This window comes from Jaculus jaculus, chromosome 11 (genome assembly GCF_020740685.1).
Source record: "Jaculus jaculus isolate mJacJac1 chromosome 11, mJacJac1.mat.Y.cur, whole genome shotgun sequence".
NCBI lineage: Eukaryota > Metazoa > Chordata > Mammalia > Rodentia > Dipodidae > Jaculus > Jaculus jaculus.
In genome coordinates this window covers 89,388,669-89,958,017 of record NC_059112.1, presented here as the reverse complement: position 1 = coordinate 89,958,017, position 569,349 = coordinate 89,388,669, and the positions used below count along the sequence as shown (strand labels likewise).

The 569,349-nt window shown below is 42.4% G+C and overlaps 2 protein-coding genes, 1 non-coding gene and 1 pseudogene across 4 annotated transcripts; all 4 read right to left on the bottom strand.

The window, feature by feature from the left end:
- Positions 1-115,372: 115,372 nt before the first annotated feature.
- Positions 115,373-117,139, bottom strand: LOC101611830 (protein DBF4 homolog A-like). The gene is given in 3 exon segments (XM_045161281.1): positions 115,373-116,306; positions 116,308-116,783; positions 116,786-117,139. Coding segments are annotated over 3 exon segments (1,764 nt in total).
- Positions 117,140-145,147: 28,008 nt separating this feature from the next.
- Kcnmb2 (potassium calcium-activated channel subfamily M regulatory beta subunit 2) lies at positions 145,148-436,628 on the bottom strand. Of its 2 annotated transcripts, XM_045130068.1 has the most exons (6): positions 436,228-436,628; positions 389,367-389,469; positions 182,186-182,308; positions 165,915-166,085; positions 163,283-163,478; positions 145,148-146,620 (listed from the first exon to the last, which is right to left on the bottom strand). In XM_045130068.1, exons 2-6 carry the CDS (start codon positions 389,384-389,386, stop codon positions 146,336-146,338), a joined length of 795 nt encoding a protein of 264 aa, XP_044986003.1. In that variant the 5' UTR covers positions 389,387-389,469; positions 436,228-436,628; the 3' UTR covers positions 145,148-146,335. The 2 variants fall into 2 exon arrangements, with proteins under 2 accessions (XP_044986003.1, XP_004652386.1); XM_004652329.3 differs by lacking the exon at positions 389,367-389,469.
- Positions 339,147-339,277, bottom strand: LOC123453463. Its single transcript, XR_006632844.1, has one exon. It is a non-coding gene; the product is annotated as a small nucleolar RNA SNORA33 (small nucleolar RNA).
- A 22,577-nt stretch (positions 436,629-459,205) lies between the features above and the next one.
- LOC123453427 lies at positions 459,206-459,319 on the bottom strand (annotated as a pseudogene).
- Between the last annotated feature and the right edge of the window lie 110,030 nt (positions 459,320-569,349).

Genomic DNA, 569,349 nt, shown 5'->3' with positions numbered 1-569,349 from the left:
AATACGGTAACATAAAAATTACTACTCTAAACATTTTCAGTGGTGGCTAGATGCCCCTTGTGTGCAGTCATGGTCTTCTAACTCTAGAACGTGTTCACCTTCCCAAACTGCCACTCCCATTGCCTTCCCCAGTTCCTGGCAGATACACAACCAGCATCCAATTTCTTGTCTTCGCAAGTTTGAATAATCCAGGATAATAACTGGAGCCATGTGACTTTTTATTTTTATTTTTATTTGCATCTGTCTTATTTCACTTAGCAAAATGTCCACAAGGATCAACAGTATTGTGCTGTGTTGAAAGCTCCTTCTAAAAAGTCTGAATAATATTCCACATACAGCTTAGCCACTCGGCCATCAGTAGACATTTGGGTGACTCCTACCTTTTGGCTATTATGAAATGATGCTGGTATGAATATGGGGGTACTGGGTGTACATAAATTAAGAAAAAGCATGTTGTTTAATGTGCGCACATTTCTGAGAATAACCAGTAGACACACATGCACTCACTGCTGAGCTTATTAGCATTGTCAAATCCTATGAACTTGCTGTATTTTGTTCTATTTTAAAAAATAATTTCAAATTTATTTTTATTTATTTGTCTGCAAACAGAGAAAGAGAGACGAGAGACAAGACAGAGAGGGAATGGGCATGCCAGGGCCTCTAGCCACTGCAAACTAACTCCAGACACATGTGCCCCCTGTGCCTCTGGCTCATGTGGGTCCTGGGGAATCAAACATGGGTCCTTTGGCTTCGCAGGCAAATACCTTAACCATTAAGCCATCTCTCCAGCCCTTTTGTTCTATTTTTTAAAAATTGCTTGTTACTTATTTGCAAAGGGGGGGGGGAGAGAGAGCGAGAGAGAGAGAATGGTTATGCCAGGTTTCACGTATCAGGAGGTAGATAGAGGAAGTGGGTAGTGGAGCTTCTAATTCAGCAAATTATCTCACCACTTGAACAAATACTTGGTCCAATTTTAAGTATAATCAGTTCTTAGTTGATGATAGTTTAATTTATTTACTAAACACTTCTAGGCACTAAGTACATATTAAGTATTAAGTGATCATCTAAGATGTACTTTATTAATGCTATCTCACTTGGTATTTATTGGAAAATTTCCTTTTCACTTGTGATGACGTTGAAATCTTTTTTTTTTTTTTTTTTTGAGGCAGAGTCTCACTCTAGCCCATGCGGACCTGGAATTCACTTTGAAGTCTTAGGGTGGCCTTGACCTCACAGCAATGCTCCTGCTTCTGTCTCCCAAGTGTTGGGATTAAAGGTGTGCACCACCATGCCTGGTCCATTTTCACTGTCAAATATTCACTTTTTCTCAAATTCCCTGTCACCTCCATCCCAATCTTTCCTTCTCAGGCATAACTTGTATTATCAGCATAGTGTGTGATCCTCCAGTTCTTTTCCTCTGCATGTCTAAATGTTTCACGTTTTACTGTAAGAGAGTTGCTGAGTCATGCCCTCTTGACATCTATGATAGCATTTCTTATGTAACTATGTTTTCTCACTTCCTGTCTAGATTTGTGGGACTCTTCCATGTGTTACACTCACAGTGGATTTATTCATCCGGGATATAGTTTAAAATTACACCCCAGAGGCTGGAGAGACGGCTTAGTGGCTAAGACGTTTATCTGTGAAACCTAAGCATTCATGTTTGACCCTCCAGGTTTCACATAAGCCAGATGCACAGGGCGATGCAAGCACAAGTTTGCACATGTGCACTAGGTGGCACACGTGACTGGAGTTTGATTGCAGTGGCTAGAGGCCCTGGCATGCCAATTCTCTCTCTCTTGCTCCCTCTCTCATAAAAAAATACAAAAAAATTCACACCAGAGGATTGGAACAAAGTACCAAATTTGAAAAGTTCACTGTGGTACCAGAGTTTTTTTTTTTTAATTTGTTTGGTTACTTTTATTTATTTATTTGAGAGTGACAGGCAGAGAGAGAAAGAGGCAGAGAGAGAGAGAGAGAGAGAGAGAATATGGGCGCACCAGGGCTTCCAGCCACTGCAAATGAACTCCAGTCGCGTGCGCCCCTTTGTGCATCTGGCTAACGTGGGTCCTGGGGAATCAAGCCTTGAACCAGAGTCCTTAGGCTTCACAGGCAAGTGCTTAACTGCTAAGCCATCTCTCCAGCCCCAGAGTTGTTTTTTAAATTTATTTATTTATGAGAGAGAGAATGGGAACACCAGGGCCTCTAGCCACTGCAAATGAACTCCAGATGCATGTGCCACCTTGTGCATCTGGCTTACATGGGATCTGGAGAATTGAACCTGGATCCTTAGGCTTCTCAGGCAAGCATCTTAACCACTAAGGCATCTCTCCAGCCCCAGAGTTGTTTTTTAAATTTATTTATTTATGAGAGAGAGAATGGGAGCACCAGGGCCTCTAGCCACTGCAAATGAACTCCAGATGCATGTGCCACCTTGTGCATCTGGCTTACATGGGATCTGGAGAATTGAACCTGGATCCTTAGGCTTCTCAGGCAAGCATCTTAGCCACTAAGGCATCTCTCCAGCCCCAGAGTAATATTTTTTTATGATATTTTATTTATTTATTTGAGAGAGGTAGAGAGAAAGAGAGAATGGCCATGCCAAGGCCTCTAGCCACTGCAAACGAACTCCAGATGTGTGTGCCACCTTGTGCATCTGGCTTACGTGAATCCTGGGTAATCGAACCTGGGTCCTTTGGCTTTGCAGGCAAATGGCTTAACCACCAAGCCATTTTCTCCAGCCCTCACAGCTGTATTTTAAAAGACACTTGTTTGAGATACTGCCGTGTTCATGTTCCCTGTGACATTATTTGTAATAGCTCGTATGAAATCAGCCTAGATATTTGTCATGTGAACTGTTTTCTTGGGGAAAGCTGATGAGCACTTACTCCTCGCTAGGCAGGGCATTCCTGATAGACTGAAGGCTGATTCCACCAGAGTTCACCATGAGGAGCTAAAGAATGTATTGGGTTCCTTTACGGAGTGTGGGTGAGGGGTGACTTAAAAGAGCATGGAGACCCATAGCATCAGAAGGGCTCGTCACACCCCACGGCTGGCTATTGGGAGCTTCCACCTTCTACCCTCCCCTCCAGCCCCTGCTAGAACTTGGACATCATTCACTAAGGCTGGCACAGGGCATGCCTGAGATCACCAGTGAGGGTCTGATGACCCCCATCTCTCTTTTTTTTTTTTTTAATTTTTATTTATTTATTTGAGAGTGACAGGCAGAGAGAGAAAGAGGCAGATAGAGAGAGGGAGAGAATGGGCGCGCCAGGGCCTCCAGCCACTGCAAACGAACTCCAGATGCGTGCGCCCCCTTGTGCATCTGGTTAACTTGGGTCCTGGGGAATCGAGCCTCGAACCAGGGTCCTTAGGTTTCACAGGCAAGCACTTAACCGCTAAGTCATCTCTCCAGCCCGACTCCCATCTCTTGTGCAGGCAGACATCACCAGGCCCAATCTCAAGAGTTTTTATGAGTGACCCCAGCTGCTTCTGATAAAGATGGCAACAGTTGTTTTGCTTGGAGGACAGCGCCACACAACAATGCCCATCAACAGTTGAATGGATAAAGAAAATGTGATGGACACACTTAGTGGGGTTTTGTGTAGCCAAAAAGAAGATGAAATTATGTCAGTTGTAGGAACATGGATGGGACTGGAACTCCTTACTTTCAGCTAAGTAAGCCGGACTTACTAGATTCACATATGACATGCAAGTCAAATGTAAATGAGGGGGACTCTTTGGGAAGAGGAAAGGGACAAGCATGGGGAGGGGAGAAGGGACAAGGGAGGGAATGGTGGGTGAATCTGAGTAGCTTACATGACACACATGCATGAAAATATCGTAGCTTGGTGCTGGGAATGTAGCTCCGTGGGTGGAGCTGCTGCTTAGTGTGTATGAAGTCTTGAGATTGACCTCCAGTGTCCCATAAACCGGCTGTGGTGTGGCAGGCCTGTAATCCCAGCACTTGGAAGGTAAGGTCAAGAGGGTAAGAAGTTCAAGGTTGGGCTAAGGCTAGCTCCAGTCAGTTCAGTGCTTGCCTTAGGACCACGAGGACTTGAGTTCTATGCCCAGAATCTACGTGACTGCTGGGTGTGGCGTGCATGAGCCTGCAACCCCAGTGCGGGGGAGGCTGAGAGGTGGCTCCCTAGGGCTTTGCTGGCTAGCCAGTCTAGCCTACTTGTTGTGCTCTGTGACAATGAGGCACCCAGTCTCCAAAAAGGTAGATAGCTCTCCTGAGGATGGTTCCTTATTCTCTGGCTTCCACGTTTATGTGCACACATGACCACACACATGACCATGCATATACACATGTAAATACCACGCCAAAAGAAAAAAAAAAAAGCTCGATGTCATTCTCAGTTACATAGCTCAAGGCTGTCCTGGGCTATGTGAGACCTTGTCTCAAAAAACAAAACTTTACGGCTGGAGAGATGGCTTAGCAGTTAAGGCTCTTGCCAGCAAAGCCAGCTCGATTTCCCAGAACCCCCATAAAGCTGATTTGCAGTGCCTAGAGATCCTGGCGTGCCCATTCTCTCTCCGTCTCTCTCAAATAAATAAATAAAATAATAAAAACTCTCTCTCTCTCTCTCTCTCTACACACACACACACACACACACACACACACACACACACACTCCAAACTCATCATTTCAAACTATGAGCATACATTTATAAAAGAGCCATCGAAGAGGACAGTTGTTTTCCGTGGACAGCGCAGTAAGGATCAGACCTTGCCTGGGGATTAAGAATGTACCTTCTTTTGCCTTGAGACTTTCTTTCCTCTAGCTCCCTTGCTCCTGTAGGGTGGGGTGGGATTTTCTTTGCAGAGCGAGATGCTCTTCCTCCAGCGCCCCCTTCCCGCCCTGCGCAGGAGGACTGTGGGTGACAGTACCCAGAAGGGCTTGGAAGCACCCACAGTCCTGCTCAAAATGCGGGCTGATGCGGGCCGTTGATCTCCTCCACGTGCCTGGCAGCCAGGCCCCTCCTACTGGACCCAGCAGAGAGACTGGGCAGCATAATGCTTCTTTGCATGTGGTCACCATTTTTTTTTTTTTTTTCATTTGGTAGCTAGGGAGGAAAACAGGGAATTCATCTTTGAGCTCAAGGTCACTTGCAAAGTCACTGCCACTCAGGAGAACTCTGGCTCCTGCTGGACTGCACTACCCAAGAAATTTTCTAACAGTACCTCTTCACTGTCCTTCTGTGGCTGGGTGCCACCTTGGGAACTCCTGGACAAACGAGCTGAGGCATTTAAAGGCTTCCACACGTGACAAAGAGGAGTGGTTCCAAGTAAATAGTCTATTGCTTAAAAAAAAAAAGCTTTCCCTGATTCCCCATTGTTTGAAACTTAGATTTTATTTATTTTTGCAGTACTGGGAATTGAATCCAGGACCTCACACATGTTAGGCAAATGCTCTACTGAACTATATGCCCATCATATTTTCCTTTTTTTTGTTGTTGTTGTTTTGAGGTAGGGTCTCACTCTAGCTCAGGCTGACCTGGAATTCATTATGTAGTCTCAGGGTGGCCTCGAACTCACAGTGATCCTCCTATCTCTGCCTCCGGAGTGCTGGGATTAAAGGTGTACGCCACCAGGCCTGGCATATTTTACTTTTATTTTTATTTATTTATTTATTTATTTATTTATTTATTTATTTATTTAAGAGAGAAAGAGGGAGAGAGAGAGAAAGAGAGAGAGAGAATGAGCACACCAGGGCATCCAGCCACTGCAAACAAACTCTAGATGCATGAACCACCTTGTGCATTTGACTTATGTGGGTTTTGGGGAATCGAGCCTCAAACCAGGGTCCTTGGGTTTACAGGCAAGCGCTTAACTGCTAAGACATCTCTACAGCCCCATATTTTAATTTTTAATTAACTTACAGAATACCACTTTTCCTTTCATTCATAGTTTTAAATTTTCTTTTGAGGCAGGGTCTCATGTACCCCGGCCTGGTGTCCAATGCCAACATGTAGTCACAGATGACCTTGGACTTCTGCGTCCACCTCTCAGAAGTGGTGGAGTTACAGTTGTGTGTCACCACGCCTGGTGTAGGAGGCTCTGGGATCAATCCCAGCACTTCATGCTAGGCAGGTCCTCTCCTGAGCTTCTTTTCTAGCCCTGAGACTTAAAGCATCGTTACAGAATTAAAGCCAAATATTCACAATGGGGATGCCACAAACCAGTTGTCTGGGGCTGAATTAGGCTGGCAGTTGTGTTCTTTCTGGGCCCGCGGTGTTTTTTTTAAAAAATATTTTTACTTTTATTTATTTATGTGAGGGAGAGGGAGAAAGGGGCAGATAGAGAGACAGAGAGAGAGAGAGAGGAAGACAGAGAGAGGGAGCTGGAGTGATGGCTTAGCAGTTAAGATGCTTGCCTGCAAAGCCAGAGGACACAGGTTTGATTCCCCAGGACCCACGTAAGCCAGATGCACAAGGTGGCTCATGCGTTTAGACTTCATTAATAGTAACTGGAGGCCCTGGTGTGTCCATTCTCTCTCTCGCTCTCTTTTTTTTTTTTCTTTTTTGAGGTAGGGTCTCACTCTAGTCCAGGCTGACTGGAATTCACTAGTCTTGGGGTGGCCTCAAACTCATGGTGATCCTCTTATCTCTGACTCCTGAGTGCTGGGATTAAAGGCGTGTGTCACCATGCCCAGATGCGTCCATTCTCTCTACGTGCCTCTTTCTTTTCCTGTCTCTCAAATAAATAAATAAAAATAAAAAAAATATTGAGAGAGTGAGAGGGAGAATATGGGCATGCCAGGGCCTCTAGCTACTGCAAACAAACCATGCATGTGCCACCTTGTGCATCTGGCTTCCATAGGTTTTGGGGAATTGAACCTGGGTCCTTTGGTTTTGCAGGTAAGTGCCTTAATCACTAAGCCATCTCGCCAGCCCCCATGGTGTTTTAAGAAAATCAGAATTAGTTGCCGAGAGTCAGACCAAGGGATTTAACATGAAACTTAGAATTTTTGGTACAACTGGCCAACATCTCTGTGTGGGTCAGAGGAGAGGAGTTTTGGGGCACACTCTGCATGGCCCTGGGCTCTCCTCCTCTTTGTCCTTCCCCATGTGGGCCACCTTCTGCATTGAGCTGGAGCCCTTCTGTGGGAACCTCGTTTTCTACCCCAGGGGGGCTCTGTGGCTGCAGGGGGGGATGCTTGGAGAAACCCATGGGCCTTTCTGATGCGGGAGTAAACCCGTGAGCAGGAGGCTTATGCTTTAATATATTAAGACTGTATAGGGCATCCCTTGAGTAAGGAGGACTGACAGCTGGAGGACAGACACACCCCACTTCCAGGTCTCAGGTGGAGAGTTCTGAAGTGTACACTATGCAGGTGTGAGTCACAGTGAAAAACAGCGAATTTCTCACAGTAGAAACTATTTCCATGCTCCATACACTGGCTTTCTCTCTCTTTTTTCCCTCTTTAGTCGCGTTCTTTGGGAATAGCTCCTAAAATAAACCACTTACACTCAATCCCCATCCCAGGCTCTGTTTCAGGTGGGAATCACATATTTTCTTCTTCTTCTTTTTTAATCAAGGTAGAGTCTCACTCTAGCCCAGCCCATCCTGGAATTCACCCTGTAGTCTCAGGCTGGCCTCGAACTCACAGCGATCCTCCTACCTCTGCCTCTCAAGTGCTGGAATTAAAGGTGTGTACCACCACACCCAGATACATATCTTCTTTTAAAAAATATTTTATTTTTATTTATTTGTTTGAGGGGGGGAAAGAGGAAAGAGGGAGCGAGAGTGAGGGTGAGAGAGAATGGGAGTGCTGGGGCTTCCGGCCACTGCAAATGAAATCCAGACACATAATGCCCCTTTGTGCATCTGGCTTCCGTGGGTCCTGAGGAATCAAACCGAGGTCCTTTGTCTTTGTAGGTAAGCGCCTTAATTGCTAAGCCATCTCACCAGCCCAGGAATCACATATTTTCTTAACCAGCTTACTTTCATGGCCCCAAAGGCATTTGAGGTTCTGAGCATCTTAGAGACTCGCCCATAGGAACTCACTGTGGGTACTGGGTTCCATTACGGCCTGAGCAGCTCCATGTCCACCCGTGGTATGTCAAAGTGATGTGCTTTTCCTGTTTGTTGTGATTGGAACCCTCTGTGATCACCCACTCTGTCATGGGGAAACTTTTGCCCTAGAAAGCTGCAGACAGATGTCTTCACTCCAAATAGAGCTCAGATGGCAGACCAAAACACTTTAGCACGGGTACCAGTGTGGTGAACTGTTGGTGTAACTTACAAAGAAGGGTGAGGGCTATTCACAGGAATATGAGGGCTCACAAGCAGTCGTACCACCCAGCAGTCTCATCCCGTCCTGGATGATGACCTCCCCATGGCTGTTTCAAGGAGTTCCCTGTGTCAAGGTTACTGGTTGGGAGGGGTGGAGAGATGGCTCAGCGGTTAAGGCATCTGCCGGTAAAGCCAAAGGACTCAGGTTCGATTCCCCAGTACCCACATATATCCAGATGCACAAGGTGACACATGCATCTGGAATTTGTTTGCAGTGTATAGAGGCCCTGGTGGGCCCATTCTCTCTCTCTCTAAAGTAAATAAGTAAATAAATAAAATATTTAAAATATTTGAAGACATTATTGGTTGGATGTTCCTCCCTTAGCGTGAGGGCTTACTTACAGAACGTGGGACCCTGGAGCGGCCACACCACTGACAGGCCCCATCCCATCCTAGATAATGATCCAAAGCCATTTAGGTAGAGCTCTCTGTGTTGGGATTACCCCATGGAATGCTCTTCCCTCAGCCTCACAGTGAGGGTTTATTTACAGAGCATGAGACCGCAAAGCACCACTCAGTGGGGTTCCTTCTCGCTGGATCTTTTACTCTCTGTAAAGTCTATTTCTCCCTGAGGTCACAAGATCTCATGAGTCATTGCATGCAGCTGGCACCAGGGGTGCCTGATTTTAGGTGAGGCTCTGTTGCTGCTCCCCAGGCCCTTCTCTTGTGAGTAATTCCAGCTGCTTTTGGTAAAGCTGGCAGTAACTGCTCACTTTTTTCAATGGAGAGGAATTCACCATACAGCTTTCTGTTGTGCAAATTCCTGCTCAGTCTTTAAGAAGAAAGTTACTGGAGGTTGGAGAGATGGCTTAGCAGTTAAGGCGCTTACCTGCGAAGCCTAAGGACCCATGTTCAATCTCTCTTCAGATCCCTTGAAAGCCAGATGCACAAAGGTGAGGCAAGCGCAAGGTTGTGTGTGCCCACTAGGTGGCGGAAGCACCTGGAGTTTATAGAGGCTGAGGCCCTGGCACACCAATTCTCTCTCTCTTCCTCTCGCTCTCTCTAAAAAAAAAAATATTTACTGGGCTTGAGAGATGGCTCATTGGTTAAGGTGCTTGCCTGCAAAGCCAAAGGACCCATGTTGGTTTCCCAGTACCCACGTAAAGCCAAATGCACAAGGTGGCGTACAGAGTTAGTTTGCAGTGGCTGAAAGCCCTGGCATGTCCATTCTTCCCCTCCCTCCCTCTATTTATTTAATAGAGAGGGAAGGGGAGAGAGACAGAGAGAGAGAGAGAGAGAGAGAGAGAGAGAGAGAGAGAGAGAGAGAGAGAGAATGAGAATGGGCACACCAGGGCCTCTAGCCACTGCATATGAACTCTGCACACATACCACCTTGTACATCTGGTTTACCTGGGTAATGGGGAATCGAACCTGGGTCCTTAGGCTTTGCAGGCAAGTGCTTTAATTGCTAAGCCATCTCTCTAGCCCAGATGTTATTTAGAAATCTTTGGAGGGAGAGATGTCTTAGTGGTTAAGCGCTTGCCTGTGAAGCCTAAGGACCCTGGTTCAAGGCTCGATTTCCCAGGACCTATGTTAGCCAGGTGCAGAAGGGGGCACACACATCTGGAGTTCGTTTGCAGTGGCTAGAGGCCCTGGTGCACCCATTCTCTCTCTCTCTATCTCTCTCTGCCTCTTTCTCTCTTTGTCTGTCGCTCTCAAATAAATAAATAAAAATAACCACAAAACACCCCATCATACCTCAAAAGGGACCCGGCTAAAACTAAGGAAAATTGGCTAAACAAGCCAGTGTGTTTTTTTCCTGATGAACCAGATACCAGCACAAGAGGGAAGGAGACCAATACAGAGAAAAATCAACTCCTACCAAATCAGAGAGCCAGAGCCTCAGAGGCCCCCAACACCTCATTACTGAAGCAGACCAAAAATGAACCCAACATGGCTCAAGGAAATTTTGCGGAAGAGGGGTCAGAAAGAATGTTAGAGCCACATGTTGGGTCATGATATGCAGAGACATTTATCGTACCAATAACTGTGGGCTAACTCCACAGTGCACGACCCATTTACATCAACAAGGAGGGGCCAATGGGGAGGGGGTAGGTCACGGATGAGGCTAATAATGGTACCAAACTGCCTGTATTTGCTGAATACAAAACTAATTAAAAAAAAAAATAAAGGTGTGTGCCACCAAAAAAACCCCACAAAATTAAAAAAAAGAAATCTTTGCTGACTTACAAGAATTAATTTTAAAATAGAATTTATTTGAATAATAGTCAAGTTGAATTTCACTACACTGCTCATCAGTAAATTTATCAGCAGTATGGATGATGAAAACTAAATCACTATAGTCATAAGACTTAAAGCTATGTAATACACATACATCTACATCTATTATAAAATTTCACAGAACAAAATATAGCACACATCAACAGAAATGTACAAAGAAGTGCATTCAAGGTCAGTGGAATTTGAATAAGATTCGTGGATAGCACCAATATACTTTTTTAAATTTTGATATTTTTTCTTACTGTTTGGTATCAATTGTCAATGTGGGAAACTGGTGGACGGGTACTGGGACCTCTTTGCATCCTTGTGTAGCTCTGTGACGTGCTTTTAAAATATAACTTAAGGGCTGGAGGGACAGCTTAGTGGTTAAGACATTTGCCTGCAAAGCCAAAGGACCCAGGTATGATTCTCCAGAACCCATGTAAACCAAATGCACAAGGTGGCGCGTGTGTCTGGAGTTCGTTTGCAGTGGGTGGAGGCCCTGGTGTGCCCATTCTCTCTCTCAAATCAATTTAAATAAATAAATACTTCCCAGACACCAGGTTTAAAAAACTTAAAAGAAAACAAGCACTGATAATATATTGTGATTTATTTTCATAAATATTCCTTTATGTTGTGTCTGTACCCATCTGACCCTTGAAGCAGTTGCCTTCAAACTCCAAAATGCCTGAGATGTGTCCACTGGCGCAGTAATGACATGACTCTTGTGGGCTAACCAACTGATCTCTGGTTTGATTTCAGGCCTGATCCATGGGAAGGAATTCATGCCTGGTACTGAAAACCTAGTCAGAAGCCTATGGCGGGACCGGTCATGGCCCTTGAGGGAGAAGTTACTACTATTATTTGGCTAAATAGGCATGCTGCGCTCGTCAATCTGTCCCATAAATACTTTTGTTTATGCTCATAGTGCAATGCTGCTCTTACCTTTGGTCAGAGAGACTTCTTTTTTGTGATGGTGGTGGCTATCAGGAGACTCACAGCTCATCCAAGTGCTGAGAATAAGTGGCTGTTGAGTGCTTATCATTACATGAGACATCTCTATCCCATCCTCCAAGGCCCAGGGAAACACTGTGGAAGAGCAGGTGGAAAGAACGTAAAAGCCTCAAGATGGGGAAGAGCGGGGTTTGGAATGCTCTCTTCTGGACACAAAAGTTGCATTCATGACCTGACAGTAATTATCATTTCCCTGTACAAGGTCTGCACAATACTGGCCCCAGCAACTTTTTATCATAGCTTATGATAAAAGTGGGGGGGAGGAAAAAAAAAAGGCATCAAAGTACAGGAGGGAGTATTGGAAAGGGGGTTCTATGGAAGCGGCAGGAGCATTGAAAGAAGCTATTGGAGGATGTTACGATCAAAACACCCTATATACATGCAGAAAATTGTCAATAAAAGTTAGAAGAATAATTCTTTCTCTGGAACAGGGACAAGTGCAGTCTGCTATACAGGCTTGTCCCTGCTCATGTTGGGGTGGGGGTGCTCAGCGCCATCCGCGTGTCAGATTACCTGGCCAGGACAGTGACGATCGGTACCTTAGGCAGCCTCACCCAGCTTCATGCCTCAATCCTGACTCATCGCTGCGCCGGGACTTTCCAAGTGTCAGGTTCATCGTCGTGGGGGCAGGATGCTCCGTCTGGCCATTTTACTGTAGCTGAAACCTCAATCTTCTCTGGCTCGGCTCTTTTCCAGGTGTGGACCTTGTCTACAGAACTTGTGACTTGGGCCTAATGAAGAATATTGACAGGCTGGATTGTGACCAAAACCACAAACTTACAGGGCTGGGGACACAGCTTGGTGGCTGAGTGCTCATCTCGGATACAAGAGGCCCTCTGGTCAATCCCCAGGACTGAAAGCAAAGTAAGACCACGCATGTAAAATGAGGAAGTTTCGAAGTCGTGTTCTTCAAAGGACCATAGTAATGGTAGCAACACGTTTCAGCTAACAAGAAACCAGATTTACGAATATTCCTGGGTTGAACACAACCAACCTAGATGTTCACCAGTAGCTGAATGCATAAAGGTAATGTGGCACATAAACACAGTGGGATTTTATGCAGCCATAACGAAGAATGAAATCATGACATTTGCAGGAAAATGGATACAACTAGAGATCACTTTGCTAAGGGAAAAATAAGCCAGACTCAGAAAGACAAAGACCACGTTTTCTCTCATCTGCGGGAACCTAAGTTTAAAATTATAAATATGTGTGTATTTTTGTATGTGTGTTTGTAGGTCATGAAACTAGAAGGAGGGTCATAAGCAGGGAGGAAGAGATCTTACAAGGAGGTGAGTAATAGAGAGGTGATAGGGTACATGTGACAGGCAAACAAGGGGAAGTTAACTAGGGAAGGAAGGGAACCAGTTGGAGGGCAGCAGGAGCCTTGGAGGAGGCCAGTGGGGGAGGGGAAAGTTTGGGAGCAAAGTACAATGACACATGTGAATAAAGATGCATTGATGAAACCTATTACTTTGTATGCTAATCTAAGACATTAATGATAATGATAATAAGCGTATTCCTGGGGCAGAAGGGCTTTTCCCATGTAGAGCCAGAGTCAGGACCTACAAGGCTGTTTATGTTTTGGTTATATTTCCTTCCATCACAAGAACAACTCAAATTCAGCTTGTGCGATTCTGCTCTGTGTTATATAGAAAACGTACTTAGACATCAAAGTTAATGTGCCTTTTAGTTATATCCCCAGAGAACAGAATTGACAGAATGTTTTATCTGGTTGTTTCAAATGCATTAAAATTTAGTCTCACCTCGAGAGCCACAGAGTGGGAATACCCTTAGGCCTGGGCCCTCTCCTACCTCACAGAGACTGACTGAGGCCTTTGTGATCCCTACTGAGAAGGGCCTGGGGTAATGGGATCAGGGGTGAGGGGATAAAGGAGTATATATAGCCTGCTATAATACATATAAAATAAAAAAATTAAAAGTGAAAGGAAAAAATATTAGCTTCGGTTTGTTCTTGTTTACCCAGGTTCTTTATTTTTTTAATTTTTAAAATTTTATTTACTTATTTGAGAGAGAGAGAGAGAGAGGGGGGGGGGGGAGGGGAGAGAATGGGTGTACCAGGGGCCTCCAGTCACTGCAAAGGAACTCCAGACACATGTGCTTCCTTATGCATCTAGCTTACATGGGTCGTGGGGGTTGAACCTGGGTCCTGTGGCTTTGCAGGCAAGTGCCCTAACTGCTAAGCCATCCCTCCTGCCCTACCCAGGTTCTTTTCTACCTGGAAAGAGGCAGGAATATGCGCATGAAAGCACAAGAAAGGAGAGTCCCACAAGCAGACAGTATCGGACTTCATATCTAAGAGTATGCGTTACAAATGTAATGTATTGAGATTCCCATAGCACATTTTTCCTTAAGTGGTGCAGACTTTAATTATGAAATAAAAACCTTGTGTGTATGTGTTTATGGTGTAACACTGTGTGGCACCCCATATGATCTCCTAGGGGTTTGTGGGGGACACTTGCCTACTCTGGCTGAAGTGGAACATGACATGACCCTCTCCATTGTTCTTCTGTGTCTTTTTTTTCCTCAATTTTTTTTAAAAATATTTTTTTATAATTTTTTTTATTTATTTTATTTGAGAGTGACAGACACAGAGAGAAAGACAGATAGAGGGAGAGAGAGAGAATGGGCGTGCCAGGGCTTCCAGCCTCTGCAAACGAACTCCAGACGCGTGCGCCCCCTTGTGCATCTGGCTAACGTGGGACCTGGGGAACCGAGCCTCGAACCGGGGTCCTTAGGCTTTACAGGCAAGCGCTTAACCACTAAGCCATCTCTCCAGCCCTTTTTCTCAATTTTTATTAACATTTTCCATAATTATAAAAAAATAACCCATGGTAATACCCTCCCTCCCCCCACTTTTGCCTTTGAAATTCCATTCTCCATCATATCCCCTCCCCATCTCAATCAGTCTCTCTTTTATTTTGATGTCATGATCTTTTCCTCCTCTTATGATGGTCTTGTGTAGGTAGTGTCAGGCACTGTGAGGGCATGAATATCCAGGCCATTTTGTCTGGAGGCGCACGTTGTAAGGAGTCCTATCCTTCCTTTGGCTCTTACATTCTTTCTGCAACCTCTTCCGCATTAGACCCTGAGCCTTGGGAGGTGTGATTGAGATGTTACTCAGTACTCCAGTCACTTCTTTCCAGCATTATGATACCTTCTGAGTCATCTCAAGGTCACTGCCATCTGAAAAGAGAAGATTCTCTACCCAAAGTGAGAGTAGCGTTAATATAAGGGTATAAATATTAAGAGAAGTGCTTACTGGGCAGTTTGATAAGCATAGTATATACACTTATCCAGACATCAGCATATGTTACACCCCTAGGGCTCATGATACCCCTGTTTTAAGTTTTCAGTATCAGGGATGTGTTCCCCTTCCATGGATTGGGCCTCCAGTTCAAGTGGAGGGCCATTGGTTTCTACCATGACAGATGTGCCACTATTGCACCCGTTGGCTCATTTGGCCTGGCTGGCCAAGTATACGGCTTGCAGTATCCACTGTTGAGTATCTTCACTGGTGGTGTTTCTCCCAATGAACTGCATGCATAATGGCTTCTTCCAGCTTTCTATCAGCTGGTCTGCATGGAGGAGGTTATCAGCTCAGTTTCAGCAGGATTTTTCAGTGGCCTTGCAGCCCAAGTATAAGGAGTCTTCAGCAATAGGCTCTTACCATCTATTCCTGGTGGGAAACCAAGGGCCTCGGCAATGGCCTATACTGTTTTGGGGGCATCAAGGACCTCCCTGGCCAATAACTCACTGGAGGTGTCCCATTCCTGGCACTGAAAAGTTTCTAACAATGATCTATGGCTCCTGAGTGTTCCATTGTCCCAAACTGGAGGATTCCATATTGTGTCTTTGTTTTGAGCCAGAACTTCTTTTACTGATTCTGGAACTCTTGGGCTCTGTTCTCGGCAGGACTGGGGTTACCGGCACTCGTGACCATGCCTAACTGTTTACACGAGATCTGGAGGCTTGCACTCTGGAGGTCCCAGGGTCCCTCAGGCATCTCTCCAGCCCCAGAGGCCCATTTTTGCATTAGAAACTAAACCTGAAGCCTTCAGGGTACATTTCAGATTCAAACAATAACCCTTGATTTTTTTTCCTAAAGTTTTTGTTAGCATATATTAATTTATACATAATAAAGGTTTATTATTATATTTTAATGACTCTCTTGTCTCCTTCTACTTTCATATCTTAGTTATGGCTGCTTCCAGGAGCATAATAAGCTCCTGGATGATTCTTGGGCCCAGTAAAGTTTTATTCCCGAACATAAGCTCTTGGATTTTAATTATCTAGAAGCTATGTTATCAACTATAAATACTTAGTTTGTAGAACAGGCATGGGAAGGGAATGATAATTGTCTCTCCAGCCCACCTTTCATTCATTTTTGAAGCAGAGCTTCTCTCTCATTCTTGCTGCTTCTTCTTTGCCACACCTGTCATGTAGTTCTGGAAAGTTCTTCTTTCTCTGCCTCCCATCTTACTGTCAGTCTGTCAGTGTACTGGGATTACAGAAGCTGGTCACAGCTTTAGCTTTTTAAAAAAGATCTACTTATTAGAGAGAGGGGGAAAATGGGTACACCAGGGCTTCCTACCACTGCAAACAAACTCCAGTTGCATTCACTACTCTGTGCATCTGGCTTTACATGGTGATAGGGAATTGAACCCAGGTCATCAGGCTATAAAGCAAGCACCTTTAACTGCTGACTCATCTCTCCAGTGCCAAGTTCCAGCTTTAAAAAAAAATTGTATTCGTTTATTAGAGACAGAGAGAAGGACAGAGAGAATGGGTGTACAAGGTCCTCTAGCCACTGCAAACAAACTCCAGGTGCATGCGCCACCATATGCATCTGTCTTATGTGGGACCTGGAGAATCAAACCTGGGTCCTTAGGCTTTGCAAGCAAGCTCCTTAACCACTAAGCCATCTCTCCAGCTCAACTTCCAGCTTTTTTACATGGGGTTTATGGATCAAAATGAGGCATCTTCTTAGCCCCTAAAAATGTTTTAAAAGAAATTCAATTAGCTTTGATTTCTGTAAAGGATATGGGCTTATGTAAGGTCGAAATCACTTTCTATAGTGGAATGAGATGAAAAGAGGTTGTAGGAAGTGACAAGCATGGGAAATGCAGAAATAATGAGCCCCTATCTAAACACCTCCGTGATTCGGGTGAGAGAAGCATGTTAGAGTAACCGAGGAAGAGGAATCAATCAATCCAATTTAAAACAGAATAAGATCTCTTTATTCTTTAGTGTTAGCACTGAGTGTCTGCTGAAAATTCGCTTTGTTCTAAAATGGCCCAATTTTTTCCCTTTGAGTTTGCATTTCCTTCCTGCCCAGATGCGACTGGCAACAGCCCAGTGGTAGCTGTAGGGAAGCCAGTAGTTCCAGCACCTCAGCTGGGAGCTGGGACCGGGCCGGTCCTCATTTGTTTCTTTGCAGAATTTGTCAGACTTTGCAAGTTACACACCACGATCTGCCAGCAAACAAGAGGTGGTGTCGATGATCATTCTGGGCTTCTATTATATTGTTGGTGAAAGTGTTAACACGTTATAAATTTGGAATGATTCTCAAAGCTTCTGGGCAAGAATACAAAAAGAAAAAGATAAAAAAAAAAAAAAAAAAAAACAACTGAGCAGCAAGCCGAGCCGTATTATTTGTTCATTGGGTGAGCTCCCTCCCTTGTCCTGGGAAATCAGGCTTGCAGCCACCGGCCCAAGGTTAATTTTGTTTTCTTCTCAGCCGGGAACAGAGTGTGCTCTGATGGAGAAGGCTGAGGACTTGTTAATTTGCAAAGAGAAACCTCACCCCCTAAGGAGATATTCCAATGCTGGGGTGGGGGGGTCAATAGGAATGTTTTGGATTTTTAGCACCCTGTGGTGTTCATAGTTTAAAGTGAAATCCTTCAATGGGCTTTGTACTCATGCACCCTGCACTGTCTGCTTAGAGACGAAAGAGGGCAGCGTGGATGCCTTAGGTTGGACTTCCTTCATTAGAATGAAAAGGAGCCTGGCCTTGAATGGAAATGGGTGTATTTGCTCTCTGAATGAATGCATGAAATGATTCTGTTACTTTTCTTAAAAGTTTAAATATGGTTAAAAAATACTATATTGCTTTCTAGCTTCGAGAGACTTCTGGATTCTAAATATTTTTATTTATTTTTAAGGGAGAGAGAGATATGGAGAGAGAAAGAAAGGGAGAATGAATGCACTTTTCCAGGGCCTCCTGCTACAGCAAACCAACTCCAGACTGGTTTTATGTGGGTACTGGGGAACTGAACCAGGAACACCAGGTTTTATAAGTAAGTGCCTTTAACCACTGAGCCAGACTTTTGGATTCTAGTTGGGCACCAGCTAGAATAAACCTGGCTATGGCCTGCAGTGACCACACTGCATTTAGACTGAAGCTCAGTGCTGCCTGGATGCCCTCCTCCACCAGCGTTGCATGGCAAATGTCCTCTACATTGAAAGGTGAAAACAACCATTGCCAGCTTATCAAAAGAAACTGGGAGAAGGCTCCTGAGAGAAGACATGGGGAGTCATCAGACCTCACCTGAGATGTAGGTGGCCCCTATACAGCAGTGTACAAAAATTCACATGGTGACTCACGCCTTTAATCCCAGCACTTGGGAGGCAGAGGTAGGAGGTTGGCTGTGAGTTTGAGGCCAGCCTGAGACTACATAGTGAATTTCAGGTCAGCCTGGGCTAGGGCAAGACCCTACCTTGAAAAACCAGAAAAAAAAAAAAAGCCTGTGATCTCCTGAACTCAGGGGGAGATAGAGTATATATAGAGTAAAAGATCAAGGAATAATGAGTTTCACTGAGCTGGGGTCTCTGGAGTCTCCTTGCACTGTAAGTAAGATCTCACCAGGAGGCTGAGGGAGGAGCCTCCACTGGGGTAATCCTGATATAGTGAGTCCCGCAGAAGCGCTGCGTGGGGGTCTCATGCTCTGTCTCTACTGAAGGAGGAGCATCTGCTTGGGTAATCCCCATATAGTGACTCCCACTGAAGCACTGCTTTGGGGTCTGTAAATAAACCCTCACCCCAAGGCTGAGGGAGGAGCATCCAAGGAGTAATCTTGATGTAGAAATCCCATCAAAGTGGCTTCTTTGGGGGCTGTGTGTTCCTATAAATGACCCCTCTCCATGCTCTGTAAGTGACCCCAGTAAGCTCAATGGTTCACCAAACTGGTGTTGGTGTAATTGTACTTCAGTTCTGCCATCTTTGCCTAATTTGGGGTGAAGATGTGTGTTTTTGTCTTCCCAGGGGAAAACTTTCCCACAATAACCAACCAGGGGGCTACCTCGTTAGAAAACACCTCCACGTTTCTTCTTATATCTGTCTATATCATAATTTTTTTTTCAAATCTAATCTTTCTGGGCCTGTGAATTTTCTAAAAATTCATGTGAGTTGTGCTTGCACACTTTTTTCTTGAGAAGGCTGAAACATTTTAATGACATTAAAATTTCCATGTGGAACCTTACAGCAATTGCACGCTCTCTCTCTCTCTCTCTGTCTCTCTCTCTGTGTGTGTGTGTGTTTGATGAGGGTCTATACCTGAAGTTGTCCTCTGATGAAATTTTCTCATATGCTCACACACAAACCCAAAATACAAAAATACAAAATCAAACACCCAAGCAATTAAAAAAACAATAAAAAGAAGGAAGGAAAGGAGGGGAGAATGGGGAAGGATGGAAAAGAAGGAAGGGAAGAAAGAAGAAAGTATTGGACAGCTGAGGGGTGGAGGGAGGGAGGCAGAAGGACTATTCAGTATAATCTAATCTGATCCCAGGCAGTGATTATTGGAGTTCAAGGTGATAGACCAGGCTTTTCTCTTCCAGCCCATATTCTTTTCCTTTTGAGTCTTACTTGGTCTAAAGTTTATATTGGTCCCAAAATACACAAAAGCCTACATAGCTGTGCTCACCCATAGGTGTTGATATTTTGTAGATTTGTGGGTAGTTTGATATTTGAAATGAACACTTTATAAATAGAAAAAAAATTTTTCTCTTTTTTAAGTCCTATTAAGTCATTTTACCCAGTAGTGTTTAATTTAGTTATGAAAGAATAAATTTAATAAGGGGAAAATGAGTCTGGAAGCAGCCAGGGGAATTTGATGGGGTGAGAAAGATTGGCTTCCAACTGACCTCTGAGCTTTGCACAGTATTTACTCTATAATAAGAAATTCGTGTCTATTGTTTTATCAAAGTTTTCTTTAGTGGTCCCACTTAAAACTTGCAGCCAGTCCTTTGTGATATGTCTCTGTTTCTATGACAGCATTCAGAGCATTTAAGCTGGTAACTTTCTAAAAATCAGTAGCCTTTCAGGAAAAAAAAAAAAAAAAATCCTTGTTTTAGGAGAAACCTCATTCCTGAAGTTTACCTTTTCCCCTGAACGAACAGTATTGGGGTGAAGATGAGGGAAACATAGAATATATTTTTTGGTACTTAAAAAAAACAGAAGGGGATGCCGGGTGTGGTGGCGCACGCCTTTAATCCTAGCACTCGGGAGGCAGAGGTAGGAGGATCGCCGTGAGTTCGAGGCCACCCTGAGACTACATGGTGAATTCCAGGTCAGCCTGGACTAGAGTGAGACCCTACCTCAACCCCCACCCCCTCAAAAAAGGAAAGATGGCTTAGCAGTTATGGTGCTTGCCTGCAAAGCCAAAGAACCCAGGTTCGATTTCCCAGTACCCATGTTAAGCCAGATGCACAAGGCACACACACATCTGGAGTTCATTTGCATTGGCTTGAAACCTTGATGCACCCATTCTGCAACCTACTTCCTTCCTTCCTTCCTTCCTTCCTTCCTTCCTTCCTTCCTTCCTTCCTTCCTTCCTTCATTCCTTCCTTCTTTCCCTTCCTTCCTCCCTCCCTTCCTCCCTCCCTCCTCCCTCCCTCCCTCCCTCCCTCCCTTCCTTCCTTCCTTCCTTCCTTCCTTCCTTCCTTCTTTCTGTCTTTCTTTTTCTCTCTCTCAAATAAATAAAATTTATTATAAATAATAAATAAATCAAAATTAAAAAAAGAAAACTTGCACATTTCCAAGTAGTTAGATTCACTTGTCCTATGAAATCACTGAACTTGATGTCTTTCTTTGTGCTATGAGTCTCCAGAGGATATCATTAGTTAATTTCTCTGGAGTACAGAGTTGACCCTTTAGAAACCAGAATGACCGAGGTCAGTCTTTCTGTGGGTACAGATTTATTCTTGTTGGGGCTGAAGTACGAAGATCTGTGTCCTATTGGGTAATGTTTAGTGTGCTTCCAAGGCAAATAACCAAGACTCACTGTCCTTTGACATTCATGCCTATGTATTTTCTCTGTAGTGTATTTATGGAATATATATGTAAAATTTATTAATTACCCATCTTTTCTTATTTGCAAAATTATGACTTCTGTCTGTATATTCCTTTGTATTAGATACTTCTTTCCTGTCCTTTTGTCTTTCCCTTCCCCCTTTCTTTCACTTCCCTTGCTGTCCTTTCTCTTGCATTGAACTGAGCTTTCATATTTGTACAACAGGGAGCTTTTTGCTGAAGAGCTTAACTATTACTGTTTTCAAGCAAGGAAAAAAAATAAGATTATGTAGTCAAAGTGTGCAATACAGAGAGTTGGTGAAGATATTTAGGTTTCAGAACTCAAGCATATTAATCACATTGCATAGTCAAAAAATTGCAGCCAGGGGTGGTGGCGCACGCCTTTAATCCCAGCACTGGGGAGGCAGAGGTAGGAGGATCTTGTGAGTTTGAGGCCACCCTGAGATTACATAGTGAATTCCAAGTCAGCCTGGGCTAAAGTGAGACCCTATGTTGAGAAACCAAAAAAATATAATAATAATTAGGACCAGAATTATCCACACAAATTAACTATACTAATTCATTAGATGATATTAATTTATTAGGTGACTTGTTCTCTATTTAATTTTAATTGCATTGTCACAATTTCATGGGTGTTTATGTGTATTCTGAGGTTATACCACTATTTTAGTTACCTCCTCATTCCTGAGACAAAGCACCCAGCCAAAAGCAGACGATGGGAGGAAAGTTTTTTGTTTTGGCTTATGATCTTGAGGGAAGCTTTATGATGGCAGGGGACAGCATGGCATGAGCAGAAGCTGGGCGTCAGCTCTGTCACAGCCAGTGGAAAACAACAGCAGGAGAGTGAGCCAAACTCTAGCAAAAATTACCTGGATATAACTCCCCAAAGCTTGCTCCCAACAACACACCACCTGCAGCAAATTACCAGCCGTTGGGGACTAAGCATTCCAAATACATGAGTTTATGGGGGACACCTGACTCAAACCACTACAACTATTTTGTTTTGGTTTTTCAAGGTAGGGTCTCACTCTAGCTCAGGCTGACCTGGAATTCACTAGATAGTCTCAGGGTGGCCTCGAACTCATGGTGCCCCTCCTACCTCTGCCTCTGGAGTGCTGGGATCAAAGGTGTGTGCCACCATGCCCAGCTTACAACCATTTTTTATAACTGATAGTTGTCAGTTTCACCAACATTGCTCAGGGCAGTGGCTTTCCTATAATAACATCAACTGTGTAGACAGCATTTGCTATATCAGACTGGGAAAAACAAACTCTCAGATTCTTTTGCCTACTATTCTCTCCACAAAGAACAGTTTTATGACTAGATATGTGGGCTTTTTATCAACATATTTCAAGCAATTCTGTGGCAGGCATCAATTGGGTGTCACCCAATTTAAATCTTTTCAGACATTATGTACACAATTCACACATGCTAAAGGTCCAACCCCAGTACCATGTTCCCATGTTGGATGCCAGCTTCAAGCCTAACCATGTCATACTTCCGACTGACCACGTATAAGTCAGATTTCCATGACCTGTTCCTCAGGTTCAAGAATTTGCTAGGTTGTCTTACAAAATTTAGGGATTACTTGACTTATATGTCTCAATCTTTTTTTTTTTTTTTTTTTTGTCATAGCCATCTGTTCCCTTACCACTTAAGAGGCAGTATTTGGGAGACAGAGTTGGTGGGAAGGAAATCAGGTTTGTTTAAGGGCAGTTTCTGGGAGGCAGGCTCCTGCTCCCCAAACAATAGCCATCCTAAGGAACTCGGGAACATGGGCTTTCATGGAGAGTAAAGGAGGCGCGGGGGGCGGGGGGCAGGAAGGTTACATGTTTAGTGGGATCTTCGTTATTCAGTGCCTGTGTTTTCTTTTCTCTTTGACAGAATATCCTTGAGGCAACAATCGACTTTTGTCTCCTGGGCCATTCCCTATAATTCTTTAGATAAAACACATTATTTTCTTGTCAGTTAACCATTATCTCACTTTTAATTAAAGACTAGGACTAGCAAGTCCTTGACCTACACTTTAATGTTATCTGAAGATCATTAGCTATCCTAGGCTTTGAAAAACGGAAGAAAGATCACTGACTCAGGGTCCTGGGACATGTTTACATAGTTGCTTTTCCTACAATAGTTGATTCTAGCAGCTAGTGTCTCTTGTCAGTGACGATGTTCTTTAGAATTCATAGCCTTGAGTAAAGCGAACTTTGAAAAGTAGAACTAATCTAAGGTTGGGTGGCATAAGACACCCTGGCACTGCTGTTGCTGCTTTTATGGTCTATTGTTAAGATAGCTCTGGAAAGGCTTCATGGAAGAGATTCACGGGCACACAATGGGGTGCGGGGGGGCTCTCCACTCTCAGAGCACCTCTATCTGTCTAGCATCCCCGTAAACCTGTCAAAGCTGGGATTCACTGCATTTGTTGTATGTATATGTGGTGTGCATTCATGCATGTATATTTGCGTGTGTGGAAGCCAGAGGTCAATATCAGGTATCTTCCTCCATTGTTCTCTACCTTATTTATTGAGACAGGGTCTCATCCTGGGTATTGACCTGTTTCTGCACTAAGATCCAGGTAAGTACCATCAGGCCCAGCCTTTATGTACGAGTTTGGAATCTGAACTCAGGCCCTCATGCTTGTTTAGCAAGTGCTTTACAATTGAGCCATCTCCACACTGCAATTCAAGATGTTTTATAGAGTTTAGTTATCCTCCTCCACTCCATTTCTAGGAATTTGTTGGATAGGAACGAAGCCTTTAAGCCTCTAATCTTCTTATTTTATTTAATTTAATTTACTTATTTGAGAGAGGGAAATAGGGAGGGGGGGGGGAAAGAGAGAGAGAATGGGCATGCCAGGGTTTCCAGCCTTTGCAAATGAACTCCAGTTGCATGTGCCACTTTGTGCATCTGGCTAACATGGGTCCTGGGGAATCAAACCAAGGTCCTTTGGCTTTGTAGGCAAGAAAACTGCTATGCCATTCTCTAGCCCCAAGCCTCTGATCTTCTGATCCTTTGGTCTTTCTGCTGACCCACTTCCATTCCAAAGCTGTTTAGGAGACCCAACCTAAGTGAGTTCACTAGCATAAACCCAAGTGTTACTAGTTATTGAAAGGGGCTTATTGTGAATAACAAAAGCTGTTCCTATCACTCAGGAGATCCCAAGAATTTCAGGATCTCTGTTCCAGGAACAAAGCCCAGATATATAATTAGACAACACAAATACTACTCTAAGCAGTTAATCTCACACTCAAGTGACCCTATAATTAGATGTTGTTATAATCCTTATCTTATAGAGAGAATACTAGAATCTCAGAGGTTCTAAGTACTTCATGCATGAACAGGATCTACAGTAGCAAAACTAAGATTTGAATTCAATCCATCTGGAGGCAGAGGGGATGGGTTGGAGGTTGAAAGTTCTTGGTGTGCAAGCCTGATAACTGGAGTTCAGTCTGCAGAACCCACGGAAGAATGGCTACAAGTAGGGCACACTTGGTACTAAAAGTGCCTGTGTAAATGGGAGGCAGAGTCAAGAGAATCCAAAAATTAGTGGGCCAGCTCGATTGGCCTTCCCAGTGGCAAACAATAAAGCACTCTGGCTTAAACAAGGTGGAAGACTAAAATACTTCCAGACTGTCCTTTGACTTCCACATGCACGCAGTGACATATGTGCGCTTCCCTGACACACATATACATACACACAAAGAAAGAAAAAACAAGAAAAAATGAATCCAGACACTTTGCCATTATACTATGTAATCATTGGGTTATGGGCTGCTTCTCTATTGCTTTTGGCCTGGGCTGTGTTGTCTTGAATGAAATGTGCCTCATAGGGTCATGGGTTTTGAATGCTTGGTGTCCAGTTGGTGTCAACTTGGGAAAGCGCTGGGGTCTTTAAAAGGTGGAGCCTTGCTGGAAGAGGTGTGTTGCTGGAGGTAGGTTTTGAGGTAATAAAACCCAGTTCCAAACCCACTACTTAGCTTGCTTCCTTCCTGCTCATGTGGATACGTGTCCCAGACTTCTTGCTCATACTTGTCATGATGCTTCCCTTGCTATGAAGAACCGACCCCTCAGAACTATAAGACAAAACAAACCCTTTGCTCCCGTAAACTGCTTCTGATTGGATGTTTTGTCCCGGCAATGAGAAGGTAACTGCTATATAGATCAACATGATAGTCGCGACTCCCAAAGTGTTTCATTTCATAAGATTATTTGGAGCTGGATGAATATCACACACCTGTACTTCCAGCACTCAGGAAGCAAAATTGGTTGTTGTTGGTGGTGGGGGGGTCATTGCAAGTTCAAGGCCAGCTTTGGCTTTATAATGAGACCTTGTCACTCACAAAAAGATTTTGATTCTAATCTAGCTACAATAGCAGACACAAATTCAAATAACAAGGCGGTGGTAGAGTGACAGGAACATCATCTCTTCTGATTAAACAGTGAACTTTGCTGAAATAAACTGACAATAGGCAGATGAATAGGGAAAAAGGTATACAAGTTTACCACGCGCAGGGGCTGGGGAATCTCAGGCAAGGGACACTTAGAAATAACGTAGTAATCCTTACAAGTAATGTGCCATTTCATAGGACAGAGGGAAATGGGGGATGTAAAGTAATTTAGGGTGATCTTATAGGCTTTTAGGAGTGATGAGTGAGCCCGAAGTATAGACAAGTGCCAAGGAGGCAATTTAGGGTGACTGGGTCCCTGAAAGTGAAAGCAGGGAATATCCTTGACTGTGCCCTTATAGTCTTCCCTGTGCTAGAGGTGAGAGAAGGATCTGGCTTCTCCATATTTCTTTCCTGAAGGAGTTCTCTGCATCTGCTTTCCCATAAACAGCCCGGGTCCCTCCCAAGATAGTTGCTCCTCTTTATTAGAATTAAGATTTCTGAAAGGATTAAATCTGATTCTGGCATTGTGGTTGGTTAGCACCCCCACCCCCCTTGGTTCTGAACTTATAAATGATCCTAATTTGGGTCTTTAGGTGGGCTTTTGCCCAGTCCTGCCTACTCATGGGCAGAAACTCTTTATACGCTCTCCTTTTTCCTTCTCTTAATCTAATAAAATCTCTATAATCTTACCCTCTGGTTTGTGGATTTTATTTTATTTTTGAATTAATAACACAAGAATCCAGATGCACTCTGAATCCTGTATTATATTGGTGGATTGGAGTATATTGGTACATTGGTGAGGAATGCCCAAATTCCAGTTTCATACTGGTACATTGGAGTATGTTGGTACATGGGCAAGGAACCCTAAAATTCCAGTTTCCCTGGGGACTAAGTTTCTCTGGCTTCTGGCTGTGGCCTCAATTTTAGTGTTCTTTCCTTTGAGACAATCTACCTTGTCTCATGAGAATATGGGGGCAAGCTATGACAATCACACTCTGTAAAAAGTCACCCGAGTCACGTAGGGGAAAATACATGGGAACAGGAAGCAAAGATTTGCACAAGATAATACAAGCAAAGAAACTTATTCACTCTCCTTAGACAGAAAGGGTCCAAGACCCTGAGGAAGGTGTCCAGTTTCCTTTGCCATGTTTATACAGGGCTGAGGAAAACAAGTAGCTGGCTCCCAGAAGTCATCTACAGGGAAGTTCCAAGGAAAGGTCTGTGGGGTACTTTAATGTCCCTCCTTTTGTCCCTTAGCTGGCTCAGCAGACAGATGCTTCAGGGTGGACGCAGTACTTTTGCTCTCAGCTAGGCACAAAGAGAGACAGGGACAAGGTAAAGGCGAAGCTGGTTTTGATTTAACTAACAGTGGCACTGGGGTTGGTCCCTTTATAAGGGCCTTCAGAGGGTCCTCTTCTTGTGCTTTCAGAGGCACAGAGGGGAGAAGATGGGAGGTGGGAGCAGCTCGCAGCACAGAGATATGGTTTCCGCTTTCTTTAAAGTGCTCACAGCAGGCTGAAGGGCCATATTTTTTCAGTGGTGTTTCCTTGTATTTTTTTTTTTACTTTTTATTATTTATTTATTTGAGAAAGGGGGGGGGGGACAGAGAGAGTGAAAGAGAGAGAGAGAGAGAGAGAGAGAAGAGAGAGAATGGCCACTGCAAAAGAACTCCAGATGCATGCGCCCCCTTGTGCATCTGGCTTACGTGGATCTGGGGAATCGAACAAGGATCCTGGAGGACAACTTTTGGGTTAGTTCTTTGCCTTCGGTCTTGTTTGACACAAGGTTTCTTATTGTCCACCATTACATTTGCCATCTGCATTCTTTTGTCTCCCCCTCCTTTCTCATGGCAGGGGTACCAGGCTTACACAAATATGTATAGCTTGTATGTGGGATTTGGGGTTCTGAACTCAGGTACTCAGAGTTGCGTGGAGAGTGCTTTAGTCATTGAGCTGTCTCCCAAAGTCTGTGGCTTTCTTTTCTTTTCTTTCTTTCTTTTTTTTGTTTTCAGCCAGAGGTTGCTGGTTTTTAGCCTTTGAAAGAAAGGATATATAATAGCCGTGTGTGAGGGCATGTGCAGGTGAAAGAACAGATGGGAAAACAGATTGAGCTATTTCGTACCTTAAGAATGCGGAAGTCAATAATGAATGATCACACTAGAGTCATTTTGCTGGGCTGTATTATAAATAGGAGCAGTTTCCAATGATTTTGCTTCCTAGTCAGAGAAAGAAAAGCTATGAAAACCTTTCATAATAATAGGTTTATGGATTTATGAAATAAGGCATCATAAATATTTAAAGACAATCAATGTGATCTATGGACAATAATAATAAGTGAGTCTCTGCGCATACAGAAAAATCTTCAATTGCTACGGCAATTTATGATGGATGGATTGTTTAATGTTTACTTTTGAACTTTTGCTTTTATTCTGTACAAATATAGATTTAGCAACAGTGCTCTTCTCTTTTATTATTGAGATATTGAGCAACAGCAATACGCTTGAAGGGTAGAAGGAATTAATGTAAACCTTCTCCCTTTCATCTCATCCAGCAGTTCCCCCTCTCCTTTCATGGGTGGCTACCGGAGTTGAGGTCTGGGCTGCCTGCCACTCAATGGACAATATTCAGGAGACAGGAATTGATGGGATATAATCAGGTTGATAGAATGGTTGGGAGTCTTGAAAAGAGTGCATAAGCTCCACATTGAGGGAGCTCTTAGGGGAACCTAGGGCTTTTTAAAAAATATATTATATTTACTTATTTATTTGAGAGGGAAAGGGAGAGGGAGAGAGAGAGAGAGAGAGAGAGAGAGAGAGAGAGAGAGAGAGAGAGAGAGAATGGGTACACCAAGATTTCTTGCCACTGCAAATGAACCTTAGACACATGTACCACTTTGTGCTCCTGGCTTTATGTGGATACCGGGAAATCAAACCCAGGCCATCAGGCTTTACAAACAAGTGCCTTAAACCACTCAGCCATCTCCCCAGCTCCCAAATGACTCATTTTTAAGGGAATATTTTGAAATTGGGGAGTGAGGCTTTTGTGATAGATAGTGTTGCAGAGAGAATAGAAAACTCTGTCTTGAGAGAGCAATGATAGACCTGGACAACAGTATTAGCATTTCAGACAACTAGAAGTTGGTGAAGGGCATACAACAGATGGCTAATTATTTATTTTAAGAAAAACTGCTGAATTTTGGGTTCAAACAGAGGGAGTCTGCGCGTTCTCACCCTGAGCTGCTCCCATCCTGCCTCCCAGCTTCACCATGGATTTAATCTGGCCAGACTTGATCAAGGAGCTCAGGGGCCCCTTAAAGGAGAGCAAAATTTCCACACCCCACATCTCGGGTCATAAATCCTTTGGTCAACAAACAGGGAAAGCCAGTGTAGTTAGCTTACTATTCTTATTTTGGGGAGCAAGAAATCAGCAGACTAGTGAGAAATTTAAGAGGGAGACAGTGGAAAGAGCCATGGTGAGTCTTGGTAAGCCCTCAATTATCCCTGGTGGTCTGGAAGGCTGCCTGGTGCCCAAGGCTGCACACATTCTCAGCTTCCACAGGTCCGTGGCTCACTTTGAGATATTCATACAAAAAGACCCAGTTGAAAGTGAAAACTGGACTGGACTGAAAGTCTCCTCATGCTCCCCAAAATGAGTCTGAGTCATAGCTCCTGGCACCTTGGAACTAGAGTACTTACAGATGCAATATTAAGGTCCCTGAATTGAAGTCATACTATTTATCCTAAGCTTAATGGCTATTGTCTTCTGAACAGAAAGGAGAGGGAGATTTAAGGCAGGGACAGAGGAAAAATCAGAGGGAGAAAGCTGTGTGAAGATGGAAGCTGAGAGTGGAGTGTTGTGTCTACCAGCGGGCACACACACACACACACACACACACACACACACAAAAAAAAAAAAATCACTGACACCCACTAGGATCTGGGAAAGGCCCCAGGGTAGGTTTTCCTTCTGTGCCACAGGATAGAACTAACTCTGCCAATAGCTTGGTTTCAGACTTCTGGTCTTCAGAACTGGGAGGGAATTAATTTGTATTTATACAAGCTATCAAGTTTCTGGTCATTTGTTCTGGCGTCCCTAGGAAGTTCTTATGGTTGGTGTTGGGAATGAACAGACACAGAGGTTAATTTCCCATGACGTGAAGAGTGCAGGAATGTTGGGTTCAGAGAGATTACTATCTGACTTCTGGCTCCATTGCTTACTATCTAACCTATCGAATCTCAGCTTCCTTGTCTGCACAGTGAACCTCCTTGAGGAACCCTTTCCCCAAATCCAGCCTGTCATAAACTCTCATAGACTGAAAACCCTCTAAGGGTAGATAGAGATGATGTCATATCTATCATTGTCATAGTATCTGCTGTATTCCAGGCATGCTCAGTGCAGCTTACAGGGTTGGTATGAGTACCAAGTCCAGTACTTAGTATAAATGATGCCTATGATGGTTTCGCATGCCTGTATTTAAGGTTTGTATCCCTGTATTCAACATTTGCCATGCGTTTGCACATCCCCCAGAAAATGAAGCAGTGCGTGTCTTAAGGAATGTGTGAGCTTCAGCTCTGGAGAGGTCCAAGCTTTAAGCGCTGGGTGAAAGAAGCAGCAAGAAATGGTCGTGAGGTGCTCACAGGAGCCTATGTACAAAGGGCGTGGTTTAGAATCGCCTAGGAGACACACCTCTAGGCATGCCTACGAGGACACTTGCAGAGAGGTTTAACTAAGGTGGGAAGACCCACCCTGAATGTATGTGGCACCATTTCCTGGGCTGAAGTCCTGAACTGAAAAAAAATGGGAAAAAAGAAAAAAAAAAAAAGGAACTGAACACCAACATTCATCTCTCTCTGCTTCCTATCTGAGGATGCAATGTGACCAGCTGCCTCAGTCACTTTCCCTTCACTTTCCCTTCCCCATGATGATGATCATATCCATCCTTAAGCCACAAGCCTTTCCTCCCTTAAGTTGCTCCTGTCAGGTCTTCTCTCAGTGATAAGAAAAGTTACACAAAGGGAAAGCTTCATCCCTGCATGAAAATATGCCAAGGGCACTGTTAGCTGTACTAGAAATTGTCTCTCCCATGAAGCATGACAGACAAATTGTAGTACTGAACCAGCATGTGGTTAACATCTGTCGGGCACTGCCAGGCACAGGCTAGAGCCTTCAGGAGATGGGCCTGAGCTGCCAGGCATGGCTAAGGAAGGAGGACAGTCCCTCTTCAAGCCCAGGACACCTGAACTTAGGCTTTTCCTTGTGACCTTTGGCCAGTTGCCTAGGAAACTCCTTATATGGTATCAGCCAGCAACCTTCATACAGCCCATCCCCCTGCACCCCATACTTTCTCCTGTCATTGCTAATGTGCTGGAATGTATGTCCCCATATGCTGATTAGGCATCATCAAGCAACCTTGTACATCCAATCCCCTTAGGTCCCTCTTCCCACCCTCAACCACTTATAAACCCATTCCCCCATTCATTAAACAGAGCTGTTCACAGAGACTGTCTCCTGAAAATGATGCTTCCTTTCATGTACTCACCACAGTTGCCTGGACACGTTAGAGGAGAGGATACAGGGACCCACAAACATCCACAGTGAGCTGTTGATCAGAAAGACCTACAAGGTTTCCCAAAAGAAGACAGATTTCTGTCAGAGTACTTGATGACCCACCAAAGGTTAGTGGTAAGACCCTACTGCTGAAGACACCATATGCTGTTGGTATAGAACATGGAGAGACCTGGCTGGAGTCTGGAAGAGAGTCAGTCCCCAGCAAATTAGCTTGACTAGTGACAGAAGATGCTACATGAGCACCTGGGGGAAAATGACCAACATCTGTCCAAGCAACGTGTGGTCTAAGATCCTCAGCAGCAAATAACCTGACATGATGCTCATACAAGTGCAATAGTGGCACACAGTCATGTTGGGTCACCATCTGCTCTTAATTTGGCTAATGTATCCCACTCAGTGGAACAGAACCCATAGGTGGAACTGGGAAACAAGTCAGAACCATATCCAAAAAAACAAGCCTGCTCTCCAATATCAAGCTTCCACCAATTGTGGGCTATAAGAGAGCCTACACCTATTAAATTCTCTCTAAACTAACAATGGTTACCCCATTTGTCTGAGGATGACTTCACCCTCCATTGGAGAATTTGCTTCTCTTTTTCAGATGGACACAGAACCCAAGGAGAGAATCAGCACATCACACCTCATCAGGGCCCTTGCTGAAACCATAGAGTAACTGGGGAAATGAGCAAGAGTGCTAATTTCTTGGCCAACCTGGTACCAGCACAAGGGTGAAGGAGATAGTCACAGAGAACACTCAGCTTCTACCAAACCAGATATCCAGAGACACAGAGGCTCCCAAGACCTCATTACTGAAGTAGACCACAAATGAATCCAACATGGCTCAGGGAAATTCACGGAAGAGGTGGGGGAAAGATTGTTAGAGCCACACGTTGGGACATTATGCACAGAGACATTGCCTCTTCTCCATAAGTGATGGCTACCCCACAGTGCGTGACCCATATTCCCCAATGAGGAGGGTCCATTCGGGGTGGTGGGGAGGACAGGAAGGAGACTAACAATGGTACCAACATGGCTGTATACACACTGTGTACATAACTAATAAAAAAAACTATAGCACTGAATCCACATCTGTGCATATGATTCCTCTTCGTTAAACTTATTTGTTCATGCACACACCCTCAATATGCTATGTGGTTAAATCAAATGGGATCCTCAGACACCTCAGAGTTCTAGAGCAGATCATCTATCCAGACCTGATATTATGTGTAGTTGTAAACAACAGTTGGGCACAAAGTCAGCTTACAAAATTGACAGTTACAGGGCTTGGGTATTTGTGGGGGAAAGGAAGAAAAGCATGCCAAGAAATCCAAGTGTTATGAATTAACACAGCATGAGAAAGAGCAGTGAGAAGCTATAGGAGATTGCAGTTAACAAGCATCAAGCACACCAGGGAAGGAAATATATGAATTGGAGAGAAGAAAAAGAAGGTATTTTGGGATGCTACTGTCCCTTAATATTAGAGCTGTGCTATTTCCTACTAAAAATAACTTAGAGGCTAGAGAGATGTCTCAGTAGTTAAAAGCACTTGATTGCAAAGACTGATAGCCTGGGTTTGGTTCCCTAGTACTCACATAAAGCCAGATGCACAAAGTGGCACATGCATGTTGTCTGCAGTGGCAAGAGGTCCTGGCTCTTGCTCACATTCTCTCTCTCCTTAGAAATCAATAATTAAAAATATTCAAAAAACCCAATATATTTCACTTGTTAAAATCCTGTATGTAAAAAGCAGAAATCTTTGTATTTATGGAACAAATGCATAAGTCAAATCAGCACTTAAAAATTTTATTTTGGTGACTCTGATGAAAAACCACATGTGCTTTCTTAAAAGCCATCATATGTTGCTTTTGTGAAATCTTGTGAAGTCACAGGTAGGATTGCAAAGCTCCTCATTTCATTATTACTCTGATAAAAATTATTTCAAACACCCCTGGGCATAGTGGCACCACATTGTAGTCGTGGAGCTGGGAGATAGTTCAGTGAGTAAAGTGCTTGCCATGCAAGCATGGGGACCCAAGTTCAGACCCTCAGTACCCACATAAAATGCCTGGTGTGGTGGTCTGCACCTGTAATCCCAGCACTGGGGCCGTAGAAACAATCCCTGGGACCTATTGTCTAGTCTAGCCCAAGTAGTGAGCTATAGGTTCACAGAAAGGATGCGTGAATCCAAATGCATCAAGGGCTGTCATGTAAACCTGAAACCCTGAGATGACTAGAGAAAAACCAGGAAGAACACTTCAAGATATTGACATAGGGGAGGACTTTCTGAATAGGATGCCATTAGGCCAGGAAATAAGGCAAATCATCAACACACTGGACCTCATGAAACTAAAAAGCTATTGTCCTGCTAAAGAACCCATCAAGTGAGTCAAGAGACAATTTACAGAATGGGAGGAAATCTTACTAGCTATCTATATGATAGAAGATTAATATCTAGAATATATAGAGAACTCAAAACACAATAACAAAACCAATCAATTCAATGAAAAAAAAAAAAGGACTCTGTAACTGAACAGAGAATTATCAAGAGAAGATGTACAAATGGCCACATATATATTTGGTTTTTCAAGGTAGGGTCTCACTCTAGCCCAAGCTGACCTGGAATTCACAGGCAAGCGCTTAACTGCTAAGCCATCTCTCCAGCCCAAAAGGTTTAATTTTTGCAGACAAAATATTTCCAAAATATATTCATTCTTTGGAAAAATATGTATATATATGTATCTATTTATCTATAATCTATCTATCTTGTCTTTTATCATCTAATATACCCATCCATTTATTATATTATGTGGCTATCTATTTGTATATACACATATCTTTTTCTGTGTCTCTACCTGTATCTTCCCTTCCCTTCCCTTTACCCTCCTAAGCTTTTTTTTTTTTTTCTCTTAAGCTATTTGTCTGACTTTCCTGGATTTGGACCCTTTCCCACATGTGGAGAAGTCCCATGGCAGACTTCACTTTCCATGGAGAAAGCTGAAGAGGTCAGGGACGTGTCCCCTCCTGGCTTACAGCTGTGTCCAGGTCCAGAGTACAGTGGCTGCAGTGGAGGAGACACCCTCATCCCCTCTGCGACCTGATTTCTGTCTTGTTTCTGACTACCACCTAGATTCCTTTATTTCTGGCAATTCCCTTTGCCTACATCTCCGTATTTTCTGCTGATTCTGGAAGCTACTAAGTAATCATTTAAAGCATATGTTTCCTTTTTAAAAGTTGCCAGGGTCTTTTTGTTACTTGTGCCTAAGAATTTCATAAGATAGAAAGCTCTTCTCAATTTCACATGCAAAATGCAGGACCTAATTATTTTCAGTGGGATAATGAGCCATCTGGATGTTTTCACTTCCAAGGAGCCTAGACATTTGGAGCAGAATTTTGGAGGTGACTTTGTCATGTGTGTTTGTGGAGGGCATCACAAGCTGGAGTAGAAAGATGACAGCGTTCAGAGCTGGAAGCCCTCGCTGTTCTGTGTTAGTTGTGGGATATTGGGAAAAGCAGTGAATGCCTTTAGGTGTGTGTGTGCATGTGTGTGTGTATGAATGTATAGATGTAGCAGTTACCTTCTTGCTGCTGGGATAAAACACCCAACCAGAAACAATCTACGGGGGAAAGGGTTATTCCAGCTTACAATTTCAAAGGGGAAGTTTCATTGTGGCAGGGAAAGAAAGCCCAGCATGGGCAGGAAGTTGGCTCACAGCATCACATATCAGCAGGAAGGAGGTAGAGAGAATGAGCTGAGCTAGCAATGACCAGGGGGGCTGGATTTTAAAATCCCAAGGCCCATTTCCAATGTCACATCCCTTCTAGCAAGGATCTGCCTCCCAAAGCTGCAGCTGGGCATTGAGAATGAAACTCAATCACACACATGTGAGGCTGTGAGGAACATCTCACCTTCAAACTACTATAATAGATGACCTGTAAGGTGAGGACTTAGACTTGGAATTCCTCCAGATTTGCACAGGCTGAAGCAGGTTCAAAAGCTTCAGTCTTCTAACCCTAACCCTCCTATATCCAAGTTCTCAGTTCCAGTAGTTACATAATGCTGAGTAAGTATAAACAATTAAAACATCAAAGAGGTATAGAGTGAACATATATTCTTCTGAAAGCTTAAACTCACGTGACCTTTGATGAACCCATCTATATGAGTGAAAGGGCATTTGTGTGCTTAGATTTATTACCAAAGTCATCGATTAGGTTTTTGCTCCCTCAACTAATGACATTCATTTCCCCTACTGTAGCTTTTAATTTGAAAAAAAAAAAAGTTCTTCAACATTATTCACAGTATAAATGTGATACCTCTTAAAATACTATTTCAGGTGAAACTGACAATTGAAATTGGATAGAGTTGGCCTGCACATGTTGGTAACTTCAGATACTTGGATAACGAGCCCTTCATTTTCTTTTCTTGATGTGAGACCTAGAAGTGATGGCATCATAGACATCTTCAATATTTTAGTACTGGAGGGAATCTATTCAAACCTCTATGCTTTATCAAAGAGAAGGAAGAGGGCTGGAGAGATGGCTTAGCGGTTAAGCGCTTGCCTGTGAAGCCTAAGGACCCTGGTTCAAGGTTCGGTTCCCCAGGACCCACGTTAGCAAGATGCACAAGTGGGCGCACACATCTGCAGTTCGTTTGCAGTGGCACACTGATTCTCTTTTTCTCTCTCTCTACCTGCCTCTTTCTCTCTCTGTCTGTTGCTCTCAAATAAATAAATAAAAATGAACAAAAAAATTTTTTAAAAAAAAGAAGAAAGAGACCCTGTAACTAACTTTAAGCTCAGTGATAGTTCTGAGACTAGAACTCAGGGCTTTATACCTTCAGCAACATGAGGCTGCAGATAAGGTGACCCTCAACCACTGTTGAGAACCACAGCCTTATTTGTTGTTAGTGTTTGGTGATGAAGACTCTCAATCAATTCTATCACAAGGCAATTGCTGTTCTGATGATGTTCTGAGATCCAAGAAAACATTCAAAAAGATGATTTTTTTAAGGCATGAATGAAGAGGCTGGAGTGATAGCTTAACTGGTAAAGTGCTTGCTTCACAAGTATGAAGACCTGAGTTTAATTCTCAGAACCATGTAAAAAATGCTAGGCATTAGTCAAAAAACTAGGTTGGGCCAGGCATGGTGGTGCACGCCTTTAATCCCAGCACTTGGGAGGCAGAGGTAGGAGGATTGTTGTGAGTTTGAGGCCAGCCTGAGATTACAGAGTGAGTTCTAGGTCAGCTTGGGCTAGAGTGAACCCTACCTTGAAAAAATCAAACAGACAACAAAGCCTATGGCTGTGAAGGTCATTAACCCTTAGGGGGAAGCTATTACTCTTGTTCCACATGTATTATGTCCATCAAGTTACCATATAAATATTTATATTTATGCATATATATTAGTGCTGTTATCTCTTTTGGTTAGAGAATGTGATAGTTTGAATGTATGCCCTCCAACACACTCAGATATTTTATTGAAGTTATAACTTGGATTTCCTGCCACCTGGCTGGAAGAGGTGTCACTAGGGGTGGATCCTGGGGTCCAGCCCTAAGGTGTTACTGGGGGTGGACCTGATTTTCAGTCTAAGATATGCAGAGTGAGCTCAGGGGGTCCAGCTACTGTAGGTTCCCATGTGCTTGCTGGCTGGTTATGGCTCTTTGCTGGGATCTGCGTAAGGGGGCCACCATTATGGAGCTTTCCTGGATCTTTAAGCTTCAAATAAATTCTGTTCCTCCCATAAACTGTACCTGCATAGCAGCATAGGGCTGTCTGTGACAAGAAGCTTCTGTTTTTTAGTTTTTTTTTTTTTTTTTTTGTTTTTAGATGGCAGTGATGACTTGGGAGACTCATAACTCCTCAAAGTGCTGAGAAGTGACAGCGGTGTGTTTAGCACTAAATGAGACTCAGTATTATACCTGTCCAAGGCTTAGGATCATTGTGGAAGAGGTCGTGGAAAGAATGGAAGAGCCAAAAGGTGTGCTTCCAGACACCAGTGCCGGTGCACTCAAGACCGCACAGCGGCCGTCATTACCTGCACAAGATCCACATACTGCTGGTTCCGCCAACATTTTGTCATGGATGATGGAGGAGGGCAAAAGTGACATCAAACTAGAAGAGGGACTGATTGGGAAAAAGAGAGGATTCAGTGGAGGGAGGACGAGGACAAAGGGTGATGGTGGGAGACGATTGTGATCACGATACATGATGTGGAGGTTGCCAGTAAAAGAGCACAATGAAATGCTAAGCACGGTGGCATGCTCTCTGATACCAGCACTTAAGAGGCAGAGACAGGAGGCTCACGAGGCTCACAGACCAGTCAGTCCAGCCTGATTTGTGAGTTCCAGGCTAATAAGAGATTCTGTCTTGGAAAAGGTGGATGCCATTCCAGAGGATGACGCATGGGGTTATCCTTTGGCCTCTACACACACACACACACACACACACACACACACACACACACACACATACCACACCCACTCACACGTACAATCACACACTCACACACACACACACACACACATATACCACACCCACTCACACGTACATACACACACTCACACACACAACACACACACACACACACACACACATGCACACACATAAAAATAAGTCAGAACTCAGTATATATATATATATATATTTGGTTTTTTGAGGTAGGGTCTCACTCTAGCTCAGGCTGACCTGGAATTCATCTGTAGTCTCAGGGTGGCCTCGAACTCACAGCAATCCTCCCACTTCTGCCTCCTGAGTGCTGGGATTAAAGGCGTGCGCCACCATGGCCAGCTAGAACTCAGTATCTTAAATATTTATTTATTTGCACAGAGAGAGAGAGGAGAGAGGGGAGAGAGAGAGAGAGAGAGAGAGAGAGAGAGAGAGAGAGAGAGAGAGACAGAGAATGGATGTGCCAGGGCCTCTAGGCACTACAAACAAACTCCAGACACATATGTCACTTAGTGCATCTGGCTTTACCTGGGTACTGGGGAATTGAACCTGGGTCTTTAGGCTTTGCAGTGAAGTGCCTTAACCATTTAGTTATTTATCCACACCAGAACTCAGTGTTTTAAAGCTGGGAGCTAGAACTTTATTCTCATATGTAGGTTTAGATCCAGGCTACGTGTTTCAAGTCTGTGACTTAATATTTCTTGTGGAGAGTTGATAACTGACCTAAAGTCTGTTCTAAAAGCTCTGACTGGTGTAGGATCATCAGAGCACGAATGTGGCTATAAAGCAAGACGTGGGCCCTTTCCCCAGTGCTCCAAATCACAGTGTTTTTTTTTTTTTTTTTTTTTTGTCAAGGGGTATGATGTAGGCACAGTGCAGCTTGAGGGTGGCCTGGCTGGGAAAGGTTTACTTGCTTCAGTTTGGATCAGAAAAATCTATAGTGTATTAAAGAGCCTTGGTGCTTATTTAAATGTGGTGAAAGAAGAGCCCCTCCTTAATACTGTGTGATGGCTTAGTTAAGATGTCATTTATCAGACGAGCCTGGTGTGTTCTGACAATAACCCCCAATAGGGTTGAAGTAAGGCAGGGCAGGGATAACACCCACTGGGAGTGAGTTCAGAAGCCTCGGTGTGAAGAGAATTGGCATATGAGATGCAGCTGATGTGATTTCTTAGCCCTGGTCTGCCTACTCCCATATTTCACTGTCATTTCCTCCCAACTGTAGGCTTCTCTTTCATTTTCTGCTCTGATAATGCTGACATTTTCTTCCTTTCCAGTGGGAAGCTGTTGGGTCTCTTTTCATATATTAAAAAAAAGTAGCTTTACTTTTTTTCCCCCTCCTTCTTAAGGTACACAGTTCTCTAGAGTTAGAGGGTTTATCTGACTAACGTAAAAAGGCAAAAGTACTGTTGTCTAAAGATGCTGGGTTTCCAAAGTGTTGACGGGTGTACTGGTTGCTTTCTGCATTGCTGTGATCAAATACCTGACAACAAGCAAGTCAAGGGAGGAAGGCCTATTGCGTATTACCCTGTGAAGGGACAGCGCATCACAGTGGCAGAAGCATGGAGCAAGCGCAGTCGGGGATGAACTCAGAGATGAATTCTGGTGCTCAGCTTGCTTTCTCCTTTTAAAAAAAAGTTTAAAAACTTTTTGTTGACAAGCACCATACTTATAGACAATGTAACATGATCATAATCCCATCCTATCACCCTTCCTTTTTTCCTTCCCCTATTCCTACCTCCACTGAATCCCTCCCTCTTTCCAACTATTCTTTCTCTCCCATTTTGATACCTTCACTATTCCCCTTATACTATGCAGGTCTTGCATTGATAGTGTTAGCCACCGTGAGGGCATGAATGCACCACGCACGTTGTGTCTGGGACACAGTATTGTGAGCTCTCCTCTCTGCCCTTCGGCTCTTACATTTTTCCTCCTACCTCTTGTGCAATGGCCCCTGAGCCTTGGAGGGTGTGATAGAGACGTCTCAGTGCTGAACACTCCACTGTCACTTCTCAACACTTTGATGGGTTTTGAGTCTCTCTGGTGGTCACCACCATTGGAAAAGAGAAGCTTCTCTAACCAGAAGTGAAAACACCTTTAGTATCTGGGCATAAACCCAAGTATTTATAGGGTAGTTTGGTGAGCATAATAAATGCATTTAGCTGGAAAACAGAAGTAGTCTCCCCCCAACAGGGTTTATGACTGCCCCAGTTTTTTGTTTTTTGTTTTTTTTTCAAGGTAGGTTCTCACAGTCCAGCTACAGCCCAAGCTGACCTGGAATTCACTATGGAGTCTCAGGGTGGCCTCGAACTCATGGCAATCCTCCTACCTCTGCCTCCCGAGTGTTGGGATTAAAGGTGTGAGCCACGACTCCCGGCTCCAGTGTTATTTATTTATTTATTAGCTTTTCAGTACCAGCCATTAATGGGCAGGCCTCATGTCTAATCAGCTAGGAGTTGGCTTCCTGCATAGCAGACATTCCACCATTGTACCACGTTTGACCTGGCTGGCCAGCTGTAAAGCCTGCAGGAGCCACTGCTGGTTAGGACAGTGATGACGTTTGTCTCCCAGCAGGCTTCATGGCTTTTTCTAGCACCATGACTTCTTGTCGCAGGGAAGGAGGCTTCCAGCTCAGCTCCAGCTTGATTTCTGGGTCCTATAACCCAAGTGTGTGGTGTCTTCAGCAATAAGATCTTGCCCTCTAGTTCTGGTGGGCAACCAAGAGCCTTGGCAATGGCTTGTAATGCTTTTGGGTGTTAGGGGCTTTCCTATTTTTGTTCATCTGGGAGCCCAGATAAATGAAGGGGGAGGGTAAGATAAATGAAGCTGTGTTGCTTTATTACCTGGTTTTTCTGTGTAGTCACTGGGCAGTAATTTACAATAATGATGCCTCAAGACACTGTGGGATTCCTAACTCTTAGACATTTTTTTTTTTTTTTTTTGAGGTAGGGTCTCGTTCTAGTCCAGGCTGACCTGGAATTCACTGTGTAGTCTCAGGGTCTTCAACTCATGGTGATCCTCCTACCATGCCTCCCCAATGCTGGGACTAAAGGCATACACCACCATACCTGACTCAGGCAAATGTTTTTAAACTTAAAAATTAATAATAAACAAATTAGTGGAAACTTTTTTTTTTTTGAGGTAGGGTCTCACTCTAGTCCAGGCTGACCTGGACTTCAGTATGTCGTCTCAGGGTGGCCTTGAACTCACGGCGATCCTCCTACCTCTGCCTCCCAAGTGCTGGGATTAAAGGCGTGCGCCACCACGCCTGGCTTAGGGGAGACTTTTTAAAGATGAAATCAACCATCATATTAAGCAGGAAAAGGCAAAGCAGTGGTGTCTGTGATCTGTGGGGGTTGCAGGAGAGGAGGCGCTGAGCCTGGCTTGCTTCACCTACCTGCACAGCTGTCCCCTCCCCCAGGTTTTCTGGTTTCATGTTAGTGTAACATATTTTTGATGTATATTGTGTGTGTGCATGTGTGCACTTGGATGTCGTTTGTGTGTGTGTGTGTGAAAGTTAAAGGGCAACCTCAGGTGTTCCTCAGGCACTGTCCACCTTCTTTTATATTGAGAACTTTACTGTATGAACATATTGCATATTGGTCATATTCCCATTGTGTCATACTCTTGGTATGAGAGGTAGGGTCTCACTCAAGCTCAGGCTGACCTGGAATTCACTATGCAGTCTCAGGGTGGCCTTGTCCTACCTCTGCCTCTGGAGTGCTGGGATTAAAGGCATGTGCTACCACGCCCGTTTTTTGTTTTTGTTTGTGTGTGTGTGTGTGTGTGTGTGTGTGTGTGTGTGTCACACTCTTATATCTCCTGCTTCTCTTCTCTGATGCCACTGAAAACCTTCCTCAGTTGGGTTATTGCTGTTCACATTGACATCATGAATGTACCGGTCAGTTCCTGGTGGGAGAATGGACAATACCTCCCGGTACAGCTTCCTACCCTGTGGCTCTTAATGGTCTATTGGCTCCTTTTGCCACAACGTTTTCTGAGCTTTGGAGGACATGTTACGTAAATCGCCTGTAGTGGTGAGCTCTCAATGCCCTCATTTTCTTCTCTGATGGGCTTTGTGTCTTCTCAGTGTTTACCGCCATCTGCCATCTCTGCGGAGGAAGTTCTGGGGCCAGCAGGGAGGGCGGCGCTCACTTTTCATCTGCCCCTTCCTTCGCAATGCTTCCTGGCGGTCCTCCTCTACTTGGGAGCAGGGTCTTTCACCGGCCTGGGGCTCACCAGTTAGGTTAGACTTGATGGCCAGTGAGCTTCAGGGATCTGCCTCTATGCACAGGAGTGTGCTGCTGTATCCAGCATTTTCACGTGCATTCTGTGATCCAAGTCAGGTTCTCTTACTTGCAAGGCAAGGCCTTTACTGAGTTAACTTCCCAGCCCCCAATGTGATGCATTTTAAAAAAAAAATCAAACTTAATTTTGGAAAATGTCAATTTATATTGGATATGTTCTGAGATCGCCTATGCATTAGAATAGAAAACTCATCTTGTAGACTTTGCTAGAGCACAGCACAGTACGTGAGTAGGGAAGATTGTATAAGAAGGCTGAGTAAATGGCTTCACTTATGACTACGTTTGAGGGGAGTCACAAGACCCCTGGGCAAAAATATCTCCATTACAAGTTTAGAGGTTAGAACTGAAAGAGAACTCTGAAGGTCATTCAATTTAAGTGGCTGAAATAATGACTTTATCCAGGCAGGGTAATATAGTAGCAGGGAATTCAATCCAATTCGACATGAATGTGTTGAATATCTGATGTGTTAGGACTGTGCTTCCTTTCAGGAATACAAAGGTGAATAAAGCTGCAAGAGCACTCAGAAAGTTTTTGGTTTCAGAGTGAAATTCAACTTAACAAAACGTGTCTTCGTCAAGAGGAGGGACTGTAATAGCCTGGCACACCTACTCAGCTCACCCAGCTGGCTGTGGAAGGCTGTTTTTCATCAACCTTTCCTATTTATGAAAGAAAAAAATAATCTAGTTCTTAGTCTCTCTCTTTTTTTTTTACTCTGCATATGAAATATAAAAAATACACTTTTTTCCTCCCTGCAGTATTAGGTATTCAACTCAGGTTTCTATACATGCTGGGAAAGTTCTCTGCCACTGAGGTACATCCCCAAAATGACTTTTGATTCTGAAAAAAAAAATTAAGTATTCTTATCAAAGTAGGTAGAATTCTTTACCAAACATTGCCCATGTATAATCCTCCATTAACCTATGGCTACTTATGTCTTATTCTCTACTTCTCAAGACATATAATTTTGAAGTAAATCCCAGATATGATTTTGCCAAAAGTCAAGGACTCTTTAAAAAAATCATGTTCACCCCCCAACCATCTACCAAGTTCTTAACACATACACAATGGTGACAGCATTAAAATTTCCAAATGAACGTCATGGATTTATGCCACCTCCTTTAAAATTGGTTCTCTCACTTAAACAATCTTTAATCCCATAGGTTCTCCATCTGATTTTTTTTTGACTTTTTTTGTTTTAAAGTTTTCACTTAGCACACACAGTATTTGATTTCACTATGGCATTTTCAAACAAAATTTGTTTTGTTTTTGTTGATTCTCCTCCTCCCCCTCCTCCTCACCCTAAATTCCTTTGTACTCTTCCAGCGTTCATGTCATAGTTATCTTATTGGCCTCCCTTGGCTTCCTCAACATCTCTTTTCTCCCTCTTATGGTCTCCTGTCTGCTTTTATAGTCTGTACTCATGATAACTCCTATGTGATGTGTGTGTGTGTGTGTGTGTGTGTGTGTGTGTGTGTGTATGTGTGTGTGTAATCATAAGCTAGGATCTGCATGAGAGAACGTTATGTTTTTCCCTCATTCTGAGTTACCTTGCTTAATATACCACCTTCCAGACCCATACAATTTTTTGTAAATTTCATGATTTCATTTTTATGTACAGTTGAATAAAATTCCATTGTGTGCATGTGCCACATTTTCATTATCCATTCTTTTGTTGATGGGCATCTGGGCTGGTTCTATTTCCTTGTTATTGCGAATAATGCAGCAAAAAACATGAATGTGCCACTTGAGTGGTATAGGTGGGAAATATGGTAGTTCTATTTTTTTAAGATTTATTTTATTTATTTATTAGAGAGAGAGAGAGAGAGAGAGTGAGAATGGGTGTGCCAGGGCTTCTAGACATTGCAAACAGACTCCAGATACAAGTACCACCATGTGCATCTGGCTTATGTGGGACTGGAAAATCGAACCTGGGTCCTTAGGCTTTGCAGGTATGTGCCTTAACCGCTAAGCTATCTCTCCAGACTGGTAGTTCTGTTTTTAACACTTTAAGAAACTGCCATGCTGATTTCATAATGGCTGCACTAGTTCATACTCCTACCCGTAGTGGACAGGACTCTCTGCTTTTCCTCACCAGCATTTGTTCTCGTTAATTCTCTTGATTGTCATTCTCACTGGGTTGAGATGGAATTTCAAAGTAGTTTTAATTTGGATTTCCCTAGTGGCTAAGGTTGTTGGTCACTTTTTTTTTTTGAGTTAGGGTCTTCTCACTGTAGCCCAGACTGACCTGGAATTCAGTAGGTAACCTCAGGGTGATGGCGAACTCACAGCAATCTTCCTACCTCTGCCTACCTAGTGCTGTGATTAAAGGTGTTCCTACCATGCCCCGCTTTGCACATTTTTAAAAATATTGGCCACTTGTGTTTCTTCCTTTAAGAACCATTTGTTCATTTCATTAGCTCATGTGTTGATTGACAGTTGTTTTTTAGTGTTTAAATTTTGCAGTTCTTTATCTTCAATATCAAGCTCCTGTCTAAAGTGTGGCTGGCAAAATTTTCCTCCTATACTGCAGACTGTTTGCCCACCCTGCTGATTATTGCATTTGCTGTGCAAAATTTTTAAAATTTTACATAGTCTCATTTGTTAATTTTGGGCTTATTTCCTATGTTATTGGAGTCCTGCTCAGAAAGTTCATGCTGGTGCCTGCATCTTGAAGTGTGTCTTCTCTATGCTTTCCCCCAACAGTTTCAACATTTCAGGCTTTAACTTAAGGTCTTTGATACAGTTTGAATCGATTTTTGTGTAGGGTGAGAGATAGGGGTAATTTTCATTCTTCTGAAGGTGGATATTCAGTTTTGCCAGTACCATTTGATGACTATCTTTTTCTCTAGTATGGCCTTGGCATCTTTGTCAAAAATTAAGTGCCCATAGCTGTGTGAGTTTTGTTCCTTTATTCTGTCAAATTGTTCATGCATTTTTTTCTTTGCATTTTTGTTTTTCCTATAGATTTTTTTTGAGACAAAGTCTTTCATCAAACCTGGAACTCACTAATTTGGCTGGACTAGCTAGTCAGCAAGATCTAATCATCCGTCTGACTCTGCCAACCCAGCCACCACCTGACTTTAAAAAAATATTTTATTTTTTTCTCAATTTTTATTAACATTTTCCATGATTATAAAAAATATCCCATGGTAATACCCTTCCCCCCCACTTTCCCCTTTGAAATTCCATTCTCCATCATCCCCTCCCCATCTCAATCAGTTTCTCTTTTATTTTGATGTCATGATCTTTTCCTCCTCTTATGATGGTCTTGTGTAGGTAGTGTCAGGCATGGTGAGGTCATGGATATCCAGGCCATTTTGTGAATGGAGGAGCATGTTGTAACGAGTCCTACCCTTCCTTTGGCTCTTACATTCTTTCTGCCACCTCTTCCGCATTAGACCCTGAGCCTTGGAAGGTGTGATAGAGATGTTACTCAGTACTCCAGTCACTTCTTTCCAGCACCATGATACTTTCTGAGTTATCCCAAGGTCACTGCCATCTGAAAACAGAAGATTCTCTACCCAAAGTGAGAGTAGCATTAATATAAGGGTATAAATATTAAGAGAAGTGCTTACTGGGCAGTTTGATAAGCATAGTATATATACTTGTCCAGACATCAGCATATGTTACACCCCTAGGGCCCATGGCTACTCCGTTTTAAGTTTTCAGTATTAGGGATGTATTCCCTCATATGGAGCGGGCCTCCAGTCCAACTGGAGGGCAGTTGGTTTCCACCATGACAGATGTGCCACTATTGCACTTGTTGGCTCATTTGGCCTTGCTGGTCAATTATAAGGCTTGTAGTGTCCACTGTTGAGTATCTTCACTAGTGGAATCTCTTTCTCCCATTGAACTGCATGCAGAATGGCTTCTTCCAGCTTTCTGTCAGCTGGTCTACATGGGGGAGGTTATCAGCTCAGTTCCAGCAGGATTTCTCAGTGGCCTTGCAGCCCAAGTATGTGAAGTCTTCAGCAAGAGGGTCTTAATATCGATTCCTGGTGGGAAACCAAGGGCCTCAGCGATGGCCTATAATGTTTTGGGGGCATCAGGGACCTACCTGGCCAACAACTCACTGGAGGTATCCCATCCCTTGCACTGAAAATTTTCTAACAATGATCTATGGCTCCTGAGTGTTCCATTGTCCGAAACCAGAGGATTCCATATGATTTATTTGCATCCTCTTAGATTTTGATTTGCCCTCCCGCCACTTTTCCTTTACTCAATCTCTTCCCCTGACCTCACTTTGGGCCTTTTCACTCCCATTAATCTATTCTTCTACTTACATACTTATATACAGCCTACTTAGTACCCTCCTCCTTTCATATCTCCTTTTTAACTTACTGGCCTCTGCTACTGAGTTTTTTCCTTCTCACACAGAAGCCCCATCATCTATAGCTAGAATCCACATACGAGGGAGAACATGTGGCACTTGGCTTTCTGGGCCTGGGTTACCTCACTTAGTATAATCCTTTCCAGATCCATCCATTTTCCTGCAAATTTCATAACTTCATTTTTCTTTACCGCTGAGTAGAACTCCATTGTATAAATGTGCCACATCTTCCTTATCCACTCATCTGTTGAGGGACATCTAGGCTGGTTCCATTTCCCAGCTATTATGAATTGAGTGGCAATAAACATGGTTGCTCATGTACTTCTAGGGAAATGGGATGAGTCCTTAGGATATATATCTAGGAGTGCTATATCTGGGTCATATGGTAGATCAATTTTTAGCTGTCTTAGGAACCTCCACATTGATTTCCACAATGGCTGGGCCAGATTGCATTCCCACCAGCATTGTAGAAGGGTTCCTCTTATTCCACATCCCCGCCAACATTTATGATCGATCATTTGTTTTCATGATGGTGGCCAATCTGACAGGAATAAGATGGAATCTCAATGTAGTTTTAATTTCCCTGATGACTGTGGACATAGAACATTTTTTTAGATGCTTATACGCCATCTGTATTTCTTCTTTTGAGAAAAATTTTTTGTTCATTTTTATTTATTTAGTGGAGAGCGACAGACAGACAAAGAAGCTGATAGAGAGAGAAAGAATGGGCACGCCAGTGCCTCCAGCCACTGCAAACAAACTCCAGATGCGTGCGCCCCCTTGTGCATCTGGCAAATGTGGGTCCTGGGAAACTGAGCCTTGAACCAGGGTCCTTAGGCTTCATAGGCAAGCACTTAACCGCTAAGCCATCTCTTCATCTCACCACTTGCCCTTTTATGTTGATGCAAGGGATCTGATCTCAGGTATTGATGTTTATACCACAAGCACTTTACTGACTGAGCCACCTCCCAGACTCATAATTAGTTATTTATTTTAACATATTTACTTATTTATTTGTTTGAGAGAGAGAGGATGAGAGAACAGGTGCACTAGGGTCTCTAAAAATAAACTCCAGCCTCATGTATCACCTTGTGCATCTGGCATACATGGGTACTGAGGAATTGAACATGGGTCCTTAAGCTTCACAGGCAAGTACCTAACTGCTAAGAAATATCTCCAGACCTCCTATTTGCTTTGAAACAGTGTCTTTCTATGTGGCTCAGGCTCATATAAAACCCTCGTTTCTCTTGTCTCTGCTTCCACAGTTCTGGGATTACAGGAATGGCCACCATGCCTGGTCCGGTTCTCATTTTAAAATGTTCAAATTTTCATGAATATTTATTTTTATTATTACCACTGTTTTGAGTTATGTCCCTTCAGCACTAACTCCTGTCCCTCAGAGTGCGTGCTTCTTTGGAAACTGGATCATCATACTAGAGAGAGGGTGTACCAGGGCCTTCAGTCACTGCAAACGAACTCCAGATGTGTGCATCTGCTTGTGCACAAATGTGGCATTTCATGCTTGTATCACTGCATCTGGCTTATGTGGGACCTGGAGATTTGAACATGAGTTCTTAGGCTTCACAGGCAAGCGCCTTAACTGCTAAGCCATCTCTCCAGCCCACAAAGTATACTCTTAATGAAAAAAAAAAAAAAAGGAGGCTGGAGAGATGGTTTAATGGTTTAGGCACTTGCCTGCAAAGCCACAGGGCCCAGGTTTGATTCCCTAGGCTCCACATAAGCCAGATGCACAAGGTGGTGCATGCGTCTGGAGTTCATTTGAAGATGCCCAAGACCCTGGCTCACTCATTCTTTCTCTCTCAACCTCTCTCTTTCTCTCAAATAGCTATCTTTTCAACACACACACACGCACACACACACACACACACACACACACACACACACACACACACGTGCACACTGCACTGATGGCTTAGCAAAGCCAGATGTACAAGGTGACAAAAGAGCACAAGGTCGCATGTACCCAAGATAATGCACACGTCTGGAGTTTGATTGCAGCAGGTAGAGGCCCTGACATGCCCATTTTCTCTCTCTGTGTCACTCCTGCTCTCTCTGTCTCATAAATAAAATAGATAAAAAAAGAGTTCATAGTGGAGTTGGGCTGGGCGCCTATCCAACATGAATGGCATCCTTACAGGAAGAGGACGATGAGGTGCACATGCACACAAGGAAAATGTTGTGGGGTGAGACAAAACCAGAGTGACACAACTGAGAATCAAAAGAGGCTCAAACCAATGGCCACCACGAGTGCGAAGGAAGCCAGGGAAGTCCGTGGGAGCAGAACTCTGTTGATAATGGTCTTTGACTTTTGTCCCCCAGAACTATGGTGCATGGGTCCAGCCTTCTTAAGAAACGGATGCAGCTGTCTTTATCAGTGAGGTACCACATGGACTGTGTAAATGTTGAGTCTGTAAAATAGGATTAAAAAAGAAAAGAAGGACTGGTTTTTGATTAAAAAAAAAAAACTTGTTAGAATTTCTTTAGTTTGTCTTCAGCACAGAGCATCTGAGAATTCAGGCCAAACTCTCATCTAACTGACGGGGAGAGTGAAGCCTTGGTTTGCACAATGTTTCTAGGGGCCATGTAGAAGAAAGAGGATCGCATGTATCTGCATGAGTGTGTGTGTATGTATGTGTACATATGTATATTGCATGTATGTGGAAACCAGAAGTCAACACAGACTGCCTTCCTCTATCGCTCTCCACCCCCCCTTTTTTTAAATAGAGTGTCACACTGAACCCAGGGCTTATAATTCATATAGGCTAGTTAGCCAGGAAGTCTCAGGGGTCATCCTGTCTCCGTCTCTCCAGGATTGGGATTGTAGGTTCATGCCATCACTCCCGGCTTTTTCTTGGGTGCTGGGGATCCGAAACAAAGGCCCTTATGTTTGCATGACAAGTACTTCACCAATAGAGCCTTCTCTGCAGCCTCCCTTCCCTTTTTTCTTATTTTAGAAAGAGGGAGAGAAAGAGAGGGGGAGAAAGAGAATTGGCACATCAGGGCCTCAACCACTGCAATGGAACTCCAGATGCTTGCACCACCTAGTGGGCATATGCAACCTTGTGGTTGCCTTACTTTTGTGTGTCTGGTTTATGTGGGATTTGGAGAGTTGAACATAGGTCCTTAGGCTTTACAGGCAAATGCCTTAACTGTTGAGCCATCTCTCCAGCCCTCCCTACCCTTTTAAAGCAGTATCTTACTCTGTAGCTCAGGCTGGTCTTGAACTCATATAATCCTCCTGCCTCAGCCTCCTATGTGCTAGGGTGATTTGCATGAGTCATGATGCCTGGCTCTGGACACATAGTTCTGCGCCTTCTCCTTTGCATCCATTTGAGTCTTTTGATTGTTGCAAAGCTCATTTTTGCTCCATGTTCTTTCTCTTTGCCTTTTTCCCTTTTTATCTTTGTAATGACATAAAAGTAACATTCAATACAGTGTGCCCAGTCAATGGAGTCTAGCACAGAGCTCAGACAGCATTTCTGTAGTCCTTCTGTCTCTAGAGGTCAGTGTAGCTTCAAGAAATGTTGTTCTGTTTTGTTTCCAATGATATTCAGCTAATATTTAATTCAAGGGACTTTAATCAAGGGTGACAATAAAATGGTGGCCCAACAGAACAGAAATTAATTTAAAATTGCAAGCAGTATAAACAGAAACATATATAGTAATATTGTTGGGTGTGGTGGCGCACACCTTTAATCCCACTTCTTGGGAGGCAGAGGTAGGAGGATTGCCATAAATTCGAGGCCACTCTGAGACTTGCAAGTGAATTTCAGGTCAGCCTGGACTAGAGAGAGACCCTAACTCGAAAAAAAAAAAAAAAAAAGAAGAAGAAACATGTATAGTAATATTGATTTTGGCACATTGAACTTTTTAGAGTCCATTGACTTGAAAATTCTTAGAAAAAATTGAGCTAATTCTTATCCATTTTAGCATGTGAAATGTTACCAGTTTTTGTTTAAGATATCTGGGTACCATTCTAGATTCATTTTTAAAAGAGACAGTTAAACCTCTATTCAAGAATGTTTGAAAATCACTTATTATTAGTCATCTTAATTCTCCATGAATATACTTTGATACAGTTATAGATCTGTCTTCCTATCATCTATCAATCAATCTTCATAATAGTGTGGTTACTTAATGTGGAAGAGACTATTTTAACTACTTGAGAGGGAGAATTATCACAGGAAAGATGGAACATAACTGAAGAGTTTGATAAATCCCTGGTACAGCTAACAAGTTCATTATCTGCCACAGCTTGCTTGCCTGCTTTCTTTCTTTTTTTAATTTATTTATTTGATTGTTTTTCTTTTCTTTTAAATTTTTTTGTTTATTTTTATTTATTTATTTGAGAGTGACAGAGAGAGGGAGGGAGGGAGGAGGGAGAGAGAGAGACAGAGAGAGAGAATGGGCGTGCCAGGGCTTCCAGCCACTGCAAATGAACTCCAGTTGCGGGCTCCCCCTTGTGCATCTGGCTTACATGGGTACTGGGCAATCGAGCTTCGAACCGGGCTCCTTCACAGGCAAGCGCTTAACCGCCCACCTTTCTTTCTTTCTTTCTTTCTTTCTTTCTTTCTTTCTTTCTTTCTTTCTTTCTTTCTTTCTTCCTTCCTTCCTTCCTTCCTTCCTTCCTTCCTTCCTTCCTTCCTTCTTTCTTTCTTTCTTTCTTTCTATCTTATTGCCTTTTCCTGTGTGTGTTGGGATAGTATAAGGGTGAATTACTGACAGAAGTAATGGGTTTTGGCCTGTGAATGAGACATCTTGGGTGAGTTCGTCTCCTGAAGGGCTCTTCAGTGCATACACTGTGGGGCCGGGGAGGAGGAGGAGCTCAGCTCCTGAGCTCCATGCACACAGGCAGCAGCTGGAGGAAGGAGCGTCCCCACCCACCACAGCTTGAATAGCTCTGGGGTCATGGTTCTTCGTATCCGGGTTCCATTCATGATTTTACTGGAAGGAATGTTCTTTTAAATCTACTGTATAGCAGATTGCATGTGTCGAGAAAGGGGCCAGACCAGAAGCGTCAGTTATGCAGGAGGTAGTAAAAGGCCTTGAGTGTGACTGTAAGGCCGGACTGGTGAGTTGCAGTGTGGAGACACGTTGCGTACAGGGGAAATGTCTTTACATGCGCTGCCAGCTCCTACGGATGTGATTTTGCATTATTTGCTCACCAGTCCGTGTCGAATGAGGTCTTTCAGTGTGTTGGGCAGTGTTACACTTTTATTGATGTAGAAAGGAAATATATCAAAAGAAAAGAATACAAGCTAACAAAGCTGGTATCCCACCAGAAAGTACGAGAAAAGGACCAAAGAGAAAGAGCTGGGTTTGTCAGGAAAAGAGTCACAAGCAAGTACAACAGCACTGGAGGCTGTTTCTTCTTCTTCTGCTTTTTATTGCATGTGTGTGAGTTTGTGGCGGCGGGGCACGTACATGTGTGGGTGTGTATGAATATGCATGTGCAGGTGGAGACTAGAGGTCGACATCAGGTGTGTTTCTTAATTGCCCTCCACCTCGTATTTCCAGGCGCGAGGTCTTGCGTTGAACTTAGAGCTCACCAATTCAGCTAGTCTAGCTAAGAGTGAACCCTAGTGATCCCACCATTGGCATTAGAGGTATGTGCCACTGTGCCTGGATTTGGTGTAGATCCTGAGGATTTCAACTCAGGTCCTCATGCTTACATGGCAAGCACGTTATGGGATGACGATTCTCTCCAGCCCCCTGAAAGCGGCTTCTCAAACCCATCTGCTGCCTGAGCTAACCGTCTCTTTCCACTGAGGCATGGCCATGTAGAGTGCTAGCCATTGAAACAATCACAGCCACAATGTGGGCCATTTCTAGGTTCATAAAATCCCTCTACCCGTGTACTTCTTTTTTCTTTATTTCCTTTTAAAAATATTTTATTTATTTATTTGAGAGAGAGAGAGAGAGAGAGAGAGAAAGAGAGAGAATGGGTGCACCAGGGCCTCTAGCCACTGCAAATGAACTCCAGACACCTGCACCATGTGCATCTGGCTTACATAGATACTGGGGAATTGAGCCCGGGTCCTTAGGCTTTGAAGACATGTGCCTTAACCACTAAGCAATCTCTCCAGCCCTGTTTCCTGTTTTTTAAAAAGTAGCTTCCTGTCTAGGGCTTAGGACCCTTGCAGTCAGAAGCTTTTGATAGGTTTTTAGTACCAGGCATAAATTCCCTCTTGTGGAACAGGCCTCAAATCCAACTAGAGACCAGTTGATTACCCTCATAACAAGAGAGGCCTATTATTATTGCACCAGTAGGTACAGCTTGCTTAGCTGGCCAGTTGTGTACTTTGCAGGATCCACTGATGGTTAAGACCATTGAGGACTTTTCTTTTCCCAGCTAGGATAGTCCATAGGCAGGAGGCTTTCAGCTCCATCCTAGCTTGATTTCTCAGTGTCCTGCAACTGACCATCTGCACTTCCTTTTGGTGCAGCAGTGACACTGGAGGCAAGCATTCAAGGGCACACGGAGGAACCCTGGATGTCTAGATTCCTATGTCAGGGGGAGAGCCGCCTGATGACCAGAAACAACCGACTTGGCTGGCAGGAGAGCAAGAAACAAATTTCTGTTCCGTTAAACTATTGATATGTTGATGTTTTTCCTGTCACGCAGCTTATGTAATCTCACGGATAGGGAAGGTGAGACTGATTGGAATGGTCCAAGTTGATGCAGGATACAGATAATTTCAGAAGATGTTGACGGCATCTCAGCCAGAAGGACGTCATCGACAGTGCTGGGGAGGAGACATGTTAATGAAGAGGATCAGAGAGATAGGGAGTCCAGGTTCCCAGAGGCTAAAGAGGTGCATCCTGGGGCTGAGGACGTAGCTCAGTTGATACACTGTTTTCCTGACATGCACAAAGCTCAGACTTACACCCCCCAACCACGCATAAGCTGGACATGCAGGTCATATACACTTGTCATCCCAGCCCTGGGAGATGGAGGCAGTAGGATCAGGAATCAAGACCATCCTCAGTTACATAGTGAGTTTGAGGCTAGCCTGGGCTATATGAGCCCTTTCTCTAAACAAACAAACAAACAAACAAACAAACAAACAAACAAACAAACCCCAAAATGTTTCATTTTGAGGGATGGAGAGATGGCTTAGCAGGTAAGGCATTTACCTACAAAGTCAAAGGACCCAGGTTCCATTCTCCATGACCCATGCAAGCCAGATACATAAGGTGGAGTACGTGTCTGGAGTTTGTTTGCAGTGATTTAGAGGCCCTAGTGTGCTCATTCTCTCTCTATCTGCCTCTTCCTTTCTCTGCCTCTCAAAAAAATAAATAAAGTTAAAAAAGAATAAAATTGTTAAAAAGTTTCATTTTGAATTTATTGCTTAGGTGGCTGTGGTGGTTTGATTCAAGTGTCCCCCATAAACTTAGGTGTTCTGAATGCTAGGTTCCCAGCTGATGGAGATTTGGGAATTCATACCTCCTGGAGGGAGTGTATTATTTGGGGGCGGGCTTATGGGTGTTATAGCCAGTTTCTCCTTGCTAGTGTTTGTCACACTCTCCTGTTCCTGTGGTCTACCTGATGTTGGCCAGGGGGGTGATGTCCACCCTCTGCTCATGCCATCATTTTCCCTGCCATCACGGAGCTTCCCCTCGAGGCTATAAGCCAAAAAAAAACCTCTTGCTTTTTTTTTTTTTTCCCCCCACAAGCTGCTCTTGGTTGGGTGATTTCTACCAGCAATATGAACCTGACTGCAACACTGGCAATCAGAAAGATAATGGGAAGAAACTTATAATTTAAGCTAAGTAAGGTTTGCTATGGGTTTAGTGCCTGGTGGAGGCTTATTCTAGGAAGAGCCATCTGGTGTCAGTGTATGTATGTATGTATAGATCTAAGAGTTCTTAGCAAGGCTAAATGGAGGCAGAGGTTCTTCCAGGAGATGGTAGCTGAGCACCCAGGCTGGGCAATGGCTCTGTGGCTAAAGCTGGTTGCTTTCAAAGCCTAGAGATCAAGATTCTATTCCATAGTGCCCAGATAAGGCCAGATGCACAAAGTGGCACATGCATCAGGTGCTTGTTTGCAACGGCAGGAGGCCCTGATGTGCCCATTCTCTCCCTCCCTCTCTCTCTCTCTCTCTCTTTTTAGAGAAACAAAGCAAGGTAGGTATATATGTTGTAGAAGGATAAACCACACAAGGTTGCATGAAAGCATGAATACCTGACTTGTAAAATCCACATCGGCATCCTGGGCACACAGAAACCTTTCATTTCCCAGCCTTCCTTGCAGCAAGATGGAAATATGCGGTCAACTTTTAGGCAGAAGCCTATGGCTTGGAACAGTATACACCATTTGTTGAGTTGCCCATAAAAGTTTGTGTTTCAATGGCCAGCTTCTCTTGTTTTGGCAGTCTTGGAGCCACATGCTCCAGAGTTGAGCCAGAAGAGGGAAGAGCCCTGAATCTATGAGTCACCATTTGGGTGGGAGTTCTTCAGAACATGTTCCCAAACACTGAACTGTTTCTTGAGGGGCAGGTTAATTTCACTGTCTGCACTACTGAGGTTGTACAGTGTAGCAGTATAGGTGATCTTTGTCTGCGTAACACAAGTGCTTAGTCATTTGGCAAACTATGACTGGACATCTACTATGTTTAAGGGACTAGTTAGTTAGCCCTAAATCAAACCACTCAAAATCTTTTCTAGTGGAATATCCTTATGTCAGCACCATCCCAATGGATTTTTATTTTATTTTATTTTTTTTGAGACAAGCCCAACAGACTAGCCTTTTTTTTTTATGTGAGAGAGTGAGAGAGACCATTGGACTTTTATTTATTTATTGGAGAAGGAGAGACAAAGAGGGAGAGAGATAGAGAGAGATAGAGAGAGGGACTAGTGGATTTTTAAAACAACTATCTCCTGTTTGTTCTTATCTTCCCATCTTTTTAGGTTTTAGTTGTTAGATTCGGGACTGAATCTCCCTGACCCTGGAAGTCACTCTGTAGCCCCAGGCTGGTCTTGGTCTCATGGCTATCCTCTTGCTTAAGCCTCCGGAGTGCTGGTTCTAAAGGCATGTGTCACCATGCCTGGCTTGTGTTTGTTTGTTTGTTTGTTTATTTATTTGTTTATTTTTCTGGTGCTGAGGACTGAACCCAGGACCTTGAACTTGATAGACAAGTACTGTACCACTGGACTAAATGCCCAACCCAATTGTGTTGATTTTTTTTTTTAATAGGTGAGTTGGCTTTATTTTGACTCTGCCTTTTATTAATCCACCCCCCTTCCCCGCTTTTTGACAATATGTCTACTTAACAGGTGAGAGTCCTAAAATAATGAGAAGTTCTCTTACAATGTTTTATCTGAGATGGTGTCGGAGGTGTTGACAGACACACTTTAGAGGAGCTTTTCTGTTTCTTTTCTTTGACAGCCAGCAACTTAGTGGCTCTGTAACAGCTGCCCACATACACTGGGGAGCTGAGCAGGAACAGAACACTCCCATCACTTTAAGAGCTCCGGTTCTGGGCTGGAGAGATGGCTTATCGGTTAGGCGCTTGCCTGCGAAGCCTGAGGACCCCGGTTCGAGGCTCGATTCCCCAGGACCCACGTTAGCCAGGTGCACAAGGGGACGCACACGTCTGGAGTTTGTTTGCAGTGGCTGGAGGCCCTGGTGGGCCATTCTGTCTCTCTGCCTCTTTCTCTTTCAAATTAAAAAAAAAAAAAAAAAAAAAAAAGAGTTCCGGTTTTGCAACAAGAAATGACCTGGTTTTTACTGAAGCACTCTCTATCTCTTCTGTCAGACCTACTTTCACACTTGCATGTTGGAACTGGAGGTGAATACTTGTCCAGGAATAAATTAGCTTCTAATGTGCTTTCAAATCCTCATCACTATCTTCACTGTTCTATGTGGGGAAGCTGTAGGTGTAGCTCATACAGGAAACCAGTGGGGTCTCAATCTATGTCACTGTGTGTTCATTGTAACAAAGTTGGAAGTGTGTTGGCAGGTAATAGCTAAAATAGAGTATAAATATTTTTCTCTAAGTTTTGTTACTTTTATGATGGTAAGTATATTCATGGGTGTTTTCTAAAAATTTTATTTACTTATTTGAGAGAGACAGCAAAAGAGGCAGAGAGAGAGAGAGAGAGAGAGAGAGAGAGAGAGAGGGAGAGAGAGAGAGAGAATGGGCATGCCAGGGTCTCCAGCCACTGCAAATGAACTCTAGATGTGTGTGCCCCCTTGTGCATCTGGCTTACGTGGGTCCTGGGTGTTTTAAAATGGAAGCAGTAGGGCTGGAGGGATGGCTTAGTGGTTAAGGCGCTTGTCTGCAAAGCCAAATGACCCAGATTCAATTTCCCAGGACCCACGTAAGCCAGATGCACAATGTCTGAAGTGTATTGACAGTGGCTGGAGGCCCTGGCACGCCAATTTTCTCTCTCTTTTTCTTTCTGTCAAATAAATAAATAAAATATTTAAAATGGAAGCAGTACAGGAGAGCATTAGAAAGAAGTGTGAAAGCTGGATGCACACCTGTAATTCCAACACATGGGAGGTAAAGGCAGTGATATCAGAAGTTCAAGGTCATCCTTAGCTACACAGCAAGTTCAAGGCCAGTCTAGGCTGCATGAGACTCCATCTCAAACCCTGCTCTTCAAGAAAGAAGTATGTCCTAAAATCCACCAAGAAGAAAACTTGTATCAGCTACTTTCTTGTTACTGAGACAACCAGAAGCAGCTTAAAGAAGGAAAGTGCTTATTTTTGGTTTCAGCTCCATCGTGGCGGGGAAAGCATGGCAGGAGCAGGAAGCTGGCATCACGTTATACCAGCAGGGAAGAAGTAGAAAGGGTGCTGGGGGCTGACAATGAAACTCACTTTCTCCAGCAAAGCTCCACCTCTTATTGGTTCCACAACCTTCCCCATCAGTGCCAACGCCTGGGGATTAAGAATTCAAATATGGGGCTGGAGAGATTGCTCGGCCGTTAAGGTGCTTACCTGCTAGGCCTAACCACCTGGGTTCAATTCCCCAGTACCTACATAAAACCAGATGCACAAGGTGGCACATTTGTTTGGAGTTTGGAGCCCTGGTATGCTCATTCTCTTTATCTGTCCCCCCTTTTCTCTCTCAAATAAATAACAAAAAGAATTCAAACACTTTGGGGACATTTTACATTCAAACCACCACAAGAACTTTTTTTCATATATTGGGACCTAAAAAAATATTTTATTTATTTATTTATTTATGAGAGAGATAAAGAGAAAGAGAGAGAGAGAGAGAGAGAGAGAGAGAGAGAGAGAGAGAGAGAGAGAGAGAGAGAATGGGCACACTAGGGCCTCCAACCACTGCAAACGAACTCCAGATGCATGCATCCCTTTGTGCCTCTGGCTTACGTGGGTCCTGGGGAATCAAATGAGGATCCTCAGCCTTCACAGGCAAATGCCTTCTCCAGCCCTCTTGGGATATTTTTAACTATCTGTAAAGAATATATTTTTCAATATTTTTATTTGTTTTAAAAAGGCTGTACTCTTTTACCCCTTCCCCACTCCAATTCCACCCAGGGCCCTCCTCAGTGGGGTTATTGGTATTCACTGTGGGGTCCTGAAGGCCTCAGTCAGTCTCTGCGAAGGGATGGTGCCTCAGATATTCCTACCCATCCTGTGGCTCTTTCCAAGCCGATCCCCCTTCAGCAATGAGGAACTTTATTTTGTTTGTTTGTTTGAATTTTTGGAGGTGGGGTCTCACTCTAGTCTAGGTTGACCTGGAACTCATTCTGTCGTCTCAGGGTGGCCTCAAGATCACAGCAATCCTACTTCTGCCTCAAGTGCTGGGATTAAAGGCATGCACCACAACACTCAGCTGGAACATAGTTTTAAAGCCTTCTCTCTTTACATAGAAAAAATAATCCCCATGTATGTACAAACATAGTGTTCATAAATAGAATATCACAGATATTTTATAATTAACATTTTTTCAAATTTTTATTAACAACTTCCATGATTATAAAACATATCCCATGGTAATACCCTCTCTCCCCAACTTTCCCTTTTGAAACTCCTTTCTCCATCATATCTCCTCCCCATCTCAATCAGTCTCTCTTTTATTTTGTTGTCATGATCTTTTCCTCCTCTTATGATGGTCTTGTGTAGGTAGTGTCAGGCACTATGAGGTCAGGCCATTTTGTGTCTGGGGGGAGGACGTTGTAAGGAGTCCTACTCTTCCTTTGGCTCTTACATTCTTTCCGCCACCTCTTCCACATTAGACCCTGAGCCTTGGAAGGTGTGATAGAGATATTGCAGTACTGAGCACTCCGGTCACTTCTTTCCAGCACCATGATACCTTCTGAGTCGTCCCAAGGTCACTGCCATCTGAAAAGAGAAGATTCTCTACCAAAAGTGAGAGTAGCATTAATATAAGGGTATGAACATTAAGAGAAGTGATTACTGGGTAGTTTGATAAGCATAGTATATACATTTATCCAGACGTCAGCAGACATTACACCCCTAGGACTCATGACTACCCCTGTTTTAAGTTTTCAGTATCAGGGATGTATTCCCTCTCATGGAGCAGGCCTCCAGTCCAATTAGAGGGCAGTTGGTTTCCACCATGATAGGCATGCCACTATTGCACCTGTTGTCTCTTTTGGCCTGGCTGGCCGATTATAAGGCTTGCAGTGTCCACTGTTGAATATCTTCGCTGGTGATTTTTCTTTCTCCCATTGAACTGCATGCAGAATGGCTTCTTCCAGCTTTCTGTCAGCTGGTCTACATGGAGAGGTTATCAGCTCAGTTCCAGCAGGATTTTTTCAGTGGCCTTGCAGCCCAAGTATGTGGAGTCTTCAGCAATAGGGTCTTACCATTGGTTCCTGGTGGGAAACCAAGGGTCTCAGCAATGGCCTATAATGTTTTGGGGCATCAGGGACCTCCCTGGCCAACAACTCACTGGATGGGATCCCATCCTTGGCACTGAAAATTTTCTAGCAACAATCTAAGGCTTCTGAGTGTTCCATTGTTCCATTAGATTTTGATTAGCCCTCCATCCACCTTTCCTTTACTTGATCTCTTCCCCTGACCTCACTTTGGGCCTTTTCACCCACATTAATCTATTCTTCTACTTACATATATACAATACCATCCATTCAGTACCCCCTCCCTTCCTTTCTCTTCCCTTTATATCTCTTTTCCAGCTTACTGGCCTCTGCTACTTAGTTTTCTTCCTACTCCCACAGAAGCCCAATAATCTGTAGCTAGGATCCACATATGAGAGAGAACATGCAATGTTTGGCTTTCTGGGCCTGGGTTACCTCACTTAGTATAATCCTTTCCAGATCCATTCATTTTCCTGCAAATTTCATAACTTCATTTTTCTTTACTGCTGAGTAGAATGTGCCATATCGTCATTATCCACTCATCAGTTGAGGGACATCTAGGCTGGTTCCATTTCCCAGCTATTGTGAATTGAGTGGCAATAAACATGGTTGAGCAAATATTTCTAAGGTAATGAGATGAGTCCTTAGGATATATACCTAGGAGTGCTATAGCTGGGTCATATGTTAGATCGATTCTTAGCTGTCTTAGGACCCTCCACACTGATTTCCACAATGGCTGGACCAGATTGCATTCCCACAAACAGTGTAGAAGGGGTCCTCTTTTTCCACATTCTTGCCAGCATTTATGGTCATTTGTTTTCATGATGGTAGCCAATCTGATAGGAGTGAGATGGAATCTCAACATAGTTTTAATCTGCATTTCCCTGATGATTTTTTTCGATGCTTATATGCCATCTGTATTTCTTCTTTTGAGAACTCTCTACTTAGTCCCATAATTAACATTTTTACTCACAAGCATAGCATGGATGTGTTTTATGCCAATTGACCTAGAGCTAGAAAATTATTTTAAAGTCTATAAATATGACCACTAATAATTGATGATGGACACTTAAGTTCCTTCCAGTTTTTCACTGTTGTAAGTAATTCTACCTTGAAGTTATGTGTATGTATGTTTGGTTTTTCTTGTGAGAAATGTAAATTACTAGGGGACAAATTGTTGGAGGAGGGTAAACACACTCATTATTTCCAATTCTAATAATACTGGAAGGAGAGTATATTGGTAATTATGGTGAAAGATTGGAAAGATAGTGGAGAAGAAGGTGCCTAAATTTAAAGACATTGAGAAAAAGAAATCAACTTACACCAAGAATAAGTGAAAACTACCTGAAATTTGTGAAAGAATTTGCACTTTATTTTTTGTTTGATTTATTTTTGTTATTGACAACTTCCATAATTATAGACAATAAGCCATGATAATTCCTTCTCCCTTCACTTTCCCCTTCACAACTCCACTCTCCTTTATATCCCCTCCTCCTCTCAACCAGTCTGTCTTTCAGTTTGATGTCATGATCTTTTCCTCTTATTATAATGGTCTTGTGTAGGTGGTGTCAAGCATTGCAAGGTCATGGATATCCAGGCCATTTTGTGTCTGTAAGAGTGCAATTGTAAAAAGCCCTACCCTTCCTTTGTCTCTTACATTCTTTTTTAAATTTATATATCTGAGAGCGAGAGCAAGAGCAAGAACGAGAGCGAGAGCGAGAGTGAGAGAGAGAGAGAGAGAGAGCGAGAGAGAGCGAGAGAGAGCGAGAATGGGCACGCCAGGGTCTCCAGCCACTGCATACAAACTCCAGATGCATGAGCCATCTTGTGCATCTGGCTCACATGGGTCTTAGTGAATTGAGCCTCGAACCAGGGTCCTTAGGCTTCACAGGCAAGTGCTTAACTGCTAAGCCATTTCTCCAGCCCAAGGCTCTTACATTCTTTCTGCCTCCTCTTCTGCAATGGACCCTGAGTCTTGGAAAATGTGATAGAGATATTTCAGTGCCGAACACTCCTCTGTCATTTCTTCTCAACACTATGGTGCCTTCTGAGTCATCCCAGAGGTCACTGCCATCTGAAAAGAGAAGAAATTGATGGTAAAACCCTACTGATGAAGACTCCACATGCTTGGGCTGCAAGGTCACTAAGAACTCTTGCTGGAACTGAGCTGAAAACCTCTTCTGTGTAGACTAGACCTGCTAACAGAAAGCTGGAAAAAAACTATGCTGCACTGTTTCTTAAAGTGTTGTGTAGGCCTTTAAAAAGTCTTTGTTCATCATGGATTCTTGTGTCCCAGTGTAAGACAACCATTGATGCACCAGGAAATGTATTCAAATTAAATCCAATAGGTAAACTCAGCGTGGGAGGCAAGAAAGGACAGAGATTTTTCGTTGGTGTAGAATAGTTTTCCACAGTTCACTTCCCTTGCTCCAAGCCAGCCTGTGGAATGAATGTGTCATGAGGCTGGCCCTCTTGTGATGCCAACTTACCCATGCATTCCTCATGGTTCCCATCTGACCACTCACAGGTCCTTTATGCCCCTGCTGAAAATAGGTAGTATTTAATGTATCATTCCTTACCTCTTTCCTCTGTCTCACATTAGATAATGCCTCTGCAAAAGCAGGTTGGAAAGTTACGGTTGAGGGCACAGGCTCTGAAGTCTTTACAGCAAAGAGAATGCTAAAATACGTACAGGGAGCAGCAGTAACAGCAAAACCCCCAAACATCTCTGTCGTCTTAGGGGGGGAATCAACACATCAAAGATCTGCCTCTTGCTTTCAGAAGGTGTGAGTCACTTCCCATGATCCCTCACAGCACCTCTCCTCCACATGGTGTCTCATGAATATAGACTCGCTCTATTTTGAGACCATGTCATTTCAACTCAAAGCTTACAGGTTGCCACTATTAAATGTCACAGCTCGGGAGAGACACATGTAATTGTCACTTGCTTTTTTATTTGTGCTCCTTATGAGCTGTGACCACATGACTCATCCTATCAGCGTGAAGGCTGGGACACGGAAAGTTGCCACACAGGATATTTGGTCAGCATCCTTGTTTACTGCAGTCAGACCTGGTATCAGTTCATAATTGTGTTTCCTACTGCTATGTAAACGTGGCAAGTGTATTTGTACTTTGCTTGATGTGGGGACAAAATGCAGCTTGAAGAAGGAGGGGCTTGGGCTGGAGAGATGGCTTCATGGTTAAGGTGCTTGCCTGCTAAGCCTAAGGACCTACGCACATGCAAGGTTGAACATGGCCACGAGGTGGCGCAAAGGTTGGGCATTCAATTGCAGTGGCTGAAGCCCTGGTGCGCCAATTCTCTCTCTCTAAAATAATAATAATAATGAAACTACAAAAAGAAGGAGGGGCTTATTTTTGCCTGTAGTTCCAGGGGATACAAGTTCATCATGGTCGAGAAGGAATGGTGGCACAAGCTGGCTGGTCACACTGCATGTACGGTCAGGAAGAGAGAGGACAGACAGAAAGCTGGCCCATTCCCAGAGGCCCAGCCAGGCTCCACTGCTAAAAGTTTCACAACCTTCTCAGACCGCACCACTAGGGGGGAGCAAGTGACCAACACAGTGAGCCTGTGAGGGACCTTTTACATTCAAATCACAATGGCAAGTTTGTGAACAATTCTGTGGGTAGATTTTTCTGACTTGTCAAATGGGGAACTGAACAGGGCTTTCATGAGGCATTGAATAAATTAATATGTGTAAGGACCCATAGGAAGTTCTCAAGAAACATTGTGATTTTGCTCATGCTCGTGGGAGCTTCTCTGGGAAAGGCAAATAATTGCCAAGTAGGACAATTGTTAGGAGGAATTCAAAGAATGCTTTGAATTGGCACAAAAGCACGTGTGCCTCAGTTCAGAGGCGAGAGCTGACTGTCAGCAAAGTTGATGATGCATTTAAGCCGACTTCTGAAAAAAATTGCTGTTTCTCCTTTGAATGGAGAAAAATTCAACTTGGCAGAGACTGGGCCATCAGAGGGAAGAAAAATAGTGAGTTTGGGCCTGAAGTGAACAACCAATTAGGAACCAAATGCCAAGTGAGCTGACAAAAGAGACAGAGGAGTAGCCCATGCTTCCTACGCAAGACTGATCAGCCTGCTTTCATTACTTTGGGAGTATGTTAAGTAGCTGGTGGGCAACATGTCCATCTGAGGTAGGACACCCCGAGGTTTCTTTTTCTTTTGTTGCATGTGTCTGTGTGTGCAGCGTGCACATATATGTATGCATCTTCTTTATTCTTTTTAAAAAAATATTTATTTATTGGAGAGAGAAAGAGGCAGGTAGAGAGAGAATGGGCACGCCACAGCCTCCAGCCACTGCAAACTCCAGACGCATGTGCCGCCTTGTGCATCTGGCTTATGTGGGTCCTGGGGAATGGAACCTGGGTCCTTTGACTTTGCAGGCAAGTCCTTAACTACTAAGCAATCTTTCCAGCCCCTCCCCCCACTTTTTTTTGAGGTGGGGTCTCACTTTAGCCTTGCCTGATCTGGAACTCACTCTGTAATATTCACAAGCTGGCCTGAAACTCACAGTGATCCTTCTACCTCTGCCTCCTGAGTGCTGGGAGTAAAGGTGTGTGCCACCACTCCTGGCCTGCCTCTGTGTGTGTGTGTGTACATGTACATGTGTGTATTCACTTGTGAAGATCAGAGGTTGACACAAGGCATCATCTTCAGTTGCTCTCTAGCTTTTGTTTTACAACAGGGCCTCTCACTGGACCCAAGCTCACTGAATTAGGTAGGCTAGCAAGCCAGTGAACCCCAGGTTCCCTTCCGACTTCTCCCCAGTGCTGGGATTACAGGCTCATGTGTCCATGCTCAGCTTTCTTTTTTTTTTTTTTTCAAAGATATTTATTTGGAGAGAGAGGAGAGAGACAGACAAAGAAAATGGGCACACGGAACTCCAGATGCATGCGCCACCTTGTGCATCTGGCTTATGTGGGTCCTGGGGAGTAGAACAGAGGTCCTTTGGCTTTGCAGTCAAATGCCTTAACGGCTAAGCCATCTGGTCAGCCCCTTGCTCAGCTTTTATGTGGGTGCCCAAGAATCTAAACTCACACCCTCATTCTTGTGCAGTAGGAACTTTGCCAACTGAGCCGTCTCACTAGCACCCCTTCAGTCTGGAGGAAGAGGGCAGAAGCGCTCTGGAAGGGAGCAGTCTGGTTCTCTGGCAGGAACTCTGCAGCACACCAGTCAGTAGAGTTTCATATTTCTTCAAAGAAAGACCCTTCCCAAGCTCAGCTGTAGGGATACAGGCTGAGTAAGTTCCTCAGCCTTTGGAATCAGCCTGCTCCCTGGCTGTCTTATCTTTTATTTCAGAGCCAGCATCTGATATCTGTACTTGCCTTTTTTTAAAAAATAAAATATTTTATTTATTTATTTGAGAGAGTAAAAGGGATGGAGGGAGAGAGATAGAGAAAGATAGATAGGGTGAGAGAGGGAGGGAGGGAGGAAGGGAGAGAGAGAGAGGAAGAAGAAAACAGAGAGAAAGAATGGGCATGCCAGGGCCTCCAGCCACTGCAAATGAACTCCAGACACATGTGCCACCTTGTGCATCTGGCTTATGTGGGTACTAGGGTATCAAACCTGGGTCCTCAGGTTTTGTAGGCAAGTGCCTTAACCGCTAAGCCATTTCTCCAGCTGCATTTTTGGTCTTTTGACGTGGGGGATTTGTGAAGTCTTACCTCATTGGCTTGCTTGACTTCTCTTCAGTTCATGGGTCTGCTTATTTTCCCCACGTCGGGGGCTCGCCGACTGTTACCTTCAGAGAATCTCTTGGCTGCCCCCACCTTGTTCTCCCTTCGCAGACAGTTCTTCTGGCTGACTCGGAAGCAGACTGATGCGGGGCTGTGTGGGGTGGTCCTCGGAGCGGGCGAGCGCCTCGGGGCCTGACCCCTTATTTGCGGCTGACTGCTGGAATGAATTGTGCAAGACGCTCGCTCAGCCTTGGTTTCTCACTTGAAAAAAACAAAGGGAATAATAATGAAAGTGCCAGCCATGTGAGGTTCTTATGAGAAGTAAGTTAAATGATTAAAAATGCTTAGAACACGGGCTGGTGACATGGCCCAGTGAGTCAAGTGCTTGGTAGCACATGCCTGTCATTTCAGCACTGGGGAGGTAGAGAGAGGAGGGTCCCCGAGGCTCACTGGTTAGCCAGAACAGCTGAATGGGTGAGCTGTAGGTGCACCCAGAGACCCTGTCTCAACAACAAAAAAAGGTGGAGACAGACTGAGGAGGGTACCCAACATCAATCTCTGGCCTCTACATGCATGCACACACACGTGCCAGCACACATGAGCACTCATACATACATATGGACATACACACACACACACCACACAGAACAAAAAGACGCTTAGAACTATTCCAGGCAAGTAGTACATGATTAATAATTTTCATTTATTATTTAGAGTGTCAGTGCCCGGGGGACGCAAGGAAGGAAACCGTTTAGTCTGGAAGGACCAAGAAAGTCTCCATGGAAACAATGACACCCGAACAGAGTTTTGAGCATGAGTAATTTTCTAGAGGTTGGGTTGAAGGGAGGGCAATCTGAGAAGAGAGGAAGGATGAGAAAGAACTCACAGGCACGGGTACCAGGCACTTTCCAGAAAGCGGACTATGCATGGGGCCGTGGATGAATGTGGGGGCAGGAGGCGCGGGGAGGTATCCCTCACGGCCGAGCTGGGGGGCTGGGAACAGAGTGAGGTGGAAAGGACTTCCCTGCTAAGCCGGAAAGTTGAACTTTACTCCTGGGCAGCAGGAAGCTGATGAGGGTCTTTAGACAGGGTCGTGACTATACTCAGGTTGGTGAGATCTCACTGGCTGCGGCTTCAGGCAAGGAGTCCCACTGGAGAGGCCATTTCACTAATCCACTGTAAGGAATGCTGCAGGGTTTTGTACAATGGGCCTTTAATACCAGTCCCTTCCCTTCTTACTGGGTTTTTGCATAATACAACAGGGATTTTTTTCTTTTTTGGTTTGCTTGGCATACTTTTTTTTTTTGAGGTAGGGTCTCGCTGTAGCCCAAGCTGACCTGGAATTCACTATGTAGTCTCAGGGTGGCCTTGAACTCAACATGATCCTCCTACCTCTGCCTCTCGAGTGCTGGGATTAAAGGCATGCACCACCACGCTTGGCTTTTTTTTTTAAAAAACATATATTTTATTCCAAAAGCACAATTCAAAATACCTGTCTTAAGCCGGGGCATGATGGTGCACACCTTCAATCCCAGCACTTGGGAGGCAGAGGTAGGAGGATTGGCATGAGTTCAAGGCCAACCTGAGACTCCATAGTGCATTGCAGGTCAGCCTGGATTAGAGGGAGACCCTACTTCAAAACACACACACACACACACACACACACACACACACACACAGAAAAAGCCAGTCTTTCTTATGAAGATGGTCTTCACATAAATCTCACACATTACTTTCTCTCCGCCCACCCACTTACTGTGTTAGTGAACTTGAAAACCTTTATGGGCCCTTGCATTTTCATGGGTAGAAATGTATGGGCAGTGTGGCAGCTTTGTGTGTGCCTGAGCCCTGGGTCACCCCACACATTGGTCCTTTTTTTGCTTCGCTTGTCACCCCATTAGCAATATCCCTGGGTGAGTGACCTGGGGTTACGGATTGAGTGTAAAATCCATCTTGGCATTTTTCTGCTGGCATTGGTGGCATGTAGACTAGATTTCATTAAATATTTAATTTTATTTGGTTTCTTGCAGAGTAAAGCCTAAAAGAGCTTCACTTAGTGTTTCTTTTTTTTTTTTTTTCCACACTACCTCTAATCCTTCTTGTTTTCATGGAAAGATCCTTTCTTCACAAGCATCATTATTTTAACAACTTGGGATGGAGAGATGGCTTGGTGGTTGAAGTGCTTGCCTGAAAAGCCTAAGGATCCATACTTGACTCCCCATATCCCACGTAAGCCAGACTCACAAGGTGACCCATGCACAATGATGCACATGTCTGGAGTTCAATGACAGTGGCTGGAGGCCCTGGTGTGCCAATCCTCTCTCTCTCTTTCAGTTGCTCTTTCTCATTAAAAAAAGGCCGGTGTCTTTTGGGCATTTGACAATCATAACACCCTGAGAACAGTGGTTGGTATTTTGTCACTCATGGAACTAACCATACAAAAACAAATGCCATGTAAGCTTACAGAGTGCATTCAGCTGACACTTGAAGCTTCATTCAGCTAGCATAGAGATTCCCTTCTAACTGGACTCATGCATGAAGCTCATGCTGTATTCCCTTGCTCTGTACCCCCTAGCAAGGAGTAGGCTACCTAAGGAGTTAGAAATGTTGTTCTCAGAGCCTGTAGGACAAACATCTATAATGATTGAAGACAACCTTCCAAGGCATTTCCCCCGCCATGAATACTGTTCTGTTGAGTTGAGAAAAACACTGTGTGCGTGACATGCAATTCAGCATTTCTTCTCATTAATACTGAATAAGAGGATTTTTTTTTTGGTGCCTGTGTGTGTGTCCAAGGATGTGCCCTTGCAGCCCCCCATGCACTCACCTGATCTGTGGTGGCTACAGTGGGATGTCCGTTGTCTGGCTCCATGGATTTTGAACTGGAGTCTCTTACTGAGCCTAGATCTTGCTCTTTTTGTTTTGTTTTTGTGAACTCCAGTCTAAGTCTGTGCTCCACTATGAGACTGGGATTACAGATGTGCCTGGCCACACCCAGCTATTTTTTTCCCGAGTTTTATTTTACATATATTGTGTCAGATTATATTCTTTTATCCCCTTACCATTGCTTCTGTTTCCCTTGGGGCCTCCTCAGTGGAGTTATGGTATTCACTGTGGGGTCATGAAGGCCTCAGTCAGTCCCTGTGGGGTAGCAAGAGGACCGTGCCTCAGGGTATTTTTTTTCTTTGAAGACTATGCCTTTCCTGACCATGAGATTCTGACTTGGTTTCCAGTACCAAATATGAGTCCTCTCCCACTGAGCAGGCCTCATGTTTAGTCAGAGAACAGTTGGTTACCCACAGAGGCTGCGTGCCACTATTGCACAAGTGTGAGCTTCCTGTCTGGCTGCTTCATTTTGTAGCTTGTAGGGTCTCCTGCTTATTCATGCTGGTGGTGACTGCTGTCCTTCAACGGCTCCCACAGGGCTCTCCAGCACTATGAGGGCAGAGCCAGTTTCCCTTTTGTTCTAGCATGAAATTCTGATGTCCTGTGACTGCAGCCTGTGGATTACGTAAACTTCTTAATGAAGCTTTCTCTTTCATAAAATATAGCAAAATAAAATTATTATAATCAGTACACACACATACACACACACACACAAACACACACACACACACAAATATATATATTCCTTTTTTTGAGGTAGGGTCTCACTCTAGCCCAGGCTGACCTGGAACTCACTAGGTAGTCTCAGGGTGGCCTTGAACTCATGGTGCGATCCTTCTACCTCTGCCTCCCGAGTGCTGGGATTAAAGGTGTGTGCCACAATGCTTGGCTAGTATTAAAAAATTTTAATCATTATGTTAATGTGGAAATGCCAAAGTAATGAGCCTTAGTTTATCAGTGCTACTTAGGGAAGATATGGTTTCAATTTACCAACATTGAAAAGGTATGCTGTAATTTGCAGCTACTGATAACTTTTTTATTTCTCCTTTCAAAAATAATTATGGTGTTTCTCATTCTTACATTAAGAAATGGCCTTGCCACTTAGTTCACATTTGTTGATATTTGTCCTTGGAATATGCCCTTAAAAATCAATCTAATGAGAGTAATAGGTATCTAAAAGGAATTCAACCACAGAATGTTTTTCTCTATGATCAGGTCAAAGGGTGGGGGCTCCTAACAGCACTAAAAAAGTACTTCACTGCCTAACATGGAATTATGTTTTACTATTATGTTAGAGACTTAGGTGTGACTTCCAGCTACAGGCAAATGCAGGGCACGATGCATAAATGTTAACATCCTTGGGATCTAGTTTATTTGTAGGAAAACAAATAGAAATGAATATTCATGAGGTCTTTTACTAGCTTTGACCTTGAATGAGTGGCTTCTGGATAGACTGACCCACCTGTGGAGGAGTTCACCTTGGAACTCGGCCTCATTGTCCATCCACATTGCACAAGTCACACACGCTGTTTGGTAAGCCTTTGCCAGTAGACACTTGTAGAGTCTTACCAAAAAATGTCTATCAGACATACCTCTTCTGGAGTTGGACATGGCATTCATGATCCCTACTATTCTTGCCATTTGCACAATGAAGTTAATAACAATGCCAATATAGCTGATCGGTATTTGGGGTTTATTTCATTTACTAGGTGACAAAGCATTCAATTCAAATATATTGTATTAGGTGTTTATTTGTTGCTGTGATCAAATATCTGACAAGAAACAGCTTAAGGAAGGAAGGGCTTACTTTGGCTTACAGTTTGAGGGGATATGTACCATCACATCGAGGAAGGCAAAGGGGCAAGGGTATGAGGTAGCTGATAGTCAGGAAGTTGACAGGAGACAGTAAGACAGGAAATGGGACTGAGCTATAAAACTCATGTCCTGGGCTATAGAGATGGCTAAGAGGTTAAGGCACTTGCCCACAAAGCCTAATGACCCAGGTTTGGTTCCCCATTACCCATGTAAAGCCAGATGGACCAAGTGGCACATGTATCTGGTGTTTTTTTTGCAGCTGCTAGAGGTCCTGGCATGCCCATTCTTTCACTCTTTTTTTTTTTCTCTCTCTCTCCCTTCCTTGCAAATAAATAAATAAATATTTATTTTTAAGAAAAGCTAACTTGGTGGTGATACTGTAACTCATTTTAGGTTGAAGTTTCAAATTATAGAATTTGTGTCATTAACATCCAAAGGATTGTGATATATTTAACTAGGTTCTTTCTAGGCATATGCAATGGACTCTCAGAGAGGAGAAAGAGGGCTAGAGGGCTAGAGAGATGGCTTAGTAGTTAAGGTGCTTGTCCATAGAGCCTAATGACCCAAGTTCAATTCCCCAGTACCCATGTAAAACCAGATGAACAAAGTGGCATGTGCATTTGGAGTTTGTTTGTAGTGGCTAGAGGCCCTGCTGCACCCATATTCTCTCCCTCTAAATGGGGTGGCACATGCCTTTAATCCTAGAACTTGGGAGGCTAAAGTAGGAGGTTTGAGGCCTGCCTGAGACTACATAGTGAATTCCAGGTTAGCCTGGGCTGTAACAAGACCCTACCAAGAGAAATAGAAAATAAAAATAAAAACTACACACACACACACACACACACACACACACACACACTGACAGAGAGAGAGAGAGAGAGAGAGAGAGAGAGAGAGAGAGAGAGAGATATGGAGGGAGAAAGAGGGAGAAGAATGTGGGACATGGTTGTTTTATAACACAGGCATTTTCTCTCTTCATGTAAGTCCAATGCAAAGTGCTTCTTGGGTGACTGTTTTCTTGGTAATAGGTATAACACAGAGAACTAGAACATTTTAGACAACTGAGTGTGGCCTGATAGAAGTCTGAAGAGTCTAGAATGACTATGTATTATACAGGTAAATAGCAAGTTCTCTGGCTAACAAAATGTTTTGAGCCAGGTGTGGTGGTGCATGACTTTAATCCCAGCACTTGGGAGACAGAGGTAGGAAGATCACTGTGAGTTTGAGGCCACCCTGAGACTACATAGTGAAGTCCATGTCAGCCTGGGCTATCATGAGACCCTACCTCAAAAGGCCCCCCCGCTCAAAAAAATCTTTTGAGGTGTATGCAAAGGGAAATCTTAACTCTACATCACCAGATGTGAGGAAATAATGTTGGTGGGTGGCCACCAAGAACTATAAATGTCTTGTGGTTACCAGGAGGGCAAATGTATAGGTCAGTTGAAATGGGAGGCTGATAGTTGGGTAGAGTGTGATAGGTGCTTAGAGTCGACAATCGGGTTCAACCCAGCATCAAGCCCTTTGCCCTGTCTCTTGCCTGCTGTGTATTAAGTGTTAAATCCTCTGAGCTCATTCAGAGGAAAGAAGTCAAGATGATGAAGAGAGTTCTAGTACTATAAGGAGCTGAGGTTTTAGAAGTTGTTGGAAGTAGAAAGAAAACCATTATGGGGCATGATGCCTGCTTTCAGATACCTGAAAGGTCATAGGATGTATGACTGGATACACTCTTAGGGCCTTATGGGGTGAAATCTGGCCAGCATGTATAAGCTTCCAAGGAATAAGTTACAACTCTTTAAAAAATGTCTGATAGCCAGAGAGTATCAGGAACCGAAGAAGCCATCACTATAAGGCTGAACTCCTTGTCACTAGAGGCACCTCAACATAAAGTATGGCATTGGAAAGTAAAAGGTTCCAGATACTGAATAAATCTTCTGATTCTGACATTATGGGTTTTTAAGCCTTGCTTAGGTATATTAATCAATCCTTTCTAGTGCATGACAAAAGAAAGGGACTTGGAAAAAAATACCGAATGAAAAACAGAAATTCCACCACAGTCAGGTCTCAAAGCCTGTTCTGGGCATGGTCTTCCCTTACTGTGATCTTTCCCAGAGGGCTATTTTCCAGTTTTATTATGGGTGTTTCCCTAACCTGGAGCTTTGGGTGAGCTTTAGGGTGGATGTGCTTAAATCCTCTAGTGCATGTGAGCCAGAGCCTGGAAGTGCCAAATAGAAGACCCCGCTTTCATCTAACCATAGGTCTGAGCATCCTGCTTTTTTTTTTTTTAACATATGATGCTATAGTATTATAACATTGGAATAACTGAACGGTACCTTCATCTATTTATTTTTTTGGTGATTTTTTTTAAAATTAATTTTTTATTGACAATTTCCATAATTATAGACAACAAACCATGGTAATTCTTCCCCCCCCCATCCACTTTTTCCTTTGCAAGGCCATTCTTCATCATATCCCCTTCCCCTCTCAATTAGTCTGTCTTTAATTTATTCTTTTAGTATTTTATTTTTATTTATTTATTTGAGAGACAGAGTCATACAGAGGGAGAGAGAAGGAGGGGGGGGGAGAGGGAGAGAGAGAGAATGGGCTTGCAAATGAACTCCAGACACATACAACATCTTGTGCATCTGGCTTATGTGGGTCCTGGGGAATCAAACCCAGGTCCTTTGGCTTTGCAGGAAAGTACCTTAACTGCTAAGCCATCTCTCCAGGCCCTCTGTCTTTTATTGTGATGTCATCATCTTTTCCTCCTATTATAATGGTCTTGTGTAGGTAGTGCCATCATTGTGAGGTCATGCACATTCAGGCCATTTTGTGTCTGGAAGAGTGCAATATAAGGAGTCCTACCCCTCCTTTGGCTCTTACATTCTTTCCACTTTCCCCTTTTAAACTCCACTCTCCATCATCTCCCCTCCCCCTCTCAATCAGTCTCTCTTTTATTTTGATGTCATGATCTTTTCCTCCTATTATGATGGTGTTGTGTAGGTAGTGTCAGGCACTGTGAGGTCATGGATATCCAGGCCATTTTGTGTCTAGGGGAGCAAGTTGTAAGGAGTTCTGCCCTTCCTTTGGCTTTTACATTCTTTCTGCCACCTCTTCCACAATGGACCCTGAGCCTTGGAAGGTGTGATAGAGATATTGCAGTACTGAGCACTCCTGTCACTTCTTTTCAGCACCATGTTGCTTTCTGAGTCATCCCAAGGTCACTGCCATCTGAAAAGAGAAGCTTCTATAACCAAAAGTGAGGGTAGCATTAATATATGGTGATATCTTTTTTTTTCTTTTCTTTTCACAATTTTTATTAACATTTTCCATGATTATAAAAAATATCCCATGGTAATACCCTCCCTCCCCGTCCCCCACTTTCCCCTTTGAAATTCCATTCTCCAGGTGATATCATTTTTTAAAATTTAATTGAAAACTTAAAAGGTTGTACTCTTAAATTCTCTCTCCCCTACCTTCTTTCTATCGAGTGCCCTCCTCAGTGGAGTTATTGCTATTCAAAGTGGTGTCACTTTCATTTATCAATCAATTAATTTACGAATATGTATGTGTGGATGTACATAGGTGAGTGGAAGTGTGTGTGTGTGTGTGTTTGTATGTGTTTATGTAGATATTAGAGGATAATCTCAGGGTATTTGTCCTTTCCTTCCACTTTCTTTCTGGGACAAGGATTCTCATTTTGCCACTGCATGTGTGCCAGTCCAGCTAGCTTTCAAGTTTCTAGATTTTCCTCATTCTGCCTCCCATTGCTGTAGGCATGTTGGGATCACAGATGCATGCACCACTTTGTGTCTGGAATTCATGTGGGTGCTGGGGAGTTGAACTTGGGTAAACAGGCTTGCAAGCAGTGCCTTTTGTCAGGTATTGGCAGGCCCCCAAAAATGGAGTCACTGAGGACAGCAGGATGGTGACAGAGACTTATCCACATTCCTCAAGAAACTGCCCAGCCACTATCCCTTCCTTGCCTAACAATGCCCCCGCCCAGACCATGGTTTCCTCCCCTTTATCTTGTGAGTCACCTGGTCACTGTTCTGGTGTCACACCCTGGCTATCTTAGATCTCCTTAAAGAAACCTTTCTTTTTTTAAAATTTTTTATTTATTTATTTGAGAGCGACAGACACAGAGAGAAAGACAGACAGAGGGAGAGAGAGAGAATTGGCGTGCCAGGGCCTCCAGCCTCTGCAAACAAACTCCAGACGCGTGCGCCCCCTTGTGCATCTGGCTAACGTGGGACCTGGGGAGCCGAGCCTCGAACCGGGTTCTTTAGGCATCACAGGCAAGCGCTTAACCACTAAGCCATCTCTCCAGCCCAAGAAACCTTTTTTTAAAATTCAACTTTTCCCTTACTCACCTTCCCCCAACTAAAGAGCCCTGTAAAGACCACTATCAGGAACCTACTCTGCTCCTGAGAGTCAGTCCTGGCCACTCATGTTTTTCCCAAACAAAAGCTTTCATCTTTGGCTCTGAGTGGTTTGTGTGGTCTTGGTCACTCCTGAACCTTATACCTTTAACTATTGAGCCTCTCCCAATCCTGCACCTTCATCTTTAAAAGCATGTATGTATCTATCCATTGTAATTCTATCCTTTCATTCTTCTATTGTTCTTCCTGATAGCATCATCTTCTACACATCAGACAGTTAGTGCAAGGATCAGCATAGCTGGTGTTCCATTCTTGCTTTGAAAATGTGAGGATGGCACCGTGTTTTATTTATTGGTTATTCTGAGTATTACTGATACAACTATTTTTGTATGTGTCTTAGTTACTCTTTTTTTTCTTTTCACAATTTTTATTAACATTTTCTATGATTATAAAAATTATCCCATGGTAATACTCTCCCCCCCCCCCGCACGTCTTAGTTACTCTTGTACCATTGTGACAAAACACGTGGTAGAAACGATTTATGGGAGGAAAGATTTGTTTTGGCTCATGGTTTCTTGGAATCTGAGTCCACCAGGGTGGGGAAGGCATAGAAGAATTAATGGTCACGAGAATATGGTAGGTTTTCCATACTGTGGTGAACTAGGAATGAGGTAGTCGGACCAGGACTAGGGTCAGGCTACACCTTCCAATGACATGCCCTGAGTGATCTAATTCTGCCATTGAGGACCTACTTTCTGAAGGTTCTACATCTTTCCAGAATAATAATAATACCCACTGGAGAGCAAAATACGAACCAGTGGGGGACATTTTTGATTTAAACCATAACTTTCTACTCCAGACACACAAAGGCTCATGGCCATGTCATAATACAAAATTCATTTAGTACAATTTCAAAAGTCCCTGGAGTCTTAGTTTTTCCAACACTTTTCAATAGCTATGAGCCCCTGTAAAATCAAAATGGAAGTTACACACTTCCAACATACAATGCACAACATTAATGCTCGCATTTCAAAATGGAGAAACAGGAGGATAATTCCTCTGCTAGCTCAAGAAGCAGCTAGGCCTGCTTGGAGAATTGCTGCCGAAGCCTAAGTGTCCACCTAGCTGAACCTTGGTAAACACTTCTTTAGGTTGGGCCTGTTCAAGCAGAGTGTCCTAGTCTTTCCAGTGAATTTTTAGTTTTATATTCTAGAGCCTTTGATAGGTAGAGTCTCACCATCAAGACACCTTTCCTAATGTTCTGGGTGTGGGGGGGGGAATGCATGGCCTCTTTTTAATGTCAGTAGTCTCTTTAAACATTTCAGTCACTTTAGCTGCTCTTGCTCTCTTTTCAACTTTATTGTTTTTGTTTGCTTGTTTTAGTTTATTTATTTATTTTCTGAGGCAGGGTCTCACTCCAGTCCAGGCTAACATAGAAATCAGTCTGTAGTCTCAGGCTGGTCTGAAACGCACAGCTATCCTCCTACCTCTGTCTCCTGAGTGCTGGTATTAAAGGTGTATACCACCATATCTTCTTCCTTCCTTCCTTCCTTCTGTAGGAAAAAACCCCCGCAGGGGGTCCCCCACGCTCTGCCCGGATAAGGCGACACCCCAAATCACTCATGAGAAGCGGTCTTGATGCAAACTGTAAGAGGATTTTATTCCAAGCGCGCTGGGGCCCACAGTCGTACACCTCACAGGGGTAGAGGACTGCAGAGCCCCGAATGCAGGAATGGGGCAGTTTTTATAGGGTTTCTAACAAAGCCTGTGTATTAGACCAATCATTATTTAATATCAGGAGCCCCTGCAGGGTGTTAGCCAGTCAGTTTGTGCCACCCCACAGTTTCTAAGCCAATTAGTTTACTTTGCTCAAGCCCCTCATGGACCAATCACTCTCTTATGACCTTGGTGGTCAGCGTTTGCGCAGGTCCTTGGGTGGGAGTAGCAGAGTGTGGTATCAGTCTCCTGTGACCTTGGAGGTCAGCACTTGTGCAATTGCTTAGGTGGGGGTAACAGAGTATGGTATCAGCCTCCTATGACCTTGGTGGTCTGAGGCAGGCTGCTACAGCTTATGGTGCAAGTTACTAAGGCTTACAGTGTGGGCTATTAAGGCTACTAAGGCTTACAGTGTGGGCTATTAAGGCTTATGGTGCAGGCTATTTACAGAAACTAAATAAGTGGTTTACTTTATTACTCATTTCCCATCCTTGAGGGCTATCTCATGCCCTTTTTACCTAGTTTTATATTAGGAGTGGGCTCTGATATAATGAGAAGAGGGATTCTTTACTTGCTTCTAACAGAGAGTAAAGCCTGGAGTTTGAGATATGCAGGGGGCCCGCTTAAGCTCCCTTTGGAGCGTGATAGTATTTCTGAGCTTCTGAATTCTTGGGCCTTTCACTTCCTTTCTTTCAGAGCGACAGACACAGAGAGAAAGACAGAGGGAGAGAGAGAGAATGGGCGCACCAGGGCTTCCAGCCTCTGCAAACGAACTCCAGACGCATGCGCCCCCTTGTGCATCTGGCTAACGTGGGACCTGGGGAACCGAGCCTCGAACTGGGGTCCTTAGGCTTCACAGGCAAGCGCTTAACCGCTAAGCCATCTCTCCAGCCCACCACCATATCTTCTTTTTAACTTTAAATGTGTTCCTCTTCTGGCCAAATTACATGATTTTAAAATCTTTCTGCTCTGCTCTTTGTTTCCAATTCTCAGTAAAAACATGGCTAAAAGCAGTCAGCCATGATGCTGATGTAGCCCTCTGGGTATTAGCTGACTTACTAAGTCCTCTGTTCTATTAATTAGTTCAACAGTTTTAAATTCAGCTTCAAATTTTCAGGACATGATTGGGGTGTAGACAAACTCTTTGTCAGACTGAAACACAAATTTATTTTATTCCCATTTCCCTGTGGACTCCTTGAACCCGTCAGGAAACTTCATGAGCAGAATCTTTACTGTCTGTATTTCTCTTGGTACTCTGCTCTTCTAAACTCTGGCCAGAATAAACAAGCTCATCTCTGCTGATAACATTCTAGTGCTTTCTAGCCTGAAGCTCCAAGTGTTCCTCTAATAAAGCAACCCTGATTCTCCTAAGAACCAGTTGGCTAGGTTTTTCATAGTACTTAGTACCCTTGAATCAGGTTTTTTTTTTTTTTTTTTGTATCAGTTACATTCTCATTGCTGTGACCACAATACCTGGCAGAGCAAACTTAGGGAGAAAATATTTATTTTGGATCAGGTTTAAGGGAACCTCAGTCCTACACAGTAGGGAAGGCACACAGAGAGCAGCTTTGCTGGAGGTGGTAAGAAATATTAGGCAGCAGCTATTTACATGCAGGTGGAACAGGAAGCTGAAAGTGAGACCAGAGCCAATGGCTCAAAACTTCCAAAGGCAGCCGGGCGTGGTGGCTCACGCCTTTAATCCCAGCACTCAGGAGGCAGAGATAGGAGGATCACCATGAGTTTGAGGCCACCCTGAGACTCCATAGTGAATTCCAGGTCAGCCTGGCTAGAGTGAGACCCTACCTTGCAAAATCACCAAAAAAAAACCAAAAAACAAAAAACAAAACACAAAACCTCCAAAGGCTCTCCTCTACTAACCTACATCTTCCAGCTAAGTTTGTATCTTCTAGAAGTTCCTCCAAAACATGAACCTATGGGAGATGTTTTGGATTCGAACCACAACAATATGTACAGTAGAGAGATGACTAAGTATAGTTAGTATCAAAAGAGGTAAGTTAGACCAAAACCAAAACAAACAAAAAAAGCTGGGTGTGGCGGTGCACGCCTTTAATCCCAGCACTCAGGAGGCTGAGGTAGGAGGATCACTGTGGGTTCGAGGCCCCCCTGAGACTACATAGTGAATTTCAGGTCAGCCTGGACCAGAGTGAAACCCTACCTTGAAAAAAAAAAAAACAAAACAAATAAAAGGAGGTAAGTTAGGAATAAGGTGGAAAGGATTGGTTGAATGCTGACATTTCTAGGTTTTATGCAGAGATTTGGGATTTGTGGCATAAACGGAAGAATAATTCATGCGTTTGAATATTGTTTTCGTGTACTTCAGTTCCTACTTATCATGTTTCGTTGTCAGCTTCAGGCACCCTGTGGCACTCAGATCACTGCCTGTTCTTTGAAGGGTGCTGTGAGGATAATGTGTTATCTTTGCAACATCACTCCTTTGTACTTTTAGGTTATGCTGAAGAGTTTTGTGTGTCTATGCGGATGTCTGTGTACATGTGTGCGTGTGTATTTATATGTGTCTGGACACATCTGTGGAAGCCAGAGCTCAAAGTTGATGTCCTCTATTGCTCTTCACCTTAGTCTTTTTAAGTTTTTATTAATATTTTATGTTTATTTTTGATATATTTAAGAGATAAAGAGGTACATATATATGTGTCTGTCTGTCTATCTATCTATCTATCTATCTATCTATCTATCTATCTATCTATCTATCTATGGAGAGAGAGAGAGAGAGAATGGGTAATCCAGGGCCTCTAGTCAAATGAACTCCAGATGCCCGCACTACCTTGTGCATCTGGCTTATGTGGGTACTGGGGAATCAACCTGGATCTTTAGGCTTCCCAGGCAAGTGCCTTAACTGCTAAGCCATCTTTCCAGCCCCACCTTATCATTTAAAAATTTTTTTTTCTATTGGTTTTTCACAGTAGGGCCTCACACTAGCTCAGGCTGACCTGAAATGCACTACATTCTCTCAGGGTGGCCTCCAACTCACAGTGATTCTCCTACCTCTGCCTTCGAAGTGCTGGGATTAAAGGCGTGCACCACCACGCCCAGAAGGCAGAGGTACGAGGATCGCTGTGAGTTCTAGGCCACCCGGAGACTATGGAGTGAATTCCAGGTCAGCTTGGGCTAGAGCGAGACCTTACCTTGAAAAACAAGCAAACAAACAAAAAAAATCTTTTATTTTGTTATTTATTCCACAGAGAGGAGGAGGGTAGAGAGAGAGAGAAGGTATGAAGGTATTTCAGGGTCTCTAGTTGCTGCAAACAAAATCAAGATGTATATACTATTTTGTGCATCTGGCTGTATGTAGCGCTGCATTCTCATTGCTGGATAAAGCACCCAACCAAGAGCAGCTGATAGGAAGAAAGTTCTTTATTGTGGGTTGCAGTCTTCAAGGGAAGCTTCATGATGCAGAGCAAAGATGATAGAGTAGAGGCTGCCCATCACCTCCTGACCAACATCAGGTAGACAATAGCAGCAAGAGGGTGAGCTGGATTCTTGGAAGGGAAAGTGGGCGATAACACCATGAGCCCCTCACAATAATATAGCTCCTCCAGCAATGCTCCACTTTCCACATTACCACTAGCTGTGAACCAAGCATTCAAAATACATGAGTTTATGGGGAACATATAACCCAAACCACCACATACAAGTACTGGGAAATGAAACCCAGGCCAGCAGGTTTTGCAAATAAGTGCCTTTAACCATCTCCAGAGCCCTTCACCTTGTTCTTTGAGACAAGGTCTAGTGCTGAATCTAGAACGCATTGACTCAGCTAGCCTAGTGAGCCTGTGAGCCCCAGTGATTCTCTGTTTCCATTTTCCTAGTGCTGTGGTTCAAGGTATTCATTGCCATGCCCTGTATTTTTATATGGGTTTTGGGAACCCAAATTCAGGCCCACATTTTTTGGGTGGCAAGTGCTTTATCCACTAAGCCATCTCTACAGTCCTTATGTTGTAGAGTTTTAAGGCTATCATTAAGATTAAGTATTTGAAGAAGATTGTCTTTTATATATATGCACTTTACATAGGAGGGCATTTAACAAAAAATTAAAATGCTCCTTGAGAGAATGATCCTAGAGTAGAGAGGCTTCCTACATCTTGCCATTTAGTCTAAAACAATACGTATGTACTTATGCATATATGTACATTGGATAACTAAATAGCTTGGAACTCAGTTGATCCATTAATGAAGTTCTCACTTATCTCCCTTTTTCCTGTCATGAATCCTACACAATGATAGTGTGGATAAAATAAATCATTAATCTTTTAAAAATATTTTTATGTATTTATTTACAAGGAGAGAGAGAGAGAGAGATGAAGAAGAAGAAGAAGAGGAGGAGGAGGAGGATGAGGATGAGGAGGAAGATGAGGAGGAGGAGGAGAAAGAAAAGAGAAGAGAAAAAGAATGGGCACTCCAGGACCACTGCAAATAAATTTCAGATGCACGTGCCACTTTGTGTATCTGGCTTTCCATGGGTACTGGGGAATTGAACTCAGGTCATTAGTCTTTGTAGGCAAGTACCTTACCTGCCGAGCCATCTCTCCAGCCCCCACTATTCCTTAAAGCTTTATTTAGTCTGTAGTCATATACTAAAAGAGCAGCACATTGTCTAAATCATACTCTAAGTTGTTGTCTTAGTCCAAAAGGCATTTTAAGTGGAAGTAGTGAGTCTGAAAACAGCGTCGGTTCATACTTTCCCATCAGCCAAAGCTTCCCTTGGTCTTTCACTCTAGCAGTGTCCACTTATGGTGATAAACACCAGTGTCCTTTGATGCACAGTGACCATGTGTGTGTAGAAACCCCCTTCCAAGCAAATGATGAGAGGAGCAAGGTGGGCGTGTCATTTTCTTTTTTTTTTTTTTTCCCCTGATTCATTCTTCTGGATGGTGCAGTCGCTGGAAGGGTGATGGTCACAGTGAGATAGTCTTAAAAAGAGTATGGATGTACTAGCTGTTTGTTGTGTGTGTATATGTGTGTTCATGTACACACGTGTGCACATGTACATGGGAGTCCTCATGCTTTAAACATTTGATAAAGCATAGGCACAGCAGGCACTCAGATGTCAAATTATGTGACCCCTGGAACGCGAAATCCTTCTCTGTTCATCTACATTGTAATTATAGCCTGTCAAATGTCCTTCTTGCATTTGTTTTAAAAATAAATACTCAGCTGGGAGGGTTTAACTCCTTCCATGTTTTCTAGCTGTTCCATATGCATCATTGACCCAAATGTCACCCAGAGCTGTTGAAACCTGCCTATGTGGTGTTACATTCTCTACCTGTCATTCCCCATCGGTCCACGCTTGTTTTTTTTTTTCTTTAATAATTTTTTAAAAATTTATTTATTTGAGAGCGACAGACACAGAGAGAAAGACAGATAGAGGGAGAGAGAGAGAATGGGCGCGCCAGGGCTTCCAGCCTCTGCCAACGAACTCCAGACGCGTGCGCCCCCTTGTGCATCTGGCTAACGTGGGACCCGGGGAACCGAGCCTCGAACCGGGGTCCTTAGGCTTCACAGGCGAGCGCTTAACCGCTAAGCCATCTCTCCAGCCCCACGCTTGGTTTTTAAGTGGTGGTGCGTTTCAGGCACTACCGGTTCAGTCTGAGCGGCTGGAGGTGCTGGGCTCTCCCTCTCTGATATCCGTGTGAGGCACACTCACCAAGCAATTCTGAATCTTTCACACAAAGCTGAGATGTGAATGCTGTGACCCAAGTGACAGGAGGGGATCTGCTTCACAAAAGCAGTAGCTTTTCCATTTTATTTATAAGATGGGGCCTACTCTTAGTTTGTGCCTCTGTTCTGTGGTCTTTGGGAATTGTTGCTTCAATATGTTATTGAATATTATCATTACTGAATTTTGTTTTCAGTTGGTGTTGGATGGGCCATACGCTGTGCTGTTCATCACGTTTACCTTCCCCTAGCAATGCTCCAGGATTGTCACTATCTCAAATCTGCTCTTCAGCATTGACCCTACATCCCTTCACATACTGATGATCACACACATATGACCATCTCCACTTTGCAGCCTCTCCCATCTGACTCAGAATGGCTTAGACAGGCAAGGCTACTGGCTGTGGAGAAGTCTAAAGTTATCCTTTGAATTATACCAGGAAGTTTATTTCACCTCAGTTTTTAAGTTGTTGCAGCCCTTTATGATCTCATTTCCTGGTTTGAAATATTTACCACCTCTTGCAGAGAAAGGTGGTGGTTAGAAATGAGCCCAGACTTTATGGAAGTGAAGAGCCTGGCAAAGCAGAAAGTCGAAGCTATCTGCCTGATGTTTGTTTTTGTACAAGAATGTGTGTGTGTGTGTGTGTGTGTGTATGTGTGTGCAGTGTGCATATGTTCTTACGTGTGTGGGTGTGCATGCATGTGGAGGCCAGAAGACAACATCAGTTGTGATTCTTCAAGTCTACCACACACCTCTTTTTGAGACAGTGTCTCTCATTGGCCTGGACTGACTGTATGCCAAGGAGTTGTATAGCTCAGTCACATGATAGCTCTACTTGTAGTTTTTACAAAAAATATTTTATTTATTTATTTATTGGAGAGAGAGAGAGAGAGAGAGAGAGAGAGAGAGAGAGAGAGAGAGGGAGAAAATGGGCATGCCAGGGCCTCAAGCCACTGCAAATGAATTCCAGATGCATGTTCCACCTTATGCATCTGGCTTACATGAGTACTAGTGAATCAAACCCGGGTCCTTAGGCTTCACAGGCAAGTGCCTTAACCGCAAAGCCATTTCCCCAACCCTGCTTGTAGTTTTCTGAGGAACTGTCACACTGAGTTCCAAAATGGCTGCACCAGTTTACAGTTCCACCATTTTTCTTCTGACTGGGCTGAGATGGAAACTCAGTGCAGTTTAATTTGCATTTTCCTGGTAGCTGAGGGTGTTGAAGACTTTTTTTTGAGAAAGTATTGGTCACTTATATTTCTTTTCTTGAGAACTGTTTATTCAGTTCACCAGTCTATTTGTTGATTGGAAGATTTATTTTTTAGTGTTTATCAGTACTTTATATACTAAAACTGTTACCCCCCCTCATCTTATGTATAGTTGACAAAAATTTTCTTCAGTTTTTTTTTAGGCCATCTCTTTATTCTGGTGACTGCTTTCTTTGCTGTGTAGGTGTATGTGTGTGAGAGTTTGTGTGTGTTCATATGTGTATGTGTGTGTGTGTGTTTGTACATATACATCTATGTGTGAGGGTCCAAAGCTATCCCCCAGGCGCTCCGCTTCCCACTTTTTTTTTCTTAAGTTTTTTTGTTTATTTTACTTATTTACTTGAGAGCTACAGACAGAGAGAGAAAGAGAGAGTGAATGGGCACACCAGGGCCTCCAGCCATTGCAAACGAACTTGACGCATGATCCCCCTTGTGCATCTGGCTAACGTGGGTCCTGGGGAAATCGAGCCTCGAACCGGGGTCCTTAGGCTTCACAGGCAAGTGCTTAACTGCTAAGCCATCTCTCCAGCCCCACTTCCCACTTTTTTGAAACCTAGTCTCTTAGTGGCAAGAAGCTTTCCAAGTAGACTAGACTAGCTGGTCAGTGAGCTTCAGGCCTGTGCCTCTCACTTTGTAGCCCTGGGATTGTAAATGCTTGCTTCTTTTCCTGGCCTTTTCCATGAGGGCTCTAGGGATCAAACTCAAGTCTCATACTTGCAAGGCAAGCACTTTACCAACTCAGCTATCTTCTTAGCCCACTATGTGGAAACATTTTAATTTCATAAAATCCCATTTGCCAGGTCTTATGATTATTTCTTATGCTATTGGAATGTTTTCCAGAATTTACTTGTCTATGCATATATCTCTAAGTGTTTTACCTCTACTTTTCAGTTTCAAAGTTTCAGGTCTTACACTGATGTGTTTGATGTATTTTGAATTGATTTTTATGCAGGGTGAGAGATATGGGTCCAGTTTCATTCTTTTGCAAGTGGATATCCAGATTTTCCAACACCAATTCTTGAAGAAGCTGTCTTTATTTCAGTATATGTCTCTGAAAACCATTGTTGACTTTATTTATGAGTACTCTGTTCTCTTCCATTGATCTTCAAGTCTGTTTTATGATGGCAACCCAGTCATGTAGTTTGAGGTCAGGTACTATAACACCTCCAGTATTATTCTTTCGGCTGAAAATTGCTTTGGTTCCCATGAGTCTTTTGTGCTTCCATATGAATTTTAGGATTGGTTTATTTAGTTATGTGAAGAATGTAACTAGAATTTTCATGGGGATTGCTGCTGTGGTTTGAATGTAAATGTCCCCATCGCTCACGTGTTTGAAGACCTAGTCCCCAGCTGGTGGCACTGTTTAGGTAGATTGTAGAACCCTTAAGTGGTGGAGGCTTGCTGAAGGAAGTGGGTCACCGTGAGTGGATTTCAGGATTTGTAGTCCGGCCAGGTTCCTGTAACTCTCTACCTCCTGCCTCTGGTTGAAATGGATAAGCTGGCCTGTGATGACTTCCTCAGCACACGCAGACCATAAGCTGAAATAAATTCTTTCCTTCCTTAAGTGACTTTTGACCAATAATTTATTTTTTCCCAACAATGGAAAAGTAACTAACATAGAAAATTGGTACTGAGAGTGGGACTATTGTGATAAAGCTGGCCATGTGGTTCTTAAGCTTTTGGATTTGGTTTGTAGGAGAAATATGGAAAAGTTTGGAGTTGAGGGGTAGAGAAGCCTTACAATTCTGTAAGCAGAGCCTAAGGATCCAGCCTTGGGGAAAGTTGGAAGACCAGAGTGCTGAGTATAAAGAAAACACAGACAATACAGGCCCAGCTCATGAGGTTTCAGAGTGGAACAAGGACTCTATTGGAAACCAGGCTAGAAACAGTTTGTATTATATTCTGGCAAAGAATCTGGCTGCATCATGCCTGTGTCCTGAGAACTTGAATAAGGCTGCATTTAAAAGTAATGGGCTAATACATTTGGTAGAGAAAAATTCAAGGCAGAATAAAATCATGTTTGTGGTGTGGTTTTTGTTAACTGTACTTACTCAGATCTACAGTGAAAGGAGCAACAAGGAGAGAAAAAAAAGATTTGAAAAATGTGAAATTTGGCAAGGAAAAGAAATGTGAACAAGTTTGAGCTCAATATAAGGAAAAAGCATTGGTAACTGTTGAAGAGATTGGCACTATTAAACAAAGCCTATTACTCTGCACTGGGACAATAAAAAAAGATGCCCTCAGGACAAGACCACATCCATTGGAGGCTCTAGCTTATAAAAATACAAGTTCTTTTGAAAGTTCTTGAAGAAACTCCACAATGCATGACCCATTTTCATTAACAAGGAGGGTCTAATGGGAGGGGGTAGATCACAGATGAGCCTAAATAATGGTACCAAACTGCCTGTATTCACTGAAATGAAAACTAATAAATTAAATTTAAAAAAAAAAAAGAAAGTTCTTGAAGAAAGAATGCTGAAGGAGTTAAAGCTCTGTTCTGGAAAGCAACAGCCTAGGAGAGTAGCTCATCAAGATTAGCCTGGACAGCACAGAGAAGATATAAAAGCTGTGGTCCAAGGCAGCCAGACTCCATCTTGAGCTGGTGGCAGAACTAGACAGCATTGTCCACATGGTATTGGTTTGAGAAGCATGAAAAAGAGGATTTAGTGAGTCATGGGGTATTGCATCATGGTTCTAGAGAGCTTCTGAGGTTAGTCAATCTATGGAAGGATTGAACTTCTTACAAGGGGTCCCTGAGAGACCACTTTGGGAAGCTGTCTACTTTTGGGAATTTTTCTGCATATTTTATTGAATAGATTTGCTGTACATATAGTGTTTATTATACCTTTTCCTATCACATTGGTTTTAAGGTTTTATTTCTTAAAAATATCTCAGATTTCATGGATACTGTGGTCATGTTCCTTTCTTGCCCTCCTTATGAATGTCTCAGTGTAGGATTTACTCAGTCTTGTCCAACATCTTGTATATTCTTCAACGTCTGAACAGAACCTTGTCAGCTTATGATTCTCCTACTCTCCACAACTTCCTCTTAGCACTATCTCTCACCTTGGGCCTGTGACTAGTTAAGTTCAGGTTCCTTCTCTTGGGCTTGTTCCTTGTTCTCAGATCCTCAGAACAGCTCCGTTTTAAACAATGGATTCCCTATCAAGACAGCATCTGACCTCTGCCCTCTGAGTTATACAGAGTGACAAGATGGGATTCTTCTCTACTTCTGACCCGGCCACAGGAATCATTGTCTCATCAAAACCTTAACCTGGGTTGTGGTTTGATTCAGGTGTCCTCTATAAACTTAGGTGTCCTGAATGCTAGGTTCCCAGCTGGTGGAGATTTGCGAATTCATGCCTCCTGGAGACAGTGTATTGTTGGGGGCGGGCTTGTGGGTGTTATAGCCAGTTTCCCCTTGCCAGTGTTTGGCACATTCTCCAGTTTCTGTGGTCTACCTGATGTTGGCCAGGAGGTGATGTCTACCCTTTGCTCATGCCATCCTCGGCCATCATGGAGCTTCCCCTCAAGTCTATAATCCAAAATAAACTTTTTTTTTTTCCCCACAAGCTCCCCTTGATCAAGTGACTTATGCCAGCAATGTGAACATGACTGCAAAAATGTGGTATTGAGCATGTGAGGGCTACTGGATGGTTGTGGGGGTAGGACCACCAATCTCTTTTCACACCTTTTGGAGGAGAATCCTGTTTTTCCTCTTCCAACCAGGGAGCTGCATGTTTGGAGTTGGGCTTATCTTGGCTTCTTTTCTATACATCATTGTGGTGGTTTGAATATATAGCCTGAGGTATTTTTGATTAAGCTTGCAACTTGAGTCTCTAGTAGGCAAAGCCCTGCTGGAAGGAACTGTCATTGGGGTCAGATCTTGTAATCTAGCCTTAGCAGTATATAGAGAACTAGCCTGAGCTCTGCCTGTTTGCGTTTGCTGGCTGTTTGGTGGTGTTTCTCTGTATGCTTCTAGTGAAGTGAGTCAGCTTCTTCCACCATTGATGGTGGTTCCCCTGGATTCTGTAAGCCTGAAATAAACCCTTTCCTCTCATAAGCTGCTTCTGGTTGGGTGTCTGTCCAGCAGTGCAAAGGTAATTGCAATAATCATTCATCCTTTTATCCATACTGTTCAGATATTCTGTCAGGCTGATCTGGAATTCACTGTATTCTCAGGGTGGCTTCGAACTCACAGTGATCCTCTTACTTCTGCCTCTCAAGTGCTGGGATTAAAGGAATGTGCCACCATGCCTGGCTTTAAAAAAAAAAAAATATATATATATATATATATATATATATATATATATATATATATATTTATTTATTTATTTTTATTTATTTATTTGAAAGAGAGAGAAAGAGGCAGATCGAGAGAAAGAATGTACCAAGGCCTCTAGCCACTGCAAATGAAATGCAGATGCACGTGGCACCTTGTGCATCTGACTTACATGGGTACTGGGAAATTGAACCTGGGTCCTTTGGCAAGTGCCTTAACTGCTAAGCCATCTCTCCAGTCCTCTTTATCTTTTCCATTTTGGGGGTAGAGTTAATTTTTCTCTAGTCTGATTCTTCATCAGGTCACACAGAAACAGCTCTTGTTTTCAAAAATTATATTTTAATTTACTTTATTTGAGAGAGAGAGAGAGAGAGCGAGAAAGAATGGACATGTCAGGGCCTTCAGCCACTGCAAACAAACTCAAGGTGCATGCACCACTTTGTGCATCTGGCTTACATGGGAACCTGTGGCCTCTGGCTTTGCAGGCAAGCAACTTACCTGCTAAGCCATCTCTCCAGCCCACCCTGCTCTTTTCTTTCAGAGCATGTATTACAACTCAAAAATGTAAAACTATTTTCTATTCTGTGTTTTCCATACAAGGGTTGATAGCTCATGAGAACAGAAGTGACCTCATTTTGTTAATTGTCATAACTTTAACCCTTGGAAGAGGCTAAACAACAAAAAAGCAGCTTAAAATATATTTGTGAAACAAAGAGCACTCAATGACCCATATAGCTGTTATGTTATGTTTGTTAATTTGAAAAGTGTGGATGTTCCCTGAGCTCATTGAAGACTGTTAGGACAAGACAGCAGAAGTGTCAGGGTTGGTGACTTCTGCATGTAGGTGGTGTCTGGGCGGTCATCGTGCAAAGAAAGAAGGAGGAGCAACAAATCGCGACATGCCCAGAACGGAACCAAGAAGCCTGCAGAAAGCAGCACTAAGTAGCCAATGCTTCCTGTTTGACCTTCCTGACAGTCAGTTTTCAAGAACTTTTTTTTTGTTTAGAGTCAGTTATGGCTTCCTACATCTCTAATAAAACTGTATTTTTAGACCAATTGTCTTCATGTCTTATAAACTCAAACTACATTTTTCATATCTCTGTGAAGTTCAAGGAGAGATTCATTTTCCCTCTAATCTTGGCTGTCTGGTTAAAGTCATGGGAAATAACTTCAAATGTATTTTTAGTGGGTCTTTTTCAAACATACCAACTCTAGGGTTTTTTTTTTTTTTGATAGATCTTAGCCAATGATAATGTAATTTTATCTGAGCTGGATTTTGATTTATTAGGTTGATTTGTGGACTAAACTTTCATACTGTAGAGATATTAATAATGTCAAATTTGTTTTTTGGTTTTAAGGCCAACTAAAGTTACAAATGTATTGGTGTTTTCAATTAATTCTAGAAGATTGTGTCACTGGACAGTCAGTGTTATAACAGTAGGGTTATTTTTTTTTTAAACTAGGAAAATTTGACTTTGTTTCACCAAACCTATTTGATTTTATAAAATATTGACAGAAACTATATTTCAATAATAAAAAAATTATACTAAACAAGTAAGACTAACATAGTTAAACATAATAGTCATACCCATGGCTATTAAGTTAAGAGAGCTAGAAATGAAATCTAAAAAAAAAAAAATCAATGATACTCATTAAAAAAGAATTCAACAACTTATACAATTACCCAAAGTACAGTAAAATGAAAAATCAATACATTTATTTCTATTAATTTAATTTAGGACAAACATGCAGGGAAAAGGCATTATGTGGCAACAGTGTTTTAAATAGCACAGTAACACATATTTAAGTTTTGAGTAGAAGAACTCAATTTTATTTAGTGTGGGGGTTTGGATGTAAAATGTCCCCCATAGTAGCCTCCTGTGTTTGTGATGAAGCCTTATACTAACCCCTAGCTGAAGGAGCCTTTGGGATGGAGCCTTGCTGGAGGAGGCGTGTCACTGGGGAATGGGCCTGGTACTAACCCCTAGCTGAAGAAGCCTTTGGGAGGTGGAGTCTTGCTGGAGGAGGTGTGTTGCTGGGGAATAGAGAGTATGTGGATAGGGATAGAAAGGACCTTTTTTTTTGTTTATTTTATTTATTTTTTTGAGAGCTACAGGCAGAGAAAGAGGGAGGGAGAGAGAGGGAGGGAGGGAGAGTGCGCGCGCGCGCACGCGAGAGAGAGAGAGAGAGAGAGAGAGAGAGAGAGAGAGAGAGAGAGAGAGAGAGAGAGAACGGGGGAGGAGAATAGGTCCTTAGGCTTCATAGGCAAGCACTTAACCACTAAGCCATCTCTCCAGCCCAGAAAGGACCTTTTATTATGAAAGCAGGGTGATTGGATCTAGAAAGGACAGCCCGCTCTTTCTAAATCTTTCCTATATCTTCCCCACACCTCTCCCAGAATGGTTCCCAGTTTTGCTGATAGAACTGATGATGGGAAAGTAGTGAAGGCAGAGGAAAGATTTGTTCCTTGAAGAGTTTATACCTCTTTGCTTTGTTTCATTGTGTTTTATTTCTAAATTGATGGCTCTAGACACATTCAGAAAATCATGCATCTACTCTCCAAATCAGGATACAGAAGAATCCTTTTGTCTCCTATATTCTCTTCTGCTTCACCTTTCTCCATATCTGATTTGTTCTCATCTCTATAGTCTTATCTTTTCTGTGCTGTCAAATAGATGGATTCATATAGTATATAACCTTTTGTGTGTAGCCTTTTCTATTTAGGATAATGCTTTTAAGATTCATCCATGTTGTTTTATGTATACACAATTCATTCTTTTTCATTACTGAGCATTATTTACTTGTATATATTTTGTGTGGGTGTGTTTTTCAAGGTAGGGTCTCACTCTAGCTCAGACTGGCCTGGAATTCACTATGTAGTCTCAGGGTGGCCTCAAACTCATGGTGATTCTCCTACCTCTGCCTCCCAAGTGCTGGAATTAAAAGTGTGTGCCACCACACCCAGTTCATTGTGTATTTTTTAATTGATGGTGAACTTTACTGTAGGAACATATTGCATATTGGTCATATTCCCATTGGGTAATACCCTTATGTTCCCTCTCCATAGCTCAGAGATCATTGTGTGTTTTTCCCCTGTGTTTACCTCATTGACATTAACTAAGCTTCTTCAATTTGTAAATGTATATCTTTCATGAAATTTTGGAAAATTTTAGTTATGATTATACAATTATTTTTATTCACTAATCTTTACTTTTCCTTTTGTTACTCTAATAACCTGAAGGTTAATATTTTGAGAAATTTCACAAATCTTTGAAGTGATTTTAATTTTTCCCTCATCTCTGATGTGATATTGAAAAAATTTCAACTGATCTGTATTAAAGGTCACTTAGTATTAAGTTTGGCTTCTCTGTTTTTCCACTGGGATTACTTAATTCACATTTTATTTTAGCTATAATATTTTTAGTTCCAAACATTTCATTTCTTTTATTTTTATAGTTTCTTCCCCCCCCCAGTATTTATTTATTTATTTGAGAGAGAGACAAGAGAGGGAGGGAGAGAGAGGGAGAGAGAATGGGTGCACCAGAGCTTCCAGCTACTGCAAACAAGCTCCAGATGCATGTGCCACCTTGTGCATCTGGTTTACGTGGGTCCTGGGGAATTGAACCTAGTTCCTTTGGCTTTACTGGCAAGCACTTTAACTGCTAAGCTATCTCTCCAGTACCTATTTTTATAGTTTCTCTTGCTTTGGTAATCATGACTGACTATCTTTCCATTTGTTTTAAGAGGAGTTTCCCTTCCTTCATTGCTCAATTGTAGAAGTGTCCTGAAATTATAGATACTGACTCTTGGGTTTGTTTACTTAAGTGGCCAGCTGATTCTGAGTATGAAAGAAAGAATACTGACTTTTGAATTTGTTTATTCAAGAGTGAACCTATTACTTCCGATGTCCCCATACTTGCTGCTTCTGTGGACAGGCACTTGTTGGCATTTTATTGATCTGCCCAAAATAGTAATATGTGAGAAATAAGCATTACCTGAGCGAGGAACATGGTATTTTGACTAAAAAAAATTCTTTAAAAATGTGCTCAAAGGAAGGGATTTAGGGGTAGGACCAGTTAACTTTGCTGACCTATAAACACACACACACACACACCCCATTCACAGATGCAACCACTCTAAGCCTACCCAGTGCTTTCAAAATTTCGATGGGCAATTTGTTATTTTTAATGGTTGTTGCTTTCAATGGTTGTGAATATAACTCACACATGCACACATTGTTCTGGGTCCAAAGTACAACCAGGTCACTGAGGAAGTAGGGCAAAGAGCATGGCTTAAGTCACACTATCATCTCTTAACATTTCTTGTCCACATTGGTCATCTGTGCTGTTTGTGGCACAGACTCTCTAAGACATAGCAAATCTGGTTACATTGTTCAGGGCAAGTTACAAGACAAGAACTTAGCAAAAAAAAAAAAAAAAAAAAAAAAAAAAATCCCACAGAAATATTCTCAGAAAAGTTATTTGTAAAGTCTGTGAGAAGTATTCCCACAGTTCTTTCCCATGGTTCCTTCTCATAGTTCATTCCCACACTTTATGAGCATGGACATGACACCATTTTAAAGTTTTTGTTTGATAATCACATTTAATATAATGGAATTGAAGTTTCTTAATTATATCTTCATAAAAAGCCTTCATAGCTTTTAACATTTCCTTGCTTCCATTTCAGCATCATGGATTTCAGGAAACATCTAAATTCTAAATAACCATCATATGAAAATAACATTTGGAAAATTACTTACAATTTACTCCTATGGTGGCTTCTATACAGAAGGGCTTGGGCCTGGCACAAAAACGCTCTTTGTCAACAAGGAGTCCTCTGTGCTGTTCAGGCTCCGTCATGGTATCTGCCCATCCCTTCCTAGCGCTCATCTCTCCTTAAAGCATTGATAATTATAAAAGTTAACAAAGAGGGCTGGAGAGATGGCTTACCGGTTAAGGCGTTTGCCTGAAAAGCTAAAAGGACCTCAGATTGATTCCCCAGGACCCACATAAGCCAGATGCACAAGGGGGCACATGTGTCTGGAGTTTGTTTGTAGTGCCTGGAAGCCCTGGCATGTCCATTCTCTCTCTCTCTCTCAAAAAGATAAAAAAAGAAAAAAAGTTAAGAAAGAAACATGCCATTGAAGATGTCAGATAAATGCAGAGGTTATTTTTCAAGAAGATTCCATCTCTGGGTATGAAGGGTTGGGAGGCTCTTTTGATGAAGGACTTCCATCCCCTCAACTGCATTACTCTCATAGCTGAAGGTGGTGCTTCTAGAAAACCTGTAAGTGTTCTCTTTGCTCCTGACATGGGGCAAATTCTCCCTTCTGCTGGCAGAATATGGACTCTTCAGTGAGGCGTCTTAACAGTCATCTCTAGAGGCAGGTTGAAAGGGATGAGTTTCTACAGTGTTCTAGGCAACTGGAAGGCTTTTTTGGAATAAGCAAATTGACTCCTGAGATGATGATACGCACTTTCATGCAAATTTCCTGATGCGTTTTTATTTTCAGCCTTTTTACATCATAGTTATCCTGAATATAGCTAAGTTAGCTTAAGGAGGCCAATTGTCTCGATGCCTCTCACAACCTGTTATTTGTTCAGAAGCACCGAGGCAGTAATGCTTTGAGGGCCAGGCAAGTGACCTGAAAGAGTTAATGCATGCCCCCTTTCTGAACTTCTTCTATTGTACAACCACTTAGGCACTTAGGGAATTTGATTCAGTGAATACAAAGTAATCATGTGTCACCTAGGTACGGCAAGTACAGGCTTTTAAAACATGTTGACAGAGGGGTTGTCTACTGACCCGTGGCAGGCGTCAGAGTTAACTGTCAGTTTTATCACAGCTGTACTGGCCACCAGGGGATAAAGTCACGTCAGAAGCAGGGTAGGAGAATGGCAAGCAAGTGACTAGTGTCAAGGCAGGTTTGAACACAACACAGCACAACAAAACACTACTCACACAACAATTTAAGAAATGGAAATAAAACACTTTAAAAATGGAAACCAGGGGCTATCAAAATGGCTCAGTGGAAATAGTTCTTGCTGTGCAAGTGTGAAGACTTGATATTCAGTCTCCAGCATCCACCTAAGCCTTCAGGAAGTGGAGAGAGGGGATCCCCAGGGCCAGCAGACTAGCTAAATTAGCCGAATTGGTAATCTCTGGGTCAAGTGAGGGTACCTGTCCCAGAAAGCAATAGAAAATCGAGAGAGACACTCAATGTCAACCTTTGGCCTCCAATGTGCACATGTGCCTATACACCCACAGTCATGTGTGTCCACATGTATTTGAGTGTGCATAACTACATGCACACACGTACACATGCAAAAATGCAAATCAGGGGCTGGGACACAGATCAGACAGTAAAGCACTAGTTTTGTAAGCATGAGGAACTGTTAATCCCCAGTACTCACATCAGGTGCCAGGTGTGGAGGTGCATGCCTGTAATGCTAGTGCTGAGGAGGAAGAGACAGGCAGCTCCCTGGAGCTCACTAACCAGACAATATAGCCCAACCACTGGGTTCCAGACCAATGAGAGACTTTGTCTCACAAGAAGGGAGATGGCATGTCTGCAGATAGCACCTGAGGCTGTCCTCTGGCCTCCACACACAAACACATACATGTACACACACACACACACACACACACACACACACACACACACACAAAATGCAAGTCACATCTTGTTACTTCCTTGCTTAAGACCCTCCCAGAGTTTCAGAGGAGTCTTAAGTTCATCAGCATTACAGAAATCCCTCATAATCAGACTGTACCCTATCTAGGCTCATTTCTTTTCTTTCTTTCTTTCTTTCTTTTTTTTTTTTTAATTTTATTGACAGCCAGGCATGGTGGCACATGCCTTTAATCCCAGCACTCGGGAGGCAGAGGTAGGAGGATCACCGTGAGTTCAAGGCCACCCTGAGACTCCATAGTGAATTCCAGGTCAGCCTGGGCTAGAGTGAGACCCTACCTCAAAAAACCAAAAAAAAAAAAAAAAAAAAAAAAAAAAATTATTGACAACTTCTATACTTACAGACAATAAACCAAAGATACTTTCCTCCTCTCCCCCCTTTCCCCTTCACAACTCTGCTCTCCATCATATGCCCTCCCTCTCTCCATTAGTCTTTCTTTTATTATGATGTCATCATCTTTCTCTCCTATTATAAGGGTCTTGTGAAGGTATTGCTAGGCACTGTGAGGTCACAGATATAGAGGCCAATTTCTGTCTGGACAGTTGCATTGTAAGGAGTGGTACCCATCCTTTGGCTCTTACATTCTTTCCGTCACCTCTTCTGCAATGGACCCTGAGCCTTGGAGGATGCGATAGAGATGTTTCAGTGCTGGGCACTCCTCCGTCCCTTCTTCTCATCACTAAGTTGCCTTTTGGGTCATCCCAGTGGTCTTCGCCATCTGAAAAGAGAAGCTTCTCTAACCAGACGTGAGAGTAGCATTAACATATGAATATGACCATTAAGTGTAGTGCTTGATTGAAAATGGTAAAGCCAACAAGGAATTTGTAACCCATAATCTGCCCTGATATGGAAAGAGAGATTAGCACTTCCAATGCAGGCCTATGTACCCCTTTTTTTGGTCAGTTGGCCTCACTACCTTTTGGGGTGGCTTCCCATCTCACCAATGCTTAGTGCTCATGTCGATCACTCCGTGTTGTACTATGGAGCTGGAGTTCGGATCAGCTGTGCTGGATGCCCTGCCACTGGGGGTTGAATGCCGGAGCTTTGTGGTTCTGGTGGTTGGGAGACGGGAGAGTGCAGGAGGCCTGGAGTTTTACTGGAGCTGCTCACACGGTCCTGCCTGTGTCCCTTGCAGTGGGTTCTTAGCTGATCTCAGCTGTCTTTCCTTCAGATGTCTTGACCTTGCAAGGAGGCTGATGGGGTTGGAAAATCCCCTTGTTTGGTCTCTGCTGCTGCCACTTGGCGCAGGCGCCTGGCGGGCAGTGCTGCGTAGGGGCGTGGATCGCATAGATCAGGGCTACTTGTTCCTCAGGGGGACTCTGGCCATTTTCCTCCTTTCTGGTGGGTCTTGGTCTCTCCTGCTTCTCTGCTGTGTCTAAGAAGAATCGATACACCTTCACTTTTCAGAAAAGGAGTGTATTTTGCTGTAGTTTTGTAAATCCCTCCCTAGGCTGGTTTTGTGTGGCTCTTATGTCTCCATCTTACCCTGACGTCCCTCTAGGCTCATTTCTTACAAATAATACCTGTGTTAGTTGGCTCGGGCTTCCATGACAAAATGGCACATACTGAATGGCTTAAATTATAGACACTTATTTTCTCAGGAGTTAGAAACCTGAGATCAAAGTGCCAGAAGGTTCAGAAGGTTGGTCATGTTCTGCCTTCACATAATCTTCCTTTTGGGATCCTCCATGTCTACACATAAGGTGTGTGTGGCAGGGTTCTCTAGAGAAACAGAACTGGTAGACTGTGTATCTTCCATACAAGGGGATTTACTAGAATTACTTACAGGATGGAGCTGGGTAGTTGAATAATGGGCTTCTACGTGCTGGCAAAGCTGAGATCACAATGGCCTCCCTGTCCATAAAACTTAATGCCTCAAGTACCGATGTGCCACAGAAGGTCTGGAAGATCATCAAAGGGTCATCGGTCTTTGGTTCATGTCGGGAGGTTGACAAAGCTGTGGTTTGTTGTTAGTGAAGGATAATAGCAGTGATGAGCAGCAGGAGGAGGAAGAAGAGAAGGAGGAAAAGAAAGGAGGGGGAGGAGGAGGACAAGGAAGAAGATAAGAACCAGGGACAGATTCATACCAGTGAAAAGAGAAGACAGGCAGGCAAGCCGCTCTGCTGTTCCCTTGGACCTCTGTGTCAATGTACTCTGGGAGAACTGCCTTCTCCAGCAGAGAGAGCCTGGACACAACCTTGCAGACCCGCCCTGTTGATTCAGATCCTGTCTCAAGTTGGCCACGAAGGCTAACAATCGCATAAGGTCATACTGGATCATGGCTTATCTCAGCAACCTCGTTTTGATTTGTTTCCTTAGTGATGATCAGGTTCAAAGCCAATTCTAGTGTTTTAGTCAGTGCTCCACTCCATTCTAGTCTGCCAGATCTGCGCTTTCCATGACCACTCATCGTGCCCATTTTCAAGCCCCCACCCCAACACAGCCACTCTCTCTGCAAATTTTTGCAGTTACAGCTTATCACACCCACAAACATGTCTCCAGGAGTCATTTTAATCCTTCTATCTCAGTCTTTCTAAGGTGAGCCAAAGCCCAAATTGGGGCACCCATGGAAATTTCTCCTTTAACAATAGTTACTTCTCGGGCTGGAGAGATGGCTGAGTGGTTAAGTGTTTGCCTGTGAAGCCTAAGGACCCCTGTTCGAGGTTCAATTCCCCAGGACCCACGTTAGCCAGATGCACAAGGGGGCGCACGCGTCTGGAGTTCCTTTGCAGTGGCTGGAGGCCCTGGCGCGCCCATTCTTTCTCTCTCGCACTGCTTCTTTCTCTGTCTGTCTCTCTCAAATAAATAAATGAAAATAAACAAAATTAAAAAAAGTTATTTCTCTGGGCGTGTTTGGATGTGTGTGAGCATGCACGTGTGTGTATACAAACGAATGCCAACTTAGCTTTGTAAGGGGTGGGCGGGGAATTAAACCCGGGCTGGCAGGTTTTGGAAACAAGCATCTTTAACCTCTGAGCTCTCTCTCCGGTACCCAAGTTGCCTTATTTTCACCTCACCACACAACACTGGAGTAGGCAGATCAATGCCTGGTGATTCTTGGTGAAGATGATTTTGCACACCCTGCAAACATGGCTCTTTTTGAGTACCAGGATGTAGCGGCTTCTCTTGGGGATACCCGAAAGCACCTACAGAGACCCACGTGGGGAAGAGGGGGAACGAGTGCTTTCCAGATCAATAGCTCTCTTCAGGGGATGGAAACAACTGAAGGAGGGAAAGGAAGGTAGAGGAGAAGAAAAAGTTAAGTTTAAAGTTCATCCTGACATATGAGTATGTGCTGGGCTGGAATGACTCCATCCCTGAGAGCGTGCACTTGATGCCTGGGGAGTGACTTTGCCAGAAGAGTGCTAGGAACAGAAGAGAAGACTGAATGCTGAATCCAGTCTGTCCTGTGATCCTTCCCCAGGGAGGGAGAGCGACACCAGCCCACACAGACCCTAGCTGAATAGGCAGAGTAAAGAGTACGCTTAAATTTCTTTCGTGACTCTCAGCAAATGCCATCTTTGAAGGTCTGGGAGCCCCTGCTCCCTAACTCTGAAAGCAGAGAGGAAGCTTAGGCAAGGCCAGAGTCGAAACCTTTGTTCACCAGTTAGCTATACTCCTGTACTCCTTTATTCAGGCTTTGAAAAACCAGTTTCAATAAAAACTGGGACCAGAAATGGCTGGGGAGACACCTGGCATGAAGTCTTACCTCCGTTCCCTCTGGGCTCCCAGGCGCTCAGTCCTTCAGGCCCTGTCCTCTGTACCTAGTTTGTCCAGTTGGCCATCAAGCTGTTTCTTACACTCATGTCCTCAGCCTTAGCAAGAGTGAAAATGTCCCCCATCCCCTTTCCCCACTCTGGAGAAAGGGAGTTTACAAAAAACTTTCCTACATGCCTTTAGTGTTCCACATGGAAATGTCTCACTTTTTCCCTCCTTGTATTTATTCATTTTTTCTTTGGTGACGAGGACCCCTAACTAAATGACAAGAAGCTACTTAAGGGTAAAAGGGTTTCTTTTGGCTCCCAGTTTTCCCCAATACTCTCCAGTAAGGTGTGGGTCGCATGGTGGAAGGAGCTGAGGCAACTGATCAAATATGTCCATAGTCATAAAACAGGAAACAATGAGTGGTCCTTTTTTTTTTTAAATTTTTATTTATTTATTTGAGAGTGACAGACACAGAGAGAAAGACAGATAGAGGGAGAAAGAGAGAATGGGCGCGCCAGGGCTTCCAGCCTCTGCAAACGAACTCCAGATGCATGCGCCCCCTTGTGCATCTGGCTAACGTGGGACTTGGGGAACCGAGCCTCGAACCGGGGTCCTTAGGCTTCACAGGCAAGCGCTTAACCGCTAAGCCATCTCTCCAGCCCGAGTGGTCCTTTTTATTTAGTCCAGGACTCCAGCCCACAGAATGGCACCACCCACAGTTATGTTGGGTTTCTCCACCTCAATTAAACTAATCTAGAAATTCTCATTTGAGAATTTGCTCCAAGAATTTCAACAATGAACGGCCGAGATCTCTTCAGCAGCCCCAAGGGGGAAGGTCTTGCCTGGGAGATGGTGTCCCACCCACGAAAAATTTGATGTAGCTTTTCAGAAACACTTCCCTGAGCAGGTAGCCCATTCTCACTCTCAAGCCACAGATGCAAGGTCGAGGTACATTTCCATCAGAGCACAGATGCCAAAGGCTACCTCTCTGCTCTGGCTCTTTCTTATCTGAAGAGAAAGAATGCAGAAGACTGAAGAAGAAAGTTTGAAAAGGTAATAAAGCAAGAAGAATTGAAAAGACTTCAATAAGTTCCAGCCACCCAGGGCCAGGAAGCATGGGTCTGTGTTCGTGGTCTGGGATTGGAGCTGGTCACACGCCAGGGCAAAGCAGTGGGATCTACAAGGGGGAGATTGCCACTGCGAACATATGATGCTATCTCCACAACTGGTTCATACTTTGAAAATCAAACCAGTAGTCTAATTTGTAATTCCTAGGGGTATTGGTAAGCTTTCGGGACTTGTAGCCAGGTTTCTGGTCAACCAGGCTCACCTCTGGCAAATGTAACTATTTTTTTTTTTTTTTTTTAAAGTTAAAGGGCTAGGATATGGTTTGAAGAAATGTTTTTATGATAAAGCAATGCTGGTTGTGACTCAAAACTCAGAGCTCAAGTCCTGGTTTCTTGCTTCCCTACTACTGGGGATAACAGTCACATTGTCAACCTTCATAAACTTTTACTTTCACATCACAAAGGGGGATGATAAGGGTTTCCTACTTTAAAGAGTTGAACAAAAGACTGAAGAAAAATTTATGCTTCAGTTACCATACTGCCGAGCCCAAGGTAGGCTGTCTCAGATATTTCACATTTCCTTTCCCACTCTATTCTTCTGAGGGTCACTGTCTTTCCCCCACAGCCACCTATTAATGTTAAAAGACACATTCTTTTGGAAATACCCCATATTGGCCATTTTATTTTAACATGGAGTTGTCATATCACCTTCACCGCTTTATAGGACGGGATGTCGGAACTGACCTCTGTTAAGAGCCATGGCTTTCTCTCTCACCCAGCTATTGAGTCTGGAGACGTGTTCCACTCATTTCTTGTCTCTGTTTCTTCTGCTTCAACCAGAGGCAATAGTGTCTATGTTGTATTATTAAAGTTAGTCTTCTGTCATTAGTCTTCCTCTATGGAAGACATTTAATTATTGATAAGTCACCAAGAGAATATTTTTCAAGTTGTGGGGTGCAGCGTGGAAGGATGGAGCCTCGTTGACTTTGCCTGTAGTTGGGTTTGAACTGAGAGGAAGCATAAAAACATTCCTTGTTTCTCCTTCCCCAGTTGGTGTGCTTATGACAGATTGTCCTTTTATGGTTTTCCAGGGCTGTTTTTAAAAATCACAAACAGAAGTTTTTTTTTGTTGTGAAAAGAGGCTTCTTGACATTCAGAGAAAAAGCTCCAAGTGGCAGTTCATTATTTCTGGTAGCCAAGGTGAACAGAGGAGGTGGGTCCAGCCGAGGAGCAGATTGGATTTGCTGGGCATTGTTCTGCCCCATGGGAAATCCATCAACTGCTCTGGCCCATATAGCATTAGCCACTGCCCATACTGAGGGGACAACTGGGGACAACAGGATAAGGTGATTATTGACTATTGATGTCTAGTGAAGAGCTAAATACCAGAGGGACAAGTCTACAATTTTGTTTTGGTTTATTTTTATTTTTTGGTATTCTAGATTTTTTTTCTTTTATTAAGTAGAAACTTTGGGGCAAATCATGGTTTGGTTCCTTTCCCCTCCTCCCTGCCCTCATTTGACTGAGGATGACTGCTGGTGTTCACCATGGAGTTATGGGTTATGAATTGTGAGAGCAGCAGTCAGCCATTGTGTGTGTGTGTGTGTGTGTGGGGCAATGCCTCTGGATAGTCCTTCCCACCCTGTGGCTTTTACAGTCTTTCTGCTTCCTCTTCCACCAAAGTATACAGTTTAAAAAAATATATTTATTTATGTATTTGAGAGAGAAAGACAGAGGGAAAGAGGCAGACAGAATGAGAGTGAGATTGGATACACCAGGGCCTTCTGTCACAGAAAATGAATTCCAGATGCATGCACCACTTTGCACATCTGGCTTATGTGGGTATGGGGCAATCTAACCCTGGCCATCAGGTTTTCAGGATTTCCAAGCAAGCACCTTCAACCACTGAGCCATATCTCTAGACCCCTCAGTTTTTTTTTAAATTTATTTATTTGAGAGCGACAGACACAGAGAGAAAGACAGATAGAGGGAGAGAGAGAGAATGGGTGCGCCAGGGCTTCCAGCCTCTGCAAACGAACTCCAGATGCGTGCGCCCCCTTGTGCATCTGGCTAACGTGGGACCTGGGGAACCGAGCCTCGAACCGGGGTCCTTAGGCTTCACAGGCAAGCGCTTAACCGCTAAGCCATCTCTCCAACCCATGACCCCTCAGTTTTGTTTTGTTTCTGCAGTGCTAGGGACTAAACTCAGAGCCTCCTTCATGCTTGGCAAGTGCTCTACCATTGTGCTATGTCCCCTAGTCTTACTTTTTAAGCCTTTCCTTTCTCTTTTTTTTATATGCATGCATGTGTTATGCCTACGTACATACATGTATGTGCGCTCCTATGGGCATAGGCATCCTTGCACGTAGGTACATGTGTGCACATGTGTATGGAGGTCAGAGGTTGATATTGGGTATCTTTGTCAATTACTCAACACCTAATTTTGTGTGTGTGTGTTTTTGAGATATGGTCTCACTCTAGCCTAGACTGACCTGGAATTCACTATGTAGTCTCAGGGTGACCTTGAACTCACGGTGATCTTCCTACCTCTGCCTCCCGAGTACTGGGATTAAAGGCATACACCACCATGTCCAGGTGACACCTTACATTTTTCAATCAAGGTCTCTCTCCCTGCGCATAGTGTTCATTGATTTGGCCAGATAAGCTACTGAGCAACTCTTAGGGATGCTCCTGTGTCTGCCTCCTTGTAGCTGGGATTCCAGCTCAAACCATCACTCCTGGCTTTCATGTGTGTGCCAGGGATCACAACTTAGGTTCTTGTGCTTGTATGGCAAGTACTTTACCCACTGAGTTGTCCCCCCAGCTTCTAAGCTTTTCTTGATTCTTCTAACCACCAACAAGCATTAGAAGAAATGTAGTTGGAATATCAGCTTCCAGTCTCAGCATGAAGAAGCTGATTCTAAGACAGTAGCAGTTAAAGGAAAGCTTTAGTTTTTTTAACTCTTTATTGGAAACCTCCACACATATAGACAGTGTAGAACTATCATAATTGCCTCCCACAAACCTCCCTTTACCCTCCTCCCACCTCCCCTTTTACTGAATCCCTTCTTCATTTCAAGTACTCTCTCTTCTATTTTGATGTCATCAATTCCCCCCTCTTATCATGGAGGTCTTTTGTAGGTAGTGTCAGCCACTGTGAGGTTATAAATGCCATGACCACTTTGTGCCTGGAAGACAATATTGTAACTATTCCTTCACTTCCTTTGGCTCTTATATTTTTTCTGTCACTTTTTCCATAATGGTCCTTGCACCTTAAAAAGTGAGATAGAAATCTGGGTGTGGAGGCACATATATGCCTTTAATCCCAGCACTCAGGAGGCAGAGGTAGGAGGGTTGCTGTGAGTTTGAGGCCACCCTGAGACTACATAGTGAATTCCAGGTCAGCCTGAGCTTAATTCGAACCCCCCCCCAAAAAACAATAGAAATATCCCGGTGCTGAATACTTTGTTGTCATTTCTTCTCAGCAAAATGGTGAGCTTTGAGTAATTCCAGTTGTCACCACCATCTGAAAAGAGAAGCTTCACTAACTGAAAGTTAGGCTAGCATTAACATATGGGCATAAACATAACTATTTAGGGGGCTGTTTGGTGGGCATAATATATTTATATAGCCAGACAACAGTCATAGTTTCCTTCTAAGGCTTATGATCTCCCCAGCTATAGGCTTAAAAATCTATTGACAACTTCTGCGACTAAAACAATATACCATGATCATAATCCCCTCCCACACCTTCCCTTTCCTTTTCCAAATCTCCCATCAATTGAATCCCTTCATTCCAACTTCACTTCCCTCTCTTCTATTTTTTTTTTAATTTTTATTAACATTTTCCATGATTACAAAATATATCCCATGGTAATTCCCTCCCTCCCCACCCCCACACTTTCCCATTTGAAATTCCATTCTCCATCATATTACCTCCCCATTACAATCATTGTACTTACATATATACAATATCAACCTATTAAGTATCCTCCTCCCTTCCTTTCTCTTCCCTTTATGTCTCCTTTTCAACTTACTGGCCTCTGCTACTAAGTATTTTCATTCTCACACAGAAGCCCAATCATCTGTAGCTAGGATCCACATATGAGGGAGAACATGTGGCGCTTGGCTTTCTGGGCCTGGGTTACCTCACTCCTCTCTTCTATTTTGATGTAATCATTTTTTTCCTTCCTATTATGTAGTTCTTGTGTAGACAGCATCAAGCACTGTGAATTCATGAATATCGAAGTCATTTTGTGTCTGGAAGACAGTATTGTAAGCACTTTTCTCATTCCTTTGGCTCTTACATTTTTTTTCTTCTACCTCTTCTGCAATGTTCCCTAAGCCTTTGAGGGTGTGATATAGATGTCTCATTTAGTGCTGAACACTCCACTATCACTTCTCAGCACTTTGATAAGTTTTGAGTCACCCCAGTGGTCACTGTCATCTGAAAAGAGAAGTTTCTCTAACCAAAAGTGAGAGTAGCATTCATATATGGTCCTAAAAATAAGCATTTAGTGGGCAGTTCGATGGGCATGATATATCCACTTAGGCAGACAACAGTGATAGTTTCCCCCCTAGGGCTCATAAATTCCTTAGCCTTAGGCTTTTGACTAGGTTTTCAGTACCAGGAATGAATTCCATCCTGTGCATTGGGGCTCAGATGTAATCAGAGAGCAGTTGTTTCCCCCATAACAGACATGCCACCATTGTTCCACTTACCGTGTTTGGCCTGGCTATTCAGCCATCGAGCTTTTATGGTTCACTGCTGGTTAAGACCACTGATTTTTATTTTTATTTTTTTTACTTGAACAGGCTGCATAGCTCTTTCCAGCATCAGTGGGGAGGAAGCTTACAGCCCAGATCCAAAAAGGAAAGCTTTACTTTTTGAGGTGAATGTTCCACTTGTTGAAGAACAAAATTTACTTTTTTCAAACTTACCCTTGGTTTGATGGTCATCACTTAATCTCTAAGTGATAGGTAGAAGATTATAATGCTGAAAATAGGAGTGTTTCCTGGGATATGGAATGACAATTTTCTCCCCCAAACGAGTGGTGTGTACGTGATTCTACCAGACAATTACTTTACCTGTGTTTTTTCATAATGTAGCTTATTTTAATTTTTTTGAACAGGGTCTCATGCAACCAAGGCTGACCTTGAACTTCTGGTCATTTTTTTCTCAGCCTACGAAGTCCTAAAATTATAAGTAGCAAGTCCTAAGATAACAAGTATGAGCCACGTTGGCTGGCTGTATTTTAAAATTTTAAAAGCAGATGTCAAAGTCTACAGTTGAAAGAGATCGATGCACTATTGCCTTATTTGTCTCTTACTTTATAGCAACTCACTCTACAACTCAAGGAATTTTATGTCTGAGCTTTCAGGGACTGAGTAGTCTATAACTGCAGTAGAGTTAGTTCCTGAAGGGTTGAGGTGACATCATTTTGATGGACTACAGGTATTTACTGTATGGCTTCTCTCATTCACTGACTTCATAGTTCATTCTCACATCTTCTCCTTTCTTTTTTTTTTTTTTAATTTTTATTTATTTATTTATTTGAGAGCGACAGACACAGAAAGAAAGACAGATAGAGGGAGAGAGAGAGAATGGGCGCGCCAGGGCTTCCAGCCTCTGCAAATGAACTCCAGACGCGTGCGCCCCCTTGTGCATCTGGCTAATGTGGGACCTGGGGAACCGAGCCTGGAACCAGGGTGCTTAGGCTTCACAGGCAAGCGCTTAACCGCTAAGCCATCTCTCCAGCCCTCTTCTCCTTTCTTTCCTCCTCTCTCCCTTCATACTTTCCCTCTTTTCCTCCTTCTTTCTTCTCTTCCTTCCTTCCTTCATTCAGACCCTTCCTTTTTTTCTCCATAATGTTAAGGCTGATAGAATAAATTTCACAGTTTTCAGTGAACATCTATGGCGTTCTAGACATAATTCTAGCTACCAGAGAGACAGTGGATGGGAAAAATGTAGGTAACTCTATCCTTATGGAGCTTAGATTCTTGAAATAATTTCTAGATTGGTTGGGCCTTCTCTTGAAGCACTTAAACATTTGCCACAAGTTGTAAAGACGAATTCACTTTCTCTGGTTTTCAACACACATTAAAAAGCCATTTCCTCCTGCTTAATGAATTCCAGACAGCCCATTACTTAAAGCTTGGAAAGCCCTGACCTAAAGATCACTGTTCTGGGGAAGTGCCTTCAATGCCTTTGTCTTTAAATCCTCTCATCTTCAATGAAACTCATCTGAACACTTCTACGGTTATGCCATTAAAAAAGAAAGTAAACTAAAATTGTTTTTGTTTCTTGATGGATTGTCCTGTGTCACCATTTTCATCACAATGTTTACCGGAAGAATGTCACCCAGGTGCTGATTCATCTTGTTCATTTAGGTTCTGAAATGGGCATCCCTTTTTCCTCTGACAAACAATGGAGGATATGCTCTGCATCAAGATCATAGCCATTCTCAGTTTCTTATGCTTAATTCAGTTTTTGAGTTCCTAAGCACAAGCTGCTCAACTCTCAGCCCATATGCTAACAAATTAGGTGGCTGAACTCAAAGTGCAAGCAAGAGAGAGTGCGACCCATGGCATATAAATTTAGCATTTTGTGAGAGGACATAAACACTGGGAAGGTTTAACACAACTTGTTTGAAGAGATTACCTTGAGCTACCTGTTTTAAATTCTATCCATGGTTTTTCTTTTTTTTTTTTTTTTGTCATAGCTTGCTAAACTGTACCTAGCAATTCAGTCTCTGAATAAAGCTAATTACAAAAATACTCCCAGATGGGGACCCAACTGGTAGATAGGAACATTTTCATTTCTCTCTCTCTCTCTGTGTAGGTATGCATGAGCATTTGTAAAAATGTATGTGGCCAGATAACAACATTGGCATTGTTTGGGAATGCCACACAACTCCTCCACAACAGGATATTCAATGGCCTGGAGCTCACCCATTTGGCTGGACTAGCTAGCCAGCAGTCCCCAGTGACCCGCCTGCCTCTGCCTTCCCAGTGCTGCAGTGAGGACAAGTGAGCACCGCTATGTCTGTGGTTCGTTTTTAAACCTGGGTTCCGTGGATCAAACTCATCTCCTCATGCTTGCAACTCTTTATTCACTGAGGTATCTTCCAACCTGCTCTTTTGCTTCTTCAGTTTTTTTCTTTGTCCCTCGTAAAGATGGAAAACAGTCCTTTGAACTGCACACACTAGCTGGCATTCTGTTTTGTAGGTGTTCCTAAGTGTAACCATTCTCTCAGGTATGTTCCCTCGTGAGATCTGTTTTCTTGGAGGTAGCAGGGAGAAACTGAATTCAATGTTGGGGTCCACTTTCTTCTGCAGTTTCAGCACAGGAAGCTTTGGTGGTACTTGTTTACTATGCATGTCTAGGCTAAGAATCACATTTCTTCTCATTTTCTTCCTTTTTCAAACTTTTGTTCTCAATTTTTAAATGAATATTTGTTAGATATTTATAGAAACATATATTGAATATTGTTGAAGAGTATTTTAAAAATATTATATATTTATTTATTTGACAGGGAAAGAGAGAGAGAGAAAGAGAAAGAGAGAGAGAATGGACATGCCAGGGCCTCCAGCCACTGCAAACAAACTCTAGATGCATGCACCCCCTTGTGCATCTGGTTAACGTGGGTCCTGGGAAATCGAGCCTGGGTCCTTTGGCTTTGCAGGAAAATACCTTCACTGCTAAGCCATCCCTCCAGCCCTGTTGAAGAGTATTTTAAGCATATATAAATAATTACATATGCTCCAGGTGCTACCTGGGGATGGAAATTAATATACCCAATATTATCATGGTAATCATTAGTGTATATCAGTCATTGTCTACTAAGCATTTTTCATAGTATGTTAGTCATTTTCTTGTTGCAGGGACAAGATACCTGAAAAAATTATTTAAAGGGAAGAAGGAAGGAAGGTTACACTTCACATTATGGGGAGGAAAGCCTGGTAGTAGGAGCTTGAGACAGCTGGCCACCTTCAGCACAGTGAGGAAGGAGCGAGTAATGACTACTGTTACTCAGCCAGCTCTCTCCTTATGCAGGCCAGGATGTCAGCTCAAGGAATGGTGTTAACCACGGTGAAGGTGGATCTGCCCACCTTAATTATCAAGGCGATCCCTCCCAGATGTGCACATAGGCCAAACTAATCTACATAATCCCTCACTGGTGATTCTAGGTCCTGTTATATTGATAAGTAACATAAGCCACCGCACATAATGTGAAACGCTAACCCTACCATGATGGACTGTAACCCACAAATTGTAAGCTAAAATACACCCCTTCCTCCTGACGTTGCCTTTGTCAGGTATTCAGACCATAGCAGCATGAAGTTTATGTGCATAGTTTACTCATGTGCATGTCATGAACTCTGAGCTGTAACATCAGAATAATGTCCTGCTCACAAACAGTGGCTGCAAAGTCCATGAGAATTAAACAGACCTAACTTGTAGATATGGCTCAGGGAGTGTTCCTTCTACTTTCTTCCTTCAACCTGAGACTTCATTAGGGAAGAATAGATGAATCCAAGGGAGGGTGTGCAGGAGGACCATGCCAATTAATTTTAAGGCACTAGAAGACAGTAAGAAAGAGAGGGCCTATGTTCAAAGAGGAGATATGAATTAATTAAAGTAAAGGTCTTGGGCTGGAGAAGATGGCTTAGCAGTTAAGGCATTTGCCTGTAAAGCCAAAGACCCCAGGGGTTTGATTCCACAGGATCCATGTAAGTCAGATGCACAAGACAGTGCATACATCTGGAGATGCTTGCAGTTGCTGGAGGCCCTGGCATGCCATTCTCTCACTCTCTCTCTCTCTCTTTCTCTCTCAAATAAATAAAATATATTAAAAAAAACAAAGTAAAGGTATTGACTGAGGGGTGAAAAATGGAATGAGGTCCAGGGGAATTCACAGTGGCACTATTCCTGCAAAAATTTCTCTTTCTAGTGGAAACACAATCATATTCACAGGAGACTGCTGGACCAACCAGAATGACAATGAATTAATTGCCATGGAGGGTCATCCTTTCATGTGGATGGGAATGACTTTGGTGGCTCCTTCCAGGGCATTCTTATTTCCATGTATTTTGAGGTGGCTGGGAAATATAATTAACACTGAAGGCCCTGCTTCAGAAACAGGTGAATCGGTTTGTTCAAGAGTCCATGTCAGTTGGCTTCTGGTGGAATTGAAGATATTTCTCAAATTCTCTTTTTAAAGATTTTATTTTTATTTATTCATTCGTGTGTGTGTGTGTGTGTGTGTGTGTGTGTGTGTGTAAGAGAAAGAGAGAGAGAGAGAATGGGCATGCCAGGGCCTTTAGCCGTTGCAAACGAGTTCCAGATGCATGTGCCACCATGTGCACCTGGCTTACATGGGACCTGGAGAATTGAACCTGGGTCCTTAGGCTTCACAGGCATGTACCTTAACCACTAAGCAATCTCTCCAGCCCTCAAATTCTCTCTCTCTCTCTTTTTAAAAGATTTTATCTTTATTTATTTGAGACAGAGAAAGAGGGAGAGAGAGTGTGTGAGGATGGGCACGCCAGGGCCTCCAGCCACTGCAAACAAACTCCAGATGCATGTGCCACCTTGTGCATCTGGCTTACATGGAACCTGGAGAACCGAGCCTGGGTCCTTTGGCTTTGCAGGTGAGAGCCTTAACCACTAAGCCATCTCTCCAGACCCCACATTTCTCAAATTCTATGTGGAGAGCCAACATTTCTCTAAGTACAGAGCCCTGTTTGACCAGTTTTCCTTCTCTGAGTTAATGGTGCAGACCTTAGTTGCTCTTCTGGCCACAGCCCTTTCCTGTTTGCCACTGACTTGGTTTTTTCAATGCCAGGACTATTTGTGCATAGAGACAAGCCCCGCCTCCACTGAGAGATATCCCCAGCCCTTGTATTTTTTTTTAAACATTCTGCAAATGGGTGGTGGTGTTTTCTGACATAAGTCATGCTATTTATTTTATATTTTTTGTTTATTTGAAAAAAGCTGAGAGAGAGAGAAAGAGAGAGAGAGAATGGGCACACACACGAGAGAACGGGCATGCCAGAGCCTTCAGCCATTGCAAATGAACTCCAGACACATGAGTTACCTTGTGCATCTAGCTTACCTGGGTCCTAGGGAATTGAACTTGACTCCTTTGGCATTGCAGGCAAGTGCCTTAACCACTAAGCCATTTCTCCAGCCTGCCCTTGTATTACTTTTTTTTATGTATAATTTTATTATTGACAACTTCTATACTTACAGACAATAAACCGTGATAATTCCTTCCCCTCCCCCACTTTCCTTTTCATAACTCCACTCTCCATCATATCCCCTCACTCTCTCCATTAGTCTCTGCTTTATTTTGATGTCATCGTCTTTTTCTCCTATTATGAAAGTCTTGTGAAGGTATTGCTAATATATACATATATATATACATATATATATAATATGAATATATATTATATTATATATAAATTTATAATTTATAAATAAATATGTATATTTATATATATTTATTTTTTATTTTTGAGGTAGGGTCTTATTCTAGCCCAGGCTGACCTGGAATTCATTATGTAGTTTCAGGGTGGCCTCAAACTCATGGTGATCCACCTATCTCTGCCTCTCAAGTACTGGGATTAAAGGCATGTACCACCATGCCCGGCACCCTTATATTTCTTGAGAAAGCAAGCATTGTTATGTAGTCTAGGTTGGCTTTGAACTTGTAGTCCTCTTGTCTCAGCCTCCCACATGCTGGAATTATGTGCTTCTGTGCACTGGGACTATGGGCATGTGCTATCATACCTGGCTTGACTACTGGCTTTTTACTTTGGATGTATTCTTACTACTGAGAAATGTTTTGAAACAAACAAACAAATCTTTCTATAGAGACAAAGAAACTTTCTGTCCCTTCCCATGTGCTGATTTCATTAAATTTCGGAAGGCAATCTTTACTTTGTGACATGAAAATTTAGTGGCTATGTGTATATAAATTACCTAACTGTGAATTGCTCCATCCATGGTTCCTACAGGCATAGCGGAAACAAGATTGGAAGCCATGATGGCTTCTGTAGCTCTTTTTGTTAAAGTTATTAAATAAATAAGGGGAAAATTGATAGATATATTTCATTGATAATGGAGACACTGCCATTTGTTGGGAAGGGATGGGATCAATAAATCTTGGCTCTTCATATGTTTGGCCTTCGGTTCCCTTTCAGTGGCCAAAACTAGGACTTCATCTGTGAGAATCCATCAATGATAGCTGAAGGTTGCTATAGGCAACACAAGGAATGGACATTTTTGAAAATATTTTGGATAATGAGCAAAGGGTTCTGCTCCTGTCTGTGCCTTGGGAGGGTTTTGTTGTTGTTTTCCCTGAATCAGTAGAGGAGAATTAAGCCCTTTTGATCAAAACTGAGCAGACAGAACTGCTCACTAACTTCATAAATAACCATCACCTCATTACAGTTTGGCTGTGTGAAATGTATTGGAGTGAGTCCATGGGGTGTTATTTGATATGTTTGCCAGAAAGTAACTAACTGATTCAGGTAGGCTTACATTGGAAGAGCTCACAAAACATCTACCATATTCAGCATAAATACACATTAAAGCAGGCTCCAGATAGAAAATAACATAACATGCAAATGACTTTGGAAGTGACAAGGGGACCATTTTACTTGTTGCAATTATTTGCATATCTGCTGCTGGACTTCCTCTCAGTGGTTTCTGATTTACACGTTTATACATCATGCTGTAGACTCCCCTATGCAGCTGATGTGGGTTAATGGTCTTCTACTTTGCAGATGGGAAAGGAGGGTTCGAAGGGTGCCTTGCCCACGACCCATGGTAAATACCTACTGCTACCTTTCACATAGGACAGGCAATTTTGAAAGGTGCCTTTTGCCATGCCAAACACAAAATCCAGCAGCTTTCCAAGGGCCTGTGTTCTGTGTACTTCTCTTCAGTACCTTTAAGACTATCACGGTTCATTTGGCTAGCTGAGTTATACCAGGCTGTAGCTGGCACTGTGGAGTTGAGTCCTGGGAGAGAGAGCTACCATGCTTGTCAGAGTTAATATTTCCATTTCAGGACTAGAAGACAAAGGTTTCAAATATATTTATTTATTTAAAAGTAAAGAGAAACAGGGAGAAGAGAGACAAACATAGAAAATGGGTGCCCCAGGGCCTCCAGCCACTGCAAACAAACTCCATATGCATGCACTGCTTTGTACAACTGGCTTTATGTGGGTACTAGGGAATTGAACTCTGGTCATTAGGCTTTGCAGGCAAGTGTTGTAACTGCTGAGCCATCTCTCCAATGCCCCATATGTTGTTTGTAAATTCATAAAATGAGCTTTCTAAATAGGGCTGATTTTTAAAAATTATTTTTATTTTTTAAACTTTTTATTGACAACTTTCATAATTATAGACAATAAACCATAATAATTCCCTCCATTAGTCTTTCTTGTATTGTGATGTGCTCATCTCTTCCTCGTATGATGAGGGTTTTGTGTACATAGTACCAGGCACTGTGAGTTCATGGATATCAAGGCCATTTTCTGTCTGGAAGATTGCAGTATAAGCAGTCTTCCCTTTCCTTTGGCTCTTACATTCTTTCTGCCACCTCTTCTGCAGTAGATCCTGAGCTTTGAAAGGTGTGATAGAGATCTTTCAGTGCTGAACACTCCCCTGTCACTTCTCAGCACTATGGTTCCTTTTCAGTCATCTCAAAGTCCACTGCCATCTGAAAAGAGAAGCTTCTCTAACCAAAAGTGAGAGTAACATTAATATATGGGTATGAACATTAAGAAAAGTGCTTACACGGCAGTTTGGTGAACATAATATATGTATTTAGCCAGACAATTACAGGTGTTACACTCCTAGGGCTCATGACCTTCTCCATCATAGGCTTTTGACTAGGTTTTCAGTACTGAGCATGTATTCTCTCCCTTTGAGCAGGCCTCCAGTCCAATTAGAGAGCAGCTGGTTTCCCCCATAACAGACATGCCACTATTGCACCTGATGGCTCATTTGGCCTGGCTGGCGAACCTTAAGCCTTGCAGTGTCCACTGTTGTTTATCTCCACTGATGTCTTATTTCTCCCATAGGGCTGCATTCATCATAACTTTTTCCAGCTTTCTGTCAGCTGGTCTTAACAGGGAGGAGGTTTTCAGCTCAGCTCCAGCAAGATTCTCAGTAACCTTGCAGAATAGGGCTGATTTTTGTTACATCATCAGGAGAGGCTGTGAGCAAAAGGTAAGAGTATAAGGAATAAAGTAAAGGGCTGTGGAGATGGTTTAGTAGGCAATAACGCTTGATACAAGCATGCATGAGTGCCTGAGAGGGCCTGAGACTACCTGAGTTCAATTCCCCTTGACCTATATAAACAGCTGGGTGTGGTTATGGATACTTGTAACCCCAGTTCTGTGGGGGAGCAGAGACTGAAGAATCACTGTGGGTTACATAAAACCATAGCACCGTGTTCAGAAAGAAACTGTCTTAGGGAAATACCCATATGAGCAATAAAAGGAGGACACCAAACATTCTCCTATGGTCTCCATGCACCACTGAGCTCATCTGCACATACATGTACGTACACTGCATCCATGCACATACATGCTTACACACACACACACATACACACACACTCAAACATGAAATCAAGCCCAAACATGAGCAGGAAGGGGGTCCAGAAGAGGCAGGCATGATAAAAGTTAGGTAGAAGGGTGGAACTGTGGAGGTTGACATCTCTTGATGCAGGAGAAGGTTAAGTGACCACTTTGTTGAGTACTAGATGTCCAGATATCCAGTGGCCACTGGAATCATGCACCACAAATGGCCCCCAAGGAGCAGTTTCAGTAGAGAGAGCAGAGCAGGTTAGGCCATGAGAAGCAGTGAAGGGAAGAGACAGCATAGCTATGTGGTCAGCCCGTCATTTGCAGTTAGCCATCCTGGATCTAAGTGCACATTCTGCTACATACTAGCGTTGTGGTTCTGATGGGTTATTTTGATTTCCGTAAGTGCATAGATGAACTAATGGTAATGCCTACTTCAGGAAGAATGTAAGTACTTTAGAATAGCTTTGGACCCACAAGAAACATGCAATATGCATTTGATGTTGTAAAGGAGTAGGAGTAGAATGGAATATTTGTTACTTAGACACTTTGGAAGAGGGAAAAGGTGATTAAAAACCAGAAAGAATCACAGAAATTCATAGACTGAGATGCTGAGTGTAAAGGGACATGATGGCAGCGGTGGTCAGTGGAAGTCAGTGAGGGACAGCAGTGATGAAAAGCACTTGGCCAGGTAAATCTTCTTAGCTGGAATATGAGGAAGTCCAAAAGCTTGCTAGATTAGCCAGTCTTTGGAGTAAAAACTCAGGGACAAATTTATTTATTCATTCCTTCATTTTGTGTGTATGTGTATACATGTGGAAGTGAACGATGTGTGTGTGTGTGTGTGTGTGTATGTGCCAGTAGAGAATGTCAGGTGTCCTCCTTCATCGCTTATCTGTGTGATTCCTTGAAATATAGTCTCTCCCTCAATCTGGAGTTGCCATTATTTTTGGTTAGTGAGGCCCAGTGATTCTCTGGTCTCTGCCTGCCACAGGACTGTTGATACAGACACATATGGAAACTCCCAGTGGTTTAAGTGGGTGCTGTGATTGAACTTTTTTTCAGGTCCAGGCACTTATTCAACAAGCACTCTTGCCTGCTGAGCCATCTCCCCAACCCTGGTAAATTTATTTTCAAGGCAATATATGGCCTGTTGTGGTGGTGCACGCCTTTGATCCCAGAACTCTGCAAGGTGAGATAAGAGAATTGTCATGATGGTGAGGTTCTAGGTCATTCTGAGCTAGAGTGAGACCCTGCTTTGAAAACAGTAACAAGAAACAAACAAACAGAAAAAGAAAATGTGTGGAGTGAGACCTTAAGACTATAGTTGCCATGGCATCTGCTATGGAAAGTTAATAAAAGGCAAGCCCAGGACAAGACAAGAAGACCAGCTCTTATGATTGGTAATGGTCTGAATTTATGATCGACCATACATCCAAATGATAAGTTAAGGGGCTAACTATGGCCAGGCTTCCTGGTCAGAAGGTAAAGATGGTAGGCCAGGGTGTTTATGGAATAGATGTGACTGGGGAACCCAGGTGGGAAGTTAATCAAATGCCTCTAGAACTGAAAAGCTGATGGAGAAGGATGGCTGGGGAATAGGCAGAGAGCTTAGTGTTGCTTCTTCCTATAGTCCACACTAGCGTGAGTGGAGTTGGACAAATGTCAGCAAATTTTCTATAGAGAAAGAAGTGAGCTTGAGGCCTGTCTCTTTCTGATAAAAAGTGAAGGGTACCCAGAGGTCATTCCATTTTCTAGGCCAAATGCCCTTCTAGAATACAAACTCCAAGGTCAGAAAGTCAGAGTTAAGTAAAATGATTTTTAAGTGTAGCTAATCCTCTCAGGACATATGGAAAGTGAATATATCCTGTACATGCAGAATTACATGTATAGAAACAAACCCTGCATATAAGACTTTGTGAAAATCTGGATGATTGAATATTAGCCTTTTTTGGTTTATAAAGAAGCTTATGAATGTATAAATTAGATTTCAGAATAATCTAATGAAACATTTTTTAAAAATAATAAATACGGCCACCATTGAAAGAATCCTTTCACTCCTTGCAATCAATCATAAGTTTAGTGGTCTAAACAATAAAAATTTAGTGATTAATCTTAATGGTAAAAACAGCTTATATATTATACCCCCTTTCAGGAAATGATTTGTATTCACATAGGCCAATTCTCACAGCAACAAGGTGACAAAGATGAAAGAAACAAGTTATCCAAAACCATACACACCCGATTACCTGAAGGCTTTATAAAGATCTGAATGTTCTGGAGATCAGAGATTGACAAGCTACAGCTGTGAGCCAAATCTAAGCCTGTTGCCGTGTTTTGTCTAATGTTTCATTAGAACACAGCGATGCACATTTACTCACATATTGTCAATGGTTCCTTTCATGCTACAAGGGCAGATGTGAGCAGTTGTGATATAGACCATATGGCTGGGAAAGACTCAGATATGTATGTTCTGTCCCTTGGCAGAAAATGTTTGCCAAGTGCTGCTATGGAAACTAAGATGTAACTTAATGTGGGACTCTGACCTGGCCAAAGTGCTGCTTTATCCCCTAGGTTATTTTTTTAAATCTATTCTGCTTTATTGATTAAAAACTATCATGTAAATAACTGGCTTCATCATGGAATTTTCATACATGTATATCAGTGCACTTGCTCAGAGTTGTCCCAGTTCCCTCTCTCTTCCTCCCTCTACCTTCCATTCATCCCATTCCTCCCCTTAAATAAACTCACCACCATTTTCATGTCATATGTATGTATATGAATATATATATATATATATATATATATATATATATATGTACAAATATATATGCTTATCTAGACTTTTCATGAGAGGAAACAAACAATATGTGTTTCTCTAAGTCTGGCTTATTTAGCTTAACATGATGATCTCCAGTTTCACATATTTCCCTGAAAATGAGATAATTTTGTTTTTCTTTATGTCTGAATAAAACTCCACTATATAAGTGCCTCATTTCTTTAAATCCATTCATCGGTTGATTACATCTAGACTGATTCTCTCTCCTGGCTATTATGCATACTGCAATAACAAACATGGATGTGCAAGTATTACTATGTCATGGTGACTTAGAGTTTTCAAGAATATTTCTAGGGGGCTGGAGAGATGGCTTAGCGGTTAAGCGCTTGCCTGTGAAGCCTAAGGACCCCGGTTCGAGGCTCGGTTCCCCAGGTCCCACGTTAGCCAGATGCACAAGGGGGCGCACGCGTCTGGAGTTCGTTTGCAGAGGCTGGAAGCCCTGGTGCACCCATTCTCTCTCTCTCTCCCTCTATCTGTCTTTCTCTCTGTGTCTGTCCCTCTCAAATAAATAAATAAATAATTAAAAAAATATTAAAAAAAAAGAGTGACAGAGAGAGACAGAGAGAGAGAGAGAGAATGGGCGTGCCAGGGTCTCCAGCCTCTGCAAATGAACTCCAGACCCGTACGCTCCCTTGTGCATCTGGCTAACGTGGGTCCTGGGGAATCCAGCCTTGAACCAGGGTCCTTAGGCTTCACAGGCAAGCGCTTAACCGCTAAGCCATCTCTCCAGCCCATCTCTGTCACTCTTAAATTAAAAAATAAAACAAAAAAAATTAAAAAAAGAGAATATTTCCAGGACTAGCATGGTTGAACCACATGGTGGTTATTGTTTTAGTTTTTTCTTGAAAACTGCAATCACCTTTATTAATACTTACATATACTTCTGTAAACAATATTGGGAAAAATCACAATACATTTTATAACAATTTTAAGAATATGATACTTATCATTTTTGAAAAGGAGATTAAAGATTAAAATCCAACAAATGTAGAAGTTGAGGGGGAAGAGAAAAATGTGGACAAAAGATCATTTGAACTTTCTTCCTGCCAGATATCTAAAACATCACATATAGCACTGTTTTCAGTATAGCTTGTGAAACCCAAAAATTCAGATTTCTCTCCACTAGTCTGAAATAAGTCCAGTAGAGACTGTATTGGTGAACTACAAGTGCTGTCTTCTTGCACAGTAAGAAATTCAGTTATCTTCTTATCTAATTCAACATTTGGTTCTACATTTGTTTTATTTCGTCCTAATAACACTTGCGCTTTCCTATGGGTTTTACCAGAAGGCAATTTGTCCATGTTCTTGTCACATTCACTGGGTTCCTGAGCACTACAAGATGTAGTGTTTGCCTCTGTGGTTAGGTGTTCCTTTGAGGTTTTTATTGTCATCACAACATAATCATGACCACATATTGAATGAAGGTCCTGTTCCATCACATCTTTTGCTGAGAACTGTACAGGATTCAACTTGAATTTTGGTTGTGTTGTATTATTATCTATATTGAAGTAAGAAACTTTTACATATGTCTGCAGCATACTCTGACAGCCATCTACCCTTAGTTCTTCTAATCCATTTTCATTTGTATCTAATTTATGTTCAGAAATATCAAGACTACATTCCTGTTTATTGTTACGTGGAGGTAGCTGTGTAAAATTGTGCTTTATGTTGTGTTCAGCTGCATTTAACATTGAGCCTTCACTAATCGCCTTCTCATCAAGTCCTCTCAATCCCATTGAAGGGTAGGTAGGTTCTGAAAGAAACACGTGCGTCTGTTCAGGCTTGTGGGTTTCTTCATACAGGATATTCTGTCTGATCACCTGTTCACTGTTTTCCCTGATGCCTTTCTGGGAAATAGGATTCAAATCTAGCACTTCTTTGGATTTGTTCTTTTTCGGAACACTTTTTTCCAATACTGTATTTTATTCTTTTCTTTTTAGGTGTGTCTCTTTCATATTCTATGAAATCAAAAACTAACTTAGATATAATATCATCAACAATTTGATACTGGTTACTCTGTGCAAAATTTCGGTGTTGTTCACTAAGAAGGTGCATGTCCAGATCTTCATATTTCTGTAAGCAACATTCACAATATCCTTTCTTTTTCTTTTCTTTTAACTGGATATGAATGGGACCTCCACCACACTTATCACCATCTGTATGAATTCTTAATTTGGTCTGAGTTTGCTTTTGGATGCTGGATGGCTTATCTATATCAAATGGACCGCAGGGCTTCTGGGTTGAATAGTTTATAGAAGGCATATTGGTCAGCTGAAGGGAAAATGGCCTATAAAATTGACTCATATCTTCAACCTTTACAAAAGGCTTTTGGATTCTTCCTGTTCTTACTTTTTGTGTTCCAACACCAACTCCCCCCCCCCCCCCACATCTCTTACAGAAGTATTTGACTTCTTCAACACATACAACTCTTTTTTTCTTTTGTTCAGTGTAGTATTTAATGTATGATCCTTGATAGCTTTTTCAACTAACAATCTTCCTCGGCTTAAAAATACTGTTTCTGGAGACTTAAATGAACTTGCATCATGGCTGGGATGAGGTGAGGTAGCTTCTGCAGTATATGCAGATTCTGGACTTGGAACAGGAGAAATTCGACACAGTGTTTGTGCAAATTTAGCTTCATTTTTATTTGAAAAAAGATAGCTGATATCTTTGCTGAGAAATTCTTCCACCTGCCTGGAAACGTCTTTGCTGGGGATCCTCATGGCTTCCGAGCTCATGGCAACTGCCAGGCACCTACATTCTGGGTTCCAACCCGGTTCCGTCGTGGGCGAAAACCAGGCTTCACTGGTCCAATGGACCCTTTCCTGGGCCAGGAGCCTCTGGGTAAGAGAGGAACGGCGTCAGCAGACCGGGTTTCCTAGCCGGGCTACCGCTCTGGCTCCAGGGTGTGGAGGAGGAAGGTGAAAAGCACAAACGAGACTTAGTTTTAGTTTTTGAGGAACTTCTATATTGCTACAGTAATTTGTATTCCTATCAAAAGTGCATAAGGATTCTTCCCCCCACCTCCGAATCCTCAACAGCATTTTAAAAAATTAAAAAAAAAACTTTATATATTTGACAGAGAGGGAGAGAGAGGGAGAGAATGGTCATGCCAGGGCTTCCAGCCACTGCAAACGAACTTCAGACACATGCGCCCCCTTGTGCATCTGGCTAACATGGGTCCTGGGGAATAGAACCTGGGTACTTTGGCTTTTCAGACAAATGCCTTAACTGCTAAGCCATCCCTCCAGCCTCTCAACAGCATTTTTTAAAGTAACAGAAATTTATTATTTTACAGGTTTGAAGGTCTGAAGACTGAAATGGCTTTCACTGTTGGCAGAGATGACATACTACTTCTTTAGGCTGGAAGGAAGACTTGGAATGGCTCCTCTGAGTTTTCAGAAGATGCCTTTCTTCCCTGACTTATTGTCTCCCTCTTTCTGCATGATGCTGAGGATGAAACTCTCACAATGAGGGGCAAGTGCTCTGCCACTGAGCAGCATACCCTCAGCTCGCTTCCTCTTTCCTTTCCTCCCTTCCTTCCTTCCTTCCTTCCTTCCTTCCTTCCTTCCTTCCTTCCTTCCTTCCTTCCTTCCTTCCTTTCTTTCTTTCTTTCTTTCTTTCTTTCTTTCTTTCTTTCTTTCTTTCTTTCTTTCTTTCTTTCTTTCTTTTCTTTCTCTGAGTAAGGGACTCACTCTGTAATCCAAGGCTGTCCTCCAATTCAAGGTGATCCTCCTACCTCAGCTTCTGAGTGCTGAAGTGAGCCACTGCACCCAGCTTCTTCCATTATTAAAGCCAGCCACTGGCTATCTCTAAGCCTTGCTCTGACCTCTGCTTTCATTGTCACATCTTCTCTGACTCTGACCTTAAGATTACCTGATGACACTGGGAGAGTCCAGAATAATCTCTCTATTTCAAGGCACCTAGCTTAAACACAACTTCAAAGTCTTCTTTGGGCACAAGGCAACTGACAGGTTCTGGGGTTTGGAACATGGACATCTTTGTACCATTGTTTTATATGCCATGGAAGTTATCATTACCCATTTCATAGACAAAGATACAGAGAGTGGGTGATTTTCCTTGATATCATGTAGTGAGTGACCATCATACTCCAAGTATGAACCAGACCTCAGGTCTCTCTGAACCAACCCCCAGACCTTCCATTCTTTGATAAACACATGTCTATTTCCCTCAACATAAAAGCTTTTGATTGTCACAGAAACACTGTGACCATATGCATGTATATTAGATTTGTGTGGCCACTGTGACAAATCGGCAAAAATGTTGATGTAATAAAAGACCAGAGAAGTATATTCTCCCACTCTTTTGGAAGCCAGGGGTCCAAAATCATATTCTCTGGCAATGGGGCTGGCCTTCAATGGAAGCCTTAGGAAGAGTCTCTTTGGGCTCCTCCATGTTCTGAGGACTGATGGCTATGGCTGCATCACTTGAATTCCTGCCTCTGTCTTCTAGGTTGTCTTCTCTCAGTAGGCAATTGTCCTCTGCTGTTTGTCTTCTGGTCTATCTGTAAATTGTCTTATATGTTTGTCCAAAATCTGTAGGTCAGGCCAGCAGGCTGGAGATTATGTCAGAAGATTTTGTAGCTGTCTTAAGGGAGGATGCTTTCTCTCTGCAAGCCTTGCCTTTGCTCTTAAGACTTTCAGCTAATTGAATAAAAGCCTGTCCATAGTATTGAGGACAATAACTTAAAGTCAACTGTAGATGTTCACAGTGTTTGATGAAATAGCCATGGACAAAAACCCAGTCAGCTTTATATGTGGATGTCACAGCATGCATATCTTCAGAGAAATTATTATTGTTTTTAAAAGATATTTTTATTTATTTATATGAAAGAGAAACAGACAGAGACAGAGAGACAGAGAGAATGGGTGTGCCAGGGCCTCCAGTCACTGAAAATGAACTCCAGATGCATGCGTCCCCTTGTGCATCTGGCTTACATGGGTCCTGGGGAATCGAACCTGGTCCTTTGGCTTCGCAGGCAAGCGCCTTAACTGCTAAGCAATCCCTACTGCCCTGGAGAAATTATTTAGCCTGTTAAACCATCTTATAAAAATTAAGATTTACAAGCTGGAGCTGAGCTAGAAGTCTCCTCCCTGTTGACTAGCTTTTAGGATGCTGGAAAGAGCTATGCAGCCTGTTAGGGAAGAAAAGTCATCCATGGTTTTAACCAGCAATGGCTCCTGCAAGCTTTGCAGCTGGCTAGCCAGGCTAAATGCAACAACTGGTGCAATGGTGACATGTCTGTTATGGGGAAAACCAACGGCTCCCTGACTGGACTTGAAGCCTGCTCCACAGGAGGGAATTCATGCCTGGTACTGAAAACCTAATCAAAAGCCTATGGCTGGGTATGGTAGTTTAAATGTGTGTCCCCCATAGACTTAGGTGTTTTATTAACCCTCATAACTTTGGTCTCCAGTCTCCTGGCTAGAGGAGGTGTTAGCCGGGGGGTGGATCCTGGGATCCAGTCATAAGGTGTGTATTTGGGGGCTGATCTGAATTCTAACCCAGAGGCACACACAGAAGTTTTGAGCTCTGGGGGTCCTGCTTGCTGCACTTGCCTGCTGCTGCTTTTGGTGCTTGCTGGCTGTTTGGTTGTTTCTCTCTGCTTGGATATACGGAAGTAGCTTCTTCTGCCACCGATGGAGCCTCCCCCTGGATCTGTGAGCTTGAAATAAACCCCTCCCTCCCGTTAAACTGTGTCTGGTTTGAAGTTTATCCCAGCAATGTAAAGCTCTCTACAACAGCTGGGGATGTCATAAGCCCTAGGAGAGCAATTACTACTATTGTCTGGCTAAATGGATATATTATGTTCACTAAATTACCCACTAAGTACTTATGTTTATTCTCATATATTAATGCTACTTTCACTCTTTCACTTGGCTAAAGAAGCTTATTCTTTTTAAAAAAATTTTTTTTTGTTATTTTATTTATTTTAGAGCGACAGACGGAGAGAAAGAGACAGAGATAGAGAGAGAGAATGGGTGCGCCAGGGCCTCAAGCCACTGCAAACGAACTCCAGACGCGTGCACCCCCTTGTGCATCTGGCTAACATGGGTCCTGGGGAATCGAGCCTCGAACCGGGGTCCTTAGGCTTCACAGGCAAGCGCTTAATTGCTAAGCCATCTCTCCAGCCCCAAGAAGCTTATTCTTTTTATAGATGGCTGTGACCACTGGGGAGACTCAATACTCACCAAGGTGCTGAGAAGAAATGACAGTGATGTGTTTTGCACGGTGAGACATCTCTATCACACCCTCCAAGGATCATGGACCAACGGTGGAAGAGGTGGCAGAAAGAATGTAAGAGCCGAAGGAAGGGGAGGAGTGCTTTGCAATACACTTCCAGACCCAAAGTGGCCGTGTTATTCATGACTTCACAGTGGCTGATGCTACCTACACAAGACTGCATAATAGGAAGGACAAAACAATGATGCCATCAAAACAGAAGAGAGACTAGTTAGAAAGAAGAAGAGAATTCAGTGGAGGTAGGATTAGGGAGGAGGAAAAGGGAGGGTGGCGTGAGAGGATTACGATCATTGTATGTTGTTTAAATAAATGGAGGTGGTCAACACAAAGTTATTAAGATTTAGATAGCATCACATGACCAGTTGCAAACAAAAGCCTGGCCTTTACTTGTGGTCCACATCTGCTCTCCTTAGAGGAAACTGCTGGGTCCACAAACCCACAGCAGCTGTGTTCTCTGCACAAGACCTAGGCAAGATGGGGCTGGTTATCATTCCACCATGGGTGGGAGGGGCTTGTGAGGGTCACCCCTTCCCGAGGAGCTAATGTCAGTGAGTGGCTGCTGGAGGAAGGAGAGTCATCTCTTCCGTGGCGCATCCACCACTCATAAGGAATGGGAAGCAGAAGAGGAGGGTAAATTGGGTCTACGTGATCATGATGCACTACGTACCTATGAATTTACTAAAGAACAGATAAACATTTAAACAGAAGATGAAATCACCGTGAACTGTTTGGTGCTTATCGTTTCCAGACTTTGCATGTGTTTCTAGAGCTACCTAACATACAGAAGATCTGCACATATGTCCATTTTATATGTGTTATAGATTTGAGTTGCTCTGCAAGCCTTATGTCAAGATGTTTTTATATTTGTACTTGAGATCATCTGTTTCAGTTTTTAGCATCTGTGTAAATATTCAAGGCATGCATGCATCATACGTTACCACTCTCCTCTGTGAGGGACTGTTTTTTTCCAATATCATTACTGTGCATGGTACTTATCATATGCAAAAGTATATCTTTAAATGGCATTAAATGACATAGAATTGTTGCGTCAAGTGGAATTCACATGTTGACATACTCAGAAATGGTGGTCCATGAAGAAGATACTACTTTGTACTTACACACACAGAAAAAGAGTGCTCATTTCCTCCCTTCACCAATTGTGGGACTCATGGAGTTTTTTTTTTTTAATTAAAATTTATTGTATGTTTTATTTTTATTTTTTAAATTAAGAACATACTTTGCCAGAGTCTCAGGGGCCCCCAACACCTCAGCACTGAAGCAGACCAAAAATCAACCCAACATGGCTCAGGGAAATTTTGCGGAAGAGGGGGCGGAAAGAATGTCAGAGTCACATGTTGGGTCATGATATACAGAGGCATTTATGGTACCAATAACTGTGGGCTAACTCCACAATGCACGAGCCATTTACATCAACAAGGAGGGGCCATTGGGAGAGGGTAGATCATGGATGAGCCTATTCAATGTTAGAAAAGAAAACTAATAAATTAAATTAAAAAAAAAAGAATATACTTTGTATGGAAATACATCATGTATTTCCCTCCTGCCTGCCCCCTCCCTCCAGGGGCCCTCCTCAGCGGCACTGTGGTATTCCCCCTGGGGCTGTGGGCTATGCACTGTGAGAGCAGCAGTCAGTTATTGGGGGGAGGGAATGCCTCTGGGCATGATGTCCCTACCTGGGGCTTCTTACAATCTTTCTACCCCCTCTTCCACAAAATTCCCTGAGCCATGGTGAGTGAGTGTTAGGTCTACTTCAGGAATGAGCTCTTAGGAGCCTCTGGAGTTTTGCTTTGGTGTGTCAGCTAGGTGTCTTCTTCAGCCTGGCGCTGATGGTCAGCCTCACCATGGAAATAGCACGGTTGCTTCCTCTGTGGCTCCGCCTGGGCCTTGAATGAGATTCGAGGGATGGTTTACCTCCTCAAGTCTCGCTACCTTCTGAAGAAGAAAAACAGAGTCTCCAACGGAGAGTGAAGTCAGCATAGATCAAATCGGATAGTTATTAATTTAGGGAGAATTTGATGGATAGAGTCCCTCGTTTAGCCAAAGACTAGCGGGAGCTTGACATTGAAGAGCGTAATCTTTGTCTCCATAGGATTCAGACCTGGTTCCCAGTTCCACACATGGGTTCATTTCCACTGAGCGGATCTCTCAGCGAATTGGGAAGCCACTGGTTACCCCAAGGCTGTGTGCCGCTGTTGCACTGATGTGTGCTGTGTGCTGCTTGTCAGGCTGATTGCTTCCAAGTATCAAGACGGGCTGTTGGAGACTGGCTGTCTTCTGGATTCCATCCAGGTCCCTCCATGCTCTGTGTCGGCAGCATGTGGCGTCCTCAGCAACAGGGTCTTACCTTTTACCTCAGGCGAGTAATCACGTGCTTTGACAGAAGCCTGTCTTGTTTTGGGGACCTCATAGATCTCTCTGATGAGTAGCTCAATGTGGGTAACACCTACTTCAGGTACTGCGAGTTACAGGTCAGACTTACAGAGTTTTAACATATCGTGCCTTTCTGGGAAGGAGGAATCATCTGCCACTGATACTTCAGTTTATGCTGTCTTGCTTATCAATGTTATAAAGCATCTTCTCAAATATTTATTGACCAAGTTTACTTCCTTTCCAACATATTACAGGTGCCATTCCTTTATTGATACCTTTTTGTTTTTTCTTTTTAGGAATTCCCTGTTTACTATGCACGCACTTGATTTGCTTACTCTACAAATTACAAACTTCCTCTTTGGTTTTTTTTTTTTTTTTTCTTGCTGGTGAACTTTATTTTTGTCTCATGAATGTTTTTGAATCTGCCAATATTTTCATGTCGTCTAATCTGATAATGTTTTCTCCATGGCTTTTTGTTTTTGTGCCTCGCTCAAGGAATTCATTCCTATTTTCTGTTGGGCTGTGGATAGAAGTTATTGATTTTATATTTTTAGCAAGTAGCTTGCATTTGATCACCATGGTGCTGGCAAAGCCAGATAATGACCCAGCGGTATGATAGCTGGTCTTGGTTTTCATGGCTTCGTATGGAATATGTGGCTTTGACAAAGCTTAGGTCTAAATAGTTTTGAGATTTTTTAAAGAGTTTTTTTTTTTTTTAGTAGCTAGTTATTTATTTATTTGCATGCAGGGAGAGACACAGAGAAGAGGAGAGAGGGAGGGAGGGACGGAGGGGGAGAGAGAGAGAGAGAGAGAGAGAGAGAGAGGGAGGGAGGGAAGGAGAGAGGGAGAGAATGGGCACTCCAGGGCCTCCAGCTACTGCAAACGAACTCCAGATGCATGTACCACTTTGTGCAGCTGGCTTTATGTGGGCACTGGGGAAATTGAGCCTGGGTTGTTGGGGTTTATAGGCAAGTGCCTTAATTGCTCAGTCATCTCTTCAGCCCTAGTCTTGAGTTTTTAAAAACAAGCAGAGAGAGATAGAGATAGAGATAGAGAGAGAGAGAGAGAGACAGAAAGAATGGGTATGCCTAGGCCTCCAGCCGCTGCGAATGGACCCGGGCTCTGTATGGATACTGAGGAAGCAAACCTGGCTCATTAGATTTTGCAGGCAAGCGCATTAACCACTAATCCATCTCTCTAGCCTTAGTTTTGAGTTTTCTTTTTCTTTTTTTTTTTTCTTTTCATTTTTCAGAGGTAGGGTCTCACTCTAGCCCAAGCTGACCTGACACTCACTCTGTAGTCTCAGAGTGCCCTCTCTCACAGTTGATCCTCCTACCTCTGCCTCCCAAGTACTGGGATTACATCACCACACCCGGCCTTAGTTTTGAGTTTTGAAAGTAATTTGTTTTTGTTTATTCACCATGGGATTGTCATATTAATTTTTTTTTGGAAGCATCTAGTACTAGTGAATTCAGCTCCTTATCTCCCCTCCACCCCATCTCTCACTGATAACAGCATTTTGCTCGCAATAGAGTCAGTTCCAAAGGAGGCAGGCGTGCAATGAGTAAACTCAGTCTGGCCTCCACTGCACACGGTAATGGGGTGTGTCTCAGCTGCCCCCCTCACCGGCAGCATCTGTGTGTTGCCTTCACTTCCTGCAACTGATCAAGAATCAGCTCCTGCAAGCTTCATCTGTCATAGTAACGATCCAAGTTGAAGATGGTGTCTGACAGGAAAATTGAGTATTGTCTGAAACAAATACCTGCTGCTTTGCCTGCAGCAGCCTGTCCAGGCCATGCATCACCATCAAGTTGGATGGGTTCAGGTGGCATGCCAGAGTACTAGAAGCATTCGGTATGAGAGATTACACTGCCTCAGGGTGCACTGGGGTTTCCCACTGGACTGCAGTTTTATCTGTTTCAAAGGGAAGTTCAATAGCATTTCTTACATAACAGGCACTGAAAATTCATGCTTTTAATATTTCTTTCTTTTTTATTTTATTTTATTTTTCAAGGCAGGGTCTTACCCTAGCTCAGGCTGACCTGGAATTCACTGTGTAGTCTCAGGACAGCCTTGAACTCATGGCAATCCTCCTACTTCTGCCTCCCAAGGGCTGGGAGTAAAGGTGTGTGCCACCACACCCAGCTCTTAATATTTCTTTCTATGAATTTCTTTATACGATTCATGGATTGAGAGATTGACAGGGATAGACAGGTACTTCGTAACAATTTTTAAATCTTTTTCTTTTTCAAGGTAGAGTCTCACTCTAGCCCAGGCTGGCCTGGAATTCACTATGTAGTCTCAGGGTGGCCTCGAACTCACAGTGATCCTCCTACTTCTGTCTCCTGAGTGCTGGGATTAAAGGCATGAACCATCAGGCCCAGCTCTTGTGGCTTTTTTTTTTTTTTTTTTTTGAGGTAGGGCCTCACTCTAGCCCAGGCTGACCTGTAATTCACTATGTAGACTCAAGGTGGCCTTGAACTCATGGCAATCCTACCTCTGCCTCCCAAGTGCTGGGATTAAAGGCGTGTGTCATCACTCTGGGCTAATTTTGAAATATTTTAAGATTATGTTGCATGTTTAACTTTTCAAGGCATGAATGGTTTCTAAGCAGACACATTGTGAAAGGTTGTATCTAAGTAACCAGAGATAAGAACTGAATATATAGAAAGAGGAAAACTCCCACTGAAAACTAGAATCAAATTCCTTCAAAGGATTATGTGGTTTTTTTTTTTTTAAACAGGGGATGGTGGCTTACATCTGTAATTCTAGCGTTTGGGAGGCTGAGGCAAGAGGATTGCCATGAGTTTGAGGCCAACCTGAACTAGAGTGTGACCTTGTTTCAAAAAAGAAAAACAAGGGCTGGAGAGATGGCTTACCGGTTAAGTGCTTGCCTGTGAAGCCTAAGGACCCCGGTTCGAGGCTCGGTTCCCCAGGTCCCACGTTAGCCAGATGCACAAGGGGGCGCACGGGTCTGGAGTTCGTTTGCAGAGGCTGGAAGCCCTGGCGCGCCCATTCTCTCTCTCTCCCTCTATCTGTCTTTCTCTCTGTGTCTGTCGCTCTCAAATAAATAAATAAATTTTAAAAAAAAAGAAAAACAAATAAACAATAACAAAAACAAACTCAAGGGAAAACGAAACAGGAAAAAATGAATCACATCTTTAAAATGAAAAGTTTTTGTATATGTATATATATATATATATTTAAGTTAAATATTTGAATAGATAATATATTCAAATGTTCACAATTCCAAATCTCTAAAAGATGGACAGTGAGAAATCTTATCTCTAAGGTCCTACCAGAAGGCAATAATGCCAGTTTCTGTTGCATTTTGCCAAGATAATCACATGAAAGCAAATTATATTTCTAATTATCTGTCTATCTACCTCCCTATGTAACCATCCATTATTTATCAAACCTGGGCCATCAGGCTTCATAAGCACCTTTAACCACTGAGCAATCTCTCCAGCTCCCAATCATCTATTTTTATATCTGTCAGCAATCTGTCTGTCTATCTATCTATCTATCTATCTATCTATCTATCTATCTATCTATCTCATCACCATCATCTATCAATGACCTGATGTTATGTTTGTAAGGAAGACTGTCAGGGAAGGCAAGTCATAACTTGTGATCTCAGGGAGAATTTCTTCAGGGCAACTTCAGTTCTCAGAACCCCAGGTAACTGAGCCAGGTTATACAACTTAATGTTTGTTCTTACAGCCGCTTGATTACAGCTATCATCATATCTGTGAATGTACTATCATAGTAACACCCAGATCAGCACTTGATAGTATATAAGTTGGCTCATATTTTAGGCAAGTTAACAAAAGCCACCACAGTCTATTTCTTAACAACCTGGGACTCACTCACATTTTATTGAATACACTTATTCTCCCCAAAGCCAGTATCAACTCCATACTGCTACCTAATGAGGTAACTACCCTGCCCACAAAGAAAGCATGCTGACCCTTCCCTGGAAGAGGATGCAAAGTTCTCCGTCATATGCACTGTTATTCTTGACAACCTATAACTTAAGTATGTTGATATAAAGTTAGATGTCACTGAACCATTTTATGTTAGATGACAAGGGAGGAAACACATGTATTTGCTTAAACTTATACATAAACATTAAAAAAAAACTATGAAAGAACTACTTGTAGCTATGACAATCCTCATTTCAGCAAACGGTCTTATGGTTATGACTGTTGCTTTTTTTTTTTCCCTTTTTCTTCTTCTTTCCTTCCCTTTTGTCCTCCCTTTCCTTTTGCCTGTCCCTTCTCTTCTTTCCTTCTCTTACTTTTCCTTTGTTTCTCTCTCCCTCCCTCCCTCCTTCCCTCCCTCTCTCCCTCCCTTCTTTCCTTCCTTCCTTCCTTCCTTCCTTCCTTCCTTCCTTCCTTCCTTCCTTCCTTCCTTCCTTCCTCCCTCCCTCCCTCCCTCCCTCCCTCCCTCCCTCCCTCCCTCCCTCCCTCCCTCCCTCCTTCCTTCCTTCCTTCCTTCCTTCCTTCCTTCCTTCCTTCCTTCCTTCCATTCTCAGGGTTACAAGTAGCCCAGGCTGGCTCTGAATGTTTTATGTAGTTGAGGATAGCTTTCAACTTCTGATCCTCCTTCCTTCTCCTCCCAAGTGTTAGGATTACAGGTGGGTGCACTCCAATGTCCACCCATGACTCTTATTCTTTTTAATTTAATTAAAATCTATCTTATTTTATTTTTTAAGCTGGCACACAGAGATTTAGTTATAATTCATCCTGGCATTTTCAAAAACAATTTGTCTTAGCTGATTCTCATTTCTTTTCCTCTCCCCAACACCCCGTCCCCTATTTCCCCATCCTTCCCAACACCCCCCTTCTATATTTACATGTCATGTGAGTTTTTGCCCTTTCCTCACCCTTCTACCTACTCATCTCTTTCAAATTTGAGGAGACTGAGACATTCAAATACTCAGGTGGCAGGTATCTATAGCCACCCTCACCCCTATGGCTGCCCTTCAATAACACCCTTAACTAATGGCTGGAAGGAACTGGTGTTTCCATAACCCAGGAGCCTGTCTCTCAAGTGGGTGATCTGTAGGCAAGGTAACTTTGAAGCAAGAGTTCTTCACCTTTTCTTAGTTGCCCTGTGGATCAGATGTCACCATCCACAGAGGGAGCTGCCCTGGTAGTGTTTCATTGCTGGGAGTCATTTTTTTTTTCTCTTTCTCACTTCCCACTCTCCTACTGGGATCTTATCAACTTCTTAAGTAAAAGCCGCTGGCACTTACACCCCATCTCATGTTGTTTCTGGTGACCCAAGTGAAGACAAGTAACTCACCGGGGTAGATACAGGGTCCACATCTAGTCAGCTGGACTCCAGAGTCCACGTTCTTGTCTGTACTGACACCAGGGGCACACGGCAGTGAGCTGGGCAGTGACCCAAGCTTGAGAAAATGTAATGAGTCTGAAGGAGTCTGCGAGGGCAGAGTGTGGTGGGTAATGAGAGACAAGGCCAAAAGCACAACATGGGGTGAAAATACGGGTTCTTGTAGGTCAAGTGGAGCCTTATGAGCATCATCCCAAAAGCAATGAGAAGTGATTTCACAGTCCCGCTAACAGCATGATATGATCGGAGGCCCTCTTCTGAGAGTTAATTCTGGAGACACTGTGAAGGATGAATTAGGGTAAGAGGCTGGAGGGATGCATGTTGGAGCATCAGTTCTGAGGTTATAAGAACAAAAGCCACAGTGTGAACAGGAGAGACTAACTTGATAGGCACTTGCGCTACAGAATCAATGCAGTGTGGCATCTGGTTGTGGTTGGGTGCCTGTGTGGAGAACCAAGGGGTGTGTAGGATGAATTTAACAATGGGATGAGCCATCACCCTAGCTCCCCAAGGGGAAAAAAATTAACACATATTAAACATATCTTGTCTCTCCACATGTTATACAGGTCTTTGCCACATTGTAAAAAACATTGTTGTAGTTACCTTCTCCTTACTGGGATGAAACACCTGGTCAGAAGCAGCTTATGGGAAGGAAAGCGTTTTTATTCAGGCTTACAATTTCCAGGGAAAGCTTCATTATGGCTCATTTCATCATGCATCCAGAGCAGAGAGAGATCCAACAGCCAGAGTTCGAGCTGGCTCAGAACATATCCTAGGGGTAGAGTCAAGATTTCCCCTCCCTGCAGTGATACTTCTCCTCCAGCAGGGCTCTGCCGTCTGGAGACTTAAGTAGGAAGCTTAATCTTAAAAATTACCTGAGGCTATGGGGGCATTTACATTCAAAACCACCACACGAATGTATGCCAAAACATGATTGGCCTGGTGTTCTTGTCCGTAATTTATAGTTATGAGTGGACAGTCACCCACCGTAATTGTTGGTCTCAGATAGATTAGATGAACGTCACTCTTGAGGGCACTGCATGCTGTGAAGGTGAGCTCTTAGAGGCTCAGCAAGCACCAGGCTGTTCATCTTGATCTGTTCGTTTCTGTGTAACTTTTCACCATGGCTCTTTCCAATTTCCATTATTTTTGACCATGTGCTCAACATCCATTGTAATGTCACAAAATGAAGTGTTAGGTGCTCACACTTCACATTTGCTCAGTGCCATGAGGGTTTCCTCTTCCACCTTTTATGATCTGGGGAAAGTTCTCTTCCAATGAAGCTATAAGTCATGCCAGGAAAGGACTTACTGACAGTTAACTCTATTCAATGTGATGAAATTTGGAATCAACTAAGAAACACACCTACCTCTTGGGCAGGTAAGGGAGGGTATCTGCAGAAAGGATTAACTGAGGAAGGAATACCTTTCCACAGCAGGTTGTCCTATATATAAAGTGGCTCCAGGAAAAAAGCACTGTCTTTTGCCTGGCTGTTTTTGCTCTTTGATGGTAGTGCATTTTTTGCAGACATTGGGATCCAGCTTCTTTAGCCTTCCAGTGTGGACTGAAGACCAGACCAGCAGCTCTCCCTGAATCCTCCAGCCTTCAGCACCACATTGGAACTACTGACGCTGCCAGCTTCATTAACTGAGCAGCTACTAGGTTCTCAGCCTCTCCAGCCTGCAGGCAGCCATTGTTGCACTACCCAGCCTATATAATGCACTGCAATCTAAGGCATCCGTTTTGCAATTTGTGTTCATTCTATTGGTCCCTCTAGAGAACCCTGACTAAGACAGACCCCCCCACAGGCACCTTGGAGTATGGACAGAACAATCATTTATGGTGAATATTTAAAAAAAAAAATGTCTACCATGTTAGGAAATGACCCTGGCATTTGGAAGGTGCTGCAGAAGTAGTCTCCTGTGTGACAAATGGTGACATCTTATATTACATGACTTGTGGCATATTGTATTTATTTAAATGAGGACACCTTATGGTGAATGAATGAGTTGAGTCTTTGCCATATCCTTGGGGGCAGCCAGAGCCAGAAAAGGGCCAGACAAATGGGAGGAGCTTTCCAGCAGACAGAGCAGAAGGTGCTGGCCACGTTCCCCCACCTCTCTAAGCACGTGGTAGGTGGGATGAGAAAATGTCCCTGGATTATGGTTTCGTCACCCTCTGTGTTGTGCTTAAGCTAACTTTCTATCAATTGTCAGCATTACTTATGGCTGATTAATCAGCATATTTAATAAAATATATTTTTATTTGTTTATGAAGAGAGAGAGAGAGAGAGAGAGAGAGAGAGAGAGAGAGAGAGCGAGCTTGTGCATGCTGGGACATCTTACCACTGCAAATAAACTCCAGATACATGCCATTCTGTGCATCTGGCTTTTACATGGGTATGGGGAATTGAACCTGAGCTGGCAGGCTTTGCAAGTGTTGTAGTTAGCTTCATGTTGCTTGGATAAACATCCAAACCAGGCACAGTTTATGGAAGGAAGGGATTTATTTCAAGCTTACAGATCCAGGGTAAGTTCTTTCTATGGCAGAAGAAGTTGGTCCCCATTCAGAAATCCAAGCAGGGAGAAACAACCAAATAACCAGCAAAACCCAAAAGCAGCAATCACAAAACTGGCAAGCCAGCAGCAGGGACTCTACCAGAGCTCAGACTGCTCTACATACCTTTTGGCTGGAATTCAGATCCACCTCCCAACACAGCTTAGGGCTGGACCCCAGGATCCGCCTCCAGTGACACTTCTTCCAGCCAGGTGGATGGAGATCCAAATTATAATAAGCTTGAATAAAATACCTGAGTCTATGGGGGACATACATTCAAATGACTACAGCAAGCAAGCCCCTTTAACTTCTGAGCCATCTGGCCAGCCCAGAAGTTTTGTTTGAAGCAGACAAACATCACCATCCTGATCCTTTGCTTCACTCACCAGTTTGCAGCTGGGCATGGTGGCGCATGCCTTTAATCCCAGCCCTCAGGAGGCAGAGGTAGGAGGATCTCTGTGAGTATGAGGTCAGCCAGAGACTACATAGTGAATTGCAGTCAGCCTGGGCTAGAATGAGACCCTTACCTGGAAAAACAAAGCCAAGCAAAAATAAAAAACAAACCCTCACAAACCAATCCCCAGTTTGCTTATTCATGCTTAAATTGTGATGGAAATCAATGACTCATCTGTAAGAAAAGACAGCTTCAGAGCTTTCTCTTCCCCTTTACAGTGTCTAGACCAGAACAGCAACACACTGACTCAGTCAGGAAGCAGATGTGCCCTGTCTGGTGCGAAACTTGAATGAGCTATTTATTCCAAAGTGTGTGTGTGTGTGTGTGTACTTCTGAAGCATACCATATTCCTTTCTCCATCACATCAGACTTTCTCAATAGCTAGTTTTTTTTTTTTTTTTTCTGAGAGCAGGAGAAAATGATGGTTATCTGGGGCCATGTTCTCTTTCATGGGAAAGTGAAGATGTTTCCAGTGTGAAGGGATTTGCTTGCATTAGGTCATGTGCTTCCACATTTTCACCTGGCTGTGAATTAGGTACAGACAGCAAGGGGTAATCAGAGTTTTCATTTTCTGAAATATAGCTCCTCCCCATGTCCTTCATTTGAAGTTCACAGTTCACATACATGCTGGGAAGTCCCCGTGTCAAGTGTTGAACACATTTAGGTCAGGCATGTGGAGGATCAGAGTCCAGTTTCTGGACATTTTTCTAGGAAAAAGCAGAGGAACTCTTTTTAAAAAAAATTTATTTATGAGAGAGAGAGAGAGTGAGAGAGAGAGGGAGAGAGAATGCACACACCAGGCCGCCAGCTGCTGCAAACGAACTCAAATGCATGTACCATCTTGTGCATGTGGCTTACATGGGCCCTGAGGAATTGAACCTGGGTCCTTTGGTTTTGCAGGTAAGCGCCTTAACGGTTAAGCCATTTCTCAAGCCCCAGAGGAGCTCTTGATGGTAGCTTTCTTGTTAATGATTGCTGTTTTTTATGAACCCAGCCAATTACCTGGTCTCTTCTCCCTTTTGCTGGACTGGGTTTGCGGGTGTGCATGGTCTTGCCCGGTGGGTTATGCGGGTTTTGGAGACTTGAACACGGGTGGTTTCAGGCCTTGTACTTGCACAGAAAGTGTACTTAACCACTGAAGTATCCCTCTAGCCCTTAACTCATACTTTTAAAAAAATTAATAATTCAAGCCGGGTTTGGTGGTGCACGCCTTTAATGCCAGCACTCGGGAGGTAGAGGTAGGAGGATTGCCTTGAGTTCGAGGCCACCTTGAGACTCCATAGTGAATTCCAGGTCAGTCTGGGGTAGAGTGAGATCCTACCTCTAAAAACCAAAAAAAAAAAAAAAAAAAAAAAATTAATAATTCAATCACCTATGTACATTCCATTTCTTGATCCCTTCTTAGGTGCCTGGAATTGTGTTCGACTAGGGTATGGAAACATAAAAGCAAAACAAAATAAAGATGAGAAAGATAAATCCTTGCCCCTCAAGATTTTTGTAAGGGTCCCAGAGTAAGGTACTAAAATTGTAATGTGGTTTGATGTGATCCCTGATCCCTCCCTGCCTGTCTGCCTTCCTCTCCTCTTTTTCTTTTTTTCTTTTTTGTTACATGGGGCTGAAGCAAGGGACTCAGATATGCTAGACAAAAACTCTACTACTGATCTAGCAAAATATATATCTCTTCAAATATATGCATATCCAAATCATCTAATATGCTTGTCCGAATCATCCTATATATATTTGGATATGTAGCTTTTCTAATATACTCAATGCATTTCTCTAGAAATAGCCTGGGATATTTACCAAGCTAACTTCAGGTTTGCTAGTGCCCCAAGGATGACCCAGTCAGGTAGACAGACAGATTTCTTCAAAGGAAGGAGTTGGTATTAACACACAAACAGCTGCCGTAAGAAGCCTTGCATGGCTAAGCTATGTCTGGCCCCTGGTTTTTTTTTTTTAAATTTTAATTAGCATTTTCCATGATTATAAAAAAATATCCCATGGTAATTCCCTCCCTACCCCCCCCCCTTTCCCCTTTGAAATTCCATTCTCCATCATATTACCTCCCTATCACAATCATTGTACTTACATATATACAATATCAACCTATTAAGTACCCTCCTCCCTGAGTTTTTATGGCACATGATCCCTGGGCTGTACTTGGGGCTCTCGTTTTTTAGGACAGCTGAAAACCCTCCTGATGGTTCTAACTTTCTGGAGACGTATGTGAGGCAGCATCAACATGGAGCTCAGCATCCGTCAGAACTGTGGGTGAGGAAGGGGTGTATTTGACACATGCCGGAACCCCTGCCTTATTCTCAGTGCTTATGTCAGCTGTCACAGCTGGCTGCTCTTGCTCGGTGACACACAGTTGATTGCTCTGAAATGCTACTTTCGGCCATGCTCCGGAGCGGCCCAGGCACCGCCTGTTGTTTGCCCACCATGAGCAGGAGCTCCGTGCCAGCTTCGCAGCTGCTTGGTAGGAACTGCTGGAATTTCAATGCATTAAATGAAAGGGCTGAGATTTGATGACTGGGACAGGAGAAGGCTGATGAATGTGGACAGATCGGATTCAAGGGCCTCCTTATGGGTGTGTTTAGGTGGTGATTGTAGGCGAGGTGGCAGATGGTGAGTCACACTTCCTATTGATTTAAGTGTGACAGTAAATGCCACTGCACAGTGTCCAAAGAGAAATCATTTTGTTAAATGTTATGATGTGGGAAAGACCCGGGAGGAGGAGAAAGTCATCTTTTCACACTTCTTTACGTACTTCACTTCTTCATGTGTTTCTCATGATAATTCACTCCAAAATAAACCCACAGAATGTTGCCAGCCAAGTCTTTGGTATGCAAATAGATCTTCCACAATCTCAAAATATAAGACCTCTAAGGAAAGTTTAGGGCAGTTTCTTTGTATCAGATGGATGTCAATAGCTACTGAAATGAGGTTTTAAAAATTCCTCTTCTCTTTTCCTAAAAACAAGTTCTGTTTTCTGTCAACTCCTTGTTGCAGTATCAGTAGCCCGTGCACTTTTCTGTAAGCAAGTTTATTGTCTTCCACAAGAGCCAAAATATCCTGCATCCCCTATTTAGTGAAAACCAGAAATGCTTTTCTCCTTTTAAATTGCATGAGATAACTGAGGGAGACAGAAAAACGGCAAAGAAAATCAGGAGCACCATTTCCTTACGTTCTTTGCCTCTTAATTTGGGCTAGGAGCAAGATAACTATTTTTCTGGTAGGTAGTTAGCTAGGGACTGGCTTACAGAAGCATGTGTGCCCCCTTGACTGACCTGGGCAGGACTAGAACCCGCATCTGATCCAGTATCATCCAAGATGGCTGCAAGCAACACCTCAGCAGCAGCTGTTTTTTTTTTATTTTTATTTTTAATTTTTTGATCGTATAGCTTCTGTGGGTTGGCTCTTCCTGAGTCAGCCTCTTGAGCCCACTAACCAATCAGGTCCCTCCCTTAGACTCCTGAGTCTGATGATACGATTCATCTTAATTGGATGTTTAATTCATAGGCATGGGCCTGGCACACGTGTGTAAACTCTCTTGGCCTCTTGGCTCTTGGTTTCTTGTGTATGCTTTTGGCTCCAATTTTCTGGCTTGACTTTTCTAGGTCTCCTTTCTCCCTTCCCAGCCTGGCTGGGATTTCGTTTTATCTGTGTGCTTTGTTGCTTTGGGTGCGATCTCTCTTTGAGCTCTGAGCGCCTTAGTCTCTTTGAACCCCTAGGTGAGGGGTATCTTCTGGCTTGGGCTCTCTTGCTTTGCTTTCCACGGGTGTGTGTGCCCAGACCTTTCTGTGTGAGGGAGCTTTCCTCCATCTCTTCTGGCTTGAGCTTTCCTGCTTGTCTTTCCTTAGGAGCTTAACTATCCCAAAAATAAATCTCAAAATTCATAATTTACCCTTCTCTCAGTCCACATCTTCAATTTTTTTAAAATTTTGTTTCTTGAGGTAGGGTCTCGCTGTGGCCCAGGCTGACCTTCAATTCAATTCACTATGTAGTCTAAGGGTGGCCTTGAACTCATGGTGATCCTCCTACTTCTCTGCCTCCCGAGGGCTGGGATTAAAGGCATGCACCACCATGCCTGGTTACATACTTTCAATTCTTTAATAACTTGGGCAAGGACCCAGAGTTGGGATTCATGGACTCTCGTATTTTTTTAAAAATTTATTTTATTTATTTGAGATAGATAGAGAAGGAGGCAGATAGAGAGATAATGGGCAAACAAGGGCCTTCAGCCACTGCAAACAAACTCCAGGCACATGTACCACCTTGTGCATCTGGCTTATATGGGTCCTGGGGAATCAAACCTGGGTCTTTTGGCTTTGCAGGCAAGCACTTTAACTGCTAAGCCATCCCTCCAGCCCAGACTCTCATATTTTTATGAACATCTAACTCCCCAACTCCCACATCAATCTCCATGTAATCTTTTCCCTTTAGTAGACATCTGGCTGGACAGGAGTCTGGTAGGAGCTTGCTCCAGTTGCCTGCAGCAGGTATCTGCTATTTTTAGTTGTCCAGCATCTCCTTTCACACATACCAGTTTTTCTGTGTAAATTTAAGGTAGGCTTTCATGTATCCCAGATTGGCCTAAGTCCGAGAATGATTTTGAACTTACGATCTTCCTGCCTCCATCTTCCCAGTATTGGAATTGTAGACATGCACCACCGGTGCCAGGTTTATGTGGTGCTGGGAATCAAATTCCGGGCTTTGTGCTACATCTAGTGGAACTGAAATCATACGCTTTGCTTCCATGGTTACAGACGTGGGCATGGCATGCTGCTAGGCTATGCGGTCTTCACACCAGGTGTTCTCCATCCTTTGGACCACACTGGTGAGCCCAGCAGTGAGAAAAGGGATACAAGGAGAACAAATTTTTTTTTTTTTGAGTTCTACCTGAGGAAATTTCTGGTACTGCCAGTAGTTGGTGGGGTTGGGTAAATGATACTGAGAACTTCTCTATTGTCTTGTTGTCTTGTTGTGACTCTATTGATACTCCTGAGTTCACATTTCTTTAAATTTTAACTTACTGTGTGTGTGTGTGTGTGTATACCATGACCTCTTACCACTGCAAATGAACACCAGACACTTGTGCCACTTTTTGCATCTGGCATATTTGTGTGGTTGGGTGGATTGGGAATTGAACCTGGGGAATCCTGAGCTAGTAGGCTTTGCAAGTAAGCACTTTTAGCTGCCATCTTCCCAGCTTCCACATTATTATTTTTTCTTTGTGTGTGGTGGTGGGATATGCATGTGTGTACAGATGTGTGTGTCCCATGTGCACACATGTGGAGGCCAGAGAAAGATGTTGGCTGGCCTTCTTTGTCATTCTTCTACCTTATTTCTTCTGACACAGTCTCCCACTGAACCTGGAGCTCCCACTCTCCCTCCTTTTTCTTTAGTTAGTCTGGCTGACCAGGGAGCCCCAGAGATTTTCTTGTCTCCAGCCACCTTAGCGCTGGGGTTACAGGTACGTTCATCCATGCCAGACTTAAAAGAAAATTAGTTATTTATGAGAGGGAGCAAGAGAGAGAGAGAGAGAGAGAGAGAGAGAGAGAGCGCGAGAGAGAGAGAAGGAGAGAGGGAGAGAGGGAGAGAGAGAGAGAATGGGTGCACCAGGGCATCCGTGGGTGCATTTGGCTTATATGGGTCCTGGGGAATGGAACCTAAATCCTCTGGCTTTGCAGGCAAGTGTCTTAACCACTAAGCCGTCTCTCCAGGCCATGCCATGCCAGGCTTTTTGCATGGCTACTTCGGACCAAAGTCAGGTCCTCATACTTGCACAGCAAGCCTTCTAACCTGCTAAGCCATCTCCCCAGCCCCTGAATCATTTCTCTAACTCAGTTAAAGAATAGTTCTGAAAGCCCTAATTAAGTGAGTATATTGTTTGAGAGAATCATACACCTTTCCACCCTAGTGAAGCACTCATAGTTACAACTGGAATTCAGAGACTGACAATTTCCTTCAATTCCTTATCAGTGCCCTGACAAGTGACACTTCAGCCAAAGCAGATACATGGCAATGGTAGCAACATTTTTCTAGGAGTACAGCTACAGTTTTTTTTTAAATATTTTATTTATTTATGAGAGAGAGAGAGAGAGAGAGAGAGAGAGAGAGAGAGACAGAGACAGAGACAGAGACAGAGACTGAGAGAATGGGCATGCCAGGGCCTCCAGCTACTGCAAACAAAATCCAGATGTATGTGCCCCCTTGTGCATCTGGCTTATGTGGGTCCTGGGAAGATGAACATAGGTCCTTTAGCTTTGTAGACAAATGCCTTAACTGCTAAGTCATCTCTCCAGCCCCAGCTACAGTTTTGAGTAATCATCCTCTGTCAATGTTGAGTAAGAACACAGTGTAGAGTTTTAGACAGGGTTACCTTCCAGAAGGCCAAATCTATAGTAGAATTGGTACAGGATTAAAATTCATAAGGCATCTGATTTAGCCGGCTTTATCAATTCATCTCTCCCATGGACATTACCCATTTAAAATCAATGTCATTTCCTTTCCCTTTATAAATTTCCCTTTATGTCAATAATTCTGGCTACATGGGTTATTTTCCATTGTTTTGTATTCTAAACAAATGGACTTGCTCATTTCTTATCCCATCCTTCATTTTCCAATAAAGCAACAGGAGCAAACTAAGTCAGTGACAGGAAGATTAGCTATTTTGTACAGATTTGGCAGGTAGCTGGTAGAGTTTAGATGTGTTTCCCCAAAAGTCCATGTACTAAGGTAAGTCTCTGGGAGGGTGGTCCTGGGAGATGCTGTAGCCTTTAAAAGGCAAGACCCAATGGAAGGTCCTTAGTCATCTAGGAGCATGTGGGAAAGACCTGGGAGGAGGAGAAAGTCATCTTTTCACACTTCTTTCCGTACTTCACTTCTTCATGTGTTGGAAAGAAATGTGGGACTCCCATCGTGTTCTCTTTCTCTGAGTCCTGGCTTGGATGTGACCACTCACTCTCACGGGCTGTCCTGTCATTGTCTTCCACTGTTCTCATCTGCATCCCAAAGCAATGGAACCGTCGTTCTCGGACCTCCAAAACTCTGAAGTAAGGACATTTTCCCACAGGTAGTCAGTGTCAGGTATTTCACTGTAGTAGGTAATGTAGTGACCATCCTTCATGTATATGTGTGATGTCTGTGAAGGCCTGAGGGAAATATGAGGGGTGTTCCTCAATCCTCTCCACCTTATTCTTTGAGACAGGGTCTCTTGCTGAACCTGGGGCCTCACTGATTCAGCTAATCTAGGTAGCCAGTGAGCCTCAGAAATTCCTTTTTCCCACCTTCCTGGTATTAGAGGCATGTGTTGCTGTGACCAGTATTTCACATGGGTACTGGGAAACTGAACTCAATTCTTTACATTTTTATTTTTTTGTATGTGATACTTTCTTGTATATAATGTATTTAGATCTTATTCCTTGTAATAAACTTCTTTTACCTTGCTTCTTCTCCCATTAATATTTTTTTCTTTATTAGTCTGCAGATTACCTTCATGCTTTCTTTCAACTAGTGAGTTAAATTAGAGTTCCTTGAATGATCATGGGTGGAAGGTTATTTACTGTGCAATGAACAACTTGCCACTGGCTCTACCACTGATGAACCTGACTCTGCCTCTACCAGCAACAATTAGCTGCTATTAGCTACCTTGAGAGTGGGGGGGGGGGTGTCTCATGTATCCTTCCCTCTTAATGGTGAAGTATGAATAGGCTCAATCTTGTGCTGGAAACCACAAGTGCTGTGAGTTCATGAGTGCAGTGGCCATGTTTCATGTAGAGGACAGTGTTTTTCAACCCTTATCACCATCCTTACATTCTTTCCCTGAGCCTTGGAGGGGGTGGTTGAGATGTCCTGTTTGAAGGTGAGCAAACAGTAGCTACTTATTCATAGAAATTTTGCCATTTATGCATCTCTGCATTAATCACTGCCCGTTGTTGTAAGAAACTTCTGTGATCAAGGCTTCAAGCAATTAAAATCTATGAGAACAAACCAATATTTAAATCTTTTAAAAATTTATTTGGAGAGAGAAGGCAGGGCGATGGGTATGCCAAGGCCTTTAGCCACTGCAAAAGAACTGCAGACACATGCTACTTTGTGCATCTGGCTTTAGGTGGGTAGTAGGGAATCAAACCCAGGTCATTATGCTCTGCAGACAAGTGCCTTAACTGCTGATCCATCTCTCCAGCCCCAAACAGATATTTAGAAGGCAGTATAATATATGTCCATTAGCATAACCACAGTTGTAGGCTCCTGACTAGGGCCTATGTTCCTAGCCCTAGGCTTTTGGCCAGATTTATAGTTCTAGGCATACAATCCCTCCTGTGGAGTGGACCTCCTATAACATTTATGCCACTGTTGCCCCAGTGGGCATATCTTGCCTGGCAGGATGGTTATGGAGCACACAGGGTTCATATCTGAGTCGTACTGTTGATGGCTTTTCTCCCCCAGCAGCTTGCATATTACCTTTTGGTATGATGAAAGCTAGCTGGCTGGGAGGAAGCTTCCAGCTTATCCCCAGCGTAGTTTCTTTATCTCCTACAGTGGAAACATATGGTGTCTTCAGCATGAGGGACTTCACTGTCTAGTTATGGTGGGCAACCAAGGATAGTGGCAATAGTCAATATTGTTTGAGAGGCTTCTGGTACTTTCCTGACCAACAACGCATTGAAGAAAATCTTCATCCTGGCACTGGAATTTACAATAAATAATTGATGGCTTCTGGGAATAGCTTTCTCCACTCACATACAGGATTTTCATTCAAACATTAAGAAAATTATATTTTAATTGGCTTACCATGTAGTAGGTTTCCATATGGCTCATTCATGTATCTTTAGTTTTGATTCATCCTCCCCCAGTTCCCTTTCCCATCCCTATTTAAACCTTTCCCTCCAAATATATTATCCCCCTCTCTTTTTCTGCCCCATGTGTTCTACTATGCCCTCAGAAAATGTCACCTTCCACCCACATGGGCCCTTTCTAGCTTCTTGGCCTATATAGGTACTCCAATTTATAACCACTAATCTGGAAATTCAAAATTAGGAGGCCCATGTGAGACAAAACATGTGTTGTCAAAGAATGGGCGATGGAACTGAACAGAGAGTTCAGAAAACAAGAAGTAAAAATGGCTAATAAATATTCTTAAAAGTGCTCAACATCCTTAGCCACCAGGGAAATGCAGGCTAAAACTCCTTTGAGATTCTATCTCACTCTAGTCAGAATGGCTAGTATCAAAAACAAACAAACAAACAAACAAATACACACACAAACACCCAAATGGCAACAAATACTGGCGAGGGTTTGGGGAAAGAGAGTTCCTTTTTCAGCAACTATGGAAATCAGTGTGGAAATTTCTCTAAAAAGTCAAAATAGGGGCTGGATAGATGGCTTAGCAGTTAAGTGCTTGCCTGTGAAGCCTAAGGACCCTGGTTTGAGGCTGGATTCCCCAGGACCCACTTAAGCCAGATGCACAAGGGGGCGCATGCATCTGGAGTTCATTTGCAGTGGCTGGAGGCCCTGGTGCGCCCTCTCTCTCTCTCTGCCTATCACTCTCAAATAAACAAATAAATAAATAAAATAAACAAAAATTAAAAATCCAAACTAGAACTACCTTATGACGCAGCTATACCACTCCTAGGTATTTATCTTAAAGCCTCTATACTCCAGTGATAGTTGCTCAACCATGTTTATTGCTGCTTTATTCACAATCACTAGGAAATAGAATCAGCCTAGATGCTACTAATTGCTAAATGAATTATGAAGATTCAGTACATATACCACAATGGACTGCCATTCAGCTGTAAAGAAAAAAAAAATAAAATTATACAACTTGTAGAAAAATAGATGGAATTGGAAATGGTCATATTGAATGAGGTGACACAGGCTCTCTGAACTTAGGTTTTTATACTTGTGTGGCAAGCACTTTACCCACTGAGCCATTTCTCCAGTTCTATACTCTATGATCAATCATTCTATACATATATATGTAACACATATATGTAATATATATTAAGCTTCACCCCAGCTCCTTGTAGATATTATCCTACACATGTGGATTAGAGACCATGGTGCTCACTTCTTCATGTGTGTTGTCCAAACCCTCCAAGTACATTATAGACCATTCTTAGAGACACAAGGCAGTGTTTGGCACTTTGCATCATTCCATATTGTCATGTAGGTACAGTATGAAGAACAGATTCCAATTAGAATTTGAGCACTCAGTCCAGTTGTACAGGTTACACTGACAACATTTCCAGAAGAATCCCAAAGGGTTGCTCACTCATCTCGTCCTCATGTTATACATGCACCGATGTGGTTATCACTTAATAGTGGGATTGTTCTAACTGAATTTCCCTTATAAAGGGACAGGGAAAAAGCATATGAGAAGAAAGGAACAATGTCTGACCTTTAGTCATTCCTTCTTTCTCACCAGGACAGTGAATAGTGTCTTACATTCTTGAGTACTGTTTATTTCAGTGTTTTGGTGCAGAATGACAGCAATTTAATGAAACTCATAACAAATCACTCCTTTAAAATGTTTTTCTTACCTCACTTCAGTTTGTTACTCATCTCACTTTTCCATCCTACATGTCTCTCTGTTAATGTCAATAAAATGATAACAGTCAAGATGTTGTACCCACAGGAAAATGTTAAGATGCTTATGACTTGATATTAGCAAAACACTATTGTTTTTAGAAATGCTGTGTGCGAGTATTCTTTGGTTATTCCCAGCAATGGAGAAAGGTAGCGTGTTAGAACTCTAAATGTCATATGGTCTACGTAGGAGATGCTCTGTGATTGCTTATGCATTGCCATCAGCTCGTGTTTCCTCAGTAGCTTTCTGTAGAACACTATCTTTTTATTACAGCTGCTTGCAAGCAGTCATCGGGCACATTTATCACTTCTAGGTTTTAATACAATTGTAACTCAGGCAATCTGAAATCAATAAAGTTTTAGATAGGGTGTGCCAATAGGATAATGAAAGTGATTTGGACGTGTAGGCATTCATAACATTTGCAGAAATCATTCCTGTCCAGTCATGTGGAGACTCAGAGGTCTGCTGTTGGCAGATGTAAATAAGGTTTGGGGCTTTAAAGAGGCAAATGACTTATTGGGCATGCTACCAGGGAGGCTGTCTTATAAAATCCCTAGGTTAATGTGCACAAAAGAACTATTTAAGGATCAGACTGTGTTCTAAAGGAGGGAGAATGGTTTGATTTTTTTCCCCATATACCTGGAATGGAATGGTAGTTCTTAAAGGGACCTTGGTCATATGCTGGTCTTATTACATAAATGTTGAGCCAAAGACATACAGAGGGGCTGGAGAAATGCCTTAGGAGACAAGAGTACTTTCCACACATGCAAGAGGGCCTGAGGGAGCCTGAGACAGCCTGGATTCGATTGCACAGCGTCCCTTTAAATAGCTGGACTTGGCCATGCATGTTTGTAACCCTAGTCCTATGGGAAACAGAGACTGGAGAATTGCTGGGTGTCTGTAAACAACTTGCTCTGGAATCAATGAGAGACTCTGCGTGGTGGTTTGAATGTACGACTCCTACCTCCATTTCCTTGCGTGTTTGTGATTAAGCCTCCTACTTAGTGTCTACCGGATGGAGCCTTGTTGGAGACATGTGTCATCGGGTGCAGGCCTGGGGAATTTAAAGTTCAGCTTTGTTGCTAGTGCTGGAGTAGCTTCTGCAAGCTACTTTCTCCCCACCGACAGGGCGAGATATGACACCCCAGCTGTCTGCGCTGCCATCCTTTCTCTGCCATGATGAAACTTCTCACTGAAGCTGTGAGCTTAGACAAACCCTTTCCTTCTATAACCTGCCTTGGGTCAGGTGTTTTGTCCCAGCAATGAGAAGGTCATTGCAACACTCTATCTCAAAGAAACATGCATATCGGCATGGCCTCTGCGTGTATACTCATGCATACATACATGCATACACCACACCACAGTGATGCATACATACACATGAAAAAAGGAAGAAATAAAGAAGTTAATGAAAGTGCTTAGTAACCATCCCTTGAGTAAAGTCTGTGCTCTTTTTTTGTCCTTTCTGTCGTCCCTTCCAAACTTCAGAATTCTTCAGATTAATCTAAAAGGCCCCAAAGCCAAGGAAATGGCTCCCACATTGATAAAGCTACACTCTGAGTCTTTGCTCTCCACCATCTCTGTAACTTTGAGGGAGGTGATTTAACATTCCTGAGATCCAACATTTCCACCCATAGAGTGAAAACAACAGTGGTCTTCCAATGAAAATATTAAATTAGCTAACTAGGCATTTAAAACATTAGTACACAACAGGCGTGGTGGCGCACGCCTTTAATCCCAGCACTCAGGACCAGAGGTAGGAGGATGGCTGTGAGCTTGAGGCTATCTTGTGACTACATAGTGAATTCTAGGTCAGCCTGAACCAGAGTGAGACCCTACTTAAAAAAAAAAAAAAAAAAGAAAAAGAAAAGAAAAAGAAAACTAAACCAAAAAACACCCAAAATACTATTACTAGTCCCAAGACATTAACAACAATATCATTAGCTTCAAGTCTTTCTCTTTGATAATAATGAGTAATTGTGCATATACCTAAGTGACTTAAAAGGATTGTTGGCTGTAGCGGTACTAGAAGGTGCTAATTAATATCTTTTGATACTCTTATTTTCAGATTTACTATATTCTTATCTAAATCATAAATTGGAGATTTTTAACAAAGACTAAAGGAGAGGTTGGGTGTGGTGGCACATGCCTTTAATCCCAGTACACCGGAGGCAGAGGTAGGAGAATCACTCTGAGTCTGTGGCCACCCTGAGACTACAGAGTGAATTCCAGGTCAGTCTGGGCTTGAGTGAGACCCTACCTTGAACCACCCCCCCAAAAAAACCCCAAAAGTAAGGGAAAATAAAAATAACACATGTAATTATCTTACATATATTTCACCTTTGGATTATTTGAAAGAAGCCCAGGGAACATTTAAGATTACAAATTTTCAATCCTTTATTTCCCTATGTGATTATTTTTTAAGATTTATTTTTTTTTTTATTAGAGGGGAGGAGAGAATGGGCATGCTAGGGCCTCTATCCACTGCAAACAAACTCCAGATGCATGTGTCACCTTGTGCATCTGGCTTACATGGGACCTGGAGAATCGAACCTGGATCCTTAGGCTTCGTAGGCAAGTGCCTTAACCACTAAGTCATCTCTCTAGCCTGTGATTTTTTTAAAACTATCTTCAGAATTATATTTTTTTAAGGTAAGAAATAACTTTTCATTCATGCTTTATACAAGTGTCTCTGTTTAGGTGTTAGAAGGATTTTTTTTTTTAAATCTCTTAAAATATCTTTAGATAGTGAATGACAGGTATTTGGATGGCCAGGTATTGTCAGTTCAGAATGCAAGATGTATTCAAATCTGGTGAGTAAGTGGATTAAAAAAAACTTTTTAATTACACATTTAAAGTCCTGATTACACCCTAGGGATTTATTTGCTTATGAAAAGTCAAACTATGAATTACAATATTGCAGAATAATTTCCACTTCTTGAGATTAGTTTTACCATTCATTCCACAAATGATTTGTAAAATTTTGCAATTACCTAAAAAACGTCAAGACTACATTACAAAAAGGTACTTAAATATAGATGAGAAAGATAGATGTTTGTTTTCTCCTTTTGTTATTGATATTAAATAAAAGATGGAATGCTTTTTATTTAAAACAGACCCCTCATTTCCCCCCAAATATAATAAGTAAATAGCAATGTGAAGAAAGGCTTTCTTTAAATCTGTTATTCAGTTCAAATGTGTGCTAGGAAAAAGGTATATTGCATATAAAATATAACAACAAAAAAGGGCATTATAAATAGAAAAATAAAACATGTAGAAGAGTCAAATAGTCTGAATACATAGCTTTAAAATCCCAATAGGGAACTACTGTCAGAGGAGAGATCACACATTCGTTAATGTGAGTTGTCAAAGAGAGATATCTCAACACGTTCATCTACTGCTAGAGTTACCCATTGAAACCAGTTCACCAGTCTTCAACAGCAAGCAATAATATCTCAAGTTTTACTGTCTACCATTTAAGATGAGATGAGATAAAAAATTTTCACATAGACATTTTAGCAACATAGGCTCTCCTGACTGAGCGGGAACAGCTACCAACATCCAGTCAGTTCACAGGATAGAGCTCTTCACCAGCCTCACCTCTTCACACAGTAGCAGGGTCTTAAATGGAAAAAGGGCTCTAGTCATTTCCTATTTAAATCATAGGAAGAGATCCTAGAATTAGCTAATGAAAATATCTTTTTTTTTTAAAAAAAAACCATCTAAAATATGCAAAGTTGTGAATAAAAAGTAATGGAAGAAAACTAGCTGGCTAGATTTCCCCTCTTCATGACAGTGATATGGTAAAAATACAAGGAAAATGCTTACCACCCTTTAATTCAGAGACATGGACTCTTTACTTGCTACAGGGCTCAATGTAAAATGAAAAACAACAATAACAAAATCTTTTTGGCTGTAGCTTTAGTAAACAACAAATGAAGAAAAATCTCATGTTCAAGAGGTCTGAGAACCAGGAACACAGACCTTATCATGTGGATGTGGTTCACGTCTACACTCCTCCACAAACTTAGCAAATGAAGAGCTCAGCCTTGTTTTGGTGGAAGGAGGGCAGGGCATCTAGCTCTGGCATCAACACAAGAGTATGCAAACAACCAACACAGGATGGTCACCTCTTCTCCTGAATAACAAAGACGCCGTGTTTGCATATAGAACAGCTTTTGCATTATTGCTCTACATAGAATAATATATTAAGGAACTCAGACTGCACATTACAAACGTAAGGTTCTTTGGTGAAGAATGAAAGAAAACAGTATTTGAGCTTTAAAGAAAACTATCATATCCACGGTTTGTCTTTTATCTATTGATCCGTTGGATTCTCTCGCAGAGCAGGGAGAGGTACTGAGTGAGTTTCACCATGGCGATGATGGCCACTCCCCCCGCCATCATACACGTGGGCCAGAAGAGTGAATGGAACAACACGTTGGAGCTGTACAGTTTGGTCAGGATGACACTCTTCTGGTTTCCTTCCGGGTCAGCGTAGCAGGTGAAGTGTTGGTATTTCCTGAAGTTTTCCATGACGACGTTCACCAGGGACATGGATTCTTCCAAGTTTTTCCCACATTTAGGAATATAGGAGCACTGTGAAGAATGAGATATATTGTCAGCAAAAAATGTGTGTATGTGTGTGTGTGTTATCATAAAAAGGATTGGAATACAATGGAAAGCTTAATTTTATCTGTGAATCAGATGGATTATCTTTTATGTATTCAAACCAGTGCCTTCAGAAACCCTAAGACATCACAAGCTGATTACAATAATGTTTTGAGGTATGTAACCAAGGTGTTTATTTTATTTTAATTTATTCAATTGCTAGGAGAGAGAGAGAGAGAGAGAGAATGAATATGCCAGGGCCTCTTGCCACTGCAAATGAACTGCAGACCATGTGCCACTTTGTGCATCTGACTTTACATGGGCACTGGGGAGTCAAACCCAGAGGGAAGGCTTTGCAAGCAGCCACTTTTAACTTCTGAACCTTCCCCCAACCCCCATGATTTTTATAAATCATCTATATATTTTCTCACTGTCTATTAAAACTTAATTATTGATATGTTGGCTTGATTTAGCTATTTCATATTCCATACATTAAAAAAGTGTTGCCCACTGGATTCTTTTTGTCATAGCTAGTAGAGATGGGTTTTAATTATCCCCTATTGAGTATACTTTCCCATAGATTCAGAGTATAAAACTTTCTGGGTTTTGTCTGTCTATATAATATGAAAGGTTACCACAGCAGACTGATGGCTAATCTTACTTGTCAAGTTGGGATTTAGAGTCACCATGGAAACACCTCTGGTTGTGATTATGAGACTGTTTCCAGAAAGGATTAATTGAGGAGGTAAGACCCATCCTGAATGCGGGTGTGAGCATTCCATGGGCTGGGGTCACAGAACGAATAAGGGCAAAGTGAGCAGAGCACCTGAATCCATTGCCTTCTGCTTGTTGATTGGCAATGTTATGTGACCAGCTGCCTCATACTCCTTCCACCACGCCTTTCCCATAATGGAATTCATACCCTCAAACTGAATGACAAAACAAAGCCTTTCTTCTTTATTAAAATGATTTTACTTATTTATTTGAGATTTTACATATTTATTTATTTTTATACACACACACACACACACACACACACACACACACACATATATATATATATATATATATGGAGAGAGAGAGAGAGAGAGAGAGAGAGAAAGAGAGCAAGCATGGGTATGCCAGGGCCTCCTGCTACTACAAACAAACACCAGATGCATGCACCCACCACTTTGTGCATCTGGCTTTATGTGGGTACCGGGGAATCGAACCTGAGCCAGCAGCCTTTGCAAGCAAGTGCCTTTAATCACTGAACCATCTTCTCAGCCATCTTCCTTCTTAAAACTTGTATTTTTGTCACAGCAGCAGGAAAAGCAACTAATACACCTACCCATATCAAAAGTAATATGGGCCAGGTGTGGTGGCACATGCCTTTAATCACAGCACTCAGGAGGCAGAGGTAGGTGGATCACTGTGATTCGAGGCCACTTTGAGACTATGTAGTGAATTCCAGGTCAGCCTGGGCCAGAGTGAGATCCTACCTCAAAAAACAAAACCAAAAGACCAAAAAAAAAAAAAAAAAAAAGAAAGAAAGAAAGTAATGTGGGCTGAGCAGATGACTCAGTGGTTAAAAGCTCTAGGAGCTCAGATCATCAGATCCTAGCAAAGCATATTTCCTGTAATCCCAACACACCTGTGATGATGGGAGGCCATCAGGAGAATCTTGGTACTTGTGGGCCAGCTAATCTAGTGTTCACAGCAGCAGACAATAAGACACCCTGTCTCAAGTAAGATGGAAGGTGAGGTCCAATACTTTGAGGCTGTCCACTGACCTCATGTGTACCATGGCGTGTGCCTACCAACACACACACATACACACATACACACACACCACACAATAAAACCAAGCCTGGTCTATGCATATATATTTGGCTTGGCTTCATAGTTTTCAACCATACCACTTTGGGCTTCTTTTTTTTAAAATTTTTTTTGTTAATTTATTTATTTATATGAGAGAGATCAAGAGTGAAAGAGGGAGAGAGAGAGAGAGAGAGAGAGGGAGGGAGAGGGAGAGAGAGAAAGAGATTGGGCTTGCCAGGGCTATCCAGCCACTGTAAATGAACTCAAGATGTAGGTGCCACCTTGTGCATCTGGCTTACATGGGTCCTGCAGAACTGAACCTGGGTCCTTTGGCTTTGCAGGCAAATGCCTTAACCACTAAGCCATCTCTCCAGCCCACTTTGGGCTTCCTGTTACTATCATTAAGCAAAGGGCTGTACCTTTGGTGGGCCGTGGAAGGTTCAGGGCTACCGAGAAGAGGTCTGTAATGAGTGGGGGACTCCCACTCAGCATGTTGAAGTCATTTCCCCCATGAGCCAGGGAAAAGTAAACCAGATGCATACATTGCATCCTTCAACCACCATCCTGAAGAAAGACTTCTCATTCTTTTGATATTTTTACCTCCTGCATTTTTCATTTTTTAAAAGTATTTTAACTTGTTTATGAGAGAGAGTGAGCGAGTGCCAGGCCCTCTTGCCCCTGCACACAATTTCCAGACACATGCACCACTTCGTGAATCTGGCTTCACATGGGTACTAGGGAGTCAAGACCAGGCCTGCAGTTTTGTAACCAAGCTCCTTTAACCACTGAGTCATCTCCCCAGTCCCCATCACCTTCTGTGTTTCTTGCTGCCCCTTCCACACATTTTTTTTTTTTTTTTTTTTGAGGTAGGGTCTTGCTCTAGCTCAGGCTGACCTGGAATTCACTCTGTAACCCTAAATTGGCTTCAAACTCACTGCGCTCCTCCTATTTCTGCCTCCCAAGTGCTGGGATTAAAGGCGCGCACCATCACGTATGGGGTTTCTCTTTCTTGCTACACACTCAAATCCTGACCTTTTCCTCTTCATAGCTCTGATTTTTCCTTGCTCTTCCCTAAGCACTCCTCCTCTATTTTCTTTTCCTGCTTTCTTCCTGCCCAGCTGACCCCTTCTCATCTTTCTTCTCTGCATACAGATGGAATTAAATGCTCCTTTGGAATTGTTCTTCTTTGTGGTGCATTAGAAATATTTGGGCATTTTCTTAATTTATAAAGTATTTTTTTTTTCTTTTGACTCATTTTCCTTGGTCTATAAATGCCCAACAACAAGACTGATGTAACAAGGAGTCCCACTTATTACTAGCATTTTCAGTTGGGAATATAAGAGATTTCTGTCACTTCTCAGGGAGATGTGACTATCATCATTTGACTCCCCTCTCAACAGGAACAAAACATTCCCTTACTGTCACTATGTCATCAATGATTAGTTTAATGACTTCCCTGGGTTGTAGTGGTTTCTGATAGGTTCCCTGTGAATCAAACTAATGTTATCAGCATGAATTAGGAAACTATGGCCTCCTTTTCAAAACACTCTTACTTTAGTGGAAAAATTGTAACTTATTTTATGAAAACACCCGTTAACCACATGCTATTACCACTTGCCAATCTATAAATTATAACTCGGATGTTCACATCTATAACTTTCTGATGGGATTGACACCCCTAAGCCTGCACAGTGCACAGCTCACATCACTGCCTATGGAGAAACAGATGAGGTGGGCTATCGCTATTTTGAGGTACATTGATAGGAGGTTTGAGGCAGGATTCTGGAATTTGAGAAAAAAAAATTTAGACTTGTCTATTTTGCAGGATGAAGATATAAAATAAATAAAATGAGTTTCATCTAGTAAAGTCTATTTGGAATACTCCCCCCCCCACTTGACATTATTAGCAGGCACGGAGCACTTTCCTTTGTGGAGCTGTAACAAGGAGTAACTCCACTGTACGTAGCGGGAGCTTCTTGGAATAGTGGGGAGTGGAGGGGCCTGCTGGTGTTGTTCAGTCACGCTTGAGGAGACTCCCGGATGTGGATCCATCAGAATGATGGGGCTGGCTTCTTCAGGTGGATGTGGCTTAGTATGAGACTGAACCTGTGAACATCATAGAGAAATTTTCTCCTTCTTCTCTTCCTCCCTCCCACCCCCAAGTGTCTCACTCTAACCTGTGTTAACCTGGAACTCATTCTACAGTCCAGGCTGGCCTCAAACTCCCAGCAATCCTCCTGCCTCAGCTTCCTGAGTGCTGAGATTACAGATGTGAGCCCCTATTTCCAGCCTGGAACATTTTTAAAAAAAAATTTTTTTTTTGTTCATTTTTTATTTGTTTATTTGAGAGTGACAGACATAGAGAGAAAGACAGATAGAGGGAGAGAGAGAGAATGGGCGCGCCAGGGCCTCCAGCCACTGCAAACGAACTCCAGACGTGCGCCCCCTTGTGCATCTGGCTAACGTGGGACCTGGGGAACCGAGCCTCGAACCGGGGTCCTTAGGCTTCACAGGCAAGCGCTTAACCGCTAAGCCATCTCTCCAGCCCTTTTTTAAAAAAATTTTTTTTTTGTTCATTTTTTATTTGTTTATTTGAGAGTGACAGACATAGAGAGAAAGACAGATAGAGGGAGAGAGAGAGAGAATGGGTAGCCTGGAACATTTTTGACCAGTTGTATGCCTTTGCAACAAAACACTTTCTAGCTGTTATGGGTATAGCTTTGTGTGTGTGTGTGTGTGTGCATCTTTAAAGTTGTCCTGATCATGGCATTTTTTTAAATAACAAAGTTTTAAAAACCATTTTAAAAACAGTAAGACAAAACAAATACAGAGAAGCCAAATGGCTAAATTCAGATGGAACTAATATAGATTATAAATACATCAGATCTTGGTATATTTTTTTGTGCTGAGATAGTTTATAGTGGTAGCTTCGGTGGCTAACAGAAGTAAGTTATTGAAATGATCCCAATAAAAATGGAATTCCATTAAAAATAGAGTATTTCTTTCTCTTTTCTTGTGCTCTGGTGAATTGATTCAACTTAAATTTTTTTTTTGTACGAAATATTTGTCATCCAAATGGCCATAATTCTGCCACTAGGTAAGATGCTTCCAAATAACACAAGATATAAAGCACCCCAGAGACCATCTAGGAGCTGGTTATGAAACTCTAAAGCTGCTATGTACATTTGGGCGGGCTGGGCCGACTCCTGCGCATGCTGAGACTTGGGTCCACCCACAGAGGCGACAGACAGACGCTGGGTGTTCTGAGCTCTTCATGACCTTGCTGCCTGCCACATTAAACACACATACAAACAGCTTCTCCTAGACTGTCATTGTCCCTGAAAATCCCCCCAGATGCCATTCATTTTCCTTTATTACTGGCAGGTCCGTTTGTGATTCATGAATGCGTGAGGTAGGATAATAAGCTCTTGATGTGTTTAACAGGCCTGGTTACTGTGGGCATGTGGTCCCTCAGTACCAATTTCATCTGTGTAATGAGGTTAATAGGGACTTCCTGGCAGGTTTCTTTGAGAATTAAATGATGAATATGCAAAGAGGCTCAATAACTTTCTATTAACACATTTCCTACTGGAATTTCACATTTGTCCACAGGATCCTGTGAAGTTTTTAATCAAGTGTCACACACTAAATTATGAAGCCTCTATGGAAGGAAGGCACAGTTACCAGCTATGTAGTTTTTTCAGGAATGGCTCATCTCGTTCCTAGGCGATCTATGCCAAATTCTGTATTAGGTTCATAAATTTCTCTTCCCTTTGCTCAAGCTATCACCTTGTGTTTCTTCCTGAAGTAGCTATGAGTTTGGAGTGAAGATTTAGTTAACATATAGTTTCATCATGTGTTTGACATATATAAGATTTTATGATTGGTCTATAATATATAGAATATATTTCCATAAAGAATGTTGTACATCTTCTATATGTAGTTGGGAAAATGTAACATACATGGATAAAATAAAAAATATTATTCTTATGTCATTGTTTTAGTAGGATTGGAAAGATTTGGCTTTTAGACTGTGCATGGGAATGTATTATTGCATTATTACATGTATTATTATTTTATTAATACAATATATTTAGGTGCTGATCACAGTGTGCTCACATTATCATCATGGTTGGGGATCATTGCTTTCAGGTCTTACCATAAGGCTCTATGAACTTTCCAGATACACATTTGGTAGAAAACCGTGGCATCTCTTGTCTTAATGCTGAATTTTGTTAGCAAACCTTATCTTCTGTCCCCCAATTCCTTAGATCCTTGAGGGTCAGAAACTTCCAGTTAGTACTGAGAGCCACAGGGATGGCTGTGGGCTTGGCCCTTCCTCTCTCAGCTGTAGACACTGGGTTCTCACCATCTCCCCCGCGTTGCCCCCACTCCTCACTTTCAGTGACAGCGGGTCCTCAGTACGTCCTGACCCTGACCGTCCATTCCTTCCCTCACGCCTCAGCGAAGCTTCAGCCGTCGCACTTCCTTTCTAGTTCTTTGAAGGCTGCTGGCTGGTTTCCTCTCCTAGCCTCACTTCCAGGATCTTTTACGCTGACAGTTATTGTTATTCTCATGACAGGCAGGAAGTTTTGAGAAGCTACCTGTTGGGTTTTCTTAGACATGCTTCACTAGGCGTGTGTGAAGCGAGGAGTGACATGCTGTCATCCCGGAGATAAAAGATGGGGGAGTGCGACTTGGCTGAAACTCCTTACTGTCAGCCCCCTGTCCTTGTGCTGACAGGAAGGGAGCCTTTTTTTTTTTAGGGTTTTTTTTTTTTTTTTTAGGTTTTCTTCATGAGAGGGGTTTGTTTTCCATTTGCTTTTTTTCTAAAAAAATTAAATAAAAGGACATACTTTACTCCAACAATGGGCTAGATATTAAATGAAATCCAATAACTATGACTCAATAAAGTCATTGAGTTCCCACGAATATCATGTCACTGTAGTAGGCAGCAACATGTGGGTGTCAAAAGCAAACAGCACAAGACAGATAATTAGAGACATAAAGAAAAATGCAAGGGCAGGGCGATGGGCTGGGACTTCCGGTGAGGACTTTATCATCACAAGGCAGATCACAAGCTTGTTTCAAGCACTCATCAGTAGCCAGGACATGTTAGTTCACAGCATCCACCGTGAGTCAAACCAACACAACTGCTCATGTGAAACATGCATATTCTTGCTTCCCAAGTCTGAGAATCTTTGGTATTCCGGCCCGCATGCCTATCTTGAACTTCTGGGTTCTGTATATTTGTAAAGGACATAGGTTAAGTTGGGACCTCATTTTTCTTTCCCTTTTTAAGAATTCATCTCATCGTCACCCTTCTTTTATTTATTTATTTGAGAGAGGAAGAGGCAGGTAGAGAGAAAGAGACAATGGGCATACCAGGGCCTTTACCCATTGCAAACGAACTCCAGACTCATGCGCCTCTTGTGCATCTGGCTTATGTGAGTTCTGGGGAATCAAATCAGGGTCCTTAGGATTTGCAGTCAAATGACTTAACCACTAAGCCATTTCTGCAGCCATATTTATTTGTTTATTTATTTTGAGGTAGGGTCTCGTTCTAGCCCAGACTGATTGACCCGGAATTCACTATGTAGTCTCAGGGTGGCCTTCAACTCATGGTGATCATCCTTCCTCTGCCTCCTGAGTTTTGGGATTAAAGGCCTGCGCCACCATGCCTGGCTCTTTAAATATTTTTTAGTCTTTACCTTTAAAGCAGCAGATTTCCTCCACCCACTTCCACACACACACACACAATTTAAAGTCTGGGCCTATTTAAGTTTGAGCTTCTAGTATCTGCTTGAATTTGATGAGCAGGATTATTTGAAGTATTTGGTAGAAGAAATGAAAATAGAAATAAGCATCGTCTGAATATCATCATTTCTTGTAGTATTGAGACAGGCAGGAATTCTGTTTGCCCAGAGCTGTTGTATCTATCACAGTATTTATGCCTGAGGTGGGGGAGAGAAGAAACCTCAAAGATGCAGGAGATGCAGGAAGTCATCCAGAGCCTAGGGGTCAGTTGGTACCTGTGAAGCCCAAACCATGGAGCCCCATGTCCAGTGCGCTGACTAGACCCTGAGTGAGTCGGATATCTATCTAATCTCTCTTTTGTTGATACTGAGAAGGAAAGTTTCTTTTCGTTGCTCTTCTTCTTGGTGCTCAGCTGTTCCACACTTCATTTCTGGTGTGGACTGACTAAACTTCGCCAGGTACGACAGCATTTCTGAATCTATGGCCTAGAGGCAGCTTCTGCAAACATCTAAGAAATATTCCACAATTTAGGGCGCTCATCATGAGGTGCCATTTGTACTTTTTAGGGGCATGCTTCTCAATTCCCTGTCCAAAATCAGCTGCTGTCTGCTCTGCATCAGCTCTGTGACTGCTACTGTGACCTTCTCTGGGGACCCACAGAATTATCTACACGTAATTCTCTAATGTGTTTATGGTCTTCTGCTGGCTTGCAAGGACCTCTTGGAGTATGACAGAATTATGTGGATTCTCACCTTCTAGAATATGCCACCAGAAGGATAAAGATGTCACTGAATTTGGACTTTTCTGAACTCTTGTCCTTAGTTTTTCAGGAACATATTTTGGCATTTTTCTGTTAATTCAGACCTAAATACTTGGTGAAGGAATAACTTTGGGAAGATGTGTTTAGTTTCTGAACTCAGCTCCATAGTGTGAAGTAAGGATAGTAGGGCCCTCCAGCATGTGGGGTTACTCTTTCAATTAAATAAGCTAGCTTGTTTAATATTAATATTAGTATTAGTATTAAGCAGTGCCTGGCACAATGGGAGTTCTTGATAAGTTGAAAGTTACTGTGTCATTTTATTTGTTATTTTAGGAATATGAATGAGATGACTTTTAAAATTTAAAATTCTTTTAGCATATGTGTGCCTGTGGTATGCATGAATGTGTATGAATATTTGAATACATGTGGGCATACATGTATTCAGTAGCACATGCACATATGTGCATGAAGAGCCCAGAGGTTGACATCAGGTGTGACAGAAAGAGAGAGAGAGAGAGAGAGAGAGAGAGAGAGAGAGAGAGAGAGAGAGAGAGAGAGAGAGAGAGAGAGAGAGAATGTGCATGCCAGGGCCTAGCCTCTGCAAATGAACTCCAGACACACATGCCACCTTGTACGTCTGACTTTATGCAAGTACTGGGGAATCGAACCTGGGTCCTTTGGCTTTTCTGGTAAGTTGCTAATAATGATAATTGCTAAATTATCTCTCTCCAGCCCTCAGGTGTCTTTCTTGATTGCTCTCCACCTTATATACTGAAATGGAATCTCTCACATGAACCCAGAGGTCACCAGTTAGGCTAGTCTAGTTCACCAGCTTGCCACAGGGGTCCCCTATTGCCACTTCCTGAGTGCTGGGATTACAGGTGGGCACTATACCCAGCAGGCATTTATGTGAGTGCTGGCGATCTATACTCAGGTTCTCACACTGGCATGGCAAGTGCTCTGTCCATGGAACCACCCCCCACCCATCCCCAAGTGATATGACGGTTACAAGGTTTGAGGACAGTGCTGGGCACACTCTACACAGTGAGCATTTAGTAAGTGATATCTTCTATTTAGAGTCCCAATCTCAACTTCATTTCCTTCCTTTTTTTTTTTTCTCCTGTGCCCTGACCAGTGTGGTGTAGAGGAGGTTCTGAGCTTTGCACAGAATTCCGGGGGCTCTCAGTTGCGAAATGCGATGCTAAATGAGACTCAGCAGTGATTCTGCTGCTATCTGGAAACCTCAGTAGTTGTCACAACCGGGTTGGGGGGTGTGGCTCGGGCAGTGGTTAGAGCTTGGGGACGTTGCTGATTATCTCACAGTCAAGGTCAGAGCCCTGCTTCAGTAGCACAGGCCACAGAGAGTTCTGCTATCCCGAACGTCAACAATGGCCAGGTTGAGCAGCTCTGTCCTAGATGCTACGTGCTTTAAAGTTAGGTAACCCGTGACATTTTGGAAGGGGTAACAAAATGCAGGGTGCCGATGAAGCAGGAGATGTGACCACCTGGGTCACTTCATAAATGTGTTCTCCACAGGAAGTAGTTGTTTTTCCTGTTACAGTTACATATAAATATATAAATGGTATTATACTACATGCTGAAAAGGATAGTTTATTTAAAAAAATTGTTCCAAACTGTATTTTAAACTCACTCTTAAATGAGACAATTATGTTTTTAGAATTCCTGGTGGATTAAAAAAAAAAAAAAAAAGCTTAAACCCCTACAAGTTATCGGAGTCGAGGAGCTCACAAACATGAACATAGTGAATTCACATCCAGCTATTGTTTATGGTTCTAGTGACAGCCTTGTGGCCAGGGGAAGTGGAGGTCCCTGAGTCCCCTTGCAGCTCCCAGAGACTGCCAGCCAGCCCAAGGCCCCACTGAGCATGCCAGCTTATCAGCATTAGCAGCCACACTGGAGAGCTGACAAGAGGATGGGCAATGCATTTAAAGGCAAAGAAAACCAGAGTGTGAAAATTTAAAACTAAAAGCCATTTGAATGTCTGTGTACAGATTGCTGATAGCTCAATCAATACATCGGCCCACTGTTGGCTCAGGGTTGGCATTGTTGTTGCTGCTTTATGGATCTTAGTGCAATTATGCCCATTTCTTGGGAACTGGGTGGTGGTCATTATTTTTTGTGAGGCTGGGGCAGTGTAGCAGGAAGGGGAGGTTGAGATAGGGAATATTTTTTAGTTTTTTTCTCTGCCAGGAATTTGGTAAACATTCCTTGGGTTGAACAGAGAGGGTTAGATGTCCTCCCACCATGGAGAGGTAGTTTGAATGCAGACTCCAGTGTTTGAGCACTAAATCCTCAGTGATACTGCTCTGGAATGTTCTGGAGCCATTAGGAGGTGGAGCCTTGATGGGCTGGGTGTAGGCCTTGACATTTTGTAGTCCAGTCTTGCTTGCTGCTTTCTCTCTTTCTTGCTTCCTTTCTGCTAATATGATGTGACTTGGGATTCCTGCTTCTGCCATATTTTCTCTGACACAATGGACTCAACCTTCTGGAACTGTAAATTTAACTCTTTCCCTCCCTAAGCTGTTCTGGTCAGGTATTTTGTCCCAGCAATGAGAAAGTAACTGATAAAAGATGACTGCATTTTAAAATATTTTATTATTTATTTATTTGACAGAGAAAGAAGGAGAGAGAGAGCGAGGGAGTGAGCTCGTGTGAGCCAGGGCCTCCAGCCAATGGTCAAACAAACTCCAGATGTGTGCGCCCCCTTGTGCAACTGACTAACGTGGGTCCTGGGGAATCAAACCAGGGTCCTTTGGCTTTGTGGGCAAATGCCTTAGCCTCTAAGCCATTCCTCCAGCCCAGATGACTGCATTTTTAGAAATTTCTGATTAAAGGCAGAGGGTGGTTATGCAGAAGATAAAGAATGTTGTCCAGGGAAGTCCACCTCTCATGTTGGGAGTATTTGCTCATGGTGATGGGCAGGGTGGCAAGAGCCTTTGGGACCGGGTAGAAGTTTTGAGAGCCTTGTGTAGTGCTATGACCTGAAATATCATTGAATGGAGGCTCTGATGACCCTCTATTCTCTTTGGGTTGGCATTCCAAAGAGCCACATCCTGAGAGCAATGCCCAGCCCGAAGTAGGGACTCACAGGTGCTGCCGTTTAGATCTAAGTGTTTCAGTCTTACAGCCACACAAGAAGTGGTCTTGAATGTCTGGTATCTATAGGGGCCTGGCAGAAGTAGACAGAAATATTCTTTTTGCAAAAGATGAAATCACTGAAGGTTTAAAGATTTTCATAATTGACTTTGAAACTGATTTCTTTTTTTGAGAGCCAGCTCAAAAAGAGCATTATTTATTTGCTCATTTATTCATGACAAAGTCTCCTGGTATAGCCTTGAACTCAAGACACTCTTACCTCATGAAAGTAATATAAACATTCACATAGTAAAAGCTAACATAAAAGCTAAGAAGAGAAGAAAAAGTGGAAAAGGGCCATCGGGGCTTCAGATATTAATATCACCAAAACAGGCTTTAAAACAACTATAATTACTTTTTATCCAGAGGGATTTAAAGGATAAGAGTTAGACTATTGTTAGAATCTGGAAATGATAAATTGAAACCTAGATGAATATTCTAAAACTGAAAAAAAACACTAAGCAAAAATTGATGCTTAATGGATGACATTACCAATGGATTTGTTAGAATTGCGGAAAGAATTGCTGCAGTGGGTGAATCCACAGGATGAAGTAAGCGGAGAGGAAACAAGCACGACACAGGAGAGGCTACGCCTGGCTGTGACTGGAGTTCCGGAGGGGAAGAGGGAGAGTGAGGACAGACCATGTGCCATGAGGTTACAACTGAGCACTTTCTAAGGGGAAAAAGAACTCTGGGAATGTTAAGAAGACTAAATAAAAACTGCATGTTTTGGCACAGAAGAAAATGATCTTCAAAATAGGCCAAAATTCACAGATGCAGCAATGACAGTGATGGCAGATTTCTGACCAGTAACCAAGTGTGCCAGAAGGCAATGGAAACAGAACACCAGCCAACCCAGACGTGTGCTCCGTGAGCCCGTCACATCCTCCAAGAAGGAAAGAGAAACAAAAAAAAAAATTTTTTTTAGTTGAACAATAACTAAGAAATTTCTCTAGACCAGATGCTATACTAAAATAAATTCCAATTAGTATTTTTCAGGCCATGGAAAACTGATTCCACATGGAGAGCAGAGGCAAAAGACTATGCAATGAAAACAGAAAGCCACGGAGGCCCATGTGAGTTAGTATTTACTGCATATAACAATAACAGGGCTGGGGAGATGGCTTAGTGGTTAAGGAGCTTGCCTTGATTCCCAAGGACCCACATAAAGCAAGATGCACTAGGTGGCGCATGCAGCTGGAGTTCGGTTGCAGTGCCTGGAGGTTCTAGCGAACCCATTCTCTCTCTCTGTCTGCCTCTTTCTCTATCTCACACTCTCTCAAATAAATAAATAAAATAATAGTAATAATAACTTTTACGTGAGCTGAATTAAACAGAATAGCACTGATAACATGCATCTTGACAAAATGACAAGTGGAGTTAAATATTTTAATCTTCTCAGCTGATCAAAACTGCCATTATAACTTCTGGGCTAGCCACTAAAAGTGTAGTCACAGATATAGAGAACGTTAGAGAAAGAAGTGAAGGCAGTGGAATCATACAAGTCATCCATGAAAGACAAACAAAATAAAGAGACCTCTTGCATAAAAATCAGTTCCAGGCAAATTATATTGTGTATGGAAAAGGGGGAAAAAACAGTAGTGCTTAATTTAGGAGAATGCTTTTCTAACCTCAATGTAAGGTAAAAACTTAAAAAACAGGTAATGAAAGCACTGAAGTAAAGATTGACAAAATGTGGTTACAATGAGATTAGAAATGCCTTTTATTGCAAGACATTGTTTAGAGAGTTAAAAACCCATATAAAAAGAGAAGACCTGGGCCACGTGTATCGCCAACAGAGGTTTCTTTTTGTTTGAAACAGGTTTGCACTACGTTGCCCAGGTTAGTCTTGAACTTCTGGGCTCAAGAGATCCTCTCCTCTCAGCCTGCTAAGTAGCCACAACTACCAGACATGTAGCAATCACCTTGTTCATATGCAGACTTAAATAACTTCTAAGATGAATATGAAAAAGAATCAAATTAACAAGTGAGCAAGGGCTTTGAGTTGCTATTGCCTAAAAGAAGCTGGGTAAATGACTGAGAAGTAAAAAACCAGCTAACCCAGAAGAAAACACCACCATCTTAGTAATTAAAGTCGCAGGTGACATCAAGTGTCGGAACCCTCCAACCCACAATGTGGTGGGAAGCGCAACTGACAGAGGCAGTTTGGAAAAGCCTTGCCATGATCTACTACCAAGCTTTAAGGCATGCATAAGCTATGACCCAGATAGTTCACTCTAAGATTTATACCTGTCAGAAATGTGTGGGACTGTGGCACCAAAAATCATACACAAGACCATTCATGACAGAGCTATTTATGGGACTCCCAGCTGTAGATAACTCAAAATGTCTATCAATAGAGTGGAAAGCAAGCTGACATTCCATAAATACAATGGAATGAGGTAAAGTAATGAAAATCAATAAACTACAACCTAATGGAAGGATTCCAATAAAATATGCAGTGTGAAGGAGGTTAGACACAGATGAGAATATTTTGTGATTCCATTTATGGAAGTTTTTAAAAATCAGGTAAAGTAAAATATGACATAAGGATATGTGTGTAGATGGTAAGACTGCCAAGGGAAATAAGGAAACAGTTGTCATCAGAGCCTGGGTGGTGGTTATTAGTCAGAGGGCAGAGCCTATGGTTATTGGAAGGGACATGAAGGGCATTTTGGGGGGCTGGTAAATGGAATATTCTATTTTATTAGTCTTATGGTGGTTACATGGGAGAAGTTCTTTATAATACAGCTATACAGTTTGAGCCTTATTTTTTCTTTTCATGTATGTTTCTGCATGACATTATAATTTACATTAAAAACAGGGATTGGGGCACCCCCCCTAAAAACAAAACAAAACAAAACAAATGCTGACAAGGATCAAGCAGACAGCAGACAAGATCCTGATCCTAAATACAAAATGGATTTATAATGATAACCCCACTTCCTATTTATAGCCTAAGCAATATATTCACAGCCGTAGCGATAAGCTGTCAAAGGGAGGAAATGGAGAGATTCCCTACTATTGGATGCATTTCAACTTTTGTCACTTTCAGTTCCTTGGAGATTTGAGAGTTTTATATGCATTCATCACTGCAGGTCAGCTTTGATTTAAAAAAAAATGACTTGAGGGAAGATCTTAGAGAACAAACAGCTCATGAAGGATGTAAGGCATGGGTTTGCAACCCAGACTTTTAGCTGCTATTGTTTGTGGCTACTACAAATGAAAGAAAATTAGAACAAACATTTTCAAGTAACATTCTTTGAAATATTCATTACAAGGAGTCTTCAGAGATATAAGCAAAAATTCTTTCAAGTTATTTTAACAAAAAATGCAAGATGAGGGCTGGAGAGATGGTTTAGTGGTTATGGTTCTTGCCTGCAAAGCCCAAGGACCATGTTTGACTCTCTAGGTCCCACATAAGCCAGACACATAAGGTGATGCAAGCGTGTAAGGTCACCTATGCACACAAGGTGGTGCGTGCATCTGGAGTTCAACTGCAGTGGCTAGAGGCCCGGGCGCGCCAATTCTCCCTCTCTCTCACATAGAACAAAGGCCAGTCTGTTGGGCTTGCCTTAAAGACAACAACAACAAAAAAAAGTAAGGTGAGATTTCTTCCTTTCCACTTGCATATCAGAGACCAATTCCCTCTGCTGAGCTCTAGCACTGAACCTCTAAACTACTGCACTCCCCCAGGAACTGTGAGAGATAGCACATGAGGGGTGACAACTGGTGAGCAGGGCCAATTATGCTACTTTGGAAGTGGTACCCGATTGCCTTGGCTCATGAGAGTACCCTGGACTGTGGTGGTTTGAGTCAGATGGCCCCCATAAACTCATGTGGTATTGGTCCCTAGCTGGTGACAACCTGGGAGGTCAATGCTTGTTGGACAAAGTACGTCGTTGGAAGCGGGCTTTGAGATATTCTAGCCAGCTTTCTCCCGCCAGAGCCTAGCACCCTCTCTTGCTGCTTCCTTCCTGCTGCCGTGGCAAGGATTAATGTCCAGTCTCTGTTCTATCAGTTTTTTCTTGCTCTTATGAAGCTTCCCCTCAAGACTGTAAGCCAGAACAAACCATTTCCTCCTGTTAGCTGCTTTTGGTTCCATGTTCTTGTATCCGCAATGCCAAGGTAAGTACAACATAGGCAATAAATAGCCATAAACCCCAAAGCCAATGTACTTAGTTTTAAAAAAAAAAAAGATAGTAGCAGGTTTATGAAACAGAAACATTGCTGCTCATCCTTGACCTTTCTAGAGCTTAACAACAGAATAGGTTTTTTTTTTTTTTTTTTTTTTTGAGATAGGATCTTCCTATGTAGCTCCGGATAGGTTGTTATTCACTATGTAGGTCAGACTGACCTTGAATTTGTGGCAGTCTCCTAAATGGGGAGTTACAGGCATGCTCTACCATACCCAGCATGAATGTAAATTTTATGTATAGTTTTCAGGCAATCCATGATTGTGGCACATCTATCATATCGACTCTAATATAACAGTGGCAAATTCAGCTTCCATGAGCACAATATATATGTAGACAGGCCAAAAGTTGGAATAGGTGGACGCATACACACATACACACACCAACGGTTGGGGACACACACACACACACATACACACACAGACACACACACACAAACACACGAACAGTGTGGTCATGGGGCTAAAGTTCTTAGTACAGCTCTGTTTTAATCCTCACAATAATAGTCTTCCCAGGTGGGTATTGTCCTTTTGGAGAAAAAGACCCAAGAACCAGGGAGGCTGAGCTAAGTTCTTATGCTAACAGACCACAGGGAAAAGAAAAACCCAGTTTTACCTTAGGCCTCCCAAATCCATGACAAGTACTCAGTTTTTTGGTATGTACATCTTTGATTAAATTCTGTCCTTTGAAAGACTCAGCCTATTATTCATACAGAAGTGTTGCTTCAAGGGGAAGTCAAAGCTAAGTGCTTTGCCTTGAGGTAGAGGAACAACTGTCCATAGCTTGAATGGGAAACAGACATTTTCTAGGACAGAGTCAGACATGAGTTCTGTGAATGGAATAGGCAGGGCCTGTTGCTTCCTGGTACATTTTCTTTGAAATGCTGGCAGAGGGGAACTTCAGAGATATTGAGGGAGGAGTCCTCAGGCAAGTGGGTCAGGGGAAGAGGGGTGCCAGGCATGCGGTGCACCAAGCTCCTACCTTCTGATTGATCTTCATGGTCTCTTCAGTGTGGTAGAGGAGAAGCTTTTCCCCGGAGGAAGTCAGGTTCACGTACACCTGGAGGCAGGGGTACTGAGAGAGCTTCCAGCAGTCTGGACCACAGCTGAAGGAGCAATTGAATGTCTCAGTGATGGACACATTCAGCAGGGTGCACTGAGACTCTTCGGTCCACACACTGTAGAGAAGGGTCAAGAGAGAGGGCGAGAGAGAGAGAGAGAGAGAGAACACAGGGTAGGAAGGTGTGAGGTACTGAGCTGTAGGAGTCTTCCCCAAATCTATGACACATATACCCATAACATTTATGACTTTGAACAGCTGTATGTTCATTACAACACAGCACAGGACTTTCTCAGTGATGTCCACGGTATATCGCATTGTCTAATACTTTTATATATTTAGTTTTCCTTATTGGATTCACTGGAAAGCATGATGCATATTTTAGTTTTTAAATTTTTTTTTTTCACTGTGCTTTCCAGGCTGGTGTGAGCTCAAGCTAGGTTTCAAGTTGCAATCCTCTCATCTCAGCTGCTCAAGTGCCGTGATCTCAGGTGGGCACCACTGTGCCTGATAGAATGTATCCTTGAGGTAAATCCCTGTACACAGCCTGTCTTTTTGGCTTATACAGCACTTGCCATACCTCAGCCCTCTCTTCCGCTAAGCCTCACAGGGTGCTTTCTTCATTCCAGCCCTGGCCCAGCCCAGTTTGTAGGCAGAGGAGGTATATGGGAGAAGAAGATAGAGGAGGATGGCTTGATGTCCAACTTGACAGATGTAATGATAGTCCTAAGGTCATTCAACAAGGGAAGTGAAGCCAGGTAGGGTGGCTCTTGCCTTTAATCCTACCACTTGGGAGGCTGATGTAGGGGAATTGCCATAAGCTTGATGCCAGCCTTGGGCTATGTAGTGAGTTCCTGGTCAATCTGCACTAGAGTGAGATTCTGCCTCAAAAAAAAAAAAAAAAAAAAGAAAGTAAGGGAAATAAGATAACTCAATGCTTTGGTTATGCCAAGGGTGACCACTGATTATAGCCTCTTTCTCCCTAATCAGTACCTTATACAAATTACCTCCTTTGGTCCAGTCAACAGCTTGATAAAATCGAGTATTAATTCCATTTCAAGGAGAGTGTGTGGGTCACAAAAGCCAGATAACATCTGTAAAGATGTATAGCTGATAATGTGCTAGAAACTGTGGTTCTACCCAGTCTGGTATTTCTCTAAGGTGAAGGCACATTCCATTGTACTGAGCTATTTACCCATGAAAGCAATGGAAAAGAAACATTTCTATGCAGACTAATGGGTTAATCAGCATGCTGTAGGCCCTGGCACCTGGAGAGATTCCTGATCCCCTGTGGGTCAACTTTTACTTTAAAATACCTTTAATTTTGTGATCAAGGTGAGTATTTGCAATCAGGAAGTGACACACTGTAATCAATGTTTAGCTTCTGGATATAAGCTGATTACCATAGTGAGTGGGAAAACAACATGTTTTCATGCTGAGTAACAACCCTTTCCTCTGGCTGGACATGCATCAATAGCTCCCTGCACTTCGGAGTGGCAAGTTTTATCCCAGATGCAGCCTATTCATTGGTCTCCACTGATATGGCAAATTGTATTTTCCTTTACTTTAGCAATGAGGGAAAAAAAAATGTCTCAGATGAGGTCCAAGCAGATGAGAGGGTCTGATAGAGACATTGGAACTAGTGAATACTTAGGACCTGAGGCATCAGGGCTGTTGTGGACAAAAAGGGGATGCAGCTGAAGGCCATCAGAGAAACAGAGTGGAGCAGTCACAGATGTGAAAGATGAACGAATTGCTACATTTCAGCTGGGTTTTGCTTGTAGAGTCAAAGTATTAATTGAGACAGAGAAATGAATGCCCCAAAGTGCTTTGATTCTCATCTGGATTGAAACCTCGTGCTTTTATCTGAGAGGACCTTACTCCTTTGTTTGGACTACCAGAGGACCTTTCTCCACCAGTTCCAGCAATGCTGTGCCCACTTGCCTCAAGGGTCCAATTTGTGGCCGTCAGTGAGGGAGAGCTGCTGCTGGGATTTATCAGGCGGCTTACGGGGAGGGAACATGCTTGCCATGGCACTATTTACTTGGCTCTCTATCTGGTCAGTAAAGTCGGATAAATATGATAATGAAAAGGTCCCTCAATCTGTTACTTCAAAAGACCGCTGTGTATCAGCACAATCGTGACAATATGTTAGAATCACTGAGAAAAGATGCTGATGACTTGGCCTCACTTTAATCCAACCTTCTTGGGTGAGGATGTGGATCAGGGATAGCAAGAGTAGACACTTGGGCGTTTGTGTTCACATGTGGCTTTGTGTCTTACTACAGCCACATGTGAGAGCTGTGTGATGCCAAGCAGTGTTACTAACATCTTTTGAGTCTCAGTGTTGCCATTTTTATAATGAGCATATCCATACCTTATGGAGTATTTGGGAGAAGACACAATAATGTGTTTTGTCATAGGTAGTTTACACATAGGTCTATCTGTATCACTATATCAGATAACTTCTGAAAGTTGCTAGGAAAGATGAGCAAGAGGACCACAGGGTGGAGGAAACAATGACGGAGGAGGGATGGCTGCCCAGTCGTGTTACCTCTGCAGGTAAGAACGCAGGAGGGTGATCCCCAGCAGAAAGTACATCATGATGGAACACACCATCATGGCCAACCCCAGCAGAATGGCCCGGTCCTCGCCAGCCTTTAACGCTGTCACAGTTTTCCTTTTGTCCAGGAGGTCGTGGTCCCTGATTTTTTGGTAGATATTTCTGAATTGAAAACAATACATTATTACATGAGAGTCACAGTTTCTCAGCAAGCTCCAGGGGGAGGGGGGAGGGCGGTAAGTTTCTGTCCCTGCTTTCATAGGGTTGAGAGAGCTACAGGGACCTTCTGAGCATGTTTACGCGGAGTAGCATCTCTGTGTAACCCCTGGCTTCAAACACATAGGCACACCTATATTCATGCATTTACTCTCACACACATATACACACGTGCGCACAATATATGTGCACCTACCCAAAACAGAACTGAACCCTCATTCTTTTTTTTCTTTTTCAGAAAGAGAGAGAAAGACAGAGGGAGAGACAGAGAGGGAGAGAGAGTGAAAATGGGTGTACACCCACCAGGTTCTTCTGCCATGAAAAATGAACTCTGGACTCATGTACCACTTTTTGCATCTGGCTTTACATGGGTCCTGGGGAACTGAACCTGGGCCCATCAGGCTTTGCAAGCAAGTGCCTTTAACCACTGAGCATCTCCCCAGCCCCACCCTCGTTCTTTACCTTGGGACTTATGTGTTACTGTAAAATGAATTTTCCCTTGTCAATTCTATGTGTTGGATTTGTTGACTTAGCATTAATCAAGTTGATCACCATAGTATGTAATCTCTGGATCGACTTAAGCATTGACTCAAAGAAATGGGAACATGTACCAGAAGTCTATCAGCTTACTCCCTGTGTTTCCTCAGTAGGGACAGACAGAATTAATCCTGGATGACATTTTTTTTTCTTGAGCTTATACTAGCTCAGGGCCCTGGGAACCAAACTTTAGAGGCCATGTGTAGTAGTGCCCTAATCTTCTTTTATGTGTATGAGTTGAAAAAGTCAGGCAAGCTACAAACAAGTTAGTCAACTCAAGACCAGGCTCTATAAATCACAGCAGTTTTCTTCACTATTTCCTAGCTGTGTGGTCAGTAATAAGCACCCCGATGTTCTGATTTCCAGTTTACTATAGGCTCAAAGTCATGTTTAAATGCACTGTAATGACTAAGTGAGATGATGTAAGTCAATCATCTGAGACTGATTGACATGTTCTTAGTATGTGTTCCCATTGAAAATGGCAGTGGGATGTTTTATAGTGTTCATGCAAATGTCAGAGCGTCCCAACATTGCCACCATTCTCCAGAGAGTTGTTTTTTTTTTTTTTTTTAAGGACAGAAGTGTGAGTAAATGAATAGATGCAGAGCTGGGGATAGATGCTTGGAATTGAGACAAAGAGAAGTGAAAAAAATAGAGAAAATTCTGGGGTGTTGGATGCCTGGGGAGATATATGAAAAGGCATCTCCAAGAATTTCAATAGGGCTGGTCACAGGGTACAAGTTGGGCCCTTCCAGCTGTTATGTGACAAGGAGGATTTGATCTCCAGAGCAGGATGAATGGGGAGACAATAGCCCTTTGAGTCTGAAAAGAGAAAGACTAGCAGAATGCTACAAGTGGGGAAGGAAATGTTCATCACGTGTTTTTCAGCTTTAGATAAGAAGCCAGTATGTCCAAGAATTGCTTCAGATTTTCTTTTAGGAGTGTGTGTGTGTGTGTGTGTGTGTGTGTGTGTGTGTGTGCATGTGGAAGCCCGAGGGTAAGCTCAGGTACTGTTCCTCAGGAATGCCATCTTGGCACCTACCTACTTTGAGACAGGGTCTCACATTGGGCTGGAGCTCACCAATTAGGCTAGAATGGCTGGCCACTGAGCCCTAAGGGCCCTCCTGTCTCCACCTTTCCACGTCTGGAATTACAGGTGCTTGCAACCAGGCCTGGCTTATTTTACATAGGCTTTTAGGATTGAATTCTATTCCTCATGTTTGCAAGACAAACACCTTACCAACTCAGCTATCTCCCCAGCCCTTAATTGTTATTTACTTGTGTTCCTTGGGAAATAAGACAGAGTGGAATGTAATGGCCAACTTTGCAGGGGAGTCAGCGAGGCCCGTTGTTCATACAACCATGTGTACCACTCAGCACTTTTGTGCAACTCTGTGTTCCAGGGTGGCCTAAATGGTACTAGTGTCTGACATGTGTTCTGATTGGCTAGCCTCTTCTCAGCTGGTTCTTATGTATTTTGATCCCCCATGAAAACATGAGCATGGGCTGGAGAGATGGCTTAGTTGCTAAGGCGCTTGCCCGGGAAGCCTAAGGACCCAGGTTTGATTTCTTAGAACCCATGTAAGCCAGATGTGCAAGGTGGCTCATGTGTCTGGAATTCGTTTGCAGTGGCTGGAGGCCCTGGTGTGCCCATTCTCTCTCTCTGCGTCTTTCTCTTTCTCTCAAATAAGTAAACAATTAATTAATAAAACATTAAAAAAAACCGAGTGTGTATGTATTTAATATATTCCCAAAAGGCTGCAGGGTATTTATTAACCAAGTTATCAGTGCACAAATTAGCTTCTTGCATTCTTTGAAAGTTTTCCTTATGAGACAGTTTCTAAAAACCTTACTCTTTCTATGAGAAGTGAGCATGTTGTAGAAAAAGAACCGTAATAAAATGACACCCTTATTCGTCATCTTTTTTAGAGGTGTGTGTGGGTGTGGGTGTGGGTGTGTATGTGTGCATGCATGCATATATGTGCAGATGCACATGTGCCATGAGCAAGCGCGCAGAGGCCAGGGCTGAGTGTCAGGTGTCCTCCTCCTTGCCTCTTCTGCTTTGTTTCCAGGAGATGGAGTCTCTCCCTAAACCAGGAGATGCTGTTTTGGATCACACTGATTGAAGAGCAAGGCCCAGCAGTTCTTCGGTCTAGCCCACTCCGGACTGGGGTCGCTCACGTCGTGGTCGTGCGGGGTGTGGTGGTACTGGGGCTGGAACTCAGCTCCTCATCCTTGCATGACACCCGTTCTCGCTCACCGAGCCATCTCCTCAGCCTTTTTTATTCATCATCTCTGATGGGTATGTGCTTTCTAGACTTCTCCCAGGCTCATTCGCTTTTATCAGTTCATCACCTTGCCTCTTGGGTCTGAATGGACCACATTTCTCAGTATTTCCCAGTTCCCAAGCCTGGCTAGCGCCTTTGGATTAACTGGTTTGCCCTGCTTTTGCCTTCTGTAGGCTGGCAACCATCCACCCCTTCTAAGGTTCCTGATTTATTTTTGAGGTTTTCTTTGGAAATTGTAGGATGCACATCAAAGCTCTTTAAACTTGACCCTGTGTGAACCTGAGGAACAAATTGGTGCCCATTAGCAGCCAAAGCCAGTGGGCGGAACGAGTTCTGAGGCAGGGAAAGACAGGCGGGGGCTGAGCGGCTTTAAAGTCCTGCTGTAAAACAATAATCTGATGTCACTTGGCTAATATTATTTGTCAACATGTATTTAACTGATGGCTGCCAACGTGATGTGCATTTCTCTCAGCTGGAAGCCAGCAAGGAGTGAGCAATATGCTGGCACCATAGAGCAGAAGGCTGCACATGGCATTGCATGTGACAATCTATACCATAAAATAGATGAGTGTCACTTTCTAGGTCGCTACCAGAACAAGAGACACATGAAAATGATTCAAATGAGCAGTTTCAAAACAAATTACAACTTGGCAATACTTAACAAATGTTCTCATATCTTCTGTCATAGGTAGAAAGGAATGGGAATGATTGGTTTCCATATAGTCTAGACATCTGGGAAATCAGGATATTACCCAGCAAAATGAAAGAGGTGCATGAGTGAGATATATCCACAGAATTCATCAATAAGTGATTATTGAATTAATGGAGAAATGAAAGCATAAATAAAAGAATTTGAAAGAATAAGGAGTTTGTTAGTCTTCCAAATGTATCATGAGTGTTGGTAAACTTTTGTGTCTGGGGACATGGACACTGACTGCCAAATAGAAAGAATGACATGGAAATAAATATCAAAAGGGGTGGCGAGCCCACTGTGGAGTGTTGCATAGTCTTATGTGAGTATAAGAGGAATGTCACGAACAGAGCTTCCAAGGTTGGATCAGAGTAAACAAATGAGACATAGAGTTGAGGGAATCACATGACAAAGGAATCACATGAACAAAGAGATGGAGACGTGCAGCTGGATGGCGACTATCAGAAATGACAACTGTGCTAGTATTTCTGGGAGGAGAGGAGCACAGTTGGAAAGGGGCAGCCACACTGAGAAAGGTAGAAGGGCCAGGGGAAGTTTCTGAATTCATTCTAGAGAGTGGCTTTTCCACACTAGTTAATGGGTAACATGACTAGAATTGAGTCTCCGAGTGATGGCTCTGCCTGTTAGCAGAGATGAGAAGCAGGACAAGACTTAAATCAGGGTGGGGAGGGATGTGGAGATGGTTTCAGTAAAGGATGGCAAAGGACGACGAAGGCTGGATCTTGGATCCAGGAGTGATGGAGAGGAAGAGGCATGTGCAGAAATCACGAGGAGACGACATGTCAGGATTTGGTGATTCACGGACGCTAGATGACAGGCAGCAAGGAGCAAGTGGTTCACCATGTATGCTGCCGTGTTTGGCGAGGGTGACGGTGAACTCGTGGAGAGCGGGAAGGCCCTTGTCCTGCCATGCCTCTCCTCCCCCAGGAATGCAAGCTCAGCTGAGATTTCTGGTCATCGCCACACAGCTGCAAGTTTCCAGGCCTTTGCTCACTGATGCCTTTGTCTGAAAAGCCTTAACTCCTTGTCTCATTTGGTTAACTCTGAATCAACCTTGAAGGCTCTGCTCAAGACATTCCTCCAGGAGCCTTCCCTCACCTCACCGGTTGCTCCCTATCTTGTCCCCCAAAGCTGGGGAAATTCTTTATTTTCCCTGTACTTCAGGTTCCAAAGAGAGGATGTTTGTTGACCTTGCTAATAAAGGAGTGACCAGGCCAAGTGTGGTGGTGACTTATATCTGTAATCCCAGTACTCTGGAGGTTGAGGTAGGAGGGTCTCTGTGAGTTCAAGGCCAGCCTAAGCTACAGAGTGAATTTCAGATCAGTCTGGGCTAGAGTGAGAGCCCGCCTTAAAAAAAAAATATCTGAAATGGCCATTGCATTCATGAACTCACAAAGGCTGTTGTTACCTGCACAGTACAGGGCCCATCAACATTCCCTTATGGATGGTGGGGGCACACACACACACACACACACACACACACACACACACACACACGGTATTCCAGATGAAGTAGAACTAGTTGAAAATAATAAGGGCTCAGTAGAAGGGGATACGAAAAAAAGTAATGGGAGGGGATTATGGTCCAAACACATTATATACATGCATAAAAATGTCAATAAAAAGCTAAAGAAAAAAGGAGAAACAGGCTAATGAGCTTTTGCAGACTCTCTTTGCACAAATTTTCTGTTCTGAGATCAGGTGGAGTAGTAACTAACCTGGTTATGACATGGGATAGAGCCCAAGAATCAAGGGCCAAAGTCTAGCTTTTGGGTGAGTTTGAGTCACTATTCTATGAATAGAGGCACTGTTCATATGTGGCATACTTCAAAATAATTCTTTTGTATTTTGTTCCAGTCTGTTGCTCCCTGGGCTTTCAAAATACAAAAACAAACAAACAAACAGACAAAAGCAAAACTAAGAACAAATAAAAGCCCCAAATGGACATGGGAGCACCCACAGCCTGAAAATGAATGGGCTCATTAAGTGGTCCTTTCCATGCTCACTTGTCTTCAATGGTACTTGAAAGACCATGGATCTGGGACATCAGACCTATGCACCATCTTTCCTGTGAGGAGACGCTTTACTCTTGGTGTTTGCTGGGCTGCCACTCATGGACCTGACGTCTTCTCTCCCCCTGGCTCTTTGTGTCTGTCTGTGTATGAATCTCCAAGAAAGGGGTGAGGGCTTGGGGATGATGGTGATGAAAACAAGGGAGTCATGGCCAGTACAATCCAGCAAAGTAGAGAGTGCAAGGGAAGAGTGAGTCTGGGATATGACTATAAATACAGTTTGGTTCAGAGTGTCACCCAGCAGGAGACATAACATAGGAATTGGACTGTTTGACATAGACTTAGCCTTGGTGTGTCCCAGCAAGGTAGGAAGTTTAAGCCCTGGGGCTGGTTTGGATTCATGGTGAGTCATGAATGGATATGGTGGATAAAACCAATATTATAAATGCTGCAGTATCCACAGGGAACTTTTTGCCCAAACTGTTTTGGAGAACAGCAGTTACTATTGAATGTACAGTAGCAGTCTAAGCATAATAGAAGTCTTTGTAAACAAAATGTTTTCAATTTTCCAATAAAGCTTTATTTTTACCCTAAGTAGTAGTCAACACAGTGTCTTTTTTTTTTCTCCTAATCTCAATGTTTGGATAATTCAAAAAAATTGATATTATGACTCAGCAATTCATAAGCCAATTAGTTATGAATAATATGCATATGTAATGTAGATATAAAGTAAAAAGTGAAGGAAAGATTTTCTCTTTATCTGTCTCCATTTAAATTTAGATTTTCTTGCCACCTGTGCACAGGGAATGGGCAAAGACCATTTATAGGTTCATTTGTTGATATATGTTGACATTTGTAAATCTTCATAAGATGAACTACTATGTGCTCATTTGAGGGTGCAAAGGGAAGAATATAAGTCTCATGGTGATGATCTGATTGGACAGTACCAAAAGGTATTCAGTCAATCCCCAAGGGCCATTTGTCCAAGGGTCAACAGTGCCTGAGGACAAATTCACCAAATGCCAGTTTTCATATTAAAAGATCAGTTCGCTCAGCAGACTTTCCAAAGAGTGTTAGTTTACATATAGTAAGTGGATATGAATACATTTTTCTTCTCAATGTTTTAATGGTATGCTTCAACGTGTTTAATTATGGAGTAAGTTGGTGGGATTTTAAGATTGGTTTCACTTTATGCTCAGCTTCCCACTGTGGCTTAGTCTCTTTATAAATATACTCTCATAAATATACTCATAAATAGCTATTCCTTGAGTATGTGTGCAAGTATATTATTCTAAGAGATATAATAAAAATTTAACATTTCACATGACAGCCTTTCATTTTATACTGATGATTATTCCCCAAAATCATTTTTGGAGTCATTTGCTATTTTGGTAACATGTAAGCATCACTGAGATTTTCATGCTAATTTCCCTTTATGGCCACTTTCATGGATTTGTCAACAATATTAAATAACCACGATTTACTTTAAATAAATCTATTCACAATGTTTATAGTAATTGATTTTTGGATGGCGGCTTTTACAGCTCTTTGAAAATTCAGTGATTTATTTGGACAGTTTTTATTTTGTCCTTATGACACCATCTTACTAAATTTACTAAGTGCTAAATTTGTCTTTGCTCTGGCCCTGCTATTGTAAAGAGAGAGCTCTGGCTGAGAACAGTAGGGTCCTCCTTCCTGGTCTTACTAGTGTGACAAGAGGGCTCTGGTGGGTGGAGCTCCATTGGGCCCTTTGCTGGGAAGAGTGAGGGGGAGAACCAATGGCATGTTCAGCCTGGCCTGCTGATCTAGAGAGGGCACTCCTAGGGGCAGAGCAAGAGACACTAAATGGCAGAGGAGCACAGGGCATGGCCAAGGTAGAGGAGTGGTTGAAGGAAGCCTAGGACAGAGAGAAGATAAAAGATAGTGCCTGGGACCTAGAGGGAAAGGTAGAGAAATAGAGGGACAATGGCTATAGAACCTGAGAAACATGGGTGTAGGGAACTGAATGGAGACCCCAATTATGGGTCCCCTGTGACTCTAGTGGTCCCGCTAACCAATTTAATGTGAGAGAACTGTCTAGCTTTGCAGTAATTGTATAAAATATTAGGGTCAGAGCCACATTCAATAAATTCACCAAAATAATTAATTGGCAAATGGACACAAGTGTGATAAAGTCCGGGTGGCATCTGTAGGCATTAGGAGGGCATTACAGAAGGACCCTCAAGGGCTTCAAAAATTCTGATTGCCAACCAGAGAAACCTTTCTGCAGCTAGTTAGCAGGAGTTAATGCAGAGGTGCATATCTGGTCCACAGTGCTGAGAGTAAGTGACTGTTGTGTTCAGCTGTAAACAGGAAATTTACATGGCTCCCTCCAAGGCTCAGAGAACATTGGGGAAGAGTGGGGAAGAAAGAACGCTAAGAGCTGGAGGATGGGGAGGTGTGCCATGGAACACTGTCTTCTGCACAGACATGACTGGTGTGCTCACTCAGGAGCTCAAAGAAGGTGTGGTTCTCTGCACAAGACTGAGGCCATCAACATTCCATCACGGATGGGGGAGGGGTTCATGAGGCCTCACCCCTCTCCCAGAGGAGCTATTGGCAGTTAATGGTTACCAGGGAAAGGGAGTCATGAATATTAGTCATTTAACCCATGATAAGTTGCACATGCCCCTGTAAATACCAGCCCCTTCTGCTCATATGGGCAGCTTTAACTGATCTCAGTGGGAGACACACACACACACACACACACACACACACACACACACACACACACACACGCACGCAAGTAGGAAGGGCACTAATTGGAAGAAAAAGCAGTCTGTGAGCGTGGGAGGGTGATAAGCGAGGGTAATGGGGGCGAATATGACCAAAATCATTACATACCTGCATGAAATTGTCAAAAATAAAATAAAAATTAAGAAAAACTATTCAAACAGTGGAAAAATTCATTCTTTTCTTTTCTTTCTATTTCTTAAAAGATATATATATATACACTTATTTATTGACAACTTCTATACTTATAGACAACAAGCCATGGTATTTCCCTCCCTTCCCCTTCTCCACTTTCCCCTTCATAACTCTGCTCTCCATTATATCCCTTCCCTCTCTCCATTAGTCTCTCTTTTATTTCAATGTCATAGTCTTTTTTTCTTATTATGAGGGTCTTGTGTGGGTATTGCTAGGCACTGCGAGGTCTTGGATATCAAGGCCAAATTCTGTCCGGATAGTTTCATGTAAGGAGTGGTACCCTTCTTCTGGCTCTCCTATTTTTTCTGCCACCTCTTCTGCAATGGACCCTGAGCCTTGGAGGGTGTGAGATGTTTCAGTGTTGGACACTCCTCCGTCCCTTCTTCTCAGCACTAAGTTGCCTTTTGGGTCATCCCAGTGGTCACTTATTTTCTAAGCTAAATGATGAGTACTCGGATGTTTAGGATGCCATCCTTTTTTACATTAATATATGTGATGTTCCTTTTTATCAGTTCAGTGTTTATAATAAAAACAAGGGATATTTGGTACTTAGTTTGCAATGCTCTTCACTCAACATCTTCCTTCTTCAATTTCTAAAGTAGTTATTGCTGCTCTTCTGCCTTGCCACCTATAATTAAGGGATTGAAGTAAGCCCAACCAACAAGTCTGTTTAGAGATGAACTTATTCCCTCATATTGTTAGGCTTGTGTGATGGAGGCTGGGGATAGAAGCTAGTGTTCTACAGAGGGCAGGTGATCAGGAAAAAGCCAGGTTGGAATTAATGCAATGAAAGACAAAAAGAGTTAAGTTGATTTCAGTGTCTGTTGAGATTAATGCAACATTTGGTTTTGGGAATTTCCAGTGATCTTCTACCATTTACTTGCCCTTCATTTAGTCTGTTTTTCTGGGGACCCACAATTTTTGGGAGTCCTAGGGACTCTAATGTCCGGGCAGGTTCTGCTCTGGGTGGTGGAGTGGAGAAGAGACTTGGGTCTGCCCAGTCCATGAGATGACTGGAGGAGCAGAGCTGGACGGGACACACACTGTCTAGGTTTGCAGTTGGAGAAGAAACAGGGCAGAGTAATTGTAAGATTAGAGAATTCTGCCACATGAACCAGTCAATTGATTTCCAACTAATCAACTTGAAGACATTAATTATCTTAATTCATGATCATCTATCACCAACTTCATTATCACTACCATGACTCTCACCAAGAGTATCCTAAATCACAAGTTTCTCCTCAGTCAACCTTAAAATCTGAGTTGTATCTCCCAAGAGTTTTTCATTCAGGTGTTAAAGATGAAGAGGTGGTGATGGAGAGGCACAGACAGACGGACCACATTCAGCTGGGGATGCCGGATGTGGTGGTGGTGGGGGGGGCTACAGCTTGCAGTCTTTGGTTCACTGTCTTTGTTTGCTTCTATTAATTACAGAGGCCAAATTCAAGTAGTCTGATTGGGCAACATTTTAATTATTTAGAGTGCCATAGTTACAAAAGGAATCTAAACATCTAAAACACAGATCTGATCATTTAAAACGGTTTCCGCTGCTCAGAACAAAGGCCAACTTGGAAGCAAGAACAGCCCTCCAATGTCAGGGAAACCCAAGACCATCTGAGTTATGGCCTTGGGTCCCATCTAGTGCCTTCCCTAGCAACCCCCCAGCTCCCACCCCTGCTGCAGACAGGGAGACAGGACAGAAGAGCATTTCACCCTAGAGACCCTGAAGGACCAGAAGCCTTTTATTTCTCATTATCTCCCCCTTTGTTACTGTGACTTTTGGTTTTGTTTTGTTCTGTTTTGTTATTCAAGGTAGGGTCTCAGTCTAGCCCAGGCTGACCTAGAATTCACTATGGAGTCTCAGGTGGCCTCGAACTCACGGCGATCCTCCTATCTCTGCCTCCTGAGTGCTGGGATTAAAGGTGTAAGCCACCACGGCCAGCTAACTGTGACTTCCTTAGTGTAGACTGTGCCCAGACACTTCCCTTGTCTCCAGAAACTCATAAAGAGGGACTCATCCCTCTGGTTCCTTAGATCCCCAGAGTCTCTCTCTCTCTGACTTGAGGATGCCACCTTGACATGGTGCAAAAACTTTCCTAACAAATTTCTAATTCTAAAGAATTAGAATTCTAAAGGTAACCCCTCTCAGATATCTCTTGCCCAGCCAGCCAGCTCGCCCTCTCCTTATATATTACTAAAAAATCATGCTTGAAATTAAAAACCAAATAAAGCAGTAATTTAGGTGCTGCAGAACTGTGTTGATGTAGAATAATCAGCTAATTATTTGTTCATGTAAACTCCACAATATTGTCAATTTGTCAGTCCTATATTTACTTTCTTTACTCATATATAATTTTCAATTCTATTTTAAAAGTTTCCCCCTCTATTCCAAATATCTTAGCTTTGACAACAATATTGAAGACACCACTAGCTAGTTGTTGAAGCTTTAGAAGCTGGCCAAAATATCTCAGCCTTAGAAGCTAGCTAAAATTTCTTAGCCTTTACTTTCTAATGTACAAAATGGATAAAATAATTTCTATCTTATAAACTAAGATAGCTTTTAATATAAAACATGCACTATGTCATAGTTATTTCTTTAAAATTTTTTTTTTTTTACTTTATTTATTTGAGAGAAAGAGGGAGGGAGAGAAAGGGCATGCCAGGGCCTCTAGCCACTGTAAATCAACTCCAGACACATGCACCCCTTTGTGCATCTGGCTTACATGGGTCCTGGGGAATTGAACTGAGGTCCTTTGGCTTTGCAGGCAAATGCCTTAACCACTAAGCCATCATTCCAGCCCGTTATTTCTTTTTAAAAATATTTTATTTTTATTTATTTGTTTGAGAGAGGGAAAGGGAGGGAAGGAGAGAGAGAGAGAGAGAGAGAGAGAGAGAGGGAGAGAGACAGAGAGAGAAAGGGTGCACCAGGGCTTCCAGCCACTGCAAACAAACTCCAGTTGCATGCGCCACCATGTGCATTTGGCTTATGTGGGTCCTGGGGAATCAAACCAAGGTCCTTTGCCTTTGCAGGCAAATGCCTTAATCGCTAAGCCATCTCTCTAGCCCCATAGTTGTTTCTTAAATGTGAACTCTTTTGTAGAAGAATATTAAAATATATTTAACTTTTTGGTGAGAGAAAATAGATAGTTTTGGAGGTGTGAATGCAAAATGTCCTCCCTCGTCTCATACAGTTTGAATACTCGGTAACCAGCTGGCTGTGGTTTGGAAGGTTGTGGAGAGTTTGGGAAGTGAAGCATTGCTGGAGGACGTATGTCAGGTATGTCACTAAGGGCAGACACTGAGGTTTTTTGTTTTATTTTTGTCCAGCCCACTGGGTGTTCACAGCTAGCTCACCTTTTCTTCTTCCTCCCAGATGATGTGGTGAATTATAATGCTTAGTTGTCTGCTCTGCCATGCTCTCCCCACTGTGGTGAAACTTCCCCTCAAAACTGTAAGCTGAAGTGAGCCCTTTCCTTCCATAAGCTGTCTCTGGTTGACTGTTTGGTCCCAGAAATAGGACAGTAATTGCTACAGTGGTGAAAATGATACATCACATGTCCCTGTTTGGATAATGTCTTAGAACATGAGGAGGGTGAGCGTTGAAGATCACACTGGTCCCATGGGGCAACCCCGCCCTACTAACTGGACATTTGTTTTGACCTCTGAGTTGCAAGACTACATCTACATTTATAGCTGTCTACACCTTTAATGACAATGGCTTAAAACAAAACCAAAAACAAACAGAAAAAGAAATGATAAAATCACATATACAATGTGAGTTTTCTTTCTTTTTTTTTTTTAAATATTTTTTTAAAATATTTTTTGTTTATTTATTTATTTGAGAGCGACAGACACAGAGAGAGAGACAGATAGAGGGAGAGAGAGAGAATGGGCGCGCCAGGGCTTCCAGCCTCTGCAAACGAACTCCAGACGCGTGCGCCCCCTTGTGCATCTGGCTAACGTGGGACCTGGGGAACCGAGCCTCGAACCAGGGTCCTTAGGCTTCACAGGCAAGCGCTTAACCGCTAAGCCATCTCTCCAGCCTAATGTGAGTTTTCTTAAACTGACACATGAAACTTAACAGTGTAACAGTAAAGATGTGCTAATGATCTCTCAACTTGAGAACTAGTGGAAAACACTTTTTTTTTTTTAAATGCAAAAGTGTATAAAAACCTAGAGTTGAATAAAGCAAGCTAGTCTTCAGTGGATCTCTATGATAGCTGTGATGGTTTGATTCAGGTGTCTCCCATAAACTTAGGTGTTCTGAATGCTAGGTTCCCAGCCAATGGAGATTTGGGAATTAACAACTCCTGGAGGAGTGTATTGTTGGGGGCGGGCTTATGGGTGTTATAGCCAGTGTCCCCATGCCAGTGTTTGGCACACTTTCCTGTTGCTATTGTCCACCTTATGTTGGTCAGGAGGTGATGTCCGCCCTCTGCTCATGCCATCATTTTCTCCATCCATGATGGAGCTTCCCCTTGAGTCTGTAAGCCAAAATAAACCCCTGTTTTTTCCCCCACAAGCTGCTCTTGGTCAGGCGACTTCTACCAGCAATGTGAACCTGACTGCAACAGTAGCTATTCTTGATTATTCTTGGCCGAATGTAGAATCACCATGGAAAAACATTTCTAGGTGTGCCTGTCAGGGTGTTGCCTGAAAGGTTTAACCAAGGAGGGAAGATCCACCCTGAATGTGGATGGAAGTCCTCAACTCAATAAAAATAAGAAAGGGAGCTGCATTCTGTCTCCTGAGTGCAGAAGGACCATGGGCTGCTTCCCCATGCTTGTGCTGCCGTGAAAGACTGCACCCTTCCCTCTGTGAGCCAAAATAAACTAGTCCTCAAGTTGCTTTTGTCAGTTATGTTGCTACAGCAACAAGAACAGTTAAGTACAACAGCTTGCTTGGTGTTGTGATGAGCACTGAGGTCTGCTAAACGTGATTGCTGACTCCTTCGCCATAATCTTACTTAAATATTTTATGATTATTGGTGTTATGATGAACACTTGTGGTCTGCTCAAATGACAGCTGTCTCCACAGCTATAATGTTACTTAAATATTATATAATTATCTACCCCATAACTAAGCTAGTATTGTAAAGTATTTGGAAAATTGATAAGGAAAAATTTTCTAGATGTTTGGTTAGGTATTGTGTTGTGTGTGTGTGTGTGTGTGTGTTCATCATTTGTACACACATTTTTACCTTTCTGTTTTCAGTTCATATTATGTCAAAGTGTTTTCAAGTGCTAAGTGATATATTACACTCTTTTATTTCTTTAACTGATTATTGTGAATATTGAAGTGGCTTCCAAACTTTCACTATCATAGATTCTTGTTATAAAGAACAACTTTGCTTTTGAATTTTTTTAAAAGGAATTTTGTCTGTAGAGCAATTCAGGTTTTGTGAAGCAAATAAGCTTTCAAAATAATATTCAAGTAAACTTCCCTTGTGTCCCTCCTGTGCCTCAAACCAGTTATCAATCTGATTTCTATCAGACTCTGCTTGATGGGTGACTTAGGTGGCAATGTGTTGGTAAATGCAGTTTTTTTTTTTAAATTTAGCTTCATTTAAACCACATAATAATACAAGGTCAATGAGAAATCATATTCTGGAGACATGGCTCAGCACTTAAAGGTGCTTGCTTGCAAAGCCTGCTGACCTGTCTTCAATCCCCTAGCACCCAAATAAGATCACATACACATGCATGCATGCATTGTGCGCACGCGTGCGTGCGCGCGCGCGCACACACACACACACACACACACACACACACACACACACACACAGTAGTTCATGTGTCTGGGATTCATTTGCAGTGGCAAGAGACCCTGGTTCATCCTCCCCTGACACAAATAATTTAAAAAAATTAAAAATGGCTGTGGAATTTTATGAACAGTTATCTTCTAAACCCAACCAAGGTAGTTGAATGGAACTGTGTGTTCATCATCTAGTCTTTTTTTTTTTTCTGAGGTAGGGTTTCACTGTAGCCCCGGATGATGTGAAATTCACTATGTAGTCTCAGGCTGGCCTTGAACTCATGGTGATCCTCCTACCTCTGCCTCCCGAGTGCTGGGATTAAAGGCATGCACTACCACTCCTGGCTCATCTACTCTTTTAACAGTGTGACTTTGCTATCTTATCTTTCTTTTTTAAAATTAATTTATTTTTTATTAATTAGTTTTGCACACAGTGAATACAGTCAAGTTGGTACCATTGTTAGGCTCGTCCATGTCCTCCCCCCACCCCCGGCCCCTCCTTGTTGACTATATGGGTCATGCATTATGGAGTTAGCCCTCAGTTATGGGTAGGAGAAATAACTCTGTGTAGACCCAATGAGTGGCTCTGACGTTTTTTCCGCCCCCTCTTCTGCAAAATTTCCCTGAGCCATGTTGGGTTCATTTTGGGTCTGCTTCAGTGATGAGGTGATGGGATTTTGCTATCTTATCTTTCTTATTCCCAACTTGATCCCTCCCCCCATGTTGTCTTTGTTCCATGAATCTTTCCCCCCTCTTGGGAACTCTTACAGTTTCTTCTTTGTTTCCTGCCACTTAGGCCAGAAATCACTTAGTACCTGCTGTGTGGCAGGTATAAGGTTCTGGAAATTCCACAGAGAATAAAGCAGACGCTGATTGGGTAAAGAAGATGATGGGACTTTAGGGTGGCCTAGGAATTCTGATAGGATATCTGCAAGTGGAGTGGGAGTTGGCTGAGCAGTGAGTGGGTGGGAATATGGGTGCGAAAGGGCACTTCTGACAGAGATCAGCCTTTGCCAAGTCACCTGGTTCTAATGAGCAAGTAAGCAAGGACAGCAAAGGCCACAATGCCTGAAGTCCTGCGGCCAGCCAGAGCCCCTCCCACATTTCAGACCACAGTGATCAGTTCCTGTGATGATTGATCTGGAGGGATTTAGAAGCACCAGGGAAACACATCTGTTCTCGGCATGTCTCTGAGCATGTTTCCAAGTAGGTTGAAGTTAGAGGAGGGCAAGACGGCCACCCTGACTGTGGGTGTTACCGTCCCATGGGCTGAGCTGGGGTCCTGGTCTGAATACCGAAGAGAAAGGGAGCTGAGCACCAGTATCCATTGTCTTCTTTCCTTGACCGTGGACACAAGGGGACCAGCTGCCTCACACTCTTGCACCATGTCACCCCTGCCACAACGGACCGTTATCTCCTCAATCGCCTTGGGGATAACTGGTGTCCCCAACAATGAGGGTCCCTTTGGAGGGAGGGGACAGGAATGGGGTTAAGGATGGTACCAACATGGGCTGTTTACACACTGCGTATGTACACAACTAATAAAAAAGTAGAACATCTTCGATGTATAAAATAAAATTTTAATAAAGATAAAACACACACACACACACACACACACACAAACAAACAAAACCCATCCCCCCCTTAAATTGCTTTTGTCAGGTATTTTGTCACAACAGTGAGAAAAGGAACTGACACAGTTGACCACTGAGCTCTGTCACCATCCACTCCGGGTAGTTGGTATGTCTGAAAAGCGCAGCGCCCCAGGACATTTACCTTTTCTCATCATGTCTGTAAGATGAAGAGGGTCGGCCACTGGTCCATATGAACATCTTAGAGGATGCTGGTTCAGAGGCTCTGTCCCTTATGGTGGAAGTCCTGGAGGAGTGGCAGAAAGACCTAGAAGAGGTATACACTGAAGTTAAACCTATTCCCTGGAATTCTGGAACTTTGTATTAACAATTGATAGCTCTCAGAGGACAGGCTCTCTTAAACAACCCTTACTTTTATTTATTTATTTGGTTTTTCCAGGTAGGGTTTCTCTCTAGCCCAGGCTGGCCTGGAATTCACTATGTCGTCCTTAGGCTGGCCTTGAACTCACAGTGATCCTCCTACCTCTGCCTCCTGTGTGTTGGGATTAAAGGTGTGCACCACCACACCCAGCAATCCTTCTACCTCTAACGCTGAGTTTTTGATACCATGGAGGCACTGGCTCTCCATCCTGGCAGTATAGTCAAAAGCAATGGGAATCTTACAAGACAAAGCAACAAAACACTGAAGCCTGGCCCTTCTGTCACCATGGAAATACACTTCTGAGCATGTCTGTGAAGGTGTTTCCAGAGAGGTTTAAGTGATGAGGGAAGACCCACCCTGGATGTAGAGGGCACCTTCCTTGGGCTGGGATCTGGGACTGAATAGAAAGGAGAAAGTGGGTTGAGCACCAGCCTTCATCTCTCTCTGCTTCCTCATAGTGGGAATGCTTTGACCAGCGGTCTTACAGGTGCTGTGGCTGGCACCACCATGTCTCTCCACTGTTTTCTCATTTCATTTTTTAAAACAAATATTTATTTATTTATGAGGGGGGGGGGAACAGACACACTAGGACCTCTAGCCACTTGCAAACAAACTGCAGACACATGCACTATCTTGTGGATCTGGCTTACGTGGGTACTGGAGAATTGAACCTGGGTCCTTAGCCTTTGTAGGCAAAAGCCTCAACCACTAAGCCATCCCTCCAGCCTGCATTCCATTTTTAAAATGTTCTCTCACTGTTTCTAGCACATTGCTAGGTTTGCGAGCCACTGCCTAGGGAATCCAGGTTTTCTAGTTGACGTCAAATTCATATTGCCCCAATTGTCATATCCAAAATACAACAGTTGATATGGTTTTTAGATTTTACCACTGTGACATATTTTCCCAAATTTTGGTTAAGATTTGGATATAAAAATTCTTCTCCCTTCCTCTTCCAATGATTCTTCAATGTTGCCAATGTGGCATGTATGGGAAGAATTTTTTCTTTTAATTTTCTGACTTTTGAAACAAGATCTCAATATATAGCCCAAGTTGAACTCAAATTCATGATCCTCATGTCTCAGCTTCCTGAGTGCTGCGATTACAGTGAACAGCCATCATGTAAGTGAACCATTGCCAGTGTTGTGGGTTCAGCTCATAGCTGTCGAGTCAGCCAGAGGCAATCACAGCAGTTGGGCATGCTCAGTAGTGCCTGGAGGTCAGATTTATGGGATGTAGAGGAAGGGTGTTATAGACCGATTATGTTATTTTGGTTTTAATTTGGCCTTGGAAAAGTTCTTTTGTCTCTAAACATGGCACTAAAATAGTTTATTATTAAGTATTTTCTATCTAGTTTTCTAGAGAGCTAATAATGTGAAACATAAAGATAATTAAACATAAAAATCAAATTTATTTTAATGCATTAGTTCAAAGGAAGGAGGGAAAATGACTCACTCCTTCATGGTGCATAGTAGTGTTATGATATTATTACTGACAATGTACGTAATATTAATATCCTATATGTGATATTAGCAATGAGCATGAGTCTGTAAGTAATATTAGTGCTGCATATGGTATTAATGGTGAGTATGATGCAGGAGGTTATACTAGCTAACATATACATAACATTAACGATGAATGTGAGGCTGGAAGTAATATTAATACTATCTATGTGACAATAATGAGTGTGATGCAGGAAATAATATTAGGTACCTTATACTTTATTCACTGCTACATGCCAGAAACTGCACATAGTAGGAAACCCATATGCATGCACCCATGTTAAGCTTATGCTGCAAAAACCCCACAGGGTGGGTAGTGCTATCATTTCCAAAGCTCAAATGATGCTTTCTGGAGGCTCAGACATTTGCTTCCATTTGGGCACATCCCCTGGGTAGATTTAGAGATGGTGGAGCCGAGCTGTGCTTCAAACCCATGTCTGTTTGCCTCCCATTTTCATTCTTTTCAGAGCGATCCATGCAGGGGTCCAGTGCTTCCCCAGCTGGAGCATGCGTATGAGTGACCTGAGGGGTTCCTACAATGCTGATTCCCAGAGCATGGGTCGGGATGGGCCTGCGATTCTGAATGTCAGAGTCCTTCCGGTGCTGCTGATAGCTCTGAGCAAGTAGCACGAGCATGTCCTCAGCGTGAGTCACTGGTCAGATGCCCGTGTGTCACTAACGAGCTGCATGGCCTTGACAGTCACTTGACCTCTCTAGGGCCTAGTTTCTTTCTTTCTTTCTTTTTTAAATCCATACCATGGAGCACTTGAGATAAATAAGTTTTAGGATCTTTCTCAACTCCAAAAATTTGTCTTTAAGTGGAGACCTAAGCAACAGAGGGTGTGAGGAAGCCAAGCTTAATAACTAGTGTAGATGGAGAAGTCCTACACCCTCCCTTGTTCTAGGATAACAGAGAAATGGAAAGATACACTAAGATGAATGCTCTGTACATCTGTAGGAAGACAGGGATTGAATGTAAGCTGGACATGGTGGCACATGCCTGTAATCCTAACAGTTGGGAGGGAGACAGGAGCATCAGAAGTTTGAAGCCACCCTGGACTACATGGTGTGTTCTACGTTAGCCAGGAATACATAGTGGGATCCTGTCTCAAAAAATTCAAAGACAAAATAAAAACCTAGGCCTGGAGAGGTGGCACGGCAGTTAAGTTCACTTCCTATGCAAACACAAGAGCCTGAGGGGCCCTGAGACTGACAGAGTTCAGATCTCCAGATCTCACGTATCACCTGGGCTGGGCCACATACACCTATAACCCAAGTCCCACAGGGGAGCAGAGACCCAAGAATCATCATGGCCCAGCAAGTTTTCTGGAATCAGTAAAGAGACTGTGTCTGACAACAGGACCCAGTGGAAGACACTCAGCATTCTGCTTCAGCCCCAGTAGGTGAGCACCTTTCCTCCCCCAGCCTGCACACTGCAGGTGAACATATGGGGTGCCGTACCACACCGTGTACAACACCACATCACACATGCACACACACCATAGTGTACACTCATCGCAATTACACAGTGTACATATGATATCACACGTAGATATGACATCACACACACACATACCATAGTGTACACTCATTGCATTACACATGCATACATATGATATCACACACGCAGCATAGTATACACTCATCCCATTACACATGCATACATGTGAGATCACACATACATATGACATCACACACACACATATCACACATACACCATAGTATACACTCATATCATACACACATACATGACATCACACATACCATACTATCCTCTCATCACATTACATACAAATATATGATATAACACATTCATATGACATCACACATACAACATCTTACATAACTATGGCATTACACATACACATATATGACATTACACACACATATACATGCACACAGTGACCTTTTGGGCTGGAGAGATAGCTTAGTGGTTAAGCACTTGCCTATGAACCCTAAGGACCCCAGTTCGAGGCTCGACTCCCCAGGACCCACATTAGCCAGATGCACAAGGGGGCGCATGCATCTGGAGGTCGTTTGCGGTGGCTGGAGGCCCTGGCGCGCCCATTCCCTCTCTCTCTCTCTCTCTGCCTCTTTCTCTGTCTATTGCTCTCAAGTAAATAAATAAAATAAAATAAAGGCCAATCTGTTGGATTTGCCTCAAAAAAATAAAAAAAAAACAAAAAACAAATAAAACCTTTTGAGTCCCCCCGCCAAGAGAAATCAAATCTTCTAGCTGTTTAAAGATCAGGGTTTGGGGATATTTTAAACTATTTATGTTTCTTTTAAAATATTATTATTTATTTATTTGAGAGAGAGAGAGAGAGAGAGAATGGCACTACAGGGTCTCCAACCACTGCAAACAAACAACAGATGCATGTGCCACCTTGTGCATCTGTCTTACATGGGTCCTGGGGAATCAAACCTGGGTCCTTAGGCTTTGCAGGCAAACGCCTTAACTGCTAAGCCAACTCTCCAGCACTATGTTTATTTTTGAACATCTCTAAAATCTCAAATAGGATAGGGACTGACCCCACTATTAAAGCCAGTAGCTTTCAGGAAATTAGAGTGATTTTAACCTAAGCCAAAGGTGTTATTTCTTAAGAATAAGAATCGTCAAAAACTTTCGGAAGTTATTTCAACATAGACCCTGGTGGGAATCTCCAACTGCTATAGTTACTACTTTAAAGGGCTGGGAGTGTAGGGTGATGAAGAACAGAGGCACAGTTTGAGTCTAGATAAAGCAATAAATTACTAAACGCCGTCACAATATTGGTTATTGGCCAGCACTTAATAGGCCCACCATCGATCAGTTCAAAGTCAAGGGGCCTGTGGTGAGTGCCGGTCCTTGGGAGACTTTTCAGGCTGCGTCACTATTCTAACATGCACCTTGCCTCTGTGGCTTTTAAGCTGGTGCAGAAAGGCAAAGATGAAAGATACATTCATTCTAATTAACTGTCTTAAGCTTGTTGGAAAGGACGTAATGATTCCTGAGGTTATTCCAATAAGCAGATTTGAAGTTTTTCCACCTCACTTTTCTTTCATTAAGACAAACTGTTATTTAAAACCTGCTAAGTTGGTTGTTAATTAAAATGAAAGAGAGTTGCTGCCTTTAAAAGACAACAGTATAAAGATTCTGTGGAGGTTGAAAAAGATTTCCAGGCTTCAAAGAAACAACTAGAGTTAAAAAAAAAAAAAGATACTGAAAATTGGTTTAGAGGTTCTCTTCCAGCTCAGAGGTGCTCCTCCTAAACTCCTTAAGACAAGGGGCATTGCGTTTGGTTTGTGATGAGTAAAGTGATACCCAGAGCACAAGGAAAGAAGAGCTCTCTGTGGATCTCTGCCACCTGGAGTCCCAGCGTGCAAACGATCTGCTGTGTTGTGGCTGCACACACCATGGGCAGGACATGAAGGCTTGCACCTAGTTTGTGTCCCTGAGTGACCTAGGCACAGAAAGATTAGCTGAGCCACATCGTGGGACCATGGGTGAATGTGGATTGAAAAACAAAGCTCTGAGAGATGGGTTTGCTAGCATGAATGAAAGGGGGGATAGAGCTGGGCCATTTCTTGGTCTCGGTAATTGACTCAAAGCCCCTTCCCATGCCCCAGTCGCACTTCTCCCAGTTTCTGCCTCGTTGTTGCAGCCACCCCCATTCCACAGGTCCCATTTCCCTGCTTGGCGAAGGAGCTGGCCTGAGTTAAAGCCACATCAGATCCCCTCTATGAAGGAGCTTCCTGATGCCCCCAGAGGCCTCCTCATCTCTGTTCCCAGCTTTGGGTGCTTCTGTCTGTTAAACAAGCCACGGCGATGTTTGTATGAGAATCTACCTTCCCTGCTTGGCAGGCTGTGACCATCAGAAAATGTGACCATGTTGTGACTTTGGCCATATGCTCCATGGCTCATCACTGCTGGCCGTCTATGGCTGACATTTTCTTCTTGAGCCTTCCCTTAGCTTGGCTTGGGGTGTCTTTACATATATATATATATATATATATATATATATTTTTTTTTTGGTGACAGGGTTTCAGGTAGGCCAAGTTGGCCTTGACTTCACTATGTTGCCAAGGATGACCTTGAACTCCTGCTCTTCCTGCCTCCATTTCCAAAGTGCTTGACACACACACACACATATATAAAACTATATATGCATATATATAAAATTATATATGGCATGCAGTGCTGCAGATTGAACCTGGGACCTTGTGCATGCTAAGTGAACCCTCTACCCATTAAGCCATGTCCCCAGCCCTTAGCATCTTATGCTTTATGCATCTCTTATTTATTTATTTGAGAGAGACAGAGGAGAATGAGCATGCCAGGGCCTCTAGCCACTGTAAATGAGCTCCAGATGCATGTGCTACTTTCTGCATCTGGCTTACGTGGGTCCTGGGGAATTGAAATGTGGTTCTTTGGTTTTGCAGGCAGATCCCTTAACCACTAAGCCATCTCTCCAGCCCTTATGCATTTCTTTTGATGGTTATGTTCCCTCTGGCGTCTCATGGCCTGGAACAGAAGATTTGTATCACTTGCTGTATCATCACACAATAAAATGTTTTTTAGAGAGGGCAGCGTGGCCGGTTGTAGACATATGAGAAGGAACAGCGGATGGGCCCAGGTGTTTGCTGGCCCCTAGTATCGTCATCTACCAACTACCATGATTTTGGACAAGCCAATTTAATGTCTCTGGGGAGTGGTTTCCTCAAACATAACCACTGAGGCAGGGTCTTCACTGACCTACAGCTCACCAGTTAGCAACACTGGTTAGCCAATGAGCCCCAGGGGTCCTTCTGTCTCCACCCCCCAGGGCATCACCACACCTGGCTTTTAGGTGGGTACTGGGGATCAACCTCAGGTTCTCATGCTTGCATGACAAGCATTTTACCTCCTGAGACATCTCCCCAGCCTATACACCCAAGCATTCAATCTAATAACAGGATTTTCTCTTACTGTGAAAAAAGAAGACAATTGAGTTGCTCTGTACTTATACATTGAAAGTATTGACTTTGTTTTTCTTTTTGCTGTCCCATGGGGCCAGTAGTAGCCAGAGGAAATAGTGAGATGATAAAATGACAAATACTTCCTCATTATCACTTAGTTCTGATGTTCATCGTAAGCAGAAGGAATGGAATGGAGGGCAGTGTCTCTGAATGCTTGCCATCCCTCAGGAGCCACGAGGGGAGTTATATTTTTCTTTATTATTATTAATATTATTATTAACAAATTTTGTATGGATAAATCATGTGTTGGTACCCTTTTTTCCCTCGTCCCTGCCCCCATTCCACTGCGGACCCTCAGCTTTTGGCATGCTGAGTATTATGATAGACCAGTGAGAACAACGAGGGGTGAGTCTCCAGTGTTACTATTGTTTAGAAAAATGCCCAGGTAAGTGGGAGCTTGACAATGGTTTGATTCTAAATTAATAATGGTTATCCCATTTAACTGGCTCTGACTTCACTCTCTGTTGAACAATCTGCTTCTCTTTTTCAGGTGGGAACTGGACTTGAGGAGATAAACGACCCAGTGCACTCCACCCTGGCCCCAGCTGAAACCACAGAGGAATTGGGGATGTGAGCAAGAATGCTGCTCTCTTAATTAAGTTGATATCAGCACAAGGGTGATGGAAAAAGATGCCGAGGACACTCAACACCTACCAAACCAGAGATCCAGATGCTCTTAAGTTACCCATCACTGAAGTAGACTTAAAATGCTCCCAGCGTGGCTCAAGGAATTTTGCGGAAGAGGGGGTGGAAAGATTGCTAGAGCCATATTTTGCACAGAGGCATATAATGCATGACCCACAATCCCCATGGGGTTAACCTGCATCCCCAGTGAGGAAGGTCTCTTCAGAAAATAGGTTGGGAGGAGGGAAAGGATGGTACCAACATGTGATGTTTACATACAAAATATGTCCATATCAAATAATAATTTAAAAAAATGCTCCGGTAATTTTGTGGGGCAGACTCTCCACTCTCAGGCTGTGAGTTCACGCCGGTGGAATCCATTCTACAAGCTTCTGTGTGGTGGCTTCTCACTTCCTGTTTATGGCTGGCCTCAAGGGGACAGCTGCAAGGGCAAGTGAGATATGGAGCTGGGAAAGAGCAGGGAGGATGCAGTTTTCTAATGTCTGTGGCCTTGAGCTACGCATGTGGGACGCTCTTAATGCACTCCACTTTATTGAGTGAGCAACCCCGGGGTGGGGGGGCAGAGAAGCTATTTAACACACAATTACACGCCTAATCTTGCATAAAACTGTAACTCTAATGACATCACAGTGGTAACCCAAAAGGTCACTCTAAGACAGACATTTGCGGTGGGGGGGTGCATCTAATGTGTGAGGCTTTACTTTCACAGACAACCAATTATATGTGCTCTGTAAAGGCTGAATGGTTTTGGCTTCCAGGCTTTTGGGGCGCAAGCCAAATGCATGGTAACAATTTTAGATGTAACAATTTAGTTTAGAAAACATCGGAACTTATCAGGAGTAGGTTTTAAATGCCATTGGGATGTATCCCTCCAAAATCAACTACACATTTTGTTTTAGATCAGTGATTTGTGTGTCCATTTTCCAAACATTCGTTAGCTATATGCTACATTTCTGCACTGCCTGGTGTGGACACTATGACATCCTCCTGTCCTGTGCTGGGCGCACCTCAGGATGGAGTCAACCTCTGTCCTGTACTGGAAATGGGACCGTCTTTGCCCAAGGTTGTTGAGACTGCTCAGTGGACTCTCTTTCTTCATTTTCCTCCCACTTCTTCCCTCCCTCCCTCCCTCTCTTGGTCCCTTCCTCCTTTCTTTTTTTTTGTTCTTCTGTTTTTCTTTCTTTTTTTCTTTCCTTCCTTCCTTTCTTCCTTCCTTCTGTCCATCCCTTCCTTCCTCCGCTCCCCTCCCCTTCTCTTCCTTCTTTTTTTTTTTTAAAGATTTATTTATATTTCTTTATTAGAGACAGAAAGGGAGAGAGAGAGAGAGAGAGAGAGAGAGAGAGAGAGAGAGAGAGAGAGAGAGATAATGGGTGCACCAGGGCCTCTAGCCACTGCAAACAAACTACAGATGCATGCACCACCATGTGCATCTGGAATCTGGAGAATCAAACCTGGGTACTTAGGCTTCACAGGCAAGCATTTTAACCACTAAGCTATCTCTCCAGCTCTCTCCTGTCTTTCTCACTGCTTTTCATGCACACATGTGTGGTGTGTGTACTGTTTGCATGCACCTGTGTGGGTGGAGGATAGAGATTGGATGCCTTCCTTAATTACTTCTCATCTTATGTATTGAGCCAGACTTTCTTACTTGAACTCAGGTCTCACTAGTCCATTGGTCTAACTTGCTCCAGGGAAATCCTGTCTCTGCCTCCTGAGCATGGGAACTATAGGAGGTTCTCCAGGCCTGCCTAGCATTTCTGATCCTGGTGATCTGAACTCTGGTCTTGCTTCTCCTTACTTTCCAGCGGTTTCTTCTATTTCTTTTATTATTATTCTTTTATTTTTATTTATTTGTTTGAGAGTGGGAAAGAGGCAGAGTGAGAGACAGAACGAGAGAGAGAATGGTGGCACCAGGGCTTCTAGCCACTGCAAATGAACTCCAGATGGATGCGCCACCTCATGGATCTGGCTTATGTGGGTCCTGGGGAATTGAACCAAGGTCTTTTGATTTTACAGCCAAGTGCCTTCGCCCCTAAGCCACCTCTTCAGCCCTCTTCTATTTCTTTTGTGGGTTCCCTTCCATGTGGGAATCATTGGCAAAACTGGGAAGAACTGCTGACCTGACTCTACAACGCCCTGTAACAAGAACCAAGGCCTTTCTTTCCACTAGGTTTCTAGAAGACTGAGCCAATGACCCTGTTTTCTCTCTACTTTAGAGGGAAGGATGAAACACATGACTGAGTGCTTTTGCCCTGTTGAGAAGGTCAAATAAAAAACAAAGTCCTAAATGTTTACTGTAGAGCCCTTGTCAACATCTAAGGAGACCACGCATGACATCCTTTGGTTGGAGGTGGAGTGGTGGTTGCATGTGACCTGTGTAAGGTGTTGTGCAGATAACTTGCTCATATAATCATGTTGTATCTGACTTCTGTTTCAGAAGGTCAGCAGCTCAAGTTAAATAATGTGTCTGACCTTGGCTGCTAGTGACTTGGCTCATTGAACCCGGTATCGAGTTTCTATTCAGAAGCCGTGGGAGACTCATCTTCATTTTGTTACTAATTGTGTAACTGCAGGCAAAGCACTTGCTTCCCCCAGCTCTACCATCTGTAAGAGATGATTGAGTTAAGCTCTACTCATTTAATTAACTCAGCACTTAGTTCTTCATTAAACAAATATTTATGGAAGATGTAGATTTGTGGCAGGTCTTGAGCCTGGTGTTGTGGAGATCTTGGTGGACACAGCAGATAACAGCGTTCCTCTATGAAACTCATGGTCCCAAACAGAAGACTGGCCAGTCAGACAAGCGTGGGTGGGCATATTCAAAAAAAGATTGCTATGTTTATTGACAAATAGTGAAGCAGGTTTGGCATCCCATCTATAGTCATAGCAGTCTTCAGAAAGGACTATCTTAAACCAAATTGAGAGAGCTTTGAAACTAGTTTCAGATTGAAGTCCCAACTCCACATACAGTGATTATGTTGCCTAAATGCTCAGCTAGATCCCCCAGAGCCTCGTTTTCCTTGTGGAGAGCTTGGGAGCCACAGCAGATAACATCGCAGATGACTGCCCTGCTGGGTGCACTGAGTAAGTACTCAGTGCATGTCAGCCTTTTCTACTTGGAGGAAGCAGAAGATTTTTTTTTTTTTTTTTTGGTGGTGGTTGTTTAAACTGGCCATACTGACACATCAAGCCATTTGGTGTGATTCAGGTTTTTTTTTTTTTTTTCAAAAAAGTTTTTTTTGAGAACACATTTTTTTACATAGTCTTAATTAGTCCACTATTCCATAATTCATTTCCTAATGAGCTTTTCAAGTGGATAATCACGTCTGATGTTCAGTTTGATTCTTTCCATAGTGTATACTTAAGACCAGTTGAATCATCAAACATTTGACTCTATTGAGCATCTCACATACACAGCTGGTGGAGGAAAACCTGCCCATAACTCATGTGAGTTTCTTCGATCAGGATGAATAATGGATGCATGCTGAACCCATCCACCCGCTCTCAGAGCCTGTAGCTAAACTCTTGTTCCTGTTTCTGTTATGCGTCAAAGGAGCTAAAACTGTTATTATAAAAGCCGTTTATGGAAAACTGGAAATGACAATAATAGACATAAAGAGTAAGGTACTTGTATAGTCCTATGTAACTAATGCACTCATTTGATACTGAAAGGCAATCTTAGGAATGCTCTCGGTATTTACATGACAAGACATTCATCCACAAAACGTTTCCCAGGTCACACAGATACTCAAAAGTGAAGCCACAATTTCAGTCCAAGCCCGTTCAACTCAAAAGGAACACATATCTGGAATTGGGAATCAGGTCAGAATCCTATGGAGACAAAAAATTGTGCTCTCCAGTATTAAGCTCTTGCTAGTTTTTGGCTGAAAGAGGGGATACATACATCAAATTCTCCCTAAATTTATAATTTTTTAACCAATTTAAACTATGCTGACTTCAGTCTCCAGTGGAGAATCTGCTTTTCATTTTCAGAAAGTGGCAAGACCCAAGGAGATAAGCTACTCTTTGCACTCCAGTCAAACCACAGCTAAAACCACAAAGGAACTGGGGAGACAAGCGAGCGAGCTGCTTCCATGGTGAGCCTGACAATCAGCCCAAGGCTGAAAGAGACAGACCATGAAGATACTCAACACTTACCAAAGCAGAGAACCAGAGGCTTCTAAGAGCTCATCATTGAAGTACATGTAAAACATAACCCCCCTGGCTCAGGGAATTTTGTGGAAGAGGGGTCAGGAAGATTGTAAGAGCCACAGGTTGGGACATCATGCCTAGGCATTGTCTCCCCCAAAAAACTGACTGCTGATCCCACAGCACATAACCCACAACTCCATAGGGAATACCTGCAACTCCACTGAGGAGGGTCCCCAGTGGAATGGTTGTAGGCATGAGAGAAAAAAGGGTACCAACACATGATGTAGCCATAAAAATATGTTGAAAATAATAATAATAAAAACTAAGGTACTTCATAATAGTTTTTAAAAAAAATCTATTCATTTATTTGCAAAGAGAAAGATAGAGATAGAAATAGAGATAGATAGATAGATAGATAGATAGAGAGAGAGAGAGAGAGAGAGAGAGAGAAAGAGAGAGAGAAAGGGAGAATATGAATTTGCATGCCAGGGCCTCCAGCCACTGCAAACAAATTCCAGATACATACACCACTTTGTAATCTGGCATTTAGGTGGGTATTAGGGAATCAAATCTGGGTCATCAGGTTTTACAGGCAAGCACCTTAACCACTGAGCCATCTCTCCAACCCCATCCTGTTGATTTTTGCAAGGCAAACCAAATACCAAAATCTTTCAAAGAAATGATGTTTGTCAACCAGTGGCTTATGCTTATATGTTCTCTAAATATTGAATTTTAACACATTAACTTTAGAGAGAGAGCAAAATGAGAGATAGTAGAATAATATGGAAAGAGTGAAAAAAAAAACAAAGAAAAAAAAAGCAGAGATCAGAACATAAGTTGGTGGGTCCAGTCAAGGATTATTCCTTAGTGCCTTTATAGCCTTAGGCAAATTTTTATTTCTTTCTTAGCTCTGTTTGTTTTTAATATAACAATGATAGTTTTTCTTCATAGAATTTTTATAAAAAATAAGTTAATTTGTGTTGTGTGTTTTGTGATGATATGATGGCATCATGTGATCTATAACTATACTTGACATACATAACATGAATATATGCAAGTTCTATGTGAATGTATATGACATTCTACATGTGAGTTAATATATGAAAAGTGTCTGTAATATGAAAGCACTAAGTGCATACTATTTGCCCTTGTGAGTGGGATATATACAGTCTAGATTCAGAAGAGAATGGAATCTGTGCAAAGGTCAGAGTGTTCAGTAGAGTGTTATAAATCTTTAATATTTCTTCAAGACTGGAGTGGAGACAGAAAGTTGAGGAGGCAGCATTAGCTCGGCCATGATCTTGTCTGTCACTGAGGTTTCTTGGTTTTTGTTTCTGAGAGAGCTGAAAGAGGCGATACCAAGGTCATTTCATGTGAAAAAAATCCTTCCTGTATTCTGATTTGGAAACTGATCCTATGACTTACTTGACTTCTCATTTGTCTTTTGTAAAAAGTAATTTCTATTTTACATTCTGTTGATTTACTAAACGAAGTATTCAGTAGTGCTCATGTGAAATCTAGTCAAGTCAAGGGAGGGGAGATTAAGCACCAAATGGGAAGGCAAAATGAAACATCCGTGATCTTGGTACACGACTTCTGCAGACCTGTGTTCCGACAGAATTGGACCTTGTCTTGTTAGGATTCCATCCAGTCTCTTCTACCTATTTCTCCCACACAGCTGTGTTTAATTTATTTGTCAATGGGGAACTAATAATTTATTCATGAGAGACTTCACATGTCATGGCAGATTGCTGAGGGAGATATTCTGAGCCTGAAGAAATAATGTTCAAAAGCATAGTGGTCACTGAGTGGTTTGTAATAAGTTTGTCCACAGCCTCTCTCTGTAGTCCCTCTTAACTGAGGATGGTCATATGCATCAAGTTCTGTTCCTGCCGGGGAGGCTGCTTTGATTTCGCCATGTCTCTTGCTGCTGAGTGGGATGGTGCCGGCAGTCCAGGAGCTCTAGGGATGAAGATGGCTGAGTTGGAGCTCCATTTCTGCTCCTTTCCTGTCAGCATTCTACCGAGGCAAGTTAGTTAACCATGGTGTCTCAGTTCTCTTACCTATGGAATGGAAATACCGCTGCCACCCTGAAAATTTACTGGCAGGGTTCATTAAAATAACAGGCTGACATCACTTGTAGCTATTTATTTAGACATAGATATTTACTTACATGTACACACACACACGATGACTTCATAGTACTATTTAAAAAACAGGCACCATTGGAAAATGCTGGAAAGCCAATTAAAAAATTGGTAAGTTTAGAAGAACTTATCATCATTTAGTCTACATTTGTTAAATTAACTAAGGGAATCAAATAGTATGTGAGGCAATGTTTCTCTTTGTTGAAGAGTTTTACCTACCTAGTGAGGATGAGATAATGTAAACGATTATTGTTTAGGAATTGGAAATGATTAAGATACCAGGGTGTTTATTCTCTCTGATTGTTCTCACCCAATGGGAGAAAAACTTGCAATACCACTTATGAACTAGTGTTATTAAAAACACTTAGCCTGGGGGCTGGAGGGATGGCTCAGCAGTTGAACTACTTGCCTGCGAAGCCCAATGACCCAGGTTTGATTCTCTAGTACCCACCTAAAGGCAGATGCACAAAGTGGCACATGTATCTAGAGTTAATTTACTGTGGCTGAAGGCCCTGGTACACCCTTTCTCTGTATGTCTGTCTCTCAGAGATGGAGAGCATCTCTGTCTGCTTGCAAATAAATAAGCAAAAAAATAAAAGTAATTAAAATTTATTAAAAATAACTAAAAGTTAACTTAAAAAGCATGCTTACCCTCGATTGCATCAGTCCCTTAGACTTAATGACTAATTTATTGGAAATAAACAAAACAGATGAACGTGTTTATGAGATACTGTGGGATGAAAATCAACAAAACTGAAACTTGACAGACAGATAATATGAAGACCTCAATAAGCATATCACAAAGACAAAATAGTGAAGAATTCTTTAAATTAAATGTGATGTACAAGACAGATTGACCAACTATAATGTGTGGCATTTATTTGAATTTGATTTACAGACTATAATAGTATAATGTTCTCTCCTGTTTTAATCTTTTTTTTATGTTTTGGTTTTTTGAGGTAGGGTCTCACTCTAGCCCAGGCTGACCTGTAATTCACTATGGAGTCTCAGGGTGGCCTTGAACTCATGGAAATCTTCCTACCTCTGCCTCCCAAGTGCTGGGATTAAAGGCGTGCGCCACCATGCCTGGCTCCTGTTTTAATCTTTATCCCAGTTGAATTCTTCTAGGATTATTATTTTTTTTCTGACATATATATCTAGTCAAATTACTTCTTTACTTCCATCCATCAATGCTATCCATTATCAATAAGTTAACTCAAGACAAATTTCACCATACCCTACTTGAAGGAGAAAACCATAGTGTGGGCATTAGGGACCCTTTCCTGGAGGAGGCTGAAATGGCTAGCCAAAGAAGAGGAGGAGGGATGTTATGAGCAGTTGTGAGAGGGCCAATTAAGTAAGCTCTTGGACCAAGCATTCTCAGTGTGGCTGGGTGGAAGCTTACATTCTTTACAATGGGAGGATCCATGATGTGTGGCTATAGACATCAGGTGTGGGAGGTGCTGATATTTGGTATAAAGAGATTCATTATTGAATATGTCTTTTGCTCCTCAAGTACTGATATAAGATGAAGCTCAGTTTTCAGTGTGCATGCACATGTGTGTGTGATAAGTGTATATGTGTGTGTGTATGTGTGTGTGTCTGTGGAGGTTAAAGGATAACCTTAGGTGTTGGTACTCACCCTCAGCCTTGTTTGAGGCCAGGTTTCTCGTGTTTGCTGCTGCATATGCCAGGCTGGCTGGCTGCCAGTTTCTGAGAATTCTCCTGTCTCCACCTTCCATTTTGTGCTGTGACCACAGATACATGATACTAAATCTGGATGTACATGGGTTCTGGGGCTCTGAATTCAGGTCCTTCTACTTATGCTGGAAGTACTTTAGCCACAGAGCTGAATTAATTAATTAATGTGAGAGAGAGAGAGAAAAAAAATAGAATAGGAACACCAGGATCTCCAGCCACTATAAATGAACTCCAGATGCATGTGCCACTTTATGCATCTGGCTCATGTGGGTCCTGTGGAATCAAACCTTGAACTGGCGTTGTTAGGCTTTATAGGCAAGCGCTCAACCACTAAGCCATCTCTCCAGCCCCCTGAAGTTTGTTTTTAAAGCAGCGATTCTAGTTGGGCCTGGTAGCACAGGCCCTGTAATCACAGCTACTTGGGAAGCTTAGGCAAGAGGACATCAAATTCAAAACCAGCTTGGACCGCAGAGTGAGTCTAAGGCCAGTATGGACAACACACAGTGAAGCCCTATTCAAAATCAACAGTCAGGACAGACGATTCACTGGATAAGAGTGCTTGATGTGTCTGGTGATTTAAATCAGATGTCCACTTTAAACTCATGTGTTTTGCATGCTTGGTCCCCAGACGGTGGTAATTTAGGAGGCAGAGCATTGCTGGAGGAGCTGTGCTACTGGGCCAGGCTTTGGGGTATTCTATAGACAGCTCCCCCTTCAGCTCGCTCTTGCTGTCTCCTACCTGCAGTGGTGAGATTGTGAGGTTCAGCTTCTGCGCATGCAGTGCTTTCTCCCCTGCCACCATGAACCTTCCCCTCAAGACTGCAAGTCAAAATAAACCCTGTCCTCCCATCAGCTGTTTTGGGTAGGACGTTTTGTCCCAGCAACGAGGAGGCAGCTACAACACCGTGTAAGCATAAAGCTGCAAGTTCAATTGCTGGCATTCCCATAGGAAACTGGCTGTGTCCATGTATGCCTGTAACCCTGGTCATGAGGAGGTAGAGACAGGAGGTTCACTGGGGCTCACTAGCCAGCCAGTTTAACTGAAAAACAGTGAGCGCCAGGTGCAGTGAAAAGACTTGTCTCAGAAAAATAAGGTGGAAGAGAGATGGCAGAGTGTCAGAGGACACTCAGTGTCTTTCTGTGCCCTCTGGACTTATACATGTCTGTGTATACACATCTGTACACACAGATGCCACAATACACACACACACACACACACACACACACACACACACACACTCTCACAGTTACTACAAATGACAGGTAATATAGTTAAGTAGTAAAGTGCTTTCCTAGCATAACAGATGGATTCAATTCTCAGTATCGCCACAAACAAAATAATAAAAAGTAAAAAAAAAAAAATAACGAAGTGAGAAGGCGTCACTTCTCAATCCTTTCTCGCTTGTGATGTGTATTATTATTATTATTATTATTTTTTTTGGTTTTCAAGGTAGGGTCTCACTCTAGCTCAGGCTGACCTGGAATTCACTAGGTAATCTCAGGGTGGCCTCGAACTCATGGTGATCCTCCTACCTCTGCCTCCCAAGTGCTGGGATTAAAGGCATGTGCCATCACACCCGGCTGCTGATGTGTATTATTATTATTATTGTTGTTGTTTTTGTATTCACAACATGGTGCTCCTGGGCCCAGAATGCCAGGCTGTGGCACAGAAGCCCAGCCACACCTTATGCTGTACATTCCTAACCAATCCCTGCAGAGAGTCTTGACACTCTAGCTGAGAGCCATGACTAAATGATGATGTCAGAGCATCTGTCTTACGGCCTCATTGAAGAAGTGTGTGCTGTCAGGTACGTGTACTTGGAATCGAGGACGCTTCCAGTACACAGGAGAGAGACATGACAACTGGCCAGTCCACAGCCAACAAACACATCCAGCCAAAGAATGAGTGTAGGTACACACCGTAACCAAGGATTATATCATGATTAAAATTTTTTTTTAGTTTTTAAATATTTTTATTTATTATTTAGAGAAAGAGGGAGAGAGAAAGAGAGAGAAAATAGGCACCCCAGGGCCTCCAGCCACTGCAGATGAACTCCAGATATGTGTGTCCCCTTGTGCGCCTGGCTAACATGGGTCCTGGGGAATTGAACCTGGGTCCTTTGGCTTTGAAGGCAAACGCCTTAACTGCTAAGCCATCCCTGCAGCCCTATGATGAAAACTTTTATGTGTAGGGGAGGGGCCGCAAAGGAGTGTGTTAAAAGGGGATTATGATCACAGTACATTGTATCTATGAATGGAGGTTGTCAATTAAAAAGTTGAAAAAGAAAGTGTGCTGTCTTCCCTGGGGTGAAGGTACATAGACAGTGGCACTTTGACGACCCTTGCTCTTAAGATTTGAGGTGCTTGGCTCTATGAGTCAGGGAGTGAATCTGGAATGAGAGAGAAAGGAGCCATGATATCATGGAGATGAGCTTGGAGGCAAACATTTCTTCCTTATTGGTTGTGATGTGGTATGGAGGCTGTATGTGCTATGTGTGTGTGTGTGTGTGTATGCATGCACATGCACATACCTGCACACATGGGCACTGGAAATGGATGTTGAATGCACACGTCTTACAAGGCCTTCACCTGGCATCTGACTTCCCCATTTATGTACTGTGCAAGCTTGAATTGGCCATTAAACCTAGTTAAGCCTGTTTCTGTACTTTTTAAACGAAAATTTTTTGGGGGCACATACTAGGAATTCAACTGAATGGCTCTTTTAAAAAATATTTATTTACTGGAGAGAAAGAGAGAGAGGGAGGGAAAGAGGAAGAAAGAGAGAGAGAATACGCATGCCAGTGCCTTCAGCCACTGCAAACAAACTCTGGATGCATGTGCCACCTTGTGCATCTGGCTGACAATAGGGGCAGCAGCCAGTGGAGAGCATGTGGCTAGTTAGCACTGTCTATTAGAGTCACTTGGCAGGGCATGATGTCACTGGATGATTGGGGCCCTAGATCCAGGATTCACCATCATACATGGGCTTCTCAAGGGAAACAAGACAAAACTCCACCTCTGGTGGAGACACAAGTAATTGTGCTTTATAGAACTTATTCCAGATAGTCAGTTAAGTGACATAGTCATCTGTAACTTGTAAACTCCTTAGAGACCACTCACTCCTGCGTCTGCTGCTTCTGCCTTGCTAAGCAAGGACTTATCTAGCAAGTGGTAAATGGCCTCTAGAGGTGGGGAGCTCGCTTTCACTGGATACAACTTCTCCCACTCTTAGGTACTCTGTGTGGTGGTTTGATTCAGGCGTCCCCCATAAACTTAGGTGTTCTGAACTCTAGGTTCTCAGCTGATGGAGACTTGGGAGTCAACACCTCCTGGAGAGAGTGTATTTTGGGGGTCGGGCTTATGGGTGTTAGAGCCAGTGTCCCCTTGCCAGTGTTTGGCACACTCTCCTGTCCCTGTTGTCTACCTGATGTTGACCAAGGGATGATGTCCATCCTCTGCTCATGCCATCGTTTTCCCCTGCCATCATGGAGCTCCCCCACCCTCGAGCCTGTGAGCCAAAATAAACCTCTTTTTCCCACAAGCTGCTCTTGGTTGGGTGATTTCTACCAGCAATGCGAACCTGACTGCAACTGTTCGATGGAAAATGTTTCCATAATTGGAGCTGGAATCTGCCTTCCCAGAGTTCCACTTCTGCTCCTGCTTCTGTACTCAATAGTGGTGGCCTCTTGGCAGCATGTCTTCTCTCTGTACAGTACGGGGCCCTGATCGTCCTTCCATGGCATGCACGATCTCAGCTGTTCTTATTCCGGTCACTTCCTCAGACCATGCTTCACTGCTTAATGTGTCTCCTAAGGCATGGTGGGCATCATAACACTGGTTATTTCATGGTGTGCGGTATATTTTAAATACTTTACCTGCCATCAACCCCTGTGGTAGTTACTTGATGTTCCTATGTGACTGGTGAGAAAGATGTGGCATGGTGGCAACGGTTAACTGTCTTCTCCAAGCTGATCAGGAGAGGAACTGGGAAATGAAATCAGAAGCCAGGAGCCTGCACTGACTAAAGACGGAAAGTCATTTCTGATGGAAACACTCAGGGAGCAGAGCGATGCAGGCGATGGAAACCACAGGAACCCAGGAGAAAGGTCGAGACTTGAGGCACTTGTAAATGAAAGGATTCTCAGGCTATTTATGGGTGGTGAGGAGGTCAAGGGTGCTTACACTGAATCCCCAGAGAGAATTGTCCATTGACACTTTGAAGATTACAGAAAAAAGGGAAGGTCCTCAACTTAAACCAGTCTGGGAGGTGATGGCCTTTCTCCGGTTCTACACAGGGCACGTTGGTCCTTCCCTGAGTCTATATGGGGGATGGTGGTCCTCCTCTGGGCCAGGTAGCATGTTATAGCTTGGTTGTTGCTCTTGGGAATCAGGGGATAAGGTGCCTAAGTCATCCTTGATGTCTTCCTGAGTCAAAACTCAAGCCAAATGGTCTCATTTTCTTTATCACTTCATCAGCTATAAATGAATTTTCATATACATAGGGAATAATATGCTGGCAGGAGCCATATTCGTCATGTCAAGGTGTTCCCCAAATTCTCTCAGCAGGTTGATCACTTAGTACAAAATGGACATGCTTTACTTAGTATGTCTGAGGATGTGTCTTAAAGGACAAATATTTCCAATTTAAGAATCTAATATTTTTAGTGTAAAAAGTCTACTCTAGGACTCAGTGGAGAAAGAGTTTGCTGTGTGAATAGGAGGATCAGAGTTTGGACCCCCAGCACCCAGAACTCTGGAGTCACAGACAGGAATCCATGAAGCAAGCTTGTTAAGAACAGTAATGGAATAGGCAAGCTCCAGGTTCAACTAAGAGACCCTGTGTCAGATAGAGTGATTGAGGAAGTCACCAGTGCCAATTTCTCTCTCTCTCTCTCTCTGTCTCTTTCTCTCTCACACACAGTCATCTACATGCATGCACACATGAGAACATGCATGAACAACATGCACACACACAATATCTAGGCAGAGGTGGACATTATGACATGGCATTGCCATTTACAAGCTGAATTCATAGTTCTCCTGGGATGTATGCAGCCTGTATTATAGGATATAAGCATTAGGTCATTTCTCCTCACACCGTCTCTTAAAGTTAATATCCTTTCCTATATTGTTTAAACAATCTCTGATAATGAAGTCATCAACAAGAAGTGATCTCACTTACTGACACGTTCATCTCTGCAACACTTGTTACATAACACACAGTAAAGATCATGTTCCACAGTGGATGTGACAAGTCTGGCTTGCTCCTTTCAGATTGTATCAGGAGTAGGGAGTCTTATGTCAAGTATGTGAGCAGAATCACGTTCTTTATGAATCAGTAATAAATACTAGTTGGTAAACAGGTGACAAATTTTAATAGCCTGCTAATTTTCATGTGATTTGTATTTTGGTTCTTGCTCCAGAAAGTGAAAATGTTATGATATTGAACTTTGGGTGCATTCTTGGAATCAGGCCATGATCGTCACATGATGAAAGGAAAAGCGATCCTTGTTTTGGTAGTAGCTCTGTTCCTATGTCTGTGTGAAGATGGTTCTGGGAGGTCTGGTAGCCTATGGCAGCTAAAATATTTTACTACATCACAGTGAAAGTTTCTAATCAAAACTTGGGCCAAAGGGACAAGATAAAAATAGGTGCTGGAGGGCTGGAGAGATGGCATAGCAGTTAAGTGCTTGCCTGTGAAGCCTATGGACCCTGGTTTGAGGCTCGGTTCCCCAGGTCCCACGTTAGCCAGATGCACAAGGGGGTGCTCACGTCTGGAGTTCATTTGCAGTGACTGGAAGCCCTGGCGCACCCATTCTCTCTCTCACTCTCTATCTGCCTCTTTCTCTCTCTGTCACTCTCAAATAATCAAATAAATAAATAAAAATCTTTAAAAAAATTAAAAAAAATAGGTGCTGGAGAAAAGGAACATACACTTTATTTTTTAAAATTGCACCGTTTTCAACTACATTTAACCTGCTGGCATAGCATTGAGCTGTTGTCCCTAGTGTTGGCTCCTTTTGGATGTTCAGTATTGCGATGGGGATGAGGATTGTGTGACGATTCATACTGATTATCAACTTGATAAGGCCTAGAATCACCGGCGAGAGATCTGGGTTATGTGGGGATTAGCTTGCGTGGGTTAATCCAGGTGGGAAGACCCCCCACCTTAGCTGTGGGCAGCACTCTTCAGTGTAGAGTGCTGACCGCTACACGGCGGAACCACGAGCGGGCAGCAGTGTTGTACGAGCTGGGGTCCTGGACTTTGTAGAAAAGGTGGCTGGCCGAGCGCCAGCGTTCGTGTGTATGTGCTTTATGCTTCCTTTTTGCGGGGGGCTGAATGTGACCAGCTTTGCTTCAAGCTCCTGCTGCCATTCCTTCCCTGCCACAATGGACTACCACCTGAAAACAAGCAGCTGCAATCAACGCTTCCTCCCTTAAATTGACTTTTGTCATGTCTTTTGTCTCAGCAATGAGAAGGTAGCTAATACACATGGTTATTTTTTGTTTTGAATAGTCAAAAGAGGTACTTTTTTTTTGTTTTGTCTTGAGATTGAGCCTCCTGTAACCCAGCTCGCTCTTTAACTCACTATGTAGTGGAGGATGACCCAGAACTCCTCATTCTCATGCCTCCAACTCCCAAGTGCTGTGATTTGAAGCTGGTGCCATCGCAGCTGAGTTATGTGGTGCTGGAGATGTGTTTAGGGTTTTGTGTGCACTGAGTAAGCCCTCTATGAACTCAGAAAATTCCCCAGCTCCTAGACACACAGCTCAGAAAGCCTGCCAGCATTCTGGTTTAGTGCTGGGTCCCTCCCCTGGCTTCAGGCATATAATGTCCACATCTTTCTGGAAAAGAAACGAGAATGCAGGAGACCCAGTGCCCTGATGGCCAGTGCTCACCTGTGTCAAGCCTCACAGAGTCCCTGTCCCAGACCATCGATTCTTTTTTAAAAACCATCTTGCATACACACGCACATGCACACAGGCACGTGTGGTCCGTGGTTCATGTGGATGTCAGAGGACAATTTTGGGCCTAGCAAATGTAGCTGGGAACAACAAAAGAAACTGTGCCTCAAACAAAATGGAAGGCAAAGACCAGGGCCCAAAATTGTCCTATCCCCACATCAGATTCTTTGGATGCCAAGTCATTTCCTAGTCAGTTGCTCTACATTTCACTTCTGTGAGGCAGAACCAAGGTGATGCCTTGAACAGAGAGCTGGGGCATAGACTGTGTTCTGTAGATGTTTCCTGTCCTGCCCTTCCTGGTTCTTTTCACCCTGTGTCTTCCTAAGGCTCAGTCTGAAGGAAGGAATGTGGATGAGATCAGGAGCTGGGACAGCTCTGGTCGGAATGGTCCTTAAAATCTATGGGTTAAAACTTCCTGACTGTGAAGTAAAGTGCTCAGAGCCAGGGCCTTAGAGAATGAGTCAGTCATAGGACAGAACCCTCTCCAACAGAATTAAAGCTTTTATAAAGGGATGGCACAGCCTGTGGTCCTTTTCTAGGTTTCTGTCACTCATCCTATGAGGATGATGCCCTGAGAAGATGCCATCCATTTGACACCAGCAGTGCAAGTGCCTTGATATTAGACTTTTGGGCTCTTGGGTGGTGAGAAAATCAACTTCTTTCTGTTCTTTGTAAATGATCAAGTGTGTGGCATTTTGTTGTAACAATATGAACAGACTAAGTAAGACAGTAAGTGAAGCAGAAAACTCTATACTAACATAACATTGAGTTAATATTATTGAATGTGAACACATTGATCTTTTGTCTGTGGCTGAAAGGAAGATGTAATGGTTCTTGGGCTGTAATGAGAACTGATGAATGGAGAACTCTTAAGTGTAGGTACCTTGGCAATTATTTCAGCAGGAGGAAATGAGGAATCATAGATTTTTTGAAAATCTGTTACTAGTGAACTTCCAGATTCTAAAGGGATCTGGTGGCCGAGTAGAGTAGAAAGAGCTGGAGAGGGGAGAGTTGGTGAGCCTACCCATGCGGTCATTTCAGACACATGCTTTCCAGAATTATCATCTGGCCCACTAGCCTGGCCCTGCCTCAGCCGATGGTGAATGGATTCCCCACTCACTCTGGCCTTGCAAAATCAAGAAACACGAAGGAGACAACAGGGTCCAGTTAAGCAGCTCCAGAACCATCGCAGGTACTATCCACAGCGTCCTCTCCCGTAGCCACCAGCACCGAGAACCACTGGAGATGTTGAGGGAGCAGAGCCACCTCTCAGCCACACAGCATCCTGCACAGCTGATCTGAAGAACAGATCTACTGACCTAACCAGCCCAGTCAAGCCATAGTGCAATAAAGAGGGAACCAGTCTGGCACCTCAGCATAGGTGAGACTGGAAGCCCCCCCCCCCCCACAGATCATCTCCTGGGTAATGTGTCCCCTTCTCATAAGAATGCATTTCTCTGAACAAAGGGGGCATGTATAATCTATTATGCTGGACTTGGATTTAAAAAGTCAGAACCAAAATTATTGAGCATTTACTTCGATAAAGAAATAATTTCCTGGAGCTGGAGAGATGGCTCAGCAGTTATGGTGCTTGCCTCCAAAACATAAGGACCCAGGTTTTATTACCTAGTACCCACATGCACAAAATGATGCATGTGTCTGGAGTTTGTTTTCAGTGGCTAGAGGCCCTGGCATTCCAATTCTTTCTTTCTTTCTTTTTAAATTTTTATTTATCTAGTTGAGAGCGACAGAGAGAGAAAGAGGCAGATGGAGAGAGAGAGAGAGAGAGAGAGAGAGGGAGAGAGAGAATGGGCACGCCAGGGCCTCTAGCCACTGTAGATGAACTCCAGATGCATTCACCCCCTTGTACATCTGGCTAACATGGGTCCTGGGGAATCAAGCCTCGAACCAGGGTCTTTATGCTTCACAGGCAAACATTTAACCACTGAGCCATCTCCCCAGCCCCTCTCTCTCCTTCTATCTGCCTCTTTCTTACTTTCTTTCAAATAAACAAATAGATGATATATAAAAATACACTAAAAAAGGAATAATTTTCTGGTCTGGGGAGATGGCTGAGCAGCTAAAGGTGCTTGCTTACAAAGCCTGTCTGGATTCAATTCCCTAATGCCCATGAATAAGCTAGACCACTAAATGGCACATGTGCAGTGGCAAGAGCCTCCCCCCCCATGCACCCATTCTCTCTCACTCTCTCCAATAAATAAATATTTAACAAAAGAGGATCAGAAGCTCAAGGTCATCATTAGCTACATAGCAGCTTTGAGGTCAACCTGGGCTACATGAGACCTTGCTTCAAAAAGTATGAATACAATGGGGAAGAAATAATCTTGTACAAATACATAAATATAGTATGAATTAGTAAGAAAGAAGTCAGAGAGGAGAAATGCCAGAGAATGATGAATAAGAAATGAATATGTCTGCAACATAGTAGGATTGGTTAGGGCCCTGTAAGCTTGTGGCAAGGGGAACACACAGGGAGGACTGCTCCCATTTCTAACTCAGAACAGAACAGCTCACTGGCCTATCTAGAAGTGGTCCACGTGGAACCTCAAAAGGCTCTGGTTCGGCACAGCTTTTCCCTCACTGCGTGCCGAGTGTCTAAGGAGTCCAGCAGCACAACCCTCCAGGTCAACCTCCTCTTTCTGAAACAGTCAGCAAAGCTCAGAGATTTGAAAACTTTTACGTGAGACAGGCAAGCGCTGCAAATCCTGCCAGCTTTGAGCGCCAAGAAAACTCAAGCCACGTTCAGGCCAAGCTGATTCCTTAATCTATAAGTCATGGTAGCCTGGGGCTTCACTAGGCCCAGGTGGAAAGTGATCACTAGCTGTTAGACAGGGCACATGCTCCCTCTTATATATTCTAGTTTTTTTTTTTAATTTTTAAAATTTTTTTTGTTTATTTTCATTTATTTGAAAGTGACAGAGAGACAAAGAGGCAGATAGAGAGAGAGAGAGAGAGAGAGAGAGAGAGAGCGAGAGAGAATGGGCCTAAGGATCCTGGTTCGAGGCTCGGTTCCCCAGGACCCACGTTAGCCAGATGCACAAGGGGGCGCACGCGTCTGGAGTTCGTTTGCAGAGGCTGGAAGCCCTGGCACACCCATTCTCTCTCTCCCTCTATCTGTCTTTCTCTCTGTGTCTGTCGCTCTCAAATAAATAAATAAATAAATAAATAAAAACTTGTCTCAAATAAATTATTTTACCAGTATTTATTGAATGCATATTGTATGCAAAGTACCTTTATTTACATAAGGGCATCTGGCAGAAAATAAAACAGATCCTCAGAAAGCTACTAGGATAAGCAACATCAAATTGAAGCTTTTGAATAAATAGTAGTTATTTCATATGGCTGAAACTAGTACAATTAAATGGAGGTAGCATGATCAAGATAACTCAATAATACTAAATACACCACATAGGTTGGAAGTCACTGGAGGGTATTACTTGATGAAGAATGTACTGTGAGAGAAGGGGGCTGAGAGTTTGTCTTAGTGGCCTCATTAATAAACTGAAATTTTTGGTAGAGTCTGAAAAAGGCAAACAAGTTAGCCAGAGGGACAGAGTTAAGAGGTTTGGCCACAGGGTAAGGAAGTGCAGGGTTGGTTTCCCACTCAAGGCAGGACAGCTGGTCTGAAGACTGAGGTGACAACATGCTTGTCATTTTTAGGAGGCAACAAAATAGTCAACGTGGGGCTGGAGAGGTGGCTTAGTGGTCAAGGTGTTTGCCTGCAAAGCCAAAGGACCCAGGTTCTATTCCCCAGGACCCACATAAGCCAGATGCAGAAGGTGGTACATACGTCTGGTGTTTGTTTACAGTGGCTGAATGCCCTGGCCCAGCCTTTGTCTCTCTCTCTCTGCCTTTCTTTCTCTATCTCTCAAATAACTAAACAAAATAGCATGTATTTTTTTAAGAAGTTAATGTGGCTGAAGCAAAATGAGTCACTCAGACGTCACTGGGAGGGAGTTAGAGAGTTTCAGGAGGTGAGGTCACAAAAGGGCCCCAGAGAAGGGTCAGGATTTCCATTTTTCTCAGAGGGAAGTGGAGAGGGCCAGAGGACCAGGATGGATGGAAACAGCAATGGAGTCACTGCGGCTGACGTGTGGAGAATGGGAACTAGTACTGAGGGCAAAGATGGAAGCAATAGTCCTGTTCTGAGTATAGACATGGTCAAGAGGCAGCAGCAGGAGGGGAGGTCAGGCAGGAACAGGGATACTGGGTGGATTTAAAAAAATATTTATTTAACAGAAGAGAGGGGAAGGAAGAGGGAGAGAGAGAGAGAGAAAGAGAGAGAGAGAATGGCTGCACCAGGGTCTGCAACCATTGCAAACAAATGCCAGATGCATTCACCACCAAATTGTGCATCTGGCTTAGCTGGGCACTGGGGAATTGAAGCTGGGTCCTTAGGCTTTGCAGGCAAGCGCTTTAACTGCTAAGCCATCTCTCCAGCCTCTGGATGAATGTTGAATGCCAGGCTCACAGGATTTGCTGAGAGGCAATTGTGCCAGGGTGTGAGAAAAAGAGGAGTCCAGGATCATTCTGACATAGTGATTTCTCTGTTCGTAGTAAACACAGATACTCATAACTTAATGGGCTTTAAAATCAAAGTAGAAATGACTAGATTTTATGCAATCATTTTTTCCCCCAAGGATGTCTGTTAGATTTATTCTGTACCTACAGGTATCAGTGTTCATTTGTCCAAAGAGCTATCCTGGTACCAGGAAGACGTGATGGGTAAGGGTCAGATGTGTGGGTAATAATGTCATGCAGTGGTATGGGGGCATCTCTCCTTAATTCCCAGTGTCCTTTGATTGGTGAAGCGGACTAAACTACTTCAAGGGTGGCTGTGGTTAAATTATACAATGCATTAGATGTCTGGCAATAAATGTTTAATGCAAATTTTGGTGATAGTAAAATGTGCAGGATGCTTTTGGAATGCTTGGCAGGCCTTCTTAGCGCTTTCCTGTATTTTGTCTGATTTTGACTTTGGGAGATTTTCTGACTGAGAAACATTTTATGGTGCATTGCATTTTTATGTTGCTAAAAATAATAGCCAAGCTAGCCAGGTGTGACAGTGCATGCTTTTGAGGTAAGAAGATCATCATGAGTTTGAGGCCAGCCTGGGCTACAAAGTAAGTTCCAGGTCAGTCTGGGCTAGAGTGAGACCCTGTCTCAAAGAAACATAATCAGCATGTCTCAAAAATTTTACAAAAAACCCCATGATATTTATGAAGAAAATAAAAGTGAACAGGTGTTGACGATGACAGTTCTGCCAGGTTCCTGGGGCTCTGCACAGGGCTTCACTTGGTCCTCACCTTTTGACCTCTCAGGCTGAGGCAGCCACTCCTGATCAGCACTCCGGTGCTCAACTTCAAGGGAAGTGGAGGCTCAGTAGGCAAAGAGTGTTTGCCATACAAGCATAAGTGCCCAAGAGAGCCTGATTTGCCAGAGTCTGACTCCCCAGCATCCACATAACAAGTTAGGTATGGGAAAACACCCCTGTCATCCAGTAGTGTGGGACGAAGGGGCAGGGGAATCGCTGAGGCTCCTGGTCAGCCAGTCCGACCAAAGAATGGCAGCTGCAGGTTCAGAGAGAGACTCTGTCTTAAGGAAACGATGCAGAAGAGCTATAGAGGAGGTCAGCTGATGTTATTCTTTGGTCGCTGCAGGCGTGCTCATGGGGCGAGTGCATCTGCACGCATGCACACGCACACACACACGCATGCATGTAACATACATCATATACACACCACATTACCATGCACAAACACACACACTGGAGGTCTGGCTTAGTTGCTCTCCTCAAACACCTTTAGAGTCTACAAAAACATTATCCTCTGATCTTGTCAGAGAATATGGGCCCAGATTTATTCTTGTAACATCCTCGAGGTGAAACACAATTTTTTTTGGCCCCAAATGTAAAGAATATCTTTTCTTTTCTTTTTTTTTAATTTTTATTTATTTATTTATTTGAGAGCGACAGACACAGAGAGAAAGACAGATAGAGGGAGAAAGAGAGAATGGGCGTGCCAGGGCTTCCAGCCTCTGCAAACGAACTCCAGATGCGTGTGCCCCCTTGTGCATCTGGCTAACGTGGGACCTGGGGAACCGAGCCTCGAACCGGGGCCCTTAGGCTTCATAGGCAAGCGCTTAACCACTAAGCCATCTCCCCAGCCCTTTTTTTGGTTTTTTGAGGTAGGGTCTCATGCTAGCTCAGGCTAACCTGGAACTTACTCTGTAGTCTCAGGTTGGCCTTAAACTCATGGCAATCTTCCTACCTCTGCCTCCCTAGTGCTGGGATTAAGCCAGGCATGTGCCACCATGCCTGGCTTAAATGTAATGAGTATTTTTGAGATTGACATGATAGCCAATAATAATTATGAAGGGGTATTCCTACTTAAAGCCATGTAACCATATGTCTGGATTTGTATAGCACAGTCCAGTTTTGGATGTTGTTCAAGTCTTCTCTGACCTTCCTTTCTACTCTGAAATTGTCCTGATTGGAGCAATAAGTTGCATAACTGACTGACAGCATGATGGATGGTTTTCTATTAAAAATTAACTCAATCAGTGGCTTAATTCCATATAGGACCTGGGTCTGTTTCTAAATTACACTTTGGTTCATTTATCTGTCATCAATAGCAGTCTTGATTGCTATAGCTTTATGGTACATTTAAAAAATATTTTTTTTATTTATTTATGAGAGAGAGAGAGAGAGAGAGAGAGAGAGAGAGAGAGAGAGAGAGGGAAATATGGGTGTGTTAGAGCCTCTAGCCACTGCAAATGGACGAACTTCAGATTCATGTGCCACCATGTGCATCTGGCTTACATGCATTCTGGGAAATCACATCTGGGTCCTTAGTCTTCGCAGGCAAGTGCCTTGATTGTTAAGCCATCTCTCCAGCCCCACGGTACATTTTAATATGTAGTAAAACTGAGCCATTATTAGATTTCTTTTCCCATTTGAAATTTCATGATTGTTCTTTGGAATTTTATTCCATATAAACTTTAAAAAGAGGTTTTCATAGTTATGTTTCAAAAACTGGATACAAGGACTGGAGAGATGGCTTAGCAGTTAAGGTGCTTGTCAGCAAAGCCAAAGGGCCCAGGTTCAATTCCCCAGGACCCACATAATCCAGATACACAAGGTGGCACATGTGTATGGAGTTTGTAGTGGCTGGAGGCCCTGGAATATCCATTCTTACTCTCTCTCTCTGCCTTTTTTTCTGTCTCTCACTCTCTTGCTCAAATAAATAAAAATATTGTTTAAAAATGGATACCAAAATACAGTTAGGCAGGTGGAATTTCTTTTAGTGTTTTCTAGTACAAGAGGATATGGTAGTCCATGACAATTTGTGATATATTTCAAAATATCTAGAAGACTTTGGTGTGTGAACATATGGAACTGATGAGTGTGTGAGGAGATAGAAATGGTAATGATCCTGATTTGATTATTATATCAACGTGTACTAATTGCATTGTCATCCTGTATCCCCAAATACAAGTAAATATTAATTTCTAAATCTCCAAATTGCAGTTATGTCTTCTCTGAATTTTTGGATTAATTTTAGGAGAACCAATGTATTTACTGAATCAAGTGTTTGTGTGCTCCCTGCCTTCATATCTGGGCTATTGTCTTTGTATGCTGCGCGTAACAGTTATCTTCCCGTTGTTGGGAAGCAGCACCCAGCTAGAAGCACCTTCTGTGAAGAGAGGATTTATTTCAGGCTTAGAGATTGAGGGGAAGTTTGTTTTATTTACTTATTTTGGTTTTCCGAGGTAGGGTCTCGCTCTAGCTCAGGCTGACCTGGAATTCACTATGTAGTCTCAGGGTGGCCTTGAACTCACAGCGATACTCCTACCTCTGCCTCCCGAGTGCTGGGATTAAAGAAGTGTGCCACCTCGCCTGGCCCTGGCTGTGTTTTATGATAGCAGGGAAAGCATGTCAAGCTGGCTCAGATCATCTGGGTGGAAGTACTGGGCTTGGAGCTGGGCTAATAAACCTCAGTGAGTGTCTGCCACCAGCGCACACTTCCTCCAGCAAGGCTCTACTTCCCAAACTGCCACCAGTTTGAGATTGAGGATGAAGATTAATCCCAAACTCATGAGGCTATGGGCAATAATTCACACTCCAACTACCACACTGTCTGATCTGAAGTTCTTCTGTTTTGTCCTTTGGTAAAGTTTTTCACCTTTCTCAAGGTTACTGGATTGCATGCTTGCACACACTGCGCAGTCTCTGTTTTCTGGGTCAGACTCAACTCTTATTTCCACCCCAGCAAAGGAGTGCTGTTCTTTTCTACTTTACCCTATCCTGGGACAACAACTGGTCATAGAGGGACAAACCGTGACAGAATATACTTTCATTTAGCCATGTAAGCTTTTAGGACTGCAGTGAACCCCAAGTGCATTTACATCATGTATGCTTTAATGAGAGGATAATGGCCAGCATACTGAATCGTTTTCATGAATTCAAGGTAGATTAGAGACCATACACTCTGGGAGTGGAAAGCTAAATTGATGAGGTCACTGAGGGAAGGCAGGTTTGGAGAACTGAAGACTTCTTGCATTGCAAGTGGCAGACTAACTTCCAACAGCATTCCTAAGTTGGATTGCATGTTCACAGTGGTGGAAATAGAACCAGATTGGGTGGTGTTTGCTGGATTTGTTTTGCTGGACCATTAACCAGTCCCTTGGGTAACTGCACATGGCTGTCACTATGCTGTTTGGTGCTAGGACATCACTCGGCTTCTGTTTTTAGTTTTGCTCATGAGAAAATAAGGGAATTTTTACATGAAAATTAGAGGCATTGAATGGACGAGTCAGGCTCTGCTCTGTGCGATGCAGATGCGGCTCAGTGATGACTCTTAATGTTTTGCGAGGGGAATTAGGAGACAGGTGAGTAGGAGCCATGAGGAGGAAACGCAGACACGCTGTAGGCTGTCTTTGAGAAGAAGTAAATACTCATTGTCTGTCCCCAGGAAGGGCAGGGCTCCTTGAGGGAAGTGAAATGGCCAAGCAGGGGTTCTGACAGCAAGCCTTCTTGACCTTTGAAAATCTATCCCTCCCACGGTGCATTTCATTCTGTTTTCTGCCAGCCAAGAAAATCTCGAGTTTTGCTTCATAAAATATATAGCACTGAGAAAAAAAAAAAAGCATCCTCAACATACATTTTCCCTCAACATAACTTGTTTAAGATCAGCATTTAGAATATGGACTGCAGTTTTTTTCATTACTGTGGATTTTTTTAAATGTGTGTGTGCACACGGCGCACACGGTGTTGTACTTCAGGTGCCATCCACCTTTCTTGAGTCAGGGCCTCTCATTCACCTGGAAGTCATCAAGTAGGCTCCACTGGCTGGCCAGCTCCTCCATGGATCGATCTGCTTGTCCCCATCTCCACAGATCACTACCATGCTCAGCATTTTCATATGGCTTCTGGGGATCAAACTCAGTCCTAATACTCACATGACAAGGACTTTGCTCACTCAGCCATCTTCCCCAGCTTGTGCCCTTAAGATTTTATGGCTTTAAGATCTCCGAGGGATCCGAATTTCTAAGAATGGAAGCTATGATGGCAGCTGGCGTCAGCTGAGCAGGACACGAGGAGCTCAGTCAGATCTATGCGGTTTGTGAAGAAGAGGAGGGCGTGGGGAGAGGTGGGAACTCACGGCATGGTAGAGATAGGTGTGGGAACAGTTTAGAGGAGGTCAGCAGCAGCAGGTGGCCCAGGAGTCAAGGTTTGAACATCAGGAGAGAGCAAGTGCTGAGTGAATCTTTGAATAAGTTGCTTGGAGGGAATGTGCCGCTGCTTAAATTTCTATCTGCGTATGGTGGGTAGTGGGAAAGATATTCTGAGGGAAAGAGACCTGGAGTCAGCTTGTCTGATGCAGATACTGTAGCCTATAGTGTTGCAAGTGACTGGACCAAAGGAGAAAGTGTCTTGATAAAAGGCCTATCCAATTTATTGACCCAATGTAGAAGGTGTGTATGTGTGTGTGTGTGTGTGTGTGTGTGTGTGTGTGTGTGCGCGCGCGTAAGGAGCGTGCTATCTCAGGGAAGAAGAGACACACATTTGAAGAGGAGACACACATTTTATTTAATACTCAGGTCTGGAGTTGTAGATGCCTGACTTATCTTGAACAACACTTTGTGACTTCAGAAAGAATGCAGAAGGGGATCAGGGGCCATGGCGTCTGGCCCCAAATCTTGACCCAAGACGTTATCATGGGCCTGCTTCATGGGAGTTGTGGATGTGTATGTTAGTTAATCTGCACTGTCAACTGGATTGAGGATCACCCAGGAGACACAATTCTAAGCGTGTCTGTGGGGGTGTTTCCAGAGAGGTTTGAGCAGAATGGACAGCCCTGCCGTGGATGTGGACAGCACTGTCTCATGGGCTAGGGCTGCAGGTTGATTAAAAGAGAGCACTGAAAAGGAGTATGTGGGCTGTAGGAATGGCTTAGTAGTTAAGGTGTTTGCCTGCAAAGCCAGAGGACCATGGTTCGATTCCCCAGGACCCATGTTAGCCAGATGCACAAGGGGATGCTTGCGTTTGGAGTTCGTTTGCAGTGGTGGAGGCCCTGGTGTTCCTATTCTCTCCTTCTCTCACTTGGCCCCCTTTTCTCTCTCTCAAATAAATAAATATATATATTTTAAAAACGGGGGGGGGGGCGCTGGAGAGATGGCTTAGCGGTTAAGTGCTTGCCTGTGAAGCCTAAGGACCCCGGTTCGAGGCTCAGTTCCCCAGGTCCCACGTTAGCCAGATGCACAAGGGGAAGCACGCGTCTGGAGTTCGTTTGCAGAGGCTGGAAGCCCTGGCGCGCCCATTCTCTCTCTCTCCCTCTATTTGTCTTTCTCTCTGTGTCTGTCGCTCTCAAATAAATAAATTAAAAAAAAAATGAACCATAAAAACAGGGGGTATGTGAGCACCAGCCTTCATCTCCCTCTGCTTCCTGACTGGGGAGGCAGCTGTGACCCGCTGCCTCACGCTCCCGCTGCCACGCCTTCCCTGTCACAGTGGACTGTGTCTTCTCAAGCTGTGAGCCAGAGCAAGCCCCTCCTTCCTGATGTTGTCCAGCGCTTCATCCCGGCAACTCAGAAAGCGACGCGTCCAACGGAGGAAGAGGATGTGTGAGATACAGCCTCCTTGTTCAAGTTCATACTCTTGGCATTTCTTCAAGAGCTTTGCACATATTTTATTTATTTATTTATTTTTTGAGGTAGGGTCTCACTCTGGTCCGGGTTGACCTGGAATTAACTCTGTAGTCTCAGGGTGGCCTTGAACTCACAGCAATCCTCCTACCTCTGCCTCCCAAGTGCTGGGATTAAAAGCGTGCGCCACCACGCCCAGTTCTTTTATTTATTTTTGGAGATAGGCACTTAGAGGGTGGCTTAGCCTCAAACTTTCTATGTAGCCCAGGCTGTCCTAACACTTGTAATCTTCCTGCCTTAGCTTTCGGAGAATTGGGATTGAAGGTGTACACTACTGTGCCTGGCTTATGACTACTTATTTTTTGTTTTTTTGAGACAGTGTTTCACTCTATTCCAGGCTGACTTGGAACTCACTATGTAGTCTCGGGGTGGCCTCGAACTCACAGTGATCCTCCTACTTCTGCCTCCTGAGTGCTGGGCTTAAAGGCCCACGCCACCACGCCCAGAATGATTATTTTATAAGGATCTGATTTGCATTTCCTGTTGTAAGAGCACTTTGGTAATACTAACCAGCGACGGGTCATAGTCATTTAGGCTGTAGGACATACTTGATTGCCTTCAGTGATATAAGTGAGTAACGTGTAGTCAAAAACCTACTGTTAGGTTCTGTAGACCAGTATTCTCCATCCCACCCTGAAACATCCCAAAATAGTGAAATTGATCCACAGTTGCCTGGTCATGCTTCTGTGTTAAGACAGTGTTAGCCATTTCTAAATTTACGTACGTGAGCCTCATTTATTGTGCGTATTGATTTTATCATGTTCATGTTTCACTCAGCATTATGGTTAATACTGAGACTCACAATACTGTACATACTGAACCATTTGTTTTCAAGATTCCCCTCCACGTGGATATACTGCAATCATGTATTGTGTTGATGGATGTTTAGATTGGAGCCTGCAGCCTCAGCCTCAGCCTCAGCCTCTGTGCTTGTTTAGCAGGGTGGATGTGTGGGCCGTTCTAGCCTCCATGGGATGTGACCCATTGGTCCCCTGAAAGCCACCACTTTCAGTTGTTTATAACATTTAGAAACCTTCCCAACTGCTTCTTATCAACTGCTTCTAACTGTAACTCCTCCAGAAAGCTTTCCCTTGTTTTATTGGTCATCTCCCGGTGCTCATAGAGCATTTCCGCGGGGGGTGGGTGGGTGGGGGGTGTCTAAAGGTCTAGAGGCAGGACTGGAGTTTTAATGTTTTGTAGATGACTCTCTTTCCTGCCTCTTATTTCTCTTTCTTCTGTCCATTCTTCCCTTTTTTTTTTTTTTTTGAGATAGGGTCCCATGTAGCCCAGGCTGTTCTTGAACTTGTTATGTAGGAAAGATGACCATGAATCTTATTCCTGCCTCTACTTTCTGCTGGGGTTGCAGGAATGCGCCGCCATACCCAGTTTATATAATACTGGGTATGGCGGCTTGATTCAGGTGTCCCCCATAAATTCAGCTGTTCTGAGCGCTGGGTTCCCAGCTGATGGGAATTTGGGAATTAATGCCTCCTGGAGGCGATGTATTGTTGGGGGCGGGCTTATGGGTGTTATAGCCAGTTTCCCCATGCCAGCGTTGGGCACACTCTCCTGTTGCTATTGGTCACCTTATGTGGGCCAGGGGGTGATGTCCACCCTCTGCTCATGTCATTGTTTCCCCTGCTATCACAGAGCTTCCCCTTGAGCCTATAAGCCAAAATAAACCTCTTTTTTTTCCCACAAGAGGCTCTTGATGGGGCGATTTCTACTGGCACTGCGGACCTGACGGCGACACTGGGGATGGACCCAGAGCTTCTTGCGCGCTAGGCAAGCACCCTACTGAGTCACGTCCTTGTTGCTACACCCCAGAATTATGGTGCCGTCACAATATTCTTTTCAAACCACTTGTTCTTATTTGCTGTCGCCTCTAATGTAACACATTCTAGCAAATTAAATGCACTATTACAGTTCATACACTGGGGGAAAAGATATTTGTTATATTGTCTTCCCTTCAAACACTTAAAAATCCAGCCAGGGAGTGATTACAGAAGGATACATAATTAAGTCACGAAGTACAAAAATGAAACAGCAGTGTAATATAATCCCCGCAAGTTATCACAAGGTAGGGTCAGGTTAACTGCTGGGTCGCCTTTGTGACTGGAATTCAGAATAGGAGACACCTATCTCTTTCCCTGAGGTGAGAGAAGGCTTTCTATGGGAGGTGGGTCTTTAAATTTCATGAAGGTTTGACAGTAAGAGAGGAGCAGAGACACAGAGAGGCAGCTATGGAAAGGCAGAAAATCATCAGGAGTGTTGAAGAGATGGTGGGAAGAAGGGAGGTGACACAGGCTGGCACGGTGGTTTAAAGGGGTTTGCTTGTGAAGCCTGCCAGCTTGAGTTTGAGTCTCAAGTGCCCATGTAAGGCCAGATGCACAAAATGGTGAATGTGCCTGGAGTTTGTTTGCAGTGGCAAGAGTCCTTGGCATGCCCATATTCTCTCTCTCCCTCTCTTTCTTTCTGTGTGGGTGTGTCATGAATATATAAACAAAAGTATTTTTTTTTATTCAAAAATATAAAGAAGACTATGGGTGAAGTACTTGCTGCACACACATGAAGACCTGAGTTTTGATTCCTGGACGTATGTCAAAATGTTGAGTTTGGTGACTCACACCTGTCATCCCAGTGCTGAGGACACGGAGGCAGGGCGTCGTCCCTGGGGCTCACTGCATGGTTTGTGTAGCCAAATTGGTGAGCAATCTTCAGAGAGACCCTGTCCCAAAGAATAAGGTGGAGGGCAACTGAGAAAGGCAGCTTACATCCACCTCGGTCCTCCACGTGCATGGGCATACACGTGGATGTGCACTCACACTCTCTCTCACACACACGTATATGTGCACACATGCACACCACACACACAAATAAAAGGGAGGTCGAGTGTAAAGGAAAAAGATCAGGGAACTCATGCCTTACACTCGCCATCTACTTAAGAGTCAGAGAAAAGGGGCTGGAGAGAAGGCTTAGCGGTTAAGGCACTTGCCTGAAAAGCCTAAGGAGCCAGGTTCAATTCCCCAGTACCCATGTAAGCCAGCTGCACAAGGTAGAACCTGCATCTGGAGTTCATTTGCAGCATCTAGAGGCCCTGATGTGCCCATTCTCTGTATCTCTTTTAAATAAAATAAAAAAATTCCCCCCCCCTCCAAAAAAAAAAAAAGAGTAGAAGAGAAAGAGAACAGAGATGGAACCAAAGGGTTGATGGATTGATGATAAAACAGGTTAGGAATAGCATATTCTGAGGAATTTCAGGTATCAGGGAATAAACAAGTGTTTGAAAATCTTTGCCTTCCACCAGACCAGAAGTTATTGTTTTAGCCAACACACACAGACACACACACACACACACACACACACACACACACGCAGAGCTGATGAAATGCTGGACTCAGTCTCTTGCTGAGAAGTGGGCGGGTCAGTGGGAGGAGAGCTGACAGGTTATGTGGGCGGTAAGCTGATTGACGTTCACTGTAGTGAATGTCCTTTGTTCATCTCCTCTCAGGCCCTCTTTAGAAAAATAAAGGAGAGGGCTGGAGAGATGGCTTAGCGGTTAAGCGCTTGCCTGTGAAGCCTAAGGACCCCGGTTCGAGGCTCGGTTCCCCAGGTCCCACGTTAGCCAGATGCACAAGGGGGCGCACCGTCTGGAGTTCGTTTGCAGAGGCTGGAAGCCCTGGCGCGCCCATTCTCTCTCTCTCCCTCTATCTGTCTTTCTCTCTGTGTCTGTCGCTCTCAAATAAATAAATAAATAATTAAAAAAATATTTAAAAAAAAATAAAAAAAATAAAGGAGAAAGGTCAGATGTGAAAAGACAACAAGAAAAGGGAGATGGTTTCATTTTATAAAATGGAAAACGAACCAGGCTGGACTCAGCTTCCCTTACCCACTCACCCTACCCGAGGAAGAGGAGGTCTGGCGTACCTGTCACATACAGGGGATATCAGTAACCTTATGTGGTGCACCGTAAGAGCAACAGTGCTCTTGAGGAAGGCCGGAGGGGACTAGTCTCATGCACCAGTATGACCATTTTTTGTTGCCTCTTTACAGGAGGACGTAACTAATCTCTACCCAATTAGTACAGTAGAATTTGTCAATAGCAAGATATAATTTAGGTTAATAGTCACACTACATCACCCCCCCCCCCAGATGTGAAAGGAGACTGCCTGCTCAGTATGCTCTTCCTTTTTCTTGCTTTTCTAAATTCAGTTTATTGCTCTTGGTTGATTTTCATAAGGTTTGTTTGTGTTGGGATAGACAGCCAAGTGAGCTTAATAACTCACCATTCAAATACCTGTTGCTTACACTTCTGTCTTCTCCTGAGGTGGACAGGACACTTTGGGGCCAGAGGGAGGTTTTATTCTTCTTCTGTGAAGTTCAGTTTTCATATATTCACGTCTCACTCGGGGGGAGGCAGACACAGAACACCCTAGCCTTCCTAATGCGGGTTGTTCCTGCAGTCATGCTAGTGTTAAAGGACTTATGCTGGGTGCCAGCACCCAAAACTATTATGCTGATTCCCCATCACTATTATGTAAATGTTTTATTTATCATTTATTTTCAAGGAGCAGAGACAGAGAGAGGAGTGACTGAGAGAATGGAGACCGGGTATACCAGGGCTTTCTACCACTGTAAATGAACTCCAGATGTGTGCACACTTTGTGCATCTGGCTTTATGTGGGTACTGGGGGTTTGAACCGGGGCAATCAGACTTGGTAAGCAAGAGTCTTTAACCAACTTAGCAAACTCTCCAGCATTTTTTTTTTTTTTTTTGATATAGGGTTTTAAGTATTCCAGGCTTGCCTTAAACTCTTTCTAGAAATCCTCTTGTCTCGGCCTCGTAAGTGCTGGGATTATAGGCATGTGTCACTGACTTGGCTCATTTTAGAAATCTGCTTCAAATGTCCAGCCCTTGGTCAGCAGCAATAACTTGAAACCTATTTATTCTTGGATTCTCTGTGCAATATTTTTCTGATACTTCAGAATCCTCCAGCTCAATGACACTAACTTTTTATTATCTATCGTCCTCTCACTTCCTCTCTTTGTTGCTCTCCCTACAAAAATTGATTTTGTAGTCTTTCATTACATTCCCACCCTCATAGATGCCCCTAATTCCTTTTCTTCATCTCCCCTTCACTGTTGGGCTCTGACTACATTCCAGCCTGGGGTGGAAACAGCTACTTTGTTTTTTCTGTGTCTGCACAGTGGGCAGCCAAATGCTACCAAAGGAGAGCACTCAGCCTAATTTACTGCGTTTATATTAAATAATGACTGCAAATTTCAATTCCCCCCCCACCAGAGACCCCAGTGAATTCAATGTCTTTCTTTTTGAAACAATCAATTCACATCTTTCCCTCTCTTGTCAAACCTCCCATAGCCCTTAGCTATTAGCCTACCACCTAGATCTACACATTGGCTAACATCTGCTCTCATGTTTCCTGTGTTTTCTCTAGGAATACTTGCCCATACTGCAACCCAAAAGCTTTCCCTTAGCTCTCACATGGGATTCAGCTCTTTCTCATTTTTTCAAATTTCATTTTGTTTTTGCTCTATTTTTATTTTTTGGTGTGTGTGTGTGTGTATGTGTGTGTGTGTGTGTAGTGTAGTCTCTGTGTAGTATGTGTGGTGCATGTGTGTGGATGTAGAGTGGATACATGTGGGTGTGCAGACGTGCATGTGTGTGGATGTACAGTGGATACATGTGGGTGTGCAGACGTGCATGTGTGCATGTGGAGGCCAGAAGAGAATGTCAGATGTCTTTCTCTGACCCTCTTCGGTGAGGGACCTGGAGCTGATGTTTCTGTCAGTCAGACTGGCTGACCAGTGATGCTTAGACATTTTCCTAAGGTCCCCACAGGACCTGGGTTACAGTCATGCATGGTCATGTTTGACTTTTTACGAGAGTACTGGAGATTGAAATGAGGTCTTCTTTGCCAGCTGACCCCCCCCCCCCGCCGCTGTGCTAGTTTTGTTTATTTATTCATTTTATTTGCAAGGAGAGAGAGAGAGGGAGAGAGAGAGAGAGAGAGAGAGAATGGGCACACACATTGCAAATGAACTCCAGATGCATGCTCCATGTTGTGCACCTGGCTTTATGTGGTTTATGTGGGTACCAGGGAATCAAACCCTGGTCCTTAGGCTTTGTGGGTAAGTGCCTTAACTGCCGAGCCACCTCTCCAGCCTGATTTTTGTTTATTTTTGATAGCGTCTTGCTCTGTAGCTGAGGGAGGATCTGAGCTTCTCTATCTAGCCTAGACTGTTCTTGAACCTGATATCTTCTTGCCTCAGTGCTGCAATTAGGGGTGTGCATGGCCATGCCTGATTCTATGTCATCTTTTAAAGATCTGTCTCCTTCAGTCCCTCACCACTTTTCCCTGTAATCATTCTCTGTGTTTGCTTGATTATCTCTATTAGGATTATAGGATGTTTCACATTTTAAAATAAACCCTGAATTTCACATCAATCACCTGTCTATGTCTCTGTTAACCTTCAAGACAAAGCTTCCAAGTCCACTGGCTATGCTGGTTGTCCTGCATTTTTTTGTCTTCCATTCAGTCTTCATACCCTACACCTGTATGCTAATCTCCATCTAACACTGGATTCTCCTGCTAGTGCTAAGAATTGATTCAAACGTGTCAGGTAAAAGGTACAGGCTCTTGCCTCGGTTTACCCCAACTCATCACTAGCGACATAACTGACTACATACTTCCTGAGTACTCTCCTCTTCTGGGGTCCATCAACACACATTCTATTTTTTTCTGCCATCCTCCAGCTTGCTTCTTTTCTTCTGCGATTCCCACCTGTTCTCTGAAGGACTCAGGAACCAGATGGACGCCATGACAGGCTTCAGAGTCCTCAGTAGGCCTAAGTTTCTGTTTCCTGGCAAGGTCTAAGTTTTTATTTTCCAGTGAGGATGGGCTTAACAGTTACTGGAAACTAATTATGGCATACATTCCTGAAGTCATAAAGTTCAATTCCCCTAGCTCCAGCCCGCCAACTTTGCCCGCCAAAATCCTAAGCCAACCAGAAGAGTACACTGTTTAAATCAACCAATCATGTACCCATCCCCTTCTTCTATGTTCAAATCCCTATAAAAACCCGACCCTCCCACTACTCGGGGCTCTTGTACAGACCCACTGCGTTGGTGAAGTCAAGAGACCGAGCTTAAGCTCGAATTAAAGCTCCTTGCTTTAAATACGTGTTTGGTTCTCCTTGGTGGTCACTGGGGGTGCCAAGAACTGGGCATAACATTCTCCAAACAACAACATGACATGGGGAACAGCCAGGTGCATATCTTCTTCATCTGGGCTTCCTAGATACCCCCACTCAGATCCATGGATTTAAATACCACGGTGACTGAGTTTCATATTCTCTGATCCAGGCTCATATGTACTCCTGCCTGAAACTATTTAGATATCTCCTAGATATCCACAACTTGGTCTCTCCCAACAGAATCCTGAATTACTTCCCTATCAGGTGCTCAATCCCAGTTTCCCTAGCTCAGTAACTCAGTAAGTGATAACATCACCTGCCCAGTTTCTCAAGATGAAAATTCGGTATACCTTGTTGCCTTTCAATACTTCATCATGATTCCCTACATCCAGATAGTCTGATGTTTAATTGGTGCACTTATAGTTGCTGCTACAATGCTTCTGTTGCACACACACACACACACACACACACACACACACACACACACACACACACATTCTAAAAGGGAAGGTGCATAGCAGGTCTTTCCTTACTTTATATCTGCTCATGGATTTCCATTGCTCTTAAAATGTGAACTCCTAGCTGGCTCTGAATGTTTTCTTGAATGTCATTGTTGTCATACTCTTTTTCACCGAGATCCAATCATACTGGTAACCTATCTACTGAGACCCTGTGAATATTCTGCTCTCTGAGTCTGTTTTTTTTTTTTGGGTAAGGTCTCAATCTAGCCTAGGCTGACCTGGATTTCACTATGTAATTTCAGGGTGGCCTTGAACACATGGTGATCCTCCTACCCCTGCCTCCCGAGTGCTGGGATTAAAGGCGTGCATCATCACGCCCAGCTAGGGTCCTTCTAGTCTATGTTCAGCTTAGTTTCATTTCCTCAGGGAAGTTTGGAATAACCAATAACCAATGTCTTAGAACCCCATCTGCTTTTCTTTCTTTCTGGAATTACTTTTCCATTATTTTAAAATATTTTATTTTGAGAGAGAGAGAGAGAGAGGTGGCAGATAGACAAAATGGGTATGCCAGAACCTCTAGCAACTGCAAACAAACTCCAGACACACCTTGTGCATCTGGCTTACATGGGCGCTGGAGAATCAAATCTGGGTCCTTAGGCTTTACAGGCAAGCACCTTAAGCACCAAGCCATCTCTCCATCCCCACTTTTCTATTTTAATGTGTACTTTATAGCCCTCACAATCTAAAATTATTTTATATGTTGCTTACTTATTTGTTGTCTATCTATCCCAACCAGAAGGCCTGTGTACAATATCAAGGGTTTGTAGTGTTTGCACAGTCACCAGCATTCAGTAGGTTTTCAGTTGCTTTTTTACTTTCTTTCTTTTTTTTTTTCTTTTTGTCAAGGTAGGGTCTTGTTCCATTTAGCCCATGCTGGCCTGAAATTCAATATGTCGTCTCAGGGGTGGCCTTGAACTCATAGCAATCCTTCTACCTCTGCCTCCCAAGTGCTGGGATTAAAGATGGTGTGTCACCATGCAAGGTGTGACTCTTAGTTGTTGAGGGAGTGTCTAAACACAGCGCTGTGCTGTGCTGTACTTGCCACAGATGGGCTGATCAGTGAAATGGGTGATCTGTATTGGCATCAAAAGGCAACATGACAAACTATCTTAGCTTTTTGCTGTGCAGTAAGTGTTTCTCCCACAGGACAGTCTGTCTTCTGTTTTATAGAATCAGAATTAGAACTGTAGGTAGAATGTAAGAAATACCAACCCAGATAGACAATACCTGCTAGAAAGCAAGATTTATGAGGAGATGGCATTGCACAAGATGAGTGTAATTTTATTTCTTCATGTTGGCTTTGTACTACTCTCATTACAGATGACGTCCTGAGCTGTGTATGCAGTTAAGCTAAGCTGGCAGTACTTCCTACAGTGCTTTTAAAACACTGAATCTTACAAGCAAGTGAGGGGAGCCCGAGTGCTCATCATGATCCCTTTCTAGCTTCTTTGTTAACACTTGGAGGTTTTGTTCAAAGTAAGTTAGGTTCATTCCAATTCAGAGTTAATGCAGCTCCAGAGAAACTGTCCACATCTCAATTAATGTAAGTCAGTAATTATAGGAGAGCCACTCAGAAGACCTTGCACTGAATTCAAAGACTTAAAGAAACCATCCAATTTCTTGATGCCAAGGCTGTTAAGGTCAGAATTTGGACTGGTGTCCATCTTTATTAGTGAGTCAAATTTCTTAGATGGTTTTGTGACCGGAAAATAATATAAACAGTTATAATATAAAGCCTAAATATCTTTTCTGAAATCATTCTTTTTTGAATGAGTAATATTTTTTTTCCTACTTCTTTTCTTTAAGAAAATGACTAATCTATAAAATTTTTATTTAGGGATTGTATTTTGTTATTTATATTTGCTTATTGGATCTATTTCTGAATGTTGCCTAACTTTTATATGCTTCTTGGCAGTAATATTTTTGCTCCACTTCCCTTAAATTGATTTAAAGAAAAATCCCATCTAATATGAATATATATAAAAATTCAAACAAAGAAAAGTTACCACTAAAACTCAATTCCAGTTAAAATTGATTTTTCTTTGTTATTTTTTCTGTGTACAGTAGTATATGGCATGTGTGTGTGTGCCGTGTGCGTGTGTGTGTGTGCCGTGTGCGTGTGTGTGTGTGCTGTGTGCGTGTGTGTGGCCAGAGACGGACATCAGGTTTCCCCCTCTAGTGCTCTTCTGCCCTATTTCACTGAGATAGAGTCTAGTTCTGCACTGAATCTGGAACTGGTTCTTGGTCAGATTGATTGATCAGGGAACCCCAGTGATCCTTCTGCTCCCCTCCTTTAGGGTTGGGATTATGGGTATCCAAGGCTCCATATGATTTGGTGTTCTCTTAATATAATTTTAAAATTTTATTTATTTATATTATTTTATTTTATTATTTATATTCATATATTTTTATATATGAAGAGAGAGAGAGAGAGAGAGAGAGAGGGAAAGAGTAGGGGGTGAGAGACAGAGAGAATGGGCACTCTAGGGCCTTCAGCCACTGCAAATGAACTCCAGATGCATGTGTTACCTTGTGCATCTGGCTTATATGGGTCCTGGGGAATGGGGCCTGGGTCCTTTGGCTTTGCAGACAAGTGTCTTAACTGCTTTACCATCTCTTCAGGCCTGATTCGGTGTTTTAAGAGCAGTTCCTACCATGCCAGTAGAGCATAATTGTATACACTGCTCAGGACGCCATCTGGAATGAGAGCATTATATGATATTGATTGCTGCCCAGTGTTCCTAAGCTCAGAAGTCTGTGATGATGGGGCATGACTGCAATTCCAGCACTTGGGAGGATCATGAGTCTGAGATCAGCCTTGGTGACATAGCATGATTGTGGTGGTGTGATTCAGGTGTCCTCCATAAACTTAGGTGTTCTGAATGCTAGATTCACAGCTGATGGAGATTTGGGAATTAATGCCTCTTGGAGGGAGTGTATTGTTGGGGGCAGGCTATGGGCATTATAGCCAGCTCCCTCTTGCCAGTGTTTGGCACACTGTCCTGTTGCTATTGTTCACCTGATGTTGGTCAGGAGGTGATGTCCACCCTCTGCTCATGTCATCGTTTTCTCCTGCCATCATGGAGCTTCCCCCTCAGGCCTGTAAGTCAAAATAAACCTTTTTTTCCCCCCACAAGCTGCTCTTGGTTGAGTAATTTCTACCAGCAATGCAAACATAACTGCAACAATGATTCTGTTTTAAAAGTCACACAACATACACACACAAGATTGTAATGTGTTGTATACAGTAATTACTAGTGTTAGTGTACTAGAACATTTTTCCATTGCTAACAAATACCTGTAACTGCATAATTTATAAAGATAAAAGGTTTATTTAGCTGTTGGGTTTGGAAGCTCAAGAATATGGTGCTGATACCTGCTCTGATCTGGTGAGTATCTCTTTGGTTCCTTCGTGGATGACATGGTGGGAATGAATGTAAAAGGGACTGATCAGATGGTGAGGCAGTATGCCATAAGAGAGTAGGAGGGAGGGATGTCTTGTTTTTCTAGAAGGACCCCTGTCATGGGAATTAGCAGGGGTCCCACTAGAGCCACATTAATTCTTTCCAAAGGCATTATCTGCAAGGACTAGATACCTTGCACTGCACTCCATCTTCAAAAGTTAAGGCACCTGCCTTGACTGCAAAGCCAAAGGACCCAAGTTTGATTCCCTAGGATGCATATAAGCCAGATGTACAAGGTGGCACATGCATCTGGGGTTCATTTGCAGTGGCTGAAGGCCCTGGAGCACTCATTCTTTCTCTCGCTGTCTCTCTCTCTCTCTCTCTCTACACACACACACACACACACACACACACACACAAACACACAGTTCTCCAGCATACTCAAATCTCCAACCCATGCATCTATAAGCCGTGCCCAAACTGCAAAAGCTTGATAAGCTTCCCTTAGGCAAAGGTTATCGTGATATTGACTGTAAATGCAATGCCAATGTTATGATCTGAATCTAGATTTTCCCCTACAGGTTCATGTTTTGAATGCTAGGAGCCATTTTGTGGCATTATTTTCTATGTTGTGGAGCTTTTACAAAGCAGAGTGTAGAGAGTGGATGTAGACTCCTCCTCAAGGTGAGCTGTAAAAGCGATGCCCACATCTGGTTCGAGCCTGCTCTTTCTGCACCATGAGAAGAAGCCAGCATTCCTGCTCCTCCTACCAACGGCACAGCTGCTCCCACCTCTCTGCCTGTCTGCCATGAAGACCTGAAAGTCCTCTGAGACCACGAAGCCGAGAACCTTTCCTTCTAAAGGTGCTTCAGTTACTTTGTTAAAGCAACGTGAAAAGCAGCCAGTATTACTCATAAGTAACAGAGCAGAGCTAGCAAAACAACCAATGAACCGATGTTTATGTGTGTTGGCTTGCAGTTGGTTACAGTAGTGTCTATTAGTGTGTGGTGAAATTATGGAAAAGATGAAAACATGGCTGGTTTGGGGGATTCATGAGATGCTGTGGTGATTTGAATCAGATGTCCCTTTGCTAAACTCATGTGTTCTGAATACTTGGTCCCCAGCCATGACACCCTGGGAGGCGGAGCCTTGCTGGAGGAAGCCTGTCACCAGGGCTGGACCTCGAAGTTTTACTAGTCCCTAGCTTATCAGTGTTCATTCGGCTCACTTTCCTGCTGCTGCTTTCTGCCTGCTATTGACAAGGGGGTGATGTTCAGCCCCTGCTCATGCCATGCCTTCCCCTGCCACCATGGAACTTCCCCTCAAGACTGTAAGTCAAAATTAAAAAACAAAAACAAAAACAAAAATTAAAAAAAAACAAACAAATTCTTTCCTCCCACCCGCTGCTTTTGGTCAGGTGTTTTGTCCCAACAACCAAAGGAAACTACAACAGACGAAGACCCACTAAAAAGAAGAGAAATGTCCGGGGTACCATTACTGTGATGCTGTAAGATAAAGACATCTCCAGTCACATGAGCCATGATTAAGAAGATGCTAAGCCATTTTTGACTAAAGGTTAATCTAAATAGTCAATATAATAATCTGTGAAAAACATTCATTAAGCTGTATGTCATTAAAAAGAAATACGTACAAAACAAGATTCTGTATTGATTGAATGTACCAAACTTTCGGCCAGACAATTTGTATTAATTTGTACTCAGTGCTTGAGCCCCAGCGGAGTATTTATTGTCTCAACACATTTTTTTCATTATGCATATGTGTGTGTGCGTGTTGGTGTGTATGTGTGTGTGGGCACCTGCATGTGTGTGCACATGTGTATACAGAGGGAAGCCATAGATGTCAGCCTCAGGAATAGCAGCCACTTCCTTTGTGGCCTGGAACTCCTAATTAGCCTTGATTGTCTGGGCCAGTGAGACCAAGCAAGTCTCCATCTCCTTAGTGCTGGGAATACTGGCTCATGCCGCCACACCCAGCAATTCTGCCCGAGCTCTGGGGAGTTATTGAACTCAGCCTGTTGGGCTTTACCCATCGAGCTATCTCCTGTACCCCAGACACATTTCTTTTTAAAGTGCTTCCTTCCTCCATAAATTGTATCTCTTAGTCTATTTCTGTCAAAATTCCCTTTTTTTTCCTGCCTCCAGTGGCTGAAATATAATTGCTTAGGCATGAGACTAATTTTAAGACCTGCCTCTGGGTGGAATTTAGAAGGAGGAATGCAGTACAAGGTTTGATAATTTTTTTCTTTTTCTTACAGTAACTGCTGTGAACCTTCTTTACTTTTGAAATGTAAGGTGTTTCCTGGAGCATGTATTGGGGGCTCATGCTTTGCTCTGTGGGTGCCAAAGCTTGTTCTCCTGCTACTGCTGCCCCAGCTGAAGGTTTTGCTGACACTTCCCGTGGAGGAAAAGGTACCCTCTGGGATACTGGCCATGCTTTCCTTCTCGTGCTGCTGACATGGGCATCTTGGGATGTGGTGGGGGAGTCTAAGTGCTCCTGCCAGAATGGGGAAATGGCCCATCTGCTCCATGCTGGGCTGTAATTTCATCGTTAGTGATGATGGCAAAGCAGATGCCTGAACGTGGGGTGTGTGGGGGCCATTTACCCAGAGGCAGTGGCAGAGGAACTGTAGTCAGTCTGTTTACAGCCAGTCACACAGAACAAGGGCTAAACAAGTTCATGGGGCCATCTCTAAAGCTGCAAGGTCTACATGATCCCAACCAGATGGAACTGGCTCAGAAGCTTGGCACACTCCATTTCCAGCTCATGGATGTAGCTGTGGAGTTCTACGACCTTTGAAAACGTCAGTCAACCTTCACACACTGTCACATACGTGAGTTACCTGTCTTTCCTGACTTAGACAGACGTGATAGCACCTACTCTCACTGTCATCTGAGTATAATGTGTACCCTGTCATTTCTGTAATCATCCAAAGAGCAATGGATTCCCCAGTTGAATGTAAACTTTCTTTTCAACTTCTCCTAACAATTTATCAGTGTTTCTAATGAGCACATCAGCAAATAGTTACTAGATGTGGCCCCTTGATCCCAGGTGCTGTTCTAAGCACTCCAATAGTGGCCGGGAGAGACAGGAGGGGTGAGATCAGGTCCAAAGATGTATAACCAAATTTGTGAGAGTTTGCTTTGAAAGTAACATGAATAAAAATCAGCATGTATGTCCCAGAGACAGCTGTATCTTCCTATTCATTGCAGCATAGTGCATAAGAGCCAAGATGTGAAAGCAACCTAACTGCCCATCTGGGGGTGTATGGATAAACAAAGTGTGCTATGGAATGCTTCCAGGCAAGATGGTGGACTGGAAGCTGCCCCATGTGACCAGACTTAGGAGAAGAGCTGTTAAAGAAAGAATAAACTCTACCCCAGAGAGGGAAAGAGAGGAAGGGCTTCAGAAATTTACAAAGGTAGTGGACGGATACCAGCAAAGTGCACAGGGAATGATGGGTTTATTGAAGAGAAGCCACGTGAAACACAGCTTTGGCCACCAGGCTCCTGGTGAGGGGAGGGGAAACAGATGCCACGTCCAACAGTTAAGCCAGGTGGCCCTGGTGGGAAGAGACAAGCTCAAGCCCTCATCAGATTCAAACCCAGCCACAGGCTTTGCTAATCCATTGGTTCCTCTGTAAGATGGGTCATAAGAGGAGAAGAATGACACTTTGTCACTCAGAATGATGAAGGGCAGTGGTTAGACAGCCCTGCAAGTTAGACCCTGTTGTTTAAAACTGACCCATCCTGTGGTCAACCAGGGAACAGTCACAAGTCAGGGAGACTGAATTTAACCTGCTACAGGGCCTGGCTGGGAGACAGTCCAGGGAGGTGGTTGTGGGGAGCAGGAGAGCCAGACACTGACAGGTTGAAAAGAGTGGGCTGCAGTCAGGGAGACGTAGAGTCCTGCCCTCGATAGCCGGGAACAGATCTCTACATCTTTGGACCTGATCTCACCCCTCCTGTCTCTCCCGGCCACTATTGGAGTGCTTAGAACAGCACCTGGGATCAAGGGGCCACATCTAGTAACTATTTGCTGATGTGCTCATTAGAAACACTGATAAATTGTTAGGGGAAGTTGAAAAGAAAGTTTACATTCAACTGGGGAATCCATTGCTCTTTGGATGATTACAGAAATGACAGGGTACACATTATACTCACCCCTCCTGTCTCTCCCGGCCACTATTGGAGTGCTTAGAACAGCACCTGGGATCAAGGGGCCACATCTAGTAACTATTTGCTGATGTGCTCATTAGAAACACTGATAAATTGTTAGGGGAAGTTGAAAAGAAAGTTTACATTCAACTGGGGAATCCATTGCTCTTTGGATGATTACAGAAATGACAGGGTACACATTATACTCAGATGACAGTGAGAGTAGGTGCTATCACGTCCGCCTAAGTCAGGAAAGACAGGTAACTCACGTATGTGACAGGAAAAGACCAATTAAAATACCTTTGAGAATCCACATGACCCCTGTTAAAATGATTCTTACTCTGCCAAGGATGTGGGCAAAGAGGAGAACTTATTTATTGCTGTAGGTAAAGTAAACTAATGTGGCTACTATGGAAGTCAGTATGGAGGTTCCTCTAAAAAATAAAAAAAAAGATAAAAAACTTTTTCCAATATATGATCCAGTTATAGTACTCCTGGAATCCCAAAGGATTCCAAGTCAGCATACCACAGAGGTACATGCTTCAATGTTTATCCCTGCATTATATACCAGCTGGGTGTGGTGGTGCACGCCTTTAATCCCAGCACTTGGGAGGCAGAGATAGGAGGATTGCCATGAGTTTGAAGCCATCCTGAGGCTACATAGTGAATTCCAGATCAGCCTGTGCTAGAGTGAGACCCTGAAACATGGTGCCACTGGAATCCGACTTCAGAGTGGAATGCTTGACTGGCCATCCTACTGTCCTCATCACGAAGAGAGTCAGCTGAGTTGCTGGAGCCACAGTTTTCTACATGGATGCCACAGGCTAGAAACATACCATGGGATTATAACTTAATTTTACCTTAAATTCACTTCAGAAAAAAAATGTTGAAACTGCATCCTTTTCCTTTCTTTCACACGTTTTTCTCATTCTGCATGTTTTCCCCTTCCAAAAATCAATCTAATAAAACCATAGGCAAAAAAGTGCATTACTTTTCCTCACACTTATTTTTCAAGTATTCTTTGCTTTTTTTTTGCATTTGTATGTATGTATGGTGTACACCTGTGTATGTCTGTTCACGCATGTGTGTGCGTGTTCAGGTGCATGTACACGTGTGCATGCGTATGTGGAGGCCAGAAGTCGACACTGGACGTCTTCCTCAGTTGTTCTCCAACTTATTCTTTGGACAGGATCTCTTGCTGAGCCTCAAGTTCACTGTTTCAGCTAGACTGGCCAGCTGCTGAGACTCTGTGATCTAGTTACCACATGCCCGGTGCTGGAACGACAGGCACGTACTGCCATTATCAGCATGTTATGTGGGTACTTGGGATCTGAACTCAAGATCATGCTTGCATGGCAAGCACTTTACTCTCTGAGCCCTCTTCCCAGCTCCCCGGGTGACTGCTTTGATAATGGGAAGATTGACCACGTCTGAGCTCTAAAAGTGGCTAATGGATGAATCACTCACTTCAGATTTGGTGTCTCGAAGTCGCATTTCACATTCAGAAGAGGTGCGCTTCCAGTGGCACTCCCTTTTGTGTGTCTACGTCCGTGAGCCAGAGCTCTGCTTTATCATTTCCCATAGGTGCTCTGGGTGTCCTCCCAAGTTAAAAGAAGATGCTAACATGGTCACCCACGTTTCCCACAGGTTAAAATCATACTTCCTAGACAAGGCTGCCCCCATCAATCAATATTCCAGTCTGTCCCATTCAGCTGTCATAATTTCACTTCAATTTACCTCATGCAAATACTTGAGACGCTGCTTTTAATTAATCCCCTGCACTAAGGACTTTGAGCAATGCCAAATCAGCTAATTATCCAACTTTATCTCTTTAAGCATTTCCTAGATGCAAATTATGGAAATTCTTTGGGAGTGTCAGGATTAGGTCTTCAAAGACTTGAGCCTGTCCTTCCTCTATACAGGGCTGTTTTGAGGAACCAGGTTGGGTGTGCAAGGTACAAAATGAGGAGGGGGCACAGAACCGCACGTGGATGAATCGTTTCAGTTATCAGAGGCCCAGAAACACCCTCACTGACTTTTCTGAAGCGACGAGGAGGTTCAGAGAAAATTAGCTTTTCAGTAAGTTAGACCCTGACTCACAAGGAGGTGGAGGACAGCATTTCTGAGAAATGACATCCAAGGTTGTCCTCTGACCTCCATATGCACAAGCACACACGTGCATGTGTACCTGTACCCCCAATATGAACATGTTACACACACACACACACACACACATGGATGAAAGGTTCTCATGAGGAAAAGAAGGCATAATTAATTTTTGCTTATTTCTTTTTCTCTGAGGCATTCTAGTAATTTTCATCCATGACAACTTCATGATAGGTCTAAATATTCCCACTGTTAAAATGAGGAAGCTGCATCTCTGAAGAAACTAAATGATGGCAGGGAATGATTGGAACATAGGCTAGCATGCTCTCACCAGATCATGCTGCTTCTAAGCCACCGTACAGCAGTGTCCAACCATGGGGCAAGCCATGAACTTTGTGTTCCCCTGAGACCATGGGGACCCATTTGTTTGTTAAATTGCTTTCTCCTTGGTTGGTTACAATCATTATTACTTGTCAGTGAGAGAAATTTCTCGAGTTTCTTAAGTACAGGCACTTGTCTCATCTCTCCCAGCAGAGGACGTGTCTCAGTCGATATTTCAACATAATGAACATGGTGTCACGAAGACACGAGCCCCGAGAATAGCTAAGGGATAGTTTTGTGTTCCGAGGTAATGTCAAGTGTGTGGCTCTGTTCTCTGACCGTTGAATGCATAAAGCTCAGAATAGTTTCTGCAGGCTTAGGGGACAGGGGACCAAACAGAATCCACAATTAGTGAATCTATTCATGTGTAAAGCTCCCTGCTGAGGAATAGGAAGCAGGATTGTATCCTAGGCCCGGTTCCTTGCCCACTCATTCATCATAATTTTCCTTTACAACTTTGAAATTTTGTGTGTTATTCCCCAATTCTCCTTGAGCTGGTGAGATCTGTGAGCAGACAAGGCTGTGAGAAGTGTTTCTTCTCACCCAAGTGGGAAAGCCTAATATAGGAACCAAGAAGAAAAATGAGCAAGTGCTTATTAAAGAGAGTTAAGAAAGACAGTCTCATATTTAGGTGAGCAGAGTAAGCTTTAGGATATGAAATGTTGACCTTTTTTCCTTTCCTTTCCTTTCCTTTCCTTTCCTTTCCTTTCCTTTCCTTTCCTTTCCTTTCCTTTCCTTTCCTTTCCTTTCCTTTCCTTTCCTTTCCTTTCCTTTCCTTTCCTTTCCTTTCCTTTCCTTTCCTTTCCTTTCCTTTCCTTTCCTTTCCTTTCCTTTCCTTCCTTCCTTCCTTCCCTTCCCTTCCCTTCCCTTCCCTTCCCTTCCCTTCCCTTCCCTTCCCTTCCCTTCCCTTCCCTTCCCTTCCCTTCCCTTCCCTTCCCTTCCCTCCCTGTCCCCTTCCCTCCCGTCCCCTCCCCTCCCCTCCCCTCCCCTCCCCTCCCCTCCCCTCCCCTCCCCTCCCCTCCCCTCCCCTCCCCTCCCCTCCCCTCTCCTCCCTCCCTCCTTCCTCTTCCTTATCCTTTTCCTTGTTTTTTTTTTTTTAATTTTCTTTTTTTGGTTTCTCAAGGTAGGGTCTCACTCTAGTCAAGGCTGACCTGGAATTTACTCTGTAGTCTTAGAGTGGCCTTGAATTCATAAGATCCCTCCTATTGCTGCCTCCCAAATACTGGGATTAAAGATGTCTGCCATCACACCTGGCCAGCTCAATTATTTTTTTTGCTGTTGAGTACAGTTTTGGCATTGGTATGAGCGTAAGCATGGCACCAAGGTCATTAGAATTTGGCCAGTTCACATAGAATCATCCAGATGGATGTATGGAAGGGCCACTGGTCTGAGTTGGATAGTTCCAGATTGGATTCCTATGGCTCAGAACAATTAGCAGAATGACAGGTTAGTCACCAGTAAAACCTCTGCTGCCAAATCTGAGGTGTGGTACATTAGGAGGGTGAATGGTGCTGCCTGCCACACCTGCAGTCTTTTTAGTCTGCTGATATTTGGAATTAAGTAACCTCCCTGCCTCCAGCCATGGTAGACTCCTGTCATAAGGGAGGCCAATAGACTGAGGGAATATGCAAAGATGAAGTGGGATTTGAGACAGGAAACTGCACTCATGAGGCAGCTCTATGGTCAAGAGAAGTCGCGGAGAGCCAAAGTGGGAATGCAGGAATTTTGAAGTGAAGAAAAGACTTGAAGATTCAAGGTAGGACCACATCACTGATATGTTAGTATAGCCATTAAAATTACAGGGCTTTGGGTGAAGTAGATGTGGATGCTTATCAACTTATCAGTAATTTGTTCACCTTCTCTAGCATGCTGGTTTCTTGTTAGTGAAATGATGATAACAGTATTTTCTTCATGGGCTTATTAAGAAGATTATATGAAGTAATAATACAGGGAAATCCCTTAGCATTGTGCTAGACATTTTGTTAAATCCTATATCAGTATTTTTTGTCAACTTTTTCTTAAAAATTTTTTTTATTATTTATTTGTGTGTGTGAGAGAGAGAGAGAGAGAGAGGAGGCAACTAGAGAAAATGGGTATGTCAAGGCCTCTAGCCACTGCAAATGAACTCCAGATGCATGCTCCACCTTGTGCATCTGGCTTATAAGGGTACTGGGAAGTTGGGTCTAGGTACTTAGGCTCTGTAGGCAAGCATCATAATTGCTAAGCGATCACTCTAGCCCCTAACTTTTTTTTCAAAATTTTTTTTTTAAATTGTTTATTTATTTATTTGAGAGCAACAGACAGAGAGAGAAAGAGTCAAACAGACAGAGAGAGAGAGAATGGGCGCGCCAGGGCCTCCAACCACTGCAAACGAACTCCAGATGCGTTGCGCCCCCTTGTGCATCTGGCTAACGTGGGTCCTGGGTAGTTGAGCCTCGAACCGGGGTCCTTAGGCTTCACAGGCAAGCGCTTAACCGCTAAGCCATCTCTCCAGCCCTCAAAAATTTTTTTATTAACAACTTCCATGATTATAAAAAATATCCCATGGTAATGCCCTCCCTCCCCCTACTTTCCCCTTTGAAACTCCATTATCCATCATATCCCTTCCAATTCTCAATCAGTTTCTCTTTTATTTTGATGTTATGATCTTTTCCTCCTATTTTGATGTCTTATGTAGGTTGTGCCAGGCACTGTGAGGTCATGGATATCCAGGCCATTTTGTGTCTGGGAGGAGCACATTGTAAGGAGTCCTGCCCTTCCTTTGGCTATTACATTCTTTCCGCCACCTCATCGGCAATAGACCCTGAGCCTTGGGAGGTATGATAGAGATATTGCAGTACTGAGCATTCCTGTCATTTCTTTACAGCACCATGATGCCTTCTGAGTCATCCCAAGGTCACTGCCATCTGAAAAGAGAAGATTCTCTACCCAAAGTGAGAGTAGCATTAATATAAGGGTATAAACATTAAGATAAGTGCTTACTGGGCAGTTTGATGAGCATAGTATATACATTTAGCCAGACAGCAGCAGATGTTACACCCCTAGGGCTCATGACTACCCCTGTTTTAAGTTTTCAGTATCAGGGATGTATTCCCTCCCATTGAGCGGGCCTCCAGTCCAGTTAGAGGGCAGTTGGTTTCCACCATGACAGATGTGCCACTATTGCGCCTGTTGGCTCATTTGGTCTGGCTGGCCAAATATCAGGTTTGCAGTGTCCACTGTTGAGTATCTTCACTGGTGATTTCTCTTTCTCCAATTGAACTGCATGCAGAATGGCTTCTTCCAGCTTTCTGTCAGCTGGTCTACATGGAGGACATTATCAGTTCAGTTCTAGCAAGATTTCTCAGTGGCCATGCAGCCTAAGTATGTGGAGTTTTCAGCAATACCCCCCAACTTTTCTCATGCATCCAAGGCTGGCCTCAAACTTGTCATGACCTTGAGCTTATGATCCTCCTGCCTCCACCCCCCCCCCTCCGAGTACTGGGATTATATTTGTGCACCACTATGTCTCATTTTTGAGGTGATGGTGATTGAAGTCAGAGATTTGCACATACTAGGCATGGTAGTTTTAAGGGTGTAAGTGTCCCCCCCCAATAGCCTCATGAATTTGTGATTCAGCCTCATACTCAGCCCCTAACTAATGAGTGGGAATTTGGAAGTGGAGCTTTACTAGAGGAGATGTGTTGCTTGGGACCTTAAGGTACATTAGCCCGACTTGCCTGTGCTAGCTAGTTCACTCTTGCTGTTGCTTCTCAGCTGATGTGTCAAGATGTGATGGCCCGCCTCTGCTCTGCCATGCTTTCTCCAAAATGATCAAACCTTCCCTTGAGACTATAAGCCAAAACAAGCCCATTCCTCCAACCAGCTGCTTATGGTTGGGTGTTTTGTCCCAGCAATCAGTGAGAAAGTCATTATAAAACCAGGCAGGCCACCTTACTCACTGAACTACATCTCCAAGCCCTGCCATAGCTCTTGTTGCCTAAGAAGCACATGTTAAATGTTTATATAAGTAGAATCCAACAACGTTATGAAATAAATTCTATTGAAATCTCTACTTTATGGATGAGAAAACTGAGGCACAATGAAGGTAATTCCTATCTCCATGCTAGTGTTGGTATGATCTCCATCACAAGGGCTGGCAGAACTGACATTGTAACCAGGGCTTTCTGGCTCTGGAGTCTGCTTGTTAACCACAGTCTTATACTATTACCATGTATCAGCATAGGCCAAGCAGATCAGGGAGGCAGGGGACCCAGTTCCAAAGAGGGAATAAAGCTGGTGTAAAGAAGAGTGGGAGCTGCCTGTGGACCCTTCTGCTTCTCCTCGCTATGATTATGGCTGTGGGAAGCCTGGAAATGTCTAGTTCTAGTCTTAGCATCTATCAGATTCATCCTCGTGTGTTCTTTCAGGAAGCAGCCTCACTCAGAAGATGACGGCACTATGGCTGTGCTCCAGGCACTGAACAACAACAAAAAACTAGACAGATGGATCCCTTGTGTTCTGTCTTGAGGGGTTGTCAAAGGTATTTGCTCCATGGAAACGGGGTGGATTGGCTTGGTCATTACTGTCCACCTAACAGAATAATACAGAGTGGGGATTCTGAAAATACTCTCTGAGTGAATGAGTGGAAAACTGAAGCATTCTATAAGCAAAAACAAAAAAACAAAAAACCAAAAAAAAATCATTGCTTTCTTCTTTTTATTATGCGTGTGTGTGTGCATGCGTGTGTGTGTGTGTGTGTGTGTGTGTGTGTGTGTGTGTAGGCTAGAGGACTTTTTTTTTAGATTAGGTCTCTCACTGGTCTGGAGCTTACCAATTAAGCTAGACTGGCTGTTCAGTGAGCCCCAGGAATCCTTCTGTCTCTGCAGTCCCGGAGCTAGGATTACAAACACATTCCACCATGCTTGGCAGTTTTTGTAGGATCTAGGGATCACACTCATATCTTCATGCTTTTGAAGCAAGCACTTCACTGACTGAGTTATCTTCTCAGCCCTTATTACTTTCTTCTAAGGAGTTATGTCACTATTTAAAACATATTTGTATTTACTTATTTAGTTGCAAGGTGGGGGGGGGGGGAGAGAAAGAAGAGAGGAGAAGAGAAGAGACAGACAGAGAAAATGGGCATGCCAGGATCCAGCCACTGCAAACAAGCTCCAGATGCATGTGCCTCTTTTGTGCACCTGGCTTTACGTGAGTACTGGGAAATTGAACATGGGTCCTTAGCCTTTGCAGGCAAGTGCTTAACCACTGAGCAATCTCTCCAGCCTATTTTATTTTATTATTGATTCTTCGTGCCCTGGTTTACATAGACATAGGAAAGAACATTTTACCAGAAAAATGGAGAAATTATATCATAGTCATAAAATGAGTCTATCAAACTCTTATTGCCCCAAAGACTAAGAAAGCAAACCGATATTTCAGATCACTAGTCTACATTTATCATGTCAACAATTTATCAGGCATGCAATGTCCAGCAATAAAATAGCAATTATAGCTTCATTTAATGTGAAATACTATGTTATTAACTTGCTGCATATAATGTATTTCTTCCTAAACATACTAATTTCAAAACAATTACAGTCACTTTCCATCTCTGTTGGTAGTTAAAATAAGATTTAACTTCTATCACTACAGAAAATAATATCCCAGTGAGTGCTGACCTTCCTAGGAGTCATATGCTGCATGTACATGCTAAAATAAAACTTATTAATGGTATTTCTTAAATTTCCAGAAATGCTGCACATTCTCAGCAATGCCACATTTTCTTCAAGCTAAACCTCTCCTTTCCTTAGTGAAAATTCATAGAGTAGCGGTCGATGAAACTGAACACTTTTCTGGCTTTCCCGTGATCCGCCTGCATCAAATGCTTAAAACTTAACGCTGGGGCTTATAGTACCCTGAGCTGCAAAGATAGAAGTAAACGAAAAGTTCAGCCTTTTAGGCTGGATCCCCACACAGTCTTTGTGTGTGTGTGTGTTTTCCTCCCTCAGGCGACTGAAACAGTTTCCTATCAAAACACGCTCCTATCAGAGGAGCTTCGTGAGCGACATAATGCAGAGATTGGAAAATGTCACTATTAGAGAATTATGATAACCAGGGCTCTTTCTGATGAAGTCCATTTGTGCCTGCAAAATGTTTTCAATATATTAGGAGCCTGAGGATTCCAGTCACTTATAGTAGCACTTGAGAGGCTATATTTGTAGAAGATGAGAACGCTTAGTTGTTCTGAGCCTCTAGGTCTCCATAACCTTGGGGAGATAGTGGTTTAAAGAAGAGGGTTAGGGGAGGGGCACGGGGTATGTTGGGCTGGAGGTGAGGGATTTAGATAATCTGGTTATCTGCTGTGACCATGAGAGGTCACCCTTCTAATTTGTTTTGTTTTTATTTCTGGCTTGACAATGATTTAAGAGTATTAAATTCATGTTTATGGAGTGGATTTTTTTGTATATGTAGGTGTATGTATTCATGTGTGTGCATGTGCATGTGCATGCATGTATGAATGGGTATATATACATACATACACACGTGTGCACGACTATAGAGGCTGGAGGATATCTGTAGGGTGTTGTTTTTCAGGTGCTGTCTACTTATTTTTTAAATAGTTTTATTTTATTTATTTATTTTTTATTTGAGAGAAAGAAGCAGAGAGAGGAGAGAAAGCGAGAGACAGAGAGAGAGAATATGAGCATACCAGGGCCTCCAGCCACTGCAAAAGAAATGCAGACACATGTGCCGCCTTGTGTATCTGGCTCATGTGGGTCCCGGGGAATCAAACCTGGGTCCTTTGGCTTTGCTGGCAAGCATCTTAACTGCTAAGCCATCTCCCCAGCCCCTGCCTACTTATTTTTAAGACAGGGTCTTCCACTGACCTGAAACTCACCAAGTAGACTGGCCTGGCTGGCCAACAAATCCCAGGGATCCACCTGCCTTTGCCTCCCCGGTGCTGAGACCTGGCTCATTCTTCAGTGGCTCCTGGGATTGAACCCAGGTCCTCATGCTTGTATGGCCAGCACTTAACTGACTGTGGTATCTCCACAGGCCCCCAAAATTCGGCTTTAGTTTTCCCACTGACAAAAGCAATCGTTATCCCCATGAGTTGAATAATTGTGTTAGAGGTCAAATGAGAGGACGATCCGAGGAGCAGCTGATGTCACTAGGACTACTTGATATGCACAGGCACAACCCCACAAGTGTGGCTCACAGGTTTTACTAGAGCTAAGACCTGCTTGCACATGTGAACATATCTGATAAAGGCCCTGCCTGTGGGGCCCGTGCTGTTTTAATGGGAGTTTTTATGAATGTGAGTAACATTCGCCTCTTTCTGAATGAATGAGCTCCCTCACCTTCCAGTCCGCGGTGGTCTTAGTCCATGAAATGCATGCTGACAATGAAATTGCCTTTACAAGCTGTTCATGACTTTCTGTGAAATCATTTCTTTGTCAAATGTATTTTATGAAGGATATTAACAGCTAGTCAGACTCTCATTACCTGCCCATTATATGCATAAATCAGTGCATTTACAGAGGTTAAGAAAGACAGATTTGTTAAAAATTTGCTATTATTCTTGCATATAATAATCTTAAGAACTGGATGGGTACTCATCAGTTCCCTTTAATGCTGGATAACTCTATAATTAATATGAAACTCTGCACCAATCTTGTGAGCCTTGGTTAGATGCAATTGGAATTTTAGCTTTTTGCTTTGTTTTGTTTTGGAGGTAGGGTTTCACTCTAGCCCAGGCTGATCTGGAACTCACTCTGAAGCCCCAGGCTGGCCTCAAACTCCCAACGATCATCCTATCTCTGCTTCCCAGTATTGGGATTAGAGGCGTGTGCCACCACACCCAGCAGCAGTTAGAATTTACGCAGTTGGGATCTGAGTAGTTTGTAAGGCAGGACTTATTCAACTAGGCTGGGGGTCTTGTCCTTGAGGAGCCTGCAGTCTCGCCACTAGCATGAAGGCATGGAGCCTGATCACAACAGTGACAATAGGAACCCCAGAAAAATGTGAACGTGTTCCCAGTTCACCTCCAGCCCAGAGGCCAGGGATTGCAGGCAGAAGAGACTTCCCTGGGGAAAGGACAAAGAGAACTGTTGTTGGCGAGGCTGATCTGGTGTGGGGAGAAGATAAAGAAGGAACAACAGAATTGGGGGTTAGAGGCTTTGTAGAGAACTAAGAAAATCAACGGAACAAGATAGACTAAGAGCGCCGTTCTCTGAGTTTTTACTGTGTGCCTCACAGTGTGCCAGACTTCTCACACACCTTGTCCTCGTGATCTGTTCACACAGCCTCTTGTGTTCACTCTGTAGGTTGAGGGAATGAGGTGAGAAAAGTTAAAGATCTCCCAAACTTCACCTTCAAGTCCATACCATTGGGGAGGAGGGGTGGGGGGAGAGACCCAAATGCATGTTTGTTTAATAAATTCTGGGATTTCAACTGTAGATCTCCAAACAGGCTTATGCATTCAGCAAATTCCCATTAAGACACCATTATGTCCAGGTAGTCAGGCATGTTTTCCTAGCTCTTTTCTCTTTAGTGTTTCTTCCTTTTCCTCAACTTCCATGTTTCACCTTTTTATGTTTTTATAAACTCGTTTCCCGTGAAAAAGAATGATTTGTATCTCAGGCTTGTTGTTCAGGAAATTAAATCATTTTGTTGCTCTCTGTGTGTGTTTTATCTCCTGTAAAACACAGCACATCAGCATCCTATCTCCTTATGTCAGCCATTGAAAATGAAATAATTGCAAGTGCAATGAAGGCGGATGACAGGTGCCCAACACACAGTATTCATTAACCTGCTCACTGAACGTTTTCTCTACAGCAGAAGGTGATAGTGACATTGTCAGGATCCTGGTGCCGCAGTACAAAACAAAACACAAAAGAACAACAATGTCAACAACAACAAAAAAGTAAACCAAACAGATGTCATTCATGAGGCTTTTGACTACTGTGACCAATACCTGAGAGAAACAGTTTAAAGGAGGGCAAATTTATTTTGACTTGTAGTTTTTGAGTGGTTTCAGGTCACGGTTGGCTGATTCCACTGCTGTGAGCCTGAGATGGTCCAGGTGGAGGACCTCATGGTGGGAAGGCATGGCAGAGGAAACTGCTTACCTCATGGCAGCCAAGAAGCAGGGAAGAGATTGGAGACTTCCTCCAACTAGATTTCCACCACAAGTTTCTACCACCTCCCAATAGTGCCATGGAGTTATAAATCTGTTAGTGGGTTAATCTACAAAATAAGTCAGAGCTGCTGTCATGATTCAAATACTTCTCAGTAGCCACTACTAGCTGAGAAGCAAACTTTTCATAAGACAGGAGCCTCTGGGGTGGTGCAATTCATATGCAAACCATAATGGGCGCATGCAGCTTATTGCCCTTACCTCCACATTGCCGGGACAAAACACTGAACCAAGAGCAGCAGATGGGAGGAAAGAATTTATTTTGGGGGAAGCTTCATGATGGCAGGGGAAAGCATGGCACTTGTGCAAGGGTTGGGCATCACAATCCCCCACTGCAGGTGGAAAAATGGCAGCAAGAGAGTGAGACCAGCTTTGGCAAGGGGGAGCTAGCTGTCACATCCCAAAGCCCACTCTCAGCAACACACCTCCTCCAGCAAGGTTCTGCCTCCCAAATTGCTACCAGGTGGGGACTAAGCATTCATAACGAAGGAGGACAGGAGAAAGGTAGCTTTCTATAAAGGCAGTTTTAGTTAGAAATTGAGGCCCAAAGAGAGAAGCAGGAGATACTACCCCCCGTGCCATCTCGCCCTGACACAAGAATGGATCTCTTAGCAGAGATAGAACCGTGTCTGACTGAGACGGATCTACAACATCCCTGCTGCCCACAGTCAAGAGTGCTACCTAGACAGAGGGCCCAGGTGAGCTGGCTCTGGGATCCACCCTGCAAACCTCATAACCAATCTTGACTTCCCCTTGCCTATAAAGGCTCCTGTCCTTTTTCTGTTGCTAACCTGTTCCTCCCTCCCAACCCTCCGCTCAGCTCTGCTCTGTTTTTCTGGCTCTGTTTCTTGGCTCTGTCTCTCTTCCTTAGGGCCACAGAGAGAGACCTGAGTCCGGTGTCTCCATCCACCCAGTCTGGCTGGGGTGGGAGGAGGGAGGAAGCATAAAATTGTTTCTTGGTCTGAGACAACTCTTGTGCTGGTCTTCGCTTTATAGTTTGGGGTAGCTTCTCACTTTGATGATATACATGATTTTCCTCTGGTTTCTGAATCTACCACGTGCATATTTTCCTTACACTCCAGATCTACCACGTGAGCGCTCTCACCAACTCTTGGCTTGCTACCTGTGTACTTTCTTTAAACTCAAATGACTGTGAGTATAACTCTCTTCATTACTCATTTCTCCTCTTAATCTCTTGGTCTCTGCATTAATATCTGCCCTCTCATTTGTTTTGCCTTTGAGCCTTATCTTTGTCCTCTTAACATCTCTAAAAACACAAGGCAGATGCCATGCAGGTTTCTCCTAAGTCTCCACTACACAAGCTCCTAGATTCTACTGTCCATATGCCAGCAGCTTTGCTCTTATTTCCCTTTAAGAGCCCCAGTTTCTCCTAAGTCCACGTGTTTGTAGCTCTATTCCAATTTTCTCCCAAAGCCTCAATTTCTCTTAAATAAACCCCACAATTTGTGATTTTTCCCCTCAACAAGCTTAATCATTCATAATTTATCCTTCTTCAGTCTGTGTTTATTAATTCTTTACTAAAGGTAGGATTGAACCAAAAACTTGGGGTTCATAAATTGTGGGGGATGCCTTCCTGAATCCCCAAATCCTACATCACTAACATGATTTTATGAGGGTCATCTGATTCAAACCACTACACATCTCTGTGGAGGACAATAGCCCTGCTGATGGGGATCATGGTGAGATATGAGGAAGAAAATCACTAGCTTGCTGCCTAAAGATGTGCTAGGTGAGGACACATTTGGGGTTAAAAAGAAAGAATAGAAGTGGAAGGATGTGGAGGAGGAGTAGAGGAGGAGTGTGGTGATTTGATTCAGGTGTTCTCCATAAACTTATGTGTTCGGAGTGTTAACTTCCTAGCTGGCAGCCATTTGTCAATTTGATCCTCCTGGAGGCAGTGGCTTGTTGGAGGTGGGCTTACAGGTGTTAGAGCCAGCTTCCCCTTGCTAGGGTGTGGCACATTCTCTTGCTGCTGTTGTTCATCTGATGTTGGCCAGGAGGTGATGTCCACCCTCTGCCCATGCCATCATTTCCCCCTGCCATCATGGAGCTTACCCTCGAGTCTGTAAACCAAAATAAACCCTTTCCTCTATAAGCTACTCTTGGTTGGGTGTTTTCTGCCACCAGCAATGAGTTGTTTTTTAACATTGAAAATCAGAAACTTTTACATAAAACTTGAGTTTATGCATTCTCCTAAAGAATGAAGTACCTGGGACAGGCAGATGGCACATCAGTTAAGGCACTTGCCTGTGAAACCTAAGGACCCTGCTTCAATTCACCAGGACCCACGTCAGCCCTGCACAAGGTGGTGCATGCGTCTTGAGTTCATTGCTTGCAATGGCTGGAGGTCCTGGGGTGCCCATCCCTTCCCCCTTCCCCTCCCCCGCCTCTTTCTGTCTTTCAAATAAATAAATAATAAATGGATCAAAACCCCACAAAAGTGGGCTGGTCTTCTCATCCTACTGGAACTGAAAGTGCCTAGGCCATTTAGGTAAGATCAAGCTCCACAGTGAAGGTGGTTTAACAGCCTAGTTTTCCTGGAACAGAATGACTGAAATACACAGCTCTTATCAACATAATTACCATCCCTTTTCCCTCTGGTTCAGTCCAATTTTGTGCATTCTCCTCATCTCCTGTTTGCTATAGAACATACTGGGGCTGCTCTCACCTCTATGATATCGGCCTGCCCCTGTAAGCCTTTGAGTGTGGGCACTCTTTTTAAGGGCATCTTCTTTCTCTTGACTGTTCCAATAATAGCACACTGTTTTTGGAGGTCAGAAAGATTTAGCTCTTCCACCTTCAGAAAATATATTCACTAATCACTTCTGGAAAGATGTACCATCCTCTTAAGTTATGTGCCCTCTGGAGAGACTGCACCGGGCTTACTAATTCACTGGAAAATTTGGTGAGACCCAGACTGTTGAACTAGATAATTCATTTGCCTTTGAGGATTTCCTTCCACTCTGCAACAGAGGATGGAAAATCTGGACTTGTGAAACATTCAAATATGGGAATAAAAAATTATTATTTACACAGGTATGTGACAATGCTGTGAGGTTTTTAGAATTTGACATAGGAGTCTTTCAATATGTCACTTGTGGTGGGCAGGTGTATTTATACTATCTTGCAGATAAAAGACCAACTGAGAGGTCGAGGGAAGCTCCTAAAATCTCACAGCTCGTAGTTTATAGAAGTGGCCCTGTTCTGCTTTTTCTGCCTTCTTTTCCCATGCTCTTTCTACCTTCCTCACCACACACATTTTTTTCTATTATCTAAAACACTGCTCTTATATAAACACCTCCAAACATAATCACTGTCCATATTAATGTTTTTTCCTAACTGTGTATCAATTTTATTTATTTATTGTATTTTTTTGCATGTGTGTGGTGTGTATATATGTGTTATATGTAGGTCAAAAAGAGGCCAGGGGTTGAGAATGCGTGTTTTCCTCAGTTGCCGTCCACCTTATTTATTGAGACAAGGTCTCTTACTGAAGTTAGAGCTCAGAAATTCCTTGGGATTAGCCAGTCACCCAGCCTTAGGGATCTGCCTGTCTCTGACTTCCCAATGTTGGGTTACAGGTACATGCCACCATGCCCAGCATCTTTATGTGGATACCTGGGACTCGTGCCTATGCGTGACTTCCTCATGCTCATGCAGCAAGTACCTTACATACTTCAGCATCTTTTTATCCCCAATTATAAAGCGCAGGCTGACCGTGAGCTCATGATCCCCTTGCCTCAGTTCTTGATTGCTGGGATTTCACACCTGCACCACTGTGCCTGATTTTAGTTAGCGTCTATTGGTACATACATAAGAATTTTATTAAATATCAGTGATGTCAGCAAATGATCCATTGTGTTACACAGCCTTTGTCAAATAGACTGTACTGGGTTTCACTGACAAAAGTCATGACATTAGACCTCCACTTAGTTGAATTTTATTCTAACCCTGAATAATCCTGTCATTTGCAAAGTGGCTCTATTTATATTTTGTGTGTAGCTCCTTTAATCCTTCAAGCATAAAGACTTTAGTGCCTTTTTATATTAAATTACATATCTTATATTAAATTATGTCATATCACGTTAGTATGTCATTTATGCTAATCCCAATATATTAACTAGTTATTAATATTTAATAATATCAATGTATTATTTAACAATAGTACATTAATTACATTAAATTATTGTTTTTCTCTTAAATTTCATATTTTTGGCTACTTCCATTCCTTTTCTTTTATTAAGGACATACTTAGTATGGATTCATCATGTGTTGGTACCAACCTTCTCCTCATCCTTGCCCCCGTTCCACTGGGGGCCCTTCTCAGTGGGGTCCACTCCTTTTTTAGAAGGCTTTTGAGGGCAGCGGCCATGTTGTTGCTATCTCACATGTAATTTTCACACGGAATTTATTAGTCAAATAATTATCAATTAACTCTTTGGTATAATAGATGTTTTCCATGTGTATGTGTGGGGCATTCATACATATGTGTGTTCTTATATGTGTGAGTGTGTGTGCAAGTGCAGATGTGTGCACATGTGTATTAAGTCGATGTCAGGTGTTCCCTCAGTGACTGTCCACCTTATTCTTTGAGACTTGGTCTTTCTTGGAACTTAGAGCTCACAAATATAACTAGACAAGTCATGCAGCAAGCTCTAGGGGTTCTCCTGGCTCTGCCTCCCCGAGGATGAAGGGTGCATTCCACTGTGTCTGGCACTTTATGTGGGTGCTGGGGACCTGGACTCAGCTCCTCGTGCTTGCACAAAATGCACTTTTCCCACTGAGCCATCTCCCCTACCCTAGAGTAAGTTTTACATTGGTTATTGATAGTTCCCCAGTCTCATGTTGACCCCACTGACAATGTACGGTGATGAATGTTTCCTGGAAAATGAGAAGGAAATTTGGGTCCTAAACCGAAATTTCTTAGGCTATAGTTTAAGATGTAAGGAAAAGCTGTGGTTACTCTTGCCTTCTGAAATGTGTGTGTGGAACAATTAGCTGCCTGACTTAGGAGAAGAGATGGCATTAACTTTGACATAATACTATTGTGGCAATATTTGTTTGCAGAATTTGGGAGAAAGATATCAGATCTTAGTCTTCAATATTTTGCTATTCTTTGATAAAGCTGGAAGATACATTTTCCCCTGCATAAATCCTGTATAATTTCCTGGCTTGAGGTAGTCACATATCATATATTATTTCTTGGGGACCAGCTTTTCAATTCATTTAAAATACTAAACGTTTTTGTTAGTTCTTTTCAAGAAAATATTTTGACATAGCATTATTCCTTTCTCTGACTCATTCGCTTCATTTTGATGACTGTGCGTGGCAGATGTCCGTCCATCTCCAGCGAGGCTTCTATCCAAGCCCTTCCTCTGAAGCAGGTGCCCAGTAGTCGGTGTCATCCAGATCCATCCGTCAACCTGGCTGCGGTGTGGGTAGAGGCGAATAAGCCTCTGGCATTGTGTCAGGTTCTGCTGCAGCTCCTGGGGTTGGTCCTGGGCTTTGCTCTTGAGCTGCAGAAAGGCAATATCCAGAATGGGGAGAACAGGCTGTTCTGTGATGACAAGGAGAAGAAAGCCCAGGTGGGTGTGACGGCAGAGGCTCAGTCTGGCAAAGCAACTGCAGAATTTAGAAGCAAGTCCTTTATGGTTCAAAGTCACCACTAATCATGGTCCTGACCATTATACAGATCACTGGTAAACCCTTTAGATAGGCTGTGTTAAAATAATTTTGTTTTAAATTTACACATAATAATTGTGCATGCCCATAGGGTACAATGCAATGCTTGGATATATGCATAACCTCACCAATGTCTCTTTTTTGTTAAGATTTCATTTTAGCAATTTCGAAATCCAGGACACGTTATTAACTCTGGTAATGGTGTAGTAGAGTAGACCCCTCCATAATTTTTCTCCAGTCTAACCAAAGCTCTGTACCCTTTGGTCAACACTGTCCCTTCTCTCATTCTTCCTCCTCAGATTATCTTCTTAGGAATGTCATTAAGTCCTCTTATTGGCATGAAATAGATTTTTTTCTGTTTAATTAAATGTTTTTGTTAATTCAAGGTTATCTTCTTTGCCATACTTGAAATGCTAGTTTCACATTGTGTTCTGCTCTACACGGCTCAGCGCTCAGAGAGCTGCAGTCTTGCTCCATTACTCACTGCTGTGTCTCCCAGGAAAAGTCCTTTTGATGTCTCTGAGTCTTAAGTATGAGTGCTAAATGAGAAGTGTGGCATAATCCAGATGTGCAGAAGACACCAAACAAATGGCATATTTCATTTGTAGTCATATCAGCATCTGATTGGGCATCATTGGATCATTCTGGATGGCGATGTCACTTCCGGATTTGTGTCGCAGAAATGCTTCTCTCAGGACACCTGACAATCTTCAATCTTCATCCACCATAGGGTCCATCCCATGTGAACACTTTTGGCTTAAAGTTTGTTGTTAGAGGTGGTGGTATAGGAGATTGAATGCAGGACTTTTCACATTCTAGATAATTATTCTATCACAGAGCCATATCCCCAGCCCAGGTTTTTTTTCTTCTCCTTTTCATTTCTTCTCCTCACCTTTTTCCTTCCTTTTAAAATATTTATTTATTTATTTAATTGCAGTGCTGGGGATTGATGCATAGTCGGCAATTGTTATAGCATTGATTTATATACATCTTCAACCTTAAATTTTCTTTTTCTCTTCCTTCCTTCCTTTCTGCCTCTCCCCTCTCTCTTTCTTTCTCTCTCTTTCTTTTCCTTCCTGCCCTCCTTCTTTCCTTCTTTCAAGGTAAGGTCTTGCTCTAGCCCAGGCTGACCTGTAATTCACTCCTATGTCTACCTTTGTTGGGATTAAAGGCTATGCCACTGCATCTGGTTTAAATCTTCTTTTATTTTAGCAACTAACTCAGCACAAGATTCTCCTATTTTAGCCCCTTCTCAATTAACCTTCTTTCACTTTGTATCCACTTCTGGCTTTTTAATTGTGATCATACAAAAAATACCAACACAACTTAGGCAAATGATTTCATATATTGAGGTATTGCTTGCAATCGTGCTAAACTCAACAGACCACTTAAAATGTCTATAATGCTCAGAAGTAGATATTCCCTCTGTTTTGCAAATATGATAATTTATATCCTCTGGATCTTGGGTACTGATCTTAGAAAGGTCCAGCTGTCCCGGGATAGCTTCTGAGGAAGCTGTAACTTGAACTCAGTTGTGAACATATTTTCTAAAAGTGGACTCTTACACCCTTAAGGAACTTTGGATCTGGAGCCTCCTGGAGGGTGTTACAGCCAGCTTCCCCTTGTCAGCATTTGGCACACTCCCCTGCTGCTGTTGTCCATTTGATATTAGCCAGGAGGTGATGTTCAGCCTCTGCTCTGCCATCTTTCCCTTGCTATTATGGAGCTTCCTCTTAAGTCTGTAAGCTAAAACAGACAGCTTTCCTCCCACAAGCTGCTTTCGGTCAGGTGCTTTCTGCTAACTGCAACAGAGTTTTGGTGGGCCCATTCCCTCTCCCCCACCCAGCTTCCTCTCTATTCCTACGTATACCCTTCCTCACCCCATGCCCCCTTCCACTTTCTCATCATTTGTGTCCTACCATTCTTCCCTCCCCTCCCTGCCATCCCTAGTCCCCTCTCATGGGACCCTTTATGGTTTCAACACATTTGCAATTAAATATGCATATAGAAAACTTCAAAGCTTGGACCTGTATATGGGAGAGGATATGAAGTGTTTGTATTTTCTGAGCCTGGGTTACTTTACTTACAGTGTTTTTCTAGTTCCATTAATTTTCATGATAATTTTATTTTTTTTAATGGCTGAATAAAATTCCACTGTGTATCTGTATGTACCCTATTTTCCTTATCCATCCATCAGTTGATGGACATGTAGCCTGATTTCATTCCCTTACAATGGTAAATAGAGCATCAATGAACATAGATGTTCAGGTATCTCTGTGGGATAATATAAAGCCCTTTGGGTAGATGCCCAGGAGTGGTATAGCTGGGCCATCTAGCAGCTCTATTTTTAGTTTGTAAAAGAAACCTCTATACTGCATAGTGGCTGCACCAATTTACATTTCTACCAACAGTGAATAAGAGTTCCCCTTTCCCCACACCCTCACCAGCATTTGTTTCCATTTGTTTTTTTTTTCCTTGATGAAAGTCATTCTGGTTGGGGTGAGACTGAGTCTCAGACTATTTATTTTTCACAGTGGCTTTATAGAATATAACTTCCCTAAACAATGAGAATAGACTGTATTACAAAGGTAAGTGCATGGTTTGTGGATTTACTTCCAAATAAATTGGTATGAGGGAGAGCAGGCGGGGACCAATGCAAAAGATGACTCAGAGGTGATCGTTTAAAATTGGGGGATGAGTATTTGGGAATTAAGCATATTTTACTCTAATGTGCATTTAAATTTTCTATAATAAAAAATTAATAGAGTAGATGAATGGTATATGGATTTTTAGAAGGCATATATCAGAAATTTACAACTTAAGTTAAGATGGGCAGGAGACATTAAGTAAGGAATTCAGGGAGATACTCATAAGGAAAAGACCTCTGCAGAGTTAACGGTCAGTGCAAAGGCCCAAGACAGGGCACCTTTGATACAGCCAAAGCCCAGCAGGGAAACTAATGTGGCTTGGGCAGGGCAAGCCAAGGGCAGGTGAAGTCTGAGCTATTGTGAAGATCCAAATCCACAGGGCCTTATGGGCTGTTGTAAGGGTATTGGTTTAAGATTGGATAGACAATGGAGAATCTTCAAATAGTAGGGGCATGTTCTGATTTAAAAGTGTGAATGATCATCTAGCTTCTTTTTTTTTTTAATTTTTATTTATTTATTTGAGAGTGACAGACACAGAGAGAAAGACAGATAGAGGGAGAGAGAGAGAATGGGCGTGCCAGGGCTTCCAGCCTCTGCAAACGAACTCCAGATGCGTGCGCCCCCTTGCGCATCTGGCTAACGTGGGACCTGGGGAACCGAGCCTTGAACTGGGGTCCTTAGGCTTCACAGGCAAGCGCTTAACCACTAAGCCATCTCTCCAGCCCATCTAGCTTCTTTTTTAAGTCTAGACTTTAAAGAATCTGGAATTGAGCTGGGCATGGTGGCACATGCATTTAATCCCAGCACTTGGGAGGTAGAGGTAGGATGATCACTGTCGGTTTGAGGCCACCCTGAGACTACATAGTGAATTCCAGGTCAGCCTGAGTTAGAATGAGACCCTATCTCAGGGAAACAAACAAACAAACAAACAAACAAACAAACAAACAAACAAACAAAACATAGAACAAGAATCTGGAATTGAGGCAAAGAGATCCTGAGTTGATTCAACTAAGAAAATGATGACTGCCAGGCATGGTGGTGCATACCTGCAATCCTGCTCTTGGGTGGCTGGGGCAGCAGGATCTGTTTCAAAGCCGGCATGTGCTAGATTACATAGCCAGACCTTATGGGAGGGAGAGGGGGCGGGGGAAGACATAGGTGAGGCTAGGACAGGTAGCAGTGCAAATGGTCAGAAGTGCTTGGATTCTAGATATATTTGAAAGCCAAGACAACACTGAAATAAACGGATGATTACAACTTTCTACTCAGAAAACTTTAAGGAAAGGCTTTAAAATAACTGACATAAGTGAATATTTGCTAAAAAAAAAAAACCCACAAAACAAACAAACAAACAAAAAACCCTTTGATTCTGAGCATGTTAAACCTGGAGTTATTTATTCAGATCCGAGGACATATTGATGAGAAAGTCGTTCATGTGAACTCGGGTACAGGAGAGATACAGGCTTACAGACATAGCTGTGATGCTCAGAACAGTACTCAAAGCCCAGGGCCTGGGTGAGACCACCAGAGAGTGTGATCAGGGTTTTGCTTTTCTCTTAACTATTCTATATTTAACAGGATAGTAGGGCTGGGGAGTGTGATTTAGTTGGTCACTTTTTCATCAGTAGGCTAATACACCCAGAACGTAGGAAAAAACAAAAACAAAAACAAAACCACTCTTCTCTTATCTTACCCCTGAGAGAAAGGAGTGCTGCACAGAGGCCAAGAACTGAGCAGACAGGTCTGATTGGGTGTTCCTTCTCAGACTGTCACCAGCCATCAGAACTTTTTGTTCAATCGCATTTCTATATAACCATCCATTCTTCTTTGAATCTAATCATAAGACTTTTCCTTGAGTCTGTGGGTCTTCTTGTCTGAAGGTTTCTGTGTCACATGAAACTTTAATATTTAGGCATGTTAAATTTATTCTATTTTAAAATATTTTTTATTTATTTACTTGAGAGAGAGTGTGAGTATGGATGTGTCAGGGCATCCGCCACTACAAACAAACTCTAGACTTTGTGCATCTGGATTTATGTTGGGGTACTGGAGAATCAAACTCAGGCCATCGAGATTTGTAAGCATTTGCCTTTAGCCACTGATCCATCTCTCCAGCCCACAGTCAAATTAAACTTAAATTAATTAAATACATCTGTTAAAAGTTTTCTTGCTGACCTATATTTTGTTGGCCATCCTCCTTATAACAGATGACGTAATGTGTCAGTCCTCTGTCCCTTACACTACGATACTCAGGACAGCCCCCACACAACAAAGAATTCCCAAAATGTTGGAAAATGGTGACATTTTACTAATTGTATCATTAAATTGTTTCATTGAGTAGCTAGAATATTTTATATGGAGAAGCCTTCTCTTAATCATCATCTTCTATTGAGATACAGATGTCATACATGTGGTGGGATGTATATAGTGATGACCAGTGATATTCTAATATGGGCCAGCAGGACCCTGGTCAAGTGGATGCCTTCTTAGCTCTGGACTTCCTTATTGTCACCATCATTTGAGAAGCAATATGTTTTGTTCTATATTTACTGTTCCTTCCCCAAAACAGACTCCATGGTTTATTTTTGTCACAAATACTCTCAAGTATCTTAAATACTGTCTGTCACATAACTGACGTTTTAAATGCTTGGTAGGTTTAGTGGATGACAGTGAGTGACTAGAAGGGGTAATACTTTAGACTGTGTGGTAAGGACTGCCCATCTGCAGATGGTGTGCATACAGAAGACCTGAATGACGAGGAGGTGCCAATGACATGATGATTTGAACAAAGAGCCTTCAATGCAAATGGAAAGCTTGGTGCAAGAGTTCACCTTTGGGAAGCACCTTTTGTAAAGATCAGATCAAGGGCCATGGTGCTAGGAGCGGCACGGGCAAGGAGAGGGGTCACAGGTGAATCTGGAGGGCTTGGCAGGGTGGCGATGTCATAAGCCGTAGTGGAGGTTTTTTTTTTTTTTTTAACTTTTCAGTGGGTAGAAATAGAGAGGACTTAAGCAGGAGAGAGCTGATTTGATTGACATTTTATCTTTTTGTTTTTTATTTATTTATCTACTATTTTCATTGATTTAAGAGACAAAGAGGCAGAGAGAGAGAGAGAGAGAGAGAGAGAGAGAGAGAGATTGAGAATGGACATGCCAGGGCCTTCAGCCACTTGCAAATGAACCCCAAGAAACATGTGCTACTATGTGCATCTGGCTTACGTGGGTCCTGTGGAATTGAACCTGGGACTTAGGTTTCGCAGGCAAGCACCTTAACTGCTAAGCCATTTCTCTAGCCTTGACTGACATTTTACAAAGAAGCATCCCGGATGCTATTAAAGAAATGGCCTTTGGTGGGGAAGACAAGCTAGGTCATTACTGGAGTAGGTGGGGTTGGATGGGGCAGTGTTTGTGAGTGTGGTGACAATTAAAGTGGAAGCAATTAGCATATGAGAAGTACATAACATTCTCTGCCTTATGACATGAACGTCTAGTAGGTTCTTAAAACATAATAGGCAGGGTATACGCAATCATATTTTAACATCACAGCAAGTTTCTGTAGTAGTGCATGATTGGGATCAGTGTTCCTCACCATATAGTTTCACCGTAGGAACACAGAAAGGTTGTCTCCATTATTTTCTTGTGGCTGGTCGTGGAAGTGATGTGGGTCACACTGAGCACCTGGTTGTGGATGTGAGGCACTCCCGAGATCTCCTTATTCATGTGAGATGATGACTACTCTGTGAGCCTCAGCACCCTCCTCAGTGACTACTTGGAGGAGATGCTACTGTCAGCCAGCAATGGTCAGGAGGTTTGGGGAGGAATGCCATCTTTTATTTTAAGCCTCTGAATTTCTTTTTTTCTGTAGTATAATCTAACCTAGCATGATTGATAGATGACTAAACAGGCAAAATGTTTTGTTGAGGCAACCCCAACAGACTGCCTTTTTATGAGGGGGAGAGAGAGAGAGAAAATTGGCACACCAGGGCCTCTAGCCATTGCAGTCAAACTCCAGATATGTGCGCCCCCTTGCATGCCCAAGTGACCTTTCACACTTGTGTCACAGTGTGTCTAGCTTTTGTGGGACCTGAAGAGTCAAACCTTAATCCTTAGGCTTCACAGGCAAGCGTCTTAACCGCTAAGCAATCTATGCAGCCAGACAGGCAAAATTTAAAGTCAGAAAACTAGACCACCTTCTAGGGAAAGTCTGGAAATGGCCACCGTGATGGTTTACTCTTCATGGCAACGTGGCTGGCTTGGAATCACCTCTGGGTAGGTCTGTGCTTTTCCAGAGAGAATCAACCAAGATCCACCCTGAATGAGGGTGGCACCATTCCATGGTCTGGGGTCCTAGAGTTAATAGAAAGGGAACACAGAGAAAGCCAACTAAGTGCCTGGGCTGACATGCCCCCTTCTCCGCTTCCTGCCCTATCCGGAAATGCGTAAGTTTCTGCTGCCACAGCTGGGAGCACTCCTACTGCCATGCTTGCCACCGTGATGGACGTCACCCTCAAGCATGGGGCAAAATAAATCCTTCCTTCCTTAACTTGCTTCTTGTCAGGTGTTTAATCAAGGCAATGAGATAAGTAACTAACCTAACCCTATGCAACGAAACTCCCCCCAGATTCATACAGTTAACAGGTTGAGGCAGAGCAACGTGTGAAGTATACTGGGAAATAAGTACAACCCAAAACATGGTAAGTTATTAACAATGAATTTCTTTCTTTTTTCTTTTTTTTTTTTTTTTGAGAAACTTTTGACCAAGCTGACTGTAGCTTAGCATTGGCCTTATTGAAAATCTTACCACATGGAATGTAAAAATCACAACAGCATGAAGCAGAAAGAGAATGGCTCAAAGAGATAAAGGACAGCAAGATCATAGATTATCCTGGAAGGTTAAAAAAGAAAAAAAAAAAGAGAAGAAAATAGAAAATGAATAAAATGCTTGACTGGATTTTGGTCTGCTCGCTACTGAGCCAGCTCTGGAAGGTACCATCATTTCACCCATCTTCCTAATCAATACTGTGAGATGGGTCCGTATTGATTGCAGAGAGCATGAACCACAGTCTTGGAAAGTTGCTGGGATCTAGACAGCGTGGTGTATTTGGCCTCACACACTGGCAGTGCAACATTGCAGTCAGTTTCAATAAAAAATCAGGACCAAGGAGCTGTTTTTTTTTCTTTTTCTCACTCCTCAGGTCCTTCCGTCTCTGTGGTTAGGGAATTTAGCTAGCATATGTTTCCTGTGTAATAGTTGTGCAGGGTTTTCTCACCTGCCACCACATAGGTAATTTCTTTGTTTCTTTTATTTATTTATTTTTCTTTTCTTTTAAAATTTATTTGCAAGCAGGGAGAGACAGAGAGAAGAGAGACACAGAAAGATAGAGGACAGGCATGCAAACAAACTCCATCTGGCTGTACATGGGTATTGGGGAATTGAATCCGTGTTGTAAGGCTTTGGAAGCAAGCATCTTGACCTCTGAGCCATCTCTCCAGCTCTTCTTTGTTTCTTTATCCTATACCTTATTTTTGGAAAATTATGTCATAGGCCTGAATACCACACATTCTTTCTCTTTAAGTGTTAACCAGGAAAAACAAAATAAATTAATGACAAACAAAAAACACTCACAGAGAAAAAGAAGGAGTTAACTTTAACTGGCATTGTGCTTTCCAAACAGCATGTGATTCCATAGTTCTCAAAACTAAGAGGAAGGGATTAGTTTCAGGAAAATGAAATAAGTACAAATGATAAAATAAGGTTGCATTTCTGAGTAACTGTCCAAGATTGGAAAAGTTCTCAGTTAGAGGGTGGGATACCAAGTGTGGTAGTTCGATTCAGGTGCCCCCCCCCCCCAATAAACTTAGGTATTCTGAATGCTAGTCTCCCCAGCTGATTGCAATTGGAAATTAAAGCCTCCTGGAGGCAGTGTATTATTGCAGGCGGGCTTATGGGTGTTATAGCTAGTTTCCCCTTGCCAGTGTTTGGCACACTCTCCTGTTGCTATTGTCCACCTTATGTTGGCCAGAGGGTGATGTCCACCCTCTGCTCATGCCATCACTTCCCCTGCCATCGCGGAGCTTCTCCTTGAGTCTGTAAGCCAAAATAAACCCCCCTTTACCCCAGAGCTGCTGTTGATTGGGTGATTTCTGCCAGCAATGCGAACCTGAGTGCATCACCAAATCTGAAGTGTATATATTGTTTATTTGAGTGTAGAATGTGTCCCTACAAGAAAGATCACTCTGAGAAGTCTAAGTGCAGCTGAGGGTGAAGGGAGGCATCATGTGTATAAAGTTTCAGTGGGTGCAGATGGAGGGGAAGGCGAATGAGAGAGAGGGGAACCCCTCAATCCTAGAGCGGATTCTGACAGAGGGGAGGGGCAAGTGCCTTTCACAAAGAGCCAACAGTAACAACAGCTGAAAAGCCCACGGCATTTTCTTTGCTTCTTGGCTAGGCAGTCCACACGATTCGTAACTTGACGTAGAAGCAGCTATTTGTCTGAGGGTGTAATGGGCAGCACTGCCCGATGCCTCCTGCCTGACCTTCCGTGTGTGAAAAAGAAGCAATTGCGTTTCCTTTCTGTACTTGCCCCTCTTTCTCCTTGGCCTGCTGTATTTCCCAAAATAACCTCACTGAATCACTGGGAATATTTTGTGGGTACAAATGTGTCTTCAATGTCTTCTGACTGCCAAACCTGAGATGTGAATGTCCTTAGGGTCCGTGAGTTGAGTAAACTCAACCACCACAAGTTTTTTCATCTGATTACTTTTATTAAGAGCAGTTTGTGTAAACACATCATGTGTTGGCACCCTCCTCCCTGTTCCCATTTTTCTGGGAGACCTCCTCAGTGGGGTTGCTGGTATTACACATGGGGTTGAGGTTTATGCATTGTGGGAGCAGCCCTCAGTTATTGCGGGGAGGCAATGCCTTGGGGCATGATGTCAGGTACTGTTTTTACATATTTATTTATTTATGAGAGAGAGAGAGAGAGAAAGAGTGACAGTGAGAGAGAGAGAGAGAGAGAGAGAGAGAGAGAGAGAGAGAGAGCATGTCAGGACCTCCAGCCACTGCAAATGAAATCCAGATGCATGCACCACCTTGTGCATTTGGCTTACATGGGTACTGGGTAATTGAAGCTGGGTGGTTAGGCTTCTCAGACAAGTGACTTATTCACTAAGCCATCTCTCTAGCCCTCAGCCACAATATTTTTTTTTAATTTTTATTAACATTTTCCATGATTATAAAATATATCCCATGGTAATTCCCTCCCTCCCCACCCCCACACTTTCCCATTTGAAATTCCATTCTCCATCATATTACCTCCCCATTACAATCATTGTAATTACATATATACAATATCAACCTATTCTCAGCCACAATTTTATGTCTAATCTCTTATCATTAATAAAAAAGCATCAGGAGAGTGATTGGAAAAAAAAATGACATTAGGACAAACCACCGTGACCGCAGTCCTCTCCCCTGACTCCACAGCCTGGTGAGAATGATGACTCAGCAACTATTATGTGTGATAAATAGAAGAATTCACACCAGTCACATGATGAGACCCGTACCTGCTTTCCAGGCACTCACTGTGTGTTGTCAGGAGCACACAGGGACTCGTGGCATCATGATGGTGTGAAAAGTGCAATGTGTACATTGTTAGTATGTGTCGAGTGGAACAAGAGCTTATAAAGCATCATTTAACCCCACATGGACAGGGTGTATTGTTTTCCTTCTGAGACCAGAAGAAATTACTACAGACTTCATCGTTTAAGTTACTAGAGGTTGTCCACTTTTTGTTGTTGTTGTTGTTGTCCCTGGTTCCCGCTCTCTCCCATCTTCAAAGCCGGCTTGCTTGCATCGTTATGACCCTGCCTCCTTCATTGTGTCTGTATCTGGCTGGAAAAGTTTCTCTCCACTTAAGGACTCATGCAACTAGATGAGGACCACAAGAATAACAGGATCACCCCCTAACTCAAGGTCATTAAAGTAATCACATTTGTAAATCTCCTTCTGTCATCTACAGTGAATAGTCCCAGGTTCTAAGGATGGAGATAGGGACATCATTAGATGCCCGATTTTCTGCAGTGACATTTGACTCAAATCCTCAAGCCTAGCCTGACACTGTCCAGGTAAATAAGAAAAACAGGCATGTAGCAAAGGGACTGTTGGCCAAGTAGGGACCTCCAATTTGGGCACAATATGTGTTGAGGCCTATACATGGATTTGGGACTACTAAGAGCTTGAATTGCTATTTCCTTGGTCTTTAAAAAATGGCATTATTAAAAATAAGTTTGTCCTGTTACTTAAATAAGCACTTAAAAGCCAAGATTTATGCTATCAAGAACCAGATACACAAGGGGCCACATGTGTCTGGAGTTCATATGTAGTGGCTAGAGGCCCTGGCACATCCATTCTCTTTCCCTCTATCTGCTTCTTTCTCTCTCATAAATAAATAAATAAAATATTTAAAAAAAATCCCTGCAACCGTCTTGTAATTAAAGAACTGTAGCCTGGCACAGGCCCGAGGCTTTGGCTTGCTCGCAGCAATGCCGGCCTCCCCAGGGCAGGACTTGGCATGCTGAAAGGAGAAAGGGTGTAGATGCTCTGGAATGTTAAGGGAAATAACAAAGACAGAAGCTGGGCTAACGTGTAAACCACTGCACTCCCTAAGCTACCCCAAAGCACAGAGAACTGTTTAAATCCAGTTTGGGGCAATGATGCTTATGAAAAAGTCACCTGACTGCCTCAGAGGAGACGTGGTCATCAGCTTGGGGACCCATTCTTACCTCCAGACATTCATAGCTCTTGTTAAACCCCATCTCTGCGACACTTGGAGGCTTGACTTCCTCCATGAAGGGAATGCTATACTCAGGGCCTTAAGTGCTTACCTGTGAGTTTAGCATGAGACAGGAGACTGGGGTCCTTATGATGTCAGTAGGAATACATACTTGGTCAGGTGGTAAATACTTAAATGACCCAGAAGGAAAATGACAGGCTGTGGTATGTCATAGCGCTCCCGAGATGGGAAGAGCCTGGGGGCTGTTTTCAGTCTTTGTCCAGTCCCACTTAACCCATGGCTGGGAGCAACCTCCACCATAATCTCATTTACAAGTTAGCTAATCTATGTTATTTCTGACTCCTACCTGGAAATCAAGGCCTCAAAGGATGACCTTCCCCAGGTGATATCACTTTGGTCCTATCATTGTCTATGATGAGGACACGATCCTAGTCCATGTAACTTCTGAGAATCAAAGTTTACTTCCCTGAGGAGGGAATTAGGAAAATAGGGTGGCAGCTGGCTCGAAATAGAGATAGACAGAATCTCAGTTACCTGGTTAGCTTGTTTTTATAACTGAACACACGACGGTACAATATAATAGTACTTACTAAACAGAGGATTATAAGAAAACACCCTGTGTCAGTTACAAAACAAGATACTATTATGATGAGCCAAGCATGAGGGTTGTGAGTTGTTATTCCCCTGGCCAAGTGCTTTGACAGGCATGCTGTAGAACAGGACAATATACGGAGAAACCTCAGGTCAGAGACTACTATAAACAGTTGAGGATTAGAAACAATAAAGATTATTTGTGGGGATGGGAGATGGTTCGGCAGGTAAGAGTTTGTTCTCCAGCACTCATGTGAAAATCAAGTGTGGTCACACATGCCTGTAATCCCAGTCCTGAGGAGAGGTTGCAGGGGGGTGGACAGAAACAGGAAATAAGGTGAAAGAATGATAAAAGAAGAGACTCAATCCTCTTCATTGGCCTGGCACATGATTTGTACAAAGAACATGCACATTTGCACAGAGAGAGAGAGAGAGAGAGAGAGAGAGAGAGAGAGAGAGAGAGAGAGAAGAAAAAGATCATTTGGAAGGAAATGTGAATAAGATAAACTCTACAGAAGGAATTAGGGCATATCTACTTGTTGATAAAAGCATGTTGGCAAAGTTAAAGCCAAACAGATAATGTCTGTGGTGAGGAGGCATCCAAAAAGAAGATGAATCTTTTGTAACCAAAGATAACCCACAAGGCTTTTGACTCTTCTGCTTTGTGGTTAAGTCCTCAGCAGCACTCAGCTTGGTTTACCTGCTCCTCAGATAGTCCTGAGGCTTCATTATGCACCTTTGTATGCCTTATATCAATCTAGCAGAGTGACATGAAACAGGCGCTCAATAAACACTTGCTGAATGAGTTCATGATGTGGGATTTGTGAGCTCTAAAAGGCCACGTAGAAGGTTACTGTATTGATTAGCGAAATGCTTCTCTGATGTTATTTGAGTTCCAAGTATAGAAGCTTGTGATCTTGCTTGATGTGAGCTGCCATTGTCTGATTCTCTTGGGGCAGGGGCGTTGGACCATGTGCGCTGGCATTTGGTAGAGTGCCTATGTTGTGACTGCACTTGGCTCCATCATTATATTGGAGAACAAAGAGAGCATTTCTAGCAATGGTGTCCTCAGAGATGCCTGGTTGATGGGAAAAGAGAAGTGGCTGGTAGGACCTGAGGAGATTAAATGCAGGGATGAGAATGTGGTAAGAAAGGACAAAGGCTGGAGGCCTGGTGCCTTGAGAAACAGGTGGCCATTAAAACGCTAAGATCAAATCAGGCACAAGGACAAAACAAAACACCTTAATATGAAGACACTAGTTTTCTTCTCTTCAGTTTTCCATTTATACCTGGAAACAGCTTGATGTGGAGATCAATATTTCTATTCAAGACATATATGTGTTTAGGCATGTGTTTTTGTATTTATGAGTTTAGACACACTGGAACTTGTACAGCTCATGTTTTCTTGATGTTACTGAAACTTGCCCAAACATAAAACACCAGTGTAAGCCTGACAAGCTGATCCTGTGATTTACTCTCCACAAACAATATTTCATGTTTTTTTTTTAAAAAGCAATTTCTAAACAAAAAATCTGACTATATTACATGTGGGTAAGACCCCCTCCCCTTTTTAAAAAGTAAACTAGATCCTTGAGGGCAAAGGCATATCCATGGATGGCATATCCCTTTTTGGTAAGGGGCCAAGTACCATCTGACCCAAAGTACTCTGGGCCCCTTGCAATAACCACTGCTCAGAACATGGAAACCCTTTGTCTCTGAGACACTCCACAAAGTTGTGGCATTAAGAAGTACAGCTCTGGCTTTGGCCTATCCTCTTGCTAGCTCGGTCTCCATGGGAGCATTGCTTCTCTTGAGATTCTCTTGAGTCTTCTCACTAATGAAGTTCGTGGTGAGTGAATACAGCGTGTAACTTAGAAGGTTATTTTGGATTTTTCCTTCAATAACTCTCTTCTTTTCGCATGTGCGTATGTGTGGTGTGCAAGCATGCATGTGTGCTTGTTCATACATATGTCAGTGCACGAGTATGCACATGCATATGAAGGCCTGAGGCTGGCATTGCGTGTCTCCCTCCATCGCTCTACACCTTATTTTTTGAGACTGAGTCTCTCATTTAGTTCAGGGTTTACAGATTCAGCCAGTCCAGCTATCCAGCAAGTCCCGGAGATACCCCATTTCTGTCTCCTGAGTGCTGACATTACAGGTGACATATATGTAGCTACTGGCTATCCAAAGTTAGGTCATTATGCTTTGCTGAGCTACATCCATAGCCCAATAATGGTATTCATTAAAGCATACAAAAATAATAAAAAAAAAACTTGCTTCAACTTTTGAAAGTATGACCAAATACAAGCAGCATTCTAAATTCCTGGAATAAACGAATTCCTTATTTCTTGCTTATTTATTTATTTACTTGAGAGCGACAGACAAAGAGAGAAGAGGCAGAGAGAATGGGCACACCAGGACCTCTAGCTGTTGCAAATGAACCCCGGATGCATGGACTACCTTGTGCATCTGGCTTATGTGGGTCCTGGGGAATAGAGCCTCAGACCGGGATCTTTAGGCTTCACAGGCAAGCGCTTAACCGCTAAGCCATCTCCCCAGCGTGAATTCCTTATTTCTTCATCTTTCAGTTCTCACGGGACAGTGAAGACAAAGCATCAGGCTGTGGTGATGAATAGCACTTGGGTATCTAGCAAGTCTCTGACATGCAGTTAAGTGCTCAGAAAATCCTAGTTAGGGTCAGTGTCATGTGCATATGTAGGCACTCACAAAAATTTAGAAATATTAATGCAAAAGAGGGTTAAGTTCCTCACTGGAGCGTGTGAGCTCCAACTTCACAAGGGCTTCATTGTCCCCTGGGAGCAAACAGCTCACTCTTCAGCCAGAACCACTGGAAGTTGGTTGAGTTGTCAGTTTTGGTCAGTGGGATGTGTGTGCTTCAGTGGGAACTGGTGCTTAAAGCATAAGAAATGGGCAAGTCGTTCCTGTAACTCATCTCGATGCTGATAAGGGCCACAGGACACTGAGGATCTCAGACCACCAAGACCTTGACTTCTGTTCACTCAGGAACCTGGATTCCTGACTTCCAATTAGCTGCACTCCTAACTGTGAATGGGACGCCCATCATGTCAACAAAACCTTTGCTAAATCGTGTAATTAGAACTGGCGGTGGCAGTAGATCAAACCCCGTCAACTAAACACACAAAACATTGAAAAGAAGGCAAGAACAAATACCATTCAATAAATCACCAAACAATCATGGTGTGGTTTCCAGATAAGCTAGATTCATAGCTGTGCTTAGCAAACAGAAAAGTAGCTCCGTGGCACAGATCCTAACTTGTCCTTCCTTGAAATAACTGCTGAGCTCTTGCTGAAAACTGAGCACGCTCAGGTGCGGGCACACACACATCACAACAGTGGGAACGTGGTCTTCCATTAAGTCCACAGACAGGAGCATTTCCTATCTGTCCATCCGCCAGCATTCTCAGACACACAGGCAGTCAGGAAGACAGAGCTGTCCGACTCCTCTGCCGTATTTCTCCCACCAAATGAACCGAGCCGAGTGCGCAGGAGTTAATTCTCTTCCATGGTTCTTGCAATCCCCCCTAGAATAGAACTCTAAAAGGAGACCGACAGCTGTTTCAGAAAGCATGAGGCAATAATCAAGCGGCCTTGCTTACCACAGCACAAAGCTCTTGGGAACACAACCGCTGTGCAGATCAGACTGAAACTCTCTCTCTTTTTCAACCCTCACACTGGAAAAGCAGGCTAGCGTTTTCAAAATCTCTCTGGAATTCACATACCAAAGTGGCCACATGTTTCCTTCCCTCCCTCCCTCCCTTCCTTCTCCCTCCCTCACTCCCTTCCTTCCTTCCTTCTTTTTCCTCCCTTCTTCCCTCTCTCCCCCTCCCTTCCTTCCTTTTCCTCCTCCCTCCCTCCCTTCCTTCCTTCTTTCCTTCCTTCTTTCTTTTTCCTCTCTCCCTCCTTCCCTCCCTCCCTTCCTTTCTCTCTTCCTCCCTCCCTCCCTCTCTTCCTTCCTTCCTTCTTTTTCCTCCCTCCCAACTTCTCTCCCTCCCTTTCTTCCTTCCTTCCTTTCTTCCTCCCTTCCTTCCCTCTTTTCCTCCCTCCCTCCCTCCCTTCCTGTCTTCCTTCTCTCCCCCCTTCCCTTCCCTTCCCTTCCCTTCCCTTCCCTTCCCTTCCCTTCCCTTCCCTTCCCTTCCCTTCCCTTCCCTTCCCTTCCCTTCCCTTCCCTTCCCTTCCCTTCCCTTCCCTTCCCTTCCCTTCCCTTCCCTTCCCTTCCCTTCCCTTCCCTTCCCTTCCCTTCCCTTCCCTTCCCTTCCCCTCCCCTCTCCTCCCTTCCCTTCTCCTTTCTCTTTCTTTCTTTCTTTCTTTCTTTCTTTCTTTCTTTCTTTCTTTCTTTCTTTCTTTCTTTCTTTCTGTCTTTCTTTCTCTCTCTCTCTCTCTCCCCCTCCCTCTCTCTTTCTATCACTTTTGTGGATCTAGAAATGCCAGGGCAGATATGCATAACTTCCTACTCCAAGTAGAAATGCTTTAGAACATTAGAAATGCTCCTTTTTCTAGACAGATGACTAGTTCATGAGTCTCTCTCCTCAGACTCTCAGACTGGCCCACCTCAGGGAAAGAGCTTTCAAAACTGACACACGTTAGTTGTCACTATCATGAACATGGATTGGTTGTGATGATTTTGAAGCTTCTTCTGCAACTGCAAGTCAACAAGTTGGAGATTGCTCACTTGGCACCCTACATCCTTCCTATTATGACGGCAGCCTGCCTGCCCTGGTGAGGATTGTCCACTTCTTCCCATGGCTCCCTCTCATCCCCTCACTCAGTGGTTTGTCCTCCTGTGTCTGCATCCAACACTGGCTCTTCCCTTTCCTGAAGCACCCTGCTACATCCCGACTGGCTAGATGCCCACTGGTCCTCTACAATCTAGTTATAAGCCATTTTCCTTTGGGAAGCTTTCTGTGGATATCTTAGGCAAGAGGTGGCTCCTCTTTCCTGTGCCCACTGGCACCATGCCCACCCTTTAGAGTCTGGGGCACGTGCAGTGTGTCTACCTGGAGATTTCTCTCCCCAGTGAGATCTTCTGGGGCAAAAACTATTACTCATGTCTAGCATAGGACCATAGGAATGTTTGATGAGGAGTAAATGAATGAACATTGAAATTAAATACAAACTAAATATAGAAGCAGTGAAAGGGCATGTCTAGTATTCCTGTGTGTGTGTGCATGCTCATGTGTGTGTGGGTGTGTATGTGTGTGTATTCTGATACTGAAGGAATAGAGGGGCAAACTAAACAAAATGTGTCTTTTCTTTGGAAAATTAATACTAAGGTTTTCTGGCTAATGGCTCTCTTTTTCCTAGAGGACTCCATTCTTATGGATAATAGACATATGTGGAGACCTACATCAGCTTTTAACCAGATAATTTTTAGATTTTTATGCATGAGGAGATATTTTATTTTTCTTTTAAAAAATAATGAATTAAATAACACAGACAAATAATTCTCAGTGATAAGACATTTTCATAGCTTGAGGTTTTATCTTTTCCTCTACCTGTCTGTCTATCTATCTATCATCTGTCATTTCTATCTATCTATCTATCTATCTATCTATCTATCTATCTATCTATCTATCTATCTATCCATCTATCATCCTTATGAGGAGAGAGAGAGGGAGCTTACAATAGGATCCTTGCTGCTGCAAATGAACTCCAGATTCATGTACCACTTTGTGCATGTGGCTTTATGTGGAACTGGGAACTAGAACTTGGGTCTAGCAAGCTTTGTGAACAAATGCCATTAACCACTAAGCCATCTCCCCAACCCAGTCAGTCTGGTGTTTTAACTGGGAACTTCCATCTGGGTTTGACCAAGAAGGCTGACATGTTTATAGTTTTGGTCACTTATAGAACATATGAGAAGCTCCATTAGGTACCTTTATAAGGTACTATCGAGAGCAAAAAGCAAGTAATGAGGGAGGTGGTGTATGTTCATGCAGGAGGCAAGTCCCCCATATGTTGCTGGGTCTGTATTATAATTAACAGCAACTTGACTTCTGAAACTTCTTGGGAATGAAAGGCAGTTGCTCTGAATATTAGCCCCCACACAATGTGAAACAAAAATACAAACAAAGACCTTCAAGCGGAAATGCTCTAACATCTCCAGTCTTAATCACGGCTGATCACTGCAGACCCTGGTTGGCCTTCACATTTATTCTGTCTGTCTAATCTCACCCAGCTTGGGATCTATTAAAACAACCTCTTTCTTACTTTTCCATTTTAACGTGTACCTGTGCTGAAAGAATTCCAGGGACTAGGAAGGTGACTCAGTGGTTCATAGCACTTGCTTGCAGAGCCTGTGGCCCAGGTTCAATTCCCCAGTACCCACATAAAATCAGATGCATGAAGTGGCTCATGTGTCTGGAGTTCATCTGAAGTGGCAAGAGGCCCTGGCACATCCACACTCACATTCTCTTTCTCTCATAAATAAATAAAAATATTAAAAAATAATTCCAATGACAAAATCTGGATTCTGTGTCACTTTGTGTCCCTCCTTCAGTCACCAGGGTTGTCAGGGCTGTGAGAATGCCATTTGTTCCCATTTCTATTTAGTTTTCATTTCTAAAGTGGTGATTAAAACACTTTTTTTTTTGCTTATTTATTTTATTTATTTGCAACGAGAGAGAGACAGACAGACAGAGTGAGTGAAAGAGAGGTCATGAGTATGCCAGGGCCTCTAGCTGCAAAAGAACTCCAGATACATGGGTCACTCTGTGCCACTGGCTTTACATGGGTGCTGAGACATTGAGCCTGTGCCATTTGGCTCTGCATGTAAGTGCCTGAACTGCTAAGCCATCTCTCTAGTCCCTCTAAAGTGGTGAATTTTTAAAAATCATTTTCTACTTACATTTCACATATGCAGTATGGAAGACATAGTCTAAAAATATAAAATCTCGGGCTGGAGAGATGGCTTAGCGGTTAAGCGCTCGCCTGTGAAGCCTAAGGACACCGGTTCGAGGCTCGGTTCCCCAGGTCCCACATTAGCCAGATGCACAAGGGGGCGCACGCGTCTGGAGTTCGTTTGCAGAGACTGGAAGCCCTGGCGCGCCCATTCTCTCTCTCTCTCCCTCTATCTAGCTTTCTCTCTGTCTCTGTCGCTCTCAAATAAATAAATAAAATATAAAAAATAATATAAAATCTCTTTAAATAATATAAGATGGCATAAGGTCTCTAATTGAACCTGGTGCTCACCAATTTAGTTAGACTAGGTAGCAGAGAGGTCTAGGGATCCTATCTTGGTCTCCCCTTGCCCTGGGATTAGAAGCATGTCTCATGACCTGCAGCATTTAGTTGAGTTGACTTGTGCTGTAGGAATCTGAACTGAAGTCCTCATACTTGCAAGACACACGCTTTATCCATGAAGCCACCTCCCAAGAGCATGAAGTTTTGAATAATTCTAGGTTGTATAAGAAGGAAATTTGTATTATGATTGAGGCCAATGTCTCTGGGGTTTCCCTGCATCTGGTTCTGATATTTATCATGCATGTGACCTTGGGTACGTTACTGAACCTGTCTGGGCTTCAGGTCGCCATCTGCAGAATGGAGTTAATAAAAATGTTTGTGCTCTGGAAAGCATCTGGAGCACCTGAGATGGCAGTGCCTCGATACTGTATGCATGTAGTAAATGTCATCCATCATTAGTAGCAGTTTTTCACTAGACTGAAGTGTCATGACAGCAAGGACCTTGTCTGCCTCATACAATGTCTTAAGCACCTCAGAGACATTTAATAAATATTTATTGAGTCCGTATTAACCCTCACATTTATTCATATCACTGCAGTCTTCTACTAGACTGCCAATCTGTGAACAGACCAATATTCACCAGGTGTCAAGATAAATTTGCAAAGTAGGTGAAATTTTGTGTTTGCATATGTGTGTGATGTGCATGCATAAGTATAAGCATGTTCATATTCATATGTGTGTGTGTGTGTGTGTGTGTGTATAGAGGCAAGAGGTTCATGTTGAATGTCTTCTTCAATTGTTCTCCACTTTTTGTGTTTGACACAGGGTCTCTCACTGAACTGGAGCTCACCGATTCCATTAGACTGGTGAGCCAATGAAGTCCAGGGATCCTGTCTCTGGGCTTAAAGGTATGTGCCACAAGGCTCAGCATTTATGTGAGTTCTGAGGATCTGAACTGAAGCCCTCATGCTTGCATGACTCACACCTTACCCACATCTCCCCTGCCCATGAATTTTAAATCAGCTCCAAGCTCTATCAGTCATATACAACATCTGTGTATTATAGCATCTAGGTGGTTACACCCCCTAACGAGCATGTTAATTTCATTTTCTTCTTTTGAGGAAAGGTGACAAGAAGTTAGTAGATACATTATTAATCTCTGATTTGAGTAGGCATGTTAAGGTGGTGGTTTTACAAAAAAAAAATTCGGTTAGTATACAAGGTAATGGGTTTCTTTCTGGCACTATTATACGTATGTGTTCGTATACTGTGTCTTCATTCCCTTTCTCCCATGTGGAGACATTTTAAAATGTAAGTGGCAAAATGGAGGGATTATATGTGTAACAGAAAATCAGGAAATAGGTCTGAGTTCATCTTAGTTGCAGTGACATTACCAAACATAGTATCTGATGGAGAAAGGACGGGACTGAAGGAACCAGAATTGGTGACCTGTGACAGGCACTACACAATTGATTCATCATGAACTCCCATTGCCACGTGGAATTTTACATTTCTGTTTTGTAGATATGGGATCAGTGTTCAAGCAGATTAACCAACTGGTCTAAGCAAACATTACATGATCTGAAAGGAGGCATTTTATACCAAACGAGTGTTTCCTATGCTAATCTAGGCCCGACACAGAGAATTCTCAGCAAGTAGAGAGTACTAAAGGCAATCTTAACTTTATTTTCTTCTGATTGATCACAGATGATGGTGGAAATGATGTCTGGCTTGGTTTTAATTTTAAGTGGAGTGGTACTTTTGGGTGCAGTTTTCTCTTGCTCTTTGGTGTAATAGGATTCCCTGGAGAAAGGGTCTTGCTAGCTAGGCAATTCCTCTCAGTCCCAAGGAAAGCTAGGCCAGAAGGTAGTTCGTATCCTGTGTTCTTATTCATTGTCTTTTAAAATATCTTTGCCTCTTTTTTCTTGGTGGGTTAGGACATAGTTGTTGTAGAGAGCAGGAAGAGCCAGGCAAGACCAGGAGGAAGACTGCTTATTGCACTAAGGGGTCTTGGGTGTGGAGGAAGTTTGGGGACCTCATGATTGGGTGGAAGAATAAAAGTAACTGGGGCAGACCAAATGCTCTACACAGTGCTGTGTGTGTATGGGGGGGGGGAGGTTCTTGTTTTGTGGTATTTTTATCTTTAGATTGAGAATCAAGACAGTACAATACATAGAGTACGGATAGTATGCATTTGAATTTTGCCTCATTATTGGCAAGTATATTGCCTACCACACCAATACCAATTACTTTTTTGTTCTTCTGAACAGTTATCCAGAAGCAACTTAAGGGAGGAAAGGGGTTTGTTTAGGCTCATGTTTTGAGAGGTTGTAGTCCATTGTTGCTGTGAAGGCATGGCAAAAGAGGGAAACCAGCTCATGACAGGAGAGGATGAACAGGAAGTAGTGCTGGCTATAAAATTTTACCGCCCACCTCCAGTGGCCCATTTCCTCCAGCAAGGCTCCACCTCCTAAAGGTTCCACAACCTTCCCCAAAATGACACCAGTTGGGGGCCAAGTTCAAACACATGAGCCTCTGGGGACATTTTTACACATTCAAACCACAACACCTACTACTTTTGGCATCTGTAAAAATGGAATTCATCATAAGACCATGTTCTGTGATTGTTGGGAGGATTGAACACGATGTAACAGTAACAAGCTAAGGATCTGAAGAGATTAGTACAGATCCCAGAGTATCGTCAATGGTTGATTAATATCCCTTTTCAGTGGTATTTATGAGAACCAGCCTATGTCCATCCAGTCTGCCACTGTGTCATCAGCTGTTCACACACAGCAGATACTCACCACACGGTGACATAATGCACTACCAGTTGACAGATGAATGAGCACATGATGGAAGTGACAGCATTAGGAGGTTAGGATCTCATACTAGCAGTTTGAATGATAATAGTAATTATAATACTTAATATTTAAGTTAATATTAAAGTAAAATTAACTGAAAAACTTTCAAGCTTGGCTTTATGCTCTATTCAGTGTGGTCTTTTTTGTGCTTCCTTCTGTACACAACACAACACACACACACACACACACACACCTGGGTAGAGAAACTTCTACGAGCAGCCTAAGGCCCAAATATCAATCTTACAGAGCAGGGACTTATGTAGGAGAGGAGAAAACACGTATCTGTTTCCTTTAACTGACATGTGATTGTTGAACTCAAAACTATGTTTTGGAAGAAGGTAGCTGTGTGTGTAAGATTTACTCCAAAGTACCCTGCATTTGTTTCTTGAATGTGACTAGTTCACGGATTATCTCAGGGAATGAGCACTCTCCAGGGATGTTCTGTAGGGAATGCAGGGTTCTAAGAAGGTTTGCTCTGCACATGAGCCACAGCTGGGCGTTGCTCGACCCCTATGACTTCAAGGTGCTATGTAAGTCCTGCCTGGGTTTCCTCCTGCCAGCAGTAGGTTGGGGTAACTACATGTATTCCTTCAGCTCCTAGAGGTCGCCTGCCATGGCTGGGAGACATCCTGATGCATTGGCTCAGGTGAGAACCCTGATGGCTGATTTGGGTAGCATGGCTGCAGCAGGTTTCTGAGTTCAGATAAAGGAGGTATGAATTTCCAGGGCTTATGTACCAGTAAACACTGCTATTTTCCCCCTTCCCCTCAGGGCTCTTCTGAAAGTGTTTACTTCCCATACATGAATTCCAGAAAGGAATGTTATCCATGTAATCTCAGCTGCTTCATCAGTGAAAATGGTGATTACATTTTTTGTCCTAGAATTGTGATGAAGATGGAACTAGATACACACAGAATTGTTTAAAGGGAAAGTATGAATAAAATCTCAAATAGACTGGTATGTAAATACCAGAAAGGCTTCAACTAATATCTCAGTGTGTTAATTTAAAAAAATTCTCAATTTGTATACAATTTCCTTTATTTTTATTTAGTTATTTGAGAGAGAGAGAGATAGAGAGAGGGAGAATGGGTGTGTCAGGGCATTCAACCACTGCAAACAAAGTCCAGACACATACACCCCCTTGTGCATCTGGCTTACATGGGTCCTGGAGAATAGAAGTCCTTTAGCTTTGCAGACAAATGCCTTAACTGCTAAGTCATCTCTTCAGCCCAATATATACTTTTTTTTGTTTTTGTGGTAGGGTTTTGCTCTAGCCTAGGCTGACCTGGAATTCACTCTGTATTCTCAGGGGGACCTTGAACTCATAGTGATCCTCCTACCTCAGCCTCTCAAGTGCTGAGATTAAAGGCGTGCACCACCACGCCCGGCTATTAAAATACAATTTCTATATGACAAGTCTAATACTTCATTTAAAGTCAACAAATTTAACTGAATGAGGAAGCTAATATTTGAAAATGTGCTGAAGTTTATATTTTTTTATTGGTTCAGAAGTGTCTGTTCTGATAGTTATTCTAGGAAGTCTTGCTATGAAAAAACTTTCTAAAATGACCATAAAAAGTTACCCTATTTTTTTCTATTGTGCTGACACTGACAGTGATGGTGACTAAAGCTAGTTTCAAAAAAACCCATATAAGATTAAATCTTCTATGAATCTGTTCCAATACTTGTCATAGCCCATGTCTGGAAGCTTAATTCAAAATTTCCCCGGAACTGAAGCCCAGGTGATTTATGATGGACCAGGGAGGGAGGGAGGAGTAGGAAGACTGTTGCCTAGCAACTCAAAACATTCAGAAAGACCCAGTAACAGCTTCTGTTTGGTGTTTGCAGAACTCTTGATTTTCCAACACATACAGCAGATGTTAAGCCTCCTGTTTGAATTTTAAAGGCATGAAACAGAGTAGTGGTAAGTGGAGACAGAGCTTTCATTTGCAAACTAGCAAACTGGCTTCAGTCCCAAATTTGGGAATTTGAAGAGAATCTTCTTCATGTTGGCATGTTGGTTCACTTTTTCCTCCCTTAAATAGGACTAGCACTGTGCTAGCTTTTTCTTTCCTTAACCTATAGAGGCCTCGGGCTTCTTATAAACCAGGGATGTTTGCTAATAATGTTGACTCAAAAACGGTATGAATATGGGTTGGAGAGATGGCTTAGCGGTTAAGGCATTTTCCTGCAAAGCCAAAGGACCTCGGTTCGATTCCCCAGAACCCATGTAAGCCAGGTGCACAAGGAGGCTCATGTGTCTGGAGTTTGTTTGCAGTGGCTGGAGGCCCTGGCGCACCCATTTTCTCTCTCCATTTCTCTGCGTCTTTCTCTCTCTCAAATAAATAAATAAAAATAAAGATTTTTTTAAAAAGACATGAATAGAAAAAGACAGATCATCTCTCTCTCTAGCTCCCTCTTTCTTTCACCGATTGGTAAAGTAACAAACACAATACTGCTTTGTAATCAAGAGCCAGAAATTAGATGAACTAGAATTCAAATGTGTAGCTCATTCTCATGGACATGTTTGAACTTATTTAGCATCTTAATAAGTTTCATTCCTTCATCAAAAATAATAATAGGACCTGCTTTGTAGGGGTCTATGGGCTGGAATTAAATGAACAAATAAAATATATTGTGGTGCAAAGAGTACAAGATTACTCTCCGCAAACTACCGCTACCTGTTGATGAGTGCCCACTTTATACCCCCATCGCCACTCTGAGGTTTCTGTCACTTAACTAGCCTAGACTCTGCAGCCAGACAAGCCACATATCATACATATATGCACGTGCATATATATGTATCTTCATGAATGCATACACGTGTGTATCTTTCCTCAGGTGCCATCAATCTTCTTTTGAGGAGGGTCTATCACTGGCCAAGAACTCAACAAGTAAGCTAGACTTGCTGGCCAGTTGGCCCCGGTGATCCGCCTAACTCTACCTCCCAGGGGCTTGGATTACAGACCACCATGCCTGGCTTCTTACATGAATTTCTAGGGACAAAATGCTCTTCTTCATGCTTCCAAGGCAAGCACTTTACCAACTGATCTATCTCCCCAGCCCCAGACTTCTCATATATTTTTGGTTAAATTTTGTAACCTATTAATACCTTGGTTTCCTCAAGTATAAAATTAGGTGATCAGTGGCATTTTATTCCACAGATTTCTATCAGAATTAAATGACAGAATTTTTTTTCTAACAGCTTAGTCTAATGCTAGATGCAAAATATTAACCCTTTACTGTCATCCCCTGTTGTTATATGTCACTGCCGGTGATGCATAATAAGATTGACATGAATAAATCATGGTCCCTGTCCTTGAGTCCTAAGTCATCTGTGGAGCACTTACTATCTACCTGCAAGGGGTCAGGTGGGACCATTGAGGTGTAAACACTGGCTGTATGCCTCAGTAAGGGAGTGGCCCTCCTCAGGCAGCCACAGGAACTACACTTAACCTGTGCTGACTTCACTCTCCATTGGAGAATCTACTTCTCTTGGACCTGGGGAGATAAACAACCTTCTGCAATTCACTATGACCCCAGTAGAAACCCCAGAGGAATTGGGGAAATGAGCAAGAGTTCTGTTTTCTTGGTGAACCTGATATCAGCACAAGGGTGAGGGAGATAGACACTGAGGACACTCAAACCCTACCAAACCAGAGATCCAGTGGCTTCTAAGAGCCCATCACTGAAATAGACTTGAAACACACCCAACATGGCTCAGGGAATTTTACAGAAGAGGGGGTGGAAAGATTGTTAGAGCCATAAGTTGGGACATTATACACAGAGACATTGCCTCTTCTCCATAACTGACTGCTGTCCCCAAAATGCATGACCCGCAGTCCCCATGGGGATGATCTGCATCCCCAAAGGAGGAAGGTCCCTTTAAAAAGGATCAGAGAGGAGGGAAAGGATGCTACCAACATGTGCTATATGCATCCTAAGTATGTCCATAACTAATTTAAAAAAAAATGAAAGAAAGAAAATGAGCCAACAACAACAAAAAAATTGTAGATAGTGACTCAGGATCAGGGTTTCTCTAATGGGAAGCAGTTTGGGGCTCTGGCCAAGGGCCAGAAGACCTTCATAGCATGGATGGTGAGACAGATTGAGATACTGATCTGACTGGTTAAAATTTGAGTGATTTCCTTGCCTGGGCTCTCTTGGGAGAAAGTTCAAGACAATTTACCTAAGACCTCATTGGCTGCCTAGGATTCGCTGGGTATAACTTTTTCAATTAGCCACTTACAGGAAATGGATGTTCGTTGCGTGTTTACGTGCCGTAGAAGACAGCTTCAGGTTCACTGAGATGAACTTTCAGACCACACACAGTTATGGAGGAAGGGATATTTACTGAAGCTTATGGATCCAGGGCAAGTTCCATAGTGGCAGAAGAAGCTGGCCTGCTTTCACAGGACCAAGCAGAGAGAGAGAGAGAGAGAGAAGTACAAGCCTAAAGGTCCAGCTAGGGACACTTTGCATATCTTTACATTGAAATCTGAAACCCACTGCCACACCTTAAGAGCCATCCAGTGACATTGCCTCCAGCCAGGTGACTGCAGATGCAGTCTACAAACAAATAAACAACTGAATATATTGGGGGCCATTTATTCAAACCACCACACTTGCTGAGGTAGGAACCCAGAGGATTTGGACCACCTTAGTCTAATGGGCTGTCAGGTCATTATTTTAACAGTTCTTGGTGGTTAAGGCACTTGCCTGAGAAGTCTAAGGACCCATGTTCGACTCTCCAGATTCCACATTAGCCAGCCACACACACACAAAGAGTGAGGCAAATGCAAGGTTGCACATACTCACTAGGTGGCTTAAACTACTGGAGTTCAATTTCAGTAGCTGAAGCCCTGGCATACCAATTCTCTCTCTGTCTCTGTCTCTCTCTTTAAAAAAACGAAATGACTGATGACTGGATTCTCCCTGTGGAGGTTCTAAGAACTAGCATCTAGTACAACATGGATTTCAGGATGGTTTTTGTTTTCATATGTGTATGTATGTGGTATGTGTATATATGTGTGTGTGCATGTTTGTGTATATGCATGTATGTGGTGTGTGGCATGTGTATGTGTGTGTGTATATACATGTGTGTATGTGTACATGTGTGGGTATACTCACGTATATATGTATGTGTGTGGTGTGCATACATGTGTTTGTGGGTGTACATGCGTGTGTATGTGCATGTGTGTGTATATGTGTGCCTGTGTTGGTGTACATGTGTGTGTGCATGTGTGTGGGTGCACATGTGTGTATGTGCATGTGTGTTAGTGCACATATGTGTGTGTGAGTGCACATGTGTGGGTGCATGTGTGTGGGGGTGCACGTGTGTGTGAGTGCAAGTGTGTGTATGTGCGTATGTAGGTGCATGTGTGTGTGTGTGCACGTGTGAGTATGGGTGCACATGTATGTATGTGGAAGCCAGGGCATGACACTGAAGGTCTTCTATCACATCTTTACCTTAGTTTTATGAGACAGGGCCTCTCACTGAAGCTAGAGCTCACCCATTTGGCCAGACTAGCTTACCAGTAAGACCCAGAGACCCTCCTGTCTCTGCCTCCCTGGCTCTGGGACTGCAGGCACTTGCCACCCCATCTGGCATTTACCTAGATGCTGGGATCTAAACTCAGGTCCTCATGTTTGAAAACAAGGCCATTACCCACTGAGCCATCTCTACAGCCCAGCTGCATGACACTTTTAAGTTCTTCAGTGGTTTTAATGTGGAGGCAAGTGTGGAATTACCTTATTGCAGAAGTGTCACAAGCATCTGGGAGGAGCTGTGAGCTACTGATCTGTTCCCTTGACCTCTGCCATGAGCATGACTTTCAGAATAGTAGCTGTGGCCGTGCTGCAGTTTGGACCTGGGCCTCCCATGGAGATCCATGTGTCGAACAGCTAGCCCCCAGCACTTAGCCCTGTTGAGAGTCGGGAGAGGTGGAGCCTACTGGGGGAATGTAAGCTATCAAGGACATGCTTTTGGAGGGAATATTGGGATCCTAGCTTCTTTCCATTTCTCTCTTTTGCTTCTAGGCACCATCTGGTGAGCAGTTTCCTCTTCCACACACTCTACATGATGAAATGTCCCACTGCAGACCCTGAAGCCAACCAACTGTGGACTGAAAGTGTGCGTCCGAATAAACCTTTCCTTAAATAAGTTCATTCTCTCAGGAATCTTACCACAGTGACAGAAGCTGACAACATATGCAGCAATACATCTGACTTTTAAAGACAGCAGTTCTAACATGAATTTGGAATCTTTCATCTGACTTAATGCAACAGCTCTGAGATCAAGGAACTTTTATCCTCTACATGCAGATGAGAAAAACAAGATTTTACAGAACCTCACAGCTAGTATGACGCTGGGATGCTTGGAATATGCAATGTCCCAATAACCTCATGTGTTTGTGATTAAGCCTCATATGGAATCCCCAGCCTGTGGAGCCTTTGGGATGTGGAGCCTTGCTGGAGGAGGTGTACCACTGAAAGTGGGCTTTTGGATTTTGTCTATGAGCCTTGGCAGTTCTAGCTAGCCAGCTCCCTCTTGCTTTGTTATGTAGTGATGTGAGGCTGCTTTATGCTCTTGTCATGCTTTCCCCACCACAAATGAAACTTCCTCTTGAAATTGTAAGCCAGAATAAACCTTCTCCACAAGCTGCTTCTGTTGGGTGTTTTGTCCCCACACTGAGAAGGCAATTTCTACAGCAGTGAAAGTGCCTTTTCCCATCAACATGGCAGTAAGTGATTGCTTATAACAGAGTTCTTGAAACTGGATCCTGGCAGCCCGTACCCCAGTCCTTTCTCCCTCCACCTCCACTTGCAAATGGGAAAGACTAAATTCACTCCCTCTGTGTATGCTCTGGTGGCTGTGTTGTGTGTTGACATGCTACATTAGTCCGGGACACTGAAGCATTTTGGTTGAGTACTCCTTGAGGCCTCTCAGTGACAGCATCAGTGTCAACTGCAGTGTGGACTGTAAGGACTGGGATGGGTGAGGAAGTGGGGAAAGCAAGTTAATCCTAGAGTTGGGAAGGGCCTGGGCTTCCGGCGAAGCTGTTCTTAAGTGTCATGGGAAGTGCTTTGGAGCCAGGCACAGGAACCATGAGCCAATCAAGAACAATTTCTTCCTTCCTGGGAGTTTCTGAGGACTCAGAAGGGCTGTAAACCAAAGGCTATGAAATTAGAAAGGTAAGGGCAACAGAGCTGAGTTTCTTGCTTAGTCATCTGCACACAATGGAAAACAGTGCGAGCTTTCCACAAGCTCCCAGATTGTGTCTGTGCTCTCCGAAGGACAGGCTTGTGGGAAAGGGACATGCCCACCTTACCATCCAAAGAGCCTCCAGTCCCAGAAACTAATGACAGCTGCTGTGTGACTTCCCACAGTTCTACTGGCGCTGGCCATTTTTCATATACTACCTTATTTAATTATACAATTCCTATGTGCTTGGGATGATGATGCCCTCATCGTAAATGAAAATGCCAAATTGCTACGATTGAGGTTTGCGGAAGATGAAACAGGTGGATCTTTGAAAACTTGGCAAGTGCTCCCGGACTCCAGCCTGGAACCAAAGGCAGAGAAGAGGCCAGGAACCATAGACACCACAGGTGTGTGCTGGAGTGGTGGCCATGTCCAAACCTGGCCAGGTATAAGATCTGGCAGGACAAGAGTTCCCCGTTGTCCCCTGCACACTTGTAGCCACCCTTTGTCTGACGTGGGCACGGGAGGTGGGCGGAGTAAAGAGTGGTAAGCAAGAGACTGGAGGCCAAAGGCCAAAGTGCATTTTCCCTGTTTATAACTTTCCTCCTTCGCACCAGCATCTCATTTTTAAGTAAATTCTTTTAGCAGGACTAGGGCTTGATCTCTCCTCCCACCATCCTATCTCCTGGAGGAGATGGTTTTGACTCTGAGGTGGGGGGTTCTCTCATAATTATGTCAGAGCTACTGACCCTAAATAACTATTCAAAAGCTTAAGAATGAGTAATAATGAATAATAATAAGAAGACGAATAATAGTTTGTTAGCAAAGAGAAGATTATAATAGACAACTATACTATAAAAGCAATTTTTTAAAAAAATTTTTATTTATTTATTTATTTGAGAGCGACAGACACAGAGAGAAAGACAGATAGAGGGAGAGAGAGAGAATGGGCGCGCCAGGGCTTCCAGCCTCTGCAAACGAACTCCAGATGCGTGCGCCCCCTTGTGCATCTGGCTAACGTGGGACCTGGGGAACCAAGCCTCGAATCGGGGTCCTTAGGCTTCACAGGCAAGCGCTTAACTGCTAAGCCATCTCTCCAGCCCTAAAAGCAATTTTTTTAAAGCTTTTCCTAAAACATAAACATCACATCTCCCTTCTGAAGTGTGTGTATTGGGAATTCATTTTCCAACCTTGTCTTTTTTTGTGTGTGTGTGATTAAGCTCTCATTTCAACAACACTCTGGAATCCTTAATTTTATGAAAATAGTCAATAACTATTATTTATGTATCCTGAAAGTAGGCAGAAAGGCATAGGATCTGATGTTTGTGCTTCTTTATTTTTCAATGTGTGTGTGTGTGTGAATGTGCGTGTTTGGGGGTGCATGTGTGTGTGTGCACATGAGTGTACAGGCTAGAGGGCATTTGTGGACACTGTTTTCAGGCACCATCCACCTTTCATGAGACAGGGGATCTCACTCATCTAAACACTTAACAAGTAGGCTACACTGGCTGGAGAACAGCCCCATCTGTCTCTGTTTCCTTAGTGCTGGGATCACAAGTTCCACACCACCATGCCTGGCTTTTTATTTCTTTCTTTTCAAAAAATTTTTATTTATTTATGAGAGAGAGAGTGAGCGAGCGAGCACCAGGGAGTCCAGCCACTGCAAACATACTCCTCCAGATGTGTGCACCCCCTTGTGCATCTGGCTAACGTGAGTCCTGGGGAATTGAACCTGGGTCCTTTGGCTTTGCAGGCAAGTGCCTTAACTACTAAGTCATTCCTCGAGCCCCCCTTTTTTTTCCTTTCTTATTTTATTTTATTTTATTTTATTTTATTTTATTTTATTTTATTTTATTTTATTTTATTTTATTTTATTTTATTTTATTTTATTTTTTCTTAACACAGGTCCTGGGGCATCATGCTCCACAGCAAGCACTTTCCTGACACATGTTCTTGGCTAGGCTGGTGTTAATCTTTGGGATGACTTCAGTCATAGTTAGATCTGATTCTCAGCAAGTTTCTGCAGTGTCAGGATGCTGTGTTCCATATCCAAGAAGCACAGTACAGTGCCTGTCATTCATTCTTGTCTGTGCTGGTTAGATTAAGATGTGGCCTCCCAGGAATGTATCCAAGGAGTCAGTTGTATGTGGGAAATGCTAGGCTGAGAGACTCAGGTCAGGTATTTGCTTAAGAGTGTGGGGTAAAGTCACCAGCGGTCTCTGTAGGGGTGTGTAGTTAGCAGGCAGATTTCCAGGATATGACCAGTGTAGGAGCCCAGCTTGAGAACTCACATTGGGGCATATGCTCCTGACTTATGGGAAATGGCCAGGGGTTTTTGACTCAGAGAATCCCAGAATGGAGCTCAAGAGAAAGTGTGTTTTTGAGTCTGAAGAGGAAAAAAATAGTATGATAGTGACAGGTTCCTGGGGAGGTGGAAATAGAAATGAAAGAGTCTGTCGACTTGTGTGAAAATTTCATTTTATCTGAATTAGCAACTGATGGTAGTGGAAAAATACATGGGCCATTCAAATAGAGTGTTTATTTATTCATCATGAAATTAAAAGGCCCTGTGAAGGGGCCAGAACTGATGGGAAATAAGAAAATGGACTTTAGCCTTGTTTCTCTTCAGGGCAATGGCTGCAGAAAGCTAGTTTCCTCTAGGAGTCTCATGTTCTTCAATGATGATAGAGAGCACAGGGGTTACCGTATCTTTCTCATTTTCTTTCTTTCTTTTTTTTTTTTTTTTGGTTTTTCGAGGTAGGGTCTCACTCTGGTACAGGCTGACCTGGAATTAACTATGTAGTCTCAGGGTGGCCTCGAACTCTCGGTGATCCTCCTACCTCTGCCTCCCAAGTGCTGGGATTAAAGGCGTGCGCCACCACGCCCGGCTATTTTTAATTTTTTAAAAGTCCACTTTATTTAACAGAGAGCGAGGGACAGAGGGAGAGAAAGAGGCAGATAGAAAGAGAATGGCCATATCAGAGCCTCCAGCCACTACAAATGAACTCCAGATGCATGTGGCACCTTGCCTTACATGGGCCCTGGGGAGTTGCACCTTTGTTCTCTAGGCTTTGCAGGCAAGTGCCTTAACTGCTAAGCTGTATCTCCAGCCCTCCTTCTCCTTTTCTACTGAGTGTCTTTTTAAAGTTGCTACCTTTGTGAGGAGAGGATATTTGTCTGAAACAGGGCTGTCCAGGAGAACTGTTCCTCAGTTATGGAAATGGTTCACAGTCTTGAACTGACCAATGTAGTAGCCACTCGGTACCTATGGTGACTGAACATGTGAAACTAAGTGCTTGAGATGGATGACCACCAGCTTAGACCGCTCTGGTCTGGATGGCTTTACACCCATGGTGTGCCTCTGTACATAGAATGAGCACCGAGGGGGTGCTCCATGTACTTTACAGCTAGCACGAAACAAAGAAGAAACAATCCCGTAAGAGATGATCCTTCTCCTTAGGAACTCCGTGACTATTCTGAACTATCAACAAATTAAATGTAGCATTTTTTTTTATCCTGACACACAAAACTAAATTATTCTCCATGAAGGAACTTCAGTGCAATTATCTGAATAAAAAACTATTAATTATTAATCCATAGTTTACCAGTTCTAGTTTGTGGTAATCATACTTGTTAACTCAATTGGATATAGAATTAGCTAGGACATATATCTCTAGGCATGTCTATGAGAGAGTTTCTAGATAAGATTAATTGAAGTGGGAGGACCTTCCCTAACTGTGGTTGGCACCATTCCATGGAGAGAAGTCATGGAATATAAAGGGATGAAAAGGAAACAGTGAGATAAACATGGGCTTTCATCACCCTCTGCTTCCTGACTATGTATGGGGTGTGCCTCCCTCACCCTGATGGACTGTATTCCCTTAAACTGTGAGTCAAAATAACCCCTTTCTCCCATGAATAGCTCCTTGCCAGTTATTTGGTCACAGCAATGAGAAGAGTAACTACTGTAAGCTTTTACAACTTACAGGAATTCCCTTCTGGTTCCTGAGTCTGATGGCCATTGGCATTTCTTTTATTGCTTAAGACATTCACTTTTTACCTACCCCCTAAATTTTCTTTCACCTTAAAACTCTTGGAATTGTGTTGATGGATACATCATCCAAACTGCCATGTTCCTTGTTTGAACATCTTATGATAAATGCTTGAAGTTATTCTCTTGAACCATTCACTAACTAGAGAGAACTTGGGTTTGAAACAGTAACAGTTTACATGAAGGAAGTGATATATACTCACTCATGGAAATAGACCTATAGTCACACAAGCAAGGCTTTGGGAGGATGTAATGCGTTAGGTACCTGACAAGTAGGGTTTCCTTAATAAATAGCTATTGATACAATTGATCAAATCTTCTCTCTTTCTTTCTCTCTCTCTCTCTCTCTTTCTGCGCGTGTGTGTTTTCTTCTTTTTAGCCCTTTCTTTTCACTTCTTAGTCTACAATCATTCATTTTATACTCCTTTTAGTTATCTTAAAACTTTAATGGGGGCTGGAGAGATGGCTCAGACATTAAGTGCTTGCCACACACACACAAACACACACACACACACACACACACACACACACACACACACACACACACACGAGGACCTCTATTTAGATGCCAAATGTCACATATTAGCTTGGTGTTGTGGCACATTCCTCATCCACGTGCTGGGGAACCAGAGACAGGTCGACTCCTGGGAGTCTCTGGTTAGTTATCCCAGCTGAGTGACGAACTCCAGCTTCAACGAGAAATCCTCTCTCAGAAAAAGTAATGTGGAGAGCGACTGTAGAAGACAACACACATTGACCTCTGCTCTCTAGAAGCATGAGCACAAGTGTGTGCACACCTGAACTCATATATGTACCCACACACCTAAGAACATGCATACATACATGAATACATATGCCACACATGTATACACACACCAAAAGCTCTAATTGAGTTAAGGTATAGGTTCAATAAACTAGCAATCCTCTTTCTTTTCTTCTTGTCTACCTCTCCTCCTTTGGCATAAATCGGTTAGCTATATCCTTTGAGTCTGCAAAGAGTTTTCACATGCATCATGCCATTTAACTTCCAAGTAATTCTGTGCAGACACAATTGATATTGTAAGAAAACCAACTGGAGCCTATATTAGTTGTTCATGGATACAAAACCATCTTAAAGGGAACAAGTTCTTCACATCCAATTTAGTACTGATTTTATACCAAGTGATTGTACTTCAGTAAAATGTCACAACTGTTAATGCTTATATTTAGCTCTATCTGGTAAGGTTGAAGGAACCAACCAGAATAAAGCTCATTAAGTAGGCATAAAGGAAAGAGAACACAGACACGACAGATAGACTTCGCCCCAGGCACTCCAGACCCTCAGGAAGGCATATGTGCAGCACGTGCCCAACTCCATCTGCTTGTTAATAGAGACTTGACGGTGACAGTCTCAAAGGGGGCTCATGTTCTTTGATTAATAATTTTTTTAGTACGGACATTTATATAGAAGTGAATGCTATCAGCATTCAGAAGAAAATCATCAGATGAAATCTATTTTTGCTTTGAAAAATCCACATAGCATGTAAACAGCATCGAGTCAGCTGGGATTGCCTGCCCCAGGAAAATGGAGCAGGAAGAACCATTGGCTTTTGCAGAGCAGCTCAGTCTTACAGACACTCAGTGCACACGAAGCTTGAAGACCCCGAGTTTTAGAGTTTAAAACAGGTGTGGTCCCTAGAGTTTCTATCTTTCTTTCACACGCTGACTCATCAAGAGGGTGTTGGTGGTCAGGGGGTGAGTTGTAAAAAGAAATGAGCCATGTTTATGTATCTACAGTACCATTTGCCTCAAGTATCTCTTCAGATCTCTTCTTCAATGTTAGTGCCCCCACATGCAAAGAGACATTTAGAACTCTCCTGTCCTGTAAGGAAAGGACATGTGGTGACAGGGAGAAAATTTTGCTTCGTTACTCTTGTTTCCTGTTGTAAGGATGGAGAGTTGTGGGCTACCATGACATGACATGTGACCTCTCAGTGAGCCTAGGTTATAAGCTAGGTTCTAAAGGTCTAGAGTTACAATTATGCATCCAGGGTAGAAAATGAAAAGTTGGAAGGGAGTATTCTAAAATGTTTGTTTACTTATTACAGATTCATACTTAAAATGGAATTTTAAAGAAATTTGACATTTTAGTGAAGTACAGTCACTTGGTATAAAATCAGTACTAAACTGGATGTGAAGAACTTGTTCCTTTTAAGCTGGTTTTGTATCCATGAACAACTAATATAGGCTCCAGTAAGTTTTCTTACAATATCAATTATGTCTGCACAGAATTACTTGGACATTAAATGGCATGAGGCATATGAAAATTTTTTGCAAACTGAAAGGATATAACTAATCAATAGATCTCTGAGACATTTTGGGTGTATGTAGAGAAGAGGTCACACATGGACTGCCAATTGGTTGAACAGATTGTCTCTAAACTCCATTCCAACCTTGAGACTACTGTGTGAGAGACCATGTCTTCCTTGGGTGAGCTATCCAGAGTGCTGAATCTGAGTGCATGCATTCATAAGGGAAAGCCACTCCATATGTTATGTGAACAGTCTCTTTATCCTTGAACAATCTAAGGATAGTTTCCCCAAAGCAGTAAGCACAAAATCAGAGAACACCTTATCAGAGCACAGCAATCTACATTCCTGGTTGCCATGAATTCCTGACTTCCTCTTTCAACCTCCTCCCCTTACTCTCCCCCCGCCCGCCTTCTTTTTCCTCTCCCGTCAGCTTTGTCCTTTCTCCATCCCATCCTCCCGTTTCCTCTTTTCTCTGGGATGCTTCTGTTGGTCTAGATTCAGAATTATCTGTTCTCTAGGACGGCTCTCTCTCAAATCAGCAGCTTGCAGCTTCATGGCAGTTGCTTTGTTTTCTTTAAAGAGTTTTGGCATGTCCAACCTTTGTTCCAAAGTTATTCTTTTAGATTTGCTTTCACACTAGTACTGTGATTTGATGAATTGTTAGAAGCTATTGTAGAACATAAAAGACTACATTATCACAACAGTGAGAGTTCAGATAAAATAACCAGAATCACCTGATGAAGTTGTAGTACACACCACAATCCTGTTCACAGAATTCCAGAAAAGATAATAGTTACTGAAGCCTCTTAATGACAACATGACAAGTGATAGTTCACTTGTCTTGCTAACTTTAAAACTACACAATTCTTGATTTCTCAAGGAAGCAGGGTTTTTACCCAAATATAATTTTCTGTACAAAGTGACTTAATCAATGTGTCACAGTACTTCAAATTTGTTTAACTTAAGTTTTCACAACATGTCAATCATACCACATTCTACATAATATTCAACTTGCTTACCACTCATGTGAGAGGGGCTTTCCATATTTTCAGCTAATATTTACAGAAACTTAGTTTAGCCATGTTTGATAGTTTATCAAAATGATAAGTATATCAGCATATAAGATATATATACATACATACATATATATATGCATCTATCTATTGATCTATCTATATTTGAGTAAATAGGCATTCCTAACTTCTCTTAGTCTTTGTGTTCTTTTATATATGTTCTAGCTATCCATGAGCCAATGGTCCAGCTGTAGCTAGAGCCTCTCAATCCTCTTTTCCTTGGGTTTGTTTTTATGGTCATCTTTCAACTTTTCAATGGAGATACCATGAAGTGAATATTTTGGATAATCGAGTGGAGTAAAAAGACTCAAGGTGGAATCAGTTTCCATTTCTTATTTCAACAAAGGTTATCAGGGCTACTAAGACAGGTATTGTCCATGATTTCTTCCCCAGAGAAAGGAAGGTTGGGAGATATACTTCTCATGGTATTTGGGTACTAACTGCAATTATTTAGGTGACTTTGTTCTATGACTTCTAAAGTGATACGCAAATGCAAGGTGATTATTACTACTGGTGAAACACTACACAAACCACCCTGGTGAGAGAAAAAGTTGCGATCTCAAAATTCCATGACTATTCACATGCTCTTTGCTAATGAGTCCATTTCCATAACTGTCTTCTGAATCCCGGTATCTGCATGCATGAATTTAACCCATCATAGCTTCAAACATCACTAAAAACAATTGCATCCTTCCTTTCTTGCCACTCATGCATGAGCAGTAGAAAATAACAGTGATCTGAGTAGCAGCATTTGCTGTGTAGTAAACATCAAGGAATATTCTATAGCTGAATTAAAGCCCAAAAGGAAGGTGTGTTACTTGAAAATTCTTTGTATTTTCTATAAAATAATTACTTAGTTTCTTTTTTTTTCTTTTTTTGGGGTAGAGCCTTGCTCTAGTCTAGATGGACCTGGACTTCTGGAACTCACTCTGTAGTCTCAGGGTGACCTTGAACTCATTATCTTCCTACCTCTGCCTCTCACAGTGCTGGGATTCAAGGCATGTTCCACCACATCTGGCTCCTTCATTTTTAACTTTGGTATGCTTGGTTTTCTCGCTCCAATCATTATGGATACTGAAGGATGACTGTATTTTACTTATTACTGTGGCACTGGGGAGCAAATCCAGGGCCTCATGTATGCTAGGAAAGTACTTTGCAACTATGGTTCACTGTTGGCTTATGTTTAACTACCAGTTTTGAAGAAAGAATGTCACAAACTTATTCCAACAATAGAAATTTGCATTACAATACATGCTTAGTGCTTTCTTTAGAGTTTTAGGGTTTTTTGAATGTTCAATATTATATCAATCATAGCAATGCTTTGAAGACTTTGAGTAAGTCAAAACTGATGATGAGTTTAAGGTTTTTTCTTTTTTCTTTTGGATTTTAAATTAAAGGGTTTGTGGTATAACTCAGGCTGGCTTTGGATTCATGGAAATCCTGCCTCAGCATCCTGTGTGCTGAAATTACAGGTATGAACCATGGCAGTTCAAGATTTCTTTCTTTTTCTTTTCAATTTTCTTACTAATAACTTCCATGATTGTAAACACTATCCCATGGTAATGCCCTCCTTCCCCCACTTTCCCCTTTGAAACTCCATTCTCCATTATATCCTCTCTCCCTCTCAATCAGTCTCTCTTTTATTTTGATGTCATGATCTTTTCCTCCTATTATGATGGTCTTACGTAGGTAGTGTCAGGCACTGTGAGGTCATGGATATCCAGGCCATTTTGTGTCTGGGGGAGCATGTTATAAGGAGTCCTACCCTTACCTTGGCTTTTACATTCTTTCTACCACCTCTTTAAGCTTTCTTTCTTTCTTTCTTTTTTTTTTCTTTTTCTTTTTTTTTTTTTTTTTTTTTTTTTGAGATAGGGTCTCCTTCTGGCTCAGGCTGACCTGAAATTCACTATGTAGTATCAAGGTAGCCTTGAACTCTTGGCAATCCTCCTACCTCTGCCTCCCGAGTACTGGGATTAAAGGCTTGTGCCACCATGCCCGGCTCAAGCTTTCTTTCTTTATCCCCTATTTAAATTTTTTTAAAAATAGCTTCTAGTTCTTTCTGTGTGTGTGTGTGTGTGTGTGTGTGTGTGTGTGTACATGCATGCAGATGTACGTGCACGTACACATGTTCATTTGGCTTTATATGGGTGCTAGGGAATTGAACCTAGGTTGGCAGGTTTTGTAGTCAACTGCCTTTAACTGCTAAGCCATTTTCCTAGCCTCATAGCCTCTATCATTTTAATTCTTACAGGTTTTGTTCACATGTGGAAGATATATTGAAACATCTGCTCTTCATGTTAAAAAAAAATGTGGTGAGCTAGGTATAGTGGTGTGGTCCTTTAACTCAAGATGCCGAGGTAGGAAGATTGGTGTGAGTTCAAGGCCAGCCTAAGACTACATAGTGAACTTCATATTAGTCTGGGTAAGAGCAAGACCCTACCTTGAAACCAAAGAAACAAATAAACAAACATAAAACACCAGTGCTGATAAAACAGAACCCAAATTGAACTAGTACCAGAGAATCCTATATCCTGGAATTTAGACTAAAAGGTTGAATCCTCAACAGGACCTTAGGGGGAGCACCTGAATTGAAGGGCCCTGGAGAGGGTTAGATGAAGCCTAACCTTAAATTTCTTTTGTGTCTTTTTTTTCCCTCTGTCTTTTTCTTTTTACATTTTCCTTGGCACTGGCCTGTAATTCCTTGTACTAGGATGTGGTTAACATCCACAGTAAGCTTTGATCAGAGAGACAAACAATATAGACTTCTGTCAGAGCACTTGATTACCCACCAGAGGTTAATGGAAAGACTCTAGTGCTGAAGACACCATATGCTGTCCACAAAGACTGTGGAGAGACCTGGTTGGAATCCAGAAGAGATTCAGTCCCCAAACAACTAGCCCATCTAGTGCTGGAAGGTGCTACATGAGCTACTGTGGGAAAGGGGCCAACATCTGTTTGAGCAACTCAAAGTCTAAGTGACTCAGAAGCAAACAACCTGACATGATGCTCACATAAGTGCAATAGTGGCACACAGCCATGGTGGGTAACCAACTGCTCTTGGATTGGCTAAGGGATCTGCTCAGTGGAAAGGAAACCATATCTGGAACTGGGAAACAAGTCAGAATCATATCCACATAACAATTTTGCTTTCTAATGTCAAGCTCCCATGAATCTTGGACTATAAGAGGGGCTACACTCTTTAAATTCTCTCTAAATTAATAATGGTTATCCCATTTAACCAGTGCTGACTTCACTCTCCGTTGGAGATTCTGCTTCTCTTTCTCAGATGGAAGCAAGACCTGAGGAGATAATCAGCTCTATGCAATTCACCCCAGGGCCCAGATGAAACTACAGGGGAACTGGGGAAATGAGCAAGAGTGCTACTTTCTCATTGAACCTGATATCAGCACAAGGGTGAAGGAGATAGACACTGAGGACACTTAATACCTATGAAAGCAGATATCCAGAGGCTCCTAAGAGCCCATCACTGAAGTAGACTTAAAATGCACCCAACATGGCTCAGTGAATTTTGCAGAAGAGGGAGCAGAAAGATTATTAGAGCCACAAGTTGGGATATTATGCACAGAGACATTGCCTCTCCCCAATAACTGATTGCTGCCCTCACAATGCATGCATGACCCACAATCCCCATGGGGTTAACCTGCATCCTCAATGAGAAAGGCCTCTTCAGAAAAGGGACAGGGATGAGGGAGACAATGGCGCCAACATGTGTTGTTTACATACTAAGTATTTCCATATCTAATAAAAATAAATAAAAACACCAGTGCTGTTAACAAAGCCAGTATACAGTGGCTTCAAATTCTTGATTGAGGGCTGGAGAGATGGCTTAGCGGTTAAGCGCTTGCCTGTGAAGCCTAAGGACCCCGGTTCGAGGCTCGGTTCCCCAGGTCCCACGTTAGCCAGATGCTCAAGGGGGCGCACGCATCTGGAGTTCGTTTGCAGAGGCTGGAAGCCCTGGCACACCCATTCTCTCTCTCTCCCTCTATCTGTCTTTCTCTGTGTCTGTTGCTCTCAAATAAATAAATATAAAAAAAATTAAAAAAAATTCTTGATTGAGAATATGCTACATTTCCTTAAGTCTTGCTCTGTTTTTCTCATATTCAACAACTTTCTTTGTCTCTTGTACAAGAATCACACACACACACACACACACACATACACACATAAATATATAGATATAGATATAGATATATATAGAGAGACAGACAGACAGAGGGAGAGTTCACAAAAACATGAAGTTTGAGTTAGAGGCTCAATTTGCAAGGTAAATATTACAAGTTCTATCTTTATGTATTTTGCTTTCCTCTCCTTGTTCTGGAAATTGCCAGTAGTATAAAAGCTGAGGTGCTTTAAAGTCTGAGGTAGGTGTTCTCCAGGTATAACAGAACACACTGGGCATGAAAGAGCACTGGAGCAGACAGAGGCGGCAGCCTCAGCATGAGCACCCAGATTTGTTTTTGTGTACCGCAACTTGTACTTTTATGGATTCTCCTCACAATAAACCCATCATCCTTTTTTCATCAAAAACTTGTTACTGACTGTGATCTTCCTTAATTTAGAACCCAAAATATCATAAATCACCAATATTTAATCATAACTTTCCTAAAGGCATCATAAAAATATGATCATATACCAAATTTAAAAAAATTCAGTCCACACCTTTTCTAACTGGCTCTGTTTGGTCTGGAGATGAAGTAGCAAAATTTATGTCATAAGACGAAGCTTTGAATTATTGCCCCTGAAATGCCTTTCACCTCAGCTTTTCAGGGTCTCATTAGTTTCTTCCTCTTTTCTGACTGCTAATTCTGGAAATCGTATCTGAAATATAGAAAGTTAAGGAAGGTAGCTGTCATTAGCAAGTCTCTCACTTCATTCTGGGTCCCCAGTTAGTCTCACTCTTGCTTAATCCTTTTCTTCCTTTCATATTTCATCTATAAGCTTAGGAATATTACCCAAAGTTTAATTGATCAAGTTACCTTAGCAACAGTGAACCCACAGTCCTCAGTAAGAAGATTTCAGTTGTGCCAGGTTGAGGTATTTCCCATCCAATTATATTCATCTGTAGTTTCTCCTTGAGGAAGAAAGCCTATTTAAAAAATAAGTGGTTTATAGTAATCTTGTGTTTCCAAAGAGTATGGTTTCTTTTTTTGTTCTTTTTCTGTCACTTACATCTTGAAGGGTATTTTTAGAGAAGAAACAAAAAGGGTGAAAGTACTGAAAATTTCAATATTTCTATAGTGTTTTTCTAATAGCCTCAAATAACTCCTAAAACTTCGTTCTCCTGTGTGATTTGGCCAGTCGTCTCTCTTGGCTCCTGGGGGACAGAAGCAGCATTGTGAAAATAAATAATAAGATGAGGCTCTGCAGAGAAACTCTTTCGCAAACGTCTGCCCACTTCCATAGGTTCCGAAGCTCTTCCCCAGCTGGCTCTGCAGTACACCCTCCTCTAATTGTTTTGCTCACATGATTCCTGGACATTATGCTAATTCCCACAAATAGCAGGGCACTTTAGCATCCTGCAGGATACGTGCTTATCTTGCCATCTTTCCAAACACCTTTGTTTAGTGAAAGCTACTTGATTCCTAACTGGGCGGTAATGCAGAAACTCTAGAGTCACAAGCACAGGGTACATTACAGAACTCTGATGAGATTCAGTGAGGAGAGCATTGGATATGAATAGTAATCTTGCTTTTATCAGTACATGAACCAAAAAAAAACCCCCTATCTGACTTTCCCAATTATTATTCATGAAGTTCATTCTAGTCAAGTGGAAGTAAATCAGGGTCAGGCCATTTTTAAAGGCCTTGCCTTCAAGTTGGAAAATGCCATAGCTGTGGTCAGAGACATGGGGGTCTCTATTCTGATGTCCAAGATCACCCTTGTGGTGATTGCTGGCTGGAAATACAAGACTCTGTGTTTGCTTAGGAAACCTCCACTGGGCCACTTTGTCCTTGAATAGTGTTTGTTTTCCTAAATCAAGCCTGCTCGAGAGAAATTCTGCCTCCATCTAATTCTGTTCACTGATTCAATAGAGGTCTTGCCAATTTGATTCCGTGGTTTAAAAAATTTTAAAAAGTTGTCTATACTTTGTAGAAATTCATAATCTGCAGTTCATTGGGATATGATGTGCTCCTCTCTTATAATTCAAGGTTTCCCTAATTAAGCAGATACAGTGGGTCTAGATATCATTCCAAGCCATTAAGGACTTTTGATAGCAACTAGCTTTTCCTCTAATGAATGTGCTTTGAGAAAGGTTTTAAAATGAAAGAAATACAAACAGAAAGTTACACATTATATACAGATATGGACACACACACACACACACACACACACACACACACATACACACACTACTTGATGGGATTGCAAGTGCACACTTGGATATTTGAGGAAGTAGCAAAAAAGCATGATTGCTTTCACCTTTGCTCTCTTCTCTGAAACAGGTCATCAAACCCAGGAAAGAATTTTAGAATCTTCCCTGGAAGCAATTCAGAAGATCATTACTCGACATGTGACTTCCTATACCCAAAGGGACAGGGGCACAGAGAAGAACCTGAACAGACAGGCTGTGTGATGTCCCATGTAATGTACTGGGTTTAGATTCTATTTTTAAAATATTTATTTTATTTTATTTATTTGAGAGACAGCAAGAGTGAGAGCGAGCGAGCCAGAGAGCGAGAGCAGTGCACACAAAAGAGAAAGGCAGATAGACAGAGAATGGGCATGCCTGGGCCTCTAACCACTGCAAACGAGCTCCAGATACATAAGCCACTTTGTGCATTTGGCTTGCATGGGTACTGGGGAATCAAACATGGATCCTTAGGCTTTACAGGCAAGTGTTTTAAACACTAAGCCATCTCTCCAGTCCTAGATTATATTTTCTACATAATCATACCTATTTCTTCACCAAAACTAGCATTAAAAATGCACATGTGTACTTATTTCTGTGAATTTTTACTTCTTTATTAAGGTGTCTATGTCATAAATTCTGATATTAAGTGAACCTGTATACTTTTTCCTTGTTCATCTGTGTTTTGTCTTAGATGCCTCAGTTACAAACTTAGAATGGATAAGCAAAGTTATTTCTCATTACCTATGTGATAAAAGTATAGTCTCCTATTTGTAGAAGTGTGGGGCCATTGAGGTTTTCTTTTCTTCTCTCTCTCTGTTAAACATTTAGGAATTGGTTATGGAAGAATGCTAGCTGGATTTCTGAACTATATTTCTAAGTGATTTTTTTTTACATATTTTTTGTTCATTTTTTATTTATTTATTTGAGAGTGACAGACACAGGGAGAAAGACAGATAGTGGGAAAGAGAGAGAATGGGCGCGCCAGGGCTTCCAGCCTCTGCAAATGAACTCCAGACGCGTGCGCCCCCTTGTGCATCTGGCTAACGTGGGACCTGGGGAATCGAGCCTCGAACCGGGGTCCTTAGGCTTCACAGGCAAGCGCTTAACCGCTAAGCCATCTCTCCAGCCCTCTAAGTGATTTTTATGAGTGTGAAGTTGTATGCTGGGAGACAGCTTAGTCAGTAAAATGCTTGCCTTGCAGGAATGAGAACCAGAGTTTGATCCTTAGAACACACATTACAATACTGAGAATGGTGGAATGTGCTTGTCTCAGTGCTGGGAAGATGGAGACAGGTGGATCCCATGCACCTGTTGGCCAGTCAGTCTAGCCTGTGTGGTGAATTCCAGCCCAGTGAGAGACCCTGTTTCAAAAAAGGTGGATGGTTGTTCCTGAGAAATAACACCTGACTTTGTCTCTCTCTGGTCTCTACATGCATGTGCACTGCATATACACAAACAGATACATGCATACAAAGAGGAATGTGAGTTTGTGAAAGTTAGCACTTTTCAATGAATCCTTGGGGTGTTTCTACTTTAACTAACTAGCATTTGATACATGAGTGGCACTTATTTCTAATTTGAGAGAGTAAAGGATAATTTACTTAGAAAATATTAATGGACTTCTGGATGCATCATTTGATTTTCTTCTCCAGCTTATACAAATCATTGCTAATTCCTACAGAATGAAACTTTAAAAAAAAGTTTATTTATTTATTTTCAAGGAGAGAGAGAGAGAGGGAAAGCAAGAAGGAAGAGGACAGAGAAAGAGAGAATGGGTGTGCCAGGGCCTCTTGCCATTGCAACAGAAATCCAGAATGCATGTGCCATCTGGCTTTATGTGAGTACTGGGGAATTGGACTCAGGAGATCAGGCTTTGCAAGCAAGGGCCTTAACGGCGGAGCCATATCTCCAGGCCCTGCAATGAAACTTTCAAAGAGGCAGCAAGAGGCAGTACTTGCTAGGCTATGATGATGCTGTTGTTCAACTTCATGGCAAGAAGATATGCGTACAGGCTTTGAGTTAATAACTTTCCTAACAACAACAACAAAATCTTCCCCTCTTCATCCTAATAGCTCTCTCAGCAGCTTTGTGAAAGCAAGGTGATTAAAATATTATATATTAATTTCTTAATTTAAAAATGGCAGCAGCGCTGCCAAGGCTGGCTGAATTGGCAAGAAGGAGAAATAAAGAACTACCTTGTTCTCTGGCTACTTGGTGGTCCTGATACCCACAGCCTAACCTGATGACTCCACACCTCAATGTCACAGGGCAACAGGTACTCATGCAGCCTGTGGATGACTTGCTAACAAATCACTATGCACCTATGGTTTTATCATTCTCATGGCCTGTTTCATGAGCTTTTAAGATATGATAGCTATTGGTCCCAACCCTACTTCCACTCCTATCTGTCAAAGAAAACTAATGGCAGAAGCCCTTATTCTTTCCCACATCATTTACCCACATCCATTTTGTAATGCTTGGACCTCTCTTCTCCATCTGTAACTACATACCCAGGAGGAAGGAGGTGCAGAAGCAGTCAAGCCTTCCCTGGGAGCTGTCCAACATTCGGGGTCCTAAAGGAAGCAACTTTGAGAAGGAGGGAGAGGCTTTTAGGTGGGTGAAAGATTGATGCATTTACTTAAGTAATAAAGGGAGGGTATAGCAGATAAAAGTTTGAAGTAAGTATTGGATCAGGCTAAGATATTAGGGATATTAACAAAGAGAAACCTCTATTTGCATAAAGTCATTGAGCAGTTGAAATGTGTCCAGTGTGGACTGTAAGTGTGTAAAGTACACCTGAACAGAGTTTATAAAGGAAGGAAATGGTCTGGAGAGATGGCTTAGCAGCTAAGGTGCTTGTCTGCAAAGCTGAAGGACCCATGTTCGACTCTCCAGGTCCCATATAGAGGCACAAGGAGACGCAAGCACAAGGTTGCATATGTGCACAAAGTGGCGTGAACGTCTCGAGTTCTATTGCAGTGGCTGGAGGCCCTGGCATGTCAATTATCTTCTCTCTTTCATAAAAAAATTAAAAAATACATAAAATAAAAAATAAAAAGGGAAGGAAACATCTAATTAGTAATGGCTATATGGTTAAGTGTTAAAATAATAAATTTTAGATATTTGGGGTTACATTAAGTTTTCAAAATTAATTTATTTATATTTTGTTTCACTGTAGCTGTGAAATTGAAAACTTCAAAATAAAATTAATTTAAAAGTATACACATATTTCTAGTGGATAGTGCTGGCCTTGGGTTTGAACTTGTGGACAACATTTTTTAAGAGATGCTGAAGGGAAGATATGAGGACATAAATGAAAGAAAAGTTACAATGGTATTTGAAGATGGCATTTTTCAGTGTTGCAGCTCAGGAAAAAAAAAAAAAAAACAAACACCTCAAGGAGACACTAAGTGGAGTGAAGAAATGACCAGTCAGATTTGTTGAAGACTGATTATTTAATGAACACATAAATTCTTGATCCCTGTGACCGCCTTGGTATGCATGGCCTTTTTTTTTTTGTTTGTTTTACAAATGGAGAAAAACAAAGTTGAGCAATTAACAATTTTCTTAAATTAGTAAATAAATTGAAATTAAATTGTCTATTCAAATGTAGACCTGTTGTGATGTGAACACAACACCCCCCACAGGCTCATATATTTGAACTCTTGGTCCCCAGCTGTATTATACTGAATGGTTGTGAAACCTTTAGGTGGTGAAGTCTCACTGGATGAAGCAGGTCACTGAGGGAGGGCCTTGAGGTTTGATAGCTTAGCCCTGTTTTTTGTCTGTTCTCTGTTTCTTGACTGTGGGTGTAAAAGACCAGATATTTCATGGCCTGCTGTTCTGCCTTTCCCACAATGATAGAATACATCACTTTACACTGTAAGTCAAATTAGACCATTGTCTCTTTAAGTTGAATTTTGTCTGGTATTTTGTCACAGTAATGAGAAGAGTAATTAATACAATGCCCTTGTACTTGACCAGCAAAATAAAGAATATTTGGAACTTCTTAAGACAGGACTGAGGACTTAGAAAAAAAAAAAAACGAAAAACAAACAAACTAGGAAATACTATATGAGAAGAATAGCAGACTCTGAGCAGGAGGGACCAGGGAAGACAGTTAAGAAAAAAGTTAGACTTAAGACACCTGGGAATACTAAGGGGTGGGTTAAAAGCTTCAAGTCCCAAATTGGAGCCCTATTGATAAAAAACTAACAACATTGCTCTCTAAACTCATTCCAAGAATCCATTTTGTAAGACAAACTTAGAGAATTCCACTGCATTGTCTAGTAGCGCAAGAGGCAAATGATAACAACAAAATACAGTCGCTAGTCTTTCATCTGCTTGGCAAGGCTTTTGCAGCCTTTGACAGGCAGCGAGCTGGGGACAGTGGAAACAACTGCGTCATACTGAGCTTAGGGGTCTGAGTCTTTCCTCGCCCTGCATCTTCACGTGTTCCTCTACAACACACTATATCTGCCCAGTTTCCTAATCTGGAAAGTTGGCACGTTACATTCTCATGTTTCCCATGCTGGCCTTGAAATCAGTGTGTAGCTGAAGATGACCTTGAATCTCAGAGCCCCCAGACCGTACCTCCTGAGTGCTGTGATTCCAGGCATATACCACCAATTTGGAGCTTTCAGAGTGCTGGGGATGGGACCCAGGACTTGGTGCATGCTAGGCAAACACTCTACCAACTGAGCTCCATCCCTAGCTCCTGGCATGCTATTTTCTCTTCTTCCTATAATGGCAGTTGTGAGGACAAAGAGTCCAAAAAAGCTGATGGTGCTCATGAAGTTAGGAAGGGGTTATGTTCTGGTTAGCCCTTTGTAAGGTGAAAATATCATAAATCAAAGATGAATTTAATATACCTATCCCAGTAATCACCATAGCTCAGCACCAGTCAATGGTGCAATGCAGAGTATGGGTCATTTGCCTTTGAGATTGCCTGCTTGTTTAGACCTCCAGCTCAGGCTGCTTCCCAGCACCACCGGAGAGCATGGAACTGCATTGCCAGCTGAGAGCAAAAGACTGAAATCCAAAACCCAATGGGTATGACTGGAAAATCGGAGGCATAGCTATGTAAATTGAGAACATCATCATGTGAACTGCAAAGTGCTACACCAGACTTGAAATTCCATTCGCTGTTGGGGCTGGGAAGAAATGAGACCACTGGGCAGGGGGAGATGACTCTGTCAGGGGAGTGTTTGACTCACAGGAAGGTGTTTGATCCCACACAAAATGTCAGGGGCATTGGCCTGTCCCTGTCATCTTGAGCTGAGGAAGTGGAGATGGGCAGATCCCTGGGCTTCACTGGCCAGCCAGTCTAGCCTAATTGGTTAGACCTAGGCCAATGAGAGACCCTGACTTCCAAAGCAGGTGAATGGCATAGCCTGAAGAATGGTGCCTAAGTCTGTCCAGTGGCCTCCACATGCACACTCACAGAGGAACACACATACTCCTACCACACATGCACAGACATGTGAATGAACATGCACACACATCACACACATGCAAAAATAAAGAAATTTGGCCATTGTGAGTGTCCACTGTTAAGTCTACAGAAGTTGCCAGGCTTCTACTTCATTCCTAACAGCACTCAAATGTGAATTCCATTGACTATTAGCCATTCAAAAACCTTATTGGGACATACACCTACTTCATATTTCTTAATCATGTAACATTGGCATAGTCAAAAATATTTTACGTAACTAGAAAAGTGCAGCCCTGTGCTTGGGGGAGTTCATTAGTAAGAGTAAAAGGAAGGTTATGTTCCCTAAGATAAGTTCTGTGCTTGGTCAGCCCCAGAATATGATTTCATGGGCCTGGAGTAGAGCCCAGGTGATCATATATTTGTTATAACTTCACCAAGATTGTGATAGATGGGGAATAAGGTTCAGGTTCAGTAAGTACTCTACTTACAACCTCTCAGATGCCCTTGGCATCCCATGAGGCAGCTCGGAGCTCTAACTGCAAGGATAATTTCTATTTGCCTTGAACTTCTACTGACTGGACACTCTTCTGTCCTCCAAGCACAAAGGGGACAGTGGTGGCCTAAGTTCCCTCTATGGGCTGGTCTTCAGGTCTGTTAGTGTTCTCTACTGAAGAAGTTTAGGGCCCTTCCCAGGAGGCAGTTCTCATAGTCTTCAGACTTAGAGACTAAGTTTTATAAATTTTGAATCATTGAACAAGGCATAAGAGTGAGTGGTGAGCAAAACTGTGTGATGTGGGGGGTCTTTTGGACATCCAGACTAGGTTTGTGTAGGGGGAGACAATAGAGACACAACATGGGTAATAACAATAGCCAAGAAGCAATCTTGCACATTCTTTGTACTAGCATTGTGTGTGTGTGCATGTGTGCATGTTCATATGTGTAGGGGCATATGTGTTGTGCAGGCCCATGTATGCTGTGTGAATAGGGGTGTGCAGGTCAGACATTGACACTGGGTGTCTTCCTCAATCACGCTACCTTATTTATTGAGACAGAGTCTTCCTTTAAAACCAGAGCTCACTGATTCTTCCAGTCTAATGAGTCAGCTTGTGCTTGGCTCCCCAGAGCACTAGGATTACAGGTGTGTGCTGCCTTGCCTGGCATTTATGTGGGTGCTGGGGATCCAAACTCAAGTCCTCCTGCTTTTACAGCAAGCACTTTACCCACAGAATCATCTCCCCAGCCCCAGGATTAAGTTCAAATATTTCTTTTTTTCTTCCCAGTAAATTATAAAGTATTCTAGGTGTGTTTCTATTTACTCACATTTTCAATTCCCAAAACAATAGACAATATAAAACACTTCAAACCAAAAAGAGCTCTGGACAGGCGCAGGAGGGTCAACAACAATAGCAAAAAAGGTTTAGATGAAAAAAAAACACTCATGTGAGTGACAGCAAGGCCCAGATAGACCGGTTAGGAGGTATAGCAGCTGTCAAGACAGCTGGAGGACATAGAAAATGTGTGCTTTCAGCCAGACAAGTCCTAAAGAGACCTCTGGGCCTCACTAGGCAGGTGCAGGTAGAGTCAGATTAAAGGACGAGGCGCAGCCCCACCGCCTTCATCAGTGCCCTCACCTTATCTCTCTGCTGCAGGCCTTGCTGTAATATGATTGGGATTGGGAAGGCTGTGTGCAGTCTCATTCCTGTAGAAGAAGGTGTGGGAAGTGGAAAAAGTCAGTTGCAAATCTGTGTGCAGGGGGCTGCTCCTGGGAGCTTCAAGTGCACCACCCTTAAGTCTGGGGCAGAGTCTGTCCCTCTTTATTAGCCTGACAAGGTCAGTGTATGCAACCCCCATTTCCTTACCACGTAGGGAGAGCTCTCAAAAGAACCTTCTGATGACATTTCTGAGGGCAGACCATATTTTGTGAATGGAGGGGGTATTTTTAAGTCCCACTCCTCTCCCCATCTCAAAGTCTTGTTGGAAGGAAACCATGGAAGTGCAAACTTAAATCAAATGGAAGAAATTGAAATGACAAGTAGAGAGACCACTGCACTAGAGAGGTTTCTACAAGGACTTGGCAGGCTCCTGGCTCTGACTTTTAGTTGCCTTTGTTTTAACCGCTATCCCCCGACCCAAGGTCAGGTATGGTAAATATGGGTATCATTCCCTCGAAAGGTATGTGTGTGTCTGTACTAGACATTCCAGGAGCCATTCATTTTGCTCATAGAAACTGAGTCTTTTCTTGATAATATATGGTGGGACGAATACATGTGAATATACCTGCTGTCCTTTGGGGAAGCCAGACAATTAACAAATGAATGTGCTGGTAAGTGAACAAGACTGCTGCAGCTATAGCTAACTGTCAAGAAGGGTGTGAGGGTGCTGTGTCAGACAATCATGGAAGGAATTATTTAGAAAGAAAGTCAGCAGCGTTCTGTAAAGGGATGAGAAAGGTGCTGCTATGCCAATACTAAGGGAAGCCAGGGTGCTACATGTCCCCACAGTAACCCAGGATATGTCAGCCTCCTCTCTCAAGCTAACTCAGCTGTCTGGTACATAAAAATACACAAGATATACAATACTTTCTGTCCTGTTTCCGCTATAGGCAGTCAGAAGACTCTCCAAGGGGCGATGTGTAAGTCTCCAGGTACTGGTGACTCTTAGCATCATGGGTACTGTACAATGTCAGAAATGAAGTGCCTAGAAATACATCAAATGTTCCCCAGGGTGACCCTGTTTTGATCAACCATTCACAGGAGGCTGTAGATAAAATGAAGTTCTGTTTGTTCAAACTAGTGCCTGATTTTCCTCCCTTTAACCACCTTCCTTAAGTTCTGTTGTCTTTTGGTTAATATCTCATGAACTGTAGTGTTCTTTATACAGATAAAGACTAGGGTCAGGACTGTCCCTTGGAGCCTGGGCAGCTTAGCACAAGGCTGCTGGTGGGAAGATGAAGTAAGTAGGGTGAAGGGAGGAGACAGTGGTCTTCCTTCCTATGTGATGGGTGTACCTTTCCCCTTCCTTGGCCTTCCCATTGCCCTTATCCCTTACTTAGTTTGTTGTCCTGTCTAGAAAATTATAATCCATATAAATTTACTCTGCTAGTGTTTTGTAGCAATGTCAATTACTGAACATCAACCAAAAAGGAAAAAAATCCATGGGTCTGGCTTCTGTGAACTAAAGTCTGCAAGAGAACATTTGAACTTCTCACACTCACAGTTCTGGAAATAATATATTGCCACAATTCAGGTTACATATATTAACTGCATGAGGACAAGGTGAGGAAGTGAGGAAGTGGAAATTAGACTAAAGAAACTCTTGTGAGTGCAGGCCTGCAATCCTAGATACTTGGGAGATCAAAACTCGAGAATCACAAGTTCAAGACCATTCTAGGCTACAGTGAATTCCAGGCCAGCTTGGTCAACTTAGACCTTGTCTCAATATAAAACAAAAAGCTTAGAAATGTGCTGGGATGTAGTTCAGGAGTTAGGGCACCTGTGTGGCATGTGTGAGGCCATAGGTTCAGTTCCATAGTACTGATAAAACAAATTAGTGAACCAACCCAAAGCTCTCTTTGGTATTGGGACAACGTCTGACTTCAAGGTCAGTTTGGATGACAGTGCAAACTTGTCTCAGAAGAAAATATTCTCTTCTGGGACAAGTTGAGTTATTCTCTGGCAAAGGGGGTAGTTGGCTCTGGAATCAGACTGTTCTCTGGGTGGACTTTTACCTTCTCCAAATACTTCTTTATATGACATGGGAGTTCATCTGACATAGATAGAAGGCAGCCCACCTGTGAGGGATCAGTGAAGAGATGGTGCTAACATAGTTTGAACCATGAAAAGGTCAGGAATAGGTGAATGTCTGAAAAAACATGAGGGAACTCTATGTAGTGTGTGACCATGGTCACTCGGCCATCTGGGACCTAGGATCTATGTGTCAGCCTTCAGGGATTGGCTGGAGGACACTTCCTATGAGAGGTTACTTTCTTGCCATGTGGCTTATTTTCTGCTCCTTCTTGCCTTTTGCCTGGGTCCTTATGAAAAACCTGTAAGGTTGGTGCTGGGTGACAAGCTAGGAAGGTGGTGTAATAAAACTCAAGAGACAGGATCCTCCTCCTGTAGAGCTGCTGAGATGAGCTTCAAGGAGGTGGTGGAGGAGGAAAGTGGACCCATGAGGAGGAGGAGGAGGAGGAGGAGACACACTGGTGATATTAGGGAGCACAGCATGTGATGAGGGACCCTCCTCTCAGTCCCAAGTGTGTACCACTCTATGTGTGTTTGAGTTTCTATGTGTCTGTCCACATCTCTGCCTTCCAGGACCTGAACCTAAGCCCTACACCTGGTTTGAAACCCATGTCATTTATGCTCATCAAGCCAGATCACTAGACGCATACCACTGAATCCAGGTGCCTAGGCTGGACTTGTGCCATGGGCAGCGTGCATCTGGCCATTATTCCAACTGTTAACTCCAACCTACTTCCCTTCGCTAGCTGAGGGCTTTCTCTTAGCCCTTGATTTATACTAGAACAAGAGCCTCAATACAGGGCACTTGAGTTTGAATGTGGATCTCATTGTATTCTTGCTGTGTACCTTTAAGTAAGCCGACTAGACCTTTGAAGCCACAAAGTTTTCATCTTTGGAAAGGGGATCATACATGTACTGAGTACTTATAAGACATATGTAAAGTATCATGCAGACCTGATACAGAATACATAGCTAATTTGTGTTTGGTATTGCAGTTATTCTATGTGCAAAGACTTCAGAGAGCAAGTGTTCTCCCATATGCTTGATAGGGTCAAACTGAATCTGAAATTTGAGATACACTTCTTTTGTCATGATGCCACAGACCCTTTGATTTATACCATGACCTCTGTTGGTCATGGTAATTTCTTTTTTGTTTTTTTGTTTGGTTGTTTTGTTCAAGGTAGGATCTCACTCTAAATCTGGCTGACCTGGAATTTGCTATATAGTCAGTCTCAGAGTGGCCTCAAAGCCATGGCAATCACTCCTACTTCTGCTTCCAAAGTGCTGGGATTAAAGGTGTGTGCCACCATGTCCAGCTGGTCATGGGCATTTCTAAAGTGAGTGTGAAGTGGTCAAGAGCATAGCAGGTGGCTTCATGGCATCCTAGTTAGATATGCTTTACCAGGAACATATATGAACACTGATCAGAAAGTTTCTGTATTTTTCAGCTCAACTTTTTTGTTAGTTATGTTTAAAGAAAATGTTCCCAGATGCTAACTTGCACATTTTCCTTTTCCAGACCTGTCTTTGCTTAGATCTGTTCTGAGTCCACCCCAAACAGGCGTGTCAGAAGTTCTGACATCTATAGAAATTGAACTCTGTGGGAAGCTGGCAATCCATCCTTCTCTGATGAACTTTACCTTGGTCTCCTTGGAGTGCCCTCAGGAGCATGGAGACTTGTACCTGGCTAGATTCAACACTGAGGAATAAACTCTGTTACTTTAAATCTTGTCCACTTTTAGGAGTCCTGGCTAATGCTTACTGCTCAGGAATTTAAACATTCCAGGCTTTTCATGAGAGCTTATTAAGAGGCTCATTAGGCTTTGAAATACTGAATAGCTTTGCTAGTAGAATGTGGGGATGAATGAGTGAAAATGAATCAAAATAACACTTCAAAATTATATTATTCTTCATTCAATGTTTAACCAATGTGTGGTTTTGAATACTCACCTTTGCCAGGCACAATAATATTGCCTGCCCTATATGGCTCAGGTTCTATGGCAACAGCATGCCTTGGAGGTTATAGCGAGTCCTTTCTTCCCCCCCTTTTTTTGTCTCCCTTGCTCTATTTCCTAGCTTCCGTGAGGGGAGCAATCTCTGTCACATGTCTGCCACCATGTCTCTGCCACCGTATCTCCTGCCACCACATGTCTGCTGTCACGTCTCCTGATTCGCTTCAGGTTGACCATGGGCTGAAGCCTCTGAAACTGGGAATCAACCTAAGCCTTTCCTCTTTGTAACCTGATTTCTCAAGTATTTGAGACAGCAATGATAAAGCTGACTCATATAGATGGAGAGGGGAAGAGGAGAATAAGGACGGGGAGACTCTACTAGAAAGAAAAGCAGAACAATGAGGTCATTGCAGTATGAGAAGGTTCTTAAAAGATTAGAGAATGCTTTTTCAGATAGATGCAGATCCTAAGGAGAGAGCTTCCCCAACATACCTCAAAAGGGGCCCGACTGAAACTAAGGACAAATGGCGAAACAAGCGAGGGTGATGTTTTCCTGTGAACCAGATACCAGCACAAGGGGGAAGGAGACCAACACAGAGAAAAATCAACTCCTACCAAATCAGAGATCCAGAGCCTCAGAGACCCCCAACACCTCAGCACTGAAGCAGACCAAAAATGAACCCAACATGGCTCAGGGAAATTTTGCGGAAGAGGGGGCGGAAAGAATGTTAGAGTCACATGTTGGGTCATGATTTGCAGAGACATTTATCATACCAATAACTGTGGGCTAACTCCACAATGCACAACCCATTTACATTAACAAGGAGGGTCCAATGGGAGGGGGTAGATCATAGATGAGTCTAAACAATGGTACCAAACTGCCTGTATTTTCTGAAAAGAAAACTAATAAATTAAATTAAAAAAATAAATAAATACAGAAATCTACTTAAAAAAATAAAAATAAAAAGTTGCTTCTGAAAAAAAAACAAAGCTTAGAGAATGGTAGCTTGCCTTTAGGCTGGTGGGAAGATAGCATACAAAAGGAAAGTGCAATGATGGGGTGTTGGGGGATGGATGGTGGGATGCGAGGGGCACAGATGGGAGGGGCTGGCTTTCCCATGGGCACCTGGACTGTTTGTTCATCACAGGAAGGTGGATTGTCTGGGTACAGTCACTGGTAGTGGAATAAGTGTGATTGTGGGAAGCTGAAGGAGTTCTTTTATATGCTTCATTTTTTTTTCTTCCAATGAAATAGGAATAAAGGTCATCAGTTTTAATGACAATGTAGGAGTAGAGGTAAGAGATATGAGAAATAACAAGATAAGAAGTAGAGGAACATTACATTTTGCAATAGACTATGGAGATATAATATGTTTGCACTTGAGTCCACGCGAGGTTGGTACCTTTGAATAGAGAGTGAGACTGTTTCCCACTGTGTACTGCACTAGCTACTTGGGCACAAGTACAGAAGAAGTGGAGAGGTAAGTTTAACCAAGGCTGAAGTGTTGTCTAAAGAGTGTGATAAAGCCTGAGAGAGGGAAAGGAAATGAAGGATTGATGTGGAGGAGTGACAAAAGTAATTGCTATAGGCTTTGGGCTGGGTAAGAGAGACAGTGAAGACACCCAGAAAGCTAGAGTGACGAGATGGAAATGTCGTTGATGTGTGGTGGTGCTTGGGGCTGTCAGTGGTTTCTAGCAAAGTCTGAGAATGCTCCGCACACCCGGGGAATAGTGGCCAGCGTGTGTGTAACTCTGCCACCAGTGGTTTCTGGTAAGGTGTGAAAATGCACCACATACCTGGGAGGTAGTATCCAGTGAGTGGTGATCCTGTAAGTACAGATAATGGACCTATTGGAGGACAGGTGTGGAGGAATAACCCTTAGTGGGGGTGACTGAGATCGAGAGATGAACACATCATCAGAGGACAGAAAGGCTAAAGTTTTAGGAGTGCATCAACATAAATGTAGGTAGGAAGAATTTCATGCCTCCTTTTGGTTTAGAAAACAAAGTAGTTATTTAGAATGTACTATCAGCTTTCTCCATGTGCTCATATCGAATGGAAGGAAGCACTCATGGAAGATGAAACTTAGAGCTCAGACACTGGTGGGTGGGTCAGTGTGGCTGTGGAGGCAAAGAGGGTCTTTTAGTGTTACCTTTGTAGGTGTCTCCATGTGCCATCCCACTGAAATTCCACTGGCAAGCTAGAGTCCCTCTGGGAATAGTGGCACATTGCAGTCATTTTTTTCTTTTTAAATTATCTGCTTTTCTAATTCAACTATAAGAGAGCTACCATCCATCAGGAAGTTCAAAGATCAGCAATGGCTTAATGTGTCCAAGAGTTTCATGTTACTTGTAGCCCACTGATGTCAAGAATGCCTATTCTACAGTTCAACAGCCATAGGCTCACATCCCACTTCCTTCTCATTAACCATATATACCTGGAAAAGACATGTTAGTCCTTTGCCTCACATGTATAATGGGGACAACAATCTTGCCTATTCAGGTGTGTGATAAGAAATCAACAAGGCCAGGCTTCCCATGCAGTGTACTCAGTGTTTTCCCAGCACAGAGAAAATGTCTAGGAAATTTTAACCACTGGTGCACAAAGGCAATCAAACTTCATGTTTGGGCTATTCCCGGAGGGGCACACTTCTGTGTCAGCCAGCGTGCTGTGGCCCTTCAGAGAAAAAGGGGATGAGGGCTGGAGAGATGGTTTAGCGGTTAAGCGCTTGCCTGTGAAGCCTAAGGACCCCGGTTCGAGGCTCGGTTCCCCAGGTCCCATGTTAGCCAGATGCACAAGGGGGCGCACGCGTCTGGAATTTGCAGAGGCTGGAAGCCCTGGCACGCCCATTCTCTCTCTCTCCCTCTCTCTGTCTTTCTCTCTGTGTCTGTCGCTCATAAATAAAAAAAAAATTAAAAAAAAAAGGGGGATGAGAGTACGCTGACTCCGGTCTCTGGTAATCTGGTAACATGCTCAGTGAGAGATGATGAAAAGAAAAAATCCTATTTTTATTCATAGAACTGACTTCCTGAATTCTCTGAGCCAAAGGTGTGCACCTCTCAGTCCGAATAGCCTAGGAAGTGTAGTGCCTCTGTCTCCATAGTTACCCAGTGAACTTGAACAGTACTTCTCCTTTCGGCTTCCTTGTTGGTGATGATTACGTTATTGTATTACACGATGATTAAACCAGAGCACAGACTTTGATAAACATTCATGTATAAGCATAGGGTCTATTATTGTGCAAAAAATGTACTGTTTTCAGGGAAACAAGGACAAACCCTAGGATGAGGTGGGATAAACTCACACAGTGTCAGGCAAAGTCGCTTTTCTTTGCTCCTTGTTAAGCCCCTCAACCTTTGACCAGGAAGCCATGTGGGTCCTTCAGTCTACCCTCTGTCTTTACATTTCCTTGCTGAGCTTGGAGCTCATGCTCTGAGATGCTGGGGGCTGAGATAATGAGTCTACATTGCTCATTTCCTCTGCCTGCCAGATGGAAGCCCCTGCCGAGTGGGGGTGAGTTGCCTCTTACAAGAGGTTGTACAGTGGTGGAGGAGTCAGATCCACTTTCTCTTTCTAAATGCCACAAGGTTACACAATTAAGGGAGAGATTAAATCAAAAACATATACGCCAGTCCTCAAAGAATCTGAACAGTGTCTCTTCTTGTACCTTACATTGGAATTTTAGTGGAATTACCTTGAATTGGGAACTTGAATTGTAAGAAAGGTTTTTCTTAATGGGCTTAGAAGTTTCTTTTGGGAAGGAATACAGGTGTTGCAGTTACCTTCATTTTGCTGACACAAAGCACCTGGCCAGAAGCAGCTCATGGGAGGAAAGTTGTTTATTTTGACTTACAGTATTGAGGGGAAGCTCCATGATGGCTGGGAAAAAATAGCATGAGCAGAGGCTAGACCTCACCAGTAGGTCCCAGTAGGTGATTAACAGATTTTCCAGTGTTAACTCACTGGCAAACTAGGGCTAATAAACCATCAAGGTCCACTTCCTGTAATACACCTCTTACAGCCAAGCTTCATCTTCCAAACCACCACCAGCTGGGGATCAAACATTCAGAACACATGAGTTTATGGGGACACCTGTCTCTAACCACTATAAGAGATATTTTGATTCTTTCTAGATGTCCTCAGATCTTTTCAGGTTCAACCAACAACAATCAAGCCATCTATTTCCTTAAAGACTGTGTGTGTGCATATCAGTGTGTATGTATGTCTGTCTGGGTGTTAGGGTGTGAGCAACTTTCAAGTGTTCATTATTTAAACGCAGAAATCAGACTGTGTATAAAATTAATTTCTATGCCAGGACAGATTTTATTTCTAGATGATCCTTGCTCCAGTAGTTCCTATACCCAGACACCCAAGAGAAAGCAGATTCTCTTTTGTTGGGTCTTAAGTATTGGTAAAACATTTGCTTTGTAAGCTGTAAGACCTAGATTCTTTTAAGGGGGGATGGACAGGGTCTCATATATCCCATGCTGACCTGAAACATTCTATGTAGCCCAAGGATGGCTTTGAACTTCTGATCCTCCTTCCTTTAGTATACACCACCATAATCAGCTTACTCAGAGCTGGGGATGGAACCCAGGACATTGTATGTCTAGCAAAGCAGTCTTCCAACCACAAGAACCTAGATCTCAGCCTCAGAGTAGTTACCACTGTGGATGACCCACGACAAATCCTGTCACCTCTTCCAGCCTCAGCTTCCTATTTAGCAGAATAAAGTTCCATGGCTACAGAGGAACCAATATGACAGTGGTTAGGGCTTTCCCTAGAGAACAGATGACCTTGTGCGAATCCCCAATTCAAAAATCTCAGAGTTCAATGGCATTGTGTCTCTAAGATAGGGATGACAATTGTACTTGCTTTTTAAGGATTGCAGTACTGTCCTCCTATGAGTTGGACAATGGTGAGTTTATTTTGCTATAAATATACCCAGTACCATTACTTGATATTCGACAAAGGCCCAAACAATATAGACTGGAAAAAAGATAGCATCTTCAACAAATGGTGCTGGACAAACTGGATAACCACATGCAGGAAACTAAAACTTGATCCACACATTTCACCATGCACAACACTCAAATCCAAATGGATCAAAGACCTCAACATAAGACCAGAAACTCGAAAACTACTGGAAGAAAATTTAGTAAGTACCTTCCATGATATAGGAATGGAAAAAGACTTCCTGAATAAAACCCCAGTGGCTCAAGTTCTTAAACAGTCACTCAATCATTGGGATCATATGAAGCTGAAGAGTTTCTTTACAGACAAGCATATAATAAGCAAAGCCAATAGAATACCCACAGAATGGGAGAAAATATTTGTAGGTTATCCAACTGATAGAGGCCTTATCTCTAGAATTTACAAAGAACTCAAAGGTCTAAACAATAAGAAGACAAATACCCCACTCACAAAATGGGGCACAGAGTTAAACAGGCAATTCACAGAGGAAGAAATACAAATGGCAAACACACACCTAAGAAAATGTTCATCATCCCTAATCATCAGAGAAATGCAAATTAAAACAACGATGAGATTCCACCTTACCCCAATAAGGATGGCCAACATCAAAAGGTCAAATGAAAATAAATGCTGGCGAGGATGTGGAGAAGCAGGGACACTCATTCACTGTTGGTGGGAATGCAGGATGGTACAACCACTTTGGAAATCAATATGGAGACTCCTGAAAAAGCTGACTATAGAAATACCAACAGACCCAGTTATACCATTACTGGGCATGTACCCTAAAACCTTCAAACCAAAAACCAGAGAGATTTGCTCAACCATGTTTGTAGCAGCTCAATTCGTAATAGCTAAAAGCTGGAATCAACCCAGATGTCCATCATTAGAAGAATGGATAACAAAGATGTGGTATATCTACACAATGGAATTCTATACAGCAGTAAGAAAAAACGACATAAAGAAATTTGAGGAAAAATGGTTGAACCTGGAACAGATCATTCTCAGAGAACTTACCCAATCACAGAAAAAAAATCAACACATAGTCTCACTCATCTGCCACACCTAAACTGAATCTGCCCAGATGCCTTACATACCCAGCAAGCACCTCATGGACTAGACAATAAGATGGATGGGAGGGCGGGGAGGGAATCAAAGAGTGGAAAACAGTAATCTGGACCCAAACGGCAATGGTACCATAAAATTCTACTTCCTAAAAGACAGACCAAATGGCTGAACCTTCACTAGACCCTTACAGGAAACACCTGAACCACAAGACACTGGAGAGGGTAGGATCAAGACTGACCTAAATCTCCTACATCTTCCCTCCCTCCCTCTCCCCCTCTCCCCTCTATCTCTCTCCTCTCTAACTCTTGTATATTAGTTATCTTTTTCCTCAATTTCTTAGTGGACACTGACCTGTAACCCCCACTTCCAGCTTGGGCCTACCATCCACAATGAGCTTTTGATCAGAGAAACCTACAAGGTTTCCCAAAACAATGACAGACTTCTGTCAGAGTACTTGATGACCCACCAAAGGCCAGTGATAAGACCCTATTGCTGAAGACTCCATACACAGCTGACACGTAAAATGGAATGACATGGCTGGAAGCCAGGAGAGAGTCAGTCCCCAGACAGTCAGCGTGTCTAGTGCCAGAAGGCGCTACATAGGCGACTGGGGGAAATGACCAAGATCTGTCCAAGCAACACATTGTTTAACCTAATTAGCAACAAATAACCGGATGTGATGCCCACACAAGTGCAATAGTGGTACACAGCCATGGTGAGGAATCAATTGCTCTTGATTTGGCTAACTGATCCACTCAGTGGTACTAGACCCTTAGCTGGAGCTGGGAAACAAGTCAGAACCATACCCAAACACAAGCCCACTCTACAATATCAAGCTACCATCAATCACGGGGTATAAGAGGGCCTACACCTATCAAACTGTCTATCAAAAAAGTAAGTGTTATCTCAATTTTCCGGGTGCTAACTTACTCTCCGTTGGAGAATCTGCTTCTCTTTTCCAGATAGATGCAGATCCTAAGAAGAGAGCTGCCCCAACATACCTCAAAAGGGGCCCAACTGAAACTAAGGACAACTGGTGAAATAAGCAAGGGTGATGTTTTCCTGTGAACTGGATACCAGCACAAAGGGGAAGGAGATCAACACAGAGAAAAATCAACTCCTACCAAATCAGAGAGCCAAAGCCTCAGAGGTCCCCAACACCTCAGCACTGAAGCAGACCAAAAATGAACCCAACATGGCTCAGGGAAATCTTGCGGAAGAGGGGGCGGAAAGAATGTTACATGTTGGGTCATGATTTGCAGAGACATTTATCATACTAATAACTGGGGGCTATCTCCACAATGCACGACCCATTTTCATTAACAAGGAGGGTCTAATGGGAGGGGGTAGATCACAGATGAGCCTAAATAATGGTACCAAACTGCCTGTATTCACTGAAATGAAAACTAATAAATTAAATTAAAAAAAAAAAGAACCCTGCCATGAAACATAAAATCAGTGTTGCTGTTAGATCCATGAAGTATTTTTAAAATATATAATTTATTTATTTGCAGGGAGAGGGAGGGGAAGAGAGAGAGAATATGAGAATGGGTGCACCAGGGCATCTAGCCTCTGCAAATGAAGTCCAGACACATGTGTAACTTTGTGAATCTGGCTTTACATGGGCACTGGGGTATAGAACATGAATCATTAGGCCTTGCAGACAAGTGTCTTAATCACCGAGCCATCTGTGTAGCCATGAGGTGCTTTTTACTTTATTTTAGGTGTTTTTTAGATGCCACACTTGGTCATTGAAATCCAGCAGGGAGAGCTCAGAGATGTTCTAGGACTCCCTGCAGAAACTGAATAGCTGCTGATGTTGAATGATTCCTCCCACCAGGAAATGTGTGCAAGGCATGCTCCATCCTTAGGCTTGTGCTATTGGGAGTTGGAGGAAAATTTTAGAGATGGGAGAAGGTTTAGGTCATTGTGTGCTCTTGGAAGGGGCTGTTGGGCTCCTGTGATTTCCTATCTCTATTTAAAAATATTTTATTTATTTGAGAGAGAAGGAAAGAGGGAGGGAAGGAGGAAGGGAGGGAGAGAGAGAGAGAAAGAGAGAGAGAGAGAGAGAGAGAGAGAGAGAGAGAGAATGAGGATGGCCGTACCAGGGCCTCCAGTCACTGCAAACCACCTCCAGATGCATGTGCCACCTTGTGCATCTGGGTTACATGGGTCCTGGGGAATCGAACCTCGGTCCTTTGGCTTTGTAGGCAAGTACCTTAACTGCTAAGCCATCTCTCCAGTCCCCTATCTCCATTTTTTATTCCAGTCATGAAGTGAACAGTTTGTTCTGCCATGTGGCTCTCTGCCATACTATACCACCTTGATACAGACCTAAAAGTAACAAGGGCAACAGACCATGAACAAGTACTCCCAAAAGTATGGGTCAAATAGTCCTTTTCTCCTTATAAGCTAATCAACTCAGGTATTTTGTTACAGGAACAGAAAGCTGGCTAATACAACAGCCTATGATGAGAGACCCTGTCATTGAGGATTGTAGTAGAGAAGAATTTGGGTTACTGCATCTCTTGGTGATGCATGCTCTTTTTCCTTGCCAAATACTATTGGTACTGGTGATGGCTTTGGTTCCAGGTGAGTAGAAATGGGCAAGGGTGGTAATCCCCACTTTATATTCTTAACTATGTAGGGGAAAGCTCAAGTTCCATTCTCCTTCCTCAAATCCATGATCTTTTTTCCTAGTCTAGATTTTGTTAAATCATGTTCTATCTACAAAGAAAACATTTTTGGACTTCATCTACATTTATTGCTCTCTTTCCTTTATTTTCTAGGATTTCTATGAAATCCTACTTCTCTTTTAACATCCACATCAAATTCCTTTCATGATGCTTTTCCAAATCACCCCCAGTGTTTCCTTGGGACCAGGGGCTCATAGCCCAGCGATTTGATGTCTCAGGACATGTCTCACATCCTACCTGATATGACAGATACTGATACATCATGCATACTCCTTTTTCCTAAGTGAGGAAGCCTGGAAGACAGAGATGGACTCTTACTCATATTTGATTCATGTAGAAAGTAACACATTGTGAAGCACAGTGAAGGCTCAGCCAACATTTGTCAAAGTAATTCATTATTTTGTGTGTGTTTATTTATTTGTGTCTGTGGGGGGGGTGTGTATTTGTGTATGGGTATACCAGAGTCTCTTGTTACTGAAAATGACCACCAGATGCTAGTCTAATCTAGACTAGTTTAGTCTACCGGCTTTGAAAGCAAGCACCTTTGATCACCAAACCATCTCCCCAGCGGCCCCATGAGTATATTCTAGGCCCCACCAAGGTCCCGGCATGTGCTCATGCTATCATTAGACTATCATTAGAACTCCCGCTTTCATGTTCCTAGCTATTACCTCCACAGCTCACAGCCCCCCCCCCACCTCCTCCCCGCTTTGCAGGCTGAAGGTTAATTACTTTCATTGAGGAAATCAGTCACGATGCACTTCAGTTGTCTGTTCTCTCCTGTTTACGTCCAGGCTATTTTAAGAATGTAATAAAAGGTGGCAGCAGCTATTTACAAACTAAGGAGTAGCCCTGAAGTCCCCTATGGGGCACATTCCCAATCTATCTTCATTTCTGTTCAGAAGTGATTTCCCAAAGAGCCTGTGTGATTAACATTTTCCCTTTCATACCACCTTCCCAATTCACTTCACCAACCATAGAGGATTTTCACTTTATTCTTGCCTTGGCTTTAATTTTACATTTGATTTGGATTCTTCTTTTCTCATAAAAGTGGAAACATGGGGAAACCCCTCTAAGCTGTGTAAATATCCTTCTGCGAATTGGATGTATTAAGATTAGAGCTTCATTCCTGAAGGAAAAGTGAACACTACCTTGTGATTGGGTAACAGAAAAGTGCACTGTCTAAAACCTCAAGCATTTAAAAATAACGGTAATATATAAACCCTTTAATGTCATGTTCACTTGGTATTAAGACTGAGACATGCACAACTGCAGTAAGTGACTAAAATAATAATAAATTTTATATGAGTGCTGAGTTAGTAAATTTGAATTTGGATCTGCTTACACATACCCAATGTCTACCATACAGGCAGGAGTGGTGGGAGTTTGGTTCCACATTAGGTGCTGCATGGCTACCATTAGATAAACACAGAGATTGCTAACTTCAGGACATAGAGAGTGATGAGATTAATTATGCCAGGGCTTTAAAGAATTTCCCAGCTTGGCCTCTAGAAGCTTTTTCTTCCGTGCTCTTCTCCAGCCTCACTGTAATGTTAAAGATAATGTCATGACCTTGAAAAAGTGTTTATTCTTCATTTGGTGTAGCATGCCTCATTACCGTGGCAAGAAAAGATCCTCAGACTCCACTCAAATGCATGTCCAAGATCCTACATTCAATACTTATTTCACTGAAGCTCCAGCAAAATCCTTTCTTTGAACACATGGTGGGCCCTTCTGAACCGTAGATGCTCTGAAAAGAATTTCCTTTTTCCTGGAAGTCTTTACTTATCCCAAACTCCTCATGTGCTCTTGACACATCTGTCACTTCTGAGCATGAGGAGATAAATGGGAAAAAGTCAAGAGGAGCTTGCTACCAAGCAGGGCTCAGTAAACACCTGCTCAGCAAAATGAATAGACAGTTCACTTTGAAAATTCGGAGAAAGAGCTGTGTCTTATGAGTGGGTTCTGTTCTAAGTCTTTCTGTCAGTTTAACCTAGTGTAGCTAATCCACACATGTTATTGTTTTTATGTGAAAACAGATAACTGCTGTGTCTTCCTAAAAACTTCCAGAAGAGAAGGTCTTTATTTCTCAACAATGCTCTCAATAATTATTACGCCAAGGCTCCTGCTCCATCCAAACCCTGGGGTAGTGGCAGAAGTGGATGCCTGGGCAGGTAGCTGGTACTCAGGCTTTGTGGAACAGCATGACGGATATTTTGACTGGGGTATTAGTTTATTATAGGTGTCTTATGTACAGCATTTCAGCCTGACTGGCTTAAGAATTAGAAACTTCTCCACTATTTTGGAGACTGGGAATCCAATCTCAAGGGTTTAGGAGGGAGGATTTTCTCTAAAGTCTCCCTCTGTGGTTGTGGGTAACTGTCTTCCACCTGTGTTTTCACATGGTGTTTTGGGTCATTTTATATGCTACAAGAAAATGTCCTGAGACGAGTTAGCTTGTAAACAATAAGGAGTTCTTTTCTTTCCGATATAGAGGCTGGACAGTCACATGAAAACAACAGTACTGCATCTATATGCAGTGGAGGGAGAAAGTGCCAGCACTGTGTGATGCCTGTGATGTAAGATCCATAATCCCATGTGGGAGGAAGGAGCCTCATGGCTATCAGCTCTTAAAGGCCTCATCTCTCGTAATATTATTACATTGGCCACACCTGATTTTTGAAGGAACCATTAAGGCTGGGGGTACTTTGAATGTGTCAATGTCTTAATCCTTCTTATGAGAACATCAGCCATACTGGAGTAGGGTCCATTACCACGGCTTCATTTTAGCTTAATTGTTTCTTTAAAGTCTTTGCCTCCAAGTATAGTCTGAGGGAGGTCCTGGGGGCACCGGGACCCAGAACATCCTCGTACAAACTTTGAAGGATCACAGTTCACCTAGTATAACAGAATGGTCATGGGAACAGCGGTGGCTGCTCAAAGGACTCTTAGAAGGCAAGCATTCCTTGTGGCCTTAGCATTCCCCTTTTGGAAATATCTTTTTTTTTTTTTTTTTTTTTTTGGTTTTTCGAGATTGGGTCTCACTCTGGTCCAGGCTGACCTGGAATTAACTCTGTAGTCTCAGGGTAGCCTTGAACTCACGGCGATCCTCCTACCTCTGCCTCCCGAGTGCTGGGATTAAAGACGTGCTCCACCAAGCCTGGCCCCTTTTGGAAATATCTTATTCATGGTGGGTGCTTCATGAGTATTTTGGAACTGAATAATAGACCCTACTTAGAAGTGAAGTAAGAATCCTGTGATATTCTTTCAGCATATAAGTCTTCTTTCTTAGCAATTTTTCTTTTTCTTTTTTTTTTTTGACAAGAGAAAAGCATGCAGATTTATTTAGTACAAATTTTATGTGATATCAGAGCCTTCAGAAGGAAATGAAGACCCAAAGAAACCCATAGGTGCACTTGTATCTTTATGTTGAGGTTTGATGAAGAGGTGGATAGTTGAGGAGATGAATTATTGGACCAAGAGTGTGTGATCTCATGATAACCAGGGGGAACTTGGCAGAGCCTGTTCGTTCAGATTCTCTGTGTCCCTGTGTCTGTCTTCAGTGATAAAGCTGCTCCTTTCTTCTGGTCATAGAGAGGGCAACTCAAGACCTGCTGTAATGGAGAAGGGAAGGCAAGGCCAGGCCAGGAGAGAGTGAGTTTCCTGCTTCTGCTGTTTTCTCAAATGAATAAGGTGTTATATTTTGGAGGTGATGTTTTCTCAAACCCACCATAAAGCAGTCAGAATGGTGCCTTGCACCATGATAGGTATTTAGTCAGCGTTGGAAAGCTGCTCAGAAGACTAGTTCAGACTTCTTAGAACTGTTCTTCCAAAGTCTTAAGTCTTAGCCGTTTTTCTAAGTTACAGTTCTTTGATGACATACTCATTTTCTTTCTTTTTTTGTGTGCCTCTGAAGCAGGGTTTCACTCTAATCCAGGCTGATCTGGAACTCACTCTGTAGCCCCAGGCTAGCGTCTTTGCACCCACAGCAATCTTCCTATCTCAGCCTCACAAGTGCTAGGACTAAAGGCATGTGCCATGATCAGCCAACATACTCATTTAAATACCTGTCAGAAATAGTGGCAAAATCAGATTAGTGAGAACTTCCCTCATGCAGCCCACCCAGGAACTGATTATAGCCATATTGGTAAAAGCCATGTTTTGGGTATGGCTATTTATTTAGCTAACTGTAAATTCAGTTCATTAGACTGGCCACTTTTATCTGCAGATATTTGATTAATTCTTTATTTTACCAAGGGTATGCAAGAAAATTTTATTTATATAGTTATTAGCAGCCTAATTCCTAAGATGATTTCTGGTGGATTTTAAAATGTAGACACTGTAAGTCTGTGTCTTTATCCATCTTCTTCATGATGTGATGGTTGAAGCCATCTGTCTTCTTCATGGCTGTGATGGTTACTGTCAACATTGATCAGGTGTAGAATTGCCTAGTAGATAAATCTCTAGCCATATCTTTGAGAGAATTTATACATCAGGTTAACTGAGGTGGGAAGACTCACTCTGGCTATAGGTAGTGCCATTCCATAGGCAGGGGTTTTAGACTGAATAGAACAGAGAAATCAACCTCAGGATAAGCATTCACCACTCTCTCATTCCTGATTATGGGTACAATGTGACCAGCCATCGCCTATTCCTAGATCCATCTGCCATGCCTTATTCACCGAGATGGACTGTATATCCTGGAACTGTAGGTTCAAATAAATCCTTCCTTCCTCAAGTTACATTGTCGGGTGTGTTTTTTTGTCACAGCACCAAGCAAGATGTAGCTGACACAATGACCATTTTCACATCTAAGTGGTGGTGGTCTGCTGTTCTTTTTCTCAGTGAAATGCCATTCCCTATGGTGTCTCCAAAATACATAAGGAAGAAACCATTCTAGAACATGGACACCTAGCCTAGTTGCTGGCCTGTGGCTCTCCATGGTCACAGGATCACCTACGTGGACTAGACAAGCAGAGCATAAGTGTGAAGGCCAAGAAAACATATCATATCTATGCGTCTTCATTGGTGGGAGTCGTAACAGAAAGGTATAGTGAGAGACACTGTTTCAGAACAATGCCCTGTGGTGTGTGCTCTGATGTAAAGATGCCAGGAGGAGCTCAGAGACCTGAGAGGTGGCTTACATGGTTGCAGTTCACCATGTGCTAAGTTCTTGGCATTATATTCCATAGTTGTATGTTCACAGATCTAGGAGTATCTTCCATTCTAGAAGGTAAACTCTGTGAGGTAAATACTATGGCTGTCTTGTTTGAAGCTCTATCACAAGAAATCAGAGCAGTTTCTGATGTTAAGCAAGTCAAATTCTAGAAGCTACATTCACCACCATGGCTGTGTCAAATGTTAAGACCAGTGTTTGTCCTACCTAACTTCAAGCCACCAAGAACATCTAAAGAGACAAATGTTGGTTTGGAAACTATAATGTTGCTTGTGAAGATATGTTAGATGGTGGAAAAGAAATGGGGGTTTGAATGGCAGAATATCCTATATGGTAATACTATATGATAAGAAACCTTAATGCTACATAAAGACTTGGTGGAATTGATGACTGCCATTTTAGCACTTAGCAAATTACTATTATCTGTTTTTTAAAGGCAAGCCTAACAGACTTGCCTTTTTTTTTAATGTTAGAGAACAAGTGTGTGTGTGTGTGTGTGTGTGTGTGTGTGTGTGTGTGTGTGTGTGACAGACAGAGAGAGAGAGAGAGAGAGAGAGAGAGAGAGAGAAGGAATTGGTACACCAGGGTTTCCAGCCACTGTACTTAAACTTGAACTCCAGATGTGTGTGCTACCTTGTGCACATGTGCAGCCTTGTGCAGTTGAGTCACTTTTGTGCATCTGGCTTAAGTGGGACTTGGAGAGTTGATCATAGGTTCTTAGGCTTTCCAGGCAGGTGTGTCTTAACCACTAAGCCATCTCTGCAGCCCTGCTATTACCTTTTAAACAAATGTTATTTTTTAGAGAAATCAAAATAAATAAGTAAATAAATAAACACATTTGAAAGCACAAAAAATTAAATTCATAGGTGATAGTGATATGTGAATCCTTCCCTTGTTAATAAATGCTTTCAAAGTTGTGATCCCCCGCAGATGAGTCCTTTCTGTGAAAAATGTCCTCTGGTGAACCCCTAAAGGTCACTAAGTATTCCATGAAGCCTTTTGTTTAAATAATCACATGGAAAGATCCCTCTAAACCTCCTCTGTCAGCAAATGCCACAAAGCAGAATGAATTTCACACCTTTTGGGAGCCCATTAATTTTCTTTCAGTGGCATTAAGTAATGAAGAGTCTTATAGCAAGGTCACAATTCCATTTTTCATCAAACTACTATCTTTTCTCATGTATGATACATGAAGCATTTCTTGCTCAGGGCAAAATGTTTTATTAAAATTATTTCCTTTGTTCTTTTCTTTATAGATGGGCCTTTGTGACAATACAGATTCTCTAACCAGTATATTTCTTTAGGACCTGGATTGTGTAATTATTCTCATAGAACTTCACCTAATGCTACATTTAATTTCTTTCCATTATTTTTTCTAAGAAGCTTGTCTTTATTGTTTACACAGCAATAGCCTGTTTTCCTTCCTTCCCTCCCTCCTTCTCTTTATTCTTTTCTTCTTAGCTGTGGGATATTTATCTTTAAAAAGACAGTAGCAAATGTAAATCTTAGCCATGGATGGCCTTTCTCCATCCTCTGGGGACAAAGAATCCCTGATCGTTACAGCTGATCTTCCTAACTCCTGTCCCACTCCATGATGCTATGACCTAGCCCTTGTTGATAAAAGGAAAGATATCACACCTGGTTGCATACAGAGGCGCATGTCCCAGTCGTTTAAATTCAGAGCTACCCCTCTGTTGCTCAGACTTGAATTTACCCAGGTAGATGTAAAAGCCTCTCAACATGATCTCCTTCTCATCTCTGCTCCTTTGAACCTATTTACTCTCTGTTGCCTGAGAGAGTGCCCTAAAGTACCAATCCCCTCATGGCAGTCTTTCTAAATTCCTATTGAAAAAGCAGTCCTGGACTTCCTCTGCAACTTCTCACATTCGCAGGGCCATCAGCGACATGAACTTAAAGTCCTCTTGACTCAGGAGAAATCCTCTTGAGGTCCTCTGACTGAGGAGAGGACCTCTGTGATATTGGAAGTTCTGATGTAAATGTACCATGTACACTGAAAACTGGTCAGTATCAGACATGTAAAGTAATTGGGGAATTACCTCAGACACTCCCCCAACTGCTATTCCTTCCAGATGGTCACCAAGACCAGTTTATTTTTCTTTTCAATGCATCATGTTCTCCACCAACCATTCTTGAAGCCTGTTCCATAATCTAGTTTCCTTGCCTCAGGTGACTCAGCTCTGATACATCCTTTTATCAACTAAGTATTCTTAACACACTTCTTTGCACCATGGTAAGAAAACTTCACTGATGTTAAGATGTGGGAATACATCACACTGTACCTTATAAATGTGTACAATTCTTACATGCTAATCAAAACCAGAAAACAAATGGGGCAGATCTCAGTAACTTAAGGTTGTGAATATCCAATGTGATCCAATTTATTCAGAAATGTTAGCACAATACAAAATCAGCAAATGCACATGTGGTTATAATCTTGTATGAGCAATTGTTATGGGACAAGTGCTTGCAGGGTCATTAAATGTGGTGTGACATAATACAACGTTCTCCTAGGTTTTACTTAGTCATTGTTGTTGGGAATTGAACCCAGGGATTTACTTCTGTAATATACCTGTAGTTACTTTCATAATTCTTACTTTATACTTGTGGTTTCTCTGAGGGACACTATTACCGGTACCTTATATACTTGTGGAAAAGTAGAAATTGAATGCTAAGCTTCACAAACAAGTGCTTCCTAAGTCTGTGCCCTTTGCATTGTGTAGGAGAAACTACTCTGGTTATATTTTTGAAGTAAAATGTCAGAGAAAGATCAGAGTTCATGTGTGCATGTTTCAGAGGGTCCCCATCCTCAGAGACATTCACAAGGCTCAGTGTTTCATTTGTCTTATATTTATGTCTCTATGTTACCATCCACATCACCACGAATCCATCATAAAATTTTTGAGTAGGTATTAGAAAACATAATAGAAAATACACTCCCTAAGTAACAATGTGGTTTCTGCACAGTTTATGATGTCAGATCAAGTTAGATAAATAATACTATTACCCATCAGAGTGAAAATTTATTCCTGTGGCTCTGTGGTGATTGAATTAGGATCAGAACAGTTGCATTCACAATGATATTGACAGATTTTCCTCAGTTTTACAGAAGGAGTCTCTAGAGTGCTTAGGGAAGCCCTTGGTCAGACTCCTGGAGATGAGTATCAGTACCAGATGGTTTCCCTTCTGGTTCAATCTCAGAGCCATCCACTATCTTCTTTATTTCCAGTCTCACTGTTTCCTTCCTCACAAACACTTATTAACAGCCACCTTACTCCGCGGTGAGGACGGCAGTCTCCGTAGTCCGTGTTGTACTTTGCGCAGTGACAGGACTGTAACCGGTGATCAGTCAGTTCACACACAGAGTAGGGCTGCTCAGAGTTAAGTGCACCACAACCTCCTGGGTCTTGCAGAGAGCTGCGTTCCGCAAGGGCAGGTATGGAATGGTCCACAATGCTGCGTTTCCAACATCTCCCGGGTGCTGATGCCAATGCCAGTGCACTCAGCGAGCAGAGCAGGAGTTGGCACATGGTGGCCCAACGTCCAAATGCAATTAGATATTTGTTCTTGTATAAGGAGTTTGGCAGGAACACAGCCATGCCAGGTCATCATTTGTTGTCTATATCTGCTTGTACATGACAGTGATAGTTAGGAGGAAAGACTCTCCAGCCCCCAGAGCCTGGCTCTTTACAGAGAAAAATAAACCTATATATACAGAGTACTGTAGGTTCATAATAACATCCCAAGGGGGCCATGGAAGGCTGCTATAGGGAGATGACCAGACCAGTCTGGAGAATCTGGTTATGTTATGAGATCCCATAGGGTCTACTAAACATGAGAAAGAAGATTCTAGCAATGATAAAGACCTGATAAGTCAATGTCACACTTGGTATATGTGAGGCAATAGGTGCCAGTGGGACGTGGGCAGGGTGCATTTTACATCGTCTGTGTCGTTTTAGCCCTTCTGATCATGTTTCTCGTTTGCTCATTTGCAAGGGAGGATTCATCAAGCTTTTGGATTCTCTTGGAGGACTCGTCCTTATGTACATGGGCCAAGGGAAGAGAGCGTTGGCAGCTGTAAGGGCCATGGCTGCTGGAGTGTCTGTCACTGTGATACTTGGAGTCATGTGTGTAGCTACTTCCTGGTTCTAAATGATGCCCTTAGCAAGGGTCATGGTGAGAGGTGGATCTGAGCTGAGGATTGGGCCTCACTGTGGAGCTCTTGTAGCTTTATCTCACAGGGAAAACTCACAACAGATTGTTGGGTTCTTGTTTACTGTTGTCAGGCACTGTGGCCGGAACTTTGTATTCATTCTCTTACTGGACTCTTTTACAAACTGTGCACTGTAGTTACAATCACTCATATCACTTACGAGATGAGAACAGTAATGCTCACTTACATTCACTGAGAGATCTAGGGAAAACTGGGTAATGAGTGGCAGAGCTGAATCTAGAACCAGGACTTCCTGTGTTTTTATTTTATTTTTATTTTTTTTTTCTGCTTGGCTGTGAGGCTTTCACTCTACAGGCCTAGTGTAAAGATAGGGGTTCAGAACACAGGACATGTCCATACAAAGTTTCTGCTTAATTAAAAAAAAAGAATTAAAACAATAGTAAAAAAGATAGGGGTACACGGGATCACATAGACCTACTGGGAACCCAACCTCTTTTAGGAGACACAACTTTATTTCCGTTTGCTGGTAGAAAGTGTTTTCCTCAAAGCAGGGAGGCTCCCTTGTATTGAGATGAGGGAGTGTGTGGGGTGTATTTTGCAGGATAGATGAGCATCACAGGAATGACAAGGTCCATAGCAAAATCTATCATGTTTTACACTTGCCACCTCATTTCATTAGCATAACTTTCTTGTCACATAGAAGTAGTTACTTATTTTAAGAGCAGATGAGGGGCTGGAGAGATGGCTTAGCAGTTAAGATGCTTGCCTGCGAAGCCTAAGGACCCATGTTTGACTGACGAGATCCTATATAAGCCAGACACACAAAGGTGAGGCAAATGCAAGGCCACACACATGCCCGCTAGTTGGGGCCAGCATCTGGAGTTAAAGTTCAGTGATTGAGGTCCTGGAGTGCCAATTCTCTCCGTCCCTCCCTCTCTCTTTTTCTCTAAAATAAAATAAAAAAGAGGAGATGATAAGGGCTGGAGAGCTGATTCAGCTGCTCATAGCATTGCCTGTGCAAGTTTGAGGGGCTGAGGAGCTTTGAGAATTGCTTCAAGTTTGATCTCCATGTTTGTGTAGAACCCCAGTCCTGTAAAAGGAGCAGAGATCTGAGAATCACCAGAGCCCCTGAGACAAAACAGACTAAACAACTAACTTACTACAAAGCAGTCAGATCAGGATAAGTAAGAGACTCTGGCTCAAATAAGAACAGTTGGGAGCTGAAGAGCTGGCTTAGCACTTGCGTGTGTAGCCTAAGGACCCAAGTCTAATTCCCCAGTAACCATATAAGCTAGATGCATGTGGTGGTGCATGTATCTGATGCATCTGGAATTTGTTTGCAGTGGCTAGAGGCCCTTGTGAATCCATTCTCTCTTTCTCTCTGTCATAAACAAATAAAAATATTTTTAAAAAAGAACAGATGGAAGACCAAAGGAGTGGGACATGCAGCATTCTTCTGGGGCTACTGCTGGTGAGTCCATCTTACTGCAAGCAAGCACATGGGGTAGCACGTGGGCACATACATGTGCATACACCACACATACCCCACACACAGAAGAGAGTCATATTCTTGAAACTCATGTAGATTCCATTCAAGATCAGAGCATCCAGACATGTTGAACTGTGGAGCTTAGCATGGATTGACTCTGTGAGTGAGCTTAGGGAAGTCATGTACTCTTTAAGAGTGGTTGTTGAGCTGGAGAGATGGCTTAGTGGTTAAGCACTTGCCTGTGAAGCCTGAGGACCCCGGTTCAAGGCTTGATTCTCCAGGAACCACGTTAGCCAGATGCACAAGGGGCGCATGTGTCTGGAGTTTGTTTGCAGTGGCCGGAGACCCTGGCGTGCCCATTCTCTTTATCTCTCTATATCTGCCTCTTTCTCTCTCTGTCTGTCACTTTCAAATAAAAAAATAAACACCCCCCAAAAATTTTAAGAGTGGTTGTTTTTTGTTATTGTTGTTTGCTTTTGAGATGGTCTCATGTATATCAGGCTGGCCATGAACTTGCTGTGTAGATGAGGATGAGAACTTGTGCTTCGGATCCTTTTGTTTCTACATCTTGAGTTCTGGGATTACAGGCACACACCACCTTTAATACAGGCATTACATGATGCTGGGAATGAATCCTAGGTTTTTCTGTATGCTAGGCAAGAACTCTATCAACTTAGCCACATCCCCAGCCCAAGTTTCAATGTCTTTACTGTAAGCAGGGATTGTACGAGAAAATATCTCATGGCTGTCCCAATGCCAACATTGGAAGATTCTGTGAAATTGGCATCCAAGTTGCCTAATGTTGTTATTTTGGAGAATTTTTAATATATTAAATTATAGTCTTAAGGACCACGTGGCAGACTTTAGCTTTCAAAGTTCATAGCACTCATGATAACAATGGAAGGTGAGGGTTGAAATGTGGGTTTATTCTTCACAGGTGTTTTGTCTGGATGGCAACCTGAGCATGTAGAACCTTGGCTTTAATATCAAATTGCATAATATTATGCTTCTGTGATTCTCACCTGCCAGTTGTCACATCTGATCAGGCCTCCATTCTGGAGACACACACAGAATTCCAGAGTGGCTGCTTCATGGGCGAGCTGGCTTTGCTATTTGAAATGCTGAAAACGTCCTTCATTTGTTGTTTTGGAAAGGCTCCCTTAGCAGGGGAGATGAAAGAGATGAGCATCTCTGAAGCTCCTTCACTCTGGTGCTGGCTTTCTGTGGAGGCTCAACTACACACATGTGTCTGTCTGAAGAAATACCAGGGTGTTTCTCAGTGGTCTGATGGTGTTGAAACTGCCTCTCGAATATGCTATTCATGGTGATTCTGAGCATATTGTAGGCCTTTGGTGTAGACACATGAGTATCATGTCCTGAGCAATATGCATTAGGTCTGGTATGGTGCCAGCTACAGGAATAAGGCTAAGGATGAAGTAAGGAGAGTAGAAAGCATCGTCCCTTGTTCTTTATGCCATTTGGCTGGCATGCATTACATCTACATTCACATATCTATTAGTCAACAACAAAAATCAGCTTTTACACCAGTTTTTTTTTAAACTGGATATTATTATTATTATTATTATTATTATTATTATTATTTTGAGGTAGGGTCTCACTTTAGCCCAGGCTGACCTGGAATTCACTATGCAGTCTTAGGGTGACTTTGAACTCACTGAGATCCTCCTACCTTTGCCTCCCAAGTGCCTGGATTAAAGGCGTGCACCACCACCACTGGCTTAGAAGTTTGACAAATGGGAAAAGGTCATCATTTTGAAAACATGTGACATGTTAGAGGCAGTAATGTCTGCTCCCCTCCCCTCATCTCCCTCTTCATCATATGTCTCTTTCCTTATTTCTCTGTCATGGGCATGTTCCACATGTGTAAGCAGGGTGAGATTCTAATGAGCCAGTTCTGTGATGGATGTCATGGCACCGTGGAGCCAGATTCTATTAGTCAGGATTCTCGCCATGGACAGAACTGAAAGGATGGATATGGGTTGTAATGGGGATTAGTTTACAAGTTATGAGCTGGGCAGTCCAACAATAGCTGTCAGCAGACTGGAGTTAGATAACCTGGTAGCTGCTCAGTCCATGAGGCTGGATGCCTCAGCAGTCCCCAGCCGGCACTGAAGGCCTGGAGGATTCCTAGAGAGAGCTGCTGATTTCAGTCCACACTGGAAGGCTCATGAATCTGGGTTCCAATTTCCATCCATGAAGGATAGTAGCAACAGGGTAGACAGACACATGCACTGCTAAGTGGTACGGGCAGCCAGGCAAAAAGCCACATGCTTTATGGACCTTCTGTATATAAAGTTTACCACTTGAAGGGCTGCCCACTGTGGGGGAAGGACTTTTTCCCTCCATCAATCCTTTCTAGAAACAACCTCTCAGCTCTGCCTAAGAGGCATGGCTCTTATTTGATTCCTTATGGGATCAAGCTGACAAGAGAACTTTCCCATCACACCGTCTAAGTCCACTACTCAGGAGGATGTGGGATAAAACATTCACTATGGAGTGAAAGCAAAACTGGCCACAGTCTCAGCCACAAAGACCAATCTCACCTATGGGTGGGCAGCTGGTTATGCTCCAAGTTGTCATATTTGCAAATGGACTCCTGCCAGGTAGGAGTCACTAAGGTCAGGTAGGTGTTCCTCTGTTTCACAGATAAAAGCCCAAGACCTGGACAGAAGATACAGCTTGATTGAGGTCGTGTGACATCATGGCATAGAGGTGATATATCCCTTGTTGGTCAATTTAAGCGCTACAGACCTCAGATACAGACTGGAGTAAACTCAGACCAAACAACTAAAGGCAAATCAATGCATCTGACAGAGAACTTCAGAACCGTTAGGGGAGAACACCAGGAGTCTGGACACATGAATGCAGAGTCCCATCTTGTGTTCTATGGGCCTCCAATAACCTCTTCAGGACACTTAGCCGAAGGGAACATACACAGGCCTTGGAATCAGATTAAAGTTTGCTGCTGTCTCTGCTTCTAACTGGCAGTATTGCCTTGGACAAGTTGTCTTCACCCCATACACCTTAGTTTCCTTATCTCACAGAGATGCAATGATGACCGAGGTCCTGGGAGAGGGAGCAGCCCAGCTCGCAGACAAGCAGCAGAGGGATCACACATGTAGAAGGCACGCAACACAAACTGAAAGGCAGGCCCTGAGTGTAGCTTCCACTCAGCACCTCCTTATTTGAACTTCGTCCGCACTTTATTTTGTCTTTTATTCCCGGGGAAGTCTCATTTTAATGATTTTGCTACCTGCCATCTAAGCTTCACATGTGAGATTTAGACGATAGGCTGAAATGAGTCTAACATTCTTTTCATGGTTACGAGCCCACCCCGTCGCCCTCTCTTTCAGACTGATGAACAGAATCCTGACATATGCTATAATGCCATTTCTTAAGATGAAGTCTCAGGTGATAATTTTCACTTCATAGGAATGTCAGTTCAATTCAGCGTTCATTAGCATTCATGCTTGATGATCTGAGAAAGAATAGCTTGCCTGATCCTACAGAGTGACTTTTGGAACCCCTAACTTCCATCCTGCTGGGATTTAGTGGGCAGAAAGAGAAGCCTGGAAAAACATCTCAGTAGCAATTAAACACAACTTATTTGCACTAATGTAATAGAATTGAGCCTGTGTTCAGTGCTTTTGAGGTTCTGTTTATACATAAGATTGTTTTTTTCAAAATCATTTTTACATCATTTTTTTACAGGTCTGAGTAGGTGATTCTTGCCATTTTCCTGGGAGGAGAAAATTCATGTTTTCAAGGCCTCCTTTAGGGAACTGATGCCCAGTTCCAGCAGGCTTCATCCTGGTCCAGCTCCTGCTCAGAGGAGTGGGTCGGTGGTGTGCTGTGATCAACAGCTCTGTTTCTCTGGGCAGAAAAATCAGTTCTGACAGTAGCCCTTGAAACTTAGGGAGTCTGAGATGCTGCCTGGTATATTTTCCAGCACCCTGTGTGAGGAATCTTCAGAGAACCATAGCTTCATCTGCTAAGTGGGTTTTGTTGATGGAGAAGCAGGTGGGATACTGCTAGCTGGCACTGCCTGGAGCCACCTTGACACTGGCTGGCCCTGGAAACCTCACTCTTGAGACCAACAAATAGTACGTTCACCACTTCTGAGGGATATCTCTCCACCAACATTGTCCCTTTGTTATTTGTTTTGAAACAGAGTCTCACTATGTAGCCTAGGCTGGTCTTGCTATCCTCCTGCTTCAGCCTCTTTAGTGCTGGCAATACAGGAGGGAGTCACCTCACCCAGATTATTCATGCAGGTGGGAGTCACTTCACCCAGCTTTGTCACACATGTGGGAGTCACCTCACCCAGCTTCTTCACACAGGAAGGAGTCACCTCACCCACCTTCTTCAGCTTGTGACTTTTTTTTTCTGAAAAACTTCTATACTCACCAAAAATTTCTCTTAATTAACTATGCCTATCCCCTTTAACCTGTAATGCTCTCACTCTCCATTGGAAAATATGTTTTCGTTTTTACAGAAGGCAGTGAAAACTGGGCAGAACTAAAATCCATGAACATGACAAGAACAAAGAGCTGACTCCCTATTATAAATGAACCACTTCTTGCACCTCAGCTAAGATCCAAGTGACACCTCAGAGGAATTGGCGAGTTAAGCAGGAATGCTGCTCTGACAGGGAGCCTGACAACCTGCGCCAGGGAGATGGAGATAGACACTGAGGACACTCAAAATATATCAAAGCAGAAATCTAGAAGCTGCTAAGAGCTCAACACTAAAGCAGACTTAAAACACACCTACCATGGTTCATGCAACATTGTGGAAGAGGGGGAGGAAATATTGTAAGAGGCACAGGTTGGGAAGGAGCATCCAGTTCCCCAGAACCCATGTAAGCCAGATGCACAAGGAAGTGCCTATGTCTGGAGTTTGGTTGCAGTGGCTGGAGGCCCTGGTGCACCCATTTTCTCCCTCTCTTTCTCAAATAAATAAATAAATAAAATTTAAAAGAAAAAGTACACTTTAAAGTAAAAAAAAAAAAGTGATTCATGTGTACAAGTTTTTTGAGAAATATAAATGGGAGATTTGGAATACTTTTTTATGGTTCTCTGTCCTAATGATTTTTACTCCCAATTTCAGTATTTTCTTTCTCTTGTTTCTTTGAGCTTACCCTCATCTTGGGTAACCCCCCTTTGGGATGAATTGTTCAGTTCAAAATTTGGACCTTCTTATTTTGTACTGAATTATGTTCCAAAATATGAATTTTCCTGTAAATGCTACTTTAGGAGTGTCTTTCCTATGGTGACAGGAGATGCTTTTACTCACTTTCCGTTTAAAATATTTCACAGCTTTGGTGAAGTCACAATTTTTCACAAAAATTAAAGGAATCAACTCATGGTAAGTCTTTTATTTTCAAGATGAAAGTATGTGAGATTCAGAAAGATGCCAGGGAAGTGGTCGCAGGTATGAAAGGAGCTCACAAGGCATAGGAGGAGTAGAAGGAATCCTTGCAAGCGAAAAAAGTAAATGAAACGAAAGATGGGTTTCTGGAAGTGTGCAAGGTGTTAAAACCTGCCTGAGAAGAGAAGTTTTGAAACTAAAGCTCATGGGCTTAGTGCATTTTACAGAGGAGCTGAACCAAACTCACACAGAATAGGTGATTTCCAACATATAGAGTGTTTTTTTTTTTTAACCTCAGAAATGGAAACTGAAGGTAAAATTGTCTAACTAGTATCATAAAGCTAGTATAATAATTAGATCCAAGGTGGATAAACACACACACACACACACACAGACACACACACTTTAAAAAATTTATATATATGTATTTTCATTTGAGAGTGACAGACAGAGAGAGAAGGAGGCGGGGAGGGAGAGAGGGGGCGTGCACCAGGGCCTCCAGCCACTGCAAACGAACTCCAGATGCATGCACCCCCTTGTGCATCTGGCTTATGTGGGTCCTGGGCAATTGAGCCTCTAACTGGTGTCCTTGGGCTTCATAGGCAAGCGCTTAAACGCTAAGCCATCTCTCCAGAACCCCCCCGCAACTCTCTTAAAGGCCAGTTTCACTGATGGCTACTGAATACAAATGGGGTGATTGCTAGCTACATCCAGTTGTATTTTACTAAAATCCTTACCAAACACAGTTTAATACTAGAACTTAAAGATGAGTCAATATTAATATATTCATGCAATCACTATGTTAGTTACACAGTTTAATACTAGAACTTAAAAATGAGTCAATATTCGTACATTCATACAGTCACTATGTCAGTTACTATATGGTAAAAAAAAATTCATAGTTATATTATTAATTGTGATAAAGCAGTCAAAAAAGTCATGGGCTGGGGAAATGGCTCACTTGGTAGAACGCTTCTCATGCATGACTAATGACTCAAGTTTGGTCCTCACCACTCAGGTAACTGCTTGTTCAGGTGTTATGCTCCTGTATGGCATGCACCTGTAATCTCAGGCCTCAGGATGGATAGCTAGTCTAGCTGAATTGGTGAGCTCTGGATTCAAGTGAAGACCTGGTCTTAAACCCAAGAGAAACCACAGAGGAAATGGGAAGACAAGCAAGAGTGTTGCTTCCATGGTGAGCCTGACAATCAGGGCCAGGGTGAAGGAGACAGATGCTGAGGATACTCAGCACCTACCAAAGCAGAGATCCAGAGGCTCCTAAGAACTCATCACTGAAGTAGACTTAAAACACACCCTCCACAGCGCAGGGAATTTTGTGCAAGAGGAGGTAGAAAGACTGTAAGAGCCACAGGTTGGGACATCATACCCAGAGGCATTGTCTCACGCCAATAACTGACTGCTGCTCTCACAACGCATAACCCACAACCCCATGGGGAATACCAACAACCCCACTGAGGAAGCCCCCCAGAGGAATGGAGGCAGGAAGGAGGGAAAAGATGGTACCAACACATGACATATCCCTACAAAGTATGTTCTTAATTAAAAAATTAAATTAAAAAAAAGAAAGACCTTATCTCAATAAGTAAAGTGGAGAGTGATTGAGCAAGCTATCCATCATCATCATCTAGCCTCCACATGCACATGCATCCAAGTGCACCTGCACACAGTGTGCCCACAGACATACACATACACACGCACACACAAACCCGTTGATGAGGTTGGTTATACTCCTAAAAACTCCCTAGAGAGCCAGGCCTTCCTTCATTTTCTTTCATGGTCTGTCAAAGGCTGGAGCACACACCACCCTTAGTGGAGGCACTTTAGAATAGGCTCAGACAGGCAGCTCCTGTCCCTGCTCTTTAGTGCAGTACATGGCATCCTGGCTGAGCAATGAGGAGTAAGATGAAAGGAATAAGCGTTGAAAAGCAAGAGGAGACAGACTGTTATTACTTGGAAATGACACAAACATTTACATCAGACATGAAAGAATTTACAAATAAGCTATGGAAAGTAGTAGGTGTTTAGAAAGTTTACTAGATATAAAAGGAACTTCATATTTCTTATATTATAAAAAATCAAATAGAAAATATGATATTATCAAAGTCTATGAATATAAAGAAAACAGCATAGAAATTACCCTAATAGGATGCATAGGCTTATTGCAGGTAAAATATAAAATCTTACATAAGAGTATTAAAGAAAAACTTGGGAAAGGAGTGATAGTACCATATATATACTTTGGGTGTTTCTTTACAATATTCCTAAACTAGTGTATAATTTAATCTACTTATGCAAACTCAATTAGAATAATAGTGAGAGTTTTAAGAGAAATTGAACAGAGGGGCAATTATTTTCTAATATTAAATGTAGGCTATTACATTAATTGCATTTAAACTTTTAAATATTAACAAAGACACAGTTTTTATGTTTTAAATGACTATAGAAACCAGTTAGGAAAAGGCATATTATTTTATAAGTGAAGACTGACTTATTACATGGGGAAAAATTAGAAGCCTGTCTAACATCATATATAAAAAACTTCTAAGTGCTAAAGTTGTAAATCTAAAGTCCTCAATGTAGACACAGTGGCCAGTGATGCCTGTGGTTGAAGCTTCTCAGAGACCAAGACAGAAGGATTCCTAAGCCCAGGAGTCCAAGACCCACCTCAGCAATATAACAGAACCATATCTTAATGGGAGAAAAAGAAGGAAAGGAAAAAAGAAAGGAGAAAAGCAAAGCATGATTTCTTTTCACTTTTTGCTGGGTTTGGGGGGTGGGGTCTTGTTTAGACAGGCTCTTGTGTATCCAGGTTGGCCTGGAACTCACTACGCCGCTGAAGATGACATTGAACAGCTGTCCCCCCCCCCATCTCCAGAGAGCTGTGACTACAAGTGCTCGCCGTCATATCCAACTGCAAGAAAAGTTATTTTGCGTGTCTTACTTATTTTCTTACGTATTAATTTTTTTGTTTCCTGGTCATCTTCTTCCCCCACCTTTTTAAATTGAGAACTTTTTCTTTTCTTTTTTTTTTTTAATATTTATTTATTTATTTGAGAGCGACAGACACAGAGAGAAAGACAGATAGAGGGAGAGAGAGAGAGAATGGGCACGCCAGGGCTTCCAGCCTCTGCAAACGAACTCCAGACGCGTGCGCCCCCTTGTGCGTCTGGCTAACGTGGGACCTGGGGAACCGAGCCTCGAACCGGGGTCCTTAGGCTTCACAGGCAAGCGCTTAACCGCTAAGCCGTCTCTCCAGCCCAATTGAGAACTTTAATATATAAACATACAGCAATTTGATTATGTTCCTGTCTTTATGCTTTTTGGTCCCCTTTTCCCAACCGCATACCCTGAGGACCCTCCTCTTTCAAGGTAGTCCCTCCTCTCTTCTGTCACATCATTCTTTTTCTCCTCTTCTTTCCAGCGTGTTACAATGTGCTGAACCATGCATGTCTGTGGGCATATTACTAACCACTGGAGAGTCATGGACACACCAATTGGTTCATATCAGGAAGACGGTGCCTTCAGGGTACATAGGCACCCTGAGGCTCTTAGTTTTTTTTTTCCATCCCTTTTTCCATAGAGTACTCTGAGCTTTGAAGATATGGTAGCTCTCTTTAGTGCTGAGCAATCAATAGCCTCTTATTTTCTAGATGAGTTTTGAGTCTTCACAATGTCTACCATTTGTAGTTAACTTTCTGTTGCTGGGACAAACACCTGACCGGAACAGCTGATGGGAGGGGAAGCTTCATGATGGCAGGGGAAAGAATGGCATGAGCAGAGGTTGGACATTACCTCTGCCACAGTAGATAGAAAACAGCAGCAGGAGAGCGAGTCTAACACTGGTAAGCTAGGGGCTAATAAACCACAGGGTCCACTCACAGCAACACACCTTCTCCAGCAAGGCTCCACCTCCAAATTCTATCCACTGAGAGCCAAGCATTCAAAACACATGAGTTTATGGCGGATACATAATTCAAACCTCCATAGCCACCATGTCCATGGAGATAGTTCTCTGGCTAGCAATGAGAAAGGCATTCATTCCATCCTCCACTTCCCTGCAATGTTCCCTGAGGCGTGATAGAGATGACTCATCCAGTTGAAAGACCTGGTCTATCTTTCGAAAAGTTAAGCTTCCAACAAGCATAGAAACACTATGAAGATCATAGAAGGTGATGTTTGGTGAAAATATCTCTAGTTTTCTAAATAAGAACCCCAAAAGCTTCAAGCATAAAGGGCAAAGACAATTAATTTACATCAAAATATGGATTATGTTAAATCAAAGAGACACTTGTCAAAATGACCAGAAGACTAACTGAAAGACGTTTCTTGCAGAGCTTCAAAGAACACCAACCTCCAAACTCACTTGGGAATTACAAATCAGGAGAAATGGCAGGAGAGCCAGGCAACATGGACAGCCCTACGATTAGGCAAGTTAGAGGATGACACAGCATAGGAACTTGACTTACACACTTCAGGTTTCTATGAAAATAGGATGCTTCATTTAAGAACATATATAAAAAATTTTGGTATATATCACCTATTATGTTGGCCAACTTTCTCTTAATTATCACAAAGTACCTGATATAACCAGTGTAAAATGAGAAAAGAGTCACTCCAACTCATAATTTCAGAGGTTTCATTCCATCCTTGTTTTAGGGCCTGTGGCAAGGCAATAGATGATCACAGATTGGTAGAGGAGACCCCTTCCTCCAACACCCATGACTAGGCACAGTAGATCAAAAGACAAGAACCCCATAATTTTCCTGTAGACAGGCCCCAGTGACCTAACTTCCCACCAGATGCCACATCCGGAACGTTCTACTACCTCATTAGTGCCATGGGCTAGGGTCCAAGTATTTAACATCTAGATACTTTTGTAGCATTCCAGACCCAAGCTATTAACACATATGAGTATGATATAACATCTATTTCAAGAGTGTACTTAGTCTTGAGTGAATGTATGAAAGTGGAGTGAATGGGGATCGAAAGGGCCGAGGAGAACAAGAGTCTTAAAAAGACAAAGGCGAAAATAAAAGAACTGTATGGATTCAGGATAAAAGTATGTGATGAGCTGAGAACTGTTATTTTATCTATTATTATATGAGAGTATTACTGATACTCTCATGTCTTTAACCATTTACTTAAAATTATGACTTACTACTAGATTATGATTCAATGATTATTTTTCCTACTTTATTTTAATGGAGTCAGGACCTGTCTCCACGGTAATTATGCTTATATCCACAACACCTAAAACGTTATTGCTGTCCCATGATAGATGTTCAATAAAAACTTACCAAGTCATCAATGACACTGACATGATTATAGAACACCAAGTGAAAACTACTTTAGTGTGAAGCTACTTCATATGCTGTAAGCGAATAACATGTTCTCATGCTATCGTCAAAACACAATGATGTAAGTCTTCTCATTCATGTGTTTGGAGGACCAGACATAGGTTCTCAGAGTCTAAGTGACTTTTACAGGTTTTTAAGTGGTGGCACCAGGATTTTAATGGATCGTTTTAGCTCTGTTTTTTTTTATTATTATTATTAATTACAAGTCATTGCTAGGTTGTGATAGAAGGCAACTATACTCTTATTTTTTATTTAATTATTTAATTTTGAGATAGGATCTCACTATGTACTCCAGAGTGGCCTTGAACTCACTATCTTCTGAGGGCTGGGATGGCAGGTGTGAACCACACCACCCAGTCTTGAAGATGTACTTTCCCTGTTTATTTTTGTCTCCAAATTTTGTGGCAAGTGTATTTCTCGAGTATAAGAAAAGGAGGTGAAGACCGAGGGTGTAGATGAATGGTGATTGCCTAGTGTGAACATGGTTCTGGGTTCAATCCCTAGCACTGCAACCAAAATAAAGTTACATATGATTTAAGAAATAAAAGTTTCTTTTTTTTTTAAATTTTATTTATTTATCTGAGAGCGACAGACACAGAGAGAAAGACAGATAGAGGGAGAGAGAGAGAATGGGCGCGCCAGGGCTTCCAGCCTCTGCTAACGAACTCCAGACGCGTGCGCCCCCTTGTGCATCTGGCTAACGTGGGACCTGGGGAACCGAGCCTCGAACCGGGGTCCTTAGGCTTCATAGGCAAGCGCTTAACCGCTACGCCATCTCTCCAGCCCAAGAAATAAAAGTTTCTTTAAAAGAAAGGGGATGGAAAGATGGAGAAATAACAGACTCTGAACTTGAGGCACCAGGGGACACTCTGATCCTTTTGTCTTTACATCAGATGTTAGTGCACATGTAAGCCAGTGAAATACTACAGATGTCAAGCTGGGCCTCAGATGAGAGCTGGGTAAGTTATACATGAATACAGCAGACTCAAAATGCGAATACTCTGTATCAGCATCTTCCTTCTTTCTTACATATACTTTCAATTACAGTTGAGATCATAACCATTTTCCTTAAAGCTGTTTTAGCATTTGCCCAATAATAGTACATAAGGAGAAGTTCTTGAAGGAAATTAATTATGTGACTATATAACAAACTTTACTACTGAAAATGCCATTTTAATAAGGATAACGTGTCTATGAAGCTGGCATTGTTTTTATTGAACTTATTGGGTTAGGATAAATGTCCCCTAATGAATTTTGTCATCCTGGCCAGACCAAGTTCATCAACAGTATGACACAGCATTAAGGGTCTACCCAGAGTTGTAGGAGATTGATGCTACAGAGCCCTGTGATCACCTTCTCCTCTGCCATCCTAAGTATTCAGTTCTCAGAGTGTCTGTCCTGAAGGAGTAGTTTTTGCAGGATTATAACAGTAGGCACTGACTTCTTCACTAGGCACATCACATTTTCCCTGGGCTTCTGAACTGACACCCTGTCCTATAACTGCCTCCTAGTCACTTTTTTTTAGGGTGGCATTTACCATTTAGAGATTCTGTCTATGCTTTTCTGACTGACACAGCTAAATCTTGGCAAGTCTGGGCCCAAATGAAGGCACAAGATCAACCGAGCTACATAAAGTGGGGGAGACAAATGAACATGCCTGAGTATTCATTATAACCTGTGTCACGGATAACCAGCTATTGCCAGACACTTGCCTATTTCCACAGCCTTAACAGAGCCTGTGCCTGGTACAGGTGGCAGTGTGCCTCGGGCTCTTGCCCTACAGCTGTTTCATTTCTCTGTGATCTTGCAACTGTCTCTTCAAGATGAACAGCCGGGCAGGGACACAGATGCCCCCAGGAAATTAATGTTCCCAGGCCCACTTCTCTGAACAGTTACCTTCTGTGATCCAAATCGGATTTTCTTGTGTGCAGATCATAAGTTTTTTTGAAAGTGACAACTTTGGATGTGGGTTCAGGCATACAGATTAATGCCAGAGATAGATTGGGGCATGTTGTAAACTGGAAAAAACAACTGTGTCCTCATAATGTGTTTCCTTCCTCAAAAGGTGCCAAAGTAGTACTGAAATGTTAATTACCTGTTTTTTTCTGTTAAAATTTAAATGGTAAATTTAAATAGCATAGTAAGATGTTGATTTTTAAAATTTTATTTATCTACTTGCAAGGAAAGAGAGAGAGAGAGAGAGAGAAGAGAAGGGAAGGGAAGGGAAGGGAAGGGAAGGGAAGGGAAGGGAAGGGAAGGGAAGGGAAGGGAAGGGAAGGGAAGAGAAGAGAGACAGACACCTACAGAATGGGCACGGCAGGGCATCTAGCCACTGGAAATGAACTCCAGAAACGTGTGTCCCTTGTGCATCTGGTTTCCATGGGTCCTGGGGAATCAAACCTAGGTCTGTTGGCTTTGCAAGCAAATACTTTAACTGCTAAGCCATCTCTCTAGCCCAGATATTGATTTTTTTTTTTTTGACAAAGATGTGTTTCTCAGATTTTTTTGGGCATGTGTATGTGTATTTGGTGTGCATGAATGTGTCTATGTATGTTTGTCTGTGTGTGGGTGCATGTGTTTGTGGAGGCCAGGGGGTCATCATCAGGTATCTTTTTCAGTCAAGCTTTATCTCATATTTTGAGGCATGGTCTTGCCCTAAATCTCAACCTAACTGAGTTGTTTAGACTAGTTAACCAGCAAACTCCACTGATCTGCTTGTCCTGCCTCCCCAGCACCGGGATACAGGTGCATACTGCCACACTGAGTGTTTTCATGTGGACATAGGGGGTCTGAACTCAGGTCCTCATGCATGTGTGATGAGCACCTTACCCTTCCCTCCCCGCCCCACAGATCCTTGCATAGTGAGCCTCACCCATGCTTCTTCCCTCACCTCACAATCAGAGCACACCTTCAACCTGCCTGCTGTTGGGGAACCTCGCTCAGGATGTCCAGGCTCACTGTGCCACCAGCTCTGCAGGAGAGAAGTGCCACTAATACCCACCAGGAGCCCCCCTGTTCAGCATCTGGGTAGGTGCCTCCATTTTGTCCTTCATTGCTGCCTTCCAGAGGTTTCCTGGCTGGACTCTGCATCACCAGCTCAAGTCAGAAGCTTCACATTGTAACATCTTCTAGTGGCCTTTCCTCCTGGCACTTCATTTGATTCCCTCTTAAAGGTTTTACTTTCCCCTCCCAATAAGTGACGGGCACTGAAATAGTCAACTGTCTTAGGAGTTTGCATCAAAGATGATTCCAAATGAGAAAAGGGAGAAAAATACAGTACTCTTAGAGTCTAAACATGGGAAGGGTGCTACCTTTATAAAAAGAAAGCAAAAACCTTGGAAGTTCTATGGCTGACCAACTGGTGTAATGGTGGCATGTCTGTTATTGGGAAAAGCAACTGCTTTCTGATTAGAATTGAGGCCTGTTCCATGGTACAAAATTCATGCCTTTTAGTGAATACAAAAGTCTATGGCTGGGGAGATCATAAATCCTCCTCCTCCTACTGTTGTCTGGTTAAGTGCCTACCAAACTGCCCTCTAAATACTTATGTTTATGAGTGCTACTCTCACTTTCGGTTAGAGAATCTCTTCTCTTTTTCAGATGGTAGTGACCACTGGGGTGACCCAAAACTCACCAAAGTTCTGAGAAGTGACAGTGGAGTGTTCAGTACTAAATGAGACATCTCTATCACACACTCCCAGGCTCAGGGACCATTGTGGAAGAGATGGTGGAAAGAATGAAAGAGCCAAAGGAAGGGGAAGAGTGCTTTGCAACACTGTCTTCCAGACACAAAGTGGCCATAGTAATTATTCATGACCTCAGACTGGTTGGTGTCACCTACATAAAACCTGCGTAACAGGAAGGGTAGAATGGTGACATCAAAACAGAAGAGAAACCAATTGGGGACATGAAGCGATTCAGTGCAGAGGGAATTCACAAGGGGGAAAAGGGAAAGTGGTGGGAGGGGATTATGATCATGGTGTGTTTTCTATATGCACAGAAGTTGTCAATAAAATGCTAACCAAAGAAAAAGAAAGTGAAGGTTTTGTAAGCAGGAACTATCCCTTAGGTGTTAAGAAGAGTGAAGGGCTTTTTTACATGTATTCTTACATTTGGTCTAACAGCTGTTCTGTGTTGTGTGTAATTATGCCCATTTTGATGTAAGCCTGTTTGTGTCTGTGCAGGTGAAATTGTGTGTGAGTACATGTGCATGTGTGTGTGTACTTGAGTGTTGTTCCTCAGGCAACACCTACCTTTTTGGAGATAGGGTCTCTCCTTGACCTGGAACCTGTCAAACAGGCTAGACTGTGTGGCTTGTGAGTCTCATGTCTCTGCCTCCCCAGTGCTGGGATTACTAGTGTGTGCTATCATGCGTGTGTGTGTGTGTGTGTGTGTGTGTGTGTGTGTGTGTGTGTGTGTGTGTGAGCTCTGGGGATCAAACTCAAGTCCTTATCAAGAGGCATGCACTTACTAAGTTATCTCCCCAGCCACTTCTTGTGTCCATTTTATACATGGGTAAATTAAGGCCTGATGAAACAAAATTTACCTTAGTTCACAGAGCTAGTGAGGGTTGTAGAACTTTGGCTTGTGCTGAAATCATCTAGTTTTAAGTCCTGTACTTTGCCCTCAAGATTATACGGGCCTGCTTTGCTGCACCACTGTTTTTCCTCTATGCACATGATGGTATATCTACAGTGGGAATGAACATAAAGCCAAGAGAGAGGTTGGTAATGTGTCCACTGACACATGCCTAGTTTGGGATTGTCTATGACCTCATTAGGGCAAAAGTATCCCCTTCCCAGCCTTCCTCCATGAACTCAAGTCTACACCAAAGCCAAGAGGACCTGACCAATCAGAGAGAACAACTTTCAGGTGTGTCTTGATGGATGTTAGGCCCAAGGGATAGGGGAAATGAAGGGGTTTGTATAGAGCCATGTCTGAGCAAGCACGATAGTCACACAACACTATCGGGGACATGGATTTTGGCAGTCAGCAGAGTTGGGTCCAGCATTCATCTCACCCACCACCCTTCTCTAAGAGCAATACCCTAACAATGAGCCCTTAACCATATGAGCTTTCAGTGTGTCTGTCCATCAGTTACCTCTGCCTAGTATAGAAAGTCTCAGGCAAGCCCTGCCTTCTCTGACTCACGTACCCTAACTAGGGGCTTCAATGGCCCCCAAAGGCAATGACAACCAGGTGCAGTTGGTGACATGATGGAACTTCTGGACCCTCAGCATATTCTGGCTTGTATTGGGCATGGTCATGGTTAAGGCAGTGTGGCTCTCTAACAGTACAGAGTGTGAAGGGAATGGAGAAGACAGCTGTTGGTTTCTCTGGTAGCTCTGTGGGCAAAGTCCAAGCTTGAGGCATGTTAGTAGTAGAGACACTTGACATAGTCACAGACACCTTGGAGATCTGGACAGTGAGTGGTATAACCTGAAGGTTCCCTGAGAGGGTCAGCATAAAAGCTGAGGCAGTTAAATACTGGCAACTTCTGTCTCTCAGAGGCTGCAGAGATGGAGGAAGATTGACATTCAGCTCCTGGAAGTCAGGACCTTATCTTTCTAGAAGTCTTTATTTTGAAATAACTATAGATTGACCAGCAATTTCAAAGCATTGTGCAAGAAAGTACCAAATAGTCTTCTCCAACCTTTCCAGATAGTAGCATTTCTGACAACTGTAGTATAAGAACCAAGAAAAAGACCCTGTTATAATCAGTGGAGCTCATTAAGATTTCTTCAGTTGAATAAGTACTTGTGTGTCTTTACATATGTATGTATAGTACTTTACCATGTTCAGGCTTGAGTAACCACCCTGCAATTATAACGCTTAACTGTGCCATCCCAAGACTCTCTCATCAATGTCTTTAAACTCACCTTTCATGCCCTTCACTTCCCTCTAACCTTTGGAGACCACTAATGCATTCTCTACGTCTATAGTTACTCTATTTCATGATCCATGAGTATAAGCATGCAGTAGTCTCCCTTTGAGACTATCTCCATTTTTTTAATGGAATTTATTAACTTTTTCAAGTTGCATTAAGCTAAGGACAAGTTACAGAAAAATTTCAATTGTCTTATGAAAATGCTTCCACCTATATTGTAACCATTCTGAGGGACTGCCATGGCATCAGCTGTTCTTAAGGCTCATAAAATGGCATTACTATTACCTGATTTTTCTAAATTTCCACAGAAACACATTAAGATAAGCAGATCAATTGGCTGGCTTTGGCTCTATTTTTAACTCTGCATAATTTCTGTGAGTTTTTAGGCTGTTGCCTATAGTACGTTATCCCTTTATATCACTGAGTTGTTTTCTACTGCAAGTGTACCACAGGGAGCTGACCTTTGTATCTCTGTCACCTCCACGGTATCCAGCTGTGATGGTTTGAATAGAATAGATGGCCCCTATATATTCAGTTGTTTATTTGTAGTTTACATCTGCAGCCATTTTGCTGGAGGCAGTATCACTGGGTGAATCTTAAGGTGTGGTGGTGGGTTTCAGATTTTAATCTAAAGATATGCAAAGTGTGCCTAGCTGGAGTTCCTGAAGTGTGCTGTGTTGTGTGGCTTTTGGCTTACACTTCTCTCTCTGCTTGGTCCTGTGAAGGTAGGCCAGCTTCTTCTGCCATTTACGGACCGTCCCCTGGATCTGTATGCTTCAATAAATATCCTTTCCTCCACAACTGTGCCTGGTCTGGAAGTTCATCTCAGTGAACCTGAAGCTGTCTGATACACCAGCTCAGGGATAGAGGTCTGTGTCAGCTGCGTGAATCATTTGAGATGTTAAACATCTTGCACAAGTGGCAAAAGTATGGCTGGCTATATCCACACTATTAAGAACAGACAATTATTTTGACCTGATTCCAATCCAGCACCATGAGCCCTTTTTAATAACTGGTCATCTTTTGACTGGAAGTGGACAAGATCAGACAAGCAGATTATTATTTAGATATTATAAGTGATTAAGATTATTATAAGTGATTAAGCTAGATTTCCCCTTCATGAGATATTTATAAACTTCAGTCTTTTCACTCTTGGTCACCCCATGTACTAAATGGAATCCATCAATGACATTAACACAGCTGGAGACCCTTGAGGATGAAGTGGCATTAGTGATGGAGTTTAAGGACAAAGCACAGACAGGATCTTAGAACACCTTCTTCCAATGTACTTTCTGATGACAGGAATGGCTTTGCTGTGCATTGCCCTTGAAAGTCTAAAATGGCAGCCTCTCTATCATCATTTTGCATAACTCTGAATGAACACCATGAGTTAGGTGGGGATCACGTGGGGGTAGTGGTTGTAAACTATTACCCTGGCACTTGACACAGAGAACACAGAACTAAGCAAATGCTGTTGGATTTGCTTGAGAATGCGTGACTATAAGTGAACCTGACTCCCACTCTGATCTTCCTTCTACATTCACTCCATCAGACTGCTGTCTTTCATGGACAAGTAAGCTCTTTTCATAAAGGGAGGAAGTCTTTGCTTGCAGTTTTTCTTAAGAGACTGTTTTCACCATTTGACTGTCATAAAACCAATGTCAAAATGTCTCTTATCTGTATTTCTTCAGCATTCACTTGCTGAAAGAGGTGTTTGCAACCTGCAGAAGGTCTATCTTATTGTTCTTCATCCAGCAAATCTGAGATACTTAGAAAAAACTACTGTATATGTTGCTAAACATGACTGTGGTAATTTATTTTACTTGGGGGGAAAGTCTTAGCTATTTAGGAAGTCTTGTAAAAACCTCCAGATGGCTTGATTATAGCATTTTAGGAACCAAGGATATAGAAATAAAATGGATAAATAAGCATAGCTTAGAAACACAGAGCGATGAAAATAAAAGTTAAAAGGGAATCTTGAATCTCTTAAAATGAGGTCTTTTCATTTATGATAAGAAAAACAGCTCAACAAAGGGGGCCTGAAAGGTGCCTCAGTGGCTAAAGGTGCTTCCTTTCATAGCCTGCCTGCCAGGGGTCACTTTCCCAGCTATTTATGCAAAGCTGGACAGGCATTCATTTGCAGAGACAAGATAGTATAGTGCATGCATGTGCACGTGTGCGCACACAATTGCAAATACTAAATAAATATTTTTTTAAAAGCTCAACAATCAGGAATCGGTGCCAATGTTCTCAATCTGATAAAGAATATGTGCTAAGAACCTATAGTTAATATCACAGCTAATGGTGAGAAACAACTCTTTCCTCATAAGATTGGGAACAAGGAAAGTGTTGCAGTAAACCATCTTTTCATAGGAACAAAACACATGACCAAATGTAGATACCAGATGGAAAGGATTTATTTTGGCTTACCGAGTTGAGGGGAAACTCCATGATGGCAGGGGGAAGGATGGCATGAGCAGAGGGTGGACATCACCTCTACCACAGCAAGTGTTTACTCTGTGGCATGAGAGGGCTGAATCCTGGCTAAAAGGCTGTAACACACATAAACCCATCCCCAACAACACACCTCTTCCAGCAAGGCTCCAACTCCCACCATCTGGGAACATAGCATTCAGAATGCATGAGTTTACAGGGGACACCTAATTCAAAAACCACCATAGAGAGAATTTTCTTTTTCACCATTCTTAGTCAACATATGACCAAAAGTTCTAGCTACTGCAGCAAGGCAAGTAAAAAAGATAAAATGGAATTTGTGAAATAATACACACATATTTATTTATTTTTATATGTCATGATTGTGAGAGCTGCCTCATGGGGAGTGGAAGATCAGGAAGGAGCATGGAAGATGAGAACTTTCAGTTAAAGATCAAGCATAGGCAGGGCTAGAGATGTGGCTCAGTAGTTGAAGGTCCTTGACTACAAAGCCTAATGGCCCAGGTTTGATTCCCCAGTACCTAAGTAAAGCAAGATGCACAGCATTGGCACATGCATCTGGAGTGATATGATAGAGTATAATATAGTGGGTGACTAGAATCTGATGTGAAATTAGTTGGGCTCTCTTTCTGGAATTTCTAATTATTTTCTATATGATCTTACATCTATATCCAATATATCTGTACCTAATGTTCACATAGGAAATTCATACAACCTAAGTAGATTTCTATAAGTATTAAATAAAATAATTAGTGTCCATCTCTTAGTGCATAAATGGTACAAAGTACAAATTTTGTACACAGCATGTAGAATTTGAACATGGATTTGCTTTTGTCAAAAAGAACAAACAATATTTGAAGATGTTTTGAGAATTCACAAATAGCAAGAAATATCTGTCCAGAATTAGAATCTGTGAAGACCAACAAAGAAACGTGTGACAAATGTTACTTTGAAGAGCTTATATGGAAGGCATTCTAAGTAGTTTGGTATTCCATACCAGAACAGCCCATTCAAACCACCACCCCTCTCATTCATATGTTCTTTCCACTGCCAGAGAAAATACTGTCTGGATGATATGCAATGTATATGTTTTTCTTATCTGAAATGAGGTATTCAACAACTTAAAACTATTGGGGACAAATTATATATAAAACACTGTTGCAGTCTCTCATTGCTGAATCAAAACACCTGACCAAAACCAGCTTTAGAGGGAAAAGGATTCATTTCATCTTACAATCTTGAGGGAAATTTTCACCATGGTGGGGAAAGCATGGCAGAGACATCACATCTTGTCACATCAGTTGGAGGGTAGTGTCAAGAGGGAGATAACTATATCTAGTGGGGCTGAACTAGAAAACATTAAGGCTCAGCCCCAGTGACCCACCTCCTCCAGCAAATCTCCACTTCCCAAAGGTTCCAGCAGCTGAGGACTGAGGATGACATTTAATCACAAACACATAAGGCTGTGGGGAGGACTTCACATCCAAACCATCATAAGCTCATGGCTATCTCACGATGCAAAATGCATTCAGTCTAACTTTAAAAGTCCTCATAGTCTTTGCCAACTCCACCACTATTCAAAAATCCAAAGTTCAAGGTCTCATCTGAGACTCAATACTTGACTGTGAGCCTTACAAAATCAAAGCAAAAATTACATACCTCTAGTACATGATAGCATAAAGTAAACATCCCCATTGCAAAGAGGAAAAAAATCATACTGGGACTCCAAAAGGAGGCTTTGGGAATATCAAGGAAAGGTTGGATAAATACAAGTTCAAAATCCATGAGGGAAAACGTCAAATCCTGCTGCCCCATGTTCTACATCTGGGACCCACAGCAAAATCTATGGGCTCCAAACTCTACCCTATTCCATACCTCCAGCCTAGGCTGCTTGATTTCTGAGAAAATACACCCAAGGCAAAATGAGCAACTTTCTTTGGCAGCTATCCCGTAATCCTAGTATTTTCAACATCCTGGGGTCTCCATTGCATGCTACAATTTATCTTCATATGTCCATGTCCTGGTCTACAGGATCCTAGGCAGGGACTATGACTCTGCTCCACATTACCTAGGGACCATCTCCAAAAAAACCTTGTTGCACATCCAATGACCCTGTATTTCTTGTACTTGTCATTCTTCCAACACCAGTACCAGGTGGGCTACCAAATCTGGCATAAGGCCAACTTTGAGGAGCAAAAATGTCTTCAGAATTCTTCCATTTATCCCCTCTCAGCATTCTTCCTATTGTCCCAATGCAGAGCAGCTAACCCATCTTCAGTGGTGGCAATCTCTTAATCATACCTGAAGGCTACAGTCTCTGTGCCCAAGATCTGAACCTGTTTACACATTTCCTCCATCAAACACACCAGTTCATTACTTTTAAATTCAACTCTGTTAAAATTCTCAGAATGCAGGTATAGCACATCCAGAGACATGTTGCACCTGTATCCTGAGAATAAACTGCCTTAAACGGTCTCTACTCTAGTCCCGACAAACTTCTTTTTCTCTTCTGAAATTTTGCAAACCAAGCCTCCATGGTTCTTTATGAACTGCATTTAGGTCTTTCAAACTCTCACCAGATGTTCTGTGAATCTCTGCTTGGCTTCTCTAGTCCAACCTTCTTTCTACAATCCTTTTGCAAATCAATTTAAAAAGACCAAAAACCACAGGGTCAAGCTTATCGAATTAATGGTCCTACTTCTTGGCACTAATTTTCTGTTGTGGACACCTATCTTGTCTCTGGGACAAAACACCTGATCAAAGGCAGCTTGTGAGAGGAAAGGGTTTATTTTGGCTTGTAGTCTCAATGGCAAGTTTATTCATGGCATGCAAAAGCAGAAGCTTGTCATCACATCTTGTTATAACAGCTGTGAGGTAGCAGCAAGAGTGAGCTAGTGATACCCAGTGGTTTGGACTAATAAACTTCAATGATTTTCTCCATTGACACACCTCCTTCAGCAAGACTCCACATCCAAAGGTTCCAACAGCTGGTACTGGGTGCAAGGCTTAATTTACAAACACTTTAGGCAAAGGGAGGCTTTGACATCCAAACCACCAGAAGCACTACCTTAGTTATTCAAAGAACTTATGTTCTTGTTAAGTGCACTTTGTTGTTGTTTTTGCTTTTCCTTGAGAGAGGGTCTCCCTACATAGCTTTGGTTGACCTCAAATTTATGACATTCCTTTTGCCATTGCCTTCCAAATTATGGGATTATAAACATGTACCCACAAAGAGTGTTTTTAAAATTAAATATTTTGACATAATAAATGAGTACTGTCAAAGAATGGTGTACATTAAACACTGTGTTTAGAGGCAGCAAAGACAGTTTCCAGCAGATATGGAAAAAGTCAAAGAAGAGAAGGGGTAACATTTGATCAGATATATGAAGATAATGGAGAAAGTGATCTAGAATGAAGGAAAAACAGAAAAAGTATGAAGGAAGAACCATAAAGTCTTATAAATTAGAAATATCTGAGAAAGAGATTATAATGAAAAACAAAATAGAGAAGGTGGCTGAAACTGAGTAGAGGACTCTCATAAGCAGTCTCAGGACTATGGGTTTTATGTACAGGTTAGAAGTGTGTGTGTGTGTGTGTGTGTGTGTGTGTGTGTGTGTGTGTGTATAACAGACTCTAACCTGCCCTTTGGGAAATGACTCTGCTATTGACAGAATGGGCAGGAAGACAGAGAGAGGAGGTGAAGAGGTGAGCTAGGTACTGTAAAATCCACAATGAGGTCTGGACTGAGGTTATGGTGGTGAAGAGGTTACATCTGCAATGAACTGTGGAAGTGAAATTGGCAGAATCAAGCTCTATTTGGATGTGTTTCCAGGAACAGAAAGGAGCACAATAAATTTCAAGGCTGATGGGTAAGAGGGGTTCTGCATTTTCTGCAGAACCAAAAAAAAAAGGGCTAGGGTTGTCAGAATCATTGAAATTACCATAAAACTTAGCAAGTTTGAAGTCCATCTCATAGCCAGCTAGAAGTTACAAGCAGGGAGTGGCATGTTAGAGCAAGAAAAGGCAACAACACTGAGCATAAAGTTCATTTGGAGACATCAGCTTTCTTCTATTGTCTTTGTGGCCCCACCTTTTTTTTCTTTTCTTTTTTTAATTTTTATTAACATTTTCCATGATTATAAAATATATCCCATGGTAATTACCTCCCTCCCCACCCCCACACTTTCCCATTTGAAATTCCATTCTCCATCACATTACCTCCCCATTACAATCATTGTAATTACATATATACAATATCAACCTATTAAGTATCCTCCTCCCTTCCTTTCTCTACCCTTTATGTCTCCTTTTTACCTTACTGGCCTCTGCTACTAAGTATTTTCATTCTCACGCAGAAGCCCAATCATCTGTAGCTAGGATCCCCATATGAGAGAGAACATGTGGTGCTTGGCTTTCTGGGCCTGGGTTACCTCACTTAGTATAATACTTTCCAGGTCCATCCATTTTTCTGCAAATTTCATAACTTCATTTTTCTTTACCGCTGAGTAGAACTCCATTGTATAAATGTGCCACATCTTCATTATCCACTCATCTGTTGAGGGACATCTAGGCTGGTTCCATTTCCCAGCTATTATAAATTGAGCAGCAATAAACATGGTTGAGTATGTACTTCTAAGGAAATGAGATGAGTCCTTTGGATATATGCCTAGGAGTGCTATAGCTGGGTCATATGGTAGATCGATCTTTAGCTGTTTTAGGAACCTCCACACTGTTTTTGTGGCCCCACCTTTAACCTGTGAGTTGGTTAGTGGCTTCATCATAAACCATCTTTATAAATTAATCTATAATTGGTTTCTAGAGGTTATTAGGTACTAATGAAGAATTTGCTCATCATATTCACATTTCATTGCATCACAAGACAGTTCTCTTAAGATACTGTGTGGTAGGATACCTTGTTCCACTTCCAAGTCACAAGACTCCCCTGACCTCAGAAGAAGAAAGCAGCAATGCTCAGAAGTGGCCCCACTGACAGACAGAGTTCTTGGGAAGAGGCCCCACAGGCTTAGGGACTTAGCTAGTTTTGCACAGTTGTTCTACATGAACAGAATGAGAACACTGCCACCTCCCAGGCCATTCTCAGTTTGATTATAGTTTTAAAATCTCTGATACACAGTGATATCACAAGACAATGAACCAGGACCTGGTCTCTTTGTCTGTATCCTGAATGCTATAGATCACTTCAATGGAAGGAATGTTCTGTGTGAGAAATCATTTTCTATGACTCCCTGATCTGGGGTTGGAAAATCTGGAAGAAATTAGAGGCTGATTTATTGTCATAGCTGGGTATAAGATTTTAGCCATCTTTAGTACTCAATAAATTTTATTTGTTATATCTATCTTTTTTATTTATTTGAAAGAAAGAATGAGCATTGACACACAAAAGGGCTTTCAGCTTCTGCAAATGAACTCCAGACACGTGTGCTACTTTGTGCAACTGGCTTTAAGTGGGCTTGGGGGAGTCAAGCCCTGGTCTTCAGGCTTTCCCAGCAAGCAGCTTTAACTATTGAACCATCACTCCAGCCCTGGAATATCTAATTTTAAAACTGAAGTAAAAAAACTGGTCTCATAAAAATGAACAGACTACCTATAACATGAGTTGTGCAGGTTGAATTACTCTTTTGTGTTTCTAACAACTGAAATGTCTATAAAACTACGAGGCCCTAGGTTTTCATTCATAATGGCTGTGTCTTTGCACAATAAATATACTGATCACCATGAATTAGTAGGTAATGAGCAACAATCAAAGCATTGACTTTTTATAATGATAGTAATTTATCATTGTTATTTATAATGGAAATAAGCTGAAAGATCATTTTATGTTCAGATATAAAGTGTTCAATGTGATCATAGAGACTTGGAGGGTGAGAGACTGTTGTATGAAGGATGCGTGGAATGGATATCTGATTATGGTTGTTTCTAGCTCTCTAACTTGACCTGCAAACTGGAAGCAAATGTGCTGACACAGGAAACTGGGTGGAGCTATGGACTATGCAATGAGACATTGCGGAGAATTTAAGAATTTGCAGGATACTTATCGTAATTTATAGAAATCTAACAAGGAGTTAAACAGAGCTACTCTGCTGCAGATGAAGCTAAAGTTGTCTTTTGTTTTTCTCTCACACCTGGTGTGAAAGGTGAGCTTATTGTGCGATTTTTAAAAAATTCTTTCATATGTATGTCTGTGGTGTGTGCACGTGCATGTGTGCTCATGTGTGTGGAGGACAGAGATTAGTGTCAGGCATCTTCTTCAATCACTTTCAACCTTGCTCTTTGAGATAAGATCTGTCACTGAATGCAGAGCTCACTGACTCATGTTAGCAGAACCAGCCCTAGGGATCCTCCTATCTCCACCTTCCTAGCAGTGATACCACAGCCATGTTGTCATGCCTGGGTTTTATGGTGCGATTGGAGATCTGCACTTGGGTCCTTATGCTTGTGAGGCTTACTAACCATGTCTTCAGCCACTAAAAAGAGTTTTTGCATGTGTATGTGCACATGGGCATGCATGTGCATGCATGTGAGGGATATGGTGATTGTTGCAAATCAGAATCCCATGTCTTTCAGAATCTTGCCTTAGTAACCTTGATGTTCTGTGACCTAACCAGCTTCTGGGTAAGGAAGATAGCTAATCAGCATTTTCTATCTGAATCATGCTGGAGCCTTGCTCTTCCAAGTTCAAGCAGTCTGGTAAAGATTTCCCTTCAGTAATGGCTCATGTTCAAGGCTGTTGAACACTTGCTCTATCAGCCTTTTCCACTGGACCCTGCTGGCTTCCCTCCAGGACTCCACTGCAGAGTTGTACTACTTCCTGCTGAATCCTGCCTCCTGCTCTGTCTCAAAGCTGACAAAAAATAAATACCTAATCAGAAATCCTTTTTTTATGAATCCCCAGAGTCTAGGAGCCTCAATGAACTATGTGCAAGGCAGGAAGAGGAGAAACCCTGTTTCCATTGAGCAATGACTGTGCTGTACTCTCTGGCCTCCCTCTTTACTATGTTAGCCCCAATCTGGAGGGAGCAAAATTTCCCTTCAAAGTCCTCATGCTCAAATAGAGGCCCCAGAGTCACAGGTACTTGCAAGCTGATTCTGATGTTCTTCACTTGCCTTCAGCATTTCTGCCTGGGACTCCACATCAGAAAGGTGACAGATGTTTACATTGGCCCTGGAGGGATCCTAATGTTGGGTTTTATTTGACTTGACCACATATAGTCATAATTTAATCTAAGAGGGTTTAAGGATGCCCTGTGTGTATTGTATATTCACCTCAATGGAGATACTCTTTGTATCTCTATGTTGTTCTTGTTAAGGAAATAAAGACAGAGGGACACACCCTGAAGTCTGACAGACCCATGTGTTTTGAGCCTCCGTGTTGAGATGTGTATATTTTATGAGGCATCATGTTTTTCTTGCTTCTAAAAGAGTTAAAAAAGAATCATCATAACCACATGGTGCCTACCAGATGATGCAGAGTAATGCATGGTGTCAATTAAATGCTTCCAAACCTGTTGGACTGTCACCCTGTTGAAGTGTTTGCAAATTAAACAGCCCATACCTTCATTTGATTTGAAAACATTTTCTAGGAAAGCTGGAGGTCATGCGTGATAAAGCTGTGGCTAGAATTTCTCCTTTTCTCCATATGGGAGTTAGCCTCTAGCTTCATTATATTGGATATACTTGCATGGCATGAGAATTATATCAGTACAGTTAAACTCTTAGTACAATCCAAATTAGTTAAAGTAAGCTTAACTTGCAACAACTGGCAAATCTGGGCATTGACTTCTGTTCTCTTTAACTTCACTGGCTGTAGTCAAGGAATCCCTACATACGCATGCACCTACCCATTCATTTATCCGTCATCTCTCCAACCATCATGCATCCATCCAATAATCATTCATGCATACATCATCCACCCACCACCTGTACATCCATCATCATCTATTTATCCATCCATCTTGCATCCATCCACCCATCCATCATCTATCCATCCACAATCTTTCCATCATCTATCTACCCATATGAATCTTTTCCATTACGTACTATTTGTACCTAAGAATGAGCAGCAAAGAATTATAGTTGAGCTAAAGATGGGAGTTTTATAGCTCATGGATTGTGAGAGTCAAGTGCATCCGTGTTCTTTGAGCTAAAAGGCTGGGGTTTCCCACACCTTTTCTTGAGTATAGTTAGGACTGATAATACTAATAAATTACCAGTCCCTTTTTGGCCTGTGTTAGGCAAGAAGTACCACTGTGAAAGACATCTTTACCATAAATGCCCAAAGGTACTCTAGGATATATTAGTCCCGGGGAGGAAAGAATCTAAAGTGGGAAGATGACCAAAAGAATAGGGTTGTGAATGAGTAAGAAGTAATTTTTCCTCCAAAAATCTTATCCAGAAGGATGAGGAAAGTCTCTGCCTTTCTCTAAATTCAGTAATCTGAATGTCTTTTTTTTTTTAAAAGAGATTGAGAGAGAGAGAGAGAGAGAGAGAGAGAGAGAGAGAGAGAGAGAAAGACAGAGAGACAGACTGCAATTGAATTCCAGATGTTTGTACCATCTAGTGGGCATGTGTAACCTTGTACTTGTCTTATCATTGTGTGTCTGGTTTGTGTGGGATATGGAGAGTCAAACATGGGTCCTTAGGCTTTGCAGGCAAGTGCCTTAAATGCTAAGCCATCTCTCCAGCTCTCTGAATACTTTTGAAAGTTAGACTTCCAGAAAGTACAAGTGGGAACACCTCTTCTGTGTAAGGAGCACTAATTTATTGAGTTATATTAGTTATGGTATGAATTTTAGGTTTGTTTCTTTGCTTGTAAATAAGGTCTCATACATTGAATATTATGAAATTGCTTTCCCAATTAATTGAATTTGCTTCCTAGATCATTAAAGCTGGCTAGGCTTTGCTAAGTTTTACTAAAGACAACTTCAACATTTTCTGATCTTAAATTGTAACCTATGGCCTGGGCTCAATCAGTAAAGCTTTTGCTGTGCAAACATGAAGATACAAGTTCAAGTCCCCATGTAAAAACTGGGTGCAGTGGCTTGAACCTTTAATCTTGGTGCTCAGGCGGCTCATACAAGAGGATCCCTAGGACTTGCTGGCTAACTAGTCTAGACAAATCAGTGAGCTCCTGGTTTAGTGAGAGACTGTCTCAAAAAACAAGAGTAATTAATGAAGATACCTGACATTGGTCATCACATGCATTTCACACATGTGAACATCATGCCACTGCAAACATACATACAAACATGCAGCCATACATGCACACATGCATACACATTAAAAAAGGAATAGAGGGCTGGAGAGATGGCTTAGTGGTTAAGGTACTTGCCTGTGAAGCCTAAGGACCCTTGTTTGATTTTCCAGATTCCCATGTAAGTCAGTCACACAAGGTGGCCCAAGCACACAAGGTCACACATGCACACAAGGTAGCACAAGCATCTGGAGTTCAATTGCTGTGGCTGGAGGCTCTGGCACACCAATTCTCTCCCTCCCTCTCTCTTTCTCTCTCTTGCATACAAAAAGAATAGAGTCTGCTAATGTAATGGAACATTTTGCTTTGAAGGTTTGAAGCTCAGGTTTTGAGTCCTCATGCTGATTTGCATCTACTATGATGCCTAATGCCTTCTAGCTTGTATTTGAGATGAAAATGATGCAAGTGAAGAAAAGGATGGAGGGAATGCCACTGCATCTCATCGTCTTACATTCCTGAATTCACAGGCAATTTTCAACGGGAGCCATAGTTACAAGGACCAATAGATGTTCCAGACCAGGGGAGTTCTGGTGAAGACTGTGAGGGATGGAGGGCAGTAAAGCCCAACAAGTCATCATATTTCTTTCCACGCTTTGGGTATGATCAGAAATGGCTCATTAGTATAGTTCTCTTACATGGAGCATTTTGGAGGTGGCTTTGGTGGCCATTCACACATGAAAAAAGGCAGGAGCAAAGCAATGCAGTGGACACAGAGATAGGTGAGCCCTCCCTAAGCACTAGAGGATTCAGAAATGTCTTTGGGCATAATTGAAAATGTGAATCTACTGTCCATGCCATGTAACACTGGCAGCACACTAAACATACTAAATGTTATCTTATTTTTCTAAGCTGTAAACAACAACTTCCCACTACTCTGGTTACTATGTGCTGATGTGTAGTGTATGACTGTGGTGAGGGTATACAGGTGTGATTTGCAGTGTTCAACTACAGTGAGGGTGTAGAGGTGTGATTCCTAGAGTACGACTGTGGGGATGGTGTAGAGATGTGACTTGCAGTGTAGAATTGTGGTGAGGGTGTAGAGGTGTGACTCGTAGTGTACAACTGCTGTGAGGGTGTAGAGGTGTGATTCCTAGTGTACAACTGTGGTGAGGGTATAGAGGTGTGATTCCTAGTGTACAACTGTGGTGAGGGTGTAGAGGTGTGATTCCTAGTGTACAACTGTGGTGAGGGTATAGAGGTGTGACTCGTAGTGTATGACTGTGATGAGGGTGTAGAGGTGTGATTTGCAGTGTACAATGGTGATGAGGGCGTAGAGGTGTGACTCGTAGTGTACGACTGTGATGAGGGTGTATAGGTCTGATTTGCAGTGTACAACGGTGATGAGGGTGTAGAGGTGTGATTTGCAGTGTACAACGGTGATGAGGGTGTAGAGGTGTGATTTGCAGTGTACAACGGTGATGAGGGTGTAGAGGTGTGACTCGTAGTGTACGACTGTGATGAGGGTGTATAGGTCTGATTTGCAGTGTACAACGGTGATGAGGGTGTAGAGGTGTGATTTGTAGTGTACAACGGTGATGAGGGTGTAGAGGTGTGACTCGTAGTGTACGACTGTGATGAGGGTGTAGAGGTGTGATTTGTAGTGTACGACTGTGATGAGGGTGTATAGGTCTGATTTGCAGTGTACAACGGTGATGAGGGTGTAGAGGTGTGATTTGTAGTGTACAACGGTGATGAGGGCGTAGAGGTGTGATTCCTAGTGTATGGCTGTGGTGAGGGTGTAGAGGTGTGATTCATAGTGTACAACTGCAGTGAGGATGTAGAGGTGTGACTCACAGTGTGCGACTGCGGTGAGTGTGTAGAGGTGTGACTCACAGTGTACGACTGTGGTGAGTGTGTAGAGGTGTGACTCACAGTGTACGACTGCAGTGAGTGTGTAGAGGTGTGACTCACAGTGTACAACTGCGGTGAGGGTGTAGAGGTGTGACTCACAGTGTACGACTGTGGTGAGTGTGTAGAGGTGTGACTCACAGTGTACGACTGCGGTGAGTGTGTAGAGGTGTGACTCACAGTGTACAACTGCGGTGAGTGTGTAGAGGTGTGATTCACAGTGTACGACTGTGGTGAGTGTGTAGAGGTGTGACTCACAGTGTATGACTGCAGTGAGTGTGTAGAGGTGTGACTCACAGTGTACGACTGCGGTGAGGGTGTAGAGGTGTGACTCACAGTGTACGACTGTGGTGAGGGTGTAGAGGTGTGACTCACAGTGTACGACTGCGGTGAGTGTGTAGAGGTGTGACTCACAGTGTACGACTGCGGTGAGGGTGTAGAGGTGTGATTCGTAGTATACGTCTGTGGTGAGGGTGTAGAGGTGTGATTCCTAGTGTACGACTGTGGTGTGGGTGTAGAGGTGTGACTTGTAGTGTGCGAATGTGGTGTGGGTATAGAGATTTTAGGGCATTTGTGTCTCACACTTATGGCTTCCAACTCAACGAGCTTCAGCATGGTAATTCCAGATTATCTATTTCCATGATGCCAAACTCACCATTTCTTTTGTACCTTCCAGTCTCTTCTTGAATGACTTGTGTCATTGCCTATTTCTTAAAGGTGGAAGGGTTTATAATATTGATCTCTGGATATGTGTGTCTGTCACCAAGTCTTCTGTGTAGAAGATTGCTCCATAGGAGCAAAGGTGATGGTGGTCTTAGAGTGCATGTGCCTCATTCCTCACTGTGGGTCTAGGTTTCCATTGTAGATCCCTGTCTTCCATGCTTACCCACCCTTCTTTCTTCACTCCACTCAACTCATGACAACTGGTGCTTGGTCACTCTTGAACTTTACTTTCAGTAAGAGATTTGCCTGTTACTAACCTCCCTTTGAGGAGCAATCAGCCTCTATATCTGTTAACATTTCCTGAAGAATTATTTTAATTCAACTTCTTTTTTTTCCCTATACAGAGCCCAGTATTCCTAAACAAAATCATTAGAGATGAGTGATGTGAGCACATTCGTACATGTAGGAAAATGTACAACCATTTACAAAGAACCATGAGGAATTCAATGTGGATGGAACTAAATGTCTAAAAATTGAGTCAAAGTATAAATGTTTGAAAGGCTAATTGTGACCTAAAATAAATTTGGGATTCTAATGTATATAATTAATCAGTTTTTAAATTATTGGAGAATTGTGCTAACATGGAAATAAATAAATTAACCTTGTTTCCATTAAACAAATAAACATTATAATGCTATAGCTCTAGGAGAAAGCATGTAAGTGAACAGAATTTACAGAGGAAGTTCTTACTTACTTACTTTAAATCATTACTGATTTAAAGCTGGGTGTGAGTGCTCTTAAGTACAAATATAATGGTTGTAATATGCACACAGTTGTCAATATTATCTGCAGAGAGACCCAACAAGAACTCTATAAAAGATGTTGTCGGACTGGAGACATGGCTTAGCAGTTAAGTGCTTGCCTATGAAGCCTAAGGACCCTGGTTCGAGGCTCAGTTCCCCAGGACCCACGTTAGCCAGATGCACAAGGGGGCGCATGTGTCTGGAGTTTATTTGTAAGGGTTGGAGGCCCTGGTGCACCCATTCTCTCTCTCTCTCTGCCCCTTTCTCTCTATATCTGTCGCTCTCAAATATAAATAAACAAAAAAATTTAAAAAAAAGTTGTCATTGACTATCTTCCTCTAAAATAAATTTTTCCTTTCCCAAATTACTCTGTTTCTTAATACAAAACTTAGAAAAACAACTTCCAAGGGTAGAATCTGCTACTGGTGCCTCTGGGGTCTTGGGTAATTTTACTTTTGTCCATTATAACTCTTCAATTCATTTCAACCACATCCTGACTGTATACTCATAAGACCTCATAAGTTTCCCTATTTATTAGACTGAAATTCCTTGAGAACACTGACTGATCACAGTCACAGTTGTCAAACCTCATCTCATCTCCAGAGCAGGGTCTCTTCTCCCCTCTTAAGTATTTTGACCGCGTTCATTCTATGATGTATGTTCTCTGCTATAGGGAGGGAAATGATAAGATAAATGCACGTTAATTGATGGAGACCAGAATGTGTCTCTTTAAGAAACACTTTGAAAATCAAGTGAGAAGAGAGTCTGGTATTTACAGAGGAAAGCTCCTGGCTCCCCATGTCCAGCCCTCCTCTGCGCATTTGCGCAATTGCGGCAGAAGTCAAGAAAGGAGACTTGAGGGAGGAGAGAGTGGAGGAGAAAGGTGGGGGCAGGGTCAGAATCACGTCCTTTACAATACCTCACTCTACAGTTTAGGTTGTGAGTATATTTTGATACTGAAATAGGAGGAAAATCTCATGTGGTTAATTTAGGGACAAGCCATTTTCTTAAGAGAAGCTGGGCTGAGGGGTTGGTTAGTGTCCACTCATCAGCATGAGCCTGAAGGTTCAGGGGTTGGTTAGTGTCCCCTCATCAGCATGAGCCTGAAGGCTCATACTGATCACTGCCTCACAGTCACCACTGCTGTCACTTTAGGATATTCTGGATGTTCAAATTTCACCTTTTTTTTTCCATCAAAATTTGTATTCTAAGCTTTGCTTTGGGAAATCAGTGACTGAAATACCACAGCAGAATAATTGATTGCACTGGGCTCGTTCTATAATATCATTCCTCGTCCTGGAGGCAGAGTGATATATTCAGACACCAGTGTTTCCAGACTGGCATAACGAAAACTGGCATGGCTCACACGGTACAGGTGGTAAAAGAGTGGCATAAACAATATCAGCAAGTCTTCACCCTGTGACTCCCCCACCCCCACCAACGTGACTAGGAATGCAAGAGTAGGAGAACAAGAAACATTAACACAAAGTTTTCAGGGACAGACTTGAGAAGGTGGCTGGACATTTGGGGAGAAATTCCTTTCATGTGGAGTGTTATTGTCCATGTGAAAGAAATCAAAATGATGTGTGATTTCTCTGAGGACTCTATGAGAACAAAAGCACCCTGTTTCAAAAGAATGATGAGGAAGGGGCTGGGGAGAGGGCTTAGTTGGCAAAGTGCTTATCAAGCAAACATGAGGACCCAAGTTCAGATTCCCAACACTTGCGTTAAGGCTGGGGCAGCAATGTGTGCCTGTGATCCAAGTGCTGGCAAGGCAGTGACAGAATCACTGAGGCTTGCTGGGCAAGTAGTCTAGCTGAATTGTTAAGCCCCAGGCTCAGGGAGAGACCATGTTTCAATAAATAGGGAGGAGAGTGATTGAAGAAGATACCTGGTGCCTACATGTGTGTGGAGACAGACAGACAGACAGACAGACAGACAGACAGACAGACAGACAGAAAGACAGAAAGACAGACAGACAGACACACACATACACACACACACACACACACACACACACACAATGATGAGCTGTTTTGTGATTGTCAGTTGCAATGAAGTGCTGGAGGGGACGTAAAGACATTCTCCTAGATCACTTCCTAGAATTCCCAGATTGCATATATAAAGCCACACAATCAGACTTCAGACATTCTTTTAAAGAGAAAAAATAATGGCATAAACATACTATAAATAGGCCTTGGCATTTTCTTTGTAGTTGTACATTTAAAAGGAACCATTATTAGATAACCAAAATATAAGGGCTATTAAAAATGGGTAGTAAAATTCTTAAGTCTTCTTTCTGGTCACTTCAAAAAATGCTGGCTTTCAACTGAGAGAAGGAAATACATGTCAAATCTATATAATCTAGCAAATTTAAGCAATTAAACTGTAAGGCAGTCGTCATTATATTTGATGATTTTACCAAGGAGACAAGACATACACACTTGACCTTTCAAGTACCTATGATTTTTTTTTTTGTTCATTTTTATTTATTTATTTGAGTGTGACACACACACACACACACAGAGAGAGAGAGAGAGAGAGAGAGAGAGAGAGAGAGAATGGGCGCGCCAGGGCTTCCAGCCACTGCAAACGAACTCCAGACGCGTGCGCCCCCTTGTGCATCTGGCTAACGTGGGACCTGGGGAACCGAGCCTCGAACCGGGGTCCTTAGGCTTTACAGGCAAGCGCTTTACCACTAAGCCATCTCTCCAGCCCTCAAGTACCTATGATAATCTTGAATTTAACTCTTACCTAGTGAAAGTGGCACCATCACTTGTTGAATTCTTACTGTATGGCAAGGCACTAGCCTGTGAGGCAGTCTTCATCACAATTTTCACTTTACGTGAGAGATCAGTGCTCAGAAACATTGAACAACTTCAAGTCTGACAATTAATAGGTAGCAGGACTGATAAGTTTGAGTCTTTCTATCTCAAGTCTCCTCTGCTTTTTGACAAGACCTCTATTATCCAAATATACATTGCTATTGGCTATGGAAGCTTGATGAATGGAACCTTTTCTGCTCTTTTCTGATTTCTTCAGTGATAGTTCTAGAATGATTGATCCCAGACACTTGAAATATTCTGAAACTGTCCTTCAATTGGGCAACATTCAACTACCTCTTCTTTGAGTAGGCAACCTCAAAATGGTTTCCCTTGTCAGTGTTTCCCCTTCAGTTTTTTCTTGCATGGTCACTTCACAGTGCTATAATTGGGATAAGTTATGACATATGTAGGTTTTACCTTTCACAGTGACACATTTGGAGGAAGGTGAACAGGTGACCCTTGACTTATGTGGGAAAAGGGAACAGATGGGCACTGAGTATGTTCTCTGTTCTGGGGGTGCAGGCATGGTAGCACTTTCAGTTGTCAGGTCGGTCCATTTTGCAGAGGAGAGCAGAGCTTCAGAAAGTTGAGTGACCTGGATCTGGGGAAGACAGTTTAGCTGATAAAGCACTTGCCATGCTAGAATGAGGACTTGAATTCAGATTCCCTGCACCTACATGAAAGATAGACACAATGATGTGTGCTTGTAATCCAGATGCTGGTGAGTTGGTGACAAGGAAATCACTGAGGTTTGCAGGCTAACTGGTTTAGCTGACCTAGTGAGGTCTGAGTTCAGTAAGAGACTCTGTCTCAAAAACCCAGGTTGAACAAGACCGAGGGAGATAACCTGACACTGATGTCTGGGCTCTACATGTACACACATACACATGTATTCACACGTGTGCCATATGCATGAAAACATGTATACACACATGCATACACACCATAGACATACAGGCAAGTAAAGCAAAGTTGAGTGGCTTGTCTAAGGTAGCTAAGGCAGGGATTTGAACCCAGCCTCTCACCTTCTCTTCCCTATTTGAAACTGTTTTTGGCACATACTATCTCATTTCCTTCACGGTGACCCTTACTCTTACAGATGGAGACTTTGCTGTGGATTAGAAAATGGAGAGCCACTGGCTGAGGAGATTCAAGACAACATGAAAATTATTAATACATTGTACCCAATACATGCTGAGCTATTTCTATGAATATATTTTAAATGGAGAAATTTCACTCACAGCATGATACATTAATGAGAATCCAATCATTTTCTTTAGCACAGATGTCGTACAGCTGCAAAAGAATGAATAATTTGTTCATGTTCAAAAATCTAAGGCAATAGTGAAACATTTTAATGAAGTTTACTCATTCTTGGGCTGGGTGTCAATCATGCCACAAAGGGGGAAAAAGAGATACCCTATAAGCAGATGTTTTTTTTCTTTCTTTCTTTTTTTAATGGCCTTCCAAATTCTCTGAGTCTTTATTAGGAAAACCGCGTCTTACTTTGGTTATCCTGGCAGTTTTCATGTTCCCAGCATCATCCTTGACTCCTGGGAATTAGGGATCTTGGTTTAGCAATGCTAAAGGCTCTGGGAATTGGGGCCAGAAAGAAACAAGTGAGTGCTAATCCCTATGAAACTCTGGCGCCAGGGGACACCTAAGTCTGATGTAACTTCCCAGCTCTGCTGTTATTGTTTTTTTTTAGGTTTCTGGGACCTGGGACCTGGCACCTCCTTTCAAGAAAGACCCAAGATAAGGCTCCTTTGCGGGTGGTGGTGGGGGTTAAATGCCTGTGGTCTGACCAGCATGGGGAAAATGATGCTTGGGCTTGTCCACCTGACATCATGAGTGGTTTTGCATAGCATTTGAAATTGAGACCTTAAATAAAATCTGCCAATATCAATTTGTAGATATCTACAGGGCATGTGACCAAAACAGGATGTGGAAGCATGCAACCACCTTTACTGCTGTGCCTTGTTTTTTTTTTTTTTTTTTTTTTTTGAGGTAGGGTCTTGCTCTGGCCCAGGCTGGCCTGGAATTCACTATGTAGTCTCAGGGTGGCCTTGAACTCACGGCCATCCTCCTACCTGTGCCTCATGAGTGTTGGGATTAAAGGTGTGCACCACCAAGCTTGGCTTGTGCCATTTTTTTAAAAGGTCATTTATTTATTTGCTAGCAGAGGTGTGTGTGTGTGTGTGGGGGGAGAATGGTGATGCACCAGGGCCACTTGCTGCTGCAAAGGAATTCCAGGTGCATTGTGGTGGTTTGATTCAGGTGTCCCCCATAAAATTAGGTGTTCTGAATGTTAGGAATTAGCACCTCCTGGAGGCCATGTATTGTTGGGGGCGGGCTTATGGGTGTTATAGCCAGTGTCTCCTTGCCAGTGTTTGGCACACTCTCCTGTTCCTGTTGTCCACCTGATGTTGGCCAGGAGGTGATGTTCACCCTTTGCTCATGCTGTTTTTTCCCCCTGCCATGATGGAACTTCCCCTTGAATCTGTAAGCCAAAATAAGCCCCCTTCCCCCCCACAAAAACTGCTCTTGGTCGAGTGATTTCTGCCAGAAATGTGAACCTGACTGCAACAGGCATGCACCACTTTGTGCATTTTACAGAGGTGAGATGGGAGAGGGCAGTTAACAATAGCATTCTAAAGTGACTCTTTTCTTAGTGACTGACTTTTCTCAACCCACCTCCTCAAAAAAGGAACAAAACTAACATGTATCTCATGGAGAAATTTTAAGGATAAGATGAAATAATACTTGAAAAAGATTTTTACAAAGTAATAGCTATAAAAATACACAGTAAATTAGTAATTAGCTGTTGATTGTGGTAGGTAAATTAATGAATAAAAAGGGTAGGGTCTTATGAGGGAGTAGCAGAGACAGAGGCAGTCTAGATTGGCTTATAAAGAGAGAGAGGAGAGAGAGAGAGAGAGAGAGAGAGAGAGAGAGAGAGAGAGAGAGAGAGGGAGAGAGAGAGAGAGAGAGGGAGAAGAGGGAGGGAGAGAAACTCCTGGAAGAATTATTTAAGTGGAGACCCAAAGGATGTAAGGGTGAACACAGAAACAACGACAAAAGAATGATGATAGAAGCAGAGCAGAGGGGCCCCTGGGTAACGGGGCTGCCAGTTTTATCCAGGAGCAGAGGAGGGGGAGCCTGTCCTGTGTAGCTGCTATGGATGGAATAAAAGAAGCAAGTATGGGGTGGGTTGGAGAGGTGGAGGAGGGGCACTTCCTGTCCATCTGTTCCTCCCTTCTCATTTCCACTGACGCCATTCTAATTCAGGCTCTATTATCTTAGGCCTAAGCTATTTCAATGACTGGAATTATTCTTCCTGTCTGTACTCCCTTGCATCTTGTATCCTTTGTGCAAAATCCTGGCAGATTTAGGTCCTAAATCAATCCTTTGATCATGCCACTGCCCGGTCAGAGAACTTGCAAGGTTACCATTGTTTATCAGACAAAAATCTGAAATCCCAAAGCAAGCATACCTTAGCATTTCCAATGTATTTCCAATGTGGCTTCACCCTTTGTCTCACAACTTATTTTTCCTATCCCCCAAATTTTTGCTCTGTCCTCCTCTACCTGGAATGGCTCCTTCTTCTCCTTTGAGCCTAGTCTAGGCCTGTGCAAATACACGGTAGCTTTCAAGGTCTAGAGTAACTGTCTGCTTAGAAGTTATATTCTCTTCAAATCTATCTAATGTTCAGGTTATCCTTTACTATGATCTGAATGTTAGTTTCTCCCCAAAATTCACATATTGAAATTAAAACCCCCTGTATAATTAGGTTATGGGGCTAAAACCCACATGCATAATTAGTTCTTATCAAGGAAGGTCTAGAGAAGTAGCTGTGTCTCCTATCATGTCACCTTCTATAGACCATGAATAGGCCCTCACCAGACCCAGCATCCAACGGTGCCTTGATCCTACACTCTACAGCACCATCCAGTTATAGCCTACAGAGACAGAAACAACTTCCATGTATCAACTTTCTCTCTAAAAGCTAATTTCTTTTTTAAATTTAAAAACTAGGTGTTGGGGACATAGCTATCAGTACAGTCCTTGTCACACTAGCATGAGGACCTGAATTTGGATCCCAAGTACCCATGTCATATGCCAGATAGAGTGGCATGTGCCCCTGTATTCCTGAGCTGAGGAAGACAGAGGCAAGCAGATCCCTAGGGTTCACTGGCCAGCCAGTCTAGCTTGATTGGTGAGCTCCAGGCCAACTGGATACCCTGTCTCAAGGGAGGTTGTATGGCATTCCTGCAAAGGACACCTGAAGTTGTCCTCTGGCCTACATACACAGTCATGGCTGACACATACATGAACATGCATGCACATACAGAAGAAAAATAAAAACTATATGTGGAAAATATAAAAAAGTCATTCATGTTATATTGTTAAAAATTAAAGCATAAGACCATCATAAGAGGAGGAAAAGATCATGACATCAAAAGTAAAAGAGAGACTGATTGAGATGAGGAGGGGGTAAGATGGAGAATGGAGTTTCCAAGGGGTAAGTGGGGGAGGGAGGGTATTACCATAGGGTATTTTTTTTTTACAATAATGGAAGTTGTTAATACAAAAAAATTAATGAATTTTAAAAAAGAATTAAAATATTTTTCTCATTGTGTATGGGGAGGTTGAGAACTTAATTAATATGTACTTTCCATTATAATATTATGCCCATAAAAAGTCATTGAAAACATTGTTTTAAGGGCTGCATAATATTCAAAGGTAGGAATGTACCATAAAATAAGTTCACTAGGGAATGGTGGTTTCTCTATCCATAAAATGAGTCTATGAGAACATTGTGAGGATTAATGGGGCACATATTAAAGTATTTGCACCATTAATGAGGAGTATTAGATGCTTAGTAAGTGATTGTTATTTCTTTTCTCTTTCTGGAAAGTGTCCCCTAGATAATTTTCTCTCAGATGAGGACTACAATGTGGTACAGAAGGTATGGAAGCTCTTTTGTCTGCTCCTAAAAAACTGTCTTCAGTCTGCCTACAAAGCAAAGTTTTTTCATTATTTATACAAAACTTTTAGCCTTTGTAAACTATATCTAAAAATTAAAAAAAAAATTTGCACTGTTAGAAGTTTGTTGGATCAAAGAGACAGAAAGTTTTTTTAAGTCATGGTTAACAGGTGATGGAAAAACAAATTAATCTGTTTCTTTCTTTATTTTTATTTGAGAGAGAGGGGGAGGGAGACAGAGAGAGACAGAGAGAGAATGAGCACACTAGGGCCTCTTACCACTAAAAATGAACTCCAGATTCATGCACCACCTTGTGCATCTGGCTTACATGGGATCTGAAGAATCAAACCTAGGTCCTTAGGTTTCACCTTAATTGCTAAGCTATCTCTCCAGCTCCATGCTTCTTTTCCTGTGCCCCTTATTTCCACATATAATTGTGGCTTTCAACTTTTTGTTTGTGACAAGTAGAAGTATCATTTGGCTTAGTTTTTTCACATTATAACAAAGCTTCATAGTAAATGTTGTAGACATGGTCTTATTTTATCCTTTTTCTACCAATTTGATTGTAGGTCAAAGGACTTTCACCCTACTCTGTGTTTAAAGCCAATAAATCTTTGATAAGCTCACATAATAGTCATCTTTTACTAAGAAGTATGTGTTCAGTATTTTGAATGTTTCTTTAGGTTTATTTCCCTTTGTTCATGGCCTGCTTGTCTTTTTCAACATCCATGTGATTTTCTCTGTCTTTTATTTAAAAGTTTTATTTTTAACATTTTTGACATGTTCATATGTGTATGTGATGTACTTTGATCGTATTTTTCCTAATTACCTTTGTTTATCTCCCCCCCCCCCCTTAACACATTTCTTCCACACTAATCCTCATCTTGATTTCCTGCTTTCTTCTTAACCTATGGAGTTAAATTAGGGCTGCTTCCATGTGTGTGGGTGGAGTGTTGCTTTCTGTAAGAGGGGCAACTTACTGTCAACATAGCCATTGCATTCATGAACTATCCCACAGCTGCTGTGGTTTCCAGTGCAAGGCAGCCTGTAAATGTTTGCCCATTTGTGGTGAAAGGATATGTGAGAACCCAGACCTCCTAGCATACCTAATGGCAGATGATGGTTGCTACTTTCTATTTTTAAAGATGGGCAGTTCTTTATTTGAAGCGTTTCTCTAGCACCTGCAGTTGAGGAAGGCTTTCTATCTTCACTCTCTCTCTCCTGGTAAACTGTAGACTTTGCAGCGACCAGCGTCATGGAGTGCTCTACTGTGTGTCCACCCAAGCTAGACAGTCTCTTGCATGGAGACTGCTCTATTCAGTGTGTCAGTTACTTTTTCTTTGCTGTGTGAAAACACCTGACATAGACAACTTCAGAGAAGAATTTACTTTAATACATGGTTTCACAGTATTTAGTTCATAGTCTTGGCTCTGTTGATGCTAGCCTATGCTGAATCAGGACATCATTCCAGCTTGAGTATATGAAGTGGGGGGAGCTGCTTACCTCACAGAGGCAAGATGTGACTGGGGACCAGGTAAACAATGACCTATTCCTTCTAGCTATGTCCCACCTCTTAAAGTCTCCTGAACCTCTCTACACAGCACCTCCATCTGGGGATGGACATGAGCTTGTGGGAGAATTGCATATTCAAATCACAACATGTATAAATCCATTAATAATGACACTATTTTTCTCAGGCTATTTGAGAACACAGAATTTGGGATTCCATTAACTGGCTCTATGTTCCTGAACATGCTGTCTGTTCTTTACAGTCCCCAAAAGTTCTTATCATATAAGTAAAATAATTATTACCTTGTCTATGAACAAAAGAAGATAATACATATGAAAGGACTTAGAACATGGAACATAAACTATGCAAGGCATCTTCCTTTCTCTTTTGAGATGTCTCAATTCAATTTTTGAAAGTGCTCCTTGTTTCTATTCTGAGATTGAGTTCAGAAGAAAAAAAAAATGTAAGGAAATGCTATAAGAACAAGTGGAAAGATTAGAAAAAGGGTAGGGACATTGAGCTTTTCCCCAAACTTTTTTTTCTGATTTCCTTTTAGTAAATTTCATTAAGAAAGGGTTTCTATTTGGCAGATTGACAGATTACCTCCTTTCAGCCGCCCTGGTTCTCACTTGTGAGCTGTAAGTGAGAAGCAGGCATGAAGAGAATGAGAGGAGGTGTCAGAATCCCCCATGCTTGTCCTTTAAATTCAGGAATCAGGTTTCCCAGGCCCTGTTCTTTTAGGTGTAGACTTGAGTTTTCTTTTATCTATGAATTAATTACACCAGAGAGGCATCAAAGCAGGATAATTCAGAACACAGCTGCTTTAGTTGGTGGAGTTGTAAGGACAAAATAAAATAATTAATGTAAAGGAAGTCTTAGTAAGGCATCTGGTACAGGGTAAGCCCTTAAAATGCAATATTTATCATGATGAAAAAGATATTGATTGTTCAATAAAATGATCCACTAAAACAAAATGATGTATTTGTGCTATTAAAATTTGAGATGGGGTTGTTGTGGTTAGGACCCGGGGCTCACAGATGCCCAGCAAGTAATCTACTACAGAGTTATAATTCTAGGACATTTCTTAAAATAACATTGAAAATAAGAATTTGTCTGCATATTTTATAATTTGACACTGAATAAAGTTTTTCACTTATTTTTGCTTATGTACAATATTGTAGTTCCCTTCTTGTTGCTAGGACAAACAGCAGACCAGAAGCAGTTCATGCTTCATCATGGTGGAGGAAGCTGGCATATCTCAGCATACATCCATAGCAGAGAGACCACTGACACCACCACTTAGCACAGACATCCATAGCACAAGATGGCTGTCTCAATGCCTTTTGGGGCTGGACTCAAGATCTTCCACCAGTGACATACCTAGTCCAGAAGGGGTCTGCCTGATGAAGTAAGAAAGTAAGGAAGCTTCATCAAAAACATCTGAGTCTATGGGCCATTTACATTCAAGTCACCACATTCTGCCTATGGCCCCCCTAGGCTCATGTTCTGTCTCAAAATGCAAATTGTACTCGGTCCAACTTCTATAGTCTTCACTTACTTTAACACTGTTCAAAATCCAAAGTCTCACCTGAGATTCAAGACTGTCTCTTAACTGTGAGACACAGAAAACACAAGTTATGTATATACAACACATAATGGCACAGAGTAAACATTCCCACTGCAAAAAGAAGTTATATCAAGGAGCAACTGGACAAATGCAAAAAAAATCAATAACCGGCAAGCAAATACCAAACACATGCAATTTCAAGTTTAACATCCATAAACAGTGACCAGGTCTCTGGGTTTCCAATTCTACTCCTCCAGCTAGTTGCTCACAGCCCAGGAAAAACACCATCCTGTGCTGGCAGATCTCCATGGCAGCTGCTCCAGAGTCCCGCTGTATCCAAAACATCCTCAGGTCTACACTGCAAACCATGGCCTTAGTGAGTCTCCATACAGATATTTCAACCCTGCCTTGCACTGCCACATCTCAGTGGCTCCTGGAACTGGTTCATATTTATAGCTACAATGGCCTTACTAGGTCTCCAGGCAGATTTTTCAAACCTACTTCACAATGCTGCATCTCAGTGGCTCCTAGAACCATGGATACTTCATGACCCTCTTTCCTGCATTTTTCATGTTGCCAAAACCAGGACCAGGTATGGGGGGATAGCTACATTCTTAAATTCAGGGGGGAATAAAGCTTACCTCAATGAGCAAGATACTTCTTTAGAATTCTTCATTCAAGACTTCTCCTTGCACAAGTATTTGCATTCCTATTCATTTGGGCCTTGCATGGAAAAATTTTACCCTCAGGAATCTTTTCACTGGTCCCAATGCAGAATACTTTGCTCACCCTTCATGGTGACAATCTTCTCAACAACTGCAGCTTACCTAACCTAAAGCCAGTCCCTGTGCCTGTAATTTCAAAGTTGCTTAAGTTTTTCCTGTGACAAACTGTGCTTCTTTCATCTTTCTGTTCTAGACCTTCTGCTAAGCACACCAATCCATTACTTTCCAATTCAACTTTTTTCAAGCACTCAGGGTATTGTTGGAATGCAGCCTATTTTCCTTGTAGTAGCCCAGTTCCAACACAGTCCTTTCCTTTCCCTTTGAAAGTTCATAAGTGAAGCCTTCACAGTCCATAATTCTCTCTACATTTTGCATTTTCAAATTCTCACTACAGTAGCCAAAAACCTCTGCTTACAATACCACAAGACTTCTCCAGTTGAAAGTACCAAATCCTTCTACATTACTCTTGCAAACACATTTAAAAATACCCCAAACAACATGATTAGATTCATCACATTATTAGCCCCACTTTTCAATACAAAATTTCTGTTGTAGTTTACCTTTTTGTTTGGAACAAACACCAGAGCAGTAGCAGCTTATGGGAAATATAGTTCATTTCAGTCTTATAGAGCCCAGAGCAATCTCCATTATGGTGGAAGAACCTGGCACGCTTTATATATCTATAGAAGAGAGAGAATCCCACACCAGCAAGCACAAGCTGACTTAGGACACACCTACTAAGACTGGATTCAAAATCTGATCCACAGTGACATACTTCCACCAGCAGGTTTCCACCTGCTAAAGACTAAATAGGAAGCTTAATATTAATCCAAAAATACCTGAGGCTTTGTGGGGTCATGTACATTCCAACCATAACATACAACTATAGGAAATAAAATGTATTAGTTTTACTTTAAGATGTCATCCATTAAATTATTCAATTATCTATCTGTCAGACATCTATAAATAATTTTTCTATACTTACATATAAGTTGGAACATATTGAGAATTGTTGCAATCAGCTCTACTTGCTGGGATGAACATCCAGTCAGACACAACTTATCTGAGGATTGTAGATCTGGAAAGTTCCATCAATGGCAATAGACACTTTCATAGATCCCAGCAGAGAGAGAGAGAATAAAAACCCACCAAACAAGTAGAAAATATCAAAAGCAACAAGCACAGACAGCCAGAACTCAAACTGCATTCCCTGCACCTTTGGGCTGGAATTCAGATCCTTTCCAAGCATACTCCTTAGGGCTGGATCCCAGGATCCATCTCCAGTGACACTTCCTCTAGCCAGGCAGCTGGAGGCCCAAGTTACAAGTGTTAATAAAACGCCTGAGTCATTGGGGGGGCATATATGCAAACTATTACAAACCCTCTATCAGATGTTTACCCTGAAAATCTTTTGGGGGAAGATAGTGGAGTTATTCTGGCCATGGGTTTGAGCCTGGTTTATTAATAAGGGTGGTGTGAACCATAAAATATTTAGGCATCATTTTCCATTTTAAGAAAGGATTGGCATGAATCTCTGGCTATATCATGAGAACTTACAATCTTCAAACTATGAAAAAAGAGATTATAAGCCCACCTGTTATAATCTAGGCCTTGACTGTTCTCCAGTATTTATGTATTGAAGGCTTGGTCATGAGGTGCTGGTGCTATTGGGAGATGGAGGAAACTTTAGGAGGTGGGTCTAGATGGAGGAAGTAGGTCACTGGAGGTATGCTTTTGAAGGTCTTTTTTCTCCCTCTCCCTCCCTCCTTCCCTTTGTCACTCTCCCTCTTCCTCCATGTCATTCTTTCCAGCTCTGACAAGGTGACTAGATTTATTTCATTTCACCCTTCTGCCATTATATTCTGCCTCATCCTAGGCTAAGAAATGCCAGGACCAAGTGACCATGGAATGGATTTCTGAAACTGAGCAAAATCATCCTTCCTTTGCTTTTTATCAAGTTTGTCACAAAGATGGATGGCTACCACACAACTTTACTAACACAGTAATGCACAGTAATAAGAGAATAAAAGGACATTTAAACATTTCAATTTTAACTCTATGTCCCTCCAAGTCAAATCATTTTTTTATTTTATGAGTATGAAACTTTAAAATGCTTTTATAACCTTGTTCACTCTCTTTCTTGGGCTAAAAATCCCATGAAAATCTAATTTTTCCCCAGCATCAATATGTCTGTTGCTTTCTTTGAGAACTTCTAATTTAATTTACTTATCTCCTCTATCTTGCTTTTAATATTCTATAAGTCCCTCAAAACTGTTTATAATTTGATTTCCCCTCAGTGTGTATTTTTATGTTTGTTTAGAATAATTCATGTCATAGACCCATGTTTCAATGTCCCCTATTCCATTGACACTCTCTGGATCTCTCAATTTTTATTTTATTTTATTTTATTGAGATAGGGTTTCACTGCAGCCCAGGCTGACTTGGAATTAATTTATGTAGTCTCAGGATTGCCTTGAACTCACTCTGATCCCTCTACCTCTGCCTCTCGAGTGCTGGGATTAAAGGCATGTGCCACCACACTCAGCTCAGATATTAAAATTTTATCTAAATATCCAAATTTTATTAAGTCAGAGGCATTCCTGCAACTGAATGGGAATGTTCGTCCCATACAACCTAGTTTAGTCTTTCCCCCAAAATCTTTTAAAGGCAATTGGTTTGTCAAGAACTGTGCTGACAAAACAACAGAATACATAAAGAAATTACTCCTGTTAGATAACTCTTAGCATGGTCCAAGGAATTATGAATTCTCCTTAGGTCTTTATTGTCGGTACTTGCTAAAGAGCTAGTCAGCAAACCTGGAACGTGTGAATGTGTATGCAACTGTAAGTATGCACACACACAATTTCTGCATAAACTTTGATGGATGAATGCTAACTGGAGGAATAATCACATTTACTTCCTTGACCTCCTTGGTAAATCTTTATGTAAATTCTCACATAAAATGAATCTATTAGAGACCGGAAAACACACAGCCCTAATTATGGTCCTCAAATGTGGGCAATTTAGAACAAATAGTTAATTATAATCAGAAGCTTGAAGAGGTTTAGAGGCATATTATAAGCATAAACATTAAGTTTACAATGGGCAATAATCCTCAAGTCTTCTTGTCTTTTATTTCTTAATTTAGAATATCATGTTTTAATTCTTAGAGTGTAGTCTAAACATCTTCCTAGGAAATCCATCTGGGACAATTAACATTGCTTGACAACTTGACAGGATCTAGCATCACTGAGGAGACAAACCTCTAGGTTATATCTGTCAGGGAGTCTCTATCTTGGGTTGAGGTGGGAAGATCCACCTCAAGAGTGAGTGGCACCATTCCATGGGCTGGGGTCCTGCATTGAATAAAAATGATAAAGCGAGCTGAGCACCAGCATGAATTACTCTTTACTTTCCGACCGTGGATACAATGTGACCAGCTGTCTCAATCTCCTTCTGCCATGTCCCACCCTCAGAATGTGAGCCCAAACAAACCCTTCCTTCCTTCCTTAAGCTGTTTGTGTCAGGTATTTTTGTAATGGTGGCAAGAAAAGTAACTAATATGCCATCACACTTGGCACTGGACTCTTCCCCTACACCTGGCTCATTGCCACGCTTCTGCTCTCCGTCCTTCAGGTTGTCTTAGCCTATGCTGAGGGCGCATATGCCCCGGCAGCTCGATGTGGGCTCTGGTCCTCTGTTTGTACACCCAGGCTCGCATGAACTGAGTGGCTTATAGACAACAGAAATGCATTTCTCACAGCTTTGGAATCCAGGAAATTCCAGATCAAAATCCAGCAGATCCAATGTTGGATGAGGGCCTAGCTCTAGGGTGAAGATGGCTCTCCTCTCACTGTGTTCTCAAGTCGTGAGAAGAGAGAAGGAGCTCTTGGAGTCTCTTTGGTAAAAGCACTAATTCCTACAACTTCATCATTGAAATGCCACCCGGTAACACCATCATAGCAATCTTGGGGAAACACAGATGTTCAGTCAGTAGCAGGTCTTAGCATTACGTTACCTTTAGACAAGATATTAAGTCTTTGAGGCCTATTTTTAGTGATCAATGAAACAAATGTGTTGAATTTAATAATACCCTAAGCTTTCATCAGCTTGGTAATTCTGTGAGTTCTAAGTTGTTATATTGTAGTTATTAATATAATGCTTTATGCCTAAAAATTCTTAGGCTAGGCAGAAATTTACCGATAGATCATTTAATCAAATTGAGTAATTTTACATACTAGGAAACTGATAGATTAAATGACTAATTTTGTGTCAAGTAAGTTAGTGAGATATAGGACCTGACTTTGGGCTTCCTTATAAAAGGCAGGTCATTATAAAATATGTATCATTAGTCATTGACAAATCAAATGAATTATTTGGTAAGAGAAATGCCTGCAGGTATTAATTAAAATTAGATTTTTCTGTATTATGATCCTTTTCAAGAATGAAATTTTGTCATCCTCAAATTTCAAGTTATGTTACATTTCCTTAGTTCATTTTAAAATCTCCATGGAACATTTAATCCAATACTTGAATTTCTGAAGCTAGATCACATGCTAAACTTGGGTTTTGAGTAGAAAATATGGAGCTTTAATATTTCAACATTCTGTTGGCTGTGTGCTACAATATATTTATGGCCTTGGGTTATATACTACATTTTAAAAGCCAGGTTCAATCGCTTCCTTCAACATATTTCCTGGAATAGACAATATCCAGTTGTGCTTTGTAATTGGGATTAATTTTATGATTATTTCAATCATGTCTGACCTCATCTGCATTGTTCCCATCCTACTTGCACACTTTACTCCAGGTGCACATCACACCTGTGTTTTCACACTCCTCCCCCCTCCACAGAAATACCCCTCCTGCCTGCCTAGCCCTAGAGGTGAGTACAATGCAGAGGCATGGACAACGAACAAAGACACTCTGAAGATGAGGTGATGCGGGAACATCAGAAGCAGGGTGCCCTCGAGAGAGAAGTGAGAGCATGCTGTTGTGGCTTTGGGATGACTCTGCGTCTCCTCAGTGTGAGGGCTCTTGCTGGTGTTTTGCATTGTTACTGACACTGTTCCTTTTAGACCAATCTAAGCGCAAGGTGAGCTCCACTTACCAGACTTCTGGGATTCTTTCCCATAAAATGTGACATGTGCCAATATCCATGAGCAGAAATAAGGCCTTACACCAGAGAACCAGCAGTAGGATTTCCAAATCGAAATATAATTTCTTCTGCATGGAAAAGTATAACATCACGCCCATGCTACTTCTGGTTTCCACTCCTACCAATCTCCCCCGATGCCTCACTCTCCCTCACATCCCGGCTGCCATGTTTCTGTAGTAAGCCTCCATGTTTTTGTACTAAACCTCTCTGTTCCAGCCTCTTTGTAGTCTTCTTAGAAATCTGTTCATGGATTCCCCACATTTCTTGGACACTTCAGGTTTCCTTTAAGGATGTTTTTTTTTTTTTTTTCCTGCTTTGGTTTTTTCCTTGTCCACTTCTCAAATTATCTTTTATTATTTTTTCCCCTAAACTATTACCATCTAGCTTCTCTTTGTAATCTACGTGGTCTCTCTGGGGCATTCCTGCAACTCGATTTTGGATTGAGATTGAGAGTGCTCAGGGTGGTGTGGTTTGTAGAATCACCTATCTGCATGCTCTACTTTTACGATCATGCTGTACTTTGTTAGGTCCTTAACCTGAGTGGCTGGGATGGACATTCAAACCAGGCACAGTTCATAGGAGAAAGGGTTTATTTTGGCTTACATATCAAAGGGGAAGTTCCATCAATGGTGGGAGAAGTTGGCTCCCTTTCACAGATCTAAGGAGAGGGATACCATTAAACAGCCAGCACCACAGGCAAGCATACAGGGACAGCAAACTGCAAGGTCCCTTAGCAATCTGCAGGAACTCAGACAGAACTCAGAGTCTTGTGCATACTTTTGACCTGGAATTCAGACCTGCCCTAAGTAACACCTTAGGGCTGGACCCCAGGATATGTCCCCAGTGCTAGCTCCTCCAGACAGGCAGCTGGAGACAAGTTTTAATAAAATACCTGAGTCTTTTGGGGGACAGACATTCAGACTACCACATTATGCCTTCAGATAATTCTGATATGCTATTTATCTCTTACTTTCAGGGAATATATATATATATATAGATATAGATATAGATATAGATATAGATATAGATATAGATATAGATATAGATATAGATATAGATATAGATATAGATGTAGATATATATATATATGTTTGAAGCACCACACATTTGTCTTCCTATTTATCAAGCTTATGAGCAATACCTTTAGGACCCAGTGATATTTTCTGCTTCAAATTTGGTTTCTTTTTTTTTTTCTTTCATGCCTCAGTAGTAACAGGATCCTTCTGTCTTCACATTCCAAACAATCCAACATGTTCTATGACCCAATGAATGATTGAAAACTGTCAGAAATATAGCTTCTATCACTCTACCACCATGCCCACCTCCCTAACCCCAACTATTCTTACGTTTTATTCAGTACTTTTGTGGGAAGTATACTTACATCCCCCTTCAATTTCCAACCCTAGTTTGCTGTCTGTACTGGTGATTCTCAATGTGTGGTTACAGAGCAGCTCCATTACCATCATATAGGAGGAGCTTTGACAAACGCACACCCTCCAGCCCTAATGTACCCTGTGTGCCCTAATGGACCCTGCAGAGAGCTTACCTGGCCAACAACATACCAGACAGTCAGCAACCTCACCCGAGTCAGTTCATACTTCTGCTGAAGTCTGGTCCTTTGTCTAGCACATAGCCTTTCTGCCGTTCATACTCTTCCTCTTCACCTGGCGACTCCAGCCTTTACTTTTGCTCGTGTAATCTGCTTCGATGCCACCTCTCCTGCAGAGCCTCCCCCAACACCCACAATGTCTCTCTGTTTTATTCTTTTTCGGGTGGGGGGCTTCTTTATTATAGTTGTTGGCTCAGGGATTCCATAATCCCTGGGAACTTTGGGTGTTTGATAGTTAGTTACCTATTAGAGTTCTTGACGATAATTGAGGATAAACCCTTCCTTCAAAATCACCAGCTTGTAAAATCAGGCACTGAAATGTCAGCACTCAGAGATCAATACAATGGTATCTGAGTTGTATCTCTGGCCCTGGGTAGAGCCATGGCATTCTGAACCATCATATGGAAGGTCATGTGGTTAATAGCCTCTTGGCCACTTTCTAGCAAAGAACAAAGCCTTCTCCCTTACAAGTTAGTCCACAAGCCTGTCAACCACCCAGACAGGAAAACACCCTTCAGGTGAAGTTTCCCATTCTAGATACTTTAGAAGTAGTACAGAGCCTAGATAATCATGTGGGAGGCACAATTGTCCCTTTTGCCATTGTCCACTCTTGCCCCTTCAAATCGATTCACGTAACTCTGTAATAAACTGCAGCTATCCTCTGTACTACACTGTGTCTCATCTGAAGTCTTCGATGGGTATCACAGGGGTGGGAGAGCTGATGGAGGCCAGAAAAATGTCACCGTGACATGGGGATTTGTTTGGATCATTCACTAATGTACTCACTAATATTTTATTTCACTACATAGGACTGTCCCAGGGTGGATGGACACACACACACACACACACGCACACGCACACTGCTCTGGGTAAATGATTTAGATTCAAGTTATAGGTTGTTTCTACCCTGGTCTAACTGACCATCTCTCTTCTGGTTCTCCTAACTCTCCCTTCCTCTGTCACACTGTGAAGTTGGCAACCTGGGTGCGATTATCAGGGAATCGTTATTATACTTTCCTCCTCTGTCACAGTATACACAGTAAGACTTTTCCTGAAGAAAAGGCAGTTGAAAAAGTCATGTTCATACCTTTTGTGGCCACATTTTCATCAACCTCCAGAGGTCTAGTAATTCAGTTTGACAGAAGAGCTCCCTGTCAGCTACCTTCCTCCATTGTTTGCAAAGGCCCTTCAAAATAAGTGGACAATTGCTGACCAGGAATTTGCATAATGGCTTTCTTTTGTTGCCTTTGTTCTTTTGTGACTCCAACTAATTGCCTGAGAACGGCCATTGCTACTCTGAACTTCTGATAGGAACTCCGTACTGATATGTAAAACTTAGGTAAGTGGCTTTTTCAAAGCATAAAGCATAATTTATTGGGTGCTTTAATTTTTCACAATATCAGATGAGGAGCTGAAGCCCTGCGGCCATATAGAATGAGTGACTTCTCTACTTTTTCTTTTTTTCTGAGAAGAGGCTGGGGAAACTTTTTTTTCCCCCTACAGTATTTACAGAAGCACTCTCATGGAGATAGCTGTACACAGGGGGACTCCTTGTCCCCAAGATGATGCTATTCTGAAGTTCTGTGGTGTTGTCACATAATTCAGGACCTGCCATGGCACTGGGACATAGTGCTGCAGTCACTTTCCTGTTTCGAAACACTTGACCAAAAGCAGCTCAGGGGAGGAAAGGGCTTGTTTCAATTTACTATTTGAGGGGAAGCTTAATCATGGCAGGGAAATCATTAACAGGCCTGAGCAAGAAGCCTGGACCACCTGTCCGCATTATCATGAAGGAAGTAGTCTCCATACTGGGCTTGGAGTTGAAACATATTACTCCAAAGCCCACTTCCTATGGCACACTTCCTCCAGCAAGGCTCCACCTCCCAAATGACCCACAGTTTCCCAAACTGCCACCTGGGGAAGGAGAACTCAAAGGGCATGAGCCTATGTGGGGCGTTTCATTCAAACCACCAATTGTGGTCATTGAGGGGTTGACAACCTCCTCACCTGCCCCTGCCACTCCAAGACCTTAACGAAATTACCCGCTCCCCTTCCCTGATCTATCATGGTTCTTGGTTTCCAGTCCTTTCCATCCTGGATTCTCCACAGCTTCTCTTACCCTCAGTGTAGTAGAATCCCTCACCAGCCTTTGTAAGGAAGTCAGTTCCTGTATAGAGCTTTGTTTTATAAAATAGAGAAAACGGTTTATCATAATGATACATGTTCTAATCTATAACTTTTACTCACTGTAAGTTGGTGTGGTCCTGAAAGAAAAACACAATGCAACAATCATCTTTTTCCTGAAATTCTCTATGCCCACAGGAATTAGAAGCAGGGCTTTGAAGAGATACTTGCATACTCAGGTTCATTGCAGCATGATTCACCTGATAATAGCAACTTAAGAAGGGAAGGGGTGGCTCACAGTTTGAGGGTTCTCATCATGGTGGTGGTGGGGGGCATAGCAGCAGGAATGAGGGAGCTGGTCACGTTGAATCCACAGCCTGGAAGTAGAGACTGATTAATGCTAGTGCTCAGCTCACCTTCTCCTTTCTATTCAGTCCATGGAATAGTACAACTCACAAGGAGCAACCACAATGTATGCCCATAAACAAATGTATAAAGAAAATATAGTAAAAGGGAAGGCCCCATTAAGACATACCTTATGTTAGGAACAAACTTGAGGGCATTGTACTCAATGAACCAGACAAGTCAAAATTCACATTGGCGGAAGTGACACCAAATTGACGAGAAAGTAGAATAGGATTATTAGAGGTTAAAAAAGGTATGGGGGGATGAGTAAGAAAAAGGGGAGGTGCAGTTGATGAGTGAACACCTTGCCCACAGGGAGAGGACAGAGTGAGCTATTAACACTTAGTAGGGCTACCTTAATAAATTTCCCAGTGGCATACCTCCTCTACCAACACTACACCTCCCAAATGCTCCATGATTCTCCCAAACGGCCACTAGCTGGAGAGCCAGTATTCAAAGCGCATGCCTTTGTGGGACATTTCATTCAAACTACCAACACAGGCAAAGCTGAAAGTGGGATGGTGCTTGCTTGCCAGGGGTAGGAGAAGGGTGGTGGTGGTGGTGGGGGAAAAGGTTCATAGTGGGTAGAGAGTTTTGGGTGCACAAGATAAATAAAGAAGTAAATGTAAGAGAATAATGAATTTGTAAGCCTCAAAATATTTGAAATCTGAGGTGTGGGTAACCATTCATCCATAACACTCAATGTGTATTTTGTTTTGGTTGCATCATATTATAAAAAGTAAAGGTCTAGAGAGATAGCTTAGAGGCTAACACACTGGCCTGCAAAGCCAAAGTACCCAGGTTCCATTCCCCAGGACCCACGTAAGCCAGATGCACAAGGTGGTGCACATGTCTGGAATTCATTTGCAGTGGCTGGCCCTGGTGTGCCCATTCTCTCTCTGTCTCTCTTTCTGCCTCGTTCTCTCTCTCTCTCTCTCTCTCTCTCTCTCTCTCTCTCTCTCTTCTTTCTCCAATAAACAAAATTTAAAAAATTTAAAAAAGTAAAATCCTAGTGTTCTCTCTCTTTCTTCCTCTCCCCTTTCTTCCTGCCTCTTTCTCCCCTTCTCACTCCCACTTTCTCTCTTTACTCCTTCCCCTCCTTCTCTTTTCCCCTCCTCTTCTTCTTTCTCCTCCTTCAGAGCTTGCCATATAATTCTAGGCTATTCACCAATCAAAACCTCTCAAGAATTAACTAAAAAAGTTAAGATTGAATATAATAAATTAAGTTCAACCTTGCTGATATGTTAAAAATGTGCCTGTGATATATTTACTAGGATTTTTGTCAGATATTCCTTTTAGCAGTAAGAAAAATGTTTGTGAAAGGCGACATTTCGTAACCCTTGCATATATAGAGCTCATTTCCACAGAACCCCGTTGCTTGGGTGAACCAGCTTGCAAACCACTACTATCTTCTGCAGACCTGATTCCCATTGCAGTCCATCCACTCTCCACATATCTGCTGGCCTGTCTTTGTCAAGCACATGGATGACTTTGACATTTCCCAGCAGTGTGGCGTTCAGTCCCAGCCGTCCCTGAGTAGTAGTGGAAATCACAACCTCAGGATCTTTCCCACACCAAATGAAGCAGACTTCTTGGGATGGGTACTCAGTCTATTGTTAAAACTCTCCAAGTGTGATATATAGCCAGAATCAGAAACAGCCAACTTAGAGGAAGATGCTTTTAACTTGACATGCAGACTCTTGGGGTGGCATCTTCATGCTTTAGTGTGGCTCCACACTCCAGACCCAGTAAGGGTCCCCAAGGTCCTGGGCGCCAACCTCTTCCTCCTCCTGCTCAGGATATTGCCTCTGGGTCTGGTCTCTTCTGTTCTAATTCCTAACTAACCGAAAGGCCACCTTGACTCTACAACCAAATATCACCAGTTTCTTGTTGGCCCCTCTTTCCTCTCTCTCTTCTTCTCTCTTCTGATTAACAAAGCAATTGTAATCCCAGCATTTCCTCCACATCTCTCTCATTATTGATGTATAGCTCCAAGATAATTTTCTTTACCAGAATGATCAAATAAATGAAAGTGAGGTAAACAAATGAATGGATAAAACAGAATATCTGCCAGAATTCTTGGGAGAATGGAACCCTACCTTGGCATGGAAAGTCATATTTTGGGGTTACTTTACAGACTTCAGTTTTAAAGACAAGGTCGGTGTAGCCCATTCTGGTTTCCAGCTTGCTATTTAGCTGAGGGTGACCTTGAACCTCTGAAGGTCCCCTAGAGTGCTGGGATTACAGGTGTGTAATCCCTCCTCCTAGCTAATACGGTGCTGGGGGTGGAACACAGTGCTTTGGGATGGTGGGTACATACCAGGAGCTACATGCCAGCATTAGACTTTCATAATCTGTAATTTACAGCTCATAAAACTGCTCTTTTGCCTGGCTGGAATCAAATCCAGAGCCTGTATAAATCCTATTCATGGAACTATTCTCCAGGTTTGGTGATGCAGTTGTAGGAAAAGGGGGTTGGTGTTAAAATCTAATGAGAAACTGAATGTTTGTTTTCTTGCCTTTGTCTTGCATTGCCCCAATTTTGACAGTTAAATTGCCCTGTACAAATTTCTAACATCTGAGTTTGCTTTTATGATTCTTCCTTCTCCTCCAACATTTCACCACCTGGAGGAGTCCAGCCGACAGAAAGGAAGGAGTTGCAGATGAGACCAAAAACAGGGCCAGCTTTCACTAATGTAGCTCCCTCGGTCAGAAGGAAAGATGACAGTCAGCCCCTGCCTTTGCTCATGACTATGTCTACCACCACCCACGGCAGGCTGGAAAAGGACCTGGGAGCGGCACCATATTACAGGACATTTGTGAGAAATTACTGTCACAGCGGGACTCGAGCGCCTCCAGGAATTCTTGGCGTTTACCTGCAGTGCACGGGGAAGGCTGTGTTTGCTTTTCATCACTGCGTCACGGTGGAAGTGACAGTGTGCCTTTGTCCCCTCTCTCACGCTCTGCATGCCAAGCTCCCCCCAGTCGAAACTCTCCCTTGGATTCTTCTGCAGGCCTGCCTGGGCAAACACACTGTTGTGTACTGACACTTTGAAGCGACTCTACTTCTCCCAGTGGTCCTGTGCTGTGGGTCCTTTCTCAAAGTGAAGAGATCAGCAGTAAGCTAGCAGCTAGATGTTAATGGTGGGTTATGGAGCCGCCCATTATGTATCTTTGTAGTATTAACATCACAATCAACATACCATTCAGAGTGGTCTGCCACTAAAATTGATTTGGCGAGGCAATGATTTCCAAGTGGCTAAGGAGCAAGTTATGATGCAATAAAAGTCTGCTGTGGGCAGGAGGCACCAGAACATTGTTGGTGACAGGCTGCTTTAGGAGGCCTGTGTATGGCAGGTAGCTTGAAACTGCAAGTCTTGCCAGTTGTGTGGCATCTGCTGGACCATGACACTTGGGGCACTGTGGAGATGGAGAGTCTAGACAGAGTCCCCACTGGCTGTTTTCTCTTTTTCCAAGCCTTATGCCTTCTAGAAACCTTGCTGCTAAGCAAAGAAAGAGATGGATTAACTTGAAGAGGGTTTCTAATAACTCCTACCACTTGGTTTGGGGACAAATTCATAGGATTGGTTCGAGAAACAGACTTAGTGCCTGGTACAACATTGGAAGCTTTGCTTTATAGATATATGAAAGCTGTTTTGAATCCTGTTTTTTTTTTTTGGCTATTTGTTTCACCCTGTCTTTCAATCAACATGGGGAGATTTTAATAATTCCCAGGGTGGTCATCAAGGGGTTGTGAAGGTAGAGGCTGAGAGAAGACCATGGGAACTTCTGTTGAATCTTTCTTAATACTTGTTTATTTATTTGCTTGTTTGCTTCTGATGAGTCAGGCTGCATGCACCATGACCAGAGGAGCAAGTAGAATAGACATGGAAAAGAGTATGGTCTTTGGAGTTACACAAGCTTGAGTTTGTATCTCAACTCTCATATGAAAAAAGTTTTGGGACTGGGTATGTAGCTTAGTTGATAGAGTGCTTGTCTAGCATATAAGAAGCCTCAGGTTTTACCCTCAGCACCGCATAAAAACAAACAAACAGGCATTGTGGTGTACACCCTATCCTCAGCACTTGCGTGATGGAGGCAAAAGATCAGGGATTCAAGTTCATTTGTGGTTACATGGGGAGCAGGAGGACAGACTGGACTGTGTGAGACCCTGTCTCAAAAACAGTAGTCATTCTGAATTTGCTTCCTCATTTGAAAAGGTGGGAAAAAAATGTTTTTGCCGAACTGTAGTCCAGCTAGATAGTGTGGGTAAAGGCCTGGAGAAAGCCAGTACACAATCAACAGTATTTGTTCTCATGATAAGCTGTGCTGCGTCAAGGAAAGGTCATTAAAATTGAAAATAGGTCAGCTGACCCTGGATGTGGGGACCCTCTGGGGAATTTCAGAAACTTATTTCGGGAAGTTAACATGTCCAAGGAATTAGGATTGAGCGTTGCGGTGGGAGGTTAGAGTCTCCATGTCCATGGGAATGAGTTGAAGTTCAAAGGTGGCAAGAGCTGACAAAGGGTGGGGTGGGAGGTGAGTTCAGACACACTCAGGTCACCACTCTTCTCTGCAGTGCTCCTGAGGTGAACTGAAGACCCACTGTCTCGATCACCCAGAGTAGAGTCCAGCTGGTCTTCTATACGGTGGCCAGCGAGGACCATTTGTTTTCTGTCTTCACATTGAAATGGGAATAAAAAGACCCATTTTTTTTTTTTTACCATAAAAGCTAAGTACAGAAAGGACATAGGGCTCCCCAAGGAGGTGAGCAGAGCAAGCGGAGCTGTGCTTCTGAGACTCAGGGCACTATGACCCATTCATCAGCTCAGGTTAATCCTTTCACCTCCTGAGACTTAGTTGCTGAAAACTTAAATCAAGCATAATAACACTGGAGTGCCTGGTATACAGATGTTATGAGGTACAAAGTCAAAGAGATAAAATAGACGATAAAGCACCCTGGAAACTGCAAACCATCACGAGAAAATGTGAAGGAATCTTAATGTGCCCAAACACTTCTGTTCGCTGTGATATCAATCTCAGACTCGACAGCCTCGTCACATTGATGTATTGATTTTTGTTTCTTCTTGCAAATATATCGCCATGAAGATACAGAATAAGGAGACATGAGTAAGTGAATATTAGAGGAGACAATTGTATTTGCTACTCTACATTAGCCTAATAAATAACTCTATTAGCCATATGCCCTTGGAAATGAGCGATGCCATCCTGATTCCATGAGAGAAGGTAGAAAAGAATGAAATCGCTCCAATGCTACTGAGACAAGACCGTGCATTATATACTTTCCTGTGCAAATATGAGTCTCTGTCAGTATAATTCATTTGTTTATTCCTCCATTTCATTTGTTTCAAGGCGCTTTTTTATGTGTTAACATCCCTCTTTTATATCTGTATTCATAAATAATGCCTATATGTTGACAGCTTTCAAATTGAATTCCCTAGCTGTAACCGCCTCCTTCGGTTCCTGACTCATCCACCTACAAGCCATCTCTACTTGACTGTCTGAAAGGCCACCTCACATCCAACACCCCCAGGAACCAGATCCTAATTTCCTGCCATCTCCTGAAACATCCTCTTCCTCCTCTATCTCATACGATGGCTTTTTCTATTGCTTTGATCTCAATCTTGGGGCACAAGGTCCTAAGAGCCTGTATGCTACCTCTCACTTTATCTATCAATATTCTTCCCTGACTTTGGAGTCAGTGCCCCCTCTCACATTCAAACATGCCCAGATTCATGGGTAGGTAAGGAGGATGTCCTGGAAGGAGAGCATGGCATCTTCTTATTCATGGGTCTCAAAGGCCTTGGCACATGTGGAGTTTCAGTGACTCTGTGGGAAGGAGGAGATGATTTCTTTGACACAGGTTTAGGTGAGGATGACTGTCCTCACCTGTCAAAGATGTGGATGTCATCCAATAAACAAAGGTAGCCAATGAAGAATTTTGAGTCAAAGAATGGTATGATCAGGGGTTTTCATCTAGAATTTAAGGTACAAGTTATACTTTAAGTAGTAATGTGGACTTCCGGGAGGATCGGGCCATGTCAGGGAGAGGGGAAAAGCCCAGTTAACAGTGGATGTTATTTAGGCAGCAGGACAAGCCATAGTGTAAAGTATTAACTATTAGGGGTGCTGGAGGAATGTTAGGGAGTGTGTGAGTGGGTGTACGAGGGAGTGAGGGAGCGAGTGAATGAAAGAGAGACAGAGGGATAGAGAGTGCATTCATTGGCTAAAACCAATTGTTTATTACCAGAACTTTCAGGCTAGTTGTAGTGAGAGAATTCAGATCAGCGACTTGAAAAAATACTTAGAAATAAGTTTAGGAAGCTCAAATGATTCAGTGGGAAAGGAGACTCGTCAAGGCTGAACCATGCATTTTGATACAGCATGACTCCTCAGCATATTTAATTGAAAATTCGGGAGAGATTTCATTTTCTTCTGTCTGTAGGAGGACCTGAGTCAGGTGATATATGACTTCTAACTGGTGTGCTTATTTTACTGGACACTTTTTTCGTTTTTGGTACTTGTTCCCAGGTGTATCATTTTCCATTTCACACATCATAAATATGTACATAAATATTTTAAAAGTTTCCGTTTCTTCAGATGGAATAGGTGCCATCAGTGGATAATAGCTCTGACTGAAAAGTACCCAGGTAATAAATTACTCTGGCTTTCAAGTCTGAATTAACCTAAAAACTCGGGGATAGCCAGCAGGGAGAGTAAGGACTTCAGAGATGACCTGCACACTCACTCCACGACCAGAGTCATCATCTCCTCCTCCTCTGACTTCGGCTTCTTCTTCCTGAGACAGGGTGCTCCTGTGTAGCCCAGGCCAGCCTGAAACCCACTGTGCAGGCCAGGCAGGCCAGCTGGTCTCCAACTCACAGCAAATCCTCTTGTCTCAGTTACCCAAGTGTTAGAATTGTAAGTGTGAGCCACTACCTTTGGCCCACTTTATTTTAAAGACAAAGAAATTAGGTGGGAAAGGGACTTGCCAGGTCTCCTACATCTGGTGACTAAGATATTTGGAATGTACAAATGGTGTTTTCTGAGACTGTGTTGCAATAAAGATAACATACACAAAAAGACCATTGGCGGGCTTTAGAGGCCACAAGAGCATCGCGGTTACCAAGGACCATCGTAAAATCCATCAGAGTCCAAAACCACCTCCCTCCCACAATGCTAATGTTGATGAGTTGGGTTCCATACCTGGTGGATGGTTTACATGGAATAAAAACATCAATGCAATCAATTTATTGAAATGTCATGTCTTGCCATTTGACAAAGTCTATTTCACCAAGTGGAAGATGTTCATAGACCATCAGAGGGCCTTTCATGCCTGATACTCACTTCACATGCTAATTACAAATCCAGCTGGTAGCTTAAAGCAAACTCTCCTAATTTTGATGCATTTTACATATGCACAATTCCTTAAGAGTGTGTGAGATCAACATAAGTTCTGAGTGGTGTCTTTGTGTTCCAAGCCTCTGAATCCCAAGCGGTATGTTGCTTGGGGGAATTCTTACATTCTGTAATTTGAAACAAAATATAGTCATCCTGCCTTCAGAAACTTTGCCCCAGGGCTCAAGGTAAGAAAATATATAGGATGGAGCCTAAGCTTGACTTGTAGCTTGTGAGATTTCACATAATTCAGACTGTCCCTAAATACTGCCAGGGAAGTTAAGAAAGAAAAAATTCTGTGGCAAACAATGCATACCGCTGCCAGGTGGGCAGTTGAGGTGGGGAGTGGACACTCTTGTAGTCTTGCCTGGAAAGATATCCACTTAAAATGTGCTGTGTCAAACATTGCATAGGGATGAGATAAAACTTCAGAAATCATCAAAACTAGTCATGTTTTCCCCAGTGCAGAATGCTGTTTTATATAGAAGCTCCAACTACAAAGACGTGAAGACAGAGCTGCTCTGAACGAAGGTGGAGGGGTGGGGGGAAGCTAGGCCAAGTCTTCCCAAGCTGCCAGCCTGCCCACTCACTACTCTTCATCAAAACACACCACTTCCCAGGACAGCGCAGCTGGGAGGCGACAGCCCTACATTTGAAGAGCAGTGACCATGGACAAGACATGAAGCGTGTGCCAACAGCAGAGAAAGAAAGGCTGGGGCCTCAGGTCCTGCTAGAGCCCAGACACTGGGCCCTGCTGCCTCTCACTCCTTGATGGAGCTAGGAGAGGGTGGCATACCCGTAGCAGGCCGGAACCAGGAAGCGAGAGGAGTGTCTGTGTCATGGACAGCAACTGGCTTTGAGGTGGTTTCATTAATGGGATATTGGTCCAAAACCAAGAAGGGTGTTCCTTTCCTCTAGAAAGTTCTGAGCCCAAGGACACAGGGAATATGTCTGAGGTGGAGAATAACCTCCAAAATTTTAAGACCTTGAAGCTCACTGAGTGGAGTATTTTTCTCTAAAAAAAAAAAATAATAATAATAAGATAGCATGAGCTCCAAAGAATGATGCAATCTGATATGAATTTACCATGATGCTGGCATCAGGAAGTATGAGGGGAGGCATTCTTGTGGTCTTGCATGGGAAGGTACAAACTTGAATGAGGTTATTAGAAAGAGTTGCATAAGGATGAAATAGAAATCATCTAATTCAGAAAGTTTTAGAAAAAAAAAATTAGTGACACACACTTTTCTTTGGGTTTGTGTATGTGTGGAGGGAAGGGCTGGGTACATGTGTGTGTGGTGCACATGTATATGTGTGTGAGTGAATTTAGTAGCCAGAGGTTTCTACCAGACATTCTCCTCAGTCATCTCCACTTTATTTGGTGGGGCAGGGTTTTGCACGGAGCCCAGAGCTTACCAAGTCTAGCTAGGCAGATTGCCCTAAGTGTTCCTTGTCTCTGCCTTCTGAGCACTGGCATAACAGACAGTTATGTGTCTGCTGTGCCTGCCTGACATTTTACATGGGTGCTGGGAGTCTAAACTCAGGTTGAAACTTCATGCTTGAGTATGAAGAGCTTTTCCCATGCAGCCACTACAGCTCCAGGTAGAAGCCCTTCTTCAAACACAGCCTGGTGAAGTGCTCAAGGAGACCCGTGAAACTTCACAGCTGCATGACTCTGTGTGGACTACAGAACTATGCTGCACCTTAATGTCAACTACAGATGGTAGTGATAGCAATGTCTACTTCCTTGTGTTTGGGGATTTAACAAGATAATTCACCCAAAACTTGAGATGACTAGCTCAGAGAAGGGTTTCAAGAAATGACAACCACTGGGCCTGAGAGATGGCTTAGTGGTTAAGGCACTTGCCTACAAAACCTAAGGACCCGTGTTCAACTCCCTAGTACCCACATAAGTCAGATGCAGAAGGTAACACATGGGTCTGGAGTTTGTTTGCAGTGATTAGAGGCCCTGGCATACCCGTTCTCCCTCTTTGTCTATCTTCCTCCCTCTATCTCTCTCTTCCTCTCTCCTTTAAAATAAATAAATAACTAAATAAAATATAGAAATGACAATTATTATTTTGTCCAACTGATGGGAAAATGAGTGATATTTTCTGTTAATTGTTCAGCAAATTTTTCATGTAAATGTTATATGCTATGTTACAGAAAATGATAATGTCTTAGATAAAGTCAAAGAAAATAGTATCCATTTTTAAAAACCAACAATTAAAAATTGTTGAAAAGCTCCTCTTTTTCTTGACTTTAAGAGAAACTTATCATTGATTCAACTTTTAAAAATATTTTTGTTTATTTGCAAGGGGAGAGAGGTAGTGAGAGAATGATTGGGCATACCAGGGCCTCTTACCACTGCAGAAAAACTCCAGATACATGTACCCCTTGCTGCATCTGGCTGTATGCAGGTACTGGGGAATGAAACCCAGCCAAACAGGCTTTTCAAGCAAGCACCTTAACCAGTGAGCAATATCTCTAACCATGTGGTTCAATTTTTGAATGCAATGCTGTTTATGAAAACCAGGAATAGGAAAGATGTGCTGACAGAGTGGTTTCATCTGTTCATGTAAATGTTCACTTTCCTTTTACTCTTTTCAACTCATATTTGCCATGATGGACTTCTAGCATCAAATCAGGGTCGGGGAGTATAAGAGGAAGAAGGATGAGGGTGATTAGGTGTAAATCTTTGATTCTGCCTTTCCAAGTCTTAAGAGAACAGAACTTTAATCTCATGCTAACCTCCTCACTGTCAAACTTCTGGACCAGTAAATTTTAGCACATTGATATATGCAGAGATCAGGGTTGATCTTGTCTCTTTGTAGGTATAGACCAGGCTGTGGTATAGAGGAAGTTGTGAGTATAGACAAGGTTGAAGATGTAAGATGTCCATCTTATGATGGACAGTTTAAAATGTGACAGTCTCTAGGGATTGGCAGTATGGATTTAGAGGAAGTCCATCACCCATGGACTGTCACTACATGGGTCCTGTCACTACAGGCAACTCACCTTCAATAACTTGTGCAACGATGGCCCTAGGCCTGAGTTATAAAGTTTCTAGGCTGGGTGAGCCACTGCCCTTCCGTAGAGCCTCCTGTGAGGAGATTCTATCCAGGCTCAGGGTGAAGGGCAGCTGTGGTCTGGTCCCTGGAACCTGCTAGTCTGGAGCTCTAGCCATCTATAAGAATGAGGAGGGAGGAGGTAGAGAGAGCCTCCAGCTGGACTAGCACAAGCTGCAGTGTTTGTGGGCCCAGGCAGAATCAACCCGGCTAGCAAAACAGGCTGACTTTCTAAGGCACTGAGTGAAAAGTCTGGAAATGGGCAATTTACCTACTGGGAGTTGGAAGGTAGAAAGTGAGCTACCAGAAGTATGAAGTAAAATATCCTTATATTTGTACTCTAAAGAGCATGTGTTTTAAATAACTTTCTTTCTTTTCTTTAAGTAAACTTACCTTCTTTTTGCTAAAGGGTCCCTTTAAATGCTATAGAAAATGGCTTAAAAAAAAAACAAACCCTAATAAGTATTTAGCATTTTGTTTGATCCCAAAGGGAACGATTTAATTCACATAGGATCTGTAAAACCATTTAACCATTGTGACCTGAATGTTTATCAGGGGATAATCCCACTGTATGCACTGTCCTTGCTACATGCTTTTCATCCATTATCTCATAAACTATACACAATCGTCTTTTGAATTGATTTTCATGTTTTCCATGGGGAGCCGAGAGTCAGACCCACAGTAGTTGTCAAAGGTCCTGTATTTGGTATGTGGCTGAATCTTAGTAAATCAAGTATGAAAGGAAGGTGGTAACAGTCACCTCCCTTGGTAGCATGAGGAGTACATGTACATATATACATATATCTATAGAGGCAATATAACATACATAAACATGGGCTGGAGAGATGGCTTAGCAGTTAAGGTGCTTGCCTGAGAAGCCTAAGGATCTAGGTTCAATCTCATAGGATCCACATCAGCCAGATGTACAAAGGAGCACATGCATCTGGAGTTCATGTACAGTGGCTAGAGGTCCCGTATGCCTGCTTACTCCCTCTCTCTCCCTTCCCCTCCCCCTCCCAAATAAGTAAATAAATAAATAAATTAAGAAATGTATACACCTATACATGGCAGCTATTGATGTAGAGAAAAATGAAATACAAATGATATATTTGTATATATCTCTTCATATATGTGTGGAGCATAAGAAACATTTGACAAATGGAGTCTGCGGACCTAAGAAAGGTAAGAAATAAAATCAAGAAATGTTCTCTGAGGCTTGCTGACACACTCTTAGGAGAAAGTCCTAACGATCGTCACCACCTTGCAGCTCAAAGTTTCCTGAAAACTGTGTGTTAATTGAATTATTCGCAGATCAGACTTTCCTATGTTGCCTTCAGCAGTGGTGACAGGACATTTTCTCTCTCTCTCTCAGCTCATAGATAGAACAAGATGTTTTGCCCATGAATAACTCTCCCTGCCAGGCCATGACCATGTTGAAGATAAAGACTGATCAGGCCAACTTTATGTCCATGGGCCTGGCTCAGAACCAGATACAGAATAGGTGCTTTGTCCATTGACATCTTTGTGACCTCAGGCCTGGACACTTCCAGCAGTATTCCAACTCTAGGAAAGAAGGTCAACCTACTGAATTCTGTTCAGGAATTGTGAAAAACTGTTGGACCTACAGGGGTCCTTCTGCCACCCTCTGCCCTCTAGCATTTTTTCCAGCCAGAGAGAAGTTTAGTTTACCTCTTCTCTGCTGGAGATTTGATTAGGGGTTTATCTATTAAAGGTGGATACATGTGAATACATAATACATAAGGAAGACTTTTCTCAGAATATATATAAAAACTAAGGTTAGTTAGCAACTATCTGGTAACATAGGGGAAGAGACTGCGCCCACTCTTACCATTGTCATACAATGAATGTCGCTTTCTGGATAAGGGAAGAAAGAAGACACTATTTTGTTGTATACATTTGGAGGAAAATAAGATTATGTCCTCTGAATTTTAAAATGAAATCCAGAAGGATTAGAATTCTAGTTGCAAATATATATATATATATATATAGATATATATATAGATATATCTATATATATATCTATATATATATCTATATATAGATATATATATATATATACTGAAAAAGGTACAAGAGAATATTCTAAAGTTTGACATCAAATCTAGCAACCATAAGGCAAAGAGTGGTATATTTTATTGCAAAGCAAAACCTAAAAAGGATGTTTTAACATGTATTTAAATATAGAGGAGAATTTAATAGCACGTTCACAGTAACTACACAGTGCAGGAAAAGCGTAGTTATGTGTTATTTGGAGTAGTATGAAAAAGAAAAATACCTAGAGGAACATTCATGAATTTATCATGTCTATTATCATCTATCTGTTCACTTTTCTACCTCTGAAAAATAGTGTGGAATCCCTGACTCACATGGGTACTATTTCTTTTATTACTAGGGATTACTTGTTTCATCTTAGACAACTTGCTTCTGAAAAGTCCCTTCCCTTTTCCCCTGTCATTTTTTCCTCCTCCACAAAAAGATAAAAGACTGACTTTAAAAATTAACTTTGAAAATTATTTATTTATTTTATTTTGAGAGAGAGAGAGAGAACGGGAGAGAGAGAGAGAGAGAGGGAGAGGGAGGGAATGGGCACCCCAGGTCCTTTAGCCACTGCAAATGAACTCCAGACTATTCATCACCTGTATATCTGGCTTTCATGGGTACTGGGGAATAGAACCTGAGTCCTTAGGTTTCTCAGGCAAGCACCTTAACAGCTAAGCCATCTCTCTGGCACTCAAAAATTAGCTTTTAAAGACTCATAGCATATTGTAAACTGAAATATAATGGTAACTAAAATATCTCATCCTCAAACATCCTCACATATGTTACTCACATTGGTTACTGCAGTTATTATTTTGTGTTTTTGCTGTCTAATGGCATGACACATTTTTTAAAGAAAGAGAAATAGTTTTTAATATTTATTTATTTGAGGCAGAGAGAGATAGAGATAGAGATAGAGAGAGATAGAGAGAGAGAGAGAGAGAGAGAGAGAGAGAGAGAGAGGTTGAGAATGAGCACGCACCAGGGTCTCCAGCCATTGCAAACAAAGTTCAGGTGCATGTGCCCTTTCTGTATCCGGCTTATGTAAGTACTGATGAGTTGAACCTGGGTCCTTAGGCTTTGGAGGTAAATGCCTTAACTATGAAGCCATTTCTCCAGTCCTCAAAATTCTTTTTTAACTTGGCTTTCACCTGTTTACAGCTGGACTACTGTAAATATCACTCTGTTTAGGGCAAGGGAAAGTCAATACTGGAAGGAGCCTTAGAACACACCTAGTCAACCATCCCAACCCAAACATGAACTCCCTCCCCACAACTCTCTTCTTGATCCACAAACATGTTTATTCCAGCTGCCCCAGCTCCTGCAAACAAAGAAAAGATCAGGGAGAAGGCAGAAAAACGGCATGGAAGGGAGCTATGAGAGTTTCCTCACCCCAAAAATCTTACTATGTTTCTATACCACTCCGTCATCAGTTTGGAATTGTTTTATTAAAGCCTTGCATTCCTGGTGGAACTTCTGCTCTGCCGTACGCATGAATAAACTTACATAGAGTGCAAGAATGTTTATGAGAATGAATTATTCCTAAATTATCAGCTCCCATTATCATATAAATGATCACTTTTGCTTTTTCTCCCAATAGAGCTATAATCTCTTCCTAAAGCAGTTTGTACACATTTTAACTGAGACGGCAGTGTCCCAGATAACCAACATTATATTACTTTAATAACAAAAGGGCAAAGTTATTCAGGCTTTTCCCAGACACCCCAGTCTCTGGTTCATATCCAAGCTAGCCCACCCAAGGAAAGAAGTCAGAGGGAAGCGTGGCATGGTGCTGTATGAAACATCACAGGTTTCACATATTCAAAGACCAGAACCTGTGTTCAGCCTGACCATCTCCTTTCTCAAGCCTGCAAACTCCGACAAGAACTTAAGTCTCTATGAGAGAAAAAAAAAAATAAGTGAAAAATAATGATCCTACCTTTGATGCATGGTGGTCATGGTATGGACAATAAAAAAGCTCTTTAGTCTAGTGAAAGAGATGGTTAATATTATAGTTTGGGTTTAAATGGAGCAGATGGGCTCTGTGGAAACAAAAAAAGAGAAATGACCCTAAGGGGCTGGAAACAGACTTAATGAATGTCATCATGTGTCATGTGGGGCAGAAGAGCCACTGATAGCAGAGGTTTCACAAGTGTGTGATGAAGACATCGTTCTCAACAAGTCCTGCCAGAGCCTTAAAACCACAAGCACTTTCAGAGCTGCTGATGGCTGGGAGGGATCATCTACTTCCTGTTCCATGGGATCTAAGTGAGGAAAGAAGATCCTACCCAGAGAGTTTTAATTTGCTTAAAAGCCTTAATCAGATGTTTTTTTTCCCCCTCTCAGTGAACCTGGCTTTGTCAAGAACAACCCAGATGCTGAAGCTAAAAACATTGGCAGACAAACAATCCTCGTTAGAAAAAAAAAAAAAAAAAATCAGCACTGTAGAGAGGTGCGGGCAAATACAGTGTGTCAACAATGGCTGCCCTTCGGATGCCTTCTGTTTGCGTTTTTCAGGAGTTGGAAGGAGCGTATGGCGATCTTTGCTGGTGCCAACAAACAGGTGTAATGGTGAACGCACCCTTTTAACAAGAAATTGAGTTTGAATGGGTACTAGTGACTTGATACTCATATCGTGGAAATCTACTGGGCCTGAAATCAAGAAATGGAGATGATCTTTCACACAGCTTGGCTCCTGGAATGGGAGGGAAGGAGAAAGGGTGCAGGAGACAGTAGGGTCTCTCAGGGACCCTCAGGACAATGACTGCGGGGGGGGGGGGGAAAGCGCTTTTCAGTGGCTCCCACTGAGCCTCACCAATTTACTTTAGTCTGCAAACACAAGACTCCTGTAATCCCCCGGTTGGCCATTTTCTTATTCCTGTTCAGGGATTTCACTGTGGGCCCTGGACATCCCTGGAACCACATCCTCACGCTGTGAGCCATGCCTCTCATCGCTTCCTGTCACCAACATGGACGGTCCCTTGTTTAGCCACCTTCTGTCTGTTGTACCTCTGGAAAAAGTTACCACAGTAGCATCACAATCTCAGGGCTCTCTCTCCCATTCACCTTTCTCCCCTACCACCTGGTCAAGAGAAAGAAAGGCCGCCGCACTACCTGTAGCCTCTCCTGCCACTGGGCAGCCATCCATGTATCAAAGCCTCTACTCATCTCTCTCTTTCACCTCTACTACCTGGCCATGGTAGGACCCAGGACAGTCCCCTGGTATGGAAATTGAGAGTATTTCTGGGCTCCAGCCCACTCGCTCAAGGTCCTTTCTTCACCTGCCAGTCCCCTCCTCTAAGGAAACAGATACATAGAAGTCTCCAGATTCCATTTTGCGCTCTCTCTTTCTTTCCTGAAGTCAGGTGAGTGATTCTCCAGCTCTGACTGCTCTGTCTCTTTCTGTCTTTGTCTCCGCCTCTCTTACTCCACACACCCCTCTCTTATTCTTTCTTTCTCCCCCCTCAGCTTCAGAGTCCAATCCCACCCACTTCTGATTTCCCTCCCTGCCATGCCACTATGCACACTACTCTGCCAGTTCCTTGGCTTTCTTCCTTCCTGAACCATTCTGCTCTGAGCCTCTAATAAATACTAAATAATAAATGATCTTTTATACACCAAAAAAAAAAAAAAATCTGGTCCCAGAACCTCTGTTTCAGACTTCTGAAAAATACATGATAAAAATCACATCACTTCTGGTTAACTCATCCACTTCAACCTAGTTTTCCTGGGTGGGGGGTCACACAGTTTAATTTAGGGTTTGATAGACCTTGGTTTCACCCTACATCTACTGTATCATTTCAGGCCAGGAGAGCAGATAGCTGTAATACCATGGCATTAGCACTCAAGGAAAGGAGCCACACACTCTGGCCAGTTCTCCTTTCCTGCTTCCAGTGTTTCAATTTTTTTGAGTGCTTTTATGAGTATTACCTCATTTATTCTTCAAAAGTACTGCCCCATGAAGACGGTACAGCAGATGTTATTTCAACTCTTAGAAATCAGTCTGAGCTTCGGAAAACTTTAGTAACTCTGTAGGATGGCAGAGCTAGTGGGCTTTTGTTGTTGAAAGAAAGATTATCTTCTGCTTCCAAATATTGTTCTCTTAAGGTCTTCATGATAAAAGTTCCCATCGAGGGGAAATTGCTATTGTTTTAATATATTCAGTCATATTTGAAATACATTATTTAAATTTCTAAACTGAATATTATGACTACAGAACATAATGTCCAACTTCTGAATTAGAATTAGATAATGTTGTTGATAAATTTGCAGTTAAGGAGAGGTTGAAATTTGGTGTAATTAAGTTACCTCTCATTATCTATATAATTTAATTCTGGTCTAGATGACAAAGTGAGATTTGGCCAGTGATTAAAATAACCTAATATAATTGCTTACGCTTCTTTAGGAAATGTGATAGCAACTGGAGCTTATTTTAAACAGTTATTTCTCCTGAAGTAAAATGAAATTTTTATAACTTATTAAATTTCTGAACTATGCATTCAATATATAGCAACAATTCTGTTATCCCCTTCACTTATCAAATCAGCCTATTGACTTAAATGTCCTAAGCCATACATTGTACTGATTCCAAAACACAGTGTTTTCCCCTCCTGTAATCAAATAAACATAGAGAAACTTGCTGTATTATAAAAGAGGACCAAAATCAATGAGTTCTTATTATATGTACAAAATTTGCATACGCCATCCCCTCTTTTCTTTTTCATTTTCCCTGCTGAGGAGTCTTAGAAAAGTTAAGTAATTCGTTCATCTTCACATTGCTATTTTAGCATAAAAATGATATTTAATCCTGCGTCTTTTTCTGTATCGTGCTGCTTCACAATCACTGCTCAGTTCTGATAATTGTGCAAATAATCAGAATTATATGCAGGGCTGGGAGATGGCTCGCCTGGAAAATGCTTCCCTCACAAATGTGAGGACTTGAGTTTGATCCCCAAAACACAAATACAATGCTGGGCGTAGTGTCATGCACCTGTACCCCCAGTGCTGGGAAGGTCGCAACAGGCACATTCCTAGGGCTTGCAGGCCATTTCAGGCTAGCCCAGGCCAATGAAAAATCCTGTCTTAAAAAAAAAAAAAGACAGCATTCCTGAGGAGTGACATCCATCTAAGGTTGTCCTCGGTGCCTCCCAACCAGCATATGCATACCTGTGCATGTGCACCTGCACACACCAGTGCACCTGTGTGCACACACGAACATGTACACACACTTCAAGGTTTTTACTGGAGCAGCAATAATCTTGCTATGCTGGGTGGAAGTAGAGACCCCCAGGTCCTTGCAAACCAAATGGACGTGAAAGCAAATGGCCCATGATTTATAGTGTGCTATGTCAATGAGCTGTAATATTCAGTGGCATATGTGCATTAAATGTATTTTAATTATTTTATAGGGAGGGAGGGAGTGAGGGAGAGAGAGAGAGAGAGAGGATGGACACAGCAGGGCTTCCAACAGCTGCAAATGAACTTTAGGTACATGCGCCACTTTGTGCATATGGCTTTATGTGGGCACTGGGGAACTGAACCCAGGTCATGAGGCTTTGCAGGCAAGCAAGTTAAATACTGAGTCATCTCTCCAGTCACTGGGTATTCTTATCTTTGTGTTTTCATTTTGTCCGTGGTTGTTTGCAGAGGGCTTCATAAAACTTGTGTGAATTTATTTATTTATTTATTTATTTATTTATTTATTTATTTGAGAGCGACAGACACAGAGAGAAAGACAGATAGAGGGGGAGAGAGAATGGGCGCGCCAGGGCTTCCAGCCTCTGCAAACGAACTCCAGACGCGTGTGCCCCCTTGTGCATCTGGCTAACGTGGGACCTGGGGAACCAAGCCTCGAACCGGGGTCCTTAGGCTTCACAGGCAAGCACTTAACCGCTAAGCCATCTCTCCAGCCCTACTTGTGTGAATTTTAAAACACAAAGCAACAACACAATGCCAGAAACAGACATCTGTACTTACTGCCAGTTGTGCTCCTTGTAGTTCTCCTATGTTCTTGCTTAGGCCTTTATTCTTTTGAATCACACTCTTGTGCAATGCCTCAAAAAGGTTCAGTATACTTGGGTGTAGCTTCCCTTTCTGTGTAAGTGGTATTCTGATGACCAAGTGGGGCAAATAATGTCATTACCCATGGGATCCACATTTACCTAAAATAGTAGATTTTTTTTCTTTTGTTTCGTATTGTTGATTTTATTTTTTATTTATTTGCATGAATGTGTGTGTGTGAAAGAGAGAGATTAAGACCAAGGGAGGGAGGGAGAGAGTAAGAGAAGGAAGAAGGGAGAATGTCAGGGTCTCTTGCTACTGAAATGGGCACCAGATGCTTAAGCTACCTTTGTGTCTGGCTTACGTGGGTGACTTGGGAATTTAACCTGGGCCAGTAGGCTTTGCAAGCAAAACCCTTTAGCCACTGAACAATTTTCCCAGGCCCTATTGTCTTATTTTTAAAGATGTCAAGCTAAAAGATGGAGGAGGCAAACCAACAACCAAAATGACTAATGAATAAGACGACAAGTCTTCCTCAAGGGCCCTGGCGACAGCACTGGAGTTCTGCCCGGCTGAGCCTCCTCTGTTAATCTCATTAGGTATGGGACTTTCTTCTTTTAACACTCGTGTGTGCGTGAATGCTTGGGTACACAAGTGTGTAGGTGCACGTGACTATGTGTGACTGTGTGTGTGTGTGTGTATAAGCCAGAGGACAACCTTAGGTGTACTTTCTCAGGTAGATTACCTACATGCTTTTGAGTGGAAGTCTTTCATTGGCTTGGAGCTTGCCAATTAGGCTAGATTAGCTTAGCCAGGACGCCCACTAAATCTCCTGTGTTCACCTCCTCAGCACTGGGGTTACAGATGCACACTACCATGTCATCATTGGGGATGAGGTTCTAAGAAATATTGCTATATACTGATGACATATGGTTGTGATTCTGGGTCATCTAATATTAAAATCCATGGAGAGTATAATAGAGGAAGGACCAGAAAATAAAAAGCAATTGGTCTTTGGATGGTCCAAGTGTTTGGAAAAATCAATGGCTTTCTATTTCTTTAGCTACTTTGTTAAATGGGTATCCATTTGTTCATTGTTATTCAGTTAATATTGACTGAGTACCTGAGACATCTTGTTATACGCTATGCTAGTAACAAAGGAAATCTAAAGTAGGTAAAAAGATATAAAAACAACAGATGGCAAATTAGTATAGTAAATTACGAGGCAGAACCCGACATCTAATTCTACATGTGAGAAGCCCAGAGGGGAGATGTGTGAGCCCTGCTTTGTGGAAGAAGGGGAAGATTGACATATTCTTTTAGACGCATATCTAAGCTGAGTTTTATAGACAGAGTAGTACATTCCACTAGAAAAGGTACATAATGCTCCTTTCACCAGCAGAGAGATGGAAGGCCGAGACCCGTAGTGAAAAATAACAAGAAGCTACCTGGTCATGCTAGAGTTGTCTGTGTAGCTGAAAAGAAAAGAGAGTGTGATGGGGAAGACACTGTGGTAGCCAGGAAACTCCTGACGAGTTTGTTCTCTATTATGAGGACAGTAGGGAGCCATTGTAAGGCTTTAAGAATGGAATAGCAAGGCCAGCACTTCACAACAGGAAAGGTGGGAGAGACGGCAGAGGGAGATGCTATCACAAGTTGCTGTATTGTTAGAGTGCCTCACAGCAAAGTCAGTGACTAAAATAAGATGACACTGTCATTTATGACTGACTTTCTCTCACACATTTAGTAGAGGCAGGAGGGATAAGATGGTACCAACACATTATGTGTCCATACAAAGTTTCTACTTAATAAACATAATTGACCAAAAAAAGTTTAAATGCCATTCTAGGAGTAGACATAATGGTGCTTATCCATAATTCTATCACCTGAGAGCCCAGGGCAGGATTGAGAGTTCAAGGCCAACCTGCGCTACATAGCAAGAGGCTTACAACAAAATAACACCCATAACGGAAAATGTCATTGTAGAAAGCACATTATTCCTACCTGTCCATCTGTGCATTCCCACCTCTATTTCATTCTGGCAGTGGAAGAGGAAAGGCAGGTGTGGTATTGAATGTGCAGAGTACAGAAACTACTGTGAAAAGAGAAGCACCATCCTGTGGGGCAGGCATGTCAGAAACGTGTGTGTAAGCACCTACATAGTGGTGTAGCATCAGGTGAGCCGGACCTAAGACCCAGTTCTATTACGTAGAACTCATATGGCTTCAAAAAGCAATTACTGGGCTGGAGAGATGGCTTAGCAGCTAAGGCACTTGCCTGCAAAGCCAAAGGACCCAAGTTAGGCTCCCAGGATCCACATAAGCCAGATGCACAAGGGGGCGCACGCATCTGGAGTTCGTTGCAGTGGGTGGAGGCCCTGGTGTGCCCCTTCTCTCTCTCTCTCTCTGCCTATTTCTGTACCTCTCCCAAATAAATAAAAATAAAATATTTAAAAAAATTTTTAAAAAGCAATTACTTTCTCTGAGCCTCAGTTTTGCAGCTTTAGAGTCAGGTAACTGTGCCCTGCCTCAAATATTTTGCAGTTTCACTGAGAGACTCTGCTAAAGATAGTATATTAAGCACCACACTCTTTCATGTATGCATTGTTTCAAAATCAAGGCATCCTTGAGGACTGCCAACCACAAGAAACCATAAAATACAATGTTGCTAGTGTCTTCCTCCAAAATGCCCTAACTACAAGCATGCATGCTGGGAATCCTCTTGCTATATGCAATCTTCCTCTTAGCTTATCTACTTTCTACTCTAAATTACTGTGCAAGTGAAGAAATTTAAATTTTGGATTTAAAATGTTACTATTCTGAATATTATAAATAATAATCTCTCTAAGGGATAACTGTACAGAATACATATATACATGTGCACATATGTACTCTATATATTTATATAGAGTGAGGTGGGCCCATGTGAATTGTGTGATGATAATTTTGTACTGTTTATGATAATATTTTAGTGTAAGGGAAGGAGAATTTCAGGTAGAATCATATCATTTATCCCATTAACTGACTCAACCAAGTTAAAATATTTCTATGTAGAAAAAGAAAATTCCAGAGTATCTTATTTACAAATATTTCTGCAACTTTTATTTCAATTTTTATTCACCCAATAGTAATTGGAGGGTGCCCGGAAAAAACATCTTTGTAGCATTATAATTGAATCTTAACTACTGGGCTATTGGAGAAAATTTAAGTGAGTTCCTTTATACCTCATCATGGGGAGGGAAAAATTTTGGTAGGAAGAGGAGGAGGCTTCTAAATAGTTTTTCTTTTTTCACATCTGTCTTAGAAACTGGGTTACACCCCACAGAGAGCTGCTGGTCAGGGAGACCCGTGAGGTCCACAAAAAAAAAAAAAAAAAATGCAGGCCATTGCCAAAGCACTTAGACACCTGCCAAGTCTAAATGGTAAGATAGCATAGGACATCAAGCGATCACACTGGAGCCTAAAAGCAAGACATCTTCCTGCTGACTAATCCTCGTAGTGCTGACAAGCGCTATGCGAGCTTCTGGAGGGTAATGGCTACTGACAACCCTGCAAGCTACAAAATTAACCAACCCAACAACATGTACACACCTGTGTGATAGTGGCACACAGCCTATGCAAGTAATCATTGCCTTTTAGATTGGATATGAGGGCCACTCAGTGGGATAGAGCTCATACCTGGTACTGAGAACCAAGTCAGCATCCTATAGATAGGAAGGCCATAGACTCTGGAGACAAGCTTCCATTGGTCTTTGGCCAAGATGAGTGACTATACTCATCCAGAAAATTTCCTAAATAACTAGGCTTATCCCCTTTAATCCATGCTGCTCTCACTCCTGGTTGGAGAATCTGCTTTACAGAAAGCATTGAAATCAAGGGAGGATCAAGATCCATCCATACATCAAGAAAATACAGCCAACTACCTAGCATGAGATGACCCACTTCCATCACATCTGCCAGGGTCCAGGAGAGATTATAGAGGGAGTAGTGATGTAAACATGAGTGCTGCTCTCACGGCTATCCTGACACCCAGCTCCAGGAAACTCAAAGGTTCTCCAAGTGGAAATTCAGAGATAACAGAGAGGTTATCACTAAAGTAGTCTTATAGCACACTGACTAAATCTCAGGGACCATTGTGGAAGATGGGGTGGAAAAAATATAAGAGTTGCAGGGTGCGAAGGAGTATCCTGTGGCATTGTCCCTTATTCCACAGAGACTGACTGACATGTTCACGACTCCACAGGGAACACCAATAACCCCCCTGAGGAGGGCCATCCGTGGATTTCGGGCTCTGGGGTGCGGGGAGACATAAGAGTATTACCCGATGGGAATACGACCAACACCTGACAGGGTCTTACAGTAAAACTTACAATCATCAATAAAAAAATAGTAGAGGGGGCTGGAGAGATGGCTTAGCGGTTAAGCGCTCGCCTGTGAAGCCTAAGGACCCCGGTTCGAGGCTTGGTTCCCCAGGTCCCACGTTAGCCAGATGCACAAGGGGGTGCACGCATCTGGAGTTCATTTGCAGAGGCTGGAAGCCCTGGCGTATCCATTCTCTCTCTCTCCCTCTATCTGTCTTTCTCTCTGTGTCTGTCGCTCTCAAATAAATAAAAAAAAATAGTAGAGGAATGAGTTTGAGGGAGGGAAGGGGCAGAGAAGGAGTTGGGAGAAAGACAGAGGGAGGTGAGGCAACTATGATCAAAGTACATTTTGTGCATACATAAATATTGTCAATAAAAAATGGAAGAGAGAAAAAAAATCAAATGTAGCACATGATATCCAGAAAACCTGGATTATGCATTCAAAAGAAATGCAGATTTTGTAAATAGGAGAAATCCAATAAGCTGAATTACTGCAAATCTACAACAATCAAAATCTGAGACCAACCGGACCAAGAACTCTCAGGGTCCTGGCCAGTAGATGGCGTTTTATTTTTCATAAACTTGTGCGCTGTCCAGTGTCCTGAATTGAGAATGTATCATGATGATGGTTGAATTAAGGACCCTGTCACAGGTGGTTATTGTGGTGAGGACTAGAGACCTGGAAGACATCCCTTTTCTAATGGAATGAACTGGAGTGACCAGACATACTGGATGCTTGGAGCAGATCTTACTTGTCTTCTTGATTTAGCTGAGAGCTCACTTGAAGTCTTTCATAATTGCCCTCCAGCAGGGTCCTTCCCCTTCTATCTTGCAAATTCATGCTAAAGCTATGTTATATGCAGGTTGGCTGACTATATGCAATGCTTCCATATTTCACTGATATATTTTGTCAATTCTAATGGCAACTATTAAACAACCAGCCTAAGAAATGACCAGGGTTGCTTTATTCCGTTGACATAGATGTATCTCACTCTAATCTCCACTACTAACTATCAGATATCACCCATGCCCTAGGAGATGCTGAGCTATAGAATCCACTTATTGATTAATAACACTATAAGTACAACATATACCTATGGAGCTATTAAAATGTAGAAAATATAAAATTGTAATTAAGAAGAGATTATGTTTCAAGGGCATGTCACATCTTAGGCCTCCAAAAGTATGTAGTTAATCTGAGAAAGAAAGTAGAAGGATCTGTGCACTGTTGTGGAAACCATGTGAAATGTCTGTCAGAAGATGGTTAGCTTTGCTTTTTTAGGATGACCACTTCAAATGTATACATCTCAGTTTTCAAATTGGCACAATCATGAAAATAAAATGTCAGTGTCATAGCTATGTTGGGTGGTCATACTTTATGAGGCAATGCAGGTAGACTGTGTATTAATTATAAGGTAAGATTGCACATGTTTTTGGTCAAAGCTCCTTTTCTTCTTAACAGACCCCAATGAGTCTGTCACCTCTTCCTTTTCTCTTGGTAAAGAAGATGAGTGAATTATTTAATGTCTCTTGAGACAGTGTCGTTATGTGGCTTGTGCTCTCTTCACTGGTACCTTTTCCCCTTTTCTCCATTTGACATTTACTCATATTTTCATACTTTTCTCCCTTCTCCACAGCAGCAAGTGACAATTACATGGGAAAAGCTTTAATTAAAGTCTTTGTGAGGGCCTGGAAAGATGGCTTATCAGGTAAGAGTGTTTCCAGTATAAGCATAGAGGCCCAAGACTGCCTGGGTTCGATCCCTCAGCAGCACCCACTTGTACCACTGAATATGGTCATGCATCTTCATAATTCCAGTTCTATGGGGGAACAAATATGGAAGAATCACTGGGGCTCATGAAAATAGCAAGCACCAGAACCAGTGAGATACTATATCAAGAAAACAGGCGGATGACCTATGGAGGAGGGGTACCTGACATTCTCTTCTGACCTCCACATGTACATGGGGCGTGTGTATCTGCACACAGACATACACATACCACACAACAGCCACAGCACAATACTCCATACATGTACAGGCAAGGAAAGTCTTTGCTATACTTAGTTATTAACAAATGGAACTTTTATTTTGACATGGAATAAAATGGCATCATCATTGCTGTTGATCCTGATTCAGCGAGAGCTTGAGAATAGTCTATAGTGGTGGACAGCTGTTGCAGTGCTCATTTTATTTTTTAAATATTTTTTGTTTATTTTTATTTATTTGAGAGTGACAGAGAGAGAGAGAGAGAGAGAGAGAGAGAGAGAGAGAGAGAGAGAGAGAGAAAGGGAGAATATGGGCGTGCCAGGGCCTCCAGCCACTGCAAATGAACTCCAGATGCATGCGCCCCCTTGTGCATCTGACTATTGTGGGTCCTGGGGAAGCGAGCCTCGAACCGGGGTCCTTAGGCTTCACAGGCAAGCACTTAACCGCTAAGCCATCTCTCCAGCCCTGCAGTGCTTATTTTAATAAGATGGTGTTTGAGTCTTATCTAAAGTATGGTCACATTTTTTCCACTTGCTTTGTCATTTTTCAGACTGAGCAGAAAAACAACTTAGGAAGTATATTTTGATTGCCTATCATTGTGAGGATTAAAAAGTGGTGTGAGAAAAATATAGTCCTCCTTTACCATTTATGACTATCTCCCTAATATAACTGGAAATAAGTGAAGGAAGTAACTTAGAAATGAAATTTTCAGAAAAAATGGATGAGAAAGTAAATTTCAAAATAGGGATGACATGCAAGAGACTGAAAATGTACTGGGGGAGGGGTGTGGGCATAACCTATACCTCATCCTGAATGGGAAAAGGAATAGTCCAAAAGGCATAGATCGGATGCTAGGTCACAGAATGACAAAGAGATGTGGCTTCTTACCTTGCCCCGTGCCAGAAACAGGGGGACAAAATAGGCATGCTCCACTTCAAAGTGGTGTCTAAGTCAGCCCCTTTGCAATGTAGGGGTCACCTCGGAAGCAGTTCTGCATCACTTCGTAGGACTGCTAGATTTTGAGGTGAGTGCTCCAATATTTTTAAACTCTTACAAAGTGGGAGATGATTAAGCCTCCCACTCCAAATCTTTATACTTGCATAGCTCCAATAGCTCACAAAGTAGCTTTGTGAAAATTCTGTCTTTAAATGAATGGGTGCTTCCTATGTTTCATGTACCACAGTGTGAGGAAAATGTTTTCTTACTATGTAAACATTTAAATCCTAAGGACTGGCACATGTAAACAAGTGACTGCTGTAGCTCACACAAGAGAACTGCAGACCACCAGGCTTTATAAGTCAGTTGAGAGTCCTTTACTCAGCTGGTGGCTGAGAGGGGTGGGCGCCAAAAGAATTCTCAGTGAAGAAGCCCAGCAGTACAGTGCTTTTAGGAGCAAAACCCACAAAAACCACAAGGACATCAATGCCTGGTGAAGGTCAGGGTAACCTTGTGACAACAGTTATTTAGATCACACATCTGCAGTGATTTTGGTTATGTATCCTGGAGTCATTTTGGCTATATATCTGGGCCATGGCCAGGCCTATGGAAAGTCCTGAATGTGCTGCCAATGTGGACGTGGCTCTCTGGGGAGCAGTTAGTGGCTGAAAAGACCCATTCAGTCACAAAATGGGGTCAGGGCCAGATCAGGGCAAGGTGGCGTCACTTTGGCTATTTAAATTCCAGCATGCCAGCGGCAGAAGGAAGGGATGAAAACAGTTTACATAGGGAGCTGTGGGTGACAGCTAGCATTTTGTATCTTTTACACCCTTTTATTTGGAAACGATCCCTTCCTCTCACTATAAGGTTGGCTTGGCTGGTGGAAATAGGATTCCGTCTCCTGAAACTATGAGCCAAAGTAAAGTTTTCATCCCTTGAATTGTTTTGTCAGGCATTCTGGTCACAGCCACACACAAGTAACTAACACACCCTTAGACACACCTGCTCATGGATACACATTCATGCATAGGCACACTCAGAAGCTCTGTTTACACTGGCCTTTCTGTTTCTGATTAGTTATTGGCAAGAATAAGGATAAGGGTGACCAAAAATGCTGGGTGTGGTGGCGCACGCTTTTAACCCCAGCACTCAGAGGCAGAGGTTAGGAGGATCACCATGAGTTCGAAGCCACTCTGAGACTACATAGTGAGTTCCAGGTCAGCCTGGGCCAGAGTGAAACCCTACCTCTAAAAACGTAAAAATAACACAAATAAATACATAAATAAAATTTTTTTTAAAAGAAGGAAAAAAAGGCAAAAGAAGCCAGGATGGTGTTATGCCAATGACATCTTTGACAGAGTCATAATGTGGTGGTTGGGAAATAATGTAACTTCTCCCATTAAGTGACAAAGAGTGGATGACTTCTTATTAATTCATGCGATTACTCAGTCTTATATATCCTCAGTACCTAAAGCTACAAATGATAGGAAGTTTGTCTTTCATTGAGTGCTTCTCAATTATATCAGCACCAGTGTATTTTTCTGTAATAGTTTCCTCTGAGCCATTAGGTGGCTAATCTTTAGAATATGACTACACATTTTAAAGTACAAGGCTGCCTGTTAAATTTTGCAAAGTTTGCTTTGTGAATGTATTCTCAGTCGAGTGATTTTTTTACTAAAATGTCTCTATTTGACCAAACACAATATGAATATGAAGCTTTATATATTTACCTAAATGTGAGGTAGAGGATGGATTTTGAGGTTTGCTGAGAGTGTAGCTCAGTGATAGACTATCTGATTAGAGTGTGTGAAGCTCTGGATTCAGTAGCTCAGCACACAAACAAATTTATTCAATACATGCTCTATGACCTTGGCGTTCAGAACAGAAAATAGACATATTTTGGAAGGAGACAGCATATCTTAGCTCAATGGACTCATTTATCTGAGTAGGTTTTGAAGAAAGTTTTTTAGTGACTTGCATCTCATAGTCCATATGAACATTCTGAGTGAAAACTGACAAGGAAGAGGACGCAGTGATGTGTGTGTGTGTGTGTGTGTGTGTGAGAGAGAGAGAGAGAGAGAGAGAGAGAGGATATGAATTGTGAATTATGTGCTAAGGATAGATACTACCTATTCAGCATGGAAGTCATTGAAATATACAGCTTTAATTCAAATTTATGTTTGAACTTTCACCCAGAGGTATCCAGCAGGCAATTAAAACAAAATGTTGTTTTAATTTTTTTAAATTTTATTTATTTATTTGAGAGCAACAGACAGAGAGAGAAAGAGGCAGGGTGAGAGAGAGAGAATGGACAGGCCAGGGCCTCCAGCCACTGGAAAGGAACTCCAGATGCGTGCACCCCCTTGTGCATCTGGCTAACGTAGGTCCTGGGGAATCAAGCTTTGAATTGGGGTCCTTAGGCTTCACAGGCAAGTGCTTAACCACTAACCCATCTCTCCAGCCCCCCAAAAGATGTTTTAAGTATTATTTTCTCTTGACTTAGGAAATAACACAAGAAAAATGTGCTAAGACTAGACTATACCTTGAGAAAGTTGTAGACTATTATTAAAGGGTCTATCAAATTAGCCTTGAGTTTTGTTTTTATTATTTGAAAGATTCCATATATTTTATGTGGATATTTCAAGAAGAAATGTGTGCAAGAGAATGAAAGATTCTGAAAGACATTTAGCTTAACCATCTTTGGATGCTTCAATTTATTTTTATATCTCCTTAGCCGCCAAGAAATTGCCCTGCTTCAAAGAGATAATTCTTTATGGCTTAGTTTAATTTTTCCACTTTCAGTATTCTTGGAGCTTTGGATATATTTTAGAGTTTCTTATAATGATGTTCTGCTTTGTCCTGATTATCTTGTTTCAGGATGGTGGACTTCATTAATAATTATAATTAAGTGCTACTAAATATTGCAGTATCTCTAAAACTCCATTCCCCCCTGCTTGTCATGAAATGGACATTGTGAGGGTATGACTTATTAGAAGACCCCCTTTTCAACAGTAGGAGCAAGCCAGAGGAGAGGCAAGTAGTTTGTATTTGGAAACGTAAACACATTGAAAGAGGTGGCTGTTTGAAACCCACCATGCCTGCTAACCTGAGCAGCTACACTTAATAGTCAGACCGGCTGCAGTATCGCGCATGGCTCCCATACGGGTTCCAAGGGATCTTCATGTCATTCATTCTTTGCCAGAGGAATGTCTGTGGCTCCATTCATGCTGCCATCAATTTTCCCTGAAAAGTTCTTACTCTTTATCTCACTTAATACTACTGGTAATGATTTTCTACCTCTGACAGAGTGAGTTCGTTTAGGGAGAGGAGAACTCCCAATATGGAAACTTGGAAGTAGATTCCAGAGTAACGATTGTGGTGGGTTGGAACAGATAGTAGCTGCTGTGGGTTTATTGGATCTTTCCCTTTTTCCTTTTTGTGGATTAGTAGGTCGTTGAAATAGTTGAACGTAGTAAAGTAGAATGTAGGAGGTAGTTTGCTCTTCCTCGGACTTTCCTTCATACTCTATAGCTATAACTAGTATTAAGCACTTGTCATGTGTGATTCCAGACCTTTGTCTATAGAAATTAATATGCAGTAATATTAACTTATGTATTTTGTTACTTAAAAGCTGATTTTACTACATCTAACACTTTGTGTCTTGCTTACTACACTCAAAAATATTCCTAAGTATATGGAGATGCATGAAACTCATCACTATATCATGAAAGCTTTAGAGTTTTATGCTAATAAATATTTCCAAGTTATTTTTCTGAATGAGTTTAATTTCATGCATCTCATCATTTCATCTACAGCAGCTTAGACTATAGATGCATTTTAAGTTTTTTTAATTAAAAATTTATAACTTGTCTCCCAATTTTTAATATTGCCAATGCTACAATAGGGGAAATTATACATGACATCCGCACATGCCTGTAAACGTATTTCTGAAGAACAAATGATAGGAAATGGAATGGAATCATTTTGGTCCTTCAAATTTCTGATAGATTCTTCTGAATTATTCCTCAAAACGTTATTGATTAAGAATCCATCAAACTGATGAGAATGGATCATGCTTATTAAACTTAAGTTTGTGTTCAAAGTGGGGATGAGTTACTTTTTTCTCAAGGTTGGCATGAGGATTATATGAGGTAACACATATGAAGCATCTGTCGCTGCTGGAAGGCTGGCGTTGCCCTGCTTTACACAGAGCAACAATGCACACTTGATACTTGGCTCTCGTTTCTTCCTAGTAAGTGTACTGTTCTCAGGCTCTGCTCTTCACACCTGCATCAGGGCTGAGTTTCTTGCTAGTGCTTGTCACTTCTGTCTCGCTTTAGTCACTGTTCTATGGTGCGTGGGGCCCACCATGACTAGACTCTTAATGTGTTCTTTTTTTTCAAGCTCCTTTGTAGGTGTTGACCCAGTGTTCTTGTTGCACTTCTTCATTTCCACGGTGTTTCTGTTTTCAGACGCAGACTTCTAGTTTGAATGACTCAGCATCCAAGTGTCTACATCTGCTTGGTCTGACAGAAGGTGGAGAAGGTGATGCTGAGGGATGGGAGGGTTCTGAGTCCTGACGCTCTTCGGCACTCTGCCTGTGCTCCCGCGCCTGGGCTGCGAACTCCATGAGCACCGTGGCACTGGCACGTCCCGTGCATCCCTTATCCTTGTAGGACATCGTTCACAACATTGTTTGCCTGTCACCTCAAAGCTGGGATGCATGCTGGTGAGAAGGGGGGTGCTGTACAAGAATACTCTGCAGAGGAGAAGTGGATGCCACCTCAAGTATCTGCAGCACATGAGATTGAGTCCAGGCTTTACAGGCAACCTCAGAGAACCATGGAGGCCTCGACCTCAGTATTCTCCAAGTCTGGGTGGGCTTTGTGGATGAGAACACTGCTCTCTGCTTGCCTCATGAATGACCCTCTTCCAATGCCCCCGTGGTGAGAGCTCATTTCATCATTGCACAGCTCTGAGCATTGAGCCCGTTTAATTTTATTTGCTTTGAAGTTCTGTAATGCTTGCTCTGTGCAGGCTGGGTACTTTACAAATATTTACTCATTTTATCCTTAATGGCTGCCCTATTTTTCTGGTTCTATCCTTTAAAGAAAGATAAAGCATTGCTAATACCTTTTCTGTATAACAGTCTTCAGATACCTCAGGGATAACCACTGTGCTTCTCAGGTCTGCCCCTTTCCTTTCAAATGATAAGACCCCACTTCATGACCCTTCAGGATTGTGAGTTGTTCATGTCCTGATAACTCTCTTCTGAATGTCCTTTGCTTTGTCGATGTCTCTTTCAGACGTTCTGGCCCATGGATGTGTTTCGTTTGGAACATATCTTTTCAAGTGATTTTTTTTTTTTTTTTGAGGTAGGGTTTCACTCCAGCCTAGGCTGACCTGGAATTCACCATGTTGTCTCAGGGTGGCCTTGAACCCACGGTGACTCTCCCACCTCCCGAGTGCTGGGATTAAAGGTGTGCACCATCATGCCTGGCTTTGATTTTGTTTTTTAATAAAAAAAGCAAAGGGAGTTTAAATGCCTTTCTGTGGGTCTTGCCTTCTCTTGCATCAAAGTTCCATCAGTGTTTACTGTCTCATTTGATCATGTGTGCACACAGTCTATACCACCATTGAGGCAACCCGCCAGCCCCAGTGCTGGACTCCAGGGCTGCTTCCTATTGACCAACAGGGTCATAAGCTTCATTCAGCTTCATCTCAAAGTTGTCTGAATTTGGGAATCTGTTAAGTGCTATGTCCAGAAGTGAAATCAGGATGTAAACATCATCCAGGTTCACATAGCTATAGCCCAGCCAAGGGGATCCTCCGTGCCATGATGCTAGCCACATTGCAAGTTTAGGCTTGTCATTAAAGCCCATTTTCTTACAATGCACTTTTCTCCACATGGCCTGTGAAGGTGGTTTTAATAATACTTACCTTTGGAATACAAATGTGCTCTTGCACCAGGGTGTCACTGGGAGAGCATATGGTTTGCCAATAGTTTAGAACTGGAGGCAAGAGAGGATTAATGGAACATGGAATTCCCCAAGCTCTCTTTTCTTAGCTTTATGGCTCTTGGGTCGTCTCCTTCCTCCTAACCCATCTTTTATGGCTAGCACTTAGCTTTATTGGCTCCTGCCTTTCTTCCCAGAATCCTCTCTCTGGGGATGCTCCATCTCTTTTCCTTAATTACATGGAACACTTTAACACTGACTTAGCTGTGCCAAACTGGTGGTCACTTACCAGGGGCTACTTTCCATAAAAAGCAGCAAGTGATTAGAATAACCAAACATGATTTTCCTAGTGCTAGAGAATCACTTGTTTTAGAGCTAGGCAAACAATGTTGAATCAATTCTTTCCTCTTACAAATAAAGAAGACCAGACTAAGAGGACACATTTGCCAACTAAGATATCACAGATGCTATCTGCTATTAATCAGAATAAAGACAGACATTGAGCCTAGCACCAAGCCTGGCTTGTCTGATGTTATACAGACTATATTATACTTGGGCTGTCTTTCATTGTAACTGTGAAATGCTTTGGTGGCAGTATTTTAGCTTTGACTTAGTCTATACCAAACTGGATAACTGAATGTCGAGGGAATTCAGTCAAAATTGTGACTGTGATCAGAAAGTTCTAGAAAGTGGCTGGGATTTCTCTAGTGCCTCTTGCGATGCTTTTAGTCATGTCTTTGCTGGTCAGGTGTGATGGAAAGTTCACAGTTTTGACTTCTGTTAGTGTCCTTGGTTCCTTTCCTTTAGCCTTGTACATGGCACTGTAATTGCTACCCAGTGAACTGTAGTTAAAAAGTTACTAGTTTTCTCCCTACTGACTTTTGACATGGAGAAAATTTTAGATATTTGGACACAGAGGATTTTGCAAAATGTAAAAATAAAACCGTGGAGAGAGTATTTCCAGGCACACAAACATAGGAATCCATCTATTTCAGTGATATTGCAGATTGAACTCTATAGTTGGAAGGACCTTGCGCACCTTTACATCATATCCTCCTAGCCACAAGGACATTTAGGCTCCAAAAGGGTCAAGCATTTGCTACGAGTCATAGAGCTGTTTTGTTTTGAAAGCAAGAATAGAACCTGGATTTCCTGACTCTCATGTCATTGTCCAAGTCCAACTAGCTTTCACATGAGAGCAAGTAAACAAATGGTTCGCTTCTCAGCATTGTTTAGCTTTGATTGATAGCAAAGGAGATCACGCACCACTTACAGTAATCTCGTAAGATTTTATAATAATCCTGGCATTATCCTGTTAAATGGTTGCTGCAGCTCTGTGCTTAATAGATTGAAATCTATTATTCATAATGCCATCGTGCTCCTGTTCAAATAACATTATCCTTATGGCTAAATTTTATGGATTCATACTTAATTTCATACCAGAGAGGGATGATAAATCATTAGAACCAAGTTTTTATTTGTGAATTCAATTTGGCAGGTATTTTTAAAGCACCTGCTCTGCATCTGGCACTATCCTTGGTGTTTCAGAGAACTCAGAGACTATATATGGATGGGAAGTAGTGTCTGAGGGGTAGTATTCTGTGGTAAACTTCAGAATGATCAGGCTACCTGGGGCATGACACTACACTGTTTCTAAAGCTGAGGGCTGGGTAGGGGTAGTGTTGTGGATAAAGCCACTGATTCTGAGAACAGACTGTATTGGGTTTGCATCTCTGTTCAGCTGTTTGCTAGCTGTTTTCTCTTAGGCAGGTAACTGTGGTCAAGTTTCACTGTTCACATCTGAGGGTAGAATAACACCTGCTTTGTCAAGTTGTTTCAAAGACTGTGTTAAAAGACAAGGCAGAAATCACTTAGCACATTCTTGGTACACAGTTCTCAAAAATTATAGCTAATATTTAAACGTCTTATTATTTTATGTCAATGAAAGCTCTATCTCAACAGAGTGGAGAGTAGAAACATTACCTAGATACTTCTAGTGCAAGAGAGTTTGGTTTTTCATCTGACCTACGTGGGTATTATTGATTGATAGACTTTTGGTTTCTGGACTAAGTTCTCATAGGTTGATTTAGCAGGGGCTGCTTACTAAGTGTAACCATCTCTACCTTTGATAAAGAATGCAAAAGGTGTAGTTGGGGATAACAGTGGCTTCACCCTGGTGCTACGTTCAATTTATGTTGAACTTTTTGTTTTGTGAGAGGTATACTCCAGGCAGCTGTCTCCTTTCTGTTCACCTCAGGTTCTCTGCCAAAGGCTTCCTGAATGACAGTCAATTACTTGGGCACACATCTGCCTTGCCTCTAATATAGTACTGTTGCTTATAAATTGGCCCCTTAGAGAGAGCATTCTAGTCAAATGGTACAATGCTGAAACATATGAAGTACTCTTTTGGTTGATCTAAAAATCAACAAATGATCAAATGATCTCATTAATTTCTGACCCCAACTCTAATCCTATCTTTTGATCTCCTCCTTTTATTTACATTTTTGCATATGTGAGTAATATGAAGAATATATATATGTGTGTGTGTGTGTGTGTGTGTGTGTGTGTGTGTGTGTGTGTATGAGGAAGGAAAATGACATTAATGCATATAAATCATTCCTAATTTGAAATTAAATGCTTCTTAAAAAATGTTGCAGCAAGACCATCAATAATCATTTCTCAGAGAAGTTGACATAAACCAGAGTATATTAGGATACTAAGGATCTGTGAATTGCTGTCAGTTTGAAGTTTTATATACTTTCTCATTACTGAAAAATACTGTGACCTAGTCTTCAGAGAAAGAAGAAACTTGTGGAACATAATAGTGTTGTCGTATACTTATGTGAGACCACTTCTCTGTATGCAAAGTTAGAAAGCTAAGACATTTGTATAATTATAAAGGTGTATTGACTAGAACACCAGTTAAGATACTTTCTTTTTTTTTTTAATTTTTATTTATTTATTTGAGTGTGACAGACACAGAGAGAAAGATAGATAGAGGGAGAGAGAGAGAATGGGCGCGGCAGGGCTTCCAGCCTCTGCAAACGAACTCCAGACGCATGCGCCCCCTTATGCATCTGGCTAACGTGGGACCTGGGGAACTGAGCCTTGAACCGGGGTCCTTAGGCTTCACAGGCAAGCACTTAACCGCTAAGCCATCTCTCCAGCCCAAGATACTTTCTTTCTAGACTCATCTACATACTTGTTTGTATGCATTCTCCAATCCAGTTTGCGTGACTAAACAGTTTCTTTTTAATTTTTTTGTTTTTGTTTTTATTTATTTATTTGAGAGTGACAGACAAACAGAGAAAGAAAGAAGCAGATAAATAAAGAATGGGTGTGCCAGCCCCTCCAGCCACTGCAAATGAACTCCATATGCATGTCCTCCCTTGTGCATCTGGCTTAAGTAGGACCTGGGGAAATGTAACCTCAAACCGGGGTCCTTAGGCTTCACAGGCAAGCGCTTCACTGCTAAGCCATCTCTCCAGCACCAACAATTTCTTGTTAGAAAATGTATCAACTGGAAGAAAATTCTAACACTAAAATAATTGAGAATTCCAAAGGCTGAAAAAAATCACAAGAATCCAGTATATTAGCCTTGCGTATTAGAGTTGAAATCTGATTTTGGTAACTAATGCTATACCTATTGTTAAAATTGGAGAAAATATACACAAGAATCACCAAACAACTGCAAATCCAACTTAGAGAGAGAGAGAGGAAAAAAAAAAAGACTCAATGTATATGCTTGTTTCCCTCTACTTCTGACTCAGTAGTGATCAAGATAGATCATAGTCAGGAAACTGCCTTGTCTGTAGTTTCCATCTGTGTACATAGCAACCATCACCAATTCTTTACTCATTCAAAAGGATGAGTGCAAAATATAGATTTTGAGGAGATTTTTAGCACAACTATAGTGTTTCTTACCCTCATTAGTCCCCTCTCTCCCTATCCTTCCCCTCCTCTCTTTCTGTCTCATACACACACACACACATACACACCCCTATCTCCTTCAGAGACCTGGGAGGCTGCCTATAAGAGAAAGATGTCCAACCACATCTGTGCCAAAGTACAGTAACAAACGTCTTTGGCCTCTCTAGAACTGCAGGGGAGAAGAGCATTGCACCATACAGGGTAAATAGCAACTAGCCTGTTATCACCAACCAAAGGGAGTGACAAGTCCATCTGTCCAGAAGTTACTTTAAAATACCCTATTATGCCCCATTTTATAAACACCATTAAGGTGAGACAGAAATTTATTTATCTTTTAAAGCTCTAGGCCTATAAACCATGAATTGATTTTACCATCTTCAAAATTTTGGTAGAATGATGGCAAAAACAAAGAGATAGAGAGCCAGAAATGAGAGGAGCTAGGTATCGATCTGGTTCATTGATCTTGCTTTACAGAGCTGAGGAGTCTGGTTAGAGTAGACTTGCCCACTTGCCTCTGTAGTTACGGCCTCTTCTTCATTCCTAGAGTAAGTTCTTAGATAGCCTTTCGTGCTGCTTGTTTAGGCACAAAAGGTTCCCTTTCTCTGTTTTGATTTCAGATGTACTGAATGTGGCAACTGAATTATTACAGTTGATATCTGTGTGTTCTCTAGGCAATCTGAAATTGACTTGGTTTATAATGGCAAAATTCACACGAGTCATAAGAAACTCTTAACAGATGCAGGAATTCAATTGGGCCCATATAATAGTAGCAATAATGATGAAATTGAATTCTTTCTCTCTGTTACAAAAAGCTAAAAACAATTTATGGATTTTCTTATTAATCCTCACACAAGAACTATAGCTGTTTTGCTAACTGAGATCTTAGTCACAGAGATCTGAGGCAGAGTGTGGAGGGGAGCGAGCGCCTGTGTGGGCATCTCAAGGCTTTATATCAATTTCTGGGTGTTGCAAACTTGGGGGTGATCAAATATCAGGACCTCTTTGAATCTTAGTTTTCTGGCCGCTTACAGGGGTGGAGTTGACTGTGATGATATTCGAGATTCATCTATGGGCCAGTTTTGAGTCTGTTTACAGACAGCTGAATCCCGTGGTTAGGCTTCCTTACCCATCTTAACATCTTGTGTAAGGCTTTTTTTTTTTTTTGACACACTTATTCTTCTAGAACATTACTGAGTATAAATTTTCTCTTCCTTTTTCATGAGAGGAATATCAAAAAGGCACCGATGTCTTTTCTGTGTCAGAGAGCTCTGGCTGAGAAAGACAAAGAGAATAAGCTGTGATTGGACAAGCATCTCATTTATCCCTGGTCAAATGCATTTTATTCATGTGGGCACATGTATGTTGAATGCATGAACGCGTAGTGTGGGCGTGCAGGCCAGAGGCCAACATCAGGAGTCTTTCTCAATTAGGCTCCACTTTGTTCTTCAAGACTGGGTCTCTGGTTGAGTGCGGAAGTCACTGATTCGGCTAGACTAACATGCCAATGAGACCCAGGAGTGCCCTATCTCTGCCTCTCCAGGGACAGAATTATGAGTACAACATCACCACCACATCCAGTACATAGCTGGATGCTGGGGCTTATAACTCAGGTTCTGGTGCTTGTGCAATAAGTAGCTTACCCACTTACCCACCAAGCCATCTCCCCAACCACACCTTTATCTTTTTTGAAGATTTCTTACGCAAGAGAGTGAGAAAGACACACACACACACACACACACACACACACACACACACACACACCCTGAGAAAGAGTGAGAGAGAATGGGCACACCAGGGCCTTCAGCCACTGCACTCAAATTCCAGATGCATGCGCCCCCTTGTGCACATGTGTAACCTTGTGCCCTTGTGTCACTGAGCATCCGGCTTACATGGGACCTGGGGAGCCAAATATAAGTCCTTAGGTTTCACAGGCAAGTACCTTCACTGCTAAGCCATCTCCCCAGTCACATCTTTTCTTTCCTTCTATATTTAAAATGGAATCTGGGTTTTCACACATGTTAGGCAAGAGCTTGGCTATCAGCTCATCCAAGCTTACCTCTTAGTAGTAGTTAGGCCCATGGTAAGTTTTCCTCATTCTAAACCTTTTGCTTCTTAGACTGAGAGCATCCTTTGTGAGTTCTTCCAGTGTTCTTCCTTCAAAGCATTTCAATTCTTAATCCTGTCTTACTCCCCAACCTGATACCTCCCTCTCCTCATCACCTGCCGCAGCCTTAATCCAATGTCCACTTTTTCTAAGATAGCAGTTGTCATACCTAGAAATGTATTAGAATCACCCAAGAAATCTAGTAGGTAAAACAGGTACCCATCCAGTCTAGCTCTGAAGGTCAGGGCCATACAATTAATATGTTGTGAATGTCTGAAGGTGAATCTTACTATTTTTTTTGCAAATCAGTATGCCAATAGTCCTGGAGCCCTGATTCCTTAAGTAACCTTTGCTTACACATGAACTTTAATCCATTTTGTTGCCTACTTCCTTTTAACCTGTGGAGGCAACCCCTTGTTATTGTAGGCAACTCCTTCCTTTGCCCCTCAAATGAAGATTCTGTGAATCTTCCTCCTCCCAATTCATTTTCTCTATGATTCTGCTTCAATTAGGTCTTCAAATGTCTTTCTTTGCTGTTATCAGGTGGACAGCAAAATCTCTCTTGTCTTCAGCTTCCTTGAGGTCTCTTCAGGGCCTAACATTATTTTTCACTGTTGGCCTCTGAATTCCTTTTGTTCTCTTGGCTTCTGTGATCCTGCCTTCCCTTAGGGGTATCATTAGAATAAGAGCTGAACTCCAAAGGTGTATGGATTAAAGGCTTCCTGTGGGCTGATGGGCTTTGAGTAAGCCATTTGGGGAGGTCCCAAGGTTGCTCATCTCATCAGTAGACTCATCTATTGATAGGTCCACGATCTGATGACATTATAGGGAGGTGTTGGAAATTAGGAAGCGGGCCTCAGTTGAAGGAGGTAGATTATTGGGACTATTCTGTTGGAGGATATATATGGCCCTTGTTCCTGTAGTGCTATTTCCTGCCAATGTGGGGTGGAGGCTGCATTTCCATTATATTCCTTTCCACTGTGATCCATTGCCTTACCACAGGCTCAGAAATCCCAAGCTAAGTGAATAGAAATTGAAACCATAAGCCCAAAATAATTTTTTCCCCTACTTTGTTGTTTATCTTAGCTATTTTATCACAACTACAAAAAAAAAAAATGACTCACATACTTGGTTTCCCCTCTGGGTCTCAAAAGAATCCTTTTAAATTAAGATTTCCTGTGGTATAGCTGCTTCTCATTTTTCTACCCTAGTTATTCTTATATTTTTTATTACTTTTTTTGCTCCAATGTTTGTTTGCTTGTTTATGTTTACTTTTGAGTGTGTGGTGGTATGTTTGCATGTGTGTATGCCTGTTTGCATGTGCCTGGGAAAATATACGTGTACAGGTCCACATATACACACATGTGGAGGCCAGAGTTTAACCTCAGGTGTCATTCTCAGGAATGCTGTCCACCTCCTTTTTTGACAGGGCCTCCCATTGGCCTGGAACTCACCAATTAGTCTACACTGGCTAGTTAGCAAGCTCCGGTGATCCACCTGTCTCCACCTCCCTAGTCCTGGCATTTTAAGTTCATGCCACTGTACCTGGCATTTTAGATAGGTACTTAGATAGGATTGGATTTAGGTCCTCATGCTTGCAAGGCACACACTTTAACCACTTAGCTATCTCATCACTCTCATAAGTTTAACTGATCATATCCCTGGAAAGGCTTCTAAAATCTGCCTATATTTGTATTTAGTCACATCTCATGAGAACCTCTACCCTTTAATATCAGTGATCAAATCTTTTTCTTTGATGAAATAGTGCCAAGAACAAAGGACTCACAATCTGCCCGCCTATATAAAACAATTCCTTCCCTGTCCTCAACTACATACAGTCTGCTAGCTGCAGCCCAGTAAAAATGGCTATTCATCACAAAGTACCCTGGGGCTTTGGAAGCATACAAGATGCTTTATAACAATGGTATGTATTGCGTGGTTACCCATGATATCAGTATGTGTTTTATATGCGTTGCAGTGTTAAAACTTTCTAACAAACTTGCAAGGGCTGAATTAGGAGATTTCTCTTACTAGACAGAGAGGTCTTTGTTGAAAACATTAAATGTGGCCAAGTGGCTAAAGTGATGCAGCTACTATTACTACTGGGAGAGCAGGGCCCCCAAACCCTGTTGATGACAGGACGTCATATCAGACCTCATGTCATACACTGCTAGTTGGTGCACCAGGGAGGGAGACTCTACTGAAGAAAGTTTTGTGGGAAGCACAGAATTTTTTTTTTTCTACTATTGAGAAAGAATAAAATATGGGCCAGGGAGGTGCTCTTCCCCAGACTCGCTGCCTAACATGCATGAGTTCCTGAGTCCAATTCCTAGTGCAACAAAATAAAAAACGTGTCTGGGACAATTTTCTAACTCTCATTGTTCTTAGAACTTCCCATTTGCAGAGTGGTTCTGAGCAGCAGATCACGGTGTCTCTTGGTCTCAGATTGCAAAGACTCCCTTCTAGGAGGCCAGATCCTCTGGGCTGTCAGTTTGTTATTTCGTAGTATCTCCCTTCTCATTCTTTATTTTATTTTATTATTTTATTTTATTATTTTATTTTATTTGAGAGAGTGAGAGAGAGAAGCAAAGAGAGAGAGAAAAAGAGGAAATGAGCATTCTAGGGCCTTCAACTACTATAAACAAACTCCAGATGCCTGTGCCACATTGTGCATCTGACTTATGAGGGTCCTGGGAAATTGAACCTGGGTCCTTTGGCTTTGCAGGCAATCACCTTAACCACTAAGCAATCTCTTCAGCTCTCCCTTCTCATTCTTAACACACTGTATTGAAGTAATTCCAATTAATATGACAAGAGCCTTGGACTTGGTCCCATATTCTTATCAGCTAACAGCTGAGGAAGGATTAGTTCACAGCTTTGTGAAGCAGTTAGTAGATAGCTTCTACCCCTGAAGAAGTTATTTGTAGAGAGCAGGGACTTGGGTCCTTTACACAATGCCTGTATGCTTTTAGAAACTTAGACAGTACTTTCTTTTAAGTAGTAATCAATACTAATTTATAAGTAAATATAGGGCAAAGGAGCTTGTCTTCTAATCTGCCTATTTTGTTATTTTTGTGCGGTGGGTGTGGATGCATGCATGTTCATATGTGCCTGGTGAGGGGTGGGACCCACATGGAAGTGTAAGTGCCTGTGGAGGCCAAAGGGCAATGTTGGATGTCTCCCTCAATTGTTCTCTACCTCCCTTCCTTTCTTTCTTTTCTTTTTTTTTGAGACTGTCTCTGTTGTAGTAAGTTTTTCACTGCTAGTAGAAAACATCCAACCAAGAGAAATCTGTGAAAAAGGGTTTATTTTGATTTTCAGACTCAAGAGAAACTCCATAGTGGCAGGGGAATATGATGGCATGGGCAGAGGGTGGACATCACCTCCTGGCTAACATCAGATGGACAACAGCTGCAGGAGAATGTGCCAAACAATGGCAAGGGGAAGTTGGCTTTAACACCCACTCCCAACAATACATTGCCTCCAGGAGTCTTAAATTTCCAAATTTCCACCAGCTGTGGACGTAGAATTGAGAACACATAAGTTTATGGGGGATATGTGAATCAAACCACCACAGTCTCTCACTGAACCCAGAACTCATTGCTTCAGTTAGACTAGCTAGGCATTAAGATCTAGGGATCCTCTGTCACTATCTCTCCAGCACTGGGATTACAGGTGAATGCCATTATGCCCAGCATACTATGTAGGTGCTGAGGATCTGAACCAGGTCTTCCTGTTTGTGCGGCAAACACTTTATTCACTGAGAAATTTCTCCAGTCCTAGTCTTTAAAAAAAAATCAGCCTTAGTATCTTATTAGAATACTGGTTCTGAAGGGAAGTTTTACTTGATAGAAATGGTATGAATTTGTGCTCTCTGTTTTTAAAGAGAAGCAAAATCATAAGTGTTTGTGTTGGAAGGGATTCAATAATAGGTTTAAAAAACAGAATCAAATTAATTTGTAGTTGGATTATTTGTTCTTCCATTAGAAAAAAAATTGAAGAAATTTTTTATTTCTGATAATATTTAAGGTGGTAAGAAAAGCATCACTTTTCACTTTAAAAATGGATGTTTATAAGTGTTCTCTGTCTTTTGAGTTCCATCCTGTAGTAGCAGTTGGTGAATGGGCACAGTAACTATTATAGTCTCACGACTTGACTTGTAAATGTTTCAGGCTTGGGTCCATATTAGAAATGCATTTGAATCACTCATTCTCATATGCATAAAGCTTTAGAATAAGTGTAGGAATTTCTTTAGCATGGTGATGTAGTGTAGAAATTCTGGAATCAGGATTGGATAACTTGAGTTTGAATCACTTGCTTACTGTCTAACTTTGGCCAAGCTGTAGGATTTCTCTGTGCCTTAGATTCTGCAAATGAAAAATTAATCCATGAGCTACAGAGAAAGCTCAGCAGCTCAGTGTACTTTCTCCACAAACATGAGGGCCTGAGACTACCTAGGTTCAAATTTTCAGAGTGCACATTAAACATCTGGGTATGGCCAATTACACTTGTAACCCCAGCACTGTAGGAGAGCAGAGACCCAGGAATTGTTGGGGCTCCCAAAAAAAATCAACAAGCTGCAGGATCAGTAAGAAACTCCAGCTCCCATAGCTGGGTGCAGACCTGGTTGTTGTTAGGGCTCACAAACCTCCCAGAAAATTCTGGGATCAGTAAGAGACTTTTATTCAAACAAGAAACATCAGAAGAATAATGGAACAGGGCAATACACCTTCCACTCTGGCCACCTCTAGTGAATACACCCCGCTTTAGGTGAGCACATGGGATGCTGCAAGGTCACATACACATGTGTACACCATACAGAAACACACAGAAACACACACACACACACCACAATACCACATCCCATATGCTTATAAGCAAAAAAAAAAAAAAATTAAAACTGGATAGATGATTCCTATTATTCACCTTACTCAGAGCTCTGTCATCAGATGAGAGGAAATTACATGTGGGGTTCTGAGTCCAGTGCATGACACATTGATTAATAGTCATAATAGCTATTATTGGTTTTTAAAGTTTTTGCTAAATCAATCTAGTGGTTTTATGTTGATTTTCAGTGATTTTTCTCATTTACCCACCCTCTTTTCTCTACTTAGCCCTGTTTACTGTGAAAGGCATAGTTTTGGAAAAGCCAGTTTGAACAATTCCATAGAACGTGTGAAGCTTCACCAGAGAATACTGTGGGGTCAGATAGCATTCTTCTTAGGAATGTCCTAAAGGTCTATGTTGACTGGTATCTAGCTCATTTTTTTAAAAAATATATTACAAGCTGGGCATAGTGGTACACACCTGTAATCTCCTTAGTCTGGAGATGAAGGCTGGAATATTAAGAGTTCAAGGCCATCTTCCATTATATAGGGATTTCAAGGCCACCTTGTACTATACGAGACAATTTCAATAAATAAATAAATTAAATAATCATGATGTAAGTTCATCAAGTATTATTGATAAACCCCAGACCCAGGCTAGCTCTTACCTTTAGTTTTATTTTGGCACACATTTGTCTATGTGTGTGGTATGTGTGCATGTGTGTATGTGTGTGGGCATACCTATATGTATGCACATGTGTGAGCATGAATGTGGGAGCCAAAGGTCACTCTCCACCTGATTCTTTGAGACAGGGTCTCTTGTTGAACCTAAAGTTTAAGGATTTGGTTAGACATGCTAGCCAGTGAGCCCCCATGGATTTCTTGCCACTCTTTCCAGGGTTGGCATTATAGACACATGCCTCCCCCCTACCCACTCAGCAATTTACATGGATTCTGGAGATCTGAATGTAGGGTCCTTGCTAGGCAAGGACTTTACCCATTGAGCCATATCCCACTCCTCACCTTTTGTTTTATTTATCTTTTTTAGCATGATGGCAGATGACATTTACATATGATAGCAAAGGAAATTTGTTTCTTCCCTCACATTTTACATGTCTTCACAAGTTTTTCCCTGACTTTCAATGAACAGCAATTCAGAAGTTCAAGTTTCAGGTGAAAATTCAGGTTGAATTCAGCTTTAATATTTTATTAACACTGATTTGCCTCTGAATATGAATTAGTGCAGTATCATTTTAGGAGCACTTGATGACAAGCAGAGACAAAAATCCAGCCAAGATAATACTGAACAGGGCAATTTCTTTTCTCTTATCTCTATTGAAACACCACCAGTAAGAAGCCCTTAGGTCTTATTATGCCTTTGAAATGTGGATAACATCTAACTCTCATCCATTTAGCAAAGAAGAAAGAAATCTAAACATCATTATGGGTGCTGTCAGAAACAACCGTGGTGTTTATCCACAAATCTAGCAAACTCCTGAGCCTTACCTTATTAGGCCATTGTGTTTGAATGCAATTACGCTAATTTTAGGGTAAGAAAGTGCTTGAATTTCTAGAATGTAAGGAAAAGAAAAATCAAGGATAATTATGATATTTGCTTGAACTGAAATTGCAAGAAGAAGAAGGTGATCAAGAAGGAGAAGAAACTTACAGAAGAAGGGGAAGAATTATTGTGTATGTAAAATTCTACCCAGTGCTGGGAAGGTGACTTTCCAGGAAGGCAGTTTTGGGCTGTGTCAGTGAGGTCAAGGCTAATGTGGGGGAAAATGAGAGGAGAAATTAAAAGCTTATAATGACACTGATGTGGATTGTGGGAAGTATCTGGTAAAAAAAAAATTGAAACCTAATTAATATTTTATCCAAAATGGAATATCAATCTGTATTATCTTAGAGATTTATAATAGAAGAAGCTCACTCTCTTTTCCTCCCTCTCTTTCTTTCTTTCTCTTTCTTTAGTTCTTTCTCACACTCCCTCTCATTTTGAGTATCAAAAGATAGGCTAGAAACATAGAGGAATGATTTTATTTCCTGAGAAAAGTTGTGAATCTGTGAGGTAGTGTGCTGCTTGACTAAGTCTCTTTTCTTTCTCTCCTCAGTGTGGAAGTCTAAAGTGGAACTTGGGGGCACTGTCAAATGACTCTTTCTTTACAGGTGCCCTGTAGAATCACATCTGTAAACCTTACCTAGCACCTGGATGAGGCCCAGGGATAGGCATCAGGGCTTTACTTAGCTGGTACAGAGAGCAAAGACTGGTTTTAATCCACCAGAGAGCTGATTTGCCCAGGTCTTGGAGATGTGTGCAGGAGCAGGTGCCTCTCTGTGTGTCCCAGAGCTCTGGGCGTGTCCTCCATGGAAATTCACAGTTCCAGTCTGCACAGCTGGAGTCTGGGCATGCTGGCACCTAGCCAGCAAGTGGATAAGATGGCCAGCAGGTGTTGAATGTGATGTTGGAAGCTCTGAAGGTATAGATTGGCTTCAAATTACACCCTAACTTTATCTCATTCAAGCTGGGTATGTTGGGCAAGGTGGTTGCCCTCTCTGAGTTTCAGCTTTCTCTAAGTCAGAAATGGGGATTTTAAGGTTGTTGTTTGTTTTTTATTCCTTCTCTTCCTACTCCTTCTTTCTCACTCCACTAACCTGACAGGGTTTTATGTAGTCCAGGCTGGCCTTAAAATTACTGTGTGGCTGAGAACAACCTTGAACTTCTGATCTTTTTGCCTCTACCCGCTAAGTATTGGGATTACAGATGTATGCTGCAATGCCTGCTTTATGCAGTGCTTGAGATGGATCCCAAGGCTCTTCACAAGCTAGGCAAATTCTCTGCCTACTGAGACACATCCTCAGCCTTGTTCTGAACATTTAAATGAGACAATGCGTGCACAGTCCTTACAGAAAGCTGGGCCCTGAAGGATTCTCAGTGAAATGCTTGTTGTCCTACAGAGTGCACTATCAATGTGCACCATGGCAGATAATTTGAGGGCCTCATTGTTAGCAAGTGACCATATACAAAGGAGGCACTATCTCTGCATATCTTTTGCCCCAAGTGCACTCTATAATGTGCATGTCTCTGTGGATGAGCTTCCAGGGGAAAAGGTGATTGGTTCATAGTTCAGCTAAAATGGTATGCCCTGTGGTTTACAGGCTGGGTAACTAGGGCTAAATTTTGTCCCTAGAAGCTTTAGTGTATTTCATGTTCAGTTTCTCTGTACCAGTGGGAGTAATAATGCCCCCACTTACAGCTCTAAGAATGATAGGAAATGGGCAAGTATGTTCTATGTGTCATCTGCATGGAAGGGCATTATGGCAGTTCACCAACTATGAAGAGGACCTCCTATCCAGGGTCTCCTGGAAGAGCGTCTGAACCACTCCTGTGTTAATTGTCCTCCATCACATTTCCCTTTTGAAAAAATTCTGTGAAAGAATAGTCTTTGTTATTAGCACCTGCTCCATCCTTCAATGCCATTTTAACCAGATTTTGGATCTTAACATCCTTGTGAAAAAGGATTTTTTTAAAAAAATTGTCATTGAATTAATAAAATCCAAAATGGTAAAAACCCAAAGCCCTTTCTTTTTGATCTGTAACATCTGACCTGATGGCCCATGCCCACCACAGTGACATGGTGCCAGTCACCTTACACATTTGACTTCTTTTAACTTATATAAAGCCCTATATGAGTAATAGGACCCCATCTTACACAGGCTCAGAGATGGCAATTGATATGATTACTGGCATAACTGACACATAAGTGGCCAAAAAGTGTCTGGAACTGGGCTTGGCTCAACCAGTAAAGTGCTTGCTGTGCAAATATGAAGACCCAAGCTTGATTTCTAGAACCCATGCAAACAAACAAACAAACAAACAAACCAACAAACAAAAAAAAAACAGTCCATCAGACATGACACATGCTTGTAATCCCAGTGCTAAAGTGATGGAGACATGCAGATTCTTGAGACTTACTGGCCAGCCAATCTAATTACTGAGCTCAAGGTCACTGAAAGACCCTGTCTCTAAAAAGGAGGATGGCATTTCTAAGGAATGGTACTCAAGATTGCCCTCTGGCATCCACATGTATGTGCACACATTATACCACCTTCGCCCTCCACCCCCCACATGTTAAACAAGATAAATCTTGAATATTTTTGGAACTGGTGCTCCTGCTTTGGGCTTTTAAAAATTTTTTTCTTAAATCCTGTTTGTTATATCTTTGTAATAAAATATTCAAACACTCTAGACTGTTTTATGGTACTCTCACTTTGTGTTAAAATATCCAAAGTACCATGGGCTGTTTTATGGTGTTTGTCCCACTCCTGGCTCGGGGCATCTTCTTGACATACCTTCTGAATACTCTGAAATCCCTGAGCACTTCTACTGCTACAGTGCCATGGTGTGGAAAGTAGTTTTCTTTTCTCTTTTTTTCTTAACCAAGGAAGCTTGGATTCTTGCCTTGGGCTGCTAATTCTGAAGTGTTAAAGTAAGACCTAAAGAACAGCCTCAGCTCCTTCCTGGCTCATTTGCCCTTATAGTCAACACAACACTGACCTTCTCCAGTTAAGAATTCCTTTTGGGTTAATTGTTTGTGTGTTTTTATTTTTAACAAGAGTACACAGGGAAAGACAAATAGCCCAAGAGACCAAAATGTGCTTATTTTTCTTAAAAGTTGCATTTGAAAACATCCCTTAGTGCTCGAGGTAATGAGAGAGACTCCTAGGTAGTGTGAAGTGCAGGGTGATTTAGATGCTAAGGCCATGCAGAGGAGCAAGTGCCAGTGTGCACAGGCTGCCCAGGGGCACCATAGACAGGACACAATGAGTGTTGCTGCCTTTCCTACTGACCTTTACTAACAGAGCTCTCCTTAGAAAAGAGCTTGCTTTCCTAGGTTATTGTTCAACCTGCTGTTTGCTCTCCTGCTCTGAAGAAGAGGCACAGGGCTATGTCAGCAGTGTGCTAGCTGATGCCCACTGTGTTCTCTCTCTCTTCTTCACCTGTGAAATCTCGTTCTTCTTTCTCTTCAAGCCAATAATTGATGCCTTTGCTACATTCGAAAAGACACTCTGTGGGCATGGGGCTGATGTGTGGTGTGAATGAAAAACAGTGTGGGCTTCATATATATTTTAAAGAAAAACATATCAAACATAGATGGTTACTTGGCTCAATGAAATGACCAATTTTATAAGTGAGGATCATTAAATGTTGGACAGTTCAGATGGCTTATCTTTTATAGATATCTTAACTTATACTGTCCGAATTTCTGTAAAAGACACTGTCCCATCCTAATAAACAGAGAAGATAAATAATTTCCTCAAAGAAGCATGTTAGATGGATTTGGGACCAAGGTCAATGTTTTATCAATCAATCATTAGAAACAAAACCAGTATATAACTTTGATGTGTAAGTAGGAAAAGACATTTGTGAACAATTGTCTGAGCTTGCCAAGTGTGAAAATACATAAAAAAAAGGTAGAGATTCTTTCTAGCCTGAAGGCCAAAGGATAGAAAAAAAATGAGCATGGAGGAGGGAGAGCTTCATTCAGGAAGGACCACTGGGGACTAGCGTGATGTTAAGAGGTTAAAATAAGAGGGGAAGGAGAGCTTTCTTAGATATTGAAATCTATGGGGTTACGGGACGGAGGCACAAGCAGACGACAGAGGTGTTTGAAGGGTGACACCTGGTTGAGTTCAGTAGCAAGACAGGGTGAGAGAAGGGAAAAGAATATAAATTAGGATTGAATTTTTTTCTAGACACCAGAAATTGGTGGAGCTTGACAAGTCATTCTGGGAAACTTTATTTACTATATTAGGTGACAGCAAAGGTCTTTGGACAGGGAACTTTAAGTTCCCTTTGAAACTTTCAAACTGTTCATTTATGAAGTCTATGTGGGAGGGAATGAAGCAGGAAGATATGGAAATTGTTTTTCTCAAAATTTATATTTGATAGAAATATCTATGGTGTTTGGCTAATTTCCAGCCCTTAACCAAAGGATTCTGATTCAATGTAGTCCTTGTGAATTGACAGTGTTTAAAGTTCCCCAGATAATTCTTAGGAAGGTGATTCAAGCACTGTACTTTGAAAAATACTAGACTGGAGAGGAGGTAAATCATCAAGTGGAAGGTCAAAGGGGAAGTCTTTGTATAAGGAAGGAAAAGCACAGATGCAAAAGATATTTTGCAGGAAGCATCATGAGGACCCAAACCATTAATTCTATAGTTGAAAGAGGATTCAAAGAGAACTACTGACTTTAAAATATGGGATGTTGGTGATATAGAGAATAGAAACAAGAGGCAGTGTGGATTTATCAGGTCCTGACAAGAGTTAGTTTTGCCAACTGATTTTGGAGGTCCCAAAATGGCTACTGCAAGGACATGTGTACTAGGCAGAAGGCCACCTGAGATTTGGGTTGGGGAACAAGGTCTCAGCTAGAGAGGTGGCTTGTGATTTAAGTGAAGATTTGAAAGAAAAAGAAATACACTCTAGAGTGGAAGGTCAGTTGCAAGCAGGACTGTGTGCCATTATGACAGAAAAGAAAATGGAGGAGAGCCAAGATCATCAATAAGACAAGGTAGCCAACTGCCCACCATGAGACTAGCCACCTCTACCACATCTGCTAGGGCCCAAGAGAAATCATAGTGGAAATGGTTACATGAATATTCCTCTTACTACTAGCCTGACAACAAACTCCAGGGTGATGGTGACAGACACAGTAATCAATCAGAACTCTTCAAAGTAGATATCCAGAGGATGCAGAGGACTCAACACTAGATCAGACTGCCAACAGGCCTACCACGGCTCAGGGAACAATGGGGAAGAGGGGGCATAAAGATTGTAAGAGCCACAGGGTGGGTAGGAATATTCTGAGGTATGGCTCCTCAGCTACCCTGTAGGGACTGACTGAGAATTTTATGACCCCATAGTGAATACCATAAGCCCACTAAGGAGGGCCTCCAGGGTTAGCCAGGGCAAGGACATAAAACAGTCAAATATTTTACAGCAAGGAGACAAAACAGTAAAATACGATACACACACACACACACACACACACACACACACACACACACACACCTGTCTTTCATTATGCTTAACTGTTTATGGTTCTTTCCTGTCTTTTTTTTTTTTTTTAGCTAAACCATCTTTTAGCTTTTCTTACTTTTCTAGATTTTATTCTGTTTGTCTTTGAGAATACTCTGTGTGTGTATATATATATAAATAAATAAAAATATTTTAGAAAGATAATTTCAAATTGTAGTCTACACTTACTTCTATAACACACACACACACACACACACACACACACACACACACACACACATATATATATATATATATACAGAGAGAGAGAGAGGGAAAAGGGAGAGAGAATGGGGTCACAAAGGCATCTTATCACTGCAAACAAACTCTAGACACATGGGGAACTTCATGCATTTGGCTTACATGGGCACTGGGGAATCAAATCTGGGTCCTTAGACTTCATGGGCAAGCGCCTTAACTGCTAAGCCATCTCTCCAGCCCTCAAATTCCTTGTTTTTGTTTGAAATTTTTTTGTTCATTTTATTTATTTGAGAGCAACAGACAGAGAAAGAGGCAGATAGAGAAAGAGAGAGGATGGGCGCGCCAGGGCCTCCAGCCACTGCAAAAGAACTCCTGACGCGTGTGTCCCCTTGTGCATCTGGCTAACATGGGTCCTGGGGAATGGAGCCTTGAACTGGGGTCCCTAGGCTTCACAGGCAAGTGCTTAACCAGTAAGCTATCTCTCCAGTCCTCAAATTCCCTTTTTAATGAGCTCCTGAGAATCCTCCCAAGTGAAACTCTTTAAAAACATTATTTATTTGTACGGGAGGGACAGGGCCTTTTGCTACTGCAAATGATGAAAGGGGATTTTAATCTGCTACAATGCTCTCTTACCTTGAACCTTGCTCAAGTCAGAAACCGACAGTCATCTTTACCTCCTTCTGCTACACCCTCGTCCTCTCAAATGTAGTCTGTCACAAACCCTATGACGTCAAGTCTTAAGCTTGACTTCTGGTCCCCTCCTGGCTGTATTGCTACACGGGCTTCTTTGCTGGTGTCTTGGCACCCATTTTGATCACTCCATTGAAAAGGACATTACTTTGCAGAAGGTCCTATCAGTTCCCTGAGTAAGTTCTGGATGGCTTTCCATCATAACTAAATAAGGCACACAGTCCTGATGTGACTGGTGACATGTTACCTGACTTGGCTCTTTTCTGCCTTCTCAGCCTTGATCCCTACCTGCCATCCAACACTTGCCTTCCCTCGGGACACAGTCCTGTCTTTCTCTCTGTAACAGATTTCATTTTCACCTGGTTTATTTATTTATTTATTATTTTCTACTATAACAAAAGCACCATAAGCATATGAAACTCTATTCCTTGGTCTCTTCCTATCTCTGCCCTTTGTCTCTACTCTGTCTCTGACTCTTCTCTCTCATTCTCTCTCTCTCTCTGTCTCTCTCTGTCTCTCTCTCTCTCTCTCTCTCTCTCACACACACACACACAGAGCACTTGGTAAATGTTGAAGAAACTGGGCCATATTCTGGCCTCCTCGTGTGTGTGTGTGTGTGTGTGTGTGTGTGTGTTCTAGAGAGCTTCTTCTTCAATCCTGTGGTTTCATCGCTTGCTTTTTTTGACTTTTAAACTTTCATTTATACTTTTTAATTTAGCATCTCAATCATTTCTTCCTCAGAAAAGGTTTCTTTGACATTCGGATACATTAATATGCCCAATTACAAAAAACATTTAGCACTTACTATATTAATATTTGCATGTTTCCTGGCACTTGAGTGACATATTTCTCCTCTGGAAAGACTCCATCCTTGGAGGAGAGACTGTCCCTGAACTGTTCAGTGTTGTAATCCTTGTAATCCCCACTCAATAAGCATTTGTTGAATATGTGAATGAATGAATGAGGAATATAAATAAAGCCTATGGGATGGAGAATTGACTTTTAAAAATGTGGACCCCTGAGCTCTTTCATAGTTTAGTATGAGGGGATTTTTTTTTTTTTTTTTTAGTAAATATACTAAATACCATCATGTGTCTGAATTCAAAATTACACATAAGGCAGTTTCTCAACAGTCATACAAATCGGAGCACATCTGTTTTGTTTATATCTTTTTTTTTCAGATTCAGTTCAATAAGCATTCAATCCATCTGTCAATGGAGTAACAGACCTAGAAGGCTAAGAAGAAGCTGATGATAGACACTCTCTGTCCAGATTGCTTTGGCCAGAGCTGCTGTTTATTTTTTTTTTTCTACACTCAAAAATATTTTGTCAATTTTAGTGATGCTACCTAAGCCTTTTTATCCTTGAGATCCACTTTCTCTCAACAGTCCTTTTGATTCATTCCAGCAGAGAAGCGAGCCCTATACTGTTCTATTTTTACATCTTAAAAGCAAATAGTTACCTTGAGTTGTCTAAACACAGAGCCTCACTGGCTGTCCCCAAGAATCACTCAGGATCACATGAAGCACCAGGCAGCAAACCTAAACCACTCATGGGTCATTCTCACAGGGAGACAGAACTTGGACTAATCCTGTGGTAATTTTTCTCAAATTCAAGTTCTTTTTTCCTTTTTCTAGAGTTGTCATTTAGGAAGTGAAAAAAATATTGCAAAGACCATCAGATGATCCCGAATTTTGACCACAGACATGCAATCCTTGAGGAAGGTTGTGGTGGTTTGGTTCAGGTGTCCTCCATAAACTTAGGTGTTCTGGACACTAGGTTCCCCAGCTGGTGACAATTGGAAATGAATGCCTCCTGGAGGCCGTGTGTTGTTGGGGGCGGGCTTATGGGTGTTACAGCCAATTTCTTCATGCCAATGTTTGGCACACTCTCCTGTTACTATTGTCTACCTTATGTTGGCCAGGGGGTGATGTCTACCCTCTGCTCATGCTAACGTTTTTCCCTGACATCATGGAGCTTCCCCTCGAGTTTGTAAGCCAAAATAATCCTCCTTTTTCCCACAAGTTGCTCTTGGTTGGGTGATTTCTATCAGCAATGTGAACCTGACTGCAATAAGGGTTAACCTCTGTTTGTTTCTGACCCATTCTTCCCATGCTCTGAAGTTTTCAGATGCTTAAGCAAAAACACTCTGAATATTCAAAAATTACCTCATGAGCAGGATTGACCAACTGTTCTTTGTCCTCATAAGCTGCTTTATGTGACACACCTAGAACCAATCTCATCTGACATAAAGCAAGAAGAATTTAGATTTGCACTGGGATTGTGGCCATTATTAACTGGCTAAGAGTTTCATGGTGGAGATATGCTTTGTAGATAAGTTAGGGAGTCGGGCACTTGAACTTTCCTGGCTTTTCAGCTGAAGAAGGGACTGAAAAGAGGCTTTAATATTTGTAAAGTCTAGAACTACACCTTTAAAATCAGTAGAATTCCAAGACACTTATTGTATAATAATGTCTTTATGTGGAAATATTTCCCTCTTTTCTGTTTAAAACTTTTAGTTGTTTTATTTTGTTTCTGAAGGCTGAACAAGGCACTCATGTTGTGGAACCTCACAGGCTACTTACTTATATATAGGAAGGCAAGGAGAACAGATTGTGATTGTCAAAAAAAGAACATGAATCCCCAAATAAATTATCTTACAAAAATAGCACACTTGCTTTTCCACTTTCCTATCACTGGTAAAAGTCAAAATAAAAATCACAATCTGTATTCTGATAAAACAAGTTAAGTACCATTATTTACATATTAAGCAGGTTCTTCACATAGATATATATTTTACACAAATTTTTTTTTTCAAATAGGTCACGTATTTACCATCTATTTCTTTGGTCCATTACAAATCATTTCTCAAACTGACATCACATTGCACTGGTGGGTATGAACCCTCTTTAAAAAATATTTTTAGTTTTTAATGTGTAAGGAGAAAGAGAGAGAGAGAGAGAGAGAACACAAAAGCTAGGTAGGGCCTTTTGCTCCTGAAAATGAACTCCAGATGCATTTGTTCATCTGGCTTTACATGGGCACTGAGGAATTGAACTCAGGTCATTAGGCTTTTAGGCAAGCATCTTTAAGTGCTGAGCAAGTTTTCTAGCCCTGACCCCCCATTCTCTCTTAAAAAAAAGAATTCTACATGGATAAGTTTCATAAACTATTAGCATTCATTGACATGCCTGGGGGCCATGTGTTCAAGGATCAAACATAAAGCATGAAGGCCTTGCAGCTCTCAATCTTCCTTTCTTAAGAAGCTCATTGTTCCACCATGCACAAAGGGGGTTCTGGTGGATAAAAACCTATGTCCTTTTTAGAACTCCAAATCCCCAGGAAGCAGTCTGGTAAACACAGATAAAACATTTATCTGGTTTCTGTATGGTTTTACCTTGGAGGAGAAGAAGGTGAAGAGCAGTGTGTATATTAATAAAAAGTTATTTGAAAGTGGTATCCACACATAATACAGTTCTATTAACTGAATTATAAAGACACAGTGTGAAGGTCTTGATAAGTTTGCAAACTAATTATGGGCTTAAATTATACTTCAAATATTTTATTTAAAAAAAAACTTTCATTATTATTTTTGGTTTTTCAAGGTAGGGACTTGCTCCAGCCCAGGGTGACCTGGAAATCACTCTGTAGCCACAGGCTGGCCTCGAACTCACAGCCATCCTCCTACCTCTGCCTCCTGAGTGCTGAGACTAAAGGCATGCACCACCATACTCGAGCTAATTATAGTTTACATTCTTAATTACATTTTTTTTTTTTACTGCATTTAACCATTGCTTTTACCTCATTTGTTGAAAACTGACAATGAAGTCTCATCCAGAACCTTCCAGGACTTTATCTTCCACTTGAGGAAAATGCCTAAGCGACAAGCCGTTTGCACGTGCTTTTCACTTGACATCTTCCCTGCTGGGTACAATGCTGGCAAATCCAAACGAAAGCCCTCCCATCTAGCATTATGAAGGAAAGGTCCTACCATATTTTGTAGGAACATACTGCACCCAGTGGATGTGGACTAACGGCAGGGAGGACGCGAGAGGGAAAGAGTGGAAAGGAGCAAGGCCTGGGAATATAGAGTGGAGACAGGAGGACAGGTGGGCGATTGGTTTGGAGGCACACTGTAGGCCCATGGCTCTTTCAGTATGAACTAGCTCTGCTCATAACTCTCTTCCTTATGTGATTGCTCACGTGTGCAGCTTTGTGCACATGGTGTTGTGTGTGAGTGCAGACGGGTGCATGCCAGAGTGCGCATGCCCCAGGTAAGAGGACAACTTCCAGGTCCGTCCTCGCCTTCCCGCTGCATCTGAGGCAGGCTTTCCTCTGTCTGCTGTTGCTCATTACCCTCTCCGCAAGCTTTCTGGGAAACTCTTCTGACTTCACCTCCCGTCTCACCATCGGTCAGTGTGCCAAGACTACAGAAGCCCACCAAAGTTTACAGGGTTGATGTGGGATCCAGTGACTGAACTCGGCTACTCGGGCTTGAGCAGGGAACTGTATGAAGGGAACCATTGCTCCAGCCCTCAGAACTACTTCTGGAGCTTGTGATTCATTTGTACCCATGGTCACTTGCCCTCCTAAGGTCCAAGAAGACACTGAGAAATCTAGTGCATATTCATCATGAATTCACCCAGATTACGCTGAATGATGCCAGGAGATCTGCTAGGTACTGTGGTGACTATGACTCAGTCCTTCACACCCCAGAGACTTATAGTTGAGTGGGGATGGAGGAGGAGGTATGAAATATTGCTAAAAGCTTTTTTTTTTTTTACACAAAAATTTTCAGTGTTATAAAACACACAATTAATGTTTGTGATTTTTGTGTCAGATCATGATTGTTAAGTAAATATAGATAATATGTGCGATATAATTCAGTTGTGTCAGGTGAACTGCTAGCAGCTAGTTTTAAGTGATTTTATTTAAATGTTGTGACCTGCATCCACTGAGGAGAATGAACTCTGCAGGTAACAGGCAAAACCAGTATTCATACCAAGGAATAAAGAACTACAAAGCTGGTTCTCCTATACTGCAAACCTTCTTGGCTTGAAATCAATGTCCATTTAAATTGTTTCATAGAAGTATGAAGGAGGAGCTAAGTCCCAAATATTGTTCAGAGGAGCAGGCAAAACTCTCTTCTTCAATTTCTTTCTTTAATAGAATTCCTCCAATCATTGTCAGATTTTGGTCACTATTGACATTAAAGATGTTTAACCTCACATTCCATTCAAAAGGAATCTGTACGGCAAAAGGGACAGTATATGTGATAGGCTGTGGACTCTTTGACCTTGAACAATTTGGTTAGCTTCTTTACACCTCAGTTTCCTTCTCTGTTCGAGGGAAAATATAATATTTGCTGCTGAGGCATGCTGTGAAGATTAAACGACAATAGTAATAGAAACACACACCTCATAAGCTTCTCTGTGCCAGGCAGTCCAATAGAGAAGAGGCATATGTTAGAGAGCAGGCATATGCTATAGTTACCTCATTGCTGGGTTAAAACATCCAATCAGAATCAGCTTATAGAAAGAAATGGTTTATTTCAGGCTTATGTTTTAAGGGAAAAGCTCATTATGAAAGCATAACACTAGCAGGAAACCGTCACATATCTGGGTGCAAGTAGCTAGCACTGGTAAGATGAACTAATACACTACAAGGTCCACCCAAGCCCCTGACTTCTGTCATGTACTTCCTGCAGCATGACACCATCCCTCAAGTTAACACCAGCTGGGGACTGAGTATGAGGCGTAATCACAAACACATGAGGCTATAGGGACACTTTACATAGAAACTTCCATAGCATACATCATCAAATTTAATTTTCAACCCAAAGAGGCAGTTTTTTAAAACCATTAATTCAAAGGAAGATACTGAGGCTAGGTAAGATTTAAAAAGTTGCCCAAGATTATAAGCCTATGAAGAAGAGTGAAAGTAAGATTCAAGTTACAATTTTCTGTTCTCCGATGCTGTGTGCTTTTTCTAACATGCCATCTTTAATAAGTATTTATTTGTTTATTTGTTTATGAGAGAGAGGGGGGAGACAAAGAGAGGATAGGCCGTGGGACCTCTTGTCACTGCAAATGAACTTCAGACACACCGCTTTGTACATCTCAATTTACATGGATACTGGGGAATCAAACCTGAGTAAGATGACTGAGCCATCTCCCCAGCCACTACATTGTCATTGTAGAGAAGAAAATGTTGTAGAAATGTTGGTACTAACTAACTTGCTTACAATTAATGTGGATAATAAGATTATTTATAATATTTTAGTTCTTTGACAACATACTTTATGAATGGTAGGGCATGGCTATTAAGGAGACCATGGGGTTTTACACCATGTGGATTTGGGGAGAATTTAACTTAACAGTACAATTATTCATTACTATTGGTTGATTCCATTTGTTTCAAGACTGCTGGGACTTATACCCTCAAAATGGCATACTGACTCTAATCAAACCTTCCAACTTGGCCTTGCCATCCCTTTCTTGACTAACAAGGAAGGCAGGGGAAATGTAGGGCATGTCTATATCTATAGTCATTCATATAGGAGATCTGTAATGATGTCCTTTTTGAACTATAAGTCATCTTTTGGATAAGATCGAATTCAGACAAATTGAATTTATATTTCCTTTGACACAGATCAGAATCAGGGATATGGCTTTCCCCCTCCTGTGCTGAAGAGGAATAAATCCTCTTAGCAAATCTCCTTGACTTTGTTGAAGGTATTCTATATTTTTCTCTTTGGAAATAGCAACAGGGTATTGTGATGCACAGTTCTGGCCCTGAGATTGAAAAACTCTTGCCTGGAATCTAACAGGAATAATAAATGACTCTGGATGGGGATATTCCTTCTGTTTCTGTGTTGAGCAGTTTGTTCATTTATTTGCCTGTTGCTCTCTAAGAGACCCTCTAACAGAGATCTGAGAAGGTGAGAGGGCCAGAGTTGAGGTCTATCAGGAGGGTTTTCTAAGATGCAGATGCAATGAAGTCAGAGGATGTGAATTATGAAGTGTGTGGTGGACTTATGGCCTCATCCCAAAGCCCAGAATGGCTAAAATGGGTTGGGATCAGTGAGGGAAGAGACAAGCTAGGCTGGACCTGCATTTACTGAAAGGTTTTGGATGTTATCTCTAGGCAGACAGAAGACATTACAGACTTTTGAAGATAAGATTTAATTTCAACCTTGATATGACCACTGGTGTTGGGAACAAAATTGAATGTGTGTTTGGGAGCAGACAGATGCAGAAGACAGAGATCAGTTGTGAAAAATATGCAAGAATCTGAGAATTGGTGGTGAGCACTGAAAATACCAGTAACTGAATTTTAGGTCTATTTTTAAGGTAGAGGCAATGGGATTTTCCTGTGACATGTGAGGGAATAAGTGGACTCCAGACTTTTCTTCTGAGGACGTAGAGCAAGGGAGTCTCCAAGGACATAGGAAACAATTCCATGTAGAAATTTTGAATCTTGACTTAAAATACATTGAGTGTAAGATGCCAACATGACATTTAAATAAATAGTATGTTGAAAGTTAGATATATAAGTAGGGAGGCTAGAAGAAAAGTTCAGGTCAGAGATTAGAATTTGTGAGATGTCTGTATTTGTATAGTTTTAAAGGACTTGGAACTGGATTTGACTTCTTTAGAATTTAAATATTTAAAAGAAGAAATTTATAGGTGACCCATGGGACACTTTAGTATTTTAATGCTTGGGAGTGAATGAAAAAAGAGTTTGAAAAATAGTCTACATTTAAGAGATCATAAAACACACACACACAGCAATAGAGCTCAGTGAAGAGTTAGTCTACAGTCAGAATCTGAGAAAGGATAATGTTGAGTTCCACATGGTATATCAGGAAACTCAAGGACACCTTGGCACAGAAATGACATCTTTGCTTAGTGTTAGGCAAGCAGATGACTTTGGAATTTTCAGTAAAAATTTAGTGTGAGATATGAAGTGAGATAATGGGTAGTTGGCAACCTGTCTTGAACAGGAGCTGTGGATAAACTTTTATGATACATCTTCTTAAGACTACTAGTATGGCACAGTCTCTTAGAAAACATTTTGGTAATTGCAAGTAAAGAGAATAAAATGGACAAATCACACCACACTAAGGAAACAGCTGCATTTCCTCTAAACTTTTCATACTTGCATATACACGAATAAAATTAAGAATATCTGGCATATACCTTACTGCAGTCTGCTTTTCTATGTGTTTCATAGCAGAGATCTTTGTGGGGAGGGTTCCCTTTTCATCACATTTTCATGAGGAGGGAGATTATGGAAGAGTAGTTGAGTCATGGTCAGAAATATGAGGGTCAATCCCTTTCAATTAGGTAGAATGATGACTGCGTGTGTATATTAGAGAGACAGAGAGCAAGGGCTCGATGGGTTCTCATTGCCTCTGTGACTATTGCGTCTGCAATATCCAGGAGGACCCAGATAGCATCGCTGATTATTGCCTTGTTAATTTTATGTCAAGGTGGATTCCAGACTTAACTTTCTGAAGAAGATGAAAGGAGGAAACCTGGAGAATTTTGGCTGATACCTACCAACATACTTGGGCAGTGAAAACAATCTGTCACACGAAGGAGACTGACTGAATGACTACTCTTGGCTTCCTCACAGCTGACAAAGAAAAAAAAATCATCATCTGTCCTTCTAGCTTTCATTTTGTGGGGTTACTGTCTAGACACTTGTACCAGCCACATTCACTACCAGACCCCGTGACTCTTAACAGTGTGATAATCATTTTAGCGTACCATCACTTCTGTGAACAAAACCACAGTGAAATGATTTCTTCTATTGGCATTTTCACGGCACAAATCACCTATCCAAGCAATTCTTGACATAATTTGACTCAGATGAGATTGCTAAGACTAAAGCCAGGGAAAGACCTTTTATCATTAAAGGAAAGAATTAAACCAATTTTCACTTGCAAACTTCTAACAACAGTTGAAGGAGATGTATATGTGTCTGTTTGGGAAGTCCACACTGTTTCTTTCTATAGCTAGAGTCTTCAGTGGTGAGTTCAACTGGATACAGATGTGACTTTACAAGGTCAAGGTCACACATTCTACTGGCCACAGAGAACTAGGAAATATGTTTTAGCCACCAATTGCACCAGGAATTCCATATAGTTATTACATTGGCATAGGGTCCTTTTCACATGAAGAGTGGCCAAGACTGGTCAAGTGACTCAGTGATATCCATCACTACATTAGGAAAGACAGACGCATAACTTCCAGCCTAAATGCCTCCCATCACGGGATGGTGGTTTCAATTTTGTGTGTGTGAATGAGCAATATACACAGAGAAGCTCACAAATACACAAACTCAAGTCCATCTGAGAAGAGCAATTGCCCCACTTATCCTGAATCCCAGTTTTTAACTGAAAACAAATGTACCATAATTGTCTTTCATGTTTATCTCTAGTTAATATTGCATTAATATATAAATTATAGATGAATTTGGAGCATGCTACGTTCTTCACAGACATAAGATTATTGTAAGTATCTTCACCATCTGTTTTAGCTAAATCAATGCATTGCAACAGAGTTTTCCAACACAGAAATCGCTGTCTTTACACAGTGGAGTTAGTGATGTCCACTGAGGAAAGAAGGTGCCCGAGGAATCCCGTGGTTTCTGCCACTTCACATTGGGTCTCAATGACAGGGCATGAAACTTGTGCCACAGATCTGATTGTGGAAACTCTGCGTTCTGATCATAGTACTTTTGCCGCAAAAATCTCAGCTGATGATTTCCTGACATTTCCTTCTCTGACCGAGCCTTGAGGATTCCGTGTAGAGTACAAAGCAATATAAATTCCTCCAACAAACCTAAGCATGACACCCTGGACTTTGAAACCCACCTGCCCCTCTCATCGTCCAAGGAGAAGTACACTTTTTATTTTTTTTTTTTGCTGTCCTTAAGAAAATAATAAATACAAAAGGCAAAAGGTCAAGTTCATAACCTCTAACAGATCACCATTTCCCCTCCGTATCCAGCACTTGTTCAAGGAAGAGCACGGACAGAGAGACAGCCGTTTCCTTTCTTGGCTCTCACACTCTTGCTGTGCTTTTTAGCAAAAAACGTTAATGCCAATGCCAGCTCAGCTGTGCAATATGCAAGATGGAAGAAGGTACCCAGTTTTATTTTAGAGTAGGTTAAACCTCAAATAGTTCTTTATCAGAGAAATCCATCATAATCCTTCATTTCTTCTTTTCCTCAAAAAAAAAAAAAAAAAAAAAGATACTGGCCACCCAAACACATTTTCCACAGAAATGAAGTATTTACCAAACAGGTTTGAAGTCTTAAGGACAGCTTCCTCTATTTTTTTTTTCTTGGATCTTTCTGCCTCCCACCCACCCTCCGGAGGAATTTATCAGCCTTCACCTTAGTCCATCGGCTGGCTTCTCGGTGACCTCTAAGCAGTCCACCCCATACAAAGCAACGTGGGATGCACGCTCAGCAGGCTGCAAGCCAGCCTGGAGACAGTTTGTCCGCGAGGTGTTTCTTTTTTCTTTCTTTCTTTTTTTCCCTGCCATAAAACCTAACACTATGTTCTGTGTTTTGCTCCAAGCAGTCAGTCCTTCCTCGCCCACCTCTCACTCCCCAACCCCGCTGCAGTTCGCGACCTCACAAAGCGCAGACCAAACAGAAAAGCCCCCCAACACAGCAACAGATTGATTCCTTTGTTTCACATGCAAATCCTACCTCGGGTAGTTGTCACATCTTCCTCAAAAGCCAAGCTTAATTTTTTTTTTTTTTTTTAACGATTCAGTGCAGTCCTCCAAAGAGCCGCGGATAAGTCATCATTACCTCCAGTGCCCAGAGGCTTTGTGGACCATTGATGTCCCAAGCCTGGCTAACTCATATCTTTGCACTCCCTGCTCAAAATGTCTGAGAGAGTTTTTAGAAGGACTATCGGAGTGACAGGCACGCTAGACAGCCATGCTTAAAATTAGTTGTCAGGAGCTCCGTGGAAGCGGCTTCATTCTGTTTTGAAAGCTGCTAGAGGCAGGATTTATTAGCCTATGATAGGCACTCTGCTTCTGTTTTTATTAAATACTGTAATAGGCTGTCTGTTAGCAACGCCCTGATAGGTCCAGCATCACTTCCCACTGCTTTCGAATTCTCATATTAAAAAGGGAGCGAGCTTAGCCCAGACTTGCTTCTCACTCACACCACCCTGTCTCCTGGATCGCATTGCCAAATCCTCTCGCCAAAGGAGGAAGAACTCTTCTTGTAAATAGTGTTTTCTACCTAGACAGTGAACTTGGGAGTAAACACCCTTCAATTCCCTGTGCGATATTCTTACTCCCAGCAGGGCACTCCGGCTCTTCCTAGTTAAAAATAAATAGTAACAATAACGGGAAAAGTTTCTCATCGATGACTGAAGGATGCCTTGTTGTACATAGGAAATCTCAAGTCATGCATCACACGGACAGAATGGATCAACGATTACGTTGAGTAATCGAGAAATCCGATTCACAAGGCTGTTTGTTCCCATTTAGGTAGGAAGACGGGGTGGCTGGTGGATGGAGAGGCTGGGGATGTGCGCGCTGCCTGAATGCCCTTCGCAGGATCATGAACCCTGAAGAGGAAGATGAATTCTTACCCTCAGCCACAGGAGGGTGTTGTAAGTTCTAAGTGCACTTCCAAACAGGAAAGCAGAAAAACAAACAAACAAACAAACAAAGCTCTTGGTAGAGGGTGTTTTATGCTCCGGCTACCCAGGTTTAGTTCTTTTCTTCCTCCCATCCTGCGACCCCAGAAGCCAGAGTTTTGTAGTAGTTACTATGGAAACTGAGCGGTCATGGCTCCAAGGGAGGGGCTTAGAGAACAGCAGATGCAATATGGGAAATGTCCTATCTTGGCCTTTGGAACTGGAAACAAGCAGTGATAAACAAACAAACGAAAACCTACCATAAATCAACTATACTCAAGGGAATAATAGTAAATCACCACTATTTAATTGCTGGTAACTTTGTTATCTGGAAAGGCCACCAAGATCAGGTCACAGAATCCACATTTTAATACATGCAAAAACTGAACATATGAATTGTTCAGAAATTTGATGAAATACATTACTTTTCTCCCTCTCTTTCTTTTCTAAACTCTTGGTTGTCGGCTTGAATATGCCATGATTATGTATGAATTTTAGTTGTTACTTGACTGGTCACTTTTTTTTTTTCCTCCTTGGAAATAAAATGCAATTTTTGTGGAAAAAAATCTCCTTGTATCACAAACCACAATCATATTTCATTTGAATTGAATATCCTTAGAGTGATTTTTTTGGAGCAAACCCAAAGTCAGAATATACTGCAATTTGAATTTAGAAAGATATTTCTGTTCGTATTGAGTTGCTAGTACAGAGAAGACTTTTCCTTTTTTCAGTTCTTCACACACACACACACACACACACACACACACACACACACACACACACAAACCCACCAAAAACTGATAAGTGACCAAGGCATTTTAGCAGCCTCCTGATCACCTAAGATAAACTATTTCTTACCAGGATAATTAAATACCCACAGTTGTGTGTGAGGAGTCTGGGTAATGCTATTGCCTTCACTAGCTCAGTTTCCCTGTTTGTGATTGAAGTAATTCACACCAACAGACTGAGAACAAACATTCCAAAGTGAAATTGTTGAGGTAATTCTTCCAGACTTGGAAAGCCTCAGTGTATTTTTTAAATTAATTAATTAATTTTTTTTTTTTTGAGGTAGGGTCTCACTCTAGCTCAGGCTGTCCTGGAATTCACTCTGTAGTCTCAGGGTGGCATCAAACTCATGGAGATTCTCCTACCTCTGCCTCCTGAGTGCTGGGATTAAAGGCGTGCACCACCACACCTGGCTTATTTTTGTTTTTTTGAGGTAGGGTCTCACTCTGGCTCAGGCTGACCTGGAATTAACTATGTAGTCTCAGGGTGGCCTTCAACTCATGGCAATCCTCCTACCTCTGAGTGCTGGGATTAAAGGCGTGCGCCACCATGTCCAGCTAGTGTATTTTTTTAAGTTTTTTGTTCATTTTTATTTATTTATTTGAGAGTGATAGAGAGAGAAAGAGGGAGAGAGAGAGAGAGAGAGAGAGAGAGAGAGGGAGGGAGGGAGGGAGAGAGGGAGAATGGGTGCGCCAGGGCTTCCAGCCACTGCAAACGAACTCCAGACATATGCGCCCCCTTGTGCATCTGGCTAACTTGAGTCCAGGAGAATCGAGCCTTAAACGAGGGTCCTTAGGCTTTACAGGCAAGCGCTTAACCGCTAAACCATCTCTCTAGCCCTAGTGTATTTTTTTTAATAGGCAAGCATATCATCAAGAAATTTGTAATGGAACAAGGGTTATTCAGGAGAAAAAAATACACCTGATAGTCTCTATAAAATGACAGTGTGATATTGTAAGTTGTATATCCCATATATTTTTCAAAAATATTTTACATTAAGCCTTCATATATGCTAACAACAAACACACAGAGGATGAAATCAGAAAATCACACCCATTCACAATTGCATCAAAAAAAATAAAATACCTTGGAATAAACCTAACCAAGGAAGTAAAGAATCTATACAATGAGAACTTTAAAACACTCAAGCGAGAAATTGCAGAAGACACTAGAAAGTGGAGAAACATCCCTTGTTCCTGGATTGGAAGAATCAATATTGTGAAAATGGCAATCTTACCTAAAGCAATCTACACATTTAATGCAATCCCTATCAAAATTCCAAAGGCTTTCTTCATGGAAATAGAAAAAACAATCCAAAAATTCATTTGGAATCACAAAAAACCTCGAATATCTAAAATAATACTGAGCAACAAAAAAGAGGCTGGTGGTATCACCATACCTGATTTTAACCTATACTACAGAGCCATAGTAACAAAAACAGCATGGTACTGGCACAAAAACAGACATGTAGATCAGTGGAACAGAATAGAGGACCCAGATGTAAGCCCAAGTAGCTATAGCCACCTGATATTCGATAAAAATGCCAAAAATACTCATTGGAGAAGAGACAGCCTCTTCAGCAAATGGTGTTTTGAAAACTGGATATATATCTGCAGAAGGATGAAAATAGATTCTTCTCTCTCGCCATGCACAAGAATTAAGTCCAAATGGATTAAAGACCTTAACATCAGACCGGAAACTCTGAAACTGCTAGAGGAAAAAGTAGGGGAAACCCTTCAACATATTGGTCTTGGCAAAGACTTTCTGAATACAACCCCAATTGCTCAGGCAATAAAACCACAGATTAACTACTGGGACCTAATGAAATTACAAAGATTTTGCACCGCAAAGGACACAGTGAAAAAAGCAAAGAGGCAACCTACAGAATGGGAAAAAAATCTTCGCCAGCTATATATCTGATAAAGGATTAATATCTAGGATATACAAAGAACTCAAAAAGTTAAATAATAAGGAATCATACAAGCCAATCAAAAAATGGGCTATGGAGCTAAATAGAGAGTTCTCAAAGGAAGAAATACGAATGGCATATAAGCATCTAAAAAAATGTTCTACGTCACTAGTCATCAGGGAAATGCAGATTAAAACTACATTGAGATTCCATCTCACTCCTGTCAGATTGGCCACCATCATGAAAACAAATGATCATAAATGTTGGCGGGGATGTGGAAAAAAAGGAACCCTTCTGCACTGCTGGTGGGAATGCAATCTGGTCCAGCCATTGTGGAAAACAGTGCGGAGGTTCCTAAAACAGCTAGAGATTGATCTACCATATGACCCAGCTATAACACTCCTAGGCATATATCCAAAAGACTCATCACATTTCCTTAGAAGTATGTGCTCAACCATGTTTATTGCTGCTCAATTTATAATAGCTGGGAAATGGAACCAGCCTAGATGTCCATCAACAGATGAGTGGATAATGAAGATGTGGCACATTTATACAATGGAGTTCTACTCAGCGGTAAAGAAAAATGAAGTTATGAAATTTGCAGAAAAATGGATGGACCTGGAAAGTATTATACTAAGTGAGGTAACCCAGACCCAGAAAGCCAAGCGCCACATGTTCTCTCTCATATGTGGATCCTAGCTACAGATGACTGGGCTTCTGTGTGAGAATGAAAATACTTAGTAGCAGAGGCCAGTAAGTTAAAAAGGAGATATAAAGGGTAGAGAAAGGAAGGGGGGAGGATACTGATTGATATTGAGGTTGATATTGTATATATGTAATTACAATGATTGTAATGGGGAGGTAATATGATGGAGAATGGAATTTCAAACGGGAAAGTGTGGGGGTGGGGAGGGAGGGAATTACTACCATGGGATATATTTTATAATCATGGAAAATGTTAATAAAAATTAAAAAAAAATTTACATTATAAATACCACATATATGATTAGGAGAAAGGGAAACAGAGAGGGACTGAGAAGGGATGGAAAAGAGAGGGAGAGAAATACAGTGAGAGAAGTGAAGGAAGGGGAGAAGAGAAGGGAGGAAGGGAGGGCAGTGATGGGAGGAAAGGTGCAAAGATAATGAGGTTGAAGTCAAGCTCTCTACAAAGCCAAACACTAAAATGATGCTGGTTATAACTGAGTAGAACTCAAAGAGAGATGGACAAGTATAAATGGGAAAAGAAAGAACTGGGAAGAAAAGGAGGCTTGGACAGGAAACAGAGGGGAAATGAAAGAGAATTTCTTCCTTTGAGTCATACAAGAGTTCCCTCCTTCCTCTTGTTTTACTTTCTGGGTTACATCCCAGTATCTACTTTTTTTTTTTCCCAGTTCTACCCCTATCTGCTTAAAATAGAGTGTGTTTGGTGGGGGTGGGGCACTCATTCAGTGAGAGAAACCCAGGCTGGATATGTTAAATGCTAGTTCTACCATTTTGGAAACAGCTGATCTGAGAGTTTCACTGGGTAAGCCCCTGCTTTGTTCTTCTATTAACTTCCCTGGAGAATGAAGTCGGGGCTAGCAGAATGCAGGCACCAAAGCGGAAAGTCAAAGCCACATAAACAGATACATCAGCATGAATGTTTGGTGTATCTGTAACTTGATAACATTTCAACAGCATCTGCTCTCTGAATGCACATAAGAAAACTTGTCCTGGAAAAAAAAATTGTGTGTGTGTGTGTGTGTGTGTGTGTGTTAACAAATATTAGGTTGAGAACTAGAAGCTGAGGGAAAAGAATAGGATCCCACATGGAATTGGCAGTTTGCTTGCTCAGCCGGCAAGTGAAACGACTTAATGAATGGAACGACGAATGCATAATTTCATTATGAGTCATCACTATTAAAATGAAAATTTTATAGATACATAACTAGAAAATGTCTCTGTCTGTTACAGACCCGAGTAATAATTATACTGTGGAGTGCATAATCTGTGCTCCCAATGATACAGGGAGAGGAGCAGTTGACCTGCTTTATCCATATTCTAGGAATAACAAAAAGTTTAGACACTGCCTCCTTCCTCTTAAAACCCTGTGAATGCTGCAGCCAACTCACTCTGCAGCGACCTTCACTCTACTGCAGGTGTGTGAAAAAGTCATCTGTAGTATAAACTTAAATGCTCTATTGTACAAATTAAAAGGAAATAGCACAAACAAGCCTGTTAGTGAACATATACTTTCTAATAGTGCTCACTTGCACAGTTTATTCACCTACATTTTAATGAACATGTGTGTCAGTGGATGCAAGTGTGTAAGCATCCACATGGAGACCAGAGATTGACATCAGATGTCTTTCTCTATCACTGTCCACCTTCTTTCTTTGAGACAGGGTCTCTCATTGGATCCAGACCTCTAGCTAGACAAGATAGCCAGCAAGCCTTAGAATTCTCCTGTCTCCATCCCCCCAGATGTTATAGGTACATGACACACACCATGCCCAGCTCTTCTTACATGGGGCCTGGGGATCAGAATTCAGATCCTGTTTTCTTTTTAATTTACACACACACACACACACACACACACACACACGCACGCACAAACACACACACGTATATGTTACATACATACATACATACATATATATATATATATATAGTTATAGTTATAGTTATAGTTTTGTATCCCTTTACCTCTCCTCAGTAGGGTCCTTGGTGCTCAGTGTGGATTAATTTGGGCATCTGTCAGTCTCTGGGGTAGGGGGAGCTATGCCCAGGATATTTCTACCCACCCCATGGCTCTTACAGTCTTCACACCCCCTCTTCTACAACAGTCCCTGAGACTTGGCAGTGTTTTAGTGTTGAGTTCTCTATAGCCTATTTCTGCTATGATGTGTTTCAGGTCCCATCCATGTTTGTTGATACTACCCTGGTTGTGGTTGTCAGGCTAGCATCGGGAGCAGTACTTCTTGCTTCTTCCTCTGCTCTGCAATTTCCTCTTGGGCCCCGTGAATGTGATAGAGGTGGCACATGTCCTGGTGAGCAGTTGCCTATCTTTTCTTGTTGAATTGATGGTCTCCAGTATTCTCTGCCATCTGTGAAATAAAGCAGATTCTCCAACCAAGGATGAGAGCACTATGACTAAGGGGGCATGCATATATATAGATTTGAGAGACATCTTGATGAGATTACCCATTCTACTTGTCCAGAGAACAGCAGGGGTTTCTCTCTGGCAAGTGTGACCTTCCTGCCCGTGGGACACTGACTTGGTTCCTAGTACCAGTTGTGAGCTCTCTTCCATTGAGCAGACCACATGTTCAATTGGAGGGCAGTTGGTTACCCGCAGACGCTCTGTGCCACTGTTGAGCAGTGTGTATGTCTTGTCTGGGCTGTGGGTTGCATGGCTTGCAGGGTCTCCTGTTTAATCATGTTGTTGGTGACCATTGTCACAAAGTACTTCCCATAGCACTTTTCAGTGCATTGAGGGTTTTCCAGGAGAGGACTGGCTTTCCTCTTTGTTCCCACATGATCTTATGATGTCCTGAGCAGTAGGGTCTTACCTTTTATCTCTGTTGGGTAACCAAGTGCTGGGCAATGACTCACATTGTTTTGGGGACCCCTTGGGTCTCACTATGGGTGTAACCCTGTTCTAGTCCTGGGATTCATAAGTCAGAGCCAGTGATTTTAGGATTACGCTTTCTTCACCTAGAATTCAGATTCTTATTCCTGCGCAGCAAGTGCTTTGCCCACTGATCAATTCCAGCCTCCACCCTGGGTATGCTTACGTAGCTATGGCTGGCCTGAAATTCATGGTAATCCTCTGGCCTCAGCTTCCCAAATGTTGGGATTATAGAAATGAGCCACAACACCGGGCGCATCTATAACCATTTTAAGCCTTCGTATAAAATTATTGAGAGGCAGGGCAAATATGAATAGTTCCATTTTCTCCAAAGGAAACTAAAGATGAAGGAAGTTAAATTATTTTCCTGAGATTAAGTAGCCTATAAATGGATCTTTTAACTGATATCCCTGGGATGTTTTTAGTTCATGAAAATTTACATCTAGCTTCCAAGAATTTTGCTAGCTAAAACTTCTACTTTGTGGTATCCAGACATACAAGCACCAAAGGATAAAGAACAACAACAAAACCTTATACATTGAGAACAGAAAGAGGAGTCCCAGAGGAAGAGAAAATATTTGCAAGCAATCTGTCTGATCTACTACTATTCTCCAAAATTTAGAGAGACACCTTAAAACTCAACAGGGAAGAAGAAAACAAACAACCCAATTAAAAAAAAATGCTCAAAATATAATAGGTATCTCTTCAAAGAAAATGTAAAAATACGCAAAGGCATAGGAAGGTGTTCTATAGTATAGTTACGGGGAAAGTACAAGTTAAGGCAGTGGGCTGCCACTGTATACCTGTGAGACTGACTCCAGAGTGCCAACAGTGGCAAATAGTGCCCAAGTTGGGCAGGGGCAGGGATAGTGAGTGTCGTGGTCACTTTGGGAGATAATGTGGTGATTTCTTACAACATTGGGCAAACCTTGCACTGCTAAGCTTTCAGCTTTCAGTGTGTCCCCACAGTTAACATGTGGGAAATGTCACCCCCAAAGCAGTTTATGCTGAGAGGTGGGCTCTTTAAGGGGGTGGTCCTAGGAGCTCAGAGGTCATAAGCACTTTGCTGTTGTGGGGGAGTGGATTCGTAATGGCAAAATAAATGCTTTAACAACATTTTTTGAAAAGCATAAAACAAAGGCCATTGGCATAGCTTTTTATCTGTTTGGTGAATATGGGGTTGTTTTTATCTTTTATTTTTCAGTGTTAATGTTTTCAAGGAGGTTAGGTAAACCTTTTAGAAAAGATTCATCACAGGTTTATTTTAATAATTCTTCCAATAATAGCATTGATAATAAGAAATTCTTTTCTTTTTGCATGTGTGTTCGTACATGGATGTGCACGTGTGTGTGTGAGCTATGCAGTTGTGCACATCCTGTGCCTTGTTGATCTCACTTTTGGGTTTCATGCAATGCAGTTCCATGTTGTACGCATGTGGTAGAAATGGGAGGAGGAGCTAGATGATAATATAACACCCTCATTAACTCATGCATCTCTAGAGGAGGATAGCAGCAGCCACACCAGTCCATTCCCTCCTTTCCACCAAGCACAGATGTCCCAGAGCCCCAGATGGCCTGCCCAGCCCAGGAGAAAGGATGCAGGTAAGCTAGTTTTAGAGCCCTGAGGCCATCATTCTTGGGCTGAGCCATTGCATTTGGCAGGTAGGCTATTGAGGCTGCATTACCATCCTTCTGAAGCCTGTCAGAATATTGGACATAAATCAGTTTCAAACTAAAACACAGAGGGAAGCATTGACAGTTGTTGGAGCTTTATTTCACTTGGATTCAGTCACTTCCTGGGGCCTAGCTGTGATTTTCATGCTTACCAGAAACAAGGAGTATTTAGTGGTGGTTTGTAGCATTAGTAGGATACCTGCTGCTTTTCATATATTAGTTTAATTAAAAGAAATCTGTCTTCTGAATAAAATATAACAAAACCAAGAATTCATGGTGTGTAGAAAGCTCTAAGTTTGAGTGGAAAGACAGGATTTATATCATGTTGGAGTTCACATTCATTGAGAGTGTTTTCCCAGCTCACTTTATGCTGGTAGATTGTTAAGTAAATGAAGAATCATTTGACAGATTCTTCTTAAAATTATTTTTATTTACTTATGTAAGAGAGTGGGGGGAGGGAGGGAGGGAGGGAGATCCCATTACTTTGTGTGCCAGTTTTTTGGTGTGGGTAGTGTGTAATGGGTGTGTGTAGATGTGGTATATACATGTGTGTGTGTAGAAGTCTAGGCCCTCTGTATATTGGTGTGAAGGACATAGAAGAGCACTGAGTGTCCTCCTGTATGGCTAAATTTACTGGAGAGTCCCTCACTGAACGTGAAGCTCTCTGTTGTTCTGACGAGACTGACTGACCATGGAGGGCCAGAAATCCTATCCATGCCTCCTCAGTGCTGGGCTTACAGATATGTGTGACCATGTCTGGATTTCTTTCATGGGTGCTAGAGAATGACCTCAGGTCTTCCTGAGGCAAGTGCTTCACCACCTGGACCATCTTCCCAGCCCCCTCAGATCTTTTAAAAAGGAGCACAGTAACATTTTGACGTAGGGCCCATGCCTCATTTGTTTAAATAGCTCCCATGGTTCAACACAAAAGTGCTTTTTATTTTTTACTAATCTAACACACAATACTTGTTTAGAAATCCTTGTCTGCCTCTCCGATTATGTTTATTTAGGATAAATTTTCACAGCTGGATGTCCAGGCTGAAAAGGATGAGTATCCTAAGGTTTCAGCATTTAGTGCTGTTTCATTCTCAAAGGCCTGGGACATGTCAGGCTCTCTCCTGGTGTGTGTGTGTGTGTGTGTGTTGGGGGTGAAGTTCTGACTCAGGCAGGGTCTTTATGGAATGGAAAGAGAAGGAAGCTTTGTACTCTTCTTCCACACAGACATGTTTACTTCATTTTCTTTGTGCTTTGGGGATTGAAGACGAAGTCAGGTGTCCTGTCACAAGAGAGGAGGGAGAAGAGACAAATAGGGCAACTAAACTTGCCCTTTTAATTTTAGTTCCTGAAATAGAGATGCCTTTATTCCCATGAAGGGGAGAGGGAAGGGGACGGAGCACAGGGGAAGTCCCTGCTCGCCCTTCATTTGCTGGTATTGTTCAGGCAAAATTTCTCCAGTCAGTTGCTGAAAGCCTTGGGGGGTTCCCACTCCCTCAAGACTCCGTTGTATGTCAGATAAACAAAACCCACAAGTTAAATCCGGTGTGTTGTCTTGGGAAATCAATTTGCTTAAAGACTTTGGGGACAGGAGTTTTTGTGTTTTGTGTCCTGAGAAGATCTTTTTTGAGTGATAATTTTTTTTTTTGACATTATTAGATCTGGATGTTTCAGGTAGGCTCACAATAACAAGTCTTTATGACTGGAAGTCATGGGAAATGTGGAACATTCCCTGTGTTCAGGTGAGTTTTGTGACCTTAGTTAAAATGTGCAGAAGACAAATCCTCAGTAAGAGCTGAGTCTGCTGATGCAATCTGGCTCGTTGGTGATTTAGTATGCTACTTTTGTACAACAAAAGGTATGGTGCCTTTCTATTTTTAAAACAATTATTTATTGCCAGGTGTGGTGGTGCATACCTTTAATCCCAGCAATCAGGAGGCTGAGGTAGGAGGATCACTGTGAGTTCTAGGCCAGCCTAGACCACACAGTGAATTCCAGGTCAGCCTGGGCTAGAGCAATACCCTACCTCAAAAAGCTCACAATAATGATAATGATAATAGGGAGATGGAGAGATTGCTCAGCACTTAATATGCTTACTTGCACAACCTAATAACCCAGGTTCAGTTTTCCAGTAACCATGTAGAGGCAAATGAACAAAGTGGTGCAAGTGTCTGGAGCTCATTTGCAGTGTCTGGAGGCTCGGGCATGCCCATTCTCTCTGTCTGTCTCTCTTCCATCTCTCTCTGCTTGCAAATAAACATGTGAAAATATTTTAGAAAATTATTTATTGATATAACTTTCTGTACAATGACATACTGTACTTTTTGCACATTTCTTACCTTACACTTCCTCTTTCTTTTCTCCCTCCACCCTGTCTCCTTAGTCTCCTTTGTCCCCCTAGGCAATTTGCTTCCATTTTTATGTCATATATATATTCTTCTGTACCTTATATAAAACCTAGGAACCACCGATGAGAAAACATAATATTTGTCTTCTGAGACTGGTTGAATTCACTCAATGTGATGATCCCCTGTTGCATCTGGTTTTCTAGTGTGCTTCCTTTCTCAGTAGTTTGGGATCTTGTACAAACACTCAGTAGTTTGAGATGCTATGCATGCATGGGAAAGTTACCCCACTCAAACCAGACCAAGCACCCTGCCAGCAGTTTACTAAATCAAGTGTTAACTATACACACGAGTATATGGCTTTTGTTTGGTTATTGAAACAGTCTCGTGTGACATAAGCTTGCCTTGAACTCATTATGTAGCCGAAGCTGGTCTTTAACACCTTATCCTCTGACCTTCACCTCTCAAGTGCAGGGGTCGTAGGTGTGCACCACCGCACACAGCTGGAGTTTACGTTTTAATTCCTGCTGGCGAAATAGCTCAAATTGTGTCTGCTGGTTTGAATATCATTCTTAGTTAATCATTTTAAAGTATGCTATTTAAAAATTATGTTTTGTACTGGTTCACTGATTAAAACTAGTTCATTTTTATTTTATTTAAATTATTTTATATTTTTCCATTTTTTTATTAGTTATATACAAAAGGGCCCCAGCTGAAACTAAGAGTAATTGGGGAAATAAGCAAGAGTACTGCTTTCTTGGTGAACCTGCTACCAGCACAGAGTGAAGGAGATAGACACAGAGAACATTCAACTCCTACCAAACCAGATATCTAGAGACACAGAGGCTCCCAAGACCTCATCACTGAAGCAGACCTAAAATTATTTTATTTTTATTGGGGTTTGTTTTTTGATTTAAGGTCTTACTGTAGCCCAAGTAGACCTGGAACTCACTTTGTAGCCCATGCTGGCTTTGAGCTCACCGTGGTCCTCCTATCTATGCCTTCTGAGTGCTGGGTTACAAGCATGTGCCACCATGCCTGGCTAGTTCAGTTCCATTACTTTAAATGAGGTTAAAATATCAGAAAACATGCAAGATATTAAGGAAGTCAAGAGTAACCTGAAAATACTGAGATGTGGGTTAAAACTCAAGCCCTTCAAGCTTTGTACAGGGCCTTGGATAGAGCCAAAGGTGAGAGCATCAAATAACCGAGTCTAGAAAATTCCAAACAACAGCCAGCAGCAAGATACCCCAAAGTACAAACTGTTCATGAGAGGAATTCTGACACAGGGAATAGATGGCATCTCTATGTTTTTATTTTTATTTTTTTCTGCAGTCAATTGATGGCTGTGAGTGGGAGTGGCCTTAAGTTCTGATGCCCATCCCTTGTGGAAGACATTAAAGAATAAAGAATACCTGAAAAGAGACTCCTTCAAATCACAGAGGCAATGGAATAGCACACCACTGGAAAGCTTAACCTATGGCATCTATGGTTTCCCAAGAAACTTATCAGAATTTATTTAACGTTTATGGAATTCATGTAAGAACTATGTGTGTTGACTGCTTCTTGACCTAAGCATGGTAGAGTACATGAAACATCTGAAAACAAGGAGGCTTATTCCAAGTGCCCAGGAGGAGGTGGACACTCTGCTACTTTTGCACTTGTTAGCCTGAGAGTAGAGACCATCTGCCCAAATCATAGCTTCTTGTATCCTCTAAAGACACCATATGATGGCCAGCTACATAATGAGGAGCATCATAGCCCAACTGAGGCAATTTTTATTTTTTTACTGACAACTTCCATGATTGTAAACAATATCCCATGGTAATTCCCTCTCTCCCCACCACTTTCTCCTTTGAAACTCCTTTCTCCATCACATCTCCTGCCCCTCTCAATCAGTCTCTTTTATTCTGAATGTCATGAGCTTTTCTTCCTACTATGATGGTCTTGTGTAGGTAGTGTCAGGCACTGTGTGGTCATGGATATCCAGGTCATTTTGTGTCTGGAGTAATATGTTTTAAGGAGCCCTACCCTTCTTTTGGGTCTTACATTCTTTCCGCCACCTCTTCCTCAATGGACCCCGAGCCTTGGAAAGTGTGATAGAGATATTTCAGTGCTGGGCACTCCTCTGTCACTTCTTTTCAGCACCATGGTGCCTTATGAGTCATCCCAAGGTCACTGCCATCTGAAAAGAGAAGGTTCTCTAAACAAAAGTAATAATAGCATTAATATATGAGTATGAACAGTAAGAGAAGTACTTACTGAGTACGTTGGTCAACATAGTATATACATTTAGCTAGACACCAGCAGACATTACACCTCTGGGGCTCATGACTACTCTTGTTGTAGGTTTTCAGTATCAGAGATGTATTCCCTCCCATGGAGCAAGCCTCCAGTCAAATTAGAAGGCAGTTGGTTTCCCCCATAACAGATGTGCCACTATTGCACCCATTGGCTTATTTGACTGGATGGCCAAATAGAAGGCTTGCAGTGTCCACTGTTGAGTATCTTCACTGATGATATCTTTCCTAATGAACTGCATGCCATGTGGCTTTTTCCATCTGTCTTCTCAGCTTGTCTACATGCAGGGGGTTTTCAGCTCAGCTCCAGCAGGGTTTCTCAGTGACCTTGCAGCCTAAGTATGTGGACTCTTCAGTAATAGGGTCTTACCATCTATTCTGGTGGGAAACCAAGAGCCTCATCAATGGCCTGTAATGTTTTTGGGGCATCAGTGGCCTCCCTGTCCAACAACTAACTGGATGGTATCCCATCCTTGGCACTGAAAATTTTCTAGTAACGATCTATGGCTCCTGAGTGTTCCATTGACCTAAAAAGTCGATTTCCATATGACTTATTTATATCTTTGTAGATTTTGAGTAGCCCTCCATCTACCTTTCCTTTACTCAATCTCTTCCCCTGACTTCACTTAGGCCTTGTCACCCCTATTAATCTGTTCTTCTACTTACATATATACAATACCATCCTCTTAAGTCCCCTCTCCCTCCCTTTCCATTCTCTCTATATCTTCTTTTTTGCTATGCTACTGAGTTTTCTTCCTACTCATACAGAAGTCAAAACATTTGTAGCTACTATCCACATATGAGAACAAATATGTGATATTTGGGTTTCTGGGCCTGGGTTATCTCACTTAGTATAATCCTTTCCAGATCCATCCATTTTCCTGAAAATTTCATAATTTCATTTTTCTTTACTTCTGAGTAGAACCTCATTGTGTAAATGTGCCACATCTTCATTGTCCACTCATCAGTTGAGGGACATCTAGGCTAGTTCCATTTTCTAGCTCTTGCGAATACAGCCGTAATAAATATGGTTGAGCAAGTATCTCTAAGGTAGTGAGAAGAGTCCTTAAGATATATGCCTAGGAGTGCTATAGCTGGGTCATATGGTAAATCTATTTTTAGCTGTCTGAGGGCACTGATTTCCACAATGGCTGGACCAGATTGCATTCCCGTCAACAGAATAGAAGGGTTCCTCTTTTTCTGCATCCTTGCCAGCATTTATGGTCATTTGTTTTCATGATGGTACCCAATCTGACAGGAGTGGGATGGAATATCAACATAGTTTTAATCTGCATTTCCCTGATGACTAGGGATGTAGAACATTTTTTAGATGTTTATATGCCATCTGCATTTCTTCTTTTGAGAACTCTCTATTTAGTTCCATAGCCCATTTTTAATTGGGTTGTTTGATTTCTTATCATTTAATTTTTTGAGTTCTTTGTATGTCCTAGATATTAATCCTCTGTCAGATGTATAGCTGGCAAAGATTTTCTCCCATTCTGTAGGTTGCATCTTTGCTGTATTCACAGTGTCCTTTGCCATACAGAAGGTTTGTAATTTCATGACTGAGGCAATTTAGCAGAAAGAGAGGAAAAGGTCATACAAATTGAACATAAGAATTGCAGAACAGAGGTAACTTGTGTGTGCATGAATGTACGTGTGCTTGTGGGGGTAACTTAAGGCAAACTCTGGTTCTAATTTTTAAAGCTAACCATATGGTTTCCAAGCTATAGTATTTTATAAGACATCAGAGAGGCTGGTCACTGCCGAATCTATGATTAGGTGCAAGATATATTTTGAGGCATGGACCAAAACTATAAAGAGGTAGAAAAATATAAGACTTGAGGATTTAATACCAAAAAATAGAAGCTTAATATAGGAGCTAGGGAAATAGAACAAGGAAAAGTTAAATACATTAAAAAGGCAATTTTTTTAGTGGCACCAGTTTATAGGATCAAGGTCATTGCTCCTAAATCTCCATGGAAGTTGAAGGGCAAACAAGCAAGTTTTTCTTGAAAGTGAAAGAAAGGAAAGCTCTCCATGACAGAGTGTGGTCCCAGAAAAATGGGTGTCTGAGGCAATGAATTTTTTTTAAGGTATCAAAGAATTTGTTTTCCTGAGCAGAACAAAACATCAAAACCTATTTTGAGTAGTATCTACAGCATTTTCTCATCATTTAAAAATAGCAGTATGGCCATACATCTTTGTTTACTAAGTGGATATTTGTTTGTTAAGAAACCTGACCTGGGCTGGGAAGATGGCTTAGCGATTAAGGCACTTGCCTGTGAAGCCTAAGGACCTATATTTGATTCCCCAGATGAACAAGGTGGCATCTGTATCTGGAGTTTGTTTGCAGTTGCTGGAGGCCCTGGTGTGCCCATTCTCTCTCTCATCTCTCTCTCTCTCAAATAAATAAATGAATTTTTTTTAAAGAAATCTGATCAACAAATGCAGGTGGTTATACAGAAGAGATCTTCACCTGCTCACACTGGACTTTGTTTAGAGAAAGGCCAACTGACACGATGTGGCCCAGAGCTCTATAAGGCCTATGGAATCAGAGATATCCCACTGGAAAATGCATTCAGATAAAGAACTGGAACAAAAACATACATGGACTCCACAACACTACAGTTAGGCTCATAAAAGCACCAAGTGACAGCACTTCAAAGGACTCCAGAACGTGGCCTGGGGAGCCACTCAGGGCCATGGGGAGGACTGGAGTGGTGCACCTTGAGGAGATAGCCAGCACCTTGGTCAGGCAGACAGCATGTGCAAGGGGAAAATGTGCAGCACTTTGTGTTCAAAAATAGTGAGTGTGGGGAAGGGGAAGCTAATCATTAATAGAACAGAACAGTACAAGAGACTCCCAAGTAAGCAAGAGGGAGAGGAAAAGAACACACTGCAGTGGACATCAGCAAAATCATCCCAGCAGATGAAGGACAAAGGAAGAGCAATGCGTATGAAAAAAAAATTTACATAAAGTACAAAGGACACACACACACACACATTTTTATTTATTTGAGAGAAATGGGGCACAGAGAGAGAGAGAGAGAGAGAGAGAGAGAGAGAGAGAGAGGGAGAGAGAGAGAGAAATACTGGGCACGCCAGGGCCTCCAGCCACTGCAAATGAACTCCAGATGCATATGGCCCCTTGTGCGTCTGGCTTACGAGGGTCCTGGAGAGTCGAACCTGAATCCTTTGGCTCTGCAGGCAAATGCCTTAACCGCAAAGCCATCTCTCCGGCTCCAAGGACACTTTTTAAAAAATTTACAAAGATAATAAAACCAGCTATTCCATTATTTATTATTATTTCCTTTAAAAAATTGAGTGTCGGTCTGGGATAAAAACGAGTTCAAATGATGTGTCTACAGCAAAAGTGAAAGTGAAAGTGGTAGTGAAAGGAAACAAAGTGGGAAGGTGGTGCTGAACCAGCGCAAGCAGAACAAAAGCTTATCCACCACTGGGCTTTGAGACACTTAACCTGACAACATGACATACAGAAGCATTATGCACTGGGAAATCTGATACTATCTGAGGCTATAATAATCATAACCCACTGTTTACTTTTGACAATAAAAATGTATCAACTGACTAAGTACACAAAGAAAACATCATAAGAAACTAAAGAACTTTCAAAAAAATTACAACAGATAAAACTATTTTCATTGAGTGGCAATTCAAAGTGCGACAGCTTGAATAGATGAAATGCAAGAAAAGTCGTACAAGAACAGTGGCAGACAACTGATGGTCTGTAAAAGTTCTCCTTTTTAAGATTTATTTATTTATTAGAGACAAAGAGAGGCACAGAAAGATTGACAAAGAGAGAGAGAGAAGCAGATAGGGAGAATGGGCATGCCAGGGCCTCTAGCCACAGCAAACAAACTCCAGACACAGGTGTCACTTGTACATCTGGCTTACATGGGACCTGGAGAATCCAATCAGGGTGTTAGGCTTCATAGGCAAGTGCCTTAACTACTAAGTCATCTCTCCAACACAAGTTCTCCTTTTAATCAGAGAAGTATAATTACAAAATGATTGCAGCAATGATGATGATAATGATGGCAATTCAGCGCTGGCTAACAAAGATGAACTTTACAATTTGTTTTTTTTTTTTTGAGTCATGGTTGCACTCTGTAACTCAGACATAGAACTTGTGGTAATCTTCCTGCCTTAGCCTTCCTAGTGCTGGGATTATAGGCAGGAGCCATCATGGTTCATTTTATCATTACATATTGTGGTGGTTTGACTCAGATGTCTCCCATAAACTCATGTGTTTTGAAAGCTTGGTTCCCAGTTGCTGCAATCTGGGAGATAAGCTTTGGTAGAGTTGGTGTCTCGTGGGAGTAAGGGGCTAGCTTAAGGGTCTTATACTCAGCTCTCCCTTGCCACAGTTTGGCTCACTCTTATGTTCTACCTGATGTGGCAAAAATGACATCCAGTCTCTGCTCATGCCATGCTTCCCTTTACTATCATGAAGCTTCCATTGGAGACTCTAAGCTGAAATAAATTACCTCTCATCAGTTGCTTTTGGTTGGGTGCTTTATGCAAGCAACAAGAGGGCAAAGAAAATTGGTACCAATGGAGCGGGGTAATTACTGCTAGGCACCTGAATGCATGGCTTTTGGCCTCTTGGAACTGATTTGCAGTCAGAAATATGGGAGGATTTTAACCCTTGGGCTGACAGAAGTCTTACAGTGCTATAAGTAGAGCTTGGTGGACCATTCTGTTGAGAGTTGACAGATCTCAATGCAGAAAGTACTGTGGACTGTGTAGGCTTGGCTTATGAGGGAAATGAAGAGCTTTATCTGCACTGGGCTAGAAGCAGTTTGTGTGAAAGGCTTGTTGCATTCTGCCTGTTTCATAAGAACTTGAACACAACTGGATTTAGAAGAAATGGACTGGTAGGAGCAGATAGATACATCACAAAGATAAATGAAAGTTTCCAGTTGGACACAGAGCCTGCTCAACTGCCAATGTTTGAGAGCCCACCACCATCGAGATTAGGCTAGCTGTTCTGTATTGGGACAGCAGAAAGAATGCTGGATATTTTGAAAGTGGGGGACCTGAATGCTGAAGGAGTATCCTGTTCTTCAAAGTCAGCTTTATTCCCCCCCATAGATTAAAAAATTTGGTAGCCTATCTGTTACTATTAGAGTATAACAAATGTAGGAAAAAAGGGTCATTGGATTTGCAACACGATTTTGTTGGAGATAGCCACTGGGCAATGTGTGACAGTGTTGTAGTTTCTGTGTGGAGGCCCAATGGAGCCGTGAGGGTGAACATTGTGTTGCAATGGGGACCCTGGGATTTTTTGAAGATACAGGAACTATGTGATGGTTCTTATAATCCATTATATTTTCAAATATACATAAAGGCAGAAATAAACAATGCAGAAGTGACCAGGAAAGAATGCTTGAGGTTAACCAAGCTGTTTTACAAACAACACTCCTGAATCGACATTATCTTAAGGGGCAGTCAAATGAAAGTATATCTTCCATCAAAGACAAAGGAAGACCTTTCCTCCTAAAACTCACCACTGTGAACATGGTAAGTATTAAAATGCAACATGTAAAAGTAAAGCAGGAAGTGTGCCATCAGAAGAGACCAGGGAAACAACTCAAATAAGCAACAACTAGTAAAAGAGAATGAGGCAAACAAATCTATATTTAGAAACCCATGAAGATTAAGACCTTCTCTGAGCAGGATGAAAGTAAACACAGTGACCAAATCATGATATGAAGGTGCAACTATAATATAGAAGATTAGGATAACCATGAAAACAAAAATCTAGGGATGATGATATGGTTCAGTCAGTAAAGTGATTCCCTCACAAGCTTGAGGACTTACGTTTGATCCCTAGAAGATGAGGTAATAAGCTGGGTGTGATGGTGTGTGCGTGTAGTGTCAGCATTGGGGAGATAGAGACATGGTGATCCCTGTGGTTTGCTGGTCAGTGTAGCCTAACTGGTGATCCACAGACCAATGCAACACCCTGTTTCAAAGGAACTGGAGAGCATGCTTGAAGATGGTACCTGAGATAGCCTTTAGCCTCCCAATGCACACATAAACATGCTGTGTCATACATGTACACAAAGAAAGTAAAAGATTTGAAAAGGAATGATTTTTCCAACAAAATATAGCTGCTGAAGCTGACCTTAAAAGAAAACAAACATTTTCATAAACCAGTTGCCACAGAAGAGATCAGACCTATAACAAGATATCCAGATGTGTGAAGTCCAGAGTCACATGTGTGCAGAGATGAATTTTATCTAAACCTATAAACCTGGAAGAACTCAAGACTTAAAGCCATTTTGATTCCAGATACTAGGAACTAGTAATTCAATTTGGTTTTTATGAAGTGAGAATAACTTTAGTATCAAACCAGATAAAGTTACTGCTGCCAAAAAAAAAAAAAAAAAAAAAGCGGGGGTGGGGGGCAGTAGAGGAGAGAAGGAAACTGGTTTGGATTCACCAAAAATTAGGAATATAAAGCCTGGAAGTAAAATATTAGGAAAGAAAACATAACAATACATCAAAATAGAAGCATAATTGTGACCAAGGGTTTATACATGAACATATTATTTATCAAGCTATCAATAAAACCTTCAGTAAACTCAAGGGGAAGAGGTATCTGATCTTGATGAAGGATGTTAAAAGGTACTTGATAAAAGTTGACATCTAGTTCTAATAAAATTTTAAGTAATCAAGGGAAAGAAGTAAATGACTTAAATATAATGAAGATTGTTTTCCAAAATGCAACAATGAATATACTAAGTGTGAATTCCTGAAATAATTTTAATTAAAATAAAGAGTTGGGGATTCATCTTACACCTCTTCATTAGTCCCTATTACTGTATTCCAAATATTCAGACTTCTGGGCAACTCACACCTTTCTTAAGTGGCCTCTGCTCACTTCATTACTCTTTATTTTCTTTGCTGAATCACTTCTGGGTCAGGGTCCAACCTCTGTCCAGATATCCTAGTCCTCACTCCTGCCCAATTTTCTAAAAAGTCTCCTCAAGCACTCAGTATTACTTTCTGGGGAAGACATACAAAATCGGTTATTACAGCCTTTAAGAAAATATTTTATTTATTTATTTATTTGAGAGAGAGAGAGAGGAAGAGGCAGAGAGAGAGAGAGAATGGACATGCAGAGCTTCTAGCAACTGCCAGGAATGAACATCTGGCTTTATGTGGGTACTGGGTACTGGGGAACAGAATCCAGATCCACAGGCTTTGCAGGCCAGAGATTAACCCCTGAGCAATCTCTCCACCCCTTCCAGATTTTTGAAACATTATTGTCACTTTAAAAACCCTGAGGTTCAATAGCACAGTAGAACTTTCTACTCCTAACTCTAACTTAAGTGTATACAGTGATCAGCTTTCTTCTTTCTCCCTCCCTCAGCTCTGCTGAGCACCACCACTCTCAGCCTCTGAACTCAACATTCTTGAATTTCACAGACAATGAAGAAAGAACCTTTGCTACTTGTCTCTGTGCCTGGTTTATTTCATTTAACATAATGACCTCTAGGCCCATTCATGCCATTGTAATTGACAGGAAATAACTTTTACAGACAAATAATACTTTAGTGTGTATGGGTGCCACATTTTCTTTATCCATTCATAAGTTTGTGGAAGATTTTCTATAGTTTTTCTTCTCTTGGCTGCTGTGAAATTTACTGCAGTGATTAAGGCCCTGCCCACCTCCCCCAATTTGATATTTGATAGGGCTTTGTAACACACACATATATATATCGTCAGTGCTATCTTTGTCTTCCATGACTACTAATGCATTTCTCTTTTCTTTTGGGGAATTTCTCATTTTCAAGCCTTGTCTTACCCTCCCAGATACATGTTTCTGTGACATTGCTCATGGGAAACGGTGCTTGGGCACAATAATGTGGGTCCCATTTCCCTGTGTCCATCTAGTATTCAGAACTGTGCCTGGCACATAAAGCATGTGCAGTGAATATTCACTGAACCAGGTATGAAGAGATGAAGGAATTCTTGAACACTCAGGGCCTCTGTTGCGCTCGCCAGTAACAATGATGGCAAATAGTTCCTACTGAGAGACGCACTCATAATGAGGAGAACACCTGTCTCTCTGTAAATGCTTGAATTCTCTTTTGTTTTTATGACCCACATGCACACATGCTAAAAGACGCTCTTAATGGGTTTTATCTGCGCTCTGCTTCATGAACTGCCAATCGCGCCTGTGTCTGCTGCTGGGTTATTTGTTCATTCCTTTGTTCTTGACATTGTGTTCTCACAGCATGGGGGTGAGGGTGAGGGTAGAAGAGAGGCTGCATTGATCCAGAAGTCTTCAGTGCCCTGTGGTGAGTGGCCTGGAAGAAGTCTTCCCCTGGTGTGTGGTGTTTCACACAGATCAGCGGGTGTTTTGCTGGGGTGCTGTTCTTGGCTGTCAACTCACTCCTGGGGCCTTGCTTGTAGGAGTGGACTCTTAGGGTCCTTGATCTACAAGTCTTGAGAGTGTCTAGGGAGAAAGTTTTCCCCCAGTGGCTTCAGAAGGGTTCAGTAGCTGAGCATGATCCTCCAGCTGCTTCACATAGGTGCTTTCCTTCCTTTTGCAGACTTCTATTTTTCCTCCAGCCATCTGCCGTCCCTGCTAGCCCAGGTGTGCAGGGCTCTCCTGTGCACACGACTCTGCAGCCTCCTCTGCTTGCCTGGTTATTAGTTATCAAATTGCTGATGGTCCCTGAAACAGATGTTCTGATGATCCTCCAAGGTGAAATAACTACTATGGGCTTTTAGCTATTTACTTACATTGAATATTTTTGTTGTTGTCCTGATTCTGCTCAACTTGCAAAATTTTGACAATGTAGAATACAGGCTGAGATGCTCAGTTGATTTGAGTCTGTTAGATTCGCCACATGGAAATGAATATCACACTCCTCTACTCTTGGAAACTTGTTTCAAGTACTGTAGTTTTAGAGAAATCTTGCTAGCCTTACCCCAGTATGTTAGACTTTCTGTAATTACATGATCATGAAATCATGTGGTCATTCTGTAATCCAGTGTCCATGTCACTAGGTGCTCATTTTATCATGTGCTGCCCTGTATTACACTTGTTTCCATCCCTTTTTACTAAGCGAGGAAGTTGATTGGGTTTTATTTAACTTCCATAGTCTTATTTATTAGCACAATTACCAAGTGCTTAGAAACTAGAGGTTGTTCAGTAAAAATATGCGGCCTGGTTGATCAGCTGCCATCCATTAAAACCCTTTGATTAACACTGGCCAGCCATAGGAGAATGAGTCGGATGGTACCAGGAAGTGCTCTGATAAGCCTAGGCCCCTTCTAGCAATGCTTTCTTTGAACTGGAGCTTACAGGCAAACATATTGAGTTATGGCTGGAAGATGTGGATTTTGGTATTACAGTTACCACTAAATAAATATGGAATGCTTCACGAATTGGCATGTCATCCTTGTACAGGGGCCGAACTAAGCTTTCCTGTACTCTGTATCATTCCAATTTTAGTATCCATGCTCCTGAAGTGAGCAAACCACCGTTACCTTCTTTTTTTAAAAAAAATTTCTTTTGAGGTAGGGTCATGCTATAGTCCAGGCTGACCTAGGATTCACTATGTAGTCTTATGGTGGTCCTCCTACCTCTGCCTCCTAAGTGCTAGGATTAAAGGTGTGTGTCACTGTGCCCAGCCACAGTTATCATTAAAAACAACAATATTTTCTGTTTTTATTTATTTATTTGAGAGTGACAGAGAGCAAAAGAGACAGAGAGAGAGAGAGAGAGAGAGAGAGAGAGAGAGAGAGAGAGAGAGAGAATGGGTGCACCAGGACCTCCAGCCACTGCAAACGAACTCCAGATGCATGCATCCCTTTGTGCATCTGGCTAATGTGGGTCCTGAGGAATGGAGCCTTGAACCAGGGCCCTTAGGCTTCACAGGCAAGCGGTTAACTCCTAAGCCATCTCTCCAGCTCACAGTTAACATTTTTGAGCTTTGCATGATGAGGGTTTTGAACGCTGCCTTGGTAAAGTCATGTGTACTCCACCTTTCAATCTGGAATATGGAAATACTAACAAGTCATGCAACTTCTTCATGAGAGCATTGGGAGACCCCGATAAGAGGACATCTGAGGGAAATTGATAAAATGTTAAGCAGCAGAAAGAAAGAAATTTGGGGCTGGGAAGATAGCTCAGTGGATAAAGGGCTTGCTTCTCAAGCCTAAGTACCCAAGCCCCATGTGCAGGGCCTGTGTAAGATGCCCTGGCAGGCTTCTGTGGTCCCAGCATGCTGGCTATAAGCGGGGAGCCAGAAACAGAATTTCCTGAAGGTTCAACAGCTCAAGGTGGGCATAGCAGTGAACAACAGTAAGAACAAGGGAGACCCTGTCTCCAATGGGCCAGAAGGCAAGAACAGACTCAAAAGATGTCCTCTGACCTCCACATGTGTGCTGTGGCATGTGTGTGCCCACACTCACACACAGACATACACACCTACATGCATGTCAAACACATCACACACCAAAACAAGTACATAAAAAAAGAAATAACCTTTTGACATTGCTTCTGCTCACTTTGATACATTCAACACATACACATGGGTCATACAAATATATTTAGTGCCTAGCTATTTGAAAACAATCTTATAAACTATGTACAGAATTGTAAAAGTGATAAGGGAAATGGTTTGCTTTTGGGGACTCCTCAAGGCCTCTGTGATTCTTCTGTGGTGGGAATGTAAAATTTCAGCAAATGGAAAGCATTTAACTAAACTAGAGCATAACTTTGAAAACCTGCTTGCTAGCTGCCTCTTCATTTCCTTTCCACATTTATGTGGGCTCCTTTGACTTCACACATGCAGGTGACAGCTAAACAATTTGGGCTGTCTATGTAAGAGATATATTGAGTAATTCCAGAGGAATTTCACTTTGCCCTCCTTCTTAATGAGGCTACTGAAGTTTGAAATGAAACTATGTAGGGCTTGGGAGTTCCTTCAGCTTTCCCATCTTCCACATATTCCCTGAGATCCACTTGGTGCCGGCTGGTGTTTCATCTGCTAAGTGATGGCTTACTGATCAAACACTATCTTTCTGAGTCCAGGAGGAGTCAGAGCCCCTCACAGTTGACTTTTTAAATTCAGAGTCCCATCTTCCCCACCATATAATTGCTCATTTCTCTAAAGCTTTTCCCAGGTCCTTCCCACTACCCCTTCCTTGGGGATAACAAAACAGCCTTGAGCCTGAACTATCTCTCAATACTAGGCAAAGTTTGGGACCTAAGCCTTTCATTAGTTCAGTTCCTTAAGCCCCTTTTTCATCACATAGGGGAGGCTTAGTTAAGGTTCCTTTAGGTACAATAAGGAATTGTACCTCTTAGTAACTAGGGACTAAATTATTCCATCTTAAAGAAATGATGAAAGATCCATGATGTTTTAGAAGACTCTATATACTTTAAATTTCATTCTTCTCTAACCCTTGTTCAAAGATAGTTATTCAGTGCTTTTTACCTGATATGAAAAACACTAAACATGATTTAAAAATATAGACCAGTTCTTTGGAAAAGGGCAGACAGCAGACTGGAGGGCAAAAACAAAAGTCCAGTGAAGAGGTGGTGGAGAAAGTCTTTTTGAAAACATTGAATACTCCATCCTGTCAAACACCACTTGTTCTGCCCCTGGCTGGCATCTATTTTCAAGTGCGACTCTCTGATTATGTTTCTTGTCTAAAAACCTGTATTGACTTACATGCTGTGATATTAAAACAGTCCCCTGTCATTGCTGCTGGGATAGTAATTAATTCATATGAGGATTCATAGTAATCTGGAAACATGCTTAGAGATCCTGTGGAAATTGAAGAATGAAAAGTATCATAAAACCCATTTTTTTTTTTCCCCCAGAGCTCTAGAGCTGGTGACAGTAGCCAGTCTAGGAATACTTGTTTATGAGTCCAAGTGGAACCATGAGCTCATGTGTGATTTGGGGTGAGCCCCTTCACTTCTGTGTGCTTTGGTTTCTTTATCTAGAGGCACCCCTGCTGTATTAATGGCATATAGTCAGTCCTGTGCAGCTCCTCTGCGCACTCTCAAGACCACAAACGCCCATTAAAATTCTGTTTAGGCTTGTTCAGAAGAAGCTCTATCAAGGAATCCTAGTCAAGAAGTCAGTCTTGGTTGAGCTATCCAGCCTCATGGACTGAGAAGCTCCAGAATTTCTGACTCTCCAGCCTGCAGACAGCTATTGTTGGATTGCCTCGAATGCGTTCTTATTCTGTAAGACAATTCATTCTGGTGGTTTCATTCCTCTAGAGAATCTGATTGACACCCCTTGTCACAAACTCATTTAAACTCTCCCCATCTTGTGTGTATTTTTTAAATTTTTCTTTATTTTATTGTGGAGAGAGAGAGAGAGAGAGAGGGAGAGAATGGGCATGCCAGGGCCTTTCAGCCACTGAGAACGCACTCCAGATGTGTGTGCCACTTTGTGGGTGCATGGGCAACATTGTGTGCTTGCATCACTGTTCTGGCTATGTGGGACCTGAAGATTCAAACATGTGTTCTTAGGCTTCACAGGCAAGCACCTTAACTGCTAAGCCATCTCTCCAGCCTTTGCGTGTATTTTTGCTCCTAGATAAATACATCATTGTATGTATGGTTGCACATATATGTATGTACAGGTACATGTGTGTGTGCATACATGTGAGGGTAAGAGAATAACCTTGGATGTTACCCTCAGGCACTATCCAGCTTTGTTGAGACAGGGTCTCTCAGTCGCCTGGAACTCACCAAGTATGCTAGACTGGCTGGCCAGTGAGCCCCAGGGATCCACTTGTCTCTGTATCCCCATCAGTAGGATTACAAATACATGTTACCACACCCAACACCAGAACAAGAGGACAGTCTTGGTTCCTGTAGATGGCATTTCTCTTTACTTGGTGACAGTTCTACATTGATCTTTGTTTGCACAGTATTCACTCTTATAGAAACACCACCAAGAACATGTAATCCTATGTATGTGTTTAACATTGGTTGTAAATGTAACCTGTGAATGATTCTTAAAAATACATAGCAGGCAAAGGACATAACAAGCAATATCCATTAGTAAAGTGTCTGGGTAGAGTAAATCTTATTTTAATCAGTGCTAACAAAGTTCAATGAATATTATTAAGTTATTTAAGTACATCAACAACAAGGTTGTATAAAGTGGGTTCCTTTTGATAGACAACAGAATCAGAATTCAAAGTGTCATAAGTGATTTAGAAAAGAGAAGAAATAGACACAGTAGAGATATCAGAGACCCAACACCCACCAGTATGGCAAGAAAAGAAAGCCGGGTGTCTAGCACCAGATGAGCCATTTCTATGACCTCTTCCAGGGTCCAGGAAACATTACGGAGGAAGTGACTCATTAAATATGAGTGTTTCTGGGCGTGGTGGTGCACACCTTTAATCCCAGCATTTGGGAGGTAGAGGTAGGAGGATCACCATGAGTTTGAGGCCCCCCTGAGACTACAAAGTGAATACCAGGTCAGCCTGAGCTACAGTGAAACCTTACCTTGAAAAACAAAATAAAAAATAAATAAATATGTGTGCTGCTCTCACTGATGGCCTGAGAACTTCCTCCAGGAAGATGATGATAGCCACTGAAGAGACTCAAAACTCATTAAAGCAGAAAATTAGAGGCTACTGAGAGCTCAATACTAAAGGACACTTATGCCCTCCAGGGCTCATGAAACATTGTAGAAGTGTAACAGAAAGATTTTTTTAGAGCCACATGGTGAGATGGAGTACTCTGCAGCATTGTCCCTCCCACAGCGACTGACCAGTGCTTTCATGACCCCACAGTAAATACCAATAACCCACTGATGACAGAGCCCTCAGTGGCGTGGGGCTGAGGGAGAAAAAATGTTAAGAGAATAAACTGACAGGGAATATAGACAATATGCAATATGTTAAAATTTAATTAATTAGTTAATGAGGTCCTGAGATTAATCCACATAACCTGTGTATTAAAATTACATGTAAATAGAAAGTTCTTGAAATCTCAGTGCTGGGGAGACAGAGACAAGTGGATTTCTGGGGCTCACTGGTCATCCAGTCTAGCCTCTTGGTAAGTTCCAGGCTACTAAGAGACCCTGTCTCAACAAAGGTTTATAATGCCCGAGCAACAACATCCAAGGTTATTCTCTGGCCTTCACATTGATGCACACACACACACACACACACACACCTGTAGGTACATGTGCATCCCAATACATACAAAGATTTCTAACTAGGAGCAAAAACACACACAAGATGGGAGAGTTTCAAATCAGCCCATGCTCGTGGCAGGGTGGGTTAGTTGGAATTCTCTAAAGGAACAAAACCAACAGAATGAGTGAGTTTTTTTTTTTTTTTTAAAGGGGATTTACTGGATTACCTTACAGCATAAAAACACAGGCCAGGCAGTCCAACAGTAGTTGTCCGCAGGATGGAGAGTTAGAATCCCCATGGCTTCTCAGTCTTCTCACAGGGCTGTATGCCTCAGCAGTCACAATCTGGCTCTGAAGGCCTGGAAGATTTCTAGAGAGCTGCTGGTCTCCAGTCCACGTTGGAAGGCTGTGAAGCTGGATCCCAGCATGCACAAGAGACAGCAGCAACAGGGTAGGTGCGTGTGCCAGCGAGTAGCACGGGCAGCCAAACCAAAGGATCTCTTTGTCTCTGAGCTTTACCTGTAGTTCAGCCCTGGAACTGTGGGGAGAAAGATTTCCTCATTCAGTTAATCCTTCCTAGATAGGCCCTCAAAGACTTGCCCAAGAGGTGTGATTCTTCCTTGATTTCTGACAACAGAAATCCCACAGGGGCAGAGGAGTCATGAGATGCGTGAGGAGGCAGGAGAAGAAGAGCAGATTCGAGGGAGTCATCAGCCTGCCCGTGAGCCAGCCACGCAGCACTGCAGTGATAAACAAACCAGCAGCCCTGAACCCAGCACGAAGCTGGCACAGGGGACGCCGGAGTGACAGCTACTCTACGGCAAACCTGGGCAGGCTGCACGGGGGTCACTAGCTTGAGCATCCCCGTGGTCTTCTCTACTAAGGATTTCGTCCTTGGTAAAGCACTGTGCATATTTACTGTACAGATTCTTTTCTTTTCCCCAGAGGGAATTATGGTCTAGTTGTTTCTGCCTAGAGCTATAGGGATGAAGGAAAAGGGTAGAGCTATCTGAAAAGTGAATGTTGTATCTGTCACCATCTGCACCTGAAAGTTGTTTAGAAAGTTTCAGAATATTTTAAAGAACTCCCAGTTTGCATGCGACTCCATCTCTCTTCATCTCGTCTCCTCTCCTCTCATCTCTTCTTCACTTCTCTTCTTCTCCCTGTTTCTTAATGCAAGTGCATGTGCAGTGCTTAGAGGACAACCTGGAGCGTTGTTCCTCTCAGGTGCCAGCTGCCTTCTCCTTATCTCCCTCCTTCCCCTCTCCTCCTTGTGAGACTGGGTCTGTCATTGCTCTAGAGCTCCCCAGCAGTGCTACACTGGCTGGCCAGTGAGTTCCAGGGATCCTCCTGTCTCGACTTTTCCAGTGCTGCTAGGATTATAAGCATAGATCACCATGTTTGGCTGGTATGTTTTTTTAAAGGATTCTAAGACTTGAACTCAGATCCTCAAGCTTAACTCAGGTCCTCAAGCTTGCAAAGCAAGTACTTTATCCACTGAGCTATCTCTCCAGCTCTACTCCATCACCTTCATCAAAAAATTCTACATTTCTGACCCAAATAGGTACTGAGAACACAGACCTTTGATGAGGTATTTTCTCTCAACTCAGTCCCTTCCCAGCCAGCCCTCCCTTTGTGGGAGACTCAGCTGAAGCCTCACTTTTGTTTTAAGCCCTTTTTGCCCTTCCTGCATAGAGTTACATTCTTTGCTGGCTTACACCATATCTTGTACATTCCCCTTTTAAAAGCTCATTAATCATACTAGATAGAATGTGAGCATCTTGAAGGCCCGGATCAAAGGCACAGATCTTATTCATCTTTGTATTCTCATTAGCCAGAAGGTTCCCAGGCAAGTGGTGTATATGCTATAAATATTTATTGGATGATTAAATGAAGGAATGAATGAAGTATATAAATAAAAGATGTATGAGAATAGGTTTTTAAAAACTTGGTATTTAACCAGGAAAAAGGAAACTAAAACTTTCTTTTCTTAGTGTCCCACACAGGTGGGGAATTATATTTTAAACAGAAGTTTAAATTTTTAGTGAATTATATATAAAAAATCATTGAGGGGTTGGAGGGATGGCTTAGCAGTTAAGGCGTTTGCCTGCAAAAGCCAAAGGGCCCAGGTTCTATTCCCTAGGACCCATGTTAGCCAGATGCGCAAGGGGGGCGCATGTGTCTGGAGTTCGTTTGCAGTGGCTGGAGGCCCTGGGGTGCCTATTTTCTCTCTCTCCTTCTTTCTTTGTTAAATAAATAAATAAAAATAAAATATTAAAAATATCATTGGGCTGTGTATGATGGTGCTCACTGGTCATTCCAGCATGCTGGAAGCTGAGGTCCGAGGATCTTGAGTTTGAGGCCAGCCTGGGCTACATAGTGACACTCTGTCTCAGTGGAGAAGCAGGCGGGGCAGGAGGAGAAGGAAGAGCAGAGGAGGAGTTACTGCTACTGGAATAACAACCAGGCATCATGTCCCTTTCCTTCACCTCCAGGGAGAGCTCCTCTGTGGAAGTGATCAAAAAGTTTGACAGTAGTGGAAATTTCCTTTTGTCACACATTCATTTAATCACGACAAAAGAGAAACCAGCACCAGCAAGTTTCAAGGCAGCAGTGTACAAATGCGTCCTTTTGATTCTGCGATCTCTCTTCTCAGGCTAAGACTGATCTGAGGAAACAAACGCTCCATCTCCGTCATTGGAGGGAAGCGTTTGATGCCCGCTGAAGGTTTTAATGATCTGATCCTGACTCTGAAGTTGTTGGTCTCTGAGACATAAGCCTTCCCCCACAAGCATCTTTTGTTTCAGAAACAAACAACAGAAAACTGTTTGTTTGCCTAGTGACATGTGCTTTCAAAAGAACCCTTTCTCTTTTCCTCCCCCTCCTTTTCAATGTTTGTCTTTCTATGAGTACATTGAGCCTGATGTTAAATGCTGTCAACACATTCCCAAACAGGGTGACCGGGGTGTTGGAAAACAGAGCAACAGGAATTCTTCATTCCCTGACATTCCCTTAGAGAAGACTCCCCTCCAAGACAGGACTTCCAAATGCACATATTAGGTCATTTAAAGATATCTTAGGTATCTTAATAAACTTATTTCATTATTTCATTGTCTGTTTAAAAGTGTCCTCGTTTTCTCAATGTCTCTTGATTCCCTCTGATCCTCTGATGGCCAAACGAGTTATGGATATTTTAATTTGCAGCTGACTCCTCAAGCCCAGTGGACATGATTTATCAATCACAGACCTACAGATCTTGGTGAGATTGGTTGGTTGTGGGGTTTGGGGAGGGATGAGCTTGAGAACCAGTTTCCCCAATCTCAATGACACACCTGTTACATCCTAACTCTAGCACTTGGAAATGAACCTCTGAATGCTTCAGTTTCCCCATGTACTAAACAAGGTTGACATCACTTCACTCCCCCTTAGGAGTTCATGTTAAAATGAAATAAGTTGTTAGAAGACTCATGATACTCTTTTAGACACATAAAATCTCAAGAAATGGTGATGATGGTGAAGATGGAATTGAGCATTTACTAGATATACTCAATAAGCCCTCTTGGAGAACTCAAATCATAAAAACAAATTCTATCCTTTTAAGGATAAAAAGGATGGATTTTCCAAGCATTATTTTTCAATTTTCTGGGAAACCATCAAACAGCTAAAAGCTTCCTTGTTCAGATATCCTGACAGTACTGAAGGCCCAAGCTCAGAATTTGTCATGTTGCTGAAATTGGGGCTGGAAAGATGGCTTGGTGGTTAATGCACTTGCCTGTGAAGCCTAAGGATTGAGATTTGATTCCCTAGCACCCACATAAACCAGATGCACAAGGTGGGACATGTGTCTGGAGTTCATTTTCAGTGAGGCCCTGCTATGCCCATTCTTCCTCCCTCTTTCTCTCTCCCCAGACAATTTAGGGCATACTTATATCTTTTGGCCTGTTCTATTTACTTCAAACATTAAGGTGAGGTGGAAAGGAAATATATAGGTGTGGTCTTGTGTGTGTCCCAGTGACTCCAAATGAAAATGAACACCACACTAAATTGTTGATTCTCTAGATTTTCTTTACGGTTCTTTGGGAGTCTTAAAATGCTTCACTAGTCTGATCCACACTGCACCACATCCCAATGATTGTAGCATGTAAGAAATGCATGCCCCCCCCACCCAACTGCTTTTTTTACATGTGGAATGATTCTAGCATTCATATAGCAGGTAAGAGCTGCAACCTACTCCAAGTGCCCCTTTTCATGTGGAATAGTTGTGGCTTGCCTGTGACAGCTAGTTTATTTCAGATCCATGGGGAGAGGAAATAGATTACTGCCTTGATGGAGCCCTCAGTGATGTCAAGTGGATCCAGGAGCACATTTACAAAAGAAATTCACCAGTACTGATGAGTGAAGATAATTAACTCACGCAGAGGTTTAGGGACATACTATCATGCTTGGAAATATCGTCTGAAGCCAGACAAGTTTACTGACGATTCATTATTTCCCCAATCAGCTGAGGCATGAGGGAGAGAGAAAAGACAATTTGTTTTATGTTCTCTGTGGGTACAATCATAGAAATCTATCTAGCTTTATTGTTTGAATTCTAGACTTTACTGATTCTTCTGAGATTACAGAGGCCAATGCTACTGAAAGAGAATAGGAAATACTCAAGAAGTTCACGCTAACACATATTTACCTAAGCAGAATTTTAGCAGCTGCTGGTGTGTTGAGTACTTTGTAAGTTTTCTACATGTATGATCTCCCTCCACAACAACCTTTTATTTAAAAAGACATATATATTTACTGCCAGATGTAGTGGCACACAACTTTAATCCCAGCACTTGGGAGGCAGAGGTAGGAGAATCGCCATGAGTTTGAGGCCACCCAGAGACTACATAGTGAATTCCAGGTTAGCCTGGACTAGAGTGAAACTCCACCTCAGGAAAAAAAAAAATATTATTTGAGAGAGAGAGAGAGAGAGAGAGAGAGAGAGAGAGAGAGAGAGGAAGAGAAGGAGAGAGAGAAACAAAAATAAGAGTCAGATAGAGACAATGGGCACACCAAGACCTTCAGCCATTGCAGACTTACTCTAGATGCATGTACCACCTTGAGCATCTGGCTTTATGTGGGTAATGAAGAACTGAACCCAGGCCATTAGGCTTTGTAGACAAGAGCCTTAAGTGCTGAGTCACCTCTCCAGCCCTTACAGCAATCTCTGAAGGTGAGAATGGCTATGTGCATTTAAAATCTATTGGCGACTTGGAGAGATGGCTTAGACGTTAAGGAGCTTGCCTGTGAAGCTTAAGGACCCAGGTTTGATTCCTACATACCCATGTTAGCCAGATGCACAAGGTGGTACATGTCTCTGGAGTTTGTTTCCAGTGGCTAGAGGTCTTGGCATTCCTACACTTATCTCTCTCTATCTGCCTCTCTCTCTCTCTTAAAAAAAATGAATAAATAATTTACAAAACTCTATAACATCCAACTCACACTGTCATCTTTCTTTCACTGTCAGGGTAAAGAACTTGCATTCTGCACCCAGAGCTGCTCAGTAATGATGGCACCCCATGGCAGGAGCCCAGGACAGTCCTGTGTGGTCTCCACCTTGTTAACACTAACAGTGAACACTCCCTCAGAGGAGATCAGGAGGGTGATTTGTGAGATCAGCTACTTGGTTCACACTTGCATCTATGCCTTGGGTGTGGCTTCAGGTGTCAGAGCATACACATGCTTGTGATGGCCATGCCAGGGTGAGCTTTCAGCTGTGAACCAGAGCACCACAGGCATTACTCCTGAGCTGCATATGGACAGACTTCTACCCTCTCTTGATCCTTCTACCTCTGTTTCAGCATCTCAGAACCACCAAAACGGAAGGGTCATCTGGATCAACCTGCAATTTCACAGATGAGAAAAAGACACTTAGAACGAGGAAGTGATTTACTCAAGGTCACGGGCTCTTCTGAGGCTACCTCAGGAACAGCCGGGATAGTTCATTTTCCATGCTCTGTTTCCCACTTCTCTCCTTCACTTTACCCTTTGATCTCTTTAGGAAGTATTAGGGTCAACTCAGACCCTTGGAGCTATGGAAATCCCAAACTTGTCTATGCTGGTTAATACATGTGTGGGGGTCAAGAATAAAAACTTGGAAGAATGAAACTGTCTTGTTAAGGACCAAAAAATTAAAAAAAGTTTGTTGCATTGGTTTCATTTGGATATTAGACAGAACAAGGAGAGCATCTGCTACCCTGCCTCTGGGTGATTAAGTTCAGCAGGAAGCTCCAAGTCTGAATCTGTTTGACACCTGGGAAAGAAGTGGATTCGAGCTAAAGACAGATCAGAGCTATGCTTCTCGCCTGGACGGGTTATTCCTCCCTGTATTATGAATGCCTAGCAAATCAGCCTTTATTATTATATGCTTAATGTATGCTTTTGATAGTTCAGGAAAATATTGCCAAGCTTCTGAGAGTCCTCCCATTTGTTTATATCTGCTTCTTTATTTTTGCTTAGGCTTCTTTTTCCATTTTACTTGTTTCCCCCAAACACACACCCTTATACACATCTTCCATTATGTAAATCAATATACTTTGAAGATTTTATATGTGATGTACTACCACAAAAGTCCACGTGCAACCTTTTTAAAGAGTGTTTTTGATTCTTCAGGGCATGTTATATAATTTTAGGTGATTTTTTTTCATAAAATAATACTGTCCTCTGTTGAGCTTTCTGGCACTAATACATAGTTTAGGATATGCATATACACAGTAAGTTTGAGGTCAGCATTGGTTATGTGAGACCCTGTTTTTTTTAAAAGTAAATTTAAAAATTTAAAAAAGCAAAACAATCTCAGAAAAACTTAAAGTAAATTATGACGCAGGTGCTGAAATGCCATCTGGCCTGACCCTTTGAACAAATATTCCCCATTGGAATGTCTAACCCTAAACAGTCCATGTTGGCTTTTACACTCACTCCTGCCTCACTCAGTCTTCCCAGTCTTCAGGTGTGGCAAGCCCTTGACCTTAGGTGAGACATCTCTCTGGAGCAGAAGGTAGCAGAAGCCAGCTTTGACTGTGGACAGCAAGGTCTTCCATACAGGGTTTGGAGCGTGCAAGTCCATATCTACCACACAGAAACCCTTGCTTGACTCTACTAGATTTAAAGAGAACCTTTATCTCTAAATTGTAAGTTGTCTAAAGACATCCATATTTTCTTTAAATTTTTTTTATTTATTTATTTGAGAGTGACAGACACAGAGAGAAAGACAGATAGAGGGAGAGAGAGAGAATGGGTGTGCCAGGGCTTCCAGCCTCTGCAAACGAACTCCAGACACGTGCGCCCCCTTGTGCATCTGGCTAACGTGGGACCTGGGGAACCGAGCCTCGAACCGGGGTCCTTAGGCTTCACAGACGAGTGCTTAACCGCTAAGCCATCTCTCCAGCCCACATCCATATTTTCAATCTACAGTGTCTCCATTGCCCATTGGTCCAAGTCTGTGAACAGTGCCATTGGACTCAAAACTGCATTCTGCAATTATGTACTCACAGGCAGTAGATGTCTCTGTCCCGACCACACTAATTTGTCTCTCCCTAGAACATGACTCCCCATTCTTACTTCCACAGGTTTACATAAACTCCTTCCTTAATATTGACTACCTTTTGAGAAGACCAGAGAGATGGAAAAAGTTTATTTTAGTCTATTTGCATACCCAACTAACTTGCACTCATTTCCAGAGGTTGGAAAGGTGTTCCGCTCTGTGCCATTATAAAGTTTTATTGACACCCAGCCAGGCTGGTTAATTTACATTTTGTCTATGGGTGCTCTCACATGATATCATTATAGAGCTGAGTTGTTATAAAAGAGACAAGCTGGCCTTCAAAGCCTTTGGCAGGAAACAAAATCGCTGACCCTCTAACCTGTCCTTTTTATGTAGAAGCAAAGGATCCACCTTCTCTTGAAGTCCCCTGAAGAGCACCTGGTCTCACCCATATGCCCAGCTCTCCAGAAAGTTGGCACACAGCAGGGATTCTGCTGGGATTCGGGCTTCCCAGGTCTGTTACTCAGCCAGGATGTTCGCTTTCTATTGACCACAGACCATGTGTACATTTGAGTTTAAAATGGACTCAGTGGGGCACCTGTAGATGACGTGGAGATTAGCATCACTTGCTTGTGAGGCAGTTTGTGGATCTGGAGAGAGAAACAGGTTTTGAATTTTAACAGTCTCAGGCCCGCCATATTACTGGGGTGGGTGACCTTGGGAATGACGCATGATTTGTCAGCCTCGTAATTCTGCTCGGCCTTGCTATGGTTTTCATACTTTGGAGGCTGTTAGAGTCTTCTAGGTGGCTTTTGGTCTAGAAGACTGCCACTTGTTTCACGCTAAACCTCGTGAGCTCCCCAGCCTCTCATGCTACCTCAGGGTGGATGACACACGTAGGAAGCATTGCAACAGTGACACGTTTACCTCCTACACAGACACGCAAGAGTGGGGAGGGGTAGAGAGCTCTGAGCTGTCAGTGAGGGCACTTATAGCACTGGGGTTTATGAAAGAAGAAGTGCCCTCTTCTTTGCAGAATGCCAGTGGCGTCCCCCCCCGCCCCACTGTTGGGATGGCCAACAATGTCCCCGACACATTCCCAATTGCACTCTGAAGGTCACCACCACTTTGGCTAGGGACCCTAGCCACTCTGCAAAATGTGGTCAGTGCTCTGAGTGTTTAACTGCTCTTAAAGGGAATAAAACCCACAGAAGATTTATTTATCTGTTTTGCATCACTAAGATCTTGTTTGAAAAGATGCCTGTGGCTAAAATTTTTGAAATTAAATGGAAATTCAGTGTATCATTGAAGCAGAATACTTACAGTAAAAAGCAACTGAAATCTGAACAGGGATAGATCAAAACTGAGAATGGGCTATCTGAGGGATGGGTGATAAGGAGCAAGGAAACAAAAAAAGGTGGGGATGTAGACCAGTACTGACGAGTCCCTATCAGGAAAACTTACACACACATACACACACACACACACACACACACACACACACCATGATGCTGGATAATGACACAGAGTGTGATATGCACGTACACACAAGAATATTAGTTAGCTATCAAAGTGATGAAATCTTATCATTTGTGACAATGTGGATGGAGCCAGAGAATATTATGGTAAGTGGAATACATCAGGCTCTGAGAGATAAATGCTGCATGTGTTCACTCATATGTAAAAGCTGAAAATGGGTCTCATGAAAGTAGAGAAAAGAAGAATAGTTTCCAGAGCTGGGGAGGTTAGAGGTTGGAGGGAGCAGGGGAGAAAGAATGGTGGGTATAGAGATGCAGACCTACATCACTGTAGGTAATTATGACTCAGAACATTAGCTGTGCATTTCAAAATAGTTATTAGAAAGGATTTTGGATATTCCCAATTCAAAGAAACAATAAATGTTTGAGGTGATGGATATACCCCTTGCCCCACACTAATTATTGTCCACCTTACACATGCATTAGAATATCACATTGTGTTCCATGAATATTTACAATTATTATCAATCTTTCTTACATAAAAGGAAAGTATAAAGGGATATTTGTTTTTTTTATTTTTAACTTTCTTTTATTGGCAATTTTCATAATTATAGGGAGTAAACCATGATAATTCCCTCTCCTCCCCTATTTTACCCTTCGCAAATCCACTCTCCATCATATCTCCTCTCTCCCTTAATTAGTCTTTCTTTTTGTGTCATCATCTCTTCCTCCTATTATGGGGGTCTTGTTTGTGAAGGTAGTGCTGGGCACTGTGGGTCATGGATAGTGAGGACAACTTCTGTCTGAATGATTGCATTATAACCTGTCCTACCCTTCCTTTGGCTCTCACAATGGACCCTGAGCCTTGGAAGCTTGATAGAGATATTGCAGTGCTAAGTACTCCTCTTTGACTTCTTCTCAGCACCAAGGTGCCTTTTGGGTTATCCCATCCCAGTGGTCACTGCCATCTGAAAAGACAAGCTTCTCTAACTAAAAGTGAGAATAGCATTAATATGTGGGTATGACTTCTAAGAAAAGTGCTTACAGGGAAGTTTGGTGAGCATAATACACATTTAGTCAGACAAAGCAGGTGCTACACTCCTAGAGCTCATGACCTCTCTTACCCTAGACTTTTGACTGGGTTTTCAGTATCAGCCATTTATTCTATCCTATGGTGCGGGCCTCCAGTCCAATTAGAGTGGTTGATATCCCCCCTAACATAAATGTCATCATTTCAACTGTTAGCTCATTTGGCCTCACATGTCAAGCTTGAGGCCACAGTTATTGATCACTACTGATGACTTCTTTCTCCCACAGAGCTGCATGCAGTATAACTTTTTCCAGCTTTCTATCAGCTGGTCTATGGGGAGGAGGTTTTCAGCTCAGCTTGATTTCTCAGTAACCTTGCAGACCAAGCATGTGAAGCCTTTAGCAATAGGGTCTAACTATCTATTTCTGGTGGGAAACCAAGAACCTCAGCAATGGCCTATAATGTTATAAGGGCATCAAAGACCTCCCTGGCCAACACCTCACTGGAAGGTATCCCATCCCTGGCACTGAAAGTTTTCTAGTAACAGTCTATGGCTTTTGGGTGTGCCATTATCCAAATAAAGTAAGTTTCCATATGGCTTACTCATAACATTCTGCATTTTGATTAACCCTCCCCCACCCCTTCTTTGGAAACTTTGCATTACATACCTGTGATTTCTACTTGCACAGCAACCTAGCACAGCATATATTACAGAGGTAAAATTGATTCAAGGAACTTGAACAATGTCTCCTTACAGAACCAGTTAGGGGTTAAACTTGAATTCAAACCCATGCTGCACAATAAAAGTCAAATACTTTCTGTTTTACCAACCCAGGTAATGTTATTAGTAATTTATTCTTCACCTGGAATACCAAATTAATAAGTACTTTTTCTGGGCATGCTGCTGTGTTTGCCATTTATGCTTCAGTGCAAAAAAAAGTATGTGGTGTGTTGCATGTGAGGACTATTTTCTTTCCAATTTATCTATAATTTGTCCTTATAAAGACTGTCTCCAGGGGCCTGGAGAGATGGCTTACTGGTTAGGGCACTTTCCTGCAAAGCCAAAGGACCTAGGTTCAATTCCCCAGAACTCACAAAAGCCAGATGCACAAGGTGGCTCATGTGTCTGGAGTTCATTTGTAGTGGCTGGAGGCCATGGTGTGTCCATTCTCTCTCTCCTTCTCTCTCTCTCTGTCTGACTCTGTCTCTCTCAAAGAAATAAAAATAAAACATTTTTTTAAAAGACTGTCTTCAGGTATGTATGTGAGTTACCTTCTCTGAGGGGACTCACTAACATTTCTACTTTCCTGGAGCCCACCTCAGGCATGCCACACAAGGGGCCTTTCCTCTGGAAGAGATCTTAAGGGGCCTCTTCCTGCGTGATTTATTCCTCTACATTGGTACAGATTAGAGAGCAAAGGGATAATGAATGAATCAAATTTCTCTACAGGGGCCAGTTTTCTTTCTCATAAGTCTTGAGAGTAGTTCTTGAAGGTAAATAAAGCTTTAGTTGGAAACTGGGGATTTTTGTTTTTTTCTTAGCCAGAATATGTAAGTGCCACTTACAAAGTCTCTGCATCAGGTTTGCAGATGACAGAGTATTTCTATCACTGAATAAATAGGACAGGTCAATTGGCTCTCATCGATGGGCCATGAGAGTCTATCCTGCAAAATCAGCTAATGTGTGTCAACATGCAAAGAGGTTAGATGAGAGAGCCCTACGTGTGCATCAATAACTAGCCACAGTTGTGAAACAGACAGGGCCCTTGCCCATCCTTTTGCTCATACCGGGAGCCATCCCTGTGTGTCATCTTTGGCAACTCAGCAAAGGCATGCAATATTTCTTACTTATTTGCTGTTTTATCCATAGATCACTTGTCTGAGAAATGCCATAAGGATGGTTGCTTGTATTTTCTTAAATTGCTCCCACCCATACACTACTCCATTAGCTCAGTGTATATGGCTCTGAAGAAACTATATTTTTATGTCTGTCTTTATTGTGCTTGTTAGTGTCATCATATTTCTTCAAGTTATAAAAAGATTATCATGAAAATATCAGGTTTTACATTCCTCCATTCCATCTCAGTATTTAGTCTCTTCATATGGTTGCAGTAATATATGGTTGACAAAATGAAGTCTATTTGTGATGTACATGAATATATTAGAGGCTGGGAAACACTGTACCTGCAGCTTGAAGTAGATACTCTTGGCTTTTCATTACTTGTCTGACCCCAACATTAGCTAGGGAGCAGAAACCAAACTACTATTCCTCTGGGTTGAGGCTTCCTTGATTGTCCAGTAAGCGGGTTGGTCAGGGAGGGCAGCAGTGAGTGAGGCACCTTTCCTTCTTGTTCTGTGTTTATGCCAGGTGGGGAGAGTCAGGTCTTCACCAGAAAGACCTGGAGGCAGAATTCCCAAATCCACTAGCACAGGGCAAATCAAGTTGTTATGTCTTACAAAATGAGTCATTGGGTCTTTGTAGCTCTCATCAAAGGGTCATGATACTGCCTTCTTTGAGATCTTTACAGGTGGCAAAGGACATGAATGGAGCACACCATTGATGGGAAGCCCTGACTTCCTGATAATGGAGACGGGATGAGAGAAACAATTTTCATAGAGACTGATGGAGGATGACTGGGTTTTCTTGGTGTCCAAGCCTGATGGAGGGTTGAGACTGACGATTCCCTCACATATACCTTGAATACAATCCTTCACTAGCTCCCTTCCAAACCTCAACCTATTTATTCAGACTTTTGAAAACTAAAGAGGTTCACTTGCAAACTCAAAAGTATTCCTACTAGCTAAATGTTTGGATGAGAATTTAAATGTGTGTGTGTGTGTGTGTGCGCGCGCGCGCGCACACGCGCGCATGCAGATGTATGTGCCCCATGTGCTTGTGTGTAGGGGCCTGAGGAAGACATCTGGTATCCTCCTTCATTGCTCCTTTGGCTTATTTCCTTGAGGCAAAGTTAGTCACTAAACCTGGAGTTCACTGCTTGCTTCATGGTTAGACGTGTGGATGCAGGACAGCCAGCAATCTTCCTGTCTCTGTCCCTCCCACCAATGGGTCACATGTGTGTACAGCCATGACCAATGCTTTAAGGGGCTCTGGGGATGGCACCCTTGATCTCATGCTTACACAGAAAGCACTATAACCTACCATTTCATCTCCACAGAAAAAAACTTTAAAAAAATTAAATAAAAATACTATTATTTGGTGACTATTTTTAGAATTCACTTAGAAAGTCACTATATTTCACAGCACATTTGGTGGGCAGTTGATTCTAGAATTCTTTAAAACACACAGCACCAGTGAAATATATCTTCTTTAATATTTTAACTTTGCCTAATGTTCTTATGATCTGCAAAAGCCAGTTGAAATCTTTATGAATGATTTATAGCTTCATTTAAATCATTTTATTGAATGAAACACATTTCTAATCTGGGTAAGATTAATATCTTCCATATTAGACAATGAATAACAAAATAGTCTCTTACTGTGCAGTATTATTGATAGGAAAATGATTTCTAATGTATGTTCATTTATTTAATCATCTAGTAGCCGACTGCACTATGTAGAAACATCCTTTGGCAAGGAGGGAAGTTATGACCAGAGAGGTGATATGAACAGGTGCCCCATGGCACATCAATACAGTGTCCTGATTCTAAGTTTCTTCACCTTGTGTCCTAAGCTATATATATATATTTTTGCCTGCATTTTACTTCTCTTAAAAATTATGTTTGTTTTTTCAAGGTAGGGTCTCGCTTTAGCTCAGGTTGACCTGGAATTCACTATGTAGTCTCAGGTTGACCTCGAACTCATGGCGATCCTCCTACTTCTGCCTCCAGAGTGCTGGGATGAAAGGTGTGCACCACCATGCCCAGCTTGTCCTTACCTCTTCATCACACTTCCAGTTGCTGGATCCTGGGCTTCTGGGACCCAGGCAATCCTGTTCCCAGCTTCTATGCTCCGGGGATGATTGTGGTCAGGGCTGGAGGCTTACAGAAGGCAACGTGAGACCTTTTTCTCCTGGTTTTCCTATCAACCCTCAGCTTGACAAGGACAGACAAGACAACTCTTACCTGCTTTCTGGAAGGACCTTCTTTCTGGAATTAGAGATGTACTGTGGGAAGAGCTGACTCACAATGTTGCCACAGGAGCTGCTTTGTCCTTGAGGTCTTATCAGATTCCTTCTTTTCTTGTCCCTACTGCAGTCTTCCATGGGGGCCAAATGCAAAGCCCCCTTGACAAGTCTCAGCCTTGCCTTCAAACAGGCAGGGTTGGAATCAAGCCCTCCTGAGCAGGCCACTCAGCCAGGACAGTGCTCCCTGGTGGCAGATGGGGCTCTGGGAGGCACTTGGACTATGGACTAAGAGCCAAGGGAGGGGTGAGGAGGGCCCCGCTGTCTTGCAGACCTGGAGGCCAGGGAGGTGGGCAGGGAAGCAGGATGGGTGACGTACAAATAGTTCTGCAAAGCTGGGGCTGCCGCTCTGCTGGATTTTTTGTTTTGTGAGAAACAGAGTCTCGCTGCAGACTGTCTAGGCTGGCCTGGAAATTGCTGTATTGACCAGGCTGGCCTTGAAGGAAAAAAAAATTATGTTTGAGTTAATTGCTTAGAAAAATGTAAATAAGATTAAGAAGCAGTGCGTTCTAATTGATACTATTGAAGGAATACTGGGAAATGGCAAAATTTTGTACAAATGCAAGGAAGTTTTATTACTGGGGATGGCTTCCTTAGTTTGAGAGGAGCTGATACCTGGCTCAATCTCCAGTGGGAATTATTTTCATAGATAATAGTCTCTACATGCTGTTAGCTTTGACATGTTAACACAGAGTTAACACAGAGAAGACTCCTTCCTCCTCACTTACAACTTGCACATATGCACACATGCAAACGCATACACACACACACACACACACATACACACACACACACACAGAGAGAGAGAGAGAGAGAGAGAGAGAGAGAGAGAACTTGCTCCTTTTTGTCAATTACGAAGCCAATTTTGTGTCTTTGAGGAAGCATATCAGAGCTCCTCACAGGAGACAAACAGTATCCCGAGGTGGCCATTTGTCTTATACACACTGGCAGGTTAATTTTGCTTTTCTTTTAAATAGGTTGTGGCCTTTCATATATTACAAAGAAACCACCTGTTGTTTTCCCATATACCTCTTTGTTTTTCTCAGTTTCTTGGTCACTTTTAAACTCAATTTAGCCAAATAACTCATGTCAAATTATACTAATATCACCCCAAACAAGTTCACGCCATGGCTATATGAAGAGGTTTGCTGCCAAGGGCCTGTGAACTTTCCTGTGTCCTCACTGGAGTTCCTCTGTGGATGCGCTGTGGACGTTTTGCTCACTTTGGTGTAGATATTTGTCACAAGTACCTGAAGATGAGTCAGAAGGAGGTGCCATAATGGAAAACATTGATGCTTTTGGAATTGGACTTTTGCCTCCATGTTTACTTGGATTCTATATATACTTGGACTCTTTTTGAGACTCAACTTTCCAGCCTGGGAAATTGGAATAATATTTGTATTCAACAGTAACCAGGAATGTTCTTAATACATTATGCATGTCCCAAAGTACCTGAGAATAGTATTATGTTAACTTTGTTGTGATTTATTTGTTATCAAACAAAAAGTTTCAAATATGGAAGCTAGGGAGATAGCTCAGCAGTACACAATGCCAGGCACAGTGCCACACACCTGTAATCCAAGAGCTGGAGCATCAGAGACAGATCTCTGAGGTTTACTGGACAACCAGTCTAGCCTAACTGGTGAGCTCCAGACTAAAAGAGCTTGTTTCGAAAAGAGGTGGACAATGCTTCTGAGGAGGACATCTGATATTATACCTGGCCTCCACATGCATGTGCACACATGTACATACATACAGACCCGCACTCACAATTCAAAATATGGGGAAGTCATTAAACTTGGATACTTCTGATTTGTCTGAGTTGAGAATTCAGTGTTTTCTGTAAGGAACACTAAGGGATGCTTTCATCTTTATAAAGTAGAAGAGAGGTCTTTATGAGTATATGGACTGGTAGTCTACACCCAGACATCTAGCCACTTCCTGCATTCACTCTTGGTTTAAATTTAAATAGAAACCATTGTCTTGAATATCTACATCATTAATATCAACTCTTATCTGTGGAACTGTTACCTTGTTATACTTGCTACACTAAACACAGGTGAAGTAATGATGACTTGAGTGATTCTGTCTCCTCACTCTTGACTATCTAGTGGGGTGAAGGCAGCCATAGTTAGACAAACTTGATGACTCTCATAGATATTCTAGTTATAGTGATTAAGCATCATAAGACCATCATAAAAGGAGGAAAAGATCATGACATCAAAATAAAAGAGCGACTGATTGAGATGGGGAGGGGATATGATGGAGAATGGAATCTCAAAGGGGAAAGTGTGGGGGGAGGGTATTACCATGGGATACTTTTTATAATCATGGAAAATGTTAATAAAAATTGAGGGAAAAAAAGCATCATAGAATGTATGAAGTGGAACCAATGAACTCCAGATTCTTCTCAAGTGATATTCAAGGCCTATTTATTTATTACCTTGCCTTACTAGTTCTCCTATTTCCACTTTCACTGTCCACTATATATATATATATATATATATACATTTTATTACATCTTATGACATCAAGATGAGTCAATCATCACCCTGTATTGATTGATATGTTTTGGATGCCCATGTGTATTTGTATCAGTGTAACTTTTGAATGACCTTGGGGTATCTCTAAGTTGTTAGGAATCTAAACTCTGGGTGAGATTTAAGTTCAGTCTTATGGTGGGGGAGCAGTCATATGTTCCAGGAGAGATGACTTTTCTCATTGAGAATTTGAGAAACTGCATTTCTCAGGTAACTGCTTCAGCAGCATTTGGTTTCTTGAGCCTGGTGGTGTCTAAGGAAAAGCCTAAAGAACACCACGTTGTGAAATGAGTCAGGATCCAGCCAGTGTCCTCCCAGGAGAGCCTTCCAAGAGTGCAGACAGAGCCTCATGGGCACACTCAGCCTCGGGGTAGCATCTGCTCATGTGCGACAGCTGGGGTGGGCCTGAAAGCAGCATTCACGCATTTACCACCGCGTTGATCTTGCACCTGATGTCAACATGCTATCTCAAGAGACAAGCTTTGCAGAAAGACAGTCCCAGGGGAGCCAGTTTATAATACTAGGCTTGTGAGTCTCTTCTCTGTCAGGAGCAAGCCTGGTAAGCCTCCTATTCATCCCTTATTTCATTGTTTCTACATGCAGTCTTTGATGGCTTGCATTAGATTACATGGGAAGAATTAACCCGAGCTGCTCACAAAGATGTGGAGAGGGTTTTGGGTCAGGGTCTGATGTGCAAGCCCACAGGTTCTGTTTTAAGGAGTTCCAGATCTGGTCATTTTTCTTCAGTGAAACAAGGACATTATTCTAGCAGAGTTCTTTTTAGACCATTATTGAATACAACTCTGAGATGAGATCTGTCAAAGGAAGCCAGCCTAGGTGGAATTTTCCATTATCTGAATCACTTCCTAAAAATACAGTTTACCAAAGCAGAAAAGGAAAATATTTTGATTCACTTATGATGATCTCTGTGGTATGGCATCAAACTTTACAAAGATTGACAAATCATAAAATGAACAAAGCAGATCAGAAAATACTTGCTATTTTATAACTATTTTGAAGTGTTATGGATTGAACCCAATATTCTCATTGTATTTTGGTTAAATTCCTAGTTTGGGAGAACTGAAGATGAAACTGAAGGGTGAGCTCCTTGAGTGAAGCTGGAAGTGGCTCAGAAGTCTTCTGGGGGCTGTCGCTCTCATATTTATGATGATAGTTTGACTCATACGTTATTACTTAAATATCACAGCTATTATTATTCATAGGAAGAAAAGCAATTTAAGAGAAGTAAGTATAGCTACACCATCTTGAAGATCTTCACAGACTGTATATACATTTTTTTGAGGCAGGGTCTCACTCTAGCCCAGGCTGACCTAGAATTCACCATGTGAATAGAGTGGACTCAAACTCTCAACAATTCTCCTACCTCTGCCTCCTGGGTGCTGGGATTAAAGGCATGTGTCACCATACCTGGCTATAGACTGTATCTTTAGGCAAAAATTTATCTCTATGTATATCATATACCAAGGAAGTCTGGTAGAGTGGGTAGAAAGGAGTGATTCTATATGGATAGGGCCTTGGAAGGGCACAAGGCTGGAATCTGCATCTATAAAGAGTATGTCTTGAGAGATTTAATAGGTGAAGTTTGCTTTCTGAGAAGTGAAGCACATGAAAGTTAGGCTGGTTTCTAAAATTCTCTTATGGACTCAAAGAATTTGTAAGGCACAAAAGGGACTTTATCATTTGTACATACTTAATCAAGCCATTCAGCCTTAGCAGAGTTATATGCTCATCTGTAAAATGAAGGAGATTGAATGTAATAATCTGGGGCTGGAAAGATGGTTTAGCAGTTAAGGCACATGCCTTCGATTTTCCAGGTCCCACGTAAGCCAGATGCACATGGTGTCACATGCATCTGGAGTTGTTTGAATTGTCTAGGGGCCTTGGCATGCCCATTCTCTCTTTTTCTCTTCTTGTCTCTAATAAATAAAAATAATAAAGAAATAATCTGGAAGGTTGGCTGAAATGCTGTTATCTTTGAGATTAGAAGCAACGTTACTGAAAGAGCTGTTAATGACAATATGTATCCATCTCTCTTCGTCCCACCAACAAAGCACATGAACCAAACCTGACTCTATCCCAACATAAAAAGTCCAGGCTTAGAGAGTCAGGGCAGTGTTAATGGATACTTCAAACATTTTCCTTGTGCTTGGAGAAAAAGGCATCTCAGCAGAGGTAGATCTCCTCAAGTCTTCCTTCACTTGGGTGATGGAGCTGAGTCATTGGTGCCTCTCTGCTGGTCCCCTATCCCAATGGGAGGCCTGAGGTTTCCCACAGCACATGCCTCTCTCTCATCTTTATCATGGTACAACCCCTTTTGCCTGGCTTCCTGTTGTACACACACTTCAGGATAACCTTGAGAAACACCCCACCCAGGGTCCTGACCTTCTGGTCACTTTTCCCTATCCCATTGAACCAAAATGGTATTTAACTGGTCCACTCATTGTTCCCCAGCATCTCAGCTTATTTCCACCAATGATATTTTAAATTGTTTATTCTTCCTTCTCCCCACTAGTCTATAAGCTGTTGAAAGGCAAAGGTCTTATTTTTATCTTTGAATTGCATAGATGAGCACTTTACCTGGTTCTGGGACATGCTCAATTAATGTTGCTAAATGAATGAGTGAATTAATAATTTAACACTATTCAGGGGAAATGCACAAACAGAACAACATCTTTAAAGGACAGCGTAGAGGCAGGTCTGCCTTTTCTAAGCCTATTGCAAATAGACACTTTATCACCTTCCCATTGGAAAGATTCTATCAGCAGAGGTAGTACTAATCACTTCCCATTAGCACCCAATTGTCAATTTTCCCTAGCTGTGTTTTGGCAAGTTACAATGGAGCCCATTGTGGTCTCATCCATCGGAGAGCATTCTATTTTAACAGTCATTGTCTGTAAGTTGGAAATGCGTCACACACAAGCTACTTATTTCTGCATCATAAACTTCTAATGTTGCTTTAGCCTGATGGGGTTCTGTGTTTTCTTTCTTGAAGTCGGGAAATGAGCCAATGTTTTAGATTGCCCCTCTCCTGGTACCACCCTCCTGTTTTTATGCACGGTGGAAACCTGGGGTTTCTGGAGTTAGCAGACCTATTTTCCCAGGATGCTATTTCCTTCTTGGAATCAAACACTTATTTCCAGATGTTCACTGGAGATGAGACATCAGTCATTCCTGAAGTTGGTGCACAAGTCTCAATTTCTGAGCACATTTGGGCTGTGGTGGATTGATCCACGTGTCCCCCATAAATTTAGGTGTTCTGAATGCTCGGCTCCCAGCTGATGGGGATTTGGGAATTAACGCCTCCTGGAGGGAGTGTATTGTTGGGGACGGGCTTATGGGTGTTACAGCCAGTGTCCCTTGCCAGTGTTTGGCACACCCTCCTGTTGCTGTTGTCCACCTGATGTTGGCCAGGGGGTGATGTCCACTCATGCCATCGTTTTCCCCTGCCATTGTGGAGCTTCCCCTTGAACCTGTAAACTGAATAAAACTTTTTCCCACAAACTGCTCTTGGTTGGGTGGTTTCTACCAGCAATGTGAACCCAACTGAGACATGGCTCTATCCATACTCCCCTCTCCTCTCTCCATTATCTTCTCGTGCTTCTACTTCTCATTCTCTGGGAGGAGAAGACAGGGGGAAGGTAATTGGCTATTTTTCTTGCTGCTGTGACTACATAGCTGACAAAAGCTACTTAAGAAGGAAGGGTTTAAAATGGCTCACATTTTGAGGGTAAAGACTATCATGACAGGGAAGCTATTGGTGATGGGGTCATGCAGCTGCTGGTTACATGGTGTTCTCAGTCAGGAAGAGGGGGTGATAATTGTGCTCAGCTCACTTCTCCTTTTTACTCAGCCTAGGATCCTAGCCTATGCATGGGGCCATCCACGTTCAGCTTGGATCTTCCCAGCTCAGTGAAACCTTTCTGGAGATGCCCTTACAGACTTACCCACAGGTCTGTCTATTAGGTAATTCTAAATCCAGTCCAGTTGGCAATGAAGGTTGCCAGAGGGACTATAAACACCAGCTGGTGGAGGGAGGAGGAAAGCAGGCGCCTGCACATGGCCACTGTGCCTTGTGACCAAGTCTGAGGACAGATACTGGAGTGGACCTGGAAGCACAACAGTGAATAAGGAGCAGTCCTGAACCTCATAAAAACCGCAATCTAATAAAAAGAGGCAATTAAAGTATAATACAGTGTGATAAATACTAACCCAGGGGCAAGGATGTACTGTTTCTTGGCATTTCTTACCTCTTGACCCTGTGATAGTGGGCTACAGTGCATAGAATGGACCCCTGCACTGTCTTGAGGACTTGCTCTTTAGTTGTTTTGTCACAAGGTTTGGACAAAGCTGCTTCTCCACTCAGAGTGATGATAGCGAATGTGGGGCATGAAGCAAAGATCAAAACCTTTGACCTTGGCTGGGAACCCTCTCACTAAGGCATTCTTCTTTTGCCTATGTGAGTTATAGAGACCATGGGGAAGAGACTCCCATATCCTTGGCCAACATTAAAGGGCAAGGGGTGTGCATGTGCGTGCATGTGTGAGTGTGTGCGTGTGTACTGGTGGCAAGTAACTGGGGGAATATGGCTTTTGAAACCCAGTCTTGGGAGGTCAGCAAATGATACCAGGCTAGCAAGAACACAAATGGCATTCCAGGTAAAGATGGATCTAGAGCTCTGAGCCGGATTGCTCACATAGTCTTTGGTAGAAGGGATATAGACAGGGATTTAGATAGGACTGTTTTAGAAGACATAAAGTTTGTAGTCATAGCACAAGTACATGACAGGTATCATAAGTCCTAAGGCCAGGAGTCACAGCACAATTTTCATCCAAGAGATAGTATGTTTTATAATCAGGGTTCTCTAGAGGAACAGAACCAATAGAATATGTATTATAAAAGGGGATTTACTGCACTGCCTTATGTGATATGAGCTGGACAATTCAACAATAGCTGTCTGTAGGCTTGATCATCGAGGAACCAGCTAGCTGCTCAATCCAGGAAGCTGAATGCCTCTCTGACCCCTGAAGTCCTGGAGGATTCCTGAGGAGTTGCTTGGTCTTTAGTTCACACTGGAAGGCTGGATGAAACTCATCCCGGTGTCTAGGAAGGATCGCCAAAACTTGGTAGATGTATGAGCCAGCGAGTAGCACAGGCAGCCAGGTGACAGCTGTGTTCTCTCAAGAGTTCCTTTATCTATAGCCTGCCACCAGAAGGGCTGCCTGCTCTGGAGGAAGGCCTTTCTCATTTCATTACTCCTTCTTGCAAACACCCTCCCAGACCTACTCAGGAGGCTTATCACTTACTAGATTCCTAATCTGCTATTGACAACAGAACTTAACCATCACACACAGGAAGTATTCAACACCATGGCCACTAAAATAGCCTATGAGGTTACCTCCACAGAGAGGAGATGACAAGCAACAAGGCGTCTGTAAACATTATAGCTACTGGGAACCCCAAGGATAGAGGGCCACATAGGAGCACAGGGCTCATTAGTAGATCCCCATGCCTATTGGTAGTTTAGGGAAAATTTTGAACACACAATGTTATAGCACACATGTCAGTTCTGAGCTTCAGTTCCCTCACTGGTTAAAATGAGGGTAATGAGAATATTTAAAGAGGTATCATATAAGGCAGACCATAAGAGCAAAGTGTCCCCAGAATAGTGCTGGCATCTGGCAAATGCGTAAGTGCTTTATCTCATTATTAATATTATTATTTTTTATTTAGCATTAATTTTCCTGTTCAAATCTTAATAACATTATTATTCTATTCCTCTGTAATGTGTCTGGAGAATCAAACATGAACACGGCTCTTAGCAAGGATGGAAAGTTTTCTGCCAGTAGTATTTTGATCAATGTTAAGCCCCTGGCTTATCCCCCTTTCTCACATAATGTCCCAGTCTACAGTGTTGGCTGATTTCTGTGGTGGAAATATTGCTGTGGTGGTATTAGTGGCCCTACGGTGGTATGCAGCTAAGACAGCAGGTAGAAGCCATCTCTAGTACGACACTGAGTTTTCTCCACTCTGTAATACACATGAGCTATGAAATCACCTGGTGTGGCTGCCTATGATATGTACTGGTGATATATATTCGCACAAAGTCTCCATGGTCATAGATTCCAACTGAGATAACATACCCACAGGGCTGAGGATCAGGGACTTGGGTTGTAATCCTCCCCTTGGAAAAGTCATTTAAACCCCTTGGGGTTAAACTAAATATAACACATGGAGACTCTCTAAGGTATCTTCCAACTCTAAAAGCTATTCAGTTATTCAAAATGATGGATCTTTTCCATTTCTTAGTTTTATTTTTAGATCATGTCTTTTTTACTGTAGGACAAACAGAGAGACCTTGGATTTTAAGAAGCTCCATGGGGGGAAAAACAAGTTAAAAGTTTGTTATTTTTACAGGCCTTGGTGAATATTAACTCCCTGTGAAAGAGGTTTTATTGATCCATTCTGAAAAGAGCTCTGCTAGTGATCAGGCAGCTGAATAAACGAGTCTCATCTTCCTCTCGATGTTGTCTTAACGTGTTTATTGCTGTCATAATAGGATACTTGGTGCTGAGCAAGGTATAAAGAAAGGAATAGCACCCTTCATCTGAAGAAGTTTCCCCAGAGATGTCAAAGGATGGTGGGAAAGCAGCAAGGAAAATAGCTGTATGGAGAAGTGACAAGATGATGCTGTGCTCTCACTTTGTCACACCCTGCCCTTGTGAGAATGCACCATGACACAGGCCTCAGTCCTTCAGAGGACCCCTGACCTAACCACTGTGCAGCAGTGTCCACCACTTACAGGTTCTGTCTCTAGAGCTGGGCACAGCGAGGACCAAGTCTCTGGTATACAAACCACTGGAAGGCAAACCCCACTTAACTCATGAAGCTACCATGTGGTTCAGTAAGACAGTGAACATAGCCAAGCACTTAGAAGAGTGTAAGGTGAAGTCTGCTCTGAAGGTGTCATTTCAAACCATTCCCAAGGTCTTGCTGACTGGCAAAAGATACAACTGTAAAACTGAAAGTGAATTAATTAAAAAAAAATATTTTCTGAACACCTCATTATAGGCTGTTCACAGTATTTGCCTGCAAGAATGATTATTTCAGGCAAAATTATGCAGTGTTTTATATAATTAATGTTCCCTACCTCATTATCAGACATGCACAATCTGATGCATGTCAGGAAATGTTTGCCAATGGTTAGAATTAAACAGAAATGTGATCCAATTTTGTTTCTTATAAGACTCATGCAATACAGCACTCCTGCACTGAAATATATAATAAAACAGAAAGGAGAGCCTTAATTGAAGCACACCCATGAAAATTCTCTTTGATTAAAAAGTGAAAAGTATTTAAATAAATATAAAGATTTGAAAGGCTATAAAGCTATCAATAAGTAATTTATCGGGCTCAAAGGCTTAAGTCAGAAATGCACCAGTTATTTGCCTTCGCATTTTTCATAAGCTTACTGAATCGCTTTAACACAGAAATGACGTGATTCACTAAGTTTGTTCATTCGGTGGACAAGCTGTCGAGCATCAAGATGGAGCTCACAGGTCCTGGTCATTCATCCATCCGACTCATATTGCTTGAGCAAACTGTGTATGCAAGGCTTGTTAGACACTGTGGGGATATAAAGATGGATCGATCAACTCCAGTAGTAGACTACAGACCCACAAACATACATCTATGAGCTCACCCTAAAAGCCTGTGACAGTGGAGTCTCTTAATTTCACGAGCCCCGGTGATTCTCTGGTATCTGCTCCCCACAGAACTAGAGTTACAGAAGTACATGTCCAGGCCCAGCTCTTTACATAGGTTCTTGAGATTCAAACCTGGACTGTCTTGGGCCACCTTACACCCTCATGCTTATGCAGTAAGTCTGATTACAGCCTCAAAGCCATCTCTCCAGCCAAGACAGCTAGTTTTTTTTTTAATTTATTATTTATTATTTGAGACTGACAGAGAAAGAGGAAGAGAGAGAGAGAGAGAGAGAGAGAGAGAATGGGCACTCCATGGCCTCCAGCCACTGCAAACAAACTCCAGATGCATGCGCCCCCTTGTGCATCTGGCTAATGTGGGTCCTGGTGAATTGAGCCTCAAACTGGGATCCTTAGGCTTCACAGGCAAGTACCTAACCACTAAGCCATCTCTCCATCTCCAGAAAGCTAGTTTTTAAGTAGGGCAATATAAGATCTGAACTGTGTTCAGGAAGGATCTTTGGCCATGGTAGAATTTAGAGGAGAAAGTACAGGCTGAATGGAGAAGACCTATGAAGAGGACATAATATTAGTCCAGGAAAGAGAGGTGCCCATGCTGATTTCCAAACCTCTTTGCTCCTTCTAAATTCATAGGTTGAAGTACTAGTCTTCAATGCCGCCAAATGTTAGTGGATACAGTACCTTTAACAAGATAATTCAGGTAAAATGATTCAGTCCCAAGCCACTATGACTGCAGTTGGTGCATTTGTAAGGGACACAGGCTGGAACACAGACAATGCAAAGATCCCAAAGCATCTGTGTGATGTCACAGGGAAGGTGGCAATCTGCTAGCCAAGAGAAGGACCTCAGAGAAACCAAACCTGCAACCCCTTGAACTTGGGTGGTCAGCCTCATAGCTGTGAGTATGTCATTTCTGTTGTTTAAGCCACTCAGTCTTCTGGATTTCCATAGGAAATTCTTAAGCAAACTAATACAAAGGGTATACACTGGGGATGATGACAGATCAATGCTGTAGCGGTAGACCCCTTAAAATATAATTATTCAAACACATTAGCTGTAGAATTTAAGGGGTTTCCTTTTGACATACATTTCCCTTTAACTAGATATCTTCTCTCCCCTCCTGGCCCCCTATTCCTTCTCTCCTTCCTGTTCCTTCCACTTCTTGTCATGTAACTTATTCAACAGAACCTTCTTTACCCCGATGACCAGGAGCTCTGTGGGATAGAGGCAGGTGCCACACTCCGTGTGTGGCTCCCATCTCCCATGACTCACTGTTGCGAACATACATGAAAATGATCGGATGTGCATGTTGAATTTCATAGACTCAATCATATTGTGCTTATGCCCACAGCAAGACAGCAAACTGTAGCTCAACCTTTTTCCACACTAATTTACAGTAATTGATAAACTGTTTGGCATGTGACCCGCTTTCCTGATGAGTATCAGCCTCCTCAGAGCAAGAAGCACTTCTCTTCTGCTTCCTTCAATGTCTGTTGTCTATTTTCAAGCCCTTTCTGGGGTTTGTTTTCGTTTTCACGTAGGAGAAAAAACATGTGTTCATTTTCTCTGTGTGTCTGGCTCATGACCTCTACCTGGAGGCATTTGACGGTTGTCAGCATTTGCTCTCAGAGAGACAGCTGCGGCCCATATCAGACACTCAGCCAAGTTTCACGACATCCCAGAGGACATGACTCTCAAAGTGTGGCACAACCCACAGCAGAAGAACAATATCATTTTCATAGCTGCTCTAATGTCGCTTTGTTCCAGGATATTAAATAGAACCTTTTCTGGTTCACAAACTCTGTGCATTTTGCCTCTGGCTTCCTCATCATAAATAATAATATAGGACAAAATGCTGCCCTTAGGTATTTGTTGATTGAGTTATAAAATATGCTTACCATGTCAGCTCCTGGGCATCTAGACATAGTAATCTGTTTTGATCTTCCCCTCACTAACCTGTCTCAAATTCACCACCAGTCAGCTTCACATCTGATTAACAGTGTAGGCCCTGCCCTGGAGGTGAACAGTCATTGGGAAATGAATGAAAGAGAAGTACATTGTCTCTGTGGTTCACTCTGCAGGTTTCTGAGGAGACACTATGGTTGGGACATCAAGATGGGTGGTGTAAAGAGACTCAGTCAAAATACCACTGAAAGCAATAGAAAGCCCAGTGCCAAACCTGGTTGCCAAGCAGATGGTAGGCTGCCCGTCCTCATTCTTCTGAAATGATGAGTGACATGTGGAAAGCCAAGGAGGTCTGGAAACTCAGACTAGGCTTGACTTCTTCCCATACGGTAGTGGCTAAACTCAACTGGCAAACTTCAGAATCTAGTACCACCCAGAAGACAAACTTCTGGACATGCTTATGAGGGAGTTTCGAGATTGGGTTGAGGAGGGCAGATCCACCCTAACTGTGGATGGTATTGCTTCATGGGCTGGGACGCTGGACTGTATGAAAAGGACTAAGTGGTGAGCTGAGCACCAGCATTCATTGCCGACTGCAGATGCGATGTGACCAGCTGCCATATGCTCCTGCCCGCCCCCCACCACCATGAATTCCCTGCCATGGTGACGGTACCCTCAAACTGTGAGCTGAAACAAACCTTACCTTCCTTAAGCTGCCATTGTCTGGTATCTTATTGTAACAACAAGTAAAGTAACTAATACTCCTATTGATACACTTTTTTAAAAATCAGGTCTTGGAAAACATAGTTACTGAGTGCTTCAGCCTGTTTGGTGTGTTCTATTTGCCTGACTCTGACAAGCACCCGTCCCCAACCAGGAGAGAGGAATGTATCTTCACTCTTAGGAAGCTGATTATCAAAAAGGAAAACAAAACAAAACAAGGGCTGGAGAGATGGCCTAGTGGTTAAGGCGCATGCCTGATAAGCCTAAGGACCCAGGTTTGATTCTCCAGGTCCCATGTAAGCCAGATGCACATAGTGGCACATGTGTATGGAGTTCATTTGTAGTGGCTAGAGGCTCTGGCACACCCATTCTCCCTCTCTCTCTCTCTCTCTCTCTCTCTCTCTCTCTCTTTCTCCCTCCCTCCTTCCCTCTCTCTGTCTCTAATAAAAAATAAATAAAAATAATTATTTAGAAAGGAAAAATAAGGGCTGGTGAGATGGCTTAGTGGTTAAGGCACCTGTCTGCAAAGTCTAAGGAGCCAGGTTCAATTCCCCAGTACCCACATAAGCCAGATGCATAAGGTGGAGCATGCACCTGGAGTTCCTTTCCAGTGGCACAGCCATTCTCCCTCACCCTCTCTCTCTCTGGTTCTTTATCCCTCTCTCTAAAATAAATAAATAAATATATTTCAAAAGGGAAAAACAGGTCACATCCTGAACATCTTGTCAATTCCTATAAATTAGCATGGAAAACGTTGAGCTACGGTTTGCTGGCTTGCTGTGGAGCCACTGGACACCAGAAGATCGTTGGGCCAGTTAAGTTCATCATGCACAGCTGAACATTTTCTGAACAGTGAGCCACTGGAGAGGAGAGCTACACAGTAAGCATCTGTCCCAAGGAGCTCCCGGTCATTGGAGAGAAGAAGACTGCGTTGAAGCGGCCAGGTGATAAGGAATGTAGCAGTTCAGGAAATCAAGACTGTGCAAGTCAACTTGGTTGTAGGAGGTTTCTGAGAAAGTCATGTTTGTGATGTGGAAGTTATTTATCGCTCGAGGACGTGGCTTACGCTGTGCTGTGTTTGACAAAGTAGTGGAGAAAACGAGACACTCTCCCACCCTTCCTGGAACTCCTAGTCTAATAGGAGAGACAAATGTCAGCCATGTATTTGTGCAGATACTGATTTATAAACTCTGTTAAGGGCCTTGAAAGAAAATTCTTAGGGAAAAGTTTACCACGGAGGAGTAGGTGCTCACACAGATATACTATCAAATATCCAAATATCAGGAAGTAGAAATGGAAAGAGCTCTGTACAGGGTTACAACACTTGCAGAGAAAAAACTTGCACCTCTGGTGGAGAAGGAAGGTACCAACTACCCACAGAAAGCAGATAAAGCAGTAACAAGTGAACAGCTCCTGGAGGATTTCTTGTTCCTGATCTTTTGAGCTCTTACGCATCTTCCAGGAAGGACTGGAAGCTCTCTGCGTCCCAGCTGCCCACTTACCCCACCTCAGAAACCTAGTCTTCATTCACAGAGTGCCATGCTCAACAATTTCCAGAGGTCAGTGTAAGGACTCTAACCTTTGTATTGACATGATTGGGATTGTCTCTAAGGAGGGCAAGGAGTTTTCAGCACTAGAGAGGGTTTATGGATGAGCAGACGCTGGCAAGATGGTGGTGGGGCAGGATTATGCTAGATGGGGGTATCTTTCCCTCCCTCCTTCCCTTCTTGCCTCCTCCCTTCTTTCTCTTATCTTTTTTCCATTAGACTTAGCAGCCAGTACTCTCAATTCACAAAAGTCAAAGTGTATCACAAGGGACATAATTCTGTGCTTGTGTGTTTCTTTGAATTTTGAATCTGCTTGGAATGCTCGTGGTAGCATTTAGCCTTTCAATAATAACTTTTTTTCCTGCTTGGCTCTCTCCTCTCAGAGAAGTATCCATAGACTCCAGCAACAATGTGCAGGGCCGTGGCCAAGAAACAGACTGTATGGCATTGATTTTCTGTCTCGGTGGACTTGGAAACACCCATAAAAGAAATAGCAAAGTGGTAGCATGCAGAGTATTTTCTAATGCTTGTTTAATTTGCATTCAGCCAGTTAAGTTATCACTTTGTAAAATAGGTGGAAAGAATGGCCTATTAAAATACAATTCATGCTTGGTGTAAGCTTTTCCATAACTGTGGAAGTACAGAAAATACAAGAAGTATGGAATGGCAGGTATGCAGATCTCCTGTGAAGACTATTTTCAATATTAATTATCTTGCTGAGTCTTAAATGGCTTTTGTTGGGTGTTAGGAGGTTTGCACAGATTAGATTATTTAAATGGGAAAAAAATCAATTTTCTTCAACTTGGACAGTCTTTTGAAGTCAACTGTTAAAAGCCAATAGGCAGGTGGTGGGGAGAGCTCTATGCATCTTATTTGTTCTTTTCCAAACATGCAAACACTCAGAATTGTTAAAATGCACCAAAGCAGGGGGTTTCTGAGGAGAGCAAGTATTCTGAGATTTTTTTTCTTTCTTTCTTTTTTTTCTTTTTCTTTTCTTTTCTTTTCTTTTTTTTTTTGCCTCTCTTAGGTTCATGGTGGCCTGTGGAATGAGATGGTTAGCCAGGGTGAAGCCCTCATCATTGATGTAGGATTTGAAGGTTCAGGAGGGGTTCCCATGAATTTATGGACCCCATACTTTGGGTTCTGTCCTACCGTTAATAAAGAATTAATAAAGACAGACTCAAGAAGGATAAATTATTGTTTACTTAGGGGGAAATCACAAATTTTGGGGTTTATTTAAGGGAGATGGGGTCTAGGAAACGGGTTAAACAGGTGGAAAGTAGGAAACACCCTCTCATGTGGAAGCACTATAGTTTATGAGGTTTACTTAAGAGAAATTGAGGTCTGTAGAAAGGGACTAGAACAGAGGTGTAAGCACATGAAAAGTACAACTTACCCTTCTCTGAGTCCATTTTTTTTCCCCAATTCTTTGTTAATTGGATAAGAACCCAAAAGTTGGAGTTCACAGACCTGAGATCTCTTGTAACTTCATGGCATCCCTCCATGGACCCCAAAACCCTCCATCAATATGTGTTGAGCATGTGCATGTGCACATGTGTGCACACATGTGTGGAGGTCAGAGGTTGATGACAGTTGTTTTCCTCCATTGCTCCCCACCTGATTTATTGATACAGTCTCTCTCACTGAACCCAGAGCTTAACCGTTCCTCTAGTCTAGTTTGTAAAGTCTCAGAGCTCTCTACCCAGCCCTAGTCTCAACCTGGCCGTGTTAACCTTGGGACTCTGGAACTGCCTCCTTTCCTGGTATCCTCTAGGCTAAGCTTAGGTAAAGCCACTTTCACCCAATGCCCACTTCTGTGTACCTTTCCAGTTCTCTCTTTCCAGAGCAATTTCTTGTCTCTTCCCATAAAACCCACTCCCTAGCTTGCCCTTGCTCTGCCTTTTTTGGATCTCATGCTATAGATGCTTGCATATTCCCATTTCCCCCATCTCTTCCTTTCTCTCCCCAGTCTCTCTCTCCTCTATTACAGTAATGTCTTAGAATCAAGAAGCTCTCTGTCTTGATCCTCTATGGTGAATCCAAAAATCTAACACTAGCTAGCTCGCTTGCCCCAGGGACCTTCCTGTCTTTATCTTCAGAGCTCTGGGCTTGTAGTTGTAAACCACCATACTTGGCACTTACACGGTACTAAAGATCAGAATTCAGATCCTCATACTTGTGTGGAAAACATTTATTAATTGAGTCATCTCCTCAACCTAATCTTTTCTTACAAAGACACCAATCCTACTGGATTAGGACCCATCCTTTTGGCCTCATTAAACCTTAATGACCTCTTTAAAGGCCTGCCCTCACTACACCATAAGGTTAAAATTAGGATTTCAGTGTAGGAATTTTGGGGGATCACAATTCCATCAAAAACATTAAGAATTAATGGACTAAAGAGGGAATAAAAATGTAAGTCCACAGTGTTATGAAAGTAAATGAAAAAAAGATTAATTTAGACTTGCAGTAGAGGCATTTTAGAATTAAGTCATGAAAGCATTAGGAGGAGAAGAGGGGAAGCTCTGTTGTTCAGAGGACACAACTGCATGACGTTGAAGTCTGGAAGGCATGAATGCTCAGAAGAACCACATGGGGAAGGAGCAGAGACTGGGCTGTGGGCATGTGTGTCTGTGTGGCAGGGAGGGCAGTGGACTATGTAGGTGAGGCTTGAAAAGACGTAAGATTCTCTCATTTTTTATTATCGATAAAGATAATATTTTAGGGAATGGAGGAGACACTAGGTTTCAAGCGAGGAGGTATCATCATCCCATAGAGATTTGGAAAGATCACTTTGGTTTGTGAGATGGTTGGTCATGGGAAAATATTAAGAGGTAAGTAACCCGGGGGACCTATTGTTGGATTCCCTGTGTTCTTTTTTCACACCACTCACAATACTGATTTCCCAATGACCTCTCACTACCTTGGCAAACACCTATGTTCTCCTTCTCCCTCTAGACGGGGCATCTGACTGTGGTGTAACTGTTGATCCTAGGTTAAATTTGAAATCTATAACAATGACTTACAATTAGATGTGATAGGGAGGGGTGGTTGTTTTGGAAGAAGCACTGGAATTTCCTACCAAGGAGGTTCCAAACTATAGCAGCCACCTTCCTGGCCCATCCACAGCCTCCAACGCCAGTATTCTGGAATTCTTCCTGGAGGAATCTGTGGCTTTTCCACTCCCCATGGGCGATCCTTGCTAGGACCAGCTATAGGAATGATGACAGAGTGCCATTATGTCATATGTGATTGGAGGAACAAGAAGGTTGTGAATCAGTTGTCTACAATGTGCTGGTTCTCAGCCTTATCTTCCTGACACACGCAGGGTGTTTTTGAAGTCATGGAATAATTTGTCTCAGGTCAGCTATTGGCTCTGTTGCATTAACAACAGAACCTTTTAGGGCTTGACGAGGAGGAATTGAACTGTTATCATAGGTTAGCCTGATGGTATTATTAAGGGTATTTCAGCAGCTCATGGAAACAACAGGGAACAGTTAAGATTAGTTCATAGCACAAATTTGCTGTTTCAATGACATTTCCTTTGAAATCTACAGAACTTTTGCTCCTAACCACTTCTCCGTCACCCTCTCACTTCTTCCTTTTTGGGTACCATTCTCCATTACATCTCTCCTTCCCCATCCTTTTGTCCATCTCTGTTATAGGATCTTCTGAGACATCGGCAACAAGAAGACAGGGCCTCTCAGTAGAGTGTTTCAGCCATGTAGAACACAATTAGGACCCTACAATTTCTGTGAGCAGTCCCACTCACAAGATGAAGAGGAGAGGAAGGAGTCAGTTTGTCCTGCCTGTGTCTCCTTCAGGCTTACTAACTCTTCATCTGAATCCCCAAGACAAAAGCAATATGAGATTTTTTTTTTCCTTATGTGAAATTATGTCAGCAAAACATCATTCAAACAGGACTCTGGAACACTGATGCTAGGAGAGCGGGACACTGCATGTGTTTTCACACTCTCATGAGAAATAAATAAGAAATGAGCTTAGTGTTCTCCTCCCTTCAAGCTCCCCAGTCTGTGGGGTACTAGGCCATCTTTTCTTTCTCTTCTCTGTGTGTCTGCTTATATATTTCAGTGCCTTTTCAACTTTTCTAATTTCCCCTTTCCTTATCAATAGGATTTGAAATGTGATTTCGGCCATTTTTATAAGTGATGGGGTTTTTCTTTCATTTTATATGGTATAAGGCGTCATATTCTTTTATGCCACATTAAAAAATTAATTAAAAAATTTTTGTTTATTTTTATTTATTTATTTGAGAGTGACAGAAAAGAAGAGGCAGAGAGAGAGAGAGAGAGAGAGAGAGAGAGAGAATGGGCACACCAGAACCTCCAGCCACTGCAAACGAACTCCTGACGCATGCACCCCCTTGTGCATCTGGCTAACGTGGGTCCTGGGGAATCAAGCCTTGAGCTAGGGTCCTTAGGCTTCACAGGCAAGTGCTTAACTGCTAAGTCATCTCTCCAGCCCTTATGCTACATTTTTAAAATATGTGGAGAAAGTGTACACTAGCAATTCTAAGTGATAATATTTTTAAGCAAGTTTTTGGAAATAATCCTGACTTCTGAAGATCTTTACTCATCATAGAATATATCACATAAGTACTCTACACAGAAAACATGGTGTGTGCAGAGGCCTTCATCATTTCTGTGTGTGAAGCCAATGACCAGTTGCTCCTTTTATCATTTCTATATCAAAGCCAGATAACAGCCAGCCAAAACTGAATCAATAAAACAAACCGTAAGACAGCCTTGGAGAAAAATATCTTCTGGTCGCACAGACTTTAATTTGGCTGTGGTGGGAGGCTTAGAGGACAGTTATATGGAACTTGAGCTCACCTCTGCCCACCTTCTTTCCCAGAAGCACACTTGCACATGGCTTACCCACGGCCTTTTATATCACAGGCTTATTGATTCCAGCTACCATACGCAGGAATGTTCCTCAGTGGTATAGACGCTGACTCCCTTGGGAAAATTTAGAGTGAAGTTTAGGTGGGAGAAATGTTAGAAGGAAGCATTCGCAGAAGAAATTTCTTAGCCAATTTACAAAGGCATTATTTGCTGAAGCAATCAATGTTGGGGTGGATTTTCCTACATTTCCTACAACATGGACGCCAGCCTTTCCCAATGGTGCCATTTCCATGAATGCTGCACGGTGTTGTGAGCACTATTTCTCACCCATGGGCTACAGCCATTAACGCTCCAATTTTTAGCCACTGTGACCTCTCGTTACCTGAGCTACTTTGCCTCATGATCACACAAAGCACACACTAATAGAGCCACTAGAGTCCCAGACCTCATTTCAATTCATCCTCATTTAGTAGCCCCTCTCTTGTACACTTTAATTTCTGTGCATGACTGAATTGCCTTGTTTCCACAAACAAAAAGATGGAGTGAGGCCCAAAGGCTGCCAACCTCTGGGCGGAGGCTGTGAGTCACTTCTGAGCTATTGTGTCTTTTACCCCGTGTGAGAGAAGCTCACAAACCTTCACAGAGCCGACTTTTCCGGGCTTTGTCGTTTTCATTGTCTTTTCGAAGGGTCCATAGGGAAGTAAATCTTTGCTCTACTCAGTTGTTTTTTTTTAATACTATGGGCCAGTAGAAGTCATAGAGCAAGTCCAAGGGAGTGTATTTTAGGAAAGCTGTATGACCCAAAGGCTCTGGCTAGTTGATTGATATTTCCTATGGCTATTTGAACAAGCACAATCTGCTACACACACAAACACACTTAGTTGACCCATGCATGCTTGGTGAATGAAAGGTCTAGGTTTTATCCCTGTGGTTTGCTTGTAATGAGCAATAAACCTGCCAAGTTGGTCCAGAAATAGGGACAAAACTTTCCCAGCAGGTTAAGGTGCTCTGTTTTCCCATTGTTGGCATAGTTACACCAAGTGTTGATGTAAAAAAAAATGAACAAACAACTCCCTCCTACACACACACACACACACACACACACACACACACACACGAGTATATGAGATGATATATATATATCTTATTCCCTATATGTAGGGAACTAGAGATTGAAGTTTATATAAGAGATTAAGTTTTGGACTAAAGAGCAGTTAAGGCACTTACCCACAAAGCCTAATGATCTGGGTTTGACCCTCAATACCAAATGCACAAGGTAGCACATGCATCTAAAGTTTGTTTACTGTGGCTAGAGGCCCTGGTGTGGCCATTCTCTCTCTCTCATAAATAAATAAATAATTTTTTTTTAAAGAGAGAATAACTTTATTTTGGAACCATGTGCATGTGAGACCATAAACCAGGAAGACAGATTCAGGCTACCCGAAATTCCTTGTTCCAAATATGGTAACAATTTCATGAAGTTCTTACAGTTGTACTACAAAAGGAAAGTGAAAAGAAAATAGAGGCACTTCTCAAATACATTGGTGAAAATATTAGGCATTTTATAGCATAGTGGAGAAATCTGTTATAGGCCTCAGATAACATTCTTAGCTTTTGAGTAGTGATCTGTTTGCATATTCAAAAAAAAAATTAGGGCTGGAGAGAGGGCTTAGCAGTTGAGGTGCATGCCTGCAAAGCCTAAGGACCAAGGTTTGATTCTTCAGGTCCCACGTAAGCCAGATGCACAGGTAGCACACACATCTGGAGTTCGTTTGCAGTGGCTGGAGGCCCTGGCATGCCCATTCTCTCTCTCTCTCCCTCTCTCTCTCTCTTTCTCTGCCTCTCCCTCTCTATCTCAAATAAATAAAATAGATAAATGAAATCTTTTTAAAAAAGTACCTAATAATCACAAGAATGTTAGGTTACACACAGAAGCAGGCAATACATACGTATTTAGAGATCTAAAATAGCTCAAGATAATTTGGCAATGGATCTGCAATGTCTAAACTCCCCACAATCATTAATGCTTTATTAGTCAACCAGCCTTGTACACTGCTGAATGTGGATAGAGTGACCTTCCAGGAGACTTCATCAGCACAAGAGTCTTAATGAAGTCTGAATGCAGCCTTCACAATGAAGGCAAGTGAAAGGCATCATGTGCCTCTTGCCTGCAGATCATTACAACAGCTTGAGAATGACACCATATCTCTCTACTAGTTCATAGATCACACCACAGGTCGAGGTTCTGGATTTGAGTATCTGCCCAGAAGAACTACTCATCAAGACAGACAAGGTTTTTTTCCAAGCTGGTTTAGATCATGCCCGTTTCCTGTTCCATGTTGCTGTATCATGTCCTTGTTGGATATTGAGAGGGCTGGCTTGCTTTGTCTTTGATTTTTGTTTTTTATTAAGTAGAAACTTTGTATGCACATGTCATATGTTGGTCCCATCATTTCCATCTTCCCTGCCTCCCATTCCACTGAGGGCTCTCTTTAATGGAATGGCTGGTATTCACTATGGGATTGTGGGTTATGAGTTGTGAGAGCTTCAGTCAGTCGTTGTTTGGGGGTGGGGATGTCCCTGGAATTCCCTCCCATCTTTCCACCCCATCTTCTGTGAAATTCCCTGAGCCCTGGTGGGTGTGCTTTAAGTGTACTATGGTGTTGAGCTCTCAGCAGCTTCTGGACTTTGGCTTTGGTGTATTTTGAGTCTCCTCAGTGCCTGTCTCCATCACCCTGGCGCAGGTTGTCAGGCTTGCCATGGGAGCCGTACTGTTGCTCTTCTCACCAGTTCCTTTGTCCAAGTCTTTAGATTTGATCTCTTTCCTCCTAGACCTTCATTTTACTTTATGGCTGTGTTAGTTATTTTTGCATGGCTGTTACCAAGATTCTTGATACAAACAACTCAAGGGAGGAAACGTTAGTTTGGGATCACAGATTCAGAGGGTCTCAGTCCAGCATGGCAGTAAAGGCATGAAGGGGTTCATGATGGTGGGAAAGTATAGCAGAGAACACTCACAGGAGGGTGGGTCAGGAAGCAGAAAAGAAGGCCAGGAATAGGGGCTGGGCTGTGTTCTTCAAAGACCAAATGGAAGCATCTTAGGGAAGAAAAAGGATTCAGCTTACAGTTAAAGCGGGGAGCTTTAATCTTGTCAGGAAAAGCATGGCCAAACAAACAGCCAGGTGTGCCACATTTGGTCAAGTTAGCTGGATGGAAGCAGCAAGAGTGAGATACCGAGCACCAGCCAGGAGGCCGGAATATCAAATCCCAAGGCCTGTCCCCAGCGAAACACCTCCTCTAAGGTTCCACCTCCCAAAAGCCCCACAAATTTCCCTGGGTGCCACTAGCTGGGAACCAGGTATTCTAATACCTGAGCCTATGGAGGACATCTCATTCAAACCACCACAGGTCTGCCCCTAGTGACCTATGTGTGCCAGACAGGGTCTACTTTGAAAAGCCTCTGTAGTCTTCAAAAACAGCCCTACCAACAAGGGACATGCATCCTAAACACCGAGCTTTGCAAACATTTAGATACACATTACAGTGCTTCTCAGTCCATTTTATATTCAACATCCTAAGTTGTTTTCTCCATTCCAAAACAAGGCCTGTATCTTTGAATTTATTCTACCCAACATGCGAATTCTGTGACATGTGAGAACTTACACATTAAAACCCTGAGTGGGGAGGAAGGAGGTTAAATGAACTAGAAATTTTAATCTATTTCTGGAAGATGAAAAGGTAGGTAGGAAATGTTATTGGATAGAAGTGGGTCGAGGGAGGCAGGAAAGAGAGTACACACAGGGTAAGTTAATACAGGCACTAAGTCTTATTTTCAAGGTTTGACTCCCCTCAAAGGATGGTGGGTATGTGGAGCTGACCTGGGGTGAGAGGCATAAATCCTGGTGATTTGATGCAAAATGAACTTCTAAATGGCCATACAAGTAACTTTTCCCATCACAGTATTGACTCTTTGGTTGTAACATAATGATTTTCTCTAAAGAAATAGAATGGCCTGATGAGAGGCAGAGTGTCTGAAAATAGGCCTCCTTCATTTTTCTCTTGGGAGTTCTCTAGCCTCTTATCCACCTGTGTGCCGCTGTGGGAGCCTGCCAGGCAACAAACTCACTACTGCACACACCTAACCCTCTAATCCTTGCTTTAAGGGAAGGATGGATACTGTGAGCTCAAAGTGGGAGGCATGAAGAGTCTGGTGAAGTCAATACTGCTATTCACAGAGACTCCAAAGGTGACCCTAACGGAGAAGCAGCAGACTTGAGAAAGAGAATGCTTTACTTGAGGAACTTAAGGCACCAATCACTGAGTCCAAATTAGTTAGCAGACCAGAATGGAGGCTAAACAGACCTATTTGCTAATAGTCATACAGGAATTTTGGGGTTTCTCGTGTGCCAAGGCACCAACAATTTGCGGGTGTTCCTGAAAAATAGAATGTAAAGGGACACAGTAGACCTGGCTAAACATCCTCCCGTGCAGCCCTTGCCTTTAGGCACATATAATGGAGGTTACTACCCAAGGTGATCTTCCTGACAGATAAAGAAGAAGTTTCAGGAACCATTAACACAGGCCTTATTGCAAAATGCAGGTGTTTTCTGTTATCTAGGGCATGGGATGACCCCTCTGTGCAGTGTACCATGACCTTCCTGTACCTCTATGTTTCTAAATACCTTTGTGATCACATAGCATAGAATATTTCTTGCCTCAGTTCTGCCTACATGAGCCATGTAATGAACACCTTGTGACTTTTTGTAATAACCCCTTTGTTTAACTGTAATTTTGGGTAACTTTGTGGTTAACTCCCACCCTGTTCTTGAAATGAACATCTTGTGGTATCCTTCAATAAAGCTGACACTCTGAGCAGTTTGAGGTGACATTTAGCGATCCCAACCTCTAAGGTGTAATCCCAGTGCATCGGCATTCTGTAAGTCAGTCGTCTTACTTGCGTGACACTGTACCCCACAAAATTCCCAAATCCTTGCCTTGTGAATTCAAAGAATGAAATCCACAGACCAGAGGGCAAGGTTCAGAAAGATTTTATTATAGCTTAAAGCTTTAGGAGGAAGAAGAGAAGGGGGGTTATGCCTACAACATAAGAAATGGATGCAAGGTGCAGCTCGCGGGAAGTTTGAGAAGCCCCATGGGGGAAGAAGACAGAGCTTTTGCCCAGAGAGCTAAGAGGGGGTTGAGAAGCCCACCTTGACAGACTATGGTCTGGGTTTTTTTAATGGTGAGTGGCTATGTGAGGACGACCAGGTTGGCAGATTACTATGGACAAAGACCAGACTTTATAGTTTTGTCAGTCATCTTAGGTAAGAATCAGAGTTTCTGTCTTCTAGGAGGGTTCCAGATTAATCTCAAAATCTTTCCTGGAGGGTGCAATGTCCAGGTTTCTTCAAGTTTGGTGACATTTCTTGCTTTTCATCAGGAATAAAAATACCACTCACCTTTGGTGTTCTATTACGCTGACTGCCTAGCCAATTTTTGTCTCCTATCAATAGGTACCATTGTAAAAGAAAGGAGAGAGACAGAAGAAGAAGATGAAGAAGAAGAAGAAGGAGGAGGAGGAGGAGGAGGAGGAGGAGGAGGAGGAGGAGGAGGAGGAGGAGGAGGGGGAGGAGAAGGAGAAGAAGAATAATGGAAGAGAGGGGAGAGAGAAAGAGAAGAGACTCCCTTTAGCTTGCTGTAAAGAAAAAGTTACTTTTGTTTCAGTGAGAAGATTGAGTGGGAAAGACCTGTGTTTACTTTCTTCACAAACCTCATTTCAATCTGCATAGCTCCATCTCTGCAAAAACTCCACTGTGTGACACCTGATGCCCCATCACAGCAGCTCTGGATGGCTGCAGTCTTGGGTGGCCATGGTCTTGGCGGTGCCTGCCTCAGGGAGGACTTGTTTTAGAGGGATGTGGGGAAGGAAATGTACACAGTATGTCCTGGGAGCTGTTACCTTCCGTCACAACCAGAAGCTCAGTGTAAACCACGGAGCCTACTGCCTTCTTGACAGCTCGCAGAGGACCTCTCAAAAAACAGCCTATTAGATCAGATAGCATGCCAACTCTTTGAAGACTGTCTTAAAACTCCTGGGATTGAAGGTTCAGATTCAAAGACAAAAGCCTTCTTGTTCCCATAGCAAGTGAACATAACTAGTCAAGCTATTCATAAGACGCTGGAAGCCCCTCTCTTGCCTGCAGGTGCCTTGGCTGAACTCCCAACCATCCCACTGCTGGGTAGAAGACAGGTCCCAGAGCAGAGCAGGGAGCAGGTGTGCTCACAGCCCTGTCACGCTGGGCTGTCCACGCCTCAGAACCCAGGCATACAGGGGCCTCGGGCGGAGGCAAGCTTCTCGGCCTTGCTGATGCCCAGGGGGAGCAGGCAGGCATACCTGGCCCTTGTGTTTTCTCTCTGATATTGAATGACACCACACGGCAACATCTCTCTGGCTTCATTTGCAAAGGGCTTGGGATTAAGGATCCCATATAAATGGAAATTATCTTATCATTGAAAGGAAAAGTGCAAGCATGCACGAAATGATGAGGAATTTTTCACTGTTTTGGGGATCATTTTATATGCCCTTTATTCACCGAGTGTGTGTCAGTGGGCAACACAGGCAGGGCTGAGAGAAGATTGCGTCCTTCCTGACTGTGCCCTGGATACGCACCTTAACACTTCACCTGGGGATTATTTCTTTATTTTTATCTATTTTTTTTTTAGGTGTCTTAGGTCAGTTTTATTTTTAAATTCAGATCTTAGGTGTGTGACCCTGCCTAATCCAGTGTTGCTGGATTAGAAACCGTCATGCAGCTTCCTCTGAACCACGAAAGCATTGCAGATACTGAACTTGTTTCAGCTGTATACCGTACCTGTGTCAGAGTACATTTCGTATTGGCAAAGCAGCAGCTAATTTTTACTTTGTCTTCCTGGTGGGAAGTTAATCTGAAACCAGGATTATTTTGGCAGATTCTAGAATTAGTAACTTGTACTTTTCCTCACTTAGGTTAATATGAACAGGTCATTTTAAATAGAAACCTATCTGCTTGTATTCTCATGTTTTTAGCCTAGTATAATTATTATAGTGTACATTGTTATTGCTTCCTTATGTTTTTTTCCTCTTTTTTAAATAAAATTTTGTACTCAGTGAATACAGTCAAGTTGGTGCCATTTTTAGCCTCCTCCCTGTCCTCTGCCCTCCACAGGGACCCTCCTTGTTAGGGTAGATGGGTCGTGCATTGTGGGGTCAGCCATAAGTTTTGGGTAGGAGGAAATGCCTCTGCATATCATGACCCAACGTGTGGCTCTGACATTGTTTCTGCCCCTCTTCCCCAAATTTCCCTGAGCCATGTTGGGCTCATTTTAGGTCTGCTTCATTGTTGAGACCTTGGGAGACTCCGTGTCTCTGGGTATCTGGTTTGGTAGGAGTTGATTGTTCTCTGTGTCTATCTCCTTCACCATTGTGCTGGTTCCTGGTTCACCAAGAAAACAGCATTTTGCATGTTTCCACAATTATTCTTAGTTTCAGCTGGGTCCCTTTTGAGGTATGATGGGGTGGTTCTCTCCTTAGGATCTGCATCTGTTTGAAAAAGAGAAGCAGTTGTTTCTCCAGTGGAGAGTAATTTAGCACCTGATAAATGTGATAACCATTATTTTTTAGAGTGAGTTTAATAGGCGTAGGCTCTCTTTTAGCCCATGATTAGTGGGAGCTTGATAATGGAGAGCGGGCTCATTTTTGGATATGGTTCTGACTTATTTCCCAGCTGCAGCTATGGATTCTGTTCCAATGAGCAGATCAGTTAGCCAAATCAAGAGCAGTTGGTTTCCCACCATGGATGTGCACTACTATTGCACTTGTGTAAGCATCATGTCAGGTTGTTTGCTGCTAAGTACATTAGACCATGCATTTCTTGGACAAATATTGGTTATTTTCCCCCAGTCACTCTTATAGCACCTTCTGGCACTAGACATGCTGACTGGGGACTGACTCTCTTCCAGCTTCCTGCCATGCCACTCCATGTAATGTGCCAACAGCGTATGGTGTCTTTAGCAATAGGATCTTACCACTAACCTACGGTGGGTCATAAAGCACTGTGACAGAAATCTGTCTTCTTTTGGAAAACTTTGTAGGTCTCTCTGATCAAACTGCTCTTTGTAGATGATAGCCACCTGCTGGTACTGGGAGTTACAGGTCAGTGCCTAAGAAGAGAAGGAAGAAAAAGATAAGTGATATAAAAGAGATAGAGAAGCGAGAGAGAACAGGGAGAGAGAGAGAGAAAGAGAGAGAGAGAGCAACAGAAACAGGAGGAGATAAAGGTCAGTTTTTGTCCTACCCTCTCCAGGGCCATGGGAATCAGGTGTTCCCTCTAATGGCCTGGTGAAGATTCAACCACCCTGTCTGTCTTTCTGGATGTAGAGTTTTATGGTACCATTGCTGTTTGGGTCCAGTTTTGTGTCCCCTGTCCCACTCCCTTCCTTACCCTCCCCCTCCACCGTTGTCCTGTCCTCGAGATGCTTTGTAGGTATGTCAGCAACTTGGGTAGATTCAGGTTAGGAGCTGTAGATGAATGAGACTGTGCAGCAATTATCTTTCTGTGATTGGATGAGTTCTCTGGGAATGATCTGTTCCTGGTTCTACCATTTTTCTTCAAATTTTATTGTGTCAATTTTCCTTACTGCTGTGTAGAATTCCATCTTGTAGATATACCTCATCTTAGTTATCCATTCATTTAATGATGGACATATGGGTTGATTCTAGCTCTTAGCTATTATGAATTGAGCAGCTATAAACATGGTTGAGCAAATCTCTCTGAACAACTGAGGCATGGAGCTTTTAGGGTACATGCCAGTAAGGAAAAAAAAAAAAAAAACTGGATATGTGGGTAACTCTGTAGTCAGCTTTTTTAGGAGTCTACATATTGCTTTCCAAAGTGGTTGTACCATCTTACATTCCCACCAACAGTGGATGAGGGTTCCTATTTCTCCACATTCTCACCAGCATTTATTTTCGTTTGATTTTTTGATGTTTGCTATTGTTACTGGGGTAAGGTGGAATCTCATAGTTGTTTTAATTTGCATTTCCCTGATAATTAGGGATGATGAACATTTTCTTAAGTGTGTATTTGCCATTTGTATTTCTTCCTCTGTGAACTTCCTGTCCAGTTCTTTGCCTCATTTTGTGAGTGGGTTGTTTGGCTTTTTATTGTTTAGGTCTTTGAGTTCTTTATAGATTCTAGAGATTAGGCCTCTGTCAGGTGGATATTTAGCAAATATTTTCTCCCATTGAGTGGGTAATCTATTGGCTCTTCTTATTGTATGTTTATCTGTGAAGAAACTTCAGCTTCATAAGATCCCATTGGTTGAGTGATTGTTTAAGATCCTGTGCTACAGGGGTGTTGTTCAGGAAGTCTTTTCCCATTCCTATATCATGGAATGCTCCTCCTAAATTTTCTTCCAGTAGGAGCTGAGTTTCTGGTGTTATATTGAGGTCTTTGATCCATTTGGACTTGACTGTTGTGCATGGCAAGATGTGTGGATCAAGTTTCAATTTCCTGCATATGGTTTTCCAGTTTGTCCAGCACCATTTGTTGAAGATGCTGTCTTTTTTACAACCAATATTGTTAAATATCAAGTAGCTGTAGTTATTTGACCCAAAGTTTGGGTTCTCGATTCTATTCCATTGGTCTATTCTCCTGTTTTTATACCAGTACAATGCTGTTTTTGTTATTATGGCTTTGGAGTATAGCTTTAGATCAGGTATGGTGATGCTTCTAGAGGTGTTTCTTTTGCTGAGGATATGCTTGGATATCTGATGCTGTCTACTTGTCTATATGAATTTTGATATCATTTTTTTTTCTACCTCTGTGATGAACGATGTTGGGATTTTGATTGGAATTGCATTAAATCTGTATATTGCCTTTGGTAGGATTGCCATTTTCACAATGTTAATTCTGCCTATGCAAGAGCATGGGAGGTCATTTCATTTTCTCAAGTCCTCCTCAATTTCTTGAGTGTTTTTATGTTTTCATTGTATAGATCTTTCACTTCCTTGGTTAATATTATTCCAAGGTATTTTATTTTTTTTGTTGCTATTGAAAATGGAACAATGTCACTTATGTCTTTCTCTGTATCTTTGTCATTTGCATATAAAAAGGCTTCTGATTTTTGTGCATTGATTTTGTATCCTGCTACTTTGCTGAAGGAGTTTATCACCTTAAAGAGTTTTGGGTTGGAGGCTCTCGGGTCTCTTATGTATAGAATCATGTTGTCTGTGAATAGTGCTAACTTAACTTCTTCCTTTCCAAATTGTATCCATTTTATTTCTTTCTCTTGTCTTATTGCTTGAGCAAGGACTTCCAGTACTATATTGAAGAACAGAGGTGAGCGTGGATAACCCTGTCTTGTTCCTGATCTTAATGGGAATTCCTCCAGTCTCTCTCCATTAAGTATTATTTGGGCTTTAGGAGCTTTGTATATAGCCTTTATTGTGTTAAGATAGTGTGGATTATTTCTATAGTGTCCTGAAAACTTGACCTGTGGTCTCTCTCCACTGTCATTCTCTTCAAAATACTCTGCAGGATACTTCTGTGTATATCCACAAAGGCTCAAGTATACCAAGGTTGGCAAGGATGGGGAGAAACTAGCTTGTAGATTGCCGGTGAGAAAGTGCATTGTAACCCATCAAGGGAAAACGCTTAGCTGGACCAACAAAGGGTGACCTCCAAAGGTTCCACTTACATGCTATTTTTTCCCTTTTCTGATTTTTTGGTGGTGGGGAAGCAGTACATAGCTGGTAGAAATCATACTTCGCATTTTGATTTGTCTCTGGGGTTGGTGGTACATAGGACCATATTTTCTTTTAGGCTGTTCTCAGCCAACAATGAGACCTTGAAGCAAAAGACCCAAGCTACAGCACACAGGGCTGCTCAGCGAGGGGCCGTCTGCATACTACTGTTGATCCTGTCATAAGTGAGGGGCCGTCTGCATACTACAGTTGAACCTGTCATAAGTGAGGGACTGTCTGCATATTAAAGTTGATCCTGTCATAAGTGAGGGGCTGTCTGCATATTAAAGTTGATCCTATCATAAGCAAGGGGCCGTCTGCATACTACAGTTGATCCTGTCATAAGTGAGGGGCCGTCTGCATATTAAAGTTGATCCTATCATAAGTGAGGGGCCGTCTGCATATTAAAGTTGATCCTATCATAAGTGAGGGGCCGTCTGCATACTACAGTTGATCCTGTCATAAGTGAGGGGCCATCTGCATATTAAAGTTGATCCTGTCATAAGTGAGGGGCCATCTGCATATTAAAGTTGATCCTGTCATAAGTGAGGGGCCGTCTGCATATTAAAGTTGATCCTATCATAAGTGAGGGGCCGTCTGCATACTACAGTTGATCCTGTCGTAAGTGAGGGGCCGTCTGCATATTACATTTGATCCTGTCATAAGTGAGGGGCCGTCTGCATATTAAAGTTGATCCTGTCATAAGTGAGGGGCCGTCTGCATACTACAGTTGATCCTGTCGTAAGCGAGGGGCTGTCTGCATACTACAGTTGATCCTGTCATAAGTGAGGGGCCGTCTGCATACTACTGTTGATCCTGTCATAAGTGAGGGGCCGTCTGCATACTACAGTTGAACCTGTCATAAGTGAGGGACTGTCTGCATATTAAAGTTGATCCTGTCATAAGTGAGGGGCTGTCTGCATATTAAAGTTGATCCTATCATAAACAAGGGGCCGTCTGCATACTACAGTTGATCCTGTCATAAGTGAGGGGCCGTCTGCATATTAAAGTTGATCCTATCATAAGTGAGGGGCCGTCTGCATATTAAAGTTGATCCTATCATAAGTGAGGGGCCGTCTGCATATTAAAGTTGATCCTATCATAAGTGAGGGGCCGTCTGCATATTAAAGTTGATCCTGTCATAAGTGAGGGGCCATCTGCATATTAAAGTTGATCCTGTCATAAGTGAGGGGCCGTCTGCATATTAAAGTTGATCCTATCATAAGTGAGGGGCCGTCTGCATACTACAGTGATCCTGTCGTAAGTGAGGGGCCGTCTGCATATTACATTTGATCCTGTCATAAGTGAGGGGCCATCTGCATATTAAAGTTGATCCTGTCATAAGTGAGGGGCCGTCTGCATATTAAAGTTGATCCTGTCATAAGTGAGGGGCCGTCTGCATACTACAGTTGATCCTGTCGTAAGCGAGGGGCCGTCTGCATACTACAGTTGATCCTGTCATAAGTGAGGGGCCGTCTGCATATTAAAGTTGATCCTGTCATAAGTGAGGGGCCGTCTGCATACTACAGTTGATCCTGTCATAAGTGAGGGGCTGTCTGCATATTAAAGTTGATCCTATCAGAAGTGAGGGGCCATCTGCATACTACAGTTGATCCTGTCATAAGTGAGGGGCCGTCTGCATACTACAGTTGATCCTGTCATAAGTGAGGGGCCGTCTGCATATTAAAGTTGATCCTGTCATAAGTGAGGGGCCGTCTGCATACTACAGTTGATCCCGTCATAAGTGAGGGGCCGTCTGCATACTACAGTTGATCCTGTCATAAATGAGGGACCGTCTGCATATTAAAGTTGATCCTGTCATAAGTGAGGGGCTGTCTGCATACTACAGTTGATCCTGTCATAAGTGAGGGGCCGTCTGCATACTACAGTTGATCCTGTCATAAGTGAGGGGCCGTCTGCATACTACAGTTGATCCTGTCATAAGTGAGGGGCCGTCTGCATATTAAAGTTGATCCTGTCATAAGTGAGGGGCCGTCTGCATACTACAGTTGATCCCGTCATAAGTGAGGGGCCGTCTGCATACTACAGTTGATCCTGTCATAAGTGAGGGGCCGTCTGCATACTACAGTTGATCCTGTCATAAGTGAGGGGCCGTCTGCATACTACAGCTGAACATCTAGCTACACTGACTCAGCCAGTCTATTCCTGCTATGTCTTCCCAGCAGAGACGAAGATCTAAGCCCAACAAAATATTTGTATGCAGTGTCCTCAATGGCATTATTTGTGCATATCTCAATTTGTGGACACAATCCACATGAGCACTTTCATTTGTTTTGTTTCCTTTACTTAACAAAATATTTAAGGCTGGCAGCTTTATAAACATAGAGAAAGGTCTATCACAGGTCCGAGGTTCGAGAGCACAGAGAATGCTGCTGTGGCTAACGTGAGGAGCTCAAGGTCGATGGCACCACAGGGTGTGGGCGAGGGGTCACATTGCCTGATAGAAAAGCCGAGTGAGGAATTCTCAAGCAAGAAAACCTCTGTGAGGCATTTACAGTAGAACTGCTTGAGAATATTGCAAATATGGGAACAGCTCCCTTGCCTATCTTAAAAAAAAGGAATAGATTAATTGTGGCATACAATGGAATAATCTACAATAATAGGAATGAATAAACTCAGCTCTCGACTTCATCCTTATGAATTCTCTGAATGTAATATGAGGAGAAAAAAAAGTCAAACAAAGCAGGCATGCCACCTCTTTCCATTTCTAGGACATTCAAAACCACACAAAAGGTAGCACCAGTGTCAGAAGTGAGAACAGTTGTGTCACTGGTGGAATATTGGTGACAGGAGCGGGCATGGTAGGGGCCTGCTGAGGAGCTAAAGGCATCATGGTTTTAACCCATATACTGGTTCAATTTGTGAGATTCAACCAGCTGTATCCTTATGTAAATATATATTTGATTATATATGTATGTATATATATACATGTATATGTATATGATCTTCAATAAAATGTATAAAGCAAAATAAAATCTCCCCAGTTCTGATCATGTTTTCACTTCTCACCATTGAAGTTCATGCTCTTTGACTTCAGAGATGAGCTTTTATAGTTTGTCCATATATAAGTTCTACAGGCCTACTCTCTCCCCATCCTGACTGACGTCCCTATGTTCCAGCTACACTGTGTTCATTTTAAATATTTCTCTGGGGCTGGAGAGATGGCTTAGCGGTTAAATGCTTGCCTGTGAAGCCTAAGGACCCCGGTTCGAGGCTCGGTTCCCCAGGTCCCACGTTAGCCAGATGCACAAGGGGGCGCACACGTCTGGAGTTTGTTTGCAGAGGCTGGAAGCCCTGGCACGCCCATTCTCTCTCTCTCCCTCTATCTGTCCTTCTCTCTGTGTCTGTCACTCTCAAATAAATAAATAAAAATTAAAAAAAATATTTAAATATTTCCCTGGGGGCCTGGGGTGAGACAGCTAAATGGATTGAGCTCTTACTGCTCACGCATGAGGACCTAAGTTGGGACTCCCAGCATTCATGTACAAGGGCAGCTGTGGGGTGGAGAGATGGCTTAGCAGTTAGGTGCTAGCTTGTGAAGAGTAAGGACACCAGTTCGAAGCTCGATTCCCCAGGACCCACGTTAGCGAGACACACAAGGGGGCGCACATGTCTGGAGTTCATTTGCAGTGGCTGGAGGCCCTGGTGTGCCCATGCTCTCTCTCTCTGCCTCTTTCTCGCTCTGTCTGTCGCTCTCAAATAAATTTAAAAAATGAACAAAAAATTTTAAAAGAAAGGGAAGCTGTGGTGGGGTTTGGGAGGTGGACATAGGGGAATCTCTAGGGCTTTTGGGTGAGCTAGTCTAACCCTGGAGTCAATGGGAGATCTTGTCTCAAAAAATAAGGCTGAACACCATTGAGGAAGGAAGATTCCTGATATCAATTTCCGGCCTCCACATATATGTGCACGTTGCTCACACATGTATACTCATGCCCATTTGGGCATGCATACACACACATGTGTACCACATGCACATCCAGACTCCCCTCCCCAAACATCATCTCAGTCTTCTGTGCACCTCAACATGCTCATTTCATTCCTCCCATCTTTGAGGACCCACTATGTGTTAACTCGACCCCTCTCCCATGAAATGTCCTTATCACAAAGCTTTCCCTTGCCTCACCTTGTCAGGTACATTTGATTTCTTGCTGATGATGCAGTATTTGGTGGTTCAGGAAGGGCCCCCCAAGTTTATATAAACCATAAATTTGGGTTCTATCTTATTTTTAACCAAGACTTGATAAAAATGGACTCAAGAAGGATAAATTATGAATTATTGATTATACCTAGGGAAAAATCACACATTATAAGGTTTAATTAAGGGAAATTGGTATCTAGGAAGAGGGTGCGAGCAGAATCATAGGAATCAAGTACGGAACACACACCCTTATGAAAACAGCACAGCCCAGGAGATTCATTTAAGAGAAGTGGCTGGGGCAGAGCCACAAATAGATGGAAGATAGAACCTAGGTACATATGTATGGAGGCTTAGAAGAAACACACACAGCATATGCCCTGAGCTTCCCCATGGAAGGAAGTTAGGAGGGCCAATGGTGGTGGCTTAAGGAAGAATAGCAGGGAAAAAAATAACAAAACAGAGAACAAGAAATTCAGGTAAGAAATGACTTGTATAGAGAGTTATGCCCATGGCTACACAGGTAGCAGGACCAGAGTTAGATTAAGCACTCATGTGGTAGATCTAGAATGTAAGACAAATACATACATGGTGGATTCAGAGACCAGAGGAAAATCATACAGGTAATTTAAGTGAGAAGTAATCAATCCCAAAGTATAAAGCAGAGGCAAGCAGAAAAACTCAGACCAAGAAAAAGAATTTTGCTCCCTCCCCCACTCACCTAGCTAGTCCAAATTGGGGAGGGAAGCCACACTCATGTGTATCCAAGCAGCACATAATAAGATGAGGAGGGATCTCTCTCTCTCTCTCTCTCTCTCTCTCTCTCTAGAGAGAGAGAGAGGGAGAGCAGAAAAAAAAAAAACACCCTTTATAGTAAATTGGAAATGTATTCTTTAGTCAACTTCAGGTGTATAAAGGCCTGATGGTTTGTAGATTTGAAGGGACAGGCTTCAAGGCCAGCCCACCTGGGTAGTGAAGGCCACCTGTCTAGGTGGTGTGCTAAACTGGGCAGTAGGAGGCGCTGTAGATGTTATAGCTCAATCTCTATGAATCACAAGTTGTGCTCCTACCAAAGGGTTTCATTCATGCCAGGGCAAGATGGCCTCTTCAGCTCCTAACTAAAGCTGTCTAAGAGAAGCTAGCTTCCTCCTATTTCTCCTTCACTAACACTTTTTACTTCATTTGGGGTAAGCTCTCTTATGTATTTGTTAAATTAATTTCTTTGTGAGCTGGGCGACCTGAGAGAAATGTGTCCATATTTCTAATATCCTCCCCACATGGATAGACGCACACATGGTACCCAGCAATTCTGGGCTTGACTTCTCTTCATTCTGTTCCCTGAAACTGCTTTCCGGGCCTAGCTAAGTGGGAGCGTGTCTGAGGGTTCAAAGCTATTTATGTGGTACTATCCTTACCACTGCTATCTCTCCACAATTCTGGAAGCAGCTGTAGGCTAATTAAGATTTTTTTTTTAAATTTTTTTTTCTTTGTTTATTTATTTGAGAGCGACAGACAGAGAGAAAGACAGACAGAGGGAGAGAGAGAGAATGGGCGTGCCAGGGCTTCCAGCCTCTGCAAACGAACTCCAGACGTGTGCGCCCCCTTGTGCATCTGGCTAACGTGGGACCTGGGGAACTGAGCCTCGAACCGGGGTCCTTAGGCTTCACAGGTAAGCGCTTAACCGCTAAGCCATCTCTCCAGCCCTAATGAAGATTTATTTTGCTCTTATCTTTTGAGGAGGAGACATAAGAGAAATATGTTCTTGCTTATTTCAAGTTGAAATCATATTTTAATCTACCGAGTATGAGCAAAAGTACATCATAAGGTCAAATTCGACCATGTTCTTGGGATTCGTGATGTTCTCTTGCCCTGTGTTTCATGTATCCCAGTTCTTCTTAAGAGAAGTTTCTAGAGATATTATGGTTTCATTTCTGGGGACTTTAGGTCTCTGCATATTAAATTGATCATAGTGTGATACAGAAGTAATCTTCCAATATTCTAGCCAGTCATTGAGTAAGGGACAAGCGAATATTATATTTCTTGTTAGAGTTCACTCCCTAATGTATGTGAGAGAAAAAAGAAAGTAGTAGACTATATGAAATTTGTTTAGTAGCCTCCAGAGATGTAGCAGAGAATCAGAAACAAGTAGATAAAAACATACTAATTTAACTAGATACCCCCCCTTCACATTTATAGACATGAAGCCTCATAATTCTTCCAGCTTCTGCAATTACAGCCATCTAATTCTGTGTCTACCCTGGAGATACAAATGGGCTAAAAAGAGACTTTCTAATCAGTTCTTATAATTACACAGTCAGATGGAAAATACTGGTAACTAAATCTTGTTCTGAGTCATGTGTTTTGCGTCTTTGTAGGTAGGTGGGTGGGCTGCACCATGTCCCCAACTCCTAGAGCAGGTGTCCCAGCAAGATTGGTTCACTGTCAGTCTTAACATGCTTTAAAAAAAGGTCCCTACACATTAGTGCTTCTATTGTGTTTTCTGCATTATTCATATTTATTTTCAGATACCCTCAGTTCATTCTCATGGGGTAAAGACCTTCTTGTATAACCTGAGACAGAGTCCAGTGAACCTGCTTCCCTAAGCAGCAGCAAGGGGACACAGAGAGCCAGCTCACAGCTGAGGGCATGTGAGCTGATGCTTGGACCCGCACCCAGGGCAGTGGCAGCTGGCCTCAGCTGCTCACATGGCTGTTTTATGAAACTCACAGGTGTTGGATTAGAATTCAGAGGAACCCCAGGTGCTGGAACCCTCAGTGTTCTGGGAGCCGTTGCAGAGTCACTGTCAGCCTTCTCTGCAGCCGCTGCTACAAGGATGCTGCACAAATACTCCCTCCCCAGAAATACTCCCTGGGGGCTCCTGCCTTAATCACACTAATGACTACAACCAGCTCTCGGCTTACCCACCCCGCCTCCTCCTTCAGCTACTTTCTCTTCACCTGTAGTAAGCTGGTGAATGGAAGATAGCACGGAGTTTGAAACACTACAGCTCCCAGTTCCCCTCCCTTCTCGTCTCAGGCACCCTTTGAGCCACATTGTGCTTCGAGGCTCCTTCTTTTGTGCAGCTGTCTCCTGGGATGCAGTGAAACCTGAAAACTGGCCCAGCTAAAAAGTGGCCCCTGAATCTTAAGTATCTAAAACCCATGCTGTTTAAGTCCCTTCTCGTTATTAGCAGTGCAGAATTTGCTAAAGGTATTAAACTTGTCTCCAGTCTTCTCCTCCTTTTAACATTATAATGCCTTCTAGTTCCAAGTTGACATTTTATCTAGAGATAGGCTGGATCTTTCTGGATATAGAAAAATATGTTATTTACTTTCTGATCTGTGATCACGGCCATTCAAAGAAACTTCTGTTGGGAAGGTGTTCGCGTGGAGTGTAAGTGGTGGGGCAGGTGGTGGGGATCTGGGCCTGCCTTGCTATCTAGCAGCAGGATTAATGAATCCATGGCTGGTGACTGTACCTAGCCCCATCAGTTGAAGGAAACGCAACTCTGAAGGCATCATCCTTACTTTCAAAGTTCAAGTGCCCATTTTGGGCTGTCAGGGTGTTGAGTTCCCACTTTGCATCTGCTGTTGACTCAATAGGAGTCTTGATAATTAAACTTAGCCTTGAAACTGAGGGGGTCATAGTTGATGTTGGTGATGGGGGATGAGCTAGTGAATGAGAATGGCATACTGCTCTGTAGAAGGCAGGGGATAATAAGGGTTGCATTAAGGCCAGTGCGTTCACATGTCTACTACAGCATGTGTTTTGGGATCTTTCAGTGAAGAGCTGCAAGGTGGCATGCTGCTTGTTACATCAGTGAAGGAGAACAAGGGCTGGAGAAGTGGCACTACCTAATCCACATTGAATCAAATGGAAAGCAGAGGAGAGCGTGCCAGCTCTAGGTACCATGAAGGTGCTCTCTTGTCCTCTGTTTCTCTCTTTCTCTGTCCTTCTCTCTCTTCCTTAGCATCATTTTATTGTGGGTTTCTGAATGTTGCGACATGCCTCCTTGATTCAGGGGTCTTCAGAAGCACAGAGTAGCTGACTAGAAAAGATCTCAGAATTCAAATACTTCCACAGCATAATCCTACCAATCTTAACCCATTATGAATGATTCCCACAGTGTCCCTGTCATGGGTTTATCCATGCTGCTGATGAAATTAACCTGATTCTTCTCTCATTGGTCTCAGTTCTGCCCTAGGATGTACAAGGAAAAAATAATCTGTTTGAAGTGAGCTTCTTTGTTCCTTTACCACTCTCAAGATAAAGGCTTCTTTCTTCCCAGTGATAAGTACAGTGTAGATTCCTGTCCCCTCCCTAATCTGCCTTCAGTTCTCTGGACATATCTTTTTCCAGCTTGTCCGCAACCATCAATCATGGCTTTGCATGGGTAAACATTGCACACACCGTGTTGACCTGGCCATCTCCGTGCACTGACATCCTTACTGGTCTGATGCTCTGGTCCCCACGTATCCCAACAATACAGTGCTTTGGATGGTTCTGATCACAGTTAGCTGGATTCAAGAGTTCTGATTTGATCCTTCTTGGGACCCGTGATCAAGTTCCTCTTGGCTGCTTGGTCTCTTCTGGGCTCCTGCAGCAGAACTTTAGTAAATGGATTGTGCCAAAGTTCATTCACCCATTCCTCTATGTATCCTCCACACAATATTAATTTAAAATCTATTTTTGGAACTGGGTATTTAAAGATAGATCTATATGGTTAAGGAGTTCCTAGTTCAAGTGGAGAGCTGTCTAGATACATAACAACAGATCTTGGTTGGTAAAGTGTTTGCAGAGTGCCAGGCGAATCAACAGTGAACCTCATGTATACCTACTGGGTCTCCCACTGTTTCTCTGGGCCAGGTTCTTCTCATCTGAGGACCCTGTCTGTTCAGGATGGAGGGCCTTGTGCCTCTGGTGGTAGACTGGCTTTCTACTCACTGCTGCACCAATGAGGCAAGGTCCTTCCTCACTCCTAGACTCCCTAGTGCTTCTGTCTCTTAGTCATATGGCAGTTAAAACCAGGCTTTGTGACTTTTGTTAAGTTAAAATGACTCAGATAATCTGATCTAGAGATGTCTTCTGTTAAGCACGGGTTACTAAATTTACAGGATTATGGGCTCAGTATGAGTCAACACATATAGACCTCTTAGGGCATCGCAGCCCCTCCGCAAGTGTTAGAACTCCCGCTGTCTTGCATATCAACACACACATGCACACATCTGTCACTTCCATTTGAGATTGCTTCACTCAACCTAAGCTTGGTAACCATAATGCATTTGTATAGTAGTTATGACAACCGGAAATTGCTCTCATAAACCTTGGAAAGAGATTGTTGTGACAATATCACTGAAAGTGCTTTAATCTTCATACAGGACAGACTCTAGAAAATGGATGTAAACTACCTGTGGTGGTTTGGTTCAAGTGTCCCCCATAAACTTAAGTGTTCTGAATGCTAGGTTCCCAGCTGATGGAGATTTGGGAATTAATGCCTCTTGGAGGAAGTGTATTGTTGGGGCCTGGCTTATGGGTATTAAAGCCAGTTTCCCCTTGCCAGTGTTTGGCACACCCTCCTGTTGCTATGGTCCACCTTATGTTGGCCAGGGGGTGATGTCTACCCTCTGCTCATGCCATCGTTTTTCCCTGCCATCGTGGAGCTTCCCCTTGAGCCTGTAAGCCAAAATAAATCTCTTTTTTCCAGAAGCTGCTCTTGGTTGGGTGATTTCTACCAGCAATGCAAACCGGACTGCAACACTACCTTGGTTAAGATTAAGAGGACCCTCAATAGAGAATATATGTATTTTCTGCTATTTGCCATTCTTAAGGTTAGGATGTAAGTGTGTTTTCAGAAGCCAGCAGAGAAATACTACCCATATAATTGAGCAATAGCACAATGGTTACAAGCCACAGTTGCATAACCTGACATTTTGGGTTTAAATATCAGGTCTACATTTATCTAGCTGTATGATCTTTGTTGCCAGTTCATTTGAAGCAAAGAATTATTAGAATTCTTATAGTAGGGCTGGAGAGATGGCTTAATGGTTAAGGCACTTGCCTGCGAATCCTAAGGACCCATATTTGACTCTGTAGGCCTCGTGTAAGGCAGACACACAAAGTGATGCAAACACATAAGGTCACACATATGCACGAGGTGGTGGACACAACTGGAGTTCAATTTCAGTGGCTGGAGGCCCTGGCATGTCAGTTCTCTCTCTCTTTTGCTCTTTCTCTTGCTCCTTGCATTAAAAAAAAAAAACAAAAAAACACAAGTATATTGGGCTTGCTTTTTTTTAAAAAAGAGTTCGTATAGTAACAATTCCTAGTTTGAAAAGTGTTCTGAGGACTAGAGTTGGTTCTTATAAAGTACTAAGAAAAGAATATGCCAGAAAGGAACTGTGACTATTCTCCCCTTCACCAGCACTATCTCCATTTAGGATAAGCTTGTGCCAGTCTGTAAGTATAATACGTTAGCTGAATTAGTATAATCATGAAAAAGAGAGACTCCTTTTTTTGCATTTCTTTTGCTTATCAATTTTATTATTTGTTGATTTGTTTACCATTTGGGCTATTTCTTGAAATTTAGTGTTTTTTTAAATATTTTTTGTTCATTTTTTATTTATTTATTTGAGAGCAACAGACACAGAGAGAAAGACAGATAGAGGGAGAGAGAGAGAACGCCAGGGCCTCCAGCCACTGCAAACGAACTCCAGACACGTGTGCCCCCTTGTGCATCTGGCTAACGTGGGACCTGGGGAACTGAGCCTCGAACCGGGGTCCTTAGGCTTCACAGGCAAGCGCTTAACTGCTAAGCCATCTCTCCAGCCCTATTTCTTGAAATTTGAACTCATATTCCCTACCCATTTTAGTTGTTTATAGTCAATAACTTCAAAGAGTTCTTTTATATCCCACTGTCAACTTTTCCTTTATTTTCCTTTAGCATGTTTATTTATGTATTTACTTATTTGAGAGAAACAGGAAGGGAGGAAGGGGGAAAGAGAAGAGGCAGATAGGGAGAACAGGCATGCTGGGGCCTCCAGCCACTACCAATAAACTCCAGATGCATACACCACCTTGTGCATCTGGCTTACGTGGATATTGTGGAATTGATCCTGGGTCCTTAAACTTCACAGGCAAGCACCTTAACCATGAAGCCATCTCTCTAGCCCCAACATGTTTTTCTTTTGCTCCCAATTAAATTGGTTCAAAATAGTAGTAAAGATAAATTTTACTTAAAACTCTCTAAACAACAACAAAAAATACTAAAATACATGAATGGTTTCCATCTATTTGTCCTCCATTTTATAATTTTAAAGGTAATATAGTGAGCTAGTATAATTGGCCATAACTACTTAGATAATGCTGGTGTTGAAACCCTAAAATCAATATCCAATTATGTATTTCATTAGAAAAATAATTTCAAGAGCCTTAATCTTATCTTTAAGCAGTATGGTTAATGTATCAATACAACTACTTTATCTAGCTGCATTTTCAATCTTGAAATAGTGGACTTCAAGATAATACTAAGGCTTTGGTTTAAGAACATCATGGGATGATGGGATGAATAATAAATAAACATATTTCAATTCATCTTTTGTGGAGTTTTGTTTGCTAATGTTATATAACACAACACTTTCATAATTAATTTTATATCTAATGAATTATGTTATCACTTACAGATTATTTTTCACAACTTTCTAAACTAGAAAAACTGTTAAATATTTTAGAACAAGCACAAAAATAGTAACACATTTATGTGTTGCTCACTGTGTACCACAAATTGTTTTGAACCTTTTATACCAACTTACTCATTTTCAGTTCTCACAAATAACAGATGTGGTTTGTATTTGGTATTATAATTTTCTGATGGAGAAAATGAGGCACATCAAAATTAGCTAAATCACCGATGAACACTTGGCTAACACATTGTGGACTAGGATATAAACTTAATCTAGATGATTTGGGGCATTAGTTGGCAAGCTTTGTGAACAGGGAAGATAAAAATATTGTTGGTTTCATGTGTAGTTATCCAACTCTGGTTGTAGCACAGAGCTGGCCCTAGACAGTTTGTGAACAATGTAGTTGTGTTCTAACAAATGCCAGGACTCCAAAAGGTGAATTTTATAGAATTTTCACACATTATATATTTTTATTTTTAGAACTGTTTGAATATTTGTAAACATTTTTATCATGCAAGTGTCATGAAAGCTGACAGTAACTTGCTATGTAGACCAGGCTGGCCTCCAATTTATGGCAGTTCTTTTGGTTCTGCTTCCTGATTGCTGGGATCATAGGCATGCCTCACTATACCATAATGGCTGCTGAATTGAGAATGGATGGGATCTTAGTAGCTATGATCCTCTGAGCATGTGTGAGAATGTGAAATATGAAGGTACGTCAGATTCTTATGGGGGAGTCCTAGTAAAGCTAATACACTTTTGTTTAGGTGCAGGCTAATTACATGACCAGAAGATAGTGCTCAAGAGAGCTGTTTTCACTGGATAGAAGTCAGAAGTTGATCAGTGGAATTTTTAAAGTTTTCTTAGGAGCTTGCATTCTTCCACCCTAAGTTGTGCTTATGACATTTTCAGACCAAATCTATACAATAAAAATGCAGTCCAGCCCAAAGGTGTATTTGTAGGCAAATCTGAATTCCAGCCCAAGGCTATGTGTTTGCTATTTTTTTTTCCTGGCTTTTTGGTTATTTCTCTGCTTTGATGTATGGAAGCAGCTTCTTGTGCATTTCATGGGACTTTCCTCTGGATCTGTGAGCTTGAAATGAATTCCATCTTCCCATGAATTGTTTCTGGTTTGAATGTTCATCCAAGCCATGTGGAAGTATCTAAGACAGTATCATACTCACTCAAAGTTTAAAATAGTACTGGATCATGGCTACCTCATTTTAATGGCTACACCAGATTTGTTATCTGTTATCATTCTTTAAATCTACTGCATGCTCAGAAGGTCCCCATGAACCACATCTAAGACAGTTCAGAGGCAGAGAGCCAGTTGTCTGTCAAGATGTGTCAAGCCAATAAGGAGACCACACTCCGAGGACTTTCTGTCCTATGATGATCAATCTGCATTGACAACTTGACAGGATCTCAGGTCAACTAGGAGATAAATTTCTGGGTGTGCCTGTGAGGAAATTTTTACATTAGATTAATTGAATTTGTGTAACTGTGGGTGACCACTTCCTCCATGGGCTGGGGTCCTGAACTGTGTCAAAAGGTAAAACAAGCTGAGTACCAGCACCCATCCTTCTCTGCTTCCTGACTGGAAATCAAGTGTGATTAGCTGCCTTGTGCTCCTGCGGCCATGCTTCTCCCAGCATGATGGAGTGCATCCCCTTGAACTTCAAGCCAAAATAAACCCTTCTTTTCGTAAATTGCATTTGTCAGGCATCTTACCACAGCAAAGAGAAAAATTAACTAATACACCCCCTCAGGGGCTGATTCTGCACCTAGGGATGGTATTTGAGTTGGACTGGCCTGGGGCTGGAGGGCTTGTGGCCTGAGAGGTCAGATGTTATTTACCATCAAGCTTCTTGGTTGCATGAACATCTGAATGCCAATATATATATATATGAACTGGAAAGAATGATTGCCTTGGAGAAAAGAAAAACAACCATGGAATATAGCCACTGTTGAACCCAAAAGGCTTTAAATGCATGGCAATGATGTAGCCAAACAATTTGGACCCAGCTTTGTAGAAGTCTGGCATCAGGGCTGGAGATTCTAGATTCACTGACTTTTACAGCCCTTACTATTTTCAGATGCTATGCACAAAGGCTGGCCTGTGGCCAGGAAGAGTACTTCCACAGCCAGGAAAAGTAGGGTCAAGGTGGGTTCACTGACCCACCTCCGGTGACTGGAGGTGGACGTCAGCTCTGTGATGGGCCTGCTGTTCCAAACTCCTGCTTGTTACTTACTTTGCAGCACATGGGGATGTGAAATACTGCCAAAGAACCAGCACTCCGGAAAAAAAAGCAGGGGGGCGGGGGGACTGAATGAACAAGGATGAGTAAAGAATGACCCTAGGCAAAGTCTTAGGAGGCAGGGATCTGAGTCCCCAAGGTCATATATACTAGGAATTGAAACCTAGGCTAGTTAGCAATAATCTGTAAGTTTCCTCTTCTATAAAACAGAAGCACAATGCAACACACAAACTGACTGAAAACAAATAATGAGAAAAAGTCAGTGGAACACTCTGGTACCAATATGAGTTTCTTTCTTGAGATATGAAATTGTTCATTTTCTGAAGTCCAGACAAAACATTAGAGGTATTCCCAACAATCTGTGTGAGTGTTAAATGACTTTCTAAACTCAGAACGAGTTTTGCAGGTACCACTGTTCTTTCTCTCTCCCTTTGTGTCTCTTCCTCTTCCTTCCTTCTTTCCTTCCTTCCTTCCTTCCTTCCTTCCTTCCTTCCTTCCTTCCTTCCTTCCTTCCTCCCTTTCTTTCTCTTTCTTTTTTTCTTGAAATCAATCTCTGTGAGGCAGGCAACTATAGGAAAAGTTTAGCATCTCAAGACTATTTAGTTGAACCAATCCTATTCTTAACAATGCACTCAGCAATTGTATCTGTTACTTTCTCCTTGTTGGGACAAAATATCCAACCAGAAACAACTTATAGAAGAAGGTTTTTACATGAACCGACACTTCCAGAGGGTAGAGTCAGTCCATCAGGGCAGGAAAGCCAGGGCAGGCTAGAACAGGAATCCATAGTTACCTTGGCAAATAAGAAGCACAGAAAGAACAGAGAGTAGGGTTGGACCATGTGTACAGGGGTGGGGAGAGGAGGCCCACATGTCTGGAGTTCATTCATAAAGGCTGAAGGGTCCTGGAATGTCCATTCTCTCTCTTTCTCTCTCCCCAAAAATACCTCGAGAAAGAAGAGGTTCAAATGAAAATGTGATAGGTCAGGTGGTTCAAAGGAGGCTAGGGAAGGGCATTATGACCAGGGTATATTGTGTATATGTATGGAGGTTGTCAATTAAATAGTTAAAAAGAAAAAAAATCAAGGCATACCCCCTAGTGACACACTTTCTCCAGCAAGGCTCCCGCTCCTGAAGGTTCTACAACCTTTCTGAACAGCATCACCAGCTAGAAATCAATTATTTGAACACATGAGCCTATAATAATTAAAAGATAAATCAACCTTTGCATTGTGTTAAACAGTTGTGTTTTATTGTAGTGAAATATACATAGGAAAAAATTCATCATGTAACTTTCCTGCTACCTACTAAGCACTATACCCCTGCTTCTGGGAGCTTCTATTCCTCTGTTCCTGTGTATTTGACCATTCTTCCTATGAATTACCCTGTCTTCTCTTATACTTTTCTTTAATGTAGTCTAGAAACCTAACTTCAATTTTGTGTAAGCAATATTATGCAAGTACAATATGAAGTTATTTGGTTAACTTGAATCTCAGAGGAGACTCAACATTGAAAATTATATCTCTATCCAATCAAAACAAATCTTCCAGTAGAAAATGAAACAGCAAAGGATTTACAAAGTAATTAAAATACTTTTGAAAGCAAACAGTACCAATAGCAATTATATATCTAGCATGGCCCATACACATACACTGGGTAGACATGTAAAGGAAAAAATACAACTAAATTATCTGAAATGAAATAATACTGGCTTTTACTTTTATGTATGTCATTCATCTGTTTGCACTTAAACTTACATACACCAGATCAAACATTTAAGATACTGGGTAAAACAACATGACCACTTTATACACGAGTGTTTCTTTACATGTTACTATGAACAACATAATATTTATAAAGCTACCTGTTTATCATGTATCTAAACTTCTAGTGGCCTTCTAACCTTCTTAAAACCTGCTCTCAAAAATTAAAGCAGCAATAACTTCTAAATGATAGTTTGAAGGGCCAATATTTTCTGTTTGATATTTCTACTTCAGAGTCACCCAACATTGATCAACATACATTATCTCAGCAACGCAGTCACATGGGAAGAGATTATTTATTCTTATGACAGCTAGCTGAGGGCATGAAAACATGTCATGCTATTGCAGTAACTTATAGTTGCTGGGACAAAACACCTGAACAAAGATAGCATATGCAAAGGAAGAGTTTATTTTGTCTTATTGTCTTAAGGGGATGTTTCATCATAGCATGGCAAAGAGCTTGGGCATTGCATTCTGCCATAGCAGCTGAGAGATGGCAGCAAGATTAAGCTAGCTCTGGCTAGTGGAAGCCGGGTTATAATACCCCAAAGACTATCTTCAGTAACAGACCACCGAGGCAAGGCTCCTCCACTCAGATGGCCACTACCTGTGAATCATGAGGCTTAATCACACACACATGAGGCTATTAGGGACATTTCACATTCAAACTATCATACTGGCCTTGAGTCAAGCTTAGATCTTTCAGCTTTTAGTCTGATGCTTGAAGCAGAGACATAGTGTGCCCCGCACAGTGGTCTCCCTTCTCTTCAAACTCACCATTTATTTATGCCACAGCACCACATTTTTGTTTGTTTGCATGTGTGTTTGAATGCATATGCATCTATGTATATACGTGTGCATATGTGATCTACCAGTAGTCAATGTCATGTGTCTTCTTCCACTTTGGTTTGGTGATGGGGTTTCTCACTGAACCTGGAACTTGTGAATTATACTATTCTTGTTAGTCAGTGATCCCCAGAGATTCTGTCTCTGGATACCCAGCACTGGGAATTCAGAGGTACACAAACACATCTGGCTTTTACATTAAGGCGCTGGAAGTCTGAACTCAGGTCTTCATGTTTACCATGCAAATACTTTATTTCCTGAGCCACCTCTTCGACCCCATAATTATTGCATCTTACCAGATTCATTTCTCTGGTGCCTAAGGTAATAGTTTGGTATCTCATACAAGACCTTGTATGCCACTGACTAGCCTTCCACTGAAGTGAGGCGGTGTTATGCTTGCAGATATTCCAAGTGAAATTACCTTCCTGATTCAAATTATTAGAGAAAAAGCAAAAAAAAAAAATAAAATAAAATAAATAAATAAATAAATCAGCCAATAGCGCTGGAGGGATGGATTAGTGGTTAGATTATTTTCCTGCAAAGCCAAAGGACCCAGGTTTGATACCCCAGGACTCACATTAGCCAGATGCATGAGGGGGCACACACATCTGGAGTTTGTTTGCAGTAGCTGGAGGCCCTGGTGCATCCATTCTCTCTCTCTCTCTCTCACACACACACACACTCTCTCCCTTTCCCTCCCTCCCTCTTTCTCTGTCAAATAAATAAACAAAATAAAATATTTTAAAAAATTTAGCCAATAAACCAGCTGCCTTTCCCATCAACTCTATTTGGAAGCAGACACATGATTGCATCTTCCCATTTTGAAAGATTATCAACATGTAGCAGGAGTTTTACAATGAGCAGAATTGCATGTTCAGAAATATGTCTTCATAACCTCTACTTTTTGAAGTCACTCTACTGTAAGATTTCAGGAAGAGTACACAAACGCTTGGTGAATTTAGTTTTCTAAGTGGTAATTGGGCTGATCTCCATTTACAGACTGCTCTCTCACCCAGCTATAATTGCTGTAAAGTTTGATTGCCATAAGCTAGTAATTACTGAAAGCACATGAAAGAGATCAATACTGTGCCTCCAAAACACAAGGTCATTATGGTTGCAAGTTACAGGTTAGCTCTTGGATATTTCAAAGTGTAAGGTCTATAAAATATTTTTGGAGTTTTTTGATTATATATGGGTATATTCTTTATATAAATACATAAATATTCATTTACAACAAATAACAAAAGTTTGCATTTATGTTTTCTGTATGATGCAAGGCAAATTGAAGTATCAGTGTAATAAGTTGCATAGATAGTCCTGCCAAAAGTTTCTCTTTTTAGTGTCTGAGAATAGAGAAATTTCTAGAGATCAATTGAAAGTTTGTATATCTTGTGTCTGCTATATATTCCTAGGGCCCATATATTCATTTAATTAAAATTTCATAAAGCCTGAGATTATGTTCTCTCCCTGGACTATACAAAACCTGTCATCTTTTGAATTCACTGTCACTATAATTGTTTCTTCCTCTGCCAATAACAATACTGTATATTCTTTGGGTTTTAGACAGGCTTTAATATGAACTTTCTCCCCAGATATTTTGCAGTACCATAGAACACAATTAATGAGCTAAGTTTTGTAAGCAGTCTTAGTGAGAAAGAGAAGGTAAGAACTACTAGCCACAAGGGAAACAGAAACATCTCAGTAAGATCAGAAAGAGGAACGGCCTTCAAGGCAATGTCTGTCGCTTCAGTATCTGCAGATGTCAGCCCCTACTCCAATTAGCACTTCCCTGGTGGAGTGCAATGTCCTAAAGTCCTAAGTGGACTTTGAAGAAGGGAAAATTGTTTGCAATTCACCAGTTGGCACAAGTGGAATCCTAATGGCCCGAAACTAATTGGGGCCTAGAAACGAAGCCTTTCCCTGGGGATCCCAGGCTGAAACTGGGTATCTGAGAAGCTGCATGTATTTTGGGCCTTTGCATAAGACCCTATTGGCATAGCGCCTCCAGTGACCCCTGACCATCATGAGTCTGTAGTCAAGAAGGTGTTCTTGTATCATTTTATCTTCTCCTCCTTGACTTCTAAAATTTTCACACTATCAAAGAGTTTTGTTGTGGGAGATGGTTTATATTAATTGTCAGCAGGACATGGAACCTCTGAGTGTGCGTTATGAGATTTTTTTTTTTAAAGACTAGGTTAATTGACCCACAATTAAGATAGACCTACCTTAACTGTGGGCAGTAGCATTCCATGGGCTGGGGTACTGGATTGTATATAAAGGAGAGAGCCGGCTGAGCAACAGCATTTATGTCTTCCAGATTCCCAACAGTGGGCAGAATGTGACCAGCTACTTCACGCTCCTGCCACCAAACCTTGACTGCTGTCATGATGGATTTGCACTGTCAATTGAAATACATCCTTCCTTGGTCAAGCTGTTTCTTATCAGGCATTTTGTCCTGCCAATGAGAGAATAACTAGTATGTCATATGCGATGTTCTTGGTCTCTTTTACTCTTTTCTTCTCCTTCCATCCTGATTCAGCCAAATTTTCATTCCATCACATTACCATTATTGTAAGGTCCAGATCAATACAATACAGAGCCAGGAAGGAACTGTGCTTAGCATGGCAGTGACCAGGTTTAGTACAGCAGGAATCAAAGGACACATTTTGCTCCTGTGTTCTACTCCACTATAGGTCGGGCAAACATCCCACAGGCAGAGAAACCTCCACTATAATGGCAGAGATGGAGCATGACTAAGCCATTCATGCGGCAATCCTGAGACCGCCTCAAAGAAAAGATTTTATTAAGTATGGCTGCTGTAAAGTGGCCTTCATGGGCATTATGTAATGCATTCATCACACTCACTCTGGGAAGGTAGGTGTTATTTTGCCCTTGTTTTACAGATGGGGAAACATAATTAAAACATGTTTCTCTGAACTGGATGCCAAAGTGCTTAGCCCCCTGCTGTATCAACTGGTTGAAGTCACCTGACTTTGATGTTTACAACCTGGCATCAATCCGTAGTTTCTGTCACTTAGGACTGTTAGCAATGGTTTCATCACACCTGCTTTCATACGGGTCCTAGAAATCCTGAAATTCTAGCGCACTGCTTAATGCACAGTTCTACTTTTTCCTATCTAGATCCAGATTCAAAGCAAGCAGCTCCTACAGCCACCCACAGTGGGGGGCGATTTCGGAGAAGCTGAACACCAAACAACTCTTCCCTTCCATTTTGGGAGCACTTGACTGCCAACAAGAAGCTCTGTTTCCCCTTCTTGGGTTGTAGAAAGATACCCAACTAGATCCACTTACAAATTAGCACAAAGAAGAGAAAACTTTATGACCCAAAGTAAAAGTTCTGATAAATCTCTGAGGAGATTTCTAGGTTCTTGACTTATTCAGAGACTGATTTTTCAGTGTTCTTAGTCAGTGATGTGGTGTACCCTTTATTATACCATTTGAATTTTGAAGACAATTGCCAGCTTGATTTAGTTGTTTAACAGGAAAGGATTTCAAGTGAGTTAAGTTTAGCTATAAAAGCTTTGTATGATTCTGTCATACTAATTGGTGGATTTTTAAAGCGATAACAGAGTAGACCTAGCCATTCATGTATGTCCTCTCCTGTCGTGATCACATTATGCCAGAGCAGAGTTAGCCAACCTAAAACCTTGCTTTTTTTTGCCATTTTAAAAAATATTTGATTTTGGGCTGGAGAGATGGCTAAGCGGTTAAGCGCCTGCCTGTGAAGCCTAAGGACCCCGGTTCGAGGCTCGGTTCCCCAGGTCCCACGTTAGCCAGATGCACAAGGGGGCGCACGTGTCTGGAGTTCGTTTGCAGAGGCTGGATGCCCTGGTGCGCCCATTCTCTCTCTCTCTCCCTCTATCTGTCTTTCTCTCTGTGTCTGTCGCTCTCAAATAAATAAATAAAAATTAAAAAAATATTTGATTTTAATTTATTTATTTGACAGAGAAAGAGGGAGGGGGAGAGAGAGAGAGAGAGATTGGGCACACCAGGGCCTCCAATCACTGCAAACAAACTCCAGACACATGTGCCACCTTGTACCTCTGGCTAATGTGGGTCCTGGGGAATCAAACCTGGGTCTTTTTGCTTTTCAGTTAAATGCCTTAACCACTAAGCCATCCCTACAGCCCAAAGTAGCCATTTTTGAAAATGGCCATGTAATTCCAACTATACAATGTTCTGGAAGAGACAGATGCACGGAGACCATTAAAATGTCAGTGGGGAGAGGGGAAGATGGCAGAAGTCAGAGGACGTGAAGGGTAGTAAACGTGCTTGGGGATACAGTAATGCTGGGTATGAGGCAAACGTTCCCCACATCCTAGGATAAACATCATTGCGTGAACCCTAACGTAAGCTGTGCGCTTTGGGTGATCATAACACGTCAATGTCTGTTGTGTCTCCGTGTCCTCTAGGCTGGGCATGACCATGTCATCATGACACCAAACCTATGAATGCTACCCCATGGAGGAGGCGGGAAACTCACAGCCTTCAGGGGGTGCTCGTAGGCCCCTCCCCTCCCTGAGGTCACTCAGGAGGTGAAGGTTGACTGGAGTTCGGGGCTCTTGGGTAGTGTAGCTGCCTGTAAGTAGCCTAGGGGCCTCTTCGGTGCTATGGTCACACGAGACCCTGTAAGTCACCCCAAAAAACTCGTTAGTTCACTAAAATGGATTTAGATGGAAGCACTTTCTTTTGTCTGTCATTGTCCTTTCTTTTCCCTCCCCCGTTCCTTCTTTCTTTCTTTCATCTTTCTTTCCTTCTTGATAGGTAGTAGAGGATGGGCCTCCTGCCCCCACCTCCTAAGTGCAAGGATTCTAGGCCTGTGCCACCAAGCCCAGCTTGTTGGACCCTTTCTGCCCATGGTGGGTAGCTGCTAAAACCTTTCTTTACTCATGGGCTCATTTTGGGCAATTAACAAGGTAGAAAAGTACAAGTAGGAAAATTCAGGAATGGCATTTGCTTTGCAACTATTTCCTCCAGATTGAAATGTTCCCTCCAGGAGGCCCCTTAAAACTCAGGAAGTGGGATGGAGAGATGGCTAAGTGGTTAAGGTGCTTGCCTGAAAATCCAAAGGACCCAGCTTCAGTTTATCAGTACCTACGTAAAGCCACATGCACAAGGTGGTGCATGTGTCTGAAGTTTGCAGCAGCTGGATGTCTCAGCACGCCCATTCTCTCTATCTGCCTTTCTCTCTCTCTCTCTGATAAATAAATACAAAATAATTTTTTAAAAACTCAGGAAGTAAGCAAAACTTCTCAGGCTTAGGTACTAAACCACTCACAAGTCTCAGGAAGATCCTCAAGCTTAGAAAATTCACAAGACCCCTCCCTAAGGGGAAAGGGGACTCTGCTAAGGATGGGCTACCTACAAGCTATGCAGGTTGCTCCAGGAATGCAGCCTTCATGAGCCATCATCAATAATAAGGACTTTCTTGTGATGTAAGCTGCCATTGAGGTATCCATGCTCCAGAAAGTAACCTGTTATTCAATGTAGTAAACAGTTTCACATTGCTGGGATGAACAACCAAATGAGGCCTGGTTTAGGGGAGAAATAGGTTTATTTTAAGCTTATAGATCCAGGTGGAGTTCCAATGATGGCAGAAGATGCTGGCTCCTATTCGTAAATCCAAGCAGACAGAGAAACCCTCATGAGTCAGCAAACACCAAAAAGCAGCAAGCACCAAACCTGCCAGAGTTCAAAATGTTCTGCACACCTTAAGGCTGGATTCCAGCATCTACCCCCAATGACACCTTTTTCAGCCATGTGGCTGAAGACTCAATTTACAAGCTTTAATAAAACACCTGAGTCTATAGGGATGGGAACATACATTCTACCTACCACATCCATACTCTTAGAAATGACCCCAATATACTCTTTGTTTCACCATGTTGGGCTTTTATGGGATAGTTACTTTGGTCTGTCATCAACACCTTACCAGGTCTGAATAAATATCTGTTCATACCTCCCCAGGAAAACTCAAACAATTTAAGAGAACAAAGATGACATGAGAAAATCACAACTTAAGAAAAAAATGAGAAGAGAGATAATCAAAAAATAATAATGAGATATTTAGATGCATATGTTTTCCAGGAAACAGCTTCTGGGGAACACTTCTCATCATTGATATGACTGTTCTATTCAGTAACATCACTGATGCCTTGATATGTGATGCTTGCAATGTAATGCAATTTGACTGGCTTAATCCATAAGAAATGACACATCAAAAATGGATCTGTCAACTTGAGTAATTGGAAAAGAAGCTGCTCTTGGAAATTTCAATTTTAAATGAATTTTGACAATGTTAATAGGCTTGATTGCCAACTTCAGAAGAAAAATATTCTCTTTCAAAAACTGGTCTTTCCTGTTCTCATAGAAAGCCTGGTGTTCTGCAAATAAAACACTCTGAGTCCCCACTCATGTTCCAGACATACTGACTGCTTTTGTGTTCAGTTTCAGTGACCCTATATGCCTTGGAACATACTCCTCTGTGAAATTCCTTTAATATATGCAAATTTTAATATTCTAAATATTCATGTATCCATTAATTTCTCCCTGCCACTTTTTTGAAGAAGAAAAATTACCACACAAAGGATAAACATTAAACACTTAATGCATAATTTCTTTCTCTTAAGCCTGCTGTGTAACAGCTGTTAAGAGTCACATTCTTTACCCAAAACTTCCCTGTTACTTTTTTCTTTTCCTTTTGCATATGTGTATGTGTGTAAGTAGGTTCATATGTACGTGGGTACACGTGTGTGTGTGTGTGTGTGTGTGTGTGTGTGTGTGTGTGTGTGTGTGTAGGCCCAAAAATTAATATTGAATGCCTTTTTGCAATCATTCTCCACCTTATTTATTTATTTTGCTTTTTCAAGGTAGGGTCTCACTCTAGCTCAGGCTGATCTGGAATTCACTATGTGGTCTCAGGGTGGCCTCAAACTCACGGCGATCCTCCTACCTCTGCCTCCTGAGTGCTGGGATTAAAGGCGTGCACCACCAAGCCCCGCTGCCACCTTATTTTTTAGAGACAAGTTTTTTTTTTTCCAACGAATTCAGAGATCACTTATTTGGTTTCACTAGTTAACCAGCAAGCCCCAGGGGTCTTCCTGTCCTCCTGTTTCTGCCTCCTCAGTGCTGGGACTATAGATGTATGTCATATGTCCAGCTGCTATGTGGTGCTGGGGATCCAAACTCAGGTCCTCTTGCTTGTGTGGCAAGCACTTTACTGACTGAGTTATTTTCCCAGGCTCCTGTCACTTTTTGGTGAAATACAGTGAACTCCGCCTAGGCTGTGTTCTAGCAGCCAAGTCAACATGGGTGTACCAAGGGTCAATGAATGGACATTGTTGAAAACATGCAAGGTAGAAAAAGCTAGAAGAAACAAATTCATAGGAGGAACTTAACTTGAAAAGGATAGATGGAGGACCACATACCATAGTTCTCTCTTATGAAAACCACCTACAAACAAATGAGAACATATCTCTTCCCCTTTCGAACTCAGTCTAGTGCAAGAGCCAAATAAATGGTGCAGGTTAGCCATTCATAGAGCATGGATGGAGATGACCACATAGAACACAGAAATAAAAGGACAATTAGCTCTAGTAGCATTCAGGAAATGCCATTAAAAACAACAAAAATATTTCTTAAGAGATACATTCAAAAACTTGTTCAGCTGGGCATGGTGGCACACACCGTTAATACCAGCATGTGGGAGGCAGAGGTAGGAGGGCCACTGTGACTTTGAGGCCAGCCCAGAACTACAGAGTGAGTTATAGGTCTTCCTGGGCTAGAGTGAGGGCTTACCCGAGAAAACAACAAGAACAACAAATAATAAAGCAAAACAAAACTTGTTTACTGTGGGTATGGTTTTGTGGAATTGAGTTCTTACATAGTATTGGTGAGAATTTAAGTTAGGATATTCAGTATTATTTATTCAAATTTAAATTATATATTTTTCTTTTTCATTTGTTTTTGTGTATCTGGCTTAAGTAGGTCCTGAAGAACTAAACTTGGGTCCTTTGGCTTTGCAGGCAAGTGCCTTAACTACTAAGCTATCTCTCCAGTCTCCCCCAAGTATTTTAAATCTATGCTTTACTCTTAAACACCTATAGCACTTGTGGTAGTTTGAATGTATGGCCCCCATAGACTCAGGTGTTTCCAGCCACCTAGCTGGAGGAGGTGTCACTGGGGGTAGATCCTGGGACCCAGACCAAAGATGTGTTCAGAGGTGACTCTGAATTCTAGCCCAAAGCTGTAAGAAAGCAGTCTGAATTCTGTGGCTGGTGCTTGCTACAGTTCCCTGCTGCTTGCTGCTGGTTTCTGCCTGTTGCCTTTGGTTTTCACTGGCTAGTTGATTGTTTCTCTCAGCTTGAATGTATGGGAGCAGCTCTTCCACCAGTGATGGAATTTCCTCCTGAATCTGTAAGCTCAAAATAAATCCCTTCCTCGACTAAACTGTGCTTGATTTGTATGCTCATCCCAGCAATGTGGAACTGTCTATAACAAATCTTTTAAGTTCAATATGTAGGCATAGCATTCAAATAATGTTGGGTTGAGACTAGTCCTTGATTAAGGGAGCCATTCATAGTTGTCTGAACAAATGATTTCTAAGAATCACTACTGTTTGTCGATAACGTCCTCTCAAAAAGCTCTTGCTTTTATAGCTTTCATTTCACAGTTACCAAATGTGAGCTTCACCTAAGTTCTTTTTGGCTCCTAAAGGTATGTGTACTCAGGCTGGTCAGAATAGCATTATTAACATGAACAGGCTAATGGTCGGGCCATGGGGACTGACCCTCCTCAGCCCCTAATAGAGCCAGCTCCCAGTCCTTCACGAAGGCTGTGAATTGTCTTTGAGCTTCAGATGTGTCTGGAAGCGTTGCATGGTAGGATCTAAACTGCACCCGGGTGGGGTTCAAACCTGCTGTGGGGGCAGGGATCCCACAGTGCATTCAGTAGGTGTCCTATGGTGTCACTGTTCCCGCACATGCCCAGAAAGCCATCCACAGCCAGTGATTTTCCTGAACAAGCCCTGTCTGTTCTACAGCTTCTGAGCCACTGCACCAGGAGACATAATTGATGGCTTTGATTTACCGAAGGAGAATAACCCCAGGCAGTTATCCAGTCCAGGGACAAGCCCTTACAGATGTGAAAACTGTGTCCTCTCAGTAACAGAGAACTGGTATCCATCTTTAAATTGTCATTTGTGCCTTTAAGTGTCCCAGACAAGTAGGGGCTTCCCTTTGGGTAATCCTGTTCTTGATTTATTCCTAGAATAGTCTAGAAACAAACTAGACATCCGTCTCAGCATAATATTGCCACCACACCTACCTATTTTCCGGGACTCCATTATAGCCTGTGATTCCATCCGTGTTCTGTTGTTTCACAAGTGGCATTCTTGTTTTGTATCATCTTCAAGTCATGTTGGGCACATATCTCTAGTCTCCCACCTTGGAGACAATTTGACTCAGAAAGGAAGGAAAGTGTACTGATGCTAACCAGAATGTCTACTTTCTCAGAGTCTTTTCACTAAATCATCATGACAACATCACAAAAGTATGAGACCATGTTTTTTTTTGTTGTTGTTTTTTGTTTTGGAGGGGGCCCAAGGCTTTGTAAGAGATTAAATATATATTTGTGGACATAAGCTAGTTAATTTGTTATGACATACAAAATTTGAAAAATACATACTTTACAAATCCTTTTTTTGATATCTCACCTACCACATTTATCCTCATTGAGTGCATGAATAAAATTTAAAATTATTTAACAGATAACAAGACACGGCAAGAGAGGGAACTCTGTATCCACGGTTCTCAATTTTATGACTAGACTATATACTACTGGGGATATGCACAGCTGGGGATTGGAGAAGTAGGATTGTTGCCATGAAAAAATAAGGCCTGACCAAAGCCACTTGAGGAAGGAAGGGTTTATTGCGGCTCACAGGATCAGGTATAGTCCACTGAGGCCAGGAAGGCACGTCAGCAGGAGTGTGAGGCAGCAGGTCACTCAGGGGACACGAGGAGAGATGAATGATGGTCTCAGTTCATTTTCTCCTTTATCTTCGGTCTGGGACCTCAGCCCATGGGGTGTGCCACTCTGGCCAAGGAATCTTCCTCCTCAGCTCAACCTTTCTGGAAGTACCCTTATGGGCATGTGTATTTCCACGATGATGCTAAATCCAATCAACTTGGCAATAAAGATTAGTCATCACAGTCAAATAACACTCCTGGTAGGAAAGTGGTAACTTCATTGTAGTAACAACTTGCCATACCCAAGGGATATCAACACGTTTGCACAACTTTGTGAGCTAACATGGAAAATCTGGGTTCATAACAGTTATTTTCACTGAATAGAAACAGAATATTGAATTGCTATTCTATTAATTTTATTTCTTCTCTTTCACGTCTTATCACTGAATAGTTTTCTTTATAAAATTTAAAAGATGCCCAGTAATGAGTTCTTTTTGATAATTTATTTACTTTTTTGATAACAGAGTCGAGAAAAGGTGAAGCATCATCAGGAACTCTACATGTGTGTGTTGTGTGTGTGTATGTGTGAAACTAGAAAGGTGATCATGAGGGAAATGGGAGATGGGAAGGAGAGATCTTAATATTGACAGTGAGTGAGTGGGATGGGCTAAGGTGAGTCCTATACACAATTTTTTGAAGTTCCAGACACAGTCTTGTACTGAGGTTATTGTCTTTCTATCTGATAGATTTGGCAGTGACCGGGTAGCAAAACACCATGTCGAAGTTATAATTTGTAATGTCATCAATACCTTCCTGTGACTGGGTAAAACATAAACTCTCTGTTCCCTTTCATCACTCTAATCACGGAAGGAGTGAAGAATGAAATCAGTAATCTTTGAGGTTCTCACATAGTTGTTTTGCCCCAGGAGAAGCATCCATAGAAGTTGGAAAGAATCCACATATGCATTGGCCTTTTCATAGTATTGTTCATTTTTAATTCATGTCTTTTCCCCCATAGTATGCTATGGTACCACATCTACATTTGGTTTTATTTTCTCAAATAGTTTTGGTGTTTAATGTCCTACCCTAGGTGAATGAAGTAACAAATTGACTGATGCTTTCCTGGTGGGCCCATATTCACCTGCGTGTCAACAGTTCTGCACATGGTAAAAGTTTCCTTCCAGCTTCTTCAAGGGGCTTAGTGGAGTTTCAATTTATCCTGGCTCAGTTGCATCTCAGTGTTATTTTCTCAAGGTGGAAGTCAAGGTAAAGAAAGCATGTTTCCCTCTACCAGCATCCTTTAGTGGCCATCAAGGAGACTAAGGTTTTCAACAGTCTTCATTGTACACATGGTAGTTACAAACAACCAGCTGCCCAGTTAACACCCAGAGCCCACAATGCTCAGTTTCACTTTCCTCTTGCTCCTGACTGAATATTTTATTTAATATTCTTTGACAGAGAAAACTCTGTGTCACTGTCAGGGTTTCTTGGCAGACTGATTTGGATTTGAGTTTTGAGATTTATTTAGGTCTAAGAAGGAAGCAAAAAAAAAAAAACAAAAACCTTAATGCAGGAAATTGCAGGGGGACATTATTAATTTATCCAATCTCATGCATTTTAGATTTGGTGCAAACAATTGACTGATGTTAATTAATTTGAAATCATGTGAACCACTATCTTTTGCTGTGCTTTCTAAGTCCTTCAATTAAACAATTAATAATAGTCACTTATAAAGTTTGGTATCATCCACAAACCTTCTTCCTCTACCATTAACAATAGCTAGTGATACCAGATGGAGGAGATTCTTTTCTAAATTTCTTTAGTTTCTAAATATCTCACTTTATTTATAAATAAACCAAATATTTATTTGTTTATTTATTTATTTAGTTAGTTAGCTAGTTACACATATGTCTCTGTGTTTATGGTTGCAACCAGAGTCTCTTGCCTCTTGCTGCAAGTAAACACCGATATTTGCATCACTCTTTGCGTCTAGTTTTCTCTGGGTGTTAGGGAATCAAAGTCAGGTTACAAGACTTGCAAGCAAGCACCTCTGACTGCTGAGCTTCTGAATATTTATTTAAAACTAACGGGCAAAATGGTTATAGCTAATCTCTGGTTAATCAATCTTGGGTAAACTAACTTGACAAGATTTGGAATCAGCATGGAAACAAATCTCTAGTCATATCTGTGAGGGATTTTTCCAGATCAGGTTAGTTGAAGTGGGAAGGGTCACTTTAAGTGTGGGTGGCAGCACCCCATGGCCTGGGTTCATGGATGGTATAAAGGGACGAAAGCTAGCTTTCATCACATTTTAATCCCTCCATGCTGATATGATAATGTGACTCTGGCTTCCACCTCCGATCAGGCTTGCCCTTTGATGATGGACCCTACCCTGTAGAATGATATGCCAAAACAAACCTTTTTCCTTCCATTAGATGTTTCTGTTGTGGAATTTTGTCCCAGTGAAAAGAAAGTTACTGATACAAAAATCTTTGACCATCTTACCAATAACACATAAGGAGCAATCAATAAAGAAAGTGTTTAGCATCACTAGTCTCTAGAGGAATGCCACCTAAACCCATGATGAGGTACTACTTGATAACAATTAGGGTGGCTTGAAAAATGACAATGGAAAGTCTTTGTACGGAAGTGGAGTAACTGGAACTCTGACACATTGCTTTTGGGAAGTTGTTTTTTACTTATTGCATGACTACAGTATCCAGGGTTTTCGCCCCAAGGTATTTACACAAATGAAATTTTTAAAACATACAGTCACATGAACACATAGATAATGTGTAATCCTCCAAATAGGAAGGAACACTAATATCCTTTAATTAGGATACTTTGGTATATTAACACCATGGAATACTACTCAACAGAACAAAAATAAATAAATGAAAATAATTTTTAAAAGCACTATGTTAAACAAAGTAAGCCAGGGCTCAAACGCTACTCACGTTGGCTCTAGAGGCTGGACTTGAAAGGTTGATTGCAAAAGGGCACATGAAGGATATTGGAGAGTGATAGAATCATTCCGTATCTCTGTGGTGCTGTTCTATGGTAGTGACTACACCATGGCATACCAGCTTCAAAATTGGGATACAAAGAGAACAGATTACATGCAAATTATTTCTTAATAATAGAAGATGATAATGTAGAACACCCCATGTGTAAGGGATAGCTAGCATTCAAGAAGTAAAAAGACAAAAGAAGCCATTGCTTGATAGACTCTTGTGTCCTCCTAAGTTCACCTTGAACTGTGTCTACTGTTAGCACTAACATTCATGTCCTTCCCATCTCCTTCCTTGGTCTTCTAAATTCATGTTTCTGACAGTACACTCTCCTTTCCTAAAATTTGTTTTTAGTAATGTTGACAAAGGAATCATTTTATGACACAAAATTGATTTTGTGATACAAATTTGTGTTGTTGGAGGTATGTGTGTATACACACACACACACACACACACACACACACACACACACACACATATATATATATATATATATATATATATATATATATATATTTACTTTTCAGCCTGTTAGATTCTTTAGAATGTCACTTCCATGTTTTAATTTTTTTTTCACATTATGATCATGTTACCAGAAGTTTGGGGTCTCTCAGCCTAGATATAATAAAAGGAAAAGAGCAAAGAGCTCCTACTATGGGAATGTTTGAACACCATTAAGATTGATAAAAACTATAGGGACTTTTAAAGATGGACTGAATGCATTGCATTTTACATCATGCATGCTTATCCGTTTATGGGGGTCAGGGGTGGAGTAAAGTGGTTTGATTCAGGTGTCTCCCCATAAACTTAGATGTTTTGAATGCTAGGTTCCCAGGTGATGGAGATTTGGGAATTAATGCCTCTTGGAGGCAGTGTGTTATTGGGGGCGGGCTTATGGGTGTTATAACCAGTGCCCCCTTGCCATTGTTTCCTACACTCTCCTGTTGTGGTTCATCTGTTACTGGCCAGAGGTTGATGTCCACCCTTTGCCCATGCCATTGTTTTCCCCTGCCATCATGGAGTTTCCCCTTGAATCTGTAAGCCAAAATAAACTATTTTTCCCCACAAAAAGATACCCATTTAAGAGCATTGGGAGCACCATTATGGCTTTAATGGAACCCTGATTTGTAAGCAGAAAAGAGCCAGGGCTGACAGACGGGGCTGCTCTCTGAGTAGGGAAAGACAGATTTGCTGGGGTGGGCTGACAGGTAATCATCATCTTGCCAGAAGGACCTCAGATACTTTGTAGCAGGAAGCCAGTGAAGAGGCTGAGGGATCTAGGTGCTTTAGCTCCTGAGGGTAGAAGACAAGCTATAACAGGCAATTCTTTTTTTTTTTTTTTTTTTTTTAATTTAATTTATTAGTTTTCTTTTCAGTAAATACAGGCAGTTTGGTACCATTATTTAGGCTCATCTGTGATCTACCCCCTCCCATTAGACCCTCCTTATTATTGAAAATGGGTCGTGCATTGTGGAGTTAGCCCCCAGTTATTAGTATGATAAATGTCTCTGAAAATCATGACCCAACATGTAACTCTGACATTCTTTCCGCCCCCTCTTCCGCAAGATTTCCCTGAGCCATGTTGGGTTCATTTTTGGTCTGCTTCAGTGCTGAGGTGTTGGGGGCCTCTGAGGCTCTGGCTCTCTGATTTGGTAGGAGTTGATTTTTCTCTGCATTGATCTCCTTCCCCTTTGTGCTGGTATCCAGTTCACAGGAAAACATCACCCTTGCTTATTTCGCCAGTTGTCCTTAGTTTCAGTTGGGCCCCTTCTGAGGTATGTTGGGGCATATAACAGGCAATTCTTGTGTCTGCATGTGGGGCTGAAAAGAACTTGACCCAAAGGTGAAGGCAGAAAATGTGAAGAAAAACGCTGTTGCAGTTAGCTTCGTGTTGCTGGCAGAAAACACCTGACCAAGAGCAGCTTGTGGAAGGAAATGGTTTATTTTGGCTTATAGACTTGAGGGGAATCTCCACGATGGCAGAGGAAAATGATGGCATGAGCAGAGGTTGGACATCACCCCCTGGCCAACACAAGGTGGATAATGGCAACAGGAGAGTTTGCCAAACACTGGCAAGGGGAAACTGGCTATAATACCCATAAGCCCGCCCGCAACAATACACTGCCTCCAGAAGACTCCAGTTTCCAAATTGCCACCAGCTGGGGACCTAGCGTTCAGAACATATAAGTTTATGGGGGACACGTGAATCAAACCACCACAAATGCCAAGCCTTTTAAATCTCATTCCAGTGACCATTCAGGCATCTTCCAGCCCCAAATGAAACTAGAGGGTATGGGTTTTCCTTGGGAACACAGGTAGACATTGGAAATTCTCTTTTCTGCCTCCCTTGCAGCTATGGCGCTACCTGGGCTAGATACCTGGGCTCTGCAATCAGAAGAAAGTATGAAACACTTAGATTTGAATGAGCAATGTGAGGGGGAAAGGCTGTGCAGAATTCATGTCCATTGAAGAAGATAGCAATAGCTTTCTGGAAGAACTGCAGCGGTTTGTCCACCTTGCACACAGGGTCATGGATCCAACTGCTGGCGTGTGTGCTCAGTGGAGTTGATTGCCTTTGCTTACAGCATCTGAGTCTAGACTCACTTCCCTTCCCAGGGTGTCTCTTAACTATGTGATGACCCTGAATAAATTATGTTTTTTTCTTTCTTTCTTTAACCTAGAGGAATTTACTCTTTGCCAGTTTCCTCGTTTCCTTCTGAGTTTCAAATGCTATATCTCAGCTATAAACTTCCAGTGAGTTCTCATCACCTTAGGCAGACATCAATACATTTAGCACTGGTAGCTGAGACTGAATATACAGTTCAGACGTACCCCTAGGCTACATGGTTCTCAATGTGCTCCATGCTTTTCCCACTATGCAACTGATATTTGTTGACCATTTTATACCTTCATGCCTTTGTGGAGGATCTGTGTGTCTGGCATGAGCTGTCCTAATGCCTCCTCGGCTCTTTAGACCTGCCTCTCAGGTTGCTTCTACTCATCATTCAACAGCACTTATCCATCCAAACACATCTCAATGGTTTCAGGTGTTACACAGTTGTAGAGCACTTGCTTAGTATGTGCAAAGCCCTGGGCTCTAGTTCACTCCAAGAAAAATGACCTCAAATATCACCATGTTAGTATGCATTGTGAGGTTTGTCTTAATGGTCTCATGATGGTCCTGATCCTCCTGAGATGTTTACTCCTCACCTTACAACTCTTCTATTGTATCATGTAATAATTCATGAATGAATTCAACATTTCTTATAAGCAAGTGCCATGTGTCAAGGCACAGAGCTGGAATCTGATTGATGAGTAGGATTCACCCAGGAAATGAAGGATGGGCTCATAGAGAATGCAAACCTCAGCATGGGGGGCAGTGCCGTGGTGAGGGCTGGACCGCAGGCCTCCCCATCCCTCTCCTGTGAGTTCTCTGTGCCTCTAGGACTGTGGAACGAGGTATAGAGTGTGTGCTCCATGAAGGCTTGTGTGAGTGCATATGCACATGCTGAAACCTGCATGTGAAGGTCAGAGGACAAAGTTGGGGGGTTGCTCCTCAACTTCCATCTTGTTTGAGGCAGGGTCTTGCATTGTTTAGTATTTACTGCTGCATTTGCCAGGCTAGGCTGCCCCTGCTTCCCATACCATCATAGGCACACTGGGATTACTGATGTCTGCTGCAATGTCTGGCTTTTTATGAAGGTTCTGAGCATCCCGTGCTTACATGGCAAGCAGTGTATCCACTGAGACATCTCCTCAATCCCTCAAAGAAGGTTTTTAAACTAAATGAATATCCAGACCTTCTGTTTCCCCAAGACTTGTGTTTGATGCTTGATTTGGAAGAGACAATTTAGTCTTCATTTTTTATGTATCTGATCATGGCCAGCATATAGAAAATGCCTTTATTTATCAATAAAGATTTTCATGTCCTTGCTAATCATCCAGTGTAAGTTCAACTTCAAAAGTAGATAAATATAGGCTGGAAAAATGGCTTAGGGGTTAAGGCACTTGCCTGTGAAGCTTAAGGACCCATGTTCTACTCTCTAGGTCCCATATAAGCCAAGTGCACAAGGAGACACAAGTATGCAAGGTCACACATGTGCACAAGGTCGCGCATACAGCTGAAGTTCGGTAGCAGTGGCTGGAGGCCCTGGTATGCCAATTCTCTCCCTAGCTCTCAATCTGTCTCATAATTTTTTAAAAAAGCAGATAATTATTCAGGAGTCATCAATTTGCTCATCTTGAAAAAGCTTATTAACACAGCAAATATCTCAGCCCTCCCTTTTTCATCTGATCCTGTCACCACACCTTAGAAAATCAGCTCTCTGCCATGTTCTACTATTATATTCCAGGCAAAAAGAAGCAAGAGAATCATCTGATCTTGACACAGGAAATCCACAGTGCAGTTAGCATTTGTTCCCTCCCAGACCCCTCATTAACAGACCAGGGCCAGGGCTTAGTAAAAGAAACATGACACAAAGTAAGGGCTGTGTGATTAATGTGGGGGGTAATATGGGCACTGCCAGGAGCGCCCACACCCACAGGGTATAGAGGAGAGATTCCTGGTGAGAGTCAAGTGCAGACCCTGAGTTTCAGTGTTAAGCACATGGCTTGGAATTTAAATGCAGGCTATTGCTGCTTTGTGTGGTTCTGAAAAATCCTCTCTGACCATCAGATAGCAATGCCTTTCCTTCACTTTGGTACCAAAGTTAGGCTGAATTTTAATCACCTCCTTAATTTCCAACTTCACATAGAAACAGACTGAGTATTAGGGATATCTTTCTGATGTTTTCAGCGAACCAGAGGCATAGACCTTGCTGTCATCTTCAGCCAAGAACAAGCTGTAATTGGCTAGACGAGCAAATTGCTTTTTCTTATTGGAAACTGCCATTGGCACATTAGACTGAAAATAAAATCCTTACTGTGTGGATGGGATGCGTTCCTTCTCCATGCAGCTGTGAGCGAGAAGTTGTTTTTCTAAACTAATTTTTATAGAGATAATTCAGTTTGTGATACTGAGGGATATAAATTTGGGAGATTACTGGGGATGATTCAGCTTTCATTTCTGTTGCCTGAACTTCTGCAATTGCCTTTTTTTCCCCCCTCCTTCCTTCAATGTGTGATGTTACATCCGTCTTGCTAGGAGCAACCTCAGTGGATATAAATGAGCAGTCTTCAGTAGAAAGTGAGAATTGAAAGGAGGAATATACCATTATCACAAACATTATCCTCTGGTGACAGACGTAGCACTTTGTATCGGCACACTGTTAATCATGGTGGGGCCTGAGGCTGTCTGCTACCCAGATCTCAACTAGACACTCGTCTATGTGTCTACAAGGCTCATTTATGGATGTTAAACACAGCTGGCTTCAGGCCATGGGAGTGTCTTTACTACCCTGAAGACAAGACACTCTGAATTATTTTCTTCTCTTTGTGTATGTGTGTGGTGTGTATGCATAAATGCACATCATATGTAGGTGTGTGTGTGTGTGTGTGTGTGTGTGTGTGCGTGTGTGTGCATGGTGTGCCCACAGGTATGAGTGTGGAGGTCAGAGGACAAACTTGGGCATTATCTTCAAGAACTCCACTCAATTTTTTTGACACAGGATCATTGGACTGGATACAACCCATTACATTAGACTGTCTGTCTAGCCTATGAGCCTCAGGGATCCTGTTGTCTCCACCCGCCCTAGGATTTCAGGTGTGCACTGCCACACCCAGAGTTTTAGGTGTGTTCTGGGGACTACGCTCCAGTCCTCACACTTTATACATCACAACCATTGATTAAAGAATACAATAGAAATAAAATTGGGTGAATAATGGACATTGGTATTCACCAACCTCTAAAGACGACCCTATCTCACGAGAAATATGAAGAGTGCAGTTCAGTAGTGCTGGTTCGAGTCTCTGTGTTTTCCTCAACCAGTGGACTTGGAGGTTGCAAATGCTGGGGTTTTAGCCTGGGACTCACCACTTAGGTATGATCTTTGGCCTCAGTTGCTTTAGCCCTAAAATGGAGTCATAGCAGTTTCTAATCCATTTTTTGAGGATTTAATAATAGACCTTCTAAATGTTTAACTCACATGCCTGGCTATGATAAATGACAATCACTTAAAAAATTACTGACAGCCTCCATGCATGTAGACAAAGTACTATAATATTAATCCCCTCATACCAGCTTGCTCTCCCCTCCACTGAATTCCTTCTCTTTTGAACTAGTCCCTCTTTTATTGTGATGTCATCATTTTCCCTCCTATTACATAGGCCTTTTGTAGGTAGCATTGGCCGCTACAAGGTCACAAATGCTGTGGTCACTTTGTGTCTGGAAGATGCTCTTGCAAACACTCCATCCCCTTCCTTTGGCTCTTACATTCTTTCTAGGACATCTTCCACGCTTGTCCCTGAGCTTTTAAAGGCATGATAGAGATGTTTCCCTTAGTGATGAACACACTCCGTTATCTCTTCTTCTCAGCACTTTGATAAAGTTTTGAGTCTCCCCATTGGTTACCACCATCTGAGAAGAGAAATTTCTCTAAACAAAAGTGAGAGCAGCATTAATATATGAGCAGAAACAAGCATTTAGAAGGCAGTTTGGTGGGCACGGCATATTCATTTAGGCAAACAATAATAGTGGCTTTCCTCTTAGGATTATGATCTACTCAGACACAGACTTTACATTCGGTTTTTAGTATTAGGCGTGAATTCCCTCCCATGGAACTGGCCTCAAATCCAATTAGAGAGCAGTTGTTTTCCTCCATAACAGACATCCCACCATTGCCCCTGCTGTCACATTTGGCCTGCCTGGCCCGCCAAAAAAGCTAGCAGCATCCACTGCTAGCTAAGATCACTGATGACTTTTCCCTCCCAACAGGCTTCATAGCTCTTTCCAGAATCCTGACAGCTGGCCAACAGGGAGGAGGCTTCCATCTCAGCTCCGACATGATTTCTCAGTGCCCTGCATTGCAACCATGAGCTGTCTGTCTTGAGCAGTAGGATCTTGTTATCTAGCTCTGGTGGGCAACAAAGAGCACTTTTAGTTTTGATCTTGTGACATCTTTACAAGGAGAAGATTCATACCACTAAGCCCCAGGCCTATAGCCAGGGTTAACACTGTCAGTGCTGTTTGTGGCAATAGTGACTACAGGCTGTAACAGGATGACAAAGGTCTCTCAGAAGACATGCTGACAACAATATTTATGTGTGGGGCGGGGGAATAAATTTCTATATGATGTGAAATGGAATGTCAGTGCCACTTTTGTGGTAACAGATAATTCTAGTCAAAGGCTAGGGGTAATTGAAAGAATCACAGAGAGTGAAACTGTCTGTCTTTGAGGGGTTGAGTAGCAATTTTAATATCAGTTCTCTAAGTGCAGGTGGAGTAAAAGTGCTGAGGAGGAAACTCAACTGGTTGAGTGCTTTCTCTAGCATGCACAACCTCTGGGCTTAATCCCCAGGAGCACCCAAGTCTGGCATAATGGTGCATGCCTTCATTTACTAGAATGTGGGAGGTAGAAGCAGGAGGATTTGGACCTCAAGGTCATCCTTGGCTATATACCAGCCTGGGCTACATCAGACCCTGTCACAAAGAAAAGAAGAATAAAGAGGAGCATAAAGAGATGTAGGAAGAGGCAAAGGAAGGAGGAGAAGGAAAGGAAAGAAGGGAAAGGTGTGATGTGATCTGGTCCTGGGTTTCCTGGACTTTTCCTGTAGGACAGATGTTGGTGGAACAGCCTCACTATTTTCTCAGATGACTGGTTGACAGTATCAGCTTTTGGAGAAGGAATGTGCCTGTTTATGAATCCCCAGTGTTGATCTAGAGCCTGGCATATAGAAAATGCTTGGTCAGTGTCAGTAAATGCATGCAAGAATGAATGAGTGGGCACTGAGAGGAAGGGCTTACAGTATGGCAGATGGAGGTGCATGGGATCAAGCTACGTCCTACCGATACAGAGTAGGAGGAAGGAGCTGGTTAGGTACTGAAGGAAGGGACCTTGAGAATTTAGTTTTGTCTTTTGTCCTTGCCTCAGGAATGTGAAAGTTAGGGTTAAAATAGTGAAAATACTGAGGAAGAACAGGAGAGTTTGCCTAGCTGATCAGATAAGAGGAAGGACAGGATTCTGGAAAAAAAAAAAAAAAAAAAAACAACCAAAAAACAAAAACAACCAAGCTAGTCTCTCCAGGCCCTGGCTGATCCCCACGAAGCCCCTCTTACTTGTGCTTGGCTGATTTGCTTCAAAGCTTGTAGGTGGGCGGTGAACCCCTCTCCTGAGCAGTAATTGTGATGAAGAGGAACAGGAGCGGTTCCCTGATTGGAAAGGAGACAAGTCTGCACCTTGTGTGGACGGGTGCTGGGCCAGAACTTCACTTACCCCTCTCTAAGTCCAGTCATTTTAATGACCGATTTATTTCTCTAGCCAGAAAAAGAACCTTAGAAACCCCAAGACAAAGAAACTCACTGGCAGCCTGCTCTCTGGGACCTGCCTCTGTTGCGGAGAGCTTTTTATTTTCGCTTCTTTTACTTTCAGTGGCAACCTGTCTTTGGGTGCCCTCTTGCATGGAATCTCCCCAAGGTAGACTTATCTCCGCTTTTTCTTTTTTTTGTTGTTGTTTCAAAAATATTATTTATTTATTTATTTTCAAGAAGACAAAGAGGAGAGAGAAAGAGAGAGAGAGAGAATGGGCACATCAGGTCCTCTGGATGTTGCAAATGAAGTCCAGATGCGTGTGTGCCACTGTGTGCTGCTGGCTTTATGTGGGCACTAGGGAATTGAATCCATGTTGTCAGGCATTGCATCAGCTCTGCTTTCACTATGCAACCAAGTATGCTTTCTCCTCATCTATAAACTTTTGCTCTAAACTGGCTTTTTCTCTGTAATAAATTTTTTCCTTTTAAACACATCTATCTTGTCCCTGAGCTTCATTTCTGAATTCCTCCAGACAAAAAGACCCTGAGCCACTGACTCAGTGGGGCTTTGGTGACCATCAAAAGTCTGGTACCCTAGCTCCTGAGTTAAGCCCACCTAAGAGCTGAGATAAGGCCGGTTTCTCTCGAAGAGATCAGCTTCACCATTGATGGATGAGAGCTCACCACTGCCATGCTTGAGGCATCCAGACGGAGAGAAGGCTTTCTGTTTCAGATGTTTATACCTTATTAGAAAATGATCAACATCAACTCTGGGTTTTATATGGAGAAATAACCTTCTGATTTAGAAGTAGTTCACATGCCATATGTATCTAAGGTTTTCTAAAAGCTTAGGACATCATTGTGTCATTGTTAGTTGTAATTTATCTGATAAGGCATTGTTTCATTGTGGTGGTGACTAATAGAGTTAATGCTGTTTCTAGATCTCTCAGTAATTTTTTTAGAATTCCTAATTTATTTTTCTAATAAATATGTATTCTTGAGATAGATAGGGTCAGACTAAATGAAGAGAAGGAAGTGTCTAAATTTCTGACTTAATGGAATGGAATTATATTAGGTAGGGGAGAAATTACAGGCAGGTGCCAACCCATATGAGGAATGGTTTAAGGGTGTCAGAGCTCCTTTTGATATTGCTAAGGTAATTCTGAGCAGCGAATCAGTAATTCTCATGAAGTTCATTGTCAAGGGGACACTTAAGCAAGTATTTTTATACATAAACATTTTAATTACCCAAATTTGTCTCTTTAATGATGAAACAATGGTATTAATGAACCAATCTGAGATTACATAGAACTTTCTAACTCTCAGAAAGCCTTTGTGTCCTTCTAGAAATGGATGTGTGTATGTTAGGAACTCTGCAAGGTCTTTGTAAAAAATATTTTATTTATTTATAAGGAGAGAGAGAGAGACAATGGACATACCAGGGCCTCTTGCCACTGAACACAAACTCGATACATGTGCTACTTTGTATATCTGGCTTTACATGGGTGCTGGGGAACTGAGCCAGGTCTGTCAGGATTTTCAAGGGGATGCCTTTAGGCACAGAACCATCTCTCCAGCCTGGAACTCTGTAGGGTTTAAGATGATAGTGAAAACCACTTCAAGCATGGTGTTCTGATTCAGGTCATAGCAGTAACGTGAAGAGCAGCATGCACAGTGTATAGTGGTTTAAAATGTCATGGGTGATGAGGTGCAGCGTTCTCCATGTATGCCTCCTTGCAAGATCTTGAAATGCTCTTTGCCTTTTGTGTGTTAAGTTGAAACTTGATCACATTAGCTCACTGGAACTAGTTCAGTAACTCAGAGATTTAAAAAAAAAAAAAAGCACCAATGGATGCTTTTTAATAAGGATGATCACACTCGAAAGCTATAATTTTCTACCCTTCTATGTTATGAGAATGAATGTTCATATTTACCAAACTCAGCTGCAGAGGTTAAGTGTGACTGGATAAATCTCTGCTTCTCAATGTTCTCTGTACCCTTATCTGAAATGAGAGAGATGGGTGAACTGGTTTCCTGTGTCTTCATCCCTGACATCCTGAAGTCTAAGAATTCACATACCATGAATAGTCAAAGGGTATTTTAAGTACAGATAGTCACAGTAGAGAAAACATGCATAGGCATAATGGCTGCATTGGTTTCTTTTCTTTTCCCTATGATAAAATACCTGAACAAAAAATCAGCAACAAAATAACCTGACAGGAAAAAATTAAGGAAGGAAAGGTTTATTTTGGCGTGCCATTTCAAAGGGCTTTCCATCTATCACAGTGGGGAAAGCATGCCGGAGTTCTTGGCGGCAGAAATATTAGTTGACAGCTTGTTCACATGGTGGCAGACAAAGCAGAGGACCAGTGTGCAATGTGGGTTTAACCTTCAAAGGTCTCCCCCTAGTGGCTTCTGCCAGCCAGGAATTTCTGAAGACTCCACAGCCTTCACAGTAGGACCACAAGCTGAGGACAGTGTTCAAAACATGAAGCCCTCAAGGAGATTCCAGATTCAGGCATCATGGTGGTTATATATTCACCTTCATAGAGCCAAGGAGTCTTTAATTGGTTCATTGTTTTAGAATATTCTCTCGGGTGGGTACTTTCTGTTGCTACAGAGATTGGTGATGACTCAGAAATGCTGGGACAGTCATGTTGGATGATGTCAAAGGAAAATACCTTGAAGATGGCTCTCTTCAAGCCTGCCCTCTCCCTGTCCCCACCACGAAGTGTCCTGACAAGAGTCTTTCAGAAGTCAGAAGCTTGCGTTTCTGCACTGCAGACTTATTCTTCACTACACAATTTAAATGGTTGAGGTCCATTCAATTTAAATCACTAAGTCATGAAATCTAAAGGCTGTAAGGAAATATTGAGATCATCTGTTGGGATATTTTGATTCTCTGAAACCTCCTGTTAAACCCTAGCATGTGGGTCAGGAATGTAGGCTCAGAGGCAGCCGAACTAACAAACATTCCTCAGGACTGGGTCTGTGTGGTCAGCCAGTAATTCCATAGCTGGGAAGGAGCAGTTAGTACAGTTCTTGGGGAGAGCCACCTTATGCCCCACTATATGGGAGGGCTTGGAGATTAGACAGGAGTTGGGAAAATGAAGTTTACTTCCTGGTCATGTGACACTTAAGTCTTGTGAAGAAGGTGGACTTGAGCATCACAGAAATAAACATGAAGAAATATACAGTCTGGCTCTCCCCTAGAAATCTGTCATTTTTTAAAATCCGCTAAGAATGAGATTTTAAGACTGGGGAAATGGCTTAACAGTTAAAGGCACTTGCTTGCAAGCCTGCTGATCTGTCTTTAATCTTCCTCAGTGCCCACATAAAGCTGCACATAACGTGGTGCGTGCATCTGTAATCCCAATGTGCCTACATTCAACAATCGGAGGTGGAACCAGGAAAATCCAGAAGCTCAAAAGTAGGAGAGAGAGAGAGAGAGAGAGAGAGAGAGAGAGAGAGGGAGAGAGAGAGACTGTTTCAAAGTGATGGAAGAAAAGAGACACCTTGGGTTGTCTTCTGATCTTCACAAGCACTGTGGCAAGTCCATACCCATCCATACACATCATACACACCTGTACACACAGATTATAAAAATAGAAAAAAATAAAATCAATGATATTTTATTTTTTTATTAGTTTTGTACTCAGTGAATACAGTCAAGTTGGTACCTCCCTGTCCTCCCCTCTCCTTAAGGGGTCCCTCCTTATTGGGAAAGTGGGTCACGCTTTGTGGTATTAGCCATCACTTATGGGTAGGAGGAAATGTCTCTGTGTATCATGACCCAATGTGTGGCTCTGACATTGTTTCCACCACCTCTTCTGCAAATTTCCCTGAGCCATCTTGGGTTCATTTTAGGTCTGGTTCAGTGATGAGGTCTTGGGAGCCTCTGTGTCTCTGGATATCTGGTTTGGTGGGAGTTGATTGTTCTCTGTGTTGATCTACTTCACCCTTGTGCTGGTACCAGGTTCACTGAGAAAACAGCACTCTTGCTTGTTTCCTCAATTATTTTTAGTTTCAAGTGGGGCCCTTTTGAGGTATGATGAGGTAGTTATCTCCTTAGGAACTGCATCTATCTGAAAAAGAGAAGCAGATTCTCCAACAGAGAGTAAAGTTAGCACAAGATAAATGGGATAACCATTATTTTTTAGAGGGAATTTAATAGGCTTAGGCCCTCTTCTAGCCCACGATTGGTGGAAGCTTGACAATGGCGAGCAGGCTCATTTTTGAATATGGCTCTGACTTGTTTCCCAGCTCCAGCTATGGGTTCCATTCCACTTAGCAGGTCAGTTAGTTGAATCAAAAGTAGTTGGTTTCCTACCATGGCTGTGTGCCACTATTGCATTTGTGGGAGCATCACGTCAGGTTGGTTGCTGCTAAGTAGGTTAGACCATGAGTTTCTTGGACAGATATTAGTAATTTGCCTACAGCCACTCATGTAGCACCTTCTGGCACTAGACATGCTGACTGTCTGGGAACTGACTCTCTTCTAGCTCTTCCAGCCATGTCACTCCATGTTATGTGCCAAGAGCATATGGTGTCTTCAGCATTAAGGTCTTACCACTAACCTTTGGTTGGTCATCAAGTACTCTGACAGAAATCTGTCTTTCTTTTAGGAAACCTTGTAGGTCTCTCTGATCAACAGCTCATTGTGGATATTAGCCACCTGCTGGTACAGGGAGTTACAGGTCAGTACCAAAGAAGAGAGGGAAGAAAAAGATAAGTATTATAAAAGAGATAGAGAGATAAGAGATAAGAAGGAGTGAGAGAGAGGAAGAGAGAGAGAGAGAGAGAAACAGAAACAGGAGAAGATTAAGGTCAGTCTTCATTGTACCCTCTCCAGGGCCTTGTGATTCATTTTAGATTAAAAGTCACAGGACAAAAATATTACTGTATAGGTGTTTGTTTCACTTAAATATGAAAGTCTAAACATCAAGAGGTGATATCCTATGAGAAAGAAGTGTAAAGCCCAAGTACATCTTTAGAAGATAGGAAGAATACTTATAATTTCTGATACACTCAGAAACTTTGTTATATTTTTTCAAGTAGCGGATAACATATAGCCAGATAGTCTTGGCAAGCTTTCCTAAGTGAGGCAAGATTACATATATCTTTAATGTATTTGAGCATAACACAAGTGCACACAAGCTGGAAAAAGAAAATAGAGCAGACATCACTCCTAACCATGTTTCCCTTTGCTTATTGCAAAGAAAAGTAATTATATAAGATGAAACAATCTAATTATGTGGAGTGTTTTCATAAAGTAGCAGAATGCAATACTCACAAAGACGATGAAGATATACATGCCAAAGTGTAGTCAAACATGACAGCCATTAAATGCTTGGTTGGAAAATGATAGTTAATTACACAGGATATTAGATGCAGTTGGATTGAGAAGGATTATTGGCCAAATCAACAAAATCGTTCTCAAGGCTAAATTCATGATCTTCCACTGAACACAATCCCAGAGTACGTTTCCAGCCACACTCAGAACTGAGGTACCATCAATAGCAGACAATCTGTATTGTCTCCTGGGATCACTGTCTATGCTTCTTTGAGAAAGGACCATTCTCATGCTCATGGAGGCTTTGTGGAGTGTGATCTGTCAGAATGGTTACCAATGCCTCAAAACAAGGAGCCCCCAGCAGCCCCTCAAGCAGGAGGGCTGTTGGTATAGGGAAGAGCAGTATGGGAACAGCAAAGGAAGACAGGGCTTGGGAAAGGCTAGCTTTGAGTGTTAGGCTCTGGGCAGGGCTTTGATTTCTTGGAAAGGTTTGGCAAGAAAGAAGCAGTCCTCCAGTTCCTGACATGGTATGAACTGATGAATACTTAGAGGTCAAAGTACTGTTACTGAGTGGAATGCATCATCCCATGCCAAGCAATGCACACACACCTCATTTAGCTGTCATTTTTCTTATATTCCCTTCAGGCATTGAAAGTGCAGGTGTCTTGCTCAAGGTTGTATGGTTAGGATGTGAACTTCCTTCAAGAGGTTCACTACACTGTTACTTTTCTTGAAGCTGTGATAATATTTGGGCCAAAGCAACCTAAGGAAGGAAGGAAGGGTTGATTTGACTCATTGTTTGAGCGGACAGTTCATCACGCAGGGAAGGCATGGTAGCTGAAGCATGAGGTAGCTGGTCACATTGCATCTGCAGTCAGGAACCAGAGAGAGATGTGTGCTGATGCTCCTCTAGCGTTCTCTTTTTCATTCAGCCTTTAGGACGGGTCTTCCCCTTTCTGCTAAGCCAGTCTAGAACTCACTGTGTGACAGCCCTAGGATTTCTTTCCTAGGTGATTCTAGATTCTGTCTAGTTGACAATATTAACCATCACACTTAACCTCAGGTTGAGGGATGTCTTGTGTAGCTCTTGACTTTTAATGGGTAAATAGCCCTAGGTGAGCAAGGATGGGGTTGATAACTCTCGAGGTGACAGTACTGAGACTCTGCTTCAGAGGCTGAGATTGCCATCCTCATGCTGTGTATTCTCCTCCTAAGTCGGGGCCTCAAGTTCAGCCCAACAAGGCAACAGGTGCAAATGAAGAAAGAGGATCATTGTCTAAGACTCAGTTACAATGCTGACCAGAAAAACCAACAAGGTGAACTAACTCTTGAATCATCCAAATAAAGGAAGGATATAGCCAGCAAACTGTAGAAGGGTAGATGGCTGAATGGGTGGTTTGCTTAAGAAACTTTAGATAGAGAACTTAGGGTATAGCTCAGTGATATGCTTCTGCATCATGCTCATGGTCCTGGGTTCAATCCCCTGCAAAGAAAGAAACCAACTCTATCAATGCCCATGATTTACACCAAATGAGACTTCTGAAACTAACAAATATTAGATAATAATACATGTTGACCAATTCCAAGGGCCATGTCTTTTTTTTTTCCAGTCTTTGGATATCCCTGGGAAGTGTCCCTGTTGTACTCATAAAGCAGAAAAATAGTCCATACTAACCACAGCCCCAAGATGTGTGTCCACTCGCAAAGCCTTGACCTCTTCTGTTTTCTTGTTGCCTTGGCAAGGTATGGCATATCATAAACTGCTCGGAATTGGCGTTCAAGCAGTGCTGTCTTTGAATATTGACTGTGGCACTGACTGTTATTGTATGCTTTGGGAAACTGACAATTTTGTAAACCTACCTTAGGGTGTATAAAAAGTTAAAATGGAAAATCATATCAGTACAGAGTGCTGTTGTCTACTGAGATATCTGTAAGAGAACACCATAGACTGGAGCATATTGACTATCAGAAATTTGTTTCTCTTCCATTTGGAGGTTGGTAAGTTCAAGGTCAAGGTAGACTCAGTGTGTAGGCATTTACTTCTTTGTAGATGAATGTCCATGCTCTTGTCATAGCCTCCCATGGTGTAAGGGGTCACTGGTTTCTCTTGGGTCTCTTTAGGAGGACTTCAATGATATTGATAAGGGGTTTGCCTGGATTAACTAGTTGTTTTCCTAATGTCATCCCGCTAGGGTAAAGATTTCAACCTATGATTTTGGGGAGGCATGAACAACATTTTAATAATCCTTATCTCAGGACTACTTTGAAGATTAAAAACAATGTACGTTAAGTACATACCCATGGTAGAAACTAAGCACATAGAGTCCTACATTCCCATAGATTTAGAAACTCAGAAACCCAAGATGGAAGCTTGGAATCTTCATATTGAAACATTAAAATGCCTTTCCAGTATTCAAATTCTCATTTTAGCCCTAGGCTGACACCTTGTGGAATTCTCTGATAACTGTGAGTATAGTTCAGCTCTCCATGCAGTTCTCAATTCTCTCTGGTGGGGGAACTATAAGGCAGATTAAGGGAAATGTACTAGCAATTTAAATCAAATAAAAAAGAAGCACAGCAAAAGTAAATTAACTTGGGCTGGAGAGATGGCTTAGCGGTTAAGCGCTTGCCTATGAAGCCTAAGGACCCCGGTTCGAGGCTCGGTTCCCCAGGTCCCACGTTAGCCAGATGCACAAGGGGGCGCACGCATCTGGAGTTCGTTTGCAGAGGCTGGAAGCCCTGGCGCGCCCATTCTCTCTCTCTCCCTCTATCTGTCTTTCTCTCTGTGTCTGTCGCTCTCAAATAAATAAATAAATAAATAATTTTTAAAAAAAAGTAAATTAACTTTTGTAAGAGCTTTTGAGGAAATATTTTCCATATTTAAAATTTGACTTATTATCTGTTTGCTTTTAATGCTTTTCCAGCAAAAATATTAATTCAGAATTTATTATTATTATTATTATTATTAGTTTTTTTGAGGTAGGGTCTCACTGTAGCCCAGGCTGACCTGAAATTCACTATGTAGTCTTAGGATGGCCTCAAACTTACAGTGATCCTCCTACCTCTGCCTCCCAAGTGCTGGGATTAAAGGTGTGTGCCACCACGCCCAGCAGAATTTTTTAAAATAATAAATACTTTATATTTTATTTATTTTATTTGCAAGGGGAAAGAGAGAGAGAGAGAGAGAGAACAGGTACACCAGGGCCTCTAGTCTCTGTAACTAAACTCCAGATTCATGTACCACTTTGTGCATGTGGCTTTATGTGGGTGCTGTGGAATCAAACCCAGGTTGTCAGGCATTGCAAGCAAACACTTAACCATTGAGCAATCTCTCCAGCCCCTTAGCTCATAATTTTTAGGCTCCCTTTCACTTTGCATAAATTGTCTAACTTCCAAATGTGTAAAGCCTGTCATAAATATTTCTATTCTGCTTCTACCCTCTGACCAGTTGTATACTTAGTAACCAACCATGTGAGCACTCTCTAACCCCTCATAAGCAACCGGGGTCACACGATATGCAGGTCTAGTGCAAACTTAGAAGGGTGACCACAGTCCGGCAGTAATGAAACACAGGCACTTTCTAGGAACAGAGCCCTCCCTGTGTAATGATGGTTTACTTTTATAGACATTTCATCTGTCTACACAAAATTACTTTTGCTGTGATTTCTGAGACCATTTTCTCTCTCTCTCTCTTTTTTTTTATGGTGGATAGTTCTGCTTTTCTTTTCTTTTTGGTTTACTGAGGTAATTTATTTATTTTTTTTTTTAAGACTAGTGACAGACTTCTTTTTGAGTGTTAGGAGAGGTCGTCCTAAGACTCTTCTTTCTTGGCCTCACCCTCTTTTCAGGAGGGGCATCAGTAGAGAGGGGGCTTCAGCATGCGCAGCACCAGCGGCTGGAGCAGACACACCCGCCCCTGCTGATGAGGCTGCCAGGGTTGACATTGGCAGGGCCTTTGCAAACAAACCAGGCCCAAACCAATCAACATTCAGAGTAGATGGCAGCTAGCCCTGAGACGGAGGCCATGGTGCTGTCTGCCCTGATAAAGTGAGGGACTCACCCCAAAGGACTCAGCTTCCTCTGAAGAACCGAGCACCTGGGGAAAGCAGCAAATTTATTTATTTTTGTTTAAAGTATTTTTATTTATTTGTTTGAGTCAGAGAGAAAGAGGCAGGCAGAGACAGTGTGAACACACCAGGGCCTCTTGCTACTGCAGACAAACTCCCAGTGCATGAGCTGCTTTGTGCATCTGGCTTAAGTTGGTTACTAGGAAATTGAACTCAGGCCATCTGACTTTGTGAGCAAGTACCTTTAATTGCTGAGCCATTTCTCCAGCCTCTCACCTACCTTTTTTCCCCCCCAAAATTGTTTTAATTAACAACTTCCATGATTGTAAACAATATCCCATGGTAATGCTCTCCCTCCCCCCACTTTCCCCTTTGAAACTCCACTCTCCATCATATCTCCTCCCCTTCTCAATCAGTGTCTCTTTTACTTTGATGTCATGATCTTTTCCTCCTCTTATGATGGTCTTGTGTAGGTAGTGTCAGGCACTGTGAGGTCATGGATATCCAGGCCATTTTGTGTCTGGAGGGAGCATGTTGTAAGGAGTCCTACTCTTCCTTTGGCTCTTACATTCTTTCCATTTTCTCTTTCCTCCAAATCTCCTCCCTTAAAAACATTGAAAAAAGGGCTGGAGAGATGGCTTAGCGGTTAAGTGCTTGCCTGTGAAGCCTAAGGACCCCGGTTCGAGGCTCGGTTCCCCAGGTCCCGCGTTAGCCAGATGCACAAGGGGGCGCACGCGTCTGGAGTTCGTTTGCAGAGGCTGGAAGCCCTGGCGCGCCCATTCTCTCTCTCTCCCTCTATCTGTCTTTCTCTCTGTGTCTGTCGCTCTCAAATAAATAAATTAAAAAAAATAAAAATAAAACATTGAAAAAAAAATCAGTACAGGTAGATTTTTGACCTAGAAGATAGTCTGGGTGTTAAGGGACAGATAGCCTGTTTTGAAGCTGCACCAACACAGTAAGTGTCTTGTTGTCACTGATTTGTATGGTTTTGTGGGGGCAGAGTGGACCTGCCAACTGCAGACTATGGTGAGGTGATGCTATTTACAGATGATCCCTTGGGTAATGTAGTTACATTCTCACTGCTGGGACAAAACACCAGGCCAAAAGCAGCTTATGATAGCAAAAGGTTTATTTTAGGTTTATAGTTTTATTTTTATTTTATTTTAGAGAATAAGAGACAGACAGAGAGAGAGAGAAAATAGGCGTGCCAGGGTCTCAGTCACTGCAATAGAACTCCAGATACTTGCGCCACCTAGTGGGTAAGTGCAGCCATGCCCTTGCCTCACCTTTGTGCATCTGGTTTATGTGGCATCTAGAGTGTAGAACATGGCTCCTTAGGCGTTGCAAGCAAGTGCCTTAGCTGCCAAGTCATCTCTACAGTGCCCAGGCTCATAGTTTTAATGGGAAATTTTTTCATGCTGGGTGGGAAAAGGAATGGCAGAGCAGGAAACTGTCACATGGATGGAAGTTGTTATTGGAACAGTGTTTGGAGCTGGGCTAAGGTCTGCCCACAGTGACACACCTCCTCCAACAAGGCTCCAACTCCCAAATTGCTACGAACTATTGATCAAGTAAGAAGCTTGCTCACAAATACATGAAGCTATGGTGAACCACAAGTACCTTCCTATTCATCAGCAGAGAGCCCAGGATTATTTTGTCACATTGATCTAGATGCTCTTTGGGTTCAGACTTCTTTATTTTTTTAAATTTTTATTTATTTTTTTATTTTAAAGTTTTTGTTTATTTTTATTTATTTGAGAGCAGCTGACAGAGAGAGAAAGAGGCAGATATATAGAGAGAATGGGTGTGCTAGGGCCTCCAGCCACTGCAAACGAACTCTAGATGCATGTGCCCTCGAACTGGGGTCCTTAGGCTTCACAAACAAGTGCTTAACTGCTAAGCCATTTCTCCAGCCCTGGGTTCAGACTTCTTGAAAGAGAATTTTTAAAAAGTTAGTTGCTGGAGATATGGCTCGGAGATTAAGGAGCTTGCCTGCAAATCCCAAAGACCGGAGTTGGATTCCACAGTAGCCATGTAGAACCAGATGCACAAGGTAGCACATGCATCTGGAGTCTGTTTGCAGCAGCTGGAGGTGATGCCCTCCCTTTCCATTTCTCTGCTTGCAAATAAATAAAATATTTAAAAATAACAGTTTGGAAGCGACATGGTTGAGAATGTCCAATAGAGGCATTGACCTTGGTTCTAATGACCATTTCATTTGAGTCAAAATAGCATAGGAGTTTTGACTGGTCCACTTATCACCATGTAGATGCATATTGAGTGCCTAGTAACTATTTTCACAATGGTGATGGGAATTCCCCAATAGCTGCCCATGGTTATTAGCTCAGTCAAAGACCAGGATGGTATTGTATTGATCATGGCTATTTTTCAGCTTTTATCTGGGAGAAGTTTATAAGAGGAAAAGCTGGGTTACATAGCTCAAATCATTTCAAGTGAGGGCTAGAAACATGCTCCCCCCCATCTCCCGCTTTTCTTCCTAGTGTACCTTTGAAGCCTCTGCAATGTCAAGCTGCCCACAACTTGCAGAGTACACCAATTGCTTTCTGTCTTGCAGGCTGGGGACTGGCTTGACCACCTCTTCCTATTATTACGCATCCTTTAAGACTAACTGCATACATCACCTCCTCATTATACCAGAGTCCAAAACAAAGTTGTTTCTTTTGGGCTCATAATGATCACAGGCTGGGAGACAATCACCTTTGGCAAATTGGAGGCCATATTTAAAAGCATAAAATCACGGGATGGAGGACTGGAGAGATGGCTTAGTGGTTAAGCGCTTGCCTGTGAAGCCTAAGGACCCTGGTTCGAGGCTCGGTTCCCCAGGTCCCACATTAGCCAGATGCACAAGGGGGCGCACGCGTCTGGAGTTCGTTTGCAGAGGCTGGAAGCCCTGGCGCGCCCATTCTCTCTCTCTCCCTCTATCTGTCTTTCTCTCTGTGTCTGTCGCTCTCAAATAAATAAATAAAAAATTTTAAAAAATAAAATAAAAGCATAAAATCACAAAGGAGAGGATGATGTTGGCTGTTTATCAGGGTTTTGGACGTCTCTTCTTTGGTGTGAGCAGGATCTGTTAGGTGTCAGCTAACACCTGTTAGGAGTTAGCAGGTTCAGTATATTGGAAAGGGGGAGGAATGCTTTGGTTCAAAAGTTTTGCAGAAAACAGCAGTGAATGTTTCTGGGGGTGATATGGTATATTTTATCAGCTTATACCTCAGCACATTGTACAAGTAATCAGGATGAAATGTTACATATAGCCATATCTGGGCTCCCATAAAACAGTTACCCATGACTCTGTCTTGAGTGTTTGGACCTAAATGTTCTGTAGTGAATATATTGCCTCACAACAAGCATGTGAAAAGTAGAAGAGAATTTGTCATACTGCTGTCACAGCTGAAGTCTTGATCTAGCTTATTCCATAAACAAATGACAAGTGTCCCTTTCACAGTCCATTCAGTGACATGTTTTTTTTTTTTTTCTGCACATTATGTGCTATTGTTGGTGGTTTTATTCTTTCAAAGTGGCCTCCCAGCTGAAGTGCGCTGTGGTGCCCCTGAGTAGAAGCAGGCCGATGGTGGCATGCTGACCTTGTGCTTCTCAGCCAGAACTGGGAGAAATAACTTTATGTGGTTTATAAATTACCTAGTCGATGGTCGTTTTGTTACAGCATCAGAAATGGACTGAGATATTACCTGAGGAACGGGTTTCATAGGCACTTTCCCCACCTTCTCTAATTTCTTGTTGGTGGGAGAAAGGAAATCACTTGAATGTGTTTTTTTTTTTTTTTTAAATCTTGCTTCAAGATGGATACTCCAGAAAGCCATGAATACCCTGTTTTTCTGTATTCCCCTTGCTCAGAATGAGGTCTGTGTGTGCAGCAGTGGGAGAGGCATGCAGGGTGGCAGCTGGAGATGATCTGACAACCTGGTGTCCCTGGTCTCTGTAAGAGGGAAAGGCTTGAGACCTCCTCTTCCTAATAGCAGAAGGACGTAGGTCACGCTCATGTTTCTCCTAGTGTGTGCCTCTGGGATGCTATGCTCTGGCCACAAGCTTGAACCTTTAGAACTGCTCTTGTCGCATCTTTTCTCGTGACTTGTAGGGGTCCTATTAAAGAAAGGGAAATGAGATGAGTCTGACAGGGACTAAAATGAACTTATGTAATATTAATAATTCCAAATCCAAGGAACTGTCAAAAGAGTTTCATTACATTAAGTGTTCTTAAGTGTCTCTTCCAACTAGAAGCTGTGGTTCTGAATTTCTTTGATGCCTCCCCCAGATAATTTGATTTTATATGGAATGGTTTTATGTTTGAGCCCATATTTACTTAACTCAAGTATATATATATATATATATATATATATATATATATATACATATATATATATATGTGTGTGTATACACACACACACACACACACACACACACACACACACACATATATATGGCAAAGTATACTTTTTTCACTTGGGAGTTTTAATTATCTGTCAAAGGGACACACCACTTAAAATCATAAGTAAAAACTAAAACCTAGTACCTCATTATTAATGCCTTAATTAGCATATTGAGAATGTATGGCCCCCTCAAAGAGGCCATCTTTGCAAGGTCCACCAACATTCCCTCTATATTGCTTCTATAGCTCTCAAAACCCTGCGACGAGGAGCTGCTGAAAATGCATTTGCCTCGAGTCCCGTGGAAACCGAGATTCAAGCGCTGGAGATGAAAGGCAATGTCCTGCCTCTTGGAGGTCCCTGCGCTGCTCTGTGAGCAAAGTGGCTGCAGTAACTCCGAAGGCCGGAGGCGGGGGCTGCGCTGAGGTGGGAAAGGCAGTCTTGGGTGTTGGCACACCTGCAGCCTGTGTTTCCTACACAGATGAATGCGTAAGTGGCTGTGAAATAAGTGACAACGTTCAAATTGAATTTAGCTACAGATAGCTTCCGGAATTCTGTTTGTAGATGTTTGGGCAGGCTTTAAGTCTTCAATGTAAGAGTGACAGTCTCAAGGCCTGGCAGGAGTGACCCATCAACTTCTCCCTGTGGCCTGAGGCTGCAAGAGGAGAGGGCTGTGTCACCAGAGCCAATAGAGCCGTAATCACAGACGGAGGATAGAAGCAAGGGCATCGTTACCCCCGTACAGGCACAGTTGGTACCAGCAAACTATCCCTTAGCAGCAGCAGAACTCTTGAGAAAGTTCTCCATGATAGAAGAAAAGAAGGAACAAAGAAAGAAAGAAAGAGCAGATGACAGATAGACAGACAGACAGATAGATGGTAATAGATGGATGATAGAGAGACAGACATTCAAAGAGACAAGCAATTATGGAGGCTGGGGATACCTACAAGAGAGTATCTGTAAGCTGGAGGTCAAGGTGCTGGTAGCATTCTTCATTTGATGTCTGAATGTCTCTGAACAAGGGAACTGGTTAACTCTGGGTCTTGAAGCCAAAGGTCTGAGAACCAAGGAAACCATTGGTTTTGTCCTGGATTCTAGAGGCTGGAGAACTTGCAGGGCTGATGTTCAAGTAGAGGAGAAGTGTGTCCCTTTCCAGAAGAGAAGGAAGCCACCTTTCCTGTGTACTTTTCTGCTGATTGCCTGCTGCCTGCCTCCACCGAGGACAGAGATTTCCTACACAGTCCACCTCCTCACAAGGCCAGCCATCCTGGAAAATGATGCTTTTACCAGCTGTCCAGGTAGCCTTTAATCCAGCCACACTGATGCCTGAAATGAAGCCTCACAGGAGGCAAAGTGACTGAGTGAATGTGGGGCTGGCTTTGGCTGAGGTAAGCCTGGGTTAGATACCGCAGCATTCCTCAGCTGTTTGGCCTTGGGTTAATAGCACACACGTTTTTATGTAAGTGTGTAAGATTAGTCCAGGGCTCAGCTCAGAATGGAGCCCTGCTGTGGAGGAAGGCAAGGAACCAGATGGTGTGGTTTATCCCTGAGTTCCCCAAGCTCCACCGCGATAGGGTACAGGAGCTTGGGCGGCTGAGCAAATAACTGCAAAACTCCACCGTGACTCAGCACAGACCAGAGCCACTGCCTCCTCCTCCTCCCCTCCTTCTTCTTGCAGCTGGGCCCTGTGCTGACTCACCCTGCCTCCCTGTGCAGGAGGTCCCTCAGGGGTTCTCACTCCAACTCTTGAACTTGAATTAGTATTTGGGGACTACATTCTCGTAACCTGGTGAATTTAGTATTAACACAAAATATATTAGTTTGGTGTTTAACGTGTAGGCTGTTTATGGATTTATGCAAAACATCACCAGGGGACTCAAGATGAAATAAGTACCTAAGATTCTTCACAGTATGAACTTCCGTGGGCAAAGTGCAAAAGGAAGCAGGTATGCATTTGCTTCATGTTATTTACAGTTTGCAAACCCTAAACTTCCTAAGGGCCACAGATGACAGTTAAAGGAATACTTTGTCTTTCAGAGCCATTAAGATATATATTCCAGGGCTGGAGAGATGGCTTAGCGGTTAAGCGCTTGCCTGTGAAGCCTAAGGACCCCGGTTCGAGGCTCGGTTCCCCAGGTCCCACGTTAGCCAGATGCACAAGGGGGCGCACGCATCTGGAGTTCGTTTGCAGAGGCTGGAAGCCCTGGCGCGCCCATTCTCTCTCTCTCCCTCTATCTGTCTTTCTCTCTGTCTCTGTCGCTCTCAAATAAATAAATAAAAATTTAAAAAAAAGATATATATTCCAGAGAAAAGAAATAATGTAGATAATGATTTATTGAAGTAAGCTTGCAAGGCTAAAGCCGAACAGCTGAAATACATTACTTCAGTTGTTCCTGGATGCAGGGCAATGAAAGTGCATCCGTGACGGAAGAACGCAGAGCTTTTCTGGTAAGAACTCCTGGCAATCCTCCCTGGTTCTCTGTCCAACTCACCACACCCCACGTGAACCACATCCCAAGGTTCTGAGCTCAACAGTATTCTGGCTCTCATTGCTCATAATCAGTGAATATAATTGCCATTTCCTTGTCTGCCCCCACTTCTTTTTTAATGTATAAGTCTATCTTTCAAAGCCTGGCACATAATGGGAAATTAATGCACGTTTGTTAAATGGGCTGATTCATACATTTGTGGGAGCCATAATAGCTTTTACAGGCACAGTAAGAGGAGCTATTAAATAGCATTCTTGTTTTAGCAGCCGGCCTCGAAGCCGGTTCTCTGAATGGGTCATTTAAAGTTTTTCTTTGCTATCCCACAAAAATTGTGTCTGCTATGACAGAAGAAGGCCTTTCACATCTGTCAGGTGTTCAGTGGACACATAAACAAGTACATGTGGCATTCGGAAAACCATTTTTCCTCTCCATGTTTCTCATATTTCGTGTTATGGTTAAAGTATATATTCTCGGGCTGAAGAGATTGCTTAATGGTTAAGCACTTGCCTGTGAAGCTTAAGGACCCCATTTCAAGGCTCGATTCCCCAAGATCCACATTAGCCAGATGAACAAGGGGATGCACATATCTGGAGTTCGTTTGCAGTGGCTGGAGGCCCTGGTGTGCCCATTCTCTCTCTGTCTCTCTCTCTCTCTATGTCTGTTGTTCTCAAATAAATAAATAAAAATAAACAAAAAAATTTAAAAAATGTATTCTCACTGTAAATGAACAGAATTCTTTTTTTTCTGTGAATATTCTGTTGGTGAGTTGAATAAGAGATTTAAATTCCAATACCTATAAGAAAGGCTTCTTGTGGGGGGGGTTACTTACATCAAATTCTCCCTAGATTAATAATGCTTATTCCATTTAAACTATGCTGACTTCACCCTCCATTGGAGAATGTGTTCTTCATTTTCAGAACATAGTGAGCCCGGAGGAGATAAACCACCCTCACACTTCACTCAAGCCGCAGCTGAAACCAGAGAGGAATTGGGGAGACAAGCAAGAGTGTGCTGCTTCCATGGCAAACTTGATAACCAGCTCCAGGGTAAAGGAGACAGACCCTGAGGATACCTAACACCTAACAAAGCAGAGATCCAGAGGCTCCAAAGGGCTTACTACTGATGTAGACTCAAAACTCACCCACCATGGCTTAGGGAATTTTGCAGAAGAGGGGGCACAAAGATTGTAAGAGCCACAGATTGGGACATCATGCCCAGAGACATTCCCACTTCCCCCCAAATAACTGACTTTTGCTCTCATAATGCATAAACCACAATTCTATAGGGAATACCTGCAACCCCACTGAGGAGGGTCCCCAGTAGAATGGGGCCAGGAATGAGGGAAAACCAACACATGATGTATCCATATGAAATATGTTGTTAATAACAACAATAATAATGAAAAACAAAGGCCTCTTGTGATCCTTCACTGATTATCAAGCTTTGTCCAACTTAACTTCTACCTTTAACAACCTAAGCGGATTACACACACACCCACACACACACACGTGTGTGTGTGTGTGTGGGTGTGTAGTATCTGTAGTGTGATGTGTGTGTGGGGGGGGGTGAAAGCACTTGTGTATACAGATGCACTTGCCCTATGCATATATGTGTGGAGGCCAGAGGAGAACATTGGGTGTCTCTCCATTGCTCAGCTGCATGTTTTTCATGAGTTGGAGTCTTTCTCCGTGAAGCCAGAGACGCCAAAGCCCTAGTGATTTTCATGTCTCCACTCCTCACAGAAATAGGGTTATAGGCGTGTGTGGCCATGCCCAGCTATTTACTGGGTGCTGGGGAATTGAAGTCTGTCTCAGGTCCTTATGCATATGCAGCAAGCATTGTTAACTACTGAGTCATTTCTCTGGCCTCTTGAGATATATATATATATAATATATATATATATGTATATATATATATATTATATATATATAATGTTTATTGATTTTTCAATACTTTTCATTGTAGGATATCAATTTGTATCACTACAAAATTTAAGTGGGACCAAAAGGAGGGGACATAATAATCTCCCCCACATTATCTTTCCTGGGAGGATCATCGAGTTGTAGGTGCAGATGAACCTTCACTGTGGTTCTTTCTGTTGGCCTTAAGGCTTCCAGGATTATAAGCATTCTAGCCACTGCCTCCTGCACAGTAATATGCAGACAGATGGCCTGGAGGTGGGTTAAATGCAGTCTATGGAGTGAAGCACAAGCTCAGGTTTATTCTTAAAGGCTCTTGGGAAAGTCCTTTTCCAGCCTCCTTACCTTCAATTGATTGGGTGATAATAGAAGACTTCAAACAGGATGAGGTTTTGCTAATACAGTGTGGGATAAGTAAGCAAATCAAAGCTCAGAAGGGAAGCAGGAGAAGTTTCCAGAACGTCTCAAATACTGCACCTAATAAACTTGTACTAAAACACTCTGTTGAATGATGTTTTACTTATTTATTTGTTTCTGCAGGAAGTGGGTGGTGTGAAATATTATCAGCAATTTTGCTCTGTCTCCCTCTTGGGCATTCTGTATTTTCTGTTTGCTAAATCTGGTGATGTTATACCGGCTGCATCGTGGGAGGCACCTTGAGCCAAGAAAGGCTCTTTGTTTCTTATGTAAGGGCATTACCTCTGCCGTGTTGTGGGGATTAAGCGAGCTGATACAAGTAAGGCCATAGCAAGCAATTAATGTAAGTTAGGCCATCCACATGGTACTGATGAGGTTTGCCTGTGCTGTCAAACCTTGTAAAGAGAGAATTGCATTCATGATCCAATATCACTTCTGATGTATGAGTTGTATTTTATGGAGTCAAGTGAAAAATTGCCTCGTGTTTCTGCAGATTGTTTCCTTGAAGAGTGATATGTGGTGTATGTGCATGTGTGTGTGGAGGCTCCAGGACTACCTTGGATGTCTTTCCTCAGGCATAATCACCTCTTATAAAGATACTTTTATTGCTTGCTATAAATAATATATTAAAATTGTAATTTGCTGTTTAAACTTGTGGGTGCTTAGGAATGGAATCAGACCTGGGCTAACAAGCTTTGGAATCAAGCTACCTTAAGTACTGAGTCATCTCTCCAGCCCCCAAATAGCCAAACTTTTAATATTTCTATTTCTTGGAATGCTGAAAATAGCTTTATATGACACCACTGTCTTAATTAGAAGCTAAAAAATACATAGATGGCTGAAAATCTAATATCTAGGGTAATGATGTAAGAAGTCTATAGGAAAAAATTACCACACATAACAAAAATGGTAATTATTCCAGTCTGCTCTGGAATACTATTTTCAAGGTTACCTCTCTTGCTCAGATCATCTTTCAAAATCATACTGGGCTTTTACATACTACTAATCTCATGAGATTAATAACAATTATGATTTTAAAAGAACATTGCATCTTGTATGCTTCTTTGCTTTTACTCACTTAAACAGTGCTGCAATAATTATTCTCAAAGACTGAATTATTCAGGGAATCATCTTTCAAAATTTTCTTCATTGTATTTCAAAGCCTACAGCACATTGAAATTATATATCTAGAAAACAATTATAACCTAGGTAATTATTACATGTTTGATGCTTCTAAGTAAATAATTTGGACAATTAAAAATAATTTTATTTGTTTATGAGAAAGAGATAGATTCAGAGGGGGAGAGAGAAAGAGAGAGAGAATATAGCTACTCTGGAGCTTCTTGCTTTTGGAAATGTACTCCAGACACAAGCACTATCTTAGGTACATGGGTACTGGGAACTGAAATGGAGTCAGCAGCCTTTGCAAACAAGTGCATGTAACTGCTGAGCCATTTTCTCCAGCATTATAAATATAAATCACTTTTTTTTTTTTTGAGACAGGTCTCTTACTGGCCTAGAGCTCCACATAGGCTAGACCAGCTAGATGGTGGGCCTGAATGATCTGCCTGTCTCTGCCTCCCAGCACTGGAATTACAAGCATGTGCCACCACACATGGCTTTTTAAAAAGTGGGTTCTGGGGAACTGGAGAGATGGCTGAGTGGTTAAAGGACATGCCTGTGAAGCCTAAGGACCCAGGTTCGATTCTCCAGGTCCCACATAAGCCAGATAAACAATGTGGTACATGCTTTTTTAGTTCGTTTGCAGTGACTAGAGGCCCTGGTGCTCTCTCTCTCTTTGTCTCCGTCTATAATAAATAAATAAAAATAAAATATATATATATAAAATGTGGGTTCTGGGGATTGAACTCAGCTCCTCCTACTTGTATGGAAAACATTTTCTGAGTTCTGCCCTCCAACACTCCTTAGGAATAATCTTTAATAATAGTTCTCACCTTTTAGTAGCTAACACAGTCCACTTGGGTGATGTTTGAAAGAGACTGCTGGGAACAACTTCTAGAGGATCTAGTTTTATCTATATGGACCAAGACCGCCCCCCCCAAATCTGCATTTGAAGCAAGTTTTCAGGGGATACTACAGATGGTCTGAAGACCAATCTGTGCCCCTTTGGCTATCCATCTCACCAGTCTCTTACCTAATTGTGCTTGACCTGCTGCCATCTGCTGGCCGTAATGGGGAATTGCAGAAAGATAACTCCCTGACAGTCCAGTGAAGATTTTTATAAATCCGTGTGCTATATTTAAGAACAGGGAATAGACAAGGGATTTTGACTGAGACTTAAGGGAAGAATTTTGATTACAGTGCTTCTGAGAAGACAGTTGGCACATTCTGAAATCTGTTTACAGCTGCATACATAAAAGTCCTGCTGTCACTGAGGTCTGCCAATTATCTACTGATTTCTTTCTGATTTTCCTTGACTGTGGGGCAGGAAGGAAGGCAGCACAGAGCCACAGAATAACAGTTTTCTTTAAAAATATTTTATGTATGTATGTGTGAACATATGTACACTTTAATTTATTATTTGTGTCCCATGGTGCATGCCTGGATGTCTGAGAAATGCATTGGAGTGTTTGTCCTTTCCTTCCACTTTGCTTGAGACAGAGTTCCACAATTTGTGTTTTTTAAAAAAAAAATTAATTTATTTATTTGCAAAGGGGAGAGAGGGAGGGAGAGAGAAAGAGAGAGAGAGAGAGAGAGAGAGAATGCCAGGGCTTCTAGGCACTGCAAATGAACTCACAAAGCAAATGCCACTTGGTGCATCAGCCTTGCCATGTATACTGGGGGATTGAACCTGGGTTGTTAGACTTTGCAGGCAAGTGCCTTAACCACTGAGCCATCTCACCAGCCCCTGTGGTTTTGTTTTTTTTCTACTTCATGTGCACTAGAGTAACGGGCCCAGGAGCTGCCAGATTCTCCTGACCCTGCCTCCCATTGCCTTAGGCCCATAGGGATCACAGAAAAGTGTGCCACTTTGTGTCCAGTTTTACATGGGTGCTGGGGAACTGAACTCAGGCAAACAGGCTTGTAAGCAATTGCCTTTAACTTCTGTGCCATCTCCCTAGCCACAGCTTTCTTATTTGAACCTCTGCTTTTCGTCTAGGTAACAAGAGAGGGCAGGACATACTCAAGAAGCTTCGTCTGATATTTTATGAACCTAGCAGAGTTCCCTTCATTTCCCTATGAAAGGAGAATCATATTCAGAATGAAAATTTGGGTTTTTACATCATATACTCCTCACATTTTCTAAAACTAATCTTGAGGGATATTTTGGGAGGTGGGAGTCATAAATACTTCTGTTCTTTCCAAGTGACAACTTCTATTGCAAAATGACAATAATTACACCACCATTTGCCCTTCCGGACATGAAAATAGCTATTGTGTTAGTCTTCCAGAGCTTCCATAACAAAGTACCACAGGTTGGGTGTCTTTCACAGACATTTATTTCTCAAATCTAGAAGTCCAGGGTCAAGGTGTCTTCAGGTGCTTGGTTCTTCCCGTCCCAGCCTTGACCAATGGGTATACCCATCATGGTTGTATGTCTTTACATTATTTTTTTTTCCCCTAAGTGTCTATATCTAACTTTCCTCTTCTTAAAAGAACTAAAGACATGGAGCTGGTGAAATTGTTTAGTGGTTAAGGCATTTGCCTGCGAAGCCTAAGGACTGCAGTTCGATTCCTCGGGACCCACATAAGCCAGCTGCAAAAGGGGGTGAATGCATCTAGAGTTCATTTGCAGTGGCTGGAGGCCCTGACACACTCATTCTCTCTATTTGCCTCTCACTCTCTCCTAAATAAATAAATAAAAAAAATAAAAACACAAGTCACATTGGATTAGATACCATGTTTAAAAAATATTTATTTATTTATTATTATTTGAGAGAGAGAGAGGCAGAGAGAATGGATGCCCCAGTGCCTCTAGCAAACAAACTTCAGACAAGTGTGCCACCTTGTGCATCTGGCTTTATGTCGGTACTGGGGAACTTTGCGGACAAGCCCCTCAACTGCTAAGCCATCTCTCCAGCCCTAGATCCCATCTTAATAATTCATTTTAAATTTCGCTGAATAAGGCTGGATGTGCTAACAGGGTCAGCTCTGAGGCACTCGGATAAGGACTTCAGCATAGGAACTGGAGGGAGACATGGCATTTGAACACAGTATGAGCATGTTTTGAAGCAGAACTTAACCCTCTTTGGCTTCATTTCCCATGCTTTTTGAAAGAAGAACTTTTGCCTGGGGGTTTGAAATAGCTCCCACCTTAATATTCAGTCGTTCTCCCATTTTCTTTCCCCTGAGAATCCAGACTTTAGGAAGTGTCTCTAGGGGATATGCCTTCCCAGTTTCCAGGCCATTTGCCTTCAAAGTGTAATTTCCAGAGCATGGACTTGGAGGACTGA

Bases quoted from the DNA above. Each gene is read 5' to 3' on its own strand.
- Kcnmb2 (XM_045130068.1), bottom strand. From the start codon at position 389,386: ATGACCACCATGCATCAAAG. The intron at 163,479-165,914 runs GTAACACGACTG...CCTTCTCTACAG, and splicing joins CTGCGTTCTTACCTGCAGAG to TGTGTGGACCGAAGAGTCTC. The intron at 146,621-163,282 runs GTAGGAGCTTGG...CATTCTTCACAG, and splicing joins CCATGAAGATCAATCAGAAG to TGCTCCTATATTCCTAAATG.